The sequence below is a fragment of the Phyllostomus discolor genome, chromosome X (assembly GCF_004126475.2).
Source record: "Phyllostomus discolor isolate MPI-MPIP mPhyDis1 chromosome X, mPhyDis1.pri.v3, whole genome shotgun sequence".
Classification (NCBI taxonomy): Eukaryota; Metazoa; Chordata; class Mammalia; order Chiroptera; family Phyllostomidae; genus Phyllostomus; species Phyllostomus discolor.
In genome coordinates, this window is record NC_050198.1 from 2,800,179 (window position 1) to 3,376,894 (window position 576,716).

The window sequence follows — 576,716 nt, forward strand, 5'->3', positions numbered from 1 at the left end:
GATGAGTCCGGAGCAGTCTGGCTTCCTCCCTGGGGAGCAAACCGACGGAGGAGCCAAAGAGTTCTGGAACTTACGTCCAGATGTTTTCCTCATACTTGCCAATTTACACTCAATTGCGATGGTATTTCTCCATTTCCCCAAAGAACCAGGACATAGAAACGTTTCCACACATGGCGTCGTTTCTTCTCCGTCACAGCAAACGTGCACATTGACGAGCAGAGGTTTCTGGATGCTTCGGACATTCTTTCTTGGCCAGACAAGGACTGTCAGCCTCTGAGCATGTTTTCCCTTCTTTTCTTTTTTCTTTCTTTGTTTCTTTATCTTGTCCAAAACCTCCCTCCCGGTACTACTAGGGACACCTACAGGAGAACGAACCTGTAATTCAACACCTCTAGTAGAACATGTTGGGTTTATTGCTCTTTGCGACAAGGGAATTATTGGGCATCTCATTAAAGGCTTTAGAAAGGACTTATTTTAGGATTTGGGCTTGTGGCAGAATATGTGGGGAAGACTTGAAGGAAGTAGGGTTTTGCATCGGAGTGGATGCATGAAAAAGGGGGATCATTCTGTGACTGGGCATCTTGAATCTCATCGATACAGCAGAAGGACTGAATTGAGGCCGAAGCTGTGAATGGCAGACGCTGCAGTCATCGTATTCTCCAGAAGAGGACATGTTCTGTCATTTTGACGACCTCACAATGCTCCTGTCTTGTGTCCTGTGCTCACACAGGGACACGTTTTTGTCTTGATCCACCCTGGTCACCGAGCAGCCTTGTCTCATGTTGATACTGGGTGGCACGTGCATGTTCAACAGGAGAGCACCAAGGCCCAGCGGCGAGCAGCAGGCTGGCTTCTAGCACCACTGTAGCCGAGCTCACAGGGCCAGGTGGTCAGGGACTGCTTGTCTTTTTCTCGGTCTCTACCATGAAATAATATACAGATACAAATCCCTACACAGAAGAAAAGCACTGCCTAATGAATTGTTGTCAATAATACCCTTGGTAAGCACCATGCAGGGCCAGAAATCCAGCTTTGCTGGCCACCCAGGGGCCTGCCAGGTCTCCCGTCTCGGCCACAGCCCCCATAGGAGCCACGCTGCCGGCACAGTCGTCACTGCCTTCTGTTGCCTTATCATTTTGTCACACGGGGTTTGTCCCTAGATATTGTAGTTTGGTCTTGCTCATTTTAAAAATATGATATGTCTTTTGAGTCTCTTTGAACCCATAGTTTCTCCTCTATCCTTTTCTTTTCTTATCACTTATGTTAAAAAAAATTAAGGCCCTTGGACCTATACGATTTCTCAGTGTCTGGATTTTGCTCTTTCCTCTCCTTGTGCAATTTGGCCCAGACCTCTGTCCTCTTTATTTCCTTCAGCTGTCACCTGGACCCCGAGGCCTAAACAAACTCCATTCCCTGTAGGTTCTTTCCTCGGGAGGCATGGTCCAGCTCATTGTCCCCTAGGCAATTTTTATAAGAAAAGGGCGTGCTGTCTCTGTTTTCAGGTGTGACATAGTGACTCAGACAGCACATCCCCAAACCCCCAAGGCAGCCAGCTGCGCTTAGGTAATCCTGCGCAGAGGAAACCCGGAGAGGAAACTGCTGCTGGGGGAGGCTTCTTGAGCACAAAGGGTCAGGAAGGGAACCTGGGATTGTGCGGAACGTCTCCTTCCCTCACATTGCTGGGAACAATTTCCCTTTCCCACTAGTCTTATACATGATGTGGAAGTGCCTGGCATTCCGAAAAACTGAAAATAGAGCCTGGTGACACCGGATCACAGTTCACAGTTCTTTGTGATAGGACGGGAAATGCACGGTCTATAACAATGTAAGACTGACGCATTGGACCTGTTATCGCGAGAACACAGGATTCAGGGCTTGCATCCCGCAATGCATGAGGTACTCCGTTGTCACTTCTGCATGGATTCAAGGGAATAAGTAAGGAAAATGTAGCTCAGGGTAACAAAGGGACGCTGTCAGCATCAGGGATGGTGTCATTCCCTCTATCATCAACAGAGCTTCATGCCAGCCATTCTGAAAATTAAAGAGCTCCACCAGCAAAGAGACCATTACTGTTTTACTCAGGGGAACCAACACCGTGACCCCTTTACTGCTGTCCATGGTCAGGGTCCCATCAGGAAAACACAACTTGTAGCAGCCCATGTAACAGAGTGACTTTAATATAAGGAGTTAGTGAGGTTGGTGTTGGGAGACTGAAAACACGTAAAGGCAACACGGACATAGTACCAGCTGGCAGCAGCCAGGACTCCTAGCGCTTGGTGGGAATAAGGGCCAGGGGGTGGGGTTTTCTCAGCTTAGAAGATGGCAGGGTGGCCCCCTTGGGGCTGCAACCCAGGGCTCTGAGTGGGGTTCCCCTGGGATCTAATGGTTCTGACACAGCTGAGAGCGTACGACAGGTTGGTCCCATGACATAGGAAAAAAGCAGGAATCAGGAGCCACTGCTAGAGCCAGGGGGAAGGGCCGCTCCTGGAAGGACACTTACAGAAGCTGAAGTAAGCAAGGGGCACAGTCCCCTCCTCTAGTCTTGCCATGTCCCTCTGGCGTCACATCGGGGCGGAGCCTCACAGGGAGCAGCTGGCAAGGCATAAATGTCTCAGGGTGACCCTGGGACTGTGAGATGGCAGCTTAGGAATTGGCACACTTCCCTGTTCTTCTCAGTAGATAGCTCTGAGTCCCCTTGTTTCCAACGGGAAGCATCAACCAACTCCTTGGAATCTTAGAATGCAAACTCATTCTCAAACAAGGGGATGGGGGCTGTGGCGGCTGGCTGGGGTACGCTCAGCTCTAAAAGACAGTCCCTGCTTGCCGTGTGCTAAGGAACCAGGGCCAGTGACCATCCTTGTCTTCCTTTGCAGCGAAGTTCTCCTACGTGCCAGTGTCTGGTTTTAAATTCTTGAGCCTGTGGCCTGCTTTCCATACCATTGCAAATGAGTTCCTAAGGCCTTCTGTATCCAGCCTTGGACTTCTCTGGGCTTAGGCTCACTGGGCATGCGCTGACTGGGGCCTTGAGCTTTCTCCAAAGAGACAAATCCTCATCGCCACCAAAAGGCTGAAATGAGGCTGCTGCTCCAGCCATGACCTTGGATCCAAAACTGAGCAGGCAGGATCTTTCATTTCAGAATGGGGGATGGTTAAGGAATCCGGGGCACTTTGGAGGAGCTCCCCATTATTGAGCAAAGTATCTGGGGAAATTCTTTTGGGAAAAGTTAACAAGTACAGGTACACGTGGTGCTCTCATTCAACCACCTAGTGTGAAGGACATACTCAACGACAGCCTACTCATTCATTCATTCATTCATTTACTAGTTTAATAAATATTTATGGAGCCCCTATTTTGTGCCACGCAGTATCTTAAACCCTGGTGATATAGTAATGACTAAACATGATATCTTGGGCGTTTCATTGTAACAGAGCAAACTCACAACAAATAACTATATAATGTTAGAATAGGATGGGTGCTATGCTATGAAGAAAAATTAAGCAGAGGCAGGGGAAGGAAGTGACACAGAGGGACTGTTTTAGAGAGGGGACATCTGAGAAGACAGCTGCATGGAGACAGACGATGGCGTTGGGAGGCCACTCTCCGTAGGTGTCTCATGTTTGTGCCCATCGTTTGAGCAAAGGCATGGACAGCTTTGGTCCCTGGTTATCTTTCCAGGAGTGTCAGTACAGCAGCCCCCCCTGGAATACGGAGGTAGCATCTGGCTCTGAGGCAGAGGGCAGGTTGAGTTCCCGACCAGGATACTCAAGATAAACGTCTGCCTCCAAGGATAGAGGTTGGGCAGCTTTGCTTGCAGTCCGTCTATGCAGTTGGGGGTTTCCTAAGTTTGGGTTTCTAAGCTCTGACACAGTCGCTACCTGGACCCACCCCCACGTCACCCAAGGGACTCAAATGTTCCTACTGCCTGCTGTTTTTGTCTCTCCACCCCAGGGGTCTTGGTACTCCGCCCACCCCTGGGAAACCCCGGCAGGCCCACTTGTCTTGTGAGTGGTATCACTTCAGACCCTTCACAGCTATGGCAGGGCCTTGCTCTCCAAGACTCAGAAGGAGGCCTTTGGTTATCGGAGCGTCTACGAACGTCATTACGTGATTACATCAGCAAGTGCTTGCGATTGCTGTCTTGATGAGATTAAAAGCAAGAGTGCTTTGCAACAGGGACAACTAAGTAAAAGAGAATGTCTTCCAGTTAGTGCTAAGCATTTTGGATCACTGAGAAAAAAAAGTGCTAAGTGCTGTCTAAGTATCTGCTGGATTAAAAAAAGGATGGGCGAAGCAGTCCCACAGAAGGCTTAGAACCGCTTATCTTACCCAGCCTTTTCATTGATAATGAAATGGGTTGTGCCACGTCTTCTGTACCATTAGTGAGCTGTACTAACTTTGTGAGGAATCTGTGTGCTGTGTAATTAAGCACAAGAAGAGGCAAAAGGTTTGGCAGCCAAGCCTCTTGACAAATCATATAAAGGTGAGAAAGAATGAAATTGCTTCTGCAGGTTGGATTTAGTCTCCAAGCAACAGATACACACAGTTTTTAACAAGAGTGGGACAGTGTAGTGAGATTTGGCCGTCAGAATTCCCCCCAAGTCTTTCCAAATGCATAACAGGTTCGGCCGTATCTGCTTGGCAAACCTCCACCAGGGAATAGAAGGCTGGAGACAGCTGTGCGTGTCAGACACGTTAGGACCCCTGCAGACACGGTGCTGCCTTTCCCGGAACGCTCAGCGTTTGCCAGCAGTTTTGAACTCAACATCCAGCCGCAGTAATGACAGACACATATCATTACACATTTGTCCAAACCCACAGAATGTACAACAGCAAGAGTGAGTGCAACGGTAAGCTGGGGACTCTGGATGATGATGACGTATCAATGTAGCCTTATCAGTTGTAACAAACGTCCCTCTCTCATGGGACATGTTGTAAGTGGTGGCGGGGAGGGCTGTGCCTGTTGGGGCAGGGACTTGGAATTCTCTATACCTTCTTCCCTGAACCTAAAACCGCTCTAAAAAAATTAAGTCTTAAAAAAAATCCACCCCATATGGAGAAGGGCTTAGAGTAAGCGGGTGATTAGCGGGCCAACTCCGAAATGAAGACTTTAAGAGAATCCAGCTCTGGCTGGAGTAATTCAGTGGATTGAGTGTGGGCTGCGAACCAAAGCATCGCAGGTTCAATTCCCAGCCAGGGCACATACCTGGGCTGCAGGCCATGGCCCCCAGCAAACGCACATTGATGTTTCTCTCTCTCTCTCCCTTCCCTCTCTAAAAATGAATAAATGAAGTCTTTAAAAAAGAGAGAATCCAAATCAGCTTCCAACTGTCAAAATGAATTTATTTTCCAGTCCTCATCTTACTGACCCAATAAGCTGATAAAAATTTGGCGGTGCCAGGGCTCTGGGAATTCACCATGTCACACAGGGAGTGGCATCCGAGACATGTCTCCAGTCCCCTCTCTGCCCCAAGATATCCCAATCACCCTGCACTCACTGGGCCCACTTTACAAATTAAACGTGGTGTTCAAAGGGCAAAAGGCATGTGGCTAAAAGTGCTGGGTGAGCCACCACAGTGGCAGCGAGCCCCAGAAAAAGTAGTATGGTGCTGCTGGTGCTGGCGTGTGGCAGTGTGACATTCTAACAGCTTTACTGATTTTCCACCACAACATTCTCCCACTGGAAATGTACAGCACAGTGATTTTTAGTGCATTTCCTCAGTGGTACCACCATCCCCCCAATCCAGCTGAAGAGCATTTCCGCCAACCCCCAAATATGCCCGCTACCCACGTGTAGGCACCCCCTGCCCCCACTCCTAGTCCCAGCCCTAGGCAACTACTTTCTGTCTCTGTGCACTTGACCTTTCTGGACTCTCCGCAGAAAGAGAGTCCCACAGTCTGTAATCTCTGTGTCGGGCTTCTTTCACGGACCATAATGACTGTAAGGTTGATCCATGGCAGTGTAATGTTTTTCTACGAGGAATTTTATAGTCAGTCTATAAGGTTGCTAAAATTCATAAGCTACAGGTCACATAGCTGATAAAAAGCAGAATTTGGTTATTCCCCTAACTTTTATTTTATTTTTAATTTCCAAGAGAGGGGGAAGGCAGGAAAAAGAGGGGGAGAGAAATACCAATGTGTGAGAGAAATATCGATCTGTTGCCTTCTGCACACACCCTGACTGGGGACTGAACCCACGACCCAGGCATGTGCCCTGACTGGGAATTGAACCGGTGACCTTTGGTTTACAGGATGATGCCCAACCAACTGAGCCATACTGGCAGGGGTGATTTCCTGACCTTTTAATTTATTAGAATCACATTCCAGTCCTGACTGGCATGGCTCAGTAGACTGAGTGCTGGCTAGCAAACCAAAGGGTCACTGGTTCGAATCCCAGTCAGGGCTCAGGCCTGGGTTGCAGGCCAGGTCCCCAGCAGGGGACGTGTGAGAGTCAGCCACACATTGATGTTTCTCTCCCTGTCTTTCTCCCTCTTTTCCCCTCTCTTGAAATAGATTTAAAAACTCTTTTTTTAAAGATTTTATTTATTTATTTTTAGAGAGGGAAGGGAGGGAGGGAGAGAGAGAGAGAGAGACAGAGAGAGAGAGAGAGAGAGAAACATCAATGTGCAGTTGCTGGGGGTCATGGCCTGCAACCCAGGCACGTACCCTGGCTGGGAATTGAACCTGCGACACTTTGGTTCGCAGCCCTTGCTCAATCCACTGAGCTACGCCAGCCAGGAAAAAACTCTTTTTTAAAAAGAAAAAAGATGCCTTTCTCTTTGATTTGATTTTGTTTTAGCTGCATAGCTAAGAAATTACTTAGGATTAGGATGGTGTTTCCTTGGTTCTTCCTGTAGGGCTTTCTAAGGAACTGTCAGAAACGGCATCTTTTGCTGGGATGTTATCTCTGTTGATATTTGGGACAGCTAACACTTCTTGACTGAGGAGCGGGGAGGAAGTGGATTTTACCCTTTTCATCCAAAAAGCGGCCTGAGATGCTGGTGGGACTGGCAATAAAAATTCCTTTCATGAAAGGTGGGGGGAGGACATTCCACCCCATTTCATTTCCTGTTCCATTTTCAAAGACTGGAACCTGGTTCTCAGGAAAGAGAGAGTACTTGTGCTCTTGTGGCTCATGAGAAGTCATGGGAAATTCCTTAGTTTTACTACCTTAAAGAGTGGTGGGAGAAAAAACAGAAGCATTGCAAATATGTTGACATGCTTGCATGGCATACTTCTTTTTCTTAAAGATTTTATTTATTTATTTTTAGAGAGAGAAGGAAGGGAGAGAGAGAGAAACATCAATGTGCGGTTGCTGGGGGTCATGGCCTGCAACCCAGGCATGTGCCCTGACTGGGAATCAAACCTGCGACACTTTGGTGTGCAGCCTGTGCTCAATCCACTGAGCTATGCCAGCCAGGGCCGCATTGCATACTTTTGAAAAGTATCTTTTAAGTGACCTATATTCTGGCCTCCTTGTTTATAGTATTCAAAGGAAGTAGGACTTTTCTACACGGAGCCCAACAAATATTCTTAGGCGGATTTAACATTGTACATCCGAGTTCAGGTTTCTCACTTTTTTTCCCATCACCCGAGGATATGTTCATTGACTTTTACAGAGAGAACAAGAGGTTGGAGGAGGGGAGAAAGAGTGAAACATTGATCGCTTGCCTCCTGTACGTGACCCGGGGGTTGAACCTACAACCTTTTGGTGTACGGGGCAATGCTCCAAGCAATTGAGCCACTGGACCAGGAAGAGATTTCTAATTTTTTAAATGTTATTTTTTATTGTAAAATAAAATGTAAAGACAAAGCAAATACCTGCCTTAAGGACGTATTCTAAGCCCCCTTGTAACCATCACCAGGTCAAGAAGGAATTGTGCTAGCCATCCCAAGAACCCCCTCCCTGCATCCATCCAATCCCCTGTCTCAGTCCCTCCCCCGCCTCTTGCCATGATTAGCCATCATGCTGGCTTTTCTAGTAACGACTTCTTTGTCATTTTAAATACTTTTATTACCCAGACATATGTGTCAAGACACTATCCACAGTCTTCCATATTTTAAAATTTGAAGTATCTTTTATTATTCCTTTGAAATACTTTGTTTATTTGTAGAGAAAGGGGAAGGAAGGGAGAAAGGAGGGGGGAAACATTGATGCGTGGTTGCCTCTTGTGCGCCCCCTACTGGGGACCTGGCCCACAACCCAGGCATGTGCCCTGACTGGGAATTGAACCAGCGACGCTTTGGTTCACAGGCCGGCACTCAATCCACTGAGCCACACCAGTCAGGGCTGAAGTATCGTTTAAGTCTCTTTCAATCTATAGGATTTCCACTCATTCCTTTCTTTTGCTTGCAATTCATCTGATGAAAGACCTATGTGAGCAGTAGCATTTTCACAGCGTGGATCTGTGGTTTCCAACTTCCTGGGTGGTTGCCAATGCTGATCACCTCCTGCTGTGCATACCCTTGTGGATCCCCCTTGCACATGGTATCAGGCTTGGTCTGTGTGACTGACCATATATAGCCAAAGTGGTCATGCGTGGCTTCTGAGGCCTTATCATAAAAAACATTATGCGGCTTCTGTTTTTGCCTGTTGGATTACTCAGCAGCAAAAGCCAGCTGCCATGCCATGAGGATACCCCAGCAGCCCAGGAGAGGCCCTTGTGAGGGGGAGCTGAGGCCTTACACCCACAGCCAGCAGATGGGGCGGACTACTGTATAGGCTGGTGGGGAAGGATGAATAAGAAACGGGGAACAGTTGTCTCTAGAATGCAGAATTGGGAGATGCTTTCTAATGAAAACCAAATCCAGCCGTAGTCATGAGAGAGTTTACTCTGAAGGATTATTGCAACAGAATGCCCAAGACTATTGCCATGCAGAAAATACTCCCAGCAAAGATCCACAGGCTCTCCAGGGTAAGACAAAAAGGATTTCCTTTTATGGGGAAAAGTGAGCAAGGCTACAAAGAACAAGGGCTGGGAAGTGGGGTGGCCAGGAGTGACACCATTGGGCAGTTTTCTCCCTGGGCCAGCCCACCCTAGGGAGACAGTGTCTGCTGGCTCGGACTGAGTGTGGGCCAGAGTCCCGGGGTCTGGAGGAAGGAGAGCGTAATCAAATTTTGGTTAACCAGCACTCTGTTCTGATTGATTGGCGTGGAGAAAACAGCTCAGTGAATCACTTCTAAGGCTAAACCACACCCCCCCCAAAAAAAAACACAAAAGGAAATTTGGAGAGTCCGGGTCCGGACTTGTGCTAGGTAAACAAGGGGTTTATCCACAAGTCTTAGTGCAGTCATTCGGGGGAACTCGGTTCTTTGCTGTTTTCAGGAACTCAAAAGCATGGGGGAGATTTCTTTTTTTTAACTGAGGTGTAACTGACAGGTTACACTATATTAGTTTCAGGTGCAGGACAGAATGATTCAGTATTTGTGTATATTGTGAAATGATCACCACAATACCTCTGGTTAACTTCTGTCATCTTATATAGTTACAATGTTTTTTACTTATGATGCCAACTTTTAAGATTTAATGTCTTGGCTACTTTCAAGTACAGTATGTAGGCCACTATAGTCAGCACACCGTGGGATTTCTTCTGGGATGCAGGGCACGGGCAGAGTTCCACATTGTCATTGCTGGCGTATTCTTTTGTTCTTTTGAACTTTATCTACCCAAAATATACTGCACATTTAAATTCCATTCTGAAATAAATGTTACATGAATAAGTAGCAGAGTGCAAACTCCCAAAACCTCTTTGCCACAGTTTAGAGTTCTTTCCAAATGCAAGGAGGCTTAGACGGTGTTTGCTGAAACTCTGGTGAAAGTGCTGAGAGGTTAGAAATGTTTCCAGTGTTTTGATAGCTGGGTTCCGAGTTTCACTCCATAGATACGACGGGCGCTGTGTGGTCAAGCCGGCAGCCCACGCTGCAGAAACCACACCCCTGTCTCTGGGTTGGATTTCGCAGGCATGCATCGTATTGCATTCCCACGAATGCGCTGTGTTTTCTAATCTCCCCTTCTCATACAAACCTGAACAGATCGTGAAACAGGAGACAATCTCTAGCCCAAACATATGCAAATAAGAGTGTTGCTATTCCATGTCTCTGCTCAAAGGGAGTTTTCTTCTATCACAGCAAGCGCTTGTTAGGGGCCAGCTAGAGACACTTAGGCAGGGTTGGGGGACTTGCTGTCACCTCTGGATCTGCTCTTGTTCTACTGCACATTTTCAGATTCAGCCAGGAGTCTAGTTCCTGCAGCAGCCTGCTGCTGCTGCCTCGTATTTTGGCCGTGGCCTTGTGCCCTCCAGGTGCTTAGATGAGGCTTACACACCCAGAGACGCGGGGCTTCTCACAACCCAGGTTGTGCACAGCCTTTGTTAACTTGGTCTGCCTCTTCTGAGCACCGGAAACTTGATTTCGGTCACCAAAGTTCACTAGTCCAGTTCCAGTAACAGCACTTGAAAGGGTTGTGTTTACTAAAGATATCATAATGACAATAGGAAAATTAGTCAAAGTAATTAAACCCCGTCTAGGGAAATGAACAATATACACCCTTCAAAATAATTCACGTAAGTAGGGATTGATGAGGACGAGGCTGGCAATGGACTGATTATACCATCAAGTTCCAAGTCAGCCTCGATGGCAATGGTTGATTCGTACACAGGAAGGTCCAAGAGAAGTACCTGTCCTGGCCTATGATGTCCATGACTGTCCCTGGCAGACCTCTAACTACAGGAGTGGAATTGACCCAGGGCCTTGGTGGCTGTGCTCTGAAATCCATCACAACATCTGTGTTGAGGCCATGCCTCCCATGCAGTGGCCCTGCCAATGACCAGATCTAATGGGACACTAAGGCAGCCTGTCACCGGGAGTCACAACTTTCCTGCAGTGGTGACTTCGGCTCCAAGGCTTCGCAGCAGCTTGGCCGAACCTTCATTAGTCTGTACAGCTATCTAAGATGCGTCTACCCACGTGCCTCTCCGCTCTCCTTCGCTCGGGGTCTGATGAGGTGTCATGACCCCCCAGCCTTTCCCAGCATCCTCCCCTCCTTCTCCCACAGGACATTCCCTAATGAAATCTGCTGTCTCTAGCAGAGATTTAAGAACTCCCAGCAAATTCCATCTCTCCTTTAATAGAGGCTGGAATTCCCTGTTGAATGTCTTGTCTTTCTCTGTACTGCAGAAGGTTGGGGTGTTCTGGGCTTTGCCTCTCTGAGTTGCACCAATGTTGTCAAAGAGGGTTAAAGTTGCAGGGGTTTTGATGCAGGAGGAGCAACTTATGGATCGAATATGACCCACAAAGGGCCTCCTGGCACGGAAGTCACTGACTCAATGGCTATTCAGGTGTCTCCCATTCAACTGCCCCCGTTGACTCTTTTACCAAGTAACCTCTTTCCTCACGTGGTGCAGCTACACAAATACAGGTCATATCTCATTTCAGTCCGTTGCCAGTTATTTTGCCGGAATGGAATTTTGCTGTCTCAAATATTGAATAACATTAGTGCGAAAGAGTTGGAGCTCCAGACTTGTGTTTATTTTGAAACTGGATTATCCCCACGTTGGGAATGGTAATGAGATTATCTCTAGGGAGGGATATTGAGTGACTGGCGGGGGGAGGGGAGGCAGACTTCTCACTTACACACTTTGACTCTTTTCATTTGGCATGTGCTAAGGAAGTGTGACTATTTTTTTCTGGAAGTTTACAAGCAAGAAAGAAAAAATGAATGAAAGTATCACAAGGCACCATCCAGTGAATGTGTGATCGTCCTCAGATTGTTTAGATGCTTAGTTCTACCTAATTGACTGAACCCTATGCTCCAACTGCCGCCATACAACCTGCATGGTGACCGGCCCGACGGCCTTCACCTCTAACCTCACTGGCCACCAATGCCTTTCTTTATGCAATAATGTATCTTCTAATTATCACTTGGCCTTCACTCATTTGCTCTTGGCTCGGGGAATTAATTTCACCACTTTTGTATCTAATGACGGTCAGCTTTCAGCTGAATTCCTTGTGGAGGCCATTTGCATGCACAGGCGCAAAGCGATCTCAAGAGAAAGTAACTATCTGTAACATTAAGTGCTGTTCCCACTTAAATACGTGCAGTATCCCTCATGCCTTTAAAAGCTGATGGCTTTTTAAGGGGAAGAAGGCTGCTAACGGAGAGGTACAACATTTCTAAACCAACATATGGAAAGTATTACAGACCAAGGAGGGAAAGGGTCCTGAGTTATAGCCAGGAGATCCCCCTGGTTATAATTATAAACACTTATGAAATCGCTGATATATAAATGCAGCAACACAAAGCCATCGACTCTTGGCCACAAGCAAGCAAAGATTTTTTTTTTTCATTCCAAAGCTAATGATTTATAGTTATAACACTTCCCAGCTGAAACTAGCATTCTCGTTGCATTTATTAATGGAAATGATAAATGGGCCATTTCCTGATGAATGAGCAGACTTCCTAGCATTTCATGGAAAATAAAGTACAAAAGAGGGAAAGTGTCCCTTAGCAAAGGATCTGTGCACATTTTCTCTCTGGACTGACAACCCGAACTTACATGGAAAATGAGTCTTGCAACTGTGTATGTTAGACGTTGTCTCGGGGCTCCTGAGGGGAGTGTCAGGTACACAAAGCTGAGAGACACGAAACCACTGTGTCTAACTTTCTAAACTGCGGCAGAGCAAGCCTGCGAGGAAAGGAGAATGCAGGTGGTTTGGAGTAACAGCCCTAGACCTTGGCCCATGGGAGGCAGTGCCTACAAGGTTGCCAATCCACCATATGTAACAGGAACCGTGGCTGTCAGATGGATTAGCAGAGAGCAGAAATCAGCAGCTCTCTCTGAGCTGCATGCTGAATTTACCATGGGTCCCGCTGGTAAAATGAGTCACCTTCCCAAACCTACAGTTCATCTTTTTTTTTTTTTAAAATCAAAGTGTTGCTTTTGTATTCCTCCCAGCTTCCACAATTCTTTGTCTCTCTCAGAATTCTTTATTGTTTCCCACAATTCTCTATTCTCTCCCATAATTGGAATCCTTTCGCACGTTTCTCAATCTCTCCCAAATTCTGCCTCCCTCATAATTCTCCATCTTCTCCCACAATTCCCTGTGTCTTCCAAAGTCACCAGTTCATCCCACAGTTTCATGACCATGTTGCAATGCTGTGCTCTCCCACAGTTCCTGGTCTTTTCTATAGTTCTCCACATTTTTCTACAATTTTTTTTTGTTTCCCTTTACAATTCTCTGTCCTCCCACACAATTCTATGTTGTCATTTTCTCTCACAATTCTCTATTCTCTCCCAGATTCACGTTTCTTCCCACAAGTCCCATTTCTCCGCAAATTCCCATTATTTCCCACAATTCCAGTGACTCTCAAAACTTTCTGTGTCTCCTCCAGTTCTCTCTTTTTTACGGAGAAGGTTCCCACAATCCTCCCTCACCTCTGATAATTCTCCATTCTGTCCCACAATTCTCTGCTTCTCCCACTATTCTCCATTCTCCCCCACAAGTCCCAGTTCTTTCATCATTGCCTGTTTCTCCCACAATTCTTTTTTTATTCTCTTTTGACCCTTTGCGCTCAAATTCTACTGCCAGAATCCGAAAGCCTTTTTTAAAATGTTGAGAGTACATTTATTAAAGCTAGGGACAGCAAAACAAGGAAAGGCTTAGGATAAAAGAAGCAACAGGAGAGCCTTGGCTGGGCTGCTTTGGTTCACTGGGACGTCAGAGAAAAGGGGGTTGAGGACAGGCTCAGGGAATCAGCCCAGGACAAGATGCCACTGCCCACTGCCCTTGCTCCCCTGGTTGCAAGTCTCATGGAGACCCTTAGAGTTTAGGCGAGGCATGCCAGAGAGGGAAGAAAGGTGTCTGCCTTGTACCAATGGGGTGAGCATATGAAGCCTTCATTTTTCAAACAAGGTTCACACTCTCCATACGTATGGATTGTAGTCCCTGAGCTCCATTTCTAGGAATGAACAGGATACCTTCATGTGGTCTCCTTAGAACCATTATTGCCTCTTAAGGCATCAGGGTGAAATGATCCACCCGATGTTTCTCCAGCAGTAAACGGCAGGGAAAAAATCCTCAATTCTACAGTGCTAAACCCAATACAGCATTTTTACAACATATAAGGAATGGGCTGCTGTCGAAACCCATATTTTATTCAAAACGCCTGTCCTGTCTTGGCCAGCTCCAAAGTCCTTTTAAAAAAACTTTTAAAGTCCCTAAAGTCCACAACAATGACATTGCTATGAGCTATTTTCAGCTGCTTAAATGATTGATTTTGAATGTCAACATTTGTAATGCCCAGAGGCCCACATTCACAAAGCCTTGAACTATATGTTTTGTATTATATTCATTTTAATATGACTTTCCTTTGTCTAGTGCAGTAAGGACAGGCTGTTTACTAAAATGACAGTCATCTCATCTGCCTATACAGTGGGAAAACAATTTTGACAGGAAATAAAGCATTGTGTACCATTCCTGATGAGGCCCTCACACCCCAGGTGTTTAACACCCAGTGAAATGTTTGAAACTCTCACTTTGGATTGACTCCTGTTCTGCCTTTGAGGACTTTTCACAGATAAACATTGAATGGTCTTGGTGTTTCCCATATCTTCTTTTTTCTCCAAAAATTCAGGCCAAATGGTATGCTTATTCAATTAAGGTTTAGTTTCCAGACTATGGTTATGTTCTCATTCAAGTTTATTTTATTTTACTTTATTTTATTTTATTTTTATTTTTTAAAGATTTTATTTATTTATTTTTAGAGAGGGAAGGGAGGGAGAAAGAGAGAGAGAGAGAGAGAGAGAGAGAGAGAGAAACATCAATGTGCAGTTGCTGGGGGTCATGGCCTGCAACCCAGGCATGTGCCCTGACTGGGAATCGAACCTGCGACACTTTGGTTTGCAGCCCGTGCTCAATCCACTGAGCTATGCCAGCCAGGCTCAAGTTTTTTTTCTTAAGTGTATGTTTGAAATGACTTCATTAAATTCTTAGAAATATCTTTTTTCAATTCATAATATTAATTTTTTCATTAAAAATTCCACCGAACAGTGGCCAACTTGGTCCCACAATTTAACTCTTAGGGAAGTCAGGTCTCTCCCAACTTCAAGAGAAACTCATCATCGTTGAGGACAAAATGGAGGTTCCAGATCACACATCAGAGCTGGTCTGCTAAGGTATGGAAACGTGAAATGGCATAAATCGTGTCTAAACAGAACCGTGTGGGGGGACTGACGTTTGTACGGCAGGAATCAGAAAACTACGGTCCGACCGCATCCTGCCCACAGCCTGTGTTCGTGCATTCTGGGAGCTCAGAATGATTTTCTACATTTTGAAACAGTGGAAAACAATCAAAGGAAGAATTTTTCAAAACCCAAACTGGTTTGGAAATCCAACTTGATGAGAGTAATGAAGACTAAAGCAATAGCAACTGGGAGTGTTTAAGTTATTAAACCAGTGCCCACAAATAAAGAAAACCAGTATTTCAAAGCATACTTTGTACTACATATATTTACATTTTTCACTTATTTCAACTATATATCTGTTAGTTCTGGGTTTTTTGACTGTTAAGGGATAATTTTCAAAAAAGGCAAAATCGTGACTCTTGTAAAGATATAAGATGAACCCCTATTAAAGATTTATAACTCATTCCCGTGTGAACTAATAAGATATCACCAATAGTTCAAAGGAGAAACCAAAGAACAGATACATATATAGATCAAGAATGTTGCCGTGAACTTCCAAATGGCCCCTTCCTGCATGGGGGAGGGAAGTCACTTGAACCTGCAGTGGACTTGAAGAACTTGTCTGTAGACATAAATGATTTTGCATTGTTACCAGCCATTTACAACTTGCAGTAAAGTAGCTCAAAAACAATGAAAGGCTAGACTCAGAAAACCAGGAAGGGTGTGATCTAAACAGTGCATTGCTTTTCATTGAAGTACAAAGGTTTCTCTACATCCCCGTACGACAAAAACATATTTTTTGACTGAGTTTTCCCATTGCTGTGGTTGTGAGTGTTGAAGATCTTAAATGGCTGAAGAAAAAATAAACTTAAACTTAGTGGGTTTATTGTAGAAAACAGGAGGCCAAACAGGATGTCTTTTTAAATAAGCTTTTTTTAAAAGATTTTATTTATGTATTTTTAGAGAGGGAAGGGAGGGAGAAAGAGAGAGAGAGAGAGAGAGAGAGAGAGAGAGAGAGAGAGAGAGAAACATCGATGTGCGGTTGCTGGGGGCTGTGGCCTGCAACCCAGGCATGTGCCCTGGCTGGGAATCAAACCTGCGACACTTTGGTTCCCAGCCCGCGCTCAATCCACTGAGCTACGCCAGCCAGGTAAATAAGCTTTTTATGGTAGAAAGCATTAGCAGGATTCTTGTGATAAATACTGGCCTTTTAATTGGTCACCATGCAGAAAACTAGGCCTTCCAAAAGGCATGCCCTCTTTGATATAATGAACAATATAACTGGGAGATTAACTCGTATTTGACCCCCAAACTCCAAAGCCAATGTTGGTTTTGAAGGCGGGTCATAGTGTGGTGGTAAGGGTTGGCGGGTCTGAAGCTCTACTTGCCACTCTCAAGTCATGGGCCTTGGCCACATCTCATGAAAACCAATTCTGACTCCATGACGTCTAATACTTACTAGGTGCTTACCTTGTACCAGGCACTGTTCTCAAGGCTAAGTCTGTATTAACTCATTGAAGTTCATAATGACCCTAGGAGGTGTTTCTTCCTATTTTACAGCTGAGGATATGAAGAAACAGAAATTTAACTCATTCCACATGATTACAGATCCCATGTATCTCTGAAGTTTTGTGTCATAAAAACAAAGCCAACACAAAATAAAGATAGAAGAGACCAGATAAAATGGAATCTACTTCTTTGGAAGTTTGTCTTCCAAAACGTGTCTTATAATTCACCATTTCTTATGCCCATGGCTTTATGAATAAGAATAGAAACCAAAGTTCTCAGCTGGCCACGTGGAATCAATTTAAATTGACAGAAAGGGAAAGGCACCAGAAGACAATGAACTACGGGTGTCAGGCTTTGACCCAGCTCTTTCAAAGGCAGTATCTCCTATCTGTTCGCACCTACACGCAAATGGGAAATCAGGCTTTCCAAATGTCTCATATCCTGAAAGTATTCTCATTGACCCTTTGGGACTGGTGATGAAATACCGCCTTCCAACGATTCGCTTTACCAAGAACTGGTAGCAGTTATTCAGATAGATATCTTGATTTCGGAATCTTAGAAGTCCACCTACATTTGATCTCACAAATACATGTGTGGGACTCTCTCATGACAGGAAAATAGATCAAAATTCATGATGATGAAGTCAGGGTTATATTGCACCTCAATAATGTGGTTGATTTCGGGGATACCCATCAGCAGGTTTTGATCAGGTCTCTGGTTCAGTTCATTAAGAACAATAGAGAAAAGGAGATTCTTTTACTTTTTAAAGATTTGGTTTGTTTATTTTTAGAGAGAGGAGGAGAGAAAGAGAGGGAGAGAAACATCAGTGTGTGGTTGCCTCTCACTTGCCCCCTACTGGGGACCTGGCCCACAACCCAGGCACATGCCCTGACTGGGAATTGAACCGATGACCCTTTGGTTTACAGGCCAGGACTCAGTCCACTGAGCCACACCAGCCAGGGCAAAAGGGGATTGTTAACTCAGAGCCCTAAACTGGAAGCAAAACTCAGCAACACAGCGCAATTCCTAGCAAGGCGTTTTTTCCTCCTTTAAGGAGGAAACCTCCTGCTTTCTCGCAGGAGTCTGAGCTTGCAGTCATCCTCTGCATTCCCTGAGGTGGAATGACCCCTTGATCAGCAGGAGTTAGGAATATGATGCTTTGCATGGCCGTTTTACACGAGCTCCAATGTCACATCTGTAGGCACACGTACAATAATTCATACCCCTCCCCATTTGTCCAAAAGAATGTTTTCCTATTCTTAAGAAATCACTTAAACACATTGTTTTGCAAGACATGATTTAGAAAACAGATGTGGTTTAACTAAATGATGTGGAAACCCAAATATGGACCGGTGACTTCACAAAAACTTCCAATTTTGTTTTTCTGTGATTATAAAGCCAAATGAAGAAAAGACCTATGTAGATAACAGGACGTCCAGCTTATTCAAAAAATCTTTCTATAACTAAAAGCATAAGTTCTACTACTTGTGTATTTATTTATTTGTTTATTGTCTGTTTTTCCTTATTGTAAGGAAGCTTTCTTTGAGTTTTCTCTTGTTCACCGCTCTGTCCCACAGGTAGGTGCTCGGTAAACATTTGTTGAATGAAAGAGCAAACACAATCAACATTTTCACAGTAAATTTCATGCACAGTTGGATATTTCCAGCAGACCTATGTTGTATTGTTAGTGCCCAAATGCATGTGATCACCTAAAATGTTTTAGTAATTAACGTGTATCTTCACAGAACCCAGTAACAAACAGGACATATCTTATTTTCATAATCTGAAGCCTATTTCACATCAGCAAAATACTATTATGCATTCTCTTTTCTGTTCAACAAAGATAGCAGCCTTGGAAACATATAATAGGTATCATATTGTGTTTCTATCATAAGCTTCCACTGACATGACTTCTTGTTCCTGGCATCCAAGCAGTGCTTTGAGTTTGACAAAAGAAGGAAAAGCTAGAATTTACATACATAGTCAATGTGTCCTTTGAGGAATTTATAGTGTATTATGTTGTGCTGAGAACAAAATGTAAAAGATGTTTTCTTCACTTTCACACCATGCAAATTTCACACTATACAAAAAAAAAAGCACCACCACATGTTCACAAGTTGAGTAAAATGGAAGGTTGTGACCAAGGAATGAGTTTAGTATTTGGTTTACAGGTTTTACCTGCTGGATGCATCTCACCAAATGACCACTTACCCATGGAAAGAACTGCCCAGCACCCCACTGTGCTCAAAGTGGCCGTGGGGGACCTCAGAGCTCACACAGGTCATAGAATTGACGTTAAATGAACTCGAAAGGAGATTCCCTTGCCAAATGTGTGACAAGATGTCATTCACAGTTTGTGTGGAAATCGTTTCTAGCGGAACATATAGGCAGCTTATGTGGGGTTTCCCCAAAGGCAAGGAGGGGGCTGCCAGTAGGTTACTTGCAAGACGATCCCAAGAAATATTGGCCAAGAAAGGGGAAAGCGAGACAGGGAAGGGGAGGAAACTGAAAAAGCATAAGCTGTCAAGCTGCTTCCACTCCGGGCATCCGGAGCTCAGTCCCTCTGGGGAACCCCGAGCGACGGCAGAGCACGCCTCAGAATTCCCCCAAGGGGCGAGGTAGCTGGGATGTTGACTCACCAAATCCCCGTCCTTTGCTGGATTAGAACTGTCATCAGTGACTAGGAAATCCTCAGATGAAGTGTTGCAGGTGTTCAAGGTAAGCAGGCTTTGGCAACTACAGCGGTTCCCCCCTCGGCTGCACGGTTTTCCTGCCCGTGGTTTCAGTGACATGCCGTCAACCGTGGTCTGCAAATATGAAAAGGAAAATTCCAGAAATAAACAATTCATACGTTGTAAATTGCATGCCATTCTGAAACTATCATGATGAAACCTCACTCTGTCCAGCTCTGTCCCTTATGGGATGTGAATAATCCCTCTGTCCAGCGTATCCCATGTAAATGCCTGGAGTCTAGGAGACATAGTCTAGCTCTATTCTAGGGGAAAAAATCTTTGGTGTCCATCTAGCTATTCCCTGCCAGGATTCTAACCAGCAGAGAAGATATGAATAGGAATGACATATGAGACACGGAGCCCTTGAGAATAAGAGTGCAAGGACTGGGACACCCTACAGATGGTCACCTGAGGTTACAACACACTAGCAAGGGGCAGGTTTGGGGAAGGACAGAAATTTCAGTACATGTGTATCATAATACTGGCCATGTTTTTTCTACACGATTTTCATGTTTGTCCCATCCATTTAGTGAATACTCATTCAGTCATTCATCAAGCACTGAGTGCCATGGTACCAGGCATTAGATACACAAGGGTGAGCAGAGACAAAGTCTCAGCTTTCATGGAGATTGTATATGAATGGTTAACATGCCTATGCAGTAGATGTCATTACCTTCTTTTTTAAAAAGAATTTTATTTATTTGTTTTTCGAGAAAGTGGAAGGGAGGGAGAAAGAGAGGGAGAGAAACAGCAATGTGTGGTTGCCTCTTGTGCAATGCCCCCCACCAATGGGGACCTGGCCCACAACCAAGGCATGTGCCCTGACTGGGAATCAAACCAGCAACCCTTTGGTTCATAGACCAGTGCTCAATCCACTGAGCCACACCAGCCAGGGCTATTACCTTCTACTTTAAAGACGAGGAACCTGAGGCACAGAGAGGCCAAACAACTTGCCCACAGTCACCCAGTCTAAGGTCACAAAGCGGTTTGGCTCTCATATCCAAGGTCTGGATTATTCCCCCTGCGCTCCTCTTACTACACTGGTTCTCTTCTTCTCCATCAATGCGTAGCTCCTTTCGTGCAGTGCAGGTACATTTGTCTGAACTGTCACTGCAGCCTCCTGAGCCTCTGATTCTGGCCTTCAGCCCATTGTCTCTGGAGAATCCTCGGTGCTCTCAAACTCATGTGTGGTCACGTATCATGTCACTGCCCTGTTCAGAATGCCCCAGTGGCTCCCATATAGCCCATAGGACACAGCTTCCCATCGTGGCAGGCCAGTGCTTCTCAACAGGATGGTACCACACCTGAGGGTGTTTAGGAAACATGCAGTGGGTTTGTGGATAGTCACAATGATGGGTGACACTAATGTTCTGCATGTTTGATCACCAACTCCAAGCATGGTGCCTGGCACCAAGTGAGTAATGAAGAAGTTCATGTACAAGGTGGAATCGGAGCCAGAAGCAGAGCAGGATGGATCTCAGCTACAATAGAAGAAACGGTTCATTCACTCATTTATCTATCCGTGTATTCATTGGATCAGGATTCCTTATTTGCTGAAATGAACCCGACTTTTCAATCTCAGATACAGTCTTTGGGTCATAGTTGAGTTCCCCCCACCTTCCTGCCAAAGAAAATGTTAGAATCACAGAACTTTGGAGAAAGACATTTAAGGATCCAGAATCTTTGGCAAGCATGATATAGATGTAGAAGGGGAGGCCCAAAGAGATGAACTGGCTTGCCCAAGTTAAGGAAATTAGTTGGTAGAACCCTGAACTAAATCCTGACCTCCTCATTTCCAACCCTAGCCTCTTCGTAGCAAACAATGCTGCCTCACTCAAATGTAGCAGAGCTGTAGACTAGGACACTGGGGGTTGGGGAAAGTTGTTATCTGCACAAACACAATTTGCAAGATTTTCCATTTTCTGAAAGTCTTTCCAACGACAGATCATTTTATACTATAATTCATAAAAGTAGGGGATAATACAGGAACAAACATTTAAATGTACGGACACAAAGAATTTATCTTCTTCCTTCCTTGTTTCCAAAGCACCATAAAGTACTTCTGTTACCACGTATGCCATTACTTCTAATAATGTATTTATATTCCTGTCACCCAGGACAAGGGACTACGCCTTCTTCATCTTTATATCTCATTCAAACACAGTGTCCAGTACATGACTACGTAGATACAAAATATGTTTGTTAATGGAATGAATAAACTTGCAAACCATGTATTACAACTTTTTTTTAAAATTGGGAGGAATATATGTAAAAAAGAAAGAAAAGAACAAAGAATTTTGTTTTAGAAAATTTTGCGTCCTGGCTGGTGTAGCTCAGTGGATTGAGTGCGGGCTGCAAACCAGAGCATTGCAGGTTCGATTCCCAGTCAGGGCACATGCCTGGGTTGCGGGCCAGGTCCCCAGTGGGGCCATGTGAGAGGCAACCACACATTGATGTTTCTCTCTCTCTTTCTCCCTCTCTTCCTGTCTCTAAAAAATAAATAAATAAAAATAAAATTTAAAAATAAATAAAATTAAAAAATAAAATTAGCTTTCTCACTTGAGGGGTCACCCTGACTTTAAAAAAAAGAAAAAGAAAGTTTTGCTATGTTTATTTTTTTAAAAAGAAGGATCAAAAAAGGTACTTCCAATTTTATAGCGCACAGATTTCTCCATCAAAGTTTCCCAAATTAAGTTGGAGTGACTTTGAGTAAAGAGTCTATTCTTAAGGCCTGTCTGAACGGAGTTGCCTGGGTTTAGCTCTTGCAAATCATTATATAGGCTTTATGTAGGTACAAATAAATAGACAAGCTTTGCCAAGTTATTATTACATTCAACTGTGAGCAGGAACATAGCAAAGGATATTTACACACGGAACAGGAAGGTAGTGTACAGGATGGACTCACGCCATATCTGCTCCCCATGGAGACAAAAAGAAAAGCCCCTGATGATTGAGTTTCTTAAGCTGGGAACCTAAGAAACTGGTAGAAGTGAAGGGAGACAGCATTCACACAATGAGATTTCATTCACAGCAAGGGGATTTGTCTACACAATAGTGAGATTTAAAGGGTCATAGCCTCTCTTAAAGATCAGATGAACGCCATGTTGTTTCTCACCAGAACATACTTCCCTGCATATTAAATATTATTCACTGTTTTGGGTGGTGAATGGACTCCCCCTACCTCCACCAGGTTATGCATCTGCTACAAAGAATGAAATTTGGTGGCAAAATGAATCTCCAGTGAGGTCTGACTTCAAAATCCATGCTCTTTTTATTACATTGATAGATGACCTCAGAGACAGTTAACTACTGTAAGTCTCAAATTCATCACTTGTAAAATTGTGTAATAATATCTGCCTTATTAAGTGTTGCCAAGAGTAAATAACTACCCTCTATTAAATGTCCAGCCTGTAGTAATCATCCAGGAATAGCAATCTTTTTTTCTTCCTGAAGGAGAAAGTGGAGAGCTCTAAAAGCCAGCTAAATCTTTGAGGGGAAATGAATCAAGGTGTCATTTTTTTTCTCTTTTAATTTCACTGTAGCGATTCTCCCCACGAGGTGGGGAAGTCAAAGCAGGAACTGAGCATGCCAGTTCACAATGACACCTCTATTAAAGAAGATCAGACTTTCTAAAAAAAAAAATATGTGTTAATTGTCCAGCCCAGGTCACCAGAGAGAGAACAAGAAAACAGAATCTGGTGGACACATTTCCACCAAGGGGTCCCCACTGCCTAGCACAGGGCTTGGCACTATGTAGGTTCTAGTTAAATGTTTGAGTAAGAATGGAGGGAGAGGACAAAGTAAGGGGAGAGGAAGATGGTGTGAGGAAGAGAATGAAGACTGGACGTGGTTGGGATTGTGCTTCTACCATAGAGCTTCCAGAACAGGGTCCTTGACAGGCACAGAGTCAGGAAAAACAGTTTATATCTCAAGATACACCTTCCCATGCAGGATGTAGCAGTGTCTGCATTGATAATCTCACATTTCATTGCCTCCTTTCATGGAACAAGAAGGAATGGAAAGAAACTGACTGGGAAAAAAACACATCCATTTCTAGAGCATGTTGCTGGGCCACAATAAACCTGGAAGATGACCAAAAGGTGCCACGATCTCCCTCCGTAGGAATGATCGGGAAGATGTTATGAAGTCTGAGGGGAGGACTACATGATGGAAACACACAGAGGTGAATTCATCCTGTGTGTGACGTTGGGCAAGGCATTTCGCACGCTGCACCTGAAGTTTTCCATCTGTAAGAGGTCAGAGTTTGCCCAGATCAATGACTCTTAGTCTTTGCTCTCCATGGAAACTATCTGAGGAAGTTCAAAATGTCCCCATGGCCAAGCCACAGTCCACACATTAGAATCTCTTGAGGTGAGGTCCAGGCATCAGCAGTTTCGCAGCTCCCCAGATCATTCAGCTGGGCAGCCGAACTTGAGAACTGCTGGCCCAGCTGGCCTCTAGGCCTCACCACCCTAAGAGGCTCTCAGACAAGTATCACTTGGAGTTTTCGTAGTAATCAAGACTCGGCCTCATTCCAAAGCTACACAATGCGAATCTCCATTTTAACAAGTCTCTCCCCCTCCCCCAGTAATTTATACTGAAATTCAAATCTCTGGCCTAGATATTCTTCCATCTAGCCCTTTCCCCCAACAGGGCTTTGCCTCTGGTGCTGATATTTCAATAGAAGTTTTGGATCTCAGTGCCAGGCACATTTGAAGTGTCCAGTGTTTTATATGTGCATTGTGTGTGTATATTCAGAAAGCACCAAAATATCCCATCAATAGGGGGATGGGTTGCGGGGAGGGACTAAGTGGAAATAGATTTGGAGAAAAAAACATAGTCCTGTACTAGGCGTGGATGATTGTATGAGATTCTGATCAAAGATTGTTTTTCCTCTTTTGGCTCACCAAAGAGTAGTTCTCTTCAGTCAGCCACGCCAGTATGATTATGAAAAACACCTGCTTCTGCATGGCAATTTGTACCCAACCTGGCAACACATCATTTGCAGCTTGTTTCTCTGTTCCTCATGCTACCTCATGCCACTTTCTTCCCCCTGACCCCAAATAATAGACAGGTTGGCCAAGGAGTGTTTGATCTTCTCTGGACGTGTCCTGTCAGAATGTTCGTCATCTCCTTCAAGCCTGCAGAAGGGAAGTCAGCTCTGAAAAGAGCAATGAGCAGAAACAACCTCAAAATGCTGAAAGTAAAGCTGGAAAGTGGCAGGTAAACATTAGGCAAGATGCCCCTCTGACACTTGGCAATTCAGGCTAAGAAAGCAGGATGGCCCCCACCATTGAGGTTCATGTTTTATTACGATTTTTTTTGGAATGATGGTGTATTTGGGGGAGGGAGTGATCTGGATCTGACTGTTTAGGAAGACGTGGCATGGGCACAACCATACTTTTCAATTCAATTCAATTGCTAGGCATGAGGTAGCCGCCAATGTGATGCCCCGCCCACCTCCTCCCAGGCTGGACACTGCCAGGAGCACGTGAGTAGTCAGCATCTGTGGGATTCTTTCCTGCCCTCAGCGCAGCAGACAGAAGTCCTAGAATCAGCACTCTGGCGGAAACCTTCAGGCCATGACCGAATGGAGATGGTGTCTAAATACCCCAGTTCCCTGGCCTTTCACGCGAGACCACATGGAGGTGCATGTTCTAGGCTGACTCCGGGAGGTGCCCAGCAGCATGAAGCTGCAGCCGCCCCAACGATACCTTGATTCACACCAGCTGTTGTTTGCCTTCCTGCCCCAGACTCACTACCTCTCTGCCCTGCTAGGGCTCTCCGCTCCTCCAGAATAAACTGTTGCCACTTCAGTCCTTGCCTCCGAATCTGCTTATGGGCAAACCTCACCCGAGACAAATTTTATATTCCATCTGCGTTAGGATGTTGGCAGGTATACGGGTCATACCTTATATTCCTTCCTGTGAATTTTTTACTCTTTTCAGTAAATAAAACCAGTTATGGCATGAAGAGTTCAAAGGATTTTGGTAACAGCCTCGACGAGATCATCTTGTTAACCTTCTTCATGAGACTCATTGGATATCTGAAGTCGCAAAGGGATAAGAAGATGAGAAAGCGGGTGGGCGTTCGGGAAGTCGATGCCTGCAAAGTGTTCAGAACAATGCCTGTCACTGTTGGCTATGAATAGCTCAGTAGCCTAACTGGTTGCTAACCGGGAGTATTAAATCCATTAGGACGTCTTCAGCCGTAAAACAGAAGATCCAACATGGCTTCCCTTAGGAAGGACAGCTCTGGTGTAACCCAGGATGCTGCAGCACACCACATTTCATTGGCTGGAATTATGGCATAAGTCTGTCAGTCGATCACTGGCACCAAATCAATGCCAAAAGGAATCCCCAGTTTGGGGTGCGGTGAAGAAGGAAACTGTATTCAGCGCAAAACAGCTCAATTATGACACAGAATGGCTGTGGAACAGGTCGCTTGTGAAATAGCAGGGCTGTGAGGCAGCCCTGAGGCCAGGCCTCTTTCTGGCTAGACAGTTCTGCTCTACTCCAAGCCCTGGAGAGGTCATGCTCATCCTTGCTGGAAAGGGCAAGGGCACTTCCAGAGCAGGAGGGGAACTGGCTTATATAGACAGGAGTCCCCGCCCCTGGTTCCTGATTGGTGCATCCATGAGGACTCCACATTCTCACAGTTTGGCCCAAAGGCACTGTCCTGATTGGTCAAATAGAGCTGCTGTGATTGGCCCCAGCTCCAACTGGATGGTGAAGGTCTCAGTGCTATTGGTTAAACTAGGACAGGAAAGCCTTTATAAGGGCTGGCTCAGAGGGCAGTTTCATGCAGAGGTGGGTAGTTCAGTGCTCGTTTCTCCCTGAAACATGGCTTGTGTGAGAAGCTCTTGCTTAGAAATGGCCGCAGGGCTCTATTTTAAAAAAAATGAGCTCATTTAGCCACCAGGAACCCTTCTTAGTAGCTGTCTCTCGCCCCCTGGGTTCACAATCCCGTTATAAAACAACAAATGAAACTTATAATCTAGATAAACCTCCTCTTTCTCCAGATGCTTCTTTATTTTATTTCTAACACCAGGTCACAAGCTATAGCTTGTGTAACACATCATCACAATAAGCCTTGGTAGTTTGACTGGCACCACTGACCTTTGCTGATATACACTAAGCTTGATGACTAGTGCTGCTCTAAGCTATAGGTCTGCAAACTGGTCACGTAGCTGCATTCTACCTGTTTCCCATGCTCCTTGAGCTGTGACACTAGCTGGGGCACGCTCCTTTCGTGGCCATGTTAGAGACTCAGGTGTTTTAAGGCTAGGGCTTGGAACTGACCATAATGCCATTGGTCAGAGCCTGTCACACAGTCAAGTCCAAAGCCAAAGTGGGAAGCCATAGGCTCTGCCTCCCAAGAAGGCAAGGAGCGTGGATGCAGGGAGGGGGTGAAGGAGAGACTAATCACTCATTCTACTATAACAAATTATCAAAATAAAGAACAAGTCCCCAAGTGAATTCTCTGAACTCGCATAGCACTGTGTTTCTGCCATTAGTTTCTGCACTGGTTACTATACTATATCGTTTGCTGGTTTCATGGGAGTGAGCTGTCAAAAATGAGCATGGCAGGTCACTTGCCAAACGAAGGGGTTGCACAGGAGGTGACTTCCCAGCTCCAGCAGCCCATGAGTTGCAGTTTGTGGGTGAAAACCCACCCGAGTGTGGAAGTCTAAACAGAAGTAGGATAGAGGTGTCATTGTGAACTGGCATGCTCAGTTCCTGCTTTGACTTCTCAACCACATTCTTAAATCCTCCAGTGCAGGTATCACTCATTGAAAGCTGCCCATGTCTGAAACAGACTGGAGTGAAGTGAACTGAGTCTGGGGCACGTTGCTTGGCGAACACCACACGGAGGATGAGTGAGCAGCGGTGCTGGAGGCGGGTCCCAGCCAGATGTGCATGGTCCGCCCCGCCCTCCCTCGCGCACCGACCCTGCTTCGCCCACAGAGGAGCTGCGGCGGCCTGGCCAGGGCGCCCCCACCTCTCCAGGGGCCGCGAGCGCCCCCTGCCGCAGCCTCCCTCCCTGCCCCCGCAGGACCGGGCTGGGGAGGAGTGGTAGCCAGGAGCAGCGCAGCAGAGGAGAGGAGAAGCTGCAGGTCCCCCCTGCGCTCTGTCCTGAGCCCTCCCTGGGGGCAGGAAGAGGAGTGGCGGGCAACTGCGGCAGAGGGAGGCCCCCCGATGAAGATGCCGCTGCCCTGGACCTTTGCGCTCCCGCTGCTGCTCCCCTGGGTGGCAGGTGGATCAGGGAATGCGGCCAGGTGAGTGGCTAGCGATCGCCCCCCACCGCGCCTAAGCTCCCCACGGGGACCCCTACTCTTTGTCACAGTCCCTCTCGGCCCTCCCCGCGGGTGCGTGCGTGCTGAGACGGAATTTAATAAGGATGCCAACCCCGGAGTGCCCACGGGCTTCTCTCCAACTCCCTTTGCATCCATGGCGCCCCACCTGACCACGTCTGGCGCTTCTAGGAGGAGGAAGGCTGTGCGCAGCCCAGTGAGACACCTACCGTGGGGGCGGCTGTGTGAGAGTCTGTGGGCAAGTGGGTGGGTTTTGTGCCTGTGCAGTTTTGTGTTTTCCACTGTCTCCTAACCGCGCTGACAGTCAGGCACTAGTTTTGCTGGGGAAGGAGGGAAAGAAACTGCGGAGGACGAGGACTAAGCGCTTACCTTTTGTGGGCTGAGGCCACTGTGAAGGGGGTTCCTGTGCTCAGCAGCTCTCTGCTTTGGGTTGATGAACTGCAAAGGAAGTACGTCGTTGTCAGATGGAATCGACTCACTCTTCTTGCTGTGGCAGTTCAGAATCTGAGGATGTGTCTTTACTCCCCATAACCTTTCCTAAGCCCTGAAATGTTTTTGCAGAGATAGGCAAACCCACTTAAGATATTACACACTTACATAGTGCTCCCTGGCGCTGTACGAAACACTTTTGGACTATCCATCCACCCATTGAAAGCCCCATAACTGCTCTCTGTGGAAGGTGCTATGATTATCACCCTCCTGTTGTAGAGGAGAAAAAACGAGGCACACGGGGGGCGGGGGGCAAATGCACAAGAAGGCACAGCCAGGAGCTGATGGCTTCAGCATTCAAACCCAGGCAGACTGGCCTGGAGTCCCTCCTCTGCACCAATTGTTAGGGCAGCCTTTTGAGAAACACTCACTGGAAAAGGGTTCGTGGTTCCCTGGCTGTGATATCTCGCTTTCTGAGGTGTCCACTAGAGCGGGGCTTCTCCACTGTGACTGCAATGGACACTTATGGGGGGAGGGTGAGGCTCTTCTGTGTATTGTGGGATTTTTAGCAGCAGCATCTGTAGTGCCTCTACCCACCAGATGCCTAGCAATCTCCCCAAGTTGGGACAACTAAAAAATGTCCCCCGGATATTGTCACGGGTCCCCTGGGGGTGGGAGGCAGAATCACCTTTAGCTGAGTGACAACCACGTCGCCACTGAGATCTTTTGGTGGACAGTTCCTGGGACAGCAGGCTGAGAGGTTTGCTTCAGTACAGGCTGCTTTAAGGTGAGCCTGTCTGCGTGTGACTTAGAGGGAAACATGGCTTAAGAGGCTGCCAGAGTATTAAGGGATTTGGGAGTTCAAAGAAAACAAACCTCAAATCACGTTCTTAGGATGTATGGTCACAAGTTTCGATTTCCTTTTTGTGATAAAAATGTGAGCAGATGTCATTTGCTCATAATCGCATTGTCCTGGAAGGGGGCAGTTCTTCTCTTGCCAGTAAGCCCACTTAAAAAAAAAACAGGTGAGCTCTGGCTGGTGTAGCTCAGTGGATTGAGTGCCCACCTGCGACCCAAAGGGTTGCCGGTTTGATTCCCGGTCAGGGCACATGACTGGGTTGCCAGCTATGTCCCCAGAGGGCGGGCATGTGAGAGGCAACCACACATTGATGTTTCTCTCCCTCCCTTCTTTCTCCTTCCCTTCCCCTCTCTCTAAAAATAAATTTTAAAAAAGACCAAGTGCATCTTTGGAGATGAGATTACTAGTTCCTTAGCAACCAGCAAACTGACCTCCAGGAACATTGCTCTCAAAATGCCACCAAATTAAATGAAAAGCCAAAAAGCTCCCAAATGAACCAAAGAATGTTAAAATGCAGCATCCATATCAGGATCGTACTGTTTTCAAGACGTGAAACGTGGTTCCTTTACTCTGGATCAGGTTCACCAGTGAGTGTGCTTATTATATCCTCAACATGCTTGGAGATTTCGAGTGGTCAGCTCTTCAAGGAACTGGCAGGAACTGTGTTTAATCAACTCCAGACTCCCAGTTACGGGGACATGCTCATGGAAAAGGCTAGGCGTTGGCTGCAGAAAAGTATGTCTACTGATTATTTGCTGAGGTTTCACAACTTATAGCAAGGATTGCCCCTGCTATAGAGAGATTTTTAATATAATTACCAGGGGTTTTTTTAATTGAAAAACTTCACCATAATTTTAGTGACCAAGAAAATGATATGCCTCCTAAATGGTGCTTAGCACATAGTAGACAATCAACACTCATCAAATAAATACATCATTAGCGGCATGCATTTCTGTGGTCTTAAGCATCAATGTTTGGCTTGAACTCCAGACTTATATATGCTCTTTGGGCATGGGGGCAATTTAGATGCTCTAGACCTGCTTTGTCTATTCCTAGCTCTCCCATATTCCCTGCTTCTACTACAGTTCTCCATTCTCTCCCATAATTCCATTCTCTCCTATAGTACCCTGCTGCTACCAAAATCCCATTCTCTCCCATAACCCCATTTTCTCCAATAGTTCCCTGCTTGTCCCATAATCCCATTCTCTTCCATAATTACATTCTCTCCCTAGTCCTCTGCTTATCCCATAATCTCATTCTCATAATTCCCTGCTTCTCCCACAATTCTCCATTCGCTCTCACAATCCCATTTCCTCCCACAGTTTTCTGCTTCTCCCATAATCCCATTCCCTCCTATAATTCTCTGCATCTCCCATAATATCATTCTGTCCCATTATTCTCCACTTCTCCCATAATTCCCTTCTCTCCCATAATGCCATTCTCCCATAATTCCATTTTCTCCCATAGTTCTCTGCTCCTATGATCGCATTTTCTCCCATAATCCCATTCTCATCCATAGTTCTCTGCTCCTCCCACAATTCTTCATGCTGTCATAATCTTATTCTCTACCATAATTAATTCCCTATTTACCCCAATAATCCCATTCCCTCACATAGATTTCTACTTTTCCCGTAATCCCATTCTCTCCCATAGTTCCCTGTTTCTCCCATAACACCAGTTTTGTACTTCTCCCATAATTCCATTCTCTCAAATAATATCATGCTACTCCCATAATTCCATTCTCCCATAATTTCCTGCTTCTCCCATAAGTCTCCATTCTTTCCCATAATTACCTGATTTTCCCATAATACCATTTTCTCTCACAATTTTATACTCCCACAAATCTCCATTCTCTCCCATAATCCCATTCTTTCCCATAGTTCCCTGCTTCTCGCTGAATCCCACCATCACCCATAATTCTCCATTCTTATAATCCCATTTCCCTGTCATAGTTCTCTACTTTCTCCACAATCCCATTCTTTCTCATTGTTCCTTGCTTTTCCTATAATTCCATTCTGTCCCACATTTCTCTGCTTTGTTAATCATTTATTTCAGTACCTGTTGAAATGATAACGTAGATAATAGATAAAATATATTACTAAAATTTATTTCACCCCTTTTATATTTTTAAAAATGTGGCTCCTAGGAAATTTTAAATGCCATATGTGGCTGTTACATTTCTATTGGAAAGTGTCAGTATAGAACATTTATTGATCTGAACTCTAGATCCTAAGTCTGGCATCTTTTAGCCTTGGGCATATAAGGTAAACGATATTAATTTTGCTATCGGTGAGACTCAAGTTTGGAGCAAGTCCCTACTTAAAATATCTTTGTGCTATATGTTTTTTCTCTATTGAATTAAAGTATAAATAATGTGAGAGGTAAAAGAATGACTGGGTTTGTGCAGAAGGTTTGCACTCATGGTTTACTTTCTGCAAACCACACCCTGAATGAAGAATTGGTTCTTGTCAGAGCCATTAAAGAAGTGCCATTGTAACAATTTACCAGAAATTTAGTGGCTTAAAATAACACAAATTTATTAGCTTGCAGTTCTGGAGGTCAGAATTCCAAACTGAGTCTTATGAAGCTAAAATTTAGGTATTGGCAGGGCTCATTTCTTCTGGGGGCTCCGGTGAAGAATGGGTTCCTTGTCTCTTAGAGCTTTTAAAGGTTTCCAACAGTCTTTTGGCTTGTAACCACATCACTCCAATCTCCTTCCTTCATCAAATGGCCTTTTCCCTGACTTGCAGTCATCTTTCTCTCTCCGAGAAGAACCCTTCTGATTATACCAGGCCCACCCAGCTAATCCAGGATGATTTTCCCATCTCAAAATCCTTAATTTGACCACATTTGCAAAGTCCCTTGTGCCGTGTAAGGTGACATTCACAGGTTCCAGAGATTAGGGCATGGACATCTTGGAGAGGAGGGTATTATTCAACCTTCCACAGGAAGCCTGAGCCATGAGCCTGTTGTTTTAGATTTATGGACTAGATCTTATTTTTTTTTAAACAGTGTTTTATTTATTTATTTATTTTTAGAGAGGGAAGGGGGGGAGAGAGAGAGAGAGAGAGAGAGAGAGAAACATCAATGTGCGGTTGCTGGGGGTTCTGGCCTGCAACCCAGGAATGTACCCTGGCTGGGAATCGAACCTGGGACACTTTGGTTCCCAGCCCACGCTCAATCCACTGAGCTACGCCAGCCAGGGCCTAGATCTTATTTTTAAACATGACTTTAGTGATTTGTAAATAGTTGGCATGCCATTTATTTATTCTTAAAACCAGAACTTGTGGGAATAAAGTCAACACTGAAGAGCTGAGTGTTTCTAGGAAATAGTGACCATGAAATGTCCAATTACAACATAGAAATTATTTCCAAGCAACCTTCTTTCAGTTGTTTCATTGGCTTGGAAGGTATTCAAGTCCTACTTATGTGTGATTTATGTGTATCAACCAAGGTTATGTAAACATAAATTGCGAATAAGTATATTATCTAGTCTTCATAAATCAGATTGGCATTCAACAAATATTGTTGAGACCCTACTATGCGTCAACACTTTTCACTGTGATTTCAATCAATTCTCTCACCAACCCCCAGAATTTTGTATTGAGTCTATTTGCCAGTCAATGGGAAGGACAAACTTGAAATTCAATGATTTCCCCAAACTGCATTTGGTTTGGTCTTCTGCTCTAAGAACGGGGACCTTCCACTATAGGTACATCTCATTTTATTGTTTCACTTTATTGCATTTTGCAGATATTGCATTTTTATTGTCAAGAGGCAAGACCTCCACCAGCAATAAGGTTATGAGTTGCTGAAGGGTCTGATGATGGTTGGCATATTTAAGCAATAACGCATTTTTAATTATGGTGTGTATATTGCTTTTTTAGACATAATGCTATTACACACTTAATAGGCTACAGTAGAGTGTAAATATAACCTATATGCACTGGGAAACCAAACAATTCAGGTTATTCTCTTTATTATGATATTCACTTCATTGTGGTGGTCTGGAATTGAACCCACAATATCTCTGAGGTGAGCCTGTATTCCAAACGTATTTGCCCCCAAAATGAACGTATGAAAGCTGACATTTTTGCAAAGTGCTTTCACACACATTATCACCAGTGATTCTCTTACCTGGACTCTGCCCAGCACAATCAAGGGAGAGTGGAGACTAAGTGGGAAATCCTGATGCTCCACCCTCCCAACACCACCACCTTTCTCTAAGTTTACATTGTCTCAGGAGCAGACTCAGACCAGGATTTGAATGTGGATGGTTTCTTTGGGAGGCACCTCCACCCCAGGAAGTTCTAATAGGGAAGCCAGGAAGTGGGACAGAGGAGGGAAAGAAGTGTTATAAAAACAAGTTACCACCCTGGCCGGATGGCTTAGTTGGTTAAAACATTGTCCCATACACTAAAAGGTTCGATCCCCAGTCAGGGTGCATATGGGAGGCAACTGATCATTATTTCTCTCTCTCTCTCTCTCTCTCTCTCTCATTAATAAAAACATATCCTTGGGTGAGAATTTTAAAAAGCTTACCAGTGTCATTTAATCCTGTTGAAGAATTTTAGGAGACAGGAAGATATGAGCCTCAGAATGTGAGTGCACCTAATAATATAAGATGGGAGAGAGGCAGGTATTCCAGTGCTTAGTTCGTAGTAGGGATTGCATAGGAATAAATGAATGGCTGGGTGAATAGATACATATCTGCAAAAGGAATGTAAATAGAAGGCTTTGGCCTGAAATGCAGAGAGAATTGGCCAGCATCTGGGGTCATGAGCCCAGTGGCTTTCAAGTGGTCAAGAAGGCAGGCTACAACCAGGCTGTGAGGAGCCCCATATGTCAAGCCAAGGAGTTTGGACTTTGTTCTGAGAGCAATAAAAAGCAAAGCAGGGCATTGCAGGCTCTGTGTTCTTTGAAGATCATGACCCATTCATGCTCATCACACAACTGCACAGAATTATCATTAAGGCAATGAATCATGGTTTAGTTTAATTGCCGGCATTTTTCTTTCTTAATGTACATAATCATAGTGTGCATATAATCCATGGCATCTCAGTTTTGATGAATAGGAATGCAAACTTAAAAATCAAAGGACCACCCTGGCCAGGTAGCTCAGGTGGTTAGAGGCTCATCCCCTGATACACCAAGGTTGCGGGTTCCATCCCTGGTCAGGGCACATAAAAGAAGCACCCAATGAATACAGAAATAACTGGAACAACAAATTGATGTTTGTTTCTCTCTCTCTCTTCCTTTCTTCTCTTTCTCTCCCTCTCCCTTTCTCTCTCATATCAATGCATAAAAGAATTTTTTTTCAAAATTTTACTTATTTATCTTTAGAGAGGGAAGAGAGGGAGATAGAGAGAGAGAGAGAAACATCAATGTGCGGTTACTGGAGGTCATGGCCTGCAACCCAGGTATGTACCCTGACTGGGAATCGAACCTGGGACACTTTGGTTCGCAGCCCACGCCCAATCCACTGAGCTACGCCAGCCAGGGCGCATAAAAGAAATTTAAATCAAGGTACCATAGATACAAATATCCTTACAAAGACCATTACCTTGCTCTTCAAGTATTCGCTTTGCTGGGTTTCTGGGCACCATATATATTAGTTATCTATTGCTATTTAACAAAATACCCCAAAACTGAGTGGCTTCAAACAATATGTATCACTTCTTGCAGTTTCAGTGAGGCAGGAGGAATTCAGGAGCATTTGAGCTGCATTGGGCTAGGGGTTTTCACTAGGCTGCATTCCAGCTGTTGCCTGGGGTCTAGCTGGAGAATCTGCTTTGAAAACAATGCATTCACCTGGCTGTGGACAGGAGGCCTCAGGTCCTCATCCACAGGGCTGTTTGAGTGTCCTCATGGCATGTCAGGTGACTTCCCTCATAGCGATGCCTCCTATGTTCTAATCTCAGCAATTACCCTCCATCATTCCCACTGTGTTCTCTTTGTCAGAAGCCAGGCGTTAAGTATAGTACCACATAAGGGGAGAGGAACTAAGCTTTATTTTTGTGGGCATATTTTAAAACCAACACACCACACACGCTGGGTTTCCTGCTCCCACACTGGCTACTCCTTCCCAACCTCTTCTCCCAGCCTCCATTTCCAGAGATCAGTCTCTGACCCTGTTTTCTCCTTTATCTGTATCCTCTCCAGTCCTAGTGCTTTCAATACATCCATATGCAGATTATGCAAAGCAGGAATCTCATGCCCCAGGCTCTCACTGAGCTTAGGACATCTAAAACTGCATTCTTGATCAGCTCTCTGAAACCCGTGCTGGCCCCCACCTCACCCCTTCTCCCTATCCCAGAACAAACTCCACCCAACTGACTCAAGCCAGAAACCTGGGCATCATTCTTGACAAATTGCTCTTCCTCCCCACCTGTATTCAACATGGCACTAAGTCCTATTACCCACCACGTCTCAAGTCCATCTCCCTTTCCTTCCTCGTCCACCACCCAGCCACATTACCATTGTCAGACATACACCCTCACAATAGCTTCCATTTGCTGCTTCTTTTGCTTTCTCCAGTCTACAGCCCAAAGTGTTGCTCTTACAATTTAAATCAGGTCATGTCAGCCCTTTTCTTAAAACCTTTCAGTGACTTTCCATTGGATTAAGAATAAAATCTGTTCTATTTAATGTGGTGTGAAAGGGCCTGCTTGATCTAGCCTTTTCCTACTTCTCAAACTCCATTCTATGTCATTCTCCCCCATGTTCACTATGAGTGGATGAATGTGGTGGAAAATAAATGTAGCAGTCTTGATAACACTGGTTTTTTGGACCACCCTCCCTCCCTTGTCTCAATATCCTACTCCCCTATCCATCTTCCCTTCACTTCAGCAATAAACCACTTGCATTCAAATCCTTGTCTCCTGGCCTGCTTCTGGGGGAGCACAAACTAACACTCTCCTCTTCCCCAATTTCTACCTAACTCCTGAGCTTGGACGATGAGAGAAATAGAGGAAGCAATGGAAAGTTCTGACTTTTGTCCTACCACTCATGGCATGGACAATTTGAAGATGCCTCAGTACACACTGCCGACCAGAGAGCTTGATAGCCTATATGTTTGGGAAGGTGAGATGCACTGGGGTATCCCTGGGCCTGTTGCACTTGAACTGTGTACCTTGAACATGGATGAGAACCCAGAATTAATCTTAACTCGTTAGGTACAATGGGCTTCCCATACTGGGACCTAGGAACAAAAGAAAACAAAAATCAAAGACAACAACAACAAAAAAACCCCATCATGGTTGAACCTTGTTAGCCTTATTTAGAAAAAAAAATTTTTATTTGCTTGGCAATATTTAAAAAGATTTAGACATCAGTAAAAGAAGTTTTAACTTTCAATTTGTCTTGGAGAGTATCATGAAGTTTCCTGGAACCATAAGCATACAGAGAATTCTGGCACAGTATATTTTTGCAGACAATAAGGAATCCCAAGAAGAAATACTATACTACTTACACAATCCCTGGAATGTTTTAAAATTAACTTCAGCTGTGGAGACAGTGATTTTCTGATTAATTTGATCAATGTAGACAGCAAGCTGTACAGTGCATTAGAAGAAATCTGGCAATTCAGCATTTCGCTCAGACTCCCGCAGCTCAGGGCCTCCTCTCTGCAGAGACTTGCTCACCTATGGTTAATACTTCCCTGCCCTAGGTCCAGGTTCCCTAGGTTCCCCAGGCCGTCTCTGTGCCAAACATTATTTAAGAAGAGAGGTCAGAGACAGGCAGAGAGTAAGAGAGAGGAGCTGGCCAGCCCAGCCAGACCTCCCAAGGTGGTAGACGGCAGAGGGTGTTGGTGGGGTCATTTTCTAGGTTCACAAACTCCTTTTAAGTGATGACTCCAGGCTTATCAGGTTCCATGGGGTTGGGTCAATCCAGCCAAATACATAAAAGCTCCTTATACTCAGACATCTGTTAAATTCTGATGTTAGCCATGTTTCTTTAATAATCCCAGAATGCACTGCTCCAATGTTATATGAGGTCTGTCCGGAAAAAGTCCACCATTGTTACTATAATGAGAATGGTTTGTATGACCTGGCGGTCAAGGAGAGTGGACTGCAATGTGCATGCGTGAACAATGATGACTTCACTGTACTAGTCAATGAGGGTGGTAGATGCCATTGAGTGAGCATGTGTGCATTCAAAATGACTGACTGAGTAGAGCAACAAATCTGCATCCAATTATGAGTTAAGCTTGAGCATTCCTCTGTGGAAACTATTTGGATGATTCAGAAGGCTTTCGGGGATGATGTAATGAGTGTAGCGCAAATAAAAGTGTGGCACAAATGCTTCAAAGATGGTCAAGAATATGTTGAAAGCTATCCCCATTCTGAACGGCCTGCAACAAGCAGAACACCTGAGAATGTTGATTGTGTGCAGGCGGCAATCAATGAAGATCAACTACTGACAGTGCGAGAATTAGAGGCTGATCCGGGGATTCCAAAAACTACTGTGTCCAAGATTTTGACACAGAGTCTTGGCATGAAATTCAAGAACTGTGTGAGGTCCCAAGGTGCCTCCTTTGAAGGGGACTGAGATGTCATTGCCCTATGTATAATGTTTCTTGTATCTTCTTCAATAAATAAAAAGAAATGGTTCTTCCAATACTACTGTGTTGATCATGGTAGGCAAACTTGTGCATCAAACCATCTGAAAATCGCAGCGGCTGAACACAGTTAGTTTCCTTCTTTGCCTACCTCTAAGTCCAAGGCATGTTTCAAATAGGGCTGCGTGCCTTCACACAAGGCCAGGCTCCATCCATCTTGTGAGGCACCATCTTCCTCCAGGTCCACAGAGTCCTCTTTAGTTGACGGGTTGATGGAAAGGATCTCTTGGGAGGTGTTGTAAGCTGGCTTGCAGGTGCTCTATTCACATTCCATTGGCCAACGCCAGTCATGTGACCCCAACTAACTGGCAGGCTGCCTGGGAAGTAGAGTGTAGCTTTGTGCCCAAGAGCACTTAACCTTCTTTTCCATGACTGTTAAATTACAACAACATATGAAATTAAAGATATTCAGCCATTTTAAACTTTAAAAAATAACAGTTTCACATAGTTTAACCGAATAGTTTATGGCCCTGATCCAGAATACTCACAACTAGATATTAAAGTAAAATAATTATTGAATTAGTGGTGGGAACGTTTATGAGTGGGCATGGTACTGGAGCAAAGGCAGGAGAGGCTTCTGGGAAAAACAATTTGAAGCATTTGCTAATATCAACATGGAATGGCATGTGAGAACTATGTAGAAACTAAAAGTTAAAGCTTTTTTTAGCACGTTTTAAAGAGATTTTATAAGATAGTGTGCCCTGCTGTTGTCAATATCATGCTTGCCTATGCTGCATTCCTTTCTTCCCCTCAATAATATCGTTTCAATTGAAACAAAAATATCTCATAATTAATTTTCTTTTTATTCATAAGTTTAAATAGCTGCACATGTGCTTTAAAAAAAACTGGCAAGAGTAGACTGCAGAGCTGGATTCTTGGTATAATAAATCAATTTCCTCTGGCATCTATAAATCAGCACGTAATTATTCGCAATTCTGTCCAGTAGGGAATTCCCTCCTTTAAACTAGTTTTCCATTTGCGTGACCAGATGCAGAACCTGGTGACCTGGTGATCAAACCAGTAAGATCCCACTGGTAGCTGTCCCTTTGAAGTTCTGTCTCCAAACAAGGTGACTACACAGAGGGCACACCCATGAATGAAAAGGCAGGTTGCTCATTTATGGACTCCCATGGTTCTCGGATGGTTTTCCCTTCCATGTTGTTTGAAGCTGCTTGGTCATCTCTAGGAAATATGCACAGAGCGTGTTGCTGCATCTACAGAGCAGCTGGAGGCTGAGCCAGTGTTTGCTGGTTTGTACAGTTGCCTAAACATCAGAATCCATTTCAGAGTTCCTAATCATGAGTTGATGCTTAACCATTGTTTTCATGTTTTAAACAAATGAGACTGAGGCTGGAATCAAGGACAGTTTTCTGATTTTGTCTCACAAAGCTTGAATCCTAAGATGCCTTTGTGACTAGGCAAGGAATTCCTTACAGTGGGTGAGAAATCTTACTTTATTAACAAGTGTTTGATGGCCCAAATGTTACTCATTAACATTTTGGGCAATTTTACAAGAGATACTTTGTACCATGTCAAAAAACGATGACTTGGGGGAAATTCATACACCTCAGATTTCCCAGTTTCACCTTTTCACCTATAGGCACACATGTGAAAGCAATAAAACCCGAGCAAGAGGATGGCTCTGGAGAGTTGTGGTAATGTGCAAACAGTATATAAATTTCATCTTCTGGTAACTTTCTCCTGTCAGTTAACCTCGGGCAGGATTCTGCATAATCAGCAATCGTTGACTTTGCCTGATGCATATGAAATGGCTTTGGCCACCCATGCAAGGGACCCTGGGCTCTTTTGAAAGTTTGTAATTAGACTGTTTGAAAAATATCCTATTTCAACAAATTTCATTTTGTTTTCATGTGATTTCACGTGTAACAGTTTTGGTAATCTTATTAGAGCTTATCAAAGTCCGCCATGGTTCTACGGAGGCTGGTTTGTGTTTTGTCAAACCTTTGAAATTTCCAACTTCTTTAAATCCCTCCATAACTCTCCGAAGCTCTCAGGATGGGTAAAATGTTTCACACGGACTCGGGTCTTTTTTTCGGGTGCCTGCTAATCTCCCTGCTCCTTCTCCATTCTACTATTCTCTCTACCCCCCTCCCCATTCCCCTAGTCCAAAGACACACTACTTTCTATGCTTGAGTTGATAGGCCACCAACTCTTGTTCTTAGTGCCTCCATCCTTGATACAAGTTGTTTTCTCTGCCTGGAACACCTTCCCCACTAAACAGACTCCTCCCTTGCACCTGGGTAAGCTCCACCAGTCACCAGGATTTCATCAGGCCCAATTTCCTCCAGAAAATCCTTTGATACAGGCATTCCAGGGGTCCAGGAACCCAAGAGTCTGGGCCACTGTAGTTTCTTGGCTTCATGAATGAAAAGGATTCCAAGACACGCCAGCACAGAGTTTAAAGTGAAAGAGAGTTTACTAGTGAAGCAGTGAAATGGAGAGTGGCTACTCCACAGACAGAGAGCATCCCCTCCCTAGTGGGATTTACTATTTTTATCGCCGCTCATTTAATCAAGGTGTAGGACATTCAATAAAAGGGAGGAGGAATATTCAGGATCTGTCCATGACAGGGGTGGAGATTTCTGGCAAGAGTCCTGGTGGCCATGTTGTGTTGTTATATAGGCTTTCTGTTTCCAATCACAGTGGCTCTGGTGTATCGTTTAGCATGCTAATATATTACAATGAGATCACAAGACTAGGGGGTCACCAGAAGGTGAAATTAGTCTCCAGGCTGGATTGAGTTGGTCCCTGCCACTCCTAACCATAATTTCATTGGAGGTTTGTCTTACTATCTCCTTGATAATCCTTGTAGCCCTTATTGATTACAGCCATTTCGCCACATACTCTAACTCACCCTCACCCACCCTAGCCTCACCTCTACCTAACAACTCTGTAATCTTCCCCTAGCTCCTGTGAATTTACTCCTTTGGCAGGATTCATCATGGGGATTTCGCCACATACTCTAACTCACCCTCACCCACCCTAGCCTCACCTCTACCTAACAACTCTGTAATCTTCCCCTAGCTCCTGTGAATTTACTCCTTTGGCAGGATTCATCATGGGGATTTCGCCACATACTCTAACTCACCCTCACCCACCCTAGCCTCACCTCTACCTAACAACTCTGTAATCTTCCCCTAGCTCCTGTGAATTTACTCCTTTGGCAGGATTCATCATGGGGGAGTGTAATTAATCCACTTACTTGGCCATCTTCATCCCTACACTACAAATTCTTTGCAGAAAGAGGCTGTTCTCCTATACCTCTAGATTCGCAGTGCTTAGTACAGTGCCCAACACCTAATAAATTTTGGGTGGCTAAATGGCTAGATGGATGGATGAATAGTGTAGAGCAGGAAAAATAATTTTCCCTGAACCCTTGTAGGTTTGTGGCTGGGACCCCCTACCATAGATTAAGAGGGGGGAATCAAACAGAGGTTTAAAAACATGGATACCTCCTGTGTACATGGGAGAGACCCAGGGAAACTGAGTAACTCCTGAAGTGGCCCAAGCCACCCGCTTAAATATCATCTATACCCTTTAAAGGCAAAAGAAGTTGTTGTGGGTGGGGGGAGGAGGATAAGGCCAGTCAGGGAGCTTGTTCGGCAAAGCACAGTAAACAAGGGTAAGGCGTTATGCAAATTTAAGTCTGACTTCTCCATGGATACAGTTTCTAGAGATTTAGTGCCATCCTTCTCTTCCTGGTACAGAGAGGGAGACACGCTTACAAATGGAGACTTCCCTTGTTTGTCTTATAAAAGGGTACCATACTGGGTTTGGGGGGTTTCTTTTGTGTCTGCTGTGCAAAGAGGCATATTTTGGGGTGGCAAATTCTGCTCCCCTTCAATAGTTTGGTGAAGTGTATTCCCCGACTTCTAATACCAATGAAAAGTCAACAGTCTTTCCTGACCCTGGTTTCTGCATGTGTAAAATCATAGGTTACCATTGGATGCTAACTAAAGTCACTTTCCTTAATATGAAATTCTATGACAATCTCCCCTTATCCCTTACAGTGAAAACTGATTCCTACTTACATTAAAAAGAAAAATCACATGGAAACTGGTAGCCACATGACTACCAACAGCTGGGAGTGTAGTTGGCCATTGACCTGACCAAGGGCGGGGCCCCAACTACTCTGCTCTCAGAAACACATGATCACTTTTCCCAGAGGCTGAGCATGTCAGTGATACTGAGGCGGGACCTTTTGTGGGAAATACTGCTCTCGTCTGATGGCCGACATTGGCTCATGGACGCCCCTACAGCTTTGCCGAACCTTCACAGACTGCACAGCAGCCTTGGATACTTCCACCCAACCCTCTTTTTCTCTGTCCTTCATCCAGGGTCGAACCTCCACAGTGGTCCGGTGGCTCTCCCAACCTTCCTTAGCACTGTGCCCATTTCCTCTCACAGGCGTTTCCCCTAACAAAATCCTTGCGTATTTAATTCCATCTTGCCTTCTACTTCTCAGAAGGCTCAGACGAAAGCAGAACCCTACTTCAAGCTGAGATATGCTTAACTGAGTATGAGTCGATGGCAATTTTCAACTTTATCTCTTACTCAACACAGATAATATTAGTTCTACTACTAGCACTACTAAGAGAAATCGATTAGAGAGCATTGACTGTGTGAGTCACTGCTCCAAGCTCTTACATAGAAAAATGAAGTTCCTTGCTGAAAGTCACAGGTTAATATATACCAGAGCCAGGATTCAAATTCCGAAAAGAAACCATAGCCCTAACCACCATATGTTATAGCCTCTCAACATCAGAGCTGATCCTGCTCACTCTAGAAACACTCCACATTTTGCTTACTTGACACCATACTAACCACGTGTTCCTGTTACCCATCTGAGCATTTCCTGGGAGTCTTTCTGCACCTTTTTTTGGCCTCCCACACACCAGGTTCCCGGAGGCTCTGCCCGAAGTCTCCTTCTCTTCTCACACTACGTTGGTTCCCATAGAGTTAGTAACCAGCTACCTGCTGATGACTCTCAAATCTCATCCTGCTTCCGGGGCTTCTGGCCCAGATGTCGAACTTCTTACTCAACATATTTGCCCTTAGTTGCCTGGCTAATGAGCCCTCAAAATCAGCACATCCCAAAGAGAACCCATCATTTCCTCTATTTTCTGACATGTTCCTCCACCCATATTCCTCATGCAAGAAATACAACACTGCCGCCTACCATCCAATTGGTCAGAATATGATCTCCATGAGAGTAGAGTTGTTATGGCCCTCTTGGTTGCTGCTGAACCTCTGGAGACTAACCCAGTGCCTGAAACATTGTAGGTACTCAATGCATAAATAAATAAGTAATGAATGAATGAATGAGTGAGTGACTAATCTATTAAATAATGAATGAACAGATACTGCAATGAACAGTATACCATGAACCTAAGAGAGCAAAGACTGGATCATTTTCATCACTCCATGTGCCGGGGAGAGTGTTTGGAATATAGCAAGTGCTCAGTAAATGTTTCCCTGTAATGCAGTGGTACTTAACAGGGGACCGTTTTGTCCTTCAGGAGACACATGGCAATGTCTAAAGACATTTTTGACTGGCACAGCTGGAGGGGGAGGTGCTACTGGTGTCTATGGCCAAAGGCCAAGGATCCTACAATGCTCAGGACAGCCTCCAACAACAAAGATTGATCTGGTTCAAAATGTTGGTCATGTAGAGGTTGTAGAGATTGAAAAACCCCATTCAGGGGCTTAGCAAAGGATATATATATCCCCCAAATTAATTCTTTTAGAGGATGAAAAAATAGTTCCCTCAAGAGAAAGCAAAGAACAAAATCATCCTTGAACTTGGCGTTCTCAGTTAATGAAACGCCCAGGCCATATCTTTGCAGCTCTTCACTGAATAACCAGGTTGATGGGAGGCAGAACACGAGGGCAAGTGACAAGGTTGTCTAGCCTCCCGACCTTGACTCAGACGCTATTAACTTGCATAAAAGTCAATCCTGCAGCAGAAAGCACGTGGCAACATGTGAATTCCTCGTCTGTGAAACAGCCCCGGAAACATTTTACAGTTTCTTTCATATGCATGTGGAAACAACCGCAGCCCTGCATAAAATATACAACTGAAATCTTTCCTCCCAGAACCTGGTAGCGACCCTGTCCCACGTGAGGCCAGTAAGTAAACATGGACGGAGCGTCATCCACGGCCCAGGATCCTTGGGGCACTCGGTGGCAGGGCTCACTTGATCAGGGGTCAGCAAACTACAGCCCGCGGGCCAAGGCTGGGTGGGCAGCTGTTTTCATGTGCTCCATGAGCTCAGAATGCATTCTACCTTTATAAATGGCTAGGGCTAACTGAAAAGAATACTATTCCAAGACACATGAAAAGTGTATTAAGTTCAAATTTCAGCGTCCATAAATAAGCTCTGATTGAACACAGCCTCTTCACCTGTTTGTGATTACTTGCCGCTGGTTTTGTAATTGAACAGAGATGGAATAACCCACAAAGCGTAAACTATTTACCATTGACCCTGTATGGAAAATGTTGGCCCACCCCTGCTGTACGGTTAAAGGGGTGGGCAAATTGTGCTTCCAGGAGGCAGAGACAAAGGAGAAGGCGCCCGGCCTGTCATTCCCGACCCCGCTCTGCCGGGGAGTGGCTTCTTTCCCCCTGGGCTGGAGTTTTCTCATCTGTACCACGGGAGGGCTTGGCTGAGGGGTCTCTACAGCCCTTCCAGCCCTTACCCTACTATAGTGTGTGGACCTTCCAGTTTGTTCAATGTTTCCCAGGTGGCCAATGGGGCAAAAGTTCAGTGGTCTTGTTTGGGACAGAGCCGCAAGGCCAGGGAGTCTTATTACCACACTCAGCACTGAAACAGACGCAGACCTGAGTAGGCACTGTGTCTATGCGGAGCAGACTTGAAAACTGGCATTCTGTGAGCTTTGCGAGCGTAAACTTTTGGCCACTGTTGTGTGCCCTAGTTTTATAGACTATGTAATCCAATTCTTTGAACCCTGGGGCAGAAGGAAATGGATGATCCCAATCATTAGGGAAGGCCAGCAAGGGACGGTAGCACAGACTGGCCACCACAAATTCAGGTTGTCAGAGTGGAATTTAGCACTCGCATCCGGTTTATTGAAATTAACCAGGCAACTGACAACCCTGCTGCTCATTGAGTAGCAGGGAGGGTGTCTGCTGCCCTTTCTGTTTTCTCAGCACTAACACACGGCTCTTTGTCCGCAGTCCAAGGGATCACGGCTTGTCGGCACTGGCCCTCCAGCCTGGGGTCTGTCGCTATGGAACCAAGCTGGCCTGCTGCTATGGCTGGAGAAGGAGCAGCAAGGGACTCTGTGAAGGTAACTTTGTATAAACTCAGGCCACCCTGTGCTCGACTACCAGGACATGGTCTTTAGGTTTTTTATCTGTGGCACCATAAGCTGTGGGTTCCCCAGCAGAGGGACATGGGTAACTACCAACACCCCAAGTCTGCATTCCTGTGACATCTCTTCCCACCCAAAATGTCACTGATACCATCACCCTACACAGGATTTGTTTTCGGACACCTGCCTTGTCACTTATTTCTGTTGCTATCTTAGTGAGCATGATTGTGTTGTTTGTTAACTATTTTTTAAATATGTTACTTATTTGTTTTTAGAGTGAGGGGAAGGGAGGGAGAAAGAGAGGGAGAGAAATATTGATGTGTGAGAAGAACACGGATCAGTTGCCTTTCATATGAGTTCTGACCAGGGACCAAACCCACAACCCAGACCTATGCCGTGACTGAGAATGAAACCAGCGACCTTTTACTTTGCAGGATGATGCCCAACCAACTCAACCAACCACACCTGGATCCCTAGGTGGCATTTGCCTGAACCTCACTGTTTTATCTGTTAAATGGACAGATATACCACTGCATGTCTCATACACTTCAGGTGTTGGTGTGGATAACCTTAGAGTAGAAACTGTTAATCACGAAAATGTAGCCATTTTTAAGAATGACAGAACTGCCTTCTTCTTGCCAGTCTGTCCCTGCCCCAGCCTGCTGCTCTCTCTCTGGTTCAAAAAATTTCCAGCTAGGTGAGGACAGAACTTGATCATGTCCAAAATCCATGACATATTGGGAGACACTGACATCGCTCCTACATGCTCAGTATCATTCAAAACCTGCCACCATCCCAGTTTCCTTGTGATAAGACAAGAGTGTGAAGACACTTGAAAGATCTCTGAAGATCATCGTTGCTTACCTAGATAGGGAAAGTTAGACATCCCCCGGGGACTTGGTCGGGGAGAAGGGTGGGTCCCCACACTGACGGTATCGTGATCAAGGCCATCGCCTTTAGAACCGGAATGATGTGGCTAACTTTGGGCACAGTGCATGAGCTCCCTGAGGCTCCGTTTCCTCCTCTGCAACAGGAAGAGAGCAATACCTGCTTCAGAGGGTGAGGAGTGTATGCATTAAAGAGTGCGGCTGGTCCGTGACTCACATAAAAAATACCTCCTAAGTGACCCTTGGTTCACAAAGCACCCATAAGTCTCCTCTCAAACTTCTGTCTGTTAGAGCAGCAGGTGATGGGGGAATTAAGTGTTGATTTATTCTTTCTCTAGACACAACATAACGCATTTTTATTTGAAGTCAGTCAAGTGGAAAGGGGCAAAAACCACATGAGTCCCATGATTTGGAATCTCTTTGATAGTCACACGACCCTCAGCGCCTGCTGCCATAAAAACTTGCATGTCTCCGGTGAATAAATGAGGGTGAGCTTTGGCTTTCTGGACGGGCTAGTCTGTAACTAGATCAGAGCAGTTTGGCCATATGACACGTGGCCACTCACATTCCCAATGCTTCTGTGGATGATATAATGCTATAGGCACGGAAGAATTTAAAGCAAGCTGTTAAAAGAGCAAGTACAGAGGGTTCAAGAAAATGCTCACTCTGCAAGTCTGGCAGGCTGAACAGGTTGTCAGCATCCCCACTGTCCCAGTCCAATGTTCACATTCCTGCCATTGCCATGATTTTTGTATCTAAACACCATATCATATTTTTCATCCAATTTGCATGGTCCTTTCCTGATAGCAAATTCACATGTTCCTTGAAGCACCAAATCACAGGATGGTTATAGTCCCTGATCGCCATGTCTCTGATTGCTGAGCTAGAATGTAGGCTGTGTGGTAGTGGGACAAGAACACAGAATTAGACCCCAGCCTGTGGCGTCCCAGTTCATGCATGTCTTCACCTCCATCTGTCTATTCACACTTCATTCCTTGCAAACCTCTGCCTCAGTGCCAGAGCTTTCTAGATCTTGGCCAAACTCTGTTTCCCCAGGCCAGGTCTGCTCAGCTCCCCATCGTTAACCTTCAGATATATGTCACTCAGCCAGATGTTGTCCATGAACAAATCACTAATGAAAGCTACAGATGGTGGAGTTTGGGGGAGGATTGAACAGCAAAGCTTTACTTTCCCTAAAGCCCTCTTGAGTCTCAAACCATTTTTAGACATAAACTGAATTTCACTGTGGACTGGCTGGCTATCCAAATCACAGGTCCAAAGTTTCTGTAAATTGAAATATCTTTCTGGAGCTTTGACCTTATAGCAGCAAGAGTATTATTTCCATTGCTTCTGGGTTCTGTTTGGCATGTCGCCTGCGCTTTCCGATTTGGACCACATTGTGAGTAACTTTCCAGGGAAAAAAGCAGAGGTCTTCAGGGCTTAAAAAAGTAAAAGATTTATTGGTGTAGCATGTAAAGTTAAACCTGCACCCCAAGTACATATCCACAACAAAACAGACCCTGGGAATCCAATTCTATCTCTTTTGTCTCCAAAAGTGGAAGAAGTTTTGCTGGAAGGTATTCCCTCCCCCCTACCTTCCAGCTTAGGACTTATTCAGAACCATAAAATGTCTCCCTGTTAAAAGTTCTACACTGCATTTATTACTATTACTTTATATGCTATTCAGAACTATTTGGGTAGCCAACATGTTCACAACACTGTTCAATACAGCAGGAGAACCAAAAATGAATGTTTAAGTCCCTGTTCTGAAGGCACTCAGAGTCAGGTAGTAGATAGAAGCCAGAGATATGTCTAATGATTTGACAAGATGATGAAGACTGCTCAGTTTCACAGGGGAAGCTCACCAAAGTTCTGTGGCACTCTCAAAGTTGAACGGAAGTTTGCATGTGGCTAGAGAAATCTGTGAAGGATCCTGGAAGGAAGGGTCATGCAAGGTAGTCCTTGAAGGACCAAGAGGATGTTAACCATTGGAGGGTCAGGGAGGGGTGCCCCAGGCAGGGGAACAAGAGATATGAAGAGGCAGAAAGCAAGGGGTAGGCAAGCAATCTAGCTCAACCACAGTGTTGCCTATGTGTAGGGAACAGAGTAAGCTAAGGCTGCAAAAGGGGATGGAAGCCAGATTGTGGTTATGGTACCCGTCGCTTATTCAAGAAGCAATAAAGATTATTTAATGACTTTTGTGCAAGGCACGGCATGATCAGAGCTGTGCTTTTGGAATATTGCTTCGGTGTCGTGTCTGACAGTGGACTTCCTAGGATCACGGCCTTTAAAGGGGATGCTTGTACAAATATTCTACGGAGGGATGATCTCAGGAGAAACCTGTAAAGAAGCGAGGGAACAGGAGAAGAAGCTGGTCAAAGATGTGGTTCCAGGAGAAGTCCAGCTGCAGCCTGATCCCACAGGAGCTGTGGGGTGTTCATTGTATCAGAGTCTGTCCTGCCCCGTGGCTAGGCTGTTAGACCCCTATGTCAAGCACTGGTCCCAGGCAGTGATGGGAGAAAAGGGTGGTGTTTGAAGAGTGCAGTGTGTTGTAACCTCCTAGATATCTATGGGCAAAATGATTCCAATTAGCTAAATATTTGCTCAGTGAATGAATTGGTGGTAAGAACAGGGAGAGAATGTTGTAACTGACTGGTTTGGGAACAAAAAAAAATAGAGATGTCTGAAATTTTGATTCTAGGTAACTGGGAGATGAAAGATGACCTTGAAAAAAACTAGGGTCTGGGATTGAGGGGGAAGGTGCTGGGGTCTTCAAGAATAGGCTTGCTTAGATGTGGCCCTACTATGAGCCAGGACAGAGAAGTCAGCAACATTCCAGGGCAACTGCTGATTCTTTTATACCCTATTTCCTGAGCTCCTAAAAAAAACAAAATCACTGAAGGCCCATGATTCCCTACATGCCCCCTCCATTCTTTTTTTTTCCTCTCTCTCTCCTTTTCTTTGGGTTTTCTCACTTCCCTGTTTTTTCTGTCCACTGCTTTTCTCCCTGTCTCCTCCCTGTAAGCTGGATTCAACCTTTGCATCATTGTTGACTTTTTATCCTGCCTCTAACCCCATCGGTTACGCATCCAACCCTAGTGTTTTCTACCACTTCACTCAGCAAATATTTGTTGAGTGCCTCATTCAGAGGTATGGATACGGAAGTGGAAAAAATAGAAAAATTCTGCCTTTATCATGCTGCTATCTTCATCATCACAATCATCATCATCATCATCATCATGCTTTTTATTCCCATCTTCAAGGCTAGAGCTTCCCATCTTCCCTGCCTCTAATCTGCGAGTTATCTTTTTATCGATCATGCAGAACATTAAAAGGACTTTAATCATTCAAAAAGAAAGCAGGAGAGAGAATATGGCAGAGAAAGAATAGGCAAGCGACAAAAAGAAGGAAAGGGACCTTGGCACTTGCCCCATGAGTCCCTTCCGGCTGACCCGTTATACTTCTTTCATTAAATCTTTGTGTCTATGTGCAAGACTAGCCGGCTGTGGTCTGGGAGGCTCTGTCTTTCTTTGAATGCCACTGGAGGTGTGGCGGTGCTAAGCACAGTTACAATGAACTTGCACTTATTGGGGTGGAGGGATGGTGGGAGGGGGTGATCTAGTTCACAAGAAAAATATTTTCCAGTCTGTTAATGGCAAAAAACAGATCAGGGAGTCCTCTAAATGTCCCCATGGATTTTTCTGCCATACGGAAGGCAGTTGAGTTGGATATGTGTGCATTTCACTGCACTAACTATCCCTGTTCTTTCGTCTTCAAAACACCTTTTATTTCCACAGCTACATGTGAACCTGGCTGCAAGTTTGGTGAGTGTGTGGGACCAAACAAATGTAGATGCTTGCCAGGATACACCGGGAAGACCTGCAGTCAAGGTCAGTCAAATAGACCAGGGTTGTAGTGCAAAGGTACCCCAGACTTTTCACAAGCACTCCTGCCATCCCAGAGGGGTTGGGACATGACACAGTGCTCAGGATGTCACAGGCTTTACCTCCAATCTTCAAGTGAAAGTGTTTTCAGAACTAGAATTTGCAGTCTGTCTCTTCTCCCAGAAAAATGTCAAAGTCATTCTGATGCTTTTGTCAAGATGCCAGATAAAAGGTCTTTCTTTTTCTCTAAACAAATCATTTTATTGTGGTTTCAAGCTACTAAAGTGCTACATATTTTTTTAAGATTTTATTTATTTGTTTTTAGATAGAGGGGGAGAAAGGGAGAAAGGGAGGGAGAGAAACATCAGTGTGTGGTTGCCTCTCACACACCTCCCACTGGGGACCTGGCCCACAATCCAGGCATGTGCCCTGACTAGGAATCAAACTGGCAACCCTTTGGTGTGCAGGCCACCACTCAATCCACTGAGCCACACCAGCCAGAGCTGAATAATTTATTTATAATATTGAGAACAGCAGTTCTCGATCCGGATAATAGTGTCTCCCAGGAAGAACTGCCAGATAAAATACAGATCCCCAGTAAGATTTAAAATTTAGATGAACAAGAAATAAGTTTATAGCACACATTTGTTCCATCCAAATATTGAATGGCATATATGCATATATGTATACTAAAAAAGTGTTCATCATTTATCTGAAATTGAAATTTAACTGGACATCCTGTATTTTTATTTGCTAAATCCGGGAAACTTACTCCATGGGACATCTGAATGTGTTTGAAGGAGTCGCTACCAGCATCCAGTGGGTGGAGGCCCTGGATGTGGACATGCATCATACAGTGCACCGCACAGCCCTACAGCAAAGAATAACCTGACCCAAATGTCAACAATACTGAGGCTGAGAAGCCCTAGCATGAAGAAACCTGCAGTAATTCAGAAAGTGTCCCTGGTTCCCTAATGCAGTTGAGCAAAGAGCAGCAGATCAAGTTCGGCTGCCCTTAAGAATAAGGCTGCCAGTGTTGTCGAAGGGAGAATGCAGTTGCAGAACAGGGCCAGCACCCGCTCCACTCCGCTGTGCCCAGGCCTAGCTGCCAAGCCCGGAGCATAGCTGTATACACTGAAATAGCCTTTCTTGGAGCTGCAGCCCTGCAACTTGAGAGAGGAATCTCTGTCTCCCTTATGTCCCACCACCAGCATAGAGGCCGGTGCCCTAAGGTGCTTCCTAGAACTGCATGCACCCAGCTGCTTGAGACAGCTGCGTCAAGAATCACGCACATAAGTAATAATTCAGCTGTATCCTTTACTAGGGTCTTCCCACCAAGAAACCTCATTTTCCATATGTCTTGGATTCCGTACCAAGAAGCCTTCTAAGAGAGTTGGAATACAGGAGATATTTTTCATGCTGGTTTTCAAGTCTCAGTAAAATATTAAGATTGAGGGAGTTGTCCAGTTGGCTCAGGTTTGGGACTGCCTGTCTTCCCCCGACAGCCTCCCTGGCCCGGGACAGCATGATCAAAGTCTCCGTATGTCTCCATGAACGGCAACAGGCCTTGGCCCTCCACTGATGTGTTTCCCAAAAGTGCTCCTTCCAAGAGACAAGGGCGTCCCCTCTGAGTTAGGGCCAAGGGATGGGTATTCCTGGATTTCCCATTATGTCCAATCAGCATTCTTCAACTCCCCCTTCTGAAGCAATTAGGGTCCATGAGGGAGAAGGTAGGGTGCAGAGAACGGGCAATGGATAAGGGGCTTTCACATGTCCAGCTAGGACATGGGAAAATCCCCACATAAGGTTCTTTTCTGAGGCGAAAGCAGCTACTTCATTATTTCCCACAATGCACTTTGCCTGCTGCCTCGTGGAATTTCTGTCCTACAAGAAACGTGATTGTTTTCTCCTTTCTACATCTTCCTTGAGGGGGTTAAGACGTGAGGCACCCACAGGACAGCATTTCCAAACACAAGCTGTTCTACCCATGATCACCTTCTAAGTTCTGTTTTCCTTCTATACCATTTTTATTGTAATAAAAGTTATTTATTGTGCCCTGGCTGGCGTAGCTCAGTGGATTGAGCACGGGCTGCGAACCAAAGCATCGCAGGTTCAATTCCCAGCCAGGGCACATGCCTGGGTTGCAGGCCACGGCCCCCAGCAACCGCACATTGATGTTTCTCTCTCTGTCTCTCTCTCTCTTTCTCCCTCCCTTCCCTCTCTAAAAATAATAAATAAATAATCTAAAAAACCACTAAGATTTATAAAAAAGTTATTTATTGTTAGTGTTCAAACTTCTTTTAGTGAACACTGAAAGGCACTGCAAAGAGAGTCCCCCTCAGTCTGAGCACCTGGAGATAACCATTATTAGCCTGTAGAGCACAGCCTCCCCGGCCTTGTATTTATTCTCACACGAAGATGTGCTTATTGATCTTTGAGGGGAAGGGAGGGAGAGAGAGGGAGAGAAGCATTGATGTGAGAAACATCCATTGGTTGCCTCTCGTACGCACCCCGACCAGACACCATACTTGCAACCTAGGCCTGTGCCCTGACTGAGAATCGAACCCACAGCCTTTCAGTTCACAGGATGACGCTCCAATCAACAGAGCCACATCTGCCCGGGCCCAGGCCTTTTTTCCTATGCATTTTTATTTTATATTTTTTACAAAGTTGGCATCGACCTGTGCAGGGGATTTGATGATGTTCTCTTCTCATTTAACAATATCCTCTGAATATCTTTCTGTCGCATTCGATATTGCCCTAAGACCTGACCACCACTAGCTGCCAGCACAGGGCCTCCCAAAACATCAACAACTGAAAGGAGGCTCTGCTGCGGGCATCTGTCAGAGGCCGCTGGGGACAGCATGAGAGGCAGTATTATCTAACACGTATATCTCCAACTTTTCATTCAAGCAGTGTACCCATTGAATCATGCGTGCACCGAACATGTACAGCTGGATGAATTTTCAAAAATGCCCGTGTACCTGGTATTCAGATCAAGAAACAGAAACTTAATAGACTGCCCCAAGACCCCTCCCACCCCATTCCGGTCACTTGTCTCCCCCCCCCCCCCCCCCCCGCCCAGAAGGAACCGTATCTTGACTTCTCACACAATAGATTAGTATTCCTGTTTTTTTTAACATAACACATTGTGTTTAGTTTCTACTCCATATCATGTTCGTGAGCTTCATCCACTTGCTTGTAGTGGTAGTTTGTTTGGCCTCATTGCTGTATAGTGTTCCATCGCGTGAGTACACAGGTTGGCATCCATCCTTCCACTGGGAGGTTTTGGGTGAGCAATATCCGTGTTTCTGTTGGGTAGACACTGGGGAGTGGAACTGCTAGGTCATAGGTATGTCTCTTCTCTAGATTTAGTAGATTCCACCAAACAATTTTCCCAAGTGGTTGCACCCACTACATTCCCTAAAACAGTGTACCGTCATTCCGTTTGCTCCACACCCTCACCAACCCTTTCATGAGCTTGGAGAAGAGGTCAGTCTGTGTCCCATATCTCCAAACCCATGGGTGGGGTCCGGGGAAGCCAGCCCAGGTCCCCGTGTGGATGTTTCCCGATTCAGGTAACCTTTCCTGTGTTCTCACTGCCCGCTGCAGATGTGAATGAGTGTGGAGAGAAGCCCCGGCCATGCCAACACAGATGTGTGAACACACATGGAAGCTACAAGTGCTTTTGCCTCAGTGGCCACATGCTCATGCCGGATGCCACATGTGCCAGTAAGTGTCGAGGGCCAGGCAGCTGTCAGTCACCCTTTGAAGCTTAACTTCTGCCCTTTGGTGCCTGGGGGGAAGGTGACTTGAATGATGAAAAAAAAATTTTAGCATCTCCCCAGGCTAAAACATCTTGGAACACTTTTTATTTTATTTTTTAAAAGACTTTATTTATTTATTTTAGAGAGGGGGGAAGGGAGGGAGAAAGAGAGGGAGAGAAACATTCATGTGGGGTTGCCTCTTGCGTGCCCCCCACTGGGGACCTGGCCTACAACCCAGGCATGTGCCCTGACTGGGAATCGAACTGGTTACTCTGGTTCGCAGGCCAGCGCTCAATCCACTGAGCCACACCAGCCAGTGCTCTTTGAGCACTTTCTCAAAAAAAATTGTGGGGAAATACATATAATGTGGAATTCACCATGTTAACCACATTAAAGTATACAGTTCAGTGGCATGTTATGTATTCACGATGTTGCATAATTATCACCACTAATTCCGGAATACCTTTCTCACCCTAAAAGGAAACCATCCCCATTAGCAGTCACCCCCCGCCCCATTCCTCTGGAGACTATGCATCTGCTTTCTGTCTCTGTGGATGTGGCTATTCTGGACAGTATTTTATTTTATTTTATTTTATTTGTTTTGTTTTGTTTTGTTTTTAGATAAAAAGACTAGAGGAAGAAAAACTAAATTCTATATCTGTATAAATGCAGGGACATATTAGGTTTCTTCACCAAAATAAGTGTGCAGACTAAAATAAGCATACTGTTTTTAGGAAGGTGGTAAATTTAACTTCTATCTTGGGATATCAATGCCACCAACTACCTTTCTCACGCCCTTTACCCCAGGCTCAGAGATTCGTGACTCTTGTTGCAAACATGCTCTGATTCACATTCCTGAAAAGAAAAGCCCTTCTGTGATAAAGAGCAACCCATGTCCTGTGGGAGGGTGAGAGTCTATATCCATTCACTTATTGAGAAGGAAGGCTTTTCAGGTTTGATGTTGCAGCTAAAAGGTAAACCCACCCTCCCTGCCCACCTCCCCTGCTCCCTCCCCTCTCCCCATCTCCTTTTCCACTGTGCAGTGGCCCCCAACAAGCCGGGAGCCTGTGCCTTCTACTGGCGTCCTGTGGTTGCAGAGTCTCATGGACTCCCCAGCCCATCCTGGGCTTTCCCGCCGTTGTAAAATCTTGGCTAATGCACGGCTCACTGCTCCTCTGGCTCATCTTTGTGCTGTCCCTCCCTGGCAAAGCGCCCCGACACTACCTGTCATCTAGACTCTTCCTTAGCAGGCGAGCTGAAGAGATAAAGCAGGCATTCAAACAGGCTTTAAAAAAACCCTTGCTATTATAAATTAAACAGAAACCCACAAGAGACAAATACATAGCAAAATGCATTCTTATAGGGTGAACACCCATGTCACTACTACCAAATAGAACTTTGCCAGAACCCCGCACCCCCACCTCCGTGGGAACTTCCAACCAGGCTTTTATAGTAATCCCTTAGCATTTTTGAGAAGATATATGCTAATGGATGTTTCTGAAACATTCTGTGCAGCCCAGTCAATGCCAAAAAAGATATCTTTCTCCAAATGGGAAGATAGAATTTGGTAATCTTAAGGATTCATTTTAAAAGAAGCCAAGTAAAGAGAAGGAAGGCTAAACTAGAAATATTACCATTGGTAGGTGTTTGCTACATTACCTTGGCCTGTGTATCTAGCTCTGTATACTCTTTGTCTATTTCTATATACGTAAGGGCTGCCAAGGCCTCCCTGTTTATAGCTCACAGGGTCCAGGTAGCCCTGGCCCTCTGTCCTGGATGCTGACTTTATTTCACCTGACCTGCTGCAGTGTCTTTTGTCCAACTGGGTGACTGGCATGTCATGAATGGGGTGGATGAAGGGAGTATATTCACCGTGCTCCCTGTTGTAGAAGCATATGATCCACACATAGTGAACTCCTGCTGAGGAAATGCATTTTTGTGAGATAATGAGTGACAGAAACATCCAGCTAAATCATCTCATTTGTGGGGTAAAAAAGAGGGAGGCAGGCAGTTCCACAACAGCTCAGCAAGGACTCAGTCTGTGCCATCCTCTAGGTATTGATTTCATTCTCATGCTTGTTGCCTCAGAGTCACAATATGGCTGCCACTGGTCCAGATAGCACACATACTTTCATGGTAGGCAAAACAAAGGGGAAAGGAATGATGCCAATGAAAGAACACCTCTTTCATGACTGTCCCTTTCATCATGCAGCAGTATCCTTTCCAGAAGTCCCACTCCTTCCCTCGGACTTATCTGTATATTTCTTTGGCCACCACAGGGTCCCATGGGCACTCTTTGTTGCTGCAAGAGATACTGGGAAAAATACAAGTATATGATGGCAATAGCAAGAGAAAGGGGGGTCTGGAATGGCTTTCTGGCAGCCAATCAGTTGTATCTGCCATATGTTTTAAAACTGGCACCTAAATGGCCGTCTTGTGACACAAATGACTCTCATTGAGGTTAAGCATGCATGGAGAGATCTTGAGAATGGATTCTTTTACCCTAATTACTCAGATGGATCACCTGCATCAGAAGCTGCATTTCAACTCTATAGCCAGGTGACATAAGGAGTGATTAGAGCTGATGCCAGAGGAGAGACAGATGCAAGCGTGGTGACCGAGGGGTGTGTGCCCTACTTAAAGACAGTCAAGCTCAATACACTGACCAACAAAACTGACCGTGGAGCCCTGACTGGTGTGGCTCAGCGTGTTGGGCATCATCCCACCAGTTCAATCCCCGGTCAGGGCACATGCCTTGGTTGCAAGCCAGCTCCCCATTTGGGGATATGTGGGAGGCAATCGATCACTTTCTCTCATGTATTGATGTTGCTCTCCCTCTCTGTGCCTCCCTTCTCCTCTCTCTAAAGATAAATAAATAAAATCTTTAAAAAAAATGACCATGGAGCCACCAGGGCACCACCCTGCCCAGATTCCATTCGGCTCTCAAACCATGAAGCTTATCCTGTCATTCCATTCCACATGTTACATTTAACACCCTTAACTACTTTTGCAGACTCCAGGACGTGTGCCATGACCAACTGCCAGTACGGCTGTGAAGACACGGAGGAAGGGCCGCGGTGCCTGTGCCCGTCCTCGGGACTCCACCTGGCCCCAGATGGAAGAGTCTGCATTGGTAGGGCAGCAGGCGTCGCCTCCACGTCCTGTCCTCTTCCCTTGCCTGCTCCCCTCACTTATCTCCTCCTTTTTCATTTATCACAATCTGCATGGTGGCTAGACCTCACGAGCTCCTAAAAGTACAGATTTATGTCCGTTTCTGAGACAGCGTTGTTACCCCCGAATGCTCTAGATGTACTTTAGAATGCTAGGAAGAATGCTTTTCTATTGTTTTGGGGTTGCCTAATGCTGTAGTGGAGAAGGAAGCAAAATAATTTTATTTTAGTATTTTAACCCTGCACATGTTACTTCAGCCGCCAAACTGTATATTGCCATAGTACTGTACTTAATTGTATTGCACCAAATATGCGCAATATTTAGAGCAAGAAGCACATAGCATGAATAAGCAATGTCAAACCAAATCGGACTGTTGAAAGAGTTCTTAATCTTTTGATTTAAATAAGGAAATAGCAGTATGAATCTTTTGATTTAAATAAGGAAATAGCAGTATGATTTCATATTCTTACTTCCTTACCACAGTAGAAATATTTTTTACTTAAGATGCTGGATGTTTATTTATCCTAATTGTATATAACTTGATAAACTGCGTTTAGAAAGCTTAGCCGAATGGGCACTAAATCAGTTAAATACTTTTAAAAAAATCATATAAGTTAAAAATTTGTCTCTGCTCTTTGAACATAAGCAAAGATTTAACTAGAATCACAGATGTAGTATTCTGCAGTGAAACAAGATTTCTGTGACAAGGCTAATTCCTGACCATACTGAATCCACATTTTCACCCACCTCTTGGATTGGTTGGGTACCTTTTTTTTTTTTTTTTTGGAAAAGGAAGAGGACAGGCAGGAAAGGGATCATGGAAAAATAATTTTTGTCAGCCTATCACTTATTTATTAATTATTATTTTTAAAGATTTTATTTATTTATTTTTAGAGAGGGAAGGGAGGGAGAGAGAGCGAGAGAGAGAGAGAAACATCAATGTGCAGTTGCTGGGGACCTGGCCTGCAACCCAGGCATGTGCCCTGACTGGGAATCGAACCTGCGATGCTTTGGTTCGCAGCCTGCACCAGGGCGTTATTTTATTAATTATTTTAAGGATGCAAAGGAAACAATATTCCGGTACCAACTTGCATGCTTAACCACAGTTCTGAAACAACAGCATATCTCTGTGCTTTGATATCTGAAAGGGAAGCAAAGCCTGATTCTTACTGGTTTGGTGCACAGAGCTGTCAGCCTCTCTGTGACATGACTCTCAGCAGCAGAGAGGGCGGGAAGCCTATTGCCTGCTAAAGTTGTGTTGTTGCATCATTACAGTTGACCCACAGTTTATGTATAAAGTACATCCTTGAGGAAGCACATTTCTGTGATTTGGGTCAATACTGCAGGACTTGAAGGAGCTTGCTTATGAAGTAATTCTTTTGTAACAGAAAATTTAAATGTGTGTTCAGTTCGCTTAAAGTGTTAACTATCTGACTCTGTTTGCAAAAATTGTATATGCTATGCAGTGTGCAGAGTTGGAAAAATATTAATTCACTCAGCGACATGTAATGTGTGTGTGTGTGTGTGTGTGTGCACGTGCATGTATATCTCATAGGGAGAGTGCTTTCCTTGCTAACCCTGACACCTGGCTCTCCATCCTAGATATCAATGAATGTGCCTCTGGCAGAGCTGTCTGTCCCTACAATCGAAGATGTGTGAACACATTTGGCAGCTACTACTGCAAATGTCATGTTGGTTTCGAACTGAAATATATCCGTGGCCGATATGACTGTGTAGGTAAGGTTTGGTGGCACATTTCCTTTTTCCCTCTCCCTGGCTATTTCAATTCAATCTATTAGTTGAACAATCTACGGTACTGGCCAGCTTAACGACACAGAAAAGGTGATTTTTTTTTTATGTTTCTGGCATTTAAAGAACTCTGATGACATGAATTATGTGAAGCCAGGTCAGTAAAGATTTAAACTAAGGAACTTCAGTCTATATAGGTCTGTTATGGGGACAAATATCTTGAGGTGATTTTGTGGCCTTTTAAAACAAAAGTTGGTTAGTTTTGTTTTTAAGGTCTGATTCTTTGTCCAAGTACATATGTAAAAATGGGAACAATAAAGCAGTTTTTATATTTGACAAAAGGGAGAATAACAAGTCCTATTCAGTCTTGATCTCAGTGGTCTGGTCATGACAGTGTCCAGCAGGGCTGGCTTTGGAAAAATGGCAGAAGGAGAGAAAGGCGCATGCTCTCTTCTGTCCCCTCCTTCAGCCCTTTCAAGATTCAAGCTCCGCATCCCCTAAAATGGTCCCTTTCCAGGGTCACTGAACCCATTCTGCTAAAATTCTGATGTCAGTCAGCCGTGGGCTGGATCTGAGTGAGTTAACATATTTTTCCCCGAGGGAAGGGATTCCCAATCTCAATGAGCATGTGCAGCAGGGCTTTGGCGGAGCCCTGGGATGCACTCCCATTGCCCTGATAGGATGTGGGGCGGGCCCATCCTGCAGCGAAGTATAGTTCGGGCTCCTTGCTGACTCCTCCTCATGTGATGTGTGTAACAAACGTGCACACGACACATGGAAGCTAACAGTGGGAGAAAAGTCAGATTTCATTCAACCCCACACTCGGAGCATCCCAAGACACATCCTGTGTCATCATGTTGGGGCAACGCTCAGTTCCTGGGTTTGGAAGTATCTTGTGAAGCTTCCACAACCCTTCCCGCAAATGTCCTCAAATACAAACGCTGCCCTACACGAGCTGGTAAAATCCCTGTTTCTCGTGGGCGTGGCCCCCACGCGCTACCGCAGACCCATCCGGCTCTGTGATCAGTCACGCCATGTGTGCCGAGCAGATACCTATAGGGAGGTTCCCCAGGACAGGGTGTGAAGTCACATGGAGAACCTTCAAAGGAAACAAATCCTTGTGATTTAAAAAGTCACGGAGATCAACCTCTAAGCTCCCTTTGTGGCTAAATGAAAAACAATAGGCTATTTTGTGAGCCTCTGTCTCCAAAAGCATAGCGTGAAAGTCGGGTGGAGAAGAGGACTAATGAACTCCTCACCTGTGTGGAATTTGGAACACTTTCCAACTGTAAATGCAGCAGACAAGCTCAGACCAGCCTGACCTAGCTCCTGGTAGTCTTTGAACAAAAGGCCTGCATATTCGGATGAGGTCAATGGTTCCTAGCCAGTCTTGTCCGTTGTTGGTTAGGGGTTCCAAGCCTTTGCATGCACATAATCTATTTCCTCGTATTGTGATTTAGTTCTAAATCAGACAGATGAGACAGTTAAGAAAACAACCTAAACATCTTACAGATTTCAGCAGTGCTGATAAGCAGATGAGACGGCTGTGGGGATGGCGGGCTACACACACACTCCCTGACTACCTGGCGTCAGGCAGGCTGGGCGTCTGGGCCTAAGCACCCGGGGTTATGAACATCTCTCAGTTCTGCAGCCACACTTCATGTGTTCACAGCTGGCTCGAGTGTAAGGGCTGGCAGCCTTTTGGCATGCCCTGTTACCACAAGTTTGTTCATGGGATGTTCCCATTTTTAGATATAAACGAATGTGCTGTGAATACCCACACGTGCAGCCTCTACGCCAATTGCCTCAACACCCAAGGATCTTTCAAGTGCAAGTGCAAGCAGGGATATAAAGGCAGTGGACTTCAGTGTTCTGGTAAGTCACGTTTGGTCATGGTGCATTTGCTTTTCCAGATAAAGCATTTTCTCCATGTCTCCTTACTCCCTTCGTCTGTACTGCACTCCCCCACCCCGGTGTGGCTGTGCCTGCAGTGTTTGAAAATTTAACTCGACTTCAGCCCTCTCTTGTCTGCTAATCGAACCACATCTCCAACGCTCAAATGCTGAAGTTGTAGGCACTCAATTTAAAGAATAGCGACAGTTCTAGATGTTTTTCTGGTCACAGCTTACTTTCAAATACTGAAAATAAGATTTAAAGACAAATGACACTGAGCAAATGTATCTGTCAGAATAGGCTACGTTATGGTGCAGTAACAAGCTGTCCTAGAAATGTCAGTGGCTTTTCCTAGGACCACAAAAGTTTTTAACCATGTGAATGAGGACTTTTTCCAGAATGCAAACCAAAACAAAATATGGTGAAACTGATGTCACTTCATCTCTCATCCTCAAACCTGGATTCACATTTCTGATGTGTAACAAAGAGTTCCATTGCTCTCGCTTGTGAATTCCCTGATTCTCAGGTGGTCGAATCTGAAATTCACAAACCAAGTGTGTAACAATAGAATGTCACCGCTATTAACAGCTACGACAATCGTTTACTTCTCACCTGTGCTGTGTCCAAAGAGAGTTGTCAAAGTGTTTCTTCTCCATGTCACTGAGGGACCCATGGTTGACAGAAGCCCCACCATCTTATGGTACCACGGTAAGGGTTGTCACAGCAGGGAAAGAAGCAAAGACAATCACACACCAGCTCTTAATTAATTTGGCTTTGAGGTAGAGGCAAACATCTGTATAATCCTGTGTGTCCCCAAAAGAGAGGAAAACTAGAAATCATGATGAGCCCCTGGAAGGTCTCCCAAAGCAAGCCAGCAAGGATGTCACTCCCTTGACAAACAGCGTCTCACAGTGTTTGAAGTCACCCAGGTTTGTCCCCGTGGTTGTGTTCTTTTTGGCTCACTGGGTGACTAGGTTTGTTTCTGCCCTGACCCTACTTTCTCATGAAGCCCTTTGGCAGAGTCCCGACATGTTCCAGCAAATATGACTGCACATGGTTGATGTGGCCAATGTTCCTGGTGACACGACCGAGTGGCCACTCGCTGATGGCAAAGATAAACTGTCCACCCCATGCCAGGCCCTGAGCAGCACACCTGTAATGGGTTCACAGTCCCCCCCACAGACTGTGGTTGAGCGCCCCTGGAACAGGGTGTACGAAAGAATGTGGTCAAAGGAAGTGAGCACGGAATCTAATTCTGTGAAGAGCTGCCCGAACAGGTGGGCAGCATTTCATCAGGAAGAAAAAAATACACCGTGGAAAAGCGCAAACGCTGCCAGTAAATATTTTAAGAATATGAAATCAAAATGCCTTCCATAAGCAAACTAAGACCAAGAGGTGGTGGTTACATGCTCTCTTAAAAACGGCTGCCAAGAATCTGAGAGTGGAGGAGGAACCCGACTGAGTAGGGACATTCCACTGGGCAGGTTCTCAGGCCCGGGGCTCTGGGAGGGACGCCCGCATTGACTGGAGGTGGGATTAAACGGCCACTCAGTCTCCAGCCACTCGATGCTGTGGTGTCTGCCCCTCTGTATAGATGTGCCCACGATGCCCTTCTGAAACAGTATTCAAAGGAAGAGAAGTTGGCTGCCTGTGCAGAGCTGTGCATGGGTAAGTTGTGGGCAGGGGTGCCTTACCTTTGAGAGGCCCCTGGAGAGGAGGCTGAGTCAATCCGTTCCCATACTGGATCAGTGAGTGGTCAAGGGTTCCTTCAGGCCACGACATTTGAACATGTGCAGTCCAGCCTCCCTTGTCTGAAGCCACGTGGTGTCACGGTCAACAGCTCAGGCTCCAGAGCTAGGAAGCCCTGAACCTAAATCTGAGCTCTGCCCCATACTGGTTGTGACCTTTAGCAAGGTTCTTACTCCCTCCAAATTCAGTTTCCTCCTATCCACAATGGGGCTCATGGCAGTCCTGTGGTGGGTGCCTGTTGTGGGCCAGGCCACAGGCCCTCGAAGCTCCCTCATTTCGGCGAGGCAGGTAGACATTTCCATGCATATCCATAGCCCCAGGGCAATGGGCTCTCTCTGCTCTGGGCCTTCTAGATTTTTCTAGAAGGCTGCTCAGCCCCATGTAGGTACAAACCAGAGTTAACACGCAGTGGGTCCAGAAGTCTGTAGATAAATACCCAGCTTCCCCTTCGCAGGTAGGACAGCTCTCAGGTGTGTTGTACAGTGAGTTCATTGGTTTTGTCAAAGTCCAGACTCTACATTGCAATAGAGAAGAGGAGTTTAGTAGAGCATCTCTACATGTCATCTATACCCAGAGGGGGAAGCACCCAAATGTAGATGCCTGTTTTGTTTTGTTTTGTTTTGTTTTCTGTTCTAATACGTATGAGTGTTAATAACACACTGTTAGATGATTTGGCCTTATTTTGACAGCAGCCATAGCTCATTGTAAGAATATCAAAAGTTAAGCCCTGGCTGGCGTAGCTCATTGGATTGAGCTCGGGCTGCGAACCAAAGTGTCGCAGGTTCGATTCCCAGTCAGGACACATGCCTGGGTTGCAGGCCACGGCCCCCAGCAATCACACGCTGATGTTTCTCTCTGTCTCTCTATCTTCCTCTCTTCCCTCTCTAAAAATAAATAAATAAAATCTTTTTTAAAAAAAGTTATATTCCTTCCTGGAGGATGTTCTCTGTCATAGTGATCTTTTCTAAGTAAAGTTATGATTTTCAGGGAGGCAGACGTTTAGGGCAAAGTGAATATTGAAAGAAATCTCAAATCTCCCCCAGAGAAATTGCCAGCTTCATCTACAGCAGACTGCCTTGTGAATCTGAGAACTCTGGAGTTCCCTATTTTTATGTCTGAGATCCCCCAATGTATCAGAGACCCTCCTACTGCAACTTCCTGCCACATTTTTATATTCTCAAGAAGATGATGCAATAATGAAGCAATTTTAAAGAGAAAAAAATCGGTTATGTCAAATTTGAAATAGCAATACCCAGAGAAAGCTAAATCCATCCGTTTGTGGTCATGTCTATGTATCATTTTTTATCCTTGCTAAGGGAGTGAGATTGTTGATCCCACAAAGGTTGTGTGGCTTGATTTTTTTTTAGTAGGAAAAATCAAAAGTTCAAAGCAGAAACTGAAAGCATATGTTTAGGTTTGCTTGGTGTGGGTTGAAACCCTCTCCTCATTATTTATTAAAGGTCCTTAGTTCTGCCATACTGATTGCATAAAGGAACTTTCCAGGGAATGGGTGTTTCCTGGCAATTTTTCATGCTGGGTCCTGGGAAAAGATTCAGGGAACCATGCACGGAATTACACAGTGGGGCCTCCAGGGGAAGGTCTATATCTGATGAGCACATTACAATCAAAACTCAACATGTGACCTCCGCCAAAGAAGCTGAAACAGGCCATCTGCAGGTCAGAAACATGAGTAATGATGTGTTACTTCTATTAGTAGTAGTTGGATTCGAACTTATAACTACAGGCTGTCACTTTGATAAATAGCCAGGACATTGCATTGAAAAGGGAAATGTTGCTCTTGGTATAACAGCCTCAGATTGATTTCAAAGTAACAGCAATGTTTTCATTAAGAGCATGTATATTATTCAAAGCATTTGGTTTTTTCCTTTTCATTGCCCAAAATATTGTAGATATTGCAGATGTCTCCTTGTTTATTTTTCTACCACTTTGGTACAGATTGAATTAGCCAAATAATGGAGAAAGAATTGAGCAAGAGAAGAGATTAAAACACTGCCAAGAAAAATGTTATTTCCAGTTTCTCTTAGAATATTCTTTTCATGGTCTGAAATTGATGTCTATGCCCTTATTTCATTTCCCTCTAAACTATATCCAAGTAGTAGAATTGAATAAATGGGTTCAGGAGTTATTAGACCCTTCCTTGCTTAGTTTTAGAGTAGCACATGCCTAGATATTTTATTTAAAAAAAGACAATGTATTTGATTTTAAAGATCAGTGTTATTAATTTTTTAAAAGTTACTTTTCTCCCTACCAGTTGGGTATTCTTAATTACCATGAGTAGATCCCTGGAAAGGGGGCATGCATCTTTGGATTCTAGATCTCAAGGAATTTGAACCAGTTTAGAGAAAAGTAACCTTTAACCCTAAAGCAGGAATAAACCTGTCATGGAAATATGACTGGAAAGTAAAGTCATTCATCTGCTTTGCCCTGAAATCCTAGCTCTGTCCCTGGGTATCGGAGTGACCTTGGGCAAGTCCTTGAACCTGACCCAGTGGCCTCCTGTATACAACAAAGGTGTTGGACTGCATGACCTTTTTTCTACCTCTTGGGTTCTTCTACACTAACATTTCCCACCAAGGGCCCTTGATCCACCTAGAGGTGCATTTTTAAAGCTATTTAATGTAGTACTGAGAAATAGGAAATGAATGTAAAACAGTAAATGTAGAAGCCTCTTTATAGGTATTCAATAAATAAAATTATTTCACTTTAGGTAATAGTGGATTGAGATTAAGAAATTCAAAGTGGAGAAAGAACAGGGAAGAAAAATTCAGTGTGTGCACACTGAACCATAAATCACCATTTTTGTAGGTCACAAGTGGCCCATTATTGACAATTTATATGGGTCAGCCTAATGCCATGGCTACAATCTTTGAGCAGCAAATTTGGACAAATCTATAGGGCTTACCTAGACAACACCAGCTTCGGAGATTACCTGTGTGAGAGCGGAAATATTAGAGGACCTGGGAAAATCCATCACCTTCGAACCTGTAGCCCAACTTGGTAGGAGCAGGTATTTGATCACTCACTGTAGTCTCTGAAGCAAAACAAAAGAATGTCCTCTAAGGAAAGGTGATTAAGATACTATCATAACATTGGAACAACTGAAAACAGTTGCAAATATCGTTCTGAAGATATCAAACGATAGAGCCTCATGCTAGTGGATTCTGGAAGCATTCATCTCCTGCACTCGAACACTTTTTAAATGCTCTGGTTTTTTTGTGTGTGAGTTATCTAATTATCGGCCATGGTGGAACTTCTGACCTGCTGTTGTTTGTTTTAGTTATCCCTGAGAAGTCTGGGAAGGAAGTCCTCAGAGCCCCCGGCACCATCAAAGACAGACTCAAGAAGTTGCTGGCTCACAAAAACAGCATGAAAAAGAAGGTAAAAATTAAAAATGTCATCACAGAGCCTGCCGGGACGCCCACCCCTAAGGGTAACCTGTGGCCCTTCGCCTCTGAAGACAGCATTTCCAGAGATGGGAACCCGAATGGAGGAAACAGGGAGACGGAGGAGAGAATGAAACAGGGGCTGGGGGAAGAGACAGGAGATGAGGTGGCCCTGAAGAACCACGTGGAGCAGGAGCAAAGCCTTCGAGGAGATGTGTTTGGTGAGTATCATTTTTGGTGTTGCACACATTCTATGAACAATGAACTGTGGTTTCCCTGGGAAGTTCAAGAAGAAAAGACAGTTTCACTCCTTAAGGAAAATGGGTTCAACTTGAAGTCCTAAGAAGTAGGGTTCTTTATAAAGTCGGGAAACTAAGGTCTCCCACGGATATGAAGTTAAATGTGCTCCTATGGGAAATGAAGAGCATAGGTCCTTTCTCCTTGCCTGGGGTGCCGGTTCCTGTTTGACACACACCCTCTCTTTGCACTCCCAGCAAGGTCAGTTTGCTTGTCCCGCAGTCTCCGTTGTCGGGCTGGCTGCCCAGCTCTGCAGGTGGTGCAGCCCCCAAACCAGACAGAGCCTTACCAGGTGGATCTGCCGAACTCTACATGTTTCCTTCTTGAACGTACCTTTTGTGGGCCCACTGGATGAAAGGAGAATTTCACCGTCATGTGGTTATGATGTTAAAAGCCAAAGTAGACCCTCCTAGGGAAGGAAATTCTATCATAGAGCTTAAGCTTCAGTTTTCTCCATCAACTGGGTAACCACAGGACCCACCATCAGTCCCAGCCCCCCAGGATGGGTTCTAACCCACTCTGATCCCCCCACCCTGAGACTTTCCACTGCATTCTCTCTGGGCAGCTGTTGCTCCCTCTATATTTTGCTGTGTCTGTTCTTGCCTCCATGACTGTTGGACTTAAGCACCTGAGAAGTAGATGCAAGCCTACCCATCCAAGAACTAGTGTGCCGATGACATATCATCTCCCCTAGTAGAGAGTGAAAGTCTCACCAAAGTGGATGCCCAAAACCTGGTGAGAAGGGACATGTTACTAGTGTAGATGCTTAGGTCAACTGGGGTAACCTTTGGAAAAACTTGTTCTGGATGAGGAAACTGGACCCACGTGAGTGCCTTGCAAATTTAGGGTACTGTGCTCTGACATGCGCTGTCAGTAGAATATGTGATAAAGCCCTCTGTTCAGTCATTCAATCATACCTTCTAAGACTATGGGGTTTTTGGGTTGTTCCTAACTGACCACATCTTCTCCATTAGCCCCTAAGGTGAATGAAGCAGGTGAACTGGGACTGGTTCTGGTCCAAAGAAAAGCAATACCATCCAGACTGGAACACCAAGGTAAATAACCCCTTTTCCAAGTGCATGCTCTCTCACGCAGTCCCATGCCATTTTTGTTTCTTCGTAGGATGAGAAGATTGTTGATATGTCACTGCTTCATTCCTAAACACCCAAGGGAAAAATCATTACATCACGACACTCAGTGCTGGTGTGAAAATAGTAGGTCCTTACCCGATTAATACCAATGATTCCAATATAGTAAGCCTGTCTTCTCCTCTCCATCCCTCCTACAGAGGGACACTGAGAGTGAAGAGCCAAGGCAGATTGCATGTATGGAGGTGGGAGAAAATGATTCGTTTGCTTCAACTCTAACACCCAAGGGCCCACAATCTGAAAATCACCATGTACTAACATCTGACCCAAAGTACCTGCGCTGGTCAGTTACCAGTTACCACAATTGTGCTGCATATCAAACAACCACAGACCCCCCAGTGGCCTATAGCAATAAATGTTTTTGCTTATGAGTCTGCGGACTGGCTGCGCAGTTCTGCTCATCTGAGCTGGCCTGGGCAGGGCTCACCCACGTGTCTCCAGTCAGCTGTGGGCCTGCTCAGTGACTTTGCTGGTTTGAGCTGTGCTCCCTCAGCTGCCTGGGGCCACAGTTCAGACAACTGCGCTGTCTTGGCTCTGCTCCATGTGGCCTCTCATCCTCCGACGGGCTAACCAAGCTTGTTCTCATGAACAAGAAAGAGATCAGAAGCACACAGGCCTTTTAAGGTCTAGGTCCAGAACTGGCCCAACCTCACTTCCACCATATTCTATCAGCCAGGGCAAGTCGCAAGGCCAGCCCAGACTTAAATGCTGGGCAGGCGCTACGAAGTCATACTACAAAGAGTGTGAATATAGGCAGGGGTCAAAATCGGACCATTTTTGGATCCATCTATCAAAGCCTCATTCTCTGGAATGTCTGAGTCATGACCCCTAATCCTCTGGGTTTATTTAGCACTTTTACAACCCATGACAAATTATATATTGGCATCTGTACAAAGACATCAGGGAGAAGCCTACTTGTATATTTACCTTTGTGCTCAGTAGTAATGTGAATTCCTTGATCTTCTGTTTCCTTTTCCAACTTTCACTTAGCACTGTACATGTCCTAAGCTTGTGCTAATTTGATCCCCTTTTGCATTGGCCCCATGGGTACATTGTTCAACTTCATCCCTTTGGCTTATAGGGCAGTCTCCACCATGGAGAAAGTACTTCTCTAGTTCAGTCCTCCCAATTCATCTAAGAAGCTTCTAGTAACACCCCGAAACTAATGACCCCTGACTCAGCTCCTACAGTCATCTTGTTTTCCTCAATATTTCTCCTGAGTGTTCCTTTTTATGTTTTTTTTTAATTTTATTTTTTACTTATTTTTAGAGAGGGGAAAATGAGGGAAAGAAAAGGGGAGAGGAACATCAATGTGTGGTTGCCTCTTGACTGTCCCCTACTGAGGACCTGGCCCACAACCCAAGCATGTGCCCTGACCGGGAATTGAACCTGTGACCCTTTGGTTCACAGGCTGGCACTCAGTCCACTGACCCACAGCAGCCAGGGCAGTGAGTGTTCCTTTTAAAAAAATTATCTGCATCAGACATCTTATCACCCATGTTCTTGGTTAGGAAGAAAATGTTTCATAGTTCAGGAAATAAGCTACATTCTCCAGGTGCTCTGAACTTCTGCCCTAGCTTGCTAAGTAACATTAATAAAGTTTTTGAGTCCTCTCTGGATCCCCAGACCTACTGGGTTTCATATATTTACCTCTTCTTACTTGATCCTTAATGAAATACAGAAAGTTCCCAGTTTTGCATATGAGCATGTGACCCTGTGATTTCTGAGTCCTTGAGTAAGGTGCTCTGGAGCACTCAGTCTCAACTAAAAGACTCGAGTGGGCACCCGAAGTCTTCCACTTGCTGTTGAACTTCAGCATGTCACGTAGACCTGTGATGCCTCATTGCTTTCATGCGTAAAGTTGGAACAAGAGCAGCGCTCCTCTCTCAGGTGCTGTGTTAGGCTAGGTCCCTCAGAAACAGACCCTGGGACAAGAATCTGTGTGCAGTGGTTTATGTGGGAGATGAACCCAGGAGACAGTGGTTTGGAGGGGAGGATTGAGCCGGCGAAGACCAGGAGGCAACACAGGGTGCATCCTCAAGCAAGATTCCTCCAGGTAACTGGAGCTCAGTCCTGTTGGGGAAGTCTGGGAGCCAGTGTAGGACATGCAGCTCAGAATTGTCCTACTGGAGGGGCGAGGGAGCTGTGGTGTTTATATACCAACTCCTATCTGACATTGATTGAAGGCTGCTCCCAGATGGTCCTGGTGCTCCTGGCCTTTTGTGAAACCAAGGAAGGGAGCCCTGGCTGGCGTAGCTCAGTGGATTGAGCGTGGGCTGCAAACCAAAGCGTCGCAGGTTCGATTCCCAGTCAGGGTACATGCCTGGGTTGCAGGCCATAGCCCCCAGCAACCGCACATTGATGTTTCTCTCTCTCTCTTTCTCCCTCCCTGCCCTCTCTGAAAATAAATAAATAAAATCTTTTTAAAAAATAAAGACATCTTCATTAAAAACAACAACAACAAAAAAAGCAGGGAAGGGACCTCCGTCCTAGCTGGACCTTCTGCAAGACTGGAGAGAACCTGGAGTTCAGTCTGACTATGGTCTGTGTCCAATCCCAGCACTTAGTGGTCCTCCCCAAAGGCAAAGGCATGGAGGTATCTGCCCAGGAATGCCTGTCCATCACTGGTTGAGGAGTCTCCTGGAGGAATAGCTTGCTCCAGCCAGAGTATCTCCATGCAGATGGTTGTGGGTATTTGCAGTAGAAAGACGTGCACCTGAGACAGATGTTGGTGTGGCACCAACAACCTCCGTTTCAGAGGTGATGGAGATTAAATCGGAGAATAGATTTGAAAGCACTTTGTGCACCGTAAAGTGCTGGACAAGTGAACTATTGTACTCAAGGAACCAAAGCCTTGGCTTTGCTCTCTTTATGGAGTAGTTGGCTTTATACTATTGCATCGTCCCAGTTTACATTCCTGGTCTCCTGCATGTTGCGGAAGGGAAGGGTTTGGGGACAAACATACCACCACAGTTATAAACCAAGTGAAAAAAAATTTTTAAAGATTTTATTCATCAATTTTTAGAGAGGGAAGGGAGGGAGAAAGAGAGAGAGAGAAACATCAATGTGCGGTTGCTGGGGGCCATGGCCTTCAACCCAGGCATGTACCCTGACTGGGAATTGAACCTGCAACACTTTGGTTCGCAGCCCACGCTCAATCCACTGAGCTACGCCAGCCAGGGCCCAAGTGAAAATTTTATGTGGTGCTATCTGTGGGCTGGTGACCTCAACTTCTCACACTAGTAATAGCACTCTCTAAAGAATACTGAAGACTGGAAGCAGGTAGTACCTGGCATCTTTTAGTTTTCACACTGGGGTAGAAAGAAAATATCTTCATTGGAATAGGGGGCAATAGGGGCTTAGAAGAAAGAAGAGTGAGGGAAACAGCAGTGTGTATGTGCTGGCCTCTTGTTACGATTTTTGTTAAATGATTTGCTAAGTAGAGCCCCAGGGTTCAGCTAAAGACAGCAAAAGAACCTGAGATGGAGAAGTTACCACTGGTAGGTCCTGGAGGAAGTACAAGGCCACATGGGGAGGTCAAGGTGGGGTGCTTACAGAGTAAGAGGCAGGACCTGGGGCACATGCCTTTAGTAGGGTCCATTTGTGCAGCACTTGGGGGTTCCCAAGCTAGGGCGGGACCGGTTGACTCAAACCAACAAGATGAGAGATTTGGTAAGCTCCACAGGGGTCTTCCCTAAGGGGGAGGCCCTGAGAGGCAGGGGAGACTGTTTATCTCTAGGGCTGTTGGAGAAGTCATATCAGGAACTTTCATGTACTTGTGACACTGCAGGCTGTGTAGGGGTGTCCAACCTGTGGTCTGCGGGCCCGACACAAAATCGTAAAATTACTGCAAACTGAGACTTTTTGTGATTATGTGTTACAATGCATTTCATGTGTGGCCCAAGACAACTCTTCTTCTTCTGGTGTCACCAAAGGGTTGGCCACTCCTGACAGGGCATGCACTGGCACGAGGGCTAGTATAAGTTTAAAGCCCCCACTGGCTGGTCGGCCAAACAAAATGGCAGCCAACGCAACAACATTATGGAGTGGCTTTGCTGAACTCTCTGCAACAATGGAAAACACGGCACTGCCTTCCAAAGCTCCAAATGTTAGACGTGTTTCTAATGTTCTTCATGATCATGAAGTGCACCCTTTCCCTTAGCAGATTTAAACATCTCGGTTGACTGCAGCTTCGACCATGGGGTCTGTGACTGGAAGCAGGATGTGGAAGATGATTTTGACTGGAGTCCTGTGGATGAAGAGAATGGTATTTAGATTTCACTCTTTCATGTTCTACGACATGGCTCAAGTAAAGAAAGCTGTCCAGCGATGGGAGGGATGTCAGGGTTGTTGGTTGTGTTTGGAAACTGGTAGCCCTTCCCAAGTCTCCCCAGATGAATGACTAACTTGGCTCAGTACATTATATTCTCCTGCCCAATCCCTCTTTCAACCACCCACCCCCACAAAAGATGCCCCGGCCGACCTTCAACCCCCTCTCTCCTGCTGCTGAGAGAGACGTTGGCATTTGTACGAGATTTAAGAGTCTTGCAGAAAAGGTAGAAAGAAGTTGTTCTTTTCCCCCAGTTAACCACCTGTGGTGCTCTGTAGTTTGTTTGTTTGTTTGTTTGTTTGTTTGTTTGTTTGTTTGTGAGGATGAGCAACAAATCTTCAAAGGAAATAGGACCGCTACCTGAACCTGGGATTTTAGCAGAGTACCTCGCAGATCGTCAAAACCATAATGAGCATCAAATCAGCCACCTGGTGTGAACTCCTGGACTGAACTTTCCCTTCTGTTCCTCGAGGATTTCTTTCTTCCCACCGAACCCTGGACATTTCTCGGCCTCAGCTCCGACCTGCCTACGTTCCACGGCCTACCTAAACACTCTTGGGGGGCCCTAGCTTTCCTGTTGGGCAGGTCGTATGGCTGGCAGATCCTATTCGGAGAATACATTGAATCCCTGTCTCCTAAGGGTTATAATATAATTAGAGACAATTGTTATACCTTCAGGGACTCCAGTTTCTTACCAAACCAATTGTTTTCTGGGGGATGTACAGGCTTACTCCTCCATTAATAGATCTGTCTTCTAGACCCTTCCTTTAGACTAATTCTTTCCTGAGGTTTTTTTTCCTTCAAGCCCTTACATGCAATCAGGAAGCCTGGATGTGTCCTAACAAGAATTCCTTCTAGAATTTGGGATCACAGTGGAGGGCATGCACCCCACACAGTGAGCTGTGTGAGTGGAAGTACTGCTAAAGAATCAGGGCAGGCACAGGGCAAGTTTAACCAGTCCAGAGAATCCATATTTGGAGACGCTATCTTGTCATAACTAACCTGAGTTCCTCCTTTCTAACATCATGGAATCTCTAAATTTGTGTCTACCACAGCTGTCTCACACTAGGAGACCATACTCAGGGGTGTCCAACCTCTGGCCTGCAGGCCGCATGTGGCTCAGGATGGCTATGAATGCAGCCCAACACAAAATCATAAACTTACTTAAAACATGATGAGATTTTTTTTTGTGATCACGAGTCACAGTGTATTGTATGTGTGGCCCAAGACAACTCTTCTCCTGTGTGGCCCAGAGACGCCAAAAGGTTGGACACCCCTGCTAGGTTACTGCAGGATCTCGACCGCTCACACAGTCAGCAATGTCTTACGCTGGGATTTCCACCAGTGGGAAATCCCCTATTAACAAACACCTAATTCATAGAAGACCCTGGGGTTTGCATCACCCAAACCATACTTCTGCCCCTTCTGCACCTCCATCTGTAGGTGGGCTTGTCTTTGACTACAGAGTTAAACAGAATAAAAGAACCACGGGATAAATCAACATCATTAAGAAGATAAAAACTCAAAGATGGATTGAAGTGGGTTTTAGCTGGAAAAGAAAGAGAAACCTGTCACAGCGGGTCACGGAGGAGACAATGTAGCTGGTAGAGGTGCCAAATAAAGCACAGGATGCCTACATTTCAGATAAGCAACAAATACTTTTCCATATCTCTCAGGCATGTTGTTTATCTGAAATTCAAACTTCACTGGGCATCCTGTATTATTATTTGATGAATCTGACAACTTTAGTAGCTGACTAGAAGACTGGAGAGTCTCTGAGTCTGGTGAAAACTAAGGCCATGTCAGCCAGGGTCCTCAAGTGTCTCCAAGAATTTCAGCAGCAGGAAACTCCACTCCACCCCCGTGTCTTCCTCCGAGCTTCTGCAGGAATAATCCGTCTTTCTTACCAACTTCTTCAGACCCCATTCCATGAGAGTTTTTGCCCAAGTTCATCAAAGCCACAACCAGGAGATGGGAGATAAACAAACATCTACTATCACTGATTAAAAGATACTCAGAAGATGGACGCTTAGGCATAGAGGATGCGTTCCTGTCATCTGAAATCCCAGGTTGAAATGATATGTTACACGGGTTGAGCTCCATGAAACTGTTAATATACATTCAGGTCTGTTGTGGATTACATACCATGCTATGGAAACACCTAGAGAGCTGGCTATCATACGTATCATTGATTCGGTGGGGAAATGCATTCTGAAGTTCAAAAAACCAAGTTCTGGAGCACAAGCTCTGCACCAACTGCAAATCACCCACAGTGCTAAGGGATCGTTTAATTAGATTCTTACCCCATCTCTGCTGTTGCCAAGCTTTGTGAATGTAAACATGGTCTTCGGTTGCTCTGACCCTCAGTTGCCTTTTCTACACAAAAAAGGACTTCAACTCCACGATTTCCTGAAGTCTATTTTAGCATGATAATATTGTTCCTGTGTTTGAAATGAAAGGAACTTCAGCTTTCCCTATAGAGGATTATCATTCTTTCTTTCTTTTTTTTTTAAGATTTATTTATTTATTTATTTTTAGAGAGGGAAGGGAGGGAGAAAGAGAGAGAGAGAGAAACATCCATGTGCGGTTGCTGGGGGTCGTGGCCTGCAACCCAGGCATGTGCCCTGACTGGGAATCGAACCTGCAATGCTTTGGTTTGCAGGCCACGCTCAATCCACTGAGCTATGCCAGCCAGGGCCCATTCTTTCTTTTCTTTTTTTGGTAAAGATTTTATTTGTTTATTTTTAGAGAGGGAAGGGAGGGAGAAAGAGAGAGAGAGAGAAACATCCATGTGTGGTTGCTGGGGGCCGTGGCCTGCAACCCAGGCATGTACCCTGACTGGGAATCGAACCTGTGACGCTTTGGTTTGCAGCCCGCGCTCAATCCACTGAGCTATGCCAGCCAGGGCTCCATTCTTTCTTTATAGCTATTTTGTACGCTGTAGCCAAACCCTTTACAGTGGCCTCATTAATGGTGTGTATTTCTTTTCTTAAAGCCGTTGGCTACTATATGGCAGTTCCGGCCCTGGCAGGCCATGAGAAGGACATCGGCCGATTGAAACTTCTCCTGCCTGACCTGCAGCCCCAAAGCAACTTCTGTTTGCTCTTTCATTACTGGCTGGCTGGAGACAAAGTAGGGAAACTTCGAGTGTTGGTGAAAAGCAGGAACAGTCCTCTGGCATGGGAGGAGACCAAGAGTGAGGATGGAAGGTGGAAGACCGGGAAAATTCAGTTCCATCAAGGGACTGACACTACCAAACGCGTAAGTGGAAAAAGAGTATTCCACTAGACATTGACATTATTTTCTATGATCTGGCAAACAAAATGCTTCCTGAAGTACCTAGGCTCTGGGACTGCAAAGGCAAATGAGGCTTTTCCCCATACACGTAAAGAGCTTATAAGCCAGGCAGTGAAAGACAAATACCATATGATCTCACCTTTAACAGGCACCTAAACAACAAAACAAACAGGCAAAATATAGCTAAAGACACTGACATAGAGGACAGGCTGACAGTGACCAGAGGGGAGAGGGGAGGGAATTTCAGGGTAAAATGGGAAGGGTTTACAGGAACAAATGTAAAGGACACATGGACAAAAACTACGGGGGTAGAAATGGGAGGGAGGTGGGGAGGGATGGGTGGGTGTGCTGGGATGAGAGTAAAGGACAGAAAACTGTACTTGAACAATGATTACAATAAAATTAGGGGGAAAAAAGAGCTTATGTCCTGGAACAAACTAGGCGAGGCAATGAATCAGCACAAATAATGATAATGCTTGTCAGGTGCACAAATGCCATGCTCTGGAGGAACGGTTGGTTTGTGTGTCCAGCCCCTTTCACCAGTGTCCTTTCGAACCAGGCTATAAATTCCTTAATGTGGAAAAGTGTATCTTCCTCATTTGTCCTATGCCCAGCACTTATCACAACGAATGAAAACCAGAAGGTCATATTTTAAGTGGCTGTTGTCTGGAGACTCCATAACCACCCTCACATTCTGTGATGCCACAGAAGGATGCAAAGAAAACTATTACATTCATGATTACAGTTAGTCACAGCAGAAGAATATGGACTGAGAGCAGAGTCCAGGACAGACTGGGCACAAGCTTGCAGTCGTCCTCTACCAGTAGAGTCATAGAGAGAGGGAGCTCTTAATTCTCTCAGCAATTATGCGTGACCATGCACACAAAGTACTGCCCACCGAGGACACTCACCCATGCCTTGGCGTTGTAGGGTTTTGTTGGGGGTCGGCCTGCCCACATGACTGACCCTGTGGCTGACCTTACTTACTCAGTCTCCAGCCTCTCCACAGGTCAGGCTGATACTTGTGGGACTCCAGGCCCCACCATAAATCACATCAATTTGCCCGGCATGGCCAAAGTTGGTCGGAGGAGGTAGAATATTCCAAGGACTTAGAGCTGACCTCCTAGGAACCCAAGGCCGCTCCGCCTTCTATGAGCGTTGTCTACTCAAGGAGGTTGAGCTTGTGGAAGGAATTGACTTGTAGAAAAATCTGCTTTCAATGGTTATATCGCAAATGCCCTTTCTCAAAGACAGCATAAGAAGCCTGCCTAATATTTTTGTACCAGGATAAGGAAAAATGCAGTTAAACACCAAGACAAATTAGGATGGCAATTAATTATTCTGATGCTTATTGTTAGTTATCCTGGAGTATCAGTCAGGGATTTCAGTGATGGGGAGGCCATCATATCCCAAAGTCTAGACCTGCCCACCCTCTTTAACCCACCTAGAGGTCTGCTTTTTGGCTCACTACATTTTTAAACAAATGTTTTATTTATTTTTAGAGAGAGGGGAAGGGAGGGAGAAAGAGAGGGAGAGAAACATCAATGTGTGGTTGCCTCTCACACGCCCCGTACTGGGGACCTGGCCCACAACCCAGACATGTGCCCTGACTGGGAATTGAACTGGCGACCCTTTGGTTTTCAGGCCTGCACTCAATCCACTGAGCCTCACCAGCCAGGGCTGACTTACTACTTTTGAAAAATACTCAGAAGGACATCTTCCTGAAAGCAGTTCCTTCCCGAGAGGAGACTAGGAGAGGAAGAAATTCCTATTCCCAGTGGAGCTACCACTTGCTGCTTGGTGATAACTTGTGTGCAGCCGTTCTCAAGAAAATGAATCCCAGTAGCCTGGGGGCAACAGAGGGCAGTCCAGGCAGTGGGCAGTCACAGTCTCCCTTTGCCCCATTTGTCCCTCCAAGCCTCCCCCTCCCGTCTTTGGAGATGCTGCGAGATTAGAACAGTGATGACAGCAAGCCTAAAACCACTTCATCCTTGAAAACTATCCCGTGATTGTTTACGAAGCAGGACAGAGATGCTGTTGAGGATGGTGAATAGGTGCATGCTGGTATTGTGAGCACGATCCGTGAAGGACCTTTCTTTACGAGGCCAATGTGCTGCGAGTTTCAATTTCATTTTTAAAATGCTTAGAGAACCCTGGCTGGCGTAGCTCAGTGGACTGACCGCAAGCTGCAAACCAAAGCATCGCAGGTTTGATTCCCAGTCAGGGCACATGCCTGGGTTGCAGGCCATGGCCCCCAGTAACTGCACATTGATGTTTCTCTCTCTCTCTCTTTCTCCCTCCCTTCCCTCTCTAAAAATAAATAAATAAAATTAAAAAAAATAAAATCCTTAGGGAAGACAAAGGGAAATCACTTTATTGAAAAAAAATTAAAGATTCATAACCATTCCACAGTAACATCAATGCTTCCACGTTTTGCATGTTCCTTTCCACATGAATACATATTTGAATCTATTTATGTCCACAGTACAAACACAGTGCATGTTGTTGAACTCATTTTGACGGAAGTACATGTGTGTGGCATTTTAAAGAAGAATAACATGTTCCAAATTAGATAGTCTTTTCTTTCTAATTTGTTTGATTCAGAGTAACTTTAATCATGTTTGAATCAGAATAATTTTGCTGGCCTCTAATCTGCTTATCTCTGATAGTGAGATTTAAAGAATTAAAGAGCACACTAAGCATAGTACCCTTTTTATTGCTACTCCTTACAATAAATGGTATTTAATAGGTGCTTCGTAAGTTGTAACTGTTATTACTTTCATAATTATTGAATTAAAAATATTTTAGTGTCTTTTCTGATTATAAAAGTAACATGAACTATTTTTTAAAACATTACAAAATTGAAGAAACTTATATGCATCATTCAGCAAAAATTTATTTTAATAATATTTCTTTGAAAATATTTTTAGGTGAATGAGTGAACATAAAATAGTTACTGTATATCTTTAATTTTGTTAAATGAGTCACCCCTGTCATTTTGGGTCCAATCTGAAGATAAGGTTTTTTTAGTATTCATCTTCTGTTCTTTATATGGTAGAAATTTCTAAAGTATAAAGAAGTTTGCTTCTCTCATGATTATTAATAAGTGTCTTAGATAAAAGTGATTATAGCCTATTATGATACATTTCTCAGCACATGAAAACAATGACATGCCAGATAATTGCTGAATACGTGAATCAACAGTTTAAGAAAAATAACTATGTTACTATAAACTACCAAAATCTAAATGCATCAAAATAATTCCCTTTCAACTATATAGTTTTGCATTAGATGTTCACAGGGAATACTAAATTTCTTTTAGGCAGTTTTTTTTTTTTAAGAAAATCACATTCTTTTATTTTGGGGGGTGTTTTGAAGTGGGAATTAAAAAATTTCTTCTTACACTTTACCCTCCTCAGCTTTCCAAGGGTTTCCAGGTTCTTTTGGGTGTTTCAGTTTTCTCTGAACATAACTCACTCAGCACAGATAGCTGTCACATGGAAAAATAGAATATGTTACTGGCTACTCAATGTCAAAGCCTGTTTCCGTGCAATAGGGACACACGAGGTTAGTCCTCTTTAGTAGCTGTTAGAGAGTCTGATTGTATCATTGTTGTCGAATATTTTGAAGTAATTTTTTATCCCCTCTCCATTATTAGATCATTTTTGAAGCAGAACTCGGCAAGGGCAACACCGGAGAGATTGCAGTAGATGGTGTGGTGCTGGTGTCTGGCTTGTGTCCCGACGGCCTTTTACCCGTGGGTGCTTGAATGCTACCGTTGTCTGCTCTGTCTTCATATTTGACTTTTAATGTCACGTGTCTGGGTTTTGATATGTCATCACAGATGCCCCTCCATTTTAAAAATGCAAACTGGAAAATTGCAATGTACCAACACAAACATTGTTGTAAGATGCCTTTCTTGTAGAGAGGCATCAATATTCGCTTTAAATTCATTTCTGGGTTGGTAAAATGTGGAAATGTCCGTTCAGCCCCTGTGTATCTCATATGTCTACATGTGTGAGTGAACCTCTCTACACAACATTTCTAGAGTTACAAAAAAACAAAACGGAGGAATGTTTAACTGTGTGGCTTTTGTGGCACATCTTAGAAACTATGACATCACAGACAGACTTTTACCTAAGTGGCTTAACCAGATCTTTTGTAGCCAGACTTGTGTATTTAAATTCTTTGTAATAATAATATCCAAATAATCACCTTGTCTCATGGCTTAAGTTCTTTCTAAGCAAGAAACTGTGGTTGTTTGATTTTGTGCTTAGTTATGTGTATGGTTATTTGCTTTGCTGGAAAACATGGTTTTTATTCTTTCTCCATGGAAACACTTTATATTCTTAAAAATTCTTAAAATGACTACCTATTATGGGAACACATGACTACTTTATTAGGCCTCATAACTGCAATGAAAATTAGCATAAGTTGTTGAATTCAAGGCCTCGGAGAACATAAAACTAAATTAAGAAGGCAACAGGACTCGAAGGAAAGATGGATGCCTTTTTCCCTGTTTCTTTTCTTCCAAATTCAAGAACAGCTTTGCGTGGTAATGAATCCTGAGTGAATTCTCTGAGGATGAAAGGATATTCTGCTTTAAGATCCTGAATCATGAATTGCTCCAGGATAGCTTCCAAATAAAAGGTTCCCTAGATATTTGCTGGCTCTCCCCTAAAGCAGGGAAAGCATTGGGCCATAGGAGGAGGGAAAGAGAGAAGGTGGTCCCTTATTAATCTATAATATTTGTAGCCTCACTCTTAAAGTTCTTTAATACTGAATCTCTTGGGGGGGGGGTGAGGAAACATTGTTTTTCTTTAGTGTGAAAGAATTACTTCTACACAGGGCTGTAGCTGTGTCTGTTGGATAACTAGTAGTTATAGAAACCCCCAAAACTGCGTTTCTAGTGAGATCAGTTAAAGACCTGTCCAGCTATATCCAATCAGCCCACAGAACTGTAAGACACAATAAAATGGTTGTTTTAAGACACTACAATTTGGGGTGGTTTGTTGCACAGCCAAAGCTAACTGATGAATGTGGTTTTGAATACTGTGGTAGAATCTGAAGAAGACTTCCTTTCTGGATAGAAAATGAATGTATGAAGCTGAGCTAAGTTGAACTGAATAATAATATTTCCTGTTTCTCTATATCGGCAGCAGAGACTTCTAGTTACCTACCCAATATCCATTCTCACCCTTTTCCTTACTAATATAACCACATGTAAATATATTTCTGGGTTGGTAAAATATATTTTTTCTGGGTTGGGGGGTTAGGGGACAACGTGCTCAACTAAAAGACTGCATTTCTCAAAATCTCTTTCAGTTGAAGGAAGTCACTGAAGCATTGTTGGGGCTTCCAGGAAGGATCATTAAAGATGGGTCTTGGCTGGTGGCCCACTTTTGCCATATCTCTTCCTCCTTCTTCCTGCCTTTGGTGTGGTTGTGAAGGCAGGCACTCTAGGAGTTACCTTGTGACCATGAGGGCAAGGGCCACACTCTACGAAGGAGTGCCTAGCGGGAGGAAGCCTGGGTCACTGATGACATTCTGGCATCTCTGCCTCTGCCCCAGACTGGCCACTACTCAACCTTGTATGAAGTAAAAGAAACATAAATCCTTCCTTGGCCCACCTAGGATTTCAAACAAGGCACAATCCAGACTCAGGTGACCACGTGCCGATTCTTGAGGGCTGCTTCTGCCATTTCCACCACAAGAGCATATAGTCTTGGGGACTAACTTCTTAGACACTTAAATACCAACAGATGGTTTTAAAGCCCAATCAATAGCCAGTAGTGTCATGGAGCTCTACCCTGCACCAGCACTGAATCATACTTTGCCTCCTTTGAGGAAACCTGAGGTCAGCCGATTCAGCCACAACTCCCGTATCTGTTGACCCTGGACGGCATCCAGTGTGCAAAGCCCCCAGGTCCTCCATCCACCCTCTTCCACTTGCTCATCCCCACACTCTCATGGGCTTTCTCTTTCGGACACTAACTCCCACTATCTCTGCTCCTCTCCCATCACACATACTGCATGGTCTGGCAAACAAACTGTGCTTCACCTTAATGCATGCTAATGATGTCTTCCATCTTTCAACCTTAGCTGAACTGAGCTCTCTCCCAGAGGCTCCTGTACCCCTGCAGCCTTACCAAATAACTGCCACTCATCCTCTCACACTGAACACATGTCAGGGTGTGGAGTTGAAGGCAGCATCTTTCATGCCCTACTCTTGTTTGCAACCTCTTATTTCTCAGGCCCCATGTAAAAGCCATTGTTCATCGGAGGTGCCGTTAAGGAGCTCTACAGCCCTCTGTCCTTCCTAGCCATGTTATCAACCAACCTGTGCATATGGCCCATCCAGTATCCTGGCCTCACAGTTCTTGGACCTCCTCTGTTCCAGTTATCATCACCTCTTCCCTGTCACCGGTCTTTTAAAAATCTTTTTCCTCATGAGACCACACTGCGGTCACACTGCTCTCCTGTTGAAGGTGAGACACTTTCCACTTGCACCCTTCATTTTTCAGACCCTTTCTCAGAGTGCCAGCAGTGCCCCCTTGTGGCAGTCTGTGCATATGTGTGTGGCTGCTACCAGGCAAACAACTAAAAGGACTGTCCTGGGCATCTCTGTTCCCCACTTTGCTCCATTTCTCCCTTCCCCAGTATCCTGTGAACTAACTCATGCTTCTTTCAATCCAGTCACCCCTGAGATCTTGAAGAATCCAATCTTACAGAACTTTCATTCTTTCCTGTCAACTCTTATCGGTCCTACAGTAAGCGACGGGATGCTACTCTTCTAAGATAACTCAAAGGTTGGGAATAAACAGCTGCAACTGTAGCCGTGACTAATATGTTCTGTTTTATTTCATTTTATTTTATTTTAATATTTTATGTATTTATTATTAGAGAGAGGGAAAGGGAAGGAGAAAGAGAGGGAGAGAAACATCAGTGTGTGGTTGCCTCTCGCACGCCCCCTACTGGGGACCTGGCCCATAACCCAGGGATATACCCTAAGTGGGAATCGAACCAGCGATCCTTTGGTTCACAGGCCGGTGCTCAATCCACTGAGCCACACCTGCCAGGGCATATTTTCTGTTTTATAATAGCAACTTCCGATGCCTTCATACAAATGAATGAGTAAGGAGGCAATTTCAGCACCATGGTAAAATCAGGGACTCTCCTCTGATGGCCCTCAAATCTCACAGCTCCATTTAGATGGGGGCTGTGCCAGTGAGTGTTCGCTGGTGGCAGGCAACAGAAACAGATCTCAGCTAACTTATGTCCATGGGAATTTGCAGTACAGAAGCAGAAGTATGCAGGCAGGTGAAAAGACCAGTGACCCAGCTTTGGGATGGGCTACAAACAGAGGTAAGGAAAAAAGCCATTGCCCATCAGGATGCCACCATTTCCAGAATGATCTGTCACCACGTTAGTCTCCACATTACTCTGCTCAAAATTCACCTTCTGGGGAGGGGTGTGCAATCAGACCAGGCTGGGCCATGTGGCTGTCCCCTAGCTAGGACAGGTGGGGGTGTCTAACAAGCTGTTCAGAAATTGGGCTGAAAGCTGCTGGCCCAAACCCACCAAAGTCTACCATGTGGGCCCTAGCACATAGCAGCCGGGATTAACTACGTGTCATTGTTCCAGTCAACATATCAGTCTAAATGATTTACTTTTGTCACGGCAAAGGACTTGATGCTTTCATTCTCTTCAGCACCTAGAAGAACAATTAACAGGGAAACAACAGTAGAGTGGATGAAGCTGAGAATCGAATCAATGTTTTGGAACATAAGGAAACAAAAAACAACCAATGAGAACAACAAGATGAAAAAAGAATCCAAAAAACGAGGACAATATAAGCAGCCTCTGGGACAACTTCAAGCATTCCAACATTCACCTCATAGGGGTGCCAGAAGGAGAAGAGAAAGAGTTAGAAATTGTAGATCTGAAAAAATAGTGAAAGAAAACTTCCCTGATTTGGTGAAAGAAATAGACATGCAAGTCCAGGAAGCACAGAGAGTCCCAATTATGATGGACACAAAGAGGCCCACTCTAAGACACATCATAATTTAAAATGCCAAAGGGTAAAGATAAAGAGAGAATCTTTATCTTTCTAAGAAAGAAAAAAGAAGTTAGTTACCTAGAGGGATGTTTGAGTCATGTTTGAAATGAAGAACACCTAATAACAACTATTATATGAGCCAAATGATGCAGCAAGAACAATGTGTTGGGTTGTTATGGGAAGGGAAGGGGAAGGAAGCCCAAGTGGAAAATGCTTCTCTTAGGCACCATAAATCAGAACGGTGCACTCTGGCCAAATGTGTGTCCCCCTGAAGACTTAGAAGACCTGGAATGAACATGGTTATCCTTTATATTGTTGTTTTGATGAGTGGTTCCTGCTGACAGCACACCCTAGCTATAGAATGAAAGGAGGGCCATGGGTGGTGTGTACAGAGTCAGCCCATGAGAATGAGCCCTGAAGCTACATGGCACAGGAACAAAAGACACGGAAGCAGCACAGACCAGTGATTCTTTTAGTTTGGTGCTTATGTCTTGCTACTCTGATGAACTGCTGTCACAAAATGACCTCCCTTTAAAAGAAAAACCTGAGGCTCAAAATGAAGTGAGGATTTTATGGAGCAGTCCACACATCAGGATTGCTGGCAGACTGTCCTCCTCCTACAGTTTGTTTTTTAGATTCAATTATGGATAGATATGTATTCATTGCCATTTTATTATTCACAGTTTTGATCTTCTTTTTCTTAAATAAGTCCCTTTAGCATTTCATATAATAATGGTGATGATGAGCTCCTTCAGTTTTTTTCTTGTCTGGGAAGCTCTTTATCTGCCCTTCTATTCTAAATGTTAGTTTTTCTGGGTAGAGCAATCTTGGCTGTAGGTCCCCCCTTTTCATGACTTTGAATATTTCTTGCCAACCCCTTCTAGCCTGCAAAGTTTCTTTTGAGAAATCAGCAGACAGTCTTACGGGTACACCCCTCTAGGTAACTAACTTCTTTTTTCTTTCTGCTTTTAAGATTCTCTCTTTACCTTTAACCTTTGGCATTTTAAATTACGACATGTCTTAGAGTGGGCCTCTTTGTGTCCATCGTAATTGGGACTCTGTGCTTCCTGGACTTGCATGTCTATTTCCTTCCCCAAATCAGGGAAGTTTTCTTTCACTATTTTTTCAGATCTCCAATTTCTAACTCTTTCTCTTCTCCTTCTGGCACCCCTGTGAGGTGAATGTTGGATTGCTTGAAGTTGTCCCAGAGGCTGCTTATATTGTCCTCATTTTTTGGATTCTTTTTTCATCTTGTTGTTCTCATTGGTTGTTTTTTGTTTCCTTATGTTCCAAAACATTGATTTGATTCTCAGCTTCATCCACTCTACTGTTGTTTCCCTGTTAATTGTTCTTTATTTTGATTAGCGTATCCTTCATTTCTGACTGGATCTTTCTTATGCTGCTGAGGTCCTCACTAAGTTCCTTGAGCATCCTTATAACTAGTGTTTTGAACTCTGCATCTGATAGATTGGTTATCTCCATTTCATTTAGTTATTTTTCTGGAGTTTTGATCTGTTCTTTCATTTGGGCCATGTTTCTTTGTCTCCTCATTTTGGAAGCCTCCCTATGCTTGTTTTTATGTATTAGGTAGAACTGCCTTCACTCCATGTCTTGGTAGGGTGGCCTAATGTAATAGGTGTCCTATAGGGTCCAGTGGCACAGACTCCTCTTAACCCAAACTGGTGCACCCTTTGTGTGGGCTGAGTACACGCTCCTCTTGTAGCTGAGCCTTGATTGCTGTTGGCGGATCAATGGGAGGGATTTACCCATGCCAGTCAGCTGCAAGGACTGGCTGTGACCACTGAGCAACACCCTCTCCCCTCCGTGGGGGATTAGCTGTGCAGGGGCAGGGTGGTGGAGCTCTGTCATGGTCTGTAGCTGTCCACTGGGGGGTGCAGGCTCTGGGGTTTCCTGGGTGGTGCAGGCCAAGGTCAACTCCCACCTGTGTTTTGTCTGTGGCCACCCTGCCTGAGTTATAAAGCAAACTGAGATGACTACTACTTGTGCTGGGTTTGGAGATTCCCAGGTGAAGCCAAGCTGTGAATCTAGGCTGGCTGCTGGTAGTACCGGGCCTGGGGCTCACTGAAGCCAGCTGTTGCTTGTCTGAGAGGATTTAGGAAGTTGTGAAGCATGAGCCAAGACCAGCCATTCATATGGAAAAGCAGCTTGGGTGGGCCTGTAGGTAGGGTGGGGCAGAGTCTCAGGGGATCTCCAAGGCAGGGCAAACAGTGTTAGCCAGGTTGAAGGAGTCTCAGATACAGCACCAGCCTGCTAGCTCTGTGGCTCTGTGGGGGGATGATTCAGAAAAGGGACAATGGCCTCTGCTTGCCTTGTTGCCAGACACTTCAGTTCCTCCCTGTATAGCACTGGTGCCTTTCATCTTGCTACCCCAGTGCTGAAGCCTAGGGGGAGTGAGTCTGAGTACGTGAGTCCACATGTAGGTTCTTTAAGAGGAACTGCCTGGGGCTCCAGAAGTTTTTTTCCACTGACTCAATCCCCGCTGGTGTTTGCAACCAGAAGGTTTGGGGACTTATCTTCCTGGGACTGGAACCCTGGCCTGGGGGTGCTTAGCATGGGGCTGGGACTCCTTGCTCTGGAGATATCCCTCCTGAATTTTTGTCCACCACAAGTGGCTGTGGGACCAGCCTGTTCTGTGTCTGTGCCCCTCCTGCCAGTCTGGATTGATGTGGTTTCTTTAATTCCATAGTCATGAGACTTCCATTCAGCTTGATTTCTGATGGTCATGAGCGATGGTTGTTCTATATTTTAGTTGTAATTTTGATGGGATTGTGGGAAGAAACTAGCCATGTCTGCCTATGCCACCATCTTGACCAGAAGTCTGTACCTTTGCTATATTTTTCTTTTTCTTTTTTTAAAAGATTTTATTTATTTATTTTTAGAGAGGGAAAGGAAGGGAAGGGGGGGAGAGAGAGAGAGAGAGAGAGAGATCAATGTGCGGTTGCTGGGGGCTGTGGCCTGCAACCTAGGCATGTGCCCTGACTGGGAATTGAACCTGCGATGCCTGGTTTGCAGCCCACACTCAACCCACTGAGCTATGCCAGCCAGGGCATGTTTTTCAAATTAAATGGAATTTTGAAGCCTCCCCAGTAGGCAAGTAGTATAAATATTGTTTCCTTGCCTCTGAATTTCCATCCTATGATCTGCACCAAGAAGTGATTTAAAAGCCAGACTTGCTGGTCCTTCATTTCTCTGCTAATCTGTTGCCACAAATCTATGGTAGAATAACTCACATTCTAGAGATATGACAAAATGGACTAGTGGCGTTGGAAAGGGGAATAAGACGTATGAAAATGACCTAAAGATTATTACTATAGATACACAGGGTGTTAAATGGGACTCTTCCTGACTTGCAGTTTTGCCCAAGACACCAACAGGGAACACGCTGTTAAGTACCCACTGATGCTAAAGAGACATGCCAGACAATCTATGCAGCGCTAAGTGGAGAGCCCAAACTATGTCTGCCATCCCCAAACCCTCTCCCCTCTTCAGCTTATGTAAAAGAGAAGGCAAGGGTGAAAGAGGCCTGTTAAAATTCTGCAAGCTTCCTCCCACCTTCCAGGCAAGTGGAGGGGAGTTTGAGAGAACCACTCGGAGGGATGGACAGATTCCCGTGTCATGAAAGGGCACAAGAAATGGTGCTTGACTCTCCTGAAAAACTCAACAGGTAAGAAGCCCGCTGGGGCTGCCTAGGGCTATCTATGACAGCAAAGAGAGTGGCTGCAGAGGGAGCGGCCTCTGCTCCCAGGGATTAGTTGTCGGGGGGGTGGCTTGGTTTTTCCTATGGGCTAAGCACATATCAAGCAAGTGGCTGGGCGTAGGTTGTTTTTGAAGGACACTGCCCCAGCGGCCTGTCTGCAGATAAGGTGACCAAACAGAAAAAGGTTGGATGAGTCATGCCGCCCAAAGCAGGAGCTAGTGGCCAACTAGTGTATCATCTCAACCAGAGAATGGGTGAGAAAGGGCTCCCAGCCGGGGCTGGGGAGTGGGGGTGGGGACTCTGAAAAAAACCCAAAAGTGAACCTATAAAAAGAAGAAGAGAGGCGGCCTTCGGACATTAGAACACAGAGTTCCAATACTAGGTGGTAACATCATTGATCATATTAGTTTCCTCTGGTTGCCATAACTGGGTGGCTTAAAAGAATGGAAATTCATTCTCTCACAGTTCTGGAGCCAGTAGTCCAACTTCAGGGGGTTAGCAGGGCCACTCTCCTTCCAAAAGCTCTAGGAGGAAATCCCTCATTGCTTCCAGGTCTGGTGGCTCCAGGAGTCCCTTTGCTTGTGGCTGCTTACCTCCAATGTCCATCTTCGTCTTCACTTGGCCCTCTGTCCTCTGTGTTCCTTCCTTTTCTGTCTCTTATAAGGACACTTGTCATTGGATTTAGGGCTCACGTGGATTGGATAATCCAGGATGATCTCATCTTGAGATTTTTAACTTAATTACATCTTCAGAGACCCCCACATCCCCCCCTTTTTTCCCCCCAAATAAGGTCACATTCACAGGTTCCGAGGGTTAGGAAGTGTACATATCTTTTGGGAGGGGGGACCACCATTCAACCTACAACACAATTCAGATAAGACTTTTTTTTAAAATCACTCCTTTCTCCTCGTGTCCTCACCCAGGAGAGATCAGAAAACAGTGGAATAAGCAGAAAAGGGGTACAATAAGGTGGATGAGGAAATGAATCCATATGTCTTTCCCTCTGCTATTCCACAGAGTTACAAAACACACCTGAACTGAGGGAAGGTCGGAGCTTTGAATTGGATGAATAATTGAAAATTTTATATTAGGTTAGAATGGACTTTTTAAAAAGATGTTATTTACTTTTTAGAAAGAAGAAAAAAGAGAGGGAGAGAAACATCAATGCGTGAGAGATACATAGATTGGTTGCCACCACACAGCCCCAACTGGGGGACCTGGCCTGCAGCCCAGGCATGTGCCTGACCAGGGATCCAACTGGTGACCTTTTGGTTCACAGGCTGGCATTCAATCCACTGAGCCATACCAGCCAGGGCAGAATGGACTTTTTTTTTTAAAGATTTTATTTATTTATTTTTAGAGAGGGAAGGGAGGGAGAAAGAGAGAGAGAGAAACATCAATGTGTGGTTGCTGGGGGCCGTGGTCTGCAACCCAGGCATGTGCCCTGACTGGGAATTGAACCTGCAATGCTTTGGTGTGCAGGCCACGCTCAATCCACTGAGCTACGCCAGCCAGGGCCCATTCTTTCTTTTCTTTTTTTTTTGTAAAGATTTTATTTGTTTATTTTTAGAGAGGGAAGGCAGGGAGAAAGAGAGACAGAGAGAAACATCAATGTGTGGTTGCTGGGGGCCGTGGCCTGCAACCCAGGCATGTGCCCTGACTGGGAATCGAACCTGCGACATTTTGGTTCGCAGCCCGTGCTCAATGCACTGAACTACGCCAGCCAGGGCAGAATGGACTTTTTAACAGCCTAAAAAATAAAATGATTTCTTTGTACCTGACAGTAATTGGAAAAACTGTGGGGTTTGCTCAGGCCTCAATCTCCAGCCCCGGAGGAGCCATTGGTGGGGGAGGGGAGAGAGACCACAGACCTTGTTTGAAGGCAATAGTGAGGGAAAAAATGACTTTTTTCTTACATACACCCTACAAAGCCCAGCTTGTTCAATAGATCAGATTTATAGGTGTCTCACTTTGTTCTTGTAATAGAAACAATCTGATAGCAATAAACTTTTGAGACTACGTCTATTGGGTTACATCCAGAATGGACCTACAGTATTTCAAAAGTTTTGTCACAGCTGCTTTTTTTTTTATTACTAATTACAGCTTCAGTCTTGGTGTCGTTTTCCCCTCTTCTAGGTAAGGTATATTACAGTGCTGATTCATAAAATCACCCTGCTTTCTGGCAGTATCCAATCCAGAGGAAAGCCCTACTTCTGTGAACCTTCCCCCAAGGTACCTTACAGGAGGGGGTCAGCAGAGAAGGTCGCCACATTCTCTAATTCTACCATCACTTTGGTTTTATTGGACCCTTGCAGGGAAGGATGTGTACAGGTGATTAGTGTGGGAAGCACATGGCTACTTAGTGAATGCCTACCACTGTCACATCAACTAATGTATGCCAGGGGTGCAACACATAGTTGAGGAATTAATTACTGTGTTAAATAGATAACATTTTGCCCAAAGTTTTGTCAATATTTAACTGAGCACTGCCTTGACTGGAAGCAGAAAGGGTATGTTGTTGAGTAGCTCAACATTGCTGCTCAAAAACATTAGCCGCGCAACTTTTTCCAATCCCAGTTCTGAAGCTGGACTCTGGGCCCTGGTCTGACACCCTCCAGAAAGCTGCAGAAAGGCTGCCCCATGGGCACTGATCGCTCTGCGCAGGCGCTATTTCCCTAGCACGCATGCGCTCAATGCAGCGGGCCTTGCTCTCTAATCTGCGGGCTCTGATTGGTTGAGCCTCTGTGGACTTGGCCCTGGAAACCGCGAGTTCTCTCTAGACGTGGAGGCTGCTGATGGCTCCCCGTCTTCGCCTTCTCTTCTCGGTGAGCCATGCCCTGGGTTCGGTTTGCCTGGATCTCTGCCCACCCCTGCTCGGGGAGGGTCTCTGTACCCCCTGAGCGGGCCTTCTGGGGCTGGGAGGGGGGTCCAAAGGAAGAGGGGGGAAGGGGGAGGGGCGAAGCGAGGAGGGGGAGGGTCTGTGAGGGTGGTGGGGAGGAGGGTCTTGGTGCACTCTGGGCTGGGGAGACTCTAAAGTTCCTTCATCCCATTCTCCTCCCTTGATGAGGTCGCTTGGGTGGCCAGATTTCTCGGGGCCGGCGGTGCTTGTGTGTTTTGTGACAGGCTGTCACCCTGGGACAGTTGGCAGCAGGCTTTGCTTGTCGCTCCACCTCACCCCCTGGAACGAGAACCCTGGCGGGCCCTCGGGCTGATCCCTTCCCCTCGCGGTACTTTTGCTAGGGATCAGCATAACATAAAAGGGCCCCAGCTCGGTATTGAGTGACAATTCAGATACTTGAACGCCCTTACCAACTTGTGGCATTTGTCTCTGTAGGGGGAAGGGGCTCCTTGTGTAGCTGGAAAAGTGTACGTGGGTTACAGCTAGAAAATTAAATTTTCTCCTTAGATCTTGGAGAGCTGTAAAGATCTAAACATGTCTAGGTTACTGCTGATTTCTTACCAGCTTTTGGACATTTTGCTCTGATCATTCTGTTCTTCTGGGTTTAGGCCAGAGATGTGCAGATGTGTGCACCTTGCCCATGCTATAGTATTAGTTCATATTGACAAGTGTTCGCCTGCATTCAGTCAACAGATATTTAGGGCCTGCCCTTGCTGGCGTTGTGTAAACTCTGTTTTTGGTATGTATTCAGAAGCTGGCGGTATAGGTGGTTATCTAAGCATTATCTATATTTGCATATACTCTAGATCTGTGTTGTCCTGAATGGTAGCCACTAGCTACATAAGGCTGCTTAGCATTTGAAAATGTGCCTAGTTCAAGCTGAGTTGTGAATGAAGTATAAAAGAGTAAACTGTTGAGAATTTGTATGAAAAAATATAGAGTATTTCAATCATCTTTTTATATATATTACATGTTCAAGTGGCAGTACTTTGGATCCACTGGGTTATATAAAATGTATTATTAATTTCACCTGTTTGTTTTTGAACATGGCTACTAGGCAATTTTAAATTCTTTCCATGGCGTGCATTATGTTTCTGTTGGAGAGCACTGCTCTAAAAACGGATCAGCAAACTGTGGCCTGCAGCCCGACCTAGCCTCCTTGTCTTTGAAAAAAAAAAAAGATTTATTGGAGCAAAGCCATTCCCATTCATTGATGTATCGTCATTGGCCGCTGTTCCTGCTACAGGATCAGCAGAGTTGAGGAGTGCACACAGAGATCAGATGGCCTGCAAAGTAAAACATTTACTTTTGGGTCCTTGAAAGAAAAAGTTTGCCAACCTCCCTGTTCTAGAATAGTGCCTGGTATGGTACATACATGCCAAACCTTTTCATTGTAGACCTGTGTCATTGTCAGGCAGGCTTACTGTGTGACAGGCATGGTTCTAAGGACTTTGTAAGGACTATCTAGTTTAATTCTCACATGAATCCTAGGATGTTGGATTTCCCTCGTTTTGTAGAGGAGCAAAACGAGGTGCGGAATGGTCATGAAGGTTACCCAGTGTGGTCCACACACACCACTTCTGGGAACTGGACCCTTCCTTGTCCTCCAATGGCTTGACTCCTAGAGTCCCTACAGCCCAGTGGATTAGCCTACAGTAGACATCATGCTTTTTTTTTGTAATTAGAATTTTAGTTAGTGACTTGTTTTGGTCTGGAATTGAGATGAGGTTGGTCTGTCATGGAAGACGTGGAGGGGGCCCTGAGCTTAGGTGCAGTGGGCACAAGCAAGATGATCTGTAGTGAAAAGAATGCAGCTCACAAGCACACAGGAGAGAGCATCCTGGATGCCCTTCACCTCTTCACTCATTTAACAAAAGACTTTTGTTGAGCCCTGGCTGGGGTGGCTCAGTGGATTGAGTGCCGGCGTGCAAACCAAAGGGTTGCTGGTTCGATTCCCAGTCAAGGCACATCCTAGGGTTGCAGACCAGGTCCCCAGTTGGGGGGCATGCAAGAGGCAACCACACATTCTCTCCCTCTCTTTCTCCCTCCCTTCCTCTCTTTAAAAAAATAATAAATAAAAGATCTTTAAAGAATATTTGTTGAGTAATAGCACTGGCCAGGTGTTTGCCAGGTGTGTAGCAGTGAAGGAGACAAACGTCATTCTGATGGTCTTGAGGGGGAAGACAGGCAATAAAAAAATGAATGTGATATGTACCATGAAAAAGCAATGTGCAAATATGTGATGTTTTTGACAGGTTTCCTCCTCTGTAAGATGGAGATAAGCCTGTCTCGGTTCTTGTGAGGACTGAGGTGCCATGAGTGTGTACGGCACGTGAGTTGCTCCATAAATGTGCATTGCCTTCTGCCGTTAAGAGGTAAGTGAGGGAATGAATATGGGGAATTGGGTGCATCCTGACACTTACCGCATGGCAGTCACCACCTGTAATTTGTAGGGAAGGGTCTCAGCGTGGTTGTGCATGGCAGATGTTTTTACTCTTTCCTGATTCACTGGGGGCTCATCTAGCAAAACCGCGGTCGGGAGGTTCTGTGTGTTCAGCCCAGGAGCAGGACGGGAGCTGTCTTTGGGCTGATAGCAGCGTATACCTGGGACAGTTTTGCTGCCGGAAGGGACTTGTGCCTGTGCAGTGGTGGCAGCTCTGGTTTAAATCGGAATCACCTGGCAAGCTGAAACAATACCCAGACCTACCTTCAGAGACTCTTAATTCATTCTGGTGTCATTCTATCAAACAAGGGACTGGTATTGTTTGTTTGTTTGTTTGGTTTTTTTTGCTGCTTAATTTCCCCAGGTGGTTTGGATTTAGCGCGAGGATGGAGAACCACTCATGGTGCGAGATGAGCCAGGCTCAGGGAGCTACTGGAGCAAAGGCCCCCGAGCTGTGGAGTGGGCAGTGCCCGTAGGTAGTTCAGTCAGGGCACAGAGGAGGCCAGAAGAGGGTGGTTTAATAGCTGGCCAGGGACCTTGGCTCCATCCTGAGAGCAGAGGGGAAGCCCTGGAGGGCCCTCAGTGGGAAAAGGAGGGACTCTCTGGCTGAGATCTGTGCTAGAGAATGGGCCGTCTAACAAAGTGCAGGGAAGACGGCGAGGAAGCAGTTGGAGCTGGCCGGATGCCAGCAAGCCCGGATGTGGTTTCAGTGTTCCTCCCACCTGTGTCCCCGAGTGGACGATGTCTTGTCCTTATGGACTGTAATTGGCCCCTTTCTTGCCTGTGTTCCTTCCTTCTACTGGCTTGGCAGCTCCTTCAAGGCAGAGAGTATCTCTTTAGGCTCAGCATCTATCATGCACTAGTACATAATACATATCTATCGAATGAGCTATGTGGAATGCTAAAGCGGATACACAGCTGCTTTTGTCTGTTTATCGCAGTTCCCAAAACTTTGTGTCCTAGTGCTTCTACATTATCCCTTCCTAGGGCAATAGTTCTTTATATTCACAAAATTGTCCCATGGGAGAGTAGAAAGTTTCACAGGATTTAAATGCTCTTAAAAATATGGAGGACAATGGAAAACAGCGTGGCAGGCCCTTTTAAAGTTAAAACTTGTGTGACCACATGACCCAGCAATCCCACTTCTGGGTATATACCCCAGAATTGAAAGCAGGGCCTTGAAGAGGTATTTGTACCCCCGTGCTCACAGCAGCATTATTCACAACAGCCAAAAGGTGGAAGCAACCCAAGCGTCCGCTAACAGGTGAATAGATACGCAAAATGTGGGCTCTTTATTCAGTGGAACATTATTCAGCCTCAAAAAGGAAGGAAATCCTGACACTTGCTACAACATGGATGAAATGTGACGATGTTTTTTTTTTCTTTTTCTGTTTAATTCGTCTGTATTCATCACAACCTTTTAAAGCAGAATGTGGCTTGCACACTGCATGTCCATTCACAAAACTTGGAGCTACTTTTGGAACAGTTGTACAACATGCCCTGGGTTGGCTCACAGTTTTGCTACTCCAAACAGTCCTTGTCTTTGGAAACAAGCGCTGTGTGTAGTTACTCCCGTCAAGCTGGTTTAGCTTGGCACACTGACTTCTAGAGACTGTACATGCAGTTGGTAACTACAGGGGATGGAAGCTTTAAAAAGTAGACCATAGCCTTGGCTGGCATAGCTCAGTGGATTGAGCGTGGGCTGTGAACTAAAGTGTCGCAGGTTCGATTCCCAGTCAGGGCACGTGCCTGGGTTGCAGGCCATGACCCCCAGCAACCGCACATTGATGTTTCTCTCTCTCTCTCTTTCTCCCTCCCTTCCCTCTCTAATAAATAAATAAAATCTTTAAAAAAAAAGTAGACCGTAGGGGATAAAAGTTATTTACCTCAACACTTCAATAACAAAAGATTAAGGACCACAAAGTTAACAAACATTAGACTACACACACCTCAGAACAAACATAACCTCATCCTGTTAAAGTAAGCCAGCTTGAGCTCTGTTCAGGGCCTGAACTATAACAAAAATCATACACTCGGAAGTGGAAAGAAACCTTATCTTTCGTTAAGTAGGTACTGTCACGCCATACAGGTTTTTTAAATGTTAACACAAATAAAGAAAAAAAAGTTCTTGAAAGAAACTTGACGATATTATGCTAAGCGAAATAAGCCAAGCATAAAAAGATAAAGGAATACGATATGATGCCCCTTGTGCGAAGTATCTAATGTGGTCAAATTCATAGAGATGGAAAGTAGAATGGTGGTTGCTCATGGCTGCAGGTGGGGTGGGGTAGGGACTGGGGAGCTAGTGTTTAATGCGTACAAAGCTTGTCTGTCAAAACAGCCTTTGTACGCTCCAGAAGAGAGTTGTGGAGGTTGGTTGCATCGCACCGAATGTACTTAATACTTCTGTACACTTCTAAAGGGTTAAGATCGTAAATTTTGTGGTGTGTGTAGTTGGCCACAATTAAACATTGAAAATGGATAAATACGGAGGAAAGGTAAATAAGGAACGTACGGAGTGAAGAGCGAAGTGCTTACGTGTGAATGCATAACGCGTATAGATGGCCGTGAGTAAGGAACAAGTTTTGTCGGGACGCCAGATTGCTGCTCTCAGGCCACTGATGCCCTGAAACTACAGTTAGGTTCCCCTTCAAGATTTCCTGGACGCTCTGACCCTTCGTTGAGAAATCCTAACCCAAGTTAAATATTGCCTAACCCCCTTGTGGGCACTCTAGACCTGTCTCTTATTAACCAGCTTGCTGACATCCAGCAAACGTCAATCCTGATTTCGTTGGTGTTAATGCATATAGAATGAATATAGAATGCAGGCGGGATGAATGTTTCTTCTTTGTTAGGAAACCTTCCAGCAAGTGGGGGAGGGTCTGAGAACCTCATCATCATCACATGCTTCCTTGACTTCCTGCAGACCCCGAGATCTCAGGCTAATCTCAGGATAATTTTCAAGCAAATATGCAGCAATTGAGGGTGTGTATATATTTTTTTTTATTTTTCTGTGCTATCTTGCCTGTTGTTTGTTTACTGAGCCTTTGGTTTTTGAGAAGACCTCATCTACTGTCTTCAGCCTTTAGAGGTGGAATTCCCAACAAGGAAAAACAATGATCTTGAAATACTGAGTCTTGATCATTAGAAAAATATCCACTCACCTAGGATCCTGAATTGGTGGCACGTTGGTCCATTCAGTGACTCTTAAATGACTAAAAAAATAAATAAATACAAATAAAAATAAATAAATAACAGGCTGCCCAGGTTGTCTACATTCCAGCTTCCTCTGGTGGTTAAAAAATGCAAGACTCAGCCCTAGCTGGGTGTGGCTCAGTGGATTGACCACCGGACTGTGGACCAAAAGGTTATGGGGTTCAATTCCCAGTCTGGGGCACATGCCTGGGTTGCAGGCCAGGTCCTCAGTAGGGGGCGTGCGAGAGGCAGCCACACATGAATGTATCTCTCCCTCTCTTTCTCCCTTCCCTTCCCTTCTCTAAAAATAAACAACTAAATAAAATCTTTACAAAATGCAAGACTCAGAATCTTGGTCACTCTTGAGCTGACCTACAGGGTAACACCAGGAGGAACCTCACCGCTGTGGCCAGGGGTACTTAATGCTTATATTTGGTGGTAAAGTTTGGGGGGGGGAGAGTCAGCTGTTTCAGTGCCAGCGATAGCTTTCAGAGGTTATTGTGAATGCTAATCTGAATGCAAAGCCCCAGGTGATGGAGCACCTTTCCAGTGTTCTGATCCCAGAGGGAGGGCTGATTGATCCACTTACGTCGCCATGTTTTCAACAGGCACCTATGTTTAGTGTCTATAGAGTTTGTCATGAAGTTATATTAGACGAATAACTTTTCTTTTTTTTATAAAACTATTTTTTTAAGTTTTTATTTATTTATTTTAGAGAGAAGGAAGGGAGATAGATAGATAGAGAGAGAGAGAGAGAGAGAGAGAGAAACATCAATGTGTGGTTGCTGGGGGTCATAGCCTGCAACCCAGGCATGTACCCTGGCTGGGAATCGAACCTGCGACACTTTGGTTTGCAGCCCACGCTCAATCCACTGAGCTACGCTAGCCAGGGCCACGAATAACTTTTCTGATGATGAAAATAATAACATGCTCACCATAGAAAATACAGAAAAGGGTAAGAGAACAAGCAAAAATCACGTGAATCTTACCATTCAGAAAATGCCAGTCTACAATTTTGAGTACCTAATTTTGGCCTTTCACATGTGATTTTTAAGTAAAATTTGGTTCAGACTCTATATGTTGTTTGTGCCTATCAGTTTTATTCAGATATAATCTCTATGCCATACGCTCCCCTATTTAAAGCATGCGCGTTAGCGTACACGATGAGAGTTCTGGAGGTTGGTTGCACGACACTGAATGCACTTAACATTCCTGAACTGTATACTTGAGAAAGGGTTAAGATGGTTAATTGTAATGGTATGTGTGGGTTTCAGTACATGACCAGTTGCACAACTCGTCACAACTCGTCACCTCAGTCCACTTTGGAGAAGGTTTTTCACCTCCCCCAGGAAAAACTCTGCACGCATTAAGAGCCACTCCCTTCTCCTTCTCCCCACTCATCCCCTCCCTGCGGCCCCCCCCCCCCCCCCCCCCCCCGCGCCAGCCAGTCGCAGCAACCACTAATTTACTTTGTGTCTCTATGGATTTGCCTGTTCTGGACATTTCGTAAAATGAAATCATATACTATGTGGTCTTCTGTGCCTTTGACTTACCGTAGTGTTTTGGAGGCTCATCCATGTTGTAGTATGTATCAGAATTTCATTTGTTTATATCGCCGAATAACATTGTATTGTACACATATACTACATTTCATGTATTTATCCGTTGATGGACATTTGGGTTGTTTCTGCTTTTTGTGTGGTGTGAATGGTGTTTCTGTGACCGTTCATGTGGAAGTTGAACCATTTGGGACCTTCTAGTGTGTTCTCAGTTTGAAGGTTATGCTTATATATACAGCCCCCGCATCTCTCATTTCCAGACAGTAAGTTTACAGTAGTAGATTTGCTAACCAAAAGGATGTTACATTTTACAGCACTTGGCAGATAGTTTCTAGAAAGACTGCATTCATTCCCTCTGTAATCGCCTTAGTGTTGTTAGCCTGTGGATCTTCAGTGATGGGTATTTAACATCAAGTGCTGTAAAATGGGAGTCCGTGAACTTTTTAAAAGTCAGGGTCCCTGCCATCAAGATGCTCGTGTTCACATGTAGCCCAGATGGGCGGATACAGGTCCACAGGCGTCACGTAGGCAAGGTTCTGTACATTAAGTACGCGGAGAGAGAAATGGACAGGTTAGATAAAGTAAACATTTGCCTGCCCAGGATGAGATGCACACAGACCTAGTCATCGAGCAACTCTTTATGCCTAAAAGTTAAAAAAAAAGAAAAAAGTTGACAGCACTGAACTATGGCCTAGTGACCAGTTAGTCCTAAGTCCTAAGTCCTCCGGATTGCTTAGTCTGAACCTTCACCCCATTGTCCGGAAGACTCAGATGCAAGCACAGTGGGGCCTGTGGAACGCTTTGGGGCCCATCAGACCTGGCTCCAACTGCCTCCCAACCTGTGCTAGCTCAGACTTCTTTACATTCCTTGGGACATCTCAACAGCGTCCCCTTTCCCCCGTTTCTCATTCTTTCCTATTCATGAAAGTACCAGGTAAAGATGATAAAATCAGTCAGGAGTTCTGGTATGTAGCTGAGTATGGGTTGGGGGGAGTCGTCCAGCCTCACTCAGCTGTACCCTGCAATGTTGACACTGGCATGATTTCATCCCCGACGTGACCACTAAGTTCCATACCTGCAAGGGAACTGACCCGTCTTGATCCCGGAAGCTCATTGATTGTAGAATTGGAGGTGGCAAAAGTTATAGCAGATTTTCCAGCAAGCCTCCCTTAGAAGCGGTTCCTGCAGAAGCCGTCTGCAGTGTCATGTTTAAAAAATGACGGAGAATCAAACTTTGGAAAGTAAACCACGCCAGATTGCAGATCCCGCTTTCTAACGCGTCACACCCATTTTTATTATGTAACTCCTTTAGAAAGCGCCGAGTGGCAGAAAGTGCTGTGCCACTATCAGGAAGCTGTGCCTGGCAAACGCAAGCCCAAGAAACTGGAAAACTCTTTTTTTCTTTGCAGCTGTGAAAATGTCTGCCAAGACCCAGATAGTGGCCAGAGCTTCCCTCATTGAGCAGCTGATATCTGAAAGGAACTTTGAGGACCTTGGTGACCACCTGACTGAGCTGGGAGCCCTGCGTGTGACTAAGGAGCATCTCCAGCAGACAGATGTGGTCAGGGCCGTGTACAGAGTCCTCAAGAACTGCCCCTCGGTGGCTTTGAGAAAGAAAGCCAAGTGTTTGCTGTCCAAATGGAGAGCTCTTTATGAGGATCCTCACGTCAAACCCAGGGACCCCAAACTCTCCCCTGTAGGGGGAAATAACAAAACCTCAGGACTTTCTTGTGACTCAAGTCAAGATGAGACATTGGGCCGTTCCAGTTCTGATTCTCTGCTGTTGTCCCAAGACGTTAGGGCAAAAGCCGCTGCAATGATGGTGCCTGAAAACAACCCTAGTCGAAGAGAACCCGAGGAAGAGCGTCACAGGGGTGAGGGCCCGAAACCCACCGACAAGAGAGCAAATGAGTCGCCGGATCCTGTCACGGCCGTGAGAACTAAATGCACAGAGCTTCTTTATGAAGCTCTGACCGGTTCTTCCACGGATCAGCCCAAAGCCGAAATGTGGCAGAACTTTGCAAGGGAGATAGAAGAGCACGTGTTTACCCTCTATTCCACGAATCTCAAAAAATATAAAACTTGTATCCGAAGCAAAGTTGCCAATCTGAAGAACCCCCAGAATTCTCACTTGCAACAAAACTTGCTCTCTGGGACCATGTCGCCGAGAGAATTTGCCGAAATGACCGCGATGGAAATGGCCAGCGAGGAGCTGAAACAGTTGAGAGCCTCCTATACAGAGTCTGGCATACAGGAGCACTGCCTTCCACAAGGGGCGGAGGGCACACAGACGCAGAAAATAAAATGCCGACGCTGTGAGAAGTTCAATTGCAAAGTCACTGTCATCGCCAGAGGAACACTTTTCCTTCCAAGCTGGGTGCGCAAATCAAACCCAGATGAAGAAATGATGACCTATGTGATCTGTAATGAGTGCGGGGAGCAGTGGTACCACAGCAACTGGGTGTGCTTGTAATGGTAAATAAATGTTCTCCACAATGTTGGGAACAAGGAAATGAGGAGTTAAATGGGACCTTGGTAAACAGAGACCACATTGTAGCTAAAAGGAATCGATAAGGGAGACACATTGCAGGATGCAATCAAATGCTCTGCTTTGTTTATATGCCCGGCAGATGTTCCATCCCCTGAGTGGGCTAGATAAGCAGTGCTTTGTAGTTTTTAATGAGGAAATAAGGACCTAGCAAGCTAGAGCCAGGAGATGACTGAGTTAATGAGCAAACATCCTGCCTTCCCGCCCTATGCAAGAATGCTTGGTTTGAAATTCCCGCGTGCGGTCTCTGTAAGCGAATTGCTAACTGCCACGTCTGCTTCTGTAAACCGCTTGCTTGCCTGCCCCTATATAAGAACGTAGTTGTAAGCGCCGGGCGCGACTCTCCAGCTAGGCTGCTTGGGTGCTTGCATGCCCCATTTGAGAGTTTGCCCCTGTGCAGGTTAAACTCAGCCAATAAAATAACACCTTTGAACCCCTGAAAGTCTCCGATGCTCATTCCTCTCGTGTATTGAATGGAACACACAACAGGTGACGGGAGTGATGCCTTTTATTTGTGTCTTCCTTTTATGCTTGTTTTTAAAATCTTACACACACTGTTCTCGAAACAACCCTAAGAAGAAGGAAAGAGCCCTGGCTGGTGTGGCTTAGTGGATTGAACACCAGACCAAGAACCAAAGGGTCGCTGTTCAATTCCCAGTCAGGGCACATGCCTGGATTTCAGGCCAGCTCCCCAGTGGAGGGGGGGCGTGCGAGAGGCAACCACACATGGATGTTTCTCTCCCTGTCTTTCTCCCTCCTTCCCCTCTCTCTAAAAATAAATACATGAAAAGCTTTCAAAAAAAAAAAAAAGGAAAGAAAGTCGTTTTCTGAAGTTCACACCACTGTCACAAAGTGGATGGTTTGGATGGAGAGTGGATGACTGCATTGTGCTGTGTGGCCTCTTAGTACTTTGTGATCCTCAGAGGGGCTGAGAGCAGCTCAGTGTAACCTCGGAGTCTGTTAGAAATGCAGGCTCTCAGGCCCCACGCTACTGAATCTGCATCTGCATCGTGGCGGGATCCCCATGCAATCCGGTCCGATAGTTTGAGAAGTGCTACTATCTGGGCTGCATATTAGAATCACTTGGGGGAGGTTTGAAACCCCAGCGAGGTGGAGGGCCCACGCTTGCACAATGACATCTGAATTTCTGGGCTGCACCCCAGGGGTCGACATTTCTTTTGTAATTCCTCACCTTATTTTAACATGCCGCCAGAGTTGAGCACTGCTCATCCCTAGGCTCTCTCGCATGGTTCTCTTCACAGCTCCGAGAAAAGACTGTTATTCTGTCAACTTGACCGATGATGACACAGGTCCCCCGAGGTGCCATGACTTGCCCAGACTGCACAGCCATAGACAGCCCAACTCGAACTACTCCCAGATTTTCTGTGTCTGAACTCACTGTCGGTGACTGCCCCCAAATTGACCTCTGAGCAATGTGTTCCTGGAGACTCAGAACATGACGAATAGTGCCTTCAGGCTCTAACATTGAGTAACCAGAGCTTTGTAATTTCCCCCTCTTTTCTAACTTTAAAGGTCTCCTTAAGCCACAAAAGTTACCCTATAACTAATCCTACAGTATTTTGTTTTGACTCCTTAAGATGAGTGGAAGGAGTCACGTATTTTTTTTTTCCTTTGCAAAGTTCTCCAAGGCGTATCAACTCTCCAACTGTGACATTTTGTTTCTGGTGTTAGGGAGTCTTCATGTTCTCCAGGGCGTGTGTGGGAGGGCTGTAGGGGAGGACAGACCCCCCCCTAGGCTGTGCAGCTGGGAGGCTGCAAATCAGACTGACGAAAAACAGGTTAGCAAGAGAAAACCAGTTTATTATACACGGAGGACAAACTCAGTGATGGATAAGGCAAAGGCGCGGTCAGAAGTTGGTGTCTTCACAAAAACAGCCCCAGGCTGGTGTTGCTCAGTGGATTGAGCTCAGGCCTGTGAGCCAAAGGGTCACCAGTTGGATTCCCAGTCAGGGCACACGCCTGGGTTGCTGGCCAGGTCCCTAGTGGGGGGTGCGAGAGAGGCCACCACACATCGATGTTTCTCTCCCTCTCTTTCTCCCTTCTTTCCCCTCTCTCTAAAAATAAATAAATACAATCTTTAAAAAACCCCCAAAGAACAATACATTTGTAGAGAAGTAACAAGACAAAGCCAAGGGGCTTTAGGCTTCCAGGGGCAGCAAGCTGGGGAAGTAGATACATGAGGGACCCCATGGAAGATGATAAGGTATATAGTCAGGTTTGTTTGTATGGTCTCTCCACAGTGCCGGCTCCTCTCTGGCAATAAGGTGATTGCCCCCCCCCCCCCCCCCCCCCCCCCCCGGTACAACATTCATGAGGGGAATTGATGCTCTGCTTTCTGGGCGGACATGGAGTCCATCCTATATCTGCTTTTTCTCATTTGCTTTCAGCTCAGAATGATCCTCATCTTGCAGTGGCATCCTCTGAACCCCTCGGGGCCTGAAGTTCCAATTCTGCTTATGTAAAGACAGGGATTAAACTGTCAGAGGAAGTTCATTGCTTCAGCCTTTGATTCTGCCAACATTCCTCTAATAAATGAATTGAATAGGAAATGACTTCTTTGAGGCCTTACAGTGTTGAAGCAGTCAGTATCGTCGTTTCAACACAACCAGCCTTCTATGTGATTACAGCTGATTTTTTTCTCTTTTAAAAATTCAGGGAATGTTAATTGCAATAGCTTTAACAAGTTTGCTTCTGAGTTATCTGTGAACCTAGACAACCTACACATTTTCACGAGTTCTTTTCTCCTAACTTTTCTAACATGCTCTGCCTGAAAATGAACCCTGAAAGCCTACGAGCATGCACAGTTTACCTACCTCGTTGACAGAATCCCCCAAAGGGGCTCAAAAACGAAAATACCTTCTTGTGTTCTAATGGTTTTGAAGAAATCAGCTTGAGGCCATCAAGTTGAATTCTATTTACATCTCTTTTCTCCCTGCTACTTCCTAAGGCTGCTTATTCAGATGCGATATGTTAGTCTTTTGAAGAGAAACTTGCAAAGTCGCCTAAAACTTCAAGTTTCTCGAAGTGTGGTTTCACGTGACTTGGAATGATCTAAAAAACCATTCAGTGGGCACAAACGAGCACACTGTGTGAAAACCAAGTGTGATTAGTTCATGTCAGTGTTTGCTCTGGATTAGGGGTTTTTTTGGTGTGTGTTTGATGTTTGGGGTTTTTTGGGGCGGGTAGTTTTTGTTTACACTGGAATTTTACAAACTGAATTTTAAACAAAAGCACCTGAAATGGAAATCCCTTTACACTCCAAGCAAGATGTAAAAATCTCAGTGGTTTTTCTCATTTCTGTATTAACTTCATTAGTGACTTTTGCAACTCGAGTTAGGAAAATAGTGGTCTGGGTTTTGCGTTTTCTTTTTTTAACCAATGAGATAGCATTACATTTTCTAGGCATAGAGTATTATTCTTTCACATCCTATTTCTTATTCCCTAAAAATAAAGGGTGTGGTTGTTTTTTTTTTTTTTAAATAATTGCTTGTGGGGTAAGGATCCTTCATTTAATTTAAAATCACTTTTACTGGAAAAGGCCCCGAGACTGAGGGTGTCTCCCATAGACGGGGGCCCACGGGGGCTGAGGCGGAGTCGCAAGGGGTAGGAGGTGAAGTCAAAGAGTCACTGGGTTCATGAAGGTCCTGGCAGTCACGATAAGGACTTTAGGAGTTTTTCCAAGCCTGATAAGAAGCCGTGGAAGCTAGGGAGTCAGTAATGATAAGATTTGAATGACCTTTAAGGAGGGTCCCTCTGGCTGCCATGTTAAGTTCGGCGGGGACAGAAGCAAGGACACCCGTTAAGTGGCCATAGCAATGACCCAGATTTCATGGCCCTGGTTTCAAACACGAGTGCACAATGACAGCTCTCCCTCTGTCCTTAGGATTGACAAAGTCCTTGATGGTGGGTTTCAGGACATGCTACCCCAAAACACGGTGCCTTGATGTATAGGATATTTTAAGCTGAAGGGATTGAGAAATGGTGGGTGCAGGGAGGACTCTCTGATCTCCCCCATCTCCCCTGAAGCAGGTCATAGGACCTTTCAAGTGAGGGGTGCCCTCCCCACAGCCAAGGGAGAGACCATTCTTGTGTCTACAGATGGAGCTAGGCTGAGAGGAATGGGAACAAACAGGTCCCACTAGGTTTCCCCCAGTTTACTACTCTTGGCTCATTTCCTTTGTCCTGTTACATTTTCCTATGGTTTTCCACCCTCTATCCAACCCAGTATCAAACCCCTTGGGTTTAACCGTTTCTTTGGATACTTACTTCCCTATGAAGGCTCCCATGTCACAGAAGACTTACATTAAATAAATGCATGTGCTTTCTTCTTGTTAATTTTCCTTACGTTACAGAGCCTCAGCCAAGGATATAGATGTGGGTAGAAGAAAAACGATTTTCCCCTCCCTACATTGGCAATATTGTACATGGGTGTTTCGTAAAATACTACCAACCCCCAATTCCCTACCTGTGGCCCATCATAAAAAATAAACAGCACAGATACACTGCACAAATGCAAGTATCCCCTGGATCCTGGTTGCCGTGGTGACGGGAAGCGCTCTGCATGGGGCACAAACATCAGCTGTTAATACCTGAATGCAGAAAGGCTCTCTTCATGGGTTTGCCCACATCACTCTCCTTTTGTCCGTGTCACTTCTTTTAGATCAAAAGTCGGTACAATCGCAGCTCTGTCTCCTTCCCAGCCTTTCCCGTGATCAGAGGCTCCTTTCATTCCCTATTTCCATTTCCAAGGACCAGTCAGGAAGCCTGCGGCTGGCAGGGCTCCATTGCCTTTGCAAGGGCCGGGCCTTCATCTTTTGGGTCAGATTGCTTTGTTATTTATAACTTACCAGTAAATGCAAAGCGATCGACTCAAATACTTTCCTGTCTCAGAGGTATTTACTGTAAGGGCCTAGAATATAGAAGGCACCACTCTGGCTTTCGTAAGGGACTAGAATCTGAAGGCAGAACCCGTAACAATTTCTTATAATCTCATTTGCAGTACTGTTTCAAACTAGGCTTCCAGAGATGTCACTGTGTGTTATCAGAAAGGCTGAGTGGTAACGATGGCACATTGCTTTGTGCTTCGCCATGTGCTGGGGGCAAACACATCACCGAGACACCATCCCTGGGACCCACACATGCAGGGGAGTGCCAATGCCGAGTAGCCAGCAGTCATTTTGCATTTCAAGAGGCTGAAGAGGTCGGGGTGCAGGGCCCTGGACGCATCAGGGAGGGCTTCACAGAGTCTGTGACCCTTAAGGCAGATCTTAAAGTTAGCCGGGTGGGGGAAGGGCAAAGGATGTTCCATCACCACATTTGCTGGATTCCTGGCCCTTTACATACAGCATCTCATTGAATCTTTACAACCCACCTTGCCAGCATTTTTGAGAGCGATTGTTGAGAGAGGTTGTTACGTGCCCAAGGGTCCACAGAGACAAAGCCAGGATATCTCATAAAACAGGTGGGGTTGTCTTATCAGTTTGCTTCCAGAAAAGGCCAGGCTTCCTGTTCATTCCATACAAGGTTAAACCGTTGCTTAAAAATTATGGGTTTGTTTTTCCAATGACAGCAGCACGTGGTGTATATACTTCACCTTGGCGGTGTATTCCTGCCTCTGATGGAGAGCTCAGCCCAAAATGCCTGGCATGGGTCGCCAGCTTTCTTGACATAGGGGAACCTTCCCGAACCTTCTTGCGGCACCTGTGTGGTTTGATCTGATTTCCTGAAAAGGACATGATTTTTTAAACACTTATATTTTAAAGTAAGAACATGAAGCGTTTGAAGGGGCATCTATGTGTTTGTTTATATTTTTATGAACTTGAACCCTATAGGCTTCTAAATACCATTTCAAATAGCATTTCCTATATAATATAGTGACCTTGATATCTTCATTCTCTATCTGTACTCCCTGGAAAAATATGTAACACAGGTCACTATTATGACAAAATAGCCAAGCTGTTTTGCGTCCTTTGTTAAATTATTGCAAGTGTCCTGCAGGACAGTAAAAAGGGAAGAATTAAAATTGATTTGTTGAACATATTCTTGCTTTCTTTTCAAATAGAAACAAGGTACACATAGGAGTGGGTTCCAAGTAGCCATTAATCTTTTTCTAGTGATGACCCATACTGTTAAAAACTATAAAACAGCCATGGAAAGTTTACTGCTCTAATGAATAAGCAAATTAAAATATTGGTCATTCAAAATTTTCTTCTTACTTGTTTTAAAGGTTTTACTTATGTATTTTTAGAGAGGGGAAGGGAGGGAGAAAGAGAGGGAGAGAAACATCAGTGTGTGGTTGCTTCTTGTGTGCTCCCTACCAGGGACCTGGCCTGTAACCCAGGCATGTGCCCTGACTGGGAATTGAACTGGCAACTCTTCTGTTCACAGGCCGGCACTCAATCCACTGAGCCACACCAGCCAGGGGCTCTTATTACTTTTGAAATACATACTCAGTTTTAAAATGTATATATACACAGAGAGAGCTCCCCACCAGCTACTTTTATTTATTTTTATTTTTTCAATTATAGTTAACATTAATATTATTTTGTATTCGTTTCAGGTATACGGCATAGTGGTTAGACAGTCATATACTTTACAAAGGGCTCCCCTGATATTTCTAGTATTCACCTAGCAGCATATGTAGTTATTAATTATAATATTTGTGCAGGGTCTACACATAATTTTATTGAAACTGAAGAAATAACACAACAGCCTTGCTAGATTGGGGGACATGCCCCCTACACCATTTCCCATAGTCTTGAAGCGCAACGCTTGCGCAGTAAGGATTTTTTTTTAAGTCATTTCTGTGTAGGAATCAGACTCTGCCCCAACACCATCATGGCCTAGACTAGTTACAAACTGCCCCAGTTTAAGTGTTCCTTCTATGGTGGTTCTCTCCTTTGTCCCTGCCCAGCGGTTCCAGTGCTGGCCCCTGACTGATCCTGAAGGAGCTGGCATACTATAGGGGAAGGGGTGGTGGGCTCTGCAGAGTTATTGGCACCGGCCCGGGGATGCTGTCCCTCCCCACAGGGTGGTGGATGGTATCCTGCCAGTGTGGGGGTGGGAGGCTGGTGCAATCAGCAAGGGCGATTAGGTGGAGTGGGTGGACAGGCCCAGGCATCTGAGCCCTTCCTGAGCCTACCCTGATGCCCTCTGAACCTGGGGGAGGGGGAAGGACGACATCACTGGACAACAGCTAGTAGCAGTGAGGAGTAAAAGGAGAACCCTCCCTCACCACTCCCTACTCCTGTTAACAGCCAGCAAACTGTCCATCCATCTGGGAGTGGGAACAGCGGCAGGTAGGTAGGAAGAATCCAGGCTTGCGTTGCCCCCAGCCTCTGTCCACCCGAGGAGGAATCGAGGTAGCAAATGGCTGAAATGCTGCAACGGAGGGGTAAAGGGAGAAGTTCCCACTTGTGTAGTGAGGGCTGGAAGGAGGCAGACCTTACTTATGAAGTGCTGTAGGCCCCAGTGGGGCTGGGCCCTGGGCAAGCTGGGAAGAAAGCAGGCCAGGCAGGATGCATAGGAGCCAACGTTCCCGATCAGCATCTGTCCTGCCGTGTGCCTTGTAGGGATTGCTGGGGAAGGTGGGCTGGTAACTAACTGCACTAGTGGTCCTCACCAGCCACCAGCCAGTCTCGTCTGCAGACACACCGGCTCCCAACCAAAATCGCAGGACTACCCCACTCACAGCTGAGGTATCAGGCCACGAGTGTATTCAGGAGTATGGCTTCATTCAGCCTAGGATCCTCAGTGCATGCCACACCCTGAGCCTGAGGGTTTCTAGCTGAGGCAGGAGGCGCTTAGGCCTGCAGCCCCCCAGGCTCACACCTCATAGAGGATCAGCATCACTGGGGACCCAACACAGAACCGGGGCCCCATCCAGGCCTATGGAATCTGAATCTGCCTTGTCACAAAGCCCTCAAGTGAATCCTCCGCATGTTCCGAGTTCTGGCTACCACTGCTCTCTCCACTGGTCTCGGTCACAACCATCATCTCTACCCTCCACGCTCGTAAATCCAAGGGACAGTTCTCAGCCATGAAGCCTATCAGCAGCATTTACACTCTTGCTTCCTTCTTGAAAACCCCCTTTTTTTTTCACGTGGCTTGCAGTAGGTCTCTGGCCTCCTTGCTGGTCCTTGACTGTGCCAGGTGTACACCTGCCACAGGACCTTTGCACTGGCTGTTGCTTCTGTCTGGAATGCCCTCATCCCAGTTTCCCAATGACTTGACTTAACCCGTGTCAAGCCCTAGCTCACATGTCATCTTGGGCAGTGAGGCATTCCCTGACTGTTTAATACATCCCTCAGTATCCTTTCTGATTTTTTTTTTAAGATTTTATTTATTTATTTTTACAGAGGGAACGGGGCAGGAGGGGAGAAAGAGAGACATCAATGTGCAGTTGCTGGGGGTTGTGGCCTGCAACCCAGGCATGTACCCTGACTGGGAATCGAACCTGCGCTGCTTTGGTTCACAGCCTGTGCTCAGTCCACTGAGCTAGGGCCCCTTTCTGATTTTTTAAATAAAGCTTCTTCACCATTTAATGCAATACGTTACTTATTTATATTGTTTACTGTCTGTTTCTTGAATTCATGCACTTAAGGAAAACAGAAAAGCCGGAAATATGACAATGGATATGTGCATTTATACAAAGGGTTAAAAGCACGTTTAGAGGGAGCGATTGTAGTTTACAACAGGCAAAACAATGTGAGTGGAAAGAATGGGGAATTGCGCAAGAGAAGCCGTGTTTTTCCCAGAATATTTTTGAGCTTTCCCATGCAGTATCTTTGAGTGAGTAGCAGATACAATATGAAATCTTAGGTCATACAATGGAAGACCCCCCCAAAACCCAGAATTTATAAAAAATGGTGTATTCTTTCATGTTTAAACTTCAGTCACTTTCCAAGTACTCTCCATTTGCTACAATACACCTATTGAGATGTCTTTCCACTGCTCACAACAAGTTTTGGACTTGTTGATTTTGATTCCTTTTAGAGCTGTTTTCTGTTTCACCTCTTTTACATCAGCTAAATATTCCCCTTTGAGGACTTTTATCATCCGGGGAAACAAAAAACAAGTTGCTAAGGGTGTGATCCGGTGAATAGGGAGGGGACCATGCTGGTTTTGGTCAAAAACTGCTGAACACTCAGTGCGGTGTGGGCAGGGCGCTTGTAAGTCACCCATCATGAAATGGGCAAACATGTTGGAAGAGTCTCCAAAACAAAAATTCACGGAAGCTGAACACAGCCTCTCACAACAACGCCAGCTGGTACCCTGGTAACAGATGGGTTCCCAGAACTGTCACATAGCTGTGGAAGCCTGTACAACAAGGGGCCTGCCCTCCAGAAGACAATTGCAATTTTTATTGGGTCCCCCTCGTATATGCTCGAACTCTATTTTGTCTTAGGGACTTTCTCTTTCTCTTCATTGCTTTCCATTTTAGTATTCAATAGTATTTTCACCAGAAACAAACAAGGAATAGGAAGGGGGTCAATAATAAAAATCCATTTGTTCATTGCAAGTATTTAATAAGTAATATAGTTGAAAGAGTTGTTTGGTGATTTCGTTGTTGTTGACTTAATTATCTGCATTACAGACTGTACTTGCCTGTATGTCGGGGATTCAAAAGTGCCTCTTTGAAAATAACCCCCCCCCAATCATACATGTAAACACTGTTTGCAACTCACAAGTTTTTTAAAGCTCATGTGCATGCATTTATTTTTGTTACAATTCAGTGGTTTTGAGTATATTTACAAAGTTGTGTAACCATTACCATTAAGGAATTTCAGAACACTTTTCATCATCCCAGAAAAAAAACCAGTCGCCATTAGCAGTCACTCCCCATCCCCAGCTCCCCCGTAGCTATGGCAGCCATGTATCTGTTTTCTGTCTCTGGATTGGCCTGTCCTGGACGTTTCATACAAATGGAATCATACAATACGTAGCCTTTTATTTCAGGCTTCTTTCACGTGGGGTTTTTTTTTTTTTTTTTTTTTTTTTTTTTAAACGTAAGAACTAAACCATATTTTGCTAACCAAAGGAACTGTAATGACCTTTATTTAAAGTGCAGCTTTAACGGAATTTACATAAGTAATGTAACATTTACACCTGTCACAATTACACTTCTTCAAACTTTTGTGTCAGTAATTATTTTTGGTTAACCGCATGCAAAACTTGACACATTGAACGCAGAAAAATTCAACTCTTATCCACAAAATAAAGGTCATATGATTTCTTTTTCTTGAAGAAGAAGGAAATGCAGATATTTTTCCTCATTTCCTAATTTAGCTGGCAAAGCTGAGTTCAGTCTAATTTTATCACCACAACTACTTACTTTAGTAAGGACTTACACTCATTGTGTTTAATGAGGAATCAAGCTCAGAATTCTTAGCAACAAGTAGAATCGGTTCCCTGTGGCATAAGATGATGGTGCCTTTGATCGTATGGCTTTTTGTAAAGTAGTCCCTTCCTCACATAATTCCATTACCTCATAAGGCTGGGGGATTTCACATTTAGCTCATGTGATGATTTTTTGGTATTCTATCTCCTCTATTTTATCACTGCTTTATATTATTTGTGTACATGTTTTTTTTTCCCTTTTCATTGTCCATCAAGTTATGTTTGTAATCCTCAAAGCTCCCAGGTTAACTCTGGGTTTGGCAGATGCTTAATGCAGTTTTGTAAAGTCAATTTTTACTCCAAGTGGGAGTGGAATTTCCATATGAGTTTATACGTGTTTCTGTTCTGCATTATTTCACCCCACACTTTGGAAGCACTGCATCTAACTTTAATAAACTGAATCACTGTTACTTTTATTAATGTTTCAAGCCCAGTGTCTAGAAAAAAAGAATTTATTCCAAATAAATTTATTGAATTCATGATAGGAATTGGAAACTTACCATATTGATAAAGCAAAGCCCTGAGTCATAAGAGCTGTGTTAGTGTATTATCGATCAAATATTTGATGATCCTTCCAGTGGGACCACAGCACTCAGATCAGATTGGCCACGTGATTTGCAGCGCTCTTCCCCCCCCCCTTTTGGATTGTACGTCTCAGTGTGGGACTTGTTTTGACCAATGACATATGGGTGGATGTGATCGGTGTCACTTTTGGGTGGAAGCTTTAAGAGCCAGCAGGGGTATTATTTTGGTCTCTTTCTATAAGCCAACGAGACCTGCAATATATCAAGACAGGATTTGATCCATTAGGTCAAGGTTCATCAGCCTGGGTTCAGAGGGCAGATGGCATGGAATGGAACCACAGCTGAACCATAAAGGACATAAAGGTGAGAAATAAATCTTTGTTGTTTATTAGCCATAATTGTGGAGAGGGGGGTGGGGGTGTTTTTTTTTTTTTTAACCACAGCATAGCTTAGCCTAAACTGACTGATAGGAAGTGTTAAGAGAAGGCGTAATGCCATTTGCCTGCATTCACATTATGAATCACAGCAAGCTTGCACTAGATAATCTATCTATAAGATACATTGTAACTTTGTACTGTTGCAAATAAAGACAACTCCTTCTGACTTAGAAAAGGAATTCCTCAGGCGAGACAATAGGTATCTCTCAGCATGGCTGGAACGTGGGATTGATTCATCAGCGAGAACAACGAGTACCCAGGACACGACTGGCCTGATTAAGATGCTATCACTGCTGGGTACTAACTCCTGGCACAGGCATCATCGCCACTGGGACCACCTGTGCTCACTACACACCACAGGCTACCACTGCCCATGCCAGAAGGAATCCTGAGCTGTGCCAGCACCTCTCTGTTGCTTGCCCAAGGCTTGGATCTTCAAAAAGAATATGTGGTTGGCCAGTCTTGGGTCCCGTGCCTATACCCTTGCTGCCAGGGTTCTTTCTGGAAGAGCGACTTTCAAAATAGCTGGCCTCTGGGGCTTTTTAATGAAAAGACTCACAAAATAGTTGGCTCTCTGGCAGAGGGTGTTCAGTTGTTAAGCAACCCCCCCCAAAAGACAACCCCCAAAACTCTCAAAAGAAAACTTTACAACTCCTAATGTGTATTTCTCACTAAATCATGCTTCCCTTTATGGGGGTATAATATAAGCAACGTTAACGATCCATTGTAATGGAAAATTTATGAGAGGAAGGCCATAGGCTAGTCCAGTGCTGCCCAATAGAATTTTCTGCGATGGTGGAAATATTCTCCATCTACACTGTCCAGTGGGGTAGCCACATGTGTCCACTGAGCAGTGGAAATTAAGGCTAATATGATTAAGGAAATCAAATCCTGAATGCTGTTTAATTTTAACTTATTTAAGTTTCAATTTAAGTAAGTACATGTAGCTAGAACCTACATTAGCACAGTTCTGGTCCTTTCAGGCACCATAGCTAGTTTTCCCCACAAAGGTTTTCATGTTTTTGTTAGATTTATTCCTAAAGATTGTTATTGAAATTGCTGGTTTTTACATTTATATGTCCTCTGTTGGTTGTAAATTACTTTTGTTAACCACTTTTAATTGATCCACTGTCTTAGTCCATCTGGGTTGCTATAAGAAAACACCATAATCTGGGTGGTTTTTGAACAACAGAAATTCATTTCTCACTGTTCTGGCTGCTGCAAGTCTAAGATCAAGGTGCCAGCAGATTCGGGGTCTGGTGAGAGCCCACTTCCAGGTTCATAAATGAGCAGCTTTTCGCCGTGTCCTCAGCTGGTGCAAGGGACTAGGGAGCTCTGTGGGGGCTCTGTGGTAAGGACACTAACCCAACGTGAACGCTCCACCCACAGGGCTAGTGCCTCTCCAAAAGTCCCCACCTCCTGATACCATTACACTGGGTGTTAGGTTTCAACATTGGAATTTGGTGGAGGACACAATCAGTCTACCACAAGCCTCCTTGTTAAATTAACTCTTTAAGTTTCTTTGGATGTTCTGAGCATCCTGTCTGTGTTGAATAGTTTTGCTTCTCCCTTTGTAGTCCTCATGCTTGTTTTTTCTTCTCTGTGCTAGGACCTCCCTTGTTTAAGAGAGGGGTCACAGCAGACATACCTCTCGTTCTCTCGCTTTAAAACGCACACTTAAGCCCTGGCTGGTGTGGTTGAGTGGATTGAGCACCGGCCTATGAACCAAAGGGTCACCAGTTCCATTCCCAGTCAGGGCACATTCCTGGGTTGTGGGCCAGGTCCCCAGAGCTGGGCATGTGAGAGGCAACCACACACTGATGTTTCTCTCCCTCCCTTTCTCCTTCCCTCTTCCTCTTTAAAAATAATAAAGTGTGTGTGTGTTTTTTTTAAGAATGTTGCCAAATAGTATATGGAAGAAAATCTCAATTTGGTGAAGGAAACATTTCTTATATAACTTTTCAATATATATTGAAATGTTTATCTAAGACACTATGTGGTTATCTATTTTCACACTGACTTTACCTTAAAAGATAATATACTGGCATTTGAGTTACTTTCTATGCTTTTTTTCCCTTCTTAGTATAGCCGCACAAGAACATTTATGCAATATTGAGAACAGATCTCTTATTTCGGCCAATGGCTTGAGAAAAGAATCCAATTTGATTATTTAGATGTTGTGTAATGGTAACATTGCCTACCATTGAGTTCTGTGTTTTCCCTCATATGTGAAAAGTATAGAAGCATACCATGGAGGTATTTGGGGTTAAGTTCTAGACCACCGCAATCGATCGAGTATCGCAATCCACTGAGCATTCTTTTTGCTGGTGGAGGGTCTTGCCTTCAGTTTATAAAACACACATTTGTGAAGTGCAAGAAAGTGGCCCTCAATAAAATGAGGTATGCCTGTCATTGTTTTAATAATCAGTATTTCTTATACCTGAATCTAGGGCCCACTTAAAACTCTTCACCAGCCGTGACTGCTTTCAGACTGCAGCTGGAAATGGGGTATTAACTCTCAGTGCTCGTATACTAATGAGTAGGTGTCATTTGAGGAAAGGAATCATTAGTGCTTGCAACCTTGACCTCTTTTTCCTCCGTGAGTGATGCATTGCATGTTTACAGAATATAAAGATGAAAATCCTAATTACATGAAGGCAGTCAAACTAGGCCAGTTCTTAAATGCTTTTCATCAGTAAACATGCTCATGGAGCAAGAGCGATGAGACCATCAAATTAATTTGTGTCAGCTCGCCACCATACATGTTCCAGCACAAAAATCCCCCAAACTTGCCCTCCAGGGAACAATCTTTTGACTCAGCCTCCTCTTGCACTGTCAAATCAATTAGGTAGAGAAGTGAACGCTGGAAGAGAATAAACGAGTTATTCTATTTTCCCACATAAACACCAGTTTTATTCTGAATAATCACATACTTTTAAGAATTTTTCTGAAGTTTACAAAAAGTAACCCCAGTGTCATTAATTCTGGAAACTCAATTTTGGACATTAGCACTACCTAAGTTGAACGGTACCATTTCAAAAATTACAGAACTTCTATAGATTTCATTTTTAAAGTTAAAAACATTTTATTTTTCATGATAAATGATGTTACTGAAAACTTAGTAGACTTTTAGTTACTTTGATGATTTTTTTAAACAAAGATTTTATCTATGTATTTTTCGAGAGGGGACAGGAGGGAGAAAGAGAGGGAGAGAACTACCAATGTGTGGTTGCCTCTTGTATGCCTCCTACTGGGGACCTGGCTCACAACCCAGGCATGTGCCCTGACTGGGAATTGAACTGGCGACCCTTATGGTTTGTAGGCCTGCACTCAATCCACTGAGCTATGCCAGCCAGGGCACTTTGATGATCTTTTTAATCTTACAAATTAGCAATGCATATAAATATATATAAAATAATAAGTTCATCTAATGACTTGCATTGGAGGCCAGGGAGTTGCATTTTGGTAAACCCAAAATGAAGAGAGTTGAATTTGGATTAATACAGAGAAAGGCATGATCTCATTGTATTTTCCTTTGTATTGGGTTGGCCAAAAAGTCTGTTTAGTTTTTTCCGTAAAATAAGATACACATTTTTCATTTTCACCAGTCACTTTATTGATTTGGATGTTTCGAGTGTGTTGGCTGTCTCCCACTATTGGCTTCTAGTGGGTAGAGGCCAAGGGTGCTGCTAAATATGTTCCAATGCACAAAACAGCTCCACAGTAGAAAATAGTTTGGCCCAAATGTCAATAGTACCAAGAAACTTTGCAAAACACTGTTAGACACATTCTATCAGTCACAGCACCTTCTCCATACACTGCACAAATCTTTTTGTGTGTGTTTCAGTTGCATTTTAACTTCTCTTGAAATAAAGCATAATACACTGAAAATGTGCATCTTCTTCCATATTCAGTACTAAAATGGCTGCGCAAAAATTCACCAATTTTGATAATTTTTTAAATGCACACTGATATAACAGGTGTCACAATACAGTCTAACGAAATTGTTTTGAATGAAGTTAAAGACAACTAAGCACTAATGGAGTCATCGTATGGGAAAAACATAATGGACTTTTTGGCCAACCCAATATTTCCTGAAGCACCAGATGAATTGTAAAAAGTTCAAAGAGCTTCTTATTCTTTTTTTTTAAATTCCACTTTTTTTAAAAAAAGATTTATTTATTTATTTTTAGAGAGGGGAGGGAGGGAGAAAGAGAGAAACATCAATGTGCGGTTGCTGGGAGTCATGGCCTGTAACCCAGGCATGTGCCCTGGCTGGGAATTGAACCTGCGACACTTTGGTTCGCAGTCCGCGCTCAATTCACTGAGCTACACCAGCCAGGGCTTTATTCTCGATTTTTGAAAGTTTCTGTTGAATAATACTGAGCTTTTCTAGCATTTGAAGATCACACGTAAGAGTTCCAAGCAGCGCAGCGCAAGTATGAAAAATAAAGTGTTGCCTTCCAGGAAAGGCTGCAAGGATTTAGATTCCACTGTCATCTGAAGCAAGCTATTAATGACATTGGCTAAGAGTATTTTAGATTTTGGATATTCTTGGATTATTTAATATTACTGCCCCCGTCTGGGCGGCGCAGGGCTCAGGGGAGTCCCCCTTGGAGTTGCTCTCCAGTTCCTCTCCTGCCTCACCCCCCGGCCGGGTTCCCAGGCTGCCCCACTCTAGCCTGAGGTCCACGGTTGGCCATCCTCCCAGCAGAACTCACATGGCAGTGGGCAAGGAATCCCCCACACCCGATTTCCTATCCCCGACCCACTGAGGGGGCCCTGGAAGCTAAGCCAGTTTCCAGGAACAACCCAGCCTCGCTCTGGCCCTCGTGGCCCGTTGGCCCCCACCACCTGGTGTGGGTAAGAAGGCAGAGTTGGAAGCCAGGAGTCTCTGCCATGGGAAGGGCTGTGCCCTAAGTAGGGGGGCCTGGTAAAAAATGAATATTCTTGTGTCAGTTGGCTAGTGTCCAAGTAATAGTTATTTCAGAAAAAATAACTTTCATTAGTCTTTCTTTAGGTCCTGACTATAAAGTACACCCAAGATATGTTGCATGCTCCACCTACATTTCAGAAAAGCCTAAGAATCACTTGTAGGACCTGCTTAGAACCCTTTTTTGAAGACTCTTGGGTTTTTCGCCCTGGCTGGCATAGCTCAGTGGACTGAGCTCGGGCTGCAAACCAAAGTGTCACAGGTTTGATTCCCAGTCAGGGCACATGCCTGGGTTGCAGGCCATGACCCCCAGCAACCGCACATGGATGTCTCTCTCTCTCTCTCTCTCTCTCTCTCTCTCTCTCCCTCTCTCCCTCTCTCCCTCCCTTCCCTCTCTAAAAATAAATAAATACAATCTTTAAAAAAGAAAAAGAAAACTCTTGGGTTTTTCAATGCTTGCTTTAGGCCAAGACACGATACTTTCATAAGGGCACTTGTTAACAGCTGGTTAGCATTAGCAGTTGCAGAGATAAATTCCTGTTCCATCGATCCTTGATTATGGTTCTGATACATGATTTTCAGGTAGCATTTCCTTAGTGACTGACCCTGTGCATGGCTTGTTGAAAGAAATGCAAAGTACATGACTCTCTATAGTTCTTCTTTTGAAAGTTAACTGCAATGATTTTATATGTTTTGTGTAGATTTAATGATTATGTATTTATGAATATCTCTTCCCCCTGCCTATTTTCAACAGATTTGAATTTTATAAACCTTTACTCATATTTTCTCGGGAAAATATCCTGCATGGATAAAAAATAGTTTTTTTTTCTATAAAAGAAATATTCATTTAAACTGAAACTAAACAAATATAAATATAAATTAAAAATAAATAAACTGAAACTAGAACTCAAGCTTTTTTTACATGCCTCGTTTTCACAGGTATTCTAAAACTGTCTTTACTACTTGTGAGAAACTCAAACATTACCTTCCCAGTGCTGAATGAAAAGACTACATTGAATTCACTGCCTGAAAATGACTCCCTGAAGAGCCAGAGATTATTTAATGATAACCCAGCAAATCATAAAAGTGAGAGATTTCTCCTGGGAAAGAAGCAAACGAAATCCGCCCTACAAAATATATTGAGAGGTCACTAAAAGCCCCAACAGACTCCTTGCATGGTTAAGATGCACGCGGTCAACTCCGTACACAAAGGGAGGAATTAAGAAGTTTCCTCAACGCCTTTTCCCACTACTGCTTTATATTTAGAGATGACAGAGGCAGTATATTAACAAGAATAAGAAAGCATTTATATCTGATTCCTGTTATTCCAGAGTATCGCAGCTATTTTCTTTTGTCGTCTACCCATTTGTTCTTGGCGCATTCTCTTTCTCGTCGAATACACAACATCCCGTGATGGTGCTTGTGCGATCTGTTAATTCGTATGTGATGCAAATTTTTAAAGATAACCATTTTGTCCTGCGCTGTCCTATGGAACGCGGGACACGAGGAGCTACCCGAAAAAATACTTTGATTTAGGGAGACAAGGCAGTCCAGGAATGTGCGAGGCGGGGGGACAAACGGCAACTTCAAGGTCCCGACTTCAGGCCCCGCCCCCACCGCCCGGCCCCACCCCGTCCTCCCCGGGCCCCGCCCATCCCCGTCGCCATGTTGTTCTCTCAGCGCTGGGCGGGAGCCACGGGAGTCAGTCTCGGGTAGCGCTCTCGCCGCGGCGTCCAGCCTGCCCGTCTCCGACGGTGTCGCTCTCCTCGTTGCCCCGGGACAGGCCAGGCCGGAGCTCGCGGACATCCTCCGTGCGGCCGGGAGGTGAGCGGGGCGCGGGCTCCCTCGCGGGGGGCCGGGGGCCGGGGCCCGGGGCCCGGGGCCGGGTGGGTGTCATCAGTGTCCGAGCTCGCGTGGGCCGCCAGCGCGGTCTGGGCCTCCTGCGGCCGGGGTGGGCGACGCGCGCGGGGCCTGCGCGCGGGGCACTTGCCGCGCCGAGAGGGCGCCGGCTTCTCGCCCCCTGCCTCGTCCCGACTGACGCAGCGGGAAAGACGGGTTCCCACACCCACACACCCGGGGGGAGAGGCACACGCAACCCGCGGGGACGCACTCGTACACCAGCCTGCCCCCCAGCCGCTGGGGACGCGCACCCACACGCCCCAGCCCACCCAAACCAAGCCCGATCCCGAGCGGCTCGTGCGGAGAAAGCAGAGGCGCTGGCGCGCGAGTGGACGCTGGCGACTCGTCCCGTGCTCCCTAGGTGAACCCTTGCGAAGCGTCGTGACCCCCCCCCCCCCCCGGGTGAGGAATTTGGAATGTAAAGCCAATCTTGGGGCTGGGGCGGTTTGGAGTGTTATCTGGTTCAGACTGGCTAAGGTTTCCGAGTCGTGTTCCCTGCGTTCTTCCAACTTTAGTGTGTAAAGAGGCACGATGAGAATTTTGAGTGCCGACCAAATCGTGGTGGAGGTATTGGTTTTGTTTCTTTAAGTGATGACACATCCCGTGACCACGGTTCTTTTGAGGAATGACTTTCTTGCTAGTTTCCAAATTGTCACGTGACCCATCGTTTAATAGGATCTCAGAGCCCCGATGAAAGCAAATAGATGTAATTTGATTGCTTTTGGAAAATGAAAAAAGTAATAATTGCCCCTGCCGGTGTGGCTCAGTTGGTTGGAGCGTCCTCCAGTGTACTAAAAGGTTGTCGATTTGATTCCCTGGGTGGAGGGGGGGTGCGTCTGGGAGGCAACCGATCCATGTTTCTCTCTCACATCGACGTTCCTCTCCCTCCTTTCCTGCCTCTCTCAAATCAATAAACATATTTTTAAAAATTAAAAAAAAATTTTGTTTTTACTTGTCTTTCAGTCTCTACCACAGTGGTAATGGAAAAATCCCTAAATTGCCTGTAATCTCAAAAAACCAGTTCGTGGCGCTAAACCGTAATGATGAAGGAAACCCAGCACTCTTGACTCGCAGACTTTTAAGAAGACTATTCTTAGGTTCTCGTTTAGAAGCTTCTGTTGAAGTTATCGCTACTTCTCTAGAACTCTCAGTATCTTATTTAGATTTGCAAATCTGAGACAGTGGTATGGCAGTCTGGTGCTTACAGTATTTTTGTGTACCCATTGTAGTAAATTGCTCTTGCTTGCACTATAAAAGTTTCTGGCTTAGTGATTCATTTATTTTGGAGAGTTTTGTCACGTGGGGATAGTTTCGGTGTATCATTTGTGAGGTTAAAGGGGACCATGAGAATTAACTGGAACATCTTTGGCCTTGGTTCCAACGGGGTTGTTTAGGGAAATTAGGGAAATACTTAAGTACTGCTGCTCCTTTTCCAATCTCTCTTTTCGTTTCTTTCCCAGGCACTTCTTCCACCTGTGCTACACTGCTCTAGAGGCCTGAAGGTAAGTCCCTGTGGTCTTAGAAGTTACATTTTAGCCTCCCCTCACTTCGTGGGCAGCCTCTCTGGCTGGCGCTGGATGTTGTGTGTGTGCGTAAATCCTGTACATGCATCATTTCATTTAATTGTCATAGCACTTCCTTGTTATTGACTCCATTCTACAGGTGAGCCATTTGCCGGGGCCTTGGGGGGTTAGGTCTGTTTCCACTGATCACACAGGGTGGAGCCAGGATGCAAAGCACACCTGCAGGAGTTGACGGTGGTATTCTCAAGCTGGGACTTGGATAACGTCTGCAGGCATTTTGGGTTCACACCTGGGAGTGGGTGCTGCTGGCATCTAGTGGGTAGAGGCCAGGGGGGCTGCCCAATATCCTACGATGTGCAGGGCGGGCCCCACAAGAGAGAGAGAGAGTGAGTTATCTGGCCCAAATCGTCACTAGCGCAGGGGTCTGTAACTTTAGAGCTCATGTTGCAGGACTTCTGTCCGTTCTTCAAACGCAACAGCACTTTCCTATTTAGGATACCCCCTTAGCATTTTAAGAAATAGCAAGGGAGAAATTTGAGAACTTGAAGAGATTTCCTTTGACTGAGAGACATACTTACTCATTTGAAAGATTATGGGGAGAGCAAATAATTTCTAATAACAGAATCCATTTTTTCAAAGATTTTATTTTATTTTCACAGAGAGGGAAAGGGAGGGAGAAAGAGAGGGAGAGAAACATCCATCAGCTGCCTCTTGTACGAGGGACCGGACCTGCAACCCAGGCATGTGTCCTGACCAGGAATTGAGCCAGTGACCTTCTGCTTTGTGGGATGATGTGCAACCACCTGAACCACATTGGTCAGGGCTACAGAATCCATTTTTTTTTTTTAAGGCAAAAGTGGCCAAAGGAACTCGAGAGCCAATTCAGATCTGTAGAAGTAAACTTAAGGCGTTAGGTTTCTATTATTTCAACTACCAACAAGCATTTTCCGAGTAGCATGCTGTGCACTGATAGAAAGGAACTGCCGATATGAAGGGCAGTCAGGAGCTTACAGTATAATCACGATCATAAGATCGGGTTCTGACTCGTCCTAGAACAAAATTTATTGCCTGGGCTGCCCAAGGTCAGAGGCCAGATGTCATTAAAAAAACCCCAAACATGATAGGTGCACACGCACACACATATACCTGTATCACGGTATTTACTGTGCGAGGAAAAGTTAATGTGTTTTTGATAGATTTGTGGGTTGACCACATGTGAATATTTACAGGAATCAAATCGCATAGCCATTATTGTTGAGCGTAAAAATTCTGAAATTTAGCCTCAGTAGACAATAGTTCTGCATGCATTTTTATCATGGAAATCAAGACATAAATGATGAAAATATTTTTAAAAAGAATGACCCCAAGGTCATTTTCTTTTCTTGCAATTTCTAGCCTGTTTTCACCATGCCCATCTGAGACTAGGCACTTCAATCTATGTACTGCTTTATTCTGGGGGCAGGCGTGACTTTTAGGTCAACTTCAGGAGTGATTGAGAGCAGGAGTCAAGATGGGCGGGCTCTTTGAAAGTGTTTGTTAGTCACACAGTCAACACGGCATCTTTCGTGGGGAGCTGTGCTTTTTGACTCATGCTGATGAACAGTGTGTTCTTTGCCAAAGAATAGATTTCTCATCAGGAGCTGTCTGCCGTGGGGTGAGAGCGGTTGCTAAATTATACATCTGAAACGATTGCTATCTCATGGTGTCTAACAAAGAAATCTGTGTTTCTTTCCTTACTGGAGGGGCTCTATTCTGGAAAGGATCAACAGGAGTTGGTGCAGGAAGGACATCCACTGGCCTCCGAGGAGTCTTGCTCAATCTCTATAGTTGGCTTGCTGCTCTGGCCAAATGAGGTCACCACGTTTCTCTTTATGAGATTACAGGAGACCAAGTTAGAGACATCAGATTATTGGTTTCCAAGGAGTTCTGCTCCAGGCAGTTTGCTAGTTAAGCAGCAGGGAAAAAAAATCAGCCAAATGGAACTGTGTTTGTGTTTGAAATGTGTCTCGCAAGCTAGCTAGGTAATAAATTTGTTAGTGCAAACCAGGGAAAAGAAAATAGGGCATATGATTAAGTAGGTTGTCAACAGAGAATATTTATTACAGAATTTTTTTTTTTTGGCAGGGGGAAGGGTAAACTCACAAAATGCCTCAGGGAGTTTGGAAAGCTCTGATGCAAAGGTCAGAATACCTGAGGGGGGACACGTCCCACTCAGGTGTGTAGCTGGAGGGAGGCCTGGCTGCTTTGTGCTGGGAAGGCAAGGCGGGAGCCTGGGGGCACTTCGTCTCATACCACAACCTGGGGGAGAGCTCTGTTTCCCAAAGTGAATCTCGATACCCTGCACGTTGTGAACTTGAGCTCTGGGATGTCCACAGTCTGCATTGTCCCATTACCTTTTGTTTTTGACCATGGTGGGCCCAGGTTTTGCAATGCTGTTGCCAATCATGAACATGGAGAGGATGATGAGATGGAAATGAATGTAAGTAAGGTAACAGTGAGATCAGCTGGCGGTGGAGGGAGACAGCTGTACATTTTGGAAGCACAGTCGAGGCTTTACTGAACCTGGCTCGTTTTATTTATCATGGAGAGTCTGGACACAGACTTCACGTTTGTCCCAGGCCTGGTGCCTCACAAATGTATGGCATTGTTTGACAAGGGGTGGAGAAGCAGTACGGCACAGCGTGATGCATTCACTCCGTGGCCACATTCATTATCCAAGTGTGACGGGTAGCAGAGCAGTGTACACCAACGAACTGAACTGTTTAGTGTAAACCGAACTGCTTTAATTAGAAATTCGTGTGCATCGTGTTAAGTTTTGGGGTTCAGAGGCTAAGGTAGTTTTGGGGTTAGTTCTCATCAGAGTGGTTGTGTTATCAGTGTGAGAGAAGCCTGGAAAAAAAAAACCTTACAGATTTCTGTTTCTGGAACTTGCTATGTAAAACTCTAATGCAGGAGCATTTAAATGATTTAACAGGCTCAAAAGAGTTAGAAGTCACTGAGCTGTGTATGCTGTAAGGCGACTGCTCTAGTCTTTCCTGGTTCAGGCTTGTGCAGTCAGCAGCGATTAGATGAACGTGCCTAAAAATACGAGTGTGGTTTAGTTGGAAGTCATAACAGAACACCAGAAACACTGAGGACCAGATATTGGTAAATGGAGAACACTCTCTGGATTTGTTTATTTATCTATTTTAAAAGATTTTATTCACGCCCTGGCTGGTGTAGCTCAGTGGATTGAGCGCGGGCTGCGAACCAAAGTGTTGCAGGTTCGATTCCCAGTCAGGGCACATGCCTGGGTTGCAGGCCACGGCCCCCAGCAACTGCACATTGATGTTTCTCTCTCTCTCTCTGTCTCTCTTTCTCCCTCCCTTCTCTCTCTAAAAATAAATAAATAAAATATTAAAAAAAAAGAAAAAGGGTATTTTAATTAAAAGTTCATATTTTTGTGTTTTTTAAAAAACTGAGCCCTGGCTGGCGTAGCTCAGTGGATGGAGCGCGGGCTGTGAACCAAAGTGTCACAGGTTCGATTCCCAGTCAGGGCACATGACTGGGTTGCAGGCCACGGCCCCCAGCAACTGCACATTGATGTTTCTCTCTCTCTCTGTCTCTCTTTCTCCCTCCCGTCTCTCTCTAAAGATAAATAAATAAGTAAATCTTTTTAAAAAAAGATTTTATTTACTTATCTTTAGAGAGAGGGGGAGGGAGGGAGAAGGAGAGGGAGAAACATCTATCAGTTGCCTCTTCACATGCGCCCCGTCCAGGGACCAAACCCACAACTCAGGCATGTGCCCTGACCAGGAATTGAGTGGTGACCCTTTGTTGTGTGGGATGATGCCTGACCAACTGGGCCACGCTGGTCAGGGCAAGTGTGGCCTGACCTTTTAAATAAAATTTCATAAATAGTTGTTTTGGAGCAAAGAGCTGTCACCCTCATATCCTATTCCACACTAATATTTGCACAGTACTTGAGTTTTTATCACACCAGCCCTGGAAAACCAGCTTTGCAAAGGTATGATGTCATTGAAAGGAATGTAGTACGACTTCATGTTGAAACTGTGAACTACTTCAAGTGCCAGTTTGCATGGTGTCCTGCAAAATGTCCAGTACCTCTGTGCTTCCTCAGAAATCTGGAGCAGCCTGCCCTGTCTCCATTTTCTGTACAGACTGCCCCTTGATCCCCGCTCCCTCATTGTCCATAGTGTTTCATTCCCATGTTCTGCTGCTCACGCTTCTTTAGGAGGTAGAGCTGGTGGAGAGAGGGGCCTCTGGGTGCAGAGGGGTGCTCACGGAGTCTCCGGCCTTTTGGGGAAAACGTTGCGCTTCCATTCAGCCCTGGCTGGCCTGTCTCAGTAAGTGTCAAGAAGTGCACTAGGCTTCCTGGTCTCTTCAGTTTGTCTCCAGTGGCCCATTTATTTTCCATTTTCTCAGTTTTGTTGCTGTCTGTCATCCGTAGTTCCTTCTTGCAGTCCTTTTTGGATTTGTGCATTTTGTAGTCCTTTCTGTCGTTTGCTGGGAGTGAAGGTAACGCCTGTTTGACCTGCCCTGTGTAGGCTGGGAGAAGTTGTTTAATCTTTGTGCACTTGCATTGAGTGATCTGTAAAACATGGGTGAGAATGTCCAACTTGCAGGTGATTTGAAGGCGCTATATGCCTAGCAGATTTTAGTAAACAGCAGCAGCTCGTGATATTCCCGCCATAGCATTTGTTATGTGAGCAAACGACAATAGCAATGGGTTAGGGAGGTGGACGCATTTCTTGTGTGGTGAATAAAGTGGGTAAGACAGAAGAAGAAAGAGATGTTTTTTTAAGCAAGAGATTTTGGAAATGGGGACAATTATTAGCTTGGCTTTAGAGATGTTGAACTTCAGTGCTGTCAGAGTACCAGGGGGAACACATTATAAAAGGGGTTGGAATTCTTGCCTGGCCCCCAGGGGGTGGGAGGGCGGAGGTAGATTTAGTTTAGAAAGCACTGGTTTTTATATCCCAGGGAGATATGGTTTGGGAAGACGAAAGGGCTTCCACCTTGCCGTATACCAACCTTAAGAGCGTGTTAGAAGAGGGAGCCGCCTGGTTGCAGAGAGCTAAGGGGGTGAAAGGGAGAGAAGGTGGAACTTATTGTCAAGGGTAGTTTTATGGACGATTAAGTAGGAAGCATTTTCAAGGTCACTGCTGCGCTGTGGCCGAGTCTGGCTAAGACTGGAACGTCTTATGCCTCCAGCTAGAGGTGTGATACTTTGCAAGAGTCTGTCCCAGTTGGGCCTCCAACTTATTGCCTTATTCGTTTTAAAAAAAATGCTTGCTTAGGGGCGTGGGATGTGGTTGTTGGCAATGCATTTTATGGTGGGGTCTTGAATTCAACGATAAAATTTAAAATAAAACAAGCCCAAAATTACGGGTTTCTTTACTTTCACTACACAGGGAGTTGAAATACATGGTACCCCCCCCCCAAAAAAGGTAAGATTATTTTTAAATAAAATGGACAGAATAAATATTCAATTTAATTTTCCATCTATGATGATTTCACAATAAAATCCTAGTTTCCTTCTAAAAAACCAAACTAACAAAAAATGCCGCCGTACCCTTTTGAGATTTTATGTCATGTACATCCAGGCACTGGCTACTACATCTGGGAGAATTGACTGTCTAACAGGTGGGCCTCCGGTGAGGACGCTGGGTAACCGTGAGGGTGTTTCTAGAAGCATACACTGTGAAGTCCTAAGAGAAGCACTTTTCTCTTTATTCACTTTGCGGGTACATATGCCTTAAGCCATTTGGCTGAGGCCTGAGGAGAAGCCTTTGGATTGGCCATTAGGAGTTGTTTGATGACTTCTGCGTATATAGTAGGAGTCGGGGAATGAAGTTGGGAGCCTCTGTGTAGGGAGCAGAGTAGAGGGTTGATGAGCCGTAGATGCGAAATGGGTAGTGATGACACAGGAAGTTCAGGGTTGGAAAGCTTTTTGTAAGCAAAGTCAGCTTCATTACCTTAGATGGGGGCAGGCAGGCGTCGTTGTTAGAGAAGTGGGATGAAGTGACCTTTTTGGAAAGCCACTCTTGTGTTCTCATTGTGACCTGGTGACAACTTTTCTGCAGAATAGGAACCTTTAATCTAGCTGAGTCCTATATGCCAGACATAAGAGCTGTCCTCTTGAAATATGTCTTGGGAAATTTCCACTTACTTAATTTCTCTAACAGCCAAGAAGTTCCACTTTGCTCTGGCTTTGTGCCTTGAGGGCAGTGCTCGTATACTAACTTTTTCCTGAATTTATTTGGAGCTTCTCCAGCCCTTACACTTTTCTGCTCCAAATTAAAGACATCTAGTTTCTTATCCAACTTGAGAGGAGGCAGAAGCAATGTTTCCTTAAGTTACAGCAGATCATGTTTAATTAGTGTTCTAACATGTGTATTCGGAGTCATTTCTTTTACGATGCATTCTTCCTGAAATAACAGCCTAATTCCCAGTACTATATTCCTATATTGTGATCTTCATCTGTTTTTTTTTTTTTTTTTTTTTTTTTGCGTTTTAGTTGTGCCCCCCGAAGTGATACATTAAACAACCCAACTCTTTTCTTTATGGACAAACATTTTAAGTGCCTTTTATAGGTAAGTGTCTTATTACAGGTAGATATCGTCACGCTTGCTTCTTTTAAGGACCCCATTAAACACAACAGAGAACAAAACATCTTTATTCCCAGGGTTAGCAGTTGCCTTGAGTCTGTTCACTGAACCATCACAGCTCATGGTTGTAATATTAATAAAGTCTCATGACTGGGGGAGAGAATAGGAAATAGTGATGCCAAGTAAAGAAGAAAGTTTTGAGAGTGTTATGAACTACACAAATGGATCACACGTAATATACGAATGGCGCAGACATGTATTGACCATTTCTTGGAGGTCCAGATTCCTTTAAGAATCTGATGAAACCTTTTGTATTCTTTCCAGAGAAAAGCTGAAGCTCACATGCTTCCATCCATAACTCATCCTCATTTCACATGTGGTTCTCGGTGCATTTATCCCCTGCAGCTCCTTTGTGGACTTCCACTTAAGCACACTGTGTATGTACACTGTCCAATATGTACTCATGTACCAATATAAATTTAAACTAACTGAAATGAAACAAAATGAAAACCTCAGATCCTCAGTTGGGCCAGCCACATTTCACGTGCTCTGTGACCACGTGAGGTTAGTGGAGACCGTACTGGACAGCACAGCTATAGAATGTTTCCATCAACGCTGTCCGATATTGCTGGTCTTTGTTTTCAGGATAGTTTAAGATTTATTGGGTTGGCCAAAAAGTCCATGTGGTTTTTCTCTGTAAAATAAAAGACACATTTTTCATTTTCACCAATAACTGTATTGACTTGGATATTTTGAGTATGTCGGCTATCCCCCACTATTGGCGTCTAGTGGGTAGGGGCCAGGGGTGCTGCTAAACATCTTCCAGTGCAGAAGACAGCCCCACAGCAAAGAAGTGTTTGGCCAAAATGTTAGTAGTACCAAGAAACTTTGCAAACCACTTTTGACACATTCAATCAGTCACAGCACCTTCTCCACACACTGCACAAATCTTTTTTGGGTTTCAGGTGTGTTGTTACCTTTCTTGAAATAATAAAGCATAATATGCCCAAAATGTTGCATGTTCTCTTCCATCTTCAATATTAAAATGGTTGCACAAAAATTCACCAACTTTGATAAGTTTTTTTTTTTTAAATGCTCGCTGATATGGCAGCTGTCACAATACAATCTAAGACAACTTTCAAATGAAGTCAAAGACAACTAAGCACTACTAAAGCCCTCATATGGAAAAAACTAAACGAGCTTTTCAGCCAACACAACAGTTCCTTAATTAACCAAGTCTGTTTTTTCCTCTTGTCTGTCCTACTCTCTCCACAACTGTTAATGATTAGTTAGTAAACACAGCTACAGACATGCCTTGTTTTAAGCAAAATTGTGAGCATGTATTTCCCAAAAGTTTAATCATATGACTCATCTTCACAAAAGAAACATAATGGAATGAGTTCTTTAAATATTGTAGGTTGAGCTGCTGTGATGTGATGTGTGGTTTGCTTTCAGTTTTTTCCTTCTCTAGCTGTCTCTGTGAGGTACTGCTCAGTGATCCTCCAGATAATTTATGTCATCTGTCAGGCTGTGCCTCCAAGTTGGTCTATTCCAATAGTATTTTGTTTAATTCTTCTTCCCCCACCCCGTCCCCGGCCAACTTCTTGTAGTAGAGGTAGACTTACTGACTTCCTTGACTTGCTTCTTGCCCATATATTTCAGCAGGACAATCAGAAAGACTTAGAAACAAAGAGTGGAACTAATTAGGCTAAGAGAGACATACCTATATTAACATATTATAAGGAAATAAGTACGGTTCCAGTGAAAAGTGAAATCATTGAGAGATTATCCACATTTTTACTTCCTTGGTTAGTTTCTCTGAGCCTCAGTTTCTTAAGCTGTGAAACGAAATTAGCAGTATGCCTCTGACTAGGACACTCAGGGTGAATGTAAAAGGAATGCCTGATTTTGAAAAAAAATCTGTTTCTAAATTTATACCAGGAGTGATAAATTCAATTTAAGTGTTTAGAAGTAAGAACTAGTCAGGGGCCACAGAGTACGTGTTTCAAAATCTGAAATTTTGAGAAAAGCAGTCTACAAACCCAGCCTGTTCTCCCTTAGGCTGCTTGTTAGAGGAATGTTGTCGTTTTTGTTTTCAACCACCAGCTCCCTGTTGCAGTCAGTAGTGTTTATTTTAAAGTGCTTTCCTTATTAGACTTGCAAGTAAGAATTGATTTTTTTTGTCTCTTCCCACACATTTTAATAGACCTCAAAAATAGAGTGGGGGAAGAACTGATTGATCAGAGAAACAAAGAATTGTAAGTATGGAAAGTACAAGTGGAAAAATAAAAATAGAATAACAAGAATAAAGGAGGAAGTCATTTACTTTCCTCTCAGTTTAGCACTTCTTTGGTACCTCACCATATGTAAAGCTCGGTGGAAGATGTTGCAGAACAATAAAAGAAGAAACGAATGGTGGCATTACGTGTTGTGTGTCCTTCCCAGGGAGTTGAACAGACTCATACACGACTGACTGGTGTTGGAGCGTAAGTGAATGAGAGCTGCAACAGAGGTGGAAATGATTAGGGCAAAGAGAAAGATTCGGCAGGGGAGGAGGCACAGGCTTCTTGGGTGAGGGATCTAAGCTAGGCCTTTGGAGGACTAGGGTTTTCATAGCTGTCCAGGCATAGGGCGGGGTGTCCCGTGCCAAGATAAGGGCCTGATCAAAGGCAAGACAGTAAATGCCTGTGATAGGTTTGGGGATGGTGACTTGTAGGGATATAATTGCGACAGGCTTGTAAGTGAGGTTGGATAGCTCTTCGAATGCCATGCTCAAAATCCTGTATCATAAAAATAATGAAATAAATGGGTTTAGCTCTCTGTAAGAATGGAGACAATTAGATCTATGACCAGTAAAAATGTCTTATCTTTTAAAAAAAGATTTATTTATTTTTAGACAGAGGGGAAGGGAGGGAAAAGGGAAAACATCAATGTGTGGTTGCCTCTCATGCGCCCCCTGCTGGGGACCTGGCCTGCAACCTAGGCGTGTGTCTTGACTGGGAATCAAACTGGCGACCCTTTGATTCACAGGCCAGTGCTCAGTCCACTGAGCCACACCAGCCAGGGCAAAATGTCTATCTTTAACTAAACATTCCTGTTAAAGATTTCTCCATGCTTGGGTCTGACTCCCTCTTGGTTTATTGTGGTATATGGCTCTGGAAACCAGCAAGGGGTCTGAGGCAGGCCAGACAAAAGGCTACTACCAATAAACTATCCATAAACAATTGATAGTGCAAGATAAAAGTCCACAATAGAAGAGTTGGAAAAGTAGTATTATGAAAGGGGAAGGGTTGACATACAAGGCTCTTTTTATCTTTAGTTTTGAGGTATCTGCTGAAAACATGGTTCATTTTCCTTCCTGCCAGTGACCTACTTACCCAGGTTCCCATTGAGATGAGCATGTGCCACACAGGTGTGTTGGTGCCAGCACTTGGTACTGTAATCCTAAAATAGTATCTGTTATGCTTGTAACTGGTTTATGTAAAAGGACAGTGCTGCAGGGACAAGGAGATTATTTGTGGCTCTGTGTAAATCTAATTTTAGGGTCTTTTTGCTAATAAGACCTTAGGCCATATATGTGTGTATCCATAAATATATCTATATCCATACATATATCTAACTCACCATAAACTTCATCTTTCTAGTATACGAGGTCTGTCCAGAAGGTATCCAGCCATGTAATATGAAAAATGGAGATATTATCGAAGAAGATAAAAGGTACAAGAAACATGGTACATAGGACAATGACGCCTCAGTCCCTTTCAAAGTTGGCACCTTGGGACCTCACACAGCTCTCCCAATCCCCATCAGCTGCCCATGTCGTCTTTTCCTGAATCTCATTGACGGTCTGAAATCTCTTCCCTTTCAAAGGTGATTTTAGTTTTGGGAGAAGCCAGATGTCGTAGGGTGCCAAATCTGGGCTGTAGGAGGCTGAGTCACCTGGGTCATTTGATGTTTTTGCCAAAAAAAACTGCACAGAATGTGATACGTGAGCAGGCTCATTGCTGTGATGAGCTGCCAACCACCAGGCGCCCATAGCTGCAACCTTCAGAATGATCCAAATAGTTTCCACAGAGGAATGTTCAAGCTTAATGCAAAATCTGATGCCGGTTTGTTGCTCTACTCAGTGACTGGTACAGTGAGGTTGTCACTGTTCACATATGTGCATTCCAGTCCCCTCTCCTTGACCGCCTCAGTGTTGCGCAAGTGTTTCGTGTTATGGTAACAGTGGTTGGTCTCTTCTCAGACAGACCTCATACACAATTCAGTGGTTTTCAGTGTATTCACGAAATTGTGCAGCTGCCCCCACTCTCTAATTCCAGAATATTTTCACCTTCCCCCCAAAAGAAACTCTGTACGCGTTAGCAGTCGCTCCCTGTTTATGTCCCCCTGCCCCGACATGCCCTGAAACCGCAGATCTGCTTTCTGTCTGTGGATTTCCCTATCGTGAACATTTCATACAAATTGAATTATGTATGCGGCCTTCTGTGTCTGGCTTCTTTCACTTATTGTAATGTGTTCAGGTTCATCCATGTTGTAGGGTCAGTACTTCATCCCTTTTTATGGCCAGTTAATCTCACATTGTATAGATATGCCTCATCCATTTATCAGTTGTTGGACATTTGGGTTGCTTCTGCCTTGGGACTATTATGAATAGTGCTGCTGTAGACATTCACAAATAAGTTTTTATGTGGGTGTATGTCTGCAATCTCTTAGGTATATGCCTAAGAGAGGAGTTGCTGGGGCATATGGTAACTCTATGAACAGCCACCAGGCTGTTCTTCATTATCATCGCATCATTTTACATTCCCATCAGCAGTGTATGAGGGCTACAGTTTCTCCACAACCTTTTCAACACTTGTTGTGATCTGCCTTTTTGATTTCTAGACATCGTAGCGGGTGTGAAGTGATGTCCCGAAGTTTTTATTTGCATTTCTCTACTGGCTATTGATGCTGGCCATTTTTTGCTAATTTTTAAGTTGGGTTATTCATTTATTTTTTATTTACTTTTAAAGATTTTCTTTATTTTTAGAGAGAGGGGAAGGAGGGAGGGAGGGAGGGAGAAAGAGAGGGAGAGGAACATTGATGGGCTGGAGAAACACTGACTGGTTGCCTCTTGCATGCCTCCATCTGGGGACCGGGCCCGCAACCTGGGAATTGAACCTGTAACCTTTCAGTTCGCAGGCCGGCACTCAGTCCACTGCCCACACCAGCCAGGGCAGGCTATTTATATTTTTTTTATTGCTTAGTTGTAAGAGTTCTTTATATATTCTGGATACAAGTACCTTATCAGATACTTGGTTTCCAAATATTTTCTCCTATTCTATGTGTTGTCTTTTCACTTTCTTGGTAGTGTTCTTTTAAGCACAAAAGTTTTTAATTTTGATGAAGTTTAATCAATTTACTTTTTGTTTTGTTGCTTGTATTTTTGGTGTCATATCGAGTTATTTTTAATATAATCAGAGTTGTAGAAAAGTTTAGGAAACAGTTGTTCCTGAGGTCTGGTGCATAGCAGCATTTGAAGAAAATTTAAAAGAAGATGATTTTGCCCTGACTGGTATGGCTGGTTGGCATCAGCCCATTGACCAAAAGGTCTCTGGTTTGAATTCCGGTCAGGGCACATGCCTGGGTTGTGGGCCAGGTCCCCAGTAGGGGGCGTGTGAGAGGCAACCAACTGATGTTTCTCTCACACATCCATGTTTCTCTCCCTTTCTTTCTCCCTCCTTTTCTCCCACCTTTCCCCTCTCTCTAAAAATAAATAAATAAATAAATAATCTTTAAAAGATTTCCATTTCACTTCATTGCAGCATTCAGTCAAGCTAGACTTTAACTGAAAATGAAGATATTGATCCATTTTCATACAGTTTCGATATTTAAAAAAAAAAAAGTATGACGTACTCCTGGCTGGCATAGCTCAGTGGATTGTGCGCAGGCTGCGAACCAAAGTGTTGCAGGTTCAATTCCCAGCCAGGGTACATGCCTGGGTTGCAGGCCATGACCCCCAGTAACCGCACATTGATGTTTCTCTCTCTCTCTTTCTCCCTCCCTTCCCTCTCTAAAAATAAATAAATAAAATCTTAAAAAGAAAAACTGGGTCACTATTTAAAAAAAAAAAAAGTATGACGTTGCCACCAAATCACAACTTTGAAAATTGAACTTGGTTTTGATTACTTTATGTTTTCTCGAGGACTTCAATATAAATCTGTAAGCGTTTACATGTTGTGATCACGGCGTGCCTGCTACTTGGTTTTATCACTCAACAGTATATTTCTATACTCCCGTGTCCCCATATAGACATTTAGGTCATTTCCAGAAATCCTTCCTTGGCTTCTAAGGCCCTGCCTGCTCCAGGCCTCCCTTCAGTCCCATCCACACAGAACTTCCCTCTCTCTCTGGACTCCAGGTGCTTGGGCCTACCCTGGACTCGCCCAGTGCATGCCAGGCTGCCTTGGCAGGACCTTGGCCTGGGCTGGCCCCTCTTCCTGGTTCTGGCTCCCTCCCCTCTTTTCACAGTTTTCTTCTGCCACTGAGCTCAGCTTATAGTCAAACCCATTTTCCCCGGGTCGGATCCACCTATAGGGAAGCAGACCTTGGTAAAAGGCTGTGTTCTAAGTCTGCGTGCGGTGAAAGTGATCATGGAGACATTGCTTTGGGGACAGCCTACACTGGAAAGGGGTGTACAGTCTCTCACTAATACTGTTGAACACAGCCAGTTTCCCTCCTGCATTGGAAGTTACCGCTTTTTCTTTGGCCGAGTGGCAGATGAAGTAGCTGGCTACGTCACAGAATTGTGGTGTAGGAAACCGACACTGTCCCCCTATGGGTGGGATCACACACAGCTCTGGGATACTCCTGAGATGCTCGGACGAGGGGCAGGTTTACACATTGCATCTGTCACCAAGGGAGGTGCCGGGTAGAATCCCCTGTACTGTGGAGGTAGTTCTTTGGTTTTGGATTAAATGAGAATTGTTGTATTTTATACCAAGTACAGACTCTCATTTGTAAGACTCCCCACAGTTGTAATGCCATGGCTTTGGGTGTGGATCATCACCTCCTCCTCTACCAGTCCCCTGAGCCTGGGTATGGGCTTGCATCCTCAGCACCTGGCGCACAGTAGGCACTGCGACGGGGTGTGGCTTCCATCCTCAGTGTCTGGCACACAGTAAGCACTCTCTGAGTGCTTGTTGAAAACTGCTTCCCCACCTCTGGGGTGATACTTTATAGAGTTCTACAAACATTTGCTTGACGTTTCATTTAAAACATGTTTAAGCTATCAAAACTCTAATAAAACTTAGGTACACTCAGATGTGCTTTATGCTACATACCAATGGATTGCCTGCTGTCTGGTTAACTTCATTTTGTGCGGATCTTGAAATAAAGTGAACCGTTGAAAGACTTACCATTGCAACTGCTTGTTTTCATTGTACCCTCGACAGCAACAGGAAAACCCTCAGAAATAAATGCCAAGGACCTGAGCCTCGTGGGCTAAGTGCTGGGGTTTAGAGAAGTGTGCCACTTTTTTTTAAGTCATTTCCACCTTTTACTAGCTGTCTGACTGAGCAAGGTGCGCCACTTCTCTGAGTCAGCATCCTCATCCGCAGTGTGGGGATGAAGAGAGACTTGTGAGGAGTGAGTGCACCGAAGCAGAGTAAGTGGCTCTTAGGGCTTAGTCAGGGTTGGCGTCGCTGTTACCGCGGGCACACCTCATTTTATTGTGCTGTGCTTTATTGTGCTCTGAAGATAGTGCAGTTTTGTACAAATTGAAGGTTTGTGGCAACCATTAGCAAAAAGAGTGTGACTCGCTGAAGGCTCAGGAAATGGTTAGCACTTTTTAGCAATAAAGTATTTTTAAATTAAGGTATGTCCATTGGTTTTTTAGACATAATGCTACTGCACACTTAATATACTACAGAACAGTGTAAACGTGATTTGTATGCACTGGGAAACCCCCCAAATTCACGTTACTTGATCTGTTATGACATTCACTTTATTGCGATGGTCTGAAACTGAACCCTCCATACCTCTGAGGTGTGCCTGTATTATTACTACTATTTTATCCTTAACTCCAAAATATCGAGGCTTTGGAATCTCATGTTTCTCATTGATTGAATTGATAAGTTAAGAACTGCTACAGGTAAGTCCCACAAAAATGCCCTTTACTGTAAGGAGGGGCAAGGGGCTTGAAGTCATTGGTTTAGATGGAGAGAGTCTGGTGCTCTAGCGCCAGGGAAACGTCCCCATTGAATTTCATGTCTAGGGCTGGGAGCCTTTGGCTCCCCCTGTCTGCCTGCATGATCCTCTCATTTGTTCCACCCAGAACTCGCACTGAAATTTGACTGAAGACATGGTCATAAAAGAAACCTTCCTGTCATACCGCCAGTAAAGACTTCTTCCTGTATTCATTCCACAGAAACTTCCTGCACTCCTAGGATGAGCCTGGCACAGTGCTGAATCTCTCTCCTCGTTGTCTGCATCTGGAGTAAATCTTTCCAAAAGTTTGAGAGGTAGGTACTGTTGACACCCTTGTCCCGTGAGCTTCGGGATGTCAAGTAGATTGCCCGTGGGTCAGTGTTCTTGGCCTTCGACACCAGGAACCAATTCTCTTTTCTGATAGTGGCTTTTATTTGGTTCACCAGAAAGTTTTCACCTTGGCCTTGGCTGTCCAGAAAGAAGCTTCATGACACACTTTGCTGCCTTAGCCCGACTTCTCCTGTATCCAATTGGGGCCCTTCCCTCATGTGGCCCTTCCTTTTTCCTTCTTTGTGTTAGCATTAGTTTATTCTCTGGAATATGATTATTCTAAGCCACTAAAAATGTGGGCAAATGTCGAAGAGTGAATGAAATATTTTACATTTCATCCTAACAAAATTTTATAGCTGTCTGAGTGAAACTTGGAAAAGAAGAATAGGCAACTAAAATACTAGAAAAAAACAATGATTAAAGTGTAGTATTTGAGTCCAGGAGTTTTACGCTGAAAAAGGTCATGGGCAGCTTTCAGGTGTAATTTCCCCTTTAAATTAAAAATGTAGCCCTGACTGGTGCGGCTCAGTTGGTTGGGCATCATTCTGCAAAGCAAAAGGCTGCTGGTTTGATTCCTAGTCAGGGCACGTGCCTGGATTGCGGGTTTAGTCCCTGGTCAGGGTGCGTGTGAGAGGCAACTGATCGATGTTTCTCTCTTATATCAATGTTTCTGTTCTTCTCTTTCTCCTTCCCTTCCCCTTTCTCAAAAAATAAATGAAATCTTACAAAAAAACAAGAATTTAGCCTTGGCTGGAGTGGTTCAGTGGATTGAGCACCGGCCTGCAAACCAAGGGGTCGCTGGTTTGATTCCCAGTCTCAAGGCACATGCCTGGTTGTGGGCCAGGTCCCCAGCAGGGGGCGTGCAAGAGGCAACCACACATGGATGTTTCTCTCCTTTCTCCCTCCCTTCCCCTCTATTTAAAAATTAATAAATAAAATCTTTAAAACAAAAACAATTTAGCTGCTAATGGGAAGTCACATCTTTCACATTTTAATTCTTGTGTTTACTCTTAAAATTATGAAAACAGATTGTACATTGCTGAGCTGAGCTTTCTAATTTTTTCTTTGCAGATGATGATACTTGAACTGAACAATTAAGGTCAGGTTTATGACCTATGTAGTATGCTTTTCTTATTCAGATTTCCTTATAGAATGTAGTTGAATTGCTAAAATTGTAGTTTAACCTTGGTGAAGATTGTTGCATTTGGGCAATCATTCCAAACTGTGGATTATAAAAGACTTGACATTATATTGTAAGGTAAGTTCAGAAAATAACATAGCAGGATATTTTTATTCATTCAGCTTATACTAAAGAAGTTTTGAAGGATTTTATTATTTTCACAAAAGAAAAAGGAAACATTTTAAATGTCTGTAAACTGATTATGGTTAATGTATAGATTGCATGAAACTACTTTTTGTGAGATGTCATTGGGAAATGAGATGGTTTATACAATTACATCACCATGTATGTTTTTATACAATACTGTAGTTAGAATCAGAGAGGTGTTTGTATATTTGTTGTTTCAGTCAGTGCCAACATACTCCCAAATAGGATATCTGGAAGGCCCCACATTTGAGGTGGGAAATGTGAGCATTGTGCCCTGATTCCTGGTGTGTGAGTCTGGCATTCTGCAAATTTGGTCGGTCAGCGTCATGTCACAAGCTAGGACATCCCACATCATGAAAAAAAGAAAAGAACCATCAGTGTGCCATAAGGAAGTCATAAATGACAAATCCCAAGGAACTTCGAACACTGTATTTGGTAGACATATGCAGCCAGTCATCTGAGGGGAGGTTGTTGGATTGCAAACTCTGGTTTATAATTTGATGTACAGAACCTAACAGTTCAGTGCTGTCCAATGAAACTTGATATCTGGTAAGGCAGTTATAGACCTATTAAAACACTGGGATGCATGAATTGTATCCCAGTCCATACATGCACATGGATGTGTATCTAGATACCTGTATCTAGTCCATACATGAATGGGCTAGAATTACGCACATGTGTCGTGCAACCTGGCCCTTTTGTGGTCACATATCGTGAACGTTGTATGGAAGGAGCAGCCTTGGGATGGCGCCACTGGGAACCGTTCCCAGTGTTGGCGATGCCCACGCCGAGCAGCTCTGCGGGCCTGGCGGTCAGTTAGCGGCGAGTCAGGCGCAGCGGGGTGGGATCGCCGGCAGAGGAACAGTCCGTGCCAGGGCGAAGGCAAGGGAAAGTGTGCACGCGCGCTGAGCGGGTGGAGTTGAATTTCATCTGCCTCTGCCCGTGCTTTTCCGAAGGACGGAAGCCGAGAACGGGGAGCAGGGCCAAGTGCCTTGCCTCAGAAGCCGGACTTGGACTTGCATCTGTGGAGGACTACTGCAGAATGTTAAGGAGGGGGCATTCAACAGCTCCTTCCCCTAAGTCAGAGTAGTCGGTGTGCTCTCTTGCTTTTGTTTCTCCTTTTTCTGTTAGATGAAGTTATTTAGGTAAGATCGCAAAGAATTAAACAAAGGAACCTGTTTAGTACCTTGTTATATAAGGCAGGAAATGAAAAGGCTTGAGACTGTTGCAGTGTCCTCTTTAACATTTAGCTGGGCTTCGGGCCGAGTGATCCATTGGCAGTCAGAACTCTCCAAGAGGTGTGCACCCTAAGTGCTTTTGCTGACCAATTTAAATTGTACTAATCATTAGTGGTAATTACTATAGTAGCAATTGAAAAGAGCCAGTAGGAGTCAGGGACAAGTTGCTACAGGTTTTACCAGAACAGTATAGCATGTATTTGGAAATACACAATCTTTGCACGTTATAGGAAGTGTTCAATTACATTACACTGGGTCACATTTGCATATAACCAGGAGATAGTCAGATAATGTTTACTGCAGTGATTCTGCACATTCATCCTAGTAACACCACAGCTGTTGTTCGTGTCTTTATTACCTTCCCATTGAGGGATTCATAACATCTACTCTCATGTTCAAGGTAATTACCGTTTTTGTTCTGGAGCTGTGCTGTCAAATATAGCTGTTGGCCCTCTAAACATGGCTATTCAATTGAGTTCAAGTTAAATACGTTTTAGAATTCCGTCCCTCACTCCCTGCAGCCCTATGCCAAGTGCCCCGCAGCCACGTGTGGCTGGTGGCTGCTGTCGGCCGGACACTGCTGGTCAAGGGCGTGGTCGACACTGCCGCAGGTTCTGTTAGTGCTAATGGGAAACCTGTCTTCTCTCACGACCTTTAATATGCTAAAACCCCTTATGATTGACATATTTCTAGATTAAGTGATACAATGTGATTCAAAGTAACTGGGGAGAAGGGAGAATTGGGAGTTAAGGAGGAAATAGGATTTGCCATAAGTTGATAATGGGTGAAGGTAGGTTTAGGGTCCATGGGGCATCATTATATTATTATGATTACTCAGAGATTTTATATATGTTTGAAATATTCCATAATAAAGAATTAAAACAGGAGCTTAAATAGGAACAACACTTAGAAGCAGCCGTCTGTCTATAAATGGGCAGCTGAAGTCCCTCCGGCAGGGCTGGTGCCTGCAGTGTAGGACAGTATTTAGTCCTGCCCCACGGTTTCCCCTGAGGGGTACGTGTAGCACCGTGTTTTCATTTAAGGTGTACTTGCTTCCCCCTCGGAACTCACAAGCAACAGCACAGGCTCGCACTCGTTAAGCTGGCACTGCCCAGATGAGTCTGGTGGGGAGAATGTGCTGTATTACAGTATTACATTAAAAATCCCACGCCCCGGCTGGGTAGCTCAGTTGGTGAGAGCATCGTCCTGATACACCAACGCTGCGAGTTGGATCCTTCGTCAGGGCGCACACAAGATTCAACCAACAAATGCGTAAATCAGTGGAACAACAGATTGATGTTTCTTTCTCTCTCCCTCTCCCTTTTCTTTCTCTCCCTCCCTTCCTCTCTCTCTCTAAAGTCAATATAAAAATTAAAAAATAAAATATAAAAATCCCATTGCTACTGACATACAATGTTGGCAAACTCCAAGTAGTGTTCCTAATGAAGAGAATAGAGTTCATTTACTCAGCGTTTGGCTTATTTTTGTTCACTGCCAAATCAGTCAGCTTCTGTCTCTGGTCTCCCGGTTACCAGCTCCTATGGTGATAGCACTGGAAGAGAAGAAGCGGGTGTCCTTGACAAAACCCCTGGCAGGAGGGGAAAGCCGTCGGGGAACACTGTCACTGTGTCACCAAAGGGCTGTTTGAAGTTGTCACAGAGACTTGCCCGCTTCAGCCTCCTACTGCGTCTCTAACAAATGGTGGCAGGGCTTTTTTGTGAGGAGAGAGAAATGGTTGAGAGCAAGGTGCTTGGGGTCAGACGCGGCCTTAAGTGCCAGCTTCCGTGAGCTGAGATGCAGAGGAGGGGGCGATGGCGGACCGTGCCTGCTGCGGGGTGGGGTGCTCCCTAAACGGCAGCTCTCACTGTTAGGCTGTCTCTGTGCAGAAAGTCATCAGGGCTTTGTGTTTATTCCCCTTAAATGCCGACACGCATAGACTCCTGTAGAGCAGAGTACAGGTCAAAGGGAATGTAATGGTACCTTTTTATTTTACAGGGCTCTGAAGTCAAAGATCTTGAGATTAATAATGGCAGGAAAATCATCACTTTTTAAAGTGATTCTCCTCGGAGATGGTGGAGTTGGAAAGAGTTCCCTAATGAACAGATACGTGACTAACAAGTTTGATGCTCAGCTCTTCCATACCATAGGTGTGGAGTTTTTAAATAAAGAGTTGGAGGTAGATGGACATTTTGTTACCATGCAGATTTGGGACACGGCTGGTCAAGAGAGATTCCGAAGCCTGAGGACGCCCTTTTACAGAGGTTCTGACTGCTGCCTGCTCACCTTTAGCGTCGATGATTCTCAGAGCTTCCAGAACTTGAGTAACTGGAAGAAAGAGTTCATATACTACGCAGATGTAAAAGAGCCCGAAAGCTTTCCTTTTGTGATTTTGGGCAACAAGATCGACATAAGCGAACGGCAGGTGTCTACAGAAGAAGCCCAAGCCTGGTGCAGGGACAACGGCGACTACCCTTACTTTGAGACAAGTGCAAAAGATGCCACAAATGTCGCAGCGGCCTTTGAGGAAGCAGTTCGAAGAGTGCTCGCCATGGAGGATCGGTCAGACCACCTGATTCAGACAGACACCGTCAGCCTGCACCGAAAGCCCAAGGCTAGCTCCTCCTGCTGTTGATCATTAGGCCGCCCCGTCATCCTAACCAACTCACACATACACGCAAATAAACACGGGGGGAGAAGAGAATTAGCATTCGCAGCAGTGGATCATCTACTCATAAAATTAAACTAATCATTGCTGCTTCGTGATTGGGTGGGGGAAGGGACACACCACTCGCAGAAGAACCTATTTACTCAGTAATGGCATCTTACATTTATAAATTGTAACGGTTGTCTAATAACATTTAATTTAAATATGTAAGTTACAGTGCTAATAGATGACCAAGACTTTAATTACAATTAAAACAAAACACTTGAATATTCTAGAAATATTGCTCTTTTCCTGGGAAAATGGAGAACTACTTTTTATATATGTATATTTTTATGTAATTAGCATTCTATTCCTGGTTTGGGGGTAAAAGTTTCCTAAAGCAATAATGTTAGATATTAAAGATTAAAATTGAATGAATTTGCACTGCAGTGAGTTACTTCTTCATTCTCTTCGAAATTGTGTGCACATTTCTGTTCCACATGTCAGAATCAATCCCACCAGTAATCGCTGTCATTTGTGTGCCACACGTTCACCACGCCCCCTCCCCCAGCCCCCGAAGGCAATTTTAGCATTCTCAGAGAAAACGGGGAGGGTTGGGTTTTGTGTGAAGGTAATAGAAGACTATGTGGTCTTGTATGTATTTAGTGTCTTCTCTTCCACTGAACATTGTGTAGTGATTTGCTCTCAAGATTTTCCATCTTGCTGCAATGACCAGTCTTACTGATAAGTCAAACCGTGGTCTCTTGTGGGTCAAGTACACGTGCTGCACATTCATGCTGATTCCATCCTCCAGAGGCAAATCAGTGTCGAGACCATGTGTCAGTGAAGATGGGACCCGGCTATGGAATGGCGGGGTTATCAAAGGACATGCTTGGGGGGTGGGTACAGTTTGAAAAACCAAACATATATTTTTCCCCTGGCTCCACTCATTGGGAACCACTGAAAAAAGAGTACGATTACAGTAAGCTAAGCTTTTGAAAGTTTCATTTCCTTAACATAACAATTTGGCTATAAGCAAAACATTTTAACATTTTTAACCTGAGGAAATTAAATTCCTTCATATTCTCAGGTTAGAGAGAGCTCTAGTTTTTATTCTTTGTAATCATCCCCCTGCCCCTAAAAACTAATCTTTCATCCAAAAAAACAAAAAATAGGAACCCATCATTAACAAATTGGTGTGTATTACACATTTTTTATTTTGTTGAGGGGACTTGCTTTAAAATCAGAGATATACCCATTGCTTTGTGCCTTGCCCTTTTCTCAGTATATCCGGACATATTTACATTATAGTAGACGGCTCCTTAGCTTATTAGCGGTGTGGATATCTAACAACTATTCAAACCTTCCTCCCTCCTTAGACTTGGAGCAGTAATTAGGAAAGTGCCAGCTCCCCGTCTTGGTCGATATTGTCTCTACATACATGGAAATTCGGGGCAACAGTGAAGCATTCTACACATCACATGTTTCAAAATGCGAAGGCACAAGGGACATATGTTCCTGTCCCTGCAGGTATTGCGTCAGTTTCTGGGGTATCCATCTGGATATTTAGTACCTAAGGAAAGCATATTGTTTTAGTTTGCTAGGTTGCCATAACAACATGCACATTGTGTGGCCTCAACAATGGGCTTTTTGCTCACAGTGCTGGAGGCTAGGAGCCCCAGATCAAGGTATCAATAGGTTTAGTTTCTCCCCATGTCTCTCCCTCTGGCTTGCAGGTGACCTTTCCTCTGGGTCGTTCCCCACCCCCTATCTACGTCCATATTTCCTGTTGTAGGAATCCACCAGAGGGGACCAGGGCCACCCAAAGGGGCCCATTCCAACTTAATCACCTCTTGAAAAGGGCCAGTCTCCAAAATACAGCCATAATCTGACGGTCTGGATGGGGGCTAGTTCTTCAACATATGGATTTGGAGGGGAGGGGAACAATTTGGCCCGTAACTTGCATGTGTAGGTATTTACAGAATGTACAATTTCAGTACTTGTATAGATTGAACTAGTATCTCAGTGTTTTAAAAACTTTTAAGCATCTTTTCAACTAATCTATTTTCAGATAAATGCTTAAGGATTAGATGAGCTGGCATTCAGGAGGTCTAGGGCTGGACAGCCAAAAGGATCCAAGGAACAGGACCTAGTATGTGTAGACAGGCTCACAGAAGGGAGAGTAATCCAGCTTCCCACGGTGACTTAAAGGGATGTGGTGGACAGCGGCTCATACACCAAATACGGTGTTCAAATGGGATAACCAAGTAGCTTTGTCCTTCAAAGAAACTGCACCTAACTGATGGCACAGCTCTGCACACGGCAGCAAAAGGTAGCTGAGAATAGGATTCTTTTGTGGAAAGTAAAAAGGTACTTTAGTTGGCCGGTATTACCTATGCACAGGGAAAACAAGAGTTGGGGACCAGAGCAGGGGGTGCGGGGGTGGTGGGGATAGCTGCAGAGCCCCCGAAGCAGGGGGAAGAACTGCCGTTCAGGGAAGGGGCACCTGTTTGAGTTCTGTTGCTCGCCACGGGATAGGGGGCTGTCTGTGAATGTAGTAGAGCCTTTCAGTTCAGTGTTAACGGCGGCGGGCTGCTGACCTCTGACCTCGGAGCATGGACAAACGCGTGTCTGACTGCTGAGAGCGCAATTACAGTGTGCTGCTCGGAAGATGGGAAGGTCCAGTTGTCAGTGGGTTGCCTCAAGTCTTAGGCACCTCCTTCATTCACCCTTGATGTTCTTCCTCTTTAGAGGAAACTTTTACATTTCTATAAAAACCTGGGTAAGCTTTCAGTGGGAAAATGGGCCTGGGATTCTGAGAAGTCGCCTGTGTGGACTGTCCACCAGGGAGTGCTTTTGTGAATGGAGAGAGGACACGGGGCTATCAGGCAGAGATGGGCGGTCGCTGTATATGCACATGAGGCAGAGATGGGCAGTCTCTGTATATATCCAGGGAACGTGGGGGCGACGATGCAGCATTCTGGGGAAGGACAAATCCAGGCTGCTGCATCCGCATCACGCTGGGAGTGCTCACGGTCAGAGATTTAGTGCTGACATACTTGCGCTCAGTGCGGCCCGATGCCCAGGGTGCTGCTGATGTCCCTCCATTGCTCTTGTGTTCTGGCACCCTCAGTAACGTCACGTACTAGCAGATCTGAGCTGCGCCAGCTCTTCCGCTTTCCCAGTGATCAGCCTGTGGTTCCCCCCTCACACGGGTCCTGGTTCTGTCCCATCAGCTGTCCGATCCTCATACCCAGTGCTGCTGTCCCCCACACCTTCACGCCCAGCATGCTTTTCTTGCGCAGCCCACCAGCTCCTGTGCTCGTCACTGGACTTGCCTACGAGCTCCTTCAAAGATGCAGGCCTCCTTGAGATTCGGTACTTAACTGCTGTAATGTCCTCACACAGGGCTCTTGTTACCCATTCCCATCTCACCCTCACAAGCCTAGAGAGGAGGACCCCTGTTTGCAGGGCACCACTGCTGTGTGCCTGAGCCAGGACCTGGTCTGTGTCCACCCTAGAATGTCCTACTGCAACACCCTGCTGGTGGCCTGCTGTGTCACAGTCTTCTGTGATACATGGTCATTGAGGGCAGAGCAAACTATGTATAAAATACGTGTCTGCGTCCCTCTAATGAGCGTGGCTGAAATTACTCCTGGATTTCTAGCCGAGGCTCTTTTTCTGCTCCCAAAGCTCTGGCACCTAACTCGAGGCAATCCGAGTTCTGTAAACACAGGTGCAGATATGTATTACTTTGCAGACTGTCGATAGGGAAAATAGAGCTAAAACAGTAGTGGAGGAAGGAGGAGCAGCCCTTTAAAAATTCGGTGTTAAACTTCCACAATCTTAGACAAACATCTTTATTTAAGAAGTCAAAAAAAAAATGGATAGGGGAAAAATGATGATAGTAACTTGAACACAAACATATAAGACCGAACTTACAATTACTTGTGCAAGTTATGCGGAATGGAACAAAACTCTTCAAGTGCTCATGATCAGCACAGGAAATCTGTGGTTATATTACTTGCCTTTTGCTTGACATTTACTGGCTCACAGTAAAATCCCACACGTGTTACAGTACAAGAGACCACTCCTGCCCCCTCCGGTGTACAACTTGGAGTGCAAATGTTAATATAATACAAGCTTTTCTTTGCTTACAACTCTAAAATTGCCTTACAACTTTGTACTGGCACAGATATCAACAGATTCATTTCCAAGGGTGTCCAACCTTTTGGCATCTCTGGACCACACATTAAATACACTGCAACATGTAAGCGCGCGCACACACACACACACACACACACACATCTCATACTTTAAGTAAATTGACCATTTTGTGTTGGGTAGCATTCATAGCCATCATGGGCTGCATGCGGTTCCCGGGCATCAGGTTGGACACCCCTGATTAATATACAGTCTAAAGGAAAGGAAATAAAAGAACACCGCCCAGCACTCTGGGCCATCTCTCATTTTGCAGACATGGATCCTGGATTCCAGAGTGACAGCGGGATCACTGTCCCCAGTCTCATGCAGGCAGGCAGGCAGGCATGTGGCATTGGATGCTGCAAAAGCCATTTGCTTCAGCACCTTGAGTAATGCTATGCATAGTGCCTATACATTTTTATAACATCCCCGGATGTATAGGTAAGCCCGTGTCCCTACTATCAACTTCACTCCACAATGCAGACACTTGACTGTCTTCCACATCCTGGCAATGGCATTTGGTTCGGGGCTGTTACATCAAGGTCAAGCTATCTGAATGTGGAAGTCGAAAGCTTATTTTCAATTTTTAAAATAAAGGTATTTCAAGGTTATGGATAAAGAACGCCTTATAAATAACTATTCCTCAACAAATATTGATCTACTGCTAATTCTAAGAAAGGGAATGCACTATTTTTAACTATAAAAGTAATTTCATTAGGCTTAGATAGATTGAGACTACAAGTAAAACTTTTCCAGTCTATTTAATCAAGTAACTTACAATGTACACATTCCTGAGTATACCCCATTGTGGTGACATTATTTCCGAATTTTCCTGCATTCAGCTTAAAAGGTGTTTCTTCCCCAGAAACTGGACTTTTCTGTCAAATGCACTGGATCGAATAGGAGAATTGGGTTCATAAAAGGGATTCATTGCAAACTAGGAAAGAAGAAAGTATTAGTGAGTTTGTCAGAGTGGAAAGGCTGACAAATCATAGGTCTCTATATTTTTTTGTTTAAAATTAAAAGAAATCATCAGACATTGAAAACAAAAGCCTGCAAACTACATTTTTCACTTTAAGTTCCCACGAAAATGTGCCATTGTTAAACAGTACCTTCCCCTTAAGGATATTTTTGTCTTGGTGTTTCAGTTCTGAGCAGTACCGGTGGCCATATGGTAAGTGTTGCCCGTGTAAGTGAAATTAACTTTCAGGCTTCACCCTGCGCGTGACTAATCTCACATTCACTGTAAATGTGCGTCAATCTGTAAGGCCCTTTGGCTACATAAAATACAAACTAAATATCTGCCATATGCTCAGAGATAAGAAAAACTTACACCTCAGTGATACTAAGTCACTCGTGTGGTAATTTTTTAATAACCAGGTTTTTAGTTTTCTCCTTTAATGCAAGGTGATTGATCAGTTTCGCAGATAATGCAATGAGCGTATCATAACATGTCAGAGAAAATTATTAGTAACAGATGGAATCACGAATGAGGAAAGGAGTTATCAATTTTTAGACCTTAATCACTTTGCCCACTTTCAGAAGAGGGCTAAATATTCTTATTTGCTACTGCTGACTAGGAATATTGATTGTTAGCTCTGCTGATGTGCCAAAGAATCCTTGTTCAAACACAGAACACTTAAATGAAGAACATACTGTTTTCAGCACTGCAGTTTAACCACTGACGTCCTATTGTTATTTTCCTTTTTTCCACTTACGTATCAAGAAATATGGGTGGCACCACTCTCCTTTGGTAACTATTTGATAATATATGAATCACTTCCCGCTTGTTTGTGATCTTATTTTTGCGTTGTAACTTATTTGTAAAGCATGTGGAAAACATTTTAGATTATAATTATAAAGCAATTTCCCTTGCGGAGAATACTTCCTTCTCTCTCTCTCTCTCGGGTTCCCCAGGAAAATCAACTCTATGCACCAAAAGGGGGAGGAGGAAGGCAATGTAGAAAGGACCACCCTGAGTTCTTTTCCTCGATGCCCGTTACCCTGGTGAGGAAGACCTGCCCGGTGAGAGAGCTTCAGGGATGGTTCTGACTGAGGAAGGGCCCGTCTGGGGTGAAAACTGTACTATAAAGGGGTCACTTCGCCAGGCCAGTTCCCTGTCAATGTTGGAAACCCTTTGGATAAGCAGATTGAAAAAAAAGTCATAGAACATACCATACCTTTATGTATAAATCATAGACATCAGTAAAGAAGTTCTTTATTCCATCTTCTTGCCTTATGTCATGAAGCATAATGAATCTCATATGTGAAATGATTAAGGTATAATCTCAGAAATGAAAAATGAAAAGCAATCAGTTGGCACAGTGTTCTTCAAAGAAGGGACATGCAGTGTGTGTTTTGCGATGGAAAAGTTAAACACAAACTGGGTTCAAAGTTAGGTTAGTTTTATCTTAAAGAGAACATAATCTTTTAAAGTTAAAAAACAACTATAAAATAACCCTGGCTGGTGTGGCTTAGTGGATTGAGTGTGGGCCTGTGAACCAACGGGTCGCCAGTTCGATTCCCAGTCAGGGCACATGCCTGGGTTGGGGGCCAGGTCCCCAGCAGCGGGTGCACGACAGGCAACCACACATTGGTTTCTCTCCCTCTCTTTCTCCTTCCCCTCTCTCTAAAAATAAATAAAATCTTTTTAAAAATATTGTAAAATAAACCACCCTTGATAGGGTTCAGATAAACCGTATTTTTTATGTATTTGGTTTTAAAATGATGTTAAGCAAAATGTATTTTTTCCCCCTAAAAAGAAAAAGGCAGCCCCATAAATAGCAATTTTTACCTGATCCTTTGAGGTCCACAGACTCAGCCCGGCGTCTGTGTCCCATGTTGTAGCTCGTCACCCCAACCTTCAGTTAGCTATCTTTATCAAAAAGGCAAGGATATGACCCGCAGTAACAAATGCCGAAACGAACCACTCATTGAACTTGTCCACAGTTTTCAAGTACATGTTGTTGGACAGCCACATGTTCTCATCTACCAGGTCGAGGGCCGCGTGAGCTATGAACTGGTTCAGGTGACGATGGTCGTCCTGGATGACAGTGTGAGCAGCGCCGCGTTAACATCCCCATACCGCGTCAAGACAGGCAACCCTTCCTCCCGTACATTCTCCACACAGTGTTTCTTGGGGGTGGGGGGGCACTTTCTGCTTTTATGTCACTTACTTCCTGATGGCATCAGACTTACACAAGATCTTGAGTGTTTTCATATCATATTCTACTTTTAAATCTGGCGTCTAAAACTCAACAAATAGAAACAGCCAAGTATAGTAGATTAATTATAATATAAATACATGAAACGTGTTCAAGAAACTATAAAGAGTTTTTTAAAATTTTGCAAGGAAGCTGCCAGATTCTGTAACCTTTTAAGCATGTGGAAAAAAAAAAGGAATACTTTATTGAAGGAAAAAATAGGTCCTTCCTTCCAGAAGCTTTTATCTTTTTAGAGGAAGACAGCTACAGAGAGGCACCGTTGACAAAGGCCTCAAGGAAGGGGGGAAGGGGGAGGCTCCCTATGCAGTGACACCTGGTGAGCAGTGGCGACAGGTGAGGAGGTGGCACTCCTGAAGGGTCGGCAGATGCCTCTTTCAGGTGTACGGAGTTTACCTGGTAGGGGACCTGGGAGTGGCAGGAGGCCGTGCTCAGCCCCTGCGAGCAGCTGGTCACCTGTGTGACAGCAGAAGCCAGCCCGGGCAGAGCTGGGCTCGTCCCTTCCGCGGGCTGAAAAGGCCCCACTGGAGGAGAAGGTGGGCGTGCCCCGCCACAGCGCAGAGAGGGAGCTCACAACCTGGAATGCGGTCTGAGTGCTGTGGACTTCTTCCTTTCAAAATGCATTTTTCAAAGGCCGCCTCTTTTGTGGGTTGAATGATGCCCCACACCTTTCCCCATTCCTAGGCTGCAGTCCTAACCCCCAGTGCCTTAGAGTGTGGCCTTTTTGGGAAAGAGGGTCCTTGCAGATGTAGTTAGTTAACATGAGGTCGTGCTAGACTAGAGTGAGCCCCTGACCTAACGGGACTGGTGCCCTTCAAGGGGCACGTTTGGACACAGACACACCCAGGAGGGTGCCGCATGAAGACCAGAGTTCTTCTGCTGCCACCAGCCAAGGAACTACCAGAACCAGGAGACAGGCCGGAACAGACCCTTCCCTGGCACCTCCCCTGCCTGGGGCAGCCCTGCCCTGCTGACCCTTGATCTCGGACTTCCGGGGCATCCAGAACTGTGAGCCCGTCCATGGCCATTGTTCTAAGCCGCCCGGTTTTGGATGCTCTGCCAGGGCAGCCCTAGGAAACGAATACAACCTCTTTGCTCAGGAGGCCGTGCCTGTGCCTGGATGCAGGAAGGCTGCCGGTTGCCCTGGAATCCCTCGCACAGCTAAAGCCTGTTTACTTCACTCCCGTTGCCATGATGCAGCTAATTCAATCCTCAGAGAAGTGGATGTATTTTTGTGCCTGGCTTACGGCAGCATTTTCCGTTACTTTATGCTGATGGTCCATCCTGAGAGATCAGGAGGAAACTAGAAATGCTTTCCGAAGGTAAGTGGTAGCAGGAAAAAACACCCCTAAGATAAGTACTGCTTTATGCACCACCGGCCCACTGGAGTGTACGGGGACTATATTTAAGGAGCTGTGTAATGCAAAGCAACTATTGCTACAGAGATGCCTCAAACCAAAGCTTTAATCAGCAGTGTGCTCATAGGGATGTGGGACAATGATGTAGCAACAACACCTGGTAGGATAGTCACTTAAATTTCTATCATATTTTGGCAGCAAGATCTGAATAGTTGAGAAGCATCATACACTGGACTGGACACTATGCATTACAATTATTTTCCAAACTCAATTCCTGTCTTAACATTAAAGCTTATTTGTGGAGGTCGGGAGAGACACAGCACAACTTGTCAGCACGGACTAGTATGGATGGATGGCGGGGGCCCGGCTATTCTCGTCTTGAGACTCTATGGCTCTGTTTACTCTGAATGGTGACTTCTCCACCCAAGCTCACTTGTTTAGACAACAAGGAGGCTGGGTGCATCACTGGGGGGCAGAGCACGGGGTACCACGCAGCCAGTTGGTAATATAGAAGGCCACTGAGAACTGCCCTAGTCTCAGGGGCACGAGGAAGACATGTAAGTAAGGGTCTCTTTTACCCCTCCCAAGGGTAAATGGATCTACTACGTGTGTCCTGATGAACAATGTGGTTTGCTGGGACAGAATGGGCTTTCGCGGCATTTCAAGGCAGCAGCGAGTGTTGTGCCAGACCCACCACGGGTGGACCGTGTCTCCGTGTGCTTAAGGAGTGGCTTTCCCTAAGGGTGGCACAGTGAACTGCAGACCGCGTGAAGAAACCCAGAGCACCCCGCGAGGACGTGCTAAGTGTGCGCCGAATTAAAGGAGGAAGAAACAATTCAGAGGACGTTCCCTGGCTGGCTGCCATCAAGCCGTGGGACTGCAGAGCAAGCCTCACTGAATGCTGGCAGATCCCAGTTACCTCGCCTGTCCAGATCTCCTCTAGTGCTAAAACCCTATCACACCATCAACATTACCACATGTAACAGTTCTGCTAGGAGTTTTCCGGGCTCCATACGCACTTTGGACTCTGCTTTTCCAGCTGGCAAAAACTCCATTTCAAAAACTGGATTGTCGTGGTGGCCAACAATGACAAAGTAGAAGCTTCCAGACATTGTCTTCAAGATATGGCTCCTGACGAAATGAGAATGAGACATAACTTTAGTCCTCGATACTGAAAATCAAAAACATGAATAGGAAGTCCAGAATTCAATTTTTTATTTAAACCTGACACCGCAGAAAAGGCCATGGAGCTCAGCCTGCTTTTCAGTATGCTACCACAGACATGTGGCTTTTGGACTAGACGGTATAAATATACTTGTGATACACCCACAGAACCCAGTGCTTTATTTCCATAGGTAAACTAGAAGACCTCTAATATAAAGTCATACCTTCACCTCTTGGGGTCTGAAAGTTTGGAGCATTTAGAGTAAGCTGGGCTATCCTTGGACTGGCCTAGGAGTGAGCATCAGCACTAACACCTGCGAGGATTAATGCGGGGTGCTGGTTAGGGAGTGACCGGCTTGCCTTGGGAATTTTCAGGAGGGGTGGTTCCAAGGGAGCTAGAAACCACTCCACTTCGTGTCACTTACACAAAGGAGAGACACTCATAGCATTTATCTATAGACTATTAGCTATATTTATATGTGTCTTACCTGACGCATGTATGCTAGAAATACAAGTTTCTACAAATAGAAGAGCCTATGATGTACCTTTTCCAACACCATTTGTGAGAAAGGAGGAAGGTTTTGTGGTCTAGAAAAGATGGAAGAAATCCTAATCCTAAGGGGAAGACATTCTGAGGCTGTGGGAGGACTGGGAACTGGGGTTAATAGGTTTGCTGAAGAAATAGAACTAACAGAAAGTGGTGGGTTGGGAGGAGATTGGTGATTCTGTGGCTTTCGGCACACACAATCAAAATCCAGATGGATGGATGGACTTACATACGTTTTTGTAGCACAGGGTGTTTGGAATCAGACAAAGCTAGGTTCAAGTCTAGCTCTGCCACTCACTAGTAATGTGACCACCCAAGGAAGGGTCCTTAATCTTCCACTCCCAGTGTGTGTCCTTCTCAGTGAAATAAAGATAACTGAGCTAACACCCATAGCTGCCTTTGGGTGAGCTTGAAGATCACACAGCCTAATGCATCTAAAGCACCCAGCACAGTGTCTGGCTCCTGGGAAGTGCTCAGTAAGGGTTCTCTAGAACACAGAACAGCACATGCGCAGACGTGGTGACTAGGAAGGCCTCCACACGGGGGCGGGGACCTGTAAACTAGGAGTGTGGAGTCCCAGGGAAAGCGGAACCGAGGTGTGCCAGAGCCCAGGGCGCGCCCAACTTCACCGGGACCCCTGCTGATTCACACAGATCGAGCAACAAAAGCCCAAGAAGTCTGAAATGTATTTCCTAACGAATACAACATTTTGTAAAGGAAACCAGGGCACAGCTGGCATGTAGAACTCTAGAACTGGAAGGCCAAACTGGAAAAAAAAAAGGCAGATGGGAGACCCTTTTGGCACGATGGAGTAAGCAGGATTTAAATATGCCTTGGGGCAGGGGTCCGCGCACTGGAGCCCGCAGGTCAACTGTGGCCTCCTCCATCCTTTTACTGTCGCTGGAGGCTGCTTTTGCTCCATGAGGCAGACATGAGCAGTTGTGACAGAGACCACCTGGCCCTTTCCAGAAAAAGGTGTCCCTGTTTCAGGGGGAAAATGAGAAAAAGGCTCAAAGAGTAAAACGATAACAAAGACAAGCGGGGATGACACGAGAGCCATGAAAAATGAGGAGAACTGGCAATAATTCTCAAGAGAAAGTGAGGGGAAGAGGGATACGAGCTTGAAATTTTCACCAAGTCAACGATGATATCATTCATTTTTGCTGGAATAGGTTTCGTAGGTGGAGTCTGCCAAGGGCAGGGCTTGCTTTCTTCAGCACAAACATTTAAGAAGCAGCAGAAAAAAACAAAATAAGGCAGATACTCCCTCCCACGCCCATGCACATTAAAAAAGCAGCAGAAGACAATATATGTATGAGGAAGGTTACCCCCTACACGCTCTCCTCTGTGCGGAAATGCACGACTGGGAGAGAAGTGTCATAGTGTTACGTGCAGCGTGAGGGTAAACAGAAAGGGAATTGAAGGCAATACCACATAAAGGTTGTATCAGCAACTATGCAGAGGGGCAGAACTCGAACTGCTAAGAACATGATTTCACAAAACAGCTGAAGAAGGGAGGTAACCATTCCATTCTGACAAGGAAAAACAGAAAGGTGAAGTGGAAGGAAAGGGAGGCATACAACCCATTGTCTCAGGAAGGGAGTATCTACAATCCTGTAATGTTTCAGGGCTTACCACGCCTAGGTGGTGGGCAAAGGGGAGACACTCTCTAGAGTTCTGTGCTGTCCTATATATGGCACTTTTTGCGAGAATGGAAATGTTCTATACTCACAATATCTAATGTGGCTGCCCCTGGAGGCTAATTTCATATGTGGCTAGTGTGTCTACAGAACTACATGTGAAATTTAATTTAATTATTAAAATTTAAATAGCCACTTGCAGTTGATGGTTACTGTATTGGGCAGTGCAGGTCTAGATCAGTTGATTCCAAACCTTTTTTTTTTTTTTTAAAGTACTGGGATCTCCTGCACCTTTCCTCCATCCTGAACTATGACTTAAACTCCAATATGTAACACAATACAAATGAAACAAGTCGCTGTGTTTGTGTGAGTTTTGTGTGTGTTGGCTACACTTTCCCACCACCTCTAGGGGCCCTTCCAGCATCTCCAAGGAAGACGAGGTCTCAAGGTGTGGAGGAGGTAGCGGCATAGAACTTGGCAATAGACTGAACTGGGGAACTGAGGATGTTTCGAAATGCGTGGCTGAGGTGATCAGGTAGAAGACCAAGATGTGATGCTATTTACTGAGAAAAGAGATAAGGGAAGAGGGATGAAAAGGAACATGTCAGTTTTGAACATGGGATGGTAGCCAGAATAGTACCCCCCACCCAGATGCCCACATCCTCATCTTGGGAACCGGTGAATGTTAATTTACAAGGTAAAGGGGAATCCAGGCTACAGAAGGGGCTGAGATTGTTCATCTGCTGACCTTAGAGAGAGAGAGAGGGGCCTGGACTACCCAGGTGGGTCCAATGTAATCACAAGGGGCTTTAAAAATGGAAGAAGGAAGCGCAAGAGGAAGGGGAGGGGGGACTGTGATTACAGAAGGTTGATCACATGATGCGATGTTGCCGGCTTTAAAGATGGAGGAAGGGGCCACCAGTCAGAATACGGGCAGCCTCTAGAAGCTGCAAAGGACAAAGAAGGAGACTCTTCCCAAGAGCCTCCAGAAGGGAACACAGCCCTCCTGATACCTAGATTTCAGCCCGGGGAGACCCATGTCGGACTTCTATGCTACGAACTGTAAAGTAATACACTTGTGTGGGTTCAAGCCACAGCATTGGTGGTGATTTGTTACGGCAGCAGGAAACTAGCACACACGTGAAAGCTACAAAGAAAAAACCTTGTAGGAATGGGAAAAAAGGAAATATTCAAGGAAGTGGCAGCAAAATGGCAGAAAGTGCATTCTACAGAGTCAGGACAAAGGGAGTTCATTTACCATGGAACACGGGTTCCAGGGCATTGTGGAAAAACTTGGGCGGGGCAGTGGTGTGTCAAGATGAAGCTACTTAGAGCCAAATGGGGATGACAGCATGCAAAAGAACAGGGGCTGTGGATTTTTCCAGCCTGAGTCCCTAACACCGAGCCCAGGACTTAACAAATGCTCAATGTTTGCAGAATGGAAGTGCCAGGAGGGGGCTGTAGTTTACACAGTGGGGGATGACCCTGGAATACAGGAAAGGGAATGCAGGGAGGAGAGGCCACGTGGGATTGATTAACTAGCCTAGGTGAGGCCCAGAGGGGTGGAGGGGTGCAGAGGGGGGGTCTAGGAGGCCTCAGCATCAGAGAGCTGAAGTCAGTGTTCAAGTGATTAACTAAAGAAGTCGAGGTGGTGCTTCAAGGAGTTCTGGACCACCTTGAACTCCAAGTGGATGTGTACACAATATAAGAAGTAGGGCACAAACTAGTAATGAACACAGAGATGAGACCTGGGACCAGAAACCTGCGAGGCTAGCCTCAGAAGGGCAACAGCCCACAATGAGCTGAAGTGTGTGGAATATGTTAAGACTTTTTAGGCCACAATCAAGAAGAAGCATGGGAGAAAGGTCAACTGCTTCAAGCACCTGCTATGCAAATAACAGAGGACACAGATCCGAACTTCAATTTTCTCAAAGAGAATGATTTTCAAACAGCAAATGTGATCGAAACAAGGTTAGGCAGGCTATGGATATATTTTAAAAAATCTAAACATTTCAATAAACACAACTCTTCATGTCTTAGTAAACTACGTATGTTGGATTAGCAAATGTGATTATATATCTAGTGATCAGTGACATTTGAGAAGTTGCAGGAACAGAAAAAGCACCATATCATCAGATATAGGTAAGTGTTATTCCTATTTTCTGAAACAAAAAGGCTTATCTCCTAGTCTATAATTCAGTCCTTTCAAAGAAATGAAAACACCATGAGAAATATGTATTAAATGGCCGGCTTTGGCCAGACACCATAGTAGGAGTTTTCATTATACATTGAGTCATTTAATGCGAATCCTTAGACAAAAAGAGGGGGTTATTATTCATGCGTGTACACCTGGTTATGCTGAGAACCAGTCATGCTAAACTTGGAAGGAAAACATAGGAGCCCATAAGTCCTCTGGGGAAGCAATTTAGTATCTCCTTAGAAACAACTAGAGACCTTTAGTTTGGATAACAGAGTCTGTGGTAGGCCCAGAGCTCCAACAGTGCTGGGGGCTGAGGAAGCCCTCATTATATGCTGAATAAGGGACACACCTCAACGCTGACTAGAATGTTGAAGTGCTCCCAGTCAGTAGACAGTATGGGATCTCTGCGGAGCCTTTGAAGTTGACCTTAACCTAGTCCAGCTCAACATTTGAATCAATAACTGTGAGATGACACCAACTTACCACACTCAAAGATTACACTCCAAGGACAGTAAATTTATTAGAAGGCAAAAGTCAAGATTCAAAAAATATCTCTTCATTAGGTATGACATTAACAAAGTAGAATTTAATAGGATGAACAATAAAGCCCTGTACATGGGCTTAAAACAATGAACTGCACAACAACAGGATGAGGAATCCAATTTTAAGAGCAACTGCAAGAACCCAAAAGTTTTCATTTACTGCAAGCTCAGTAAGAGGTAGCAGTCTGATACAGTGGTAAGAAAAAACAACAACAATCTAATGGAATTCTAGACTGCATTAAGAGAAGAAGACCATGTTCTCTTCACTAATAATATCATCTCTGGGGAATGGACTCAGTTCTTGAAATCCCATTTTAAAAGAATCAATAACTGAACTGTGCATTGGAAGGAGGGTGGGAGAGAGGCTAGGGAATGTTCTGGACCAAAGCTACTGAAGGAACTGAAGATGTTTAAATTGAGGAGGGGAAAGACTTTTAGGGGAGGGGATGGAGGACAGCACAATGTTATCCTTAAAGATGATATACTGTCTAATGGAAGAGATTTGACTAGTGATGTCAAATGGGTTTCCCTTCCCGAGGCAGTTCTAATCCACTGGTAGTCACGGCCAAGAACTGGTGCTGGGAAAGATTCTGAGACTGCGTGTGGTCAGCGGGAAAGATCGCTGCGATCAATTATTACCCACTATCATCGGTTTGCGGGAGGGCAGTTGCCTACGTGAGTGCCAAGTTTTTACTCTTTGCCGCCATCCCGATCACACCCATTAAAGCCCAAATGAAGTCACACTTTTCCAGAGAAGTGTCCCTGCTGGCTTCTATCTTCAACCACCTCTCCTTTTTCTAAACTCTTAGCCCAGTCCACCATGCATCTTATTCTTATCCAATTCTCCGGCTATGTTTCGTTTCCATTACTGGTTCTGGAAAGACTACTTCCTTTTTAAACTAGATTTAAGCATCTTGAGTACCCGGCTCACTTTGACCTTCCTCCCTGCATGCAAAGTGGGGGGTACTCAAAGATTAGCTCCCTGATTTTCAGCCAGGGACTTCTGCCTTCCAGAGGACACCCGGCAGTGTCTGGAGACATTCATGACTGTCAAAACTGGTGGGGAGGTGCTACCGGCATCTAGTGGGTGGAGGCCAGGGATGCTGTTCAGCACCCCACAGCGCACAGGACAGCGCCCACCACAAAGACTTTTTGGGCTCCAAGTGCGACAGTGCCGCGGTTAAGAGACCTTGCGTTAGCTGAGTGACCTAGGGAAAGGCAAAAGAAGCAAAGCCCCCGAGCTGGCGGACGTTTGCAGGTTGCAATGCGTGGGCTGTAATGGGATCAGCCAGCCGGGGGTTAGACAGGTTGGGCCCAGCACCCCAGTCCGCAGCAGGATGGAGAGACAGGGTCAACACCCGGGTCACGAAGGGGCCCGACGTCCCCCGGAGCATCCACCTCATTCCCAACCTTCGCTCCATCCCCTACCTGCGCCGAGACGCAGACAATGTAAATATCCAGGGAGTTCCCGCGGCAGCGACCCGCCTTCCGCAGCTTCTGTTAGGACCGCCTCACAGTCCTCGCGAGACTCCGCCGTTACGCTCTCGCGACACTAGGGCGGGGCTTCCGGCGGCTGCGTGGCGTGACTTGGCCCGCTCGGCGGGGCGGGGCGGGCCTCGGGAGAGGGCGGGGCCGGCTGTGAGCGGAGAGGGACTACGCGATGCCTCGCCTTCCTCGGCCTCACGTTTCCCAGGGCTCCTCCGTCGCTGTCTCCGCCCTCCAGCCCGCGGAGGGCGCCGTCCCCGTGCCCAGTGCCCGGCGCCGCCCGCCCGTTAGAACCCGAAGGAAGGAAGTACGTTTCTCTGCCAGGGTTCCAGTCCCGGTGGGCGGCCGAGCGTTAAGCAGCCCAGTGCTTCCCGATCCCCCGGCGCAGAGGCTGGGCTCTCACGGCAGGGACTCCCTCCGTCCCCACCTCGAGGCGGGCTGGGCGGGGCTGGCGTGGAAGGAAGCCGCCCAGTGAGGGCTGAACCAGGTGGACACACCGGCTCCTTCTCGGGCGCCGGCAGAGGTGGAGCGTCCTGTTTGTTTTCGTTAAAGCGCCCATCCCCTCCGGGCCTCTTAGGGCTGGGCTTCCCCGAAGGTCAGCCACTGGTCCGTTTTCCGAAACTCCCATCCGCTCTGCCTGCCAGGTAACCCGAACCATCTTCTCTTGCAGTCCACCATGCCCCCCAAATATGACGTGTTGACTCAAGATGAGCTGCGCAAAAGGCTGTACCAGATGTTTAAGGACCGGGGTATACTGGACACGCTCAAGGTATCAGTTCTAGGCATAGCTGTTACATAACTTTTTCAGGTGTGACTTGTAACAGGTAGTCCCCACTTAAGTCCATCCAGGTCTTGGGTTTTAAAAATAGTATGGTATATAGGTTGTATTGGTGACAGTTTTATGTTTTATAAGTGGTTTTGTAATAGTCACGCTTGAATTAAGGACATTGGCACCATATAGAAAACATTAAGTGTACTGCTTACCGTAAAATAGTTTGGGGAATGAGAACTTTCTTCTTTAAAATCTGTCAAAAGGTGTAAATACGTCATTTGGGCAGCAAATACTTATTAGTATGAATTAACAGCAAAGGAGTAGGATTACCTCAACTGCGTTTTCATTACTATATACATTTTCAAAGTGTATTTCACACCTAAAATGGGAAATTAAGGCAGAGTGAGCTTTGTTCCCCCCCCACACTGTTTTTATAACTTAAAAAAAAACACACTTCAGACTCATCTGAAAAATACAGAAAAGGAAACTCATCTCTCAGAACCACTAATTGACATAATTGTGTGTGTGTGTGTGTGTGTGTGTGTGTTTTCTCAGTTCAATATATGCTGAGATTTTTCCTGTGTCCTTAAAAGTTTCTTGAAATTCTCATTTTCATTGGGACTCTGCTCGTGTTTGGATGTATGTGTAATTTATGTAGCAGTCCCCTGTTGAATATTTAATTTGGGCAGCAAATATTTCTTAGGACACTTTATATATAAATTCACAGCAAGGAGTAGGGTTAGTTGGAATGTGTTTTCATTACTATGTATTTCAGAAGTATATTTTACACTTAAAATGTCAAATAGGTTATAACTAAGTCTACACATCCTTCAATTGCATGTCTCATTTCTTGCCTAGGATAGATTCAGTGGCATTGCTTATGTTGCCATATTACTCTTTATCCTGGAAAATCAAATAAAAGGGCATGAGTGTTTCTTTTTAAGGCTCTTAGCATCTCGTTCTAGAAAGATTGTAATAGTGTATATTCCACCAGCAGTTTGAGAATGCTTGTCTCACTCCAATATTATCATCACAATTTAAAAACGTCGAGTAGGTCAGTTGGTTAAAATGTCGTCCCAATACACTGGGGTTGCAGGTTCGATCCCTGGTCAGAGCACATACAAGAATCAACCAGTGAATACATAAATAAGTGGAACAACAAATTGATCTCTTTCTTTCCCTTTCTTTCTTTCTTTCTTTCTTTCTTTCTTTCTTTCTTTCTTTCTTTCTTTTCCCCTCTTCCCCCTCCTTCTCTCTCCCCTTCCTTTCTCTCTTTGAAATCAATAAATAAAATACACAATAATAACCAATGTAAGATTGAAAATGTCTTATTTTAGTATTTATTCCTTTGATTATTAATGAGATTGTACATATTTTCTGGCCATTTGTATGTTTTCCATGGATTGGTAGTTCATGTCTCTTGCTCATTTTTTTAGGGTGTTAGTGTTTTCATATTCATGTGTAAGAACCCTTTTAATTGAAATTATTAACCTTTTTTCCACTTTTGTGGCAATACTTTACCTCAGTGTTCAATTTTATTTTGGCTCTAAAATATGATGTTATATTTTTATATGGTCAAATCTACTGATTTATTTTGCAGAGTATTCTCAGTAGATTTTCCTCCACTAAGAGCATGAATATTCACTTTTTAAGTTTTGAAAAAGGCTTCAGCTTTTATGGTTAACACTTGAACCCACCTGGAATTAGTTGTAGTGTGTAATGCACTTTAATACACATTCTGATGTGGAATGTGTATTCCTGGGCATGGCATTTTTTTCCTGTGTTTCTGGATTAGATTCGAGAGGGTTTCACTTCCTGTCTGTAGTCACAATGGCCACTAATCCTTTTGGAGGTGTCCTTGTTTTTTTTTTTTTTTTTTTGAGCTAGCCTTGTTTGCAGCTGCAGCGCATTGTCTGCAGCTGGCTGCTGTTTCTGGAATTCAAGCCTCATCAGTGGCAAGGCAGAGTTTTACTCTCAGTCTGAGCTAGTTGTTATTTTCTCAGTTCAGTGACTGTGGCCTTGGGTGAGTGCTGACTTTTAAAACTTACTGACTGTTTTAGTGGCTTAGCTCATATTCTATTTGGATGTTTGAAAAGAATTTGTATTATCAGTTAGTACAAAGTCATAGATATTAAATGAAGCTTATGAAATCTTCCTATTTTGAGTCTGCTCGATCTGTCTGTCAATTTCTGAGATGTGCTGAAGGTTCCTAGGACTCTCTTCTCCGCTTCCCCTCCTCCCCATAATAATTATGCTCAGTATGTTAGTCTTAGGGACATTGCAAGGGTTATATCTGAATGGATTTTCCTCTTTGCATTGGCTGCGGGAAAGCCCAGCCAGTTTTGCAGTTCCTTCTAGCAAGTGTTAGATGGCATGATTGTGTACTAGTCAAGATGGGAATTCATGTATACTGTTTCATTTTTTTCTACTCTTCTTTTCCCTTCTAACCTGCTTGTATCACTCCTTTAAATTTTATTGTATTTCAGCACTTGTTTGTAAGACACCCTGAATCACTTTTACCAAGTAAGATGGATCTAAATATATTAATTCCTTAGCATATTACAAATCTAGTTAAACCACCTTTTCATTTTACTGGTGGAGAATGCCGTAGTTTCTCTTCTCCTATTTTACTATTTCTGTTACTGCACTGTATTAGATGAGGCAGAGCATGTATATTCTGCTCAGTGTAAATGTGTTTTGTATGACAGGATTTTTGATGTATAAATCCTGTTCTGTACCGGTAATTATATACTGTTCTTGTCTGTAGCTGAAGGACCTAGGAGATAGAGGTATAGCAACTCCATTTGTTTCTTGCTTGTATTCTATTAATGTGAATACATTAGATATTATTTAGTGTTGAACCACATTCCCTTTTAACCTGCTTGTATCACTCCTTCAAATTTTATCTTATTTCAGTACTTGTTTGTAAGACACCCTGAATCACTTTTACCAAGTAAGATGGATCTAAATATATTAATTCCGTAGCATATTACAAATCTAGTTAAACCACCTTTTAATTTTAAGCTTAGCCCAATTATATGCAAAATAGATTAGAGCAAATATCAGTAGTTCAGTTAATTCAGAGATTGTCTTAAAACCCAAAGGAATAATAACAGTAGTTATAACCTTGAAAAAACTACCCACCTTGAACCTAAATTTCCTTATTTATAAAACGTGAAAAAAATTTGTATTTCGCCGTGTCTTGAAATGTAAATACTGTATACAAAAGTGCGTCTTAATAAGCCTTCTTTGGGCTTACTGAGTTCTCGCTTGCATTTGTTATTTCCTTTTGGGGAACCCAGCTTTATTTTGATCAGTATGCCCAGTAAGCTGGTTTCGCCCATTATTGTTTTCATATCCTCCAACAATTCGCCGAGAGGTGAGGAAGCAGCAGAATTTTCTCTTGCTATCCCAACCCAGAGCTGCTGAAATGGGCTCACAGGGAAGACAAGGCGGAGCCCACCTGTGTGCTGGCTGACCGCCAGTTCACTTGGAAGCCGGTGAAAGCAAGCTAGCTGCTTGTCCCACAGGGCAAGGCAGAGTGCAGCAAAGAAGCTCCTAACCTCTGGTCATGGACCTGGGACCTCTGTGGAAATAAAAGGGAAGATTCTCATTCATGTGGCAAATGTGCATCTTCCGCGCAGCACTCCTGCTGAAAGTGTGTTCCCTCCCGTTTCTCTTCTTTTTTTGTTTCTGAGCCAGATGCAGCTGAGAAAGCAGCTCATTCAGGAGTTGATGCACCCTGTATTGAGCGGAGAGATGGAGCCCCGGTCCATTTCAGTGGAAGGAAGCGCCCTCTTAATAGGCGCGTCCAACTCTCTAGTGGCAGATCACTTACGAAGATGTGGCTACGAGTACTCACTTTCGGTTTTCTTCCCAGAAAGTGGCTTGGCAGAGGAACAGGTAAAGTTTTTCCTTCCTGTTGCTGAATTTTCTATTAACAGCACCCCCCCCCCCCCCCAGATGATAGTAAAGTGCTGCATAATAGCTGAGTGCTCCCTGGCTGGCTTGGTCCATTTCTCAGTCATCTTTGAAGTACATCATAGAGTTGTTATATTATGCAATGCAAGTCTGATGTTGTTGTCAGTTTCGATGGAGTCTTGATTAGAGTTTTATGAAATTATGCTGTGTAGAATCACAGAATGTTTCAGAGCTAGAATTGATCCGAACTGAGACTCGTAACTGCCGTTTACGTTGAATGTCTGTTGCGAGCCCGGCACCGGGCCGGGGGCAGTGCAGACGCACGTGTGCCCTAGATGAGGAGCCACAGTCTGGCGAGGTGGGTGATTTGCTCGGGGCCACAGGATGTCTAGGTAGCAGCACAGGGCAGTCAATGCAGGCCTCCAAAAGGTGGCTTTACAAAGCCACAGTGTCTGTCCCTTCGTATGTCCCTTCTCCATGTTTACATAAGACAAGCGAGGAATGCATTAATTTTTTAAAAAATCTGTGGCGTTCTCAAATATTAAAACATGTTTTATCACTCTTCTAGTTATTTTAATTTTATTCACCATTACTTTGAACATGTCAGTTACACTTTATTATGTTAAAGGCAGATATAGAAAACTTCCTGTGTATTTTTTAAAGACTTAACTTTTTAGAGCAGTTTAGGTTCACAGCAAAATGGAGCAGAAAGGGAGAGTTCCCGGATGCTCCCTGCCGTTGCATGGGTACAGCCTTCCCCGTTGTCAGCATTTTTACAATCAGTGAACCTGCATTGTGACGTTAGTGTGACCTGAAGTCTATAGTTGACATCAGGGTGCACTTTTTTGTGTTGTTCCTATGTTTTTACTCTCTTCCTTTTATCTATAATTGTCCAAACGTTTTTTAAATTTTATTTTTTTAAAGATTGTGTTTACTTATTTTTAGGGAGAGGGAAAGGGAGGGAGAAAGAGAGGGGGAGAAATATCAATGTGTGGTTGCCTCTCTATACTGACATGCCCACTACTGGGGACCTGGCCCACAACCCAGGCATGTGCCCAGACTGGGAATCAAACCAGCGACCCTTTGGTTTTCAGGCTGGCACTCAATCTCCTGAGCCACACCAGCCAGGGAAAATCTTAATTTTTGTTTAATCTGGCGATGATTCTTAGTTTTATATTCAGAAACATCCGAATTCATCATTTAAACGTTGATGTAAAAATGTTTACTTAATCTTTTTTCTCTTAAGGTCTTTACTATGCAGGATCTGTTACAACTCATTAAAATCAACCCTGAATCCAGTCTCTACAAATCACTGGTAGGATTATTTAGTTGTTATAACCTGCTTTGGTTTGTTCATTATACCTGAATAGTCGAATAAAAGTAAACTGTTTTCTTTTAACAGGTTTCAGGATTTGATAAAGAAAACAAAAAAGGTAGGAGCGTGCATCTTCATAGAGATATGATAACATTTTTGTCGTGTATTTTTCCTGTAAAAGTATGAAACCAACCATTTTTAGGGGGAAGACTAGGGAATCTAATTTGAATTAAATTTATGGTTTTTCTTCTTGACAACCTTTGACAAAAGTTGCTGAGAATCACCTGGCGTCGGGAAAACCCCACACACGTCTGGTGACCGGCAGTGTCCCAAGTCCAGCGCCGGGTAGTGTCTGTGTGAAAGGGAAGGGGACGCGCAGGGAAGACAGACCTAGTACGGAAGAGCTGGGTTTTCTCCCTACACAGAAGGGGGAAACATATTTTTTCCTTCACAACCGCCGTGGGTGCCAGACCATGGGCTAGGCTGGACGGTGGACGTTGCAGCATGAGCTTAAGCTGGTAACCTGCCTGTAAGGCATAATTATTCTCTAGGTGTTCAAGGTCATCTGCAACACTGTAGTGGCCCTTTTATGTTGTGCACGCCTGGGTTTTTGTCTGTTGTCAGCATTGCTACTAACCCCACTGGGACACTCATTCAGAACTTACCGCTCAGCGAGCATTTGAGTACCTGCTTTCTGCCAGCCATTAGTATTAGTATGTGACTTAGTTGCCTGGTCTCTTTGGAGTCATGTTAGCAGAGGATAAGTAAGTTGGATCACAAGACATTCTACACTGACTGCAAAGTAGGTTGTCCATATGGAAGTCCAGTGTGGTAAGTGGTCCTGTATTTTATATTCTAAGTCAGTGCTGTCTAGTGAAGTTCTCTGTGATGATGGGAATGTGTGTATCTCTGTTGTCTGATTATGGTAGGTGACAGCCACATGTGGTTACATTGAGCATTTGACATATGGCTAGTGTGACTGAAGAACTGAAATTGTAATTCAAATTTAAACAGCCACACGAGTAGTGGTTATATATTGGACAGCACAAGTCTAATGTATATAGCTGGTATCTATAGTTTATTATTGCAGAAAGAAATTTGGGGCTTAAGTGGATATTAAGAAATCATCCACTTATTATAGGTATTTCTATTATCCTTAAAAATAGCTTTTCAGCTTTACATATTCTCTGTAAATCCTTCTGGTTCAGAAAGACATCTGGCTAACAGCTCTTCCCAGCTTCACCCAGCATCGTAGTAAAATTTCGGAAAATCAGAAATTAGCACACGTGTCAGGCATCTTAGTGGAAAAGTTTGAATAGAACCCTTTGCTAACAGTGAAACAGCCACTGTTAAAGTGAAGTGATTTTAAAAATTGGTGGCTTCCAATGAATAGGGTAAGAGCATCAGAAAACACTTAGGGAGATATTTTGTACCTAACTGTTGTCTGTCCGCTCCCAGGGACCTACAGTCTTATCTTTCCATGGCTATACTCCAGTGTTGCCGATCTATGGAATGGCCACAGTGCTTTTGCCCTAGATTATTCCACTTACCCATTTTTCTTGCCCCTCATTTTTCCCTCAGAGATCATTATGCCCAGAAAATAGCAGGGCAGAAAATTTGGATGAGGGTAAAAATCTTGGGCACTGGCTTTTTGCTTCCTGGAAGTTAAGATCCTTTCCTGTGATGGGCAAAAGAATAGATACATAGATCAGTGGGGCAGATCAGAGAGCCCAGAAACAGGTCTATACAGACACAGTCAACTCCTTTGGACAAAGGGCAAAGACAGTTTATCGGAGGACGTGAAACTAGAAAAGTTGGTGTTCGTGCTGCCTGTCACTCCCAGAACCAACAAGTAGAGACAAGGATTGGATCTTTTGGGGCACTTTATTCAGGTGGCCGACGGTCTGAGAAGATGGCGGGTTATGTGCCCTCAAAGACTTTCTTAACATGTCATCTCAAGCCCCGCCCTTTTTTATAAGGAGAAGAAAAGGGTAGGTAAGGGGTTTGGAATTCAGGAAGAAAGTAGGTAAGGGGTTTGGAATTCAGGAAGAAAGTAGGTAAGGGGTTTGGAATTCAGGGAAAACATTAGTCAGATAAAAGTTGCACTCCGGCGATTTTCCTGGCATCCCAGCAATTCTTCTTATGCGTCTGAACGTTCTGTCCCTGGAGCACAGCGGCTCAGATACCATCTGGGTGGCTTGCAGTCCTCCTGGAGCATGAAGGTCAAATTGCTTGTGGGCCTCCTGGAATCAGGGTAGGACTGGTCATACATTCCAGTTCCTGAAACAGTAGCTTTCTACATGCATTAATTATTAAGCCTACTACGTTTAAATTAGAGCTAAATTTTTTTTAACTGTTGAGTTCCCCCACCAGAAGGATGATAGTCTTTTTGAGAAGTGGTACTGGAACAGTCAGGTGTCTGTATGCACAAAAGTGAAACTAGACACAGACCTTATACCTTACACCAACATTAACTCAAACCAAACCATAGATCTAAATGGCAAATGCAAAACTATAAAGCTTTTGGAAGAAAGCAGGAGAAAATCTATGTGAACTGGCTTTAGTAATGAGCTATAACACCAGAAGCATGACACTGGAAAGAAAAAAAATGGATCAGTTGACTTAATATTTAAATTTATTTATTTATTTACTTATTTATTTATTTATAGACAGGGGGAGGGAGAAAGAAAGGGAGAGAAACATCAATGTGTGAGGGATTTGTCAGTAAGCTGCCTCTTGTCCACCCCCAACTGGGGACCTGGCCAGCAACCCAGGCTTGTGCCCTGACTAGGAATCACACTGGCAAACTTTTGGGCCCACATTCAGTCCACTGAGCCACAGCAGCCAGGGCTATAAATGAATCTTAAACACATGTTGTTAATGAAAAGTAGCCTGTTGAAAAAGCTCCATGCTCTACAATTTTATGTATATAGTGTTCTGGAAAAGGCTAAACTATAGAGGTGGTTAAACACATCACTGGTTGCCAGAGATTTGGAGGGCAGGGGTAAGAAGCTGAATAGGTGAAGCACAGAGAATTTTTTAGTGCGGTGAAAAGTATTCTGTGATTCTGTAATTGTGTGATGCGTGACACTAAACATTTGTGAAAACCTGTAGAACTTTACAAAGTGAACCTTCATATATGCAAATATAGGAGGTCAGGTGATCCCAGGATGGAATGCAGACAAAACTGTAGTAACCTCACTCCAGGTGGCGGGGGAAAAGGGTGCTGGGGCCTGGATGGTGTGGCTCGGTTGGTTGGGCATCGTCCGCAGACCATTGTTGGCAAACCAAAAGGTCGCAGGTTTGAATTTGGTCGGGGGCGCATTCCTGGGTTGCCAGCCAGCTCTCCGGTTGGGGGTGTTTCAGAGGCAAGTGATTGATGTTTCTGTCCCTTTCTTTCTCTCTCCCTTCCCCTCTCTCTAAAAATATATTTTTATTTATCTAAAATCCTAAAAAGGAAAAAAGAGAAGCCCTTACTTAACTTGGCTGATGCAGAAGCAGGCAGGAATCCATTCAGCTCTGTTTGAAGAAAGTAAAAACTTCTAAAATAATTGATACTCATGGGTTCCAAAAAAAAGTTTACCACTATTCAGAAAGGTATAAAATGAAAGAACTGTAGAAATTTATGGTCATATTCTCTAAATCTCACTTTCTGCTGATAACTAGAATGAATAGATTCCTGTTTATCCTACCAAAATTTAGTTGATCCACCTAAAAGTCTGTTCCTACCAAAATTTAGTTGATCCACCTAAAAGCCTGTGTCTGTGTAATGAAAACTCACACTCACGTGAGGTTGTATTATAGATAACTTTTACAATTTGCTTTCTTTAGCCACCAGTATATCTCCATAGCCCTACGTTTAGACTAATTATTTTTAAGGAATGTATTTAGTTAACCACCTATTGATGGGGGTTTTGTTGACTTATTGTGTGAGTTTATTGTTTGACTAGGTGAAAGGCTACGTGCATTTCGAATACATATAAACACAGACAAATGGCCCTCCCGGAGTGATTGGGCCTGCCGATTTTCCCACTCTCTTGTAAACACTCTTAAGGAAGAACAGAGTTGTAATCTTAGCAATCTTAGTGGGAAAATAGAATCTCTCTATTGTAGTATTAATTTGCATTTATGTATGAATTTGTATATGTTTATTTGACATTAAAATTTTTTTTCTATAAACTCTTTGTCCATGCCCCTTTTAAAATTTTCTTGCTGATTTGTAAGAGCTCTTGGATATGAAAATTAGTGCTCTGTTTTCACACGATAGCAAATATTTTTTCCAGTGTATCATTTATCTTTTGACTTTATTTTGTGGCATATATATGTTCTTAATTTTTATGTTGTTAAATATTTCTTTTTATTGCTTCTAGATTTTTGTCATGCTTAGAAAAGACTTCCCTCAGAAATTATTGTTAAAAGATACATAACGTGCCCTGACTGGTGTGGCTCAGTGCATTGAGCAATGACCTGTGAACTGAAAGGTCACCAGTTCCATTCCTGGGTCAGGGCACGTGCCTGGGTTGCAGACCAGGTCCCCAGTTGGGGGCGTGGGGGAAGCAGCAGATCGATGTTCCCCGCACACATCGATGTTTCTCTCCCTCTCTTCCTCTCTCTCTAAAAATAAATAAATAAAAAAGGTGCCTAATGTGGGAAAGGATCATGTTATAAAACCCAAATTTATAGTGTGACTGAGCAGTGGTTGCAAGAAGGAAAGTTGTGAGGCAAAACCATTTACATTATGTTTTTTAGGTTTTCTCATCGAGTTTCTGAAAGAAATGGCAGAATACCATCAGACCAAAGAGATCCGTGACATGGAAACTCAGACAAGTCCAGCACTTCTTAGCAAAGACTCCCTTGGTAATTGTAGGCTTCTTCCCGCATTTCCAGTCTCTGTTTTCTTTTGGGCGGGAGGAAATGACCCGCTTTACCATGTGGTGTGTGTTTCTGGACCCGCAGGGATGTAAGCTGCAGGCGGGGTGCTCCTTCCCTCGGGCCCCGTTGGTGGAAGGGACCAGGTGTGCTGCTGTCCAGTGCTGCTCCTCCCTGTGGGACCACCAGGGAGACACTTTCTAAAGCTCATGGGGATACAGAGGCCCACGTTCTTGTTTGCTGGGCTCAACCTCTCAGCGGGGAGTCTCTTCCCTGTGTCTCATCGAACGTTACTTCATAGCCACTAACGAGAAAAGCCTAGACGGTTGGCACTGCAGAGAACTAGAGAAGGCAATGGCCCATCAATTCACTTTATAGTTGAGGAGACCGAGGTCGTCAGAGGAAGGAAAAGCAGCTTGGCAACACCCAGTCTGGGCCAGAACTGATGCTACAGTGCGTGCTTTCTGTCCGTGGCCCAGAGCCTCTCCCGCTGCACAGCCTCTCCGCAGTGCCTTCCTGCCCTTGTGTTAGTGGTATGCTCGGGGCAGAAGGGACCGCATTTCTCGGCCCTTCCTACCCTTAATGAGCATTGGTGTCTTTAACTTCTGAGACAATAAAGGTCCAGATATCTTAATTTCCTTCTGCTAGCCCTTTTTTCCTGTGCATGCTCTTTGGTGGGCGTTGGTGTGTACATGGTTGAGATTTTACTGGCTGTCTGGGTTTATACTTCGCTGCATGGTTGATTCCGACCCACGTTTGGTTTGAGGGCCGTGGGTCTGCCGAGAGCACTGGAGTGAGAGCCAATCGGTAGCCCCGGCTCTGGTACCAACTATGCCATCGAGGAGGTGCATAGCCTCTGGGGGTCACTTACACTGTGTGGGCATCTGCATCCTTCCCTGTAAAATGGAAGACTTGAAACTCATCATCTTCGAGTCATGTGAAAGGCAGCGTTTTGAGCATGTGACTCAACTTTCACCGAAGACCAATAACAGAACTCTCTCCTTGGGCACTTAGACACTGCAGAGAGATGCCAGTGTTTTCTGACCTCAGCTGTACCCTTTGCTTTCTTTTGCCCCTGACATTCTATGATGAGAATTGTCAACCGTTCAGAAAAGGTGAAAGTTTACAGTGAACACTTGTATACCTTGACTTCACCATTCAGTTTGTATTTTACTTGCTTGCTCACTTACATGTCCATCCACTGATCTGAATTTTTTAAATTATTCCAGAGCAAACCGTAGACATCCTCCCTGCGCTGTCCTCTAAGTACACTTTTGAACAGACCTCTGGCCTCTTGCTCACCTGACCACGTCCCTCTGTCCTAATTTCTTGTTGTATTTTTTAATAGCTGAGAAGCTTCAGCTCATTGATGACCAGTTTGCAGATGCTTACCCTCAGCGGCCAAAGTTAGAATTTTTAGAAATAAAGTTAAATGAGTATAAGAAAGAAGTGGAACAGCAGCTTCAGGCAGAAATGCAACAAAAGGTAAATGTATCTTGTTGCTATTAACAAAAATGGTGTTTTTGCTTATCTTTTCGTTTTTCGTCTTAGGTATATAGGGCAATATTTAGAATCTTTATTAATGAATGTGCTACTTCTGTTGTGAATATTATTTTCCTTTCTACTCGATGTCACGTCTTTTTGCCTTTTGAATGACTGCTGCAGGACAGTGAATGAGCTGAAAATAAAGATGAATGAAACTCAGTATATTTAGAGCACGAATGTTAAATTTAGACCATGGGGAATTTGTTACTGTGTTTTAAGTATGGTTACTAGTATTTACAGTTGTTTGTGATCACTTGGCAGCTGCAGCATTTTAAAAACAATGAAATAGAAAAAATCAAGAAGGAAGAGAAGAAGAAGTCTGAGGCAGAATTAGCAAAGTTCTGGAACGATGTTGAGCGAGCTTGTCAAGCAAAATCAGAAGCCCTCCTTTCTCGGGAAAAGATGTCCCTTGAGAGGATTCGAAAGCACCAGGAGGTAACATTTTAAAGTCATTTACCGGGTGGCTCTTTCCTGCAGCTATTAGTAGACTGACTTCAAGTCCAGGAGACAGATGGGGCATTTGCTGGAATCATCGGCGGCACAAGGCTGTAGAGGAGCAGTAGGGACTGGGGTCCTGAGCAAGCAGAAGACTTGTCCTGGAAAACAATATGCAGGCTTCCTTCTCCCGAGGCTGCTGGGAGGAAAACTGGGTGCTAACGTGCGTGTCAGGAGTGTGAGCGACTCGCGCGCTAAATAAGCGGCAGATGTGAGGGTTAGGGAGCAGCCTTGAGGGGAGGCCCAGAGGCGTGCACTGGCTCCTAGGGCAAAGGAAGAGCAGCTCTCTGAAGCAGACAGGGCTGCGCATCTGTTCCAGCGGCCCTGCTGAGGTGGGCAGCCTGGAACCGAAGTAGACCCACCCAGGTGCTTCCAGATGGTGGTTCTGCTGTAGCTCTTGGGAGGATTTGGAGGGTCCGCCAGGGCAGGAGGAGTCATGTTTGGGGAGTGGAGCTTTATAGAGCTGAGTTTACTTGATTTGAGAAAGGCTGCCTATTTAGTTGAAGATACTGGGGTCCGGCTCAGTGGGGAAGCGAACCAGAACAGAGGGTGCATGGCTCTAACCTAGGGGAGGAGGGAGGGCTATGTGGCAGTTTCTTTCAAAGACCTGCAGGAATAGGTCTGGGGATACTGATGGGTAGAAGGATAAGGGTGGACCAAGAGGACAGAGTGGCAAGTTGAGGTTTTAGGTGAAGTTGGAAACCAAATGCAGCGTGCTTCCTTTGGAGCAGAGGCAAAGGGCCCTGGAGGAGAGGAGTCCAGGGCTGCAAGCGTCAGCCATGTGGCCATTTGATCTTGCCACCCAGGAAAGTGGCGGGACAGGAGTGGAGAGGTTGAGGAGTGCCGGGGAACATATGTAAGCAGGAGGGATTGGATCTGTTCCTTTAGGAAAATTAGTTCCTTTCCCAAGGGTGTGTCAGAACAGACTGGATTTGGGGCACCGTTTCCTGTGTACAGCCAGAACTGCTGATACCAGGGGATGGTGGAAGTAAGAGGCTTCCTCCCGGTGTCAGCCCTTGCTTGGAGCTTCTCAGTGAGGCCCAGGCTCCTCAGTTGGTATTGGTAATTGTACCCCCACTACGATTTGATATACCATGTCTGGGAATTGGGCTCATTTTGGCTATAAAAGTAAATGTTGGAAGCACTGGCCGTTGAGATGATTGCATTGTGTGCAGACTAACACCTCCATCTTCAAGACAGGTGACTCACTAGATCAGATGCACCTGATAGTTAACAACCCCCGAGTCCCCATTTAGTTAGCGGGTCCTCTGAGGGCTGGGGAGCAGGTCGCCATCCTCACAAAAGGCACCACGCCTTTACTCCGCCACCTGGAATGTCCTTCCCCTCTTCTCCCTGATAAAACTGCCCTGTCCTTCAGACTTGCAGCTTGAATGCCACCTCCTGGTGACACCTTCCCTGGCTCCCACTGCTGGACCCATTTGGGCCTCATTCCTGCCATGGGGATTGTGGATTCTGGTTGTGAAATCATCACATCGTAGAGTGATTGTTTCCCCCTTAGTAAATTGTGAATTTTTTAAAAGATGGGAGGACTGTATCTGTTCACCTTTTTATATCCAGCTCCCAGTGTGCTTTTTTTTAAAAGATTTTATTTTATTTTTAGAGAGAGGGGAAGGGAGGGAGAAAGAGAGGGAGAGAAACATCAATAGGTGGTTGCCTCTCACGCGCCCCCCACTGGGGACCCAGCCCGCAGCCCAGGCATGTGCCCCGACTTGGAACGGCACCTGCAACCTTCTGGGTTGCAAGCTGATGCTCAGTCCACTGAACTACCCCAGCCAGGCCCCGTGTGCTTTTTGACATGCTGTTCAGTGAATCCTTGCTCAAGGAACACACAGATGGAAGTGTGGCCTATTCATTCAGGGGTTCGTACGAACTTGCTAATACCGAGTGAGAATTACCTGTGAGTTGAAACTCTTGGACAACTACTGAACGGTGGGGATTCTATTTTGTTAAGTTATGTTGCTGACTGTACATTGTTTCTTTTCTTTTTTTTTTTCTGAAGAACTTATAAAAATTTTAAGTAAATGTCTGAGAGATGTCAGTGAAGTAGAATAATTACACCAGGGATGTTAGAAATACAGGGTAATGTTGCTTAACCGTCATTAGGGGAGGGGATAAATTTTTGTGTAACTAGAAGAAGCAAAATGCTTATCTCGAAGTGAAACCCCTTGAAAGTGAAATTGTTACTCCGAATGTCTGTACTTTGATTGTTTTCTGGAATTTAGGAAGCAGTCTATTAGTTCAAATCAGTTTTGTTTTCTTTAGCTTGCTTGTTAAAAATTAATGCTTTCCTGTACAGATGGAAACGAAAGAAATTTACGCTCAACGGCAGCTTCTGCTAAAAGATATAGATTTGCTAAGAGGCAGAGAAGCCGACCTGAAGCAAAGAATTGAAGCTTTTGACTTGTAAGTAATACACTTTCATTTTGGATATTGAGAATCTATGAGATTAAAAAGAACTACATATGTCTAAGTATTCTTAGGTTCATTGCCAAGGAGAGTTCTTGGTTGTGAAGGTGCTGTCACCTAGTTTTAAAAGGCCCAAGTTAAGAGAAACAAAGACTAGGATTTCGCTTTTGAAATATTAGACATTGGGATGAAAAGCAGAATAAGACACCATCATCAGGCTATAGTAAAACCAGGCAAATAATTTGAAGAAGCTAATAATGGTTTAACAAATCCTGTTGCACATTTACGTTCAGTCTTTCAGATCCAATGGTTGCATATGCATAAAGTAACTGAATTTCAGATACATTTACCTGCTCTGCTTGTCAAAGGAAATATGGTGACTCCGACTTGACTTCTGCTGGGTGGAACTATGTCCTGTGATGTGTGTGTACTTTTTCTAAGTGATTACAAATGGTTCATTCTTCATATCTCACCTGGGATTAATAGCAAGCTCACCAGTCTATAGCTTTTGGAGTAAGCTTTCTTTCCCATTAAGTTCTGCTATTAATTGGCACTCACAGATACTCTTATTCCATTAAAGAATTTGTCTCCATCTTCACGAATGTTTTTATCTCATTTATATGGGCTCAACTCATTTGATTTCTCCTCTCTGCCTGCCTTACTCTCTTTTTGGCGGTACTGAAGTGGCACGTTGATCATGAAAGAGAAAAGGAAAGTAACAAAATTTGGGTGGAGAATGCTCACGATTATCATCACTTTATCTCCACTTGCCCTAACTCTTCCTTCTAAGCACATAAGCGAATAAATGTAGTTTACTGCTCCTTTGCTTTACCGATTAGCCAGCAGAGGGAGCTAACACATGGAACTTTTTTACCCTCTGCTCGGAATAGTCCGAGTTCCCTAGCATTGCTCAAGGCCCGATGGTACCCGCGAGCCTGATTCCCGGTCTCTGGGACTGATGTGTGGTGACTAAAGGTCTCACTGTGCACACCATCCCATTCTTCAGTATTTGGAAGTTCTGGTGGATCCATCTAACTTTTGCTCTCTCTTCCAGCACCCTTTTCAATATTCAGTCACTAGATTATTAAATGCCAAAACCAAATCTATCTGTCATACCTATGGGCTAACCAACTAAATCTCATGGAAACAGCGTTACAGAAGAAACAAGCCCTAAAGTACACTAACTTTGGTTTGTAGCTTTGTAACTTAGTAACATTATTCTTTCACCTCTGAATTGATCATGGCCATGTATCACCTGTAACGGTTTTTTAAGTGTGAAGCACTTTGGTCTCGACAATTTCACACTCCCTCCAGCCTGGTGCCACCGCATAGCTCCACGTGCTACTTCAGACCTATCATGTAATGAGGTCAGTTCATCAAATAGACTTCTGGCTCTTTCGCTTACTTCCCAGTGGTGACAGTCACTTAACAGTTTTAGTCTGTGGAGCTAAAACCCCATGCTATTTTTTCCCCCAAGGCTTTACTTCAGGTACCATAGTTTTGTAATTTGCTTTTTGTATGTTTGCTAATTTCAGGGCCCAGAGGCTACAAGAAGAAAAAAATAAAAGCGTGAGTGATGCACTCAGGAGACGGGAACTGAATATAAAGAGTATGGAGGAGACCTATGAGCAGAAGCTCAAGAACGAGATTCTCAAGTAACTGTTTGGCATTTCTAAAGAACTGATGTGTTTGAATTAAGTTGATGGAAACACAGCAACACTGATGAAGTAGATAAAACTAATATGGTGAAAATTAGTATGTAGAAGAATACAGGTTTCCATTGATAGTCACGCTTTTCCCATGAGTGTTTGAGTTAGGATAGTTCTAAAAAGATACAGTACACAGAGCAGCATCCTCTGTTTGTTCTCACCCATAGCCTCTGGAACAGGTGTTGAGGGCCTGTGATTCTCTTTAATTTTTAGGGCACCCTGTGATGTGCTCAGCTTGCACTGCTGATATGTGATACAATTGGAATTGTCACTTTTAGTTCTCTTCCTCTACCCTGCTTGTACTGCTACTACAATGGGGGTAGCTATCAATTCATATGGTTTTATCTAGTGGTTCTAGTGTTTGTCAGTGAACATGTGCCTTGTAGTCCTTCAGAATTCTGCAAAGCCAGAATCAAAAGAAACATACTAAAATTAACTATATTAAGCACAAAAAAAATGATACAGGTAAAGGAAAATACGGGTAGCTGTGGTTTCTATAGTCTGAGTTTTATTGGGCTTCAGTGACTAATATCTTAGTGCAGAGACATTAAGCCAGTGTGGTAGCTTTTCTCTCTAGTGCTTAGTATACTGTTTGGCACATAGTAAGTGTTCAGTTTAATATTTGTTGAGTAAGTGAATTCTTGATAAAGAGATGATTCACCTGAGGTGCTATTTCTTAATCATTGGCCTCTTTTTTACTGCCTTGCCCATAATTTATCATTGATATTCTGTTACATAGTACTGGCAAGGGTTTCTCAAGGTCATTCTTTGAAAGAATTCTAATGAAACAAAATATAGTACCCTTCCCTGTATCAGTTTTGAAATGATGGGTGTTATCTCTACATATTTTATGTCACCTCTTCGAATATAACAGCAAACACTTAAGCATCTGTAGTTTAACTTTTAGGGACAAATGAATAAGTGTGTATGTTTTGTTTACATCACCATGGAGACTGTTGTCTGCCTGGCGCATCCTTTGTGACTCAGGCACGTGTCAGAGGCCAGAAGACATTCACCACAAGAGACATCTCTTTTCCTTTGTCCCATCTCCGAACCCAGGTCGGCTAGTAACAGATGGTGGAGATAAGTCAAAGGGCTTGACTGTGCCTTCTGGGGTCTCTGACAGGGGCGTGAAGGTGCTGGCACTTGACTGTCCATATTGTGCTCAGCCCCTGAGGCAAACAGTCTTTGGGGGGGGGGGACAAGGCAGGTTGGTTGGAAGTGACCGACTCCTTATCTTTTGGGGTTCAGGGTCAGATGTATACAGTGTAAAGTTAACTTCATTTGTGTTTTTGTGTCCATTTAGACCACTGTATTGTTCTCAGTAACCTCACAATAACATGAGTTTGGGGACCCATTTTACAGGTTTGCCGCAGGCTTTTGCTGGACCCTGTAATGTACGGCCATGTTCAGTGCCCTTCGGCGCCCAGGTGCCATAGCTAAGCTCACACGTGGATAGGGATCTGTCCAGGAAAGTGACAAGAAACTAATCTCCATTCACTCTGATTCTCAGGTATCAACTAGAGCTGAAGGACGACTACATCACCAGAACTAACAGGCTGATTGAAGAGGAAAGGAAGAATAAAGGTGATTCTTGGGGAAGGGGAGCTGGCTTTTCGTTTCTGATATAGGTTATTAGCTCCCTGATTTGGGGCCCTTCAAAATCTTAAAGATATACAAGGCTCACACTTCATTATTAGTACAAAATTACACATTTTTGTCCTTTTAATTTTACACAACTTAAAAAGTCTCCATTGTCTCTCACTACAGTTTTGCAACCTTCATGTTTAACCTTTTGTATATTCACAAAGGTCAGTGATGTATTGGCAGGGTTTTATTCAACTTTATATATTTTTTTAAAAATGAGAAAAGTAACAAGTCAGAAATGACCCTTAAACTGAGAGGAAGTGGGGTGCGCAGGATATTCCCCCCCATCTGCCTCCCTCCCTCCCCTTTGGCAAGCATCAGCTTGTGATCTCTCTCTGGGGGTCTGGTTTGGTTTTGTTTTGCTTATTCACTTGCTTTTTTTAGATTCCACATATAAGCTATATCATATGGTATTTGTCTTTCTCTGTGACTTATTTCATTTACTAAAATACCTTCTAGGTCCACCCATGTAGTCAGCAAATTGTCTTTTGATGATATGTCTACACAAACTTGTATTAGATGAAGTGAAAATGACAAAGTAGTGACTATAAATTTGTAGGACAAGTCTTTGTCTTTAAGGAAATTCACATCTTTTGGCATGTGGTGTGACTGGTTAGTGTGCGTAGCAGAAGGAGGCTCACCACATATGTGACTGTTATAACTCACTTCTCATCACCTATTGGGCAACAGAACTTGTTTATTGCTTGTCCTGCTGTCTTTTGGGTTTTTTTTTTTTTTTTGGATTCTCATGTCTCATAATATTTCAGATTATGAAATAATGGTCATTAGGTCTGATATATTGGCCATAAATTCTTAAATGGGTTTTATATTCACTGGGAAAACATGATGTTTAATTGGTTGGTTCTCTCTTTCAGAAAAAGCCATACGTTTGCAAGAGGAGCTCACAGCTGTTAATTTGAAAAAGGAAGAACTCAGTCATTCTGCAAATCATGTGAAAGAACTTCAGGTAGTTGTTAAGCCTGTGGATTTTTTGCAGTCAACATTAGGCAATACATGACATTTTAGTTTCAGTCATTATTTATCTTCTCAATGTGTTTGGCCTGTGTATTATAACTAAGAAGGTGATAGCCCACCTTAAGTTAATTCAGTAGTTCTTCATTTCAATCTTAGTCTGCTGGGGAAGCATAGAAAGAACACATCCTAGGGGCCTGGAGTCTTGCTTGAATGCCCTGTCTCCCTTACTGCTTGTGCGCCTCCAGACATGGTCCTTAAACATTGGGGTATTGCCCACCTTCTATGGGTGTTCAGGGACTTCAGTGAGCTGACTCATGTGCCTGCCCCATGGCAGGTGGCCAGTACACCTTAGTGTCTACCACAGCCTCTTCCTTCCCATCAGCAACAGCTAAAAAGTCCTGTCATTACACCAGGGTCTTATCATTTAAAACAAAACGAGATGCATTTTCCATGTGCCACTGTTACTTTATTTCTGTTCATTCTGGTGTATTATCTGAAGGACAGACCTGTTAACTTGAGGTACTTAAATATATTCTGTATAAAAAATTTATTTCTGTGGCTGTAATGACCTATTTGAGAGCTTCGTGAGCTTTTTTTTGCAAACTTGAGAGGTGCAAAGAAAAGGAACGCTCCCACAGCAGGTTTGTGATGGCTCCCGCTTTCATACTTAAAAGTGTGTATTGCTAGTCTTTGACAGCCATTGGAACCTTAGTTGCATGTGGAAAATGGGTGATAATCTTAATCAGAAGCACGTGCTTTGTAGGGCGGGGTTCTACATACGTACAAAGTTGGATCAACGTTCCCTGCCCCAACTCTTGGGCAAAAGACGACTTATATTGTTGTCAAGTGAAGTGACCTTAATTGAATTGTGCCACCCCGCCCTAAAGCAGTCTTCTGGCTTTTGTGTAAGTAGTACTGTAGAGTCACTTGTTCGGAGACAAGTTTTCCTTTCTTCAATTCCAGCTTGAGGTTGAGTCTCTCAGAGCCCAGTGTTTGGCAATAACAAAACAAAACCACCTGCTGAATGAGAAGGTGAAAGAAATGAGTGACTATTCACTTCTAAAAGATGAGAAAGAAGCGCTTCAGGAGGAGAATAAAGTACTGAAACAGCAAATGCAGGAGAGCAGAAATGAAAACCTGAGTCTCTTAAACCGTATGTTTTTTTCCCCTGATTTTCATGTTTTTTAACTCATGCTAACTTATTATTATAAAACCGCTCAGGGAGGCTTCCATTGGGAACATTTTATAAAATTAACATTCTTGATTTGAAGTTACTTCCTTCTTGCTTGCTATTGCATAATTAATAGTGCCACTAAGAAGAAATATTTTTAAACTGTACAAATCTGCCTCTCTGGATTGTACTGGCATCCCCTCACTCTCTGCTGCTTGAGTCTGGCCAGTAGGGGCACCCTTAGCATGGGGAAGGAGGGACGAGAGTCAGGTCAAGTTTGTTGTTATGTCCTCACTGCAACCCTCTCCCCTGCCTCCTCCCTCTCCTCATGTCAAGTGGCTCTGGGTTGGCCTTGTGCCTCTCAGCGAGGCAAGGTCCCAGTGCCTGCAGACGGCCTGTCACCAGCGCTATGCGCCTACGCCAGCTCACTCTCTCCAGTTTTGGGACTTTGTCCCTCCCTGATCCTCTAGGCCCAAGGATGGTAAGAGTATGGCCCCGTTACTAGCCCAGGGAACGCAGCCATCCTTTGTTGCTACCCTACGTGAGCCACCCTTTATTAGGGGGTCCTCCCGTGACTGAAACGGGGGAACTCCATCTGCTTTGTGCCTGGGCCCAGAATGCTGGGGACAGGTGCACAGGTTGGATTGGACCTGGGGGTAGCCATCAACTGTTTTTGGTGGAGGGTACCTTCTACAGCTTCCCTGTGTGGTAGTGGAAAGTGGCAGTCTTTCAAGTTAATTTGAGGATTTAAAAGAATTTTTACTTGGAGCAGGACTAGGAGGAATAGTGAAGTTTGCATTTGCATGCATTCCATTCTTCTGAAGTTTGTGGGTCAGAATTGCTCTTAGTCCATTTAATAGAATTAATATCATATTAATTATATGCATACAAAGAAAAGAAATAAGCATTTAAAATCTCTTTAGATGCTTTTGCTAAGTTAAATGAGAAAACCTATGGTTGGTAATCACCAGGCTTTTTTACCTTCTTAGGCATAGCTCAGCCATCTCCTGAGCTGCTAAGCTTTCAGAAGGAATTGAAGAAGGCAAAAGCTGCCATCCTGTTAGGGCATAAGGAGTTCGAAACCCACAAGGAAGCTCTGCAGAAGCAGCTGCAAACTGAAGTGAGTACTGCTCTTTGCTGGGCCAGGTGTTAGGCTGCTCACTCTGTGTACATGTAAAATGTGGCATGTGTCGGACCGGTGTAAATCAGATCAATTTCAACATCAAAAACTACTCACCTAATATGGAAGGGTATCTGTCTTGGCCAAGACAATGAGTGTATGATTATGTGATTCTATATTCATAATAATAGTAAAACCCGGGGGAAAGCAAATGCACATGAACATAAAATTGGCCAGTCCTGATGGTGCCCACTGGTAGTGTCTCTTGATTCTCACCCTGTGACTTAGGCATACTGACACTGTCTTTCTGGGGCCTGCCCCATGCCCTGTAGTAGCTGTTCTTTGAGACGAGTGAGAAGGGAGGGAGGTGGGGGATTTGTGTGTGTGTTCTGTCACCGTTGTCTAGGGACCTGCACATTACAGGTACAAAGCTGCTCAGAACTGGTGAGAGAGAATAAGCCCCATAAGAGAATGGTTCCTTTTGAAGTGCACTGGGGTTTCATTTTGTTCGTTTTGTTCTTTTCGTTCTTTGATTGGACTGATTTCTCTTACTTCTCTAAATCTTTGCAGATTGAGCGTTCTACAAAGCTGAAGGCCCAGATACTGGAGTACGAAGCCTCTGTAAAGAGATTAACTGTGCAGGTGGCTGATTTAAAGAGGCAGCTGAAACAAACGGAGACAGGTTAGAGACATTCTTAACCTACGAGTGTGTATGTATATGTGAAAAACTTCACGCGTGTGTGGAAATATTATGATCGTTACTGGTTGAATTTGTAGTCATTCTCATAGCAGGGGGAAAGCCATAGAAATATATCATCTTAGCAGTAAAACTCTCTGTTCTGAAATTCCAGGAATACCACCAACTGGGTCATCCGCTACTGTGGTTTACTTTTACAGGTGTCCCAGGGCTTGCAAGAGCCTCATACCCCTAATAGGAAAGGTGTGTTGGTGACGCGGAGGTCCCCAAATTCATCGTGGACCTAGGCTTTTCTTTGATATTTGTTACCCCGATAATATCACTTCTGACTCCCCAGTGTTTACATGTTTCTTGAGAGATGAGTAAACATACGGGAGAAGCAGGGAGGCCCATGTCACGTCAGCATAAGTCAGGTTGATTACGTGTAATGTTTCTGGGTTTGCACCCTGATTTTGGCGTTAGTTGATTGACGGTGGGCACATTTCACTTCTGTGTGCCTCAGTTTCCTCACGTGTAGTGGGGGTAAGAATACCTACCATGCCATGGAGAAGCAGCTAAAGAAATGGGTCCCCGTCGAGTGCCCAGGACACACCAGACCCTCAGAATGGTCACTGCTGTCACGTTATTAACATGCCTTCACTGAGGAGGCACGTCAGCCGCCCCTTGCTACTTCATCAGACATGTACTGAAGCTTAGGTACCTTCTTCCACTGAAAGGAGCTCAGAGGAGTTTCTGCGTGTTAGCATTTGAGCTGGTTTCCCGTGCTGCCTGAGTCTGAGCTGTCCTCGGTTCCCATTTGCACTCTTTCCTCACCAGGCCTTGTTCCTTTCTCCCGCACCAGTTTTATTTTTATCTCTCGACCCAGTTCTTCTCCTTCCTGCTCCTTAGTTTCTCTCAACAGGTCTGTTTGCCAGACTGCCCACAGCTGAAATCCTAGTGATCTCGAGTCATGAAAAACAGTTTGAGGATGGGATCCTTTCAAACACGTGCATCGTCCTGGAGGCGCTGTGGGAGAGGAATGTCTGCACGCACTGGCTTTGCGTTAGCGGGTCGTAGCGTCTGGACACTTTGCTACCTGTGTGACCCTGCCTCGGCCCCCATCTGTAATACGGGGGGAGTGGGAGTTCTTAGCCCATGGCCTTGCTTTGACCGCAGGTCCTCATCCCCGTATCCAAAACTTGCCCAACAATGGATTTTGTCACCGCTCTGGGAGTTACGGGGCAGCATCCTTTAGTGAAACATGCTTATAGTCAGGTGTGAACATCCATGCTGGCTAGAATAAATACAGATTATGAATGGGTTTACATCAGTTCGGGTCAAGTTTATCAGCCAAACGAGTTCAGGTCCTGTGAGGTTTTGTGATCAAGTAAATTATGAGTATGTTTTCAGTTCTCAGAGATTTCAGGATTTCAAGATTGTGTATCATGGATTTTGAAATAATATCATGCTTGCCCTGGCTGGTGTAGCTCAGTGGATTGAGTGCGGGCTGCGAACCAAAGTGTTGCAAGTTCGATTCCCAGTCTCAGGGCACATGTCTGGGTTGCAGGCCATGATCCCCAGCAACTGCACATTGATGTTTCTCTCTCTCTCTTTCTCCCTCCCTTCCCTCTCTAAAAAAATAAATAAATCTTAAAAAAAAGAAATAATATCATGCTTTAAGAAAGAAGGCCTAAAAAAAAAAAAGAAGACCTATAAAACTGTAGCTGGTATATAAAAGCTCTCAGTAAATGCTACTAAATAATTATTAGCATTATTGTGGCTGCAGAAATGACTTAATGTGCATACTTGTTCTTCTTATTACCTTTTCATTTTCCAAACAAAAGTCTCAAGCATATTTGAAGTGTACTCTCAGCTCACTTGTCACCTTCTCTGTGTACCCCGCAGTCCTGGAGAATGAGGTGTACCGCAGCATGAAGCCGCTTCTGGTCAGCGGGTCCATGCTGTCTCCCAGTGGTGGGATAAGCGAGGATTTCTTGAAGAATCTTCTCAACCAGGAGCAGCCGACGGCAGACACGGTTCCACCAAGAATCACAAATTATCCCAGTGCAAGCACAGACGGTAGCTCCCCTGAGTCTGACCTCGAGTTCGTAGCCAACACCAAGGCCAGAATGAGAGGGCTGGAGCGTGAGGCCGAATGCTTAGAGAAAGCTTTCCGAGATTACTGTCAAAGAGTTCGTCACTGGCCCTCGTCGGGAAGCCCGCTAGCATCCCAGAGCCCCCCTCCCCTGCAGGGGCGAGGTACTCCCAAGGGCGCCATGTTAAGTTCCTCGGAAAGGCGTGTTTTTGCAGAGGAAGGAGCCGTGCCCAGGCAGCCTGCAGCGGGCGAGACAGAAGTGCGGATGGGTGCAACAGCCTCCCGGCTCCGCAGAGGCGCCGGCAGACGCTTCTCCGCCACTGCCCTTGAGAGAGCTCAACGGACCCTTGATGCCGAAATGCACCTGGAAGGTAAGCTTCTGCAGAAAGGCTTGCAGGGTGCTCTGGACTTGAACGGTCCTCGGTGGACCTCTTATCTGAGTAACAGCTAGCCCTAGAAGGCCGGAAGGAGCCTAGGAAACCTCTAGCCTGAGCAGTTGCATCCTCGCTGCCCCTGTGATTGCCTGCTGACCAGCAGTGTCTGTCCTATGGCACAGGGTTGGTGTGGGAGGCAATGGGATAGAGCGGCAAGTTCCAGCATTTCGCTTGGTATGCAGAGGTGTTCAGAGGGTGGCAATCAGTGGCTCTTCCTTCCTGCTGATTACTTGTATAAGTTTTATTGTAATCACCGCAGTTTCACTTGGGTGCTTAAATCGTCAGTGCTGTGGGTCACTTATGCATCACGCTCAACTGTGAAATGGCAGTAGAGTTTCTTTTCAACCTAATAGAACTCCTTAGAAATCACGTAGCCTTTTCCCCCAGGTAATTTGTAACATTCTTGTCCTGATTGCTTATGCCCCTTAGGTCTGCGTCGATCCCAGGGTGCTGCTTCCAGTCCTCGTCCTGAAAGAATGCTGCAGCCTTCACCTGCTGAGTCTAGACACAGCCTTTCCATGCATTCGCTTTCCAGCCCTCTGGAGCAGGAGGCTGGGTGAGTCTGCGTGCTGGTCGGCCTCAGCCAGGCCTGGTCAGCTGCACAACAGCTCAGCCTCAACCTGCCTGGGTTTTTCGGGTGATGCGCAAGACCTTGTGGCAGCACAGAATTTGCAATCAGGCCGTAAGATGATGTGTTATGTTTTAGAATCATCTGAATGACCTGGGGGAAAAAACCCTTTTAGCAATTAAGTAATTTTTTCTTGTTTGCTGAGCCTGATATATAGAATATGCACTCTGATATCAGTAAGCATCTTCATCATGACATGAATAGACTCAGTTTGTAAAGGCAAAAAAACAACACACGAAATCTGCAAAGGCAAGTAACTTCAGTATATTTATTTTTAAACTTGGAGATGTTTCACACATCATTTAAAATTATTTAAAAATTATGATGGCATATTATTATGTCCAAACAAACAGAATCCTAATCTGTCTACGGAGACAAATTCTGAAGTGGTAGTGGGTCGTCGGGTCTGATTGCTGAAGCAGGATGGAGTGAGTGGCAGTGTTTGGGAGTTCGGCGGTGGGTCACCCAGGCCGGGATTCGAGTCACATGTGGGACTTAATGTGTGTGTGTGTGTGTGTGCGTGTGCATGTACATATATGCACATGTACGTATGTGTGTATGCACGCACACATTTTATATTACTCTCTCGTGATAAGATAAAGCCAGGAAAAGAGACAGGACACACACGGGGACCTAGGGCGCTTTGGTGCCATGGTGTTTACAGGTTGCATCTTCATGCTGATGGTGTGCAGAATATTTTAAAAAATGTTCTGTGGTTCTTGAAGAATCAGACTCCTAGGAGCAGCACTGAGAGTGCAGCGTTCCTCTTTGCACACAATGGTGGGGCCTGCCCCCCAGGGTCAGGTGGCCCTGAGGAGCCCTGAGCTAATGCGCCGTTGCTTAGCGTGCTGCCGGGTGCGCATGGAGCGCCCGTGCCGGGTGGCTCTCGCTCTCAGGGTGCACAGGTACTTCCTGAAGTGTCTTCTCGAGTCACAAGAGCATTGCGCCATCCTGTGCTCTTGGGTCTTATGTTACTACAGCTTCACACTCACGAATTTTGTTCTTCCAACCCAGTCTGTATCAAAGACAAACTGAACCCCGAGACAGAACTGAATTCTCAAATCCGGACAGGCAATCTTTGAACGATAATGAAGAATTTGAATCATCTTTTGAATGTAAGTTCAAATATAAGGACCAGTTTTTGTAAGATGAAAATGTAGGGAGCTTAGTTTTGATAAAACATACCCACTGTTATAAAAAAAGCAGTTACAAATTAGGACATTTGTATTTTGTGACAACACCATAAATACAGATATATAGCCTCATTTTTATATCACAAAGGTTTTCAGGGGGTACATTTGAGTTCCATTTTTAAAAGATTTCAGGATAACCAACAATTTCAGAGTTGGAGCTAAGCTCACAGGTGAACCCTTAATTTACTAAGTTTGGGATTGCCTGAGATTTAATGTGAGTGATTCTTTAGCTTGCTTTTTCCTTTTTATGAAATAAGAAGATGAGAAGTGATTTTCTTTCAATTGTACAGATTCTGTCGACTGGCTCAGATGTGGAAAACCCATTCTTAGCGGAAGAATGGAGGTGAAAGTGTATCCGCCTCACTGTCTCCAGACTGGTGCCCTGGCTCTGGCCCTGCTTTAGATTGCTCCCTGGGAGTCCGCTGCTTACAGATAAAACTGGGGTGTAGAGCCAGTCAGGGTCTGAGGTTCTCTCCGGCCTGTGAAGTCTTTATATTTGTGTATAAATATCATTTCGCCTTGTGAGCTTCAGCACCAACTCTGAAAGTGTATTTTGCACAGTTAAATGAGAGGGCTTAGTAAAACTTGCAGATTCTTTGCCAGCTACTTTAACAACTTAGTTAACTCATTGCTATTTAGATGGAGTTCAAATGATTATCAGCAAGCTAGTGAATTCTTCTGACCCTTTCCTGTTGGGTTATGAACCTAATTTTGGAAACAAATTTACTTCTTTAAAGTGTAAGGACACTTTGAGAAGTGAGCACACTGGCAAGTGGTTGTGCTGCAAGTGTCTTAGAATTCTTTTTTTTTTTTTTTAGATTTTATTCATTTACTTCTTAGAGGGAAAGGGAGGGAGGAAGAGGGAGAGAAAGATCAATGTGCGAGAGATACATCAATTGGTTGCCTCTCATATGCCCCCAACTGGGGAACCTGGCCCACAACCCAGGCGTGTGCCCTGACTGGGAATCGAACTGGCAACCCTTTGGTGTGCAGGCCGGCACTCTCAGTCCACTGAGCCACACCAGCCGGGGCTAGAATTGATTCTGTGAGGAAAGGTCTGGCATGGTTGCTTTGGCCGAGACTTCCGCACTCTGCAGCGAGTCACCCCCGCCCTGCACCACCCTCTCTTGCTGCAGTTGTTCAGGACTCACGGGGCTCTTGTTTGTAGCTCGTGTGGATGCCGGGGACATGCCAAAGCGCTTCGACGTGGATGGCGTCCATCCTGCTGGTGACATGCCTCACTTGGACGTTCCCGTTGCCGCCACCGCCGCCGCGGCTGCTCTTCCTGCCAGACCCGTCTCCTCTCACTACCCAGGTGAGTTTCCCTCGGCTGTAGCTGACAGGCAGCATGACCGCACACTGAGCCCCGGTCCGTGCCCTGTAGGCTATCCCATGTGTTGTCGGAGGACTTTTTGCAAGCACAGATTACTCCAGGTCTTGGGGTTGGTTGGGGTGTTATCGTTGTCAATGACATTTCTGAAGTAACTCCCAATTTGAACATGTAAAGGCCGTGCCGAGGAGAAAACTGAAGAGCAGGCTTCTGCTTGAGACTTCCTGGGCCAGTGGCTTTTAGTATCTTTTCTTGTCCAAAGTCGGACAGAGCAGTTGCCTTTTCCCTTAAGAGACTTCTACAAAAACATTCCATCTTAGGAAATCAGAGTATAAAATTGAAATAATGGTTAAAACCCATATACATCGTCAGTGTCATAGTATAAGAAATATTAACATACCATTTGTCTGTATTTGCTACCTTCATGTATTAAAAAATTGAGACAGATTAAAATAAAATTTTAAAAAAGTAAATAAAATCTTTAAAAATAAAAATAACAAGAAAAAGGAAATTTAAAAAATTGGGACAGAAAAACCTTTATATTTCAGTGTTTGGAGAAACTGAGGAGGGGAAATGGTCCTCAGACCTGCATGGCCCACTTTCTCTTCCCTCTTGTCTCCTCCAGAGTGCACACATCCCTCCCCAATGCTCACGGGCAGGGAGGAAAGCTGTAGCGGGAGACCAGGGCTTCGTTCTGGTCAGGTCCTTTCTCCTGCAACCAAATTGTTTAAGCCTCAAACTTGAGAGGAAACTTCTCAAGTAAATCACTGCGTTTTCCCAGTGTTTAGGTAGGGCTGCCATCCCCGAAGCCTAAGTATGCAAAGCCTCCTCTTGTAAGTCTTGGTTTGAGTCGACCTACTCAGAAACGGGAGGAAATAGTGAAAGAAGCGAGACACTTTGAAAGGGTTCCTGTTACTGGTTCCAGAGTGGCTCGTTCTGGAACGCACTCATTCACACACCCGATCAAGAACTTTTCTGTGCTGGGCCCCTCCTGGAGAGCTGGGCACCAGCAGTGAGCCCGCCGCAGCCCGTGCTTCATGGAGCCTCGGGTGGGGAAGTCGGACAGCGAGCGAGCCATCCCGGAGGGCCCCCCGGGCCCAAGTCCTGAGTGGGGCGCTGGCCACCCACAGTTGAATGGGACAGGCAGCCATTGGGCACAGACATGGGCAAGAAGGGAATCAAAACCGTGTTGCAGAGCAAGGAAAGCTAACTGAGGGGAGAGGTGTTCTGCCTGTGAGATGTAATGTAAATTCAGTAGTGCCTCTTAAAATCGTTGAATAGTCTGTGGTTACATTGTGATCATTGAAAGATTCTCTTATGGTTAGCACTTCCCATCTTCACTTGGGTAGAACGGGAGATGCAAAAAGCCAAAGGTTGGTATCTTCGAGGTGTTCAGTGGAAACAGTATTTTTGTTTGCTCTGACCTCCAAAGAGGGTTCTGTGTGTTTTTCTGCAGCTACAAAGTGCAGTCGTGGGCTCCTTAGCAGGAGGGATAGGTTCTGAGAAACGGGACCTTGGGCAATTTGTCATTGCGTGAACATCCCAGAGAGCACTTTACGCTAACCTAGATGGTACCGCCTCTGGTGCACTCATACCTTATAGTGCAGTCTGTTTCTCTTAGAGTACAAGCCTTTATAGTATGTTACTGTACAAAACACGACATGTAATGAAGCGCAAGGGAAAATGATGCCATGAAGAGACGTAAGTGTGAAGTGTTTCGGGGTGCTGCCCATGTAACACGACATGCCATTTTACAGCAAGCTTTTCTTTGTAAGTAGAAAGAGTACACTCAAAAACATGGGTGAGAAGTGTCTAGTACAGTAAACAAATAGACCAGTGACGCAGTGCTTTAGTTTCATCATGGTTATGCACTGTACAAAACTGTATGTGCCGTACTGTTCTACGGCCGGCAGCACAGTGGGTTTGCTCACACCAGCGTCTCCACACGCGCTGAGTAATGTGCTGCGCTATGACGTCACAGCGGCTGCAGCGTCACTAGGAGACAGGAGTGTCTCAGCGCCATTCTTACGGGACTACCATCATGTGTGTGGCCCATCTCTGACCACAATGTCATCACTACCGCTGCATGTGTGGGCCTTTGGGACTGCAGTTTTGCTGTGCGGCGTATGACTGTATATCCCACATCAAAGAAGTAGCCTTTGTTTTTCTTTATCTTGTAAAATCAGCAACCAAACAGCATTCCTGTTTGCGATTGCTATTCCATGCCATTAGGAATCGCCCTTCTTCCACCAGCAAGGAGGAGATTGCTCTTCTGCCTGTGGAAATGATCCCCTGCTGCCTCTAGTATGTGGATTGCATGACTAGGATCACGAGACAGAGAAGAGACTGTGTTGCCTCCGTCCCATTAGTCAGTTCCTGCAGGGGACTTAGAATAGGACAGAGCAAAACGTTTGAAGTTCTCTGGTGAACCTATGAATTCATCTCTTAGGAGAGCTGAGGGGGAAAAAAGTTTGGCCTAAGAAAGTTTAGGCCTCTCTCCAGAGCTGGAGAAAAGTCAGCATTATCATCTGTGGGACTGAAATGGCATGAAACCTGTGAGACATAGGGACTTGTGCTGCGAGCTACAGGGAATAGACAAATAAGTAAAGCCCGGGATGGCAGACCTAGGACAGACAGATGCACGTGGTTTTGATGGGCGGGCACAGAATACTGTGTGAGTGCAGTGCTGGAGAGGCTTACTGGCCCTGGAGGAGTAAGGCGAACCTCACCCGGAGGAGGCTCTGAATGGGGGCTTGCCAGGAGGAAGGGCTGTGTGGGAGAGGTGGGCGGAAGGGAGCGCATCAGGTTAGGGGAGAGTGACAGCAAAGGCCCAGCAGGGGAGGTACAGTTGTATTTAGCCAACAGCGAGTCTGCTGCTAGAGGAGAGGGTTCTGAATGCAAAAGTAAGGGGATGTAGGTAGTCAGTCCACAGGGAAAAAGACAGGTGGTGGGAGCCTACAGCGCCGTGGGTTTGGACTCTAGCGGAGCAGAGCCAACACACAGAAAACCCACGTCTCCTCTTCAGGAAATGACTGATGCTGATTCAGATGGCTTGCCTGCACGGAGAGGGACCGGTGTCAGGGAGAGCGTTGGCTAGGTTACTTTGGCTGTTCAGGTCAGTGGGGATGAGGACCCTAATGGCAGCGGGAGGAGGAGTTAGAACCTGGAAGCCCTAGTGGCTGAGTGAAAGCAGCACAGGAAGCGCATGATGAAAGGGACAGGAATGATGAGGTATGAAGCTGGTGCCGTGGGACTTCCACGTGTTCATGGCAGGGAACCCGTCAGAAACATGGATGCGCGGCTAGGGAGAGATCGGGACTGGAGAAAAAGATGTGGGAGTGATCCGGACATGGGTGATAGCTAAAACCCGGGAAGGCATCATCTGGGAGGAAGAGAATGGCAGTGAGCTGGCTGGGGGATGGCTTTGTAGTGTTCTGGGCAGGGGAGGCTCAGTGCCTTTGTGGGAGTCAGGACAAGAGTTACAGACCTGCTGTGGCAGTAAATAGGTACTGATGGTAAGTCAGAGTCCTAAAGATAGTGGAAGGATATTATAAACAAGTATAGTGGTGGAAACGCAGGGCTTGGGAAGGAGGGAAGAGGGAGGAGGGGGTGAGGAGGATGAGGACATGTGGAAGGGAGGGGAGGACAGGTGAAGTTGTTCATGGTCAGGGTCACTTGTGTTCATCTCAGTAAAGTAAAGGGCGGGTGCCGTGCTAGGCATGGGGCTGGGGGCTGGAAGACCATGAAGGTGCATCAGCGGGCCAACAGCGTCAGCTTAGAATCGAGGAGTCTTCCCAGGTTTCTGCAGGGGTGGCTGTAAACCAGTCCCGGGTTGGTTTGAAAAAGTGATGCTGGGAGCTACTCACTCTATTTTCTGTCCCTTCAGGAGTAGATCAGGCACAAACAGCGGAAGACAGCGAAGAGGAAAAAATATGGCAGCTGGTTAAGGAGCAAGAGCAGAGAGAAGAAAGAAGCCACAGCCTGCAGGAAGTTATACAGAGGGAACGAAGAGAACTAGAAAAACTCAATCAACAACGGGTAATAATTTTAAGTACAGCTGAATTTCCCATGCTGGTTTCTGCATGGCACACCTTCAGTAAGCACCTTGCCTTCAGGGAAGTGACACCTTCGTGTGTCCCAAAGTCATAGCGGTAGGTAACTTACAGTAAAGAGCCTGCCATAGGCAGGAGGGCTGCACATGCACGCCTTGGCAGTCCGATAGTAAACGGGAGCTTTTGCAAGCCCGTGTGCGTGCATTCGCCTCTGGTCCTGAAAACACACCCATGAAGGAGGTGGACTGTGCTTTGCTATAGATCTTCCCTGTGTCAGTGCGGGTTATAGGTCAGCCAGCTGGGACCATGGGGACCCCGGGGAAGTGACTGCCGGTCTAGGGTGGCTTCCTCAGGCTCCCCTGCCCACCTCCTTCCTGATTCTCTTCGGCTTTCTGTGTCCTGATTGTGGTCTCAGACAGATGGATTACGCCGGCTACTTCACATGCCGGCTGACTCTTACGTAAATTAATCTTACGTATAGAGGTTTCTTGAACTCCTGGTGTATTTGTTCCAAAGCACAGGTCGCATGTTTGTCCCCCTTTGATGGTAGTAATGACTTCAATAGGGAAAAAAGGGAATAGGGGTTTTTTTTGTTAATTGTTCAAGTACAGTTGTCTCCGTTTTCCCGCCACCAATTTGCCCCCATCCTACCCACCCCCAGGAAACAGTTTTCTGACATACAGGTTTTTTGTTGTTTTTTTTTTTAAAGATTTTATTTATTTATTTTTAGAGAGGGGAGGGAGGGAGGGAGGGAGAGAGAGAGAGGGAGAGAGAGAGAGAGGGAGAGAAACATCAATGTGTGGTTTCCAGGGGCCATGGCCTGCAACCCAGGCATGTGCCCTGACTGGGAATCGAACCTGGGACACTTTGGTTCGCAGCCCGCGCTCAATCCACTGAGCTACGCCAGCCAGGGGTTGACATACAGGTTTTACTTAAAGGAGTTCTATTACCATGTGTTTTAAAAATGTTTCTATATTTCCTGCTTCGATGGCCATCTACTTGACAGCGCATGATTGAAGAGTCACTGAAGATTGAAATGGAGAAAGAATTGGAAGTGAGCATTCAAGACATGAAAGACAGACCTGTTTGTGCTGAAAGCCCTTTCGAGAAATACATGAAAATCATCCAGGAGAATCAGGACCAGAAGAAGGATGATAAGGTACTGGTGCTGCGAACCGCTGTGTGGGGAGGGGCGTGAGGGCTTCTGTGCTTTATTAGAAAACCTTGGGACAGGAATCTGTCTTCTCCATTGGAGATAAAAAGGTAAAAGCAAAGGAAATTCAAAGTTCAAATGGGGCCTCTAGGTTTTTTTTTTTTTAAGATTACTTATTTTTTTTTTTAAAGAGAGGGGGAGGGAGGGAGAAAGACGGAAAGAAATACCAGTGTGTGGGTTGCCTCTCATGTGCCCCCACCAGGGACCTGGCCCACAACCCAGGCATGTGTCCTGACTGGGAATCGAACCCGTGACCCCTTGGCTCACAGGCTGGCGCTCAATCCTTTGATTCACACCAGCCAGGGCTGAAGTCTTTTAAATATATTACACTCTGGATAATTTTTCTTTTCTTTTTTTTTTTTTTTTGCTTTTGCTTGAGTAAAAGATTGAACAGATTTTGATTTGTCAAAGTTTTGTAAAGTTGAGATGTGTCTTATTTTTGGAACAAGAATGAAATAGAATGAAAGCCCTGTCAGTGAACATTGAATGCATCGGTGTTGTCTGAGACATTCAAATGCTGTATAAATCTGAAACACTGTGGGTACTGAGAATGCACGCTGGATAGTTTGATGTGCTTGCTAAATTTCATGTTTACAAGTCACGTCTTTTTTTTGACTTTTCAATTATATGTATATTTCAGAAAGTTCTTAGAGAAATCAAAGTATTTAATAAAGTTAATACATATCTGATTTCAAAAGAATCCTTTCCCCCTCTGCATCAGAGCTCAGTGAAGATTGTCAGAGAAGTTTCACAAGTGGACACACTGCCATCTACTGACAAAGACGAAAGGTATGGTTTCCCCAACCTAGTGTTCTTGTGAAGCCATTACCATGTTAATGGGTTTGTTGGCCAAGACAGCCCTTCAGATGTTGGAGTCTGCCTGTAAGAAATGGCTGAATTGATCAAAATGACTGAGTTCAAATCCGTTACATTTTTAAGTTGTAATATTACTGCTGATACAAACTGTGATCGAGGGCAGAAACCCCACAGGGAAGGAATGAGAATACTGTAAAGGTCCTCAAATAAACTGGACAAGAATTTAACATTTCAAAAATTTTTGTCTTTTCTCAATTTAGTTTCCCAGCCCTTTCTCATGAAGAACCAGATGACTTTTGGTAACTTCGTGTGCTGGCCAGCTTTTTGCTCATGTAACAACGAAAGGCCCGTGACTTCTCTGTAATGAGGCAGACTGCTCAATAAAACTGTTTGTGCGATCCAGTGTGGTTTCTTTTTCATAATTTTATTTGGTGCTCTGGTGTATAAACCAAAAATAATCTAGTCAGGTGACACCTTTTCAGAATTTCTTGTTCTTAGGCCTTTCATTACACTAGATTGAATGGCTCATTTTTTTTTCATATTTGTGTTAGATTATATTTCCTTGAAAACGTATTGCTCAAATTCCTGCCCTGCATTTTGGAAGTTTCATCTGTGCTCCTTGCTCTCCAGAGTGTGGCTACTGCCAGTCATACCCAGGCCATCTTTCCCAAGGCTGTTCTTCAGATTTGTCCCTGAAAATAAAGACACAGGTTTCTCCACTCTCGGCTCTAGAAATAGTACAGTATCACCACTGGTCTTTACTGTTGGTATCTATTTCCTGGGAATCGACCCAAACCCTTAGATGGTAGTAAGAAGAGAGTGCCCATACTGGGCACTTACTGTGTTACCTGTATTAACTCATTTAATGTTCACCTCAGCCATATGAAGTGCAGGTACTGTGACCTCCCACGTTTTATAGATGAGGAAACGCAGAGCAGAGAGGTTAGAGACTTTTTTTGACTTTTCAATTATATGTATATTTCAGAAAGTTCTTAGAGAAATCAAAGTGTTTAATAAAAATACATATTTGATTTCAAAAGAATTCTTTCCCCCTCTGCATGGTCACAAGGCTTGTGACCATCATCTGTGGAGCCAGGACACCCAGGGTTGAGACCAGTAGTGCCTGTGGCCTGGCCTGTAGTGGAGCTGCTCCAGCAGAAGGCGTCCCAGGACCTGGAATGGCTCACCCATTAGGTGTTCCTCTCCAGAATGACCTTTAGAAACTACACATCAGCCAAGTGAAGGTCACCGCACTGAAATGCAGCAGCAGCGTAACTTCTGCACAGGTAAGAGGAGACCCGTTTGCTCTCACCCCCCGCTGCTTCATCTTTGTACACCTGCCGCTCTCGGTCCTGCATCTTGCTGTGGGAGCATCTTGGGCAATGTGGGAGTAGCTCTTTAATGACACTGCCATTAGAGTCACCAAAGTGTGTGCCCAGAACTGCTCTGAGCGTGAGCCACCATTACAGCCTGCACGGACTGAGGGATTTCCCGGGACGTGAGACTTTCAGTGCTAACCAGTGACCATCCAGTCTAATGTGTTCTTAAAGCTAAAACTGTAGGCTGCATATTTATGGGTCTTTTCTTTTTTAATTGAGTGACTCCGTCTTTTGATCAGAGAATTGAGTTCATGTACATTTAAAGTAATTATTGGTAAGTATGGACTTACTGTAGCCATTTTGTTGTTTTGTAATGCCTTTGTTTTTCTCCTTTTTCCTTTGTGATTTGATGATTTTCTGTAGTATGCTTATATTTCTTTATCTTTTGTGTATCTACTATAGGTTTTTGCTTTGTGGTTACCAGGAGCTTACATAAATCATATAGCTCTCTTTCAAGCTGATAATAATTTTGAACATACACAGAAGTTCTACATTTATACAGCCCCTCCCTCCCATTTTGTTTTTGATGTCACAATTTACATCTTTTTATATCTTGTATCCACTAACAAATTACTGTATAGGTTTTTAAATACTTGTCTTTTAAACTTCATACGAGAGTTAAAAGTGATTTACCCACCACTATTGCAAGAGTATGCTGAACTTATGTATTTGTCATCACCAGTGAGTTTTATACTTTGCACGTGTTCCTGTTGCTAATTATTGTCTTTTTATTTCAGCCTGCAGGACTGTTTTGACCATTTCCTGTAAGGCCCGTCTGGTGATGATGACTTTCAGCTTTTGCTACTCTGGAAAATGTTCTCCATCAGTCCTGAAGGACAGCTTTGCTGGGTATAGTATTCTTCATTGGTGGTTTGAGTTTTATACCTTGGGTTTATAAAATAGCCAATGGCATGTGGACCCTTAGGAAGGTTCTTCCTTATACTTTCCCCAAACTTAAGTTTTGTGTTAATGCCATAGGTTTATTGCTTTCATTTATTGAAGCTAGTCAGACAATTTCTATACTTTTCACAGAGATTTATGAAGTATTCATGGTGCTTTATGTGAAATATAGCCCAGTGGGTGACACCATTTTCTCAAATTGCTCTCACTTTTAAGTGCTTTGTCAGAGATGAAAAAATGTAGCAGTCTCTTACAAACTTGATTTCATACAAATGTGAAATCTTGATGATGCATGTATTTACAAATGACACCATACTGAGGACGAAGTATTTATGTATGTAAAAAGGCAAATGAATGAAGCTATAATTTTATTTCATTTCTGTTAGTACATCCACAACTGTTTCCACCTAAATAGATATTTAAAATAAGCATACACAAGTATTGACTATTATCTACAAATATTTATTGTAACACTTGAATAGAACTACAGGAAGCCCTTGGCACTGATAGAAAATATTGATTCACTGTTAGGTTACAAAAATTTATACATAGCAAAATTTAATGCTCTTTACATAAAAAATATTAGACTACTTAAACAAAACTTTCAAAAATTCTTGGTAATAGCTACCAGAATTAGAAAAGTAAAATTAGCCTTTAGACACTGCTTCTTCTAGAACACTGGACTCGAACAGCACCTGCACTGCTGGAAAAAACATGGAAGTCTGTCATGCCACAGGAGAACAAATCACCAAGCTATTCTGGAACGACTGTTCTACACAGAAGAGAGCTTCTCCCAATTAAAAAAAAAATAGTCAAGGTCCAATTAGGCATTTTTAGGCATTAACAACACCAACACAAGGAATCGAAATGAAATGTACTTGATGTTCAGTTTTAATAGCATATTGATAAAGGTATGCTTCCTTTCATTTTAATACATTTCCGTACATGTATATGTTTTAAAATCCAGGAAACAGCCAAACCACAAGTTAATTCCTAACGTGAATATACATAGTTAACCCTATATTATGCAGCCCCTTTTAAAAGCACTGATGCACCCAACAGTTATATGTATCATTTCATAAAGAACAACACAAAGTCTACCATCACTAATACCCAATACCTATAGTCACTTAATGTTCTGGAACACGATTTAGAAGGCAAGTTTCGTTTGAAAATGGCTTAAACTCAAGCAGTTGTGTGTTTTTGTTTGTTTTTTTTTCGTTTTTTTTTTTTTTTTGCTGAACATTGAACTTGATTATTCCAGAAAACTAAGATTTAGATAAGAAAACGTGAAATAAATACCAATGCTAATTTAAATTACTGAAGTATTCAAGTCTATAAAAGTAGGAGGTCTGTGGTCTGTTTGTAATTAGGTTTTAGATAGTTGGTATGAAACTGTAAACTCACTTTGGAGACCACATAAAAATGGTTTAGAATGGTGGTCATTTTAATAAGGTAACACTTCTTCATTAAGAAAAACATTTGTGGAAAAACTTCTCTGGAGGATTTTGGGTCTCCCATTGTGATACAAGTGCTTAGAAATTTACAGCAAATACTCATTAAGGCAGAGCTGATATTTATTCCCCCAAGAAGAGTGATGACAAGTGGGTCATTTTATTAAAATAAGATCTTGTATAAAATTGACTCTGGAAAGCTTGTCAATGAGTCACAAATTCAGCTTCTTCAGTGGTAGGTATAGCAGAATTTATAGTAGCACATTTTCGCATTATTGAAAAAAGATTTCCGATTGGATCATGAAATTATTGTGTCCTAGTGAGCTGTAAGAATCCTGTTATCTTTGCTGAGCCACAGTTTAATAACTGCCAGCTGTCGGAAGTGGAACTTCACACCGATTCCCTATTGGATGCTTTGGAGGACAGAGAGCATACACGATTTCACGGCCGCATCCCCTGATGCTAGCACATCATGGGGAGGGAGCATGCCACATTCTCAATGCCTGTCCTGGTAGGATTGCTCCGGCAACAACCGCGAGCATGCCACAAATTTCAAAAAGATGAACAATCGTTTTGTCAAAGTGTTGCCTTTTAAAATGGCTAACATTGAAACCTCCAATACCTGTTCTAAAGAAAAAGATTTACCTACTGGAAGGTTTTCCTAGAAATACATCCCAGCAGCTTGAGACAGACAGTGAAGTGTTTGTAGTTCTACATGAGTTTGTCTGATGGGAAACACATCTGTACTGCAGGGCAGCTGTCTGATGATTTGTCAGAGCTGTCAATTCGTCGGCTGAAGCACTCTGGCAAACATCTATGTGTAAGAATTGAGTTGTTCTTTTGACCGGGACTGGATATCTTGCAGTTCCTGTTCTTCCTTTGCTTTGATATCCTGGTAAGCCTGCATTTTGCTTGCATCCTTTAAGTAAGCCCAGTTAGAAGACAGTATCATGAGGAAGTGGATCTGGAAAAGAAGGGTGAGCATGATGGCTAGTGAGCATGTCAGAGGCAAAGCAGGCTGCTAGGTAGATTAGGGTTTACTGTCAAGGGGGAGAGGTTATTCTGTATTAATACTTATTCTGCGGTCAGAGGCATCAGATACCGAGGGCATGCTCTGCTAGTAGGCTTAATATTAAAAGGCTGAAGAAAAGTTAGTATACAGACATAGTGAACTTGACAAAATGGCCAAAGTTATTGTTAAGAAAAGGCAAAAATAAAATACAAGAGGGTGCTTTTTACCATTTCGAGAGGAATTTTAAAAACTATTGCAGAAGTTCTGAAACACGGTGGTGGTTATTTTTAAATAAGTGCGGTGCAAAGATCTTTCCTATCTGTGGATAAAAATCAATTCCCCAAAAGGCCCAAAAGTGTGAACAACGTTTATTTTTGAGTAAATAATAAAAAACTACATATTTAACATGGAAAAATTAAGTGAACGTCAAAACCAAACTTAAGAACTATAAGCAAAGCATGCAGTTTCTGTGTTAACAAGTTTTTAGTAGTGAAACTACATTTTCCATTTTATAACTGCCATTGTTTCATTTCACAAAACGTAAAAAATCCTTATTGTCATTCTTTACAGTTGATGCGGTACACACTCCTTCCCATTTATTTTCCTCATCTTTCCTGCATAATCTACATCTCAGGTTCCTTATATTTCAGATCTCCTTCTCATCATATTTGAGACTTTCAGATCCAGGAACAATTTCTCTTCCCATTAAAATCTTACATGCAGTTTGAGACCTGGCTCTGAGGAATCAGTTACTACTCACCAAAACAATAATTTAAGGTTATCAGTTTTTGATGGGCTCTGAAAGGAAGGATTGTGCTTTGTCCAAAACAAAAAAACAAAAACCCCAGGCATATAAATCCTTCTTTTTTTTTTCAGAGAAAACAAATACATGGCCTTTATTTTATTTCAAATTTCATCTGACTTACTGGGGGGCATTTATTTGGTAGTGAACCATGTAATCATAAAAAAATGAATCAAAATTAAAATATATTTGTAAAATATATTCCAGAAGGAGTCTGACTAAACAAAATCCAGAATAGGACGGTTCTCTTCCATTGCATCTTCACCACTTTTCATTTTCATCATTGAACTTGGTCACCAAGCCAGCAAAAATAACGGAAAATGCAGGTATTTCAGACTTTTAATACTTCATTTTAGAGACACTACTTAAAGTTTAAGTTCAAGAAAGTTATTTCTTAATGGGTGCTCAGAATGTCAGTAAATAACTGAATCCTTTTCAAACTGGGGAAGTAGCCAGATCTCATAACGTTTGTAACTCATGTACGGTAAGTCATCTTATTAATCTCCCACGCCAGATGAGTTCACTAAAGCTATTTACAAATTACTGGTACAAAACGGCAGAAGCCTAGCGTCTGCTTTAGTCTGGGGTGTCAGTGATATTCCTGCTACATCGTACAGCCCTCTAAAGCTCCTTAGGGGGCTTATGTGATTTAGAATTTAGTGCAGCAATCTTCCCGACTCTTAAACTTCAAAACCGCATAGTTATATGTGGTAGCCATCATGTAGATCAGCTGGTGGAAGAGAACAAAACAGGACAGTAAGATACAGGCAGTGAGGGCCGGTGCCACGAGACTTCTAAACTTGGGTGGGGAGGGCTGCCAGCCCCGCCTAGGGCGTTCCTTTTTCCCACTTACAGTCAATCACAGCAGAAGACGCTCATGTCTAGCACACAGAACTTTTCTCATTCCACATCTGCTACAGCGGCCCTCAGCCCTGCCCTCAGTACATTTATTAGAAAGACGAGGATGTGTTTAAAGAATGACAAGGTGGAGTTCTGGCTCAGCGGCATAAGGTGAAGCTGAACGCCCCTGTTTCCCTCATCTTGCCCAAGGGGCCCACTCAGCAGCACTCAGACCCCCCCCCCCCCCGCCCCCCCGCCTGGTGCTCAGCGGAGAGAGCAGGCAGCAGCGCAGAGAACCGGTCGGCACTGCGACTTAACCGGGGGTTCCTTTCGTGGGCTGTAGTGGGAAGGGGTGAGTTCGTGGTGGGAAAACCTGGCAGTGACTCATTTCCGAGCAGATGAGATGTCCCCCTTGCTGTCCCGATCTTGGACTTCTTGAGGTCATAACCCCAGCCCTCCCAAATTACATATCGATATGCACATACGTACATATACCTGCTTGTGGTTCTACGGCTGATCCTCATTATTTGAAGATTCTATATTTGCAAATTTGCCTACACACTAAAAATGTTGGTAACCCCCAAGTCCGTACTGATAACACCTTCATGGTCATTCGTGGACATGTGCAGAGCGGTGGAAAAGTTAAGTTTCCCAGCAGAGGTTGACCAAGGTGGCAGGCACTGCGTTGTTCCAGCTCCCAGTCTGTACACAAGTGTCCTTTTTGCAATCTGTTTAGTGCCATGTGTTGTTTTTTTTTTTTTGAGAGGGAGAGAAACATCAATGTGTGGTTGCTTCTCATGCACCCCCCACTGGGGACCTGGCCTGCAACCCAGGCATGTGCCCTGACTGGGAATCGAACTGGCCACCCTTTGGTTTGCAGGCCAGCACTCAGTCCGCTGAGCCACACCAGCCACGGCTGTTTTTTGCATTCTTGTGATTTTATGTTTTAAATGTTCCCTGCTCAAAGTGCTGTGTGGTGTTTTTAAGTGCAAGAATGTTGTGAAGCGACTTAACAAAGAAAAGAAGTGTTCTGAGTGATTTTCATTCAGATATGAGGCAGTGATTGATGTAGGCCGTGAGTTCAGTGTTAGTCAACAACGTATACAAAACAAGGTGCCTTTGAACAGAATCACACAAACCAAGGCTATATATTTGATTGGTTCGCCAAAAAAGGTGACCAGAGGCTTGCAGAAACCTAGTCCGGTGTGTCCTCCCGGGGCAGTGGCTCCGTATTTGCTCAGTCAGTGTTCGAGGAGACTTTGCTGAGTGTAACTGCTTGTGCACAACAGGGTCAGCTCTGTAAGTATGTAGGTACATGTGCGTATTTCCTTTTGGAAACCGAAAGGGGTAGTGCCTTGCGGGACCATTTGTCCCTGTCTCAGTATGCCATAGTGCACTGTTCCAGTCCTAGTTAACAGGTGTTCGGGTGTCAGTACGCTCTCTTCTTTCCATAGAATCCGGCCTACATTGCCTACAATCAGCGCCAGGACAGCCAGCTAGCACACCCTGCAGTCTAGACATGTGATAGGTTTACACGGGTGAAATTTGACCAACCTCGAGTCGTCCCAGGAGTGTTTGCTGGAAGGGAAACCTGTCGTTATAGAGACTGCTGGGAGGGGGAGCTAGACTGGGCCAGTCTTCGGGCCATTACTCACCAGGGCAATGACGGTGGCGCCAGCTCCGGCACAGGCCACAATGAACAGGTGATAGGACATGTAGAACTAGGAGAGAAGAGGGCACCAACATAAGCATTTCATGTGTAACGCAATGGCCTGTGTCCACTGCAGTGTGCTGTGTCATCCTCCCGTGGAGCTGTTTGCGGCAAGGCCGAGTGTAAGTGTGCGCTCCCGGCAAGCCCATTGGGAATCACCCGGTGGGGTTTAAAACTCTCCGATGCCCAGGCTGCACCCTAGGCCAGTTAAATGCGAGTATCTGGGGGCCGGGCCTCAGCCATCGGTATACTGCAATGCTGCGTGACGACCCACCATGCAGCCAATGTCAGGAGCTTCAGCTTTGAGCCAGTCTACATTGTGGATATACAGACTGACCAGCCAGGTCAGTAGGGGCTCACTATTTTGGTAAGTGATTGCTTTCTAGAAGCATATTAGGACTCTCGTACACAGGCAGGCTCCCACTGGTACAGTTCAGTTTTATAAACAGTTATAAACCAGCACCAGCACCTGAAGAATATTCTAGGGCCCAGAGATTTTAAACCAAAGCGTGTTAGGGTTTAGTGCCAGTTAAGGGTGAACGAGAAATAAGAGCAAATCTCTCTGGAAATATAAATGATTAACTGTGACTTGATTTGTAAGAATTTGGCTTGCATACAAATATGGGGGAATCTTTGATTAATTTGCATTTGTTCTGTGACAAATGTTGTAGTTTGAAAAACTATCTGAAGGTGAAAGAGAAGAGTCTATATATATATTTTCAGATGTGCAGGATTGGGATCACTCTCAAATTATTTGCCCAAAGAGGACAGCTTTCTGATTGCTAAAATCCTCACTGAATGGGCTGGACCAAGTGAAAGGGCCGTTTTCTAGGTCAGAGATGGCTGAATGTCGGTGATTACGCACAGTTCACCCTTTAAGAGTCTGCAATAAAAGGCTTCCCAGGGCAGCATTTGCGCTCTCGTTCCTGCTCTTTCTCCCCAGGAGAAGCGACCTTCTTTTTGTCAGTGGTCCTCTGTGAGCCTGGGACAGGAGAGGGGTTTACCTCATTTGTGTTGCAGATGTTCTCAAGGGCAGAGCCGCATATTTTTCCTGGGAGGGCATTCCAAGGAATGATACCTGTGAAGTGAAGGTCAGTGGAACGTTAGGCGTCAGTGCGCACTACTCCAGGGCCTTGTGCTCTCCACAGTCCTCACCGGGTGAGATGCTGAGAACAGTGCCCTTGCAGGCTGCCATTCTTCTTCAGCAGGGCACAGATCTGCCCTCTGCAGGACTGGCTTTTTGGAATAATGAATAAGTCCTACCTGGGCAGTAGGGCATGGGCAAAGTCAAATAGTCTGTAAGAGACTTAACCTGATGCTATTTTTCCTACACATTATTTAGTTGTGTTGTGTAGTGCTTAGTGCTTTGTTTAGTTTAGCTGGTATCGCAACATTTTTCTTTAATTTTTTATTTTTTATGTATTGACTTTATTGGGGTGGCATGGGCTAATAAAATAAAAAATTGATTTTCAAAGCTAGGTTTTCCCTCCTGTGAATTGATGAACTATGGTTATGCAGCTGCAGGCTGACCCCCCCAGCCCCGCCCACTTCTAAAGCACTTCCTCATGCTGAGGTCAGGCCCATGTCCCCGTGATTTCCTGGCCTGTGGCCTGTCACTCAGGCTGTTTGTTAGCAGCTTGCCATGACATAAGTTCCCAGATTGCGAGTCTGTGCTCAGAAAGTTCCGTGGCAGCTTGACAGAGTAATTTATGCTCATGTTATATAATTGGGACTTGTATTTCGTATGTCTTTGCTTTTCTATTCATTTCTCTTGTGTTTTACCAAATGCACTGGAACCACTTCGGGATTGAAAGCCCTGACCTTGGTCACAGAGAGTGGGGCCAGCACGGCCTGAGGTCTCTCACTGTAACCCTGACTCGTCCCTGCAGTGATGGTGCCTGTTGGGAGCTGCCACTCTTTTCGCCACTAATGAGCAGGTGAGTGCTTCAGTATGAAACACAGTGCAAAGTACGCATGTCCGAGGGCACAAGGAAGGCGGATTACAGAAAGGAGCCCTTCGTCGGTCCGTGCTTCCCGTGGGTCAAGACTACGTCTCCCTAAATGGTCAGTGAAAACAGTGATTTCAAATACACATTTAAAAAGATGGTTACCCATGACCCAGAATATGTAGTGAAAATGTTTAAGAATAGAGCAACGATATACATTTAGACAGTCATTTACAAATACCTTAAAAATCAACTTTAGCCCTGACTAGGATGGCTCAGCGGGCTGGGCATCGTCCCCCAAACTGAAAGGTCACTGGTTCGTTTCCCAGTCAGGGCACAGGCCTGGGTTGCAGGCCAGGTCCCCGGCTGGCTGGGGGGCAAGAGAGAGGCAACCGACTGATGTTTTTCTCTCTCACATCGATGTTCCCCTCTCTCAAAAAATAAAAATCAACTTTAGGCACTGTTTCCAATCCATCAGGAAGAACAGTGTGGTTGAACCTTGGTCTTTATGAGAAGGGATGATGATTAGGCGGGTGGGCAGTTTTTGACAAATTTCCTATTATGTCCTAAGGTAAGAGTCTGAGGATAAGCCACATGGGAAAAACAAGCAAGAAAAATGAAATAGTCATCTCTTTCTCAAAAAGCTCTGAAAGAACAGTTATTTCCTCTTTGATTCTAATGAAAAGCTTTTTTTCTATTTGTTTCTGCCAAGCACAGGATTTCCTGCCATCCTGGCTGGAAGCACTAATTAAACTCCCCGCTCAGGGGACGCTGCCTTCTCTCAGCAGGGAAGTCAAGCCTCACATTAATTGACAGGCGCAGCAATGGCCCCTTCTGTGCCTTGTCAAAATGAACCCGCCTTCGCTGCCTCATTGGAAGGATCCCATCCCTTTGAAAATATGCTTGAAAATATGTTTGAATGTGTGTCCAATAGCCGGCTTTTATAGAATATATTCCGATGACTTTAAAAATACATTTGGATTTTATGTTGTGTTTTTCAGTGTAGATGAAATGGAAGCAGGCGGCCATTTAAAAACTACCCGCTTTGAAGGGCCTGACATATAAATTAATTGGATATACAGTACATGCAGTATTGTAGATAGAAAGCAAGATGGCACAGAACTGAAAAGTTGAAGAAAATGCATGAACTTTTTATAGTTGACTATCCAGCGGTCTGTTTTTGATTGAACTGCATTATAAAGTAGCTTCTCATCATAAAAAGTGTTTTACTGCGTATTTGAAAAACACAACAAAATTCTGAATGGTGACTTTTAGCAAGTAAGAGCCTAAATGGGCTTTTCATTAAGAAATGGAGCCTGCTGAGGGAAGGAGTATACACCATGGCAATAGAGGGATGCATGCCAGCGATCACAGCGATGGCTAGATGCCCACATAACGACTAAGGCCCAGATGCACGCACGAGAGCAGAAACGGCAATGGGGGGAGTAAAGGGGAGCACCGTATTGTCGGATATCCACGCAGATCTGCTCCACGCCGGTGGTCCCGTTGGTCTGGGGTGCCTTGATGACTTCACAAGTTGACCATATGTTGTAGAACATAAACACGGGCACTGCAGAGAAACCAAACACGCCGAGCCAGGCCACTCCCAGCACATAGGTGAGGAAGACAAACTAAGCCAAAAAGGAGAAGGAGAAAGAACCGTCATTGAACCCGCGCCAAGGCGCATCCCCGGGGAGCAAGGATTCTGCGTTTCCGACCCAATACCGAAGCTGTGGGGTACGTGCAGTTCAGAGCGCCTCCTGGGCCCGCAGTAGCGACAAGGAAGAGAAGAACCGAGAGCTGGTGGCTGGGGCAGGGTGATCACGCTCTCCAGAGCTATAGGATGGAGAAGGTTACTACTACCTGGTAATTGAAAGTCCTTTTAACAAGGACCCAGGGTCCCCAGAGGTGATCTCCCTTGTCCAAGGTCACAGCTAATGAGTGACAGCACCTCCCACGGGGCCATAAACGTGAGTTCCGTACTTAACCCTGGGACAGGGTCTGGGTGGTTTCATAGGCCACTTGAATTATAACTTCATAGTATTTTACCCCAAATTACCTTTATTTTACATAATGGGTGGTATAATAGCAATTGCTATGGGAAGTTCTTTCTCAAAAAGAACCTCACTAGATTCATGGTCCTGTGATATTACTAAGAGCATTAGATGCTTGAACCTATATTAAAGATTTAAAATAGCCTTGAACACAAGCTTAATGCTCAGTGAATCTGATAAAATTCTCATTTCCCTCTGATTGTTTTCATCTTTAACATTCACAGGAGCTCTGCAAGCAAAGCCCTGGCTTAGGACAAAATCACCCCGTGCACCCGCACGTTGCTGTGGGCAATTTCAGGAAGAATATAATCCCATTGCTTTACTTTCTTCCTAACCTGCCTTGACTACCAATTTTCAGATACTTTGAAAGGCTGTTTAAAACACATTTTGGTATTTATATTTTGAGAACGTGCACCCACAGAGTTGTGTGGGTGAAAGTTTGGCATCCAGGTTTGGCTTTGTAGTTTTTCAAGCTGATGCCGGAGACTTGAAAGTTCCATTGACCTTTCTGTCCTGCAGGAAATACCTGGATGGTGCCAGCTTGGCCTTGGGGCAGCCTAGATGGGCCACGTCCTGTAGGTCACCCCAGGAAACTACAGAAACAAGGCATTTTATCTCAAGGACGTTGACACTTTTGGAAGCATTTGCATTTCTAAAAATAGTCAAAGACAGATTTCAGCAGTTTCCCAGCCTTCCTCCCCAGCGCTTACAGACTGGCTACTCCAAACTAGGCTTGCTTTTTTTTTTCCCCCTGCAGAAGAAAACTTGACTTTCTCTCTAATAACACCACGAAGACTTGAAAAAGGGCTGGTGGTCCTTTGCTTCGTGAGCCTTCGGTTCCCGCAGCGGTGAGGGCCCCCCAGGGCAGCCGGTGCCTAGTGCCGAGGGCCCGTCACTCGAATTCAGAATAGCCTTCAGAGTAGGCATTCAGAATTCTGTCCTTAGCGACAGACTGCGAGTGGTCCGCAGAACCCAAACTGTTCTCCACCCAGCCCAGTGCAGACAGGTTTGCTGACCCCTGGTCTAGAGGAGAACAAAGCTTAAAAAGAGCTCATTAAAAGCCATGGTGGAGGGCACCTCGGAGAGGTTGAAAGGCTAGTAGTATGCATACGTCTTTATGTCCACAGTCCACGTGCAGGACGTGAGTTCCCTCCCTTCACAGTGGGGGCCTTACATGTGAAAGCTCTTCAAAACCCTCATTGCCTGTACCTTGGGGAGGGACATGTTAGATCCCATACAACCAGCTGTAGATTTGAGCTTCTGCTCAATAATGCATCGAAGGTATTTTCATATTCCTAACTGTAATGGTTAAGAACAGCACAGGCACACTCCGGTGTTACTGAGCTTCACTCTCTTGCGTTTCACAGATGCGTGTTTTACAAACTGAAGGCCAGACCCTCCCCCAGCAAAAAGATGATGCCTCACTTGATGGCGATACTCCACTGCGGTGGTCTGGAACCGAACCCACAGTGTCTCTGAGGTGTGCGTGCCTGAGTGTGTCAGGACTCTGCCTGCACTCCGAATTAACTCGTAGCTTTTCCTGGCTACAAAGACCTACAGAGCGGTGTGGCTCTGGCCGTGGGTCCGAGAATCCGAGGTGGGCACTCACCATTCCGCTGATGCACCGGCCGCAGGCAGTGGTTTTAAACTCCCCGTGCAGCTCCTTCACCGCGCTCGTGGTGTAAAAGCCTTCTGCCAACAGGATGATCCCGTACAAGAAGAAGAAGGACGCGATTCCGTAGATAACGTACTGCATCAGCTGGATTCTACAAAAGGGAAGGGCGAGAGCCGGAAATGTTGTTACATCCCCTGCATGGTGAACAGACGACGTTTCAGCCTCTGGAACGGGGACATGGGACGTCTCCTGCCCCTCTGGGGGCCGCACTGGGCTCGGTGGGGGGGCATTCCGGGTGGGCGTGCTGGCCCACCCCACTGCAGCCTGGGCCTGCCTTCCAAGGCGGACCCACTGTTGAGGTGGACCACATTCCCAGACACGGGAGCTGCTGCCTTCCACCAGGGGCAGTCGTAATCTTGGAATACTTGACCCGAGTTCTGTGCTCTGGGGGTTAGACTTCTCATTTTGCAAATAAGGTAACCCCAGGCACTGAGGAGTGGAGTGACTCACACAAGGATACAGAGTTAGTGGCAGAGCAGCACCAGAAACTCTGGTCCAGGGGACACTGTGTTCCTTCTACCATATCAGATGCCTCCCAACCAGGCCTCGTGGTTAATGTTACCCTGAGAAAGCCCCTAAGGAAGCGCTCAGGGAGTCGAGTAATACCTCGGGCAGATGTTTTTGGCATTGAAATTCTCACTATGTAAGTTTCAAGTAGCTTTAAGATACGAAAAGTTAATTCACAACTAATTGTGTCCTATGAAAGCTGATGGACCCACATGGCGGTTCCTCAACCCTCGGCCACCTACTGGAACTACCTGGGGAGCGTTAGGAAACACTGGTACCCGGGTGCTGTCCTCAGAGATTATGACTTCATTGGTCTGTGGTGCAGGGCAGGCATGGGGAATTTTTAAAGATTCCTGAAAGTTTGAGAGCCACTGCTCAAGCTTACTTGCTACGTGAAGCAACACCCCTTTCCCAGGTTCAGTTGTGGTAAATACTCCTGGTCGTCTTTGCACACAGTTGTATTCATTCAGTAAGTCCCATGTGCTGCCTGATTCTCCTGATAACCTCCCCTAGCCCTGCTCCTTGGTTTGGATGTCATTCATGAAAAATAAAGAGTAAAATTCCCTAAGGACTCGTCCAACATGATTTCATCACTGCATAAAAATTCCTTCACGCCTTTTTCAGTCTGCCGGAGAGGTCTCTTATAATCACAAGACACCTGAATACTGGGAGGTTTGGGGAGTGGAGGAAAGACAAACCACTGAAGGCAGCAGCGAAAGGGGAAAGTATACGAAGGAATCGGCACACTGTCCCTGGGCCTGCGTAGTTAATTTAAGACAGTCTGCATGGGGGTAGTTGAGGCTCCACTGAGAATCACTGCAGAGTGGGGAGGCGGAGATCTGGGGCTCAATCCACCAAACTTCCCCTTTTGGGCATCGGAAGGTGCTCTGGGATTTGTTCTGCCTGAAGAATGAATGCCCAAGTCCTGTTCCTATAGAGGGGAGTTAGTCCTCAACAGGGTTCCTATCATTCCCAAAGATGGTCACTTCCTGTGCGGCCACTGGAGGGCGCCTGTTACTTGGGAACCACGATAACTGCGGTGTGATCATGGGCAGCATCAGCCTATCGCCCTGTCACAGCCCCTCGTGTCTGCGGAGTGTCCTGTGCGTGCACCCTGCCATTCTCAGGTGACGTCCCAAACACCTACTGCATTCTTGGCCCTTTCCTTTCCCTTCTCTCGTGGACCTTTTTCTGCCTGCATACAGTGGGCCTTCATGAAAAGCATGGGCCTTCTTCCAGGAGAGCACCCGCTAGCCTTTAAAAAAACATCAGGGGATGGTTGCATTTTCAGTACATTTTTAAAGGGAAGCAGGTACTTACACCTCACTCAGCAGGGCGTGGTCACTGGTGTTGGTGGAGAAGTGTTGCTCAAGGATCGCCACAGTGCCCGCAAGAGCCACGTGTCCACAGCCACAGAACAAGGCGACCCCAGAGAAGCAGAGGATGGTGGCCACCAGAGAGGCATAGGGGACTCCTCCCAGACACTTGATGCAGCATTCGAAGCAGCCTGGACCCAAAGGAGAGAGAATGCTGCTGTAACAAGCAAAATGCCTCTCGGTCTTCACGAGCACCACATGTTAGCAGAGAAGGTTCTACTTTTCCATCTTCCCCCTCAGACTCTATGGCTAATAGCGCAACATCCCGAGGGCCAGTGGGGGTAGTTGTCATCATGTCATATTCTCTGTGGGTCAGGACCCTGGGGCTCCAAGAGGGAACATAGCTTAATTTGCTTGGGATGAGTGGCCGAGCAGACACTGACAAAATAATTATGCAGTAAGTCACAATTCTAGAGCTTCCCAACTGACCCAGGGGTGATGGGGGGGGGACCTGCTCAAGTGACAATGCAGAGCAATCATTCCTGCAGAAGAGCCACCATCAAGTTCCCCCCAACCCCCAAACTTCTGGGGTTTCTAGTACTTCTATTTCTGTAGCAGCCAATACCTTTGCCCGAGCCGTTACCTCCTGGGCAACCAGAAGCATCAAATACAGTCATTATACTGTTGCTGCATTCAGAAAAATACCAATGTGATCATTTTGGAAAGGGGATGGGTATTTTGGTCCCTACAAGAACAAAGTCACCAAGATCCACTCAAGTGGATCCCCTCGTTTCATTCATGTCATTATCAGAAATGAACTTTATCATACAAATGTCCCCCAGGCCAAGCAGCACAAGCAGTTTGGTCACAGGCCTCCTCCTCCTCCCCAGCTTCCATCTGCCCCCTTCCCCAGCACACACGTTCAAAATAAGAACCCAGAACTGGTGGGTGACATTTAAGTATTTGAAGAAGGAAAAGGAACAGAAGGGGGGGAAAAAAAAGACAAAATGAGCATCCATGAAGTGAAATGAAGGAGAGAGAGCCACAATCCACTCTTCATCTTGACAAGAATGACTTTTATCCATTTTCAAAATAAACTTCGGACTTTCAGTCCGAAGACATTTATGTTTCACTAGAGCAGCGCTGGCCTCAGGATAATGTCACTACCTCCCTGACCTCCCGTCCCTGTTTATATTATCCAGGCCCTTAAGTAAATGGCTTGTCAGAGAGATCGAACTCTGAAGGCATTGTCAGGTCTAACGGCAATGAAGGGCACTTCATTACTTCAAAGCGAGCACATTAAGCCAGCTACATTGCTTCTCCCCAAATGCTCTTTACAGTAGACAGGGAATGACTACCCAGCATGAAACACTGGAGACAGGCTTTTCCATTTTGATGAGCACCCCATTTTAAGCCAGCATTTGCTTAAACCCACCACGTTACCAGATTTCTCTTCAGTTCGTTGGAAAATCATCATCAAAAAAAAAAAGTTAGGACTTCCTAAGAAAGTGCATTTCCTTTTTATTTCAGAAGATGGCACACTGTTTTCATGAAGACCTACCTCCCTGCGATGGATTTATGAAACCACACAAAAGGGGAACCAGTGCACAACACAGTTCAAGTTCACTAGCAAGTCAGTACCTTAAAGAGCTTCGGACACTTGAGATTTGTGAACAAGGATGATGGAGTTCCATTGCATTTTGTTACATGACTTCCTGGGGGCCGAGGTGAGGTGAAAGACTTCAACAAAAAGTCCAGGCTCCTAAACCAAGAGAAATCCCCAGCCTCAATGTGTCCCACTACATAAAAATCCCCGGCCTTGCCCAGGCCGGTGTGACTCAGTGGATTGAGCACTGGCCTGCAAACCAAAGGGTCGCTGGTTTGATTCCCAGTCTGGGGAATATGCCTGAGTTGCAGGCCAGATCCCCAGCAGGGGGCGCATGAGAGTCAGCCACACATTGATGTTTCACTCCCTCTTTCTCCTTCCTTCTGTTTTAAAATAAATAAAATCCTTAAAAGAGAAAAAAAAAAAAGGAAAAAAAATCCCTGGCCTCAAGGTGTCCCATTACATGAGACAGAATCGACCTGCGTGTATTGTGCCATTCACAGCCTCCCCCACTCTCCGTCCGCACAACGTGAGGAACAAGATGAATGTCTGCCTCCCTGGCTAACAAAGTTACATCTGGTCCTTATTAGATAGAGATGTGTGACCTCGAGACTTGTGCTGTCCAGTACAGTAGCCTCTCGCTCTTGTAACTACTGACATTATTTACAATTAAATAAAATAGTAAATTCTGTTCCTCAGTTGCCCGTTTCGCATGCTCAGGAGCCACACGCGCTAGTGGCTCCCCTAGTGGACGGAGCAGACATAGAACCTTCTATCACCGCGGAAGATAGTTTCACTTGCCATGTATTTGATTTTCGATAACACGACCTGGGTTCTGAGTTCCACTTTGGGTTTTATTCATTCAGTATTTTTTGAAGACCTACTGGGTGCTAAGTAAGCACTGTGCTTGGCACTGGGGATACAACTATGAAATCAGACATCTTTGTTTTCAAGATCAGTCTAATGCTGCAGGCAGACACATAGCATAATTATTATAGTGCAGCATGACAAGATATAGACTGCTGGAGAGCCAGGGGGTGGTGGGCAGGGATGGGGAGAGAGAAATGTAGTTCCTACTGGAGAGGGGTTACAAAAGGCCTTCTACAGAGAGACCTAGCATGCAGAACACAGCTGACACGCTGACACTGACATGTAATCTGATAAAGTGCTCATTCATTCTTAAATGTTTTTTCCTCCTTTTTTTAAAAGATTTTTATTTATTCAAGCCCTGGCTGGCGTGGCTCAGTAGATTGAGCACGGGCTGTGAACCAAAGTGTCTGAGGTTCGATTCCCAGTCAGGACACATGCCTGGATTGCAGGCCATGGCCCCCAGCAACCGCACATTGATGTTTCTCTCTCTCTATCTCTCTCCCTTCCCTCTCTAAAAATAAATAAATAAAAATCTTTTTTTAAAGATTTAATGAATAATTTTTTTAAAGATTTAAATGAATAAATAAAAATCTTTTTTAAAAGATTTTATTTATTTATTTTTAGAGAGGGAAAGAAAAGGAGAAAGAGAGGGAAAGATATATCAGTGTGTGGTTGCCTTTCTCAGCACCCTGTACTGGGGACCTGGCCCGCAACCCAGGCATGTGCCCTGACTGGGAATCAAACTGTCAACCCTGTGGTTTGCAGCCTGTGCTTGATCCATTGAGTGGCACCAGTCAGGGCCATTCCTAGATGTTTTTGTGTTATATATGTTTATATCTATTTTGAATAAACCCACATCCTTTCCCATTATGTACAGCTAGGTTCGGTGTTACGGCATCGCACACTTGCCCTGTAACAATAGAACTCATCCTTCCAGATCCAGTTGCCACTTCAAAAGTCTTTCATCCACAGGGTTATAGCATTCTGCTCCTTTCAAAGGAAATATCACAGCTGCTCCCTGACTCAAAAAGACAAGTGGGGTTACGAGAATGGTGCTGCTCAGTCCCAAATTCTGCACTAGATCAAGGCTAAAGATTTCCCTCCAGTTTATATCTCTCAAGGACTCCACACACCCCACGCTGTGCGTGTGGTTTTAGAACAGCAGGGGGAACCTGGCACTCAGGAATTTGGGGGATCACACCAACGAGTCCTAGTCTCTCAGCCGATGGTCTCATTTGCAGCTGTGGGAACTCTGGCTCCTATGGAACAGAAGTCACCATGCTGGTCATCGTTCCACACGCACAGATGAAACTCTTAGGGACCCTGCCGGTCAATGTGAGAAGAAGCTTGTGGAATAAAACATGGGAAAGATTCCTAGGAATGAATTCATCTGCAGAGCTGAAACTGTGTGTTTCACCCACGTATGTCCACTGTGCCTTCCATGGCCATCTAGAAGCTCTTCCTGCCCACAGCGTGTCAGGTGTCTCAACACCGGGCAGTTTGCTCGTGGGCCACCTACTTTTCCCAGAGAAACCATAACTGCTGCGAAAAGCAAAAATAACCTAAACACGTTTCCTAAATATGACTATCAGTACTGTTCGTGCCCTCACGTTAACAAGCATTTCCGACTTGAACACCGTGAACGCGTGTCTGCGGCAGAGGTGGTGGTGGAGGCCATGACGGTGACGTGACCCGGACAGTCCTGTGGGGCCCTGGGCTCGGTTTAATGCCCTGCTCTTGCCATCTTGAAGTTCTTAATCATTTTTGAACCAGGGTGTCTGCATTTTCAGTTTGCACTGAGCCTGCAAATTATGAAGCCAGTCCTCGGTGCATTTATGTAGGAGGAGGCAAGGGGGATTCTTTTCACCCTAGATGTGCACAGTTGTGTTTTATTTTCCTTTCACAGTGTTAGGAAGAAATACAGCCTAGGGAGGCAGACGCCACCTTGCCTACCATATCACCCTGATGTACAGCCACCATCAGATTCTATATAAAGGGACGACCTATGTCCTAGAATTAATGAGCTCCCCTTCACTCTCAGAGAGAGGAGCCATTACCCACCGTAGTATCCAAGAGTCAACAACTCAGTTTTCCTAAACCAGGGTGAGCCGGTATTTCTGTAGTATGGGAATAGTTTACACTCATTTATTCACAAGTTGCGGCCATTTCCCCCTACAATGGTCGAGTTGAATGGCTGTCACAGAGTGTATTGCTTACAAATCCTGAAATATTCACTATCTACAGAAAAAATTTGCAGACTCATATCCGGGAGCACTGATATTCAGAGTGTGGTATCAGAACCAGAAGCATCAGTATCACCTGTGAACATATTAAAAATGCAAAGTCTTGGGTTCCACCCTGGAAACTCAGGAAGAAGTAGACCCAGTAACCTGTGTTTTAACCAGCCTCTCAGGACATTTTCACGTATGCTCAAATTTGAGAAGCGCTATCCTAAGAAATCATGCCAGCTCTTTACTGTGTCAGTTCTACTGGCTTTTTTGTTGTTGTTGTTGTTACCACCCAAATTCCGCTGTAATAAAAATTGAACTCCCCGGAATGATTCCTCGCTTCTGGCTAAGATGGATTAACAGGGACCTAATTCATTCTCCTGCCTGAAACAACTAAAACACTGGACAAAACATATGAAACCACGGCTTTCGAGATATTAGACATCGGGGCTCTGAAGAAACGGATGAGTCGGTTATTAAAATACTAGAAAGACCCCAAGAAGCCATGTTAGATGGCCTCTAAGTCATTTCAAAGAAGCAGCTGGCCCAGGTTCAACCGAAGTCACAGCTCAGTCCTCACTCATACAAGAGAAACTCTTCCCATAACCTTGCTGTTATCATCACTCTGGGTATTGGGGTCTTTTAAAGGTCTTGTTTAATTGAAGCTGTCAGTTAAGCAGAGTCACAGATATGGGGGAGAGTGACAGCATTGGGAGGGAGGGAGCAGCTGTGCATTCACTCGTTCCATTTCATTCAATTAGGGAACGTGCAATGCTCACCGAGTGTCTTCGGTGTCCCGAGCACTTTGCTGTGCTCTGGGGACCCACTGGTGAGCCGAGACAGCATGGCCTGCACTCTAACATTGAGTTTATAGTCTATGGGCCAGATGGACGTTAACCATATGGTTCCAAGCCCAGAAGTGGTAGGAGAGCAAACAATGGGGACTTACTTAGGCTTCTGGGGGGTGGCCGGGGATAGCTTCCACAGCTTAAATATGAAGGATGATGGATTTGAGTTAATTACATAAAGGGAGAGAAGAATGGGTTAGGGAAGGTGCTTCGGGAACAGAAGGAAGAACAGCTCTATGGTGGAAAAGAGCAGAGTGCCTTCCCAGGCACGAAAGAAGCCAGAACACAGAGAATACACAGAGGGTGGGACAGAGAAGGCAGGGTTGGGGTTCTAGCGGAGATAAACCCCTTAGGGGTATAGGTTGCCTTAAGGATTCTGGACTGTATCCTCAGAATCATGTGAAGCCATTGAGCACTGTTCACCTCAGGGAGCAGACTGGCGTTGCAAAAGGTCGCCGGGGAGGATGTGGCGGGAGCAAAGTAGAATCGGAGATGTGTAGGAGCCCGGTGTGATGGTTCGCACAGGAGATAACAAGAGCTTGGACCGGGGCAAAGGGGGTGGAAGTGGGAGAAGTGAATGGGTCCGAGAGGCGATTAAGGTGTCAGATGTGCAGGACTTGGTGTGGATTAATTGGATCATGGGGGTGGGGATGGTGAGGACCATGGGGATCATCGGTGAGTACCAAGGATGACTCCCAAATGTCTGGCGTGTACAGCTGGCTGGGTGTTGTGTTGTGCTCTGAGTTAGGTTGACCAGAAGAGGGCTAGGCCTGGAGGACAAAGATGTCGAGTCCCCTCTTAGACATGTTGAGTTTGAGGTGATTGGATGTCGTCTTAGGACTTCTGGCAGGCAATTGGATGTGTGGGTCCAAGGCTCGGAAGAGCTAAAGATCAATGCCATGTGCTTCTACTGGACAGCAGGGAAAACTTTCAGAGGTCAAGGAAAGAAATGAGTGGACTGCTTGTTAGTTGAAAGTGCTGTAGACCTTTCCTTTTACAAAGCGTGGTCCTTGGACCGGCAGCATCAGCAACACCAGTGAACTTTAGAGAAATGCAGAATCTCAGGCCCCACCCCAGACTAGCTGAATCCAAATCTGCATTTTAACAAGCTCCTCCCCTTCCGGGTGACTTGTGTGCACGAGAAAGTCTGAGAAGCCTGTTTTGAGTCAACAGCCCCATCTTCCCAGTCTCGGGAGCGGCATCCTGCGCCCATTCGAAGCGTCTGTTTTGTGTTCAACCGTGTTTGGTGTTTTCCCCTGAAAAGATGGCCCGCTGAGCTTGGCCATAACTCTAGCAAATCAAATGGCAAGTTCCAGGGGCTGCCATGAAGAAAACAAAATGTTCCAAGTTGTTCAGCTGTCTTGAAAAGAGCGCAACTAGAGTGGTTTTTTCTGAGCCAAGCAAGTCCTCTTAACCTCCGAGTTTTTGACAAAGATGCTTTAGAGCCGCACCATAGACAGGGGCTGAGAAAACAGATGTACTCCCCTACCCCATCCCTCCACAGGGCTGGCTGTGCCTGGACAGACAAAGGAACTGGGTCTGTGATTCAGGCTGTCCCCATGTGAGAAGTCACAGACAAGGCCGACGTTCTGAAGTACGGAGGTGGTGCCAAGCATCAGCAGAGCACCACACTGTTCAAGTTCACGCTAGCTAAGGCAGGTCAATGCTTTTCTTGGACCCTCCTATAAATCCGCACTCAAGTTTTCCCAAGCTTCAAACCAGCAAGGACAACATCCGTTAATGTGAACCAGAAAAGGCAAGGAAGGAAAGCTTTTTTTTTTTTTTTGGATGACTAGGATCAACTCAAGTAAAAAAAAAAAAAAATTAGTGCCAGGCCTTCTAGCACACTTTGCTAGCAATTCTCAATACCTCTCACTAAACCCCCAGAACCTCTTAGGTTAACAATGTGATAAGACTTCCCTTAGCTGGTCTCTGTGGCTCAAGAGAATGTTGAATTTTAGGTTTGGATTCACACAAAAACTCCAGTGTGCTTTCGCTCCAGAGAGTTTAAATATAAACCACATAGTAGGGAGAAAGAAATACGCAGCAGTGCCCATAACACTCAATGGCCATTTTGTCTCCAGCGTCTCTAGAACCTTTTGTGCGGAACAACAGAATAAAACACGTTTTGTCCTCGCGCTTGCGGATGGCCGTTGCCATGGCTGTGAGTTCAGAACGGCCCAGCGATTTGCCCCAAGTTGTCTGTGATCCTGGCCGCACATTTAATGCTGGCTCAGAAGGAGGGCCAGCGGGAACAAGGGCTCAGATTCTTCCCCAGGGAATGAATGTCACACACACACACACACACACACACACACACCCCCGAGCTCTACACACGGCCTCCCTTGCTACTTTACTGATTCCTAATGAGCCACAAAATTCAAAAGAAACTGAGAAGTAGCCAAGGTTTGCCACTTTCAAAGAACCGGCATCAGGAAAAGGGAGGTGGTGAGAATCCTATGTAAAAGAAGCAAAAGTGAGCGTCAGCTGACAGATGCCTCCCTGATTTGAGATGGCCTCAGCAGAGGTCCTCAACAGGGGGTGACTGTGCCCTCAGGGGACATTCTGTAATGTCTGGAGATATTTTGGGTCATCACATTTGGGGGAGGGAGGTGCTACTGGCTCCAGTGAGTAAAGACAGCCCCCACCAAGGATCTGACCGCAAATGTCACTAGCACCGAGTTGGGGAATCCCTGAGACAGCGTGAGCAGAGAACTCTACAGGGTAATTTCTACCGTGGTTTTCAGCTGGGGATGATTTGGCCCCAGGACATCGTGCAGGATGTAGGGAGACATTTTCAGTCAGCACAACTGGGAGGTGCTGCTGGCATGTGGTGGGTGGAGACCAGGGATGCTTCTGAATGCCCCACAGTGCACAGGACAGCGCCCACCGCAAAGAATGATGGGATTCCAAGTGTCGACAGTGCCACAGGTGAAAAGAGCCCTGCTCTAAGGTGACAATGCACAATGCTGGTCTGAAACACCTTCCATTTAAAAAAAAAGAGGTGAGATAAACTTCAGTTTGTTTCAAAAAAATATGATCGAGCAGAAGTTCTCAAGATTTGCTTTACAGGAGAATTATCTGGAGACCATTTGAAATCCCTGATGCCCAGACTTCACCCCAAACCAATATTCCATGAGCATTTCAGGGCGTGGGAGCCAGGACTGAGAAGTTTTGCTCTTTCAGGAACAAAGCTCCCCCCGGCTGGCGAAGCTCAGTGGATTGAGCACAGGCTACGAACCAAGTGTTGCAGGTTCGATTCCCAGCCAGGGCACATGCCTGGGTTGCAGGCCATGGCCCCCAGCAACTGCACATTGATGTTTCTCTCTCTCTCTTTCTCCCTCCCTTCCCTCTCTAAAAATAAATAAATAAAATCTTAAAAAAAAAAAAAAAAGCCTGTTCCAGCCTCAGGCAGAGGACTGGATATATTAAAGACAAAAAAAAGAACAAAGCTTCTCAGGGGACTTCAGTGGGCACCCAGGTTGAAGACCGAGTTTACGGAGCAGGGTCGGCAAACGCTATACACAGACAGCTCTCCCTGTGGCCTGCAAACCGAGAAGGCTTTTCTGCATTTCTAAAAAAAAAAAAAATAAACCTCAAAGGAGAATACTATTTCATGACACATGAAAAGTATGTGCAATTCAAATTTCTGTGTCCATAAATAAAGTTTTGTTGGACCACAGCCACGCTCATTTGTTGATCGTGGGGCTATTTTCAAGGTAAAAAGGCAGAGCTGACTGGTTGCCACAGATATTTACCATCTGATCCTTTACAGGAAAAGTGTGCAGCTAAATCCCCTGGGGAGCTCAGGAAAATGGAGATTCTTAGTTAGGCAGGTCTGAGGAGAGGACGATGCATTTCTTACCTGCTGCCTGGGGGTGATTCTGTTCTGCCCATCCACCAGCCCCAGAGCAACCAACGAGGGCAGATAACAGACTTGTCAAAGTGGGGAGGGGTCTGCGCAGCCCTGGGAGAATCCGAGACTCTTTTGGGAGGTCTGCGAGGCCCACGCTTTTTATAACAGCACTAAGATGCTACTGAATTCACTCTGTGGACACCTGTCCAGTGAAAGTGCTGATGGCTTAGCTCTAATTGGGCAGCGGCACCAAAGCATGCCAATCAGCACTGCATGCCTCACCACCATGCACTCACAGTAACACGGATCAACACAAAATAGCTTCATTTAGAAATGTCCTGGATGCCGGAAAAAAATGATGAATTTAATAAATGTGACCCCCTGAGTATACGTCTTTGAAAATTCCATGCTATCAGATGGGAAGGACGCGAAAAAGCACTTCCCCTGGGTACGGAAGTGTGATGTTGTTTTGAGACAAAGTCCTTGTGCCACTGAGTTACGAGCTGAACTAGCACCTTTGTTTGTAGAACACCACTGTTTCTTGAAAAAATAGCCGACAAGCTATAGCTATTAAGACTTGGGTATCTGGCAGAAATTTCCTCAAAACTGATCCAAGGGAGCTTATCCCTTGAAAACAATCGATAGTATCTGCTGCCAGTCAATTTTGGAAAACTTGCAACTGACATACGGGAAATGCCAGCTTCCCAATATTTACAAGGCTTCTTGATAAAATCCGTGGTGATATTAATAAATGTGACTATTTTGATAGGAAATAATGAAAGATCTGCACAAATTAAAAAGCCAATATTTTTCAAACGAGCAATGTGTGACACTACAAAATCATTCTCGAATACAGAGTCAGGGCAGAGCAACAGATTTTAATAGAACAGCATATTAAAAGGTCATCGATATGGTTTCAGATTGCATATAACAAACAATCATGTAGAAACCACCGCTTGTTGAATTTTGGTGTATTACCAGGAAGTGCTCCACAAATAGAGGCAAAGGCCATTAAAACACTCCTCCCTTCTCCAACTACATATCTGTGAGACCCTGAGCTTCCTTCATATAATTCAACGAAAACTAGATATCCCAAGCAAGATGCCTTTGTGTGAATGTAGAGGCAGATACAAGGATCCAGCTGTCTAATATTGAGGCAGATATTAAGGAGACTGCAAAAATGTAAAACAGTACTCTTCTAACTGAAGTTTGATTTTGCTTTGGAAAACAGTTATCTTTCCTAAATATTACGCATGTTAATATGACTCAGGGACATGGAGAGTGCAGTAGGGACAGATGTCCTTGGTCTAGTACAAGGAGCTAAGGAAAGGGTATATGGTGGCAGCAATGTAGACAGGCCTAGAAGAACAGAAGGACCCCACAGCTAGGACAGATGGACAAGCCTGGGGAAAGGAGAGCAGGACTGACCTGCTGATGGGTGCCCAGGGGCAGTTCAGGGTGTGGCCAAATTTATCAAGGACACCAGTCTTTTTGGCTCCTTCCCGGACACTGCCCCGGGGTCCTCGATGAACTTGGCTACACCCTGAACGCTCCTCACACACTGAACTCCTCCCCCCAGGCACCCTCTCTCCTCACTGTTAGCACGATGAAGCCCACGAGGCGGCTGGCTGGCTGGCTTGGCGCCCCCTACAGGAGACCTGGAGCCTTGTGGGCTTTGTGCTGGCAGTGAGGAGAGAGGGAAGGTCTGTGAGCAGCGAGTGACACGATCCCAGGTATGCTTTTAAGAGACTAATCTGGCACTTGGGTGTAGGCTGGATCGGAGTGGGTGCAAACTAAACTCGTCCACTGTAGGTGGTGGCAGAGTGGGTCTTTTTGAGTTTTATTCAAAGTGCACAGGACGTGTTCAATGGAGGCCGGAAGGATGAAAATCGGACAACGCTTGGAGCTATGAAGCAGTTACCGTCACATAACATTTTATGGGAATGGCTTAGAGAAAGAAAAAGTGGGAGAATTTATGGGAACAAATCTTCATAAGGGTCATTCCCGAAAATGTAAACTAATCCAGAGAGACAGAAGGCACATCAGGGGTTGCTGGGCAGGGCAGGTGAGAGGAAGGCTTTCAGAGTCCTGGGGAAACTTCGAGATCAACGGGCTTGTCACCATTTGCCTTGGACACATACATATGTCAAAGCGTATCAACTAGGCTACTTTAAATATATGAAGTTTATGCATGTCAATCACCTAAAAAAAGTTGAAAAAAAAAAGGCCTGCCTTTTAAGTTTGATATTCATGAAAGACACCAGTAATTTGAAAAGGTTGGTGGGTGGGAAGTGGTGGAGGGGGATTGGTGGGGGGGAATGGAGGCAACTGTACTTGAACAACAACAACAATAATATATATATATATATGTATATATATATATATATGGTTGTGAATCCCTTTTGGGAACTAAGGATTGGCAGCAAAAGTCATGGGCCACATTAATCTCCGTGGGAGGGGAGCGATGGGGGGCATATAGCCTGTGGGTGCAGAATCCACAGGCTCCCCCTACTTAGTGACAGGTAAGTGAGGGGGCTATTGTCATGGAGAGGAAAAGCCAGTGCTTTGTGGGAGCAAAGGAGGCATTTCCACTTGGAAACATCTATACAGCTTGTGGCAGCCACCCTTCTCAGACACCCCCCACCGGTGACCCCGCCTGCTGAGATTCACACCCTTGTGTCATTCCTCTCCCAGGCTGGGCTGGATCTAGTGACTGGCTTCCCTGATTAGGTTTCTGGAGAGTGTAGCTTTGCTCTTGCTAGCTAGCATTCTCCCTTTCTTGCTGGCACACCATCTTGCCCACTCACTTGCTCTCTCCAATGAAGCCAACTGCCATGCATGAGGGAGCTGTGGGAAAAGCCACATGGCAAAGAATCAAGGGAGGTCTTGGGCCAGCAGCTAGCGAGGAACCGAGTCCTGCCAGCAACCACAGGGGCGAGCTGGGAAGTGGATGATTCTCTGGTTGGGCCTTCGCATGATACCCAGAGACAGAGGAGCTGAGCTCAGACCTCCGACTTACAGAAACTGAGATGATATAGGCTGTTGTTGCTAGCCCCCAAGTTTAAGATTAATTTGTTATGCAACAATAGATAACTAACACACTGGTGTTTGCCTACAGCTGCAATGGAATCTTTCTGCATTTTTTAGATACACAAAGATGCAGTAGCAATACAAAAACAGCAAGAGGGGTTTGTTTCAAATTCAATAGCACCATCTGCTAAGGATGTGGCGATTTGGCTTTGGGCAACTTGATAGTAAATGCGTGTACAAGTTGCCTGAGAATTTCAAGTCTATGTTGGTCTCCAGAAAGGTGTTTTGAACTGATATAACACTTTAGCAGAGGCGTTTTCATGAGGACCTATGTCCTTAACCATGCTTATGATCCTCTATGTATATGGTAGTGGTGGCCAGACTTGAGTGTGCATCTGACTCCCCTGGGGAGCTTACTAAAACATACCAACTCCTGGGGCCCACCCCACAGATGGTGGGTGGGGCCTGGGAATCTGAATGTCTACCCAGCATCCTCAGTGATTCTGATTCAGGGCATTAGAGGCCCATACTTTGAAAAAAACACTTAAAGAAATGACCCCCAATATTACATAGAATAAAATAGAAATAATCCTTTACATGGCACAGAAAATAAAACTTGCTGAAGTACAATGAAAGGAAAAAAAATGAAAACAGCTCCATGACATCTATTTAACAGGAGGTGGTCTATTATGAGAATGCTTAGAGAGAGCCCTGAAAGGGGCCAGATGGGCTAAGCTTCCAGAAAGAGCCAAGGGACCCTCCAGAGAAGGGCTGAGCTTTAGTCTAAAGCCTGTGAGATGTGGGTTCCCCCAGGACCCTCCCCCCCAGAGCAAGGCTGCTGGAACCTGGATAGAAGAAGGTGAGGGCTCATGGATGGAGAAGATTTCAGGAAACTGAGTGACTAGCAAAAGTCTTAGATATTCCCTACCCTAAATAGATCATATTTGCTGTATCTTGTAACAATGCATTTGTGCTAGGTTGACTTGGCAATATTTTTTCTGTAAAGGGCCAGATAGTAAATATTTTTGGCTTTGCAGTGTGTATGGTTGTAATTGCTCTATTCTATTGTTGAAGCAGGAAAGCAGCCAGCCAAGCTATAAATGAATGGGCATAGCTGGTTCTAATAAAACTTTATTTACAAAAACACCCAACCACAAAGAAGGCTCCATAATGTACACAGAAAGATTAAAGTCCAGGACTAATGTCCTTGACATACATTTCAAGTGTTTTCTGAAAAAACCCTCAAACCTATTGGCCTTACAAGCTCAGGTTAGGACGGCATGACACTAAGGAACATTAACAAAGTCCCACAGCATTTCCTAGGACTCATGGCCATAGGTGTTGCTCTATAAAGTGGACCAGTGAGAAAGAAGTCCCAGGCTCAGCCCAGCCAGAGCCAGAGGGATAAAGGCTGGAGGTTGCAGGGGGCCTGTCTTCTTAGGTCACACCTGGGCAGAGCCAAGAGTGTGACCTGAGTCACAGCAGTGAACACATGAGATATGTTTGATCGTCCCTCCCTCCCACACCCCTCCCTCCAGGTTCTCACCGCTCTCTCCAGGTCCCTGTCCCTCTGTGGCTGCTCAGGAATCCCTTCTTGGCAATGGAAATCCTAAAAGCTGGGCTTCCTGCTAAGCTCTCTTCCTGTGAGACGCCACCATTGCCCCATGTTCTCCCCACACTCCCCATTGTAGCCCATACATGAGAGGGCTCTCTGGACTTCTAGCACCAGAGCACTTAGGATTTGGGAGATGCGTAGAGGAGGGGAATTGGTGATTGGTGAAGGGGTTGGTTTTTGTTCTTCTTACCTGTCAGAGTGAATGCTTAACTACAGATTTACAAATGTATGAAGAGTCATTCTTGGCCCATTAGCTTATAGCCTATGTTAAGTAAGAGCACCTTGCATGTCATTGGATTGTATTAAAGAACCTGATGAGGGATGCGTAAGAATTTCTCCCAAGTTCCCATCAACTGCTTTCTCCTTGCCCTCTCTTTGCCACAAGGACACGAACCTTTCCTACTTTCACTGCTCCTCCCTCTCTTCTTCACCAAGATTTTAAACAAAGGAGTGAGAGAAGGCATGCTTTCAGACAAGTAGATGAAAGAATGCAAGGTCACTGTGTTTCCAACTAACAAAGGTCACTGTCTGTGCATTAATGACTGCCAATTCTCATGCATGCCTGTCCATGGGCAGAGAGGGGAAGCAGAATGAATACCTTCAGCAACTCTCTGTTTTCTCCAAAACCAAAGTGGGGTCAAGATCTCAAGGGTAAATTCACTTCAATTCTTTCCTGTCTTCTCCTTGCTCCTGGACCTTTCTCTAAATTAGTCCTCAAACTTCAATGTGTACAGGACCTGGAAGTCTTGTTAAAAATGCATATTTTGATTCTGCAGGTCTGGGGGAGGGCCTGAGACTCTGCCTCTGTAATAAGATCCCAGGTGATGCCAATTCTTCTGGTCCACAGGCCACACTTGGAACAGAGGATTTAAACTCTCTTGTATGATAGCCTGATGCCTGTGTAACACAATCTACAGTAACTCAAAGTATTTCCTCCACGGCAAGCACAATAGCCCATTGAATGCAGGTGTAGCATTGACTATTCCTTCTTTCACTAATGCCACCATCTCAGACTGCCATCTCAGGCCTGGTCCCCTAGGGCAGCATGTGCCCATCCATCCTTGGATTTCCTGTAGGCCTAAGGAAGATATGGGTATTACCTGGGTAAAGAAGTTTAAAAATGAAAAAAAAAAGAAGAAAAAAAAGCAACAGATGGTGGCAGATTAACTATCCAAGTCCTAAAAACGTAATTCTGCTGGGAACTTACACCACAAAAGTCAAACATGAAAAGATCAAGGGGAAGCACGCTGGAGCTAGTGGACTTTTCCAGTGGGGAATAAGGACATTGGGGTTTGGGGAGAGGTGGTCTTGACCATAATAACTGGACAGGCAGGAGAAGCATTTCCCTTTGGAAAAGATCTCCTGGTCAGCTTGTATCACAAACCCTCTCCCCCCTGCCTGCACTAAAAAGAAACTGAGAACTCTGAAAAAAAAAAAAAGACACAAGAGCCATATGGAATTCTCTATTTTTTCTCTCACACCATCTGGTTTGGAATCTAAGTACAGAATGGCAACTGCATTGATTTAGAAGCCAACAGAATCTCCAAGCAACAGGGAAGGTGAGAATGTGGCTGAGTTTGGTCCCCTCACTCCAGGGCCTGTGCTGTATTCTTTATACTGTCCTACCTGCAAGGTCTCTGCGGCTGGTCCCAGATGCAAATGGTCCTGATTTCAGTCATTGCACAGAAAAAGCTAAAACTACATGTAGCTTAGAGATCCTTTCAAGATCTTGGGAGATGATTCTATAAATCAGGTTCAGTGATTTTGTTTTTGCCCCCTCAGACAACAACCAGCTTGTCCATGGAACACGCACATGAAATATCACCAGCACTCCGGTACTATTAGAGCTCTACAATTTCTCATCACATGGTTCCAGAAGTCTAAATGCAAAGGATTGTTTATCTATTTGTTGGTATATTTCATCTGGTATCAAAACCTGTTCTGATGTAAACTTATTTGGTGTCAGAACCCCACCTGAACGGACAAGAGTCTGTTTACAAGCTTCCTGTCCCCAGCGTGGGCTCTCCTCGAAGAATGACGTGTTGGATTTGCAGGAGCGCCCAGACCCTGCTGGTGACATCATATAGCACACAGTGTACGTGCCATGTTACTTTTCAAACACCCAAACTCCTGAATTCTGGAACAAATCTGGCCCCAAAGGTTTCAGAAAAGAAATTGGAGCCTTGTGTTTTTCTCCTCAGCTGCTGCTGCTGCTTAGAATGCCCATGCTCCAGTGTGTGGTGGTAGGGTCAAAAGCATTCATTTTTCTGATGCTCTTCCAGGGAACTGCTCAACTGGTGGACAAAACTCGTCAAGAGCAATTGCTAGGGGACTTTCCCCTAATAAGATATTGATGTTTACTCTTTTTCACTCAATCCAGGAAAGACTTATTTTAGTTTTTTTTTCTCAATTTCCAACTAACCTGGTGTCTTCTAACACATTATTAAAAAGGAAGACTGTTGTGTCAAGAGTAGTTTGTGATAATTCTGAGACCTTCTTGTTAACAAATACCCTTGTCTCTCATTCTGAGTTATTGAACTGCACATGTAATGGTGCTTTTTTTTGGGGGGGGGGCAGTGCTTTTTAAAAAAAGCTTTGATGAGATAGCTTACATAAAAAAATTCACCTGTTTTAAGTATACAGTTCAAGGGGTTGGAGTAAATTTTCAGAGTTGTGTGACCATCAGCACTATCTGATTTTAAAACATTTCCATCATTCCAAAAAAATATCCCTTGTACCCCTTAGCAGTCCCTCCCCATCTCCCAGCTGCTTGTGGACACAACTCTACTTTCCATCTCTAAAGATTTGTCAGTTCTAGAAATTTCATACAAATGCAATATTTGATTTCTTGTGACTGACTTCTTTTATTCAGCATAATGTTGTAGTATATCAGTCATTTGTTCCTTTTAATTGCTGAAAAGTATTCCTGCATCATATGAATATATCATGTCTTATGGCAATTTTTTAAAAAAGAATCAAGATTCTAGAACCCTCCATTCTTTAAAGGACCTCTGAACACAAATGTATGACATCGTTCCTTGCTTGCCTTTTCTAACCAGCATTGTTCAGGTACACACAGAGCTGGCATCTCATAGCCCTATGTTGAATGGAGGAATGCATAACCTCAGATGTAAACCTAAATCCCAAGTGGGATAATTCACCTGAAGCTACAATTTAGGCTTTAAAATCAAAATAAAATTAAAAGTTATATTTAACCAATTACAGGTGTTATGACTTTTGTCATTTGTAATTCCATAGGCGTGTTTCATTGTACCTCAGGATTGTTGTTTCTAGAGTTGTAGATTTTACATGGTCATTTCAGAGGTAGTCCTGCAAGAGTAAGAAACTATTTGGGAAAAATGATGCTAAGGGTTTATGCAAAATTGTAGCAAAACTTTAAACCTATTGTGCTTATTTGACCCACCACTATCCCCTTATAGTCACATCTTAGGTACCTTGAGGTCATTGAATTGTACTTAACTGAGTTGAATATTAAGGAACGTGCAGACTTTGGGAATGTGGTGGGTGGCTGTGCATGTTACTCAGAGTTCTCCCCTTCTGAGTCCCCCAGGCAACTGATGCACATTTCTCCCAGGCCCAGCAACTAGAGGTTCTGAGAGACCAGTGTTCTCAAAAGCAAGGAAACCGGAAACGGACCCAATGGACCTACCTGATGGGATTGGGTCCCATTATCGGGTTCCCATTTTCTGAGCCTTGACTTTCCCATCTCAAAGGCAATGACTGATGTTACATCAGAGTGGTGCAAACCAGTGGGGCCAGCAAGAAATTTGGGGACACTCACAGTACTCAGAGCCAAGGCTCCTCAAGTGTCCTGGCCTAGTTCTTGGTCCCAAGGTGCACATGGGTGATACCCTCCCCCATGCCACTATCAGTTCAGACACTGGAAATTTTGTGGTTAACCCAAAAGTGTAGCTCATTGTATACTCCTCCCTTTGAGAAGAAGAGGTGAGGGTGAGGGAAGGGAGAGGGGGGAGAAGAAAAAGGCGAAGGATGGGGTGGAATGGAGAAGAGAGAAAAAGAAAGATGATTAAAAAATTGTTGAAGGGCCAATTCCACCCACGCCCCTGTGAAAAATGAAGGCATCAAGCAAAACATAAAATATCACCAATCTGAAAGAACCATTACAAATAATATTAACGATAACAGTTGACTTGCTATGAGAATTCACCCCGAGGCTGTATTTACCTGGACTGCTCAAGGGGCTAGCCCTGTCCCCCAGGGTTGGCACGGGATGGTACTGGTGGTTCTTTGAGCCTGGGTACATCCAGTGGTACCTGCCAATTTCCATTTCAGCTCTGCTGTTCACTGCCAATTTCAGGTGGCAAAGAGTCAGTGTCTCTATCTCCAGCAAAGATTCCATATCAGCATTTTTAGTTATTCTTTTACCATATAGTTCAAGGAAAGGGGGAGTTTAAAAATATGAGATTGGAATGAAATCTTTCAGTACCATCTTATTAACTCAGCATGATAAATTGAGAGTGTTGGAATCTGTTCCTTCGTTTTTTTTCAATTTCAGTTGACAAAAGTCACCCCAATCATCTTTTCTTTCTTTATTTTATCCATCTCCCCCACTCCCACCCCTTTGAATGCTCATATTGAGCAGACAGTATTTATAGTGATTATTGCAGCTGCATGAGCAAAGGTCACGACAGGCTCACTCTCCATTACGGTACTCAGTCCTAGCCTTGAAAATCTGGCAAGGAAGCCCATGGTCTGCTGAATCTTGGATGACACTTTTGTCCTCTGACTGTGATCTGTAGTCCTCTCTGTTACCTTATCTTAAACTCAGTGCTTGAGAGCCTAGAAAGTGGAGTCAAAATGCCCACTGGGGCATTTGACTGGTGGAAGAACGAGAGGAAGGTCCACTGGTCTCATTCCCAATTTCCTCTTGCTAAAGTGGCTATGACCCCTTCATATGACCTCAAACAAGAGGATTCCATGTAGCTCTATCACTGTTGACCTGAAACATGTCATCCTCCCTTAAAAAAATTTCTCTCTCTGTGCCCAACACACAGTAGGTACCCCCAAAATGTGTGTTGGATAAATATTTGGTTGAATGTAAAGGAGCTCCCTGCGACCCTCATGGACCAAGAAATGGACCCCCAGGTCCCTCTGCACACTGACCTCACCTGGGCCAGGCAATTCAGACACTCTCTGCACAGGATCCATGTATTCCCTGTCCTCACCTCCTCACGGGATGGGGAAGTCTCCAGATATTTGGGCAATGAGGCACGGGCTGCTAGGCAATGACAATGAAAACCACAAACTGCCCAACACTAATGTGTTTTCTGGGAACAACATGGCAGCCATGCCTGAGATGCTGAATTCAGCATAAAAATACTACTGCTCCAGCGGATGTGGAGATGAGAGCGGGAAGTAGATGGAGGTTTTCCAATACTTCTGGGAAGGCCTTTTTAGGACAGTAAATCTTAAACTATGAAAGGAAAGAAAATCATGTCTATTTCATGTGTTGGAGCCGAACTTAAATGAAGACGTTAAACATAAATTTATTTGCAAAATTTCAAAGAACACAGTATACATTTTGTTTAAAGGACAGGGTCCCAACACTGAGAAGAGAGTCATGTGATTGCAGGGAGAAGCCTCAGCTTGAATGGTATATGATAGGTCAATTCTGGGTGACTGGCGAGAAATGGGAAAACGTGCACACCCAGGATCCTGCCTTAGAGAGGGAAGACTGCAACTGCTCTCCTGAGAGAGTAGAAGAGAGAGATGGACAGGAGACCCATCTATATTCTCGCAGAAGCACAACAGACTGTGGCATCTGAGGGACTATTTACGGCTGGGGCTGAGGAGAGTGGGGGTGGCTGGTGGCCGCAGATGAAATTGTGGTTGGTTATCACCACAGGTGGGTATGAAACGAACATTGGGAAATTGAGGGAAAAACCAAACAAAATGATGCCTTGTACACTTTTTTTTCTTTTCCTTAGTTAATGTGATTTAGTGACAAGGCTGACTAGCTGAGCTGCGGACTGCCAAACTTTCTAGTGTGTAGGCAGTTATCACTGGGAGCAACTGAGCAACAGAGACTGAGCTCCCCAGGAAGACCACAGTTACTGGGCGAGGTCTCTGGAAGCTCTATCTATCATCCTTCATTTGTTTTTGTTTATTTGTTTTTCCTTTTTTTCCAGCCTTCACGTTTAGTTATTATTCAAAACATGAAAGGAAAGCTATAAGCACACTATAGACTATAGCGGAGGTCATGAAGGATGGCCACCTGCCTTTGGGAATAAAGTTTCATTGGAACACAGCCACACCCAGTTGTTTCGATACCTTCTATGGCTACAATGGTAGTAGGCTCAAACAGTTAAAACAGAGACTGTGTGGCTCCCAAAGCCCCAAATATTGACTCTCTGTCCCTTTGCAAGTGAGGGGTGCTGATCCTTGATTTGCATATTGCTATTCAGGCTGGAATATATAAAGAGGTTAATGCAATTAATCAAATCAACCGACAAAATAAGAAATTATTTTCTCTTATTGTAGGTTCTCTAAAGAGAAATATCACTGGGCTGGCTAAGGATCAAAATTCTCTGGCATTGTTGTCTGCTATTTCATTGCCATCTATCAGCAAAATTTTAGTCCAAACCAAGATTAAACTACACATAATGCCCCCTACAATGAGTGAACATCTTTCTATTCCTATGACATGAGCTGAGAGGACAGAGGAAGGATGATAGTTTGAAAGAGAACATTATTAAGTGAATAAGTGAACAAATGAATGAAGGAACAACGAGATATGTTTGTGAGCTAGAACTGTAGCCTCCCTCTCTTCAGAGCCAGTGTGTGTCACCTTCTTCCTCTGTCCCACAGCCATCCTGTTCCTGGCCAACCATCCCACATGGATGTATATTTTGTTCCAAGGAGAAAAAAAGCAAGAGAGTGTCTTTGGAATCATCCAATTCATCACCAGTCCCAGTGAGGGGAAATCTGTCATGATGGTAGCTGGATATTTCACATACTCTCAGAAACATCAAGGCTAGTAAGTCGGGTTGTTGAGATTATGTGGGGGTGTCCAACCTGCAGCCCGCAGGCCACATGCAGCCTGGAATGGCTGTGAATGTGGCCCAACACAAAATTTTAAATTTACTTAAAACCTTTTTTTTTTTTTTTTGCTCATCAGTTTTCATTAGTATTGGTGTATTTAATGTGTGGCCCAAGACAACTCTTCTTCCAGTGCAGCCCAGGACACCAAAAGGTTGGACACCCATACATTGACCTCTACTTCCAAATAACAGAGAAGTACAATTTTTATTGTTATAATTTGAATGCAAGCTTTCTACTCAATTTCAAGGTAGGCAAATCTAAATTTCTAGAACTCGGTCAGAATTCTTTGTCTAATGAAATAGCAAGACCAAGTCTTGACAAGTATGCTAATGGAAACAATAATATAAAAGTAAGAGATCCACCAAATGGCTCATTGAGATCTTCTCCACACTTGAGTTGTCTAAAAAAAGTAAAAGAAAAGCAAGCTGTATCATACCTACCACATATGTCCAACACCATCTGGCCAGCTACGCTTTTCGCTACAGCCTATCCCCCAGATACCCTCTCTTCAAATGTCCTCCTGGGCAGATTCTTATAGGGAAATACTGCATCTAAAACATCCTCTGTACCATATGCATATCATCAAGTTAGAAAACATCAATAAAAATCTCAAAATCAAATAATTCAAAGATCACCAGAAATAGTGTAACATGTTAAATGTGTCACTCTGGGTTTTTAACATACATGTCATATATTCTAGAGCAGTGATGTTCTTCCTAAACAAAAAGGAGGGTCCAAAAGCACACACATTTTGCAAAAAAACCCCCAAAAACCCAAAACCAAAAACAAAACCTAACCATGTAAAAAATTATATGTATTTGATTAAAAGGTTTAAATGGATGTGTAAATTTTTTAATCAAGTCAAAAATTTGATTTCATTTCTGACTTTGACTAAGTCCTGTAATTTATTTTAAATTACACATTATTTCCAATTTATTATATTTTTCTTTCTATGTGGTTAGGAACTTATTTTGGTGCCTAGAATTCTGGAATTTATTTCAGCAATGAGTCATAGGAGCTCAACTAGCCTGATGATAATTGCTTTGATAGATTCCAATTTTCTACATGGAATAAAAATAATTTTCCTCACAGATACTTAGACTTTTTCACGCAGTAGAGCAACTGACTCAACTGTTTTTCTACCCCATGGTTCTGTACTCCCAGCAATTCCAGATGCACTGACTTTCACAAATGAATTGACATCAAGTAATAATCCACAGAAATAAATAGAAACCACCTAACTCCATTCTTTATTATTAAGTCTCATTATCTATTTTATTTGATTCGAATTCATTTCCTCCACTTATTCCATTTCAGTGAATCTGCTTACTCAGTCCTCGCATTTTGATTTAATTTAATGCTTCCAATTTAAAAGCTGTCATTTGTAATAATTTGGCATTTCTTACATCTGTCTGAGAAAAACTGCTTGCTTTCCTTAAAAATTCCTGAGTAACTACTGAATGCTTCCTGTAAATTTTGATCCTTCAGTAGTGTTCCATGGCAAAAGCTAGGAAACTGTTTCAAAAACACATTTGCTTTCTTTTTTTTTAAGGGACTTGGAGTATTTTTTAAAAATAGGAACAAAGTCATTCTGATTTAAAGAAACGGCTCTTTTTGTCCTGCCAAAACTCCCGGGAAGTGATATCACCTAGAAAAGTTGAGGTCAATTTATAATGCAAAATTTAATTTATATTCTTAATAAACACTGTAATAATTATCCAAAGCCATTAATCCAGAGGCTTCTGGGTACTAGCCACTAGGCAATAATGCCCCAAATTAGGAGACTGATATCTCCTGTAGTGCTAACTATTAAAAACAAAGAAAGGAACAGACGGAAAAAAATACATGTGCATAAAAACCAATGGGAAGTGACAAAATATATAGGATTAAATTTGGTAAACTCAATCCCTTGCTGAAAGGTTTAAAAGGAAAAAAAAAGAACAGCTCCATCTGCTCAAGAATTATATAATGAATGCTCTAATTACGTCCATTTTTAAAATGTTAATTTCAATGAACTAAACATATATTTTTTTAATTGAAAGTGAAATCTGAAGGAAGACTGGCACGGCAGACACGCACAAACATGTGTTACTCTTGTTTTATGCCTCGAAGGACGATGGGTGAGCAAACTGAGGCCACTACGAAGATGATACCTGTGTGAGTTCTGCCTTGTGCGGTAATGAACTTGTTAGTCTGAACGAGGGAGATTGGGACAGAGGCCGCCCTGCAGACCAACATGTATGGCAGGCGGTTTGCATAGCGATCCTAACCCCCGAGGCTGCAGTGAAACTACACTCCCTGGACCATGTTCCTACTGCAGCAAGTGCTACATATGTGACCAAAGCTTGTGTTAACATGGCACTTTTGGGTTCCTTAACAGATAGCTAGTGTTTATCCATGTTACTAATTTTTAAAGTTCCTCCAGGAATTATCTTTGGCTTCTAATTTTGTCTCCAAAAGCATCACTAACAAGTCTTCCTATACGGATGGTCAACGGATATAGTGGCAGCCTGTGGATTTGATATTAAATAATATTTCTTTGACATAAAATAATAATGGTCTGTAAGACTAAATGATGAGGAGACACAATTGTGTGGTAGGGATTTCATATTCGTTCTATGCCCCTTGCTTGCTTTTGGAGAGAAAAACGAAAGGTATGTGTTTACGGAGACCAGAATGGTTTTATCTGCCACTGGCAGACACCGTATTAATAAAAAGTGTGCACTGAACAGTCATCTGGTTTAGGAAAAACCTGTTATCAACTGGGATAGGCTACTTCACAATAATGCGATATCACTTCATTACATGCCCAAACTTTGCCTCTGATCATTATGGAAATGAATCTTTAAACCGTCACCTCAGTTCCTCAGCTTCATAAATTCTGTTACCGCTACTTTGCTTGCTCATGTACATTTAAAATATACACATACAAGAAAAGGCAGGGTTGTTTGGGGGCTTTTGGCTATTTTTATCTGATGGAAGGGGCAGTAGGTTTGATGCAGGGATTGAACTAAACTACCAATTTTAAAATTGAAGGACTATCTACTTAATGCCACTGAATTATTACACACTGAACTGGTTTAAATGGCAAGTTTTAGGTATGTATATTTTATCATAAGTTGAGAATAATTAATTTAAAAAATAAAATTGCTCTGTTTAGGATACCATGTTACTAAAGTATTGTGTACAGAAGAAATCTCATGTAAAAACAAGCAGTGCCTCAACCCCGGGGCGCTGTTAAGTTGAAAACATGAAATTGCTGTTTTGTCATGTAAAATGGTTCGCTATCAGCAATTTCACACTCCAACCTACATATTCATAAGTAAAACCTCCATCCTGGACAACTACCACTGTTTAGTCCCTGTCCATGGATGCAGGGCCGTGGGAAAGAATAAGCTTCCTTCGCACGGTGGCTTTTGATATTGGAGCCAGTGTGGTTAGAGCATCCGGTCCTGCTCCTCTCTGACAGTCTCTCCCTTCGGGGGAGGGAGATCCATTACCATGCCGAGAGATGCCCTTTCCCTAACAGCAGCCCAGCTGATTCTGTGGGCATCAAACTTGCAATCAGTCATGATCTCGGAAAAGATTCATTTTAGCTTCTATTTTCTGCCACACAATCTTTCTACAAAAAAAGCATGCTATATGTCAAAATTGTGACATATTCTAAGATTCCCTTTCTGGAACAGGACCTTTATCAATCACCCCTCATCCCCCAAATCTCCAAATCATAAAGAGCAAAAGATCCCCCCCCACCCAATTTCATCAGCAACAGGCAACAGAGCTGATGCCCCCCCACCCTCAAGCTCCAACTTTGATGGCTATGACATGCCCTAGCCAGGGCCTGATACACAGACAGAGCAATCGTATGCAGTCAGAAAATGAGAGAATGCCCAAACTGTTACAGCATGAGTGGAACCGAAGCATAATTAATATGCATGCCCCTCCGGTTCCTCGGCATGAGCACCAAACAATGCGTCCCATGTCCCTGGACTAGAACATGCAGAACAGAGAATCAAACTGATGACATTCCATTAATTAAAAAAAGAGACAGTTTCCCCCAATCCAGCTCCTCAAGGTGACAAGCTGTGGACACCGTTCTAATGAAATAGCCTGTTCTGTAGGAAGATTTGGAACAGGAATGGGTTGCAGAAAGGCTGTTCTATTAATTGAACATCAGGCTACAGGAAAAATAACACCCTGAAAGCAAGACCATGCCATAGGGATTACTTTTGAGCTATTTCACAAGAGACACAAAACCGGGCTACCCCTTTTTAAGCACCCCCAATGAAAAGCTTTAAACAGGCTATTGTCAGCACTGGGTACCTTTTCTCTCTTGGCTTTGTTCAGTATTTTCCTCGGCTGCAGTTTCCATGGCTGGCTTCATACCATCCACCAAAAATGCTTTTCCCCGCTCCCCCCAACACACACTTTTCCCCTCCTCTTCCTTTTCTTTGGACTCCCCTCCGTCTCTTATTTACACTCGTGTGATTGAGAGGTTCTGTTCTTCACTACAGTAGATTACAGTCCCTTCCAAGATGCAAAAGTCTCGTCAGCGTCAATTCCCCTCTGCCTACTGGTCCATAAAGACAGCTGCCAAGGAGCAGGCAGCCATACGTCACCGAGGATCCCAGTTATAAAACAGCCTTTCTCTGTCCGATTGTGCCTCCAATCTCAATGCGGCTCAGCTCGGAGGGGAAGGACCCGCTCCCCACCGGGCCCCTTCCTCCCTGCTCTCCTACACACGCTCTACGCGCCCTTCCTTCTCCTTGCCAACTGCGCCCAATGAATGCTAATTAATTCTCCCAGGAGAGAGGAGATTCGTGACATCAGAGGAGGGCTTGCGGAGAAGAAAAGAGCCCCCTCCCACCACGTGACCCAGCTGGCCGGCCGGCCGGCCGCGAAGTGTGTGCTCTCAGGAGAATGCATGTCTTCTACAAGCAAACCCTTTCTTTTCCGGGGGACCCCTTTATGAGGCATCACAACTGGATGTATTTCATTTACCACCCCGCCCCACCTGACCCTGGCAGAATATAGTCAAAGGATTTGCCAGGCTCGCTATTTTATTTGCTTTCTTTCAGATTTGTCTTTCACACAGTCTCTAAGTAGATAGACTAATGTAAATATATATATGAAAGAAAAACACATAAGAGGGAAGAAAACCCAAACACGGGTCTAATAATAGTAGTGTAGCAATTTAGTATTAGAACCAATTTGCTGGTCTCTAGCTAACATGTGTGGCAGGAAGAAAAACTTTAGCTCAAGCTCAATTCATAAAGAGACACCTGTCCTTATTTTACAATAATCATAATATGCTACAAGTGTACCTAGCTGACATTTTGGGTTGCTTCTTGGAATGAAAATCACCATAGAATGTTTTTTTTTTTTTCTTATTGGATGTGGTTATTTCTCTATGGAGCTTTATCCATTAGAACCCCTGGCTCAAAGTGAAAAGGGTAGTTTCAAGAATATTTGAAACGTTCAGCATAAAAGCTATTGTACCAATGCTGATTTTGATTGCTGGTTTCACAAGCCTTCTCGCAGGCCAAAATACCAGTGGGGCCAACATTCTCAGCGTGCCCATCCAAGCATATAAGCCTTATCGTGGTTGAGCCACGTGTTTCCAAGCACCCCTAATTTCTGCACCATGTTTTAAGCATTTGGTTGACTCACTTCACTTCATTTTCCCTACCAAAAAACGTATAGGAACTCAAATCAAATACAGGGATAATAAATACTGATAACCACAGTGCAAAGGGTTCCCTGACCAAGAACAGAGTCTGGTAGTTGGTAGGGGTGAGCACCCATCTTAAAAGCAAACATAAAGGCAAGTTAGAGACCACTCTATCCCCCCAAAAATCTCTCTGAGGTTTTCAGGGTGTCTTGCTCAACACACACACACACACAAATGCATAAGATCCTGAATCAAAATCCTCTAACAACCTGATCTTTTAACACATTAGGTCTAGATAATCCCCAAAGCCTTCTGCATTCAATACCTAAGGCTCTGCTAAACCAAAAAAGATTTTGAGAACTCGCTGAGCCTGTTTCAACATTTTCTTTTCATTTTACATCTCATTTTTCACCTTAACCATTGTCCTAGAAGACCTCGCCCACAACCAGCTGTTTCCTTAAATTATGGCCCCACTCAATTTCCTTGTCTCATAGCGAGGGGACTGACAAACATGTCAGTCTAAAATTTCAGATTTTCAAAAAGAGATTCATTATGTAAATGTGCCACAGCTTTTTTATCTGCTCATCTACGGATGGGCACTTGGGCTGCTTCCAAATCTTGGAGATTGTAAACAATGGTGCAATGAACATAGGGGTGCATACACAGTACAATATGCAGAGGACGTGTTAGAGACTTATACACCTGAGACCTATGTAATTTGATTAAGCAATGTCACCCCAATGGATTCAATAAAAATGTAAAAGGAGGATAAACAAAGAAGAGACAAATAAAAAACAAACAAAAAACCCAAAAAGAGGCCCATTTGTGATGAACTACCCTTACAGAAAAACCTGATGATGTGTCCAAACAGGATGGTCTTAAACATTTTTGCAAAGACTACGTAGGTGCACACAGACAGAAAGATGGTAATTGTTGCTCTGTGACCGGTTTGTTCTCTCTCAGCAGTTCAAATGAGAATTCAAAGCAAAAATGAAATTCAATTCGGTCCAAAAGGGGACTGTTGTGATTAGCTATACTATTGGTTTTTATTTTAAAAGTATCTAGCAAAATCATTCAATTCAATGTACTTAAAAAAGAACTGCAGAATAGAATATCTTTTTCGCTATGACTTAAGGATGTTATTTTAAAATGTTGGCAAGACTGGGGAGGCAGAATATGGAAGACATTCCAAATTTAAGGACAACTCTAGTTCTGTATCATAGTCATGGAAATCAAAACCATGGGACAAAATAGTCGCAAATTCTCCAGTTGATACTTTTATTTACTTTCACCCTGCAAAACTCCATGTATTATTTTTGTATCATTTAATGTACCATGTATCATTAAATCTATCATTTTTGCCTTATTCACAGCATCATCATTGTCTTTTCATTAGGTAAATAATGTATGACAATTCTAAAAGTTACCGTTGTAACCTTATAAGCAGCCTCAAAAACCTCCTGGATGTTTCTGAGAAACCATCTGAATCAGAAAAATAATAATAGAAAGATTGTTACTAGCAAGAGAGAGGGATAGATATTTATAACTTTTCTCAGGTACCCATCTATTTTTGGTCAGGAAAAAATGAATACATAGAATGAGTAGAATGGGAAATGTCTTGCAGAACTGAAAGTAATTCTTTGAGCCACATACGTTAAGGCATCTGGACTGAAAGTAAAAATACTTCTAAAAGCCAAAATAGGAATAACAAATACTGACACGAAATAGATGTATTAGATTGAAGCATACAAAATTGCTAATGCTAAGAAGAATTGTAGTTTCATGTGGCTCAACTTATATATTTTCATGCTTTCTGTAGAATCCTAGCCGGTTCAGTACACATGCACAAAATAAACTTCTAAGTACTAATATCCACAATAAATATACACATGTATAAGAATCAGTAACACACAGACTCAGGAGACCCTCCTAAACCAGGGTGACCCTACCTGCTAGGTAGGAAAAGGTAGGGAAGGAAAAGGTAAGGAAGGGTAGGGAAGGGAAGGGCACAGAAGGGCAGGAAAAAACAGAGTGGATAAGAGTAGGGTAGGGTAAAAAAGAAATATATAGAGAAGGGAAAAAGTGCTCCAGAAAAAAAATGAAAAAGAAGATATGAAAAGCAACAGTATGGTAATTATGTGTGTGTGTGCATGGGGGGTATAAGGGGACTAAATGGTAATGAAAAAATATAATACAAAAAGGGTATCATCAAAGTGTTGGGGAGATAACTCTCTGACAGAGTGTCCAGAGCATAGGGTATATGATGAGGCTGGTGGGTGGTAGGAGGGAAATGAAGGGAGATGGCTGAATCAGTAGGTTGGAAACCACGTAGGCTGAACACCTTGCTAATCTGGGAGGCAGATGGAAGGCTTAAAAGCAGATCTGATCTGTGCTTTTAGAAAGGTCACTCTGTTGGTAATGTCAGAGAGAGTGGGGAAGGGCCACACTAGAGGCTGACAAGCTATTAGGAGTCTCTTGAAATAGTATTAGCAAGAGACACTGAGGGCCTGCACTATGGCAGGGAGGGAAGCAAGGACCTCGATGATATCTGATTGAATACCTATCTATGCATAGAAGTGGAGAGGGGGAGGGATGTGAAGGGGAGTTTGGAGTTTTTAGCTTGGTTGAGCGAGGAGACAGTCATGCTATGAACCAAAATGGGGAACCAAAGAGGAGGCAGCAGTTTGGTAGAAGAGATGAGTGTGTGTGGCTCCTGGTGCCCTAGGACATCCCACAGGAGCTATCCAGGAGGCACTCAGGAACGTGGCTCCTGAGGAGAGGAGCTGCCTAGAGACAAGGATCTGGGAGTCTGGTGCAGAGGAATCCTTGGTAGTATAAGGTGTCCAGCTCTGCCCAAATGCCACCTTCTCGGGGGATCCACCTTGACTTTCTTGTCTAAAAGTATAGCCCATAAATGCCCAGTCCCCTTTCCTGGGTTTGATTTTCAGCCTTGCTTTAACCATGACCCAACACTGATCTCTCTATTTACTTCTTTATTGTCTCTCTCCACCCCCTCAATAAGATAAGCCCCTTAAGGGCAGACATTTTTGTTTTGTTCTCTGCTGTATTACCAACTCCTGGAATAGTGCTTGGCACATAGTAGGTCTTCAGCAATATATTTTGAATGAAGGGTGAACAAATGACTAGGGAGAGAAACAGATTACAAATACTCTAAGATTAGAATTTAAGGAACATTGACTGTAAATATAAAGGTAAAGGAAAACCTTTAAAGGGAGGGTAAAAAAGGACTACAAAGGAAAGATCAGAAAAACAGGGGAAAAATGCCAAAGTGGGATTACTGAATAGAAAAAGTTTCCACGGAGGGCACCAAGTTAACAGTGTCAAACAGTGCCAAATACTATAGAAGGAGCAACAAGGATGAGGACAAGCAGAAAGTACCATTTACCACCAAACAGTCACTGGAATTTCTGTAACAGTTTTGGTTGAATGATGGGGACAGGAGCAAGATTCCCAAGTCTTTTTCACCATCATTACTGTCAAAATCGCAGGCGCCTGTGGTCTAATTGAAATGTTAATCTCATACATACAGAGGGCTCATGCTTATGCCTGTACATTTTGGTCCAGTTTTCAACTTACCAACATAATCTTGATTTTTCTTTGATGACCTATTCCATTCATAACCTTCCCAGGTTTATTTTACCTCTAACAATTCTGGTCACCAATTCTACTTTATGTATGTGTGGTGGAGTCATCTCCTACACCACCAAGCAATTCCCCAACACCAGTAGGGCGTCCTAAAATTCAACCTCATTCTGACACTATCTCCCTGGAGATAATACCAGATTTTACAGGATAACAACACAGTCCCACAAGAACCCCCCTGCCCCCACCCTTCAGAGGCCAGTCACAAGTCTTGGTTATCACCTGGGCTTCTCACCTATGGGCTTAGATGAGAGATTCCAACAACTTCTTCCTTGGGTTTTATTAATTCACTAGAGCAGCTCGCAGAGCTCAGAGAAACATTTTACTAACTTGATTACTGGTTTGTTATAAAGGATGTTAAAGGATACAAATTAATACGCAGTTGAAGACATGCATAACACAAGGTATGGGGAAAGGGATGCAGAGTTTTCATGCCCTCTCCAAGCAGGCAACTTTCCCCAAGTCTCCATGTCTTAACCAACCTGGAAGCTCCCGAAACCCCCATTCTGTGGGGTTTTTATGAAGGATTCATTGTATAGGCATGACTTGTTAAATCACTCACTGATGATAGAACTCAATCTCCAGTCCCTCTCTCCTCCCTGGAGGTAGGGGCAAGGACTGAAAGTTCCAAACCTATAATCACACTGTGGGTGCTACTGGCACCGAGCCCCCATAGTTAGGTTCAGGAAATTCCAAGAGTTTTAGGAGCACTGTGCCAGAAATAGGGATAAAGATTCTTAATATAAATCATAACATCACAGTCTCTTAGTAAATTTGCTTTATGTGTCTTATACGCCTGTGATTTAAATAATTTATGGATATGTTGAACATAACAAGATCAAGGTGAGAGAATCCTGTGTATGCACTATGGGCATCATCCTGGTTGACTGATTGGTTCGTTCATTCATTCATTCATTCATTTAACTGTTATTCATTAAGCACCAACTGCATGCTGAATATTGAGTCACTATTCTACATTATATGATTATGATTGTTCAGCCAACTGGGAATTCATTAGGTTGCACAATCACCTGCCTACAATTCCATATCATAGTCACATAGCTATTAATAAAGTTTGTCAATGTCTATTCCTTTCAAATTTCTGGAATTATATTTCAGGTTTCTTTTGGCCCCTGAATGACTCCTCAGTGGGAGTCATTAATCACTAAGAAGGGATGTTTCCAAATTCCCTCCAACTAATTTCATAGCACATTTTCCCGTCAAAGTCCAGCCTCCCACTCAGTACCCAGGGGCAGAGCCTCCTAGCAGCCTTGCAGTTCCAGGAGACAGAGCCTCATCCATCTTTCCATTTACCCCATTTACCACTCTTGGCTTTCTTTCTGTATTGTTTCTTTTCTCCTGGTGGTGGATATTCCCTCCTTTTCAATGAGTGAGCATGTCCTCCAGATTCCTTAAGTTTCTTCATTGCTCTACTGAGTAAGGAGCTAAGACTGCATTTGTGGGAGACATCAATGGAGACCAACTCCAACAAAGACAGGTGACTCAGAGGCAGTGGGTTTTCTGAGACCTACCCCTCCCACAATGCTTCTGAGGCACGGGAGGCATTCACATGGCCCCACATAATTCACATGCCCAGCATAACCCTTCCTCTTTGCCCATCAAAAGAAATCAATGTCCAGAGCAACAACCCCCAAACCAAAGACAACCTCACTTTCTATTCTAGTTTGAAAATCCATTACCTGTTCGAATGGATGAATTTTAAATAAATTGTGTCTTAAAAGAAATCATTAAGTGATATTATTTTCACATTACTCAAAATTAAAGATGTGCTCTAGTAGTAAGTATCTGAGCCTTTGAAGACAATAGGATTTCAAATACTGCAAGAATTCTGAAATCTTACACTTAAAGCATTAAGTGTACTCTTTAAATAAAGTAATAATACTGTTCAAAATATTAAGACTTGTCCTATATTCAAAATTTTTAAATTAAGAAACTAGAAATATAGCATACAGCTAGAAATTTAGAATGTGATTGGATCTTTTCCATAATTAGATCTTCCCAAAACATTATCAATTTTGCTAAGCTTTATATCCTATTACCAGAATAAAATTTATTTTATAATTTATTGACTTGAGAGAGAGGAAGGGATGGAGGGAGGGAGGGAGAAAGAGAGATTTGTTGTTCCACTTACATATGCATTCATTGGTTGATTCTTGTATGTGCCCTGACTGGGGATTGAACTCACAACCTTGGTGTGTCAGGATAATGCTCTAAACAACTGATCACTCAGCCAGAGCTGAAATTTCCAATTTTACATTCAATGTGGGTTTTTAATGCCTTTTGATGCTGTACTCTTATGCTCTTTCCTGATGTTTTTTCTCAATACCTTCTTTATATTTGTTATACTTCCCTTTAAAGGAAATAACACCACATGAAGTTAAGAGCTGAAATGACAAACCAAATTGGATGATGTATACAAAAATTCGTATTAATTGCAAAGCTCTGTAAGTGTAAGCCATCATCATTAGTGTTTCTCCTTGATGGTAGAGGTGGTTCCCAGGCAGGCCACTGTCATGATCCTGGGTAATATCTCTAACAATGAGCACACAGAAAGCCTCTGTTAGCCAGTCTCTTCCTAATCTAATTAGCTGTTCATTTAACAACACACAGTATCCCCATTAGGAACTGAGGGAACCACCAAAATAGTGATTTTTGAGTTTGGCAAAACCAGCTCAAGGGGGTGATTAGCCTTTCTCTTCCAGCAAAAATAGCACTAAACCTCTTCATCAAAAGGAGAGCATGAGAATACATTTGGCAGAAGCAGGCCGAGGCTTTACAATCAGAAGTGTCCAACCCATGACCCACGGGCCACCTGCGGCCCAGGATGGCTATGAATGTGGCCCAACACAAAATCATAAATTTACTTAAAAACTTTTTTATCTCATCAGTTTTTGTTACTGTTTGTGTATTTAATGTGTGGTCCAAGACAACTCTTCTTCTTCCGGTGTGGTCCAGAGACGCCAAAAGTTTGGACGCCCAGTGGGAAACAGGTATGGCATGAAAAGTTTCAACATACCAGACTAATGAATGGGCATATAGCCCAGGTGGTGCTGTGGCATGACACAGAGTGTGCATTTTCCTCACTGGTGTGGATCGTACCTGTCCATCTCAAAGTCAAGGTCAGCATTGCTGCTTCTCTCCCATCTCTTAAACCAGTGATGCGCAACCTCAGAACTAGTGACATCTGGGGCTGGATAATTCTTAGGCATGGAGGCTGTCTGGTGTACTGGAGGATGTTTAACAGCATCCCTGGTCTCTACGAACTGGATACCTTATTTCCCAATAAGGATACATTTACAGGTACCAGATGTTAGGGCTTTAACATATTTTTCTGGGGGATACAATGTAACCAATAATGGGTAAGGAGAGTTAGTGAGAAAGACTATCAAGTTGGGAGGCACGTGGGCCATGTCTGTGCAGCTGCTCAGTCTGGGCAGTTTGGAAATGAAGACTTGAGTGTTACCAGCAGAGAGGAGCCAAGTATCATCATGGGAGTGGGTGAGATGCTAAGGGAGATGATACAAAGGAGAAAGCCTTGTGGGTGCCACCCAATTTGGGGGTTTCTAATGAAAAAACTACCCTCAAACAATGCAGAGGACATTGGAGGAGATCCAGGATAGGGCCTTGTTACAGGGAGGAAGGAATTTTGAAAGGGAGAAGGTGGTCCACAGTCAAAGCAGCCAAAAGGCAAGGATTTGGCAAAGGTCACTAGAATGGAAAATTCCAATTTTCTTACCAGCATCAATAGAAAGATTAGAACAGTTCCCATTAGAACCCAGTTCAGAGGTGAGCTACTGAAGGACTGGGAAGTGAAGAAGGAGAAGGAGAAGAAGCCAACTTTCTAAAGAACTTTGACAGTAAAGAGAAGGTGAGAGAAAGATGCAGGCGGATTGAGGAAGAGGGAAAGATAGTAAGGGAGTCCCAAAATATTTTATGCTAAAAAGAAGGCGGCAGTTGAAAAAGAAATTGAAGAAGATACAAGTGAAGGTGGATAAATGACACATTGAGATCACAGAAGGGGTGGAGGGCCAGCTATGAGTAGGAGGATGGAAGACTTCTTCTGAAGTGGCATTGTGGAAAGAGGAAATGGGAGGAAAAGGAGTTGATCCAAGGAAGTTCATCTTATAAGAGGTGGTAGTGATATGGAGGTTAAGAGGACAACCTGTCTGGCATGGAAAAGTGTTCAATTGTTACTTCATTTTGTCTATGTTATAGCCCTAAGAGAAGGGTATTATCAGCCCCATTTTATGGGCAACATAACAGAAGACATGGTGGTCTTGGTCTTATTTAGTAAGGGAGGCAGCTTGCCCTAAGTCTAGATTGCTTGGCGACCTGTGTTTTCAGGGTATCAGAGAGCCAGCAAGCCCCAGGGCATTAGGAACAGGAGGTTGAGTAAAGGAGATAAACAATACCCTCCTCACTGTATGTCTTATCATATTGGAGAGAAGTGGACCCCAACAGGATAGAACCACACTTAAAACCAAAACAGAAACAAGGACCAAATGATGGGTTTTGAAGTGGATTTGATTTAAAAAGGATAGTTTCTACCTCCTGTGTACACAAGGCATACATCAGGAGCCAGACAGCTGATCTACTGACAAAGTGCTTCCTGATTAATTATCACATCCCTGGGGGGAGCTGAGGTCCCCCATTAAGAGTGGTGCACCATCAGTGCACTCCCCCTGCAAGGGCTCCTAATGAACTCATCCACCAAGTGTGCCTCGGCCAACATGAGCAGGGGCAGGTCTTCCAAACCTGTTAGCTGTAGCAAAGGCATCTTACTGGGGTCTCAGTCATGTCTTTTTCAAACATAAATCTGGTAGAAAGAGAGTTTTAAGACTGGTTAAAATCTCTTCATGGATTGGGGAGTAAAATTTTTAGTACAACTGAAACAATATATTTATGTACCTTTTACAATGAAAAATAGGCTATTGATATGCTAGGATAGAAGGACTGTGATATGTGTCAAGCCCTCGAATTGCCAGGACACACTGAGGTGATTGGGCTGTCACTTTCTTCTTCCTCTATTCTAGATGTGACTTGCCTGAAACCACCTACTCAGATGAAGAACATTGAATATCCCAAACAAGCAGTCTCACACCAAGTGATCCTGATAAACGCACTACAGTCTGGAAACCATCAATTTACAGAAGAATATAATTATCCAACATTTAGCTTGATAGAATATTTGAGATTCACTAACACATAACTTGACAGAGTATTTGAAATTTACTTTCTGACATTAGAACACCTGCTCTTGCTAGTTCAGAAAAAAACCCCAGGACATGTAGATACATAATTCAAAAGCCCTCGGATGAAAGTCTACAGAAAACCAGTGTCTTGTTGGGTCAACTCCTGGGCAGGCCAGGGTTGGTATAAAATATGAAATGAAATATGAGCTATTTCATATAATCTGCTTCTGATGAGAATTTACATTAAAAAGGACAAAACCCCCACATACTTTAAAATAGACTCACATTTATTCCAGTGGAATATTTTATTAAATGACCTCTTTTGTTTATTTGGTGGGATGAAAATTAGGAGAAGTAGAGGAAAGTTATTTTGGTTCTTTACTCCACTAAAATAGTCAGGGGGCTTTGAAAATTGGAACCGTTAGGACAACTTGAAACAACCATCTCGGCCAGGTCAGACACAAAATATTTTAGTTTGTGGAAAAGGCAAACCAATGAAGACTAAATCTTGGCAATCTCACTAGAATGTATCAATGATATTTTACATCCCTAAATCACACATGGTGTCTTCATATTGGGGAATCTACAAACTCAGAGCATCTTGGAGGAAAAGGCAAAATCTGAGGAACGATGTCTGTATTGTCTTTGATCTCAGCAATGGACATGTTGTATCTGTGACTTGAGTTGTGTTCATCATGACTAAATGGGAAAGTGGACAATTTTGCTGGAATGTAAGTTTGTCTCCAGGCCCAAATAATGGACAGCAGGATCTTGAGAGGACCTTTAGGCATGACTGCCTACCTGCTACAGATAATCACTGTGAAGGCAGAGAGATGCTGGGAACTGAGACAAAAGCTGTCCTAAATTTCTCACGCAGAGAACAAAATTCTCTCTTATCACAGCAAAAACTCTAGAAGAGATTTTTCTTTCTTTTTTGAAAAGATTGTATTTATTTATTTTTTTAGAGAGAGGGGGAGGGAGGAAGAAAGAAAGGGAGAGAGATATCAATTGGTTGCTTCTCATACACCCCCAACCGGGGACCTGGCCCACAACCCAGGCAGGTATGTGCCCTGACCAGGAATTGAACTTGTGACCTTTCAGTTTGTAGAATGATGCCCAACCTACTGAGCCACACCAGTTAGGGCTCTAGAACAGATTTTTCAGCTGATCACTAATGAATATTCCTAACAGGAAACTGATTTCTGTAAGCCAGCCTAGGTTCTCGAGGAAGAAGTAACACGGAACTAACTTGGGCTTATCATACTTAAATAACAGTAAATTAGAAAAAATTGCTTTCTCGCATGAACATTTTATGAATCAATTTTTTTTAAAGTTATGTATTTATTTTTAGAGAGAAGCGGAAGAAGGGAGAAAGAGAGGGAGAGAAACATCAATGTGTGGTTGCCTCCCATGTACCCCCAACTGGGGACCTGGCCTGCGACCCAGGCATGTGCCCTGACTGGGAATCAAACTGGTGACCCGTTGCTTCGCAGGCTGGTGCTCAAACCACTGAGCCACACCAGCCAGGGATTATGAATCAATTTTATTCAAACCCTTCTTCTGCATCTTCAACATTGTTCATCCAACCAATCAGAATGTTTGTTGTCACTGGAGCGCCAGTCAGAGTTACCTGTCTCCCAGAGCCTGTTATCTTTGCTTCCTTCCTAGCTGTCTTACACTCAGCACTTCTGAAAAGTCTGCAACAGGTGCCAAGATCTGCCCAGCAGACAAGTACCCACTCACAAGACTATAACTTTAGATGGGCCAGGTAGTTTCAGTCCCTCCTAAATTGTATAATGTTCATAATTTTTATATCAGTGGCATGCTGTATTGCTAAAGTGAATATATCTACAGGGTCTGGCAGAAGTAACACCTGTTTGAATGCAGTTGGTAGGGGAATAATATGGGTGTCATAATTGATAGTTTTAATTTGAACATTTCATGTAAAATGTCATACGGTGTGCTTGAATGTGATATTGTTATGTTACAGAATTACATGCTTATGATTTTGTAATAAAAATTTCATAATAAAAGGGATATTATTTGTGCTAGGCCCTGTATTTTTTATCTTTTTTAGTTGTCGTCTAAGTACAGTTGTCTCCATTTTCCCCACCACCACTCCCCCCACCCCAGCCATCAGCACCTCCCACTCTCGATCCTACCCTCCTTTAGCTTTGTCCACTTTTAGGACAGGATCACTTCACCAGGTGAATGGCATCTTCTACGCTGACCTTGTGAGCCACTTAATAAAACCCTTCCCATAATTTTGGGACTAAGATAATGTAACATTGGCAACACACTAGTATATTGTAAAACACTGTGTTCATTCTGGGCTTTCAATCAGCAAACAGGTCACTTCCACACTCAAGTGGAATCAGAATGGCTTCATGTGCTTTCCAAGTGCTTTACTAAATGGTGGACGTCAATGCAGGGAGGAAGGTTTCTAGTGCTGTGCCACTGGGCTTTGTGCTTGCTCTGTGCCATGGAGACAGCAATGTCACCCAGGGCCCTGAGAAGGCAGGCCACTTATGTTCATTTCCCCACCTACGCATTGAAGGTGACGTCACTGGAGTCGAGTCATCCAGAATTTCTTCACAGAAACTACAAGGGGAAGAATTTTGTTCAATTCTTCCCTGATTTTCTGGCCCTGCCTAAAATAAACATTAAATGCACACAGAATCCTAAAAGCAGGAGGAAAACATTAAGACTGTCTAGCTTTTCTCTCACTTTCCAGCCCATAATCAGGAAAGACAGGACTAAAGATGCAGATCTCTTGACTCAACGCCAAATATGCTCTTTTTTTTTTTTTTTTTTTTTTTGCCTGGTGCATAGTTAGCAAAGTAAATATTCTGTTCGGATGTGGCCCAAATCTGCAGTGCACACACTGGACACAGGTATTCTTCCTAAAATATACAACATATCTTTGCAAAAACACATTCATGTATTTTACAAACTACCTTTTAAAAGTTCAATTGTATTGGGCCAAGAAAGCATAATAGAGAAGACAACATAAATCTTTGGAAATCGATGCTTGTTAACAGCAATTTATCTTTTGAATGAAAAGCCACTGATAAGCCACGCCATTGGATTAAGTGAGCTAATGCATGCCATGTGCTGTGCACAGGAGCTAGGAACCCTCAATGAGAAGTAGCTGCTATGATTAATAGGGCAGCCCAGAGTGGGGTTGGAAAGGCTTTTTCGCAAAGGCAATAAAGCTACAGGATGGAGCTTGTCAACCGGCCCCAGCCAGAACATAAGGAATGGATAATGGTCACCCACTCCACCCACTCTTGGGGGCAACCTAGGATAACCAGCAATAAGCTCCCAAGTGGAGTCCCCACACATCCTTGCCCACTGAAGAAAGTGGATCACACTGCGAGGGAGTGATGGTGGGATGTGGTAAGAATAGATGTGCACATTTTTTTTTTTATAAAAGGAGAAAGGAAATCAGTGCATATCTCCCTGCTTCGTTGTTAGGAACAGATTGGAATTTCCCACCAATTGTACCACATGAGTGTGATGCGTTCCACAGTGGAGAGTGGATGCTTTGGGGGAATCTGAAATGCCTCTAAGCACTTAGAATGATAAAGCATTAAAAGAATCCAAGCTGTTGTTATGTTGCCAAAGAGGAAATGCAATCACAGAGAAAAATCAGGAAATTCTTGATTTGGGCTAATTCTTCAACTCCCGGAGCTAAATAGGAATTTGTAGCATTTTTTCAGAAAGTGCCTGACGAGCCTATGGGTTGACTTATAAAGGATACATTGAACACAGCATTGTGATAGAAAATGAAACTCAAATGTATTTCGAAAATTCAGACATGTTTATTTCTACTTGGCCATCCTGATAATGAGCTCTTTTAAAATGTCGGGAATCTTGTTTTGAGCCATTTGCTGTGTAACCTTTTCTGCTGCTTTGTTAGTTTCATGGGTGAAAGTGGGAGGTGATTTGTCATGTTCACACCATATTGATCAGTCAGTATGTTAATCATCCAGCATATTTACTCCTTTTGAGAGAGTAATTTTATTATTTTCACTAATTACTGCCAAACTTGGTGGAAGATTCAAAAGAAATGAGATATGAATTTCAAGCCTATTAACCCCATACTTGTTTGAGCATATTCACTGGGGGGAAGGACAAATGATTACACAGTTTAGCCCTCCCATGATAACTTTTATCATGGTAAATAAAAAGCAATTAGTACATTTGCTGTAACGCATCCCAGATAGGCTGCCCTAACCATTCTCTAAAACTTCTGCCTAAAATGTTAACTGTTGAACATTCAGCCAGAACGCTTCCATTCCCGTGTCTTTGCCCTGCTCTTCCTCGCTGATCAGAAATCTGGATCTCATTATTTCTGGATTAAAAACATATTAAGGCTCACAGTCAGAAATACACCCAAGGTGACAAAGCCTGATTCTTTCCTTCTTAAATACCTGCAATTTACTGCTAGCAACAGCTAAGACAAGTTATACATATTTTAAATTTTAATAACTTAGTTGTTTACTTGACACATGTTTCTCAAGTGCCAGCCATGTGGCAGGGATGGTGCCAGGTACTATGGATCTAAAAACACACTGGATCCCTGACTGGTGCAGCTCAGTTGCTTGGGCATTGTCCTGCAAAATGAAAGGTTGCCGGTTCGATTCCTGGTCAGGGCACATGCCTGCGTTGTGGGTTTGGTCCCCCATTGGGGCAAAGGGCAGCTGATCAATGTTTCTCTCTCATATCGATCTTTCCCTCTCTCTCTTTCTTCCTACCTTCTTCCCCTCTCTCTAAAAAATAAATAACTATTTTAAAAATAAAAAAGTGAGTGGAGATGGCTTCTCATTCAAGGAGCTAAGGTGCTTTTAGGAGCAGAGGGCCAACATTCACTACTGATTCAACAAATCTTTACCTGTCCACTCGTGTGGGGGGCACTGTCATGGCGGCTCTTAAGTGCTGGGCTTATGCCACCAGTTGAAGTTAAACAAATGAACAAACAAAATGTGATAAGCCATTGCATTGTAATCTCTGCAAGTTTGTGTGAGACAAGTCTTAGGCTTACAATCAGTAGCAGTTGGCACTTCAAGTCACTAAAATAGGTGGCTGATTGCTTCTTCACTAGGACCTGATCCTTGACCCTCTATGATTTCAATGAGAAAAATAGATTAATGGTAGCTGTTTACAACCTGTGATTTTTAATGCTAAAGTGTGCTTACCATGTTAACCAAGAGAACCCAGAACTTAATTTAAAGTAGAAACAAATGCACACAGTCTCAGTCAGTACTTGCATGCATCCAGGTATGTGAGCTACTTTTTTGTCAAGGTGAATGAACCAGCTCTAACCCTGGTTCCTATCCCACGAACTTCTGTGGGTATAAATAGCTTTCATTTCTACAGCGCAAGATTTATCGTTTTAACTTTTCTAAATTTATCCGAATGAGAAATAAAGATGAAATGTTCAATTTTTCTAAAAAAAAGCATATTAGAAACCATTGCAATACAGATATCCTGCATTTTTCTTTCACACTTAAAGCATACTACAGTCCACCCCCTGGGTCTGTGGGTTTTGTATCCCTGGGTCTTGTATCCACAGATTCAACCAACTGCAGATCCAATAAATATGGAGAAAAAAATCTCAGAAAGTTCCCAAAAGCAAAGCTTGAATTTGCCACGTGGCAAGCACCATACTGAATCCATGGGAATGAAGTGATGTGTAGACATACCCTCTGGTGCCCTCTACTCAAATACAGCCTGCCCACAGGGCACTGTTCCAGGACCCTGCCCCCAACCCAGATCACCAGAGACGCGTGACATGGCATAGGATTTGCCCTCATATGAAATGGCATAGTATTTGTATATAACCTATGACTCACACCCTCATGTTACCTGAAATCATCTCTAGGTGACTGATAATATGTAATACAAGGTAAATGCTACGTAAAGAATTGTTATACTGTATTGTTTAGGGACCAACTTTCTGGATTTTTTTCCCGTGAATATTTTCGATCCATGGTTGGTTGAATCCCAAAATGTGGAATCTAGGGATACAGAGAGGCAAACTGTGTGAATTCTATGCAAAAGCTATGCTATTTCATGTAAGAGACTTGACTATCCTCAGATTTTGGCATCTATGAAGAGGGTCCTGGAACTGAATGTCCAAGGACATTGAGGGACTATGGCACCATCATTGTTCATAGGTACTTAACACAAACCTAGAATTCAATTAACATTCATTTTACAGCTTCACGCGATGGTATAAAATTCAATTTCATGAACTATACAGAATACACTACAACTACACATGACAAATATACAAATTGCCTCCAATGAGTCATGTGAAATTTCAATTTGGAAGTACTTTTGCAGGTCTTAATGGCTGTTTGGTAATGTATGCATTATTCTCCAGTTATAAAATTCACACATTTAAAAAACTAACTGAGCTAAAATGTGCCCATAAGGAATTAAATCAATGCACTTCCCTGCATAAAAATCAGCCAGTCAGAGCAGGAAGGAGAACATGTTTTTCCTATGGTTGAATGTAGGATTCCACATCCAATATTGTCATCTCATTGTACAGAAATCCTGGCTAAGTTTGCCACATAAAAATTCAAGCTTAGCACATAAAAATTTAACTACACATCTAGTTATTCAAGCCAATTGAATAAGCTGAAGATTTGAGAAAAATAAACACAACCCAAATTGTATTAAATTGTGATAAAATGGGGCTTTGAAAGCACAAGTGTCTACAAAACCATTCAATCATGGCCTTGGCATAATCAAGTCTTTGCTGCCATTTCTAAACACCAATTTCTTTTATTCTTGGCTACGCCTTGTCTAGGAGGAAGGCCCCCACCTCCACCCTGGGACCCTGCATAATTTCCCACCCTGATACATTTAATAATTTTAAACAGACAGGCTTCCTGGGAAGGGGGCGGCCCGAGTTCCCCATAGAACATGGCTGTCTAGCACAGATGACAAGAGGAGGTGCCTGGGGGGAGGGCAGAGCAAACCCATGAGAACCCACTCAGCTCTGGGCAGCCCACAGACCCCAGGGGCTTCACGGGTGACTGGGAGTTGTCACCCTATTCATCCCCTTTCTCCCTGCACAATAGGGGAGCCCTGAGCCCGCAGAAAGCCGCCTTCTCTCTTTATCATCATTCATATCTCAGCTATGACAGGCCGAAAAAAAGACTCAGAGGGGAAATGTGCCTCAAATTAGCATATTTCTCCCCTTCACACAATGGAGGCTTTTGAGCTTCAGCTTTTTAAAAGCAGGGGAGAGAGAGGAGGAGGGGATAGCTAGCTTGCTCTTAGCAACAGTGTCTGAATGTAATGATTTGCCTCCCTCAAAGCGGCTTGTGTTTTTCAATTTTCTTAAAGCAAGCCTCCTCTCAAATGGCCTGAACACTTATTAGAAAATATTTATTGGGCTACTGTGTAATAAACACCCTCCCCCTTGTCATTAAAGTGCAATGAAATTCTTTGATTAAAAAAATAATTACAAACCCTAAACTCTTTGTCCAATGCAGCGATGGAGTGGGACAGCTCCCTTTCTCCTGGAGAAATGGACAAAATGAAGAAATTCAGTTATTGTAACTACTTATTGAGGGAAGTACTCAAGGGGACTCCCTTGCCATAGTTATTTATACACTTCCAATCTTCAGTAATACCGATGAGAAAAAAAGTTGAAAGGCAACATGGATGCTTAAATTACCAAGACTGACTACGAGGTGCAAACCATCACTTCGGCACCTTTCCTCAGAGGCTGTCCCTGTCACCATTGTCTTTGCTAAAGGAGAGTCCTAACACTGCAAAGTGGGCTGGCAAACCAGACTAGAACGTTTGAAAGGTCATGAAACCATCAAGCTAGTAAATCTGTAAGAGGTCAGCCAAAGAAATCATTTGTGCTCCATGCCACTAAATATTAATTCTCCAAAAGACTGAATCTCAATTCAAGGGGGAGAAATTCAGATTTCTGCGGCTTAGGAGGAATCCTTTTGGAGGGTTCTGCCCTTCAACAATAACTCAGGACCACCTTGGGTGCTTCATATGACACCCTTCTTTATGAAAGCTCCAGTGCCTTAATGGTACCCCAGGCACATTGGTGTTCAAAGCCCCCAAGAAAGACGGACCTGGGAGATTCAGAGTGTTGGGGCTCTCCTGAGGGCCCTGGTGAAGCCAGGGGCCTGCTCAGCTACACTGGGCTCTGGAAGGCAGCCCACAGAGGGAGGAAGGCAGCTGGAAATGATGTCAGGGCCATCTGCTTTGCCTCCCAACCACACTCCCACGGAGTTGGTCTCCTGCCTTTATTAGATGCCTAGACATGTCGCCCTCCGCCAAGCACAGGTCCCTCTAACAGGGACCAAAGTTTCTTTTGTGTTTTATGGAGTCTACAGTCACTAATCCCGCCTCTCTCTCTCACTCTCTTTCTCTCTCTCTCTGTCTGCTTTCTCTTTTAGCCCCAAACCCTCAGGTCTGACCTCCATCTTGCTTTCTCATCTACAAGTCACACAATAGCACCTTTTTCCCTGTTGACTCACTGGCTTAGATAGTTTCTTGGTTTAGGCCTCTCTGGTCAGTTTAGGTCTTCTAGAGATTAAAGGTGAACTTAAAAAAAAAGATGTTCAAAATGATAGTTTAATTCTCTCCCATTTGATCTGTGGATCCAATGCAACCAAGGGAAAATCCTGGCAAGCATTTTGTAGCTATCAACAAGCTGACTCTAAAGTTCTTACAGAAAGGAACTAGAACAGCTAAAATCATTCTGAAAAAGAACAAAGTCATAGGACTCACATTACCCGATTTCAAGATACTATAAAGCTGCATCAATCAAGGCTGTGTGGCTGTAACAAAACACAAACATATAGATGAATGGAACAGAATAGAGAGCCCAGAAATAGACTCAGCTGATTTTTGACAAAGTTGGTTTGATGGATAAATGATATTCTTTTCAACAAATGGTGTTGGAACAATTGTATGTTCACATGCAAAACATGAACTTAGACACATACCTCACACAAATATTAACTCAAAATGGATCATGTGTAAAGAGTGAAACTATAAAACTACTAGAGAAAAATATACCAAAATCTGTGTGATCTTGGGTTTGGTGATGGATGTTTAGAGACTAAACCGAAAGCCTGATCTATGAATGAAAAAAATTGCTAAGGTAGACCTTATTAAAGTAATAGCTTAAGAGAACATCAAATATATGACTTAAAAGTTTTGAAAGATATCTACTTCATCTAGCTAATACATTTATATGAAATACCTCATTTTGGATGATGCCACTGCAGTGTCACAGTCCTGTCACATGTAGGGAACATCTGGCTGAGCATCATGTCACCCACTCCTCAGGTTCAGCCCTGGTGTTCTTCTTCTAGGACCCCACAGTGCCTGGAGCTGCCCTGCTCTCTGAAGCCAGAGCACTCTCCTTTGCTCACCACAATGGTATGCTAGTGGTCTGAGCATGATTCCTGCCCCCACCTAAGGCTCTGTGAGGGCAGGCACCATGTCTGAGATTTCCTAGAGAATCCTGTGCCCTCACTTGGTACCTGGCGCATAACAGTTGCACAGTAAATATTAAAGAACAAAACCCACTGACAAATATTCACATGACATTTGTTGGGCTCCTATTCCAGTCAAACACTACCCAGAACACGTGTCCATGTGAGAAAGAATCCCTTCTTCCCTCAGGGCTCTCATCCACTGTTTGGTCTCCACTTCCCTTTCTCCTTGTGATCCATCTGTGAATGTTTAAGAGGCTCAGTGAGGTGACCAGTCTCTCTCTCATGATGTCACCCTTTCTAATAGATTCAAGTGGTTCCTCTAGGTTGGAACCCTCAATTCTAAGTTTTAAGCCACAATTTCTTTTTAAATCTACAGTGGTTCATTATAACACATACATGTATGTGTGTGTATATATATATATTTTACACAAAATCATATATATACACATATATACACATATATATGTATACATATATGAATGATGAAAGTTCTGATGACAAGGAAGCTGAATTCAGCTTAGAATATTTTGCATTTAGAAGGATGTAAAATATTTAAATGAAAGTATGTGGATGTATATATGCATGTGTGCCCATCACATATCTGCATGTACCATAATATATACATAAATATATACACATTTCATGAGCTCACAAACATACATATATACATGCATGCAGGAACACTCCACACATAGATATATACACATATAGATGCATGCATGTATATACACCCATGTACACAATCATGCATGCACACGTGTGTGCATATGCACACATACAGATTTATGAATGCACATGTGCTCATTTAAATATCTCACATCCTTTGAAACTCAAAATGGGCTAAGTGGAATTCATCTTATTTACACCCATCTGATGCCTCCCTCATCCCTCCCAATTCTCTTCTTCCTGTCAAAAGTATCACATTCTCCCAACAACTTACATTTTATAAGTGTACAGATTTACCAGCTCCTCCATTTGTCAGCTAAGTCACTTTGGAAAGTTATTTAACTTCTACCTTTCTTGACATCCATTTCAACATATGTGTAATTGTCATAATATGTTTCCACACCACTGTATTGTTTGGAACAGTCATTCAAATTCTTTAAGATCCCTCTATATTTTTCCATCTCTCTCTCTAAAATACATATTAATTGACTATGACTTCTCCACCTCTGATTACTTACCAGATGAGTGTGTGTGTGTGTGTGTGTGCGCGCACGCACGTGTATGGGGGGGGAGAGAGAGAGAGAGAGAGAGAGAGAGGGAGAGAGCGAGCTCTTGAACAAATCACTCCTTGGCCCTTTAGCCAATCTCTCCTGGCCTCAGGCTTGGATAGTAGCAATAACTGTCTAACTGGTTATCAATCTCCGCAATCTCCCATCTCAAATCCCTGATCAAGGTGTGTCTGTCCCAAATAAACACCTTCATCAAGTTGTTCCCACAGTCTACAGTGGAAACCTGCTTACTAGCTCAGGTTGACTCTCAGACCCACATGGGTCACTTTCTTCCAAACTAAGTCATCCATGCTCAGCTGCCATGCTCCTCTTGGTTACTCACAAGTACTGCACCTTCTTGCTACTGCCCCTTCTTGCTACTTCCCCTTGGACAAATTCCCCTCATACTCTTCCCTGTCCCCTTCCACTCTTTCTAATTCTATTCATTTTCAAGGCATAATTCAAAGGCTATGGCTTGTGGGAACCCCTCCTGGTGATTCTGTTCTAAATAAGTCTCAGGTCTATGCTGCCCAATTTACTACATTATGACATTCTATCCTTTTTCCCCCCAAAGCATCCATGCATTTATTTAAGTCTTACATTCTGAAAAGACTTTGACCTTTGATGGAACAGAAACCACATATGTTACTTCTCTGGTGCCAGGCCACAATACCTAGCCTAGGCTTAGAAAAATGTTGTCACATTTAATGAGAACTCACTGATTTTTCAAATAGTAATTATCCGATTATTTGCAGTGTTTATGTCCTGTGGCTTTTAAAGTAAGAGTATAATGTTTCTATCTGAAAGGAATAAAAATGGACCACACAGAACCATATCTTTTAAGAAATTGGTAAGAAAATAGCACTTCATTACTAGAAAGGGAAAATTTGGAAAAGTATACTATAAAGTATAAATTTACATATTCAACATTCTACATTGGTAGGGCTCAATATGTAGAAACACTAAGTGGTTTTAAATTTCCACCTACAGTTTGTGAAGCCCAGGGGCTCAAAATGACCTCGATGTTGAACAGGAGGCACATCCATCTGCCAGCACTAATTGTTTTATTGACCTGATTAAAGAACAACAACTTCCATGGTCAAAAAGATCCAGCCAAACCCATCAGCCTTAGGCACACAATAACAGTAATTAGAGATGCATATTTCCCTAATTAAAATATGAGTCAATAGACAGAACATAAAATAATGTACTATTAACATTTATTCAACATATTTCTTTCACCAGTTACAATGTACAATTAAGCCAAAACCATTTTTTAAAAAGTGTATCCTATAATTCACCCACTTAATGTGTACAATTTAATGGTTTTTAAACTATTCCACCCTTTCCACTTATTCAAATTCTATGGCAGCAAATGTCACCACAACCTAATTTGGAACATTTTGGTCATCCTTAGAAGAAATTCTGGAAGCACTCTCCCTCCCTGGAGTATGCCTGCACCTTTCCTTTCCTCCTCTTCTTCCCCCACAGGCAGGCATCTCTTATACCCTAAGGCATCCTATGAGCCTCGCAACTAGGGAGCAATGGGCAGCGGCAGCCCATCCCAGGCTAACTAACCCTTGACCATGTTCCCAAGGCCCCCTTTTCTCTGACTTCTAAGGGAGCCAAAGCAGACCAGCTTAGGCTCATTCCTCCACCTAGTCCCTCTCCCGTTGCTTCATCTATGCTAGGCTCTTCCTTGTCTCACTGTCCTCAGCTTTAATAAATATCCTCTAAAAATAGAAGAAACAAAATTCTGATCACATAGGCAGTCAATCCCCATTCTTCCCTACCCTACTGAACATCCCATCTCTGGTTCTACATAGCCACTAATCTACTTTCTCTCTAAATTTGCCTATTCTGGACACATGATAGGTGGTCCTTTGTAACTGGCTTCTTTTACTTAGCATGTTTTTAGAAGTCATCCATGTTGTAGCATGTGCCAGAATGTCCTCTTTTTAATTGATGGATAATATTCTGTGGAAGAGTATACTACACTTTGTTTATCCATTCATGAGCTTATGGATATTTGGGTTGTTTTTACTTTTGGGCTATTATGCATAATGCTGCTATGAACATTGGTGTACCAGTTTTTGCATGAACATCAATTTTCATTTCTCTTGGACATATATCTAACAGTGGAATTGCTGGGTCATATGGTAACTCTATGTTTAAGCATTTGAGGAACTGCAGGACTGGTTTCCAAAGCAGTTGCACCATTTCACATTTCCACATGCAATGTGTGAGGGTTTTATTCTTTCCCATATTCCCACCAATACTTGTTATTATCTATCCTTTTTATTCTAGTCATCCTAGTGGTGTGAAGTGGTATTTCATTGTGGTTTTGATTTGCATTTCCATAATAACTAATGATGTTAGACATCTTTTCATGTGCTTATTGTACATTTTTGTGTCTTTTTTTGAAAAAGACTTCAATCTTTTGTCTATTTTTATTTAGGTTATCTTTATATTATTGAGTTTTAAGACTTTATTAAAAATATATTATGGGTATAAGCCCCTTAGATATATGATTTTCAAATATCATCTTTCATTCTGTTAGTTGTCTTTTCACTTTCTTGATGGGACTCTTTGCAGTACAAAAGTCCTTCATTTGATAAAGTCCAGTCTATCTATTTTGTTGTGGCTGTTGTACTTTGGGTGTTGCATCTAAGAAAACAATGTTTAACCCAAAGTCATGGAGATTTACCCCATGCTTTCTTCTAACAGTTTAAAAATTTTGGCTTTTACATTTAGATCTATGCTCCCTGTTGAATTAATTTTTGTGAATGATGTGAGGTAGGCATCTAACTCCATTTTTGCAAGTGGATATTCAGTTGTCCCAGCACCATTTGTTGAAAAGAGTATTTTTTTCCCTATAATTGTCTTGGTACCTGTTTTAGCCATTCAGGTGGCCATAACAAACTGCCATAGACTGGGTGGCTTAAACAACAAGCATTTATTTCTCACCATTCTGGAGGTGGGGCAGTCTAATATCAAGACACCAGCAGATGTCATGTCTGGTAAAGCTCCACTTCTTGGTTCATAGACAGCCAACTTCTCATTGTGTCCTCCATGGTGGAAAGGGTGAGGGAGCTCTCTGGAGCCCCTTTTATAAGGGCACTAATCCCATACATGAGGGTTCCACCCTCATGACCTGTTCACCTTCCTAAAGACCTACTTCCAAATACCATAATTTTGGGGATTATGTTTCAATATATAAATTTGGTGGAGGGTGGCCACCCTTGTTGAGAATCAATTGACCATAAATGTAATGGTTATTTCTGGATTCTATAAATCTATATGTCTATTCTTATGCCAATACAAAACTACCTTGATTACTGTAGCTTTGTAGTTTGGACTATTTTGGGGGGTCTCAAATTCCATTTTGATAAAATTCTATTTTAACACAAATTTTGGCTATATTAGAAGTGACTGGAAAAACCTAATTTCACATCTGACTGATGCTCATTATATGGCAAAAACTTTTAGTGCCTAATCTGATGATAATTGAAACATGCTTTAATTACATACACAGCCTATGAAAGTAAAGATCCCATTTAACAAATTCTTCAACTTAGTATGTTCAGAGTTATTTGAACAAATAGTGTCAAAATTATTGTTCCAGTTGGATTCAAGATGACTGCCGAGACTTGAACACAGAGACTTGGAGGCTAAGGAACTGGAGGATGTCATTTTCCAAGTCAAAGCTGGGATCTCGAAGGATCTCCAAACAGCATTTAGGTAAGACAAAATATTTCATGGTGTGCTCTACAGCATTTTTCGGTGGTCTACAGCTATAGTTGGTTCCTCCGTAGAACCTACCAACATATTTCCTACTGTCTGGCCTATGCAGAGTTCTTGAACCATTCTTTACCACTGATTAGATACTGTGAGCAAAAATAAGAAAATGAGGGGCAACTCATTGTTGTTAATATAAAGTCAGACAAAGAAAGCTGGGATATACCTTGCCTTACTTACTCAATGATCATCTAACATTTTCCAGAATGTTTTCTTTTCTACAGTGGAAATTTAAGCACCCCAAAACCTTCTAGCTTTTCCAGTATTTATTTAGGATAGACTGTCACTTTACATTTCACAGAATTTCTGTTCATTTGCATGAAATGGCCTTCATCTACCCTATTCCTATTGCCTATTCCAAAAACAAAAGCCTTCTTATATACATAGAAGGTAGATTTTATTTTTCCATGCAAGCATAAGTTGAGAGTAAAAATTCTCTCCCACTAAAAGTTATTTAGTTTCCAGCTTACCACTAGTTATAGATTTATAAATTAGCTTTTAGAATTTTATTTAAATCTTTAGCTTTCACCCATTTCTGTGGAATGCTTTACCTTCTCAAGACTAAGGACAACCAACAACTTTGCAGGAAACTTTTTATTAGCAGGTGTTGAATTTTCAGCTACATATTCTGTATGGAGTATACACCCACACACAACCTGGTGTAACCTTCAAGTCAATGAACCTCATTATGTGTTTTTTCTGAAACTTTCCCTTCTTTGTAAAGGAAGTTGTATCCTTCTGAGGATTCTTCCCAAGCCACGAAGGGGAAATGTGTGCAAAGTGGTGGGTTCTTTGTCTCAGAGAGAATGGGTGGGTAGTCCCGTTCCCACAAAAGAGTGCCAAAAACCCTGCTCTCCACCCTGCATTCCTTTCTTCCTTTCTTATTTTCCATCTTCTCTTCCTCCACCATTTGGCTGTCTCCCTGTAACATTTAAACCTCTAGTTTTTACAACCGAGCACTGTTCCTTTTCCATACGTTCATTTTCTCGACTGATTTCTCAGTTTCCACACATTTATTGATCACATCTCCTAGCTACCCCCAGAACTTCTAGATTCATTTGTCTAATTCTGATCTGTGTGCCTGGACACTACTACCCATGGTCCCAGGCCCTCCTTGAGGGTGGAAGGTGGGGGTGGGTGGAGCAGGGAAAAGTGGTGGTGGGAAAATGAAGACAACTTTACTTGAACAACAGTAAAAAAAGAAATGAAGGATCCTGGTTAAAAATAAAATAAAACAAAAAAACAGACTCAGAAAATTCACTAGTCATGAAAAGGCTGTCTTACACTAATTGTAGGTTAATATTTTTGTTTTCTGTTCATATTTCTATTCCATATAGTAAAGTGCAAAGACCAGCCAAGCAATACAGACTTCTTCTCTCTCCCACCCATCTTTTTTTAAAAGATTTTATTTATTTATTTTTAGAGAGGGAAGGGAGGGAGAAAGAGAAAGAGAGAGAGAGAGAGAGAGAGAGATAAACATCAATGTGTGGTTGCTGGAGGTCATGGCCTGCAACCCAGGCATGTACCTGACTGGGAATCAAACCTGCGACACTTCGGTTCGCAGCCCGCGCTCAATCCACTGAGCTACGCCAGCCAGGGCGCCCATCTTTTTTTAAACTAACTTTTTCTTCTTTGACTAATCATCTTTCCTAGCACTGACTTACACTTTGTAGGCAAATGTTAGTACTGTGATGGACCACCAAACGTGCACAACAATTGTTCATTTCTTGGCCTCAACAGATGCAGGTGCAATAAAGGTGAGTGCCTTCTATCAACTACACCAATGATACTACTACTGGTGGACAGAGACAAGAAGATGGCTTGGTTGTTCTGTCAATATGTCTATTTGTATTGAGCTTTCGCCCAGCATTGGTCATGTTTCCATATGTTAAATATATAAACATGGTACTATAAATTCAAAATCCTAAAGTCAGTGATGATATAAAGCTGAGACCTTACGAAACTGTTTGTGATGAGGGCAAATACCATTTTATACATCTACCAGTTCCCTTACCCAGGAGTTGTTGCCACAGTTGTCAGTGTTGAACACAAGAATTTCACAGAAAATCCGTTAAGAGAACAATACATCAATTTTTAAAAATAAAAAATATTTGTAATGTAATTAAATTACATTAATGATAGCTGTTAATGTTTACCAATGAGTTTCTTTCTCAAAGCCTAGGTAAATAGATAAGGATTCTTGTTCTTTGTGGATTTCAGGATTTATTTCTAAATACCCCATCTAAACTCTAATGCAATATTAACTCCATCTATATTTTTGCATAGTTTGAATACCTGGATTATGATTCCATTCAGTCTCCTCACCATCACTCAGGCACTCACAATATCAATTTCTTGATAGAAAATGGAAGTGTTCACTAATCCGATAGCCACTCAGCTTTAAGTGGATTACTGTTGGTGCATTAGAAAATGGCTCCTACATATTACATCAAATAAGTAATTCCAATATTGGACTTCATAACAAAGCCAAAAAGGCCTTCCAAATTACAGCTTCCACACTAGCTGAATAGCAGGGCTCTTTTCAGGCAACTTTACAAATACTGTGATTTAAAAATTGATTTTTAAAATTCTCTGTTATTTCTTTAATTATATTTGTTTCAAGATAGAGAAGGTTACATAGAGAACAAACATTTTCTTTCCATAGTCTAAGCCTGGAACTACATGAATATTCAGTGGCTATTATAAGGATAATAAGGGGGCTACCAAAAACATGAACTAGGATTTCAAACACTTTTCCAGTTTACTCAGATAACCGCCTCACATCACAAATGTTGTTCACTGGCAAAAGTGCATGTGAGAATGAGCTGGCACTTCATACAAACTAGAATGGCCAAGATCCAAAAGATAATAACAACTGTTGGTAAGGATGTGGAGACACAGAAAAACTCTCACGTTGCCTCTGGCAGGGATGTAAAGCAGTGCTGCCCCTTTGGGAAACAACATGTAAGTCTCTCAAAAAGTTGAATATAGAGTTACTATATGACAATTCCACTCCCAGGTATATACCCAAGAAAAATGAAAACCTATGTCCACACAAAAACTTATACATGAAAGTTAATAGCAGCAGTAGTCAGAATGGCCAAAAAGTACAAACACATCCAGTGTCTATCAACTGGTTAATGGGTAAACAAAATGTGGTTCATCTATACAACTATAGTGGAATATTATTTGGCAATATAAACAAAGTACCAATACATGATATATGCTACAACACATATGAACCTTAAAAACATTATGATCAGTGAAAAAACCCAGACATAAAAGAATATATACTATATTAGTCCATTTATATAAAATTCTCAGAGAAAGCAAACTGAGACAAAGTCGATTAGGGTTCCCTAGGGACCCTGGGTCTGAGGATGGGAACAGGGATTAACTGTAAGTAAGCTCAAGCTGTCTTATTGGGTGATGGCGATGTTCTAAAATTGGATTGTGGTGATGTCTGTACAACTTGGTAGATTTACTTAACATCATTTCATTGTTTTTAAAATTAGTGAACTTTATAGCATATAAATTATACCTTAACAAAATTGTTTTAAAAAATAGATGTGGGTGAAATAGGCAGGAAGCGGGTATGGTCATTCAAGTCAGAGATGATGGTGGCCTGGACCAGGTAAGAACAAAATTAGAAGAAGGAGGACTGATTCAAAAGAAGCTCAGAAGACAAAACTGGCAGGATTTCTATAATGCTGTTCCTTCCCCACTTTAGCATTCTGTGAACTCTTATGGCACCAACATGCTGTACCACTCATTTGGACATAATCACACACTGTCTTACATTATCAGTTGATTGTTTTGTGCATAATGTCATTGCTTGGAGGCTGGATGTGTACATGGTGCACCATAAATACTCATGGACAAATGAATGGCAAAACAATTAAACATAATCAGCCCCATGCTGAATATCATTGATTATTCTGGGTTATATTAACATTCATCATAATGTTCAGACAATAAAACTAGCAATTACCTTCACATAGGAGTTGCTAAAGTCATCAACACAATAGTAGAGTAAAAAATCAATTTGTTAGAAAATAACCACCGTAACTGATAGAAAAAGGGAACAGAAGACAGAGTCAAGAAGTTAGCCAAGAATAATATTTGCAATATGTATATTTTTTGGGGGGGAATAAAAATATAGGAATACTTTGAAGAACACATTTGTCTTCTTAATTAAGAGGACATTTACTAATTCCTGTCCATTTACTAATTCAAGTCTGAAGCCCATGTAGTGCAGTGGACAGAACAGGGTCCAGGATATAGGAGTCTGGACCTTGGCTGAACCATTCATGTGAGTTTGGACAGCATCCTTGAAAAAAATATGAGAACCCTAAACATCTTTCACAAACTCCATGGCAGACATCAATGAAATTATGTGTAGGCTTTAGGACATACAATAAATCAAAGTATTATTGTTTTTGCAATTATTTAAAATTATAGTGATCTATTTTACAAATGAATTAAAGCTATATTAAACTCCCTTCTTGGAAAAAAACTGTGAAGTTCATTTGAAAAGAGTCCTACCTAATAGCTAATTTCTGTTCCGAGTCACTGAAGTAAAGGGAAGAGAATAGAGATTTTAAGTCAGAGCTGGGTTCTAATTTCAACTCTGCCACTTACCAGTTGGATGACCTTGGGCACAACTTAGACACTCTGTGCCTTAGTTTTCTCACTTGTAAATTAAGGATGATAAACCCCTAATACTGGTGGGAAGGTTAAATAGATATAATAACCGTGAACCGTGGCATATACTCCCAGGGACCCAGCAGGTCCCTGATGAGCAGTAGCTAGTATCATTATTACTCATATCAAATCATGATTATTTAAAACATGACTAGCTTATGGTTCTACATGAAGTTTTTGCTAAATCACCAGATGTCTCAAGGAATAACAACACATTTTGTTCTGGAAGGATGGATGAAGTCATCTCAGACATAGGATGAGATAAACAGTTGAAATAGAGGAAACATTATCCTATCTTGAATACTGCAGGCCTCATTTTCCCCTAGAGAAGTCCAGTGTCCATGATTTTTAACGACACAAACCTTTAAAAATAACATCTAGCCAGGATATCATGGCCAGAAATGTAGGCTCTTATCTTAGAGGCACACATATTTTTAGAAAACAGATCACATTACTTTGCTTCTTAGTATTTTACCAATGAATTAATAGTGTGCCTTTGTAGGAAAGAACTGGCCCCCCAGTGATCCCAAGCAATCACGCAACCCACATAGCACATACCAAATTCCATGGACATTTGTTTAAAGTTTATTAAAAAGTGGCTTTTTTGAAATGATTGCTACTTGCCTTGCCTATTACAAATGAATGACCAAATCAAATTAAAATGTAGCATGACTTCCTTAGGTAGGACAGCAACTTTGATTAAGAAGTGAAAACCACTTTTAAAGTTATCATGCACCATTCTCATTGAACACATGATATGTTTAATGAGAATGTGAAGACAATTCTCTTTGTACAGTCTAATGTATTTTGGTCTTTAGAATAATTAGGGTTTCTTAAAGAAAGATAACTAAGTACATGGAAAATCCTCTTGTGTGTTCATTTATGAAATACAGAAAGAATAGGAACATTCTAAATATTTCATATGTGAGGCTAAAGCCAACAAGAAAGATATTTCATTAAAATCCTGTCTAAGTTTGAGTTCTTCCAGGAGCTGAGCCTGAAACAGGGCTTGGTTGCAAGTAGTTCATTTGGAAGTTGATCCTGGGAAATATGAGTGGGGGAATGGGAAGTTAGAGAAGGGAAGAGATGGGAGCCAATAAAGATAGGTTAACAAGCAAGTTACCACTATGGGTGACTGGGTCCTAGTCCCACTGGAGAATTCTAAGAGACAATATGGAGCACGGACTGCAGAGTCATCCCACCAAGGGGCAGGGGAGCAGGGGTTTTCATACACCAATTTCCATCAACCACTGGTTGGGGGTTTCTCCTGGAGGTGGATAGTTCTCTGGAACTTCTGGCTTGTCAACAGATGAGCAAGGCAGCCTCTGGAGGCCAAAGCCCTCAGCTGACAAAATGCAGGTCCTGTGACTTTGAATTCAGACCAGAGTTCACTGAAGTGGTAAGGGGAGGGGACGTGGGCAGGGCTCCACCACATAAGCTGCAGATACGTTACTTAGACTGTTAAAAGGAAGCCTCATAAAACATACATCAAGATGAGGGCCAGAACCTCAAAATTTCCAATTCCTGCTCAAAAGTGAGTCAAACCACTGGAAAATGAATCTGATATGAGTCCACAGAATAGTGAAGAGTTTTTTTATTTTGTTATCAAATGCTTTTTGTATAAATGCAGCATTGACCTGAAAAAAAAGCAAATAAGTTAATTAAGATATAAACCATAATGAATCAATACAAATTATGGTTTATAACTTATTTGGGTACAGGGTCGTCAAACCTTTCCTGTAAATAGTAAAAATTTTAGGCTTTGTCCATCATATGGTCCCTGTCCCACTGACTCAGCTCTGTGGTTGCAGCAGCCATAGGAGAATGGGCGCAGCTGTGTTCCAAAATTTTTTACTGCCAAAATCAGGTGGCTGACTCATGGACCATAACTGATACAAACAAAGAGAAAACTAAATTCAAAGAATGTAAAATTTTTCTTACTTTCACTTATAATAGCATGATTTTGATATACCTCATCTACACTACCTCCTCTCAGCCCTTTTTATTTTTTATTAAAAAAATTTAATATGTAATACAGTGACATGATCAAAGAAGCAAAACCTATAAGGAAGTATACATTGAGAATTCTCACTTCTCTGGCCTCTACCCACTGTCTTACTTGCCCCTCACAAGTCACCACGTTTAATAGATGAAGCATAAATACACATACTTCCCACCTTTCCTACACAAAAAATAGCATAGCCTGTTTACCATTCTGCAGCTTGTTTTTTATTTCATACGCACACACACACACACAAAATCCTCTTATATAGCAATGTATAACTTCCCCATCTGTTTTTCTCCCAGCTGCCTAGCAATTCCTTGTGTAACTATACTGTGGGAGATTCAGCCAGCCCCTACAGACAGACACTGGTTTCTGGTCTCATGCTATTCCAAATAAGTGCTCTGGGGAGAATACAATGAACAACTTTCCTGTGTATCATTTTGTACAGGTATAGTACAGCCAAAAGATACATCTTCAGAAGAGGGATTCCTGCACCAAAGGATTGATGAATTTATGATTTTGACAGAGACTGACAACATGTCCCCAACAAGGATTTCTCTGTGTTTGTACTCCTACCAGCAGCACATGGGAGTGTTCCCTCAACTCATTTTCAGTGGGAAAAAAGCAGAAAAACTACTTTAAATATTCACTCAGGTCTCCAAGACTATGCCTGTGATCAGATTCACTAGAAAGACTCATGGGACTCAGCAGGTACTTGTACTCATGGCTACGATGTATTAGAGCAACACAGAATCTAAGGGGAAATGACACACGTAGGGTCTGGAGGAACCCACACGCAGGCTTCCTTAGGCTTTCTCCTGCCCATGAAGAGTCACACAGGGCACACAGTCCTCTGCCCTGAAAACACAACTTGTATGTGATGTTTCTGCCCAGGGAAGCCATTGGAGACTCATTCTAGTCACAGAGGCACCCTCTGCCTAGACATATCGTAATTCCAGACTCCAGGAAGGAAAGCAGGTGTTCGGCATAAAGCATATTTTTTTTGTACAGTGTAGGCACTCTGAACCAGCCTTATCAGCTAGGAAAGTTTCATACCCATGAAGGCAACTGTTTACCAGTCGATTTCCCAGTGGCCAGACGAGGGCCAGCATTGCAAGCAGGCCTTATTAAGGAGAACAGCCTCGGGCCTGCTATGTCAACTCTTTTCTGCACAATCTCATAGGGTAAAATTACTTCAGGTCAGATAATCAGCTCGTTTGAAGCTAGATAGCCAGTGGCAGGAAGTGGATGTGGCTTTTGATGAACTCTGGCTTAGAGGGATGAGTTCTGGTTGGTCGACTGCTCCACTTCACGCCATTTGAATCCAACTGTAGCACCCAGGCGCTGCCGCAGGAAAATGTGCTTGGCATGACAAAATTGTCTCCTAACAAAATTACTATTTATTTCAAGCAGCTTCTTTTTAAAAAATGACCCCATTCTTTCATTCTATAGAACTACCAAGAGCCAAAAAGGAACTGAGTGCTGGTGCTGCCTTTATAGATTTTCATGAAAGAAAGACTGTACCAGCTCAGTGAGAAAGCAGATGATAGAATAGGTATCTTTTGGTTTACAACTGAGATTTAAATATAGAAATTCTTTTAAGAGAAGGTTTCTCTCTCTAGCATGTATTTTCTAATGATTCTACGAAAGCACACATACTTTCTATTGCAATCTACCTGCACACCTTTAAAAAAAATCAAAACTAAATTCTCCAGAGACACATAGTAGAAAGGCTAATGAGAGGTTCTGTAAACCTTCTAATAGCCCCATTTTAATTTTTAATTGAAATATAACATACATAACTGAAATGTACAAATGAGAAATGCACACCTCACTTCATTTTCACAAGATGGATATACCTGTGTAAACAGATCCCAGATCTAACAAAATATCACTAGCACCCAAGAACCCCCTCCCTCTTGTGCCCCTACCACCCTCTTCAAAGTTAGCCACTAGTCTGATTTTGAAAACCACTGATATGTTTGCTCAGTTTTGACGTTTGTATAAATGGAATCATATGGAATGCTCTCTTTTGTGTCTGGTTTCTTTCGTTCAACAACTTGCCAGTGAGATTCATCTACATTGCTGTATGTCACAGTGGTTTATTTACCCTTGCTGCTGCAGAGAAATCCACTGCATGAACATGCAACAGTTTATTTGTCCAGTCTACTTCAAGGACATTTGGATTGTTTCCAGTTTGGAGCCATTATGAAGACTTCAGCATGTTTCATTTTCAAAAAGCTAGCTAGCAAAATTTTTTTTAAATGGATGAATAGGCATAGAGTCAAGTATACAAACCCTAAGTATACAACTCGATGAATTTTACACACACACACATCTATATAACCAAACCCAAGAGCAAGATACAGAATATTTCTGTCACCGCAGAAGACTCCCTGAGACTCTCAATTTTCAATCACTTTGAAAAGATAAGCAACTGCCAATCTTTAAACCCCCTGTGCATCCTCCACTGAGGTCATCCAGTGAATGTAGTCAAGCCGCACACTCTATCATTTGCTTATGACCTTACAAAGGTCACTCTGCCACCATTTCATCATCTGCAAATGAAGCAAATGAAGGTGTGGAGCCAGATGCGTCCCAGAACCCTTCGCAGCTGTGTTAGTATACATAGTCAACAAGAATCACAATTTCCTCTGCTAGTCCCTTGTGCCTGAACCCAAATTCTTTTTGCTGCTATTTTTTCCTAGAGTTGCCTCAGTAAAGAGGAGGAACAGTTAATCACCATTTCCCACTTATTAACTTTCCCGTTTCTTACATATCGTTATTAAGTCATCCTCAGCCTTTTCTTCCTCAGGTTGAATGACTGCAGCTTTTCTTCCCAGGCTGGCTCTACTCCAAGCCTTTGTGGCTCACCTCATAATGTTTTCGAATTCTCTACATGCCTCTAGAAACTAAGGAGCTCCAATGAGATATAATATTTTAGTAGTGTTGAGCAGAGGAGATTAAAGAGAGAGAAGCCTGGACAATGAATACTGCCACCAGAGCCTTCCCATTCCAAGTGTGGGCTGAAACTGAGCCCACAGCATCACCAGGATCTCAGTAAAAATGCAAATGTTTTCGCTGTGCACCACACTAGAATCTGCATTTTCATAAGCTATCAGGTGACCGACCCCATGTTCATTGAAGTTTGGAAGGGAAAGGGTGCTATATTCAAAGTAAATCTTGAGGAGGGAAGACTTACTATTGCTGCTATAATAAATGACCACACATTTAATGGCTTAAAACAGGGGTCTGCAACCTCCTTCCTCCCCATCCATGGATGTCCCTGTCATTACCAGCTGAGCTCTGCCTCCTGTCTTCCCCTTACCCCAGTCCATGGAAAAACTGTCTTCCATAAAATGGGTCCCTGGTGCCAAAAAGGTTTGGGGCTCCTGGCTTAAAACACCAACTTTTGATTTTTTTCATCTCATGGCATCCATAAAATAATGACTAAAATTCTGCGGTGCACTGAAAAATATATTTTTGGCTGATTTGACAAAAATAGGTATGGTATAATGATTGATTTACAAAAGAATAATAATTATAGTAATTACCTACTCTTTTTGCTACAAAAGTGACTTTTGAAAAAATCAGGTGCCCTGTATACAGGGATTGCTGATACCAAGCATTAACCAGACGCAACCTTATTATGTGACATGGCCAATAAGATGCAACTCTATTATATGCCCTAGATATTTATGGTTCAAGACAGGGCATTCACACTGGAGGGCTATTGTTGTATTGGCTGTTGTCATTTTTTTATTTGACAATCCAAGGGAAAAGAGGGCAGTGCCCCTTACTAAACAGGTATTGCATGTTTTAAAAATTCTTGCAGTATACTGGTTGAAAATCGCTGGCTTAAAATAATACAAAGTTATTCTCTTACAGTTCTGGAGGCTCAAAGTCCAGGTTCAGTTTTACTGGGCTAAAGTCGAGGTGTAGGAAGAGCTGTTTCCTTCTGGAGGCTCTAGGGGAGAATTTCTTGGCCCTTTTAAGTGGTCACTTGCATTCTGTAGGTTGTGGCTCCTTGTTCCATCTTCAAGGCCAATAACATAACATCTTCAAATCTCTGTTCATCTCATCCTGGCTTCTACCCTCACATCTCCTGACTCTCCCTCCTACCTCTTATAGGGACCATTGTGAATACATTGGGTCCACCTGGATTATATCTCCATCTCAAGATCCTTCATTATGCCTGAAAAGTCTCTTTTGCCATATAAGGTAGCGTATTCACAGGTTCTGGGGATTGTGACCCGGACATGGTAGTTGAGGTGAACATTATTCAGTCTACCACAAATGATGAGGAAGAGAAATAGGATAGATGGGGCAATGCTTATTAGCCAACATTATTTATTAATGATCAGTTATATAGGTGGTAGAATCAAAGTAAAACAAAACTATAGAAAATTTCAGATGCAGCATATGATTTTGTGTCTTAACATGCAGCAACAGTTAAAGGATCCACCCATGACTTTAAGTCCCACAAAGCCTGAGCTTTCCTCCCTCTTAGAACCATAGCATCTTAGACTTGGAAGAAACCTTGATAGTAAATTGCTTCAGTTTCCATATTGTACAAAACTACCAAGATGTTGGCAGACTAGTGCCCCCCAACAATATAGGCCAGGATTTGAGCCCATGTTTTACTTAACCCAATGCTACCTCTTTTTAATGTTTTAAGAAATGCTTGGGTTTGTTTTATTGAACAGACTGTTCATCAATCTTTTGATAACTACATGTTATATAAAACTGAAATCACCTAAATTCATTTATGATTTCAATAAGCATTACTTGAGCACCCACTGTGTGGCGGTAGGTGCTAGGATACACAGAGATACAAAATTATGGCCCTTCTGGAGTTCACACTGTTAGGTAGACAAACAAACAAAGAAGACTTTGTGTTGTAAGCATGAGGTATGAGTAATAAGGATTAGTTCATGATTTCATTTATTCCACCGCTAGGACTGCCTTCCAAGTGACAGAAACCTAAAGAATGCTAGAAAGCACAGAGGAGGGAAGACCTGATTCAGCACTGCATGCATTGACAATTTCAGTGCTGCCTTGTATATCTCAAAGAAGTAGGAGGCAAGAGGGAGCCCCATTGATTAAGTGGCTGTAAACACCCTACTTTGCACAAGAGGTGCTCATTACATCTGTGCTTGAGATAAGCCATGCTACTGTTTCAGTTCTCTCAGGAACTATATAAAATCATCCTATTTGTCTTTTAGCACTAAATATTCATGCTTCTCCCCTTAGTAGTAGTTTTCTTTCCCTCTCAAGACATTCTCAGCCATCTCTATATCATCTGTTTGCTACCCTCTCTCAAGTTCATAATTATTTAGGATCACAAACAATGGTACACTGGTAAATGGTTACCAACTAGCTCTCTGATGGGGTGGGAATGGGGGGAGGGGGAGCCAAATCTGTAACATTTGTCCTTTTGCATGATGTAAATACTACCATGATGGCCAATCTTAAGCTGCCAATTTTATGTCACTGAACTTGTAGTTGGGAGGAGACACTCATAATCAGGGCAAGAACCAGTATGTACCAGCTCCTGCACAGCACTGGGCAATCAGGAACCCTCTGCAACTGTATCTGTGAAGCTGACAAACCTCAGCTTCACAGGTACAATCTGTGAAGTACTATATACAATCTGAATCTTCCCAACATGCTCCAGTCTGGCCAGTTTCAAGTATAAGTTGTGACTTCCACACCATTGCTCCAATTATTTCTAGGATAGTGTATCCAAACCTTTCAAGTCTCATCTTTGCCAGGGGACTTCCCTAGTTATGTCTACCCCCACTAAATTCTCTCCCTTCTTGCTGATCTGCCCCAATACTTATCTGCACCATACACCTTGAATTCTATTTGCTTATGTGATTTCTTGACAGTTCAGTGTACATGAACTGTTAGTAGACTACCCATGATTTCTGTAAAAATAAAGACTGGCATGGGTCCCTTACATCATTCTTTGTATCTACCACCACAGAGAGCATGGTGAGAGCTCAGTAGCCCCTGCATTAATTCTCCTTTCAAATAATCCAAATAGTTCCAAGAACAGGATCTATGTCAAAACCATTCAGCCCTGTTTTAACATATAAGAAAACCTAATATCGAACAACCTTACAATTTGCAGCAAGTGTATTTTCTATAGTTTGAAGTAGAATTTACATATATTAAACTTTACCCATTTTTAAGTGTATAGTTTGATGAAATTTAGTAATGGCACACAGTTGCATAGTCACCACAACCAAGACACAGAACAGTTTTCCCACTGTACAGAGGTCCCTTTCTTGTGCCTTTCCGCAGCTGGTCTCCTTCTCTGACCCCTGGCAACCGCTGATCTACTTTTTGTCACTATAGTCTGGCTTTGCAAGAAGGTCACGTAAATGAAATCATATAGTATGTTCCCATTTGTCCTTTTTCACATACCATACTGTTTGAGAGTCTTGCACATTGTGTGTGCTTGCACATGTATTTCCTTCTCATTGCTGAGTAGTATTTCATAGTATGGATATAGCACAGGTTTTTGAAAAAAATTATTTACCATTTCATGGACACTTGAGCTGTTTCTAGATTGGGGTTCTTGTGAAAAATGCTGCTGTGAATACTCACTTTAAGTCTCTGTTTAAACAGATTTTCTTTGTATTGCTAATTTTGTTTATATCTTTGGGGTTTCTATAGATCAAGCACAATTATAAATATATTACACCAATTATCTCATTTAATGCTAACATCAACAACAAAGGATGGGTACTTCTCTAGTTCATCTAAAAAAGTAAAGTTGCACATGTTTTGCAGTTAAGAAGTTGAGGAGACAGCATTTGAACCCTGGTATCATATGATCATCATAGGGATTAGACCAGTTAATAAAGTGCTTAGAATATGAAGTGTTCAATAAATGTTCGCTATTATAACTATGTTCTTCCCCACACACAATGCTACCACCCACCGAGTATTCAATAGTATTTGAAAGGGAGGCTGTACAGCTACTGAAATGAGTGATGTGCCTCACCAACGTATGCCTGTCCCTTTCTTCTCGGCTCACCTCTCCTTTCTTCCCCATCCTCCATTTGTGTCCCACATCCCCAAACAAATCCATGTTTGATCATCTTGGCAACAGATATCACACTGCAGCAACAGCTGAAACATCACTCAGTGCTAGCACATGCCCTAGAACAAACGCTACACAGTGAGTTGAAAGAAAAACTTCATTAGTTGGCCAGGTGGTTTTTATACAGGAAGGAATTTTAGAAGACAAGAGAATCCTTACTCAAGTTTTTTTTTCATCATCGACCTCTTTTCCTTCCCGTTATCTCCCTTTAGTTACTTCAGTTTTATGGGTTTTAAGAACAGAGCACAAAAATGTCACATAAACCTTGTTGGAAAGTAAAATATGGCTGTCATTTAAAATATACAGGAATCTTACACCATTCTGGCACAGTGAAAGATTTAGTATAAAAGATGGCTCCCGTGTGGAGTCCCACCAAGGCAAAGCAGTCACTACAATTCTAGAAGATTCTTTTTAAATAAAAAATACAGTCACATAAGGTAAGCTCTGGTGAGAACAAAGTAGGGAGGTGTCCCAGTATCTCTGCTCCTGATATGGTAGTTGTCCATTCTTACCCTTTTCATGCTATCGAGTAGCAATTTGGCAACTATAACATTTTTTCCCTTGTGAATTAGACCATTAACACAATCAAACCCAAAACATATTTACATCTGCTTTTAAATAAGGACTTTTTTCATATTATTTGTTAAAAATAAGTAAGTAAACTAGATAGAAATACCACCAAAGTTAAAACCACAAAGTATCCAGTGGATCGTGGACCTTGGAGACTCAAAAGCCAAAAAGAAATTTTTCTCTGCCCTCCATCGCAGCCGCCGTACACGAGCTACAGAGTAGCCAAGATCCAGGTGGAGAGGGGGAAGGGCAATGGGAAAACACTGACAGCTCTCTCTTTTGCTGAGGTCACATGCCTGAGCTTATGAGTTAACTGTACACATCACAGGACCCACTGCAGTCAGTGAGGATATCTCCTGAAGACAACAGAGGCTTCAGCAGTCGTGGCTTCTGTGACTTTTTAAAATTCATCCCATGGTCTCAGGTTTGAATCCCAAACACCATTTTTTATAACATAAATGATAGATGCAACGTGGCAGGCAGGTACAATATAAATAATAAGGAGCAACAGTAATAAATAAAAGTACATTTGAGAGCTTTTGGAAAATGCCCAATAAGAAAAGTATATTACCCTTCCCCACCCTCAAAGAGCTGTCTCTTTCACTTCTGACTTTGTGGACATATAGTTTAAAAATTGGCGGAGCATAACCACAGGAAGCCCTAGAGCCTGAAAGCAATGTCCCCTCTCCCCAACCCTCAACCTCACCAGTGTTTTGCATGTTGCATAGGCAGCAAGCAGAATCTTCAGGAACAGTATCCTTCTCAGTTCTGCTTGGATGATAGGGATCTTTTGCATTTTTACATATTATTTAATTTCATCAAGCCATCCTTCGGGAAATCTTTGAACAATGAACAGCCAAAGATATAATTTCACATAGTCTAAGTACATCTCATTTCTGCATAAGAACAAATGTCATAACCACATGCAACATCCATTTGAAATAAAAATCTACTCCGTTTTGTTCATTCGTGCCATAGTAACTGTTTCCATCTCCCATGAAAATGGTAGATTATAATTCCACAATACAGAGTGGTTTAAAAGAAGAGAGTCAGACTCAGTGGAAACTTTGTTTGAAGACACCAGGGATTCAGCCCCAGAAAAAACCACAAAAGCTATAACACTGCAAGCAAAAATAAGCTAGTAGTAGTTATTCAGACGCCAAACTGTCAATTGTGCGACCTTTGTAGGCTGGCCGCTTCCCAGGGCTCATTATGAGAAAGGTTGTTCTTTCTCTCTCCCAAATGAATGCAGCTTTTGAACACACTTTTCTAGTTACACTTGGTCCCAAAGCCGATGGATTATTTTAACTGTGGATCTCCTAATGGGAAACTAACTCACTTTCTTTCTAGAGAAAGAGCTGCCTTGTGATAATTATAGTGGTTTTAAAAACCCCAGGATGTGTGGAGTTTTGAAAGGAAAGTAGAAGAAGTCTTTGGCATAACAACAGAGAAATAATTTCCCTTTGGTCCATCCTTGTCCCTTTTCTTAGGTTTTCAGCACAATGGTGAAAGAAACCAGAAAGAAATACTAATGTTGCAGTTTCATATTTTATATCATATGTGATGACCAAATCAGTATTTTTCCTAAAGCAATTTTTTGTGGTACCTTGTTTTATTATATTCAGAACTGATAGCCAATGGCTATAGGATGTGGCCCATTTATTTCTGGAAAGCAGTAAAAGGTTAATGAAGGCAAGAAGAAAAGTTGCCATAAATTGTATCAATAAAGTTATATTAAAAAGGTCATCCCTTTGATTGTGCCCTGTGTAGTACAAAGGAACATGGAAAATCAGCAAGGTATTTGACAAATCTGAAAGAAATCGATGCTGACCCTTAACCTACTGTGCATCCCTCCAAGGACACGCATAGTAATGTAGATAAATCACTAAGGTAGATCCATGGAGTGTCTTATTCAGCAAAAAAGCTGAACAGCTGATAAATTCTGAATTGCCCTGCCTGGTACTGCTGCCAATTCCCTCCTATAGAAAGCAGACAGGGGGCTGCCATACTAGATCAGATGCTGACACCCCGCCTTGGGGAAGAAGTTGGCAAAGTGAAAGAAATCTTGGGAGGAAGTGGCTGTGTCTGCACTTATTGAGCGGTGACACAAGATTCTTACCCCAGGCCACCCAGCACATGCAGGGAGTGATTTGCACTTGAGGGTTTTTCAAAGGTTCAGAAATTGGCAATTTTGAGTCCAGGGTCAGAGTTTTCTAAGGAACATGGCTTTAGAGGGCTGCGATGATGTCATTAATGATATTCGGGCAATACGCCATCAACGAGCCCTTAAAAGACCTGAAAAAAACACAGAGGGAAGTTGAATGGTTTATGGTAATTGCCCTTCCCATGCAGTTAGATGAAAAGAGAGAGAAAGGGCATGTATTAAAGGACAAACAAGAATTTTGGAGGATCGAGTCAGAAAGGTGAGTTTTCGGAATATTTGTGTGTGTGGTAGATGCAGCAAAGGCTATCTGTTGGGAAGGCCAGGAGGCACCCAACCCTTCTAGAAACAGGCTTTGTGAAGCCAGGAAAGTCACTCGACCCTATACATCCTGAAATGTAAGTTCAATTCTGTTTCCTGATTTTTAAATGTAGGTGGTGAAGTGACTGGCTTACAGGGCAGTTGTAAAGATGAAATGCACATGAGAGCACCTTGTAAACCACAAGGCAGTTCATGCTGTCATGATCAAAAAGAACAAAGAGGTCATGGGCTCGATCGTGCTTCCATTCCAACAGGTAAAAGAAAACCTGATTATCTCCTCAACTTCATTTTGCTGCTGACTTCTTGGATAAGAACAATGACCGTCAGCCAGGAAAGAGTAGGAAAAAAGTACAAAGAAGAGAGAAGTGAGACCCCAAATTGTTTAGGAGATATTCTAAAGGAATTTCAGCAATACAGTGATGACAAATTGTACCCCAGGCACTCAGAGAACTGGAAGAATGAAATAGCTAAATTCTCCCAGAAAGTCAAATGGAGCAGGGAAAATGCATTTGCAATTTTCAAAAAAGAAAAGGAAGATATATGCCTCAAAAATTATGGATTGCTGAATTTGATAGACATCCTAGTCAAGAGTCTGGAATACATTATTAAAGCATGTCTTATGAGTGCTTAGGAGAGGATGCACTGGTTAAGAGAAGAGAGATTAGCCTCTCTTGCTTTTTTTTGTTGTTGTTCTTTTTTTTTGAGAAGGTAATTAGGTTGTTAGGCTGAGGAAACTTTTGAGACATGAAGCATCTGGGTATGGCAGGGCACTTATAAAGGTCTTTCAAACTGCCCTATTCACAGTGGAATGTGGAAGAGATGGCCTTCAGTGCTGCTGGGGCTGAACAGATTTCAAGGCTGTGGTCAGCAGCCGTGATAAGCTGTCGGACAGCCTCCAGTCATTGGAGTGGCTGGGGCTGGCCCTTTCCCTTTCATGTTTATCAGTGGCTCAGACAAAGTTACTGACACCCTCCTCATTAAGCCTGTAGGTGCTATGGAACTAGGAAGTGAGGCCAATGCCCTCAATGACCAAATCATCAGATGCCAAAAGCAACTTGACAAAATAAGGAGAAACTGAAAAGGATAAATGTCACGGGGACAAATGTCGGACCCTAAATTTAGATCTTAGGAACCAAATGCATGATTTCAAGGTGGGATCGACATAGTGAAAAGGACTGAAGGACTTAACTCAATAATACGTTCGCCCAAAGAGGCCAATTCAAGCTTACACTGAATGACCAAAAATGTGGAACCAAGATGATATCTGTTGGTTGGTGTTCAGTTCTGGATGCCATACTTCTGGAATAACTACAAAGAATCACAGAACTGGGTGAGAGGGCTGGTGGGAAGATGAGAAATTATGCATGCAAGTACCTAGCACAAGGCCTCATTCTGCACTTAGATTCTGTGAAATGTCCCCATTTCACATCCAGGTATGACATCAGAATACTGAAGAAGATTGAAGTTGGGCAAAGAATTTTCGAGAAAGTAAAACATTCTTCATAAACATTAAAATTGTGCGTATGTGTGAAGGTACTTCTGGAAAACAGTCATTTAAATGATGGGAGAAAATGTTTTGCATTAAAAAAAACTTGTAGAGTGCAGCAACTAACAACTGGTAGATTTCAAAAAGAAAAGGTCAATACCTCAGCAAAAATAGGTTGACAGTTTATTTGATTTCTGACTTTTGAAGGTAATCTTCATGATTGAATAAAACTATAGGATTTTAAAATCAGATCCAAACCCAGTCTAGGGTTTTTCTTGCATTTTCTATTTGCCACAACTTTTGCTAATAGAACATGAATTAGATATGCAAATCATCTCTCACTAAAAGTGAAATACAGGATCTTAGTCATCTTTTCTGAGATAAAATTGTCTATTGTTGGTTATTAACCAGCCTACATATAAGAGAATCACTTTGAAAATGTGATGGTTGCATAAGAGTTTTCCTTTACCCCTTGGGTCAAATGAGGGGAAATTCCATGGCACAGAATAAAATGTACGCTGTTTCCACAGAAAAGATTGTTTCCACAAAGTTTGGCAATAGCATTCTTGGACAACTAATATCTTTTTCCCCCTCACATTTATTCAATAAAGTGATTCATTGCATGGCTCCCTAAAGTGGTGATTATTGATTTGGACATAATATAACCCACATTTTCCCCCTTTCTGGGACCCTGGGGTCATTCCTTGCCTCAATCCTAAAGACATTCCAAAGTGGTTAACCATGTACATAAGTAAACAATACTGCATGGGAGGCTTGGAAATAGTGTAGACACTTTATTCTGAGAGTCTATCTTCTAGAGCAACAGATGCAGACAACATGGGACCCTAGGGCAGTATTCTACTTTAGGATTTGACCAAAAGCTATCAGAGTGATGTACAAAAGATATTAGATGCCCATCAACTGATTAATGGATAATCAAAATGTGGTTCCTATCTATACAGTGGAATATGATTGGGCCTTAAAAAGGAATGAAGTATTGATACATGTATGGCACAACATGGCTGAACCTCAAACACGTTATGCTAAGTGAAACAAGCCAGACCCAAAAGAGCACATATTTTTTCCATGAAAAATAAGAGTCTACAATAGGACATGATCAGAAAATGACCTATAAAGACAGAGAGTAGATTAGTGGCTGCTTACAGCTGGGACAGTCAGGTAGGGGGAAATGTCCAGTGACAGCTAATGGGTATAGGTGTTTTTCTTGTAGTGGGCCAAATTGCAATGATAGCTGCACAACCATGCAAATGTCCTAAGACAGTGAGTTGCACACTGTGAATGGATAAGCTGTGCGGTCTGTGAATTATTTATGAATAAAAGCTACTCGAGAAACATTAGGGACTCATGATGAATATGTGGGCTATCAATTTGTAATCTCTGTTTATCCACCGTAGGTTCCATGTTGAAACTGTCTGCCTTGGACTTCTTTACTCTCCTTCTGGAATACCCTGTTCGATGATATTTAAATTATTTTCCATTCCTTTATTTATAATTTATTTCTTAACCACTGTTTGATGGAGTTTGAGATAATTTTAGACTTTCAGAAATATCACAAAAACATTACAGTTTCTTATATCCATCCAGCTTCTCCTTATGTTAACATCTTACATAACTACAGACCATTTATCAAAACTCAAAAAAAAAATAACCTTGATATAATGCTGTTAACTAAGTACAGAACTTATTTGGATTTTGACAGTTTTCCCACTAATGTTCTTTTTCTGTTCCAGGATCCAATTGAGAATCTTACATTGCATTTAGTTGTCCCATCTCCTTAGTCTCCTTCAATCTGTGACAGTTCCTTAATCAATGTTTTTTATGACCTTGACTCTTTTGAAGAGTTCCAGTCATGTATTTTGTAAAGTGTCGGGCATTTTGAATGTACCTGATGTTTCCTCATGATTTGGTTGAGGCTATGCATTACTGGAAAGGAACCCAGAGAAATGATGCTGTGTCCTCTGCAATGCATCATACCAGAGGGTGAATGGTGCCAGTATATATTACTTGTGATGTTAACCTTGATCCTTTGGCTAGGGTGTGGTCTGCAAAGATTGTGCACTGCTATTTATAATTGAAAACTTATTTCCATACACTCAAAGTATTTATTCATGTGTCAGAATACATTATGCTCTAGGGTGGTGATGCTCCTTCTTGTCTGAAAATCAAGGTGGCCTGTAAAGCCCTGACCGGTGTGGCTCAGTGGGTTGGGCGTTGTCCCACAAAGCAAAAAGTCACTGGTTCTATTCCTGATCAGGGCACATGCCTGGGTTGTGGGTTCAGGCCCTAGACAGGGTGCATACAGGAGGCAACCAATCGATGTTTCTCTCCCTTTCTTTCTCCTTCCCTCCCCCTCTCTCTAAAATAAATAAATAAAATCTTTTAAACAAAGAAGATGACCCATGAAGACTTTTAAACACACATTCCTGGGCTCAGTCTCTTGGGCTTCCCAGGAGATGTTGACAGTGGCCAGGGTGGAGAGGCAGAGAGAATTAGGACAGTGGCCCTTCTTTGAAGGATCACTTAAAGTAAGAACACAGGCACAGATAAGTCATAAAGCGATGATAACCATTCTAATGAGGTAAGAACTGAGGGCTGTATGAGCACAGAAAACAGAGCCTCGAACAAACACTTCTTCAGTGGGAGTTGAATTCTCTGCACTCAGTCTTTGGATGTATCCAGCTATTAAACAGCTCTGCTCTCCATGCCTATTCCTTTAAGGAAGTACATCTTTGTACAATGAATGTATGTGTGCAAAGCAAATTATAAAGTAATTCATGGGGTCTGCATGCATTTTGTCAGAAAATCACAAAGTCTAGAACAGTCCTTTATAAGATGGGAAATCCTTTACAACTGTGAGGCCAAGTTTGTGTGACAGCTTCTAAATCTTGTTAAAGGAGCTCAGAGCTGTTCTAACCTCTGGCAGTGTCAGATTTGGGGGAGCAGCCAGGTAGGAGGCGCCCAACAGGGACTCTCTGCTCCAGATAAGTAAGTGCCACACAGGAACATCCCAATACCAAGGTTACACTCTGAGCTCCTGATTTAACTGGTTTGGGGCAGAGCTTGGGTATCTGGGAGATTTTTAAACCTTCCCCAGTGTGACTAATGAGAGCCAGGCCTGAGAATCACTTGGTTAGACTAGAGCTTCGCTCCTCAGACCAGTGGCATCGGTTTCACCCAGGAGTCCATTAAAAATGCAGAATTTTAGGTCTCATCACAGATGTACTGAAGCAGATGTTGGCTTTTAGCAAGACTCCCAGGTGACTGGTTTGCAGGTTAAACTCTGAGAGGTATTGCAGTAGAACACTCTGTACCATATAGTAGTCACTAGGTACACGTGGTATTCAAATGAAAAGTAAGTAAAATATTGGAGTTCCTCAGTTGCATGAGTTTCAAGTACTCAATAGTCACATGGGCTAGTGGCTACCATATCGAGCAGCATAGACATAAAACATTTCCATCATGGCAGGAAGTTCTATTGGACAGCTCTGGGCTATGCCGTTAAATGAGCAAAAGCCTTTGATGTCCAAGGGAGGGTGAATGTCAGGGAACAGAATTGGAGGCTACTGGGTCCAGCTGTCCCTCTAAGTGTGGCAATCTCCCCTCATCCTTGGAAAATAGGGTTCCTTATACATATAATTAATCAATATGGACAAAGCCAGGGCAGCACAGCCTTTAGGTAAGACAATAAGGAATCTGCTTTTGATCAGTTGAACTTCATATGCCTGCAGGACATTCTATGAGAATAGAGGCACTGGGGAGAGTTGCAGTACATGACCATATGTCACTTTTGAGGGTGACAGGAGGTACTGCCTGTAATGATTCCAAGACAACAGGCATAAATCAGGACTCTGCAGGCCAGCCAGGATATATGGTCACTGAGGGTGAGCATGGAAGAGAGAACAGGCCTAGAACTGTAGGTACAAAAGTCATCAACACACAGATGGGAGAACATGGAGTGGATGGGATGACCCAGCTGGGTATGGAGAGCAAGAAAAAATGTAATCAAGCACAGGTTGCCAAAATTAAGGGATACACAGAGGAGGAACCCTAGAGAGGACTAAAATCAATGGTCAGAGTCAGGATGAAGAAGGGAGGGAGGAGGATCCTAGCAGTCAACAGGGGGAAGAAGTTAATATGGAGAGGTGAGGAACAAGAGGCAGTAACAACTGAATATGATCTTGGAGGAGGCACAGGGCAAGGCCAGGACTAAGGTGAGCTAAGAGAGCCCTGACTGTGAGCTTAGACTAGAATACCTCCTAACTTTTGCACCCTGAACATCCCTCTTGCTTTACCAAGTCCCAGCCCTGGAGAAGGGGTTGGAAACTTCTGAAATGGGTCGATGAGTGCTGACATAGAGAAATGCGTAGGTGGAGTATACAGAGGGAATTCCCAACTGGTGTGCTGTTTGCTCTGCAGAATTAGGGTTTGGATGTTTGACAGAGGAAGAAAGGTTTGGCCTGATTCCTAAGAGGACCAGTGTGGGAAATTTTGAGTAGCCTTGTGGTTTCGGCAACCAGCAGGCATCTCACCTGCTTTTCATATGAAGATCATAAAGAGGCTAAGTGCTTTGCCCCAGTGTCCAGGGGGGAAGGTGGAGCCTGGACTCAAGCATAGATCTTCAACAATGATACAGAGTAGCCCTGAGTCCCAGGTTCAAACGTGGGCTCCATCACTTACTAGTTGGGTAAATTTAGGAAAGGGGCTTATGGTCTCCATGTCTCTGTTTCCTGATTCTTAAAGAATGGATGATAGGGTGTCCTTTGGGGGCGATGAAAACATTTTTGAACTAGATAGAGTTGGTGTTATACCACATTGTGAATGTACTAAATGTCACAGAGTTGCTCAATTTAAAGTGGCTAATTTTGTTATGTGAATTTTGTCTCAATAAAAAAGGAGGGATAACTGCATGTGCTTCATAAAATGGACTTGGGATTAAATGGGTCAATCCACATTAAGCAATTAGAATAAAGTCTGACACACAGTAAGCCCTCTAATGATACTGATTATGATTATGATTATATCATTGTCCAGCTGCTTCATTCCATGTAAGTGCCATTAAAAGGTGCTCGAGGGATCCAGGCCACACAAGTGTTTCAGTTTTTTGCCTCATGAGTAATTAGAAACCAAACATTTATATTTTACAATGCATTTCATTGTAGAATGTATCTGAAGTATCCCATCCTCCACATTCTCCATCATCAAAATAGCAAGTTCCCATTTTTATTAAGCTGTACTTTGTCTCCTAAAATTAAAAGAACACTAGGATTTTTTTAAGTGACAAAAAACATTCTGTCATCTTTTCTCACCCTGAGCAACAACACAGAATACTTAATAGTATGTATTGTGCAAAAAGACACATTTCAAATTGAGCTGCCAGTGATTTACAATGGATATATTAATACTATTTTTATCCAAGAGAATGAGATTAAGAAAGACATTATGAGGCAGTCAAAAGCTTTGTTTCAACAGTTTGTAAACAGATGCAAAAAAAGAGTGAAGCTCCTGCCTAGGAATAAGTAGGAACAGTTTCATAAAGAAAAGCCTGCACTTTTCTGGGGCTTAAGGAAAAAAATTAACCAAAAAAATTGGATGCTGGGGAAAATTAACACAGGCAACGGCATATTCCTTGGTAATTAGATTCAACCAATATTTATTGAGCAATGAGCATACCCCAAACCTGTGAGGTGCTGGGAAATACAGAACTGGTGAGCCACTTATAAAGCTGAAGGCTCATCAGTAATACCCACAATGCTCGTACAAGAAGTGATGACAGCAGTCTGCTCTTAAAATGACAAAGGTGTGGCAGCAGTCAAGAGCTTGCGCACTGTTGAAAAACTTACCTATATATTTGAGGGTTGAATTGCATCCCAACAAAAAATATATTCTTAGACCCTAACCTCCAGTATCTGTGAATGTGACCTTATTTGGAAATAGGTTCTTTGTGGATGAAATCAAGACAAGATGAGGTCATACTAGATTAGAGTGGGCCTAACCCAATGATCACTTCCTTTACTTAAGGAGGGAAATTTGGATACAGAGGAGAGACATAGGGAAAATGTCAAGGTAGGGGTAGAAGTTGGAGTGATGCTTCTACACACCAAGGAATGCCAAGAATTGTGGGCAATGTCAGAGACTGGGAAAGAGGCATGAAATGGATTCTCCTTTAGAACCTTCAGAAGAAACCAACCTTACTGGTACCTTAGTTTTGGACTCGAACCTCTGGAACTGTAAGAAACTAAATGTCTGTTGTTCAAACCACCCTGTTTATGGTATTTTGTTACAGCAGCCCTAGAAAATGAATACATGTTCCATACGTGTTTCTTAAAGAGGCATACCCTCTTTAAGGACCATGAAAGGTTGAATAGAAGAGAGTCAAAGGCCTGGACTCTGCAGTCAAACATTTCAACCTTGCCACATAATAGCCATGTGGCCATGAGCCAGGTACTAAATCTCTCTGTGCCTCAGTTTCTTTGTTTTTTTTTTAAAGATATTTATTTATTTTTAGAGATACAGGAAGGGAAGGAGAAAGAGAGGGAGAGAAACATCAATGTGTGGTTGCTTCTCACATGCCCCCAACTGGGAACATGGTCCACAACCCAGGCATGTGCCCTGACTAGGAATTGAACCAGTGGCCCTTTGGTTTACAGGCTGGCGCTAATCCACTGAGCTACACCAGCCAGGGCAGTTTTTTGTTTTTAAGTGGGGACAGTGATAGGATCTACCTTACACAGTTGCCCTGAAGGTTAAATGAGCTCAAAATCAAGAAGTCTGCATTAATGCTATTGTACCGAAATTTTTAGTTTTTACTCTATATGCATAACAATTCTTCTCTTCAAAGTCCCTTTTTCTCTTTGGCCTACTTTGTGATTCTCTGACATTCTAGTATTTTAAACATGGTAAAATCTACAATGCCTATATTTTCATGAAAACCTGAGCTTCACGAGCAATAGAATCAAACCTAGTTTCATAACTTCCAGTTGTTACTAGAACAGCCCAACAATAGAAAGGCAAAAATAATACCCAAGTGCCATTGAGCATGAGGAACGTGCATCCATCTCTGTCTTTGAGAGGCTACCGTTGGTGCAGGTAGAGCAACAAACATCCTTGAAGCCAAAGAAACTAGGGTAGACACAAAAGACATGAAAAACTAAAAAACAAACAAACAAACAAAAAAACTAGGTGGAGCTGAATGAGAGGCATTCATGGGATTTCCAAGGATGCATGAGTCATTGGAAGCTGCAGAGAACCACCAGGAGAGAAAATCATGGTGGAGGCGCATCCTAACGTGCATTTGAAAGAGGATGGGCATACGTGGCCGAGAAGGATTGATATGAGAGTGGCGATGTTTGTACAACATGGTGGGTATATGTAATGCCACAGAACTGTATACTTTAAAATGGCTAGATGGTACGTGTTGTTACATGTGCTTTACCATAAAATAAAAGTGAATTAAATGAAAGGAATGAAGCCAGGAAGAATTCCACAAGAATAACAAAAAGCCATGCCCAGGGAGACAGGACAATGTGCTATGTGGGAAGAGAACTAATGGAAATATATTTGTCACAGAGATGAGATTAACCTTGTTTAGCACCTAAGGCAGTCCTTTTTAATCAGAGATAAAAGAAAAGCCAAAAGCAACAAATGATAGCCATCCTTAGGGCTCTACACAGCGTGATACTGCAGATGGGCCCCTACATGACATCTGGATCACTTGTGTGTTAATCTCTTTAGAAAGTCATTGATAAACTGCTGTTGATTGGTTATTCATCAGGGGAGACACACACAGGTTAACATACAAGGTGTCTACATCTTTGTCTTCAAAATTTTAAGTCTCGCTTGTTAAAAATTTCCATATGGAAATGTTCTCTGATGAATGCCCACAGGTCCTGCATTCCCAGCATAACTGGTCACCCAGGAGTAGTACTAAAAGCTCTGCCTGAGTCGATAATAGCACAGGGAACTTCAGGCTGTTCATTAGAAATATTAGGGAATGAGATGCCAGTGTGCAGGACAGATGGTGGGCTAAATCTGGCCAGATGGTCAAGGGTGGTCTGGAACAATCTACTGCTTGTGAAGATGGCCTGCTGTGACTCTGAAGGCAAAAGGAAGCTTCTGCAAGGCTGGGCAAGCTTGGGCACAGCACATCCACCTATAAACACTGGGGACAGTGGACAAGAGAATGGCTGTTTCCCAGCGGAACCTAGCCTCCATTATAAAGTGCTGTATGTCTGCCTTGAGTGGGCCTGTTGTCTGGCAATGTCTGATGTGACATCATGCACATACCATGATGCTGTGTCACCTCCTGTCCAGTTCCACGAATAATGGACAAGCCACTGGGATAATTTAGAAGCACTATATCAACTCCCATGCTGGGTGGTGTGGTGGGGGAATCTGGGGTTTGTATGAGAAGACAGGCAAGGCCATTTTTGGGGGGTCAAACAATTTCCAGCTGTGTGTGTTGGTGTCATTGCAAGGTCTGGGTCATGGGGCAGGAGAGGATACTTCCGCAACCATAGCCTCCCACAAAGCAGCCCCTTGCTTCCCTCACAGAGCTAAAGATCAAGAGGCAAATGCATACCAGTTAGAACAGTCAATGATCACATGAGCTTTTTGCCCTAATAAGCAAATGCTGTCCATCTAGAAGCTGGATGTGTCCTTTAAAAGTTGAACAGTGGATTGTGATATGAGACAAAACAAATGTACCAAGATGTTAACATTCTCTAAAATGTAAATTATGTTCCACCCAAGAGCACAAAGAGCATGTAAAATTGACAGGGATGCTGAGGTACAGAGTTTCCTTAGAGCATCTGATAAAGTGTAAGTTATGTAAATAGAGTAGAGTTTGGGAGCCCGTGGACTATAATCTGTGAAGGTCTTAGGATCCAACTTACTTCTCCAGTGCAGTACTAAGACAAAAATAATGGTTTCAGAAACTATTTCTGGCCATGTGGGGCCTTTGATTCATTTGATTATCTATAGTATTTTCAAAATAATTTCACTATATTTGCATTATCTCTTTTTTTTGTAAAGATATGAGGTATGTCCAGAAGGTATCCAGCTATGTAATATGAAAAATAGAGACATTTATTGAAGAAGATACAAGATACAAGAAACATCGCACACAGGACAATGACACTTCAGTCCCCTCAAAGCAGGCATGTTGGGACCTCACACAGTTCTCCCAGTTGCCATCAGCTGCTCCATCATATTTTCCTGAATCACATGGATCATCTGAAATCTCTTCCCTTTCAAAGGTGATTTTAGTTTGGGGAAAAGCCAGAAGTCACAGGATGCCAAATCTGGGCTGTAGGAGGGCTGAGTCACCTGGGTGATTTGATGTTTCCCAAAAAACTGTGCACCAGACGTGATGCACAAGTGGGTGTAATGTTGTGATGAAGCTGCCAATCACCAGTTGCCCACAGCTGCAGCCTTCTGAATCCTCTGAATAGTTTCCACACAGGAATGTTCAAGCTTAATGGAAAATCTGATGCAGCTTCGTTGCTCTACTCACTCAGTCACTTTGAATGCAACAACCACACAGCACACACGTTCACTCAATGGCATCTACTGCCCCTATAGACTAGTACGGTACATTGTTCATGTATGCACATTCCAGCTCACTCTCCTTGGCTATCAGGTTACATGGGCGTCACACAAACTGTTCTCACTATATTAACAATGGCTGGACTTTTCTCGGACAGGCCTCACTCATATTTCACAACTAAGTATTTCAGTATGTATTTTAAAAAGCATATTTTTTATATAACCACAATAACTAATATCACCTCTACAAGAGTTAACACCTTCTTAAGATCATCCAAGATCCATGTATTATCCCCTAAAATGTCATTGACAGTTGGTTTGATGGACCAGGATTTGACAAGGCCCTGAGTATGAGACAATGAGAAGCAAATCTAGAAAGCAGAGAAATAAAAATAAAAAAATTGTGCTTTAACAAAGCTGATTTTTTAAAAATCAAGTAAAGCCCTCATACTTTTGTTGTATTTTTCCCCTAGTCAGGGTTTCAATTAGGGGGGAAATGGGAACAAATTATTTGGGGTAAGGATGGTCCCCCTACCACCTTCCATTTACGAATGCTCTGATTACCCCTGAACCATCCTATCATCATGGGGCAAGGGGAATCACCACCAATGAGGGTGTCAAAGAACAGAGCAGAGGTCTGGGAGGGAAGAGGATGCATTTAAGTCATTTTAAAAAGAACCAATGTAGAGACTTCGGAAACACAGAAAAGGTGTTGGAAGATTTGAGATGGTCACAAAGGGCTGTCAGCATTTACTGAAGAGAAGCTCTGTGCCAGATATTTTCACATGGATGTCATTTAATCCTCAAGCAGAACCTTCAGGAACTTCTTACTATTCCCATTATATAGATAATGAAACCAAGGTTGTAAGGAAGTTCAGTGGCCTGCTGTGTAGGCAGAATTATATTTGTACTGTTTTAAGGTGCAATATTTGTGATCTGTTACAGGAGTCCTGGGAAACTAACAGGAATAAGTACAGCCTTTGCATTTACCATAGAATTTGGAAGGTTTATTTTCTTCACTCCCCCCAGTAGGTAGTTGTACTTTTTACAACACACTTCAGCTAAAAATCAGTCAGTGTTCCTTGAACAATGCTATGCTGAGTGTCTCCCCTCACCCCCAATTCATATACTAAAATCTAACCCCCAATGGTATTAGGAGGTGGGGCCATTGGAAGGTGCTTAAATCATGAAGGTGTGGCCCTTGAGAATGGAATCAGTGCCCTTATAGTAGAGGCTGCAGAGAAATCCTGCCCCCTGCCACCACATGAGGACACAGAAAAGACAGCAGTCAGTGAACCAAGCAGCCGGTCTTCACTACACAGCAAATCTGCTAGCACCTTTGTTTGGACTCCCAGCCTCTAGAACTGTGGGAAATAAATTTCTGTTATCAATAAGCCCCACAGTGTGCAGTACTTTGTTATAGCAGCCTGACAGGCTAAGCCAAGCAGATAATTTATAACCAGGAAAGTACACATACAAACAGGGTAGCTGGTGGCATGAGCCACCCAGGGATTTAAAAACTCACAGAGGGAATTTGCAGTGTAGACAGTTCACCTGTGGGCAGCCGAGAATACAGTTTTTAAATTCAAATACAACACCCATTTGTTCTCAGTAAAAACTCTTTATCAGGACTACCAGAAGGTTCTTCCAGTACAGACTGTTAAATTTGACTCAGGAAGGACATAATTACATCAGTTATACAGCTCTGAGAATTCCGATAAGAAGCTAGCCCAGAAACCTTATAAATATTCCACCCCACCGTTGCATCCAACAGGAAGAACCTAAATAAAACATGAATAGCTATTGGCAATTTTCAGCTTCTGTGAGGGTTTCTTTTCCCTTGCTTTGCCAATAACACAAAAGACCCTTTGCTCACATATCCACTGATCCTCCTAAAAATGTGTGAGCACATACATAGCTATATCAATCTGAAGTAGCAGACCACAGTAGGGGAAGGGCCCCACTACACATCAGTACAAGCAGAAAATGATGCTTTTCGGACCCCAGGGCTGGCAGATGAGCCGGTTGGGGGTGGGGGGTGCTCAGCAATGTTCCAGGCAAAGATTGGAGAGTGTGTCCAACCTCACAACCTCATGGAACGCAGACAGGGGTGGCCTTCTCCACCACTCCCATAAAATCCTATGAAGCCAGAGCGCAATTTTCAAAGGCAATTCAGATCCTATCACCTCCATGCCTTATACCTCTTATTGCTCTTAGAATAACATTCCAAACTCTGAAAGGTCTTCAAGGGCCAGCACCTGTCTGCTTTTTGACTTCCTCCACCTGCTGTCTACCCCCACCCCAAACACATGAGTCAGCTTTTGGTCCTTCAAATAGGATAGATACATCAGTTTCTCCATGGGGCCTTTACAACCTGCAGTTCCCAGGACAGACACTATGTCCTAGTTCCACAGCACTTGGAAGCATCTGCTCCTGCAGGTCTTAGCTCTACTGTCACCTCCTCACCTCCATGGCAAGGTTCTCCTTGATTGCTTATGTAACCCCAGCTCCTCACCGTCATGCTAACCTGTCATAGGGACACCAATGCATTGTTCATACTCTGAAATGCTCTTGTTCATTTACCTGCTCCCTTGTTTATTGCCCAGGTCCCTTCACTAACACATACGATGCAAGAGCAGCACTATGGTCTGCCTCATCCAGCAATGGCCCCAGCAATGAAAACACTAAGTGGAATGTGAAAAACACTCAGTAAGTAGTTAGCAAATGAATAAATAAGCCAGTTGAAAGTGAGACCCGGGGCAAAAAAACAACTTTCCAATGAGGATGATGTTCATTTAATAGCTAATGCTATTATACAGGGTGGGGCAAAGTAGCTTTATAGTTGTTCATATGGAAAAAGAATACAATAACTAATAAATAATAATATAAAAATAAACTCTATTTCACGTACTCCCAACTAGAAAGCCCCTTCTGTCCCTTTCTGTATCGTAGCTCACTGCTTAGTACTACTCCTTTGTGTCTACTAGCTCATTTGATCCTCATAACCCTAGCACACAGATGGCAAACACAAGGCCCGTGGGCTGAATCCAACCCTCCGCCTTGTTTTATCCAGCCTCATTTCTACCCAGCAGCAGCACCGAGCTCTTCCTTAACAGTTAAGGAGTAGTTACATGTACACAGCCCTAAAATTACATTCGGCCCTTTGAAGGCAACCGCGAGGCTGATGTGGCCCCCGGTGAAAATGAGTTTGACACCGCTGCCCTAGGAGACAGTTCCTATTATTAGCCTGAGCCTTCAGCTAAAGAAACTCAGGCAGGAAGAGGAATTTGCCCAAGGTCACAAAGCCAATGCGTAGTCAAGGAGGGACTTGAACTCAGGTGCTGTAGCTACAGAGATCTTCACTTAACAGCTGGAGTACAGTACATTCACCTCCCAAAGTCACCTCCCAAAGTCAGGATCTGGTCTTTGACAAGTGCAAACTGAAAGCGGATGCCCTTTCAGTTCACAAGGGAACATTGTACGGAATGGTCCTCAAAGAAAAACAAGATCTTGTATGCAAAGTGGTTTAGTTCCTAATACCAACTGTTACAGATTTCTATCACATTTCCTTTCAAAGAGCTCCTTTTCTCAGTGTTCAAGCCATTGCAAGAACCTTGATTAGTTATTGATCTCTCAGCCTGTGAGTTTAGGAATGAAGGTCTTGAGTCATGTCAATCCAACACAGTAGCCACTGTCAACATGGCAGTATTGAGCACTTGATCAAGGCTAGTCCTGTTGAGAAGTGTTGGAATTATTAAGTTCACCCTGGACTTCAAAAAGACCTAGTATATAAAATAATGTAAATATCTCAATTTTTTATATTGCTTACATGATGAAACAACATTTTGGATATATTGAGTTAAATAAAATATTACTAAATTAATTTCACCTAGTTTTTAACCTTTTAAGTTATTTGTAATAGCCATTTAATAATTACATAACTGGCTTATATTATATTTGTATTGGACAGTGATATTTTAGAGTATTCTACAATAGTTCATATTGTATAAAATATTTAGAATATTTTTCCATGTTGGAAATGCATATTTTATTTTATTTTTATACTCATCTATGTACATATTTTTCATTGTTTTTAGAGAGAGGGGAAGGGGGAAAGGAAGGGAGAGAAACATTGATGCAAGAGAGAATCATCAATTGGTTGCCTGGACTGGGGATTGTATACACCTGGATCAGGGATCAAACCTGCAACCTAGGTGTGTGCCCTGACTGGGAATGGAACCTGCAACCCTTTGGCTACTGGATGATTCTCCAACCAACTGAGCCACACCAGCCAGGGCAGAAATGCATATTTTCTTAATCAGGTTTTTTCTAGAAACAAATATCAGATCCCCCTAGATTTTGAATGTCAAATTAATTCATTGGGCATCTTCAAATGTACAAATCTAACTAATCTGATATTCTACACTTTATCTATTTAAAAAGTAGTACATTTAGTAGCCACAAAGCAATTCTGCATTGTTTAGAAATAGAGAGGAAATGTTTTAAGAACCCATCAACCGCTAATACAAACTCCCTAATCTAAAGATCCTGCAGATCTTACCTCATCTTTACTTACTCCCCTTAAAAGGTTCTGGAACCATGGTGTGAGAAGAAATAACAAGCAGTCTCCATTTTTCTGGCACATTTTTTTTCTCCTGGGAGCTACAAAATAATGCAGCATGTCATTAAGTGGGCTGAGTTTTCCCATAGACTTTAGATAATTGAGCCTGGGGTCCTGACCAAGGACTTTAGATCCAAGGGATGAAAACATAAACAAATGTGACAGAAGGAAATAGACAACCTCCCGCCAGCAGAAGTATACAAAACACTGACAGGGGGACCCAGCAGTGGATGGGCCTAGAGGAGGTGACCTCACAGAGCATTTGGGCTTCCTGGAAATTTATATGAGGGGAAACTGAAACCCAGAGGAAGGGGTAGAAAAATAACCTTTGTTGATCATCTATATATATTTTGCATAAGTCACCTTAGGGAGAAATCCAGTAACTTGTTAGTGCAGTTGTCTTGTTCCCAACTTTACATTCCCAGAACGGGGCTTTTTTTTTTTTTTTTTAACCATTCTGGACCAATTTTCTTACAAAGTCTAAAAACTGTGCATAAATAAAACTATAATTATACATGTTAGACTGGTTTATTATAAAGTATACACAGGCATTGTATACAGCAAGAAATTTCTCTGTGACTTTATGTCATCCCAACTAACAGATTAGCTAACACAAGTACTAAACATTCCATGAATTATCTTGCTTGCCACCTTAGAAAGAGAAATTCCTAACTATTCAAGTAGATGTCCAAGAAGTGTAAGCTAAATACCTTCCCCCCAATAAGTCCTCCCCTGCTCCCCAGAAAATAGAGACACTCTCCAAAAATATCCCCTATAGTCTGGCAATAGTGGAGGCATCGTGAAGGTTTGGCTGGCAAGTTAGCAGGCAAGGATCTCTGGAGGTAGACCTGCCCTGCTTGCTGTCCTTGGCTATATCTACCTTCCTCGGCACAGTCTTCAGAGGCAAATCAAGGGTGTGAATGGGGCAGGACTTAGTCACCCCCCTCAGAAGGACACAAAAGTGCCCGTAGTTACTTACTTCGTTATAAGTAACCCTGCGTTTGTGTACACAGGCCACTGCTGCATACAAGAATGATGGGCAGAGGGAGTGATGTGCAGTCGAGGTAGAACATTTGAGAGCAGTAATGGAGCAGAGAAGGCAAGCGCGCATGGCAGAGAAAGGCTTGCCCTTACAGTAAACAGCAATATACTATTTTATGTTTGGATTTTGAGAAATTTGTTTTAGTTTTCACCCCAATTGCTTCCAACTGTTATCATAATGGCTCCAAGTAGAAACCTGACATATCTTTTTGAAAGCTAAAACATGCAGAACAAAAAGATCAAATACCTGACAAACACAAAAAACACTGTATGCTTTCGCGATACACTTACAATTTGTTAAATCAGCAATAGAAATGCAATTCTGACCGTACTACCTATCCCCTTCCCTTGATTCTACAACTCATAAGCATAAAACACTTATTGTTGTTTTGGTTATGTACCACAAAAAGACTTCACCAAATTAATATTCTACATATGCATCGATGCAAATTTATTCAAATTTTAAGCAATGAATTACAGAGCAAAATCTCATCCTGAAATTTCGCTTTTAATCAATGATTAATTTAACCCAATGCCTTTGGGAACTCAAGTGATGTCTTTGTAGGCTACCACATTTTTCTCCAGTGAAATCTTAAAACACTTCCCTTAAATATCGCATTTCTTCATCTTTATGTTTATAGTCCTGTATGTTCCAGGATATAGCTGTTTCAATTTAGCATGTGAAAAATGCCTCCACACATAAACAGTATTTATAAGCTCCCAGCACTGTTGACATTACAGGGCACAGAAGGGATAAAGTCCCTACATAATCCAGTCCTCTGTACTCAAATTGCAAGACACATTTCCTCCCTTAGTGAACAGGAGGGGAGGCCATGAAAACCTAAAGCAGACATTCTCCTGATGCCATCATCACTTCTCCAGCCCTCAACAGGACTGACCATCCGCATCCAACCAAAGAGAATGACTTCTAGGTCCCACCTCTCTTTGCCTGAGATCGCTGCTGACTCAGATACGACAATAGCAAAATATAGAAACCCTCATTCTCAATGGTTGATGCATGAACTTGTACATGGCCCTTCTCATAGGAACCCTTATCTTCCAATAACATTAAGTGCAGGCCTGTCCGTGCCTACTGTGTCCACTGACAAATGCTTCGTATTTCTACTGCTGGTGACAAAAAGGTAAGTCAAGCTCAGATGATGATGACCAAAGTGGAAAGAAGTCATTAAGTTCATCACCTTGGGTTTCTCCTTCAGGAGGGTGTTGGGGCCATCTTGGGGGAAGACACTGATTAGGGTGCTGGAAAGAATGGCATGAACTTCTTCATACCGGCCTGACTATACTAGAAACACTAGTAGCAGGCAGACACCACATCTCTCCACAGGAAAGCCTCAGAAGCCCACTAAGAGGGTTTCAATCACAGACCTGCCATCATCAACAGGATCCCCTGAGCCTTACTTCACTCCTTGTTGAAGTCTAGGGTGAAAACAGTAATTCCCAATGTTGGGAGAGAAAGAAGGATGGTGGGCTAAGGCAGTGAGTCTCCATGTTGGCTGCATGTTAGAATCACCTAGGGCGATTCCCATAGTCCTCTACCAGGCCACATCCTGGAAAAATTCAATTCCAATCTGGTGGGGTGGGGTGGGGTGGGGTGAGGGTGGGGCTGGGGCAGGGCAGGGAGCAAGCCAGAGAGACCAGTAGCTCATAAAGCTTCCCAGTTAAGTTTAAGAACTAGTGGTAGATGGAGCATATCAGAACTGCTGAGTACTTTTTGGTTCCAAAATGACCTCTCTGCCCTGAAAATTCATGCATTACAGAGCCCATGCTCCCAACTGCTGGGTTTTATATTCTGCACGTACGTGGGTGGGGACAGAAAACAGATTGAGAACCACTGAGTTAGATAATGCCCAAGACCCTTTGCAGCACCTAAACTCTATTTTTCTGTGATCCTACCAGGGCCTCCCAACACATATGGAACACGATAAACACTAATAGAAAATGTCACCATTTTGAAACATTTCTGCATGCAGCTATGGATTACTGTAATGTTCACTTTCTTGCAGAAAGCCATTTGGTTACAAGTGTGGTACTGAAAAAAAATCTACACTTTCCATCATAATGGATCTTCCAGTGCACACACTAAACTCTGGAAGGTAAAATTAATGACCTTCAATTGTCTCTCAGGCAAAGCCTCAAAGGAGAAAGAAAAACATACACATTTCGTTCTCTTCTGCCCTGGTAAATGAAATCAGCAGTGGCATTTGTCACATGGTCTCTAACCGAGCCAACGTTTGGCAGTTCAAACTCTGCCCTTTCAGCCACTTCTATATTCTTTGTTCAGCAGCCACACACACACTGAAGCATTCTGCTCAGGCTCCCAGGGAGGGCAAACAGGAAACACATTCTTTTCTCTGAGAGAGAAAGATGTAGCTTTTTGCCTTTCATTTTTCTTCCACACGGGGCAAGATTTTTTCATGCCATCCAGTTGGTTCCTGCATCTCCCACCTCCTCACCCTTTTTTTTTTCTTGTTCTGCTTGGTGATGGTTTTAAAAACAGATTAGTAATGAAGTAGAAAAAAAAGTGTTGTTTTTGGCCTGTTGTCGCCCAGGCTAATTATCTAAAATAGAATCACAACTGATTCTGATGGTAACAACACCTCTCTCTCTGCAAAATATTTTTGCATTGTAGATCTCTCTCCAGCCTCCAGAAACATACAGCGCTTTTCTTCATGGTGGAGTCAACAGCTCTCCAAGCCAACTATAATAAAGGGGCATTAACCAGAAAGGAACCTATACAGTTTCTAAGACGGATATGCAAACAAATCACCTGGGGGCCTTGTTAAAAATGCAGATTGATTCCACAGGTCTGGGGCAGTGACTGAGATTCTATATCTCCAACAAGCTCACAGGGCATGCTTTTGCTGCTGGTCTTCTGACTGCATCTTCAGAAGCAAGCGTGGAGATGATGGTTCGCAGCCTTGGTGCTCATAGAGAGCTTTAAATACTACTGATGCCCAGCCTACCACAGATCAAGAGAATCTATGGGGAGGAGCCAAGGTACTAATAAAATATTACAGGTGATTCTGATCTAAGCCAATTCCTAGAGCATAACAGCAGAAAAGTAATGCTTAGAAATAAACCCTCCACCTTGCAACTCCTCTGGCAGAAAACAGAAGATAGTATATCTGAATGTGTGGATAAAGGCCAGTGCCCATTCCCAGGGAGGTTAACATATATGCAGTGCTAGTAGTAAATTCATCCATCCAATAGATACTTGTGGCATCCCTACTAGGTCCCAGGAAAACTGGGCTGGACAATGAGGATACCGTGGAGAACAAAACAGAGTGGTCTTTTACGTCAGAAAGCTGACAGTTCAGGGTGGAAAGGCATTACTCAATCACACAAACCCTTATAATATCAGGCCGTGATAAGTGTCACGAAGCACAACTACCAAGTATAACAAGAATGTGGAGCAGGGTGGTGGATTCGCATTGGAACCAGGCAAACGTGGTTTATTGTCCAACCAGTCACAGAATGTTTCAATTGAGAGGGACTCTGGGAGCTTGTACTTCCATAGCCTGATTTTCCAGAGGAGGAGACCTGACTTTCTGGTTTAGAATCCTTGCCACTGTGGCATGCTGTCAAATAGAATTAAATGCTAAAGAGAAGCTATTATTAGCTACATGCTATTACTGAATTAGTAGTCACTGAAGAATGAAAGAACTGTTGAACTTCCCAATCCATCAACGGCAGGAGTGACATAAGTTATACCAAGTTACTCCATCCAGCACCATTGATACTAGGGCTGGGTCATTCTTTGATGTGGGCACTGTCCCATGAACTGTAGGGTAGGGAGTAGCATCTCAGGCATCTACCCACACAATGCCAGTAGCACCCTGTTCCACTCGTGAAGCAAACATGTCTCTAGACATTGTCAGATGTCCCCTTGAGGACACAATGTCCCCAGTTGAGAACCCGTGAGTTAGAAGGATGCTTTCTTCAAGGGCCATCTCTTCAAAGGCTGAAGAACTTGGTTCAGTGAGACTCAGGACCCAAAAGGAAGACATATCCTCCATTCTCTGCAGAAAAGTCCAGTTCTTACAGATGGGAAGCTGTGATATCTCCACCATAGTGCATATTAAAACCACCAGGGAGTTTCTAAAGCCCATATGTCCAGGCCATACCCCAAAAAGCTAAACCAGGCTCTCTGGGGTCAGCACTTGGGCATCAGTATGTTTGAAAGCTCTCCACCTGAGCCCAAACCACAGCCAAAGTTGAGAACCACTGATCTAGCACTTTCTACTCAAGCGTGGTGGTCCATTGATCAGCGGCGTTGGCATCATCTTCAGGTCATTAGAAATGCAGGGTTTCAGGCCCCACCCCAGACCTACTGAATGAGATCCCCAAGTGATGCAAATGTACATTAAAGTTTGAGAAACTCTGCTCTGGAATTCATTAAAAATAGTACCTCAACTTGTGAGTAGTCATGCTAATCTTTTTTTCCAGCTGCATGAAACAATTCAGATAAAATCCAAGGTAAACTTGCAAATGGTAATTTTGAAAGAGCTGCTTCTCCATTTCCCTCCTCTAAGCCCAAGAGGCCACACTTTCGGGGGTGGAAACACCAAGGGAGAAATGTGGCCTGTTTGCCATTGTGGACATTTGTCTGAGCTTGCAGTCCCCAAAAGGGGGCCGGACACACTGCTATGTGCTCCGTGGGTGCTTAATAAATATTTGTTGGCTAGCTAACCAGCCCAGATGTGAGAACAATGTGTGTTTCTCTCCGAGTTGGGGGAAATTTATCCACCTAGCCATTTCATATGATTTAAGGCGAGAAGTCACAAGTCTGCTTGTCTCTTGGTTTTGGAAAGCAGTGGAGCTGGAGGAACGGAAGGCGAGGGAAGACTAGAACAATCAGAAGCAAAGCAAGAGGCTGCAGAGAGCACAGAATGCATTACTGTACTCAAGGCATGAAATAAACAGAAGCAAAGTATGCCAATCACCGCATAATGAATTTGCTTCTGGCTGCCAAAGTAGGAGCCACAGAACAATGAACAATGTGAACGGCTTCTGTTTCCACAATGCAGCCTTGTGAATGTCCACAGGCAGAAAATTTTGCCTACCATGCACTGGGCATTTTTCTTTTTGGGCGGGGCTCTTGACCTGGGCAGCAAATTGTGTACCTAGGAACCATTTCATATCAGGGCTGGGAAAGTGAACATTTGAACCTCCTGTCCTGCATTATCCTGGGTATGACAGGGTTTCCTGTTCTGGAAACCATTTTATTAGTTGAAGCAAGCATTCAAAAGAGCAGTTCCTTGCCAACTAGACCATCTCATAGGCACGGCTTGGGAATATTCATGCTGCTTTTGAGTGCTCAGTCTTTATTTGTCAACGAACTTGACCAGTCATGTCAGTATCCTCCATAATTAAGTTTTGACATGTATTGAAGTAGATCATGATAATACAACCTACTCCATCAGTTCATGCATGTGATTATGTTTAGAATGGCCTACCCAAATTGTCCCCCGACTGGCATTTTGAGAAGTACAAGAATACTCACTTCTTCAGACAGACCTGGGGTCTTTTTATTCATGTTGACCTGGTAACACATAGGATCAATTTTCATTTTAGTTTCTCCTCTGTGAAGCTGCTTTCTAACAAAATCTCTACTTCTTCAATAACAGACAGGTTCACACATGCCTGAGCCAAAGATGGGGCACATTGCTTTTCCTCTCCATATCTAAGTTTCCTCATCTACATACTGGATTGTCAGATGGTGGCTACATTATGTGATTTCTGGAGAGAGAACAAGCTCAAAATATACCTATGATGCTGCACCTATATTGAGAAAACTCCTCATGGAAACACATAGAAAAGGCAACTTTTCTATATCTTCCAATACCCTTTCCTCCTCAGTTCAAATAAAGAAGCACTTTGGTCCATTCAGTTTCCTTGAAGCCAACAGCTGCCTGTGGTAACCTCCCTCCTTCCCTCTCTCCTTCCCTTCCCTTATAGTTCTCAGACACCCTTGAGACTCCCTCATCTTCCTTGGGGTACCAACTGGTCCCACAAAGAACCTGAGGCCTCTTTCCTGGGGCTTCTATTTAAAATAAGTGGTCTTCTATGTAGCACACAGGGGTTAGGAAGTACACACTTTGACCTTTTTTTTTCCAACAGTCTCCAAAAAAATGCTATTGATATACTTCTATTTAAAAACAAAGCACATATATTCCCAATCCATGTAAGTTTAGGTATATACTATATCCTTAAAATACTAGAAGTATGTGTATTAAATATAAAGTTAAATTTCTTTATTTTTATTTATCTATTTAAGTTTTTAATTTACTTGTAGAGAGAGGAGAAGGCAGGGAGAGAAAGAGGAAGAGAAACATCTCTGTGCAAGACAAACATCAATCAGTTGCCTGTCGCAGGCCCCCAACCCTGCATCCAGGCATGCGCTGTGAATGAGAATCAAACCTGTGACCTTTTGCTTTGTGGGATGACGCCCAACCAACTGAGACACACCAGTCATGGGTCCCTCCCAATTTTTAACCACCATATGTGGGTGTGGGACCGGCCCATTTTGAGTCTCCACCCCTCCTACCAGGCTTGATATGGCTTCTTCATTATATCCTTTATTATAGGACTTCTGTTCAGCTAGATTTTAGGCAGTTCTGAGTGGTGATTGTTTTGTAGCTTAGTTGTAATTTTGATGTGATTGTGGGAGGTTGTAAGTACCACAGTTTCAAATTTCTTTAGTTTTAAATTAGTATAGAGGTATCAGTATTTCCTTCTTGTGCCCAAGGAACCACCTATGCTTCTCACTATGGTGAACATAGCTCTTTTCTCCCACACTCTACTCAAGTGTGTCCCACTGGGTAAAGGGAATTTGAGGCAATGAGGGAGAAAGGGAAAATATGAACCTGCTGTTCTCTAACCTGTATCATGAAATTTTGGTTTTAACCTCAAATGCATTTCTGAGAGTTTCTTTTCCTTTTCAGAATGTGCTGGTATGAAATTCCAGTTCCATTTTCCTGTAAGCACTTTGCCGTGTGGCGTGCTAACTCATTATTAACAAGAGGATGAGAAGTTCCCACTCTCATCACTCATCACTCCGAAGTTCAGCCTTACCACTAAAGCAGAAAGCTTAAGGATAGGCTTAAGGATAAAACTTTCATGAGCTCAGAAGAATGCACTAAGTTATCTAATTCTGGAGAAGAGAGTTCCAAGAATGGTCTAGAAATAGGAAGCCTGTTTACGCTTCCATCCTAACTACAGAACGAAACAACCAGTGAGTGAATGTACATGTGACCATTTGTCTATTAGAACGAGGTTTATTGAGCACCATATCATGTATCAGGCTTGGTCCTAAATTTAAGAAGTTACAATCATTGCCCACAAAGTATATATGGTCTCATGAAGGAAGTGGACATGAAAGCAAATTGAAAAACCATGTGATCCAGTGGGTAAGAGAGGCCCTTCATAGGCAGAATGGTACTATAAAGGAGGGAATCATGAAGTTGCCCATCGCAGGAGGGGAGTACTGGATGAATTAATTAGGCAGACAAGGGGAAGAAGGGAACCAGAACAAAGTATGCAAAGGCATAGCGTTGTGAAAGATCACGGCAAGTTTGGGGAAACATACTGGTAAGTGAGTTGGTATGATGGAAGTAAAAGTATATATGGTGGTTGAGGGAATGAAATAAACCCCCAAATCACTAGAGTTTAAGGTGGAACACAGGAAGCCACATGAGAGGAAAATAAAACGCCTTGTGGGCTTAGAGTACGGGGGAGGGGCGAGTGTAGAGATCACTTCTGTCTTCAGTGGCCAGAATGTAAACTATGTGGTGGTTTTCTCCTGGAGGGTGTTGTTACTTCCTGTGACAGACACTTGGGGGCAGACAGTAAATATTTCAGGCTTTGCGGGCCACATACGGTCTGTTGCAATGACTCAATTTTCTCATTGTAGTGCAAAAGCAGCCACAGATAATAGAAAAACAAACGGGCGTGGCTGTTGTAATATTGAAGGCAATTTTATTTATGGACACGGAAGTGTGAATTTCATTTCATTTGCACACATCATGAAATATGATTTTTCTTTCCAACTTTTAAATATATAAAAACCACTCTCACCCTGGCTGGCATAGCTCAGTGGATTGAGCGCGGGCTGCGAACCAAAGTGTTGCAGGTTCGATTCCCAGTCAGGGCACATGTCTGGGCAGCAGGCTATGGCCCCCAGCAACCACACATTGATGTTTCTCTCTCTCTCTCTCTCTCTATCTCCCTCCCTTCCCTCTCTAAAAATAAATAAATAAAATCTTAAAAAAAAAAACACTCTCAACCTGTGAGCCACTCAAAAACAGGGGATAGGTCAAATTTTGTCCATGGGTTGTAGTTTACCAAAGGCTGATCTAGACGGTCATTTTATAATCAGGTTTGATCCCCAAATTACATACCTGAGTTGGCAGTTGTGTTTATTCTAACTTCTATCAAGTTCAAGACTTTCACTGTAAATGTAGTATTTCTTAAACATGGTCCCAGGTATCCTCAAGACCTCCCTTCTAAGAATTTCACATCATTACCTTAGTTTCTCAAATGAGCAGATTTTCATCCAAGCTTAAATTGAGTTACCTGCTAGAGTGAGACACGGTGGTGGTCACACTGAATTTATAACAAAACAGCATTCTTTCTGTCAAATATTGGCTTCCACCTTGTCTCTGATCAGCACACTACTGAAGTTGATGACAATTTGTGTAATGTACTAGCCTAAATTTCACTCCTTTCTCCTGCTCTGTGTCTGAGGGCCAATCCTAATAAAGCATTGGTCGTGTTTGACTGAATGGCCACAGGCAGGCAGAGGAAGAAGGAAATCAGGAGCACAAAGTGCTGTGTCCTGGGTTACTGGTCCCTGGAGAGCCAAAGGTTTTTCATACGCTACAAGTAAGGGCTCATACCCCAGAAGTCATCGACTAGCTGGTACCTTTGCTTTCACACATGAATTGGAAGTCTCCATGTCAGTGAGGAGAAGCCTTCCATGGAGCTGGATTGTTTCATTCGCTGAAGGTAACTAAGCAGAGTGTGTGTATACTTTTGTCATTAGGGTGCTGTGCAAGGAGAAGAGGTTGCCTTCTGTGTAGGAACGTTATACCACTGATGGAGGTCTCTCGCCTCTTCTCCCAGAGGGTCTTCAACTTGCCCAGACATTGAGTGTAACAGGCTGCAACTCTGCAGGGCGCCCTGTCTTTCCATGTCATCAGAGACCTCGTGGGGAGAACATGCTGGCACTAGGCCTGGATCCTCCCCACAGTGAAGCAGAGCTGGTTCCAAGACTGAGACTCCCTGTCGCTTAGGGAAGGTTTCTCTCTCCAGGACATCTCAGGGGACACTCACTGTTTCACTGTTCTCAGGGCATAGAGGAGACAAAGGGGCAAAGCGTGTCCACTCTGATTCCCCTCCAGGGGACCCCCAACATCTCAGTCACTAAGCTGTTAAGCGAGCCCACAGATTAAATGAATGTGCATCCCGGCCACCATATAAATGACAGAACTCTTCCTTTCTGAACTAAACCCTTACTCTTATATCAAAAGACTTGGAAAAACACTATGCTTGTATTGTGGTAAATCTAGACATAATACTGTGATACTGTGAATCTAGCTAATCGAACAAGCTACACAGAAAAGTTAATCTTGACATTGCCAGCCCAACTTGATCTTTCGGTCTGTGTTTGTATATGGCTATTCTTTTCATCCATGAATCTTTGAGTATATTTCATTTATGTTATAGTTAGCAATGCAATTTTTGTGACAAACTAAATCATAGCATCTGACATTTATTTGCCAGTAATTATTGATGTTGAACAAAAATTTGTAAACCTCATGAGAAGAAAGCATATAGCATTATCAAAGTCGGTTACAAACACAATATTGGGTTCTTTTCTGGGTAGTCATTTGCCATGGAAACACTTTCTATTTTATATGTTGCATTTGTTAGAAAAGGGCCTGCTGATTTTAACCTACTTCAAGGAAGTAGCATATAAATTTGCTGAAATGTGGAGGTTTATGTAAGCAGAGAACCAAAGTAGGCCTCCCATATACTCCCCCACTCCTCCCCTCTCCTCTCTCTGAGGACTGCTCAGCCCTGGGAGATATAAATGACAATAATAAGTGAGTTTCAGTCGCTGTTTTCCCTGAAATGTTACAACATCATTTTGGTGAGAAAAGGGCTCTTCGTTCCTTGCCATGCAAATATTTTCTTTTGGGGATTTTTCTCGTAATGAGAGAGATCTTAATTTGAGAGTGTCTACTGGGGCATCTTGGCTGATGCTCTGCTTTTATTACAGCTTCTAAATATACTCACATCATCACAACAGCCCAGAGGGGTCAATAAGCTCCTTACCATCTTGCTGCTCGGATCCGGCCCCACAGTAAGGCACTGACAATGGCCACAATTAAACCTGAAAATCTAATTTCTGCAGAGCATAGGAATAATCAGGTTCACTTTTTTTTTATCTTTAGTTGTTTCAAGATTTCTAAATTTGTGTTGAAACATGCTGCTTTCATTTCCCTAGAGAGGAATAATATTCCTTTAGCAAAATTCTTAGGTCAAGCCCATGTGTATTTTGGAATGGACCAAAAGCTGGAAAAACTAACAGATATTATCTGGTGGGGGAATCATAGCCAATTTGTAATGAATCCTTTGGAAAAGGCTAGTGTGGACAGGAATTTTTCAGATTGTATATTGAGGATTGCTAGTTCCATGAGATTGTTAATAGGTACTCCAGTTAACATCTTTGTAAAATGATACAACTGATATCTCCATCATGGAAATTAGCAATGAACTTTAGAAGCTTAGCAGGAAAGCAACTATTTGTTAAATCTCAGGGTTCCAGACACTTCTGTGACCTCGAAATCCCCACTGTCACCCACAGAATATCTGTCAAGATATTGAGATATCGGTGTCCAGTTGATGGGACAGAAATGTCGGGATACAATTAGGGTTTTTTTTAAAAAAATCTTAAATATGGTGCTTATGAACAAGAATTTGAAAACATATATAGCTAGAAGATAGGTAGTTCATCATTTTAAAAAGTAAGTGAAATGAGACCTCTGTGTGTCTGGAAAATAACAGAATGAACCACTGTGACTCACACAATGTGAAGTTTCAGGTGCCAACCCCAAGTGAAAGGTGTTACTGATATGAAACCATATCTTCTACAGAGATTAAAAAACCCACCAGACAGAGCCAGCTACTCGGAAAACACACATTACACCTAGCTATTACTCCTCAGCACTCATAAAAGCTATTTTTTTCCACAGAAGAATTAAAATGCATTACTAAACAATATTAGACTGGACTATGTGAAATGACCAATTTGTAGGTAAAAAAAATGGTCACATCTTGGCAATTTCATATGGTTCCCTCTAGCAGAGGAAGGACATAGAGCTAGGTAGAAGATGGGATAATCTAACATTAAAAAATATTAAGCAAGAGAAATTGTGATGGTCCACCTGATTAATTTGATTTTACTAGTGGGAACAAAAAAATAAGAAAGATTTGTTCCAGATGACAGAGTCAACTGTTCAGCAGACATGTTTTCACTTGTAGGAAAAGTCTGTATGATCTTGTTTTAAGTATATGTAACTCACAGGCTTAACAATTCTTGCTCAACAGCTGAGCTAAGTCGATGAAATGCCACTGGCCTTGGGATGTTGGAATTGTGTTTTTTATTTTATTTTTCTCTCCTTCAAGGTCAACAAGTTTTAAAATCATCTTAAATGACCCAACAAATCCTTTTTTTCCTTCCTTGAATGGATCAGCATTATTCAGTTGACATTAGTTGACTATCGTGCTTTTTTTTTACAAGGAAGACTGTAGTTAGTATAAACCTATAAATACCTCTCAGGAACAAATTGCATTTTAAAGTTCTTTTAACCCAAATGGAAAATTACACTTGACAGAAAAGGACTTTGAAACAATCCACTCTCAGATGAGCTACTTTTACCTCTTGCTATTGTTGGTTCAAATGATTCAAATACAAACTGATTATGTCACTACATTGAAAAATCCAGATGCTGCCACGTGTCCAACCCATGAAACAAGGCTGGTTTGCTAACACCATACCCAGACCTCTGTATCAATCTGCATTTGCCACTTTTGTGAGGGGAAACTCTTCTACCGTGAACTATTTGTATGGTTAAAAGGAATGTTCATCGTGGGTCATAGCATTGCACCACTTTCCTACCCAGCTGCAAGTCATATTCAAGAAGCCAAAGGAATGTCCCAAGTTCGTTCCAAAAACGTCCAGATGGGCTCACTCACATACCACTCCAATAAACAGTGCCGGCCAAGCATGTGGAGCCTGGTCAGCCCACCACATTCACACTCTGCGAGGTACAGCTCTTCCCAGGCTTCCAGCAGCAGGGGCTTCCTGCTACACATACACGTGCATGTCCCTGTAGATTTCATGATTACTTAAGTGTTTTCCTTTTAATCTACTTAATACCGCAGTTCTTCAATGTTGCTATTACCTCACTTCCCCATTTAAATTGATTAGAGATATTTATTAATGTCAATTGCAGAGCTTGACCACTGCAAATTGTTTGTGCTACAATGCTGGTTACTACCGACTGTCGAGGAAGAGAGGGGATATTTATATTAGTCTGTGCGGCCTTATTGGGGGTAAGGTGTGTCATCTCCTTTAGGCAAGGTTTGCAATTTCAGCACTAGTGACATTTTGAACCAGATCATTCTTTGTAGTGGGGGCTGTTCTGTGCACTGTAGGATATTTAACAGCATCCCTGACCTCTACCCACCAGGTGCCAGTACCATCCCCAGATGCAACAATCAAAAAATGTCTGCAGAGATTGTCAAATGGTCCCTGGGGTGCAAATCACCCCTGGTTGAGAGCCACTGCTTTAGACATTCTGAAATTCTGAAACTAGTTTTGAGGACCTCTCACAACTGCCTTCATGTTCTCTCGAGATGTTGCCGCTCAAAGTGGGGCCCCTGACCAGCAGCATCTGCAGCAGCTGGGAGCTTGTCAGAAATGCAGACCTTCAGGCCCCACCCAGACCTGCTGCATCAGAATCTTCATTTTAACAAGATCCATGGGTGATTCTGCTGCACATTAAAGTTTGAGAAGCACTGATCTCTAATACCCTAGAGGTTGGAATCTATCATTTAGTATCTTATAAAGACATGATTCATAACAAAAGTTGCTAAGTATAGGCTGACAGCGAGAATCAATTATTATTCAAACAGCTGCTTTCTTTCCATGTTTTGGGCTATGTGTATTTTCTTCCTTCCTTTCTTCTTTCTCTTTTTTTCTTTCTTTCTTTCTGTTCTTTCTTTTTCTTTCTTTCTCTTTCTTTCTTTCTTTCTTCTCTTTTCTTCTTTCTTTTTTCTTCTTTCTTTCTTTCCTTCCTTCCTTTCCTTCCTTCCTTCCTCCTTCCTTCCTTCCTTTTCCTTCCTTCCTTCCTCCTTCCTTCCTTTCCTTCCTTCTTCTTCCTTTCTTTCTTTTCTCTTCTTTCTTTCTTTTTCTTCTCTCTCTTTCTTCTCCGCTAATCTTCCTTCCCTTTCCTTCTTCCTCTCCTCCCCTCCCTTCCCCTTCCTTCCTATAGAGAGGAACTGAGGGGAGCAGTAATCACATGCTCACTTGTGCCCCACTTTCTCATAGGAATTGGCTCAATGACAGTTGCCTAGCTGTGAATTCTGGCCCCTCACTTCCCAGCTGTAGGGACCTTGGCCAATGTCCTCTCTCCCTCCAAGCCTCAATTTCCTACCACCTGAGCAAGTTGTCATGAGGATAAAATGCAGTGATCATTAGAAGTCATCCAACATGATCTGGAATGAAGTTTGCATGAAATGTCAGCTTTCTCTTTTCCTGTTAATCAATCTCTCCAGTTGTAAGATTTTTAAATGTCATTAATTTGGGGTGGAGAGTTGGCAAATGAATCTATTCTTCCTTGTTTGAATTCTAAATGACTCATAAATAGAACTTTAGTATACTATAAAATATCTGTAGATGAACCTCTTATCTTATCCTGAAAATAACATAATAGGGTGAAGCCAGGTGGAAGTTTTAATGCAAATGCTCATACAGTCACTTATGCTACAATGCCACATAAGTGGCTCTAAAAATCATCATTTTTTGCAAAAAACACACAATAAAACCAAAAGGCTTATGGGAAAAAATGGGGTTAGGGACACAACACTCAAAACTTCAGCCCTGTTGAATGTGGGTCAACCCAGATGTGGCTCAGTGGATTGAGTGCTGGCCTGTGAACTGAAAGATTGGTGGTTTCAATTCCCAGTCAGGGCCCATGCTTGAGTGTGGGCCAGGTCCCCAGTAGAGGGTGTATGAGAGGCAGCTGATCAATGTATCTCCTCTCACATTGATATTTTTCTCCCTCTCTTTCTCCCTCCCTTCCCCTCTCTCTAAAGCTAAAATTCAATGTTTAAAAACTTCATCAGTAACATATATTAAAGAAGATAGAAACCTAATAAAAATGGTTTTTAACACATTACATGATTAAGAAATATATAAATACAAACTATAAATATTTCACATCACCTTGCATAAAGACCTGAAGTTTGCTGTGGAGTGGGCATCAGAGGGGTTGCAGCTTATGAGTTACTGGGAAGGGGTGGAAGGAGGGTGATCTGACATTGGGGGGGCAGGTTGTAACCCAGGTGTAAAGAGGTATGAGTCCTAACACACAGGATGAACTGAGAAGGCTTGGAGGTATGTAAAGTACGAGCATTGTGCGTGTTTTGTGTATTCCAACTCTGTTCGGTTCAGTTGGGTACACTTTTCTGCTTTCATGCACAAAGAGAGAAAGAGACAGAGAGAAACACTGATGTGAGAGAGGAACATCAATCAGCCATCTTCTTGTATGCACCCCGATCAGGGATCGAACCTGCAACCTGGTATGTGCGCTGACCAGAAGCAAACCCCATGACCTTTCAGTCTAAAGGAGGACACTCTACTCAACTGAGCCACACCATTCAGGGAAGGGACCCTTTTCTGAAGAACATTTTAATTCAGAATCAGAACCATCAACTGTAGTCTGAAGCCTCCAGAGACATCTAGCTCATTTCCCATAACAATGGTTCCAATACCATCTCACACAATTCTGGGGTTTCCAAAGACTTCAAAGATTCACAAGTTACACAATGTGGTGAACACAAGAGGCAGCCATGGAGAAGGTTCTAAGACTTACAGAGAGGAGTCTATATCCAAAACCCTGTATGACTTGCATCTCCCTTTCACCTGTCTGAGCCACATTATCGAATCTCTAAACTAAGGCTACTTTGAAGATCAGATGAGATAACATATCTTAAAAAGAACAAACCAGTGCTTAAAAATATCAGTTGAATGTAAATATGAACACAGATTGACTCATGATCATTAAGAAAGCATAATCCTTAACCTTCTAAGAAGTAATATATCAAAAAAAACCTTTATTTTACTACCTTGGCATAAAATTATCATTGCAGTGGCTATAAATGAAGAGAGAAATAGAAAATAAACATCCAAACACTAAGGTAGTTTATAGACACAGGAAGACATCGGGGAAAGCAGCCACTTCCATCAGCCCAGAGAGAATTTCATTTCCTCCCTCAAGGTTTTATTAGCCTTTGTCTCCCTGGTTTCTAGTGTTCCAGTCTGGAATGTCCTACTTCCCTTGTATAAAAAAGAAGATTCAATCTCCTGAGTCTACAAAAATTATTCTTTCTCAATCTATCCCTCCTGTTGTGGCATCTGAAGGACTACAGAGTCATCTGACTTGGTTTCATTCTTCCCCTAATCCCACCAGGACTGAGGACCTCTGTTCCCAAAGTCTAGCCAGACAGAAAAGGTCACGTTGCAAATCCAAAGACTTCTGCTCACTTGCTTTGGGGACTCCAGGGTAAATCCAATTCTGGGGCAGAGAACACACACTTGTAGCTGAAGACAGACACAGATTACAAGAACTGGGCTGTGAACTTGGTGAATTCTCCTCACTATTACTCTCTGCTCAGACTGGCACTGCTATTTAGACCCCAGGGAGCTTTCCCAACTACAAAAGAGATGTCCTGAAGGCTGAAGTCTGTCTGCTAATTTTATTGCCCATTACAAAATAATTAAACGACCTCCATTTTTAAGGTTCATTTTTAAAATACAATTGCTAAGTGTTATGTTAAAGCAAAGGGTGACAACACAAGGGTATACCAGAAGTGCACACTTCTAGTAACAAGACTCATGATTTGCTGCTCCGAGTTCAGAATTCCTACATGATTCTGAGGTTATTAGTGGAGATAGAGAATGAGTTGACTGTGCAACAGGAGTCCAAGTATGTTATTTCCCTGGTAGACACAGTCCAGGTAGACTATGGTAGAATCTTCTTTAATGCATACCCTTCACAGTAGAAATACAAAGAGGACACTATTGAATACAGTCTTTATTCCTTTAGGACAATGGGTATCTTCAAAAGCAAGTGGGAAATAGTCCAAACCTAAATACATGAATGTTTCCTCTCCCTTAATTTGTTATTAAAGGTGATTCCATAAATGTGGATTGAATTTATTGTAGCATTGACATTGATTATCTTACTTGACCATTTTAGCCACTCTGAGCTAGAAACAGCATGCTTCACTGTTGTGTTGATGAAAATGCTTTACCCATAAAAGGATTTCTCAACATGGCCTCATTCACTCCTCAGGGAAGGTATTACCCCATTTTTGACAAGGTCACTTAAACACACAGGTGGCTTGCCTAAAATCATGAGACAGTTCATGGAAGTCACAGCAGTGACACCCACATCTCTGTCCCCATCACTGCCCACAGTGAATCTGACTCTGGAAAGTAAACTTCCCTAGCTAACATGGCCCAGATGTTTCTACCCCTTTGTGTTCCACCTAGGATTTCAAGTCATCTCTGGGGTTCATAGGGCCAGCCTACTGTCTGAATTTACAGCAGGCTAACCCCAAGCACCCAGCTATCAACCAGCCCAGGCAAATACTACCTCCCAGTTACTGAACATTTACCATGCATCAGGCACCATGTCAGGTGCTTGACTTACAGCACATTATTTAGTATTCACACCATATCAGGTAAGTGCAATTCCCAATGACCGATGAAGAAATTGAAGCATTTGCCCAGAGCAGGAAGTTGGCAGAATAGAAACATGAGCATTCTACTTTTGAGCTCAAGACTCATTTTGTTGCGCAGGCCTGCCCGCAGTACAGGGCCAGCCTCTAGGCAGAGAAATGTCAGGATGGCACAAGGTCACCATCACAGTCACCATCACCTAACACCAATGTGTTTCCCTGACTATGCAGGGTTCTCCAAGTGCTGGGAGAAGTGGTTCCTTCCTCAAGGAATCACAGACCTAGTGCATTTCAAAGCTGACTGTCTCCCTAGGGCCAGGACATAAACATAACAAATATGACATGACCATAAGGCGAGGCCAAGCTTGAGTGTCTGTGACTGGCACAGGGTGGCAGGGCCGGAGGAAGGCAGGGCCAGAGGCAGCCATGTTGGATTCTGAAGGCTGGTCTGGCCATGGATGTGAGGAGATCAAGGTGGCCCAGGCAGAGCTAAAGACAAGTGCCCTTTGGGGGTTAGGAGGAGAGGACAGGATCGCACGGGCTTGCCCATGTTCATAAGAGAATAAATGCCAAGGTTCTGTTAGAGGACAGTGAAAGTACTGGTGTATTTTTTTCCTATACCACTTCCTTCTGAGTTCCATCCCTATGGACCCCTTGAAGGTGTTCAGAGCCCTTCAGAAGCCCTTGCTCTAGACCAGGGGACAGCAGACTATGGCAAAAAAGCCAAATCCGGCCTGCTGCCAGTTCTTGTAAATAAAGTTTTATTGACACACAACCACAGCTATTCATTTACACATTGTCTAGTGCTACTTTTGCACTACCACGGCACAGCTGAGTAGTTGTGACAGATATTTACTATTTAGCTCTTTACAGAAAGAGTTTGCTGAGTCCTGTGTTAAGACAAACTCAGTGAGCTTGGAATTCTCTAAACTTTTGGGACCAGCCGGGGTCAGGCCAGACACACTAGAGGTGGCAGAGGGGCCAAAGACTCCAAGCATATCTTTTATCATTTAAAAAAGATTTTAAAATTTATTTATTTTGGAGAGAAAGGGGGGAGGGAGGGAGGGGGGAGAGGGAGAGAGAGAGAGAGAGAGAGAGAGGGAGACATCAATTTGTTGTTCCACCCGTTATGCATTCATTGGTTGATTCTTACATGTGCCCTGACTGGGGGTCAAATCCGCAACCATGGCGTATCAGGACAATTCTCTAACCAACTGAGCTACCTGGCTAGGACTCCAAGCATGTCTTTAAGACTTGATCAGGCAAGCACCTAATGCTTTACTGTCCTCGGGGCCTCTTCATCTCTAAAACTCCAAAAGGAGGAGCTCACTGCACAAGCAGTTTGTCTCTGGGCCTGAGATAGAGTGAGACCAGAGTAGGCTTCCTGCAAGCCAGGCTTGCTTCTGTCTTCGAGAAAAGTTAAATTAAGTGATGATTTAAGGGTATGCTATGGTCTTTAGTAGACAACATCATCCATACTCAAACGTGGATCTCTTATTAAGAGTTCCTTTTAGTTCTTGAGAGCTTCTTAGACACAATGGTTGACATAGAATACTTTCTAAGTACTATGAAAAAAAATTACCTTTCAGAGTGGGCTTCCTTGTAAAATTCAGGACTGTCTTGTGGTATAAAGAAATGCAATGATATAAATATTACATATGCATAAGCCATCTGTACAATATGGAAATGAGCATCTCCATGAAAGTGTTTTCCAGTTCAACTAGCCATTCCACTTCTTTCATGTTGCCCTGGGTGCTTCTGAATTTTTCAGAACGGTCATGTATACAATTTACTATAACAAGATATCCCACAAAGGTTCTACCACACTTCCTGCCTTCCAAGTTGGCCCAGCTTTATATCATGTCTATCTGTTCATTGTTCTAAGGGTAAAAACCTCTACGTGATCTTGGATGCGAGATTTGGCCTGAGAGAGCTATGCCCTCCGTTCATGAAACAATGGGATACAACCAAACAAAACAAACCTCCAAATGCAGCTCTACACTGAATATTAACCAACAGTTCAGAATTGTAAAATGAAGCAAGAACTATGTTGATTCAAGAGTCACTGATCTCATATCAATTTCATTTATGCATTAATCTACCAGCTTCATACACATACTTTATTTCTTTTCTCTCCAAATAAAAAACATCTAGAAACCTTGAAAAATTGTAGAGGGATCACATGCAATGTGAGGGCTTCCTCTTTTGATAATTTGAGCAGCTGCTGTGGCAGAATTGTTTTTCTTCACTCCCCTTCACTGGGTTTGCTCTCTAGCAGCTGCTTTTGTTTTTTGTTCATGCACCTCCTCCCACTTCCCCTCCCTTAACGTTACAAAGTTGGGGGTTGGGGGGGGTTGCTGAAAGACAAAGCAGTGCTTGTGAAAAATTTGAGTAAATCTGGGCTAATAGCCAAATTTAATTCTAAAGACCCATTTTGGAGGCTCAGGACTAAAATGGGACCTAGTATAGGTCTGGCTGTTTCTAGGACACCATGTCCCTCTTACAGGGGAGGGCAGAGAGGGGGGCAAGAGATTAATTTGATTCTATTGGTCACCATGTTGTGAAGATTTGATACATATTAAAAATAAATCATTTCTCATAGAGCTAGGCCATAAAGAGATTTTTCGTTTGAAATAATTGATGATGAGATGAAATTTTGAACTTAGTAAACGGTACTGCAGATCGATGATATAGTTCTATATTTTCTAAACCACACCCTTACTAGGCCTTACTTTCCTAGAAATAGAGCAAATGCAGCATTTTTATGTGTTCATTTTTTAAAGAAATGTCCAACCTAAGGACTTTCACATTGTAGGATGAAATCCATTAGACATATCAAGTGCTTCAAAGAATAGAGTAGCCATTGGAAAAGAAATTCACCACCCAAGTTCATAAACTCTTTTCAGTGATCAGATTACTCCCAAAATGGATTCCAAAAAACAATGTTCATAAGATACTCTCAATATGTCATTCTTTTATTAGTAAGTTATGTGGGCAACAATGCTCTGTTGTATTTCATAGTCATCCCCAGAAAGATGATAGAATGATGATCCCAGAAGTAAGACCACTGACTTGAGAATGATCTAACTGCACTTAAATTTGAGGGAATAAATGTGCAAAAGAGCCTGCATGCTTTTTCTGTTTCTATGTCTCCTATTAGTTCTACAGCCCAACTGCAGATTAATTAGGACATAAGCCTAATTGTTTATCTTTCCACGCTCTGTCAAATTGGAAGAAGCCACAACAGCCCTGTGTGGAAGAATGTTACAGATAGCACTTGCCATGTACACACACAGTGCCAGGCACATCCCTTACATTTTCCCATGTACACTTCCTGACAACCCAGAGGGTTCGAGCGAGGAGCCTGTGTCTTGGAGAAGCTGAAAAACTTGCTAGTAAGGGATGATAACAAGATTTAACCAGGTTTGTCGCACTCTCAAAATTATTCTTAAACATTTAAATTTAAAGTTAGATTCAAATCCAGGCTTGTCTAACTTTAAAATGGACTTAAATATTGCACTTCATTTTGAAAGTGAGCAGAAAAAAGGCTTCAAAGAACATCTATCAAAGTTCATGTACTGCATTTCCAGAGGAGTCTCTCAAATCTTAATTTATGCCCTATTAATTTTCAATTTACACATGATTATAACAGCTTGATCATCTCTTTATCATCCACTGTCTAATGGCTGAACTCTAAAAATGTTGCGGAGGTGTCATCAAGAGTACGAATGGATTAAAGAAAGAAAATAATGAAAATGACACATAACACATCAAAAGCACAGCTATTTTGAAACCACTTAGTGCTTAGGCATAATCCCTCCCATCTCATCCTTATATTGTAACATGGCATAAGAGTGGTGTCCATTACTAAAGATATTTATAAAAATTAATCAAAGTTCAGAGGCCCCCTGAATTAAATGATCAGGTTTAATATCACAGTAATGAGATGTATTGACATGTGTCCCCAGATACAATGTATCTCAAAGGACACATTAGATGCTCTATAGCATTCTTGCCCCAAATGCATAATCTCAATCTAATCATTAGAAAACATCAGACAACCCCAAATTAAGGGACAGACTACAAAATACCTGACCGGTAATCTTCAAAAGAGTGGAGGTCATGAAAAACCAGAAAAAAAACTGAAGAACTGTCACAGATTGGAGGAGACTAAGGAGATGCAACAACTAAATGCCATGTAGGATCCTGAAACAGAAAAATGACATTACAGGAGAAGCTGGTAAAATTTAAATCAGCACTGTAGTTTGACTTACACTGTATTAAACAGTACTGTAGCAATGTTAATATCCTGGTTTTGATTACTGTATTCTGGCTTTCTATGTTAACATTGGGAAAGGTTGGTCAAGGGTCTAGAAGAATTTTATACTAGTTTTACAACTTTTCTGTATCTAAAAGTTATTTAAAAACAAACAAAAAAATTTAATAGACCTAATTTGGTTCCACATACATATGGAAATATATGTTTTTAGAGTTATCTGCATCAGAAATATTTATTATTTTTTAGAAGATTGTATATATTTATTTTCAGAGAGAGGGAAAGGGAGGGAGAAAACAGGGGGGAGAAACATCAGTGTGTGAGAGAAACACCCATCAGTTGCCTCTTCCATGTTCCCCAACCCAGGACTGGTCCTGCCACCCAGACACGTGCCCTGACCAGGAATTGAACCAGCAGCCTTTTGCTTTGCTGGACAACGCTCCAACCAACTGAGCCACACCAGTTATGGCCCCCACATATATTTAAAACAAAAACATTTTAGTTCTTCATGAAAGCGGCAAAGTTGCCATTTACTAAGCACAGAGTTGGCACACATACATTTATTGAAAAATGAATAAATATCTCATTCCTATTTAAGGCAGTACTGCTTATGGTAACTTTACAAAATAAACTTATTTTTAAGAACAGTTTTAGATTTACAGAAAAATTGCCAAGACAGTACAGAGAATTCCCATAGACCCCATTCCCCGTTTTCCCTATTGTTAACAATATTAATATGGCGTGCCTGTCATAATAACAAGCCCTACCCTGGATACTCCCATTCGTACAGAGGCTGATCCCATGGGCCTTTTGGGCAGGTTCATTACATGGATGACAGTGAAGATCAAACTGACAATAATTACATATTCACTGAGCACTTTCTATAGACCAAGCATCGTACTCACAGTCTGCAGAAATCATTGGATTTAATTCTCAGAATAACAGAATTAGGTAGGTGCCTTTTATTATCCCCACTGAATGGAGGAGGAAACTGAAGTCCAGTGAAGTGTAGTGACGTGTTCCAGATCACCCAGGAGGAAATGGTGGAGCCAGGATTCACAGTAAGGACTGGTTTCTAAGTACACACTCCTAACCATAGCAGCTGTCAATCAATTGAAATGTCTCCACAGCTTTTTGACTGTTTCCCATATCCTATACATGTTAGTATTGTTTGAAGAAAAGTACGTAAAAGGTGTTATACTCTTTCCAGCTTAACTTTATTGGCTATGGGTCTAATCAGCGTGCTTTGTCCTGATTCACATGAGTGAAGAAAAATGGGGAACTGGACAGGACCCTATAAAAATTCACCAGCTACCTCCATCCAAGGTGGTGTGGTTCCACTAACCAGCAATGTTTGGGCCACACTTCAAAGAGTGCCCACTCTGTCTCACCAGGTAGAGGCTGGCCCAGCATACCATTGCTGGCTATACATTAGAATCACCTGTGAGCTTTAAAAAGTCCCTGTGTCTCGGCAACACCCCAGAAAATAACACCGCGATCCTGGGGCGTGGGATCCAGGAATCACCATTTTTAAAGCCCCCCTGCCCAGTGATTCCAGCGTGCAGCCAGGGGGCAAACCACAGGGCCAGGGCACATTTTCCTTTGTCCACACGGAGACTAGGGATAGGACTCCCAGTTGAGGATCTGGGCAGTGCCCCCTCTTTCAGTATGGTTACCCACCTACGAAAGATGCTTGCCACCTGTGGGGTATGACAAAACCTTCATGAACAGAATCATGGCCCTATGACTTCTTCACTCCATGACTGAAGGAGCTGGAGAGATAGGAACATAAATATCATCCAAGGAGATGCTGCTCCTAGAATTCCTCAGCATTGACACCAAGCTCATTAATTTCTTTGGGGAAGAACTAATTACACAGTTGAAATATAGACGAGCAAACCTTGAGCGTGCCATTGTAAATAATTTATTCTCCAAAGAGGCTTAATTTATGCAGGACAACATAAGCATTAAGAAGCCACAACGTGGCATGTTTATATTCATGTAGAGCAACATATTGCAAAGAGGTTAGGAAAAACAGAAAATCCCAGCACACCGAAGCCATCATTTGTAACAAAAAATTTTTATGGCACATTATACTCTTCAATAGATGAAATTAATAATAATGGTGATGATGGTAATACCAATAATAGAAATAATAGATTACATGCTGAGTATTTTCCATGGCCTGGGCACAGTTCTATGCACTTTACATATATGAAAACATTTACTGCTCAATCGTACAAAGTAGGTACGTCACTGTCCATTTTTCAGATTAGAAAACAAGGCCCAGAGAAGTACACTTGTAGGTAACTGGTATTTAAATCCAGCAATCTGTCTCCAAAGTCCACTCTCTTAACCGTAAAATGACGCTATTGCATCTGACCTCATGTTAGCTCTATAATCTATATTAGCATACAAAAGTAGTGCTGGCAGTATTGACATGTCTGCTGAGGCCTAGAGTGGCTCACACTAGGCCTAGATAGATATGATCACAGAGCTTTTAAGGGTTCAAATTAGAACAGAATCATCTACTGACTTCCATTCCAAGCCTCTTTCTTGCTATACCATACACGGTTCTTTTTTAGAAGCCTGTCTATAAATAGCAATGTCCAACAGAATCTTCTGTGATGGTAGAAACATACTACATTTGTGTCATCCAATATAGTAGCCTCTAGCCACATGTGACAGCTGAGCATTTCAAATGTGGCTGATGTGTCCAAAGTACTAAATGTAATTTAATTTAAACTAATGAAAACTGAAATAGCTAGTGACTATCATATTGGAAACACCGCTATAGACACCATGAAAGGCCTATCATTTTCACCTTTCCCAATTACCTCTCAAACCCAATTCACTTCCAGGCTCTGTTTCCATGCTCATTTAACAGCTCATCAGTCCATCTCAAGCTCTATTGAAGAGAAAAGACCACCAAGGGGTTTATACAAGCATGAGCTCTGTAATCTCACTGGGTATTTGCCAGGCACATCCACCACAGCAGGCTCAGCTATAAATTGAAATATGTGACTCACAAAATGTAGTCAAGGAAAAGATTTCCTGAAGAAAAGCCATCACATGTTTCCTTGCATGTTGAGGATATAGTTTGTTTTTTAATGAGCTGAAAAAGGTCTCAAGATAAGGCAAATGTGGACTCCACTGACAAGGAGCCAATCACCTGGCCTGCCTAAAATACTACCGCAAACTGAAATTTAAGACATTACCATCCCACATAGGGCACTCATTACTTCCTTTGTCTTTTCACCATTTACTTTTCCTAGCTGAGAAAGCTGATGCCAAGATGAGGTGAACAAGCTTACCAACTAATCAAAGGCTTAATAGTAAATCCAAATTTAAAATCCAAATTTTGGCTTCTGTAAGGGTTCAGAAGAAGACATCCCAAGAGAAGGGTTTGCCTAACCTTTTCTTTTTCCTATTGGTAGGAATGTGGCAGTGATGGCAGGAGCTGTGGTATCCATATTGGACCGTGAGATAGGAGCCAAGTCTTGAGTATGATGAAACAGAAAGACAGACAGAGCCTAGGTCTTTGACTCCTTTTTGTAGGAGAGCCACCATACCAGCTGGCACTTTTACATCAGAGGGATACAAACTTCTGGTATGCTGAAGTTATTATTAACATTTTGGGGGGCTCCATTATAGTAGACAAACCTATACCACAGCTAGTTAATATAACAAGTAATAAAATCATCTGTGTTTTATTCTATTAAAAATAATTACAAAAGTTTACATACAAAGAACTGTTTTTCCAAGCCATCTGGCATCCAATGGTGCTGCTGAAATTATCTCCAGAGAGCATAAACATTAACATTATTTTATTGGGTCCCAAAGTGGAGTCTTCGGGTTGGCCACTCACCTTACTCATTGGATCTTGCCTGATTGATTGTAATAACTTTCCAAAAACCTAACCTACCATCAACGATGCGCTACTGTTGAGACCTGGAAAGCAAACAAGCCACAAGTTTCCCTATTCCCTTTCCTATACTGGCTTTCTCCATACCCCATCTTTCTCTCTCTCTCTCCCTCTCTCTCCCTGAAGGTTCCTGTGGTTATAAGCACCAACACCCAACGAATCAACCATAAAATTAAATGATATTGACTGTACCACCTCCCTGAAGATGAGGTGAGGAACACAGAGTGCTGAGGTTCAAATACCAGCCTTGCCACTTCCTGGCTCTGTGACCTCAGTGGCTGTATCTGTGGAATGGTGAGGATTACATTGGTTGATGCAGGTAAAGCATTTAGAACAGTGCCTACACATAGTAAGGACTCAGTAAATGTTTTATATGCACGTATGTCTGTACCATATATGTGTATATACATATATGTATTATATACAATAGATATGTATGTTATACATACAACTTATATATGCATGCAATCTGTCTGCATACATCTATGTTATGTATAATATATATATTCATTTTATATATACTGGGTATGTATTAGGTTGGCTCAAAACTTTGTTTTTTTTTCTGTAAGATGGCTCTAGTAGTGCTTAGTTGTCTTTAACTTTGTTGTAAACAATTTTGTTAGATTGTATTGTGACAGTTGTCACATCAGTGTGCATTTTTAAAAACTTTACAAAATTGGTGAATTTTTGTGTAGTCATTTTAATATTGAGGATGGAACAAAATATGCAACATTTTCAGCATATTATGTTTTATTATTTCAAGAAAGATAAAAGCACAACTGAAATGCATGCAGTGTATGGAAAAGGTGCTGTGGCTGATGGAGTGTGTTAAAAGTGGTTTGTGAAGTTTTGTGCAGGAGATTTCTCGCTGGATGATGCTCCACTTTAGGGTACACCAGTTGAAGTGGATAGTAATGCAATCGAGACATTAATTGAGAACAATCAATGTTCTGCCATGAGGGAGATAGCCGACCTACTCAGAATATGAAAATCAGTAAAGTTATTGATGAAAATGAGAAATGTGTCTCTTATTTTACAGAAAAAAACCATACATGAACCTCTTGGACAACCCAATATACATGTATATACATTTGTGTGTGTATTTCCATTTCTTGACTGATTTGCACAAATATTCTGATTTCTGTGAAAACCAAGTTGATTCATCAAAATAAATTGTCCTTATGTCCCAAGTTCAAAACCTATCAAAGCTTATTGTCCTGCATTGTAATACACCTAATATTAAGTGCACCTGCCACTCAAACATCCCCTTGGGGCCTCTGAAAGGCCCAGCGGGATTTTTGGCTGCTCTGGCCCAACCCCAGGAGGGGGATGTGGCGTGTGAATACTGAGCAGGAAGGGCACCTGAGGCAGCAGTTTCTGGACCTGCTTCACAAGGCTTTCAACTATCATTTTATTTTCTCAGTGACCAAGGGAGCTTGTTTGAGCCATCAAAAAAAGGATGCTAGCATGGAAATACAAACACACTGCCAATGAAAGATTTCCATAAAGGCAGAAATGGATTAAAGAGAAGCTCACAATAGAAGCAGTACACTTTCCTACACTGCCCCAAGTTTTTTGAATGGATTTTTTTTTAAAGTCAGTGTTGCCATTGCCTACATCTCCAAAATGGGACAGATCTACATCACCAAAGTGGACACAGAATGCACTTTGTGCCCAGATGCACCTACTCCAACTGCCATTCCCCACTGATCAAGAAGTTGAAACGTTTTGGAAAACATTTCCAAAATGTATTTGCAAAATAGTCAAGTATAAGCAGATTTGGAATGGCCAACAGCTGCCACGAAGCCCACTCTGCAAAAGGAACCGCAAAGCCCCTGGGCACCCATTTCAGGTCACTGAATGGAAAATAACGCAGCACTTGGCAGTGCTTGAGTTAGTTCACACAGAATGGGTACTCACTTATTCATTCGTGTGTGTGTGTGTTTTAAGAAGGCTCCATCTTAAAAACAAACAAACAGAATGAAACAAAACCAAACCAACCACCACCACCAACAACAAGAAATCCAAGGCAGCAGACTGGCTATAAAGCTAGCTCTGTGAGAGCACAGGGGAGACAGAAATACACTGAAATATTCAAGTGTAGCATTGCAGTAGGGACTCAAGTGAAAAGTGGGCACTTCTGCCTCAGCACCTGCTGCTCACTGAAGATACCCATATGGAGCTGAAGCGCGACTCATCCTGAGTCCCTCAGATAACCAAGCTGAGATGGTTGTTTCACTCCATTAACCATGGCAAGGACATATATAAACTATTTCCAAATATTCCAGTTTTCAATGGTGGAAATTTTAAATCTCTTTAGTGTTTTACAGTAATAACCTCTGGCATTTCTCAAAACAACTCACGTGACCAAGTCTTTTGCTGAAATGCCAGTTAAAGTAGGAGTGACTCACTGGACATGAGAAAATTATGTGTAGAGGTTTTTTATAGCAATCAAAGTATAGATATTTTTAAAACAAGCATAGTCTGACATTTTAGGTACAAAAGTTACCATGGCAACCATAACATACACCATTTCCTTTAGCCTAAAGATAACTTTTCATAGGTAATAAAATTACAGAAATAATTAAATGAAGCATTCCATTTAAGATGAAGCTATGCAAGAGACTAGAATTTGTCAGGCATTCAAACAACACCTTAATTAGTTTTCAGGTTCCTGCAGTGCTGTTTCCAGGCTTCTAAAGAAGGAAGTCTCACATAACAATGATGTTTCATTATGTTATTACAGGTCCTGACATCATTTATGATTTACTGTGTGATACAACTTGTGGGTTTGATCAGTTGTATTAGCAACCCTCTCTATTTTACTAATTGCATTAAGGTATCAATGATAATAACTTACTACATTTAAAAAATGCCTTTTTGCAAAGTTGTGATTCTCCCTGAGTGAATACCTTTCAGCAGAACGTTCACTTGCTGAAAGATGCAGATAAAACTAACTCTGAAAGCTGTTAATACTGTCATTAAAATAGTCAGGACTATGTAAAAGAAAAGAGAAATATCTCCTCTATGGTGATACATACAGCAGGAATGTAGACCAGTATTGCTGCCATTCCATCACCAGAAGACAGTGCTTTTTTGAATACATCCCTTTTGTTTTGCTTTTAATCCTTATCATGGTTTCTCTGCTCAGAGGTACATCTTCCCCATTGGACCGTGTGCTCTTCCTCAAGGCCAAGGACTCTGTTATTCACCACTACAGTTCTCACAGTTTCAACTGCACTTGGGCAATGAATGCGCACAGTGAAAGTTTGGAAGCTGGCTGGTAAAACAAGCTATCTCTAATAATGCCTTTGATAATGTCAATAAAAGCATCAACATCACAGCAAATAACTACCAAGGATGTTCAGAGCTTGGGCTTCAGGTGGTAACAGTCTTCTTTCTCCCCAGGCATCTCTGTAGCTGACTGTTACAATGACAAAATGTCAGACCTTCTCGGTAGCATCATGAAAACATTTCCTCATGGGAATGGCAGCAAAGCTGGCTCCCAGTTACCTGGGCAGATGATCTACCATGTGGTAGATTGTTCTTTCCTTCATGACCACTTACTTCCCTAACTTCTCAACTTCTGTTATTACTTATTGGGAGAAGTCATCTAAACTCTCTTCAACTTCAGTCCAAACTTTTTATCCTTCAGATTTCAAATAATAGTCTACCAGTATGGCAGACATACCAAAGGAGGACCAGGCAAAAAGCCTGGAGGTAGGAGTGCATGATGGGAAGAAGAGAGTTTCCTGACTGGCCAATACGTGGCTGTATGATTTTTGTTTGATATTTTCATGAATAAACACCTGTGTTCAAATATAACAATAAGTACTATAATAAACAGGGTTATGATTCCTTGATGTTTCATATTAGGATGAACTCTTAATTCTAGAAACCCAAGGTATGAGTTTCCCCATTCTTAATGTCACCCTCAAAGAGTAATTGTATATTTATTTTGAGTAAGGCCCATGAATGTGTAGCAGCTTTATAGAAATAATACTAGAGGATAAGACTTTCAAATAAGCTGTGTAGACATCTCAGTGGGTGAGATTATACTTAATTTTTTTTTCTCACAAAGCTGTTAAGGGAAGATGCACCAATTGAAAACTCATAGTAAGATAGTTGCATATTCAGATATGTTTAGGGAATAATTAAGCTGCATGGACATAAAAACTGGACACTTACCTGGAACTGACCACATTTGTATCAATTTCAACTAAAAATATGGAGGAAAAACTTTCCTGCAAATATATAGTTAATTCTCTATGCCAATATTAAGCCACCAAAAAGCATTCATTAGATAGAAGTGGGATAACAGGCTGAACATAATGAGAGAACATCCTCCATGTCATTACTGAACAATTCCCCACACAGGTGTGCCACACACCCGAAGAGAACTTGGCACACACAAACCCACATTTCCTGAAGAGATAAATTTGGGGGTGATTTTTTGCTTCACCAAAGGAGCTGCTCGAGAACAGCATTCTTTGGTACTTAAGTATTTGTGAGGGGAACTCCAGGTTTGGGGACAGAGAAATCTAAAGCCTTTGAAGACGAATTAGAATGAGGCTATAGTGTCATCTGCAAAGTTTCAGGAAAAAGTGAATGAGCACTTCCTTCATGTCACTGCAATACCAGGTTAGAATTGGCCCCTGGAAGAGAATATTTAGGCTGCACCTTTCTTTTTAGCTGTTGGACAGGTAGGCTGTATTAGACTGAATGGTATTCTGTGCCAGAAATAGTGTAATGTGGTCTATTTCATGTGTCTCAACGTAAGAATTTCATCAAGGACTGAGAAAGTTGGGGAAATGTGACACTTAAACCAGCCATTGTACTATCAGCAACTCTTAGAATAAAATAAAAAGGTTAAACCTATTACTTGAAATTAGATGGTGAATGCAAAAATAATTGGCTCACTTCAATGCTTGATGCTATCTTCTTTTGTTATTGTACATGAATATTTGAGAGTTTGCTAGAAAGAAGCTGAAATAAATAAAACCTTCAGGTGAAAAGAATTCTACAGCTCAGTTTTATATCATACATGATATTATTATTTGCTTCAGTATTCTCATTGTAAAGAATGACTTGCTTGTGCTAAGAGTTTAATGGGTATTGATTGAATGAAACAAGTAGGTCCAGATCAGCACCAGGAATTAGCAACACCCAGCACTGGGTTTTGTCTGCAATTGAGAGAGGCTTGTGCTGTTGGCACCTTCTGAGCAGGGCAACTCCTTTGACACCTGGGTCCCTTCATTTGGTGTGTAGAATTGCTCACCCTCTTTCATCCCAAATTCCAAAACTTCCCATGTTTTGGGCTACATATTGGGCTACATATTTTAAGGCTTTCAAAGACCATCTTTCACAACTTCGATAGTTCAGTGTATATCAGTATATCCCTAGCTTGGAACTCTTGACATTTGGGGCTGGATGACTCTTTACTTGGGAAGGGAGCTGCCCTGTGCGCTGTAGGATGCGTACCAGTGTCTTTGCCCTCCACCCACTGGACACCAGTAGCACTGTCCCCTCCACTCCAGTTGTAATTACCAAAAATGTCTCCAGACACTGCCAATTGGCCCCTGCGGGGTAAAGTGGACCCCAGTGAAGAACCATCAGCATGACGTATTCTTCTTCAGATAAAAAACTCCCTGTTGCTTTTTCAAGAATAAGAAGCCTCCATATCTCACCAGTCCCTGAAAGAATGAGAGCCTGACTTTGCAAATACTGTCTCCATGCACTGAGGAAAGAGCCTGCTCAGCCAGCAAGTCAAACATCTTCAAGCCCCCGACCAAGCAGAGGATTCTAATCAACAGCCCACTCTGTCACAGTCAGTGTGGTCAGAAGTTTTATCTTTCCTTTCAGTGATAGCTCACTTGTCAGGTTAGGCTGAAGGAACTGCAAGTCAATCCCACAGCAGAAATAGCACCATTTTTGCTCAAATCCCTAAAGGCTAAAATAGAATGATAAAAAGTCAAAAGAACTTTAATTTTATACCTGAATTTAGACTTCAGCTTTAAATTCTAGAGTTTCTACATTGAAAGACCATTCCAAGACAAAAAGACATATGACCAAAAAAGGTAAATGTCAAGAATGGATTCTTGCGACTGGGGCCTTTCAGGATTACTGACATCTTAAAGTATGGAAGTGTGTGTGTGCGCGTGTGTGTTGGCTGGTAGGGAGGCAGTAGGCAGTGGGTAGAAAGTGTCCAGCAGTCCTGTTTTGCTCTGGCCATCATCACCCACAGTGAAGGCGTAACAGCACTCTATTAAAAATTGCATTTCCAAAGATATATTTTAGGACAATTTACATTTGTGATTTCTGTTGTCTCCAAGTAAATAAAACGTCGAGGCCTTGTGCAGGAATAAGAATATTTCTGTGATGTGATGGGGAACAGTCGTGCACGTAATCTCACTTGACGGCTGAATAAACCGCTTTCCAGAATAAATCCAGCTGGCCCTCCAGTGCCGTGCTGGCCTCCTCTTTGCGGGGTGAGCAGCTATGTAAAAATATTCCAGGAAAAATTTTCCATTTGACTGCTTAGGGAAACTAGGTAATCTTGAAAGGACCGAGAAAAGTTCATTTTCACGAGTAACATCACCAAAAATGGAAGTAACACTCCAACAGAAGAGCCATTTTTAAATCATTCTAGGGTTACCTTAGCTATATTGCTCTAAGGTATTGGTGGAAAATGAGCTTTACCCCCTTCTCTTTCAACTAAGAGTTGGCATCTTGAATGTAAATGTGGTTTTTCGGATGGAGCAAATTGGGTCAGACTTTTCTTTTACAAGAAATCCACATTTTAACATATTGAGGGTTTTATTTTCTTATCTCATTATAATATGTCAAGGGTTTAAGTAAAAGTACCTCACTTTGCTTCAGTTGTTTGGACCAGGCTAGGACATGATAACTCAGGATCAGCTTCCCCCACAGCTTCTATGTTAATCTAAACAAGCTTGTCCATTTCTGCAGAAGTCACCGGTCTGTGGCAGGAAACATGATATCCCATGGCATTACATTTAACCCTGAGTGACTGACTTTTTCTTTTGTAAAAAGCCACAGAAACTATGACTGACTTTTTCTCTTTTAAAAAGCCACAGAAACTATGGCCTTGAATAGATTTTTTAAAAGATTTTATTTATTTATTTTTAGAGAGAGGGGAAAGGAGGGAGAAAGAGAGGGAGAGAAACATCAATGTGTGTTGCCTCTCGCGCACCCACTACTAGGGACCTGGCTCGAAACCCAGGCATGTGCCCTGACTGCGAATTGAACCAGTGACCCTTGGGTTCGCAGGTGTGCGCTCAATCCACTAAGCTGCACCAGCCAGGGCAGCTTTTTAAAAGGTGTGCAGTAGCATTATTGGGGGATGTAAAAGAAGATCTAATTGTATGAAGGGATACAGTATGTATACAATTGGAAGGTTCAATATAGTAAACATAGTGACTATCATGAAAATCATTCTGTAAATTCACTGTGATGCCACTCAAAATCCTTGTAGAAATGTGTGTGGCCCATGAAGAGCTGATTCCAAAAGCAAAAAAGAAGAATATCTCAGATACTTTTAAAGAAGAGCAAGAGCAGAAAAGTTCTGCAAGGAGATAACCAGGCATATTATAAATCTACAGGAATTAGAACAATGTAGCATTAGTGCACAGATGGCAAAATATACCAAAAATCAGAATGAGTCCAGAGACATAAACACATAAACAGCAGGGAAATTTAATACATGAGAGACCGTATTCTGTAAAGCTCAGTGCAGAAAGGATGAATATGAAGTCCCTGGTGGTTTATGCATAGGAAATATAAAATAAAAATAGATTTATAACTCAAACTATTCCAAAAAACTAAAATCCCAATGGAATAAAGACTGAAAATGACAAGAATACTTTAAAAAAAACCTTTAAGACAAAATACATTAAAACAGGAGAACATCTCCATCACCTTGGAGATAGGAACAATTTTAAAACAAGGTAAAAATAAAAGGCAGAAATCATAAAAGACTAGAGAAAAAGACTTATAATTATTCTGCACAAGAAAATACGTGTTTGACAGTTGATAGATAAGCCAGAGAGGAAGATGATATTGACAACATATTTCACTAAGAGTTAGTATACAGAAGGTATATAGAATTTCTATAAATCAATTAAGAAAAAAACAAAGAAAGATATAAATGAAGCAGAGAACATGAATGGCAAATAATTTATCAAAAGGTGTTGACCTCTTTAGGGAAATTGAACATGAACAGTGAAATACCACCTCATACCTATTGAATTTTTGAAAAATTAAACACTGACAAAGATAAAAATGCTGTGAAGATACAGAGAAACTGGAGTGCTCTCACACTACTGGGGGGGGGTAGGAAGTGACACCACTTCTTGGAATGCAGTGGTGACACTATACAATTTAAAGCCACCTTTAAATGTGATGACAAAGCATTCATTTTGTTGACTACATCATTACTTCAGTCAACAAGATGACAAAATTCCTCATTGAAGAAATGAAGACATGATTATCTATTACCAAAGAACACAAGAAGAAAAGTTATTTTGGCAAAAACAGTTTCGTATCTATTTCTGAAGATTGTCAGGATGAAAACTAGACTCAGACTTTCACCCCTTTTTCCAAATCTGCACTCGGCTTGGAATACCCACGAGCCAACAGCTGACTGACTATGGTGAATTCAGACAATTTCTAAAACTCCATCTTCTTTGGGAAACTAATTGAAGGGAGGTCTCAACATATTATATCCTTATACTCTGAGGACACAAAATATTCATACTGATCATACCCTGACTAAACACACAACATCTCCAACTTCCTCTTTATTCACAACCCCTCAAGATGTACTTCCCATTCTGAGGTGGATCATGGGGATGCCTTATCTTTGTAGTCTCTCATCAGTTATTTGCAAAGTCCTTATCACACCTGCTGTGTTAAATGTGTCCCCCTTAAGACAGAAGGTAGGAGTCAGTGGTTTGTGCTGACAGCTCTATGCACATAGGCATTACATAAATACTTTTAACCATAATGATTTGGAAGCAGGTCTATTTTCTGGACAGAAAACATCACGGCGTTTTAAAATGATGTTATTAATGTTGATCAAAAGCTGTCAGACACAAGAGTTCATACTGTATGATTCCATTTCTATAAAGTGCAATAACAGGCAAGACTATGTCGGGAAAGGGAGCTGGCTAGGGATTTCTGAAGGGCTGATAATGTTCTGCTTCCTAATCTATGTTCTTCATTCTGTCATACTTACCATGGAATATGCCATGTGAGAAAACTAAAAGGAAATAGTTTTTTTAAAACTGCTGCAGAAATAGAGTTATCTTAAGGGTTTGCATTTCCCTGCTAATTACATAGCTCCTTGTGTGAAGGAACAGATGCCTGAATTTAAGCTGCCATTTAAAAACCCACCTAAAAGAGTGACCTGATGCACATACAAAAGAGCAGATTTTCCAGCCTCCTTCTAACCTTTGCTTCCCATATTCCTGCTCAGATCTCTCAGAAAACCCCACCTGAAGGGCAGGAGTTGAGGAAGGCAGAGCAGGGGCAAGGAGATTACTGACTGTCCTTAAAGGATCTCTGTTACCAACAAAGGAAAAACCAGTCCCTCATCTTACAACTCCTGTGTCTCTCAAACACATAGAAAAACGTGATGAAGTCTTGACTACAGGCCCCAAGGAAGGAACAGAACGTGCAGGAAGGTTGCCTTAAAGACTTAATCTGGGTAGATTTGATTATAGCTAAGGAGATGAATTCTAAATTTAGAAAGGCCATCAAGGTAATTAAGGATGTTAAGAAATGGGACAGGATCCTTGATGTCTTTCTATTTAATGAAGAGAACAAAAGATGATGAAAACGATTTTAATAAGCAAAATGAAGTTCATATTGATTCAGCCCTTTCAAAGATAAAGTGCCCTGAACATCAGGACAAGTTGCCAAGGAAAGCCAGGCACTCTATCCGCACGAGGGTTTGGTCTCATTATTGAGACGGTTTAGGGGCCATTTTACTGCAAAGAAAGAGTGAATTGGGGGGCCTAAAAGGCTCCCCCTTGTAGTTCCAGATCTTTTGGTAATATTGACAGAAGGTAAAACAAAACAAAACAAAACTTCCTTTAGCTAGAAAACTCAAGCATCCCTTTCTGAAGGCAACATCTTTTAAACCAGGGATCTTCCCATTTTGCAGATGTGTTCAACCAGGTCCTCAATAATATTGTACAGCACAAAAGGCTTTCCATCCCTTTACTATAAAGCAGTGATTCTCAAAATGGGGTGAATTTGCTCCCCCCAACCCAACAGTTGTCATTTGGCAATGTCTGGGGACATTTTTGGCTGCCACAACTATGGGACCATTATTGGCATCAGTGGGTGGATGCCAGGTAAACATCCTATAGTGCACCGGACAGCCGCTCAGGACAAAGGATCATCCAGCTCAAAATACCAATTGTGTTAAGCTTGAGAAATCATGCTTTAAAAGTACACTTGAATGGGAAGGAAAGGAAACTTCTTTTATTTCAGTCAACAGTCAACATAAAGCAAATACGAAGGGGGGAGGGACCCCCAAAACCCGGAATTTATTTATTAAAAAATCGTGTATTCATTCTTACATGTTTCAACTTCAGTCACTTTCATAGTACTCTCCATCGGATGTAATACACCTATTGAGACTTTTTTTCCACGGCTCAAAACAGTTTTTGAACTCATCAATTTTGATGCCTTTCAGTGCTTCTGCCATTTTTTTTGTTTCACTTCTTCCACATTAGCAAAATGTTTCCCTTTGAGGACTTTTTTCATCCTGGGAAACAAAAGTCACTCGGGGCAAGATTGGGTGAATAGAGAAGTTGGGGCATGGGGGTCATGCCATTTTGGGTCAAAAACTGCTGAACACTCAGTGCAGTGTAGGCAGATGTGCTCATAAATCACCCATCATGAAATGGGCAAATGCATTGAAAGTCTCCAAAAAAAATCCGTTGCATCCGAATGCAGCCTCTCACAACAATGCCAGCTGGTACATGGATACAGATGGGTTCCTAGAACACTCACCTAGTGAAGGAAGCATAGACTACAAGGGGCTCTCCCTCCAGAAGATAATTCTGTTTTTGGGGGGGGGGTCGCCTTTGTATACCAGCAAATACTATACAATAACTCTAACTCAAGATTATTTACAATAGATCCTGCCACACCAAGTTCAAATATACTGAGTTACCTAGAGCAATTAAAAGTAAAATTTAAAACATCAGGTTTAAACACTTTTTCCCTCAGCAAAATTTTTTTGTAATCAAGTAAGCAATTTTTACTTCTAGACATTCAAATCTTACTTTCTGATTTCTAGAAAATGTACTTCTTTTTAATTCAGTGGTTAGCTCATCTGTCAGATGTACTTATCAGATATGAGTATCAACCTATAAAAATAAATTTTAAAATAAATGGCCAAGATTGATCAAGAAAAATAAAGAGAATACAAATTATCCACCTCACTAGGAATGAACATCACTACTGATCCTACAGACAAGAGGATAGTACCCATATCAATGTTATGTACAACTTTATGCCAATAAAGTTAGTAACATATAACACAGAAGAAGTCCTTGAAAAACACAACATATCAAAACTAAAACAAAGAGAAACAGGAAATCCAATAGTACTACCTTTGTGAAAGAAACACAATTGAAAAACATTTCCACAAAGAAAACTCCAGACCCACATAGCTTCACTGGTGAATTCTTTCAAATATTCAAGGAAGAAATAATACCACTTTTAAAAGTAATAATCAAATAAACATTTAGAAGAGGGTCAGGTTCCATTTCACCAGCCCTTCTGGAATCACACCAAAGATTACCCTTTCCATCCTGGAAAGGCTCACACTTCCTTTCTTCTCCAATTTATCTTTTGAAAGGGAGGAGGCAATAGACAAGATTGAAAACATTTTTGCAAGATTCATTTATATGTGTCCGTTTGAAATCAGTTAAAATTTGTTAGACCTCATCTGGCTTTTTCTGCCCCACCCTACCCCTACCCTACCCCTTCAGCCCCCGAGTTCTTATTTTCTTTTTTTTTAAAGATTTTATTTATTTATTTTTAGAGAGGGAAGGGAGGGAGAAAGACAGAGAGAGAGAAACATCCATGTGCGGTTGCTGGGAGCCGTGTCCTGCAACCCAGGCATGTGCCCTGACTGGGAATTGAACCTGCAATGCTTTGGTTCGCAGCCCAAGCTCAATCCACTGAGCTATGCCAGCCAGGGCAAGTTCTTATTTTCTACTTTCCCCCTACGCCTACTCTCTGCTATGGCCAGGCCAGTTTCTTCAGAATCCCACAGTAAACCTTGCTCACTCCTTCCTGTCTTCCACGTGTACCCTATTCCTTCCCACCCTTCTCAACACACCTAAAATCCAACTCTCCACCAGAAGCTTCATATGAGCTGGAAGGTCTCACCCTTCTCAGAACTCCTAGACTATTTTTTGGAATTTTTCAATTAGGCAGTGATTCGATCTCACTGGCTTTCTTTTGTCTCCTCGGGTAGCATGTCATATCCCTCCAGCTGTTGCTTCCCTGCTTAAAATCCCTTCATGATTCTCTCTGTGACCCAAAGGGTAAACGACCAAGCTCCTGACTGGCCCGGCCTGTGTTCCAGCCTCAGTTCTCCCCAGTCCTCCCGAATTCAGGCCATGCCGGCCCCTCAACATGCCCAAGCAACAGCCCCTGTTGTGCCTCCTGCTTTTCCACATCTGTGCCCAGAGCCTGGGATGTCCTCCCCCGCCACACTCTGACCCCTGTCAATTTGCTGATTCTTCAAGAATCAGATCAAAGGTAACTGCCTCCTCCAGGAACCCCTCTTTGAAACACCATCCCCTTGTATTCCCTCTGAAGGCATTATTCTACAGGACCTTGAACTTATTTCTCTTATAATTGTTTGCCTGCCTCTATGACATGATTGTGGGGACCTGAGGATGGGGCTGGGTCTTGTTTATGTATGTATTTTTTTTTTTTGCTTCAGGACTTAGCAGAGCACCTGTCTCAATGGAGCAAGACTGGATGCTCATAGAGTGAGCACCCATCTTATACTTGAGAGCTTGCATGGTGATGGGTGTGTAACAGGAACTCAAAGGCTTAGACAGTGGCACTTGCTAGTTACATGGCATTGCAATAGGTACTCATGTAACCCAATTGGACAAGATGAGAATGGAGACACAAGGCTGCCGTTAGCTTTCAATTCTCAGGGCAATAATGAATTTCACTGAAACCATGTTTCACTCCAAGCTTCCCTGAACTTCAAACATCCGACAAGAAGGAAGTATTTTTCACCAGAGAGAGAAAAAATATTTTATAACATCAAAAGAAAAAAGCTAAAGGCAAAAAAAGCAATGAAATAACACTCAAACTGCTCTTTAAATTGTTTCTGTGTCTGTGTATGCCTGCAGCGATCCAATTACTTCTAAAGGGACTTCAAGCTCTGATTTCTGTTATTCTGGGAATATCTGTGCTAAAAGTATTAATGTTATTAAAGAAAAAGAATTAATGTCATTTGCCCTATGAAATTAGTACAGTCTATCACAGCTTATAATATATATAATAAATAAATATAATTTTACATATATATTTTATTATATATATTTATTTATATATTTTATATATAAATAAATATAATTTTACATACCTTGAAATATAGACATTTATCATGTTGATAGACCTCAATAATGTGCATTTGATGTAATAAAAACCTTTGTCCTTTCAACGAATGTTTGTGGAGCACCCACTATACACCAATGATTTAAATGGACATTGGAATACAACAATGAATAAAAGTCTTTGTTCTTGACAAAGTTAGTATTTGAACAGAAAAGAAGGCATATGCAAAACACTAACAAGCCAGATAACAGTAACCAGAAAAACCATGTCAAAATTATTAAATGGGTGATATTGGCTTTAAAATACAGTAGAAGCTCTCTAACGAACATTCACCTAATAAGCGCGCATTCTCTGTTCTTTTTGTAAATCACAATGACCACTGTCCACAGAACTTGACCTCAAAGCTGTTCTCAAGACATCTCTGGGCTACTTCTCCCACCAGCTGAATTGTGTACCTAAGAGTCAGTTGTTTCTTCCTAAACCTGTTTATGCCAGTTGTACTTGTTCCTTTAATTATTAAATATAATTCAATATCACACACATGAATAAAATCTGAGTGCCAAAAAGTGAGTTTTTATGTCTTGGAAAACCAAGTCGATTGCTTCAGAAAGTCTTAACCAAGAGGAGACACTTAGAAAAATAGTTGCAAAAAGAAAAGCGCAGACAAGACAATTTTGAAGCCATCTAACTGCTTGACCTTGATACAGCAGATAAGGATCTGCTCTAAGAAACCCTTGGACAGGTCAAGTGCTTTGGGCAACAGATTTTTCTGAAGCAAAAATATACTAAATAATTAATAACTTCCTGTTTGTCACAAACTGACTCCTATTGGGCTACAAGGTTTCTTCAAAATGTCAGCCTGCATGGGAAACTTGAAGGGAGTGTTCTCCGGGACCCAGGGTGGGCTGTTATTAGATCTTTACACCCAGAGGGAGGGAAGCTAGCACATTCTGGGATACTTCCTGCTGGGGTATTGGTCAGGATACCATCCCTTTTACTCCAATTGTTTCTGAATTCCTGAACAAACTTCCAGAACGGGTGTTGTCTCTATGGGTCCTCAGTGTGCTTCCTTCTGAGTCTTGCCTTGGAAGGTGGCCTGGGCTCTGTGTGGGGGGTGCGGAAAAGCTCTCAGGAACAGCCAGCTCTAAGGAGAAGGGGGCAGAAGCCAGAGCTGGAAGCACTCCCCAATCAGTCTCCTTGGAGAAAGGCCAGTCATCCTTTTGGCAGGCACGTCAAGATGCCAGACTTCAATGCAAGTGCAAAGAATGCCTCTGACACTGGCTTCGTGGAAACTAACAATGCTCAATTAGGGACCTGTTTTCTCCTGTGTTTCAAGCATAACATTACCCTTGCATTTGTTTTCTTAATGTACACCCATTGCAATGTGTAAGAGCCCCCCACCAAATAATTTCATCATATATTTTATTTTGTAATACATTGAGATTGAGAAAATGATTCACCCAAGGTCACACAGCAAGTCAGTGGAATTGCTGGGGTGGGCCCCTGGGCCTCTGGCTCACCCAGCTTTTCCTGTTTCTTGGTCCTGGGAATGACAGTGCTGGTTGCACCTGGGAGCTTGCTAGAAGCACAGAGACTCGGGCCCGTCCAGGCGCACTGAATCAGAAGCTGCTTTCTAAACAAGATCACAGACGATCTGTATGCACATTACAGTTAAAGAAGAACTGCTCCAAACCAGGTTTTTCAATTGATTACATGAAGTGATAAGTTCATAATCTTCACAGAAATTTTCTTACCACAAGATGGATCAAAACAATTACTTAGCTATTTCTCTGTATCTGATCATCTCACCTAGAATTTTCACTTAAAATCATAGGCAGCTAATGAAACAAAATCGGTCTTTCTCTCTGGATACATGACCCATATTATAGCAGGATGGATAGCTCATATGTGACTTATAAGAGGTTACTGCATTGAGTCCATTCATAGTTGCTATGTCTTCAGGCCTATGAATGAGGTAACAGTCAGAATTCTGTTAGGCAACGTGAGTTTCCATCAGAGCAAACCAGAGTGACAGTGCGAATGTGTGCATGTGCGTGCACACGCACATGCACAATGGCCAATGTGGAACCCCTCAGCCAGTGAATTGATTAGTTTCCTCACACTCATTTAGTTGGTGTACTGCATACAAACAATACATCAACATTTTCCCATCGTGCAAAACAACCAAAGTTACTGAACACTCAGACACACGGCAAACATCAATTGGCTCATTGCATTTACATGAACCGTCCAGAATAGGCAAATCCATAGAAAGTAGATTAGTGGCTGCTCTGGCTCGGGCTGGGGGAAGGGGAGAATGAGGAGTGGCTTATAATGGGTGCAGGGTTTCTTTTTGGAACAATGACAATGTTACTTAGTGGTGGTGGCTGCACAACTCTAAATATACTAAAAATTCCTGACTCTGTACACTTAAATGTGCCACCTGTAATGGTATGAGAATTATATCTGAACAACACCATAAAAAAATCAATGGGCTCAACAACAAAAAATGTTTTCTTTGAAGGCACACAGAAACATACAATCGTACACACCACCACTGCTTGTTTTTAAAAAGTTTAACTTAAGGATTTCGAATACCTTCAAATTGGAATCTGAAGGGGCTTTTATGTCCACAAACCTCCCTCATTTTACCAGGAAATGAACTGATACCAGTCTGAGGAAGTGACGTGCATGAGAACCCAAGTCCCAACTCAATGGACCAATGGTCAGAATTTTCCCAGCATTACATCATTTCAATTAAAGCATTCATCGGGTATGTTCGGTAATTGAATACATCTGGAAAAATAAAACCAGTTCATGGCCCTGTGGTGTATTTACTAAGAACCTACTAAAGAAAATCAGTTTGTTTCCTTATTAGCATGAAGGGAACTTTCTTTTTTTATGTAAAAACTAAAAACCAAAACCAAGGATACAGGCCGAACCAGCGAAGTATGCACAAATTAACATAAATTGGCAATTGAAGTGCAGAACTAACAATTGTCCAAGACACAAAGTACTTCCTTGAGAACAGGCCTCTGATTTGGGCATTTGCTTCATGAGAACTCCCACACCTACTGAAAAATAAAACCCTCACTTAAGCCCAGGGTATTGTGAAAGCCGTTCTCAAGAAGGTACCCGTGTGATCATTAAAGGCTCAATTTCTAACCTGTACAAATCCCAACGCTTGGCATTAGAAAACCAGAAATAACTTTATTTCAGGAAAATTAGTGAGCGCTTTTGTCAATGCTGCACTTTGTGGAACTTCAACATCCTTGCTCCAAGCATCGCCCAGAGAGTTACAGGCTGAGCAGCGGCCCAATCTTTGTGTGTGAACCTCATTTAAAAGGGAGATTTAGAGTCAGCGAGAGGCGCTGGGGAGAGAACAGGGACTTCGGGGCAGGAGGTAGGGAGGAGGGGGACAGGGAGATTTAAGTGATGTGACTACTCACGTGGGGGCATTAGGAGAAGTGGGAACCAGAGTTACAGGTCCCACAGTTCTGCCCCTTCTAGAAGGATTTTATCCTAGCTCTCCCCTAACTCTTTGGTAAGCAAATTTCCTGTTGGATTCAGAGGCCTTATTTCCTTTTGTATTTTGATCACCTAGTAAATTTTTTTTAAAAAAGAAGATTTAACTACAAAATTCTTTGCACTTCCTTTTAATACAAAATACTGTGCCCTCCTTCCTATACCTCGCCAAGATTTTAATTGGCACAAAATTAGACACCCCCTCCCCGCCAACCCACACTCAACAGCAGAGGGGATGTGGGATGCGGTCAGGGGCCAGGGATGGCGGGTGGGGGGACCGGCAGGGAACTCCTTAGCCCTCGGCCATTAACCCGCAATGGTTAAACCCACGGACTGCCTCATCAGGAATGCTTGGGAGAGGTCTTCAGTCTGTGGCTTTTGTGGCGCTGGTGGCTGGAGTCTGTCAGCCACTAGAGAAGGATAACAGAGCAGGAAGAGAACACCCTTTCCCCAGCGCGGCGCTCACACATTGCCCAGCGTGCAGTGACATGAGGTTGATTTCCACCGCACTCGACGAGTTTCCCTTTTAACGACGTGTTGCTGACAGCAGCATTTCGGGGTGTTAGGAGGTGACAGAAAGAATCCTCCAACCGCAGAACATACGCCCCGGCCCAGGTTGGAGATTTGCAAGCTCCAGAGCTGCCTCTCACCATTGCTAGTCGATCCCCAACTGCACTGAAACCTCCTTGGCACACTGTCTCCACCTGCGCCCAGGTCCGCATTTTGATAGTTGGTACAGGGGACAAAGAAAAGAAACCCTCCGACCCATCCTGTCCCTCTCCCCTCCCACCTTCCTGGTTTGAAGAGTCTCAAATGGGGTTTTCTGAGAGACGTGGGGCACTGGGCGTTTGTCTCGGGTGGGTTTAAGGCCAACTGAACCACGGCATGGTGGGGCTGGACGGAACTCTGAGCCGTGAGCTCGGGCAACAGGGAGGGAGAGCGTCCCGGGAAATGGGCAAGAAGCTAGCTACTCTCTAACAACCCCATAAAATAAAGCCGCCTGGGACGCTCCGTCTGCTCTCTCTGAAACCCTCCCGGGAGCCCAGCTCTTCCCTCCCCAGGGTGTAGCCGAAGCGCTGCCAGAGCGCAGCTGGGGCGGGGACGACCCCAGGACGGGATAGGGACGCGCACCTGGGCGTTCCGGACACCTGCGCTGCGCCCCTCCCACCTCCAGCATCCGCGCCCACACCCTGGCCCAGTGGTAAAGGTGCCCCCAGGAGGCCCCACCTGAGCAGGGATGGGCGCGGAGCTGTGGCGGTAGCAGTGGCACGGGGCCAGCGCGCTGGCTTACCCATGGTTGGAGACGGGCGGGAGGGGCACTGGCTCCCTGGGGACGGGCTGAACCGGTGGTACGAGTTTGCAGGTTGGGCGGGCACAGGCGCGGGCAGGGCTCCGGGTGGGCTGCGCTGGGCTGCTGGGCTGGCGGCTGGCTCCTGGCTCCCGGGCTGGGGTGGGAGAGAAGCGCGGCTCCGCCTGCACTAGGGGCCGGCCGCGCCGAGAGGGGCCCTGACGTCAGCGCCGGGGGCTTTGTGCGTCCGCAACTGGGCCCGAACCCGCCACAGGCGCACCCAGGCGGCTGGCCAAGGGGGCCGGCGTGTCCTGAGACCCCGAGACAGCGCCCAGGGGCCCGAACACCAGAAAAGTCACTGGAGGGATGCAAAGAAAGGGGAGTGGGCTTCCAGGATCTCAGAAAAGAGAACTCAACAGCTGGAGAGGCTTTGCGATCTTAGTTATCACCCATTGTGCGGCTGGAGAAACTGAGACCCGGGTCACTGCCGCAAGGACACCCAGTGTTTGACAGCGCTGTCCCACTCCACAGTCCCGGATCCTTTTGTTCACATACGGACTGCGGGTGGTTTACTTAATTCAGCTGGTCTCAACCCAGGTTGCACGGGAGAGAGTAGGCTGGGGAGCTTTTGTGTCATCGGGACCTCAGCAGGGTGGGACCAAGTCAAAGACTCCCCAGGTGATTCCGACATGCAGCCAAGGTTGCCAATGCAGACTGCAGTTGCTGGTGGGTAACAAATGATTTCAAAGGGCACAGGCAGCACTTTCCGATCTGGGGTGGTGGCAGATTTGGTGGTGTTGGTGATCAAGCTCACTTGCTCCCTGGAAGCCCCCCCCCCCCCCCCCCCGACATGCTCTGAGAGACGGGTTCAGACTAGCCCCAGTCACCACTTCCCCCGCTCACACCTCATGCTTGAGCCTGTAAGTGAATTAATGGTTTCACAGTGTCCGGGGGTTTAAATTCCTCCTGTCTCCTTAGAGAAGCATTTTCCTGTTTCCAAAGGTATTAGAAAAGTGCTGAGACCCTGGCAGTTTTTCTATGGCTACTGCTTTCTGAGACATTTCTGAGCCCCTGATAGTTTATGTTGTGCTTCTTGATTGTTTCAAAAATACATCATGTTACTTGAACTGAGGGTTACATAAACAGTAACAGTAGACAGTACACTTAAGGGACATTTAAGCCAGAAGAAAGAGGCTTCAGGATTGAGAAAGCGTGGAGGAGGCAAACATTTCATCTATTGAAATTTATTGGATTAGAGAAGATTTCATCAAGGCAGAGCTCTAGAAAGCCTAATAATATTTTGCATAAAAGGACAGAGATTTGTGCTTGGCGGATCAGTGGCTCATTTTCACAATCCCCGGGGAGCGGTCGTAGCTAACCACCCTCACGTAGGAATAAAATAACAGAGAGCTCATAGGTTTAACTTTTTGTCCTCTTGTTACAGGAAAGCAATCCATTTGGATGGGGCCTGAATGCATGTGTGTACAGGAATGCAACTGCAGGTGACAGTGACAGGGATGGCCTGCAAAGGGCAGAGAGAACGGGGAAGTGGGTGGGGGCAAAGAGGAAGTCCTTCGAAGTCAAGACCTGATTTAGGGAAGAGTGTTCGGTTTGGTTGGTTCCTACATGGTGGGAGGCCCCTAGGAGACAGTGAAAACAACAGAATGGAACTTGGCATGGCACTCTGAAATAGTATTTGGGAGCCACCATGGGAGCAAGAAGTCTAAGGTTTTGTGCGCTGGGATGAAAGGAAACCCTTTCATACGCTTTCTGTCATTCCCTAGAAGTCTCAGGTTTTTTTGAACTAAAGAAAAGAAATAACAGCTGTCCAAATATTGGTACTCATCACATGGGATGCCGTGATAAAATCCAAGTTAGGGCAAGTGTGTACACAATGTCAAAGGAAAGCCACGTTTTAATAGAAATTTTTACTCACTTTGGAAATGTCATGGACTGATTTCAACAGGCAATTGTCCTGAAAACCCTTAAGAAAAACAAAACAGCAGTTGGGAAATTAACAAGGCTCTACTACAGACAGGGTGCAGAGGACACCTAATATGCGTACTTGACTCTTAGTCAAAGAAATGGTATTTGAAAAAAATAAACCAATTTTCTCACATTGGTAACTAAAGCCTTTTAAAAATCAAGCAAGTCTACCTTGTACGTGGGCGAATAAATTGGTAGAGCCTTTCTGGAAAGCTATTTGGCAGTATGAATCAAGCGGCCTAAAAAAATTCATAGTCTCTGACCTAATAATCCCACTTCTGGGACTCTCTCCTAACTAGAGAATGACTGTTTCAGTAAAAATTAATGTAAAGAGATGCTTATCACACAGCAAGATGGAATAGCAAACAAACAATAAAACAAAAACAACAAAGGAAGCAAGAACTGTTCCATGAAAGGGAAGTAGTTATATAAATTATTATTGACCTAGCTCCGTGGTTCTCAGCTGCGGATGATTTTGCACCCCGCTTCCCACCCCTGCCCGCCACCACCACCAGCAGACATTTGGCAATGTCTGGAGACAGTTTTAGTTGCCACATCTTTAGGGTGAGGGCATTCTGAGATTTCGCAGTGCAAACAGGGATGGAACTCTGCAGTCCAAACTTTTGCTTTATTTTCTTTTAGGCAGGCAGGGGAGCCCTCACTTGACTTTGCCTCCATTCTAGAGTGTGGGAAAAATAGTTGGTTTCCATTCTTTTCTTATACTGTATTTTATTTATCTACTCACTGGGGATGGATGGGGCTCAGGTGGCCTTGACTAGTGAGCAAATAGAAAGTAACCCAATGTAGCAAGAAGCAACAGAAAATTAACAAAGTGACTTTCCTATGAAGTTGGCTGGTACATCGCTTCGTTAGGGAAAAAATGAGTTTAAATGCACATGTTTTAAAACTGCAAATACCCCCTAAGACTCAACATCCCTCACACCTTGAGTGTGAATCCAACTGGCTTTCTAAATGTCTATATTTGCATTGATATTAGAAATATGGCCACCCTGAGAGTTGGCAAGTTGAACGGAAGAAGGGCAGACAAAAAGTTCTACATAGAGTTCCACAAGGCAGAGGTGGTCAGTGCCCAGCCAGGAGGTTGCGGCTTGGGGTTGCAGGTGACAAAACCTACAAGGGAGAGCTCCCCGGATCTTGGACAGGAAGCTGAGATAAAGATTAAAGCACCTCCAATATGATCAACTTTGCTTTGTTCTACATTTTTCCATGTTTAACTTGGGAATGGAAGAGAAGATACAATTTTTGCCTGCCTAATGTTTAAGAAGCTAATCTGCCCTTGGGGTCATCATGAATCTTTAAGTGGCTTTTCCAGTCACCTGCAGGAGACAGATGAAGGTGTCGCTGCTCTCTGTGCGCTGGTCCTCTCCTGAGGAACTTCCTGAGCATCTGTGGTGTGGGCCCTAGATTCCTTCCCACACATTCCTGGTTATCTTATGACGCCCTGACCTTTTGTTGTGTTTCCTTTGACGAAGAAACTTGGCCTTGGAGATACTAGGCCGGGTGTCCCAGGTCACACTGAGTGCGTGGCAAATCTAGACATGAGCTCTGCTCTGTCCTAATCCAAACTCTGCCCACTCCACAGCATTACCATCCGTAGAAAATGTTTCTCAATTGTAAGATGCCTGATCTGGGCTCTAAAGAACAAGTGCAAAGCCTCAGCCAGGGGTCTGTTCTGGGGTCCCCTTTGAGAATCAGTTTCCCATTCAGCTGTGGCTGAGAGGATGGGGAATGTGGCTGTGTCCTGCCATAGGTCTTGCAGAGTCACAGGCTAGAAGTCAGCAGAATGCAGGCAAAATAGAACATGGCCACCTCCCAGGGGGCCCAGGATTCAAAGCAGATCTGGCCTTTAAACACAGGTCATTTCATGCTGTCTTTTTGTGAAGCAGAGCCATTGGCAAGTGGTTTTCCTTTGGTTTGTGCTGAGCCTTTCACTCCACAAGTCTGGATGATATCCACCTCTAATGCTTGTGCCTTTCACAGGACTCTGGACTTTTAGACTGTGGCCGAGTTACCCACATACATGAATCTAGCTCAGAGTTCACAGTGGGGCATCGGGAACTCACAACAAACACCAAAGAATATAGCTAATGTGACAGTGTGTCCTTGGTTTTGCCGATGACACTTTAAATGAAACCATGTGCAGAGCTCAAAATTCTTTAATTATTAGCCCATCATTTTTATTAGCTGACAATACTTTTCCCACACTGCCCATTTGCCTAGTAATAATGAATTTGATAGACTTTTGGAAAAAATAATGTTGCTTTGGGCTAAGATGTTCCTGTCATTTCTCTCGAGTGATTCTCGAGAGTATGCCATAGAGTGTCTGAGTTAAAGGAACTTTATAACTCATCCAGTCCAATCCTCCATATTCAGAAATCCCTTGTGTCTTGCCCATGGCCATTCAGATATAATTGAATGCTTCTCAGGATGGGAAGATCGCTACTATTATTTCTCAACAAATGTAACTGTGAAAACATATTTCCTCCCAAGTTACTGTGGGCCTCCCAACCTCCTCCTCTAATTTTGCCAAGTTCCTCTTTAAGTAGGAGGTCTGGGTGAGATGTAAATCTCCAGCTGCTTAGGTTGGAGCTCCTTCTTCCCCTGAGTTGGAAACACTCCAAATGATATGTATTTATGTTTGTTTGTTTTTATTGAGGTAAAATATACACAACATAAAATGAACCATTTTTAATATATTTTATTGATTATGCTATTACAGTTGTCCCATTCCCCCCCTTCACTCCCCTCCACCCTGCACACCCCCTCCCACCCACATTCCCCCACTTTAGTTCATGTCCATGGGTCATAAGTTCTTTGGCTTCTACATTTCCTATACTATTCTTAACCTCCCCCTGTCTATTTTCTACCTACCATCTATGCTACTTATTCTCTGTGCCTTTTCCCCCTCCTTCCTCCTCCAAACAGGGGTTGCTAACCCTCCATGTGATCTCCATTTCTGTGGTTCTGTTTCTGTTCTACTTGTTTGCTTAGTTTCTTTGTGTTTTTGTTTTAAGTGTGGTTGTTAATAATTGTGAGTTTGCTGTCATTTTAGTATGGATGTTTTTTATCTTCTTTTTCTTAGATAAGTCCCTTTAACATTTCATAAAATAAGGGCTTGGTGATGATGAACTCCTTGAACTTGACCTTATCTGAGAAGCACTTGATCTGCCCTTCCATTCTAAATGAGAGCTTTGCTGGATAGAGCAATCTGGGATGTAGGTCCTTGTCTTTCATGACTTGGAATATTTCTTTCCAGCCCCTTCTTGCCTGCAAGGTCTCCCTTGAGAAATCAGCTGACAGTCCGATGGGAACTCCTTTGTAGGTTACTGTCCCCTTATCTCTTGCTGCTTCTAGGATTCTCTCCTTCATTTTTACCTTGGCTAATGTAATTATGATGTGCCTTGGTGTGTTCCTCCTTGGATCCAATTTCTTTGGGACTCTGAGCTTCCTGGACTTCCTGGAAGTCTATTTCATTTGCCAGATTGGGGAAGTTCTCCTTTATTATTTGTTCAAATAATTTTTCCACTTGTTGCTCTTCCTCTTCCCCTTCTGGTGCCCCTATAATTCGGATGTTGGAACGTTTAAAGATGTCCTGGAGGTTCCTAAGCTTCTCCTAATTTTATTTTGAATTCTTATTTCTCCATTCTTTTCTGTTTGGTTGTTTCTTTCTTCCTTCTGGTCCACTCTATTGTTTTGAGTCCCAGTTTTCTTCCCATCACTATGGGTTCCCTGTGCATTTTCCTTCATTTCACTTATTGTAACCTTCATTTTTTCATCTAATTTGCAACCAAATTGAACCAATTCTGTGAGCATCCTGATCACCAGTGCTTTGAACTGTGCATCTGATGGGTTGGCTATCTCTTGGTCGCTTAAAAATATTGGTTCTGAGGCTTTGATTTGTACTTCGGTTTGAACCATTTTGTGGGGGGTGAGGTCTGGTCACACCTGTTACGTATGAGGGGTGGAGCCTTAGGTGTTCTCCAGAGTGGGGCACCCAAGTCATTGGGTTGTGATGTTGTATGTGGGGCCAGGGTCCGAGAGGGAACAATGGTGTTTGTTCCTCTCTCTGTTGGATTTCATTCCCTTCTGCCGCTTTCCCCAAGCTAACTGGGCCTTTCTGGTGTTGATTCCCATGTGGGTGGGCTTGTGCACATTCTAGGACCCTGTGGGTCTCTCTAATGCACTCTCCTGTGAGGCTGGGAGTCTCTCCCTGTGCCTCAACCCCCACAGGTATTTTCAATCAGTGCCTCGAGGCTCTGTTTCCTGGCACTGGGACTCTGGGTTGCAGTCTGTCTCACTGCCCAGTTTCACCTGCTTTATCTGTGTGTTAATGTGGCCCAGACAGTCAGGCGCCTTGCACGCAGTGCCTCGCTTCACAGTCATGACCTCCCTGGGTCTGCCAGCTTCCTGTGTGCTCGGGATGCCTTATGCACCCGGGATGCATTACGTGTTGCTTTTTGTGCCGGGACCCCTCTCTGCCTGGCTGCCTGACTTCTCCCCTCCTACTGGTCTGGATGAATGTGTCTATTTTAACACCTTGGTTGTCTGACTTTCATACAGTTCAATTTTCTGTCAGATCTGGTTGTTATCTTGTTTCTAAATTGTTGCTGACCTTATTTTGGTTGAGCAAGGGGGCACAGTGTGTCTACCTATGCCTGCATCTTGGCCGGAAGTCCAAAATGAACCATTTTAAAGTGTAGAATTCAGTGGCATTTAGTACATTCACATGTGCAAACATCATCACTATCTAGTTTCCAAACACATCACCACCCCAAAGGGAAACTGCACCCCTTCAGCACTCACTGCATATTCCCCAACCTGCCAGCCATTGGCAACCACTCCTCTGCTTTCTGTCTCTATGGACTTGCGTGTCCTGGACATTTCATGTAAGTGGATTCATATAATAGGTGGCCTTTGTGTCTTGGCTTCTCTTACTTAGCATAATGTTGCAGCATGTACCAGTACACCATTCTTTTTCAGGACTGAATAATATTCCTTTGTATGGATAGACCATATTTGTTTATCCATTCATCTAGTGAACATTTGACTTGTTTCCACCTGGTGGCTATTGTGGGTAAAGCTGCTGTTAACACTGGTGCACATTTATCTGTTCAAGTCTTGCTTAAAATTCTTTTGGGCATATACAGGGTCTGGCACATATAACACCCCTTTTACATTACAAAATTTTTTTTTAAAGATTTATTTTATTTTGGGGGATTTTATTTATTTATTTTTAGGGAGGGAAGGGAGGGAGGGGGGGAGAGAGAGAGAGAGAGAGAGAGAGAGAGAGAGAGAGAGAGAGAGAGAGAGAGAGAGAAACATCAATGTGCAGTTGCTGGGGGTTATGGCCTGCAACCCAGGAATGTACCCTGGCTGGGAATCGAACCCGGGACACTTTGGTTCCCAGCCCGCGCTCAATCCACTGAGCTATGCCAGCCAGGGAAAATTTTTTATTATAAAATCATAAGCATGTAATTCTGTAACATAACAATGTCACACTCAAGCACATCATATGGCATTTTTGGGGAAATGTTCAGATTAAAACTATCTATTATTACCCTACCATCCACACTCAAGCAGGTGTTACTTCTGCTGGACCCTGTATAACTAGTAGAACTGCTGGGTCATGTGATGATTCCATGACTAACTTTTTGAGGAACAATCCTACTGTCTTCCACAGTGACTGTACCATTTTACATTCCCACCATCAATGTCTGAGGATTCTAGTTTCTCTGCCTCCTCACCAGTGCCTGTGTTTCACATTTTTCAAAATTGTAGACATCCTAGTGAGAGTGAAGTGGTATTTGAAGTTATCTGTGTTTTCTTTAACGATTTTATTTATTTATTTTTAGAGAGGGGGGAATGGAGGGAGAAAGAGAGGGAAAGAAACATCCATGTGTGGTTGTCCCATGTGTGTTCCCTACTGGGGACTTGGCCTGGAATCCAGGCATGTGCTCTAACTGGGAATCGAACTGGTGACTCTTTGGTTCACAGGTTAGTGCTGTATCCACTGAGTCACACCAGCCAGCGCTGAAGCCATCTATTTTTTAAGACCTCCTTGATATGGCCTCTGAGGCCCTGCCTAGGCTGATCCTAATCTCCTACTACACACCCTCACTCTCCATGCTCTAGCCTCACTGCTGTCCCAGGCCCTCCCTCCCAATGCAGAGCCTTGGTACATGCTCACGTATCCCACTGTCTCTTTGCCTGGTTAGAACCCACTCAACATTTGCCTTGCAGCCTCAGCATCACTTCCTCCAGGAAGCCATCTCTGACTTCCCCATTAGGTTGAATGCCCGGATAGACAGTCTTATCACATGGACCACTTCCCCTTCCTAGATCCTGCCACAGTTGCAATTTTTCTTCAGATTATGTGCATATATAACATACATGTTTTTCTCTGTTGGGCTGTGACTATAAGTGGGAATAAATGTAAAATATCCTGATTAATTAATGAATTGAAAACTTTTTGAGAAACCTTGGGAGACTTCATGTCTATCCCCTCCTTCCCAGGACTCTGTTTCTGTAATAATAGCTTTCTGCCTTTCCTGAATCATCAGTATCTACTTTTTGACTCAATCATTCCTACTGGTTCACACACACATTCTATCCACTGCCTTATTTTCTTGCTCCCTTTCTTAGCAAAACCTCTTGGAAGAGTCAACCATACTTGCCTGCATGTCCTCACCAATCACTCTCTGAAGCCTACTCCAATAAACCTTGTGTTCCCATCATTCTGTTGAAACTGCTCTTGTCAAGAACACAAATGATCGCATGTGGCAAAATGGGACTCTTGCAGTTAGAGGCCTCAATACTTCTAGAAACACATTCTTATGTAGGCTTCCATGAACCCACATATTTCTGGTTTTCCTTCTACCTCACCAGAGGAAGGTTCTCAGTCTTCTTTCCTACAACCTAAATTTGTCTTGTCATGCCTGTGTTTATTTCTTACTGTCAGTTTCACAGCATGGTTTGGATGTTCCAGGTGGGCAGAAAGCTTGTTCCTCTTGACCACCACTACAACCTCCCTGCACATAACATATCAGATGCCCAAGTTTTTATTAAATGAATGAATATTTCCTCCATTTCAACTTATATAAAGTTGAACCTAGGGATCTTTAAAATTCCTGCTTGTAAAAATATCATGGCATCTTATAAGTATCATTCTGAGGTTTAATTCTTCTACCTAACATATTAGCTACCTCTTGTGAAAATGAATAAAGGAAAACCACATTCAAAATGAAGTCAGGAAGCCATGAAGGGAGGGCTTTCATGCGTGTACTACTTGTTGCAGCTTCCTTTATATATCTCAGCTGGAAGAAGCTTATTTTACACATCTCAGCAGGAAGAAGGAAGGTTTTCTAGTTGCCCAGCAACAACTCAGCCAACAAGAAGCCATCACAACTTACCCAATGAGAAGCCACTGCAGCTAGAACCCTTACTCCCTTCCAATGAACTTTTGTTCAGAATCACTTCTCTCAATTTCTTCCCTTCCCCTATAAAACTACACCCCTGTCCTTTGTTCTCCAGACTTGCCTATGATTCCTCTGCTATTTCAGAACAAACTAGATTTTCCTGGCTAAACTGCTCACCTTTTTGTTTTAAAGCTTGACACCCTCTTGCTTTTGGTGAATATGCTTTCTATATTTTCATCATCTTGTAGATGAAAATATTGATTCTGACCATCTTTCTTCCTTCCCATTGACCTCAATTCATTGATTGGCATTCTTTGAGTATGTTTGTTTTCAGCCAGCTGGGTAATCCTCAATTGTGTTGACACCCAGCACACATTTCTGTATGTTGTCCACAAGGAAATAACAACTTCTGTTGTGGAAAAAGGCCATTGTCTATTTAGCACACACAAAGTTCAAGGTTGATTCAGCTGTTCAGCTGGGGCAGACACCTGTTAACAGGATGATTTCTAAAATGCACTGTGAGCAAAGACTGTTTAAACCCAAGAAAGAGGAACAGATGTGACAATTATGCAATCCCTGCATATTTTAATGCCCAGAAACTGCCTCGTCTCTTTTCTCCTTTCCCCTCTTCTCCTCTGAATGGCTGTCCCTGTGCTTCCACTCTTCCTGAAGTACAGAGAGGATGTTGAGCAAGCCCTTGTTCTCCCTTTTAGAAATTTTATCCAGGAAAGCAATGAAGTTGGAGGAGACAGGGGAAAAGAAGGTGGGGGTGGGGGAGGGAACTTTTGTGCCTTAGTATATGCGAGTTCCCCACAATCAACTCTTTGTTTTAAAAATGCTCAGAGAGCTTAATTGTAACTGTGCCATACACTTGTTGATGCACTCTACACATCACTGAATGTTTCTCCCAGTGGATTCCTGAGACAGAGGTAGGCAGGGTCAGCATTATCAAAATTTTGTGGAAGAGATCATTAAGACTGGGAGTGGTAGAGTACATTAGGCATGGTTAATAAGACTCATGGATAATTAGAAGTAGAACTTGCTGAGTGCAGCCACAATGGTTCCTTGTCAATTTTCCTTCCCACCTACCAATATCAGTGTCTAGTCAAAAGTGTGACAAGGTGGCTGTTTGAACTTGCTATTTTCTTTTGGGCAAGTGATCTAATTCCTTTGAACCTGATTGCTTATGCTTGAGAGGCAGATAATAATGCTCATGGCACATGCCACCTTGTGGAATTTTGAGCAGGCTCAAAAGAGTATTTGGAAACATGTGGTTTAAGGTAAAGTCCTACCTCCAGGCTTATATTTTTGTTGTTATTGCCATGATGTGCCAAATCAATATCTCTCTGTCTTGCACTCCCTTTATTTAAGATGGAGGCTTCTGCTTCAATCCAGTTTCCTGGTCCATGATCATATTTGCAAAGACCTGCAGGGTCCAGGGATGTAAACTGACAGGCTTGAAATCCTGGACTCATGTGAAAGGAACAGGAGGTGTTCATTCCAAGCTTGCCTAGAGGTATCCTGAGGACCAGCTGGACTTTTTTCCCTGTATTCCTCTGTGTCCTCAGTCCCTCACTGCAGTTTGTTGAGTGAATGAATGACTACAAAGAGCAGACAGACTTGGGGTCAAACCTCACCTTGGGCCCTGACTAGCTGAGCCTCAGTTTCCCAATCCACAAACTGAAGACAATATACTTTTCTTAATTTATTTTAATTTTTTATTTTTATTGACTTTCTTGGGGTAACATTGGTTAATAAAATTATATATTGGTTAATAAAATTATATATAAACTCTTTGCAGGATTGGTAGGAGGATTTCAATAATAGCTATTTGGTACTTTTCTCTTTCCCACAGTCAACTTACCCATAGTTCCCCACTTTTATAATGGTATCTGCTTTAGATTTTGTTGTTTGTTTTCAATTTTTGCTCCTTGTCAAAGGCAGAAGAAAACTAGATGGTAGATTGTTCTGCCTTCTCTCCATCAATTGATCTGTACCAGACAAGTCTTTGTCCTTCCTTTGTCTAGTCATGAGTTTAAAAATATTTTTTTGTGCTTTGTAGGTAACAAATAAATGCATAGCCCAGGCAAGGATAAAATATTAGCAAATCAATCCACTTTTTTTTTAAATAAGGCAATCAAACACCACAATTCTGCCCTGGCTGGTGTGACTCAGTGGGTTGAGCACCCTCTTGCAAACGGAAAGGTCACTGGTTTAATTCCCAGTCAGGGCACACGCCTGGGTTGCTGGCCAGGTCCCCAGGAGGGTTGTGCAAGAGGCAACCGATTGATGTATCTCTTCCTTTCTTTCTCCCTACCTACTTCCCATTCTCTCTAAAAACAAATAAATAAAGACCATAATTCTAATTCTAAAAACTGTTACATTTCTTTTGTTCCTTAAAATGCAATTGAATTTGAGATAAAGAATCAAAATCCTTTATGAGAATTACATTGAAATCGCTTTCTATCACCCAATAGGTCATATTTTGGGCACGAGTTCCCAATCTGTAAAATGAATAATGACTGCTTTAGAATAATCATAATTACATCCCCAGGAGAAAATTTAATCTCAGTTAATTTTTTCTTTGTACTGTCAAATGACTGAATCTGAAGCAGTTATAAGGTCCAGCATTATTTTTCACCACTAAATAGCACGCCCATCACCCTTCACAGTTCCCTGGTTTTCCCTGCCATGCAGGCATTTGAAAACAGTAGTTTGTGATTTAAACCTAACAAGCAGCAAAATGTCATTTAGGAAGCTGATTTGATAATCCACCTTTGCGCATGTGCGTCTTGGTGCCATAGCAAAGGGCCAGGAAAAAAAAATATGTAGGCATGTGGCTGTGGGGGCAGGATTAATCCTCTCTCTGCGTTCGGTTTCCGCTTTGTTAAGGAGTTTCGTGTGGGTGGTGGGAGCAGATTGGCCATCTGAAAAAGCCAAGCTCCCTTTCCTCTGTGGAACAGTGGCCCCTTCACAGCAGCTGTGCATGGGGTGTCTTTGCCTTCCCTGTGTATGGCTGCATTTTGTGTCTGTCCTTAGGGCCAGGTCCTCTGGGGATGTGGTATGTCTCTCCATCTCTTCCGATATCTGTGGTATTGCATCTCACCTCTCTATGGGTCCACTTGAACCAGGCTCCCTCCTTGGTGAAGTTAATTATCACATCCTAGTAAGAGAGGCAAAGGGTGCCGGTGGGTGGTACCTTGTCTGCCCCAGTTAAATATGCACAGCTGACAGGTGTGATCTGGTGATGGCCTTGGAAGTGGACTGGCTTCAAATTCTGCTCCTGGCTTCACAGAAGCTGTGGGGACTGCGGACAAGTGACTTGAACCTCTCTGTGCCTTCCTCCCCAGCACAATGGGAGTAGAAGGACACCTCTCCTAATTAAAAGGATTGTTATGAAGAGGCAATGAGTTGATGCACCTGAAGAGCGGGGTGCAAAGCCTAACTTTCAGTGAGTGCTCCATAAACAGAAATTATAGGTATAGTGCAGGCAGAGTGGCCCTGGGAAGACCAAGTGTGGGCGAATCCAGCCTCATCTATACTTCTTACGCATGGCTTCTTCAGAAGGCTTTGCTGATTGATTTGTTTTTATTTGTGTGTGTGTGTGTGTGTGTGTGTGTGTGTATTTGTGTGGCCCAGGAACACCTTCCATTGGACAATCCAATTGATCTCCAACCCTTTTATTTATATATATTTCTGCCCATCTCTATATGTAGAGAGAGAGATGAATAGAGATATAAATTTCTACATACATACATATATTGACACTTCTCCCCTTTGGTAGCATTCAATAGTGTTTTTCTGGTTGTCTCACTGCATTCAAGTTTTATCACAAGAAGCTCCTGGAGTGGAGTTCTAAATCCAGTATTAATTTAAATGTTCTGTTGGGGAGCTTTGTCTCCCCGAAAACATCTAGCATTTATCTCATGGCTCTTTGCCACGGGTGACGTGAGCAGGCACGCCTTCCTGCATAGAAAGGGGACTCTGAGGTGGGGGACGAGGGCCATGGTACAGCCTGGTGGCTTTGACAGAAGCCACCGGCTGCACAGACGGCTGTCCCACCCCCACCCTGTCCTTGGCTCGGACGGCACAGCAGTTGTCTCCCTCGCAGCTCCCACATCTTACTCATAATCACTGACTGTTCTCAATCTGTCTTTTTCTGGTTTCCTTTTTCTTATTCCTCCACCCCCTCAATTTTGGGGGGGGGCTTCCATTTTCTCCTCCGAGTCCCACCAGCCCAGCTTGACAGGTTTTCCTCTCTTATGCCATCCTCCGTGTTGACTAGGCTTCCCAGCCCTTTCCGCTTTTTGTGTGGCCAAAGGTGAGTGATGTTGTGTGTCTACTGGGTCCTCAGAGCAGTGGTCTATGGTCTCTGTGACCGTCTCCTCTGTATAGCCAGTGGGCAAAGTCCTGGTGGCCCCCGATTATCTATTTCAGTCTGCTCAGCTGATTGAGAAGCACAGCGAGTGACTCCTCTGTGCAGTGAACTGATGAATTAGTTGGTTTGAGGGGGCCTCACAGCCTCTCTGCAGCACTGGCCTGCCAGACAGCAAGGAGTTCCCACTGTCGGTGCTGCTCAGGTTAGGGTTATGTCTCTGAACGTGACCACCAGCCACTTGGCACTGTCCACTGGGGATGCTTGCCCAGGGCTCTGTGTGATTCGGGTGCCTGCTGATGTTGGACTGGGGGAAGGCAGTGTGTTAGTTTTCTCTTGCTCCTGTAACAAAATACTGCAAACTTGGTGCCTTGAAATGACACAGATTTATTCTCTTCTGCTTGTGGAGCTTAGAAGCCTCCAATCCGTTTCACTGAGATAAAGTCAAGGAGTCAGCAGGCCTGAATTCCTTCTAGAGGCTGCAGAAGAGAATGTCTTTCCTTGCCCCTTTTAACTTCCCATGGCCGCCTACATTTCTTGGTTTGCGGTCCCTTCATCCATCTTCAAAGTGTATCTCTCCAGTCTCTGCTTCCCATATTACATTGCCCTTTTCTCTCATTGCTCACTTTACAAAGGGACATTAGATGGGTAGTCTAATTTAACATGAACCCTTAACAGCAGAGAGCTTTCTCTGGCTAGTGGGAGAAGAAGAGGGCAGAAAAGGATGCCAGAGAGACTGGAAGTCTGAGAAGGCCTCACCTTGCCATTGCTGGCTTGAAGATGGTGGGGCCCTGAGAGAACAAAAGGGAGCCACCTTACAGAGCTGAGAGAGAGGCTCCTGGCTGACAGCTAAATAGGAATAGGGACCTCCATCCTCAGCCCTACAACCACAAAGAGCTGAGTTTGGCCAACAACCTGAAAGAACCTGAAAGCATGTTCTTCCCCAGAGCCTCCAGAGAGGACTATCGGCCTACCCATGTTTTGATTTTAGCTTGTGAGAGCCTGTGTGGACAATCGAGTCATGTCATGCCGGGACTGCTGGCCTGTGACAACGAGTTAACAACTTTGCATGATCTCAAGCCACTCAGTTGGTGGTACAGTGGAACCTCAGGCCTCCAAGTTAATTCCTTCCAGAAGGCTGTCTGAGAAGCGATTTGCTCGAAAACAGAATCATACAGGTGACTGATCATATGGGTATCGACACATAAAGTGTTGTCAGGTTGAGAAGTGAACTTCTGTTTGACAACTGACAGACTTCTTCAGTGAACAACTTGGTTGAGAACTGAATTGTCTGAGATGAGAGACATTCGAGGATCAAGGCTTGACTGTAATTTGTTATGTAACAATAGAGAACTAACAACAGTGAGTTAACATACCGCCACTCTATGGTTGATGACTTTGACTCTAGCTCACCCTGAGTGTCAATCAAGCTATTCATAGAAAGAAAAAAATATATAAACAAGGGGCAAGAAGCTCTGGGCTATGAATAGACCACCATCATAAAAGAAAAATATCCTTGCTCCCCCAAAGATGTCCACCTAATTCCAGAACCTGTGACTATGTTACATTATACGGTGAAAGGGACTTTGATGATGGGATTACATTAAGGCTCTCAAGGTCAAAGATGATTCTGGATTATCTGGTGGGCCCAATGTATTATAATAGCCAGCATTCCTATAAGACGGTAGTGGAACTAGGGTGTCAGAGTCAGACAAAGGAGGTGGGAGGACGAGAAGCAGAAATTGCGGTTATGTACTCTGACAATGGTGGCAGCCTCTGGAATGAACGCATCCTCACCAACACCTTGATTTTAGACTTCTGACCCCCAGAACCATAAAGCAACAAACCTGTGTTGCTTTAAGCCACTGTATTTGTGATCATGAGCTATGACAGCAATAGGAAATGAATACAACCCCTCACTGAACAGTGTGGTGATTCCATGAGCAATAGCATCTAAAGGCCACAGATCACCCGAGGGAGACAGAGCAGAAAAGCTTCTCTACATTTTAGTTTAGGAGTCAGGCCTGAGAGGGTTCAGGTGAGTTATCACCCAGTGAAAGCCCTTGGGAGAGAGGGAACAAGCATTGTACATTTCACAGAAAAGGGCTCCTGGCTCCTGATTGCTCTCTTCTGTGGAGGCCAACAGCTGAGGGGCCATTTGTAGAAAGGGAAGGAATCATGGACTGGTTCTGGGGGCATCTAAACTGAACTCAAGTCACTTAATAGGGAACAGAAATGTCCTTTCTGTTCATGTTGAGTATTCATAGCACAGTGAAAAAATAAATGTAGTGAAATCTGTAATGATGTGGAAAACTGACATTTTCTCAAGCTTGTGTACATGAATAAAAACATATTTGGGAAAAAAAACACATAAAACCAACCTGGGGGGAAGTTTGGCTACCTGGCTCTTCACAGTGCCAATTTATAGGAACTCTTTCCTGACTTTCAAAATCCTCAGTTGGTGTTTTTGATTTGTTTGTCTTGGGTTTTGATTTTTAGACAATTTATCTCAAAACTCTTCTAGACACTTTGCTATTCAAAGTATGGTGCATGGGGCAGCAGCATGAGCATCACCTGGGACCTCATTAGAAATGCAGTCTGAACCCTGACTGGTGCGGCTCAGTTGGTTGGGTCTCATCCCGCAAAGCAAAAGGTTGCTGGTTTGATCCTTGGGCAGGGCACATGCCTGGGTTGCAGGTTCAGTATGCTCTGAGAGGCGACCTGTTGATGTTTCTCTCCCTCTCTTTCTCTCTCCCTTCCTCTCTCTCTCTCTCTAAAAAATAAATACAGTCTCAAGACCCACCAAACCTGCTGAATCAGAACCCACATTTTTAATAAGATCCTGAGTGATTTGCATGCAGATTAAAGTTTGAGAACTGCTGTTGCAGACAGCCAGGAAGTACAGGCAATAGTTCACAGTCATAATTCTTTTCTATAAGGAAAAAGATCATTTTAATTCTCATAATGATTTTTAAAAATGCAAATTATTTTATCTTAAAAGTAATGAAAGCTCATTATAGAAAAATTGTGAAAAGTACCCCCTGCCCTTCCAACACCCTAAGGTAACCACTATTTTTATATGTGTACTTTTCCACATATTTGCATTGCACAGTCACATCACACTGTCATTACTTCAATGGCTTTATGATAGTGGAATGGCATATTTCACCATTCCCCAATTTTTAGGCAATTTTTCACCAATCTGAGCAATTCCATGATAATACACGTCTCTGTGCACATAGCTATTTTTCTAAATTGAAGATCATTTCTTTCAAATGGCTTTCCAAAAGTGAAATTACTCACTGGGTCCTGGTAATAAACACTCAGAAAAGATCATTTTAAGAAACTGGTGGTACAGTGTGTGTGTGTGTGTGTGTGTGTGTGTGTGTGTGTTTAGGAGCATAGAAATCTAATCTTTTTCATCTAAATGCCACCACAGAACAGTAACGCTTCACTCCTACCTTGTGAACAGGTTGGCCTGGGTTCAGCCTCTGAAAATGCCTCTGGCTCCAGGACATACCCAGTGACATCACTGTTAGGGAAGAGCTGTGCCCCATCTGGAATTCTTGTCTTCTAAGACACTACTGTTGGTTGTCAGCATTACCCCAGGACAAAGTGGGTTATGGGACTTGCTCGCCTTACAATCATTTATGGTTTACAGAAATGCATGGGTGCTGATTTCCACTGTTTTGACAGATCACATTAGGAGCAGTGGTTGACTGTCATTTGATTTCTGTCCCTTCATTTTTCACATCTGTCAGCAAAAGTGGGACAAAGCTTTAGAATTTTTTTTTTGGGGGGGGGTCTGGTGTACCTTGTGTGTGTGTATGTGTTCAACTTCAGTGGTTTTAAATAGCAACCATAACCACAATCAATTTTATACCATTTCATCACCTCTGAAAAAAACTCAAGACCAAATAGCAGTCATTTCCAATTGCCCCAATACTCCCCCACCCAAGATGATGACTCATCTGCATTCTGTCTCCAGAGATCCCCCTATTCTGAATTATTTCATAGATAGTTGACACTTAAACAACATGGGGTTTAGGGGTGCCCTCCCCCTCCCCCCAATGCAAAAATCTACATCAAACTTTTCTCTTTTTTTATTTTGCATTTTTAGAATTTTAATTGTTGTTCAAGTGCAGTTTTCTGTCTTTTACTCCCACCCCAGTCCACCCCCCACATTCCTCCCCACCTCCCTCCCACTTCCAACCCCCCTAGTTTTTGTCCATGTGTCCTTTATACTTGTTCCTGTAAGCCCTTCCCCTTTTTCCCTGAAATTCCCTCCCCTCTTCTCTCTGGTCACTGTCACTTTTCATTCCCTAAAAACTGAAGATCTAACACTTACTGTTGATTGGAAGCCTTACTGATAACACAAATAGTTAACACATATTTTATATGTTATATTTATTATACACTCTATTCTTCTAATAAAGTAAGCTAGAGAAAAGAAATGTGAAGAAAATCATAAGGAAGACAAAATATACTTACAGGACTATATTGTACCAGTACCAGTACAGTACTGTATTGTACCAGTACTGTAAGTATACATTGTCTGTTTACAAGGTGAATCATCTGTCACTCTGTCTGTCAGTGCCTACATCAATATTGTCTTCTATGATACAAAACACTGTCACTGTTATATGAATTATTAATGCTAGACATCAAAAATGCAAAGATAATATGAAAAAGAAATTCATATTTATTTACAGGTATAATGATTCATGCACTCATAACTAAGAAGCAGCAATATGATTGCTTTATGGTAGCCTAGTTTAATCTATACGGTTACTTCACTGTATTAAGGAAATCTCCAAAGTTTTTTCCAATACATTTATTGGAACACATCCACATATAAGTGGACCTACATAGTTTAGTTCAAACCTATGTTGTTAAGGGTCAAATGTATATTGAATCATACAATATATGACCTTTGGTGACCAGCTTTTGTCATTCAGCATAATATTTTCAGGGTACATCCATGTTGTAGCATACATATTTTCTTCTTTTCATGGTTGAATAATATTCTGTTGCATGGATAGCTCACAGTTTGTTTATCCATTCATCAGTTCATGGAAATTTGGGTTACATACTTTTTGGCTATCATGAATAATGCTGCTATGAACATTCACGTACAAGTTTATGTGTAGACATATGTTAGCATTTCTTTTGGGTACACACCTAGAAGTGGAATTGCTGGGTGGCATGGCAACTCTGTGTTTAACTACGGCCACACTGTTTTCCAAAGTGGCTGTGCCATTTAACAGTCCTACGCTCTGTTGTCTTCACCAACACTTATTATTGTCCATCTTTCTTTGTTGTAGCCATCCTAGTGAGAGTGAAGTGGTATCTAATTGTGGTTGCAATTTGCATTTTCTTCACAGGTAATGGTGTTGAACATCTTTCATTGTTTATTGGCCATTTGTGTATCTTTGAAGAAATGACTATTCAAATGTTAAGTGCATTATTTTACTTGGGCTATTTATCTTCTTATGATTGGGTTGTGAGATTCTTTACATATTCTGGATCCAAGTCTCTTATCAGATAAATGATCTGCATATATTTCCTTCTATCCTGTGAGTTGTCTTCACTGGTGCCCTTTTTAAAGTTTACACATAAAAGAAGCTATAGCATTTAGCAATTTGCTTTTGGTCTTTCTCCAAACACAATTTTCTAGTGGTGTGCATTAAATCTAGACATTAAGCAGCTTTTAAAAAGAAGTTCCCAAAGCAAGAGATAGAGCATTTGTTTGCCTGCCTGTTCCTGAGGGTTTGATTCTTAAGTGAACGAAACTGAACCAGCACCAAAAATGAGTTGATTTTCTCTCTTCTGTGCCCCCCGCCACCCTTCCTAACTAAACATAGATTTCCAGAGATGGTAGAATGGAAAAGAGAGGCAATAAATCATCCACATTTTAGTAGGATCATTTTGCAAATAACAATGTAATACTCTAAATGACAGGATGTGATCATAAATTGACCCCAGTGAAAATTACTGCAGATAAGGTCTTAATGGAAAAGAATAATAACAATTTTCAGGAAATTATCCCACATTGACAGGAAATACGAATGTTCAGTGTATTGGACAAACGGTCCTTTCTGAAGAAAAACTGCTGATTCTTCCACTAGTGATACATATATGAAGGTTGATTTGAAATGATAGCTGAGCATCTGAAGAAAAGTAGGAACACTATCCCCCAAGCCCCCTGCTCCATAATAGAGCAGTGTCAAGAAAAAGAATGGATGGTTCTAGAAGATTCTTCCATTTCTTTGTTGTCTGCACACATCCCTACCCCCCAACCTTCAAGCTCTATCAAGTCCCAACTCTCCCCTGCATCCTCCCAACCCCCAGCAACCCACACAGCGCCCCCCCACATGCCCCAGGGCATGGTGTTCCTCCCACACAACTTTGGACTTAATTTTCTGCTTCCTGAGATTATTTTCTCTGTTAACATCTTATCTACCCCATCTCCCTGCAGGTTCCTAAGGCTGAGGCTGTTGCTCCTCACATAAAAGAAGGGAGTCTGTAGGTGTTTGTTGCTGTGATGTTATGGCCTCCAAGTGTGGGAAACGCTGCTGGGTCAGCTCACACTCCCTCATATGGTTGTGCTTTGCCACAGTTCGCAAGGGCTATTGGCAGAAGAGGGGAACAGCAGGCTCGGGGGCGAGGCTTCTGTCACCACACTCTTTGGCTCTTCCTCTCGCCTCTTCCGTTCCTGTGCCTCTGCTTTCCATTTGTGTCATTTTCAAAAAAATCTTCTGTCCTTCCCAGTAAATGACAAGGAGAAAAATTATGGTCATAGAACTCAAAGAATATCAAAATGAAGGAAGCAGAATGATTTGTTTCATTTTTTTTGCATCTTTACTGTTCTTTCATCTTTTTCTTTTTTAAATTTATTGGGGTGACAGTTGTTAATAAGATTTTATAGGTTTCGGGTGTGTGTTTCTACAGTACATCATCTGTATGTTGCATTGTGTGCCCACCGCCCAAAGTTAACTCACTAACTCAATAATGACAATATTCTTGTTATTCATCTTCTTCAGTCACCATGTATTTTCCCCCCTTTGCCCTTTAAAACTCCCCCACCCCCTTCCCTGTGCTAATTAATCACCATGCTATTGCCTGTCTATGAGTTTTTGTTGTTTGTTTTTCTTGTTTGTTTGTTACTTTCAGTTTTGTGTCCCACATATGCGCAAAATCATATGGTTCTTAACTTCATCTGACTGACTTATTCTGCTTAGCATGCTATTCTCAAGGTCCATGCATGTTGTTGCAATGGCAGTGTTTTGTCTTCTCTTATGGCTGAGTAATATTCCTTTGTTTATATGGACCACATATTCTTTGTTCAGTCATCTCTCAAAGGACACTTTGGTTGTTTCTACATCTTGGCCACCATGAATAATCTGCAATGAACACAGGGGCGCGTATATCTTTGCAAATTAATGTTTAAAAATTTTCAGGTAGATACCCATAATGGTTCATCTTTTCTTTTTTTTTAAAGATTTTATTTATTTATTTTTTGAGAGAGGGGAAGGGAGGAAGAAAGTGAGGGAGAGACACATCAATGTGTGGTTGCCTCTCACACCCCCTACTGGGGCCCTGGCCTGTAACCTAGGCCTGTGCCCTGACTGGAAATCCAATGGGTGATCTTTCATTTCACAGGCCAGCACTCAATCCACTGAGCCACACCAGCCAGGGCTCGTTCATCTTTTCTTTTCTATTTTTTTCATTTTGTAAAATTTGGCTGAGTTCTTAGAAATATTTATCTATTGAGAATTGCAGATGGTGCAAGGGACTTGAGATAGACCATGCAGCCTATAACTCTACCATAGAGAAAGGGAGGTTCAGAGAATATTAAAGAAGAAAGAAAAAGCAGGTTCATAAAAGTGTGTGTCCCAAATAGCCCAGCAGTGACTGGTAGGGTAAAGGCTAGAACTTGGGTATCTTGACTTTCTGTCCAGAACTCTTGCCCATGGGATGGAACTTTTATGCATATGACTTCCTGGTACATAAAGAAAGAACGTTAGATAAATGTCACTATTATCATAACTAGCAATGACTGCAAACCTACATAGGTCTCTGTTCAATTTCAGCTGAGTTCATGGTCTAAAATCTAGAAAGTAAATTCAGTATCAGACATAAAACAACAACAATGCATTGGTCTGACAGTTTTCCCAAAACTCACCATGGCAGAAATCTCCTAAAGCTCTACAGCCTCCTACCCTGAAAAAATGCTGGCGTATTTTTGGCAGATAATTAAACTCACTCCAATGCAAAAACAGAAATTGGGAGCTGAAAAGCTGAGGTAATATCAAATTCAGAAATGAGTGTGGCTGTCAAGAGGCCTCTACTAGCACTCTCATGGCTCAGCCCTGGCACACGTGGCTTCGAGTCATGCTGTCCAGTATAATGAAAAGTTATGCTGCCTGTCCGGGGAATGGCCTGTTCCTGAATTAGCAGGAAATGGTGCTGCAGGAAAAGGTTTCATGAAGTGTATCTCTGTGAGAATCAGCTGATTGTATGGAGGGCACGAGGGTGAACATCATGACCCTGAGAAATCCTCATTATCTTGCTTTGAAAAACTTCCAGCTAAAATAGAAATAGGGCTTCCTTTTCAGCAGAAAAGCCTTAGGATTCACTTCTTCCCTTTCATAGTCAGTAGAACGAGCATTCCCTTGTAACCCCTTCTTTTAGCACAGAAATCTTGGTTGTATGATACACCAAATGATAAAAGAAATGGGAAAAACATGGGACCAAGACGCTGAGATAAAAGGCATTGCAGAATTTTTCTGTTTGATGTTTTCCAAAAAAGTATTATCTGATTGGATTTTCACTTCCTTCATCCTCATGATGGTCGAGGCCCCGAGTATAGCAATCAAAGTCGAGTGCAGTGCCAGCTGAATCCGCCCCCAGGATAATGCAACTATGGGAGAGTTGTTGAGCTCACAGCTTTAGATGTAATGTTCATCATAATCCTGCTGACATGCTGGTTGTCAGGGAGATGATCGGTGTAGGAATTCCGGGGGCCTGCAGCCTAAAGTCTTCTGTGACATCCTGGCTAATCAGTATGCTCCAGGAGAGCACAGTTACTTTCCACAGTGACATGACACCAGGGAGGTGCCCATGTTGTTTCAGTCCTGTCTTTTGGGCTCTTGTGTTTCATATGTTACAGCTCTAAGAAGGAACCTCAGGGCTTGTCTATCTCTACATTAACCATTTCTGTGAAGAAGCAAATCATGGGGCTTTAGTGGTTTATTGAAATATCGAGAAGCTAGAGAGCATTTGTTCTATAAACACCGAATGAGCATCTGCTCAGGGACCACCTCTCTGTGAGAGGCAGTGAAGGCTGGGACAGAGGAACCCAGCCCTCTGGGACCTTACAGTCAGGGGTTGGCTTTTGAAGGACAGCAATTGACTCACCTCATGCAAGGATGATTCTTTATATAGAGCGCCTTTGTGGCACTGATACTGAGAACCTCAGTCCCCACTCTCCCCCAACCCAAGAGTCATGGCTCCTTAGCATCCTGGGACTCTTAATAAAAACGCAGGAACTGCCTATTTCAGAAAAATCTTAGGACACTTAGTTGCCACGTGGCATCTAGCACAATGGAATCAGATGGTATCCCACTTGGTCTATGACTGATTCCAAGAATGAAACTTGATGGAGGTCTGGCAAATTCCGGTGTATCAGTATTTCTCTAGGTTTCTTGTATCTCTTCCCATCAACAAGTACACCCACATTACACAAGCTGAAGTGGGAAAGGGAATTCATGGCTTTGCCTCATCCTTTCATAGCCCCTGATTTGCACCACTATGTCCTGGGTTTTAAAAATCCCAGATCGCTTCACTTTGAACCATCAGAATTGGGGTTCCTGCATGAATGGTTGAAAAATAGTGGAGTCATTCCAAAGCAGAAAGAGTGAGGGAGCAAGGAAATGAGAGAGCGTGAGAGAGAGCAAGAGATTTTATGCAGATGTTCAGGAAGTCCAATGTGTGCAGCCCTGAGGTTTAATTAGCGAGATCAGTCATCTCAAGCTTGGACACTTTGGAATGGTGGTTCTCAGCCTGGCTGCACATTAGAATCCCCTGGGGAGCTCTTAAAATGTACAGATGCCCAAGTCTTACCACCGAAGAATTAAATCTGAATCTCCTGGGATAGTTCACAGACATCAGCATTTATTAAAGTGTCTACTGCTATAGAATCATCAGACAACTGACAGCAGCTGAATTAGATTTCTGGTAGCAGATTTAAGAGGACCAGATTAAAAATCCCCTGCTCTTTCTGAGTATACTTCAATTTTATTTCCTTTTAAAAAAGATTTTATTTACTTATTTTTAGAGAGAGGGGAAGGGAGGGAGAAAGACAGGGAGAAGAACAGCAATGTGTGGTTGCCTCTCAGGTGGCCCCCATTGGGGACCTGGCCTGCAACTTGACTGGGAATCAAACTGGCAACGCTTTGGTTTACAGCCCAGGCTCAATTTGCTGAGCTACACCAACCAGGGCCAATTTTATTTAAATATAAGACCTGGGCATGTTTGTATCAGGCCTCAGTAACTTTAGCTTGTTACTATTCTCAACATTTTATGTTACCAAGAGAATGCTGGTTATATGTATCCACAAGCATGTTTATGCAGAGTAATGTATCTATGCAGAGAGATTGGTTTATCACTCTGTTTCTGAAACCAAAGTACATAGGCTTCATTTTTATCAGGGAGGCTTTGCCTCCTTTTGTGACCCTTTAAAACTCATCCATTCCTTCCAAAGCAGGCACAAAGGAGATAAGACAGCAGGGCAAGTCTGTGGAACCTGCCCCATCTGTGGGGGAGAAGAGCATGGTAGTACCCAATGAGATGGTGTTGTAATAGGTGTACTGGGTGCTAACAGAGGTTTAGGACTAATGGTGGCATTAGGGAAAGAGCTAGGAGGGGTGGATTTCCTGAGACTTGAGGGAGTAGCTTGCCTGGCAGCTCAGGGTGGGGATGGAATAACAAGACGGTGGTAAAGTAGGCTCAGAGGCAGGAAAGAAAGAAGTTCCTACATGGGCCTCCATCTTGCCCTCATCTATAATATACCATTAAGAAAGAAGACAAAAGAGGAGCGTATAACCCTGTTTCCTCCCAACCCAAGGGGTTTTGAACATTCATTCACATGGGTGAATGAGATGCAATTACTGCCTTTTAGGAAATTTTGGTTTCATCAGGGGCTCCGAATGATGTTCTGCATTACATGCTTTCCTTTCGAATGGATTTTCCCCAGAGCAGATTGTTGCATCTGCTATAATTGAATATATAAGAATAACCCACCAAGAAGAATTAAAGTACCTTATTATATATAAGTACCCTAAGCAGCTTGCTTAAGACTTCAATATGGTAATAAGACCCTATGGTTATATATCACTTTGCCATTTATTAGCATATTTGATCTTCATAAAAGCTTTTTGAGGTAGATGAGACAAGACAGGCAATATTAGTCCCACTTTACTTGACTCAAAGGGTCAAGTGATTGACCCGAAATAAGGAAGTAATGAATAGTTCTAGAACCCACATCTTCCTACTCCTTATCTCATCTTTCTGTATATTTCTTTCCTTCTGGCTGAACACCAATTTGTCACAAATGACTCCATGTCATACAATTTAGAAAGGAGAGATGGCTAGTCCTGGAATAACTCAATTTGAGGAGAATGTGTTAAATGTCATTTTTAGTCCCCATTTTAGTTACTTAGCAACCACATATATTTAGTGATGACTGCTTCTATGCCTGTAAAGCATACCCAGTGTGCACTTGGTTTCATATGTACTCCTTGAGCTGGATCATAATTTAACTGCAGCTTTAGTCTAAAAACTCTAATGATTCCTTCATACTCAGAATCTTATTTTCACCATCCTTGCTATGCATATGATGTGTGAAATTCTGAAACTTTCTCATTTTTTAAAAGAGTTTATTTATTTATTTTTAGAGAGCGGGGAAGAGAAGGAGAAAGGGAGAGAGAGAAACATCAATGTGTGGTGCCTTTTGTGCACCCCTTACTGGGCACCTGGCCTGCAACCCAGGCATGTGCCTGACTGGGGATTGAACCAGCGACCTTTTAGTTCTCAGGTCAGCTCTCAGGCCACTGAGCCACACCAGCCAGGGCAGAAACTTTCTCATTTAAAAAAAAATTCTTTAAGAGAATGTTAATGAATGATATTTTTCTTAAACATTGTTTATGACTTTGGTAAACTTATGGGAATTTATATAAGCACAAGCTTTTTGGAAAAAAAATTTGACAGTGAGTACCAAAATCCTAAAATAGATTCTCCATTAGAATTGTGAATTCCACTTCTAAAATCTGTCCTGTGCAAAGCAAATCCAAACTGCAGACCAAGCCCTGACTGGTGTGGCTCAGTTGGTTGGGCATTGTATCGCAAACTGAAAGGTCGCCTGTTTGATTCCTGGACAGGGCACATGCCTGAGTTGCGGGCTAGGTCCTTGTTTGGGGTTGTGCAAGAGGCAATAGATCGATGTTTCTCTCACATATCAATGTTTCTCTTCCTCTCTTTCTTCCTCCCTCCCCCTTTCTTTAAAAATAAATAAATAAAAATTTTAAATAAAATGCAAACCAAAATTTATGCATAAAAATTTCATTAATATATTACTTAGTGGATTGGTTGGGTTACATTTTATATGGTCATAAAATATAATATTATGCTTCCATTAGAATAAATAATTCTTCCACTGGTAAAATGCTTATTCTATTAGGTTACAAGATCAAGCAGAATACCAATGTACATGCATGTTATGAACCTTGCTATGTAAAACCACATGAATGAGAGAGAAATACACAAAAATATTAACAGTGGTTGTATCTGGCAGGTATCACATTGACAATTTTTTCTCATGCATTTTTGTTTTTCTTGAGTTTTCTGCTTGAGATGTGTTATTCTTATGATCAGAAAGAAATTAGCTTTTAAAGACTGTATGTATTGAGTGTAGGGTCCTTCTTTTAAGTTTTTTTTAAAGAATTTGTTTATTTATTTCCAGATAGAGGGGAAGGGAGTGGGGAAGAGAGGGAGAGAAACATCAATGTGTGGTTGCCTCTCATACGCCCATTACTGGGGACCTGGCCTGCAACCCAGGCCTGTGCCCTGACTGGGAATCGAACCAGTGACCCTTGGGTTCTCAGGCCAGCACTCAATCCACTGAACCACACTAGCTAGGGCTGAGTGTAGGTTCTTGCGTGCATCTACTTTGAATAGCTCTAAGAATGTGCTTCAGGGAATGAAATTAGGAGTGGCAGAAACATTCTGACACTGGCCTCCCTGCTGCTAACCTTCATTCCCTGCAGCATATTTCCCACACAGTAGCAAGAGGGATGCTCTTAAAATGTAAGAGCAAGTTTCACGCTTCTATTCAATGTTCTTCGGTGGTTTCCTGTTCATTAAGGCAGTTTCTTTAGCAGAATTGACAAACCCCTGGGGCATAAGCTACCTCCTCTCCATCATCTATGTTCCCCCATACATCTACTCCAGCCACAATGGCCTCCTTGCTGTCCCTTCAATCTGCTAGGGAAACTGCATCAGGGCCTTTGCACTGGCCGTTTCTTTGCCTGGAAGGCTCTTCTCTCAGACACCAGCCTGGCTAATCCTCCCCATCTCCACATCTTTCTCCAAATTTTACCTTCTCAGGGAGCCTTTCTAACTTTCTAATTCAGGTCTGTACACCCACTCTCCTCTTAGATATTCACCGCCCCCTCCTGATCACTCTTACTGGATTCATTTTCCTTTTATCTGTAGGTTGCATTATCTTTTAATACACTGCACAGCCCACTTATTCACCATGGGCCTAAATCTGTAATTGGCAGGCCAAGATTGAGCTCTCCTAGCTCACTTGAACTGAATGATGTACAAATTGCCCTTTGTGCCCTTGTTCCTCTTCCACTTTTTAGGGGGTCAGAAAATGAGCACATTGTGTATTAAGTATCACATTTGTCTACTTGTGTATTATTGCAACTGGACATATAAAGAGACATCGTATAGGTCATTGCATCTGACTTAGGTCTCTACTCATTCTGTTCGAGCCATTGTTGAGTACATTTCCAAAAATGGCCCTAATATAAAGGCATACTTTATTTCATTAAAATTTATATGCTTTTTGAAAGGGTAGTATATTCATATAGCTCAATAGTCTAAAAACACAAAAGGTTAGATAGCAAAAAATTTCATTTGTATTCCTGTCTTCTAGTTACTCAGTGTCCCTCCCTAGTGATAACTACTACTAGTAATTTCTATGTATTCTTATAGAGATATTTTATTTCCACCAAAGCAAGTCCATACATAATGTACAGTTTCCTTTTTTACCCAAATGGTAGCATATTATACACACTATTCTATACCTGCTTTTATTCTTCATACATCTAGGATATCATTCCCAATTAGTACATTAAGAGCATTCTCAAACTTTTGTATACTCCATTGTGTGCATGCATCAAAATTCACTTAGCTAGACCCATATAGGTGGATGTCTGGATATCTGCATTGTTTTCAATCTTTTGCCATTGTGGACAATGCTTGTATATAACTCATTTTTGCACATATGTGAGAGTATATGTAGAATCCATTCCTAGAAGTAAATCAATTTGTCACTATGCATTTATAATATTGCCACATACTATATTTTTGGATATGAGGATACAAGATTATAAAGATGTCATCCTTTGTAAATTAATGTGAGATGTCAATGCAACCCAATATACTTACAGCATCAACTTTTGGAATTTTAAGTCAGCTCATGGCACACCCATGCTCAATATGCTCCAGTGGGTTCCTACCTTCCCAGAGAACCAGCCCTGATCTTTTCATTTGCCCACAAGGCCATCCTTAATCATTCTTTGTTATTTCTCTGCCATCATCACCTTCTCTCTCTCTCCCTCATTCTGCTTCAGGTATCATGTTCTCTGACCTCAGGGCCTTTTCACATGTTGTTCCTGCTTGTCTTCCTCATTGTTTCCTCACCTCCACTGCCATGTTCTGAAGGAGGCCTTCCAAAAGTACTTGGTTTTCACATACTCCTCACTTCCTATCTTCCTTCCCTATCTTGTCTTTCCCCATCTCACTTACCATCTTTTGACACTGCAAGCATTTGACTGAGTTAATATGTTTAGGTCTCTCACAGCTGGAATGTCAACACCATGTGGGCAGAGATTTTCCCTGTTTGGTTCACTGCTGTACCCTAGTGCTTAGACCACTGCCTAGCACTTAGCAGGTGCTCAGTCCCATTTATTGATTTAGGTAAACATGTGAGGATGGCTAGGAGAATACTGGGTTGGGGGGATGATAAATGAGTAAGGTATGATTATTAGCTTTATCAGGTAGTAAAAAATATGTTATAAAGCAACAATAACTAAAATGGTTTGGTTTCTGAACTAAGAATAGATTGAGCAGAATAGAATAGAGATTTCAGAAATATACCCCATTCATATAAGAATTTAAAACATGATGAAGTCACATAATAAATCAAGTCAAAACATGAAAAGATGGATTACTAAATAAATGGTTTTAGAGTACCTGTTTAGTGACTTGGAGAAAATAAGATGAAATCTCCATGTCTTCCACTTGTACCAGATAGACCAAAGATATCACAAAATAATAAATCACAAAAAATCTAACACTAATATTTAAGGGAATTAATTTGTAATAATAAGGATAGCCTTTCTATGAAGGATATTAAACTAAGAAGATATGTAGAAAAAGATCAATAAATTTCACCAAAAATAGATTTTCCCTGCAGGGAAAATTACCATAAAAGACAACATGTAGTAGTGAAAACTTTACAACATATATGACTTATGACTGATTCCCTAAAGCTACAAAAAGCTCTTACAAATCAATCAAAAAAAGATAAAGAAACTAACAGAAAAAAATGGGACAGGACATGAATAAGTAGTTATCAGAACAAGAAATTCTAATGACCAATAGTGGCAAAATACTCACTTTCATTTATAATTTTAAAACTGCAAATTAAAATGTATAAAGAAAATATACTTAAAAATATCAACTTAGCAAAAATCCAACAATTTGTTAATAGCTACCACTGGCAAGGAAGGGAAATAAATAGGTACTCTTACCCACTGTTAGCAGAGGTCAATTTCGAGTGATTTCTTTGCAGAGCACTTTGGCAATATCTGTGAAAATTCAAGCTGGACATGCTGTTTGATCCAGCAATTCCACATCCAGGAATTTGTACTGCAGAGACAAGTGAAAGATATGTATTCAAGGATGTGCATTGTAGCATTGTTTGTACTAAAAGTCAAACTCCTAATTATCCAATAATAAGGAAACACTGGTTAAATGAACTATTCTGCCTTCATTGATGGAATACTCTGTAGCTATTTAATGAATGACCTCGCATCTTATATGTGATTATATGATACAAGATACAGTACATGCAAACAACAATCAGCCTTAAGGGGTAAGTCCTAATAGATAGAGGCAGGGCAGGAACAGGGTGTCCTGCAGGAGGGGAAAGGACCTGCAGACAAGTGCAGCTTCTTTCCATACCCCCACTCCTCTAACATAAGAGGATTTATGGGATGGGCACTGCCCCACAGTTAAGTTCAAGTCAGCGGGGATGTATCGGAAACTCCATTTAGCCAAGAGTTAAGGTCACATTCTTCAATCATTTTATCAGTAACAAAGGTGATATTTCCATCTCTATTGGTTGCACTCCTGAATTTATTTCTCAGTTGGTTTTGAAGTTGGGTGGACAAATGGTTGCAATTTATTAGGCTCTTAAACTCCACACATGATTGTTATTTGTATGGATTGATTTAATTCTTTAAGTTCTTTACATAATCTAAAATATTACTGTGAGAGACTCAAACAATGCCCCACTTGTGGAATGGATATCTCGTGGTTATATTTGCTCAGGACATTTGTTTCCTCATATGAAACAAAACTAAATACAAAGTACAGAATGTTGTATCAGAAGTTTGCTCTTCTAACTAGTACATAAAACTTTTCTGGAAAGATGACAGGAAAGTCCTGTGTACTGGAAAATGCTCATGGTGGAGTAATATTCTTCTCTTCATAACTTGGGCAACAATGGCCTTTGGTGACCTAAGGAGACCCACTATATTCTAAAACAGAAATAACAGATGTGCACGTCCACCATATGGAGCCACATGCACAGGGGTGCCATTTACCCCTGGGAAAGTGGAAGGAGTCATAGAGGAGAGAACACTAATGCTTTTCATGGTTTCCCTTTAGAAACTTGATTCTTATACCCCTTTGCTTTTGACTTCCTATAGGGGTATAATGAGATCCTGTGTTGATTGTGTTGTTTATAATGGTAACTCCTTCTATTTTTACTGTATTGAAAGAAAAAAATCTTGAAATAGCTCATGAAATGGTCCTAACAGAAAGTAGAAAGAAATATGACTACACATAGGGAAATAGAAAAGTCAGAAAAAGCAAATTATTATAAATGCGATGAAGTGGGCAGAGGATGTGAGCCCATGACAGGAGGAAGTTGCCATGTGTGTCTTCCATCTTGAATAGCCTGGGTCCTGACTGTCCCGACATGGGGCTTTCTCACAGTATGGCTGGTACAGATCACAGTATTTCTCACAGTATGGTGGCACAGATCAGAAAGGATAAGGTATAAGTGTAGCTAATAAAGACTCCAAATCATAGTAGCTTCAAGAGATAGAAATTTACTTCTCTCACATAGAAGTCAGGACAGAACAGTCCAGAGCTGGTGTGGCTGTCGTACTTCACAAAATCCTCAAGGATCCAGACTCCTTTCTTTTTTTAAAAAAGATTTTATTTAATTTATTTTTAGAGAGGGAAGAGAGGGAGAAAGAGAGAGAGAGAGAGAGAAACATCAATGTGTGGTTGCTGGGGGCCGTGGCCTGCAACCCAGGCATGTGCCCTGACTGGGAATCGAACCTGCAACACTTTGGTTCGCAGCCCGCACTCAATCCACAGAGCTACGCCAGCCAGGGCTCAGACTCCTTTCATCTCACTGAGCCACCCCATTCATGGTCTAAGAGAAGGTCAGGACCCCAGCCACCACATCAGAATTCTGGGCAGTGGAACAGGAAGTGAAGAAGGAGAAAATGGCACAATGGTGTATGCCAGCTGTCTTTTAGGGTAGGTGCCTGGAAACAGTGACAGGACACTTTGGTTCACATCTCATTAGCCAGGGCAGAGTTGCAGTCTGGGAAATGTAGTCTTTCTATGAGTCCAGCTAAAAATCAGGATCTGTATTACTATGGAAGAAGGAACATTGAATACTGGAGGACAACCAACAGTCACTGCCACAATGAGCCGGAAATTGATCACTAGGATCTGTCCTTCACGTGTTGTTCCCAAACACTGGTCCTTAGAACCAGTGCCAACCCACAACATAGTATTCATTGGGCTTTGTTGAAATATAAACAAATTTGTGCAATGCAGTGTTTTTGTAAACAGTTTTTTTTTAAAGTAACTGTTCTGGGAACTTCCGGGTAGTTCCCTAAGACACAGTCCACTTCTGCCACCCTCAGACACATGGCAAACGCTGTAGTGCTCATGCCTGGCTACCTGAGACCTCTTTGTCACAGACCAGGGGGCAGCCAAAAAAGAGCATATCCACACTGGGGGAATGTGGGAGCCGACTCTACCAGGGAACTCGTGGAATCGGTGTAGAGCACACAATGATGATCTCAGAATCATTCTGCCCAAGAGATAAAGGACTTCGTGCATTTCTCCAATTCCCATTAGTCATTCATTGTGAGTTGCTCCCAGGAGAGTTAATTCTCGAGCACTTCCACCTGTCCAGAGCATGGGTCAAAAGATCTCTGTGGCTGGAAAGACCCTTCAGGCTGAGTCACAGAGGCAGGGGCTGGGGTTGGCAGGGCCCAGTGCTCGGGCACCGACAGTGCCTGCCGGCTCCTACTGATGACCCCCAGTCAGCTTTCCAGGTACAGCCACAATGTCTCATGCATATCCTTAGAGATATTTTTGCATATAAAATATAAATACATGTAATACATTTATTTCTTTTGTCTCATTTATACATATGGGATCATTCCATATACATTTCTCTGCACTTTGGTTTTTGTACTTAACAGTATTGTCCTGGGGATGTTTAGTTGTGGTTGTTCCTTGAATTTTCTCCACTTGTCTGTCTTTATCATGAAAATATTCAGACTTAAAGAAAAAGAGCTGCAATGGCTTGGCTGAAAGAATGCAAAGATTTGTGTTGAGCTTATGGATTTAAAAAGCAAGCTGTCTGTTGAGACTGCAGAGATCTCAATAAGGCATTTCAGGATGGCGTGATTTTCCAGTTAAAATAAATGGGAATTTGCTTGGTGGTAAACTTGGGCAGTGTGTGGGCTGATGAGACAATAGGATATGCAATCAACGGATTAACCTCCTAGGATGACTGTAGTAGCTGAAGGCAGCTGTCACCGGGGTAGGGCATTCCCAGCCTGCCCTGCACAGAGGCATCAGGAATCTTGGGTTCAGGCCCCAGCTCTGCCATTGACCTGTCGTGTCATCGTTGAAGGCTCTTGATCTTTCAGGGCCTGTGTTTTCTTTTCTGTTAGTTGAGAATGGTAATGCCTATGTTAACCTCTCTCAGTGGGTTAGATGCATGGACCACTGCGGGGGCTGGCAAACCCAAATGCTTTCAGTGGCTACATGGTCAAGTACCCAAGTCAAGTAAGGCTGCTATCAGTACTACAGAATAGTGGGGACTATAGCTAAGAGGGGACTAAATTACACTCCCATCTCCCAGGTTTAAACCTGTAAACAAATACTCTCCTGGCCGAACAAAGCATATTTGTGGACTATCTGCAGCCCTTCAGCAACAGTATGCATCCTATAAATCTGACTTATGGTTTCCACGTAGAGGACATGGCACCACTGTGCTTACTAAGCCTCATTTTGATTGACTTTCAAAAACTGCATATCCCACTTCAGCTCTCCCTCCCTGCACCAGCCAGGAGAAGTTGTGTTGGGCTGTGGGGACAACTGTAAAATGTCAGTGCCCTTAAACAACGAAGGTTTGTTTCTTGCTCATAGTACATGTCCCTTGTGGGACTACTCTACCATGTGGAAAACTGGATGCTGATCGCCACGTCCTCACTCATGCAGCCTAATGGGACTCACCATCCTGGTCCTTGCACCATCCAAATGCTGGTATTGCTGGGGCTCAGGGAAAGGAAGGAACACTGTGCACAGGCTCTTAAAGGCCTCTGCTTGCATTTCATTGGTCAAAGCAAGTCACATGGCTTGGGTATGCTCAAATGCCATCCTAGGTTATCTGGAAGGAGGACTGGAAATATCTGTGCACAGCACTGATGAGGCACACATTCCTTCGGGCATCCAACCGTGTGCCTTCCTTTCTTCTCCTTCTACAAGTCACTGGACATGGACATTCTGCAGTTGGATAAGCTCATTACTTCATAGTTTTGACAGTTACTGAACCTGCAGGCTGTTTCTTCTTCCTTGTTGCCATGGCACTCAATGCCTGAACTCATTATAGCCTGAGCAGTGGCATAGTGGTGGGTTTGTCCATTTTCTAGCTTCTGCTGTAACCAGGGGTTCTCAAGTTGGGGTCTATCCTCTGGCAGTTTTTTTTAAAGGCTTTATTTTTTACAAAAGAAGTTGTAGGTATACAATAAAATTGAGCATTTATTCCTCTGCCCCCACACATGCATAGCCTCCCCCACAATCAACATCACTCACTAGAGTGGTACATTTAAAAAAAAATCACTGATGATCCTATGTTGATACATCATAATCGCCCAAAGTCCACAGCTTACTTAGGGTAGCTCTTGGTAGTATACATTCAGTGGATTTGGACAAATGTATGACTATATATGTATTGTTATAATATCATAGAGTATTCCCACTGCCCTCTGTGGAAATACATACTCTCTGATACAGAAAGTAATACATACTCTCTGACATGTATTATCAGAGAGTATCCTCTCTGCCCTACTCATCCTCCCACCCCATTCCAGCAAACCGCTGATCTTTTTACTGTCTCCATAGCTTTGCCTTTTTGAGAATGTCACATAGTTGGAATCACACAGTATGTATCTTTTCAGATACGTACTGGCTTCTTTCACTTAATAATACACATTTAAGTTTCCTCTGTGGATTTTCATGGCTTGATAGCTCATTTCTTTTTAGCACAGAATAATATCCCATTGTCTGGAAGGGCCACAATTTATTTATCCACTCACCTAGTGAAGGACATCTTGGTTGCTTCCAAGTTTGGAAATTATGAATAAAGCTTCTATAAACATTCATGTGCAGGTTTTTGTGTGGACATAACTTTTCAACTCCTTTGCATGGATACCAAGTAGTATGATTGTTGGATTGTAAGGTAAGAGTATGCTTAGGGCTTTTTTTAAAGATTTTTTAAAAAATTTAATTTTAATTGTTGCAATACAATTTTCTGTCTTTTACTCCCACCCCAGGGGAGGGCTGGGTGGGTGGGTTGGGATGGGAGTAAAATAATTTTTTTTAAGATTTTATTTATTCATTTTTAGAGAAGGAGAGAAATAGTGATGTGTGGTTGCCTCTCACATGCCCCATACTGGGGACCTGGCCTGCAACCCAGGCATGTGTCCTGACTGGGAATCGAACTGGCGATCCTTTGGTTCACAGCCCGCACTCAATCCACTGAGCTACACCAACCAGGGCTATGCTTAGTTTTTAAATGCAATTTATTGGGGTGATATTGGTTAATAAAATTATATACATTTCAAGTATACATTTCTGTAATATACCATCTGTATCATTGTGTGTTTACTATCCAAAGCCAAATCTTCTGTCACCTTATATTTGACCCCTTTACCCTTCCCTAACCTTCCGTCCCTCCTTCGCTCTGGTAACCACCATACTGTTGTGTTCATCTATGAGTTTTTGTTTGTTTTTCTTGATTGTTCACTTGTTTCTTTCAGTTTTATGTGCCATATATGAGTGAAATCATATGGTTCTTAACATTTTTTGTTTAACTATTTTGCTTAGCAAGATATTCTCAAGGTCCATCCATGTTGTCACAAGCAGCAGTATTTCATCTTTTCTTATGGCTGAGTAGTTTTCCATGGTATATATGTAGCACGTCTTTATCCAATCATCTATCAAGGGACACTTCGGTTGATTCCATGTCTTGGCCACCATGAATAATCTGCAATGAACATAGGGGTACATATATCTTTGCAAATAAATTTTTTCAATTTTGGGGGGTAGATACCTAGAAGAGGGGTTGCTGGGTCTCATGGTAACTCTATTCTTTTTTTTTTTTTTTGAGGAATTGCCATACTGTTTTCCATGGTGGCTGCACCAGTCTACATTCCATCCAGCAGTGAATGAGTGTTCCCTTTTCTCCACAACCTCTCCAACACTTGCTATTGATTTTCTTGTTGATAACAGCCATTCTAACAGGTGTGAGGAGGTATCTCATTGTAGCTTTGATTTGTATTTCCCTAATAGCTAGTGAAGTTGAGCATCTTTTCATATATCTAGTTTTGTAAGAAGCTTTCAAATTGTCTTCCAAAGAGGCTGTATTGTTTTGCATTCCCACCAGCAATGAATGAGAGTTCCTGCTGCTTCCACATCCTTGCCAGCATTTGGTGTTGTCAGTGCTCTGGATTTTGGCTGTTCTCTAACATGTGTGTAGTGGTATCCCATTACTGTTTTAATACACATTCCCTTGATGACATATGCCATGGAGCATCCTTTCATATGCTTATTTGCCATCTGTTTAACTTCTTTGTTGAGAATTTTTGCATACATGTTCATGAGAGATATTGGTTTGTACTTTTCTTGTGCCTTTGTCTGGTTTTGAGTATTAGCATAATGCTGGCCTCATGGAATGTGTTAGGAAGTATTCCCTTTGTTTCTATCCTCTGAAAGATATTGCTAAAACTTGATATACTTCTCTTAAATGTTTATTAGAATTCACCAGTGAACCCATCTGAGCCTGGTGCTGTTTTGGGAGGTTATCAACTATTGATTCAATTCCTTTAATTGATATAGGCCCATTCAGACCATGTTTTCCCTTGTGTGAGTTTCAGAGTATTATGTCTTCCAAGAAAGTGGTCCACTTCATCTAGGTTATAAAATTTGTGGGCCTAGAGCTGTTCATAGTATAGCTGACTCTGGAACAACACACATCAATTGAAAAATCTACATATAAGTGGACCTGCACAATTCAAACCTGTGTTGTTCAAGAGTCAACAGTATTCCTTTATTATCCCTTTAATTTCCATGGGATCTATAGTGATGTGCCCTGCTTCATTTCTGGTATTAGCAACCTGTGCCTCTCTCTTCTCTTAGAGTTCCTTGTTCCTATTTTTATCTTTTACTTTTTTCTTTCCTTTTGTGGTTTTTATTAAGCATTTTATATAATTACATTTTCTCTCCTTTTTAGCATATCATTTATACTTTTTTAAAAGTGTTTTTAAATGGTTGTTCTAGACTTTGCAATATACATTTACAACTAATCCAAGGCCACTTCAAATAATGCTATGGTACTTCATGGGTAGTGTGAGTACTTTATCAAAACAAAATTCCTAATTCTTGCCTCTTGTTTCTTCTATTATTGCTGTCATTCATTTCACTTATATATAAGCATACATAAGCATATACACATATACACACATAACATATATACATACCTAAGAGATATACACAAGCATACATAACTGAATACATTGTCACTATTATTATTTTGAACAAACTGTTGTCTTTTAGATCAATTAAGAATGAGAAAAATAAAAAATATAAAATAAAAATAAAAAGTAAAATAACCTTATGCCATACACAAAAATCAACTGAAAATGTATTAAAGACTTGGATGTAAGACTTGAAACCATAAAACTCCTAAGAGAAACCACAGTGGATAAGCTCCTTGACATTGGTCTTAGCAATGATTTCTTTGGAGTTAACACCAAAAGCAAAGGCAACAAAACAAACATCAATAAATGTGAGTACAACAAACTTAAAAGTTCTGCATAGAAAAAGAAGCCATCAACAAAACAAAAAGACAACCTAGGGGATGGCAGAAAATATTTGCAAATCATGTATCTGATATTTAGATGATTTTATCCTCAACATATATAAAGCACTCATACAACTTAATAGAAAACAATCTGATTAAAAAATGGGCAGCAAATCTGAAGGAACATTTTTCCAAAGAAGACATACAAATGGCCAACAGGTACATGAAAAGGCGCATATCAGTAATTATCAGGGAAATGCAAATCAAAACCTCAATGAAATATCACTTCACATCATTTAGAATGACTATTATCAAAGAGACAAGAAACAAGTGTTGGTGAGGATGTGGAGAAATAACCCTTGTGCACTATTGGTGGGGTTATTAATTGGTACAACCACTGTGAACAATGATACAATGCCCCTCCAAAATTAAAAATAAAACTATTACATGATTCAGCAATCCCACTTCTGGGTATCTATTCAAAGGAAACGAAAACAGGGTCTTGAAGAGACATCTGCACTCCCGTGTTCACTGCAGCACTATTCACAATAATCAAAGCATGGAAACAACTTATGTGTCCATAAACAGATGAATGGATGAGAAAATGTCATGTAAATGTACCATGGAATATTATTCAGCCACCAAAAAGAAATCCTACAATTTGCAACATGGATGGACCTTGAGAGCATTATGCTGAGTGAAATAAGCCAGGCAGAGAAAGATAAATACCATATGATGTCACTTATATGTGAAATCCAACTCCCCTGCCCCCCAAATATAGACACAGAGAATCGATTGATGTTTGCTAGAGACAGGGGGTGGGGCATGGGCAAAAGGGTGAAGGTGGTCAAAAGATAAAAACTTCCAGTTATAAAGAATTTGTGGGGATATAATATACAGCATGGTCACTACAGCTAACAATTTATATTCTATATCTGAAAGTTGTGAAGAGAGTTTTTGTATAAGCTCTCATCACAAGAAAAAAATGTAACTATGTGTGGTGATGGATGTTAACTAAACTTATTGTGGTGATCATTTCAGAATACATATTATTATCAAATTTTTATGTTGTAAACCTAAAACTAATACAATGTTATATGTCAATTATATCTCAGTAAAATATTTACAAATTTTTTAAGTAAAATAGAAAGTAAAAAAAAATTAAAGTAAGACCGGTGTTGGAATTTAGCTGCCAAAAGACATAGCTGGACAGGTTAACAAGACATATTGGCAAATGATGGGTTTTGCTTTCTGCTTTATAATTAGCTAAGGTTTTCGAATGATCACATTTCAGAGTTGTCTTTTAGCCTATGGTTAGGCCTCATCCTCTTTGACCTAAATGTCTTACATGTAACTTGGTAGAGCCCGCCACCTCTATGGTGAAGCACCATCCATTGTTGTGGGATGTGCTGCAGCATTTCCTGAAGAACCATACCTGTAACTGTGTGTAATGAATGTACTCAGACACCCTCAATTTTTAACTGGGGGAGACCAACTGTAAGTCCCCCTTGCACCTACATACACAGATATCTTAAAGCAGGAGTGGGAATGTAAAGCATAACATAATTCTCTTTCCTACAGAGTTTCTATTTTATTCAAAACCTATTTTTACGCTAGTTAGAATCCTGCTTTTTTTTGGCCAACTACTTGTCTTGCATGTCTGACTTTGCAGAAGCTGGGGGAATCATAGCATACTAATGAAGAGATTTAGAAGTAGTTTACAAAGCTTGCTTGCTCTTCGTTTCTCTGTGATCTCCTCTCCCTCCTACCACCAGCTGGGAGAATACAGATTTTCAGTTCAGGTGGGATAAATGTTCTGAAAGGGTGTGCCTGGAGCAATGAGCAAATAGGCAAATGTTCCCAAAGTACTTGAAGGTTTAAAAACAATGTTCCAGAAGAAAAATCTTATCATGGAAAGAAAATGTTTTTTAAAGAACCATCCAAGTCATGTTTGAATTTGATAAAATTACATAAGATAGAAGCTCTGTTTTCTTCAGGATGGAGATGAACCACTTAACATATCCATCCACACTACCCTGAACAATGAAATTGCATCAAAATGACCAGACTTTGAAATGAAAAAGAAAGTAATAAAATGAAAGTATTTATTTTACCTTCACTTATTTCTTCTTTGCTGGTCCTCTTTTCTTTATGTAGATCTAAGTTTCAGACTTCTTATTTTCCTTCTCTCTAAAGAACTTCTGTTAACATTTCTTGCAAGGGAGGTCTACTGGCAACAAAGTCCCTCAATTTTTGCTTGTCTGAGAAAGTATTCTTCCTTCACATTTGATGGATAATTTCACCAGGTACAGAATGCTAAATTGGTGGGTTTTTTCTCTCTCAATACTTCAAATATTAACTCAAGTCTCTCCTTGCTTACATGGTGCTGAGGAGAATTTGGACGGAATTCCTGTCTCTGTTCTTTTGTAGCTAAGGGGTCTTTTTCTCTGGTTTCTTTCAGGATTTTTTCTTTATCTTTTGACTGTCTGTGATTTGAAAATGACATTCCCAGGTGTGGGGTTTGGTTTCTTCTTCTTCTTCTTCTTCTTTTTGGCATTTATTCTGCTTGGTTTTTCTGAGCTTCCTGGATCTCTTTGGTGTCTGATGTTAATCTGGGGAAAATGTCATTGTTTCAATTATTTCTTCAGTACCTTTCTCTTTTCCTTCTTCTTTTGGTATTCTCATTATATCTTTTCACCTTTTGCAGTTGCCCCACATTCCTTGGATATTATGTTCTGGGTTGTTTTAGTCTTTGTTTTCTGATTTTTGGTGTGTGATGATTCTATTCCTATATCCTCCAGCTCAGAGACGTTTTCCTTCAGCTGTATCCAGTCTAAGAATCAGCTCATGAAAGGCATTCTTCATTTCTGTTATGATGCTTTTGATCTCTAGCATTTGCCTATTGGTCCTTCTTAGGATTCTCACCTCTGCTTACATGGCTCATCTGTGGCTGCATGTTGTCTACTTTACCCTTCAGAGCCCTTACATATGAATCATCATTGTTTTAAATGCCAGCTCTGATCATTCCTACTCCCCTGGAATGTCTGGCTGTGATGGTTGCTCTGTCTCTTCTGATTGTTTTTTTGCCTCTTGGTACACCTTGTAATTTTTTCTCGATGGCCAGATATGACGAAGCAGGTGAATTAAGGAAGTGCCATCCACGGGCTTGCAGCAACGTGGGCTGAGGTGTGGGGAGGGCAGGAGCTCTGTGGCCCTGTGACTGGGTCTGTCTCTGAGTGAGCCTGTGCCTCCGTGGGGTGTGCTGCATGAGGGCTCCCTGAGGGCTCCCGTCCACCCTCCCCACCCCTTCGGTGAACCGGGACACTGGAGTGGGCTGAGCGGGGTCTTTCCCATCCTTCAGGTCACTTAAGCCTTGATAATAACCCAGCAGGTTAGGCTCTGGTGAACTGTTTTCATCTGAGGGCAGGCTTGGTTAAGAACAGAGTGCTCTGAAGCATTTTAAAATGGTTCCTTTTCCTCTTTTCCTCTCCCTCTGTGGAAACCAGAGGGGATTCCCACCCCCCACCCCCTGACCCAATACTTACCATGGGAATCTGGTCAAGCTCCTGCAGAGAAATGTCACAATACTATAGGGACCCCATGTGACTGGGGCCCCCTGAGCTTTTAAGTCTCAGAGTTGTCCACACTGAGCATCCAGCAATATGTCATTTACCATTCCTGTTTCCTGCCCCAGCGCTGGTTCCCACGGTGCTTATAGCTCTGAGGCTCCACCGTGGTAAGCCACAACTCCTTGTATTCCCTGCTCTCCAGTTTTGGGGCCAGCGGTTTGCACTGTGTCCTCCCCTGTCACAGAGTATAGAAGAGTCTTTGATTTTTCAGTCTGTTCAGCTTTTGACTTCTTGTTAGGATGGAGTGCTGACTCCCATGCTCCTTACATGTGGAACTAAACTCTGGCAGGTTTTCTTAAAAGACTTTATTTATTTATTTTTAGACAGAGGGGAAGGGAGGAAGAGAGGGAAACAGTGATGTGTGGTTGCCTCTTGTGTACCCCCTACTAGGGACCTGGCTGGCAACCCAGGCATGTGCCCTGACTGGGAATTGAACTGGTGACCCTTTGGTTTGCAGGCCAGCACTCAATCCACTGAGCTACACTAGCCAGGGCTGGCAGTTTTTAATCTCAACAAACAAACAGAAACAAATAGAAGGTATACATGCATTAAAAGTCAAATAATCCTGCAAGACTTAGGCTCAAACAAGCCATAGTCCAGATCCCATCCTTCCACACCTGATTGCACTTCCCAGAGACCACCATTTGCAGGTGCCGATAAGGGTTATGGGGGAAATAAAGGCAACAGAGGGGTTAATGACTGCCTTCCTGGTGGAGGGGGCTGCAATTTTAAATAGAACATTGAGAAGGCGGAAAGTGAATGCAGGAGGGAGAGAGTGATTTATGTGGCTCTTTACAGGGCAAGCTGTCTGGGTAGAGAAATGGCAAGTGTAAAATCCTGGGGGCAGTAGGGTACCCGGCTGTTCTGGATCATTCCTTCCCCCTTTATTGGTGCACAGGAACTCCTGAGGGTCTTGTTAAAATGCAGATCCTGACTCAGTAGGTCTGGGGTGGAAGTGAGGCACTATTTCCAATGAGCTCCCAGATGCTGCTGATGCTGCTGGTCTAGGGACTGACCACAGCTATTCTCAGTAGCAAGGTCCTCAAAAGAGATCAGCGGGGCTGGAGGAAAATGAGAGTGGGCAAGTAAACTGACCCAAAGTCAGAAAGGTAACAGGGGACCAGGTCTTGCCATGCCTTGAGGCCACCCACTGTAAGGACTTGAGCTGTTATTAATGAGATGGGAGCAGAAGAGTGTGGAAACCTGGCTTGTTTTAGAAGCATCTCTGTAGGCTCTGTGCTGGGAATAAATCGTAGGAGGGGAAAGGAAGTTAGGAAGGCACTGAATGAATCCAGGTGAGAGAGGGTGGTGCTTTGGACACAGAGGCAGTAGTGGGAATGTGAAAAGTCGGTAGCGCCGACTACATTTCTAATGGATTGGCTGGAGGAGGGAAAGAGAAGAGCTGGTTGAGCACCTGGAAGGATGGAGTTGCTATTTCTGCCCCATCTCTCACATCTATCTTCTCTTTCCAGTTCCACTGCCACTTCTGTCGTCAAGCCCCATTAATTCTCATTACTGTATCGCCTTTGAACAAATACTGCAAATGTCTTCTTCTTGAAAAATGGCCTTTGTAAAGACCTTGCAGTTGTTTGGAGTTCATAGTCTAGCAGGGAAGGCCCTTCATAAATTGGCCCTTTCCCATGCTTCTGGGTCATCACTCTCCTTAGCAAACCTGTTACTCTAGCCCAGGTCTTTATGACCTTCTCCTCATCTCGATGCACTTGGCGTGGGGGATGAAGAGCTGCGGGATATTTGCAAGTCCTGGCATGGCTGCTGTAATGCCACATTGTCTCCCATTTGAGCACTTGAACTCACTTTTGTGGATTACTCTTTAAGCATGCTATTTGCAAACCTGTCTTTACTATTCCTTTATTGTTATCACATTGCTGCCTTCAGTGCTAGTCAATGTGAAGTCTGTGTACCAGTCGCATCAGCACCACCTGGGAGCTTAATAGAAAGGCAGGTTCATGGGCCTCCCCTCACATTACTGAGTCCGAATCTTACAGTAGGGCCCAGGAATCTGTGTATCAGCAAGCTCCCCCGGTGACTGTTACACATGCTAAAGTTTGAAAGGTAGTGTATAACGCCATGATCCAATGTGAACATCAGTACGCTCCGACACCATACTTGAGAACAGTTCAACCGTGGTTGCACACTGGATTACCTGGAGAGCTTTAAAGACACTCAGGGTGCCTGAGCCCCTACTCCAGCGATTTTGATTTAATTGGCTAGAGAAGGATCCAAGGGATTCCAATGCATAGCCAGGTCTGAGGACCTTGGGAGTCTGACAGATGGATGTGCATTCTATTTCCCATACACAAGCACATATTCTGCCTTTTGCTGGTAGTTCTACCCAGAGTGTGTGTCCATGCCATCTGTATGTTGCCAAATCCATCCTCTCTAGGAATAGACTGAGCCCAAATACAGCTTCTCTTCCAACTGGTCTCTGATCCTTCTCTTCTCTCAATTTCCCAAAGCCACACGGGTGGCTCCTGTGGCACCCGGAGCCAAGTAAGACTCCTACATTGTTCAATTTGTTAAAATGAGGACTCATTCAATGAAAAAGTGTTTCTCAAACTGTGTGCTATGGAGTATTATTAACATTCTGTCATGTAATAATGCCTGTGTAGTGGAATAACTGTTCTTTGGCCAAAAAGAAAAAGAAATTGAGAAATATTATACACCACATGATTTTTATCTGTCACTCTCCAGGTTTTCTCCCATCCCTAGACCACAGATTCTTTTTAATAGGTTTCAAATGCACTTTATTTCTTCAATCATTCCGTATTTTAATGTGTACACAGTGCTTTCACTTGGCATCAATTATGACCTGGTTTGGAGACAATTCATGATTGTACCAGCTGGGCTGAGTACTGATCTTCCCATTCATCTGGGGTGACTGCTAACAGAAGCAGGTTCCATTCTATTCCAGTTTGTGCGCTGTGTACGACCACATAGCAACACAGAAAGTGGCTCCACCAGCTAATACAGCGCTACCATTCTCGCCACGGAAATCAGGTGTTCGTGTCTGGTGGAGCTGCCTTGCCGTTATTTGTTGACTGCTTCAGACTGGGAGGTGGCTCAGCAACTGCAGCTGCCGGTGTGTTGAAACTCTGCATTGAGTATCCTTACAAAGAACCCGGAAAAACTAGAATGTAGCTCTCCATCTTTTTATTATGACCCCTTTTTTTCTTCATGGAGCTGCCATTTATATAACACAGAAATAACTGTTTTCAAGTGAATGATTTAGTGGCATTTAGTACATTTGCAGTGTTGCACAACCATCACCTCTATGTTCCAAAACGTTTTCATCCCTTCCAAAGGAAATCCTGAGCCCACTAGCTGTCACTCCCCCTTTCCACCCAACCCCAGCCATTAGCCATGTTGTTTCTTCTTTGAATCACTTTGCTCATCAGAAAACTGGGGATCATGCTTCATTGGGTTGTTCAGAGAAACAAAGCAGGTAACGTGCAAATTGTGCAATGCTATACACAGTAGGTACTAACAAAGGTTGGCTCCTGACTTCACTTACCCTTCACTCTCACCATTCTGGTGTCTGAGGGGTCAGATTCTATAGTATTCAAAAGAATAAAAAAGGCTTTGTAAGTTCCTTCTTTAGAAAAATAAAAATCTCTCTCCCCCTCTTAAAGGTGGAACAAAAGTTACATATAAATACAATTAGCAGGAATCAATAAAAATTTCTATTTTTATTTCAAAACTCTTTATTTTGGAATTACTTCAGATTTAGAGAAACATTGCAAAGATCATATAGAGCTTGTACACAACTTCACCCAGTTTCCCAACTGTGGTGTAGGTCTGTGTCAAAACTAGGAAATTAACATCGGCACATTCCCATGAAATGAAACTATGGACTGTATCTGGGTTTCACTTTCCCACTATCCTCTTTCTGTTCCAAGATCCAATCCAGGGTCCCACATTGTCATTACTCATCATGTCTGCTTAGTCTCTTCTGTGACATTTTCTGTATTCCTTGCTTTTCATGGCCTTGAGGGTTTTAAAGAGTACTGGCTAGGATTTCGCTAGAACGCCCCTCAATTTGGGCTTATCTGATGCTTTTCTCATGATTAAACTGCAGTGATGAGTTTGGAGATTACCAGAGGTGAAGTGCCCTTCTTGTCACATCAGCTCACATCAGGCGGCACACTGTACCCACGGAATTCATCACCAGCGATGTGAACCTTGAGCACTTACATGATGTGGTCTGCTCAAGTTTTCCACTGAAAAGTTATTTTCCCCTTTCTCTACTCTGTTCTTTGGAAGTGAGTCGCTCCTTTAGCCTCTCCTCAGTGGAGAAGGGAGGATAAGGTGCCCCTCCTACAGGGGGCAGTACTGATAGATATTATTTGGAATTCTTCTGTAAGGAAGATCTGTCTCTTCTCTCCATTTATTATTCAAGCATTTGTCAGTATGGACTTGTGTGCATTTCTTTTATACTCTGACACTGTATTGGTTTCTTGCTCATGTTGCCCCTTTTGGGGCACTGGGCTGGGAGCTCTTTCAGATTGGCTCCAGTGCCCCTCTGACACGCCCCAGTCCTTCCGCACACCCATCTCAGCTTTGGATGTAAGATCTGGTTTCCTTCCCCACCTACGCACTGAAATTGCTTTCAGGTCCTTTACATGACAATGGTCTCTTGGCTGTCAGGCCAAAGTCTCCCTTTCTGTTCTTAGTTGACCAGACCTTTCTGTGACAATACTATTAATCTCTTTCCTTCAAATTCCATTTCATTTTCTAAAAGTTTACTATGGCATTTTCAAACATAAACACAGCGAGAGGAAAGAGCATAAGGGGCCCCCAGGCATCCAGCTCCTAGCTCCAAGAATGTTCAACATTTTGCTGATCCTGTTTCAAGTGTCACCTCTCCCATGCTCTGCCACTGCAATGCTTCAAAGGAAACCCAAAACAGCATGAGCGCAACCATAAAGAGTTCAGATAAGAACTGAAAAAAAAAAACCAACCCATAACCACAAAACACTCATTACTCCTAACAAATTTAATAATTGTTTAATAGGCTCTAACAGTCACATTCAAATTCCCTCACATTTTTCATAATTTGTTCAAATTACAATCCATACGAAGTGTACACAGTACATCTTACAACAGTTCTTCCCCTTGCTATCACCTCCTCTCCAACACATACTTTTTGAAAGTTCATTTGTTGAAGAAACTAGTTTTTCTGTCCTATCAAATTTCTCTCATTCTAGATTCGGTTGATTGCGTCTTTAATATGTTTTAAAATGTTAGTCTACTCCCTGAACTTCCTGTAAATTGGTACTTAGACATAGTTTTTTTTTTTTAAAAAGTACATTTTATTGATTATGCTTTTACAGCTGTCTCATTCCTTTGCGCCCCTTTATCCCCCTCTGTCCTGCACCCCACTCCCTCCAGAATCCCCCCGACCCCGCTTAGTTCATGTCCATGAGTCACACATAGAAGTTCTTTGGCTTCTCTATTTCCCAGTTACTACTCTTAACCTCCCCCTATTTTGTACCTGACATTTATGCTTCTTATTCCCTGTACCTTTCCCCCGCATTCTCTCCCTCCCAGCTGATAACCCTCCATGTCATCTCTATTTTTGTGATTCTGTTCCTGTTCTAGTGGTTTGCTAAGTTTTTGTCTTTTTAGATTCAGTCGTTGATAGTTGTGTTTGTTGACATTTAACCCCTCATAGTTTTTGATCTATTTCTTAGATAAGTCCCTTTAACATTTCATGTAATAAGGGCTTGTTGATGATGAACTCCTTTAACTTGACTTTATCTGAGAAGCACTTTATCTGCCCTTCCATTCTAAATGAAAGCTTTGCTAGATAGAGTCATCTTGGATGTAGGTCCTTGCATTTCATGATTTGGAATACTTCTTTCCAGCCCCTTTTTGCCTTCAAGGTTTCTTTTGAGAAATCAGCTGACAGTCTTATGGAAACTCCTTTGTAGGTAACTGTCTCCTTTTCTCTTGCTGCTTTTAAGATTCTCTCCTTATCTTTCATCTTGGACAACTTAACAAGATTCTTTATATATACAGATACATATTTGAAAGAACATTTGCAATGCATTTGCTATAGATACATGTATATACATAGTTGTGAAAATATTTCATTGGTGCTCATTTTAACTTCCTAATGCACCCCAGCAGAAGCCACTGTCTGGTTCTCCCACTTTCCCCCTTTGAGACACCTCTAGCTCCTGGTTTTCTTTGTCATTTCTCCTTCCTTTCACATGCTCCTCTTATGCTTTGAAGCACTATTACAGATGTCCCCATTCCCCACCCCCTGCCCCACCTACCGCCTTTGCCCACCTCCACCCAGCCCCAACCCCCCCTTCCCTCTGGCCATGGCCACACTGCTGTCTGTGTCTATGGGTTATGCATGCAGACCATCTACCCTGAGTCCCAAACCCAAATATCCAATGACTGACAGGATGTCACTGGATGTCTGTGAGCCTTTCAAACTCACTGTGTCCCACATAGAATTAGTTATGCTTCTTCCCAAACTGGTTTCCTATTGGTTTCTTCACCTGAATAGCTAGAACTACCATCCAAGACAGAAACTTGAACCATCCTAGACTTTTTCCTTACCTGCCCCAAATCGCTAAGACATGGAACATCTACTTCCTCAATATCTCAAGTGTATCCCTCTTCCTCTTGTTGCTATAGCCTCAGTTCTTACATTCAGACAAAAAGTACAAATGCATTATCCAGAGTCAAACATTCTCAATCAGAGCTAGGACTAGAACCTAACCCCACGCTCCAGCATGGAATGTACTGGAATCCTGCTGAGGGCTGTAAGTGGCTCCAGACTCTTCGCAATGCTTGGAAACAGTGCGCCTTCCACGTACTGACAGTATGGTTGTAGAGGCTGAGGTCAGCAGGGCAAGGCAGCAAAAAGTGGGGAGTTTAGGAGTCAGAATACCTGGGTTTGACACCCACTTCCACCACTGAAGGAGAGCCTGGTTCAGTGGGTTACTTTCTCTGTGCTTTAGATTCCTCATCTATAAAAACAATCCTATTTCTTCACCCCTTTTCTGAAATCCCCAAAGCTCTGGAAACTAGAAGTTATTTGTCTGACAGCCTAACCTGACTTAACTGTAAGGATCTGATGGCAAAACCTGACCTGAACGGAACTGAAAGTACAACAATATCTGCATTCTGGAACATGCCTGATCTCACAGTTTGGAAAACGGCTGTGAACCTATAATAGCTACTTCCCAGGTTGGTCCTAGGTTGGTTGCTAAGGAAATGAATATTCGAAAAGCAACTAGAAGAGTATGTGGCCCACAGTAAGCCTTATATAAGCATTTGACAAATAAACATTTCATGTAACAATTACCCCTAGAAATGAAGTGAGAAAAACAATAAACGTTAGAGACAGAAAAACCACTTTTGAATGGCACGCCAACCCCTTCCCTGCTCAGAACTACCTGCTATTGGTGGGTAGTTCTGAAACTGGTGTGTATGAATTATTTGCATGCAAGTCTCTTGATTTTAGTATATATATGTGTCCACAGTATGTATTTTTTAAGAACAACAAAGAATGATGGGTCCCAAACATCAATAGTGCTGAGGCCGAGAAGCCCCACCCTCATCCGACATTCTTGCAGTTCCTGCGCATGCGTGCAGCACTGCACACATGCCATCGCTATCTTTACACACCTGTCTGCCTCTCCTAGAATGCAAGTGCCCTGAGGGAAGACTATGGTTTAGCTATCTTGGAAGGACTCAAGTATTTGCTGAATAAACGAATAAATAAGCCATAGGTCTCCCCATCACACTTTATCTAATGAGGCATTTGCGAAGAAGGGCAGGTGGGAATGAGATTTAAGCCAATGCATCCCTTCAAAAGGCTGACAGGGAAACATTTCTCTGTATTTGGAAGAAGTTCCATACACAGGACTTCCACGGGGTCTCTTTGGTAACTTTTAAAGACAGGGAATAAATAAGTATCAACATGTGTTGAGTATTTACTGTGCAGCCAGCACTATGTTTTACAGGTGCTGACTCAACGTGGTCCTCACAAGGACTCCATGTGGGGGAATCAGTAAGACCCACTTGAAGAGTGAGGAACAGGAAGCACTGAGAGGTGAAAGGAACTCCAAGTTCACAGCCACCATTCTGGCAGGGGTGGCACCGGCATGGCGGCTTCTTTGGCGGAAAGGTAGGAGAGTTCTTTGTAAAGAGGTCCATTGCACTCTCAAACAGCTAAGAACCTGCTGCAAATATATAATTAGTTTGTATTTGTGCCTGAGTCACATCTATATTCCCATTGAGGCGTATGAGTTTAAAATTAAAAAAAAAAATAGAGAGGACTACTAAAGACTTGAAATTTTAGTCATGTGTCACCTCAGGGGAAATTAATACTGATTTTGGTCTGCAATACCCAAGCTCAAATTGCAACTCCAGTAATAAAACAAGGGCTTGGAAAAACAAGCACCTGGGGCTGATGCAAGTAATGCATTTGTCACAGGGCAGGGGCTGAAATGTGGAGCTAAGTGTTCTCAGGGAAAAACATGTCAATACTAAATCTTTCCACCAACCTTTGATGGATGTGCTAATCTTCTCAGGTCAACAAGGCTCACCCTGGCAACACACCATAATAACTTATTTAAAAGGCAGCTGGCTTTTTTTTTTTTTAAATGGACCGTTCCATCAATCTTTAAATTTTCATTCTCAGAAATGCGTTCTCTTTCCAAAATGATATTTGCTATACAAAGTAAGAGCTCAATAATACCTTTTTGGCAACAGAGGAGACTGCAGAGGGGAGCAGGTTTGGGAATGACTGTTTTTTTTTGCCCTCAGTTCTGTGTGACATGAAAACTCTGTAAAGAGAGCAAGAACAATGTCAGACAGGTCATTTCATCCACTAGAGGACGGGTCCACAAACTACTGGCCATAGGCCAAATCTGGCCCACGGCCTGTTTTTATCAATAAAGTTTTATTGGAACACAGCCATATCCACTTTACTTATGGTCCATGGCTGCTTTCAGGCTGCAAGGGCAGAATTGAGTAGTCATGAGACAGAACATGTGATCTGAAAAGCCAAAAATACAAACTCTCTGGCCCTTTGCAGAACCTGCATGCTGACCTCTGCGTGGGAGAAGAGTGGTCATCGTCTGGCTGCACGTTTGGGTCAGTGTCAGCGGGGGCAAATGGAGTGCCAGTAGGAGACCACAGTTGACACTTTTAAAGCATTCAAGTTGGGTTAAATATAGAAGAAGGCATAAAACGACATAAACAACTAAGCAGTATCTCTGAGAACTTCAAAGAACTGTAAGTGTTATGCATATGAAATTATCATTTTATGTCAAAAGAAAATCTTGCAGGTAGACTACAGTACACACCCTGATGCTGAAAAATGCCTGGCTGATTATATCACCCCCATGACAGGGCCCCTGGCACTTTGGTGAACGTCTCAGTATAAATTCCCGTTTCCCCAAGAAAATGCACAGAAGCAGGAGGAGGAGCAAGTCCCAGAGGAAGGGAGCTCAGAGGCCAGGGCTCAGAACTTCAGCGGAATGACCGGCCAGTATTTGGGCCGCTTTCGGTCAAAGTGCTTGTTAAAGCTCAGCTGCACGGCGGCCTCCATGGCCTGGATCTTGGCAGCGCTGTCTCCGTACAGGCGCTTCATCTCGGCCTGGCGCTGCTCACCGGGCCTCTCGGACGGTGGTTCCATGGAGCGGGGTGTCTTGTAATACAGGTCGTGGTCGGCATTCACATAGTCCTCCAGGCGCTGTTCATCCAACTGCTGCTGCCGCCCTAGGAACAAGACAACACAGTCAACTGGGGTGAATTCCATGGCACCCAGACTTACGGCGGGCAGTCCAGCAAGTCCCCTTAGCTGTCCCTTTCAAACTGTGGACCCAGGCCCAGCTGTGCCAGCTCGGATGTTCTCTAGATTCTAAAGCACAACCTGCATCTTTTTATCTACTTAGTTATGAAGCTCATTGTTCACTTATCAGAGGGCTATATGCTGAGAGCAATGGCAAAAAGCCACAAAGAAACATGGCACCCCAAACTATCAAACCTCTGGGAAGAGTCCTGAAAACACAGAAGAAAATGACACCACCTGGGTTCCTCTCGTCATCCACATGCCAGCCCACAGCCTGCCTAGCGAGGAAGGGCTGGTGGAGCTCCCTGGGTTTTAAACACGACACCAGGCAGGCAGGAAAATGCAGTGCTTCCTGGAAAGGCCAGTGTGGAAATTAGTAGTAGTTCCCACCACAAAAGAGGTGGTGGTGGGGGGGAATGATTTTAGGTATTCCAGAAAGAGCAAGTGCTGGCAACAGAGAATGGCCATGATGACCAACGATCCTTCCACTCATCCAAAACAGAAAGTGTACCAGGCGACGGGAGGTCAAGGGATTCAACACTTGCTGAGGGTAGAAGGGCCGAGCAGGGCAATTCTGCAAATGGAACGGAAACCTCTGAGGTCTAATCTTCCTGCTACTGAAACCTGTAACTTGGTGTCAACATCCTCACTATGGGATCTGACTTCCCACTTCACAGATGAGCTTAGGCCGCATTTCCAGCACCACGGGCTACATGCTTTCAATTCTATTCATTTATTAAATAGATTCTGGTACAGCAAGAATTGGTTATCCCCTCTCTTTTATTATAGCAAGTACTAACATAACTTTTATTCTTATGTAAATAAGCACAACATAAAAATATCAGAAAAACTGCCCTGGCTAGGTGTCACAGTTGGTTGGAGCACGGTCCCAATATGCCAAGGCTGTGGATTCGACCTTCATTCAGGGCGCATGTAAAAGTCACCAATGACTGCATAAATAGGTACAACAACAAATCAATGTTTCTCTCTCTCCTTCCCTCTCTCTAAAATCAATCAATAATTTTTTTTAAATGTCATGTAGAAAAAAAATGGGCTTAAAAATTATCAGCAAAACAATGCTCCAAAAAGTCAAATGTAGCCTAACTGAATACATAGATTTTTTCTAAGCTACTGTCAGGAACAGAGGAATTGATAGTAGAATGTGATAGCAGAACATCGATAGCTGCTATTGCTACCAAGAGAAATGCTACTAAGCAGGGAGTGAGGATGTTGTTGAGCTAAACCAACAACATAAATCATCCTTTTCTTGTTACAAAGAATGTAGCAGAAAGAAATCTTAGTATGGAAGAGATGACAGAAGTGAACGAATCAAGTGTGAACGGAAAGTTATTTATGTTATTCACGCACAGTCACTCTCATAAATCCCGTTCTTTATAAATGACACCTAGGAGTCGGAGGGAAAGGGTTTTATCAACTTGGAAACATTATTAAAAATGTATGTGGCCATTTCTGTCTTAGCACATCTGCAGTTCATTTTCACACAAGGAAGCAGTACACGGATACGCCAAATGACTGTCAAAATAAATACCGTATCACTGTTACCTTATCCATGGAGAAGATATAATTGACTTACTGGGAAACGCAGACCGCAGCCAAAATATTGACCTAACATGCAAATGAACGGGAGCTCAACAAGCACTTGTTACTCATTTGTGGTCTTTCTGACGAGCCTGAAACATCAGGATGCAAGTTGTTCCGTCTTTCTGGGTGTTCACATTCTATTCCCCACCGCATCCCTCAAGGACTACTCTGCTGAAGGCCTGGCACGGCCACATTAGCCAGGGACAATAGGGTCCCTCCCACCCGTGAGAGCCCTGCTGCTGGCCTGGAGGACACGATCCCACGCGTGGGGCCGCGGGGGCCTAGGAGCCTCTGCATCTAGAGGGCAGAGGTTCCCAGACCACAGTCGTTTCACTCTCAAGTTTGTACGAAGACCATCTTCAGCCCTCCTGACAGCTTCAGTGACACAGCAGATGTTCAACTTCCTGTCTAATCTGAGTCTCCGAGTTTTGAAGTTTAAATACACACTGGAATCTTCCCTATCTCGGTAAGTGTATATTTAAACTTCAAAACTTCCCTATCTCTGCTGTTAGGATATGTGAATATAAACTTTTTACTTTGGCATCTTCAGTTTCCTTTTCCTTATAACCTAACCTGGTTATCATGATGCTTCTTTCGGCCACTCTGCTGACAAAAACTGTCTCACCGATATTAAATTGGTGTCACCATTCTCTGTCAAGAGACATTTTCTCATACTGTTGACATCTATGGACGAAACACTATTAATACAAAGCGACCCCATCTGGCAGCCCATGAAGGCTGTGCAATTTTCCAAGTTCACACTCGACATGGGCTCATGGGTTGCCATCACTGGATTTTAGTTTTAAACAAAGTTCACGCAGTATAAGCACAAAAGATACAGGCCTTGGCTCTGTTCTCTACTTGTATCTCCTTCCCATCTGACCTTCCTTATGAAAAATGTAAGGTCCAACCCTGTCCCCTCCCTGCCCGTAAGAGGTTTGCAGGTTCCAGGTTTCCTGCACGGTGGATAGTTGTCCTAAAACACAGATCTAAGGGGCAGGAGGCCTGTGCCTTGCACTGAAAGGACAGCTAACGGATGGGTTGCAGGAGTCGCCTGTGGGGGAGGGGCCCTGTCACCTACATTCGCCCCATCCCCAACCCCAGGAGGACACCATGCCTGACACAAAGCAGGTGCTCAGGAAACGATTGTTGAGAGAAAGTGCAGACAAAGGCCATACATTATTTTTTCCTTTGGTGAGCAGCTCTGTTTCTTCCAGATGGTGTGAAAGAAAATTGCTGACAGCCCAGGGATAGAGAAACAGATGCTCAAATCACACATGGTGCTTGGAGGCATGCCCCTCACTAGGTCCCTCAGAGCTTGCATGGCGGAGGGGCTGGGGGAGCAGGCACAGGAGGGCCCCGGTAAGTTGGGGTCTGATTTGTTCCCTTCCATTCGAGTCCCTTCACCTCCATTTACTCACACAATTAAAAGAAATTGTTCTAAGGCTGGACTACATATCTGGAAACCAGCCAGCTTAAAACCAAATACCCTCAGACTGGCCGAAAGTGCTTTGGTGTACACTGACCTACGGGGCCAAGCAAGCCTCAGGGTGGGAGAGACTCCTTTGAAGGCATCCACTTATTCTGGTTTCTATTTACTGCTTCCTTCCTCCCACTGAAAGGAAGGATTCTTCTTAATCACTGGTAGTATTTCTTCTCAAAACATGGTGAGGGCTCCTCTGACCCCATGGACTATCAGCTGACTGAAGCAGAGAAGGGGACTGTCCCACCTCAGACATAACTGAACAGAGACCTGGTCAGGAGTGGGGGGGGTCATTTTTACTGAAAACAGCCATGGGACTCGATCTTACCAAGAGCTCTTTTCTTCTAGGATACTTGGTCATGGGAATTTGTTGGAATACAAACCATAACCTTTTTAGATTCCAGCACCAGGCTGTAGTGGGTTGACTAGTGTCCTCCCAAAAGTCACATCTGCCCGGAACTTCCGAATGTGACCTCATTTGGACACAGGGTCTCTGCAGATGTGAGGAAGGGAAGGATGGAGGTGAAGGGAACGATGGAGATGAGGTCACACTGGATTAGGGTGGACCCTATCCAAGGAGTGTGTCCTTATGTGAGACAGAGAAGGGCAGCTAGAGACACAGGGGGAAGACCATGCAAACCCGGAGGCAGGGATTGCAACTACGTTGCCATAAGCGAACCAACATGAGGAGCCAGGAGAAGCTGGAAGAAGCAAAGCCCTAGAGCCTTTGGAGGAAGTGTGGCCCTGCCAACACCCCAACTCTGCGCTTCCGGGCTCCAGAACCGGGAGAATAAATTTCTGCTGTCCCAAGCCATCCAGCTGGTGGTAATTTGTTACAGTGGTGCTAGGAAACTGATGCAGGGTGAATATGCAGATAGGGTTAATACAAGAAAAACACTCAGGATTGCACTGTTAAGGAGCAACTCTACTGGGTTCATCTGGGTTCAGGATATGTGACACCGGTATTTTTGCCTCACTCGATACATTTATGTGATGTTACCGATAGAGGCTTGTCGTGCGTAAAGAAAGAAAAAAACCAAGGACAGTGACTTGGCCTCTAGGGAACCTCACAGAGCAGGAAGACATGCCTTCAGTATTCCACAGATAATTAGCCTGAAGGCAGAACATTTTGGAGGACAAAGCACTAAGACAAATGAGTGTTAAAGAATGTTAGTTTTCCAGCATTAGCATGTCTTTCTGATTATATTCACTGCTACATTGCTAGAATTAATGATCTTCACACAACCGAGTGAAAGCACAGGCTTGATTTATATCGTGAATGCCTCATTTCTGACTTGTCAGCAACACATCCAGAACACAGGTGCAGACCCGGAGCCATTTCTGATGGGTCTTGTATCCTCGCCCCACATCCCTCAGTCCATGACACATGTACGCCTGCGGACAGCCACCATGTCCGTTTGTAGAATAAAAGGGCATTTCCATCCCTCCCTCCCACTTTTCTGCAGCCTTTCACACATTTCTTCTCACTGATTGGCTTTATGCATGTCTCAACATCTGGACTGGATGAAACGCACACACGGCGGAATTATGCTCAATCAGTATGATTCCACACTCGAATCTCATTGACTTCACCAAGATGACTAATTCAATTCTGGGGTGGAACCTTTGCTATATTCTGTAGGTTTTCCATAGAGGGGGACTGAAGGAGCACCAAACAGATGGGGGTCCAGCCCACTGACAGGGTCTAGACCTCCCTCCTCAGGCAGACATAATCCAGTGGAGCAGATGTCTCCCATCAAATGTAAGAAAAACACCCCGGGGCCCTTTGGTAAGAACAGTACTTTGAGTGCTGAGTGGGGGTGGACTACCTCCTTTCTTTCTTTCTCTCTCTCTCCTTCCCAGTCGATCCCACCCCTCAAAGCTTAGGGCATATTCCATTTCTCCACAACTAGCCCATGGAGCTCCTCCCCCGATTACCAAGTTCACTACTGGTGGTCAGCACTCTACCCCGCCTTTGCAAAAGGAACCATGGACCACACCGCAGATGGCTCTTCTAGGTACCACTTTTTCATTTATCTCCCCATTCCCACCTGGGTTTGTTCTTTGCGAATATGTCCCTGTTTTGACTCAACACCTGACCCCAAAACACATGATACATCTCTGATTGGCTGAAGCCCGAGACAACAGTGGCAGTGTTTGTTTCAGGGGACTTTCTTGTCTATTGCAAATGATAACTTGCGTCTGTTTTCCCTCTAAGACTTAGGATGATAATCTTGCAGAACCAGTCGGTGGTTATTTATACCAAAAAAATATGTTTCCTTAACTTAGCAATAAAGATTTTCCCCCAAGAAACAGGTAAGAACACAGCCGACCTTTAAAACATCACAAGTGCCATTTTTCCTGTAAGTAATGTTACCACTGAAGTTTTAAATAATGGAAACATCTCATGAGGAAATGATGACACAACAGAATCAAAAGCATGCTTGTTCCCACTGCACAAAAGGTCTTTATCCGATGTAATGTTTTGTTATCATTGAAGGGTGTTCAATTAGAGTTTATCTGGAAGAGTAGTGATCACAAGAAGCAAGAACATGCCGTCTATTCTGAAGGATTTTATCCTAAGACAATATTACATAAGATTCAGATGAGGAAAAACTAAACCCAATTTCGCTATGTTTTTCCTTTGCTAGTAATATTTTATAAACTTCTGTGTTCTCTAAATGATTCACATTCAAAGTTGAATTTGCCCTTATTGAAGAAGCAGCTTCTAGTGGCTCAAAAAACAAAACAAAAACAACTGTAACCAAGTATGCACACTACTCAGGTACTACTCAGATACTACTCAGGTCCCTTATCTCTTTAATAATAAGCATTTCCTGGCCGTGTATGGAACTAAACCTCAGGTACATTCTAGTAATGGCAAAGGCTTGGACAACACCCCGGGCGTTCAAATTACTTATGTCTGAATTCCATCATTCATTACTGCCTGAAGGAACACGTATTCATCCTAGATACCCCTCAAAGTGCTGTTGAAAAAAACAATGCTGGTGAACTGCTGCCCATGATTTTGTTACTGGGGGCTCAGGGCTAAGCCCTGGCAGCTTCTTCTAATAGACAAGCAGGTCTTTAGCAGTAAGATTTTGGCACCAACGTGTGTTCTCACCCTCACCAGACACTTCTCACATCTCCTAGGGACTTCATAATGCTTTCGGGACAGACTGCAGGACTCAAAAGCATGGCAGAGACTCTAGGACATGCAGTTTTGAATTTTGCTACAAATACACACTTTCCAAAGCACAGAGAAGTGGAAGCTCGATGTGTTCAGGGCTGTGATTAGTAATGTGCAAGTGGGTTCGTTTTTCCAGCCCCCGTATTTTACTATATCATGTCCAACAAGAATGTCCTAGAAATGGAACTAAATGACTAAATTTGACAGACACAAAAATGTAATTCTTTGGTGTTTTAAATATTTAAATGTTAAATATTTAGATCAACTTAAGAGTGTAAGTGCTGCCTAGGGCAGAAATACAGCACTTTGTTTGAAGTCACAGAATATCTTTATCAAAAAGGTACAGGATCGGAATCAAGCACCAGTCAGGACAAACAGTTACCAGAGTAAAATCAGTTTGTGGTGAATAGTCCACAACAAAGGATGAGCTATAAGCAACTAACCATAACAACTGACGTTTCTTGGGCACTGACTTTGTACCAAGCACCATTCTCTAACTTTTCTCTTATTACATCATTTAATCTTCATAATTATCATTGCATTAATGAGAATCTCCACTTCACAGGTGAGGGGGCTGAGGCTCAGAACGGTTAGGGCACGGGGCCCACAAGAGGGTTAAGAACCTCTGGCTCAGAAGTGGGGGAGCCCATGATTTGAGAGGTTCCGCCACAGCTGCACTGGGAGTGAGGCTAAGGATGAAGATTGTAATAGTTTTCATAAAATTCCCCTTTCTGTTGGTTTGCTATCTAGGCCACAGTAAAACAAACACACACCACATCTTCCTCACAGAGGCGATAACACGTTTCCGGTACACTTTCCATACCATTCACAAAGACAACTCTTGCAGGGGGATTGTATTAGTTTCCTATGGCTGCCATGACAGAGCACCCAAAACTGGGAGGCTTAGAACAATGGCTCACAGTTCTGGGGGCCAGAAGTTCGAGATCAAGGGTCAGCAGGGCAGGGCCGCCCCGGGCAGGGGAGGTGCCAGGGAAGGGTCTGTTCCGGCCTCTCTCCTGGTTTCTGGTAGTTAGTTCCTTGGCTGGTGGCAGCAGAACTCCGGTCTTCATGTGGCATCCTCCCGGGTGTGTCTGGGTCCAAATGTCCCCCTTGAAGGACACCAGTCCCACTGGATTAGGACCCACCCTAATGACCTCATTTTAACTTGATTCCCTCTATAAAGACCCCATCTCCAAATAAGGTCACCTCCCGAGGCCTGGAGGGTGGGGGTTAGGACTCCAATATATCTTTTATAAGGGACACAAGCCAAGCTGTAATAGTGATGGTAACAGTGCCATTTGGAGCCTTGGAGGAAATGAAGATTTAGGAACACTATCCAACAAAATTTGAAGTTCACCAACTTTATAAAGCGTTCCAACTGTAACTGACTTGGTAAAATGTCTCACAGAACCATAGCAAGTTCACTACTTTGTAGGAAAAGATTAGAAAACTTCTGATTTAAGGCTCATCATTAATAACAAAATACTTCATTCATTCATTCAAAATAATATTAAGTGCCAGCCACAAAGTAGGAGATAATTTGCATGACTTTTTAAAACCTACTGGATTCTGACAAAGGCAAGAGGGCGGAACAGATCAGTGTGCACCTGAACAGAATAGTGAAACGCCTAGCACTTAAACAGATGTTCTTCCCTGTATCTGTGACTGAACCACTCACCCTGGAAGAACGCTTTTCATTATCTTATGTTCATTTCATTCACATCTATATTTATTGGATAACTATATCAGGTTTATTTGAATTCAGCAGATATTTGAAAATGGCCTTTTTGAGGACCGGGGTTTACTCCTATCCTTAACCACAACTTTTATTATAAAACTATCCGTTTCTTAGAGGGGGGAACAACTTCTGGTAAGGACAACAGAAAGAAGCCCTATCGCCACCATATTTTCTTTTTTAAAGGAACAAAGAACACTCCGACCAAATGTGCACATGGGCCAATGGCTACTTTCCCTCAGGCGCCAGACTAATGGTTATTTTGTATGCATTTTGAAAAAAGCTTGACTTCATTTCTGGAGATCCAGGAGAGAAATGTATTCTATGTGTAATATAAAGTACTGTTTGAAAAGTACTTGTTTGGGTGTACTTTCTAATGCACATCAAAGAAGTCAACAGTTGAATCAAAAGAAGGGAAGTTGAGGGAGAATGACGAGCAAAGACACCCAAGGGCACGTGGTGGCATCTGTGAACACTCGCTGTTGTTATGAAAACATGGATCATCGAAAACGGAACGGCAACCCCTCCGAGGTTTCTATGTTTCTGTTTACTAACAATTATAGGTAAACTGTCACATCATTAGTGATACAAACAATACAAACAATATCGAGACTCTCTAGTGGTTATAATAGGCAGCAAATAACAGATATGTGTATATCTGATCTGTTACAGACACTTAAACTGTAAATGGTCTGATAATCTTAATAGTAAGGAGAGCACCAAAAGCAGTTCTAACTCTTGGAGTAAGAAATAAAAAAAAAAAAGAGACAATTCCTGCTTTCTGACTGAAGATATAAGACCATTCTCACAAGTCTGTAGCCCCAGGCAGATCACCTCAATGCAGCAGGATTGAACCAGAAAGTTTGAGTACTAGGCATTTTGTTATTGTTTTGGTTCATGGCAACCTCTGCTCTGAGGGGAGGGAGCTTACCATTTAAGATTTGGCAGCTCTGGAGCACCAGGGAAGGCTCAGAGCTGTGTGCCTGCGAGCTGGCAATAGTATTTGAGGAACCTAGCTGTCGTAGGGACAGAAGCTAATCCCTACGTTTGTGCATGAAGAAGGAGCACAGGAGCCCTGGCTGGCGTAGCTCAGTGGATTGAGTGCGGGCTGCGAACCAAAGGGTCGCGGTTTGATTCCCAGTCAGGGCACATGCCTGGGTTGCAGGCCATGACCCCCAGCAACCGCACATTGATGTCACCCCCCCCCTCTCTCTATATATATATCTCCCTTCCTTCCCTCTTTAAAAATAAATAAATAAAATCTAAAAAAAAAAGAAAAGAGGGAGCACAGGAACCAGAGTCAGGCAGACAGTAGCTGGAATCCTAATGGCAAATGTCTGGTCATGTACCATGAAACAAGTCAGTCAACCTTCTGAAGGCTCACCTTCCTCATTGGTAAAGTGGGTTTAATATCTTGAGGGACTGTTGTGTAGATTAGGGAACACATATGTGTACACATGTACACACATCCACATGCACACATACACATATGCACACACATGCGCACACATGCACACTCTCTGTCTGGTGGAGTCTCCAACATTCAATAAATGTGAGACACACTATCGGGTTGAGCTTTGTTCTAGAACTTAAAAAAAAAAAAGAAGCCCTATATTGAAACAGCTCTGGAAACTAATATAATTGAGGTGCAGCATCAGCATAGCTCTTCCAAGGTCAGGACTGGCTATGGAATATTCTCTGTGCTCAGCCGAGGAGTGAGAAAGTAACTTGTCACAGCCTAGGGAAGATACAACAGCAGAGTGCAGGGCGAGAAGAGGAAGCATGCACTTACGCCGCTCTTCCCTGTGCCTCTCGGTCTCCGCAAAGTACTGGCGCAGCTCCTCGGTGATCTCCATGTTGCTGACGTCGCACTCCACCCCCTCATCTGAGTCGGTGTCCTCCTCTTCTTCTTCCTCCTCCTCTTCCTCCGCAGCCCAAGCCCGGACTTCTCTCGTGCTGTCAGGACCGTGCGGCTCAGGCCATGGGGAATGCGAATGCCTGCAGCAGGAGCCCTGGGAAGCCCAGTAATGGCCCCAGGAGGACTGGGGAGACCTGCCCTCCTCGGCATAAGGGCCCTGGGGATGACCTTTGGGAGTGCAGTACCATGGGGACCTGACGTAGGACTCCACGGCCTTCCAATAAGCCATCTGGTGGCTTCGCATCCAAGCCATTGCTTGATAGTAATGACGCCAATATCTTGCATATGCTGGATGATGAGACCAAGGCTCCCCAGTTCCCGCTGGCGCGGCCTACAAAGTCAAGGGAGGTGTCGGCTAGATACCACAGGTCATCCTCAAGAGATAAAAGTAGGTATGATAAAAGAGACATGATAGGTCCATGCTCACCAGACACTGAGTGTACACATACTTGCTCTGAAGTATGTGTACGTGAGGTACACACGGCACAATCAGCTTTAAGGTTATGGCCATTAAAAAGCGGGACAGAAGCTAATAATGGTCATTTTTAGAAAGGATGCGGGGAGAGAGAAGGACCGGACATCTATTCCCTTGGCCCTTTCTATCCACTGTAGTTAAGCAACTAGTTCCAAGTGAGAAAGCCAAGAACCACATGGATGGATGAATGGGATGTTGTTTTCTGCTTTCCCCTTTCTGCCCCCCAAACGCCTGCCAGCCCAGCCTACTTCTCCTCAGTGCCTGGGACAAAAGATGCCGGCAATGCACCCAGTGGTGCTTTTACTTTTTATTTCTGATGTATTTCTTTGCCTTTCTCAGCCATGGAGTGAGAACACCAGGATGGTGAAGACTACATTTACCTTTTACTCTTTATGTGTTAAAAAAAATCTTACCTGTGATGCCATCTCTGATTGCGAAAGTCCAAAGGGGCACCGAAACTAGGAAAGAACAACCACAGGGCAAACAGCTGGTCAGCACGGGTAGGTGTGTGACATTTGTGGGTGATTTGTAGTTTGTCGAGCAGCTCCTTGGAGGGCGCCTCTTCCCAAGACAGTGCCTGGCCTTCATGCAACTCACCCCTACGGAGCCTGGCACATGCACATGGCCTTGTGGTCTGAAAAGGAGGGATCCCCTCAGGCATGACTAAGTGGCTCAAAAGACTTGGTTTTGCAAGTCCTGGTTTCTCTGTTTTCTTTTTCTTTTTCAATTACAGTTTACTTTCAATATTATTTTATATTGGTTTCAGGTGTTCGTGTAAATAGTTAGTAGTTACTATGTATATAAAAAAATAATACACAGAGCATGAGCTAAAAATGGACAAGGATATTATTTTATTTACCAATGCTTAACTCAAGTTTAAATTAAATTTGTATGTCCCTGAGGCTGGAATACACTATATCTTGTCAACTCACTGGAACCTTTGTTAGGTCTTGCCCTCGGACTGGGACTTGGAGAAGGCTCTAACAGGGGTGTCCAACCTTTTGGCGTCTCTGGGCCACACTGAAAGAAGAAGAGTTGTCTTGGGCCACACGTTAAATACACTGTGACACGTCATCACAAAAAAATCTCATCATGTTTTAAGTACATTTACGATTTTGTGTTGAGCCTCGTTCACAGCCATCCTGGGCTGCACGCAGTCTGTGGACTACAGGTTAGACACCCCTGCAAGACATCTCTCCAGCTTGGGTTGTGCCCTGTGCTTGAAGCCCCCTCAGTGGGCCTTATTTTGGTTCAGATTGCGATAAGCACCTCTCAGCCAGTGTGGGACATGGCGCTGTCCCTGTCTGACCACTTTGCCCCTGTTCAGGGGGAGAAACCCTTTTAAGGAGATCCTCCACCAGGCCTCGGGTGCAGAACGCCTTTGCCCAGCAGTCTTGCTCTCCATGGGAGGCTCCTCCCCTCGCTGCCTACCTGCCTGTGATTTACTGACAGGACAGGAAGGACCTAAAGGTAAAGTTCAGGCTGTACCATTTACAACCTATTTAAAACAGGCTTTGAATATTTTTTCTTCCTGTTCAGGAGTTCAGAGCTACTAAAATGACAGTCTACACTAGAATGTGCTTTAAAAAGTGAAATAATAATAAGATAAAACAAAATAAAATAAAATAAAATAAAATAACAAAAACAGTAAGTCTAAAATGCATGAGAATCGAAGCTCCTGTGAAATTGGAGCTCCTGAGAATTGAAGCTATTGTGCTAGTGAAAATCACTAACACAATACTAACCCAATATGTCGCTGAGCAATTACTTAGCATCTGAAACTTTAGAAATCAGATATGAAGGAGTGCTATTTTTCTAACTTCTCTTAATCACAGGATAACGTTTAAACATCTCCAAGTCTTAAGAAATAAACTTGACTTTATTTCATAATCTTGATCAGATGTTTTGCTATGGGTACTGTTGAAAACTGCAATGTGAAAATGACTTCTTTTAACATTTAACCTAAAAGAGAACCATTTCCCTTCTTTTTAATATTAAAAAAAAACCTTTCAAATAGGGTATTTCCAAGAGGGCTGACATGACCTTCTGTCATTTTACCTCATACACAGCCCACATTTCCTGTTCACTGTTCTAAATTCAGAAACTCATGCACATGTAGTGAATGTAAACTGGGAAAAAGTGAACAGATGTGGTGAAAATGTACGTGCAAATGTAGTTCCTATTACTTTGAAACTATACATTTAAAGGTTTAAAACACGAGCCATTATCTGAAAACCTGGTTCACTGCTGTGTGCTGTACAGGTTATTGAGGAAATATAAAATGCAATGCGATTCAGGGGCTAACCGCCCGGAGAAATAAGACTGGCACAGAATGAAATTCCGGTAGAAATCAGCGCACGCTTGAGTGCTAAACCGTAAGGTGCAGCCTTTAAGTGGCAAATTCACTCCAGCCAGTTTTCATCTAGCACTGATATCTGAATCGCTGAGAGCCTGCAGTGCATAATGACATTAAAGTGAACTCCAGTGTGTCTTAATCAAATTTGTTTTAGAAGATTAACAAGGAGCATAGAAATTAGATTAGAAAAGTCAAGGAGACATCTGCACGTCTTCTGAAGAGTAAGAGTTTTGAATCCAGACTTCTATGCCCTATAAAGTGTGCTTAGAGCCAGATTAATATGAATATTAATGATCCCAAACAGGGAAGTGTGACAGCCTCAAATGTTAATAAACATTATTGTCACTGAACACTACTGCAGACCTCAGAAAATCCTGTTTTTATTCATAATTGGGACAATCCAGCCTGGCTTTAAAAGTCGGAGTTACCATATTCTGCAAATGTATGAGGCAGCATCTGAGAGGTCCACTTTGTGGAGTGAGAAGTGTAGGAAGATGTGATAAGGTAGGCAACTGTTTAAGAAGTGCAAGTGTAATCCATCATGTCCTCCAGGCTGCTCGTTGTCTGTGGCTGTGATTAAAAAGGTGGAGGGAGTGCTAATTTGAGGAGAGATTACTTATTTATGCCTTTAATTTGACCAGTCATTTGATAAAAGGGCTGCCATGTTATGCTGCCTTAGAGATCATGCAAGGCACACTGAACATTTTTACAAGAAAGACTCCAGGACATGAGCTGAGATGCTCAAAAAAAGCCAATTCCAGCATTTGACGCAGAAGCAGCTCTGATTCAGACCAGTGTGCTGACTATTTATAAAGTGTACCAATTAATCAGTTAAAGTGCTAGACTCTTTTAAGACCCAGGACATTAAGAAAAGATGGATTTATATTAATGATGGAATACAAGCGACTTTGTCCTCAACTGTGTAATGTTGTCTGCACTGTTGCAGATGCTAGAACATTTACTATCAAATGCCAAACATCCTAGTTCTTCCTCACCTTCCACTTGGAAATCACTGGGGCAACTTCCGATTCTCACACTTAGACTCGGATAGGATGAGTGGAAGCAAGACAACAGGGATTACAGCCAACAATTTCAGTGACCAGTTCCTACTATTTGGGACAAAGGAATCATCTCCATGACTAAATAAGCAAATCGAACCATTTCTTAAAGACCTACATAGACATTTAGAGACTTAAAGGAAAAAAAAAAACTTCTCAACTCCCACAAAAGAGTATCAATCAACAGGTATATGTTAGAATACACCCACGGTGCCATGATTTCTGATGGATGCTCTACCAGCTGCCGTGTGCAAGGCAGTGACCCAACAAGGAGAAAAGGGAGAGAGTTCCCAGTGTCTAATCACTGAAACAAGGAATCCATACTCTTCCCTGCTGGCTGCATCAGTTAGCTCCCAAGGGAAGGGTCCTGTTAACTTGTTAAAGTTTGTTACTCTTTCCACATACAATGTCTAAAGACTTAATAAGACACCTGGGTTTCTGAAAAGGCAACATTAAAATAATTCTAGACATTAGAGCAACACCACCATCAGACACCATTACCATTGCAAAGAACAGAATGCATATGGTTGCAGCAAAACTCCGATGCCTTTTCACTGGTCTTTACTTTCATCTTTCATTCCCCACCTCCCTGGGAGTGTCTCCTACTCTATTATGGCGCACTTCGGGGACTGAACAGCCACTTTCTTTTCTAATGGGACGGCGCAGCTGAAAGAAAAGAGATTGGCAATGTCAGGGCAGGCCCGGATCCACAGCACTACCAACCGGGCAGCCCTCCCCAGTGAGTACAATGGCAGAATAGTCACTGCCCAGCTGAGCCCCGGCAAGTACAGAGACTGAATTCATTGTCTGTCCTCAACCAGCAGAAAAGGAAGGAATAAAAACAGCATTGAGGTCATTCACTGAACACTGCCGAGGCCCACAGGCAAGATACTGCCCCTGAGTCATCAACGATGTATTTTCCCAGAAAGCCTTTCTGAGAAAATGTACTCATTCTTCATTGAATCTGCTTATCCTGGAAGATACATTTTGACATGCATAAGTGTACATGAATAACGACGGACAAGAGCTTTGAAGTTTTCAATGGATACACTGTGGCTATTTTCATCAATTAAAAAAAAATTCCACAAATAAGTAATGCGCCTTTGTTGAAAAGTAGTGGCATCGTGTATCTTCTTCTTGTTGCATATTTAAATTCTTATAAATATAGGATGTAGGGTGTGTCACAGCAACCAGATAAATAAAACCACAAATACCCCTGAAAACGATAAATCTATAACTGCACTTTCCTCTCTATGCTCCTTTTCCCCTACAATTCTGAAAATTAAATATATGAAAAGTCACCTGCTTTGATTTTTGCAAAGAAACACGTGGAAAGTCAGTCATGACATAAGTTATGCTGGTTAAAGCCCTGAAACTTGAGTGGTCCCTGTTAGGCTCCTTCCGATTTGGTTCCCTGAGCCAACCAGGTAATTTGAGGGGTCCAATTAGGCCTACCAGTCCACTGTTTCAAGGCAGAGGGAAGGGGGGTGTTTCTGCTGGAGATCACTCAAAATATATGAAAGTACAGCGAGAAACCTGAATTACGTAAATTGAGTCATGCAATTCTAAGGAATCTCTTATATACAGTAATAAGCGTAGTAGAATGGCTGTCTTTCAACAACACGTGCAATGGCAGGAACTTCCCCAACTAAGAAAAATAATAAAATGAGGCTTTTTGAGAGCACCGTTTCCTGCTCCCACCCTCAGCCGCGTGATAAGGTTGGCAAGTTCATCTGGCCTGATGCCTTGATGGGCTCTCTCCTGTGGCTGTGCGTGCGTGGTCCCTGCACAGTGTTTTGGGCATCAAAGATGGCTGAAGTCTGAATGGTCTTCCACTCTCAGCAGTCCAAGCTCCATCTTTCAGACACGGGCCTCCCACAGTGCACAGGCTTCTGTGTTCAGTAAGCCTGCATCTTTCTGTCTCTAACAGCCACCGTTAAAACTTATGGGCAAGGGAGCCCCCAAACGGAGTTTTATTTCCCCTTCCCTCAAACCCAAACCCCAGTTTACGCTCTTCTGGGTGTTGCAATAAGTAATGTCACAACAAAGGCACAGCCCAGGGAAGGAGAAAGACTGAAAGGATGTAGTTAATTCTTCTTTTTAACAAACATTACATTCTGCCACAGAATGGCATTGTTTCATTTGTCCTCAAGAGTGCTAGATTTGTGAATGGATTTATTTACAAGTTCACCAATTCCCTATGTGACTAACATCAGAATCAGAAGTGAAATATGAGGACATCCCAAAACAAAGTTACCCTCTGATCCATGAACCCAACAGGCAATGCGAAAGCAGAAAACTGAGGCAACTGAGGGCATGTAATACAAGTCATCAACTGAGGACAAATAATACAAGTCATAGAAGGAAACAGATAAGATCTCTTCACTGCAAGTTTATGCTTCATACAGTAAAACCTCATGTGAGCATAAAGGAATAAGGGTTGAACAATCAGGTAATACAAGTTAAGAGCCTATCAGCAAAACCTACGACTAGTTTAACGTGGTTAAGACCATCAGTAGATTTTAGGAGCCTTATTTCAAGTTTTACTTCTATAAACATATACATGGTAATTGCATGCTAATCTCTCTTTTCTGAATGCATACAGCACTCATTATGCCTCACTCATTTGGGTGTTTAATCAATTACCTGTAGGCATGGATTCTGTAATCTAGTTCTTTTAAATGTCCTATTTTCCTTCCAGTATAAAAAAAATCATAGCTAATATTTCCTGTTCTTGGATGCTGTTGGGATTGCTGTTTCCCGATAACACTCTCTCCTCCTACCTTTACCCTTCCTAAAATCCCTGAATAGCTGGTCACTCAAATATTATAAAGCTCCAAATCTTTTCAGAAAGAAGAAATTTGAATGCATTAATGTTTTGCAAATATATTTTCAGTTCATCTGATCAGCCCTAGTTCTACTCCCTTCACTTGTTCACTTTTGTCACTGTTCTGTAGCTGGATTTGCAGTTGTAGAGCAGCCGATCCCAGAGTTCTGCAGTGAATTTGGCCTTTCCAGCCTCTGCTCCAGGCTAGTGGTTCAATGACCCCTAACCCTCTCATCGAGCCCCATCCTTCAATGGTGGATCCTAAAAACCACAAGGCCTTCCCCAAACTGTCAAACAGTTTTAGAATGAAAGTCTCTCTGGAGCTTTGGTTTATATACTTTCCCAGCAGGACAATGAGCATGCGTAGGGGATTTGTACACCTTATAGTGAACTTGCTTCAGTTTAAGCCTATGTCCTAACAGCATTTCAAAAATAGTTTTCTGTTCACATTGCCATGGCAGAGACTGCTACTTCTATAAACTATATAGTTAGAAATTGCATTTCTAGAGTAAATAATGCCAGGAGTCTTACTTGTGTTACTAATCTTTAGTCTGGATTTTCAAGTAATGTTCTGAATTCAGGTGCAAGACAGCTGAATACAGAACCCAGCCTGTGAAACAACTTTAACAATCATTCCTGGGGGGGAAAAAAAACTGTTCAGAACCCACTGGCCTGTAATAAGGGACTCAGGATTTCAAACCTAAAATGTACGTCGTTGGCTGCTGGTTCAATTCAAATACTGAGGAAGAAAAAAGGGCAAAGACATTCTCCACTTCACAGGCAAGGCGCATAAAAGACCACAGGTGCGAATGTTCTCCAGACAACTTCCACCCAAACCCCTGACTTCCCACAAAGAGTCAAGTGCGAGGGGAAATAAAGCACCGATTTTTGAGTATAAGAATCAATATTCTAGACATCCCTTTACGCATGAGGCTGCCCTAGCTTAACACAATGTTACTGGCACTTTAGAACTACATGGCGTGGGGCGGGCTTTAATAAAAAGACAGATGCCTAGGCCCTGCTTCTGGGGATATGAATTTAATTCATCTGGGACGGAGGCCTGGGCATCAGAATTTTAAAAGTCATACAGTGATTCTCAGGCACATCAGAGCTGAGAGCTTCTGGAACCCGTCCCTTCTCACAAATAACCGCGGGATGATAATTACTACGACAATGTGACAGCCAAGCTCTCGGCTCTGGAGGCTTCCAGGCTCCACCTTCACTTCCCAAAGAAAACCCAGCCGCCCCCAGAGTCACCTCGTGGGCTCCTGGCTTGCAGATCCTGGGCGGTGGGACAGCAGGGACCTATTTCCTGTGGGTCGAGAATGGGAGTAGCTGTTGCCTGGGCGACTAGTGAGCTTCCGATTGGTTTAGGTAGTCACTGCGCGCCGGAAGACCCGCCCCGCCCGGGGCCTGTGTGACGACACATTCGTGGCGCGTTCTGCACCACGCTATGGGGCGGGCTCAAGGTGACAGTCCAGCTCTTCAGCTGAGAGCGGGAACCGCTGGTGGCAGGTGCTGGGTGCAGAGCGCTTAGGTGCAGCGCCCTGGTCACGGCACTAGAGTTTGGACCCAGGCCAGCGCCCGCGTCGGGCAGCTGTATCTGTGCCAATGGGTTAACTGGGTGAGAAGACGAGGGTCGTTTCTGCACGACCCAGGTCCCTGGAATAGTTTCTTGGCTTTTGACATTTTGCTCTTCCCTCAAGGGAGAGTGGTCCTGGCTCCGGGAAATGGCCAGGCTTTGGAAATAGCTACCCAGATCAGAGTTTGATCGCGATTCTAGCGCTTAGTTTATTAACCTCCGCCAGCCTCAGCTCGTGAATAATAAGATGTGAATAATACCTAGTGCACAATGCCCGGTGCGTTAAAGCAAACAAATAGTGCCCACTAACATTATTTTTTATCATCACAATCACTATCAGCAATACTTTCCCTGTTAGTGTCGCAGAGGATTCAGTAATAACCAAGCATAAACCACTGGAAGTCTAAGTAGCTTATTTTTCTGGGGTATCTTGGCAAACCATGGCAAGATCCTTAAAAGGGGGTGTATTTTAGTTCTAGAATTTTCACTTTTGGGAAATTATTTCAAGGAAAAACAGATGTAAACTGGATGCTCATTGCAGAATTATTTTAATAGGTGGAAACTGGAGACAAGAGGAGATGGCTAAGTCAGGCTAACTAATGTCATGGACATAATTACCATGCTCTTCTTGCACTACCGAAGAGTCAAATAGCACAGAAGAATATGAACTTTAACAAAAGCATACTGGACGCCTGCCTGTACTGTCCATTGCAGCCGTTCAACACGTGGTGTTCACAGCTCGGAATGTAGCTGAATTGAGATGTGTGGTAACCGTAAGTTACGAAGTGGATTTTGAAGAGGTAGTTTGAGAAAAAGATGATAAAAATCTCATTTTTTAATAGCGAGAGCATGTTAGGGAAGAACTATGTAGGCAAAATATAAGATTAAAATTAAACCCACTTATACCTTTTTACTTTACTTAACACAGCTAGTAGAACATTTAAAATTATATATGTGGCATGCAGCGTATGTTTATGTATGCCTATTGGACAGTGTTATTCTATTTCCCAGATATGCAGTGGTGAACAAGACATTTTTTGACCTCATAAAAGTAACATTCTTCAGTAGAGCATAGACAATACACAGAATATAATTGTACATCATGGTAGGTTCTATGAAGAAAATCTAGTAGGGTATTGGCCAGAAAGCGTATATTGAGGGGGATTTTTTTAGACAAAGTTCTTCCTCTACTGTTTAAAAAATGGTCCCCAGCTGGGGTAGCTCAGTGGATTGAGCTCCAGACTGCGAATCAAAGGGTCACCAGTTCAATTCCCGGTAAGGGCACATGCCTGGGTTGCCGGCCAGGTCCCCAGTTGGGGGTGCTTCAGAGGCAACCACACATTGATGCTTCACTCCCTCTCTTTCTCCCTCCCTTCCCCTCTCTAAAATGGATGGGGGGGAGGATGAAATATCTATGAACAGAATGAGGGTAGGGAATGATAGGAGTGTAGTGTCTTCTGGGAAAAGTCAGGTGTAGAGTGAAGCTGATAATCAATTGGGGCCTGTTGAAATATCTGCCTTAGGCAAGAGGCTGCATCAGGGGAGGAAGGAAAGTAAGAAGAGGGGTAAGTAGGAGGGAGAAAATGCTGAAGGACTCCCAGGAAAGGCAGGAAAAGCAGGCTAGAGTAAATATGTTTCAGGTAGAGCAGTTAGTGGAGTACTATGAGTCTCTATACTACAGTACCATGAGTGTGTATATACATTCTCTCTCTCTGGGTGGAAGGCGTCCAGAGAAGTAAGGTAGATCCACTGGGCCAGGGGCTTAGATTCCACCTATTTTGTAGCGTCATGCTCCCTGGTTTGTTGCCTTGGCCCACATGGCCCAAGATGGCACACCACTGAACCTCCCTTCCAACCAGTGGGAAGAGAGGTATGGGAAGCCCTTGCATGCCCCATCCCTCTAATATGCTAAAGTAGCATTTCTCCACCTTGGCACAATTTACATTACAACCAGGATAATTCTGTGTTTGGGGGCTCTGTTGTGCATTGCAGGATGATTAACAGCATCCCTGGGCTCTACCCACTAGATGCTAGTAGCATCCCTCGGTTCTGACAATTAAAAATGTCCCAGACAGCCCTGGCTGGCATAGCTCAGTGGATTGAGCGAGGGCTGGGAACCAAAGTGTCCCAGGTTCGATTCCCAGCCAGGGTACATTCCTGGGTTGCAGGCCATAACCCCCAGCAACCGCACATTGATGTTTCTCTCTCTCTCTCCCTCCCTCCCTTCCCTCTCTAAAAAATAAATAAATAAAATCTTAAAAAAAAAGAGAAATGTCCCAGACAATGCCAAATGTCCCTAGAGGCAAAGTCATCCCCAGTTGAGAACCACTGCCTTAAGGGTATTACCCAGAAGTCTCCAACAACACTTCTGCTTAAATCCCACTCATGGCCAAAGCTTCATCACTCAACCATCATAAGGGTAGTGGAGTCTTGGAAGTGTCTGCTGGCCAGGTTCCCAGCTAAATGTTAGCTAAAGAAGAAGGCAAGAAGCTAGCAGATTCTTCCACAGCCTTGTTGCTACAAGTAGTGGAAATTCTGTAGCTGACTGAGAAGGTGGCCCTGTTTTTTTTATCTTCCAGGCTAAGTGTTAGTTATTAATCCTTTTAATTCATTTGCATGAAAATACTGCTGGTGGGGAACACTGAGCACAAAGAAGTGACAATCCCTTTCGAAAAGGATGGGCATTTGTTACCCTAGAGAGCTGAGCAGGGTGAGTGAGACACTGGATTCAGAAATGGAGGCTAGAGAAGTTTGGATTTTCATGTGTTTTAGTGCCATCCTGTGGAAATTTATAAGTCCTACCATTCGTCACTCTGTTGCCTGGTATATTCTTTGATTTGTTTTAGGCATTAACCTCAAATTATAAATAACCCTTATATGGACTTTAGCCAGACTCTAAAAGGCCCTTACAGCCCTGGCCAGGTGGCTCAATTGCTGGGGCATCTCCCCTGCATCAATAGGTTGTGGGTTCAATCCCTTTTTGGGGTGCATATGGGAGGCAACCAATCATTGTCTCTCTCTCTCTCTCTCTCTCTCTCTCTCTCTCTCTCTCTCTCTCTCTCTCTCTCTCTCTCTCTCCCTTCCTCCCTCCCTCTTCCTCTCCCTCTCCCTCTCCCTCTCCCTCTCCCTCTCCCTCCCTCTCCCTCTCCCTCTGTCTCAAAATTAACAAACATATCCTGGGGTGAGGATTTAAAAAAGAAGAGAAAAGGTCCTTGCAGGTAAGGAGCTCTTTAAAGCAGAGTCTCTCACTCTCAGCACTATTGACATCTGGGACCAAATCACTCTTCACTGTGAGAACTGTCCTGTGCACTGTAGGATATTTAGCAAAAATTGCCAAATCTCCCCTGGGCAGGGAGGCAAAATTGCTCCTAGTTGAGAACCATTCATTTTAACAGAGCACCTAAAAATTCCATGGTTGGTAAGACCATATGCCACAGTAATCTTGTATCAGTGTTTCCTGGAGGTGGGAGGGGGGGTGTCTGGGAGAAGTGGATAGTCAGAGCTAGGACAAAACGAGGTGCCAGCCCTCTTTGAGGTGTGGCTTGGTGGATTAAGCACGGGCCTGTGAACCAAAGGGTCGCTGGTTCGGTTCCCAGTCAGGGCACATGGCTGGGTTGCGAGCCAGGTCCTTGGTGGGCGATGGGGTGCACAAGAGGCAACCACACATTGATGTTTCTCTCCCTCTTTTTCTCCCTCCCTTCCCCTCTCTCTAAAAGTAAATAAATAAAATCTTTAAATTAAAAAAAAAAAGAAAACGAGGCTCCAGCTGCAGCATGACATATCCTCTTTTTTGTGCTCTGGACAGCTCCCAACAGCTGGAGATCAGATTGACAGAGGTATGCCAAAAGCCCGGTGAGAGGATGTAGAGCTTCTTCAAACCTGATGGCAAGGGCATCTTCAGAGACCATTACCTAAAGCAGGAAATAGCGCAGAGTCATCCCAGACTGTGATGCTGAGCCCCCAATTCCCCTTAGAGATGAACAGGCATGGATGATCCTGCCAGGTACATGAAGGCATAGATACTGTAATCTGATGGGGCTTTTTAGGTCCTTCCAGCAGCCCTGTGCCACCTGAGTATTGTAGAGAACTGTCCCCTTGCCTCGATCACATAGATAGTGCTAGCCCAGCTGAGGTTTACTTTGAAAGTGGGTAAAGGAGAGGTCACTTTCCCAGGAGAATGCCCTCGCAGACAGGGCATCGGGCTCCTCCAGTTTCCCTGCCATTTCCCCTTCCTGGCAAACTCCTGCCTACCACCCAGACACTCTCTTTCAGTGGATGGCTTCACCTCCTATTGACAGAATGAAGACCAGGTGCAAATTTTATCACTGCAAAATGTTTCGCTGTCTGAACTCTGTACTGACCGTGCCTCTCATTTTAGCAGATGGCTTTGGCTTTTGCCTAGGCCAATCCATTCTTGTGTTCGTTGCAAACAAGCCCACGTCCCCATAGGCACCTTGCTCCTCAATCATGCACCTCTCTCTTACATCAGTACCTCTCTTTTCCCTGGCCCCTTCTCCATCGGCATCAACCTCGCCCAGGCTCTCTGATCTTTGCTGTAATTTTGGTTGATTTTTCATCTCCCACTCCTTACTGTTCTATTTTTCAAGTTCTCGTTTTGGTCCTACTTCTGGGAAAATTGGCCTACTTTGGTTCCCTTGCCTTCTTTCCTCTCGACCCACTGCCTTCTAGCACATCCACTACAACATAGCCAAGTCACCGAGGCTCTCTGCTGACTCCTTCCTCTCTATTATCTAGTATTATTTGGCCTCTATGCAGTGTTTGATACTATTGACCATGCCCTCTTTCTTTGCAATGATGACATTTTCCCTCCCCAAATTGCAAAAGTAACATGTGCCTCATGCACAGAACAAAAAACAAGAAGAAAAACATAAGAACAAAAACACAAATCTCAGAAAACACAGGCACTTAAGCACAAAAGAAAACAAGAAACAGTCCAACTACTTTAAAATACCCACTTTTTAGGCTGGTGTGGCTCAGTGGATTGAGTACTGGCCCACAAACCAAAGGGTCGCTGGTTTGATTCCCAGTCGGGGCACATGCTTAGGTTGTGGGCCAGGTCCCCAGTAGGAGGCATGCAAGAGGGAACCACACATGGATGATTTTCTCTCTCTCCCTTCCTCTGTGTAAAAATAAATAAATAAAATCTTTAAAACACAAATTACTTTAAAATACCCAGTTTTTAGAGTATGACCTTCCAGTTTGTTGTATTCTAATACATTTAAACACATACATACCACTCTCTTGCTTATATACACACATGTAAAACCAAATGGTTTCTTGTGATAGATCCTACTGTGACTGTTCCCCAGCAAACTGACTCAGTGATGGAGTTCAGGGTGCAGGATGTTTGCTAAGGAATGACCTTGGGACAAAGACCTATGAAAGGGAAAGGAAAGAAGTGATTGGGTTGACAGGATTTCTCAACTGCCAGCACATGGGCCTTCCGGACTGGGTAATGCTTTGTGGTGGGGCTGCCAGTTGTGGGTGTTGAGCAGCATCCCTGTCCTCCACCTTCTAGATGCCAGTAGCACATACACACAACTCTCCCGCCACTACTTGTGACAGCCCAAAATGTTCCCACACTGCCAACTATGGGGGTAGGGGGCAAAATCATCCTCCCATGGAGAAGCAATTGGGTAGAGAGAAGAGTTGAACTTGGATATGGCCTAACAAAAGGCTTTGCGGACCCCACAGCATCTCAGGACCTAAAATCACCCTTCTCAGTCATCAAAGGTAGGCTGAGATGTCAGGACCTCTATTCTCTCATATGGAGCAGTCACTGGACGTGAAGGGGGCGTGGTGTTGGCGAGGTGGCTCTCTGAGGCTGGAGCAACAGGTGCTTCATTGACGGGGGATCCGGGCCATCCCAGCATTTGTGACATGCTACTCCAGAATTGTTCATTTGCTTCTCAGCATCTCCCACTCAATGATAAAACTCCTGAGAATTGGAGCCATGCCTTATTTGGTTCTGTGCCATTAAAACATAGCATACCGCCTGGGAAGAAACACTGTTTAAATGACCTAATGAAATTAAATGGGATGATACTTGTGCTTATTTGGATATTTGCAAATTTAAGTACTAGAACGAAAGGCTTCATTATGTATTTTCTTGAGGTGGGGGACACTCCAAAAAGATTAATGTATATTTATGTTATTGTATTAAATCATGGGTACTTTTTTTGGAAGTATCAAGTCACTACCAGCTGATAAATAGCATTGACCTAATCTTTAACAGTATTTTGAATCTTCAGTAGGTGAGATTCTTTATCAGTAATTTATAAAGAGGATTAGGGGATTGGTGTTGCATGGAGCCAACTAATTTATGAAATATCACTCAGAACTCAAGTAATGAAAATTTCTACTTAAATAGATGTGATTGTAACACACTATGTCTATGTTCAGCCACACAAAATAGTACCCCTTTCAATCCAGCAGAGGGCACAGCTACACATACTTATTGATGGAGAAATACTTGCAAAAGCAAATAGAAAGTGCATTAATCTCACGGCCATACACTATAGTGACATGTTAGCACATGTGAGTGTAATTACATATTTAAAGTTCAATCATGTGTTGTTTGGAGGCTGCATTTCCAACTCTATTCTTTCACATTGTTTTTTATGTTATATCTTTAATAAGCTCTGGATTAGGTTAAGCTCTAAATATTACCATATGATGTCACTCATACGTGGACTCAAATGAACAAATTGAACTAACAAGTAGATAGAGACCGACTCATAGATACAAGGCTGACAGCTGTTGGAGGGGGGTAGTTGAGAGTCTGGGTGATGGAGGGAATGAGCAAAAAAGAAAAAAAAACCCTCATGGACACCGACAATGGTGTGGTGATAGCCAGTGAGGAGAAGGGGCAGGGGGAGGTGGAAGAGGGTATAAGGGGATAAAAGGTGATGGGAGGAGACTTGACGTGGGGTGGTGAACACGCGATTACAGTGTACAGGTGATGTGTTGTGGAACTGTGCACCCGAAATCTGTATAATTTTGTTAACCAGTGTCACCCCAATAAATTCGATGAAAAGGAAAAAATACTACTGATAATTCCAACTGGCTAAAATCATTTGAACCCAACAATGTGTAAGGGCGTTTTAGAGCATAATTTCCCATATGGTGTGTTTTCTGTTCTCACAGGCTATTTTAAGAGTCATGATACAGAGGCACGCCAACATATATGGTGCAGTGTCTCCCTCACAGTTAAAGTTAACAGTGCCCCCCAGTGTTTTCAGATCTTGCTTGGCATGGGTATTGTGCATGATGAGCTCATGTGGTGAAATGGACAAAGGCTTGCTCTAGGGGGATGAAAGGTTTGGCTTTGCCCCTTACTGATTGTGACACCTTGGCCAAGTAACTATGTCTCAGAGCCTCCCTGTCTTCATCTGTTAATAGAGGAATGCTAATGCCCACTGGGGCTCCTTCACCGATGGGCAATGAGTGCTTACAGCGTAAGAGCCATGCACATTGCGCATGAGATGCATGGGGTCATCTGGGCCATAGCGCAAGATTAACTGAAGCAATGTCATGAAGTGTCCACCAGATGGTGGTCAGTCTCTAGTTTTCCCCAAGTGAAGAATTTGAAGGAATCTCCAGGATCTTGGGCAATTCAGAGTAGGGGGAGGAAGAGATCTCTAGAGGTTCGAATTTGCTATTCTAGGGAGGAGGGCTTTGATCGGTGTTCCGACCTTATTTTTACCACAGCCTCGCAAAGCTGTTCGCTCTTTAGACATGTTTCTTACTTCACTTTAGATGCAGTTCTAATTTCATTTTGGGGAATCTGTCCTCTGACAGTAATTCAGAACGATAAAAGGACATAATAGCTACATATGTATAGATGTTTATTTATTACAGTATTGTTTATGGATAATTAGTGAAACTGGAAGCAATTTAGGAAGCAATTTGATGGCAGCCATCAAAATGAAAATTGTGACTATTATAGAGGTGCATGGAAAGGAAGTCTGATGAATGGTAAGTAAAATAAAAGCAGAATGAATTATATATCATGTTAATAACTCTGTCAAAATTGAGAGCACATGTGGCTGGAAAACAAAGGCAAGAAAGATGGAACGGTAGTAACCCCTGACAGAATTAGCAGTCTCTGCCTTTCTGTACCTTAGTATCTCTCTCCCTGTCTGTCTCTCTGCCTCTCCTTCCTAAATCTCATCATTGCTACAATAATGATACTTGTAGAACATGGCACTTCTAAAGAGATTTTCATGCTTTGTTTGAAATTCAGCAACGCCTAATGTATCCAGCATGTTAGGGAAGAAGTGGCATATTTATTTAATTGTTTAAAAATGATTTTATTTATTTATTTTTTTAGAGAGGGGAGGGGAGGGAGAAAGAGAAGGAGAGAAACATCAATGTGTGGTTGCATCTCATGAGCCCCAAACTGGGGACCTGGCCTGCAACCCGGGCATGTGCCCTGACTGGGAATCAAACCGGCAGCCCTTTGGTTTGCAGGCCGGTACTCAATCAGAAGTGGCATATTTTAGAAGCTTCAGATTTTTTTCTGTTAAAAAATTTTAACTAATCTGATTAAAAATTAAGAGATCTTTTTTTTCCCCTGATTTTCACTTTAACACAAACACAACACCAGGAAGGCCATTTTGGCTAGAAATTTTTCTAAAGCATATTACATACTTTCCTGCCTCCTCTAATAGTTTCCTGGGCATATCTTACCCTTTTCTTCATCAGGCTTGCCATGACGACTGTCAGTTTCTCTCCTGCATTAGAATACAACACTGTCCTCATGTGCGGTTCAACTATAGGGTTCTTTGCCTCTCCTGCACATGATCAAATCTCCTCTGAGTTTTAATTCCTTGATTCTTGTTTTTACAGGCTTTCTTTCTTTGTTGTTTGGCCTGTTTCTCTCTTGTGGTCTCCTAGGTGTCATTTTCATGGTTGCCAGTTTCCCAGTCTTTGGCGGCCTTATTTTTTCTAACCTCCTAACAGATTTGCTGCTTCTAACATGCCTTGTTAGAAAATCACACAATGCAGTTTACTAGAATTATGTGCAGAGAGCTCCAAAGGGCTTTCCACTTTATGTAAGTTTTTGGACCGTGGGGAAACGGCCATATCTATTTTGGTTGCTCAGAAGTATTTTGACTTATTTCTTAGCTCTTGGCTGCTTCCTGGATACTTGAGGTCTCAGGGAAATGACCTATGCACAAGGGACATGCTGCTGCGGGGAAAATAAAATACTGGCTCTCAGAAACAAAGCACAATAGTAGTAAATCCAGTCGACCCCAACCAATCAATGGAAACTGAAAGCAGAGTCAAGCAATCAATAGCCATCAAAACCCCTACACTTGTGTCTGCTCCATTCTTTCTCTTTGTCACTTCATCCTTTCCATTCATAGACTTCATCCTGGTCCAAATGTATCTCTAGTTTAGGAAGGAGCCATGGAACAAGGAAAAGCAGAAATTATACAAAAATAAACTAGAGAATAATTGCTGATGTGATGCAAGAATCGTTTCTCTCAGCCAACCAGTAAATGGCACATATCTTGAACATAGAAGCATATTTTAAACATAAAAATCAGGTTACTAGATGCAATGGCGACTCAAAAAGATGTAGGCATTTATGCTCCCTCCTCTCATTTTTTTCAATAAAAGAACTAACTGTAGGATAGAGTGGACCAATTGCGCAATTAAAATTGAATTAAATGTAATTAAAGTACACATAACTCTCTGGGAATCTAGGTGTCAGATAAATTCAGATATTGCCGCTACCCAGCATCAGTGCTATTTTTAGTTCTGCTGTCTGAAGTAGGACTCCAATTCAACGTTAGCCATTATGGATGTATAGACACTCTTGGGAAGAGCATTTCTACCATAGCTTATTGGGCTCCACCCCACTCTTGAAAGGCATTTTTCATCTTCCAGGCTTGGGAAAGCTTTTTATACTTCCCAGCCTTCTTTTTACTCCAAAGAACACCCAATCAAATGGGCAATAACCACAAAACAAAATAAGCAAACACAGCCCTTAATATTCAGAGTAGAGAGTGGAAGATAACTTGTAATGGGACATAATTTTTTTGTTGTTGTTACATTCTGGAGGACCTTACAGATTCCATGGCTCAGTATGTGAGAAATCACCTACACTCAGATCCGTGTTTGAGAAACAACCATCTCCTAAGAATCAGTGCAAATTGCTGGACACATTTTGTTCAGTGTGATGAGACATGGTCGGTGGGATTGGAGGAATAATCAGAAAGCACACACTTTTGGACTGATTGCTTGTGTGCAGGTGTGGGCTGCCCAGGGAAGGAAAGGGAATATAGTTGGAGCAAGCAGCAGTGTTGTGTTTACACTAGACAAGATTCGCTGGTCTTTGGGATAGAAAGCTAGTTGAGAAAATAGTCATCAGTTCTATAGTTTGAAGGCTATCTCAGTGAAAACCTACAATGTCCTATTGTCATCTGGATAAATCACATGTTAGACACTGATGCATCTATTGAATTCCAGATTATTCACAGTAGTAGGGACAAGGTTAACTTTGAGAAACACCACTCAAGCAAACATATTGGAATAATCAAAAAATTATGCCCTGGCTGGCATAGCTCAGTGGACTGAGCACGGGCTGTGAACCAAAGTGTCGCAGGTTCGATTCCCAGTCAGGGCACATGCCTGGGTTGCAGGCCACAGCCCCCAGCAACCGCACATTGATGTTTCTCTCCCTCTCTCTCTCTCTCTCTCTCTCTCTGTCTGTCTCTCTCTCTCTCCCTCCCTCCCTTCCGTTTCTAAAAATAAATAAACTCTTTAAAAAATTATTTAGAGCCTTGAAACCATTCCAAACCATATTTTTCCCAGTAATTTTAAAAATTCTTTTTACACTGTTGTGAAAAATTATGAAATAACCAATATCCTTTGCCTCTCTTTTGCTCACTTTCTATTGGAAATGATGACACGAGACAAGATAGCCCAAAGGTTAGAGACAAGAGAATACTTTCCCTTCTGGCTATAGAATGCTATGAGCGTCTACAAATTGGATGGTCAGTAGCTCAACGGATGTTGAGAATAGTGTATGTACTCAGTTTCTTAAGTAAGCATTTGGTTTTCTGTTAAGCTAAAGAAATGCAGTCAATTTAATATGCATAATTGATAAGGCAAGTTTAATTGTTTTTAGCCGTGGTTCTTAGCTTTGGATTCATGCTAGTAACACTTGGAGAGCTTTTAAAAACCCTAAACCCAGGCCACATCCTAGACCAATTAAATTAACATCTCCTGGGGCTGGGACTCAGATATCAGTATTTTAAAAGCTTGCTGAGTAATTCTAATGCATAGCTGAGTCTGGGAAACATTGCTTTATAGAATATCCCTGCTCACTCTTAGTTAAGTTTTAGTACATTAGGGACTCTTTTTTTAAAAAACAATCTTTGACAGTCTGTTTCTTTAACAGTCTTTAGGGACCATTTCTGTTCTGTTTCTTTTGCTCTAAACAAAAGCAAATCATTAGAAAAGAATAATCCTATTTATTTTCTTTTATTCCTCTTTTCTTTCTTTCCTTTTTTTTGGGGGGGAGGGGGTACTCTTGGTTCTTCTGCCGTATTGATCAATATAGCATAATATATGGCATCAGGTCATCCTATGTTTGAATACAAGTTAGGCTCTTAACTAGTCATCATTGATTGGCAATTTATTTAATCTCTAAACTAGGTCCCCCCTCCCCACTGTCTATAGCAGTGATTCTCAACAGCAGGTACTTTTACTCCCTAGGAGACATTTGGCAATGTTGCAGACATTTTTGATTGTGGCCACTTGGGGTTTGCTTTTGACATCTAGTGTGTAGAGTCCAGCAGTGCTGCTAAACCTCCTGTGGTGCACAGGACAGCCCCACAGCACAGAATTATTGGCTCCAAATGCCATGAGTGCTGCGGTTAAGGAACCTTGATCAACAGAGTGAGGCTCTGGTGTCTGACAGTATGTATTCATATTCTTGTTCCTTTACTTCCTAGCTGTGTAACCTTGAGCAACTTACTATTCCTGCCTGAATCCATCTGAAAATGTAACTATTATTAGCACTCACCTTGGAGTTGATATGAGGTTTAAATGGGTTAAGGCATGTGGAGCCTTAACACAGTGCCAAGTAGCTATGCATCACCAAAATATGTTTCCTATTCTGGAGTGTTTATAGTACCTTGTCAGGGTCCTTGAGATCACGTTCGGCCATACTCTCAGCATTAGTATTTCATGACTTGGAGGTAGGAGGGGGAGAGGGGTTGAAGGGTGGAGTTACCTTTGAACATTCACCTGCTTTGGATGATAAGCGGAAATTCAGAGGAGACAGTCCTACAGACACTTTTAATTTCCTTTTCCCACCTTTTGTGTCCCTCTCCCAGTTTACTACTAGAGCTTGACACTTGTGTTGAGGTGGACCATCCAAATGAACAAGTTTGTACTGGCTCAGACAAGTCAAAAACATTCTTGTTAGTGCTGATTCTAAGGGAAGAGGGCTTAATAGCAATCAACACAGTTTATTAATAAACTTTATATTTGTTATTCACAAGGGACAGATGGCTACAGGAGTGTGAAACTCGGGAAAGAGTTCTGTGCTGGAAATATATTTGGGAATCATTATTACAGAAGGAGTCAAAATTCTGGGCGAGAATAAAAGTGAGAGGAAGGGTGTAGGGAGAAGAGAGAAGGGGGCTCAGGATACAGCCCAAGAAACACCTGCTTGGCTAGTATTTATTGTACACTTACTGTGTGCTTGCAGGCACCTTTGGGGTTATATCTAGGAGTGAAACTGCTGCTTTGTATGGTAACTCCATGTTTAACTTTTGGAGGAAGTGCAAGAATGCATTCCAAGGCAGTCACACCATTTTACATTCCCATCAGTTATGTGTGAGTTTTCAAATTTCTCAACATCCTTGTCAATGCTCATTATTACTTCTCTTTTTGATTCTAGCCATTGTAATGAGTATGAAGGGGGCATACCATTTTGGTGTTGATTGTATATTGTTTTAATTAAAGTGTTATTTGATACGCATTTGCAGGTTGCTATCTTTCATTATCAGTATTTCAAATGACTTCAAAATATTCTTTCAAATGGCTATATAAGAATTTGTTAGACCATTCTTCTGACTGGGGACACTTGTTTCCAGGTTTTTACCATTATAGATAGATTTACCTGCATACAGATTTTCTGATGTTTGGATTACCTTCTGAAGCTACTTTTAAGACCCATTTTGAAGTCTTTATCTGTGAAGAATGCATAAAGAAATATACAACTGGAAAACTTTGTGTGATGGAGAAAAATAATCCATCATGGATTACTATTAATCATCAAAGGTTTAAACTGGCAGCACGTTCTCAATAAACAGGATTCCAACCAAGCAGTGAATACTAGTGCACCTACCTAATCCATCTTTGAACAGAAATGGAAAGGTCCTCTCTTATTTCCAGTTGAATAAAAATGAAACTCCCCATGTTCACTATTGAGCTTGGACACTCAAATTTATTATTACCTAAAAATAGATTTTCATTGTATAAAAAACAGGAAACATAAGCAAAAGGAAGGAACAATCCCCCTCCCTGGCAATAATCATTGCCTCTCTCTACAGGGTCCCTGGATGAGCATCTTTGATTCATTAGCAGGTCTGAACTGAACTACCTCCAATGGTTGAGCCTGAGAAAAATCACCCCCAGGCAGATTTAATAAATGACCAGCAGCCTTGAGCTCTGAAACTGCTGGAGTTTCTTCATGGAAATCTCCTTGGAAAAAGTAACACTTGTTTCTATTTCTTTGGTCTTCAGATTCATTTATATGGATTTAAGAGGGAAACTCATACAAATATGTGAGGAAAGTTTCAGTGGGCTCTTCCACTTCAAAAAATTGATTTAAAATTACAGTGACAATAATTCCCAATGCATTAATTAGACAAGTTGCAGGGTTCATATTCTGCTAATTTAAATTATTTCCCTAAGTTCTGCTTTTCGACTTCTGCATACAAAGATGTGCCACTGAACTAATTCGATTGTCACAAAAGGGACTTGTTTTTTGACTGTACTAAAACCCCTGACCTTAAAAAAACCTACAAATGTTAAGTTATAGATACAAAAAAATTTCTGTACATTTACCATTTATATTCAAACATTTTTGGGGGTACTTACTGCACATAAGGCAAGATGCTGAGGCCATGTACTCGATTGCAAAATAGGTTGGGTGCTAGGGAAAAACAAGATTAATCCTTAGGCAGAAAAGTTATGAATGGAAGGAGGTCCATTGTGGATGGATTCACTGAGGATTTTCTAGATGCCAGCTTTATTTCAGTTTCCTTTTTTAAAAAAATATTTTATTTATTTATTTTTTAGAGAGGGAATGGAGGGAGAAAGAGAAAGAGAGAAACATCAATGTGCGGTTGCTGGGGGCCATGGCCTGCAACCCAGGCATGTACCCTGACTGGGAATCAAACCTGTGACACTTTGGTTCGAAGCCCACACTCAATCCACTGAGCTACGCCAGCCAGTTCAGTTTCCTTTTTTATTTTTATTTTTTAAGAGTCAATTCTTTTTTTTTTTTTCAGTTTCCTTTTATAGAAAGCAGTGATAAAACCCAGATGTGATGGAGGCAGGAGGGGTTCCTGGGGGCATTTGACCCGCAGGACTGCAGGTGTGGAGGTGAGGTGTTTGCAGGACTAGGGAGGAGCAGGAAGTGTGTCAGAGAGCCCAAAGTTGAGGAGAGAGAGGCAGACTATCTCATGGGGCAATTTTGCCCTAGTCTCTATAGGATGGCAATTAGGTATTTGCAAAGCTATCTTCTCTTAGGCTCTTGTGTCTCTTTAGATAAATACAAATAGCTTGATCCTAGGTCCCAAGATTGTGACTCAGTTGGTGGGCAAGGAACTTGGGAATCTGTATTTTTACAAAGCTTCTGGGTCAATGCTCATGTACAGCCAGGTTTGGGAATCTCTACAGCGTAGTCATTCCATGGAATTCAGTGGTGCTGGGTGACTTGGCTGCATGTCACAATCACCTGGGGACTGTGTCTGTTAAAAAAAGTTCATTGATTTCAGAGAGAAAGGAATGGAGAGAGAGAGAAAGATCAGTGTGAGAGAGAAATATCGATTCTCCCAACCAGAGATTGAATGCACAACACTTAAGTGTGCAGGACAAGGCTCCAACCAAATGAACCACACCAGCCAGGGCCACCTGGGGGCTGTTAATATAGATGACACTGGGTCCCATCTCTCAAGAGTCTCACAGTGGCCTTCGGTGGGCCTGAGCATCGGGATTCTTCCAAGCTCTCCAAGTGATTGCAATGGGCAGCCAAGTTGAGAACCACTGGCTTAAAGGCATTCAATCCTGATGAATCGTCCCTCTTGCTATCAAAGCTCAAAATGAAGAAATGGTGGCAGTTTGAGTAATTGAACCAGAGAATTCAAGAGAACTGAGAGAACAGGATTCAGCACGGCAGCTGCAGAGGGAGTGTAGTAGGCACATCGTTATCCATGCAGCAGCACTGAGAATACTTTCTCTCAGGGACAGCTGTACTTTATCATCTAGGTGGTAAGGGGCTGGAAACACAACCAATCTTTAAAAGACCTCCTGTTTCTGAAAGGTTCCTAAAGCAGCCAGTGCCATGATTATGAAATGAGACCTTTGTTTCCAGAAGATAAGCAGCCTCAACAGTCCTCCAGAGCCAGCACAAATCTGGAAAGAGAATGGACACCTGTGCAGAGGGAGGGGCAGCCTCCACACAGGTGACAGAGGAACTTGGCTGATTTTTCATAGACTCCACACTTGTAACTGTGCCCTGTGTTTCTTCTCATTTATAAATGGCACAGCAGATGGCAGTCCACCATACAAAGAATGAGCTGGATCTGTCACCATCTCCAAGGTGGCAGCCAGGCTGGAGACAGCAGAGTCTGGGAACTGTACAGTGTCTGCAGAAGCACTGTCACCATAGAACTTTCTGGAATGATGGAATTATTTTATATTTGTCCTGCCCAGTACAATAGCCACCAGCCACATGAGCTCTTTAGCACTTGAGATAAGGTTAGCGAGAGTTAGGAACTGACATTTTAATTTTATTTAATTTTAATGAAGTAGAATTGAAATTTAACTAGCAACACGAGATGAGTGGCTGCTGTATTGGATAGTGCAGTTCTACAGAGTGAATCTTGACTCTGCCACTTACTACCTAAGGCAAATTTCTAAACTTCTTCAGGCTCCGTTCCCCTCAGCTCTGTTTCTTATTTGCTGGTATCTCAATCCTCTTAGGGACAGAAGTCTCTTTGAGAAAATAAATTGATGGATAACTTGGCTATGCAAATATAGGCCTCAGAGAAGGGTCTGGAAAGGAAGTACAGAACACAGGGAGGGCCAGTCATTTTTATAACAACGTGGGAGAAACTGTTCATTCACTGCTGGCCCTCGTGAAGAGGGGAAGAGGAGCCGGTAAGAAAGGCTGAGGCTACACGGAATGTTGGGGTGGCCAAAAGGACTCTAGGAATAGGGGCGGCTCATATTCGCTTCAGGTTCTCTCTGTTACTGTGTTGTAGACCTTCTCAATCTTTCCAAATCTTTGGTAACATTTGTTCTAAACACAACTGGTTGGGCTGGATTTGTTTGTGTGTTTATGTGTATGTGTGTGAGTGTGTTTGTGTGTGAATGAGGGAAGGGAATGGCTCAATGTTGAGACTACAACTACATGAAAAAGGAAGAAGATGGAATGAGCAGACAATTACTCAGGTAAACTCATATAGCGAAAGCAGGAGCTCAGAGGCAGGGGAAACCACGAGGAAGTCCCTAAGGAAGTTTTAGGAATCACGGGACTAGCATTGGTTTTTATGAAGTGGCAGTTAACAGCAAGCTTATATGTATCTCAAAAGGAAGGGTTATTCTAGCTAATATTTGTACTATATGTAAACTGGGGATAATAATAGCTATTGAAGAGTTGTTGTGAAGATAAAATGAGATAATGCCTGTAAAGTGCTTAGTTCCATGCCTTATACATAAATAAGAGCCTAATAAATGATAGTCAAGCTTCATTTTCTATTTTCAAAATGAATATAATGCATTTGTTTTAGTAAGAAAATTGACTGAGATACCACATGAAGATCCCGATTCACAGCAAGCATTTCCTTTTTAAAATTTTATTTATTTTTAGAGAGAGAGGGAGGGAGGGAGAAAGAGAAGGAGAGAAATATCAATGCAAGAGATACATTGGTCAATTGCCTCTCACACGCCCCCAACTGGGAACCTGGCCCACAACACGGGCATGTGCCCTGACTGGGAATCAAACCAGTGACCTTTTGGTTTGCAGGCTGGTGCTTAACCCACTGAGCCACACCAGCCAGGGCCACAGCAAGCATTTCTTAAATGCCATACTACTTCCTTTTGAGAAGGGGACTCTTCCAGACACTTACTTCAGAGCTCTATCACTGTGCATTATACATCCACCCAGAAATTCCCTGGGAACTAATTAGGTCTTTCCTTCTGCCTCTTCGCTCAGTTACATACGGTATCACTTTTAGGAACCCTGAACTGATGCAAATCTTTGCGTGGCGGTGCACCACTCCTATGGAGCTGCTGTCTAATGTCCATGTTCATCTTCCGCCTTTATCCACCATCGTCTCAGACTGTGTCCCTCTCTTGTAACTCATGTGGGATTATTGCATCGATGAGGCCAACTTTTATCTAATTTTAACAAGTTGCGAGTCTTGTTTACTCAAGCAGTTGTCCTTGCCTCTCCCACAGTGACCTTCATTTTCAAGCCTTTCCTCTTAATTATTCCTGCTTTTCAAATGTCACTAATTGCCTATTCAGAACATTTTGTCTTTGGCTGACATGTTATTTGCATCATTTTCATCCTCTTATTTATTTCAGCCTGCTCCTTGTTACTGAGTTGAGTACTTAAAGAACATTCTGTACGTAAAAATCAAACCTCATCTTGAGAGCAGCCTCAGAAAATACGGACAATTACAGGGTTCAGACAGGACAGGCTACTCTAAGCGGTCACCAGACAGACATCTGCTTTTCCTCACAGATGATGTGGTGACTTCAAGTTTGATGATTCAAATGAAAAGTGTTTTATGCATCCCTAAACAAAACAAAACAAAACAAAACATAATTACCACCTCACCTGCAATTCAGCTACCTTACCTCTGGATGGTGGCCGCTCATTAGCATTTGTGGCGGAAGGAAAGTCTTTTGATTGAAATAAACACAAACCTGCCTTTTGTCTTTCCAAATATGTTTCTTATTAAAAGAGCTTTGTGTAAGTACCATGGCATAATGTATCAAATTTGTTACTTCAATTTTCAGTCAGCATTTCTATTCAGTGGCATCCTTGCAGATTCTGGTGCCGGGGAATCTTATATTTTCCAGGACGCTTACATTTTGTTAAATGCAGGGGCTTGGGTGTCCTGAGGAAAGACAACTGCAGCTACACTTCTGAAGCCCCAGAGCAGAATGATAATGCCACAAAAGCTGTGTTCCACATTCTGATGACTAAAGAAAAACCTCATTTTGTAGTCATTTCATTTCAGCTATTTCCTCTCCATGGTGAATAATAAATGCAGGCATAAACTGAAAAGAGGTATTTTCCTTTCCAGGAGGTGGAATTGCCTAGAAAACTCTGGAATTAAAAAAAAAAAACAACCTGAACATAAATCTTGTCAGGCCTGTTAACTAATGCTTGCAATTTTTATTTACTCTAAGTGGTGAGAGCTGCCAAATAGTGTATTTAAAAAAGCACCCCAGTTTGCCTTTGCATACATAGGGCGTTGAGCAGTTGGTGTTATATATGAAGACTTCTCCACAGGCTTAGCCCATCCTGTCAGGCCCTCTTGTTTTACTGTGTTTGTAAATCATAGAGCATGTTTGAAATATACAGCGATGGCCAACTCTGATGTGTGATAAAAGGTGCCCATTAGTGTCCATTTTTCTTCCTACACTTTTACCTAGAGCTCTCATGAGGAAAATACTAGTGGGTAAAGGTAAATGCTGAGGAATGGAAAGTACCTTGAAAGGTACCTAGAGTATTTACTTTTCCCCTTTTTTAAAAAAATTAATTGTATTAGGGTGACACTGGTTACTAAGATCATATAGGTTTCAAGTGTACAATTCTGATACATGATCTGTATATTGCATTGTGTGTTCACCACCCAAAGTCAAATCATCATCTGTCATCACACACTTAACCCTCTTTACTCTTTACTACCCCTCCCCCTTCCCTCTGGTAACCACCATATGGTTGTCTGTGTCTATGAGTTTTTGTTTGTTTTTTTGTTTATTCATTTGTAGAGCATTTACCCTTTAAAAATACTTTTTTTTAAAGATTTTATTTATTTGTTTTTAGAGAGGGAAGGGAGGGAGAAAGAGAGAGAGAGAGAGAAACATCAATGTGCAGTTGCTGGGGGCTGTGGCCTGCAACCCAGGCATGTGCCCTGACTGAGAATCGAACCTGTGATACTTTGGTTCGCAGCCCGCGCTCAATCCACTGAGCTACGCCAGCCAGGGCTTAAAAATACTTTTAAAAAAGATTTTATTTACTTATTTTTAGAGAGAAGGGAAGGGAGGAAGAAAGAGGGAGAGAAACATTGGCCCACAACCCAGGCATGTGCCCTGACTGGGAGTTGAACCCACGACCTTTTGGTTTGCAGGCTGGGGCTCAATCCACTGAGCCACACCAGCCAGGGCCCTTTTTAAAAAAATACTCAAAGCTCATCATTTATTTCTAGATATTTACAATTGAAGAAGATCATTTACTTTTTCTGAGGAGGGTTCCTCTTAGACCCCAAGTCACAGGTTTTGAGTACACATAAGGTTGGTATATCAGTTAAGGTACAGCCAGAAGAGAGAAATCATGAAAGTAATATGAACCCTCACTGGAATGGTTTGTAAAGTTCTGAATTTTCACAGAAGGCTACCTAATATTTTCTCATCATCTTCATGGTGCCACAACCAGACTGTCACCATAGTCTTAAATGAGAACACAAAAGTTATGCATTTTAGCAGTTTCCATGACTCAGACACAAATGTAGTGAGGTTTATTTGAAAAAAATTATGCTTGAATATTAAATAATTATATTGTAGTAGGAAATCCTAACTCTAAAGGAAATGGTCAAGCTAAATGGTTAGGTGAATACAGCAAGTTACCAAGCAGTACATAATAGAGGATTTCCAGTTTTAGTGATGGCAGAGTGGCTTAGATTGGGCTAACCCTCTTACATATATAAATTGTAAATGTTTCTTAAAATATTAACAATATAAGTATTTGAAGGCACTAGAAAGTGACAAAAAGGTTTACAGAAATTGGATTTGACTCTTGAAAGAAGTGAACTACACTGGGTAAGATCCAAGTTTGTATAGCTTTTTTTCCTCTGAAGGCATTCTCCAGTCTATGCTAAAGCTCAAACAGAGAGCTGCTGTCATATTGGCTAGAGGTGTCAGAAGACTGAATTAGGACATGTAAGAATGACTGGAATTCGACAGGTAAAACCCTCAAAGTAGGGAGTCACAGAGGGGGCTGCATATAATCTCCTCTTGGATTGTATAAATGCATCTCATTAGTGCATACAAATCTGTGCATAGTCTCCCCTTACACCATTGGCTGATCCCTGAGCTGAACTTGCACCAAGGAGCATGCAAGGAGACTCATGGAAGTAAAAGCAGCAAAGCTGAAACATGTGGGCAGAGATTGAAGCTCCTGCCCACAATGGTGAGACAAGAGTTTGCAGTAGGAGTCCTGCCAGGTTACATAGCTTTGGCAAATACTTTGGGATTTCCATTGAAAGTCTAGAAAGTCCATGCCCAGAGTGCTAAAACTTCGTCACAGGACTAAGAGATCAATCCTAAGAGTAAGAGCAAATCAAAACAATTCCACCCCCACAAAGTGTTAAATAAAGTCTCCGCAAGTTCAAGGCTAGCCAGTAATTTAACTACCTGGTAAAACAAAACTGATCAATTTCACAGGGTATAACAGAGTTCAGATTCTCTAAAACATACCATCCATAATGTTCAATATATGATAAAATGATAAGATGTGCAATAAAGCAGTAACATATGACCCAGGGCCAGGAAAAAAAAAGCAGTGAATGGAACCAAACATTTGCAGACAGGAACTTTGAAGGCACTATTATAATCATGTCCAAAAACTTACATTAAAACCATTATTAAAATGAGTGAGCAGCCCTGGCTGGTGTGGCTCCATTGGTTGGGCATTGTCCTGCAAACTGAAAGGTCACTGGTTCAATTCCTAGTCAGCACACATGCCTGGGTTGTGGGCAGGGTCCCTGGTTAGGGGCATGTGAGAGGCAATTGATCATGTTTCTCTCACAAATTAATGTTTCTCTCCCTCTCTTTCTCCCTCTCTTACCCTCTCTCTAAAAGTATATAAATAAAATCTTTTAAAAAATGAGTGATCAGATGGCGAACCAAGGCAGAGAAATAAAAACTATAAAAAGGATCCAAATAAAATTCTAAAAGTGTAAAATATGGTAACAGAAATAAAAAATTCACAGGGTGAGCTTAACAGTAGTTTGGAATTAGCAGAAGGAAGGCTCAATTAATTTTAAAGACAAATCAATAGAAATTATCCAAACTAAAGAATGACAAAAAAAGACTGAAAAAAAAAAAGAACAGCCTTCAGTGACAGGTGGTACAGTATCAAGTGATCTGACATACATGTAATTGTTGTCTCAGAAGAATTGGAGAGAAAGGAGCAGAAAAAAATTTTGAAGAAATAATGGCTGCAAAGTTTATAGTGATGAAAACCATCATTTTATAGGCCTGAGAAGCTTAGTGAACAACAAATAGGAAAACAAGAAAGAAAACCACACCTAGGTACATCACAGTCAGCCTCGTGAGAACCAAAGGTATACAGAAAAATCTTAAAAGCAGCTTGAGGGGGAGGGAGGCTTTTTAGAAAACAATGGCATGAACAATGGTTGACTTTTATCAGATATAATAGAGACACAGAGACAATAGAGTGACATTTAAAAAGTTCTCAAAAAAAATTCAACCAGAATTCTAGATCCAATAAAAATAAAATAAAAATGTCAGTTTGTTCTTTTTTTCAATGCCTCTGATTAGAGGGGAGGGGGAACATGGAGGAAAGAAGGGGAAGGGTCATCAAGGAACATGTATAAAGGGCCCATGAACAAAGCCAAAGGGGGGTAGGGTCGAGGGTGGGAGGTGGGGGTGGCTGGGGTAGGGGTGAGTGGTGGGGGTAAAATGGAGACAACTGTGCTTGAACAACAATAAAATAATAAAATAAAAAATAACACATAAATCTACATGCATAGAAAGTGTTTTTTTTAATATAAATAAATTAAGACCCTACATGCCCTGATTGGTGTGGCTCAGTTGGTTGGGCATCATTCCTCACAGCAAAAAGTTGTCATTTTGATTCCCAGTCAGGGCATATGCCTGGGTTGTGGATTTGGTCCCTGGAAGGGGCAAGTATAAGAGGTAACTGAATGATATCTCCCTCTCACACCAGAATTTCTCTCCCTCTTTTTCTCCCTCCCTTCACCTGTCTCTAAAACTAAATAAATAAGAAATCTTTTAATAAAATTAAAAAAATTGTATTGTTGTTCAGTTACAGTTGTTCCCCATTTCCCCCGCCCCCATTGCTTTCCCCTGCCCTACCCACCCCGCCTCCCACATTCAATCCTCCACGCCATTGTCTTTGTCCTTATGTCCTTTATCCATGTTCCTTGACTTGACCCTTTCCCTTCTTTACCCCATTATCCCCTCCCCCTCCCCTCTGGTTTTTTTTTTAAAGAGAATATATTTTGAGAAGAACAAATGCTGAATGAATTTGTTCTAGGCAGTACTAAATTGCCAGAAATGAAAAAAGAATTTATTTAGGCTGAAGGGAAATGGCATGTTAAATGCACAAGAAGGAATAAAGAATACTGGAAATGATAAATATTTGTATAAATGTAAAAGACTCTTTTGACTTTGATCTTAATTTCTTTAAAATACAACTGAGTCTTCAGAGCAAAAACAATATTTTATTTTGGCATTAATAATATACAGGTATAATATATAACAATAATAAGGGAGGGTTAATAGAATTATACTATTACAAGGTTTCTACACTTTATGTGATGTGGTAAAATGCTAAATCAATACAGTGTCTGATAAGTTCAGGATACATGTTCTAATGTTTAGAGTAACTACTAAAACTAATGCAAAGAGATAGATAAAAAATCAATAGAGTAATTAAAATGGACTAGTGGAACAACATTTGAGTAAGTGCATAGAAAGCAAAAAAGAAGAAACAAAGGGACAACAAAAAAAAGGGACAAATAAAACAAATGGTATTCTCCAGAATAAACCAATGAGGAATAATGAAGAAAATAACAAGAAAAAACTTGTTCTACCTGATATAAATATGACCCACAAAAAATTATAGTGATTAAGACATTGTGATACTAGTGCAGAAAAGGATCAATGAGAAAAGGTCCATGCATGTAGGGGAATCTGGTATTTAATAGAGGTGGCATTTCAGCTCGGTGGTGGTTGCGGGGTGGGGGGCGACCTACAGCTGACATACTCAGTGGTGAGAGACTGGGTGTTTCCTCTAAAGATTGGAAAGAAGGCAAGGACATCTGCTCCCACAACTTCTGTTCAACATCACGAAGGTGACATTGACTGTGTCAAAGTAACCCTATAGAGGGAAGGAGGATCTTTTCAACAAATGTTTCTGGAACAACTAAATATCCACATAGAAAAAGGTTAACCCCAGCCCCAAACTGATCGAGACTCCACACAATTCCAATCCCAATCCCAGTAGGCTTTTTGGTAGAAATGCACAAGTTTACTGTATTCTAAAATTTACATGTCAATGTGAAAGGCCTAGAATATCAAAACCATCCTGAAACAGGAACAAAATTGCAGAATGTTACCTTACTTGAAAACTTGCTTGTGGATCAGATGTGATGAGACAATGGTGCTGAGACCATGCCATTTGCAAGCAGAAACTTTATCCAAGACTGCCCTCGGGAGCAACGCTTGTGAAGGGTGCAGGCAGTGTGATTAAGCAGAGGGAGAAATGGAATAATGAAGGAACTGCAATGGAGACTTTAGCCTATCTCTCAGGGAACCCAGCAACTGAGATAACCTTTCCGAGCTGTGGTGCTTTGAAGTAAGAGAGGCCTGGCTTTTATACCCTCGATGTGACTACTCATGGTCTGCCGGCTTCCCTTAGCGAGGGACTGTGACCTTGGGGCAGTCAACATTCTTCAGCTGATGGCCATCAGCCACTACGACTTCCAGCAGTTAGAGAAATGAGTGCTTTAGTCCTTAAAAGGGATCTTGGCTGGTACTCCAGAGTATCCACTACCACCCATCCTTTGTGCCACTTGGATGCCCTTGAATCTTATAATAAGTGCTAGGAACAGCTTCTCTATAAGTCTGGTCGGTCTCTTTTCCTGCAGAAAATGTTTTGAGGAAAGTTAGTGAGTGCTACAGCTTTCATCTCTGCAGCTGTTCTTGAGGCCACAACTGATACTTATCAGCGCTCTCTTCTACTACCCATTCCATGTTCTATTCACCCTTGACTATCAATAGGAGATACAGTACAATGGAATGCCACACCTCCTCCAGTCTGAGGCTCTTGTGAGGGGTCCCAGACAAAGGAGGCTAGGGTCCTATGCGAGACTCTAACTACGTTACCTCAGGGTGTACACGCAGAAAGAAAAGGTCAAGAAGCAGTCACAGGACCAGAAGCCACTCCCAAAAGGAGATAGGGAGTTACAATCCATTCCCAAAACAGGACACATTCTTTCTGGCCAGTGGCCCCCTGGCAGCCCTTGTCGCAGGTAATGGGACAGCCATGTATTGACCCCACAACATGCAACAACATGAGTGAATCTCAAGAACTCTGTATTGTGTGATTTCTTTTTATGAAGTTCAAGGACAGGCAAAACTAATCTAGAGAGACATAGATCAGAACAGTGGTTGTCTATGGAAGATGGAGATTGACTGGCAGGAGCCATAGGGAAAACTTTTGGGGAAGATGACAATGTTATACTTCTTGATTTAAGTGGATGTTGCATGGGTATATCCATTCATCATAATTCATCTAATTGTACATAAGTCATAAGCTAAAATGTTAACCACGTTGGAACTGAGTGATTTCGTTTTCTTACCTGCTATATTTGTGTTTTCCAGGTTTTCCCCAATGAACATGTATTTCTTGAATAACTAGAATTTACTCTTAAGAAATAATTTTATTGTTTAAGCTGGTAAGCTATTTTCCTAATTGACCATTTACAAATTGGTGTCTACACAAGATCACCTTTTCCCTAGATGTACTTAATGCTGTAAGATTTGTATTAGCATATTGCCTACAGATGATTTCAAAGTTCTAATGAATCATACATTTGTATGGCTGGATAATAAGTTGAAAAAATCAGCTGGTCCAAAAGATTAACGTCCATAGCACTCAGGAGAGGTGGTTATTAATTTTCTTCTGGTATGTCTCTAGGTACAGAGCCTCCACCACTTTCTTTAGTCAGCCTCTTTCAATACTTTATCATCTTGACGGATCATTGCTTAGAAGATCCCTTTGAGGCAGGTAAAAGTCAAATAGCATACTGTTATATTGAGGACAAAGTGAGGTTGCTGACTTCTAGAATGTTCTTCTACTCACCTATTGCTCCATACCTGATATTTCTATAATTCGATGTTTCTAATTATCTTTGATGAAATTAAAGAGCTGTTTGTATGCATGAAACTTGTTTTTCTTTAGGGACAACTTTTTATTACATATGACATTTTAAGCATGGAAGCACCTCTGCTCTACAACGATGTTTTGCCTTTCATTCAGAATAAAGGCATTGCACCCATCCATGCCTTCTTGTATCTAGTAGACTGCCATTTACATACTAAGAGAGGAAATACTTGTCAAGAAACTGCCAAATCAGGACACTTTTGAGAGGGAAAATGGAACTATTGTCAATTTAGCTAGCACAGCAGCCATAAATGGGACTATCCCAGGCTATTTAGACTAGAACAAGTTCATCTAAGCCACTTTTAGCCAACCTGTGAGTGATGGCTGCAGTTGAATGTGTGTCTGCACGCTGAAGTTGAGTTAGGGAACACTGTCTACAGAGAGGACATTCCAGTTAAGGCAGGTTTCGTCTTTGTGAGTTTAAGAGGAAAATTGGTCTATGTTTCTGTTGAAATCCACAGCTGACATGAATGTTTTTATGAGTGTAGATTCCATTACTTTTATGTGGCTCTTGATGCTCTGCATATTGATGGAGTTATGGCTTGGTGGGAAGCTCTTTTATTTTGGGGGTGGTCTGTCTTCTCTTTACAGACTTCTCTGCATGCAGTTCTGTGTCTGTTTATGAGAGGCAATCTGTTTGCCTATTCATGAGGAAACTTCCCTTTGATTCAGTGTTTGGCCTGCTCAGCATTCCCCTGCATTACTGTTTTACTTTACACTAATAAAAATTGATAGCTATCGACCGACTCTGACACCATTCTGATTTTATGAGTGTTTTTGCACACAAACTGCTCCTTGGTTATGCTTATCATTGGTACAGTGAATGCAAAATATTTTTTAGATTTAATTGGTTGTTCTTGACTTACTTTTAGGTAGTTTCTTGTGTGCAAAACAACTGCTGCACATAGTCTGATGAGAATGTGGTTCATCAGTTTAAAAACATAATCCTAGGTCTGCCATGAGAAGGAAAAAGTGTGTGTAATGGAAAATATGTAGGCTATGAAGTGGAGCCTCAATGTTCAGTCATGCCTGGGAACAAATAAGGGCAATATGAACATGAGGACGTTCACTTAATTTAACTACTTGTTAGTTTGATTCTATTTAATTTGATCAAAAACCCATGAAACTGAACCATTTGTAATAAAGGCAACACAACTCCTCCTCTTTTATTTTGATGGATGTTAATTACTGCAGGCAGGAGCTATGGAGTAATTCAATTACTGGCTGTAATAACGTTGTCATTTAATTAATAATGCATGCCTCATATCTGAGTGAGAGAGAAGAGTGTGAAGGCTTTGGAGAGTGATTACAACAACAAAAAATGTAATTCACACACATGTGATTAAGGTTCTAAAAACTATTGCCAAGGGTAAATGCCTGCTGTAGCCTACAGGGAATGGAAATAATGTCACATCGCTTAGAGAATAAACTATTCCTTTGTGAAACAAGGTAGGAATTTTGGGACATTTATTAATAGTGAGGTTGCCACCCCTTAAAAAATGGAGATACACCACCACCACCACCACTACTACTACTACTAAACACATATAGTGCTTATTATATGATTGTCAATTTTCTAACACTTTATAGATATTCACTCCTCTTTGCAACATCAACTTGGATTCCCTTAGAAGAAGACTCTTGGAAAAGAATTCAAATGCAAGTACTTTATTTGGGAAACTCTAGTAGATGGGGAAAGTGAGACAGCAATGGGGCTCATGAGCTTACAAACCAGTTCCTGAGATTGTTTTCTAATGTGATCATGCAATCATTTCTGTACTTCCTAGGGACATGGAGGTGGACACCATTATCCCTGCTTTCCAGAGAGACTGGATTTGAAGCCAACCCAGATCTACTTGACTCCAGAGCCAATGCTCTTTGCTCCCCATCTTCAGATCACACACTTTAGTGTGTATACATTTCTGATTCTCTAAGTCTAGGCTGTCCCCAGGAATCTGCTTTTGGTGATTTAGATATTGGTTGTCCAGTGAATGCCACTTTGGAAAACTCCTGTTATGACATCAAATTAAATTGGGAGGGGAAATGGGTGGGTAGTGACATGGTAAAAGGAGACTTTTTCCTAAATGCCCTTCAGTAATTTTGAATTTTTTGTTTTGAATTTATTGGGGTGACATTGGTTAACAGGATTATAGTGTTTTCAAGTGCACAATTCTATAACACATTGCCTGTATATTGTATTGTGTTCACCACCCCAAATTAAGCCTCCTTCCATCACGATTTATGCCCCCTTTATCCTCCTCTCCCAGCCCTTTCCTTCTGGTAATCACAACATTGTAGTCTGTGCCTATGAGGATTTTTTTTTCTTTTTGCTTAATCCCTCTACCTTTTTCACCCAGCCCCGCAACTCCCTCCCTTCTGACAGCTTTCAGTCTGTTCTCTGTATCAATGAGTCTGTTTCTATTTCATTTGTTAATTTTGTTCATTAGATTGCACATATAAGTGAAACCACATGGCATTTGTCTTTCCCTGACTGGCTTATCTCAGCATAACACTCTCCAGGTACATCCATGCTGTTGAAAATGGTAAGATTTTGTTACCATTTCCATACCAAGACATCTGAGTACTATTCCATTGTGTAAATGTACCACAGCTTTTTTATCCACTCATCTACTGATGGGCACTTGGGCTGCTTCCATATCTTGGCTATTGTAAATAATGCTGCAATGAACATAGGAGTGCATATGTTCTTTTGAATTAGTGTTTTGGGTTTCTTCAGATATATTCCCAGAAGTGGAATCTTTGTGTCATAAGGCAGTTCCCCTTTAATATTTTGAGAAACCTCCATACTGCTTTCCACAGTGGCTGCATTAATCTGCATTCCCACCAAGAGCACGAGAGGGTTCCCTTTCTTGACATCTTCGCCAGCACTTGTTTGTTGCTTTATTGATGATAGCCATTCTGATAGGTGTGAGGTGATATCATATAATGGTTTTAATTTACATCTGTCTGATGATTAGTGACATTGAATATCTTTTCATATGTTTATTGGCCATCTGTATGTCCTGCTCAGGCTCTTTGCCCATTTTTGAATTCGGTTGTTTTTTGGTATTGAGTTGTATATGTTCTTTATAAATTTTAAATATTAACCCCTTATCAGATGTATTATTTACAAATATGTTCTCTCATTCAGTGGGTTATCTTCTCACTTTGACAATGGTTTTCTTTGCTGTGCAAAAGTTTTTAGTTTGGTGTAGTCTCATTTGCTTATTTCTTCTTTTATTTCCCTTGCCTGAGGAGATATATAAGAAAAAAGATTTGTACAGGAAATTTCTGAGATTTTACATCTTATGTTTTCTTCCAGGATATGTATGATTTAAGTCATTAATCCATTTTGAATCTATTCTTATGTATGGCATTAAGAAGATGGTCTAATTTCACTTTGTGCATGCGTCTATCCAGTTTTCCCAACATCATTTATTGAATAGATTCTCTTTACCTTATAGTATGTGCTTGCCTCCTTTGTCAAATATTAATTGGCCATAAGATTATAGGTTTATTTCTGGGCTCTCTGTTCTGTTCCATTGATCTATATGTCTGTTTCTATAGCAGTAGCATGCTGTTTTGTTTACTCTTACCTTGTAGTATAGTTTGATATCAGGTAGCATGATTTCTCCAACTTTGTTCTTCTTTCTCAAGATTGTTGTTGCTATTCAGACATTTTGTGGTTCCATATACATTTTTGGAATATTTGTTCTAGTTCTATAAAATATGCCATTGGTATCTGAATAGGAATTGTGTTGAATCTATAGAATGCTTTGGGTAGTATGGACATTTTAATGATGTGAATTCTTCCTATCCATGAACACAGTATGTGCTCTCACTTTTTTGTATCTTCTTCAATTTTCTTCTGCAGTGTCCTATAATTTTCCAAGTAGAGGTCTTTTACATCTTTGGTTAAATTTATTCCTCGGTATTTAATAAATATATATTTCTTCTACTCACTTTGGGCATTGTTATTGTGTGTTATTTTTTTTCTAGTACCTTTAAGTGTAAGGTTAGATTGTTTATTTGAGATTTTTCTTGTTTCTCAAGGTAGGCATGTAATGCTACGAGTTTACCTCTTAGCATTGCTTTCGCTATGTCCCATAGATTTTGGATCGTTGTGTCCTCATTTTCATTTGTTTCAAGGTATCTTTTGATTTCTTCCTTCATCTCATTGTTAACCCATTCATTGCTTAGTAACATGTTATTTAGCCTCTGTGTCTTTGCATGTGTTTTAGTTTTCTTCTTGTGATAGATTTCTAGTTTCATACCATTATGATCAGAGAAGATACTTAATATGATTTCAATCTCCTTAAATTTATTGAGACTTTGATTGTGTCCTAATATGTGGTGTATCCTGGAAAATGTTCTATGTGCACCTAACAAGAATGTGTATTCTGCTGCCTTGGGATGAAATGCTCTAAAGATCAATGAAATGCATCTAATCTAGTGTGTCATTTAAGGCTGCTGTTTTCTTATTGAGTTTCTACCTGGAAGATCTATTCACTGATGTTAATGGGGTGTTAAAATCCCCTACTCTGCCTGTATTACTGTCAGTCTTTCCCTTTATGTCCATCAAGATTTGCTTTATATATTTAGGTGCTCCTATGTTGGGTGCATAAATGTTTACAAGGGTTATATCTTCTTGTTGGATTGCTCCTTTTATCATTATGTAGTGTCCTTCTTTGTCTTTTACTATAGCCTTGGTTTTAGTCTATTTTATCTGATAGAAATATTGGTACCCCTGATTTTTTTCATTTCTGTTTTGCATAAAATACATTTTTTAATCCCTTTGCTTTTAGTCTGTGTGTATCTTTTGTTCTGAGTTGGGTCTGTTGGAGGCAGCTTATATATGGGTCTTGTTTCCTTCCTTATCCATTTAGCTACCTACATCTTGATTGGAGCATTTAAGCCATTTACATTTAAAGTTATTATAGGCACATATTAATTGCCATTTTGTACCTTATAACTATGTTCCTTTGTTTCCTACTCCCCCTCTCTCTCCCTTCCTCCTTCTTCTTATTCTTCAGAAAGACCCTTTGGCATTTACATTTCTTGTAATACTGATTTGTTGGTAATGAACTCAGCATTTTCTTGTTTAGGAAGCTCTTTATTTCTCCTTCAATTTCAATAACCTTGCTGGGTTACATAGTTGTAACATGGGTTGTAAGTTCTTGCTTTTCATCACTTGGAATATTTCTTGTCAATCTCTTCTGGCTTGAAATGTTTCTGTTGAAAAATCAGCTGACAGTCATTTGGGAGGTCCCTTGTAAGTAACTAACTGTATTTTTCTTGCTACTTTTAAGACTCCCTTTGTCTTTAACCTTTTCCATCTTAATTATGATGTGTCCTGGTGTGGGTCTCTTTGGGTTCATCTTGTTGGGTACTTGTAACTTTGAATTTTAAACTTTGAAAATTTAATATGCATTAAAAATTAATTTGAAATTCTACATAATACCTATACTGATGTAGCAAACTTTTTTTTTGGATTGGACTATCTATCTACTACACCTCTTATACCTTTACCTTTAAGAATGTGGCTGACAAGAAGCCAGATTTAGGGCATATCATGTGAGTATTTTGGACAAATTTCCCATCGAAATACATAGAAATTAGTTGGCGGTATAATGACACTATATATTTATATCACATTTAGCTACCCAATAGATTCAGTAAAATTTTAGATTGTCTTGACTTTGTTTCATACTGTTTCTATGGGATTATATGTTTCAATTTTCCTAAAACATAGACTTATTAAATGAGCACTTATGACAAACTTTTGTAAGTTGTCATCATTTAGATAAAACTTACCTATGACTAATTTTTTAAAACCATTTTGTTCAGCATTTTTACCTTCATGTAGGTAGAGATCCTAACTTTTCATGTTGAAAAGGGAAAAGTCAGACTTTCATTTTACAATAAAAGAGAAAAATGACAGGATGATGGTGACAGGAATGAAGAGCATCAAGACATAATTCTATAATTTAAGCAGACTCTCAGGCATCAAAGAAATTTTTGGATGATTCATTTGCCTAGTTAAAGGGGAGAATTTTTTCCTCTTCTGTTCCTTCTTGGATTACTGGTATTATTGATGTGAACAGAACATGGTTCTTAAAGAAAGAAAAAGGGAACTATGTCTTTATTTTTAGTGTATTTTTTCTAGTGGAGTTTATTTCACTTACTTCATTAGAGCAAAATAAAGATTTTGCTCCTTGGTGTTGCATATGTTCATGTTTAAGTGGGACTTTATGTTTATCTTAAGAATATTTTGGCTTAGAGGCAGCAAATGAAGTCTTTAAATCTCAGGGAGTACCATCTGACTGTCTGAATAACACTGAAAATTGTGCTTTGATGACTGGGCAAGTCTCTGTCTCAGGAGCCTTGCTAATTGAAGATTTGTCACACCACCCCCTTAATTTAAGCAGTGTGCTCTGCAAATGATGACTGCTCTTTTACATTTGTGCTTTCCCTTCCAAGCAAATCATCTGTTACTCTGCTTCACACCAAAGAAGACATAGGGACTGCTTCATGGGATTGTCAAAAAACAAACTTCAACCAAGTAAATCTTAACTATCTCATTCGCTTCTTCACTGAACAATTCATGAATTGGGCAGAATGTAACAAATAGAAAGATGCCTTGAAGTGCTACGGAATGGGAAAGGCTTTTAAAAGCAAGACAAAGATGGTATAAATGACCAACAAAAAAGGATTATTTCAGATTAGGTTACCTCCTTTTGGGGGACAAAAAAGTCTTTTTAAGAGATTACCTCATGTTCCTCTGAGAGATGGAGAGGGACCATGTGGCAGATTATCTCATTGGTGATGACCAAAGCATTCTAGATGGACCTTAAGATTACATTACTGGGGGAAGACTGAAACTACAGTTAGTTAGGTATTAAGCCCTCAGTTGGTGATGTGGTCTGGTAGAAGTGACTCCATTTTGGGCCTGTGGTTTTCTTTTTAACAGGATGAAGTGCCTAGCACCATGACTAGTAGGTAACAATCCTCAATAAATGATATTATTATCTAAATGCATTAAAAGGAAGGTTTGTCTGAACCCAAGCTCCCCAGAAGTGGACCCTGACAGGAGAATTTGAGAGCAAGTGACTTCCTAAGGAAGTGCTCCTGGGAGAGAAAGTCCAGGAGGGAGGGAGCAGGACAGAGAAGTCATAGACTCAGCCCAATCTCTCAGAGCTCTGAAGGATAAAATAAGTGTTCAGATGTGAAAATATGCTCATGATCTATTACGTGGAACAATTGGATTTTAGAATATTGACTATAATAGGGTCCTCATTTTGTTTTAAAACCGTATCTGAAGATGTTTAGTCAATGGCAATGGCCTCTAGAGAGTAGAATTGGGAAAGACTCTAGCACTTCTTTCTGGGTAATGGAAAGTGACATTTCAGAGGCAGACTTCTGATGTTAAACCCTCAGGCTCCAATTCTGGCTCTGCTATTTACTAGATTTCTATTGTTAGGCTTGTTTCTTAATCTCTTTCAGCCTTCATTTCTTGATTGTTTAAATTGGGCACAGACACAATGTCCAACTCACAGGACTGTTGTAAGTATTCAGACATGTCTTGATTGTTTCAATTCAGCATTGTGTTAGCAAATGGCCAGGGCTTAATACATTTTAGCTATGGTTATAACATTTTTCTACATGCCTTGAACTTTACAACAAACATCTACCACTTTATTTTATTTATTTTTTAAAAGATTTTATTTATTTTAGAGAGGGAAGGGAGGGAGAAAGAGAGAGAGAGAGAAACATCAATGTGCGGTTGCTGGGGGTCATGGCCTGCAACCCAGGCATGTACCCTGACTGGGAATCAAACCTGTGACACTTTGGTTCGCAGCCCACGCTCAATCCACTGAGCTACGCCAGCCAGGGCACATCTACCACTTTAAAAGTAAGAAAGCAATACATATGGAAGGTGGCCCCAAAGGGTGGAAACGTTACATATTCATATATAATGACTTATTGATATTATATCACAAACCAATAAAACAGCATCTACGATTCTTGAGTTGGTGACTACCCTGTATATTTACATTTTAAAGTGATTTTTAAAATTAGGTGAAATTCACATAGCATAAAATTTACCTTTTTAAAAATTTTAACCATTGTTCAAATATAGTTTTCTCCCTTTTACTCCCAATCCAGCCCACCCACCCAAACCTCCCCACTTCCCTCCCATTACCACCCTCCCCCTAGTTTTTGTCCATGTGTCCCTTAAATTTGTTCCTGTAAACCCTTCCCATTCTCCCCTGAAATTCCCTCTTCTCTCCCCTCTGGACACTGTCAGTCTGTCATTTTAAAGTGAACAATTCAGTGGCATTTACTATATCCGCAATGTTGTGCAATCACTTCTTGTATACAGCTCTAAAAGACTTCTATCACCTTAGCAAGAAAGCCTATACCCATTAAGCAATCACTTCCCAGTCCCTTCTTCCCGCATAGCCTTGGAGTCAGAACCACTGATCTGATTTTGTCTCTATGGACTTCCCTATTCTGGATGTTTCATACAAATAGGATCATATAATATGTGACCTTTTGTGTCAGGCTTCTTTCATCCAGCAACACATTTTTTAGGTTCATCCACACTATAGCATGTATCAAAGCTTCATTCCTTTTAACAGCTGAATAGTATTTCACAGTGTGGCTAGACTGCACATTTGTTTATCCATGCGTTAATGAATGGACGTTTGCACTGTTTCCAGCTTTGGCTACTGTGAATGGTGCTTCCATGGATATGTGTGTACAGGTGTTTGTTTGAGTGCCCATTTCATTTTTAAAGATATATATCTAGCAGTGGATTTGCTGGGTCATATGCTAATTCTAGGTTGACCTTTTTCAGGAACTTCTAGGCTGTTTTCCATAGCAGCTGAACCAATTGACATTCCCACCAGCAATGCATAAAGGTTCCAATGTCTCCACATTCTCTCCAACACTTGTTATTTTCCATTAAAAATATTGTAGCCATCCTAGTGGGTGTGAAGTGGTATCTCATTGTGGTTTTGATTTGCATTTCCCTGATGTCTAATGACATTGAGCATCTTTTCAGGAGCTTGTTTGTGTATCTTTTTTGGAGAAATATCTGTTTAAGTCCTATGCCCATATTTCAGTTCAGCTGTTTGTCTTTTTGTCATTGAGTCATAAGAGTTCTTTATATATTCCAGATGTATATTTACCTTTGAACACAAAAAGCGATACTTGTCCTTTGAGGATTCAATTCAGATCCTCCAAAAAGCCGAATGTTCCCAGCTAGAACTTATTTCTCTACACTCAGAACATGTAACAAAGACCATACATGGCCGACAATGCTGAAAATATTTACTACCTAGCCCTTTACAGGAAATGTTTGCTGACACCTGGACTATCAATTCCTTGAGTGCAGAGATGGTTTTTGATGGAGTTTAGATGCTCAAAACAATGGCCCTTGGTCACGAAAAAATTGATACGTGTTCTGCATATAGTACAGCAATCTATTTTGGAATTTTTTTCTAAGATGATTCTGACCAAGATTTCTGAACTTCAAATTTAATGACTTGGAATGTTTACATATATGGGATACCTCATTTTCTGGTAAAGCAGAATAAATAAAGTGTTCCTATAATTTTGTTCACCAAATTTGTGGATGCACTTTTAAGAAATGATTTGAAAAGCAAGTTACATGCTTTGAACCCTGAAGTCTGAAACAGTGTAACACCGAGAACATTGTTATCATTTGGTCTTTTTCTGCTCTCATTTGCCTCTGTGGAAACACAAGATTATTGGTACAAAGCGTTACTCAATTTATGGCTCAGGAACTTAACTGTTTGGCCTACAGCCAGCAATTACCTCTCTTTTAGCAAAGGCCTGTGAATGTTTCGGCTCCTACCTGAAGACGCTTCAGACTGACACCGGAAATGTGTTTAAAAATAATGCATCTATTTTGGAGATCCCAAAACTTGGATATTTCCACATTGCTATATTCACCTTAGCCTAGGCTTCTCTTGTGCATCAGAAATAGCACAACACAAGAGGCACAGTGCCCTTTTCCTAACTGTTTTACCTTGATTTTTTTTTAGTCCCAGCTTGAGCATTTCTCAGGCCTTGACAATCAGATTGAATTAGAAGCTGACTGCAGCCTTAGTGGAAGAAAATTAAACGTTGTGACTGCATTACCCTCTGGTTTTCAGTGTGAATGGCTGACGTCCGGGTTTGATTCTAATTAGAGGATGACAGAAATTACTGAGGTGAAACTAAAGAGATGTAAGAGTGCCTTTACAATCAGTGAGGTATCTTTGCAGGGGTCTGCCCTGGTGGGGAGCAGCGAAGCCCATATTCTGGGACGTACTCAGCAACTTTTCTCTAGAACGGGCCAGATATTAATATATTTAGCTGTGCAGGCCACAGAGTTTCTGTTGCAACTATTCAGTTCTGCCACTGCATACACGGTAGGAGAAGGAACTAGCATGGCTGTGCTCCACCCAATTTATGTAGGAAAAAAGGCTGCAGGTTAGATTTGGCCTGCGGACGGGTGGTAGGTGGCCAGTCCAGCTGTGTACCATCAATCTCAGGTCTGGCTGCTGTGTTTCTTCCTCCTGCTGGCACACTTTTGAGGATTTCTTGTGTTTACAGTTCACCAAGGAAAGTGACCAGGGAAGGCAGAAAGAGATGCTCTTTACACAGAGCACATTTTCTGTGAAGGGTCTGCTAATGCATTTGGTCGGGGACAAGGCTAAAGTCATAGCTAATATGGGATTGATGTTCCATGGAGTTCTAGAGACATTTTTATTGTAGATTTAACTGGAAGGAAAAATCAAGAATTGACTGACTGTTATCTGTAGGCCTAAAGTAAATGGGGCGAGAATTTCTCCCAAGACAGTGTGTTTACCACTCTCTCAGATAATTATTTTTGGGGGGAGCTCACATCTGGTTCTTTTCTCTTAGTAAACTCAATTTCTGTGTGGTTTTTGTGTAGATTATTCATGTATATGACAGGTTTTACTTTCCTAACATAAATACTCCCAAGATGCTCTTTAATTTATTCTGAGAGGTAAGAACTTGTAGCAATAAAGTGGAGTGGTCTTTTACTGTAAGTTTTAACACTAATAGAAGTTCAACTGTATGTTAATGTGACAATATAATAGTGCCCTCTTTTGGGGGGGGAGGATAGGTTCCAAGACCCCCAGGGTCTTGGAACTATGAAACTATGGATAGTACTGAACCCTATATATACTGTGCATTTTCCTACACATACATACCTATGGTGAAGTTTAATTTATAAATTAGGCAATTTCACACATAGAAGATTTATTCTTATTGTAGATCTTAGCAACTTCATCATCTACTTATCCAGTTGTTTTCTCCCTTGACCCTTTGGCTCTCTATCTATGGATACATATATTTAGGTATATATAATTTAAAATGACTGTCTAGATAACTTAGGACAGGTTTCCATATTTTTTTAGAATTTTTTTAAGATTTTATTTACTTATTTTTAGAGAGGGAAGGGAGGGAGACAGAGAGAGAGAGAGAGAGAGAGAGAGAGAGAGAGAGAGAAACATCAATGTGTGGTTGCTGGGGGTTATGGCCTGCAACCCAGGCATGTGCCCTGGCTGGGAATATAACCTGGGGCACTTTGGTTCCCAGCCAGCACTCAATCCACTGAGCTACGCCAGCCAGGGCAGGTTTCCATATTTTAATACAGAGGCTAATCTTATTATTTTGCCTCCAAGTAAATAAGAATCATCATTTTCTCCTAGTCTTTCAAACTTGAGTGGTTCCATTTTTAAAATAAACTTTTAATTTTGAATAACTTAGATTTGCAGAAAAGTTACAAAGATAGTACACAGAATTCTTGTCCAATCTTTACCTAGTTTGCCCTAATGTTAGCATCTTACACGCTGTAGTACATCATCAAAACTGAGAAATTAATAGTAGCATGATACTATTAACTAAATTCTAGAGCTTTTATGGGTATCCACCAGTTTTTTCACTGATATCCTTTTTTGGGGGGGTTCTAGGAACCAATCCAGAAAAATCAGATTGCATTTAGTGAGCTGGTTTCCTTTATTTCAGTGAAAATTGCTAAGGATAAGATCTATTTCAATTTGGTGATTTATAAAGCACTAACTATAGGTAAAGTATTCAGCCATCCCTTATTAAATTCCTGTAAGTGAGCAGAAGGGGTCCAGGAGATGCCCTACTTGCATTTCCAGACTTTCCATGGCCTCTCCTCTGGATAAAGAGCTTTCAAACTTGCAAAGCATTTTTACGGATATTATCTCAATCCATCATCCCAATCACCCCATGAAGGAGGGAAGGCAAATATAATTTTGTTTGTTTCCCATTTCACTAATTAAAAGATTCCAACCCAGAGACAGGTAGACCCTGTGCAACAGGGTCTCATGCTTTGAAGCGCTGTGTTTGATTTAATGCTCTGTTGCAACCTTTAAAAAATTCCTAATACTTTATAACGAGGGGCCCTGCTTTTTATTTTGCACTGGGTTGTGGCAATTATGAAGCTGATCCTGGCTCAAGAGCAGCCTTGCTCACACAAGGGCACATAGAATTGGTGTAGTTGAGTGAATTTGAAGTGCTTTCTGATTTAGAGTTTTCTCTTCCTCTTATTACACTACAGCATTTCCACCAACCTCAGGACCTGTGATTTGAATCCAATCTGTGGTCCATTCCCTTAATTTCCCACAACTCCACTTTTCTGGCTCTGTATCAACGCCTCAGCATGTCTGCATGTGATTTTTGCCTTGACAACTTTGATTTCTATTTGGAAAATAAATCAATCTGAAAACTTGCTTACCTGTGGGTTAGACAACTGCTCTGCTAATTTATGTTCATAATTTCCTAGCAGTAATTACTGCCTCAGCAGCTATGCATATCATATTTATTAAACAGGTTTAAAATAAAATAAAAATGCTCCTATTTTGTTTCCAAGGTTGGTTAATTAGCTCATGCTGTTGTCAGGGCTGAACTGTGAATTGTTAACTCCCCTCCTGAAGGGGCGATATTAATTTTTCTGCAGACATGGAAACATTTGACTGAACAGCATGATTTTAAAATTGGGGAGTGCTGCTTGCTAGCCAAATAGTCAAAATAATGCTTGGTGGTTTGGATGGCAGATCCACATTATCCATGTTGGCCCAGAAAGAACTTGATGCAATCATTCCATGACTCATGACTCTAGAAAGAGGTGAGAGATTGAGCTAAGTGAGGATTTCAACCTTGGCTTTATATTACTGACAGATGTAGGGGTTTTGTCTGGGAGAAAGAGTGTGAATTGATCCATTCTGCTTTAATTTTAGCCTGCTAAAGGTCTAGTTATATGGGCACTAGCTGATGAATAGAGTTGTGTCACGCTCATGCTCGCATTTATTTTCCAGAGTTAAGCACAAGAATTTAGGAGAAAGGGAGAAGGAGGGGGCAGTGGGGAAAAGAGGGGAAGGGCAGGGAGGGAGAACATTTCCAACAATAAAAAAGTGATGAAAAAAAAGGTGAAAGAGAAATACCATATGACCTCACCTGTAAGCGGAACCTAATCAACAGAGCAAGCAAGCAAGCAAAATAGAACCAGAGACACTGAAACGAAGAACAAACTGACAGTGACCAGAGGGGAGAGGGGAGGGATAATAGGGGATAATAGGGGAAGGGTCATTGAGGAACATGTATAAAGGAAACATGGACAAAACCAAAGGGAGTAGATTCAAGGGTGGGAGGCAGGGACGGGTGGGGCAGGGGGCATGGTGGGGTAAAAATGGAGACAACTGTACTTGAACAACAATAAAAAAATATATTTGAGAAAAGGAATAACTGGGGGTAGGGTTACCAGATGAAACTTATAATAATTCTATGGTAATCAAAACAGAATGTCAATGGCATGAGAAACAATAACCAAAACAATGACACATAGTAAAGACATACCAAAAAATATATTGGAAAAAGTTAATATTGGAAAAGCTGGCATTACAATCCAGTTGGAAAGAAAGATTATTAAATATTGGTATTATTTTGTTGTTCATTTGGAAGTAAACTAATCTGAACTCTTACCCTAGACCATTTATAAAAATGTATACCGAGTGGATTAATAAAACTCAATGTAAAATGAAATGTTTATGAATATTAGAAGAAAAATTAGGAAAATGTTTCTGTAACCTTGTGGGTGAGCAAAGATCAGGAGTCAAAACAGGAAATTTAGAGGCAATTAAGAAAATGATCAATAGACAAATATATATATTTTATTAAAGATTTTTACTTATTTTTAGAGAGAGGGGAAGGGAGGGAGAAAGAGAGGGAGAGAAACATGAGTCTGTGGTTGCCTCTCACACACCCACTATGGGGACCTGGCCCGCAACCCAGGCATGTGCCCTGACTGAGAATCGAACCAGCCACCCTTTGGTTTGCAGGGCAGCACTCAGTCCACTGAGCCATACCAGCCAGGGCATATTAGATATATTTTTAGTATTATACTTTTTAATGACTGAATGGCATTTAATTTAATTAAAGTATTGTGATTTTCTTAGCTATTCTTGTAATGTTAGGCATATATTACTTTTAGTTTTCTGCTATTATAGTTGTTGCTGCACAAACACCTTTATTCTTATTGTTTTTATTTGGTTGATTAAATTTTAAAAAATATATTCAGTGCTATGTGATTACTGTTCAAACTATATAAGAGTATCTATTGATCTTGTTACACACTGTCCTAGCTATAAAATTTTACATCAGATATTTGCATTGCGATTCGCTGTAATCCCTTTCTGTCTCTAGGCAAACCTTCCAAGGCAGATCTGAAAATAATTTGCAAAGTGCTGCTTTTCTCTGCATTTTACTGATATCCCAATATAAGGACACTACAACAAGACATTATAAATATAGCAAAATGTCTATAATAGATGAAAGGATCTTTGAAGAAGAATTTGACAGCCTTTTTGAAAATAGTAACAGTAATTTGCATTTATGTGATACTCTTACTCAACTGGATGATTCCACTTTCTTTTTTAGTAAAATGGATTGATGTATACTTTTTTATGCTGCTTTGCCACCATCTCTGTACACATCATTTAAGGGACCACTTTCAGTTGCCTGAGTTACAACAGCTTATTAGTGGAAATCTGAGTTAAGGACCAAGCTTCTGTTTCCCTGATCCTAGACGTTTCTGCAAATCACGCTTCCTGTATTTCTCCTGCATCCTTTACGGTGGGTTCTCTTTAGTATTTAGGGGAGATTTCAGAAATACCAGTAGGCATTGAGGTCCCCACACCTCACCTCTGTTTTCTGTTGACAGTCATCAGATTCAAGATTCAGTGATGTCACTCTGATCTGTTTGTCTCTCATAAATGACACAACTGTACCCATGAGACATGGATGAGCATCGCTTGACTGTTTTCTGTTACCTTTGGGGCTTATTGAATGGGGTTTAACCTTGTTCTTCCTCTCAAGGTAGAATTCCTACCATGGATATCTAATAATACTACTGATATTTTTACCTCCTCTTTTTAAGCAATCTCAGCCAGCCCAGGCAAGACACTTTGCATTTTTAAGCTTCATTGGTCATAAACTAGGAGCTCTACCGATCACTTAATTAAACCTTGTTGTCAGGATAAAGGGGGCATGGTTTTTCATGTTTTATTACTTCTCAAGCAACATCAAAGCGTTATTGGTATAATACCTGCTACACTCCTTCCCTCCTCTGATAGAGACCATAAGACACTTATGGCAGTAAAGACATCTGTTTTGAAGTCATGTAACAGATGGTACCATTTGAACTCAACAGAAGTGGAGAAGAAATGGAATGCAAACTACTTGCACTGTTTAACTGATGTTCTGTACACTTGGATGGTGCGCATTGCCTCACAAACGATATTTCTTGAATTGAAATGCTCTAACATATTTACCCTTTCACTTTCTGCTCATTTCTTTTTCTGCACTAAAGGCAAGTCTTTGTTATTTAATCGTTAGCTATCCTCTGCCCTCCTCTCTTTTGTCAAACTTATTAGTCATTGGCAATGGGATTGGTATCATGTTAAGCAAATTTAACAGACGTAGCATGTACCTCTATGACTTACATTCTAAAAATAGCATTTCACAGGGCTATCACAGTCGAAGGAAAATAAAAAAACATGGAACAATGTCATAAAAAACTTATGCCAGCTGTTCCTCCTATCCCTGTTTTCTTTGTGTGTGAGTGTGGAGTATAATTATGTACAGGAAAATGCTCTAATCTTCAGCATTCAATTACATGAGCTTTGACAATATGTACACCTATGTAAACAACACTTCAATCCAGACATAGAATCTTCCATCACTTCATAAAATTCCTTTGTACACCTTCCCTAATAATTCTCCTGTCCACCAGGCAACTTCTGTTCTCATCTCTATTATCATAGATTATTTTTGTCTGTTCCAGAAATTCATGTACATGGATTCATAGGGTCAGACTGTTTGGTGTCTGGTTTCTTTCACTCAACTTGATGATTTTAAGATTCATCCATGTCGCTGCACATCATTTTACATTCCCACCAGCAATGTATGAGAATTCCTTTTGTTCTGAATTCTTGCAAACATTTGTTTGGTATTACCAGTTTTTAATTTTTAAACTTATAATGTAGCTATTCCAGTGACTATGTAGTGGCATTCCATTGCATTTTTCATTTGCATTTATGTGGTAAGTAACAATGCTGAGAATTTTTTCATGCTTTCATTGGCCATTTAGCCATCTTCTTTTTTGACATGTCCGTTCAAATCTTTTGCACATCTTTATTCAATTCTTTATATTCTTGTAATTGATTTGTACTTCTTTATACAACCTGGATACAAGTTGGATATATTGACATATACTTTTTTCCCTCCAAGTCTGTGGTTTGAATTTTCATTTCCTTAATGCTGTTTTTTGATAAGTAAATGTTTTAAATTTCTGTGAAGTGTCATTTATCACATTTTCTTTTAATGGTAGAGATTTTTGTACTGTGTCTAAGAAACCTGTGCCCAATTTATTTTTTAGTAGTTTTATTGTTAAGCTTTGACATTTAGATCTGAAATCTTGAGATAAGTTTATATATGGTGTGAGGCATAAATCGAAATTCATCTTTTTAAAAATAGAGATCTCCACTTGTTTCAGCATCATCTGTTCAAAATACTTTCCTTTCCCCATTTGATTGTTGTGGCATCTTTGTTAGAAATGATTTGGGTCTTTCTTCTCTCTATGATGTTTTGTTGATGTATTCATGGATCATATTCTAATACCACAGAGTATGATTGCTGTAACTTTATAGTAACTCCTGAATGCAGGAATGTAAATCCTCTAGTTTTATTTTTCTTTTTCAGGAATTTTGGTCCTTTGCATTTCTACATAAAATTCAGAATTAGCTTTCAATTCCTACAAAAAAACTGGTTGGGCTCTTTTCCTGCTTTCATTCTAACCATGAACAATTAACCTAATACTTTATTCCACTACACTATGAAGTTTTCATTATGCTAAACAAAGTTTTGCTTCATGAAAAACAAATACTTTAGAAACTAAAGTCTTCTGCAAACATACCTTTCAAGCACAAATTATTACTGAAAAGTCAAGTTTTGCCTTTATACTGAGTACAAGAATTCAGGATGACTTCAAAGGCAGATGTGGGCCGATTGCTGTCATTTGAACATTAGGAAATGCCAACCCAGAGGAAGCCAGATGTACTTATCAACATACTGTGAGTTAAACACTGTCACTCTGGGAAATCGCTTGGAGGCTGAAGTGATTGTAATAACAAAGGAAGAGACCTATTTGAAAGTAAGGGACAGTTTCTGGTTTAATGAGGACACTGATGATCTAAAATGTGGCATATTAAAACTTTTTCAACTATTACTTAAATGAAAATGTAAAATTCAAAAAAAAAATTTCCAGACTTTGTGGACCCTTAATAATATGTCAAAGGAGGTCCTAAGTTGCCAGTTTAAGAACCTCAAACACAATATTCTTAGCCCTGTAGCTTTCTACTTGGTACCCAGTGGGCATGTATCAATTAATACAATTAATACTGCTATAGTTTGAATATAGATGTTTTCTTAATCATTTTTGAGTGAGTGCTTATGCATGGTAATTGGTCACCATGCAATGCATGGTTACAGAATATTCAGGAAGATATACTAGCCATTGAATAATTTGGGTCCAATAAAACACACAGGGAATGATTTTAGGATAATGGATTCATTTGTTTATTTACCTGTGTACCTATTATACACTAGGAACTGTGCAAGGTGTTGGATATAGAGTGAAGAACAGATTTCTCTTTCATGAAACTTACAATGTATTTGGGATAGGCATATAACAAGGAAGTAAATAAACATAAAAATGCAAGTATGAATGAGATACAGGGAATAAAGAAAGTGATCAAAATGCAATGATTGAGAAAATCACTTAGACTGGTGTTAGCGAAGTCTTCTCTGTACAATAGGATCTTGAAAATTAAAAGAACTCAGAGGATCCCAAAGAAAGAGAATTAGCACACGAAGTGGGGTGAAGGTGGGAACTTTTGGGGGAGGTAAGTGCCAAAATAGACCTCTGAGTGTTAGGAATGGTTTTGTGGAAGATAGTGGGAGAGAAGGAAGGGGTGCGTAGATCAGTATGGTTAGAAAAATGTTAGGGAGAGATGATCGTCATCTAAGTTTTACCAAATGGGCATAAATTGTAGATAGTTTACAAGGCAGAAGAATCACATGGTGCTGGGTGCATAGGAGGTTATTTAGATGGATGAAAAAATTTCCAAACTAATAAAGAGGTATAATGCTAGATCCTCTTATTTTTTCTTAGCATCACCTCCCTGAAAATCTCATTGCTAGCAATGCTTTAAAAAATCTACTCAAGTTCACCTCTAATATATTAATTCTATGTGCCCTGTGAGACTTATTTATAGATAAGAGGTTCTTTTACAATATCATGTTTGAACATCCATTTGGAAATAAATTCCTTTGGGCGGAGACCAAGATATGTCCCATGGGGTGCCAAGTTCTTCAATATATTATAGTGGTGGTCACATTTTAAAAGAACAATAATTTTCTATGCACATTATTTTCACTTGGGGCTACTGTTTTGTGGGTCATGTTTCATCTGTGAGAATGATACTAATTATATGTAGCAATTGAAATATGGAGACCTCTTGAAATATCACCAAATATTTACAATCTTTCCCAAACCATAAACATTATTCATTATTAATTCAGCCATAAAAGTAAATGTAATTGAAATAGTGAAATAACCCATGGGTCTTGTAAAGTCAGTTTTATAAGCTGGCCATCTTAGGAACAAATGTAATGACCCAATAAACTCAATGTGTATGATATTCTTGGGGCGCATACACCATTTGCATCTTATTGTCTTCTAGTTCTACTCATCTGTTTCACTGCTACTGAATAAAGAGAGTGTATCATGGCACCTGGGTTTTCACATCTCACAGACACCGGGAGTATAAATTTTCATTCAAGAGTATTTTTCTCCTCCCCCCATGCATCTCATATATTTCCCTCCAGTTGTAGTTAATATTCTTACATTAACTGTAACTGTAACTCTGTGCTGTGGAATATGAATTGCTGGTGTTTTTAACTGCACTTGGGATGATCTAAAAGCATGAAAATTAGTCTGAATAATTAATCACAAAGTAGATGAAGTTCTTTAGCAGTAAAAACCACAACATGGAGAAATCAAAAGTCAACAATCTACTTGGTAGACTCTACTTGGAACTCTCCAGGGTACAACAAATTTTCTGATTCCATAGCTGCCCAAAGTCGAAGCTTGTATGCCTTAGATGATGGGGTGGTGCTGGTGGGGATAGGCATGCTGGCAGAATCAGACCCCTTAGTTCCTTTGCAAACTACAGGTTTGCTTCAGGCAAATCTTGCAAAGCCACATCTTCAACTCAATCACTCTCACTTGAAAAGGAGACAAGACAAAAAGAAGTGTTACCTAAAAGTTGGGTGCGGTGTCAATGAATATCTCAAAAGCTACACGTAGTAGCTCCTACTTCTCAAAACTTTACATTTGTCACACCCATGTTCTTTCCCATCTGAGTGAAAAGTTAGAATATATTTTTTCCAAAGACAGAAAGTTTGGAATGAAGGCAGCATATTACATCCTTTGGCTCATTTACTATAAAAGTCTTTCAATGGAGTCATTTTAGAGGTTGTGGTTTTCTTGCTGACCCCAAAGTGAGGGTTCGAACAGAGCCATTATCATCAGATGATTTATCATCCTTAAAACATTGACTCTTTCTAAGACCTTTGGATGGCCATATCATTTATCACTTATTCTAAAATGAAGTGGAGATAGTTGATAAATTGCTCAGCCTGTACTTTTCAGGTGGAAAAATAGCTTCCTTCAGATAACTGCCTGGATTTCTTTACCTCATTGTCGAAACCATTTTTAGACTTTTGGTCTGCAAGTTCTTGCTCCATCCACTTTAGGGTTCCAAAATGTTGAAGTAGCTCTTATGGCACATTTACTGTTTCTAAAACCACTTGATAAAAATGCAAATGTCAATTTTTTTTTAAATGTGATTTTAGAAGCTCTGGGTAGTGTGGTGTGATTGAACTGTAGGGGGCATGAAAGAATTGGACAGCAGTGATTCCTCCTGCTGTGTGTTTTGGCCAAGGCAGCTTTTTCTCGATAAAAGAAAGATTTTTATTCAAGCCTCTGCAACGTGATGTCATTTGTAGTGGAATGTAGGAGACATTGGTAGGGTAAAAGACTTCTAAATAATGTCATAGATTCTTCCAGACAACACAAAGTCTAGAAAGTATTCTTTTGTCAGCTGCAGCCACAAACATCACTATGTCACCTCCTGTCTGAATAGCACAGAACAGAAGGAATACCTGAGTCTTCTGAGTGAGTGGCAAGGAACATGTAGTTTCTTCTACCCTTTATGTGGTCCCTGAATTTGCCCTGGAAGAGCAACTTCATGGCTGAGAAAGTTTAACTGACAGTGTGAAGGGGCCTTGACCTAAAAACACCTAGGAGAGCAGAGTGTGGAAGTCAACCCTCTGCTACTTACAGTACATAGAATAAGTCATCTTTTTGCCTGTTGAGTATATGGTTGGGGATCCACGTGGTGCAGATGGGGCTGACCCCACCCCTAGATTCCAGGTATGGTCACGTGGCCCAGATTAGGCCCAGGAGAACCTTGTGGAGGACTCTGGGTGATCTTTCAGGAAAGAAGCTTTCTTCTCCACTGGTCTCATTAAACTAGTAGATGGAAAGTCTGGAGCTGCCAGTGGCCCCCTTAGGTACCATGTCTATGGAAACACCACTTATAGGAAAGTAAAGCCTAGTGATGACAACCTTCCAGTATTTGTTCCCCTGGAATAAGCAGCACGGCTCATATACCCTGCTAGAATGCCTGAAAAGCATGGAGGAAAGACAAATGGGAAAAGAAAAAGAGAAAAGAGAAGGAAAGGCTGGAAGAAAGCTTACTGTTCTTTGCAAGACCTAGGGCGAGTTCTTCAGGTAACACTGATACCCACCTTGCAGGGCTATTATGAGGGTTTAGAAGAAGTGTATAAAATTGCCGAAGTAAAACCTGCCCATCTGATGTAATTTGATAGGTTTCCACCTGAAGACCTCGAGGGACCTAAGTTATTTACGGTTTAAAATCAGTCTCTGAAACACCCCATTCTGCAAAAATTGATTTTCCTCTTCTGTAAAATGAGACGCTCACACTCGATCATCTCTAAGGCGTCGTCTAGTTCTGATCTTCGCAGAAGGCTTCTTGGCAAAGTCCACCGCATGCATGAAAAATTCAGGTGCAATGTCCACAGATTTCTGCCAGGGGTCACTGTCGGATATGGTTGATTCCTAGATTCCTCTGCCTTGTTCGGAATGTACGCAGATACCACAGGAGACCGTTGAAAACCACACACAGCAACCACTGCGTGCCCCAGGGCAGGTTGCCTGCTACACCTTCACTTTCCCAGCAATATGGAGCAAACAATCCCTTTTGCTTTCTTGCTTTCCAGTCACCCACCATGTGTAACACATAATATTTAGTTCATTGTAGACTCTCCCTTCCAAGTATAGTTCCGGTAGGCATTTTCTGCCTCTGAAGAACAGTATTGTGCTGAACTATTGGACAAGGAAAATCTCGTGCCTCTGATGACAAGGTGAGCTTTACCACAAGCATTTCAGCGGGAGCTGGAATTTGGCCTGTTTCTCTTTTCTGCTGTATTCTTAAAGCCACTACTGCCAAGAAGATGCCCTGCCTTGCCGAGGACCTTATGGTTCTGCTCAGAAATGGTTCTAGAAGCATTAGTGGTTTCCCCATAACTTGTAATTTCATTGACCATGTGAATTCTAGCATTAGGCAGAAGGGTCTGGGGAAGGTGGTGAACATAGGAGTCTGAATATGCCTGTATCTAGGCATTGATTTTATTCTTATTCAAAGTTTATTTTATTTGTAAATATGGAAAAGACTGTAGTGCTGATGAAATCACCATGTCTACCCTACATTTCCCATACTCCCTTGGAGCTGGGCTTGAATGTGTGATTAGTTCTGGTGAACACACTCTGGTTGGAAGTGACATGCATCCTTCCTGGCTAAAGCAGTATGAAGAGTCTGGGTGTCATATCTATCTCTCTCCTCTCATGCTGCTTTGACCTAGTAAGCCACATGTTCTAGCTGGCAGAGCCGCATAATAGAGAAGAATAAATGAAATATAATTAAGAAATAAAGAGTTTTGCATGGAGTTACTGAGATTTCATGTAATATTTGTTACTGCAGCATAGCCTATCCCGTCCTGGGTAACACAGTGGGAACATGAACCTACATAGGAAAAAGAAATAGCCTTTATTCAGAAGCTCACTGCAGCCCCTGACACTTTAATTCTTACTAGTAACTTAATTACTAGTAAGCTCTGTTATTTGTAAATTTGTAAGCATCGGTGAAGTGAACACTCAAGCAGGCCAAGCACTATGTCAGGGAAAGTGGCAATAGCTTGAAAGCAGATTTTAGGGCTCCAGCAGGATCTAGGAATTATCACATGGACATTCTAATGTACCCAAATAAGATACATTTGAATAATGCATGTGTATGAATCTTGAATCAATGGTCCTATAGAGAAATACCCATGCAGGTTCTTAAAGGATCCAGCTCCTAGGTGATAGAAGCCTGACTACTCCTAATATTACAGGAGGTGCTACGCCTCCTTGCCATGCTTGGGAGAGCAATATTTCAGTGTGTGTTCCAAAACACGGAGATTCCTTTTCTCTCTACCCAGGCTGAAACTGCTTATTATTCTAATTTTACCAAGATAAAAAAAACTTCAAATAATTTTTTTCCCAAGCAGATTTATTTTTGTTGTCTTTGATTTCAAGTTCTGAACCAAAATAAAATGAATTCTTAGTTTGATGTCCATAATCCTGATGGAGTTTTTCCCCCACAAAGAGACGGATAAGGAAATATTAAATAAAAACTCATCATAAAATTTCCAGTGCCTAACATGAAAGCTCACTGGTGATTAAGGATTTCTATGGTTAGTCACTGGTAAGAAAATTCACTTTCTGCACACTACAGCTGGATTCAGCTTTATTTACTGACTGGCTTGGTTTTAACTTGCTTCTTCCTCTCTGATTTTTATTTCTTCCATTTTATTAACTCATATTCTAGAACGTTCTTCAGCAGCCCATGTCTTCTCACAGGTCCCCAGGCTTGTCTTTCTGCCTTAGGGTTCAGTTTGAAGGTGAGTTCTCTTCTCAAAGTCCCTCCTTCTCTCCAATAAGTACATTTTTCAAGGATGCGTGGCTGCTACGATGTCAGGTTATTAAAGACTTGGGAACCACACATTCCGCTCTAGGCTTCTCAAGTGAGAACCTTTGGTAAATTGAGAGGGGTGTGATTCTACTGAGTCCCTTGGAGACCTTCCTTTCGGGCGTTCAGGTCCTCTGCCTCAGGGGACCTGCAGGCATTGTTTCTAGATGGTAGTCCTTTCCCCCATGGTATGTGGCATGAAGCAACTGTAACAGTCTATCCTCTTGTTTGCTAATATTGTAATACTTTAACTTAGGATACGAGGATTAACTGCTAAAATAAATTTTACAGACCAGTGAAAAGATACTAAACTGTGTTATTTTTAATTTAAATCATTTTTTATTTTTCAATTACAGTTGACACACAATATTATATTAGTTTTAGGTGCGCACCCCAGTGATTAAACATTATATAACTTACTAAGTGATCATCCCAATACATCTGGTACCCATCTGACACCATACATAGTTATTACAATATCATTGACTATATCCCCTGTGCTGTACTTTACATCCCCATGGCTATTTTGTAACAACCAATTTGGTCATTACAAGATATTAAAGTTTTATAAGACATAATTTGTTTGAACTTATTTGGGCCCATGGTACCCTGAACTTGACCTAGATTGATGCATTACAATGAGCTTCAGAGAATAAGGGAAGGGGCCAACTGCTATATCTGTGTTCACAATAGGCTTTCCACCCCTTCTGCCCCATTCCCCCAAGTTTCCAGGCACTTCTCTGTCTCCCCTGAGGTGATACTAAGTGCCATACCATATCTTTCTTCTCAGGGTACTAGGGAGAGTTTACAAGACCCCACAAACCTTAACATGCTAGTGCTACAGTTTGCAGTCTGACCTCAGCTGTATTAGTTACCTATTGCTGCGTAACACATTACCCAGCCACTTAGACAGTAAACGCTTTTTATCTCACATGGTTTGAGGGCTAGGAATCCAGCTGCGGCTCAGCTGAGCAGATCTGACTTACAGTATCTGAGGAGGCTGAAGTTCAGCTGTTGGCCAAGGCTTCATTCATCTCCAACTTTTCCTGGGGCTATAGAATATGCTTCTGTGCTCACTCAGATGGTTGTCGACAGGCCTCAGTTCCTTACTGACTGTTGGGCACATGGGCCTCTCCATAGCGCTGCTCAAAACATGGCAGCTTGCTTCCCTTAGAGTGAGTGATCCAAGAGAGAGGAGAGCAAGAAAGTGCTCAAGACACAAACCAGTGTTTTATAACCTAATCTTGAGAGTGCCGTCTTGTCACTTCTGTTGTATGCTGTTGGTCATACAGGCAAGCCCTGGTGCAGTGCGGGAGGGGACTCCAAAGGAGTGTGAATACCAAGAAACAGGGATCATCAGGGGCCATCTTGGAGGCTGGGTCCCACAGACTCTTCCTTCTCTGGCCAACCCACCTTTCCAGGGCTCCTGGCCCTCTGGCCTCTCAGTTCCTAGAATGTGCCACAGTGCCTGTGTGTGGCGCTCTCTGCCTGGGGGTTCTGCTCACCCTCAGCTTGACCATCTATTTCCCAGAGAAGCCTCTGCGCTTAACATTGGGTACTTACTTAATGAATCTCTTTCTCTGCCTACTCCCCTGGACCATAAGCTCCAAGTTTGTTTTAGGTTTTGCTTATGAATGCATCCTTGGCTCAGTGACTTATGCCAGGTAGCTGTGTTGAATGGATAAATTCATAAATGAAGAAGGTCAAGGTCAGCACATGGGGAAAGTATGTGAGAGGAACTCCAGTGAACTGGGATATGAGGTGAGAAATTAGGTATTTCTCCTTCCTCTAATGCTTTCTGCTCCATTCCTTTTATCTATATCCCTGTTTTACTCCCTTTTCTTTCTTTAAAAAATTAATTAATTAATTTATTTATTTATTACTTATTTTTAGAGAGAGGGGAAGAAAGGAAGAAAGAGAGGGAGAGAAACATCAATTGGTTGCTTCTTGTCCTCAACTAGGGGTCAAACCTGCAACCCAGGCATGTACCCTGACTGGGGATCAAACTGGTGACCTTTTGCTTTGTGGGATGATGCCAACCAACTGAGCCACACTAGTCAGGGCTTTGTCCTATTCTTCTTTACCCTCTTCACCTCTTCTATGTCTCATTCTATTGCTTTTTCATCCTACTTTACCCCAACTCTGTCATCTTCTCATTGGTAGTCATTGTAAAAGGGAAATTACAGGCTGAAACAGGAAAATGAGAAGTGAGGTGAGCTCTGTAAAAGTTTTATAACACAGTTCTGGGCAGAGTGTCTGGTATATTCATTCAATCATATATTCATTCAATGGACATTTAGGACGATTCTACTTATCTGAGACTGAGCTGAGTGTTGGGGATATAAAGACTTAAGGAGGCAGGATTCCTGAGATCCAGGAGCCCACTGTCTAGCATCTTGGTACCCAAAGCATGGTACATGATCTGGCAGCATCAACATCCCCTGGGATTTTGCTGGAAATGTAGAATCCTAGGCCATACCCAGATGTACTGAATCAGGATTTTCATTTCAACCAGATGTCCAGATCATCTGTAGGCCCATTACAATGTAAGAAGCACCTGGCTAGGAAGTGCAGACAAGTAAAACACTGAGGACAATAGGTAAAGTGTCAAAATGGATGTAAACAGAGTGCTGTGGGATTGCACTGGCACACCATCTGGCTCTTGTCTGCTGATGATGGTAAGCAATATGAGCAGGGAGGTCAGGAGATGACAAGTGAATGGGAATTGGAAAAGGGAAGGGCTCCACAGGGTGTGGCATGCAGAAGAAGTAGAATATAGAAAGGCCCGTTGTTGCTCACAGGCAGGGCCCATTCAATTAAGTACAAGTGATTCAATCTTGATACAACTAGAATTCAATCTGAGAAGTGACAAGAGATGAGGTCCAATACTCAGATGGAAGTGGATCATGAAGGGTTCACTGTGCTCTCCTAACAAGGATTGCCATTTTTAAGGAACTGGAGGGTCATTGATTATTCTAGTTTTTCCTGGTGGGAAGTCATTCTGGGAGGACAGGAGCAGAGCCAATAATACTGTAACAAGATTTATTGAGCATGTATTACATGCTAGGTGTTTTACCAAGTACTTAAAATGCCTTATTTCACTTAGCTCTGCCAATAAGCCTATGGGGAAGGTATATGACAACTTCTAGGGGTCCAAGAGATGGAGCCCATGAATATGAATGGTGGGGTAGGGAGGTTTCCTTGGCAATGCTCCATAAAGGGACAGAATAAAGTCGCTTTGTACTTGGAGCTTGAGTGCCCACATTACACTATTTCAGGCGTGACAGATTCTCAAGAAAGGGAGAATGACGGCGAACGCTGCTCTTATCCTCTTTTGTTCACTGCTTTTAGTTAAAATTCTGTTTTGTTTGAAGAATGATCTCTTCTGCCTCCTGACGTGGGTTATGCATCGTCAGCTGGCTTAACACAGAGACCCCAGGCAATTGCTGGTGCTCTGTGGGTTACTGTTAAAGCAAATTCCATGAATAAACAGTTCATTCAAAAAAACACCAGGTACCCAATCTCACATCCCATGAAGTCAAACCTGATTTTTGCATCCTGTAGAGAACCATTTTTTTTTTTTTTTTTTGCTAAGGGTGGCAGTAGCCGGAACTGGAAGGCAGGATACATCATCTGAGGGCTCCTCCCAGACTCCCCTTTTTGGGAAACTGTCAGACTTATTGGATTTCTCTTCCATGTTAAAACACACCTGGCTTATGTCCATTTCCTTAGGGTCCTGTTCTCCTAGAAAATGTGTCATGATGTATTAATTAACTAGATATGCATCCTTTATAATAATGAGATAGACCATCAATAATATTGTATTGCCCAGATAACAGATGCCTGGCATTTAGAGTGATGTTCATTTGGAGCATAGAAAGTCAGAGTAGAGAAGGTTGTCTGATTTAGGGTGTCTTCTCTCCTTTTCCCATGCACTTCTCCAGTCTGTTACATCAGTGAAGATGGAGAATAAAAGAGAAAGACTTGTCTTTGCTTAACTGGTCTAAATTGCTCTTTTTCTTGGTCTTGCTGTTTCAATACTAATTGGCCTTCTAGGTTGGGAGACATGCATGCTGATGATTGGACTTTCTCCATGGGGGTACCAATGTTTTCTTTGAGGGTGCTACAGAAGGTTACTTGAGGACCTATTTCCCTGATGTGGTGATCTGAGCCCAGGACATTTTCCTCCATCTTCCCTTCAGCTGCTACTAGGGGTGGGGTGGTGTACTCCACAATCACTTGTTGCTGTCTCCCTTCTGGCAGAAGGGAGCCCGCTGGAGTTGGGTGCCAATAAGATGGCTCATTTCCTCTTGACCACTAAAATGGAGTGCATGCAGAGGCTTGCCAGCTTCCCTTTGCCTGCTGCCCGGCATCTTAGTCCTCTTTGCCTTTCCTCTGCGCAGATAATGCAGAGGCAGAGGGGCACATCTTCTGCCTGAGTCGGTGTCTAGCTAGTGTCCCGATGCCAGTTTCTTCTTGCATTCTCCACATAGACACATGCAATTAGTGATCCTCTTGGTGCTGCGGCTTTCATTTGGACTTAGAATTGGTGAGGAAGTGAGGGAAAAGCTACCTAATCCCCTGACTTGATTGACTCACCTCCCCCCAAACCTCTAACATTGTCTGGAGAAGTGAAGAAGGATTGTAGGGAGAGGGCAGCGACTGAGCCTCAGCTCCCTCTTAGGAAGCCCTGTGGGGAGGTGTCTGTTCCCAAATAGTTGTGGCTCTCTTTAAAATATGGATCCTTAGCATTTTAGCCCAAGTGCCAATTCCTGGCAAGAGGAAAACTCTTACTCACAATTCCAGTTATACAAGCATTACACAGAAGCCAAAAACAATCAAATAAATAATTAATGGTTTCGGTAAAAACTTTAAAAGTTCTATATGTCAAAACCTAATTTTAGTAGTGACAACAAACTGGAAACATATTTGCAATATGTATGCCACGTAAGATTTCTATTTTTAGTAAATAAAAGCTGTTGCAAACCAATGAAAGAAAAGAAGTTACATACCATTAGAAAAACATGGACAAGGAACACTAATAGGTGAGGGACAGAAAAAGGGTATGGTGTCAACAAAATAAACAGTAAAAATCATAGAAATAGGGCAAAGAGAATTAAAGGTGAAAAAATGATACAGAGTAAGATCAGTTTATCACACCAATTGCATGCCACAACATCCAGTACATTAAAGGACATGGGCCTGGCCTTTCTGAGGCATTCTTCTCTCCAGAGAGTGAGAAGACAAGGCCACAGAGTGTGAGAAAGTATTTGCAAAAGACATCTCTGATAATGGACTCTCATCCAAAACACACAAAAAACACAGCTCAACCATAAGAAATCAAACAACCTAATTTAAAAATGGGCAGAAGACCTGAATACCTCACCAAAGAAGATATACAAATGACAAATACTCATATGAAAAGATTCTCAACATCATGTCATTATGAATTGCAAATTAAGCCAACAGCAATGTCACTACACATTATTGGAATGGTCACAATCCAAGACACTGACAATACTAAGTTTTTGCAAGGATGTAAAGTAATAGAAACCGTTCTTTATTGCTAGTGAAGAAAAATGGGACAACGGCTTTGCAAGAGAGTTTGGCAGTTTTGTACAAAACTAAACATACTCTTTCCATATGATCCAGCAATTGCACTCCTTCGCATTTACCCAAATGAATTGAAAATTTATATCCACACAAAACCCTGCATGTGAATGCTTATACCAGTTTTATTCATAATTGCCAAAACTTGGAAATAACCAAGATGTCCTTTAGTAGGTGAGTAGATGAATAGACTGTGGTCCATCCAGACAATGGGATACTATTCAGTGCTAAGGAGACATGAGCTATCAAGCCATGAAGAGACATGGAGGAACCTTAAGTGAATATCAGTGAGAAAGAAGCCAATCTGAAAAGGCTGCCTATTGCGTGGTTCCAACTATATGACATTCTAGAAAAGGCAAAACTTCAGAGTTAGTAAAAAGATCAGTGGTTGCCAGGGGTTGGGTGGGGAAGGGATGGCTGGGTAGAGCAGACAGGACTTCTGAAATACTCTGTATGATACTGCGGTGGTGGATACATGGCATTATACATTAGCCAAAACCCACAGACTGTACTCCACTAGCGAACCTTAATGTAAACTGTGGGCTCTGGGTGATGGTCATGCATCCATGCAGGCTCATTGATTGTAAGAAGTGCACCACTCTGGTGGGGGGTGTTGATAGCAGGGGAGGCTGTGCATGTGTAGAGGCAGGGGTGTATGGGAACTTGCTATATGTTCTGCTAACTTTTGCTGTGAACTCAAAACTGCTTTAAAAATAAATTCTATTCAGATAGACAGAGAAAGAGAGACAGAGAGAGAGAGATGCTTCATATTCAAACTTGAGCCAAAGTAAAGATCCTTAACAGTTTAGAGGGAGCTCCTGGATGTGTTATAGAATTGTACACTTGAAATCCATATATTATTTTTTGTCCTCACCTGAAGACATGTTTATTGATTTTAGAGAAAGGGGAAGGGAGGGAGAGAGAGAGGAGGAGACAGATATTGATGTGAGAAAAACATCAATTGGTTGCCTCTCATATGTGCCCCAGCTGGGGACCAAACCCACAACCCAGGCATGTGCCCCCATCAAGAATTGAACCCATAACTTTTTGGCTCATGGGATGATGCTCTTACCAACTGAGCTACACTGGCCAGAGTGAAACCTATGTAATTTTATCATACTCTCATTCCAATACATTTAATTTTAAAAATTATAAAACCAGTTTTCTGGCTTGTCTCTAAAGAGGAAATGTTTAAAAAGACAAACAAAACACTCACAAACATCCAAAAAGCAATTTGAGCCATTTGTTATCAATTCCCTTGATATTGTCTGATGGCCTAGTTCAGTAAAAGCTAGACTAGGAAGAGCCAAAATGAAATGGATAAGGAACACAATTCTTGCTGATCTGGTTTCTGTAAGGATAACATTTACTGTACATACAGCTGAGGAGAGTGGACGGCAGAGCATGCTGGGAACAATCTATAAATACTATTTTCTATAATTTAGCTTTTGCTAAGTGAATGGTTGCCCTCTTTGGCAAGTAGTCAGCATGCAGAGATCCCATGTTATCAATACAATCAGATCCAGATGCTTTGAAATCAGCAGAGACAAGGATAAAGTCGACTGTGGTGGAAGTTCAGTATTTGCCTGAAAAGAAATCCATTCAGATGCTACACGCAGGTAGGCACAGCCACCTGGGGGCCACCCTTACTTAGGTCAGGTGAGGTTTTCCTCAGAAAGTCCTTCTGGGTTGGCTTCCAACACATGGCTGGTATGGGAGAACACGGGTGTTTCATCTTTTCACAAAGTCCAACTTTCCTCTTCCCCTTCCCCCATTCACCTACCTACACACTCAGCCTCATTGCCCCAGCCTTCCCCTTTGCTCTTTCTCCCTCTTGTCTGCTCTGCTCTCCTGTTTTCTTTCATCTCCCACAGCCTCGAAGCTTGCTCTCCCAGTCGGCATGTGGCACTGCGCCTTTTCACTCAGAGGGAGATTTTAATTATGTAAGGAGACAAAAGCATATCGAGCAAAGATTAACTGCCTGGGCAGTGCAGATTAAGGAAGGAAACAGGGAAATTAATTATAACGACGAGACTGTTTCCTTTCATTTCTTTTTGACAGCCTGATAAGGGCTCAATGGGAAGTGACCAGCATCTGATGTGACAGTAAACCACTCCTTTTCTGCCCATGGGCAATGTTTTCTGAGGTTCTTCGTTCCTTTTCTTTTGCAGCTTTATCCTGAGTGAGCTTGTAGGACAGACCTGGGACTTACGCGATGTTCTTGAGGTTGCCTGATGTTTTTCTTCTGGCATTTTCCACAGTCCAGCCACCCTCACACTGCATGGAGCTTTTACATGACGCCATAGCTGGTGACACACTTGGAGGAAGCAGTTCAATGTCCTGTCCTCATTTACTGACACCAATGGAGCTACATCCCGAGGAGACCTAAAACTTCCTATGTATCTTTTAGAGTTCTATGGTAAAAGAAGCCCCTGAAATATTTTCTACAAATGTGTTACACAGCCATGTTAAAATAAAGAGAAAGTGACACCATGTTGGAATTTTTTAGTTGGTTATCATGTGTTCAGATTTATTAATGAAAACAGGCAATGGTGCATATTTAATGGCTGCAAAAAGATCAAACATATCTGTGGTTGGGCAACAGGTATTTAGTGTCAAGGTCATAGATATCAAATCAGAAGGATGAATTTTCCCTTTTGAATGTGAGCTGATAAAGTACTTGCCAGAACTGGTTTGCCTTTCTCAGTAGAGCTTTGGCTGCCTCTGTTCAGCCCGAAGAAGTAGGTTTAAGAAAAAGGTAAATACAAATAAGGAACCACAGGGCCCAATCCTTTGTGTGCAGAATCAGTAGGTTCTGAAGTTATTTTCTGATAATCCTGAGAGGAATACATCATCAATAAAATTTGAAGAGGAATACGAAAAGAAAATACAAAGACAAGAGATGGTTTGCTCAGTATGAGAAGAATGTTCGTGGCACGTGAACGTGCTTATGCAATTTAAAACCAGAAGTCAACTCATTTGTGTTTGTAAAAGCTTTATTGAGGTATAATTGATACAATATAAATTTTACCCATCTTACCTCTCCAATTCAATGATTTTTAGTAAATTGATAGAGTTGAGTAGCCATTGCCATGATCCAGTTTCAGAACATTTCCATCATCAGCAAGCTACAGCCTGATTTTGTAAATAAAGTTTTATTGGACCACAAACATGCCCATTCATTCATACATTGTCCAGGGCTGCTTTCCCTTGGTAACAAAGCCAGGTGCAGTAGTTGCAACAGAGGCCTGTAGCCTGTGAAGCCTTGAATATTTACTAACTGGCCTTTTCCCAGGAAGTTTGCTGACTCCTGCTTTAAAGCTAAACATGAAAAATTGAAAACACTGAAAATTGCCCAATTTGATGAAATGTGCCTTACTTCAATAAAACCTGTTGTATTTTGAGACATCAATTTCCACCATTCCCTGGACCTATTTCCATGTGATATAACTCTCTTAGCCTCAGTTGTTTTCATCTGGGAAAGGGGGACAGTCTGTACCTCGTAAGGCTATTATTGTAAATGCAAAGCTGAGATAGAGCAGGGTACATGGTAAGTATCCAGTAAATTACTCTGTGTACCCCCAGATGTCAGTATTCATTTTGCTGCTTAGCCAGAGAGAGAAAGTTAAATCATTTTGTAAAATTGACTTTCAAAGGAAAGTGTGGGCATTTTCAGGAAGGCTTTAAGCTTCTGAAACACTTTGGGGAAGTAACATATTCCTTTGCCCATTTCTGTTGAGGAGAAAAGGGAGAGGGATGTTGTGACAGCATTTGCCTAGAAACCCTTGCCTGCGGGTTCAGAACTGGGGTTGTTGCTTGCCCCCGTGTGGAAACCCCACCCAAGAGCCCAGAATTGCTGACTGGTGTGCCTCAGTGACTCAGGGCTCAGTTTCTGTAGAACGACCTTAGAGTTTGAAGTCAAACAGTCAGACAAAACCATGAGAGATCTAGAGATCATCTGGTGGGGCTTTTAATTCCTGCAAGAGTCACATGGTCCTAGGAGGTAAGAATTAATGGAAAGAAACAAATTCAAAAGTTTTCAGAATTAGAGGGAAAATCACATGTATATATCTAATGAGTCAAAGAAATGCAAAATTAAGTCAAGTGAGGTAAATCACCTTGTTGGGGGTGACAGAATCTAATCTGGCTTGAAAATATGACTCACATCAGGAGGGTGCAATGTGACACCCTGTTAGAAAATTTTGAAGTTGCTATTACAAAGAATAAGTATCGTCTGGTAAGTTCCATCAGTGTCATGGTCATTCAGTCATGTTCTGGTTAAACCCCCAAATTACATGAGAACTCAGCACCCAAATTGTGTGCGATGACATAAACTTTGTTAGCAGCCTCTGACTCCAGGAAAATTTGGAATTCAGGGTAGACATCTTTCAGCTACTCAGAGTAGTAGTATTACTATATTTTTGTTTTAAAGCACTAATATATATTTAGAATTTTAAGTACTTATAATGCTTGCAAGAATTTAACCTCTCTAGAGTGTTGGGTCAGGCTTTTAATTCCAATTTCAAACTATGAAATTGAGTAATTAATTTAGATGTATACTGTTAAGTTGAAATTTTACTAAATTTATAAGCTGAATTAGAATGTTTAAAGTACTTAAATATTTTCCAATTTATGAATTTATTACACTTACAAACATTACCTAGGAACTTGAAAGTTTTATTTCTGAAGCCAGTAGTTCAAAAAAAGAGAATTGAATTTATTAAATTTGTAAATTTAATTAAAAATTCTTAAAGGCATTTTATTAAGTTTTAAATGGCACCAATATCATTCAAGGGCCTTTTAAAGGTTATTCCTAAATTGTGCTAGCCTTGTATATAGAACATTTTAAGCTTTTAAAAACTTAACAAATTCAATTTTTGAATTTGTAACTTTAATAAATTGAATAATGAATTTTTAAAAGATTTTATTTATTTGTTTATTTTTAGAGAGGGAAGGGAGGGAGAAAGAGAGAGAGAGAGAAACATCAATGTGCGGTTGCTGGGGGCCATGGCCTGCAACCCAGGTACGTGGCCTGACTGGGAATCGAACCTGAGACACTTTGGTTTGCAGCCCGCACTCAATCCACTGAGGAATACTGATTTTTAAAACAACCATATGACCCCCAGAATACTGGTTCCTATGCACAAAAAGCACCCTTAAAGACAGACAGACAGACACACACACACACACACACACACACACACAGAGCCCACAAAAACAGAAGACCAGGTGAAAGCAGAGTGTGTCCCACACAGCGATTTTTCTTTTCTTCTTTTCAATTAAACATGGCTCCACCTCTTCTCAAGAGGTGGAGTTTGTGTCTCTTCCCTTGAATCTCAGTGGTTCTGTGACAGCTTGACCAACATTCACTAAGGCTGAATACGCTGCCACCCAAGCCCCAGCCATGCCACTCTTGGGTGTATATCTGGGAAAAAACTCCCTTGCGTGTGGCATGCTCAACAATGTCCATGAGCATGACAGCAGGTACCTGACTGACAGCACTCACCACAGAAGAATGGATAAATAACTTGTGATACATGCATGTACCAGAATGCTCTTCATAGTGAAAAAGGAATCAATTAGCTACATTTATCATCATGGATGCATCTTACAGACAAACTGAGTGAAAATAGCAGAATGTAGAACAGTGTTTCTCAACATATTTCTCATTGTTGCCTCCCAAAAGAGCCGTTTTAGACATTTATTCCGAATTCCCTCTCATAAAATTGTGATACCTCAGGCATACTGTGTATATTTATGTACTGAATGTATATCTGTCTCATACATCAGAGAGGAAGATTTTTTCTCCTCAAAGAAGCAATTATCATCCCATGGAGAATACATGATGTAGAGGAATGCAGGAAGTATGATACTATTATCATTGAAAAGTATCATTTAGTTATCATCATTTACCAGAATAATTTACAAGCATGAAAAGCAGTGACATTTTGCTTATGGATACATACATATGTAGCTAAGACATAAAGGGATGCATGGGAATGGAAAATACCAATTTCAGGAGAATGGTGGTTTGTGGGGGCTCAGGAGGGAGGAAAATGAAGCCGAAGAAGGCTGCACAGAAGGCATGGGGTGAGTTGATGGATACATGGTATCATTGACATTTCAGGTGGAGACTCCAGGGGGTAGAGGAGCAGCCCCTGTGCTTCCAAGTTACCGGCTTTTTACCACTTTACTCATCTGGAAAACTTCCCCTAAGCTTACACTGAAAAACTTCCTTGAAAGAAAATAAATTTAGTAGACCGTATTCAAAGCATACTGTGAAAAGTACAATCAATAGTCACTAGCATAGTTTTAAAAATGTGACTGGATATGAACATAAAGTTTTATGTCACAAATGGAAACGATCCTTGACCATCCCATGGGTGTGAGATAAGAAGATGGAGGACTCTCTCCGGAAATGCCACGTAAGCTCATGAAAAGCAAAGACAGAAGGTGCCTGAGAGAATTGTGGCTTTGACGTTACTGTAGCCCTGTTGATGAAGAAAAATATCACCCTATGTATACCCTACACTCTAGCCAATTGGGTTTTTCATGCCTTCTTTTGTGAGGAGCCTTTGGGGAGAGACATTGAAGGTGTTCTCATTGACTCTCGGCCATCAGGCGGAGAGGTGTGGAGGTCCCTTCTTGTAGAGAGAGATACAAGAGGGAGGTGTTAGTGTTGAAGGGGTGGTGTGAATCTCCCTCTTTCTCCCAACTTGCATTCAATAGCCCTGACCAGAAGGCCATCCATTGGACTGGGGCTCCAAAGTATGCTGTTCAAGTAAATGTGGCAGCAGAGGACAGAAGTTAGCATTTATTTAGCTAGGGAGGCTCTGTGGTCAAAATTATCCTTAAAAACCATTAGGCAATGTGCCACACTGGCAAGAGATCTACCTTCTGTTAGTAAGCCAACAGAGTTGTAATTTTCTCCAGCTTTGGAAGAGAAATTTGAGTTTTGCTTCTCTATTGAGCATGAGGTAAAATAGTTGTCTGTTTGGGGGATATACTGTATATAAGAATATGTGTCTTTGAAAATTGAAGTTATAGTTAGTGAGGTGCTGAAACCATGTAAGAGGCAGAAAAAAATGGAGACCAAACGAGAGTGCAGCTGCACATTGATGTTTCTTATCTGACACTCATGCTAGATCAGGTACTTTTTGAGTGAAAAGTGGGGCAGAATGATATTTCATTTTTTAGTGAAAATCATATAATGGCTTTATTTAATTGTGTGTGATGAGACTGCATCATACTGGTGTGTTAGTTAGGTTATGCTAGGCCATGCTGCAGTAACAAGCTGATTCTGAAGCCTCAGTGGATGGGCCCCACAAAGGTCTATTTCCTATTCACACAAAGTCTAATAAGAGAGGATGACTCAGCATTCCAGGTAGTTTTCATCCTGTGCCTTTGCCATCTTATCTTGTTGCCTCAGTGATCAATTCTCCAGAGCAGAAGAGGACCAAAAGGTTATATACTGCTTCTTAAATGCTGAAGTGACACACATCACATATTCACCATCCCTTGACCAGAACTAGGTACATAGTTCTGTTGAACTTTAAAGGAAATGTGGGGGACCACATAGACATTCAGTAAATGTCTCTGCCACTAATTGTTAATTTGATAAGTAGTGGTTATGTTCTAAGCATTTTATATAAATCACTAATTTAACTTATTAGAAAGGTAGTATTTTTATCTCCATTCTAAGGTGTACAACTGAGGGCTGGTGTAACTAAATGGTTTGTGCAAAGTTATGCAGTTAAACAATGAAAGAGCCGGGATGTGAACGCACCTGTATCTAACTGGCAAAGCCACTAATCCAGGTGTTTGTTATGCAGTCACTCTTTAGCCCTCTCACAAGACTTTATACCTGTTGCTTGGGCTTGGGATGTAATATTAATAGTGGTTTATCTTAAACCAACGGAAATGATGTAGGCACCCTATCTGGTCCTTACGGTTTTTTTCAGGTATCTCTTTTGCATGTATATGCACATATATTCTGTCCTTTCTTTTCAAAAATGTATCCTTTTTTATTATTTCCTCTTTTCCCCCTGAAATGTCTTCTTTGCTCCTGTCACACTTAATTTACAACTTTATAATTATCTAGGCATTACAAATATATCCACATATATTAGAAAGCTGACAAATATCCCTATGGGCCATGGCTGGAAGTGGTGTACATCACTTCAACCCATAATCCATGGACCATAACTAAGACACCTGACCACACCTGACTATAAGGGAAGTTGGGAAATGTAGTCTAGCTGTGTGCCCAAGAAGAAGAGAAGATGGGTTTGGTAAACACCTCAACAATCTCCACCATAATCAACATGAACAGAAGGCTAGCATCTTCACAGAGGGCAATTTAGGTCCCTGATGGTGAGCAAGAAGTCAGGACTACCTTCCAGGGGCCAAAAGAACCATAGTACTGCAGGTCAGCCTCAAGTCGGGGATGGCCTAAAGCCAGTTACACTAAATCCTGATAAACGCAGACAATTACCCTTGGTTTTAATCCAGCAGCCTTGTGGGAAGAGATGGCAAGAGAGAGGCTCCTAGAGAACAAGGGGGTGAAGAGAGAAATTGCTTGGGAGCTTTGGGGAAATCTATATAGTTTTTTGAAATCTCATATGAGACTTGTTACATTCAGTTTCCCCAACAAGGTTCAGAGACTATGCACAACTGAGAATACCAAGTTCTACTGTAGTTGTTAAGGACGATGAGGCAGAAGATAAAAGCTCAGATTTCTGGTAACTCTGCAGAGCCAGCACACTGGGCCTGGACTGTTCAACTCAGTCCAGTGAGTATAGTCTTCAAGGCAGGCTAACTGCTGTAACAAACAACCCCCAATTTTAGTGATTTCACACAATGGAAGTTCTTTTTCATTCATGCAAATGTTCTTTTGGAAGATCCTCTCCAAGTGGCAAGTACAGATGTGGTCCTGTATCTTTTGAGTCCCCTATGCTCTTGCTCCTGGAGTCCACTCCATTCACAAGGGGAGTGAGAGATCACCTTCGGGAGGGTTTCATTGCCCAGGCCTGGGAGTGGTATGCATCATTTTCGCTCATAGCTCATTGGTGGACCTTAGTCACATGGATGTGCCCAACTATAAGGAAGCCTGGAAAGCACCATTGAACTGCATGCCCAGGAAGAAAAAGCATATGGTTTGGAGAATAACCACCTACTTTCTGCCAAGGTGAGAGAGAAATGATTTTCTAATTTGTTTGTGTCATTGCTATTTCTAGCCTCTGTTCCCAATTGCAGTTACACCAATTTTAATACTGAACAGGTATGTCTTATCCAAAATTGCCAAGAAATATACAAACAAAGATAAATGATATAAACAAAGAGAAAATAAACTACATAAAATTCTACATACTACATGTTTATGTACATACATGGGTCTGTAAATGGAAAGACTGTGTCACACATCATGTTTTTAAATACAGTTACTTCCAGGAAGGGTAGTAGTTTGAGATGAAACTTTCATTTTTTAACCCATATTCTTCTATACTACTTAACTTTTTAACAAAAAGAATTTATTTGCATCAATAATAAAATAAATTTGAAATACAAGCGCTTATATACAGTCTCGGTTAAGGTGTTTTTAAAATAACCCATGTAATTGCAAATTCCAAAATTCATAAAGTTTAGGAACCTTGGAGAGTTCACATGCAGCCAGAAAAGATAAAGGGAAATGAGAAAACGGACTTTAGGTATATGAAAGTTTCTCTATTTCTAGTAAAGGCAACCAAAGGGAAAAGTGGTTTAAAGTACAAGATTAAGAATTTAAATTAGACATAAGAAAGATTTTTGCTCATGGTCCTGCTTGTTAAAAATTGTCCTGGGTTATAATAGGAGGGTGTAGAATCTCATTTCCCAAGAGCTGGTGTGAGAAAAGAAGGGCTTTTTTTTTTTTGGTTATATCCCTCAAGTTGGGTAGAGTTTCATCACATCTGACTCTCATGAACCTGGGTATTCTAGGTGAAGTATACTTAGAGGCTGTTTATGTTTTCTATTCATCTTGTAGTTTTTGTTTCTACCTACACTGCCACTAGAAAAGTAGACGGTGTGCATTTAGAGAGTACAAGAGAGGGCGAGTTGGCTGATGGTTGTACCCAAGTAAATATATGGGGCTGAGGCAGCACAAGGCTGTCAGCCATTAAGCAAGGTTTGGATACAGATTTTCACCATCAATTACAGCTTGTTCTGCATTTTTTTTATGTTCACACATATTTTTTCCCACTTCTTCTTAGCTTTCTTAGGAGAAATATTCTGCTTATTAAGGATGGAATGAATATGAGTAAATGTTTAATCATCATTCTCTTATTATACTGCACATAATGCTGGTATAGTACTTTCTTGTGTGATAAATGTATTAAATTTACTTGTAAATTAAGGATATTTGTATTACAGATGGTTGTGTCATGAAAGAAAACAAATCTATGCTTAATACCAGAAAATCTTATAGGACAGTTTCGGTGAAGCTTCCTTTCTACAAAAGTATTTTCAATGTTCAGATTTAGTGTTTGCAATTTTATAGCACTAAAGGGCAAACACAGAATGGGATAAATGAGCAAACTGATGTGAACTCATTTGCTGGCTCCTGCTCAATCTTTTCCCTTCTTCAAACTTCTTGAAACATCCTCCCCCCTACTAGGATGGGAGGAAGGGGTAGGGAGGGAAATCAGATTGAGGGATAAGATGGCAACAGGAACCTCAGATTCCTCAATAACAGACACTCCAGTTCATGTCACAAAATCTTACATAAATTGATCAAATTCAGAAGAAAATTTTGGAATTCAATAATTTTTACTTTATAGGCTCTCCATTTTCATTTTCCCTCTGATCTGTTTAAGCAGTATACTCCTCCAACAATTTATTGCCTTTTAAGGCCATGAATTCAGAGGGCTGACAGTAAATCTGGACAAGCTCTAATATGCCTTGTGCCAACTGTAATTTAGCTGGTCCTTTGAGAGCTCAAGTTTTTTATTACCATAAATATTCCTCTGCTTCCAGGCGTCTCCCTACTGACAACATTGTCCAATTTTGAATCCCGACATCTTCATTTCAAAAGCCTGAAAATGAAACTGCAAAGGTCAGGTTTCACTGTAATTGCAGACTATGGTGAAAAAAAGACCACATTCCTTAGGACTGAGCTGCCACCCACTGCTTGCTTTGGCGAGCACAGGGCTTGGGCAAAATGTCACCATGCAATTCATGTGAATGATTGCACCTGGCACTTGGATCATCAGGAAATATTTGGTCATATTTCACAGTGTCTGACTTTGTCACTACACAAGGAGAGAAAGATTTGAAAGCGGACTCTGATTTGGCATACGTGAACAGTGCATACTTCCTACTTCTGGAATGTTCTTTTCTCCTTTTTTATATAACTGATGGCTCCCAACCTCCCTATGCTATCTTGGGCACCACAGATTTGTAGGGATGATCTCTCAGTATCTTGTATTTACCTCCAAAAGAGGGATAATGATGGCTTCTACCGCAAAGAGTCACTGGGAAGATTAAATGAGTTAGTACGCATCACATACGTAAAAGGGTGCCTGGCATGAAGTACCGTATTTTGCCGTGTATAATGTGTACGTTTTTTGCCCAAATTTTTGAGGAGAAAAAAATGAGGGTGCACATTATACATGGGTAATAATAATTCCATATCTATGTAAATGTTTTTAATTCTTTTACTTATGCTTAGGTGTTAAAAGTGTAACTCTAGAAAGCAGCAGTGATATCTGTATGCAAAATAATACCCTGGAATGTGATAATTCATTTTGTTTCTAAATATAAATAAATAAATAAATAATTGAATTACAAAATTAAAACGAAAGATTTTTCCCTGAAAGTTTGGGTCAAAAATGTGGATGTGCATTATACATGGCAAAATATGGTAAATTCTTGACCATGGTTAGCTCTTACTATGACCCCAATCACTACAATAGCTAAGTCTGTCTGGGCAAGGCACTTCATATGATTCACTTGTATTTTCTTGTTTCACCCTTACAGCAGCCTTTTGAGGTTGGCGCCACTGCCATTTGTATTCTACAGTAGAGGAAACTGCAGTTAGAATGGTAACTTTTTCAAGGTCACAGAGTAAGTCAATGATGCACCCGGAATTTGCATCCAAGCACTCAGACTCTAGAGCCCATACTCATGAGCAAAGCCATTGAGATAAAGCCATGTAGAACCCTGTCACTGTCCTACCCTACCCATTACTCTTACTACTTCAGGGCAATCTCGTCCAACTTCCAACTCCCAGTACCAAATCTTCTGTTGCTTAAGGACTCTGTGGCGTCCAAATCCTACTTCACCACTCATGTGAAAGACAGGAGTTAGGGAATCCACTGCCCTGAAGCAGTGTTCAACTAATGATTGCTGTGGGTTCATGGATAAATACCCCAGCTTCCTTGCCCTTGGGTGGGATAACTCTGAGACATGCCCTTCCCTGGCTCCTGGCTCTAGCTGCCCACCATGGCAGCTGACTCTGCATCCTTTATTATCTGTCTTCTGCTCCCTGATTTACTTTTTCTCTTCCCTACTGTTTTCTCAGTCTCCCAAATAACTTACACTTGAACCTTGTCTCAGAGTCTGCTTCTAGTGGAAGCCAGACTAAGATAGTCTTTTTCAACACTAGTATTCCATGATTCTAGAGATGCTGGAAGTGGAGAAGAGCAAGGAAGTGGCTGGAGTCAGACAGCAGGAAGAGGATGTACCACCCAGCAGTGTATCCTGTGTTTGCAAGGGCTCTTTACCTCAGCACTATTGACATCTCAGGGTAGATTTTTCATTTTGTTTTGAGCGACTGTCCTGTGCATTGTAGGAAGTTGGACAGCATCTCTAGCCTCCACCCAGTAGAAATGAGTAGCAACTGCCTCTATCACCAGATAACAATGTAAAATGTCTCAAGATATTGTAAAGTGTTCCCTTGGGGGGCAAGCAAAGTCACTCCCAGTTGAGAAACACTGACTTTGAGAGAAGAGACTGTTCTTTGTGTTTGATTGACATACTGACTCAGCAGGTATTAATTCATTCGAGAGGATTATAATGATATTAACATTATTAAATGCCCATTGCAAGTCTTTCTACCTGCTGCTCTACAGACTGTGTCTCATTTGATCCTCACAGCATTTAATTTCCTCCATATCACACATTAGGAAAATGAGGTTCATGGAGAGTAAGTGATTTTCACAGTGTCATAAAACAAGTAAAAGATGGACCCGGGGTTCAAATCCATGTGTGTCGGGCTGAAAGTTCATGCCCCTTCAGCTAAGATTCAATTATTTCTTCATTAATGAATCAATGCATGCAATATTTATTGAGCCTCTGGGTGTCAGGGATGGGGCATTACAGTGATTGCTACAACACTGATGCTTAGCTTGGTGCCTGGCAGAAAGGTGTGGCTCAGGATTTATTTCTTACACCAAAATAAACACAATCAAGCTGCATTAAGTTTTGGGGTATTGTATAAAAGTAATCACTTTCTGAACATAATTTTGTTATCAAATGTGTTCTAAATGTCAAAAAACTTACAAATAAACTCTTGGGATACAACTTATACAAAATCTGGAAGCTACCTGTGCATATTTTGGAAAATTCCTTTTTTTACTTACTCTTTGACTTTGAAAAATAAAGACTTTGATTTGTAAATAGTACATGATTATAATTTCAGTGGTTGTGATGATTTTTATGGGGACTCATGGGAACATGCATTCTGATGCTTTCAGAACACCATTTTATTTCTGGTTGACTTACACAATTAGCAAGAGGACCTTAGCTGCTTATCAGATCATAGTTGCACATGATTAGAAATTAGAAAGTAGTTTCCAAGGTAACAGAAAACCAAATGTTTTGCCCTACCGTGTATCAGAGTTTAAAATGGGATTCTACCTATCTTAGTTTTTGCTAAAGTCTCAAAGGCTGTTATTAAAGAACAAAAGTGGTTCCGTACTCTCATATTCCAATGTTCCTACATGAGGAGTTGGGTTAAGCCATAGAGAACTTTGGACCCTTAGGTCAACATCAACTCAAGTGTGTAAGAGGATTGATGCTTGAGAGTCCAGGAAAGAGAGAGTAATCAGTTCTTTGGACTCTGGAGTTGTGTGACATTTCTTCTGTCTTCATCCCATGGTGGAGGTGAAAGTGACAGCTTCATCCTCACCTCAAGCCAGTTAGGGGGGCTTCATGGGCACCTCTTAGAGAGAGTTTGCTCCATGTATCCTCTGGCTTCAGTGAGCATGCAGAGAGTGGAGCCAGACTCATGATGAAAGAATATAGGCAAAAAAAAAATGACTAAAGTAGGCAGTATAAGTTTCCTAGGGCTGCTGTAACAAAGTGCTACAAACTGACTGCTTTAAAACAATAGAAATCTATTTCACAGATCTGAAGGCTAAAAATCAGAGATCAAGGTGTCAGCAGTGTCATACTTCATCTGAAGATTTAGGAAAGAGTTCTCCCTTGCCTGTTCCAGTTTCTGGTGGTCTATACTATTCCTTGGCTTATGGCAGCATAATGCCAATATCTGCCTCTGTCTTCTCTTTGTGTATCTCTGTCCTCACATTGTTTTATAAGGATACCAAACATATTGGGTTAAGGGCCCATCTACTTCAGTGTGACCTAATTAATCCTAATTAATTATATCTGCAATGACTCTAATTCTAAATAAGGTCACAGTCTGAAGTATGGGGGTTAAATTAGGATTTCAAGCTTGTTTTTTTTAGTGGGGGAGGGAAGAGACACAATTTGACCCATAACATAGTTCTTGGCAGCCAAAGGACAGATATATGTGATCAAATTCTATTTCCACCAAAGGGGAGCAAGTTAAATGAGTGTTTCCTGGCAACAAGATCTTGGCCAGCCTGGAATTGTCTTAAACAGAACTCTGTGCAAGAGGTTGAAGATCATCTCTGTAAGCCATCAGTCAGAAGACATGCATTATCCATGGCAGGAGAAATACAATGTAGATTCCCAGGGAAAATTTCCAAGGACTCCCTCAAGAAACTCAGGGTTATGGGTTTCCAGCAGGTAAGAAGTGATTGAGGAGGAGCTGGATTGGCAAGAGTTGAGGGAGGTTACCCAACAGGGCAGATAGAGAGGACACAGTCAGCGTCAGGGGAGTGCAGGCACCCAACTCCCCAGTCTGGGAAGAGGTATCCACTTTGTATTCCATAGGAATGGTACCTCCTTGAGTTTGGCCCACCAAACCTAGACTTTTTTGTCAGCCTGCTGCTGACAGTATGGGTTAAGTGAGACCTTTTCTAACCCTCATCTCTTTCCAAACCTAGAGGCATCCTGGGGCTGAACTGGGAAAGAGGAGAAGGCAGGAAGGGAAGTCAAGAGAAGCCTGTTCATCCCCCTCCCTAGAGGCAGCCTGGGGGCTGAGGGAGAGAACAGCTATAACTGAAGTTAGCAGCCTAAGTTATTAAGTTAGACTGGACAGATTCATCATTGAACTCATACTGTTTTGGGGAACTGAAGTTGACAGAAGATTTTTAAATCTAAGGATGATGAGGAAAATCATGGATCCTGTTCTAGATTTCACTTAAGGGTCTGGAAAGAACTCAGTCCTCAGAATGGATAGTGACGTTGTTTAGTGGGGAGAGGGAAAGTAAAGTTTTCTGTTGCACCAACCAGCCGTATCTATATCTATATAAGATCATATCATCTGCAGAGGTAATTTGACCTTTTCTTCCCCCTGATTTCAATGCCTTTCTATTTCTTTGTCTCACCTACTTGCTCTGGCCAGGACTACCACTAGTATGGTAAACGGCAGTGGTGAGAGTGGGCACCCTTCCCTTGTTCCTGATCTTAGCAGGAAAGCTTTTACTCCTTCCCCATTGAGTATGAGATGAGCTATGGGTCTGTCATATGTGGTCTTTATGATATTGAGGTATGTTCCTTTAATGGCCAGTTTGTTGAGTTTTTATCATGGAAGGATACTGTTTTGTCAAATGATTTTTTTCTTCATCTATTGAGACTAGCATCTACATTTCTTTTTTGTCAGCTTTATTGAGATATAATTGACATGTAACATTGTGTAAGTTTAAGAGGCACGATGTAGGCATTTGATACATGTATATGTCATAAAATGATCATCACAGGAAGGTTAGTTAGTATGTCCATCACCTCACATAGTTACAATTTTTTGTGTGTGGTGAAAACCTTTAAAATCTACTCTATTAGCAACTTTCAAATATACGATACTCTATTGCTTACTACTGCCAAAATGCTTTCCTTACTGGAAGTTTGTACCCTTTGACCTCCGTTACTGGCTTTCCCTACCCCCCCATCTCCCACCCCTCACAACCACTAATCTCTTTCTGTTTCTGTGAGTTCAGCTATTTTTAGATTCCATATGTAAGTGAGATCATGCAGTATTTGTCTCTCTCTGACTTATTTCACTTAGCCTAACACCTTCAAGTTTCATCCCTGTTGTCACAAATGGCATCTACATTTCTAACAAGCTCCCAGGTGAGTCTGATGCTCCTGGTGTGGGGACCACTCTTTAAATCCTAAGACTTTGAGTTATCTGCTATGTATTGTGTGCAAGTACATTTTTTGAGAGGAGAGCATTCATGGCGCCTATCAGTCTCAGGCAGACTGTGATTGGGAAAACATCAAAAACCACTGCCTTAAAAAAAAGCTAAGGTATAACCAGCTGACTTAAGAAGTCCTTATAGGATTCGAAAATATAAATTTGGAACGAGACTAATAGAGGTCCCCATGGTGAGACCCATGGGAATCTCTTAGTTTGTGGGAGGGAAGAAGCTGTACTCTTCAATGCCCCCTTTCTCTTGAGGGCGGAGTGGGGGAAGGGAGGCAGGTTTTCTCTATTTCTATGGCCCATATGAAGCTCGGTGCCTCAGTGTTGCTTCAGGACTTTCTGGTTCCTCTGCTTCTCTCCCAGCAAAGAGCAGTATAACATGATGGAAATTAAACAAAAGAAAATGTTTGGGACATAATGATGACAAGAGGTGGCTTTGAATGCACATAACCGGGCCTTAGTCTAGATCGCCTGGATCAGCCAGGGAGGTGTGTGAGCCTAGGAATCTGCATATTTAAAAACGCCTCTAGTGATTGATGTAGCCCTCCCCAATCATGTTGTGAGAAACTCTGATCTATTATTTTCCAAGCGTTATGCTGGCTTGAAGAAAACAAATTAAATCTCTAGGTGCATCACAAATCTAATTTCTCAGCTACCCGTGGTTATGAAAGCCAGGCATCTCTCTTTTCTTATTACACTTCCAGCTAGGGTCATTTCCTCATAAGATTCCAGTTCCCCTCTGCCCTGAGGTTAAGTTGAAGCATTTCTTCTTACTTGCCTTCCTAATTGCTGGGAAGAGCTATTGTGCCAGGTTTTGCAACCTCTTCACCGCACCCTGGAGGGGCGCCATCTCGGTGGTGGGCCTAGTACTTTCTCTTTGCAACATGCTTTGTAGAGTCAGTAAAGTTTATAAAGTGCTTCATGAGCTATTTGGACCTGAGGCATTGCATAAAGAGATTATGCAAACAGAATGGCATCCACATTGCAGGCAGGTGGTAAGAAATTTCCTATCCTCCTCTCCTACCTGCCCCAGCCCTGGGAAGAATTTGAGCGCAGATCTGCTGAGAAACCTCTGCAGAGAAAGGCTGAGCTGTTAAAAGAGTAAAGTTGATAATGCAAGTGGGTAACACCTGCAGGCTGGAGGGAGCACTACCGGACAAGGTGGATTGAGATGTTAGATATTATGCTTTGAGTAGAAAAATGTATCAGCTGATGGTACAATGACATTGCTGTTTACTGAGCATCCACTATAGGTCTGGAACTGAACTAGGTGTCTGCTTATGGACCTTTTCTTATTCCATTTTCATCATAATGCTGTGAGGAAAGGCCTTTTTATCCTCATACAACAAAAAAGGAAAATGAGGCTCAGGGAAATATGGTGAATACAGGATCCAAAAGCATGTGTCTTAACCACAACCACCTTTTTGTCCACTATACAGCTGTGCATACATTAATATGTGAGAGGTGAACAGAAAGGAACAAGAGAGACAACGAGAGAGAAGTTGTAAGACTGATACCATAATCCACACTGATCCCTTTCTGCCTCATCTTTTATTCCAAGTTTTGGGATATTCTTGCTACCCCCCAGGCATTACTTCTTTTACATCAGACTTGGGAAAGTTTCCATTTCTGTTGAAACAAAAATATAATTTTGAAAACATGTAGATGGTGTTAATATTTTGAAAATAATATCTCAATGTAGCTTTTACTTCCTTGTAGGTGTTTCTCCTCTTCCACTATCTTCTGAGTCATAAGGGTTATAACTGGAGAAGAAATAGGAGGAATCAAAGATCTTGAAGATGAGAAGAAAGACATGGGGGAGGGATGCTTCTATTCCACTGGAATGGGAAGTTGTTTGGTTCTGGGAGAAAGACATTTTAACAAAATAGACACCAGTGTCCTTTTCTGCACACTAATGGCTGAATCTCAGGAGGTAAGTATGCATTAGCACTAAATTTCCACATAGTTTGATGGGTGATGCCAAAAAGAGGGGGGCTCATGTCCTACCTCCTATTTAGGACCTGGGGAGAAAGCTCACAAGGCACCTCCACAGGCACACAATACTCATGGAATGTTGCAGAAGACAACATAGGTTTCATTGAGTTTGTTGAAATCTGCCATAGTTCTGATCTAACTGCTTTAGACCAGTTTTATTTTAGTTTTGTTAGTACAGGGAGTTATCTTCACCAATTCACTGCACTTTGGAAACACATACATGATTTCCTTTTTATTCTTTTTGCTCTAGTAGTATAACGCAGTGAGTCAAATTTCATGAAAGTCCAGAAAATTCTGTCATCTACTATAGATGCTGAAACTTGTGACCCCTCATATGCCAAGGGGCAGAATTGGCTCCCCAGTGTCTACTCCCATTCCTGACAATACAGAATGGCTGTGAACTGTGCCATCAATACTTTGTGTTCACAGTAATGACAGCCAGAGGTGGCAGTGCCTCCTGTGGGTTAAGAATTTTTTATTTGAATTTATGACATGCATATGGGTTGACCTCACTTTAAGAAAATGGTGTAGAATATTGAATTGCTGCATGTATTAAAATATACAAGGACTCAATGTCTGAAGCTGCCTGGTTTTCATGATGGTGGTTCCTTGATGCCATCACTATGAACTGGCTCTCAGCTTTGGGTGCTTGGTGAATGGATTGCAAGGATGGTTCAATTGGATCACGGCTTCCCTTTAGTAGTCTCCTCCCACACTGCCTCTGAGCTTAGCCTTGTGAGTTGCTCAAAGGGACAATAGCATATGTGACATGAGCACAGATTTGAAAAGGGCTTGTGCATTGGAGCTCATCCTATTGGTGCTCTTAAATCTTGCCACCAAGCCCAGGGTAGCCTACTGGAAGATGAGACACCACATGGAGGAGAGCAAACAGTAAGCCAGCCCCCAGTAAGCCTGGCAGCTGACTACAGCTACATGTGTGAGTCACAACCAAGGTTGACCAGGGTAGCTCAAATCAGTAAAACTAGCCAGTTTTGCCCAATTTAAATTGATGACTCAGTTTTTCCTAAAGGAGAAAATGTACTGGTAATCAATAAATAGTTGTGGCTATAAGCCACTACATGTTTGGATGGTTTATTATGCAACCAAATCAATACAAATATCAAGAACATCATTTAGCCAGTCTACTCAGAGTTGTTTGGTACTGGGGCAATGACCTCATGAAAGACAGATGAATAAAACAATACAACTTTATGAATATATCAAGGAACAAGACTGATAGGTAGACAGATTGACTATCAGTCAATCTGAACTATCAGTACATTTTCTCCTGCAGGAAAATTTTCATGAGAATCCAAATTATACTCAAAAGGCAGCCTAGATAACAAGAAAATTGGCCTGAGGGAAAATAAGTGCTTGATCTCAGTGCTAGCTTGCTGCATCCATTTATAAAGGAGGGAGGGTGGGAGGGGAAAAAAAGGGAGAGAGACAGAGGTAGATGTGGTACATAGATCTATAGATCGATCGATCAATCAATCAATCAATAGACAGACAGAATCTACCTTGTTGAGGTGTGGTGAGATCCTCCTGTTTCCTGAGGAGGATGGAGTTCCATTTGCATATTCCAATTTGGGCTCTTCTTCCCCAGAATCCATGAAAACTGCATCAAATATGCCTCTCTGGGGTCACACTCAGGTTGCTCTGCTTATATCTGGAAATTATGTCTTACAAATCAGCTTTTATTACAGATTTCTCCTGTTTAAGGTTTTTAATCAAATATATTTTAATGTTACATGGGGAATGGACTAGACTGAGATGGGTGGTTCATGGAGACCAGTCAAGAGCCTACTGCAGTGGTCCAGGCAGGGGGAATGATGATTAAGTTGTTAGCTGTACAAGCACAGGGAATACAGTCAACAATATTGTGATAACTATATATGGTGCCAGGTGGGTACTTGCAAGATCAGGGGACCACTTTGTAAAGTATATGACTGTCTGACTACTATGCTGTACACCTGAAACTAATATAAAGTAATACTGAATGGAAACTGTAATTGACAAATAAAATTTTAAAAAGTTGTTGGCTATACATACAGAGAGGCATAGTTAAAGCTGAGAGAGTTTGGAGGAGGTAGGGCAATCAGGACTGGATAAAGGTGGGGAGAGAGGGAAGAATCAAGGGTGATGCTGGGTTTTAGGATGGAGCAGTTCGGTGGTGCCATTTGCCATATAAGGTAAGTCTTTTATCTTTGTTTTTGTTCTATAAAAAAGTACACAGGGGCTCAGAGGTGTTATTGAATTTGGATGACTTGGGCACAGTTCCGGCACAACCAAACCCTTAGTAAATGTCAAGTTTTATTTTCATTGCTTTAGTCACATGCTTAGTCTGACTGCAAAGCCTATACTCTAAGCCAACGCTTCTCAAACTTTAATGTACTTACAAATCACCTGGATATTTTGTTAAAGTGCAGATTATGATTCAGCAGGTCTGGACTGGGGCTTCCGATTCTCTGTTTCTCATAAGGCCTCAGGTAATGCTGATAGTGCTGGTCGCAAACCAGTCTCTGAGGAACAGGGAACTGGAACACTTACATGAATATGGAAAATCATAAGCACTTTAATAATAATAATGGCATCATATGGGCAGCAATCAGAGCTGAACAGTATTTTTCACACTTACAGAATGTGTGTGAAGTATGAACAATATCTAAGTTTGTCTTTGAGGCTTCAATTCTAAACTGTTAATGCAAACAGTTAGGATGTTTCTTGGGATACAAGAGATAGGGAATGAAGCTCTGACATGGAAAGAGACGGGGGCACACCAAATAGGTCCTGAGTCATTTGTTTTAATTTTGTGTATCCAAAGCCATGGCTTTAAAACTTTTTGGTGACATTCGAATATGTAGGCAAGAATTAACCTTCATCTTCTAGGAAGAAACATCAGAATAGTTTTCTTTGGATCAAGATATAGAAGAACATTTCTGGACATTCCAACAGAGAGCTAGGGCAGCCTTGCCTAAAATGCCCTTCAAATGTCAGTGACCGAACCACATTTGACATTCTTTAATGCAGAAAGACTTACCCCTCTTTAAGAAGCTCTCCCCAGAACATAAAGAGCTAAAGAAGCTATCGCAGGCTGTCAGAAAATATTCAAGGACGTTAGTACAGGATTGGTTTGCTTGCTCAACAATTTAACCTGGGATGCTGTTGACAGATTTCTTAAGCATCTCCATCAAACTGCACGCAACCTGACAGCATTTTTAAGTACTAAGCCCACATTTTTGTCAAAGGAAAACATTTTAAGCTGATTTCTCTGGGGGGTGTCAAGGTGTAAAATAGCTTTCATGGGCTGTCAGAGGAATCATGGTGAGTTAGCATCAGAAGTGATTTTGATCACCAAACTTTAGGGCTGGGAAAAGTTTAGAATCCACCAAAGTCACAGAATCTTAGAGCTGGTTGGAACTGAGAAAAACCTCTCATGATGCAATTGAGAAATGTGAAATTCAAAGAGGTGAAATCACTTCTAAGTCATACACCTAGTGACTGACCATCCTTAATGTAGTTTTTTGGCACTACTAATTGGGCAAAATAATCTGGTTCAATGCTGAGAATTAGACTTTTACAGGGCCCACATCTCCCAGGGAGAGATTTATTAAAGCACTTGGGGAACAGGGGAAAATGGGACCCCCACGTGCAGATGGAAGGCTTTGAGCATCTTCTGTCTTTGATACATAAACAAGGTTTAGAAGCATCCCATGTTCCATAAACAGGAGACTCCTGACATTTTCCCTTCCTTTGCAGGAAAACTGAAATCAGACAAAAGATTGCTTTTCTCCCCTGGAGGTTAACATGAGCTAAAAGACACACATGGGAAAGAAGTGAAGACAGCCCTTACTTGATAAGGGCTCCTCCCTGAGAGTGTTCTTAGGGGTAACAAATATGTGTCCCATATATTAATTATATAGCAAAAATTATTTAGTTTCTATGCCTTTGCTTTTGTTAGGTTTTCATCGTGTTTTCCTCTCTCAGGTTTATAGTAAAATGTCTATAGAAAAATATCCAATCCTCTTTTACATGACCTAAGGGAAGGAGGGTTTTGGTTTATAAGCAGGCTACAACAGCCAGGACCCTCACTTGCAGGGTTAAAATGCAGCAGCCAGCATGGCACCCAAGGCCACCAGTATAGTCTGGCTCTTGCCCTCCAACACATACCTACTACTTAGTCTTGAAGAACTATATTTGTTTTCACAGTGCATATTGGTTTTCCTTTTCCCTAACCCTGTGTCTTTGTGTTTGCTCTTCAATCTACCAGAATATCCAAGCTCCCCATCCCAACCCTTCTACCCTGTGAGCATTTGCTCATCCAATTAGACCAGGTCTGTGTCTCCTCCTCTGTGAAGGCCTCTGCAAGGTCCCTGGCTGGAAGCAGTGGCTCTGTGCCTTCCTGCTATTTATAGCGCTCTGCTGTTACTCTAACAACAGGGTCTTATAATTACCCACTTATATGTGTGTCTCGGCAATAATAAGAAAGCCCCGTCTGCTTCTTTGAGGCACTGGGGGGATCTCCAGAAAAACTACCACTGTCCTGGGCTCATCCCCCAAAATTCTGATTCAAAAGGTCTTGGGGGGAAGTGAGGGAGTGGGTGTTTATGCTGAATCTCCCCCAGGGGATTCGAATGTGCAGCCCGTGTTGAGAAATACTGAGATTAGAATGTCAGCTCTTTGCAGAGACCACGCTTATTTGTTTTTGTCATTATCATTCCTACAAAGTGCCCTGCACTCTGCCTGGCAATGGGACTTGGGTAAGCCCAGAAGGTGAAGGCAGTCAGAGTAGGCTCCTCTCAATACAGCACTGCTCACTTTGTTGAATGATCCACGTTCTGAGAAGGGATCAATCCAGTGGGGGAAGACAAGAACACAAGCATCACAAAGAGCAAAACGTGGCCAAGTTTCATGTTTTTTGATGGATATGATCGACATGCAAATACGCGATTTTATCTCATATTAGGAAGCTGCCTAGAGAGAGGCAGAAGCCTCTTAGTAGCCATTTGTTGGCTGCTAAGGAGGGCAGAGGGGGGAGGGGTCAGGCTGAGGTTTGCAGTTGGCGGTGATCTTCTGGGAGGTGACAAAGTGCTTTGGTGAGGCAGTGTAGAGCAGCACACACACAAATGAGGGCCAGAGACACACTGGCTGGCTCCAGCCCCCAGTGCTGTCACTTACTAGTTCTGTGATCTTGTTCAAGGAACTTCACCTCTCTGTCTTCATTTTTCCTATCTGCCTAATGGGACGGTGTTGTTAATATTGGTCATTGGCTTCCTAGGATTATCATCATCACATCATCTAATAAGTCAATGCACACAAGGCACCCAGAACAATGTCTGGTGCACAGTAAGCCCCCAGTGAACATTAGCCGCCATTATCATTACTATTATTATTACTATTATCATCATCATCATCATCATCATCATCATCATCATTAGACATAGAGGTTTTGCTGCAGTAGAGCGCTGATGTAGTGAAGTCAGTCCGCTAGCACAGAAACAGATAAAGGCACTCTTATTGTTGTCCTCTGTTCTGTATGTTTGTCTAGTATCCTTGATCTAATGTGCTAGAAGGAGCTGCTGCCTTTTATCTTTAAAGTATAAATGAAAAAGTGTTTGGAAGATGCCTTGGGGCACCTTGTCCATTCAACTAAAGAATGACCAATGATGGCACTCAGCTTTTCAAAGGGAGGCCTCAAGTGCATCGTTTAAGCACAATTGGCTTGTGGCCTTTGGCCCAGAATACCATTACTTCTCTACAGTCCCGCTGGGGGCACTTTTAGGCTTAAAGACACATATACATATATATATATATATATATATATATTATAAAATACATGTTTATATTATATACAATATATATAGATAAGATATATAAACACAGATATAAAATATATAGACATATAAAAGATATATAAAGATGTGTATAAAAAACAATTGAGAGAGAAAAAACAGTATCGTTCTTTATTCTCTCCACTGTTTGTCTTAGGCAATGCTGTGAGCATAGCACATATTTCCATTAAAGTCGTTTCCTTGGGAAATGCTATTGATTCACGGAAAGTATGTTTTATGACATCTTTCATGGACCTTTTGCGTAACTTTATAGGAGAATTAACTCTTTGGCCACCATCTCTTCTATTTAATGTAGAATATAGTCCTTATCTACCTGCCAGACAGAACTGATCCCTCTGGATTCAATTTTAATATAGAAACCAAATTTCTTTTTTTTTTGTTTTGAGAAACAAACACACATTTTTTTCTTTTTAAAAAATAATTTTAATTATTGTTCAAGTATAATTTTCTATCTTTTACTCCTATCGAAGCCCACCCACCCAACCCTCCCTACCTCCCTCCCATTTCCACCCCCCCCAGTTTTTGTCCATGTGTTCTTTATACTAGTTCCTGTAAACCCTTCCCCCTTTCCCCTGAAATTCCCCTGAAACTCCCTCCCCTCTCCCCTCTGGACACTTTCAGCCTGTTGTCTATTTCAGTGTCTTTGGTTAGATTTTGCTTGTATAGAAACCAAACTTCTAGGTGACAAGACTGATTTAATCCACGAGGCAAAAATATTTTATACTGAATTGGCCTAGCTGCACCTCAGAATGTGACTGTATTTGGAGATAGGGCCTTCAAAGCGGTGATTAAGTTACAATGAGGCTGTTCAAGTGAGCCCTAACCCACTCTGACTGATGTCCTTCTGAGAACAGATGAGGACACACAGTGAGGTGCCCAGAGGCGCATCCTCTGCGGGACAACCAGTGAAGAGGCAGCAATAGGTTGGCCACGGGCAAATCAAGGAGCGAGGCCTCAGAAGAAATCAACTCGGCCAGAACCTTTACCTGGGATTTCCAGCCCCCAGAGCCGTGAGGGAAATACATTTCTGCTGTTTATGCCCCCTCCCACCCCCAGTCTGTGGAGCTCTGTTACGATAGCCCTAGTACACTAACACACTCCCCTTCTCTTAGTTCTGCTCCCAAACCACAGCACTATTGCAGCCTGTTCTCCCTCCTTCTAGATGGATGTAGCTGGCCATGGGTGCAATGGTGAGAATTCTTATGTCAGCATCTGGGCCACCCAGCCTCATGTTTGCAGAGCACCATTTACACAGACAGGTCACATCCCACGGGTCCCACCCAAAGCAGTCCCAACTCCCAACAGAGGCCAAGTTCTCCTGTGAAAGACCCCTGCTCTAACCCAGCCCCCTGACCTGGTCCTCCGGAGTGGCACAGGGTCTTCACCACGACTATTAAAGTGGGGCTGAGAGCCTACTGCTCTTTGGTTCACTTTTTGTGAAATTTATTTCAGAAACCTAGGGCGGTAATTACTGGTGCTTAACTGCTTTATCTTGCTTAAGAAGACAAATTTTAGCAGTGCTGGGAAGTAAATCATTTTTGTGGCCACATTATGCTGACTAATATGGCATAATCTCAAATTAATTTATTCAAAAGAATACATTCCCAACCCAAGCATATTCAGCATGTTTGCAGTTTTCTTGTATGCAATGTAAGATCATCAAAGCATCCATTAGGACTTTCTCATAATCCCTACAGCTAAATGTGCAACTTATTCTTGAGAAAATTCCCCATATATTAGCTGACGTGTGTTTTCTTTTCCTTAACTTCCATGGAGAAATAACTCAGTAATTGTTAGAACAACACTTAGAATGATAGATAACAAATATTGAGCATTTCCATACGTGGGACCTTTTGCGATGCACTTAATCTTTCAATGAATTTCATTTGTTAATTTTTAAAATAATTTTATGAATTACTTGCTATTACTATCTCCATTTTGCAGATAAGGAAATGAAAATACGGAGAGGTTATCAAAACTGTCTTAGTATATAACTGTATAGAATAAAAGACTAACCTTATATAACATTTTATTTCTTGTCCTTGTTCCTGTCAGTTTTGAATATATTTTCTTTTTAATAACCAAAAATGCTTTAAAAAGATGGACATATCTGGAGAACAGTGTGGTGCAATGAGGGAAAAACACAGTCTCTGGAACCAAACAGAACTGGCATAAAATGTTAGCTCTGCTCTTGACTAACTCTGTGACCTTGGAAAAATTATGGAACTTAGCCAAGCGTTATCAGTGGGGCTTATGTTACAACCCTGAGTCTCTGTGTGGACGTACCGGGTGGGGCAAAGGTAGGTTTACAAAGGTAGGTTTACGGTTGTTCATACGGAAAATAGTACAAGAATGAACTGTGTGTTTCATCTAGTCACAATCGTTAACCTACTTTTGGTCCACCCTTTGTATTTTCACTTCTCTTGGGGAGATACTGAGGAGTGCAATCGTTGGAGTGTATGGTAGATTTACGCTTCACTTTTTAAGATGCTACCAAACTATTTTCCGAAATGGCAGTATCATTTTACACTCCTATCAGCATGTAGGAGAGCTCCTGTCTCCTCATACTTGCTATTGTCTGTTGTCTTGATTATAGCTGTTCCAAGCATTGTAGTGGGTGAATGGTATCTTGTTGAGGTTTGAGTTTGCACGCCCCTAATAACTAATGATGTTCAGCATCTTTTCATGTGTTTAGTAAGCATTTGTGTATCTTCTTTGGGGTAATATTTGTTCAAATCTTTTGCCCATGTTTTAATTGGGTTGTTTGTCTTATTAAGTGGTAACAATTCTTTGTAGATTCTGGATAAAAGTCTGCCAGGATTCTTTTACACAAATTGTGAATTTTCCGATGTCAAGTGTACCGCACTATGTAGGGTACATAATACGTATTTGACAGAATGATTCTTCTGATGCTATTCAATTCAATTTAGTTTCACAGATTTCCATTGAGTCACAACTATGTGCTAGGCATATTCTAGGCATTAGAATTTCAGTAGAGAACATAACACACAAACTCTGTGCTCTCAGAGAGGTGACAAGGCACTGTTCATTGTTGCGTGGCTATTGGGCAGGAAAAGCTGGACTAGAGCCCGGCAGTCTCCTCTGAGGCCCAGGCTCTGTATAGCCCAGGCACAAGTGTAGGCAAATGGGCTGAGCTTCTGTGTAAGAATCTGTGTGGTGGGGTGAAATTGGAGACAACTGTATTTGAACAATAGTAAAAAAAAAAAAGAATCTGATTCCCAATGTGACTGAAATCTTTTGGATCACTATTTGGTAATGTGGAACCCCCAAATTTCAGGAGCTATATTGAAAAATAAAAGCTGGCATGGAGTAAAGTCTATACTTTTTTGGTTTATTTTATTATAGAATAGATTGTTTCTATGCATGGCAGAAGGTGGGCCACTCCAAATTCTGCCACTTTGGATCACGGACCTGAAGTCAATCCAGACCCAGTGGACTCAGGAAAAGCTCTCTACCTCCCCCTTAACTACCTTAAAGAATTTATCATAGAAAGGGATCCTGTACCAGGAAGAGAGCTATTACCAGAGATCACTTGTTGTATATGAGACACTTTTTGCATGGCAGAGCATGCTCTGTACCCATACATTTCATCTCCTCACCTTCTTCTGAAATTTCTTCTTCCCTTTAAAGCCGCCATACCCCACTCCCTTTCCTTGGCTCAGCATGATAGACAGTATCAGCCTCAGTATCCTTTGACTGCCTTTTGAGCCTCATATACTTGTGAGGCTCTCATATGTACGTGTATGCACACAAAATTTGTTTCTCTCCTTTTAAACTGCCTTTGATTACAGGAAATGCTCTCAGCCAATAACCTCGAAGGGTGCGGTAACATGATCACCCCCCTCCCCACACACAATATGTAATACTATATTTTCCTCCAACTGTTTAACCTCAGTCAGAAACTTACTAGCTGTGTCATATTTCAGCTCTCTCTTTCTCTGACACGAACACTCTCCCTTTCTCCTTTCCCATATTGTTGGCTTAAGAAACTCCAACTCAGAGGTTCTGGGCACTAACCTCAGCAGATTTAAAGGTAAGGAATTTTATCCCATATCGTTAACAATCAGGGTCCTAAAAGCCCAGTGGAATCAGTTCTTTGCCTTGTTGTCAAGCGAGTTTTGTCTGAAGATGGCAGAGAGGCCGGAAACCCTTTGATTCCTTCTCCACAGCCTGTCCTTCCTTTAGCACACAGGTGGCAGACACAAGGCCCGCAGGCTGAATCTGGCCCTCCACCTTGGTTTATCCAGCCCAGCACCTTGTTTCTACCCGGTGGCAGTGCTGAGCTCCTTGCCCCTAGTTAAGGAGTAGTTACATTTATACAGTCCTAACATTACATTTGACGCTTTGAAGGCAACCGCAAGGCTGATGTGGACCCCAGTGAAAATGAGTTTGACACCCCGGCTTTAGCAGCAGCCTCCGTGGCCATTTCTGGTGACAGCGGTTCCCTGCATCTCTGGCCACTGCAGCTTCTGGGAACATCTCCTCCTGGCGGGGAGTGGCTTTTCCATGGACAGTTCCCAATGACTTCTGTTAACCATTGTCTGGAGTTCTGCCCTCCAGGACCACTTCTGGCAACTAAATATTTCCACAGAAAATTTCCTGTCGAGACTTCTGCTCTTTCAAAATGTGCTTTACATAGAACTCTTTTTAGGATCAGAGATGGCTGTCACATCCCAGGTGGCCACGATCGGAGCTGCTCCCTCTGGCTGTGCTGTGACCTTTCTGCTTTTTGCTATGAAAGGCCTCCTGTGGGAGTCTAGACCAGGCAGGGGGGCAGCATCCGCATGGAGCCGAGAGCACAGAATTTGCTATCAGGCAGACTGGTGATCCAACACAGGCTCTGCCTTTTTCCAATGGCATGATTTTGGGCAAATGACTTAATCTCTGCAGTCCTCAGTTTCTTCACTTGTAAAAGGGGGGATACATTTTTCTATCTCATTGGGCTATTGTGAGGATTAAATGAAAAGTACTTTGTGTCTGACACATTATAAGAATTCAGTAAATTCTAGCTACTATATTATCAGATGCTGAATAGATAGGGCTTGAATAAGTAAATTGTGGAAGACACTTGCAGAGAGAGCTAAATTCTTCTTCACATTGGGTTCAAGGACATCCTGAAAAACTGGCAAAAGAAACAACTGCTCGTTCTTTCCAGAACACTGCCTGCTTTTATTCTCACCTGCCTCATTCGAACAGCTGGAGTGCTCTTCCTCCCTCCTTCACTGGGGGAACCGCTCGGCTTTCAGATATAGCTGAAATGTCAAATCATGTACGAAATATGCCCATAGCTTTCCCCCATGTGTATGCCTCTAATATTGTTCTTCCGATTTTGCATGATAGCAATTGTGGGTGTTCTTTATCAGACTTTGAATGCTTGAAAGGCAGGAATTTGCCTTATTTGTCTAAACATTTCATGTCAACAGGTACTCAGTAGAGAAAGTTATTTATGGGATATTTTCCATTCCTTTTTGGTGTATCCCATCTTCAAAATTCTGTGTGTATTTTATAATTATGGCACATCTCAATTTCAATTAGTCACATTTCAAATATTTGATACTTATATATAGCTAATAGATACTGGATTAGACAGCACTGTTCTAAATGCTCAGTCTTCTGTATCCTCATAACAGTTTGTGCATACCTCAATTATAGCACTTAAAGTAGATGATATTATGAATAATCTGTTCATGAGTTTATTTCCTGTGTGCATTTCTAGGGTGAGGATTTTGTCTTTGTATCTCCATTCCATGATGTAGTGCCCACCATATAGTAAGTTCTTAATAAATAATTATCAAACGGAATATTACAGCTATCATTTACTGAGCAACTACTAAGTGCCTGGGACTCTGTGCATGCTATTTAATTTAATTATTACAAACCACTGATTGGTCAGTAGACATCCCCAGCTTACAGATAATACAATAGAGGCTCAGGAAGTTTAAATAACTTCCATGAGGTTAATAAAGTTATAACTAGCAGAGTTGGGATTGAACCCTTCTGACTCTAAAATTAAAACATGATTCTCATCAACACATGTGGGTTCTACCACAGCTTCACTTCTAATTGGATGACCTTTGGCATAATATCGAGCCCCTTGGGCCTCAGGTTCCTATTTGTAGAGTGAAGGAATTGCAATAACTAATGTGCAGGGTCTCTTTCAGTTTAGGATGCTGCAATTACAACTTATAACATGTAATCGAGTCAATTTCCTCCATATCTAAGTTGTTTTCCAAAATATAAAATATGTACTAAATTAGGTATCCTATGTCTCTTGGTTACCAAGAAAAGGGTGTCTATATAGTTACCAGATTTTAGTGTAGAAATATGGATAAAAATAAATTTTGATAAGTGGAATTCTTTTTCTCTCCTACCCTGCATGAAAAAGTAAAGACTGTTTGTTGGCATTCTTACTTGATCCTGATGTTTGACACTGGTTTCCTTCCCCATCTAAATAATTTGAAGACCTTTAATGAACTCTGTGATGTTATGCCTTATTTTAACAAGAAAACATTCATTTTCTCCTTGAATATTCTCTCTGTACTTTTCACAGTCTTCCCTTCGCTAGATAACCTTTATAAAATGAAGCTCAGGGACATTAAAATAAGCCTACACATTGAAATAAAACCAAGTGGGGATATCTGCCTCATTGGACTAGGACATCTCAAAGTCCCTTAGAGCTTTAACTTCATAAGAGTTTTTTTCTGACTAATTGTGTAATAATGGCTTTACATACTCAAGGTTTTCTGAAGGTGGAACTCCAGGTCAGTTAATGATAGGAAATGAAATTGCAGTCTATAGTTCCAACCAGGTGTTGGCAAATAGCCTGCAGGCAAAATCCAACCTGTTGCTGGTGTTTGTAAATAAAGTTTTATTGGTACACAGCTATGCCCAGTTGATTATGTATTGTCTATTGCTCTTTTGGCGCTACATATAGTTGGAAAAGCTGAAAATATTTATTTATTCTCCTTGACAGAGAGTTCGTTGACCTCTGTTTAGAGCATATTGCTTTGGTCTGCTAAATATCTATGGGAACAGTCTCCACCAAGGGAATCATCAGGATTCTGAAGTGACCTATTTATTGAAGGGAGTGGACAAAAACCACGCTGGAATCCAAGTCTGGTAAAAATTTGAGAAGAGGAAAGAGAAGGTCGTGTCTGGACTTACTTTGCTAAATGACAAAGTTACTTCATGCTAGTTGAGATGCAGATGGGAAACAATGTGGTGTAGTTGTTAGAAAGTATTCAGTTCTAGAATGTTCTACATATGATTTCTTTGGCCCTAGGCAAGGAAAATCATTTTATCTGCTTTCTTTAATTATAACATATAATATATGACTTTAATTATAATATATGATTGATGATAGTACATACCTACAGGGCTGTTATGAAACTTTTTTCTGTATTAACATTTATTATCATTTTTAATTTTCATTGAATTTGTTGGGGTGACATTAGTTAATAAAATTACATAGGTTTCTGATGTACAATTCTCTAATACATCTTCTGTGTATTGTACTGTGTGTTCACCAACCCAACTCTCCTTCTGTCACCATTTATTCTCCTTTACTTTCTCCGACCTCCCCCAGCCCCCTTACCCTCTTCTAATCAGCACAGTGTTATCTGTGCCTGTGAGTTGGGGTTGTATGAAACTAGAATGAATTAATACATGTAAAGGACTTAACACACAGCCTGACACTCAAAGAACATTAGCTATTTTTAGGTAGCTATTTCAAAGGAAGCAAGGTATAGCAGGAAAATACTTTCCCATTGAAGTTACTTTAGATTTCAATTCAGAGGACAGGAACTAAAGCAGTCTCCACCAAGACTTCATTTATTTTCCTTATTATGTAGATTTCTATGGTGACATGACACAAGAAAAAATTTATATGAGAGAAAACTAATTATGCTTGGCAAGGACTCTATTTGTTGTTTATTAAAACAAGTTTTGACGATGCGCTAGCTGCCATAGCCAGAGGGAAGTAATGTACAAACCAAAGCAAATCAGCAAATTTGAATGTTATTTTCTGAACATGACATATTAGGCAACGTATGTTGTTTGACAGATACCGAGTCTTTGGGACTCCAAGAGATGCATCTGTCATTATGCAGAACAAACTGCAACCATACAATGGGGGGAAATGTCACTAGTTACTCGTAGTGTCACCAGCGCCTCACACCCCTGAAGCACTAATGTAGGTATGTGACAGCTTGGCTCTCAACAGCCAGCACTGGAGCTCTCAGGGGTCTCTCTGACCGCCAAATCCCTTCTGTCCACCAGATATGCCAGAGAATGAACACCCTCTGGGTGCAGCTCTCAATCAATATCTAATGGGACTTGGTGTCCTTTCGATGTGACATTTCTCAGGTGAGTGGGTGCTTCACACTGGCTCCCAGAACTCCTCAGTGAGAATAAGCCCCCATTTCCAAAGTAGTAACTTGTTTCACCATAATCCCTTTCTTGGCTTTCTTCTCTGTCTTATCTCACACCCCTGTCCCCTCCAAATGTTTCCTGAGATTTCCTCTGAAATATACTTCATGTATTTGAGTCTTTATCTCAGAGTCAACTTCTGGAGAAACCCATGTGAAGACAAGGTGAGATTCTGTTGTAGTTTTTAATTGTACCTTATGGGTACATTTCTGTTTATTATTCACAGGAGAACTCATAAAATATGTAATTGAATAGGTTAACGATATAATGACCAGCCATTTTTTTACCACAAAACAATTGATTTCCATAAAACAATCACTGGGTAAGTTTTCCCACACAACATAAATAGAAATGAAGACCTCGTATGGTGGATATAAAGTTTAGGTTCACTTATAAATGAATTTTGAAAGATATGAAACCTTTCCTAAGTTCAGAAAGTACATCATAAACCTGTTGATGTGTGCACAGAAATGTATTTGCTCAGGTGTCCAAACCTATTTACATTCTATAAAATTTATTTATGTTGGTATTATCAGCTTCTTTCCATTTTTGGAAAAAAATAAGAACAACTACATATTTATAGCTGTAGAAAGGATATTGAGCAGGGTTTCTTAATTTTTAGTCTGTTGATAGATAGTTCACAGCTGGGCTTTGGGGGATAAATTAAATCTCTGGAATTGCCTGCAGAATGGGACCGTGGCCAAGGACCATTTTTTAAAGAAAGTTTCCTAAGCCTGCATTAGATTCTCAAATTTGTTTATGACCCAAAATACATGGGAGCAGACAACCACAGTAGAGATGCTAGAATTGATAGGCAAGGCCCTTCAGATGTATCCTTAAGGAAATCTTTGACAATATTAAAGCATAAAAGATGAAAGACTCTGGTTCTGATTATGGCAGAATGATGTTGATCAGATTTACCATTTCATCATGTACAACTATCACACTGGACAAAATATATGAAGAAACTGGTTTAAGGCAGTAGACAAAACAGGGTTTTGAGAGGAGATACAGGAGGTCAGCTCCATATTTGCTTTGCTTCCTGTTTGAGTGAACTTTCCAAATTACAACCCAGGGAAGGAACCCAAATAGAGAATAGCAGTCTTGCTGGGCTCAGGCAGCACAGATCAGATTTCTGAATTGCTAACGACTGGAATTTACTGGAGAGACAGATCTGAGCCAAACACTAGTTTCAGAAATCCTCATGGATGGCCTTTGAATCTTTGATCAAATACAAGCTTTATAGACATAGAACAAGACTCTGCAAGGTCTAACAGAGAACAGCTGCTGGGAATGTGGGAGATGAAAGAGATGTAGGAGGTCCAATTAGCCAAAATGAAGAGATGCCACTTAATACCTTGGCAATTCACTTGAGACCCTGGAAAGACCATGGGGATAAAGCACTGTAGTCCTAGAGGAAGGGCTACTATAGACCCTTAAAGTCTAAAATCAAGCTTCCACAGGTTCATTCTAATCCAGCAGAAATTATCTTCCAGCCAAAATAAAATCCAATACTCTTTATGGGAAGACAACCAAATCCAGACTTTCAAAGACACAGCATAAATGATACCAAGTATACATTAAAAAGAGTTACAATATATGTGAATAAATGATGAAATAGGAAACATAACCAGGAGAAAAATATAGAAATCACACAGATATTGAAATTAGTGGGCAAGATTATAAATTATTTATTAGAAATATAAATACTAGGGGAAAATGGACATGGTGAGAGAACATGTGGGAAATTTCAGCAGGAAAAGATAAAACAGTTAGAAAGATCTAAATAGAAACTACACAATTAAAATGCAAAACATCTGAAATGAAAAATTTATTGGATGAATTTAACTGCAGAGGAAGAAAATCAATGCTCTTGAAAACAGGCCAATGGAAACTGTTCAAACTAAAGCATCAAGAAAAAAGACCAACAAATGAAATACCTGTTACACAGGTCCTGGCCTATGTAAACACCAGGAAATATGACAATATGTAGTTTTAATTAAAAAAGATAAGAGAGTGACTGGGGCAGAACAAATATTTGAAGAAATAATTGCCCCCAAATTTCAAACTTGTTGAAAAATACCAACTCACAGATCCAAGTAGGTAAAAAAAAAATCTCAAGCAGGATAAACAACAAAGACCACATCCAGGCAAATTTTAATCAAGTTTCTGAGAACCAAAGATAAGGCACAAATTTAAAAATCAGCCAGAGATAAAAGACACATCACCCACATGGGAACAATAATAAAAGTAATGACTGATATCTTATCAGAACCCATGGAAGCCAGAAATAATGGAATGACACAATACAGTGTCAATAAACAAAACTTTCTACTGAGAATTCAATATCCAGAGATGCTTACTTCAGAAAAGAAAAAGGACAGGTTCAGATAAACAAAAGTTACGAGAATTCACTAGAGCAGACCTGCATTATAAAAGTTCTTCAAGCTGAAAGGGACTGAGGTACAGATGGAAACTCAAATCTACCTAAAGTAATAAAGAGGGCTCGAAGTTATAAATATGTTAGTAAATATGAAAGACTTGAAAAACCATTTCTTAATGTATTTAACAACCAATTGAGTATTTAAGGCAAAAACAATAATAGATATTTTATTGACTGTAAGAATCAATGTTGCACCTTGGCTGTGTAGCTCAGTTGGTTGGCGTGCCATCCTGATATGCCAAGGTTGTGGGTTCAATTTCCCCTCAGGGCATACACAAGAATCAACCAATGAATTCAACAAATCAATATTTCTCTCTCTGTCTCTCTCCCTACATCTCTCTCTCTCTAAAATCAATTAAAAAAAGATTTGTTGTTAAAAAAAGCATCAATGTTGCTAAGATTTTAATTCTCCCCAAATTTATCTATATATTCAGTGTCACCCAATATAATCCTAGCAAGTTTCTAATTGACAAGGTAAAAATTGCCAAGCTGAGTCTGAAATATGTATGTAAATGCAAAATGATCTTTAGATCATTTAGATTAGTCAAATAATTTTGAAAAAGGAGAACGAATTTGGAGTATTCACAGTCCCTGATTTTAAGAATTACTATAAATCAACAGCAATCAAGAGAGTGTGGTTTTGGCATAAAAATAGGTCAATCAATGGATCAGAGTAGAGAGTTCACCAGCAGATCCACACAATATGGTCAACTGACTGTTGACAAAAGTACTAGGCATTTCAAAGGTGGAAAATATAGTCTTTCAAATAAATGGTGCTGAAACAAGTGGTTATCTATAAGGGAATAAATTAAATTTGACTACTATATTATGTCTAATTCACAAAATTAATTCAACACAGAACACAGACCCAAACATGAGTTGAAGCAGTAGAAATTCTAGAAGGAAACAGCAGAAAAATATCTTCATAATGTTGAAATTTCTCAGACAGGACACAGAAAGTACTAAGCATAAAAAAGTTGATAAGCTGGACTTCATCAAAGTTAAAAACTTCTGCTTGTCAAAAATAATGAATTACTCAGTAAATGAATAGGGAAGACTGAAAAAAACCATATTTACAAAATGTACATTGGATAAAAAGTAACATCCAAGATCTATAAAGCGTTCTTATAATCCCCCCCACAAAAAACACAATGAAATAAAAATGGACTAAAGATTGATAAAGAAGATAGATATACAATTGGCCAATAAGCACATGCAAACTTGATCAACATCTTCAGTTATCCATGCTGCGATACTGTACTGTATGCTCATGAACATTTGCAGAGGGTGCTGAGCAACTGGAAGTTGCAAGTTTTTGTGGGAATGTAGATTATAAGACTTTACGAAACTCCTTCACAGTTTCTTATAAAGTGAGGTGTATACCTACCCTATGACCCAGCAATTCCACTGCTAGGAATCTACTCAAAAGAAAGATGTGTTCACAAAATGACTTGTTCAAAGAATGTTCATAGCAGTTTCATTAATTTAGCCTTAAACTGGAAACAACCAAATGGTTATCAATAAGCTAATGGATAAAAAATTGCATTATGTTTGTACAATGGGCTACTAATCAAGTATAAAGAGGGATAAGTCACTGATACACACAACATGGATGAATGTTAAAAACATCATATCGTGCGACAGCTCCTACACAAAAGAAACCATAGTGCACCATCCCATTCACATCATAAAGTTCCAGAATAGGCCTAAATAATCTACGACAATATTACAGCAGAGGTTGCTTGCTTCTGGGGCTCATGTTTGACTGGAAGGGGCGCAAGGGAACATTCTGGGGTTGTATTAATGTTCTATATATTGACAGGTGTTTGGGTTACCTAGCTGTATGCATTTATTAACTCTCATCAAACTATAGTCCTAAAATCTGTGCACTTCACTGTAGGTGAATTATACCTATACTTAAAAAATAAAAATAAAACTAAGCACATGTCTAGTTTAATTGCATACTTCCCCTTCAGACAGTTTTTTTTTTCTGTAACAAAGGCACCAAACAGATAATACCTCTTGTCTCCACTTTGTACAGTTCAATGTGCTAAGCTTAGGTAGACTATGAAGATAAATGAGACACAGTCTTTGTCCTCAAGTTGCTTATATCCTTATAACCTTGGAAGGGGAGAGTTGAGCAGACATTACGGAAGGAAGGAAAAATAATACAGCAATATTTCCCCGACAGCTGTGAGTCTAGGCACCACTACAGCCGGAACTCTGCTTAGCCATAGAGAGTATTAATTAGGTTTAGATTTCCACCAGCTTAGCATGCAAAGGGGCCACTGTGATTAACGGGACTAATTAGGCCAGCCCCAAGGGCAATATCTGCATGTAAATATAATAGGATTATTCTTCATGCCTTTCTAGCATGTCACCTTATATTACTATTGTGAACTGTTTGGGGCACTTAACCTAATCACTTGTCTAGACTTGTCTTTAAGATAGACAGGCTTTTCAGATTTTATTGTTATTCTTACAAAAAGCAGAAAAATCAGATTCATTCTAGGTGGAGGCAAAAGCAAAAAGGAAAAATGCTGCCACAATCTGGTTTCAAAAGAACCCAGAGGTCAGACATACCACCCTTATGTATCTAAAGTGTTACCTTTCAAATCTCACTGTTCTGAAAGCTTGTGCCATTGTTTTCAAAATCACTATTAAACCAAGTTCCTATATTTTGCAAGGAAAATGGTTTATAAAAACTTCTTGAGCCCATCAGTAATTAAACATGATCAAAATTTCATATAGAATAAACTATACATCTTACCCTGAGGATTCTGTTGCTCTACTCTGTGGAAGTTGAGCAAGACTTCCTCTTGGTGGTGGACCTCCATAGTCATGTAGATGTAAGTATGGGGGCGGTGAATGGAGGTAGGTGAGGAGAAAGGCAACAAAAATATGCCCAAATTGATAGTAATATGAGTACAAACATTACTTTGAAACATTATTATTGTGAAATGAAATACATATACAGAAAACCACACAAAACAAATGTGTATCTTAGTGCATTATTATAAACACTAAAATCAGCAAGATTCTAACTACTAACCAGGTCAAGAAATAGGACTTTGCCTGTCACCCTCTGAAATTCACCTTCAACGCTCTCTTTCCCTTCAAAAGTAACTACCATCATTGTTTCATAGCCACTTCCTTGCATTTCTTCATGGTTTTATTATCCAAGTGACCATGTCTAGAAACTATAGCTTAATCTTTCCCACTTAAAAAACTGATATGGTTTGTCTCTTTTATTACACAGGTCCATCAATCCCCTTTTTCTACAATTTAGCTCTTTTGACATAAAGAATCTCACATGTGCTGGGTTTTGCTGTTGGCTTACTTGTGCTACAGGTCCATATGTTTCTGTTTGCTACATTTCCAACAAACTGACTCCAGAAGTTTGAACAGTCTCAGACTGAACCCTTTGACAAAACCTAAGGGGACAGTGTTGTGTTCTTTCTTCAGAAGAAACATGCTTTTCTGTTTCATTATGTTAACAGCTGTTGATGCTCAGTGGCTAAATCGGTTAATCTCAATGGGGCTGCAAAATGGTGCTATTCTAATTTGTTATTTATTTATTTGAATACTTTTACAAGAGATACTATTCATCTCCTATTTGGTTACCCAGAAAAGGTAGGAGAAATGCTTGATTCTTTCCCGTCATTTACACAACTTCAAGGCAATGAATTGGTTCACTACCATACTTGTCATTCCGAGGTGACTGATTAGATATTAAAAATATTATTATATGGTTGTGGATTTAAAGATATTAGATGGGTTTCTATTTGTTGGAACTATTCCTTTGAAACTCAGATTGTCCCATCTTTGGCCATGGCAGCTTCCTCAAGTTAGCTGCTGTGTCCTTTTGATTTGACCCTTGTAGTCTTTTTTTTAAATAGATTGTATTTATTTTTAGAGAGAGTAGAAGGGAGGGAGAAAGAGAGAGAGAGAAACATCGATATGAGAGACAAACTTTGATCAGTTGCATCTTGTATACACTCCTATAGGGGACCAAACCCACCACCCAGGCATGTGCCCCGACTGGGAATCAAACTGGTGACCTTTCACTTTGAGGGACGTCACTCCACCAACTGAGCCACACCAGTCAGAGCAACCATTGTAGTCTTTGAGAGCTGCCTCAGGATTTATCTATTATAATGAAATATTCCTGAGTCATCTTGAACATTTCTAGTCTCAGACCTGGAATCATCTCCTTCTCCAAACGACCCTGATTTCCTTTAATGGGAAATGATATTTCAGGACCACGGTGAACCATTGCTTTTGGATTGGTCATTGTTTCTAAGCCTCTTCGTGGCCGGAGCTAGGAAATATATGCACCTATGCAGTATTTTTTTAAAGACTAAATCCTTCATTTGGTCTTACTGATACTTTCATCTCAAATTCAGGAAGACAGACTTTTCTTTTTCCATGTTTAATCTGTCCCATATTATATCCTGTCTCCATTCCACACAGAGACCCTTGGCTCTCAAGGACCCAGAGAATTGTAGAAGAGAACATCCCATAATTGCTCTTCTTCACCTCACCTTTCATACACAACAGTCTCAGAATAGCAATACTGATGCTCAACCATCAACAGTTAACAATTTTTGCCTATGTTTTCCCTTTTGTCCCCCTCCTCCTTTTTCATAGTTGAACTTATATGCATATTAACTGAGCACACTGATGTTACACACACACGTACTCTCTCCCTTCTGAACTTCACGTAGTCTTCATTGTGCAAGTAACTATATACCTAAGGCTCACCAGCAGTCCTTGTGTTAATATCATTCTAGTTATTTTGATTATCTGAAATCTACTGTTTATAAATTTCTCAGGTAGACTCATGGGAATAGTATTCCCTGTTCTCACATGTTGATAGAAGCTTTTGCCTTTTATAATGGAAAGTCAGTTTTGCTGGATATAAAATCCATGCCTTACATCTTTTCTGAAAAATCTTAAGTATGTCATTCTATTTTCTTCTGGCTTAATACATTATGTTGAATATATGATAATGAACTCATTTTTTTCTATGATAATTCACAGGCTCTTTATGCATGACCAAATGATTTTTTTAAATTATTTAAAGTCTAGTAATGTTATTCAAAAGGTTTTGTGTTGGTTGTTTTGGGTCAGTATGCTCAAATAAGATGTGCTCATTCAGTACTGTATACACTTTCAAAACTAAAAACTATCATTGTAAAGTTTTCTTAAATAACAATTTGTAATGTTCTTTTTGTGGTTAGTTTTATTTCTTCAGGAATTCCTACTATCCATATGTTAAATTTTCTTTGCATAGCTTCAATATTTGACACTTTCTCTCAGATAAATTTTATCCTTTATTCATTTTTTTAAAAAATTTCCCTCCTGTTCACTTTTTATTTCTCTTAAAGTATTGTACTGGGTTGGCCAAAAAGTCTGTTTAGCTTTTTCCATAGAATAAAAGATACATTTTTCATTTTCACCAATAACTATATTGATTTGGATATTTTGAGTGTGTCAGCTATCTCCCGCTATTGGCTTCTAGTGGGTAGAGGTCAGGGGTGCTGCTAAACATCTTCCAATGCATAAGACAGCCCCCACAGCAAAGAATTGTTTGGCCAAAATGTCAATAGTACCAACAAACTTCACAAACCACTTTTGACATGTTTGATCCATTACAGCACCTTCTCCATACACTGCACAAGTCTTTTGTTTGTTTGTTTTTCAGTTGGGTTTTTACCTTTCTAAAATAATAAAGCATGACACACCAAAAATGTTGTGTATCTTCTGCCATCATCAATATTAAAATGGCTGCACAAAAATTTATCAATTTTACTAAGTTTTAAAAAATACACACTGATATGACAGCTGTCACAATATTAACAAGATTGTTTCGAATGAATAATTAAAGACAACTAAGCAGCACTAGAGCCATCGTACAAAAAAAATGTAAGACTTCTTGGCCAACCTAATATGTTGCACTTACTCATTCTTGATTTTCTTTTGGTTTAGCCTTTATATTTGAAATAAAATTTTCTTTTATTTTACATTTCTCATTGAATTGTAACCTAATTTCTGTGTTTTTCTTATTCTAATCTCTTTCATGTGTTTTATTTTTATGTATTTTATGTTATTTTGAGTTAAAAGGTTTTGACCTGTTCTGTGGGCATATTTTTCTGGCATGATTATATTTTCTCCAGTCTTGCTATTCTGCTCCTTATTCTCTTTTATGGCATTTGGCTTTGATAATTGTTGGTTGCTTATCTTTACGTGAAATCGTCTTGAACTTTGTAGGAGAAGGTGGCCTCGACAGTTTCTCGCTTCACAGAGCTCCCTTGTGTATTGGTTCCACAAAATGTTCAAAATCACGGTAGCTGCTTTTTGTCATTTCTTGGTTTCATTCCCCTTCCGCCTTTTCTTTGGAGCCTATTTTTCCTGAAGCTGTGTTACTCTGTTCTGCTTGATGTTGCTTTCATTCCTAGAAGTTTTTCTAAATTGTGAGGCCTTGTCCTGGAAAAGAGCCCTGGTGTGTCAACTTTGAGAGTTCATAGGGTCACAGGTGCTACAGCCCCTTCAGTGTTCTTACATCATCCTCATTTCCTATCCGATTGGGCAAGTCCCTGCACTTGCATCTGATGTTCTCAGCTCCATCCCTGCTTTCAGGGGGACACCATGGCTAGTTTGGTGTTCTTTGGTCCTTCTGACAACAATGCTGCTTCCAGCTTTCTCCCACAGGCTGATACCATGTAGGTCTCAGGTTCATGGGTGATGTATCACCACTCACTTATATTTTTGGATACCCAGGGATACCTTATCAGGCAGTTTGCTTGAAAATATTGTCTGTGAACTTTTTTTCCTCTCTGATGACTCTTCTATTTTACAGAAGAATTTGAAAAGATTCAAAATGATGTCACTGCCATGACTGGATTCTTCCAAGCTTTTCCCATTCTTTCAAATATTAATTTTAAAGACATTTTCTGGAAGAGTGAAAATATTCTATATATTTAAAAATAAACAATGCCACCCCAGTAAATTCAATGAAAATTTTTCAAAAAATACTTCCAGCAGAGGGACTTCTTTGCTATCTGGGTATCACTGTCACAGAGCATTGGCAGCCTGGCTTTCTCTAGGGCTGGAACAGGCAACAATAGCCTTAAGGTAATGTGGAGAGTTAAAAACAACAGCAGAACTCCAAGGCTGTATTTCCACTGCTGCAGCCACTGCCCTCCAGTCCCGGAAGCCGTCTTCTCATTATCCCACTCCTTCACGACAGACCTGCCCTCAGCCCCTCAGGGCATCTTAAGGTTTTCATAATTTTCCTTCTTCAGTTCATGGTTTTTCATACTTTCGGAGGGGGTGGTTTGTCATCTTGTCAAAAACCAGAAACCACACTTAGGTCATTTTCACAACCCTATGGGACTCCATAGTAGCGATGACCCAATTTTACAGCCAAAGAGACTGAGACTACGAGAGGCTGAGGCACCTGCTCAATGTTACAGAGCTACTTATTGCAGAGTTTGTCTTCATCGCTGAAGCCTTGGATGCTCATCATTGTGAAATACTGCCCGTCGGCCAGGCACCAACTTGAGCAGCACATACTCAAAACTGCCCTTTCATGCAAGCTCCACCTTGTTTCCTTGGGATGGGTTCTTTCACAGGACACGCTGCTGTCTTTTTTCTAGTTTTATTGTCGTTCAAATACAGTTTTCTGCCTCCACCCGCATCCTCTCCCCTGCCACCACAGCCATCCCCACCTCCCTCCCCTGATTCCACCCACCCTTAGTTTTGTCCATGTGTCCTCTATAGTTGCTTCTGAAAGCCCTTCTCCCCTTCCCCCTCATTATCCCCTTGCATCTCCCCTCTGGTTACTGTCTGTTTGTTCTTAATTTCAATGTCTCTTGTTATATTCTGCTTGCTTTGTTTTGTTGATTAGGTTCCACTTACAGGTGAGATTATATGGTATTTGTCTCTCACCACCTGGTTTATTTCACTTAGTATAATGCTCTTCATTTCCATCCATGCTGTCCCAAAGGACATAAGCTCCTTCTTTCTTTCTGCTGCATAAAATTCCACTGTGTAAATGTACCATAGTTTTTTGATCCACTCATTTGCTGATGGGCACTTAAGTTGCTTCCAGCACTTGACTATTGTAAATTGTGCTACTATGAACATTGAGGTGCATAGGTTCTTTTGGGTTGATGTTTCAGGGTTCTTAGGGTATATTCCCAGCAATGGAGTTGCCAGGTCAAAAGGCAGTTCAATTTTTAGTTTTCTGAGGAAATTGTTTTCCTCAGTGTTTCCAAACAGTTTCCAAACTGTTTTCCACAGTGTCTGCCCCAAGCCTGCATTCCCACCAACAGTGCACTAGGGTTCCCTTTTCTCCACATCCTCTCCAATGCTTGTTGTTTGTTGCTTTATGATGGCCATACTGACCAGTGTGAGGTGGTATCTTATTGTGGCTTTAATTTGCATCTCTGATGGCTATCAACGCTGAGCATCTTTTTACCTGTCTCTGCACACTGCTGTCATATGTGAGGAGCACTTGCAAGCCAACTCACAGCCCTCCAGACACCTGCAGCGTTATCTGAACCCACTGATTTTTATGGCTAGGGCTCTCAAACTGAAGCCTCAGACACTTGTTTAAACTGATGCCTCATCTATGCTGCTCTTAGCATCTCTGTTGAGCAGAGTGCCAAGGTCCTTTTCAGACAAGTAGTTCTCTGCCAGGAGTTCAAGAGAGTCTGAGATGAAATTTATTCTGCAAATACTTATTGAATGCCTATTGGTGAAAAGCTGTTAGGTGCTGGCTAAAGAGCGGAAGTGGGGAGAAATGAAGATGCCCAAGTCACAACTCGTAACTTCAGTGGAGTTTGCAGTAATTGGCATTAGAGTGAAAAAGATATTTTTATTTTCATCTCCATGTCTATTATCTACTTCTTTCTCTATGCACACATAACAGGTTGCAAGATTTTCCCCCATTACCTTAGAAGTCAGCAATACATTTTCTGTACCTAGATATAAAAAAGAGACTAACAAATCTAAATCTGTGGCCAAACTACATGCCTCATCTGCCTTACAGAAATTTTCTGGGTTAGGAAGCTCCAGAGTTTTTTAAAATTTTATTTAAATTGTTGTTGCAGTACGATTTTTTATCTTTTACTCCCATCCCAACCACTCACCCAACCCTCCACTCCTCCCTCCCATTTCCACCAAGTTTTTTTTTTTTAACTTAATTTTCCCCCCCTGTACACTGGTGGCAGACCTTGTTTCACTTTCCTTATTTCCTTGATGACAATTTTAGGAACTTGTTCAATTTTTCCTGTCCCATATGCCACCCCTGTGCAAAATCATCTTGTTGGGTCATTCGGGTATTATGTGGAAGGGGAACCTGGTGACTTTATTTTCATCTCCAAAATGTAATTAAAAGGAAATTCCTCTGAACCTTTTCCATAAGAGAATATAGAGTTTGCTTAGGAAATTCCTCTGAACTTCTTCCATAACAGAACATAAACTTTGCTTTTAAAATGGGCTTAAAAGGATACATAGCATCTCTTTTCAATGGTCAGTGCAGCGAGTCTTCCAGATGCATGCAATTTAATTTAGATTTTGTAAACATTTACTAAAAAATGGCTCTTTTCTTCTTCAGTCTAGTAGGAGCAATGCTAGGGGCAATTTAGAAATAGACCATGGCTCTTGTGACATTTACTGGTCATTTTTGGCCATAATGACTGCTTCGAGATACCAGATTCTAACAAAGGATGAAATGTTGCTAGAGAAATGTTTCCTCACCCCTTTATATGTTCTTACCAATTCGCTGGACTTCTGCTGCACAGATACATTGCTATTTTTTAGAAATTAGAGTTTACAACCTTGTGGTTTAGCAAGTCCTTGAATCCTGGTGAAATGAAGCTCTATCTGAATAGTTTCTTTGTTTTTTTTTTTGTTTTTTTTTTTTTTTTTGCCGAGAACCTGGCAGGTTGAAGGATGTGTTATGTAGTGATTCCTAAGTAATTTCCAAATAGTTGTTTTTAAAAACTACTCCGTAGGTTAATTAGAGATGTCTCTAGAGGTAGTTAGGAAGCAGATTAGTGGGTCAGGGAAGTGGTTGTTGAGTGGTGATAGAATGTTGGTGGTCGAATGGTATTAGAATTTATTTATACGTATGTATGTATGTATATTATGTATCTGTATAACATACTCAAGTGTGTGTGTTTATCTCTCTCTCTCAATATATATATATTAGTATATATTATATTATATTATATATTATTGATATATATTAGTATATAATATATATATTAGTACCAAAAATTAGAAAATTCAAATAACTGCCTTAAAAAACACACATTCACCCTACTTTTATGTGAAACTGTCAATATGAGTAAACTCCTAACCTCAGATTTTCTGTGGTGAATTATGTGTTAGAGTCAGAAAGGTGTGCTTCGCCTCCCAGGATCTATATCAATTATGTATTCTCATACTTGAGGTAAGCTTTATGTTAGTTTTATTTTAATGTAACTGAAGAAAAATCACTATTTTAAAACTATGGGACCACTTCAAAATATGTGTATAAAGCTAATGGACTGACCATGTTCCCGGATCAGCTAGATCGATCCAACAGCCTGTCAATGAAATGGAACAACTCCAATGAGGCAGCCATTCTTTGGATGGCCTTGTCTCCTTGTTGGTGTACGATGTTATTTATTAAAGCACTTCTACATACACTGTATCATTTGAGATCAACATCTAGGGAAACAGATATTCTTATCATTTCTTTCCTTTTAAAGCATTTTGGTCATGCTGCTGTGCGTACTGAAACTCATGAGATAAAGGTAACCTTAGTACCTGGTAATGCTTGGCATTAGAAACTAAGCTTTTGAGTCTTAGAAGTCTCCTCTGTAAAATGAAAACCAGATCTCTAAGGCTCCTTCAATTCAAAAAAAAAAACAAGGCCATACAGAAGCCATGTTTTCTAGATGGAAACAGGATGTTAACAAACTGGACATGTAGGACATAACCAGAAAGTATGTTGATTTACATCTTCCAAGTAGCTTTTTATTCAGTGTGCATGTTGGAGGTGGGGGTGGAAGCCATTTCTTATCCTGGACAAAAAACCTCAAGCTATCTTGGGACTTTTTTTGTCTACTCTTAGGGAAAGAAAAGCCCAGTTGTCTTTCAAAGGGGCCAGCACAGTTCCTAGTCAGAATTTAGACTGCCCTGGCCTTGTTATGTTAAACAGTTCTAACTAAAAGTGAAAACCCCTCTTCTCCCCCATCTGGGGACCCTCCATAAAAAGGGAGCCAGGGCAGCAAGGCATGCTTCTCTTCCTCTGCCCCATCTCCCTCACCACAGCTCAGACAAGAACAGGTCTGAAGAGTGCATGGGAGTCCAGAGATCTGAGAGCCAGGAAGGTCTCCCTTGGCTGGCACCATTATAAGCCATCTGTGTAAGTTGCAGGCTGGAATCTTTCTGGGCCCTCACCAAGAATATGTAATGGAGTTTCCTGTGTAGAAGAGTAGGCAAGTGCCTCAGTGGCTGCTCCCCCTCCGCTGTTGACCCTACAGTGACCCACTTTCCATGGACCCCCTCTGTTGTTGTTCCAGTTCCCCTACACAGTGATATCTCAGGAGGGGTTTAAAATGGCTCCAGGTCTCCCAGCTGGTCCATGGGAAAACACTCATCCATTTTCTTCTTCAATACACCAGTCCCAACCCAACCACCTGTCCTCTGATGTCAACTTCAGAGCCCATGTCTGCTTTTGGTTTTGCAGGTGGGAGTCGGATATCTGGCTCATGTGTCCTTTGACACTGGGGATCATGTCAAGCTTCTTTTTGCTAGGAATCAAGGACAGGCATCCCACACAGTCCTTGGGATGATGGAGCTCATGACCTAGCTCTGTCCAAAGACATTCTCCTCACACATTCTCCCTAAATTTCATCTTTATTGATGCTCTATGTATTCAGTAAAGATGGCCATCTAATTGTTTCTCAAGTAGTAATTCTGACATTTTTGTTTTCTTTGGAGTGCAGTATTTATTATTTTTCTGTATCACCAGTCAAAAGCCAAAATAAAGACAGAAAATGTTTCATTGTTACTATTCCTTATGCACACATAGAGAAGCTAACAAAAATTTACATCTAAGTATGGCTAGTCCACATTGGCTATAACACAGCCAACCTAATCATTTTGGCCAGTATGCTAAGGAACAAACCAAATAAATGATAGCTTTCATTTTCTGCTGAATAAGTTGGCCCTGTCAGAGCTTTGTTAGTACACAAAAAATTCTTAATTTTTTCTTCTTATCAAAGGAATGGGAGGACAAACAGGTGAAGTGGTGTTTCATTAAGTTTTTCTCCCACCTTTATTGAGATATAATTGACAAACAACATGCAGTTTTAAGTGGAATCATGCGATGATTTGATACATGTATATATTTCAAGATGATTACTGCAATAAGGTTAGTTAACACATTCTTCATTTCACATAATCATTTTGTGTGTGTGTGATGAGAACAGTTAAGATCTACCTTCTTAGCAATGTTCAAGTATACAATACAGCACTGTTAACTATAGTTGCCATGTTGTACATTAGCTTCCCAGAATGTTTTCACCTTGTAGTTGGAAGTTTGTAGCCTGTGGGCAACATCTTCCCATTTCCCACACCCCACCTCTCTATCCCCTGGTAACCACTGCTCTGCTGTCTGCTTCCATAATTCTGTTTTCTTTAGATTACATGTATGTGGGATAACTCCCAGTTATGAGATGAGTAAGTTTGGGGGATCTAAAAACTTACATTACATAAGTTTTATACTTATAGCATGGTGGCTATAGTTAACAGTAATGTATTATATATTTCAAAGTTGTTAAGAGAGTAGATCTTAAAAGTTCTCACCACATATGAAATGGTAACTATGTGAGGTGATGGACATATTAACTAAACTTATTGTGGTAATTTGCAATACATACTTGTATTGCATATCTTAAATTTACATGTTATATGTCAATTATGTTTTAATAAGCTGAGAAAATGTATGTAAAACTTTACTTCCCTGACTTTCTATTCCTAACCCATTGAGCACTCAGAGTAGGTAGCTCTAGGTGGTCTACGACTTTGAAGATGGATCTGTCTGCTGTAGGAGCTGCAATTCTAGGCTTGTGAATAGTTTCTGCCGAGCAGGAATTTTTAGTATCCCATGTGGTATGTTAAAGGCTATATAAATGCAAATTCCATTTCATTCAGAAAGGAAATGAGCCACACTAAATGGACATGGGTACAACTCTGGAATTAAAAGGAAGGTAGATTCCTTCTGTTAGCAGAGCCAAAATAATATTCCATATCCAAATACATCTTTTTAGAAGTGTTAGTGGTTAAAAGGAACATGAGAGTTTAAATGGGAACAGAAACAGGATGAATTCTCTGTTCCAACTCATTGATTTATTGCCCAGCAGGTATAAGGCAGAACTCAACGTGTTGGTTTTCTGCAGTGATTCCTGATTTTGTATGACTGCTGGGCTCAAATGAGTTCCTATTTGGCCTAATTCTAGTAATTCTAATAATGGAAGACAAATTGCTGCACCATTGTTCCATGGAGCCTTTCTATTGCTTATCAGACAATGAACAATTTAGGAGCAATGTTTCCTAGATTGAAAAGAGAGCAATCAGGCAAATTGTGTGCCTATGGTACCACAGGGCACGTATACAAATGTTCTACCTTTCTTCTCTGTGGCAGAAATTCCTCACTGGTGTAACAGAAAAATCGTGCTGCTTTATGAAAAATAGTAATTGTGACCTTGCTTTGTTTAACAAATATATCTTAGTTTTGTAAACATTTAAGTACACAAAAGAAATACAGAGTTCTGGCAGGATAGCTGACTAGACTACCCTCAAACTAAAAACTCAGAAATGAGCACTACATTAAAAGGAAAACAAAGTACTCTGTTCAGTTCAAAAAAAAAAAAAAAACAAACAAGATTAATCTTCAGTTGCCAAAAACAAAGCAGGAATGTAAATTCATAGTGGCATCTTATGAGTGGAAGATCAGAGGAGTTTGACAAAAACAGGCCAGGTACAGGCCCTAGTGGGACAGAGTCAGAAGTGGATTAAAGACAGCCACAAATTCTTTGCCACCCTTTCTATTAAGAAATAGAAATTCCATTTGTACCTAGGCTGGCCTGTTATTTGCTTGACCAATAAAGTAAGATAGAAATAATGCTATGTAATATTCAAGATCATGACTTAAGAGATCTATAGCTTCCACTTTCTCTTCTTGGAATGTTCCATCCTGGAATCCAGCTGTCTTGCTGTGTAAAGCTCAACCATTGAGTGGTTATATAGAGACTGCCAACATATCCTGTCCAAAAGCCCCAGCTGAGTCCCTAGCCAACAGCTAGTATCAACTTCCAGGCTTATGAGTGAGCCACCTTGAGTGTTTTATCTCCAGTTAATCCTCCAGATGACTGAGGCCCAACTGATATCCACGTGGAGTAGAAAAATTGCCCAGTTGAACTCAGTCAACCTATAGACTTATGAGAGATAATAATTGGTTGTTTGGTTTTAAGCCAGTAAGTTCCAGAGTACTTTGTAACACAGCACTAAATAGCCAAAACAGGGCCTGAGCTTTTAATGACCACATAATAACAGAATGTATGGCTGTAAGCCCAAACAATGCAGAAGGGTGATGTTGGAACTGAGACCTTTGTATAAATTCAGGACATGGATGGAAGTGATGGTGAAAGAGGAACTAGAAACACTCTACCCACCATCCCAGATATGCCTTTCTTGTCATCATTATGGGGATAGATGAAAGAATATTTTTGCATGAAAATTAAATCCTTAAGCCAACATTATGCCTGGGTGTGGAATCTAAATTTATTCTACTCACTGTGCAGGACTTCTCCAAGCTTCAAATTAATATAAAAATTGATCAAGAGTGGATGAAACTCCTTGTGTACTTTAATATAAACAATTTAAAACTTCTGTTGCAACACTTCCACAATTTAAGGTGGTTGTGACACTTATTGGAGTGGGGGAATCCTGCTGAAGATGATCTCACAGTAAAAATGTGCAAACTACATGAAGGAATGATTCATTTTGAGGATGAGTCAAAAGACACAAAACCCAGAAGGAATTGCAATCATAGAAGTTGAGATAACAGATTTAGTTGAACAATCTATTTTTTAAAAGTGTATTTAAAAAGTTATTCAGAGGAAAAAGGAGTAATAACAACTAAACTCAAAAGAATAAACAAGATACTTTTTAAAAGTGCATGCCTTTGAAAGAGAACCAAATGGCATGTGAAGAAATGAAAAATGTTATCACTGAATTAAAAAATTATTGAAAGTTTTAAATAGCAGATTTGGCTCAACTGAAGGAGGAATTGCTAAACTGGAAGACAGATTGGAAAAAATTAGCACTGAATATAGAGTGATAAAAAATAAAAAAAATTTGAAACCAGTTAAGACATAAGCAATAATAAGAAAAATTCTAACATACATCAAATAGAGTTCCAGAATGAAAGGTCAGAGGTAGTAGTAGAGAAGGAATAATTGAAGGGAAAATATATGAAGTATCTCTTACTAAGCATCTGCTAATCACATTTATATTTATCTCAATTATCAACATAGAGGGCTGAAATGAACTGTTATCATTTTCAGTTGACAAAAATGAGACTTTGCAAGCTACATGACTCAGCACTTTTGCTTCCCTCCATAGCAGTGTCTATATAAGAAGCTGTCCTCCATGCTTGTTTCTACTCATTTCTGCTCTTTAGTCAAAGACTTCTGTGTGGTCAAATCCAGTGAGCTGTAGATTGCTAACCCCTGCTCTATAATCCTCGACCTTGTCCACTGCCACAAATGATGCTTTTAAATGTAGAAATGGAAGATTTGAATGAAAAAAGTTGCTGGGATGGAAGGAAGCACATGAGCGTCATTAATGAATATTGTGGTCCTTTTTATAGGAATCTCTCTCTTCTTAAAGCTAACTCTTTTGCTTTTGTACAGGTGAACAAATTCTTGATTCACCTCCTTTCCAAAGCAAATAAAAGCTTTTTAACCAACCTGCTTAAATCAAGATTTTATATTTTATGAAAGTGTATGATTGGAAGTATGTTATAAGTATAATTAGCATTTAGGCTATAAGGAAGATTCTACTTCTGCATCATTTTGAATTTATCAAAATTGTCAGAGAAGACTCAACCTAGTAAGGCCAAGAAAGAGAAATGGTGGATTGACTCCAAATTTATTTCTTTCCATTTTACAAGATAAGGATGAAAATATGAGAACCTAAGTTTCAGTGAATAATGAAGCATCAAGATGAGAGATTTCTAATCTCAAGAGAAACAGGTTTATACTTGATACCATCCTCAGCCTTCATGGCAGAACTCCCTGGGGAATTGAGGTCTACTATAAAGTTGTTACCTTTAGTAATAACCAAGAGCCTGGCTATAAGCAGAGCTCAATTTCCTCTTGTACCAAACAGGACAACAGTGGTTTGAAGATGATACAGGGAAGGCCAGTCCCCTCCCACCTCTATGGCTGCGCTACCATACCACCATCCTCAGCCTAAGTATGACAGTGTCTGAAGCTTAAATATTTACATCCTACATTTCTCTCTGATCTTGCCATTTTCCTGTTATTCCTGAGAGAGTAAGTGTTACAATCTTTGTTCCACAACAGAAAGGACTCTCTTTGATTTTCATTCTGAGAACTGCCTACTCTGCTGATTTTCTCTCTTCTCCCCTTCTCCGCACATTTCCTGTACTTGACTATAGCTTTGTCTTTCCCCAGTTGGAAGTTCACTCTCTAGTTACTTGACCATTTTCTATTTCCATTTTGTATTTCAACTTCAGTATTTTCCAAGGGTCTTTCCTCATTGAATAATTTCAGTTCCTAACTCTGATCCCAAGCAGTTTGCTCTTTCCTTTTACACTAAACAGTATTTGATCAAGCATTGGAAATAGGCAGATGCATAATGTCCTGAGTATGGGACTTCGGAAGGAGGTGGCTCATAGGCTAGAAGAAGTGGGCCAAAATAAGGAAGAGAGGAGCATTCCTGGAGCTTACAAATAATGCCAACAAATATTTGTTGAGTGTTGTTTGTATTCTGAGCATTCTGCTAAGTACTTTATATGAACTTTCTCATTTAATTTTTTCGACAACTTTGTGGAACACATTCTGTTATTCATATTGCTATTTCACAGATGAGAAATCTGAAACTCAAATAGACTGAAAAGTCTTGCTTGAAGTCCAGAGGTGGTCCATGATTGAGCTGAGATTCAAATCTGGTTGTCTTTGTCTCCACTAAAACACATATTACTTTTGATGCTGAGTTATGTCTGGAGTCTCCTTTCCCACTAGAACCTGACTCACAGAAAATGTCTGGGAAGCTAGCCCACCTACCTTCCTGCAGGGTCTCTTTGAGTTGATTTGAAAGGCTAATGAAGTGTTAACCATAACATCTTATCAGTATCCAATTGGAATTTGCACCTTTGACAATAAAATGTGGAGCTAAAATCTTCTACATTATAGGTTATATACCTGGACAATGTTGATGAGTATAATTTTCAAATGAGGCTTTAGTTAAAAGATTTATTAAGCTGGATATTTCACAGTCCAATGGAAGCTTTATCTGTTGCTCGGCAACTGGATCTTGAAATGGTACAACCTGATCCAACTGTTAAGCAAAAAAAAAAAAAAAGCCAAAACAACTTGTTTGTCACACAAACTCATTCTTCTCTAATAGCTGAATCTAAATTCTGGATCATTTGCTCTCTAGTAACTTCTGCATCTATTTACCAAAATTCCTAGTTCCCTAGGTTATAGCTATACCTATGGTTAACAGCAAAATGTAAGCATAACATCTTTTTGAAAATAAGTGTTTTGAACCTTTTCAAAACCTTTGGTAAGTGTGGACTTGGGCAAATATAAATCTTAAATCCTCTACACTGAGAAATACAGAAAGAATTTCACAGATGATGGAGAGGCAACCAGATTGTTAGTGACTTTTCATCCATGTCCACCTTGATTCAGATACAGTGTCAGTCGGTTTTTCTAGGAGCTGCTACATCTCAAAACAGTAAGGAGAAAACTCTTTATACCCAGTGGAAGTCGAGGTACTCCAGAGGTTTGGCAGCCTGCAGAGATTTTATTTACAGAGAGCTCCAGTGGCAGTAGAGCTGAGACATGGCAAGTCAGGTCTGAGAGTCACACCCTTATAGGAATATCTTTGGCTTTCACATCTTCTTCTGTCTGAGACTCAAGAGCTTGTGAGTGGTAGGGCCAAGATTTGAACCCAGGTTGACAAACTTGGGATCATACTGTTTCTACTTTACAATGATAGACCCTCCACTTCCTCAACTGTCAAAGGCACTACTGTCATAATTTTGGCTTAAAACAACAGAAATTTATTTTCTCACAGTTCTGGATGTTAGAAGTCTGAATCAAGATGTCACCAGGACTGTCCTTCATCTGAACTCTGTAGGGAAGAATTCTTTGCTTATTTCTAGATTCTGGAGGTTTGCTGGCAATCTAAGGACATTACTGTCACTTTGATGAACATTTTATACCTTGGGATGACCTCTGCTGCCATGTGGGATATTGCAGTATGATATGCAAGCGCTGGCTCTACAGTACAATCCAAAGAATGTTGCTGTGAAACTCATGTTTGGACTCAATCTATTAAGGCAGTTCATAGCATCACACCAAGCTTTGGCTTCATGAATGCTGAAGGAAGAGGAACATTCAGTGACCACTTCCATTCACTTTCATTATACTGCTGTGTGTGCATTCACTATTACGGGTGTATGTTTGTGTGTGTTTGAGTAAATGAGAAATTAGCTACCATGATTATGATTTTTTATTATGAGCCATAAGAACCATTATTATTATGGAATGAATCCTTTTTAATTGTCTTTTCTGCACTATCACTTACCCCCTTATACCCACTTTCACCTCTACCCACCCCCTCCCCCCACAATCCCCACACTGTTGTCTGTGTCCATGAGTCCTTTTCTCTTTTCACTCAACCCCTTCACCTCGTAACCACCCCCCCAGAGCTGACACTTGCTCTCTATGAGTCTGTCTCTATTTTATTATTAGTTCAGTTTGTTTATTTGATTCCATGTGTGAGGGAAATCATATGGTATTTGTGTTCCTCTGACTGTCTTATTTCACGTAGCATAATGTTCTTCAGGTCCATCCATGGAATTCTTCTCATCACTTTTTGTCGGACAGGGTCTTCTTATCAAATGAGTAACGTATACAGTACACTGGATGGGCTTGGAGTTGGTTAATTCACCCATTTAAATGGTCTCATAAAAATTTAAAATGATATATGCACATGGCTAATTTTGCAGTATTATTTTTACAGCAAAATACTAGAAACAACCCAAATACCCATCAGTAGAAGACCAATAGAATAAATCATGTTACGTCCACACAATGGAACATTATATGGCTGTATGTGGAATGAGCACAAGCTTTATATAACCAAAAGTAATGTTCTCCAGTCTATATTGTTAAGTGAAAAGAGGAAAGTACAGAAGAGGATTTTAGTATCCTAACTTTTATAGTAATAAAAGTGGGGATATGAATATGTATATCCATATTTGCTTACATTCGAAAAGGAGAAATAAATTTTAAAAAGTGGTTATCTATAGGGGAGGGAAGAAAGAGGATGGAAAAGACAGAGGTAAAGGAAGAATTCTATGAATGTACCTTGTTATTCAGTTTACTTTTGAATCATGTAATGTTTTATAATAATTTAAAAACAAAATTAAGTAAAAAGAAATTAATTGAAAACATTGAAACAAATAAACCTAATATATATCAAGGTGATGTCATAACCGCATAGGAGGAAAAATAGCCTCAAATAACTTACATTACAGTGTATTGACAATATGTCCCTAGTGGGATATTTTCTAAGGGCAGAAAAAATTACAAAGAAGGCTTGAACTACATTTCTGACCTTACTGTTAGTAGCAACATTAATATTGGTGTTTTAGAATAATTATAGGTATATTTTAGATAAAGTATATTATGTTATTGTTATTAGAAATCAAGATTTTCAGTGCTAGTGAGGATGCGGAATGTAAAGGTAGGAATGTAAATTAGCACAGGCATTATGGAAGACAGTACAGAGGTTTCTCAAGAAATTAAGAAACTACCTTATATGATTCAGCAATCTCATGTCTGGGTCCTTTGAGGAATAAATGAAAAAAGAAATTGCGATATGAATATATACAAATGCATGCATTATATGTTATTGTATTATATTAATTATATTATTCATATAACATATAAAATATACATACACATATATGCATATATGTATTATATTAACCAGCCTTAAAAAAATAGGAAATCCTGTCATTTGCAATAACATAGGTGAACTTGAAAGCCATTATGTTAAGGAAAATAAGCAAGACAGAAAAAGAAATGCTGCATGATTTATATGTGGAATTTTTGTCAAACCCATAGAAGCAGAGAGTAGAATGGCATTTGCAGGTTCTGGGGAAAGGGGAAAGGGGGTGGTATTGGTCAAGGGATTCAAAGTGTCAGTTATTCAGGATGAATAAGTTCTAGAGGCATAATGTGCAGCATGGTGATAATAGTGAATGATAATGTATTGTATACTTGAAATTTGCTAAGATAGATCTTAAATTAAATCTCATCAGATACACAAATGGTCATTATGTAGGGGTGGTATGTATGTTAATCAGCTTGATTGTGGTGATCATTACACAATGTATACATATATCCAAACATCACGTTGTGCACTTTAAGTGTACAGGATGGGGTAAAATCAGACTTACAGTTGTTTATATGGAAAATAATACAATAATTAATAAACAATAATACAAGAACAAGCTGTTTCCTGTACTCACAACTGCAAATCTACTTTTTCCCAACCCTGTATATAATTTTTTACATGTCAAAAATTTGTCAATAAATCTGTTAAAAACAAAGAAACTGTATTTTCAGTGTAAAAGAGATACAAGTACAAAATCAAAGAAGTAAAAATCTTAAAGTCTTAGATATAAATAAGGAAGCACAATCTGAACTTATATTTTTTCTCTTAAAAAGTTTTTCCCAGAAAATTTCACATATCCCATGCAGCAATATTTTCACTGATATGTCCCCTAGAGCTAGGTATATGAAGGAAAGAATAAACAAATGGGGCTACATCAAATTAAAAATCTTCTGCACAGCTAAAGAAAACATTAGCAGAATGAAAAGGGAACCAACCATATGGTAAGATATATTTGCCAATGATACCTCAGACAAGGACTTGATCTCCAAAATATATAAAAAAACTCACATGACTCCACACCAAGAAGACAATCTAATTAAAAAATGGGCAAAAGACTTGAACAACAGCAACAAAAAAGACTTGAACAGACACTTCTCCAAGGGGGACATACAGAGGATCCAGAGACATGTGGAAGTTGCTCAGCATCACCAGCCATCAGAGAGATGCAAAGTAAACCACAATGAGATACCACTTCCCACCTGTCAGAATGGCCATCATGAACAAATCTGCAAACAACAAGCACTGGTGAGGCTGTGGAGAAAAGGGAACCCTAGTGCACTGTTGGTGGGAATACAGACTGGGGCAGCCACTGTGGATAACAGTATGGAATGTCCTCAGAAAACTAAAAATGGAACTGTCTTTTGACCCGGCAATTCCACTGCTGAAATTATACCCTAAGAATCCTGAAACACCAATTCAAAAGAACCTATGCACCCCAATGTTCACAGCAGCACAATTTACAATAGCCAAGTGCTGGAAACAGCCTAGGTGCCCATCAGTGAATGGGTGGGTCAAAAAACTATGGTGCATTTACACAACGGAATTCTATGCATCAGAAGAAAGAAGGAGCTCCTACCCTTAGCGACCGCATGGACAGAACTGGAGAGCATTATGCTAAGTGAAATAAGCCAGGCAGTGAAAGACAGATACCATATGATCTCATCTTTAACAGGAACCTAATCAACAAAACGAACAAGTGAGCAAAATATAACCAGAGACAAGGAAATGCAAAACAAACTGATGGTGACCAAAAAGGAGGGGGGAGGGGGATAATGGGGGGGTGGAGAAGGGTAAGGGTCAAGTCAAGGAACATGTATAAAGGGCCATGGACAATGAGGGGGATGATTAATGTGGGAGGTGGGGGTGGGTAGGGCAGGGAAGAGTAACGTGGGAAAAATGGGGACGGCTATAATTGAACAACAATAAAAAAATGAAAGAGAAGTTTTTTCCAAATGTGCTCACTTTAAATGTCTTGACTTAACAACAATACAGTAGCAGTAAGTCCTTTTACAGCCCAGTGTCTGTTGGAAACACACAATTCCTTCATAAAAAAACAAAACAAAACACAAAAAACAAAGACCCCATGGAAAATGATAGATTCCCTGTCTGGAGCAAAACTTGGGAAAGATAAGCCTGGAACTCACTTTGTACCAGAAAGTAATGGGTGCTATAGAAGGCTATGCTGACAAAAGGACAATGAGAGCTAAAAAGTCATTGTCTCTGTAGGTTACACATTATGTTGAAAGTGGATTGTCAGAATCAAGCTTTTATTCTGCCTTTCCTGTATGAATGGTATTGAGGGTAAACAATAATTCACGAAGAGAAGTTTCTCTTCGCAGAACAATTCTATATAATAAATACAGAACAAAATTAAAGTATCATTATTTTTGCAGCTGTTAAAACTTATTAAATATAGCCAATGACCATTAATAAATAACAAACTATTAGGTGAAAGGTTGGTAACTAAATAATGAATGAATTGGGCTGAGAGCCACTGGACCCAATGATCGTTCTCACAGCATTAAAAAAGAACCAGTCAAACACTGGGTGCCTCATCATGAGATACAACAGGTTGTTCATAGCACCACGTCTGAATTATTTTCACTGAAAATATTTGAACCTGAATTGAATCGAGCTTCAAGGTCTGGCTACCATCTTTTGGAAAATACTGGGGAGGAGAGAAACAAATTCGATGATGCCATGAGGAAGTACTCATAAACATCCCAACATGCTGCACTCTTCAAGACAAGTAACCAATCTATCCAACAAATCTATATCATGGGAATGAAAATATAAAAAAGAAAGATCAATAATAGAATTAATACAGACTTGAAAGCCATAATCAAATGCCATGAGTGGACCTTGTGAATCCTGATTCAAACAAATTAAGTCAAAAATGACATTTTGAGACAAATGGAGAAAATTGTATACACACTAATTGTGAAATGATATTTAAAAATGGTTAATTTTGTTAGGTGGATTAATATTATGGTGGTTGGGTTACAAATAATGCCTCTGTCAGATAGAGATGTAAACTGGAATATTTACAGTGAAGTGATGTGATATCTATCATTTGATTTAAAATGCTCCAGCAAAAAGAAAAGAGAGTGGGTGTGTGTGCATGCACACACACGAGAGAGAATAAATAAAACAAAGATGGCAAGTGCTGGATACAGAATGTTGACGCTTTGTCCAATCTAATGAGCACATGAGAATTTATTATATATATGCATACATATATTATTTATTTATTTTTGTGAATGCTTGAGGTTTTCCACTATCAAGAATTTTCAAAAATTACCCCAACTCAAATCAATTCTTTTGCATCATTTTTCAAGTGTAAAATAAACACTTTTGCTATTTGGAAAGGCACTGTGATTTCACAATGACCAAAAAGTTTATGTCTACACTTATGGGTAATAGAAAGAAAGTATATATGATGCTTCACATCATTTGAAGTTGCCATGGCTTTATTTACTGCAATAAATATTATAGGCTAATTTTTCCTTTATTTTTTGAAACAGAAAGGGGCTGGATTGACAGGTTTTGATTTTATTTTCCTCAAACAGAAAAGGCAAAATATAAACAAGGATCTCCTTTTCATGTTCTGCAATTCTTGACCTCCTTCTATTTCAATAACTAAAATCTGGTTTGCTTGTCAGTTCAATGTTTTATTAAAGGCCAAGTTGCAGTTTGTAATAAATAAATCATAGAAAGGTGTGGATGACAGTAGTTGCATTTGAGGGCAAATCTAGCTGTTAAAAATTATCAGAGAAAGCAAAATATTTCTTTGGTGCTGGCATTATTCAATTATTTATACATTTTGCTTTTAAGTAAATAGTTTGCTTTATTTTTATACATCTTATTTATCATGGCCTATCTTCTCCATCTTTTTCTTCTCACGTCTTCCTTTTCTGATATAGTCTTTACTCGTGTCTTAAGGCTCAGTTGAAATGTTACTTCTATGACTCTCCTGGTTAATAATAATTATGCTGTTCATTTAGTGTTCACTAATAGAGTTACATGTGTTATAATGGCTTTATGCACACAAACTGATGCAGTCTTCACTACAACCTTATGAGATAAGTGCTATTCTGTACCTACTTGCAAGCTGAGTCCCAGAGAGCTTGAGCCACTTGCCCAAATGACAAGATTTAGAAGATGTGAGCTCAGGTTATACTGAGTGATGGCCAGTAGGGTGACCATTGTCCTGTTTTGCCTGGGACTGAGGACTTCCTAGGAAGCTGAACACTTAGTTCAAAAACTGGGGCAGTCTTGGGCAAACCAGGATAGTCAGTCCTCATAGTGTAGATGCCTCCCTGAAAGGAAGCCAGCATATTTGTCTCCTCCATTGGATGTTTCTACCTGGAACTGGGAGGAAGACAGAAGAGTTGAAGTCAGAGGTCAGCTTTTGTTGTGTTCCTAGAAACTGGGGCAGGTATTAACTTGTGGTGATTGCCTTATACACTGGAAGGGTGTTAGACAAAGAGTGAATAAATTGCATGTTTGTAGGTTAAATTTTATTTTAAATGTAGTCAGGTCTTCAAAAAGAAGAAAGCTCTGATTTGAGCTCACACTTACACAAATGTCAAGTTTACTTCAAGCATCCTATGTTGACCCACCTACATTTCCCTCTCTTCTAAAAAGGCACCAAAAGAGTAGACAGTGAGGTGAAGAGAAGGGAAATAATTGTAAATTCAGTGTGAAGTGAACTCATCCTTGCCTACTAAGAGCAGTGATGTTCATTTGTGAGAAATATAAATTCCTCATTTGTGAGCCTTCCCCCAAAAGGTACTACTAGCTCATGAGAACAGGCTATTTTATTTTGCATTATATATCTTTACAACAATTCTGCAACCTATTTCAGAATTTAATCACATGACAATTCAGTTTTTCAATAGACTGCACAATGTGGTCAAAACACTCCAGTGGCCAAGAACCTACTCCTTTATTTCTTAAAACCAATTTGCAAATGTAATTAAAGTATAGGAGAAATCCTATATCTGACACCATTTAACATCCCTTCCTGAAAGGATGCCATGAATTGCCCATGTCCTCTTATCTGGCTGAGTCCTACTTCTTACAGGGAGGTCTTCAGGGTAAACCTCCAGGAGTGCTTTCCTGGAACATTAGGATTTAAAATCTTCAGTGGTCAATGCATTTCGAACCGTTTTATGATTTGGTCATTTTAGGACAACACATGTCAGCTCCTTGACCCAAGCAGAGTGTCAGGATGAGCATCCAGATAATTTATTCAGTTGCATCACCCTTTCAGGTGTTGTTTCTGAGAATGAAGCCAACTACATGAATGACTGTTGTTTTAAAGATGGAGGTAGATTTTGTCCACCCTGCATGTTCACAAGTCTGCCCTCACCAGAGGGCAAAATTTTATCCTAGGGTCTGTTGACACTTGTAATTCACTCTACATAATGTAAAATCATAATTTTAGTACATATTTACAAAATACTCTCACTAATAAAATATGCATAAGCCAATGAAAGAAAGTTTTAAATCAGCCATAACCCTATCCTCTTGTTGACATTTTACTGGTAATGATTTCTGGTTCATCTCCTTGAAGAGAGACAAATTTATTTTTACTAAAATAAGACATACTTCAACAAATAGTTCAAAAATTAAGGATAAATAAAACAGGATCTGAACCAACACAGCACATCATAACTTGCTTCAAAAATGTTTACATAGTGAGAACTTCTCATGCTATTAAATAGTATTTAATGTAGAGCATTATTCTAAATGACTGTATAGAATTTTGTTGTATGGTTATGACAACTTATATAATCCAATTCATTGTTTTTGAAAATTAGGTTCCTTCCCCCCTTTCTTTAAGCACTGCTGGATGAACATTTTTGTAGTGAAATATCTGCACAAATCCATAATTATTTCTTTGGGCAAATTTTTTAGAAGTGGAATTCCTGGATTGAAAGGCACCAGATATTTTTAACCCTCCAAAGTCTGTCAGTTTGCTCCAATTTTGTTTCCAAGTAGTTGAAAATTATCTGAACATTTCGTCTCATTGTTTGTTAAAAGACCCCTGCTATATATCACCCTATTTCAACTTGTGCCCAAGAATTCTGTTGTTGGCTTGATGAGCTGCAACAGGGATGGCTTAAATTTTTATCACTCCCAGCATTTGTTTTAGTCTTTTCTTTCTGTCTTACATGTATGTCTTATCGGTGGCATGACCATGTATCCTGGTTTGCCTTAGACCATCACAGTTTGTATTATTTCAGCATAATTATTCACAGCACCTCATTTTACTCTCAAAACTGTCCTAGTTTAGATAGCCATGATGTCTGAGAGAATTTATGCATTTGGGGCTTTAGAAATGAGCAAGAGAAGGACTTAGAGCTCACTAGTTAGGAGATGAATAAGGAGTAACAAAATCATCATTATCTACCCAAGACACCACCTGAGAATTCTAGTTTCCAAAGGAAAAGCAAGAAGTGCTTGAAGTGGGTGAACCATAACAGCGGGGGTTACCACCTTTGGTACGAGAAGCTGGATTTATCAAAAGGCTGAGAATTGTTTGACTTGGAGGGTATCTCGGGTCCCTGACTGCTGGAATTTCACATGGTATCCCTAATTATTGGTAGTTAGGTCATGGCTTCCCAAGAACAGTATTGCTAAAGAAACTGAGTTCTTTCAGTAGGGTGAGATAGCTTGAGAAACTGGAAACAGAGAGAGGTGGTTCTGGACTCTACTGCCTGCCTACATGCAGATTTTCCTAAAGTCCAATACTGTTATTTACTTCATGTACATCATCAGTCTTACTTCCTGAATTATACATACTCTGGCTTTGTGTTTCCAAGGATAGAATTCTGGGCACATAGTAATTGCTTATTAAATGAATGTATCATGAATAAAGGGGATAATGAATATTGTAGTAGAATGCATAAGCCATGAAAATTGGCATCAAAATTTTGTAATTTCAGGGTTATCCTCACTAACTTTTTCCCCCAAAGGAAATTATTTACTGCCCCCTACATCTGCTTCTTCTATAGAATGTTTTCAGCAGAGTTTGGAAAAAATGTATTGCTGAAGCTCTGGCATTTCTAGGAAGGCCCAATTACTCCCACAGTGCTTTGCAGTTACAGTATATCTCTTTTATTTGGAGTACGTTTTTATGAAGAAGCAGGTGGCAAGCCAGTTTCTCCATCTTTACTGATGAGAAAGACTTTTCTGAACAGTTACAGTAGATAACTCAGTGATGAATTCCCCTAGTTAACCACCCAACCATCTGCCATTAACTTGTCACATCTCCTGAACAGAGGTTTGGGATTTTTGTAAATGCAATTCTTATTCTGGTTTTAGTCAAATGATGAGGTAGACTAATGATCAACCTAGTGATTTTGGTTATCATGGCAGTAATATTTTTAGTACACCCCAATTGGGTACAGAGCCACTGGTGAAAAATAGATGAGAAAAATCTCTCTGAGCCCTGGCTGGTGTGGGTCAGTGAATTGAGTGCCAGCCTGTCAACCCAAGGGTCACCAGTTCAATTCCCAGTCAGGGCACATGCCTGGGTTGCAGGTCAGGTCCCCAGCAGGGGGAATGTGAGAGGCAACCACACATTGATGTTTCTCTCCCTCTCTTTCTCTCTCCTTTTCCCTCTCTCTAAAATAAATAAATAAAATATTTTAAAAATTCCTCTGAAAGTTTATATTTAAAATTTTGCAATTTGAATTACACTTCTTCATATGTTGCTTTTTTAAAAAATATAAATATTTATTTCCCTTTTTATCTAAACATTTCAGTCTAGAATAGAATATAATGGCAATCAAGATTTCAACAAAAACTTGCTGGGCAAAATCGCATACTATTTTAAATGAGCAAACATCTGTGGTTCCTATCTAGAAAGACTGTGAGTCTATCCTAATGCAACTGAGTTGGCATTCTAATAATGTCCCCTGGACCTCATCTTTAATTAGCTGGAGTCCTAAGTTTAGATGGTTTATTTAAAACATTAAAGTAACCCTTAGAAAAATATAGGCAGTATTCCTATTTCCAAATGTTTTAACAACAGATTGTAAGTATTTCATGGAATATTTCATAAATCTCAATCAGATATGCACACAAAACAACTTAATGCTTTTCTCCAATTGCTCAGTGAACTAAATTTTTCTCTGAAAGGAAATCTCTGAGCGGGTCATGTGATGTTTCCAGTCATTCTCATATAATAAAAGTCCTCCAGTCATAAGAATACTCTTATTTTAGTAATTGATATTTCTATTCCAACCTCTACTATCATCTTTGGCCACAAAACATCTAAAAGCTGGGGAGGGAGGATGGGATGGGCTGAAGTGGGTAGAGACAGTCTTGGGAGGATTCAGGATTCTTTCTTGATTTGCTCCATCTCCTCTTTTCCACTTGGTTGGCTAGCCTTAGCTTGGGAATCCCAAAACATATGGAATGCTGCTAAGGGGCAGGAAAGGTCTTAAATAACTGGTACTGTTGTGATCTCCTGTTTATAGTTGCCAGGCTTGGCAAGCAGTTAAAGCTGACTTTTGGTGCACTTCAGAGTTTTTCAGAGACTTCTGAGTGGGAACATCTGATATCACTGAGTATAGCATCTCCTCTGGCTGGCTGCTTAGGAACATTCTCCCCAAATTCTTCATCCAAAAATATACCACCAACTTCTTACTGCTCAGATCTCTTTGCTCTGTAACAGGAAGACTTTTTATACAAATTTTCTTTTAAAATAAAACCACCCTGTCTCCTATCTTCAGAGCCCATATCTTGCTCAAAAGATGGAGAGAGGATCCTTGTCCTATAATGGGTAAAGGTGATAGCTCTCAACACTTCTCCCAACTCTGGTTTGATGGACTGCTTCCATCAGCCTCTCCTTGGTGTGAATCAATGTGAGTCAGACCTTGGTCTACTATGTCTTTGATTTCCAAATGATACAGCTCTGGAGTCATTATTTACATAGACTATAGTGTGAATAGTGGCCCCTGAAGTTATGAAATACCTGTCAAGCCTTCTGAGCAGTCCTCCTAAAGACTCTCTAACTAGGCTTGAAGTACTCTGGGAAACACCCCTCTTCCTTCAGTGTAGAAGGGGGGTGAGAAAATACCACAAGGCTCTAACAACACTCTCCAAAGATAATTTCTCTTGGGCTTCATTAATTCCAACCCTTTTATAGCATCATGATATGATTAAATGCTTTCACCTCCCAGCCTGGTGTTCCCTTTTCATATATTTGATAGGGAAATAGGGATAGACCAATTGTGGCATATTCATACAATGGACTACTTTTCAGCAATGAAACAAAACAAAAATAACATGTACAAAACAAAACAAAAAAAACACCGTACACAACAAATACACATAAACCCATGGATGGATCTTTTTCTTTTTTAGATTTTATTATTTATTTTTAGAGAGAAGAGAAGGGAAGGAGAAAGGGAGGGCGAGAAACATTGATGTGTGGCTGTCTCTTGCATGCCCCAACTGGAGACTGGGGATTTGGTGGGTAACCCAGGCATGTGCCCTGACCGGGAATAAAACCAGTAATCCTTTCACAGGCCCATGCTCAATCCACTGAGCTACACCAGCCAGGGCCCATGGATGAATCATAAAGGCATTAACTTTGTTGTTGCTGTTGTTCCACTCTTTAAGCATTCGTTGGTTGATTATTTTTTATTGGTTATGCTATTACAGTTGTCCTGATTTCCCCCCTATTCCCCCCTCCACCCAGCACTTCTCACTCCCTCCAGTGATCTCCTCTCCCTTGTTCATGTCCAAATAAATTCTTTGGCAGCCCCATTTCCTATACTTGCACTTAACATCCTACTGTCTAGTCTTTAACTACCAATTTGTACTTCTTAGTCCCTGCACTTTTTTCCCCATCCTCCCAGACTCCCATCCCCACTGGCCACCAGCCCAGTGTTCTGCATATCTGTGATTGTTTCTGTTCTGCTTGTTTCCTTAGTTTGTTTTTAAGATTCAATTGTTGATAGTTATATATTTATTGCCCTTTTTAAATATTCATATTGATCTTTTTTAAATAAATAAGTCCCTTTAACATTTCATGTAATAATGGCTTGGTGATGATGAATTCCTTTAACTTTACCTTGTCAGGGAAGCATTTTAGCTGCCCTTCCATTCTAAAGCACAGCTTTGGTGGGTAGAGTAATCTAGGTTGTAGGTCCTTGCCTTTCATCACTTTGAAAACTTCTTGCCAGTCCCTTCTAGCCTGCAAAGTTTCTTTTCATAAATCAATCTTATGGGAAATCCTTTGTAGGTAATTATCTGCTTATCTCTTGCTACTTTTAAGATTCTCTCTTTATCTTTAATCTTTGGCATTTTAATCATGATGTCTTTGTGTGGTTCTGTTTGCATCCATCTTGTTTGGGATTCACTGTGCTTCCTGGACTTGTATGTCTATTTCCTTCACCAAATTAGGGAAATTTTCTTTTACTATTTTTTCAAATAGGGTTTCTAATTCCTTGCTCTTTCTCTTCTTCTGGAACACCTGTGATGTGAATATTGGAATGCCTGAAGTTGTCCCAGAGGCTCCTTACACTATCCTTGATGTTTTTGGATTCTTTTTTCTTCTTGCGGTTATGATTGGATGTCTTTTTCTTCCTTATGTTCCAAATCATTGATTTGATTCTTGGCTTCATCTACTTTGTTGCTGATTCCCTGTAAATTGCTCTTTATTTCAATTATTTCTGATTGGATTATTTTATGCTGTTGAAGTACCCACTGAGTTCCTTGAGCATCCTTATAACCAATGTTTTGAACTCTACATGTGATAGGCTGCTTATCTCCCTTTTGTCTAGTTCTTTTTCTGGAGTTTTGTTCTGTTTTTTCATTTTGGCCATATTTCTTTTTCTTCTCATTTTGGCAGCCTTCTTGTATTTGTGTCTATGTATTGGGTAGATCTTCTATGACTTCCTATCATGGTAGTGTGGTTTCACATAGTAGTGTCCTATACGGGCCAATGGCACAGCCTCCCATATTCCCAAACTGGGTACTTGGGGTGTGCCCTTTGTGTGGGCTGAGTACATACCCCCCCTTGCAGATGAGTCTTGATTGTTGTCAGCAGGTCAATAGGATGGATTTTCCCAGACCAGGCAGCTGATGGGACTGTCTACGACCCCTGGCCAACAATCACTTTCCTTTGTGACTTGTGGAGGTGGTTGGGTGGTGGTGCTCCAACATGGTCTGTAACTGCCTACTGGGTGTGCAGGCTCTGGAATTTTCTGAGTGGTACAGGCCAAGGTCTACCTCCACCTGTGTTCTGTCTGGGACCCCTTGGCATAAGGTGTAAAGCAACCTGTAGATGGTTGCTGCTAGTGCCAGGCCTGGGGCCACTCAATGAGAGGTACTGAGCTATTGCTTGTTTGAGTGTATTTAGGAAGGTCTGAAGCCTGAATCTAGACCAGCCCTTCATATGGAAAAGCCACTGTTACCAGCTTGGTTGGGTCTGTAAGTTAGATGGGGTGGACCCATAGGTAATTGTCAGGATGGGGCTAACCATGTGAGCCAGGTTGATGAAGACTCAAATATGGTGTCTCCACACTGTGGCTTTGTATTGGGGAGGGCTCAAAAAAGGTACAATGGCTGCTACCTGCAGTTCTGGCTGGGAGGAAGCTGTCCCCCAGCTCTCATCATGATGCCAGGTACTTCAGTTCCTCCCTGTATGCCACTGATGCCCTCTAAGATGCTATCCTGGTGCTGGAGCTCAGAGGGAGTGAGTTTGAGTAAGTCCATGCAGGGCCCTCCAACAGACCTGAGTATCCCACAGTTTCTTCCGCCAACTCAACCCCCACTGGTTTTTATAGCCAGAGGTTGTGGGGACTTACCTTCCTGGCACTGGAACTCTGGGCTGGGTGGTCTGGTATGGGGCTGTGATCTCTCACTTCTGACATATCCCTCTGTTTTATGTCCATCACATGTGGGTTTGGAACTAGCCAGTTCTGTGTCTCCTCATCTACACCCCTCCGTCTCTCCTACCCATCTGGATGAATGTGGTTTCTTTAATTCCTTAGTTGTCAGACATCCATACACCTTGATTTTCTGATCACTCTGAATGATATTTGTTCTGTAGTCTGGCTGTAATTTTGCTGTGGTGGTGCAAGGAGGTAAGCTGTGTTTACCTACAGATCCATCTGGACTGAAAGTCTTAAAAGCATTATCTTGGATAACATAAACTGGGCAAAAAGCTTTCAAATTAGAGTAAACTATATTTATATGAAGTCCTAAGGCAAGAATTAAGCTTTCATGATAGAAATCAGAAAGACAGTGGTTGTGTCTGGTTATGCGAGATGACCAACTGGAGTGGGCATCACTGTGGTGATGGGTATGTTCTAGGCCTGGATTTGGGTGATGTTTACCTAGATGTATACATTTACCATGCACCCAGTCTGGTAGTGCTTACATTGCATGTAATTTATACCTCAATAAATAATTGAAAAGAATTTAGATTCACTGGAAAGATTTTGCAGAATATTGGCATGAGGAATACTGAAGCCAATTATACCAAGGGCATCCTAAATTCTCCCTCACTCTCAAAAAATTATCTTGTGTTTTGGCTCACCATTTCAGCACATCAAGATGGTTTAGAAATTGTGTGTTCTCCTTCCTTCTTTTTTGTTGTCTGCTAACATTATTATTTTGTCTTTTCTGTCTTCATCCATATCAACAATATAAATTGTTGAGTATATATCTGCCCCCTACTAGTTAAGATTAGGTTATTCTATCAAATTCCTTCAGTTGTGCTCCTGAATAAGCAATGCCATACCTAAGTCTATTAGCCCATAACGAATACAGTAAGTCTTCAGTTAAGGTCATTAATAGGTTCTTGGAAACTGTGATTTCAAGCAAAATGATGTATAACAACACCAATTTTACTATAGGCTAATTGATACAAATAAGATTTAAGTTCCTATGATACATTTCTGGTCACAGAATCATCACCGAACTTCTAAATATCAAGACTTTTCAAATAGTAAACACTGAAAGGAATGTGAACTATACCTTTAAGGAATATTAATAAAAACAAATATAATTCTTTTCCAATCTGCCTATTCCAGTTCATGGTCATGGGTGGAGAGAGCCTATCCTGGCAGCTCAAGTTACAAGATGAGATCCCACCCTAGACAGGATGTCCACTGCACTCATTCAGACAGGGACCATGTAGAGATACCAATTCACCTAATGTGCACATCTTTGGGATGTGGGAGGAAACTAGAGAACCTAGAGAAAACCTATGCAGACATGGGGAGGACATGCAAACTCCACACAGACTGTCCTGCCCAGGAATCAATTTTCTTCTCACCAACATTTTAATGAAATGACATTGAATAAAATGATGTTATTCAAGGACCTGCTTTGTGCCTTAAGTTGTCTACATGTGTCACAAAATACTTTATCAAATACATTGTTAACTTCAAGATACAATATGTTCCCATGACTTGTCTGATTTGCTAAATTATCAATGTTTTTAAGATGTATTTTCTTTATTAAACTTAAATATGTGAAATTAAGCCTACATTCCTTTCAAAGCCGCTTCCGATATTTTCAATGTCACAGATTCCTTTTACATTCCTTATCTTTGTCATCGTATTTTATTTTTACATTTACAAGTACATAGTATAGAGAGCACTTGAAAAGCTGTAGCCACTTGCTCTTTATAGATATTAGATAAAATGGAAAATTCTTCAAAGCTTCCAGCAATATGGCAGACTGATAAGGAAAAGCAAATAGAGATGCTGGACAAAATGTAGCAATCTTTTCAACACAGATGAACTTGAAAAAAAATAAGCAAAGTCTCCCAATACTAGAAATGAAGAGGAAACTGAAAACCAGAGTACTAGGCAGCAGCAGATGCAATGAAGGCTCATAGGAGTATCAGGTCCAGGGGTCTGGGGATTGGGTTTTGATGTCCAGACAGGGAAAGAAGATGTCTGTTTGAGCATGCACATTTAAGGAAGCTATAACTGAACTCTATAACTGGGCTCTGGGTAGAGAAAAATATCCCACTCAAATTTGTCCTAATGGACCTGTTCCTTAAGAAGATAGTCCAGGAACCACAAAGTCAAAGAATTAATGTAAAAGTGATCATAAAGAAGCAAAACTCTTGGTAAACCTGAAAGAAGCATCTATAAATCCTCTCTAAAGGGACATACCCTTAGTTTTGGTCACATAAATTCTTACACATACGAACCCATTGAGCTTGAGCTCACAACCCAAAATTAGGAAACTCCTAGGACAATGATCCATCATAAGTGGGGACCACACTTATCATTAGGCGTAATCATCACAGGATTATGCTCCCAGGAACTTCAGATAATAGAACCACTTGATTAAGATGATACAATAAGTATGTTTAAAATAATTAAAGACATAAAGAAGAAAATCAAAGACAACTATTTATAAGTAATAGGCATATATGGAATATAACCAAGTGGGCTTCAGAAAGGAACAAAATACTCATGAACATTAAAAACACAAGTACTAGTTTAAAAGCAGACTAGACAGTGCTGAACAAGAAAATTGCTTCATAATGAAACAGAGAGAGTTAAAGATCTAGAAACAGGAAGAGAATTAAAGTCATGGCAGATAGAATGAGAAGAACCAATGTACATCTGATGGGAATTCTACAAAGTAGAAATGTGAGAGGCTCAATTCTCTGGGCAATAATAGGTGAGATTATTTTATAACCAATATGGGATTAATCCTCAGATTTCAGGAGCACAAGTGTCTGGGGAGAATTAAAAAATTTAACAATACACCTAGACATGTCATTGTGAAACTCCAGGACACAAAACACAATAATTTCTGAAGAAATCAACAAGAAAAGACAGGTCCTATACTTTACAAAGTATATGATTTCATCTCATACAAGTCACTTAACCTTCATCCATACCTGATATCATAATCTGAGATGTGTTTTTACTCACTTTGTTTTATTATCCTTTAGTGTTTTTGATAAGTCACTATAAAGTCATTATTGGTGGGCTGCCCATATCTCCTTGATGCTCAACATTCCCATGAACTCAAAAGTTTCCAACTATTTTTTTGTGTGTGAAAAAGATGGGAGTTCTGAGAAGTTGATGTAGCTCTCAAATCAATGACACGGAAAATATCTGAGCTCCTCTTCCCTCATTTCACATAATTCTGATGCATATAAACTATCTTGTAGAGTTCTCCAGGGTGACTGAGTTTCATAATCCCACGGTGGCACCATGTTCTATAATTTGGCTTCCTTTCTTCTTTCTTCTAATTCTCCATTTGTGCTCCCTGGGATAGTGTCACATAAACAATATGCATTCACATTCCTGGGTCAGGGTTTCTTTGAAGGAACAGACAGACATAAAATATATAATTTTGGTCTCAATTTTAGATAAAAACACCATTTTTTTTTGCTTGTCCCCCAAAACAGTTTTTTGAATGGAGAATATTGTTCTTCATTTTTGGGCCTCTCTTCTGAACTTTAAATGACCAAGTGGTTTGGCCATGTGTCTGTGACATGTGCCCAAGGCAAGCAGGCTACAGTTCATTGCGCCTCTTCTTGACTGGTTCTCATCAAATTCTGAGTCTGACTCAGGCCTATGAAAGTCATACACTTTTCATCTTCTTAAAAACTTTACATTTTGAAATAAGGACACCCAGAAAGTTGAAAAATTAAATAGAGTTCTGTGTACCCTTCACCAGGCTTCTCACGATGGTGAGAATGTAATAGTGTATAGTGTAATGTGAAACCCAAGAGATTGCCATTGGCACAATCTACAGGCATTATTCATATTTTACCACTTTTTACATGCCTGTGTGTGTATGTTGGTGCGTGTATAATTCTATGCAGTTTTATCACAGATATAGGTTCATCTAACCACCACAGTTGGGCTATAGAACTGTCCCATTGCCACAGAGGAGCTTCCTTGTGCTGGCGTACCCACACCACCCCTCCACCCTGGCAACCAGTAACCTGTTTTCCATCTATATATTCTTTTATGTGTCACCTTCAGACTTGTGCAAGAAGGAAAGTTTTTAACAGATTAATAGACAGTTTTTCAATGTCAATGGGATTTTCAGACTTTATTCTAAATAAATTCACTGATACTTTTGATGCAGTGAAAAGCTCCTAACAATGTCCTTTATAGGGGTACAAACAATCCTAGTTCAAGGGAAATAAATGTTCATTGCAGAATTGTGCTTTAAATATTTATGAAACTGATATGCCCTGCTTTACCAGGTTGGGATACAAAATAAGGGTATTTTTCATGACTTTTTTTATTTGAGATTAACTGACTTCTAGCCCTCATACCTCCTATTTGCAAGAATATCTTTCTTCCATCCACAGAGTTCACCTTGATGACAATTCTAAGAGCTTTAGTGTTGGTGGTTAGGTCTGAGGGCCTCAGTTCTGACTATTACCTTGAACAAAGGACACTGGAAATATCTTGTTGTTGTTGCTTTGGCCCAAGGGTCCTGGGCTCTTTCATCGCCACTGTTTTTATCCCATGGAATTGCTCACAGTCAAGTAGTCTGATGCAGTCAGCCCTCCTCTGCCGTGAAGACAAGACCAAGCACACACCACCACTGTTGCTGCTTAGAGAACTATTGGGAGGGTTAGGGGGATCCAAATCAGGAGGCCCTCCCCAGGCTGATTTCAAGGTCATATGCCAACATGACTGCAATGCTGAGACGAGTAAACTACTGCAGTGACTATAACATCCAGTCAGCATCACCCCTGCTGGGTCATGTTTTTATGCCTAAAGAACAGAGAGGAAAATAGCCTCTACCTCCCTCCTGCTTTTCACATCTCCAATGAGTATATATAGTTTGCGTCTGGGTTACAAAAATGACAAAGATCCAGATCTTGGTGTAGTGAGCTCCTTCAGAGGCATTCTTATGTCTTGGGCTCCTTCTGTGGCCCATACTCTCTTGGAGGGTTTGCCTTCTTATGTCAAGCACTGCTGAATGCTTTTTGAAACTCAGGTGCACTCATGCTAGTGGGGTGTGCTGTTGCTGGATGCGCAATCTCCTTTGGCAGCTCAAGTGAATGCTTGAAAAACTGACATCCCTGATGGCAGCAGTTAAGTGCTACTTTTCCGAAAGCAACTCAAAATTTAGGATGCATTTTAAACACTAACATGGTTCACTATGAGGAGCTTTGAAACTTTTCCATTTAGTGCATATAGAACATTTAGTTAAATTTTTTTATTGTTTAGACAGAAGCCATAGAATAAGATGACAGATTGAAAGGTCTGTGCTGATATACAGGGGCTGGCAGAAGTAACGCCTGCTTGAGTGTGGTTGGTAGGGCACGTGAATGTCTCACATTAGATGAACAGCAATTGGAACATGTCACCTAAAATGTCATTCGGTGTACTGCAGTGTCATATTGTTATGCTACAGAATTAAATGCTTATGATTTTGTAATAGCAAGGGGCACGATTTGTGCTGGACCCTGTATAATAATAATAACAGACACTTGAGAAGTTAAGGTTGGCCCTTATCTGCTTGCCTTACATCTATTCCTGTTCAAGCTGAGATTTAAACACTACTGGGGATTTTCTAACTAAGGGAGCTCTAGTATTTTGGGCCTCAACCTCTACCAGTGTAAATTAGGGAGCATCACAATTTGTTAGGATTCAAGAAAGAAAATGTCTCTAAAATTTCTCCACTAATGTACCCCAAATGGTAGAGAAATGGTAAGTGTACCCACAGAAAATCCAGAACTTCTTTAAAGCCTTTCATTTTACCATAAAATGTGAAGTAGGTTTTATATATATATATTCATACTATATTCATTATGGTTTTATTATAGAAATATCTTAGATATTTTTCATCAAGTAAAACTGACCTTTTAGGAGAATGCACCAGTTTTATCCTAGGGTTTCCAGTAGATTCCAGGATACTCCCTTGAGAACCGAGGCTATAATAGGAAGTGTTGCACCAGTGTCTGCACGTAGGAGGCCCCTAACAACTCTTGGTTGAGTTCTGAAGATGTTTTGTGATATAAAGAATTTGGAGTGTAAATATATAGAAGAGAAGGCAGCAATTTCTACATCTTGAGGCTTACTAGTTTTGACTTGCTTTTGCAACTTTGCCAGAGAATTTCACTCTCTTGGATATGCTGAGGCATGCACGAACCTGCCTTCTTCTGTCCCATCCAGTTACAGATGCTGAAAATTTTTACCCAGTGAAGTCTTCTCTGCCAAGCCACCTAATTAATCCACATCAAGATTCTTTTGATGCCTTTATAGTAGAAGCCCTATCCTCACCAGCTGGTGGGATCTGGAAACGGTCCTACTCCTAAGCTCAAAAGTCTCACATACATATGTAGAGAAGGTAGCCAAACAGCCCAAGTACCACAAAGGTATGCAAAACTATTCCCCCACCACATTGCCAATCAACATTAGGACTGGGATTACTCTCTGTTTCCCTGAATGCATTCCAAGTCCACCGCTGTTGCAGGAGATCTTTCCTGATCAACAGACTATTCCACCAGGATGTATCGTGTAGGCACAAGAAACAAATCTCATTTAGTTAGCAAACATGCTGGTCCTGTTATGCTCTCCCTATACTGACTAGCCAGGTATAGGGGGCTGCATATTTGTCAGTTTGAATAAACTTACTCAGAGTTTCTCAGTTTTTGCCTACTATGCTCTTCCATACCTTCCTGACTTAGCTTGTGAGGTTCCTTCAAGCTGCAAAAGCACATTCTTCCTTTGCACTTGGAAAAAATTCCTGCTCTTCATTTAGGACCAAATACAAATGACAAGTGTCTTTAAAATTTTCCCTTCACAAATGCCTACTGTTTCATCTACCATCCATCCATCCATCCATCCATCTATCCATCCTCTTTCTTTCCTTCTGAGCAAGCTGCTCTAAGATCTGATATATATAACTGTTGGGAAGAAAATGATTGATGAGTGAATGAAAGAATGAATGAATGACAGCCTATGTCATAAACAAAAGCACAATCCAAATCGTTTGAAACTCATCAGCACCACTGAGTGTGCTTTCCTTCCTTGTGAAAGCAATATGGAGGAATGAAAGAAGTCTTATACAAAAGCAATATGGAGGAATGAGAGAAGTCTTCATTTACAAATGAAACATAGAAAAGACATTGGCTTAATACCTTAAATCTACTTTACTAGGAGAGTTATTTCTGAATAAAATACATTGGATAGGTAGCCACAACCCCTCCTACTACCCCAGTTCCTTTAGAAATTGCATAGATAGTAGAGTCTACATACCTGAAACTCACTAATGTGTAGGCTGAATTTGTGAACTGGCATTGTATCTATGCTGTCACTTGATTATTTTCAAGTTAATGGATTTATTAACGGTTAACAATTATATCACAATGGCACATAAACTGCTTTATCTAATACTGAAGTTATCATGGGCATGGACAATGGAGGGTATTGACTGTGGGAGTGGGGGGATGGGATAGTGGTGAACCATGGGGGGAAAAAGCAGGACAACTGTAACTGAACAACAGTAAATAAAAAATAAAAAATAAAAATATTTAATAACTATTTCCCAGATTTTTTATATACATAAGAAATGGTCTTATGGAACCTCCTTTCTGGAGAAAATATAAAACACTTCCATTTTTCATTTAGCATTGAGATTGCTTTTCTTTGTTATAGTAATTATGGGATGTCCTGCCAGGGCCCCATTTTTACTTCTAGTTTACAATGCGGTCATGGTTGAATAGCTTTAGTCAGGCACCAATTAGTACCAAATCTATAACTTATTTAAGGCTGGGTCCATGGTGGTTGCACTTTCTCCTTTCAAACTGAGAGGGAAATGTTAGAAAAGTTTGAACAAATGATCTCAATCTCTGATGAATAGTTTGTAGAGAGATGTTTCTTCAACCTACCCAATAAACTGGTTACCATATTAAACTCATTTTTAGCAGCTTATATTCACTTAAGCATTGCTCCAGATGGTGGCTGTCAAAATGTTTCTTATAATTATCATCAGTAAACTTCTCCTGGGCCTTTAAAATTCATTGCAAATCACATGTTGTCTATAATCATAATAAGATCGGAAATGTTATTAATATCCTGCTCAGTATTCTGCTACACCAGTTTCTGTAAAACTACATGGATCAACAAATCCAATTCTTTTATCCTGTGCTGTCTCAAAGGCTGTTAAATGGTAAATGTGACTATATCTAGATATTGTTAAAATTAAATACAAGATGGAGACCAGACTTAGAATTCCCTGAACAGACAAAACCATTTAAGCCACATAAGCAAAATAAATCTAGCTTATTGCATGAGCATAAGTAAAACTTAGGTTATTTGTTATAAATGCCTCTGACAATCATAAAAGAAACCTGTCATTTTAAAAAATTTTGGTGTTGGTTTTTATATAGTTTTAATTGCATATTTTCCATTACCATTTATCCCCTTATGCCCCTTCCCCCACAATCACAACACTGTTGTCCATGTCCAGGAGTCCATTTTCCTTTTTGCTTGATCCCTCCACTCCCTAACTCCAATGATTTCACTCATATGTGGAATCTAAAGAAGAAACTGAACTAACACGTAACAAGAAAAATAGAGACAGACTCAGAGAGAGTGAGCAGGCTGACAGCTCTGGGGTGGGAAGGGTACAAGATAATCACTTTTAACTGATTCCCTGCCATCTGGAAACTCCCACTGTAATAACCAATCACTGAAAAGTTAAACAACTTCCTCACTTTCACCCAATAAGCTGGCCTACATGTTCATGCCCTTGAGCTTCATACCAGTTTTTATTCTTGGAGGCTGCCAGCTTGCACACTGTTCTTATATGCACAATAAACTCTTACTGAATACTATTTAATGATTTGGTGGCTTTAATTGTGTTTTTTCTAGAATTTTGACAATATACAAACTGATTTGATCATTTTCATGGGCTTCACTAATCAACTCTGAAATAGAAAGACCCACCAAACCATTTGTTTAGTCAAGCACATAAGCTGTTCTGTTCATATTAACGTATTCTATAAAATTATTTGGATCACACCATATTCCACTGAGCTGATTACTCCACTTGTTGAACTAATCAGGTCTCTTTTGGTTGCAAATGACAGAACCTCTGTTTGAACCCGTTTATAAAGAGGAAACAGGATTGAAAGGGCATGGGCATCTTAGTAGCCAAACTTTGGATGTTGACTGATCAATCTCAGGAATAATTGGGACCAGTGACTCACCTGGATGTTGTCCTAGCTTCTGTTTTTCATGCTCTTTAAAGATAGCAGGAAGGGCATGTGAGAGGCAGGAGAAGGAAGGGGAAGACGCCAAACAGGGATGCTATTCCAAGCCAAGTCCTGCTTCAGTCTGATCTGGCAGGGGTGCTCCAAAGTGTAAATTCTAACTCAGAGTTTGCACCAAATGGGGAGGGAGGCAAGGGAGTCGGACATTGACTGAGTCCCCAAGCCCTACCCTGGGGAAATGTAACCCCAGGCAATGCTGACTCCAAACATCAAGGCTAAGAAGCTTCAGTAGCCAAAAGATGGTGTCTTAAAAGAATCACAGGTGTGGAGCATTACAAGTCAAAGCACAGAGGAGCTGCAGTAATCCAAGAACTGCTGTCGTCATAGAATCACAGGTGTAGACTATTAGAAGCAAAACACACAAAAGCTGGGGAAGGTGCACAGAAATGGTTAAAGAAGTCACCAGAGGTTACTATCAGTTTATTCAGTTTATTTCACTGTTTCTGTATATACTTTGCTTCCTTGTTTGTTTTGTTGATTAGGTTCCACTTATAGGTGAGATCATCTGGTATTTGTCTTTCACTGCCTGGCTTATTTCACTTAGCATAATGCTGTCCAGAACCAGAGGAGAGGGAGGAGAGGGTTAATGGGGGGAATAGGGGAAGGTCCATCAAGAAACATGTATAAAGGACACATGGATAAAGCCAAAGGGGGTAGGTTCAAGGGTAGGAGGCAGGGATGGGTGAGGGGGTATGGTGGGGTGAAAACGGAGACAACCGTGCATAAACCATAATAAAAAAAAACTAAAAAAAAAAAAAAAAAAAGGAAAAAGAAATCCCCAGAGGGATCTGCATGGGATGCTTGTTACCGAGCACAACGGGGGGAGGGGGGGCAAGGCAATGTACTATTACCAAAAGGAAACTCCCAGGTTCGTTATGTCCGCCGCCAGAGGAAAGAGGTCTCTCAATGCCAGAGATTCATGAAAAGGAAAGGTTTATTTAATGCTGTACAAACTTAAAGTAGTGACCTAATGTCTTCATCGAAATCCCAAATTCCCTTAAAACACCCACAAACACACAGTCCTTACTTCCCCCTTTGCCCAGTCTGGGGTACCGTATCTCAGGAAAGGAAATAGAGGTCCGTGGCTCAGGCAGCCCCTGGTTCTTCCCAGTAAGTAGGCCTCCCTCGGTTCCCGGCACCATCAGCTGTGTCGCCAGGATCTCTGCTAAAGCCGGGTGGCTCTTTCTATTGCAACAGCCACGTGGTCCTCTCTGCACAATTGCCACGGGGGTCCCCACTCTGGCAAAACCTTGTGGTTCTCCCTCCTCAATGGCTACCAGGAGGGGGGTCACCACTCTGCCAAAGCCGAGTGGCGGTTCTCTGCTAAAGCCGCATGGTCAGTCTCCCTCACAGGGCTGCGGAAGCCCTCACTCTGCTAAAGGCCCAGTGGTTCTCTCCTCAATGGCTGCCGCTTCTCGGTTTAAATCCCCACACCAATCTGCCTCTACAGCCTCATTTACGGCTCCTCCTACAATTGGCTACACCTGTCAGCACTCTCATATCCTTCCAGCTTTACTGGGCTGCCATCGTAAGTCTGGGCCAGGCATGGCCCCATGTCATGGAGCCAATCTTCTCTAAGCTCCCACGCAGGTGCTGTAACTCGGGGGACTTGCCCCCCAGTTACATCTTGGTGGGGAAGTTACTTCCATTCCCCTGGCTCAGAGCATGGCCACAGCTATTTAACATATCTATGCAACCAGTTAAAAGTTATAGATATGTTAAATGACCACCCCAGAGGTTAGCTGCAAAGCTGTTGCTATGCAAAACAGCTCTCAATGGCCCTGCTCCAAGTGTCCCTTCCCCCAAACTACACCTGTGGTGGAGGATGAGGACATCCTAATATTCCCTGAATACCTTGAATTCTGGACCCCATTCCAAATCCCTACTTGGGCCCCCCCTCTTGGCTGCACCCTGTTACATGCTGACAATGTCCACTGCAAACATTATTGAAATTATTTTTGTCTTTTGTCTCTACCTATTGACTTTATGTTTTCCCCAGTACACCAGCTTCCTCCACCAGTCAGGAAAATGGCTGCCAATTGCTCATAAGAATGACAACCTGTAGCTTTCACTACCAGCTGGGAGCTTTGTATTCAGTTTCAACTACAGTTTATGAGGAAGAACTTGCATTGTCCTGGTTTGGACCCAGTGCCCATTTCTGGAGCAATCGACTCTAGCCTTGGGAACAGGGTAATATAGAAATATCGTGGCTCTGCAAGAACTACTTTAAAGGGAAGAGGCAGTTCCTAATGGAAGAAGGTCTGTGATGTTACTGCAGCCCTTCTTGTAAATCTGTTGCGGAGACAAAGGAAGAGTTGGTTGGGGGATGGGGTCATCATGGCCAGAGTTATGTGTCCATTCCCTGTAGGACTCATCATTGCTACACAAAGCCATCCTATTTAAGACCACATCGTTACTATGGCAGGGGCTACAGCTGCCAGTTTCTGGCCACAAAGATAAAAATAAAAGAAGAGATTGTAGATTGTTTTTGAAAAAAAAAAACATTCCATTGGGAAATATATGAACATGAATTTGTAATAATATAGAATACAGGGTCTGGCAGAAGTAACACCTACTTGAGTGTGGTTGGTAGGGTAATAATATGGGTGTAATAATTTATAGTTTTAATTTGAACATCTCACCTAAAATGTCATATGGTATGCTTGGGTGTGATATTGTTATGTCACAGAATTGCATGGTTATGATTTTTTAATAAAAGAGTTTGTAATAAAAAGGGGTGTTATTTGTGCTGGACCCTGCATATTACAATGAGCATGCAATCAGTGTTCATTAATTTATTCTATTGGATTCTTATGCCTGGGCTGCCCTGTTAGATACAAAAAAGGATTTCAAATGTAGAAAATCTACAGCTGGAGGGGAATAGGACCATTTGGACCATCTAAATTTATCTCTTAGCTGGATTTTTCTTTGTGAGACTACTGCTGCTTAATAACTGTCTCATCTGACTAGAGCCCCACCGCTAGTATCGCAGAGGTGAGACACCTGCTTTTATTTCTCCTGTTTAAAAAGATGCCATCTTTCCTCATTTAACATCCCTTTCAACCTATATCCTTATTTCTGTTTATCAAGCCTTTTTAGGGTAACATGCTCCAATATTAGCACCGCCTTACATGAATATTTCAGTGTGCTGAGGGACAGAGTTGTTATCCAGCATCAGCAGCTGCTGTTTATTGGTGATAAATGAGTTTTGTTCCATTGAGAGCAATTTCCCTGGTTTTTACTCTATTATCTAGATAGAGATGAAGGATATAATATATCCTTAAAGCAGTATTCACACAGTTATCCAGTTAATGAGGCATTGTGGGGAGGGGTTGTGAAGAGAGTCACACAAAGAGAGAGAGGGAGGCGAAGAGAGAGGGAGAGAGAAAGAGTGAGTGGGTGGGGGTGGCAAAGAGAGACATATGAACAGAGTGAGAGAGAGAAACACAGAGGCAAAGAGGCACACAAACAGAGAGAGAGAGACCCGGAGAGAGGGGGCAGAGAGAGAGAGAGAGAGGGACAGAGCACAAAACAGAGGCAAAATCTGAAAATACCATAGATCCTCCATCGTGTGTCTAGCTCCAACGTTTTGCTGTGCTATGATTTATAAGAAAATATTATGTGGCAGGGCGAGGTGGTGAATCATTCGTATTTATGACAAATAAGTTTCTGGGATTGTAATTTATAGTAAGACAGGCTCTTCCATTGCTGTTTGTAGTTGGTCTCCCAAGTACTGACAGCAGAGGCTTCATTCAATGAGTAAATTCATACATACATGTTGGCAGAGGCAATGCTGTGTTTACCTCTGAGGAATATTGAATTGAGGGAATTAAGCCGAAGTAGTTAATCAGCCTGGGCATTCAGATCCACTGTGTGCATGGCAGAGAAGCTTAACCTGTGAAGGAATAAGTTTAGGGAACATGGAGTGCTTTGAAAGCTGGCTGCTAGGGGTTGCTCCAGGATCTTAGGGCTCATTCAATCAACTCAACAAACGTTTCTTGAGCATATACCATATGCCAGACCTAATGCCACCTGCTAGAGATTTCCACAGCAAATTATAGTTCCTGCTCTCAGCACTGTATAGGGATTATTTCAAGTCATTGTGGTGCATACTGTGGTTGAACTGAACTCATGCTGTTATGGAAATACAAAAGAAGAGTTATCTCACACTTCCTGGGTGATGAGAATGGTCCAGGGACATTTGTAGTTCAAAACATAGCAAAGAGGGGGAGGTTGACTGGTCAGGATGGGCAACACAGAGACCACAAATCCAATATGTGAGTTGCCTTGCCTGAAGGATAGATCCTGTATGGTAATTTTTAGCTGTTATCCTTAATGATAGACAACAATGGCTACCCTAATGCTGTTCAAAGTAATGCTTATCTTTAATGATTATCCTAATGCTGGTTAACATAATGCTTATCCTGAATACATTAGTCAGTGGTAGTTACCCTTAAGGCCAATCAACATAATACGTATCCTTATTGTTTTCATAAATGCTGGTCAAAAATGGTTATCACTAATGGTTACTCTTTTGTTTAAACGTCTTATCTCTCTTTTTTAAAAGATTTTATTTATTTATTTTTAGAGAGGGAAGAGGGAAGGGAAGGGGGGCGAGAGAGAGAGAGAGAGAGAGAGAGAAACATCAATGTGCGTCAATGTGCGGTTGCTGGGGGCCATGGCCTGCAACCTAGGCATGTGCCCTGACTGGGAATCGAACCTGCAATGCTTGGCTCGCAGCCCACACTCAATCCACTGAGCTACACCAGACAGGGCACTAATGGTTACTCTTAGTGATGGTGAATAATGGTTATTAATATTGGCCAACAATGGTTATCCTTAATGCCTATTCTTAATGATTATATTTAATGCTGGTCAACAACTATTTATGGTTCCTCTACTTTCTGGTCCTGATAGATATGCACTTCCTGCCTCTTTATAGATAGGTGGTCTCGTATGACTAGTTTTTGCCAAGGCATTATGATTAGCAGTCGTATGTGTCACTTTCAGACCAGCGTTTAATCCCTGGAGTGAGCGCCTCCAGAGCTCTCCTTCCTCTTGGATAGTGACCAGCAATATGCGAGGTGGCAATTGCTCTATTAACATGAATATGATGAGCAGAACAGCTCTGGGGTTCTGCAATATATATGCAACACAAAGGAGAAATAAACATGTTTAATTTTAATCGAGATTCAAGTGTTATCTGTTCCTGCGGCAGAAGACAACCTATCTTTATTGATCTGGGAACATTGACTCTCAGCCCCAGTTACACATTGGACTCACCAAGATAGCTTTGAAAATGTGAATACCAATGTTTCACTGCAACTCAGCTGGAATAGAATCCATAGGTCTGAGACCTGGATATCATTATTTTTAAAATTAAGTTTTAATGGAATTAAAAAAAATAACCTAAGTAATAAGTGACTAGAATATAGACTTCACAAGGACATTGCCTTGGTTACTGCTCTATACCCACTGCTTAGAATAGTGTCTGGCACACAGAAAACACTAAATAAATATTTGTTAAATGAATGAATAAGTGAAAAAATGCTATCATGATTAGTTTATTTAATTTTGTTACACCTGCTCCCTATGCCATCTACTCAAACCAAACCAAGCACCTGGGGTCCTCTTCTAATTGGTTGTTTTGCCTACCTTCTAACACCCAAATTTTGGCGTATATGTCATCCCGCCAGTGTTCTGAGTCTGTGTTTGCTACAGCTCCTGGAACACTGATCATTAAGATGACCAGATGTCTCCACAAGGGCCACGGACCATTACTTTATTCGCATTACTTGTATCCTGCTTGCTTCTGGCTTTTTCCCTTCCCATAGACTAGGTTGTTCATGTTACTTCTGAGTTATGGGTACTAGCATGGTTATATTGTCTTTAATAATCACTTTTATTAAACACTTTATATTTTTTTATAATTTATCATTTTACACAGTTCTCTCCATCTCATTTAAAGCTTTCAAAAAAACCATTATCCTATTAAATAAATGTGAAGTATAAATTGAAGATTCACAATAGACTTGACATCCCTTTACCACTGAACCTCATGTCCTTGGCATCTAAAGGAAGTCATATTGAAACTTGTTTACATTGGGGGCCAAATAATAAAAAGTCTCTCTTTCAGCCAGTTTTTACTTTTTCCATCACCTTAGTCATCTTGACTGCTATTTTATTTCTGATCACAGATGTGAGAAAGGAAAATGATATTTATAATAATGTTTAAGACCTAGTGCTTCCTTTTCTACCAAAGTCTTCCCCAGGCTTCCCAAATCACAGTAAATGTTGAATTATCTGAGCTTCTAAAGAACCTTGTGTAGTGTTTGTGTGGGCATTAAGTTCACTGAAAAATTAACAGTGTCTTAGTAATTACATATCCTCCACAGTACTTAGCAGTAAAGGAGAGTTTACATTTAATACATTTGTTCAGTAAATACTTGAATGAATACATTTATTCAAAATTACAGTAAATATGATACTTGACTGATAGATTGAATAAGACAATAAATTTATAATTTCTTATAAATTTATAAGTTCACCAATGTATATTTTTGGTTTCTAGACCATATTCAGAGTGAAATGATTTTAAATTTTGAAGCTCATATTAGAGTATTTACTCACTTATAAAAGTTAAGAGATAGTAAAAACAAATGGGACCACATCAAACTACAGTTTTTGCACAGTGAAGGAAACCATCAACATAATGAGAAGACAACCTACTAAATGGAAGAAGATAATCACCAATGATACATTCAGTAAGGGGTTAATATCCAAAGTACATAAGAAACTCACACAACTTAACACCAAACCCCCCCCCCAAATCTGATTAAAAAATGGTCAGAGGACCTGAAAACACACTTGTCCCTCTGAAGAGGACATACAGATGGCCAACAGATATGAAATGATGTTTAATGTTACTAATCATCAGAGAAATGCAAATTAAAACCCCAATGAGTTATCACCTCATACCTGTCAGAATGGCTACCATAAATAAGTTAATAAACAACGACCATTGGTGAGGATATGAAGAAAAGGGAAACTCTTGTACACTGTTGGTGGGAATGCAGACTGGTGCAGCCACTGTGGAAGACAGTATGGAGATTCCTCAAAAAGTTAAAAATAGAACTACCATATGATCCAGCCATCCTGCTTCTGGTTATTTATCCCCCCCAAAATCCAAAACACTAATTAAAAAAATACATGCACTCCTATGTTCTTGGTGGCATTATTTACACTAGCCAAGATATGGAAGCAGCTTAAGTGCCCACTGAGAGACATAAAAAAGATGTGGTACATATATACAATGGAATATTGTATATATGCTGCCATAAAAAGGAATGAAATCTTTTCATTAGTTATAATATGGATGGACTCTGAGGGTATTATGCTAAGTGAAATAAGTCTGACAGAGAAAGACAAATACCATGTGATTTCACTCATATGTGGAATCTAAAAAACAAAATAAGCAAACTCACAGATATATAAAGAACAAATTGATAGTTGACAGATGGGAGGGGAGTTGTGGGATGGGTGGAAAAGATGAAAGGGATTAAGAAGTACAAACTGCCAGTTATAGCCATGGGGATGTAAAGTACAGGATAGGAAACATAGTCAATAACATGTATGGTGTCAGATGGGTACCAGATTTATTGTGGTGATCACTTCATGAGATATATAAATGTCTAGTCACTATGTCATGCACTTGAAACTAATATAATATTGTATCAACTATAATTGAAACATAAATCAAGACAAATTTTAAAAAGTGAATAAATGGGTGAACTTAAAAAAATGAAAAGTGTCTAAATTCATACATCCATCATATTTTGTAGCATCTCACAATAACTGTTGGCTATGAATTTTAAGCGATGCTCCTGGTAAGACTAATGCCTGATGTATCAAACATAATCAAATATTGTCTAATTGCACAACCCTGCTAAACATAGGAAAAAGCTGCAGGTGCAGTTCTATTAGAGAATGGTTAGTATTCATGAATTTTCCACCAGAAGTAGAAATGCGTAAATCTGGCCCCCAGCCAATCATTTCTTTCATGCTAGCAAGGAATATTGTGTTTTAAACCAAGTTAGAGAATCTAAATAGAATCGTTGGTTTTAAGATCTTTATTAAAACCCCATTTTACCCGTTTAATATTGTAATTGTATTAAAGCATTTGTAATTAAAAAAGTATTTTTTTTCTGAATCAATTGTAAACTTATTAAGAGAATGAATAGTAAACATCTTGTGAGCCAGAATAAAATTGCTTTTGTCACCTAAAACAATGCTTTGAATAAGGGTTATGTTCATTAACTCTTTGGAGATCTGATCATTTTAAATTGAATTAAATTATTGAAAAAAGTTAAAAGTTCATGCAACATTGATTATATGTAATTTATTTTTTAAAGATTTTATTTATTTATTTTTAGAGAGGGAAGGGAGGGAGAAAGACAGAGAGAGAGAGGGAGAGAGAGAGAGAAACATAAATGTGCGGCCAGCCAGGGATAAGTAATCTATTTTTTAATGCTTATGCTATTACAGTTTTTCCTGCCTTTTCCCCTTTTCCCATCTCTACCAAGCCTCACCCTCTCCTCTCCCCCTAGTCAATCCCCATATCCTTGTTGGTGACCATGGGTCATGCACAAATATTCTTTGGTTTACTTCTTCATCATCTTTTATTCAGTATTCCCCTCCCCTCTGGCAGCTGTCAGTCTGTTCCTTGTATCTGTGCTTCTGTTTCTATTGCATTGTTTATTTTATTCTGTTCCTTAGATTAAACATATAAGTGAGATCACGTGGTATTTGCCTTTCACTGACTGGCTTATTTCACTTAGCATAATATTTTCCAGGTCCATGCTGTTGCAAAGAGTAAGAGTTTCTTCCTTTTTGCTGCTGTGTACATTCCATTGTGTAAATGTATCACTGCTTTTTTATCCACTTATTTACTGATGGACACTTAGGCTATTTCCAGATCTTGTCTATTGTAAATATCCCTGCTATGAACATAGCTGTGTATGTGTATATATTTTGTATAGGTACTTTGGTACTCTTAGGATATATTCCCAAAAGTAGATTTGATGGATCAAAAGGGAGTCCATTTTTTAATTTTTTGAGGATACTCCATATTGTTTTCTACAGTGGCTGCATAAGACTGCATTCCCACCAACACTAGGGTTCCCCTTTCTCCATGTCCTTGCCAACACTTGTTTGTTGATTTGTTTATGATGGCCATTCTCACAAGTGTGAGTTGATGTCTCATTGTGGTTTTAATTTGCATCTCTCTGATAATTAGTGATGTTGAACATTTTTTCATACACTTATGGGTCATCTGCATGTCCTCTTTGGAGAACTGTCTATTCAGGTCCTTTTTCCATTTTTAATTATTTATTTATTTTTAGAGAGAAGGGAAGGCAGAGAAAAAGAGAGAGAGAGAAGCATCAATGTGTGGTTGTCTCTCACACGCCCCCAACTGGGGACCTGGCCCACAACCTAGGCATGTGCTCTGACTGGGAATCAAACTAGCGACCCTTAAATTTCCAGGCTAACACTCAACCACTGAGCCACAGCAGCCAGGGCTCCTTTTCCTATTTTTTAATTGGAATGTTTACCTTCTGAAGTTGAGAATAGAATTTCATTACATCAGATTTTTTCTTGTATCATGAACTTCTTTAGCGGTGTGTTAAAATCTATGTCCCCCTTCTTAGAATCAACATTTTTAAATGCAGAAAATAAAATTCATAGAGTTTGGTGGTATCAAGTTCATGGATGCCTTGAATTCTGTCCACAGCACCCCTAGTCCATGAACTCTGGGTTAAAGATCCCCGCACCAGGGGCAGGAAAATCTATAAGGCATATAAATCATAGTTGATAAATAACTGTTGCCATCATGTGCACACATTCTGTGGAAAATTCTATATAACTTACTGTGATAAAAATCTTAGAGTGGAATTGGCTTTTATAAAAGTGTCAACAATATTATTAAGTAACATTATGTTATAACATAAGTAACAGAATATGACTAATGAATAAATGATTTGCATAGATTTTTATGGGCAAAGTAAAACTCATAGATATTCTTTCTCAAAGACACAGTTAGTCTTTCTATGTGTCATATAAAAAGTAAAAAGAAAATATAAAGATGTATTTATAACTACTGATACATAGTTGATATATTTTTATTATATTTGATTTCTATTTGTCTATGTGTTTGAAAGATTCCTTGGTAACTCAATGAATATACTGTTATACCCCAAACTGAAAAATGAAAATAACCAGTGATGACCCATGATTGCTAGCTTGATTTAGTCATTATTTATAGTAATAGATATTCAGAATATTCTGAAATATTCCTGCTATGATACCTGGGTATACCATGAATAAACACACTGATGTGAAACTTGTCTCTCTAAGCCTCAATCTCTTTATATTTAAGAGGGCGCATCTCCCAAAAGGTTGTCAGCTGATTTCTCAACAGAAACACTTCAGGCCAGAAATATTTAAAGTGATGAAAAGTAAGGACCTACAACCAAGACTACTCTATCCAGCAAGGCTACGTTTTAAAATGAAGGCAAAATAAAGAGCTTCCCAGACAAAAAAGAAGCTAAAGGAATTCATTATCACCAAACCAGTATGAACAAGAAATGTTAAAGAGTCTTCTGTAAGAAGAAAAGAGAAAGGAAATATATAGAGAAAGGAACATAGGTATAAAGAATAAAATGGAAACAAATAAGTACCTATCAATAACAACCTTAAATGTAAACAGATTAAATGCTCCACTCAAAAGACATTGGGTAGCTGAATGGATAGGAAAACATGGTCAATATATATGCTTTGTCTACAAGAGACCCACCTCAGTGTAAAGGATACACACAGACTGAAAGTGAAGGGATACAAAAAATATTTCAAGCAAGTGGAAATGAAAAAAAAAAAACTTGGGGTAGCAATACTTATATCAGATAAAATAGACTGTGAAACAGATGCCATACAAGGGACAAAGAAGGACATTACATAGTAATCTTGTACATAATTTCATCATGTATTTAAGAGTCCCTGTGAATGTTTGAGGCTCTCCAAAGAAAGCTTTTATGAAAAAAAGAGTCATTAAAAACAGGTTGAACACAATATGAAATGACTTTACCATAGAATATTGGTGACTCTTGATCACATTGATCTAGTAAGAGAGCTCAAGGTCTCCTCAACCTAGTAAATACTCGCATCCTTGCTACAACTGGCAAAGTTCACTAGAACTAAAATGTGACTAACATTGATTTAAAATAGTGAAGGCTAATATAAAGAATACATATCAAAAATGTGGGTCTAGACCTGTGGTTACCTAACTTAAGCATAAATCACCTTGGGAACTATAGATTACTGGGTCATATTTCCAGGATTTCTGACTTTGCCCAAGAATTTGTATTTCTGACAAGTCCAAGGTGGTACTGATCTGCTTTTCTAGTCCCTTTCAGGTCTAGACTTTACCACACTACAAGCAGTCCTGTAGCAGAAGGTCTATAGGAGTTCAGAGGATCTTGTAGTTGGCCAGTGGGCCATGGAACATCATTTGAGAGCTCCCATTTTAAAAGGAATGGAGAAGAAATACAGGGAGCAAGTATGGTACAGAGAATAGGGGCCCCCAAAGATATGCATATCCTAGTCTCTGGAATCTAATCTGTGGTCTTTGCAGATGTGATTAAGTTAAGGGCCTTGAGATGGGGAGATTACCATAGGTTATTTGGGTGGGCCCATAATCTAAGGGTTCTTACAAGGGAAAGAGGAGGGCGGGAGAGTCAGAGATGGGGGAGATGTGACAATGGAAGCAGATAAGGAGAAGGAGCTGGGACAGTGGAGAAAGAGCTTGGAGTGTTGTGAGGAAGGGGCCATGATCCAGAAACATAAGTGACTTCCAGGCACCAGAAGAGGAAAGGAAAACCGATATCCCCCTAGAGCCTCCAGAAGAAACACAGCCCCATCAACACCTCATTTCAGTCCAATGGGGCCCACTTCATACTTCCGATGCCCCAAAACTGTGAGATTATAAATTCGTATTTTTTTAATATAGAATCACTTTTTTAAAGATTTTATTTATTTATTTATTTTTAGAGAGGGAAGGGAGGGAGATAGAAAGAGAGAGAAACATCAATGTGCGGTTGCTGGGGGTTATGGCCTGCAACTCAGGCATGTGTCTTGACTGGGAATCGAACCTGGGACACTTTGGTTCCCAGCCCGTGCTCAATCCACTGAGCTACGCCAGCCAGGGTAAATTCATATTTTTTAAGCCACTAAATTTGTGGTCATTTGTCACAGTGTCAATATAAACCAAATACAGCAAATGGGAGACAACCTAGCACCTTACCCAATGTACCCAAGGAGGAGATTATTATCAATGCTTGTTTATTTTTTTCCTTTAAGGAAGTTGGTAAAACAGTTAAAAAATAAATTTTCTAAGCTATTTAATGGGTCTGGAGATATGGTATCAGCCACAGCTCTACTCAACAGTACCCCCTCAGTATCTCTCATCCTTATCCACTTCTGTACCAAGTCAGCTGCTCCTAGGCTGTTAAAGTATATAGTCATATAAGTCTCAATGTAAAATCAGGTCTGGTCTGACTCACTAACAATAACTTCAGGTGTATTGGTCTTATTATCCCAAACCATTAAGAAAAGTGAAATATAAATGTATTGCATACATTGAGCCAAAATAATCACATGCACTGTTCTTGGTTAAGTTAGTATAAATGTAGTATAATGTTTTCTACCTCTCATTTGACACTAGCTGCCATTGTGTCTATTCTAAGAATAAAGGTAAATTAATGTCATTGATTCATTTCATCATTACTTGTTCAAGTGTGGGTGATATCCTATGCAAATTGATTTAATATTCCCTATTTTGAGTCTCTTTCTAATGCAGCACAGAGAAGAGTTCTCATTTGGTATTCACAGGCAAGTTGATGATAACCTTAATTTAGAGATAATGTTGATTTCATCATTACTTTAATTTGCCATTTATTTCTGTTGGAAGAGTACTTGAGGCCAATAAATAATTTACATTAAATGAATATTTGTTGGCATAATGGGTACATAAAAACATATTTGATGGAACTATTTATCCACACACATATGTTCATAATGGATACGCATTTGGCCTGAGGGGCTCATGAAGGCAACACTGTAAATGTGAATTTGGATTCTGAAAAATTATATTTTGTTTCCCACAGTTTCCTTTGAACAACTTGAGAATTATTTTCTCCTATTCCATTAATGACACTTTTAAAAAGTTTCATTCCTTGCCCTTCTGTGTTGATGTGCAGACCTATTCTCCTTTTCATGAGACCTATATTTACCTTTCACTCTCAAATGTTCTGTCTTTACTGGTAGGCCTGTGACAGATCCATTCTGACACAAATATCTTCACATTTTCTACCGTAATGTCAGCATAAACACCTAACTTAATGTCCCTTGCTTGTCAGATGTTTTGGAGAGCCATAATTAACTAGATGTGTGCATTGCTCATGTTTACATGCAACAGATGGCTTAGCTTGGAGAGGTAGATAAATTTAGCTTCTGTTGATCACATATGAGTAATATACTGGAAGGAAAATGTGTAGAAAAAATAACTCTGATTCTCCTATATTTAAAGAGTTTTCTAAACTCAGCTTTGGGGAACTATATCTTTTTACAAAATAAAAGTTTCTTGAAGATAGAGGTCTGGTGTATGTTTGCCCTGGTGAAGAAATGGCATAAACAAAGGGAAGTTCATGGCTTCAGATTCTAGAGCAAGGCCCTCAGCTAATCATGGGCTCTTTGGGAACAGGTAACTAGCTGATCCTAAAAGGCAATGACTATTTATTATTCATGAGAGTTAGAATAAGTGTTAGAGGTTCTCATAAATGATGGCTGGTAGGTAAAGGAGTGATTGAATAAGTAAATGAATGACTGTTAAGGATAATTAGCAAGGGCTAGTAAAGTCTGTTTACAAAATCCTTTCATATAAATTTTATTTGAATTTCCTGACAAATTCACATGGTAGAAAGTATCATCCCCATTTTATAGCCAAGAAAGCCAAGTTCACAAAGGTACGGTGACTTGCCCAAAGTTCTTAGTTGGTGAATGGTGAAAATAGAATTTAACCAGAATTTCTCATCCCAAATTCCCTATTCCTTTGGTTACACCTTGCCATGCCCCATTATGTATGTTTAGTCTGAATTTAGGTGTGTAGGGGGGCAATGGAAGGTTTTTTAGTGCGCTGGATATGTGTGGGGCTGCAAACCTCCTTGAGACCTAACCTTGGTCTTCCTTTATTTATGGCTTATGAAACAGGAGATCCAGTGATCCTTGACCTTGGAGAACTACACCTGATCCCTCTAGTGGCAGCAGCTTCCAACATAGAGACCAGAAGCTATTTATTTATTTCACTTTACTGAGATATATTTGACAAGTAAAGTTGTAAGATATTTAAAGCGTATAATATGATGATTTGATATACGTATACTTTGTGAAAGGATTCTCTGTCCCATCAAGTTAATTAATATGTCCATCATGCCCTGGCTGGTGTAGCTCAGTGGATTGAGTGCTGGCCTGTGAACCAAAGGGTCACTGGTTCAATTCCCAGTCAGGGCACATGCCTGGGTTGCAAGCCAGGTCCCCAGTGGGGGCCACATAAGAGGCAACCACACATTGATGTTTCTCTCCCTCTCTCCCTCCCTTCCCCTCTCTCTAAAATAAATAAAAATTTTTTAAAAATATGCCCATCACTTCACATATTGACCTTTTTTTGTCAACGAGAACACGTAAACTCTACTCTCTTAGCAAATTTTAATTATATGAAAGTGTTACCAACTATAGTCAACCTGTTATATGTTATATCCTCAGACCCTATTCATATTATTGCTGAAAGTATGTACACCCTTATTCCCCCCACCCCTTCTTTTTTAAGGCTAAATAATATTGCATTACACACACACACCATACATTTTTTTAACCATTCATCTCTCAACGGACACTTAGGTTGTCGCCATATCTTACCTATTGTGACTAATGCTGCAATGAACACAGTAGTGCAGCCATCTCTTCAAGATACTGATAGTGTTTCCTTGGGATAAATAACCAGAAGTGCAATTGCTGGATCATGCAATAGTTCCATTTTAATTTTTTTCTTTCTTTATTTTTAATCTTTTTGTTGTATTTTTTTCCATTACCATTTATTCCCTTATACCCTCCCTGTGATCACCACACTGTTGTCCATACATTTTTCATAACAGCTCCATAGTTTTTTTCATAGGTTTTTCATAACATCTCCAGGGTTTTTTCATAGCAGCTGCACCAATATGTATTTTTACCAATAAGGTTCTCATTCCTGCACATCCTCAGTAACACTTGGTATCTCTTGCTTTTTGATGATAACCATTCTAACAGGTGTGAGGTCATATCTCACTGTGCTTTTGATTTGCATTTCTATAATGATTAGTGATGTTGAGCATCTTTTCATGTACCTGTGGGCCATCTGGATGTCTTCTTTAGAAAAAATGTCAAATAATTTGGTGTGCCCTCCCTCTTTATTTTGGTGTAAAAGTTTCCCATCACTTTTTCACATGCTACTCAATGTCCTGGAAATCACAATCTACTAAGTTAGATTTAACCTACTGTGATTTCCAGGTCCTCATTGCCAACTGTGAACTGGAATTACGTGGACTATTTCTTACTCTGTACTTCCAACAGCTAGAAGAGACAGAAAAATATTCCCTCATTACTTTTCATCACCCTGTAGTAGAGCAAGTCTCTATAACTGGTAAACATTGAGGTGTAGGCAATAAAGTTTAGTGCTTGAACCTTGTTTATGGTCCTGTGGATGATGTCACCACCAAAGACCTCTGGATACCATGTGCTCTTTTCCCAACTACCCAAGTTAAAAATGCCTATATTCAGGGTTTGTCCACAGTAAAAAAGTTTGTCACTATTAAAATCTTTTAGGAATTTAACATTTAGCAATGTGAAGCGATGCTGAGGGTTGTACAAAGTGACTCTGAGATTGTATAAAGAAAACCTGTGCAGGAAAAGACCCTGGTTATTGGAAAAATAACTGAACGTGTGTATTTGTGTTTTACACCCAGCTGTAAATAAAAATTGCTGGATTAAATTGCTATGTGACTTCTGGCAACTTGCTCTCCTTTTGAAAACCTCAGTTTCTTCAACCGTAAAATAAGCAGGTTATAAATGAGGACTCCACAGTCCCTTCCAGGACTGGAAAGATATGTTAAATTATTTTTCTCATCTTTTTCTACTCCCAAAATGACTTCTTCCTTCTTCTTCATATTAATGTTGTTTTACAATAATTCTCCCTTCTCTCTTCTAGGTAGATTCCCTTCTTTCCAACAAACATACATTATTAGACTAAAAAAGTGGCTAATACTATAGACCAGGGATTAGCAAACTAGAGCTTATAGCTCACACAGAGCAGCCATCTGGTTTGTTAATAAAGTTTTACTAGAACATAGCCACATCCATTAGTTTATGCACTGAATGTGGCTGCTTTCATGCTTACAATGGCAGAGTTGAATAGTTGTGACAGAAACTGTATGGTTCACAAAGCCCAAAATATTTACTATGTGAACCTTGGCTGAAAATGATTATAGATCCCTGGTATAGACCACAGTTTGCGTATGGGGAAAAGAACACTCTAACGCAATGCCTTCCTTAGGGATGAGGTCAGGCCATGCATCAGTATTAGGTGGGTGTACCCGTATTATTCTTTTACTAGAACTACCATCAAAACTCATTATTTTCTATCTCTTCCACAAAGATATAAATGATTGCCAAGGAGATGTGTTGTTTTTTTTTTTTAATGTCAACAGTCTCCCCGTGACCTCATCCACTATCCGTTTCCTATAAAACATAAGGTGATTTGGGCATTTTCAATGAATTGCAGTGCATCGCTACTGACTCACAGTGACTACACCTTCCTTTTTTAAACCCTGGGGATTAGCAAAAAGGCAAATAGAAGGCTACTAAGTGGCTTTGCTAGTCAAAAGTACTTACAAATCTGTGAAAGAGCCCTGATTTAGAAGGTGCCCATATTTGCACGGGAAGGCAGTTTGAGTGACAAATCATTGCTTCATGAGAGCAATCATGGGCCAAAGGCCCAGTCTGAGGCATGCATCGCCTTCCATTCTTGTTGCTGGCAGACAGATCCCAGCTACACTGTAGAGCACTGTAGGCAATGGGGGGGGGTGCATTTCTCCCTTGGTGCCTCAGCTAACTGGGACGGGTATTGGCCTTCACTTCCATGTCTCCCCCACATCAGTGAGCGTGTGACCTTTCTGCTTCTTGCTGTACCCTCTGACTGTGAGTCTGGGGTCCCAGAACACACAGTGGACTGCTTAGCAAATCCCCCTATGCAGCCACGTCAGGGCTGTAAGAGCCTGATGGCTCTCAGCTTTAAAATTCAAACAGGAGCTTCAAAGCAAGAATTCTTTTCTTTGAGGTTCAGGGCCATGGACCCCTAAAAGGTGCCGAATAAATTATAATTAAGACTGTTAAATATTAAACCACATTTCGTTAGGGGGTAACTGCCTTCAGAAATCTTAGAAGCTTCATGAACTCAGGCTTTTAGGATAAATACCTGTTTCAGAAGACCATGGGGGCAGCCCCTAATGGCTTTCAAGTGTTCAGGCTCTTAGGGTGACACATTACTCTGAATGTGGCTTTATGAATTCTCTAGTTGAACATGCAAATACTTTCAGGAGGTGCAGGTGTTGACTAACCCTAGGCAGGTACAGCTGTATCTGTGGAAAATAAAAACCAATTTCAACCATCTTCCCAGCTTGACTGTAAGAGGGCAGGGACCATACCAGACTTTACCATGAACTTTTCCTCAGTGCTCAGCACCATTTCTGAATGGCTATGCTTACGTATTACTGATTGACTTTAAATTGTACCGGAGAATGTGACTACCAAGTGAGAAGCCTTTACGTGAACAATATTTGTATTGAGATTAATGGGAAAAATTCTGCTGCACTCCATCCCAACCCAAAACCCATAAATAATTTCTTACAGGTGGGAAAATATTTCAACTAAACAATGAAACTAGGCTTTTGTAAAGTAATAAACAACTTGAGAGTAAATGGAATATAATAAAAGCTTATCGCACTTGGAAAAGGCAGAAGGAAAGTGTTGAGAGTGGGTGTATATCAGGGAGGCATTCTTTACAAGGTAGATTTTTCTTTGTGTCCTGTTTTACTCACTAATTTTTCAACCTTTTGGGAGATTATGCTTATTTTGCATTCAAACTGGCCTTAAAAATATTATAGCACAGAAAACCACTTATAGGTCAAAATAAAGGCTAATTTATGAGAGGAGTTTGAAACATGTGGAAATAATTGATGTACCCAACATCTCGAATATCTATAAACAATTTCTGTTACTGGGTATATAAAGTCAAAGCAAAGCATTTGCATTCGTTCCAATAAATTACACAATTCAGATATGTTCCATGTGATTTCCTCTGACTGGGACACTATTTTTTCCAGTCAATTGTGGGATGTATTTTTTTTCTGGAATGCTAATGTTGATATATTATTACTTTCAGTATATTTACTTAGTGCTTTCTGGGGTGAAAACAAAACAAAAGAATCATCTCAAAAGTGGAATACGTTTCCAAGAGCTCTTCGGAAGACAACTATTCTCTGACAGTCACTATGTGAAGTCAGCCCGTAACCGATGACTGACTGATGAATTTAATCCTGATTCTGAGCAAACTGGAAGCCCGAAATTGATTTGGATGGTGCTGTCCTCTGTTGATGAACACACATAGCTCTGTCAGAAACTTAATAACTTTGCTTCTGTTGGAACAAAGCCCAAAACAAGTTGATCTGCTACTCGAAGAGGGAAATGAGGGCACGGTAGGGAGAAGACTTGGCTCCAAAGACCCCCACAGCCCAGTCTTTCCCCGCTCAGGTCCCATCTGTCTACCCAGATGCCATTCCCTTTACTTCCTTGCACCCCTATGATTCATAGCATTTTTAGTTTTGGAAGTCTCAAAATGGTTTGAAAAGGCAACTTGGATTTCAAACCTTAGTTTAGAGATATTTTTAAAAATCTTTCTAATGTTGGTAAAAAATGCACTCAACTCTTCAATTAGAATTTAAAGATAGCTAAATACTCTTATAGGACTTTTAGTCTATCTCTATTTTTACTTTACATAATAATTACTAGTTTAAGTATCTTTTCTCCTGGAATAAATGTACCTCCTCATGGGAAAGATCTTATTCTTTTTCATTGCATTATCTCCTATGCTTCACATATACGAGGCACTCCTGTGTCTCTTAAAAACATGAATGCAATGGAAGACACTCGGAGAGATGGAAAGAAAGTCTGTTTTAAAGATCTCCTTCATATTCACTCGAAAGTCATTCACTTGTATGCATGTTGATCTCCCAAGGAAGAATCTCAATGTCTGGCCAGTATCCTAGATTACCTGGTTGTGGCACATGCTAAAATTAATGAGTTTCTGGTTTTAATCATAGCCTATTGTCTGAAATATCATGACTCTAAGATTATTTCATTGCTGTGGTTATCTATATTCTATCTGATACAATGATTTTACAATCTCTCCATTCATTTCTGTATACAGGATCTGGCAGAAGTAATGCCTGCTTGAATGTGGTTGGTAGGGTAATAATATAGGTGTAATAATTTATAGTTTTAATTGGAACATTTTACCTAAAATGTCATGTGGTATGCTGCAGTGTCATATTGTTATGTTATAGAATAACATGTTTGTGATTTTGTAGTAAAAGATTGTGTAACAAAAAAGGGGTATTATTTGTGCCAGATAAATAATATGTGCTTTATATTATGTGCTGTATATGTGCTTTGAAATTCTCCCTGAAACTTCACATAGATATATTTGATTTTAGGATCCCTTATCCTTACTTTGGGTGGTTACAGCTCATCCTGGGGTTATGGGACATTTGTCATCTAGGATTATTGTTTAACATAGTATGTAATAAATTTACCTTTAGTTTTTAATTTTTTGCCATTGGGGTTGACTCAGTTATATCACTTGTTTCAACTCTTACCAACTTAGCTTTTATCCTGTAATGTGGGAATTAGACATTCAATGCAGCAATATAAAAAGTTTTAGGAATTTGAAATTAGCAATACGATAACCCCAAGGTAAGCATTCTTAAATGTTACTTGAATATTTGGAGGTTGTAGGCCACATCTAACATTCGTGTCTCTTTTGTTTTTAATAAGAAGTTATTTTTTACACAAATAGTAATAGATTATATGAACAGACAAACCACGGGGAATCTGAATTTATAGCTGTAGTCTTCAAAAACCAGAAAATATCCTGATATCTAAATAAAAATGAAACCTTTGGTATTTGGCAAGAAGACAGAATTCCAGCGATTGCTTTCCTCATCAAAGGAGAACTAATAAGAACTGATGACTGAGACAGGTGGCAGAATTAACTAGACCAACCATCCAATCATACAAGCTGACACAAATCACTTGAATGTACTTTTCAGACTGAAAACATGGGCTCTGAAACCCATCAAAATAAATTTTACAGATGGTTTGGCAAAATGTAATCATGCAGGATGCAAATCATTTCCTTTACTTTCTCAATAAAATTTTTTTTAAATTTTGATCCTAGAGGTTTCTTTTAACTCATGACTCTACTAACTAGAGTTATAAAATTGCACCTACTTTATGTATTCCATGATAGCACCTGAAAAACACCCACCCACCCACCCACCCACCCACCCATTTTTCCTCATTAGAAAGCATGTGTATTCATGAAATTGCATTTTAAAATATTTTGATATTGTAATGTTTGTATGACAGGTTTTACAGATGATCTCTCTTGGGATGAGGAGGTAAATGAGAGTGTAATGGTTATACCTTAACACTGTTGATCTGAACTAGGTCATCATTCTTCCCTACAGTTAGAGTGTGATAGCATCCCTGACAGGTCTCATATGCTACCAGGGAGAAGGTGAAGTGTTGACCCTAGAAGGATCAAATATCCCACCAAATATCACAGTAGTTACAACCCAAGTGTACCTAGGTTGCAGTAGGCACAGCCTGGTAGGCACAGCACTGTCCCACCCAGACATAGTTGGGCAGCTACTTCCCTAAATAAGAGATGGAGATGGATTTTCTTAGGGCTGTGTGAGTTTTCAACATACATCAACCTGGGAAAGGGGTATTGATTATACCCTTTCACAGGACTCAAAAGACTTTCAGTAAATTGCTCAAAGTTACATTATCAGCAAGAAATGGAATTGGGACTCTAACCTAGTGCCTCAACCCATGATATTTTGCTTTTTCATGACATTACACATGCTTAACAGCACTCATGTACTGGTAGATGGTTAACAACTGGGTCTCCAAGGGAAAATGAAAAAGCTCTGATTTGTAGTAAGTTTTCCCATGATGGCCTGTTACAAGCTACCAATATGATGTCATTGTATGCAGATTTGCAGAAATGATGCAGAAATGATGCATAGTAGCACACCATTATATCATATTTACACCATACAGAGACAATAGACACAAATAATTTCAAGCATGTAGATAATAGTAAAATAATTAGGTGATGAGTTCAAATATTACCTTTGTTTCTAATAATTTATTTCATTGTAACTTTGTATAATTTAATATTTTTGCCAGTCCCTTCTTGCCTACAAAGTTTCTTTTGAGAAACAGCAGACAGTCTTTTTAAAAAAAGATTTTATTTATTTTTAGAGAGAGGAGAAGGGAGGGAGAAAGAAAGGGAGAGAAACATCAATGTGTGGTTGTCTCTTGTGTGTCCCCTACCCGGGACCTGGTCAGCAACCCAGGCATGTGCCCTGACTGGGAATCAAACCAGTGACCCTTTGGTTCACAGGCCAGCACTCAATCCACTGAGCCACACCAGCCAGGGCTCAGCTGACAGTCATATGGGAACTCCTTTGTAGGCTACTCTCTGCTTTTTTCTTGCTGCTTTTAAGATTCTCTCTTTATCTTTAATCTTTGGCATTTTAATTACGATGTGTCTTGGTGTGGTTCTCTTTGGGTCCAACTTGTTTGGGACTCTCTGTGCTTCCTGGACTTGTATGTTGATTTCCTTCACCAAATCGAGGAAGTTTTCTTTCATTAGTTTTTCAAATAAATTTTCAATTTCTTGCTCTTTCTCTTCTCCTTCTGCCATCCCTATGATTTGGGTGTTGGTATGTTTGGAGATATCCCAGAGGCACCTTATACTATCCTCATTTTTTTGAATTCTTGCTTCTTCATTCTGTTATGGTTGACTTTCTTTCTTTCTTCTTTCTTTCTTTCTTTCTTTCTTTCTTTCTTTCTTTCTTTCTTTCTTTCTTTCTTTCTTTCTTCCTTCCTTCCTTCCTTCCTTCCTTCCTTCCTTCCTTCCTTCCTTCCTTCCTTCCTTCCTTCCTTCCTTCCTTCCTTCCTTCCTTTTCTTCCTTTCTTATGTTCCAAATCATTGATTTGAACCCTGGATTCTTTCCCTTCACTGTTGGTTCTCCCGTGGATTTTTCTTTATTTCACTTAGTGTAGCCTTCATTTTTTCCCTTGTGCTTTTGCCATACTCAGTGAGATCTCTAAGCATCCTTATCACCAGTGTCTTAAACTCTAATCTTTTAAAATAGCTATACTTAACCACTGGCTTGCAAAATTTCTGAAGATTTAACAATTGGCTCTTGTGAGCCAGTACATACTGGCTTTAGTACACTATTCCCTGATATTTGCACGATAGACCAGGGATAATGAATATCAGCATTTTTAAAGTTTCATGTTAAGTCTACAACCGTTTGTTATTTCTTATCTATTTCTATGCCTGGAATAGGAATAATTAGATGACAAAAAAGGAGAATGTGAGCTTCTTTCTGAAACTCTATGAAAGAGAAAATTTGGAAAACTGGGCCAGACTTTGAAGCCAGGGCTGGAGAGAGGAGCTAAGCAGAAACTTGGAGCTACCCCAAAATTAGGAAGAAGATTTAGAGCCTGAAGCAACAAGCAAGAAGGCCTTGTGTTCCTGGATAGATTCCCAGAAGAATATTTCTCATTGCCAATCACCAATGTGTTTTTCCTAGACAACTCACAGATATATATGCTGTTTTCATTTTAGTGCTATAAATTGCTATAGGCCTATTAAAACTTCACTTCCTCTTTTCCCACTTCCCTAGATGACTCAGAATTTTTAATTTCCATGATGTAATATCATTTGAGCTTCATTTCTGGGTGGCACCCAACTCTTTTTTCTAGCATACGGCTATTTCCTGATACAAGTTCTGTATCCTCAACTTCCTGTAAAAACATCTCCACCAGGGTGACACTAAACCTCAAGCTGGTCACAACAACCTCATCATACTCTCCCCAAACCAGCTGAACCCACCTGACTTTCTGGCTTCTCTCAGTGGCCCCAGTGTTCACCTGGTCATCAAACCACACAACTTCTGAGTCACATTTGACTTTTCTTCTTTGCTTCGGTGGACACATCTAGTAAATTCTATCACTTAAAGGCCTTTCTAATGTGTCTCTTCCTTTCTAAGAGACATATTATTAATTTAATTCAATAGTTTTCCAACTTTATCGAGATATAATTGACATATAACATTGTGTAAATTTAAAGTGTACAACATGTTTATGTTGCAAAATGATTATGACCATTAACTAACAGTTGCATCATTTTATATATGGGCCATTTGTTTTGTGATGAGAACATTTAAGATCCACTCTCTTAGCAACTTTTAAGTTTTCTTAACTGTAATCACTATGCTGTCCATGCATTCAGTCCTCAGAACTTATTCATCTTGTAAATGGTAGTTTGTACCTTTTAGCCAATATGTTCCCAGGTTCCACATCCCCAGTCCCTGGCAACCACCATTCTATTCTCTGTTTCTATGAATTTGGCTTTTTAAGATTCCACATATAAGTGAGATCATACACTATTTGTCTTTCTCTATCTGACTTGTTTCACTTACCATAATACCGTATTCTATGGAACTCTTCCTTTCTATGCAACTGCACCACACGGACTCTATTAATGTCTTTTTTGTGCCTTGTTATTATATACTGCAAAAATCTCCCTTCTGGCCCCTTTGATTCCTTCAGTCTGCTTTTTTTTGTCCAGTTTATCTTCCTCAAGTGTCTACCTAAAACCTGCCATTGCCTCTTTAATCTACCCCAGATGTGTTCTCCTGGCTTCACAGTTGTTCATTCCAGCAGTCCTTCCATGAGTCAAGCCTGTACCCTACACTCAAAGTCATTCTTTCCTGAGTATGCCATTCTCTTTCCTAACTTCCAATTTTTACTCATTCTACAATTTCTGCCTAGAATTAACTTTTTATTAATTAAATCACTTTCTTTACTGACCTCAGCTTTCCGTCCAGATTCTATCCTTCCTCTCTGCAAATCTCCATGGAATCACTTGTTCTTCTTTTATGGCACCTAGTACCTTCTACTTTTTATGAGCCATTTGGGTAATTGTTTTATCCTTCCTACTAGAAAAGGAAGACCATGTCTTACATTTATTTTGCATTTTTGCAGTGCTCACAATAGAGATATTTGCTGACTTATTGAAATGGGGAGCAAGCTGCATTTTAGAGAGTGTCTTCCAAATTAACTTTCTTAGGGTTGTGAAAGAAAAAAATGCTGTGGAATGTTGATTGCTAAGGTGGGATAAATCAACAATATCAATAATGCAACAATATTAATAATTATAATTTATAAGTATCTGCTCTGTTGTCAGATACTTGCTAGGTTATATATACAAGGTCTGTCTGGAAAAAGTCCAGCCATTGTTAATATAGTAAGAACGGTTTGCATGACATCAATGTCAACTGGCAGCCAAGGAGAGTGGACTGGAATGCGCATGTGTGAGCAATGATGACTTCACTGTACTAGTCAATGGGGACAGTAGATGCCATTGAGTGAGCATGTGTACATGTGTGGCTATCGCATTAAAAACGACTGAGGAAGTAGAGCAACAAATCTGCATCAAATTTTGCATTAAGCTTGAACATTCTTTCACAGAAACTATTTGGATGATTCAGAAGGCTGCAGCTATGGGCAACTGGTGATTGGCAGCTTTATCACAACAATGCGCCTGCTCATGCATCACATATCCTGCAGAGTTTGTTGGCAAAACATCAAATCACTGAGGACTTGGCCTCCCTACAGCTCAGATTTCACACCCTGTGACTTCTGGCTTTTCCCAAAACTAAAATCACCTTTGAAAGGGGAGAGATTTCAGACCATCCATGAGATTCAGGAAAATACTACAGGGCAGCTGATGGTGACTGGGAGAGCTGTGTGAGGTCCCAAGGTGCCTGCTTTGAAGGGGACTGAGGCATCATTGTCCTATGTACAATGTTTCTTGTATCTGTATCTTCTTCAATAAATGTCTCTATATTTCACAGTACATGGTTGGACACTTTCTGCACAGACCTTGTATATCCTAATCCTAACTTCTCAGCAGTGAATATATTATATATGAGTAAACCTCACCTCAAAGAAGCTAAGTGATGTTTGTTAGGATTTTAACTCAGGACTATCATTACCCAAAGCTCATATTTTTCCAGTAAGTATTTGGGAAGGTGGACACTATTACACAGAAATACCTGAGAATGGGAGGAAAACCTCACCACTCTCTCTGTGCCCTCTACCAATTCTTCTGTACAAACATTTAAAATCTGCCTAGAATTTACACCCACATATCACTTGATTTCAAGACTGGTTTCCTCTTGACCTCCTATTGTACAATGACTGAAACCTGTTGGGTGTGCGTAAGGTTGGTTTTTCTGTCTTGAAACTTTTCACACCCTCTTTCCTATGTACATGGGACTGGCATCACCTCAGAGAAACTTTTTTATACTCAGAAATGTGAGAAAAGATGAATGTTAAAGGCCAAGGGATGTGTAAATAGCAAGTATAATAAAATCAAGTCAACCTACATGTGAAAAATTCTATTAAAGAACATGGATAAATATCTATGAATCAAATTCTAACGTGTGATACCAAAGGGTAGCCTGTCCTTCAGGGTATTTTTACAACTAGGGGATGACTAAGGGATGACCAGCTGCTGGGCTAGAAAAGGGAGCTATGGCTCAAATGACAGCACTTTGCAATGTTGGCTACTGAGCAGCACGGCTGAGCTTTTACTCAAGGTGTTTTGAGATCATGTAGGAGTTGGGAACTCTAAATTTTCCACTTATTTATTGGTTTTTTACTTGATAAACAGTAAAGATATAGAAGAGAGTGATTTTGAGATTAGACAGGATTTGATTCCTGGCTCTACCCATGGCTAGCCAGGTGTTCTGAGGCAAGTCATGTAGCCTCTCTGAACCTGAGTTTCTTCATAGGAATAAAATGAAGTTAACACTCCCTGCCTCAAGGCACTGTTGCCAAAATAATAAAATATACAACCACTGTCTATGGATGTGTAACTTAGTGCCTTAAAAATATCAGTCTTCTAATTCACAAGTCTAAGGTAGTTGAGTGGTTCTATTGAACTGGACCAGGCTTGGCTGATATTGAGTGGCTCACTCCTCCATCTGCTATCAGCTGGAAGGTCAGCTGGGAAAGGTGGTCTAGGATGGCCTTACTCATGTGTCAGCTGGCTAGCCAGCTGCTAGTTGGGATGAGTGGTGACACAGTCACATGTTTCTTGTCATCCAGCATGTCATAAGCTTGAATAGCTCAAGTTTAGTCACATGGAGGCTGAGTAGGGTTCCTAGATGGCTAGCCAGAGCAAGTCACAATGCCAGCCCAGATTCAAGGCAGGGAAAATAGACTCCGTCTTTTGATTGGGGTGGGGGAGCTGCAAAGTCATATTATAAAGGGATATGGATACAAGATGGAGTGAAACCTGTGGCCACTTTTATATTCTATCACATGAGCACTTTGAGAAATTGTCAATATTTTCAAATACCATATGACCTCACCTATAAGTGGAACTTAATCAACAAAACAAACAAGCAAGCAAAGTATAACCAGAGACGCTGAAATTAAGAACAAACTGACCATGACCAGAGGGGATTAGGAGGGGTTAATGGGGGGAAAAGGGAGAAGGGTGTTCAGGAACAACTATAAAGGACACATGGACAAAGCCAAAGGGGGTAGGATCAAGGGTGGGAAGTGGGGGTGGCTGGGGTTGGGGTGAGTGGTGGCAGGAAAAGGCAGACAACTGTACTTGAGCAACAATAAAATATTTTTTAAAAAATTGAGCACATGCATTCCTTTTGACCTAATCATAGCATTCATTCCTAGATATATATTACCTAAAACATACATTCACATGAATTCAGAATATATGTACTGTAATGTTCATAGCAGCATCATTCATAATAGCTCCAAACTGCAAATTGCCCAAATGCCCATTAGCTTGCCTATTTAGAATAGATCAACACATTTTGGTATTTTCACACCATGGACAAATATGCCCACTGAAAATTTCACACCATGGAATAATATGTTTACTGAGGCATAAAACAATACCTGCGACAATATGGGTGAATCTCACAAGCATAATGCTGAAAGAAAAAAGCCAGACACAGCAAAGCATATAATTTCTAGTTCCATTTACAGAAACTGCAAAAACAGTCAAAATCAATCTATTCTATTAGAAATCAGGATAATGGTCAACTTTGGGGTAAAAGGAATTGGGAATGGTCACAAGTTGGAAGGGGGTTCTCGAGGGTGCTGGGCATGGTCTGTTTCTTGATCTGGTGCTACATGCACACGTGCGTGTTCAATTTGTGGAAATTCATTGAGCCATACTCGCATGAGTTAAGCACTGTTTTGTATGCATGTGCTACGTCAATTAAAACATTCCTACAAGGTAGCATATTTGAAAGTACCTAGTTACAGGAGGCTCTAAAATATTTATCTTTCCCCTTCACATTCTAAAAAGAGACTATGTGTATGGTAACAATTTCCATAGTTATATGTTTAGCATTAAACAACCAAGCATTTATGTGAATGTAAACAGGACACTCCAAAGATAACTAAAACAATAGGTACATTAAAATCTTGTGCTTTTAGCCCTGGCTGGTGTGGTTCAGTGGGTTGAGCGCAGGCCTGTGAAGCAAAGGGTCACTGGTTCGATTCCCAGTCAGGGCACATGCCTGGGTTGCAGGCCAGGTCCCTGATGGGGGTCATGTAAGAGGCAACCACACATTGATGTTTCTTTCTTTCTCTTTCTCACCCCATCCCCTCTGTCTAGAAATAATTAAAAATAAAAAATATTTTTAAAAATCTTGTGCTTTTAAAATACCCATTTTGCTGGGATGGCATCAAAAGGGCCGAATCTGGTATAACAGCTGGGTTGCATACTGTCTGGAAAGACTGTCTCAGCTATCTTCAATCTTGTTTTCTACCTGCTCAGATCAGCGAACTCAGGGTTATATCCAATTTTCAGGTCAATAGCCTCATTTCCATTCCTTTTTTTCCCTCTCAGAAAATATATTGGAATGCAAAAAATCAACCATAACTCTATTGCAGAGATAACTGTGCATTCTGACTAATTTATAGCAGAGGGGGAAATTCATTCCAAACTCCGGAGATACAGTCATGAACTAGACAGATTATATCCTTATCCTGAAGGAACTTGACGTCATCCACAGTGATAAAAGACTTGCAACGTATACACAGTTCATCAGGATAACCGGTGTGTTATGGCAGTAAATTAACAACTGCTAAATCAGAGCATGGCACTAACACACTGTGCTAATCTGGGTAGTGCTTTGTTGTGGCAAAAATTATCCCCCAAATTCAGAGGAATAAAACAATGAAAGCTTGGTTCTTGCTTTTGCTGCAGGATCATTGAGAGATAGCTGGGAATTTTGCTCCACTTTGTCCTCATTCTGGGACCAGTGTCGACCCGGAACATTGACTATCATCATGGTCTATATGTAGGAAACATGACAAAGCACACACTTGGCTCTTAAAGCTTCTGCCTGAAAGTGACGCATGTCATTGCTGCTCACATTCCACTGGCCAAAGCTAGTCATGGGGCCACACCTAACTTTAGGTAGGTAGTAAAGTGCAAAATTATGATGTACTCAGAAGGGGAGAAAACCAGACTATTGGGGAACAGCCTTTTTTGAAAAGATTAATTATTTTTAGAGAGAGGGGAAGGGAGGGAGAAAGAGAGGGAGAGAAACATCAATGTGTGGCTGCCTCTTGCTCATCCCCTACTGGGGACCTGGGCCATAACCCAGGTATGTGCCCTGAGTGGGAATTGAACTGGCAACCTTTTGGTTTGCAGGCCAGTGCTCAATCCACTGAACCACACAAGCCAGGGCAACAGCCTTAACGAATACCATCTATTTGTCAATTTGCAGGCCTTAAAATAGCTTTCTTTCATTCTTGGTCACAGGGTATATCTTAGTCCATACCCTTCCTACCCAAAATATATCTTCTTTTTTTTAATTTGAATTTTTTATTTTATTTTAATCATTGTTCAAGTATAGTTTTCTGCCATATCTTGATAATTATAAGAAGGAATGACTGAGAACTTGAACATTAATTAGCATAAATCTACCCTTGTATTAGTCATAAGATGTTAGCACTGAAAGAGACTTCTCATAGTATCTCGTTCAACCCCTTATGTTAAAGTTAAGGAAACTGTAACTCAGAGGTGGCCTGCTTCAAGTCAAAGACCTATCTGTGGTAAAATCAGAACTCAAACCAAATGTAATGCTTTGAATTCAAACTGCATATTGTAATAGTATTTCAAGCATTTACAATTTTGGCCAATATTCAGTTTTTGTCCACCAAATAAATATTTTTTCAGCACTCACACAGGTAATGAAGTAGATACTATATGAAATAAGAGATAACATAGCCAGAGAATCTACCCTCAAAGAGATAGAGTCTGGTAAAATCAAGCAAGTCATGGGGTAAGTATAGGGAGAGTTCCAAAGGAAGAGCAAAGATCATTTTCGCTCTCTACAAGATTAACTATTGTTTAAAATTTTAATTAAGATGTTAAAATTGTTATTCTATTGTAGTTGTCCCAATTTCCCCCCCTTTGCCCTCCTCCACCCATCCCACCCCCCACTCCCACAAGGTTAACTGTTAATGATAGCTGGTCAAGAGTTGATATATGACAGCCAACTGCTCTTTGACAAGGGGGCCAAGAATACACAGTGGGAAAGGGATAACCTCCTCAACACCTGGTCCTGGGACAGCTAGATACCCACACACAAGACTGAAATTGGACTGTTATCTTACACAACAACATGACAATCAACTTCAAATGGATTAAAGACTTATATAAATATAAGTCCTGAAATGTAAAACTCTGGAAGAAAACATGGGAGAAAAACTTCATGACATTAGTCTTGTCATTGATTTCATGGATATGATCTCAAAAGCACAGGCAACAAGAAAATAAACAAATAGTACTGCATCAAACTAAAGAGCTTCTGCCCAGCAAACAGTGAAAAGGCAATTAAATCTAGAAATACTAGCTAGTATCGATTCCTTTCTGTGCACTATGTACTCTTTTGGAGACTTCCTAGTTTCATTTTTTTCAGACTGATTTAGAAATAATTGGCATTTTTATCTATTGATCTGTCCATTTACTCAGGTCTTCTTTTTTTGTAATTCTGTATCAGTTTATAAATTTCTTCAAAAGAGACTTGCACATACATGCATTGCTGAATTTATGCCTAGACACCTTCCAGTATTTTGTTTTTATTGACTGAAACATTTATACATCGTCTCTAACTGGGTATTGCTGATGTATAGGAGATATATTGATATCTCCTATCAACAAAATACTGGAAGATATGTATGGTGATCTTGTACCAGCAATCTTGCTGAATTCTCTTACTGGTTCTAATAAATGGCTTGTTGGTTATTTTGGATTTTTGAAGATGATCATATTATCTACAATTTAAGGTCAGTTATCTCTTCCGTTCTAATCCTCTTATCTCCTTTGTTCCCATTTTGTAGTATTGTTTTATTGGCTAGGGGCACCATTAAATATCTGTGACAGTGGGGACAGCAGGGTGCATAGCCTTTTTTTGACCTTACTGGATAATTCTTAAGGTTTACCATTCAACATGGTATAATATATAGGCTTTGAAAATGATATTATTTTTGATGTTACTAAAGGTCCACCTTCAAACTTTCTAGGAGTTTTCTCTTCAATGGATTTTGAATTTTATCAAGTGTTTTCTGTTTGTTTCTATTGAGAGAGCCAAATGATTTTTCTCTTATAAGTTATTTATGTGATAGATTACATCAATGAATTTTCTGATGTTTTATCAGTCTTGCATTCCTGAGGATAAGCAAACTACTGAGTTTGATGTATACATTTTAAAAATCACTGTTGGATTTTATTTACTAATATTTTATTTAGAATTCTTTTTTAAAAGTCTATGTGTATCTAGAATTCATTTTTTTCATCCTGCTTTTGACTGGTTTTGATACTGTTTATACTAACTTGGTAGAATGAGTTTGACAGTTTTCTTTTCTTACTGGTATCTGAAACAGTGTACATATGTATATGAGGTAATGTTTGGAAACTTTTTGTGAGTCAGTCCATTGTCCAAAACTCCATCACTCACCACATGTAAGTGAGAGGGTGTCTGGGAAACAGAGCTGTGAGCTTGGTTAGAAGAACACAGATATTGATTGGCGCCAGCAGTCTGCTACAGTCATTTATATTGTTCTAGAAAGTTTCCGTTGCATCTACCTTTTTATACTTATTGGCACCAGTTTATTCCTTGAATTTTTAATGATTTTTTAAAAGATTTTATTTATTTATTTTTAGAGAGGGAAGGGAGGGAGAGAGAGAGAGAGAGAAACATTAATGTGCGGTTGCTGGGGGCCATGGTCCGCAACCTAGGCATGTGCCCTGACTGGGAATCGAACCTGTGATGCCTGGTTCACAGCCCGCACTCAATCCATTAAGCTATGCCAGCCAGGGTGAATTTTTTATGATGCTTATAAATCTCTATTATATCTTCACTTGTGTGGTTATAGTAGCATTTATTGGCATAGTGTCTATTTATTAGCCTTGCTAGAGTCTTGTTTATTGTGTTAATTTCTATAAAGCTCAGTTTTGTTTTGTTGAGTCTTTCTATTGTTTATTGTCTATTTTCCAAATTTCTGCCTTTTGTTAGGTTTTTCCTTTTATTTCCTTAAAGTTACTGTATTATTTATTTTCTAGTTTCTTGAGCTCTTCTGTTGACTTGGAATTGTTGATGTTTTCAAAAGTTCTCTCTTCTTTTCATAAATCCCATCACACTCTGTTCCCCATTTGTACCACCAGTGGTGCCAAAAAAAAAAAAAAAACAACCCTTGCTATCTTCCACAACACGGACCTATCCATGGCTAACACAAGGCATATACTAGCAGGTAATCTGTGGTAGCAATAATAGTAAGAGGCCTATGGACCACAGACCAACTTACTGTACCTTGGTCTCAGGAATTCATCTGGATAGATGTCTAAAACAGTAAAATTAAACCAGAAATTAAAAGTAATCCAAAGCTCAGCAACTTAGTTACATCACACAGTTCCTTGTACTATATTCAACAAGAACATTACTCAAGGCACTCAGTTCCAAGCTATTATTTCGTCTTGTTCTTCATTAACATAAAACAATTACACGCTTATACTTCAATTATACTTCAGTTCCTTTGTCTCCAACTAAGTTGTGCATATAGTATGTCCATATCCACAGACATTTAGAAGGGCTTAAATTGTTTTGCCAAAAGCATATGATACAAAAACAACAAATACAAGAACAACTCTAGTTGAATAGAAATATACAACAAATGTGCTAAATCATTAGGACACATCTGTTTCTTGGAAGCATCTGTGTGGCCAACTCTGAAATAACGTATGAAGTTAATATACAGGGTGGGCAAAAGCAGGTTTACAGTTGTGAGTATAGAAAATAATACAACAATTAATAAATAATTATAATACAATAATAAAATCTGTTTTGCATACTCACAACTGTAAACCTACTTTGCCCAGCCCTGGTAAATAGTCAGAGCTTTGAGATTACAAGACTAGAAGAGAATGTAGGAGTAGTAGAATCTAGCCCTTTATTTTACAAGTGAGGAAACGAGCTTATAAATATAAAGCATGATTAAAATGTGGCTCACTTGGTTGGGCATCATCCACGAAACCAAAAGGTCACTGGTTTGATTCCTGGTCAAGGCACATGCCTGGGTTGTGGGTTCTGTCCCTGGTTAGGGTGCTTGCAGAAGGCAACCAGTTGATGCTTCTCTCTCGCATCAAAGTTTCTCTCCTTCTCTTTCTCCCTCCCTTCCCCTTTCTCCAAAATAAATAAATTAAATAAGTAAACAAACAAATGCTTACAAACATGAATAATTATAGGGGCATTCAGGCCTTTTGGACCATTTTGTGGTTATAATAATTTTTTCTACATCCAGATTTGATATATTGTTGGCAAGCTTGCCCTAGGTCAGGAGTTGGCAAATGGTGGCCTATGGGCCAAATGCAGCAGGACACTTGTTTGGGTAAATAAAGTTTTATTGGAACACAGCTATGCCCATATACATTGTCTATGGCTGCTTTCAGCTACAATGGCAGTTTAATAGTGGCAGAGATTGAATGGTCCACAAACACAAAAATGGTCTTTTCCAGAAGAGCTTTGCTGATTCTGCTGTAGCTGCATTTTCTAAGATATCTTTTATTCCACAGCTGATCTAGGAGGCTTGTATTTTTGGCTACTCGAGAGCTAAAATTCATTTGACAATTGATTATAATTTAAAGAGTGACACCGCATGTTAATTTTGAGATAGAAAGGCATTGATGTAAAACTTAAAAGCCTTTGGAGTAACCCTTAGCAAGAGAATATTCTTTCAAGGATTGGGGCTTGTGGATTTTCCTTTGGGTGAGAGAGTTGGATGCTGGGAAATGGGCAGAACCGGTAAAAGTCATAAGGAAAGTAATTTCCAACGACCCTGTAACATTTAGAGTTCATTTCCTCAAGAGCCACATTGCCTGGGTGCATCTTTAACCGCTGCTCATTCAGCCACATCGCCTTTTTTGGAAGGCAGTGGAATGTGCCCTTTATAACGCAACCCTCATCAACTGGGGAGGTGGAGCTGGCTATGGTGAGGGCTCGCTGGAAGCTTACCATGTAACCCATTGGCAGGAGTGCTGCTTGGAGGAAAGGAGACAGGAAGCGCAAGACCACGGCCAGCTTAAACTGCCGCCTCATTAGTAGCAATTAGCACTCAGTCATGCCTGGGAGGTTGTCCCCATAAAGCAGGTCAAATCAATTACTGTCTGCCTCTTAGACAAAAAGGGGAGGCCACTGCAGATTGCTATGACTAGTTCTGGGCTTTTGTGTCTGAGATTTGATTACACTTTCAAACCTTCTCCCCGGAGGAGGGCGTCCCTCTTTTCTCGTGCTCTGTGTGCACAAAGAAATATAGCTCCTGTCAAAAAAAGCCCATTAGTGTCTTTGAGGTTTGGGTTGCAGGAGAATTGGGGCAAACTTCAAGGATGCTAGAAACTTTGTGACTTTGTGAATGGATGCAGGGACCTGGAGTGGTTTGCTTATGGGGAGAGATTGAAAGAGAATGAAGTTCACACGTGACATGGATGCTAATTCCCCTTGCTGACATATATAAACCAGCTCTAAAGAAAATCAAAGAATTGATCGTGTCCCTGCTAATGGCTAAGCTGGTGACAGCATTTTTGTCTTTTTAGGAGGTGATGGAGAAGGGTCACCAAGGTGCTTTATGAGCTTCTGGGGGGTGGGGAATGTAAGGGCTGGATGGGGGCCCTTGTGTGGATTCTTAACAGCTGGAGACTGTGCCCAGAGGCACTTTCTGTTCTCCTGCACGGCTGGAACCCGGAGACTAGCAAAGCAAATTCCATGGGGAAGAGTTAGAGATTTCAGCTTTTCATATAGCATTTTGAGTCCATTACAGTTTGGATAATTTTCATTCAGTGTTCAGAAGAAGGCGCTCTCCATTAATATGACTTTGCATTTATGGTTCATTTTGTTTGATGCTCAACATACTTTAAGAGTGTCAGGAGTTGCTTTTCTAGAGTGTGGCTCTGCCCAGGATAATATAAGCTTCTCTTCATTCACCAGTCTCTGCCATTCATGGAGAAAACTCCCAGGCTCCTCCCACAAAGTGCCCCTCAGAGGTGTCATCGCTGTCATCAGTGGGGCAAGTTGCAGCTCAGTGGGAAGGGCAGAGACACTCTGAGGTGTGGTTGTATCTGCTTCCTCAGTCTCATCACCCCAAACCTCCTCCCCAAACCCCCATGCTGTCCCAGAACAAACCCAGTGTTCTTACTATACTAACTGAGCTTTGTGAGTAGTCCCTTTTTCTGGGCCAGATTGCCGTCCTTAAGTCTCTTCAACATAGAAATCCATTGGCAAAAATCCTAGAGTAGCATTTCTCACAATATCCAAAACTGCACACACAACAATCACTGAGAGTGCTTGCTAAAATGTAGATGGCCAGGCCCCTCCAACTCCCACTGAATTGGAGTCTGAGCATGGGGTAGTCACATGATCCTTATATCCACTGAAATCTGAGAAGTGCTTGTTTGATTTCTGGCGGCATGAATTTTCACTTGTGGTTAGTAACACTGGGGATACCCGATGTAATATGCGCTGTGTGTGCTCCCCTAATCTATGATTTCCCAAATTCCCACTATTAAGCATGAACTTTTCTAGGATTCAGCCTTTTCTTTGTTTGTCCAGTGTTCTCAGGACGGAGGCGTTGCCAGCCTAGGGCAGGTCTTGGGGCAGCGAAGAGACCAGAGGAGTTCTTAAGGCTCTAGTTTCATCATAAGTCATGGGGATTTCCAAGGCAAGGAGAACAGAAATTGAGACAGGCAACCCATGGAGAAGTGGACTAGGACCTGCGGTCAGGAATCCAGCCATTGAAGTCAAGATACCAGCAGCCAGAGTGCTGTGATACAAAAATGACCCTGAGAGAAAATGACCCTAAAGGAGAACATCTCAACAGGAACAAGAGGACATCGGCGGTCACAGGCCCTGTGCCCACCTTCACCACTGTCTGGTTAGCACCACTGACAACTTCAACACCTGAATTCTTACCCGGTTATCCACTCAGCCTTTCGTCCATGCACCCTTCACATATTCTGAGAGTCCCACTGTTCCTGGTACAGAGCTCAAAAGAAAGGATTCAAACATGAAGAGACAGGGTCCCTGCACTGGAAGGACATGGGAAGAGTGTAGATGGGTGTGTGAGGAACCAAGGAAACGTGAAAGCTGCTCTTTTCAGCACCTTCACTTTCCTTCACCCATTACAGCCATTCCTGAGTGGATTCCCAATGGGAAGGTCACCATCAATCAGAACAGCCCATATTCATGCCCTCGAATGTATGCCCGCCCCCCTAAGGCCTGCTGTCTTTATCAGCCGGATCTCTAACTCTCTCTCACCTATTCCTCAATTTCCTGCTGGCATTCATTCTCCCTTTTCTAAAAAAATTTTCATGACTGACTCAGACTTTGCTTGTCCTCTTACCCATTGTCACTCTAGGTGCACACTTTCAAAACTTCCTTCTTGAGCTTTAGAATGTCTTTTTTGTTATTGCATTTTCCCGTTACCATTGATGTCCATTATCCTCCCCGCAATCACCACACTGTTGTCCATGGCCATGAGTCCTTTTTTCTTTTTGCTCAATCCCCTCCACCCCCTAAGACCCCCAAAGCTGTCAGCCTGCTCTCTATCTTGCTTGTTAGTTCAGTTTGTTCATTAGATTCCACATGTGAGTGAGATCATATGGTGTTTGTCTTTCTCTGCCTGGCTTATTTCACTTAGCACAATGTTCTCCATGTCCATCCATACTGTCACAAAGGGTAAAATTTTCTTTTTTTATGGCCGAGTAGTATTCCATGATGTAAATGTCCCATGATTGTTTCATTCACTCATCTACTGATGGACACTTGGGCTGCTTCCATGTCTTGGTGATTGTAAACAGCGCTGCAATAAACACAGGGGTGTGACCACTGTACATCCATCATCCTCTGTGACTTCTGCTTGGCCCTTATAGTGGCTCTGCTGTTATTTGAATTGTGTTTCCTTTCGTGCTTTTGCAGACATGTTCTTCACCTCTGAAGGCCTCAGTAGCACTCCTGTCTCCCTCACTCTGAGCTGCTGAGCTTGTCTCCGATGTCCTGTGGAATATTTAGAAGATGAAGCTGAGCTTTGTAATTCCCTCTCCTCCAGGTCATTATATCCTCTCACTGCTCCAAATTTGTATTTCTACTTAGCTCCCCTCCTTTTTCTCAAGAACTCATCTCTTTCTCTTAAGGCTAACTCTTGCGTGTGTTCAATGAAAGAAAATCTCATAACCAAATAGTTTTTGAAGCCTAGTATATTATACTCTTCCTTTTGGGGATTTACATGGCACATTAGCATATTAAAAGCTTTGAGAAGTTTAAACTAATGTTTCTCATTAACTGTAGAACCTTTTCTTTGAGTAATATCTATTAACACTCTGGGTAACTAATTTTGGGAAACTGAACATCTAGACACATGAGAGCTTATTTTAATAATCTTTTCACCCTATCTCCCAGCATAAACCCCTTCCCTATGGCCTGATGTAGTTTTCAAATACTGGGTTGTCAATAAATGTTTGCTAAATAAGAAAATGAATGAGTTTATCTATTCACTAATGAGTGTTTATTAAGCAATTACTGTGTTCTAGGCACTGGAGATACAATGATGAATAGAGCTTCCTTTCTAGTGGAGGAGGCCAACTATCAAGAGATAAATGAATATAGACTATAATGTCATGTGATGATAGAATGCTTTGAAGAAGAATAAAGTAGGGAAATAGTGCAAAGAGGGACTTAGATACTCTTTTAGATGGAAAGGAGGTCAAGACAAGTCTCTATCCAGTGGTGGTGACATTTGAGCCAAGGCTTGAATTGAATGCAGGAGCAAGATATTTGAGTATTTACAGAAGGAGGAATTCATGCTAAAAAAAAAAAAGCAAGTGTGTGTGGTTGTTTTAAAATACGCCCACCAATTCTCTGATATCTGGTCTTCGAGAGGCAAAACTTTATTTCCCATTCCCATGAGTATGAGCTGACCTGGTGACTTCTTTGTTACAAAGACTATGTGGCAGAAGTGATGGTATATCAGAGACTAGGTCAGAAACGGCATTGCAGCTTTTCTTTGACTTTTCTCTTTGGTCACTCGCTCTGGAGAAAGCCAACTGCTGTGTTGTCAAGATACTCAAGCAGCCCAGTGGAAACATTTCTTCCATTCTCATCTGGCTTGACTTATGTATAATCCTGAGCAAATGGAGGTTATGCAGTCCTTCTTAACTTCACACGGTGGACACAATCTCTTGTGTTGAGCCTCTTTCAGCCTGGGAAATAAAATCACCCCAAACCCAAAATCCTTTCAGAGCAAAGCAGAGGAATCTGTGTGCTATTGGCAGAATCTGAACTGAAGGGCAAGCAAACAGTACTGTAGCAAGGGATTATAAATCCCTGCTTGCTTCAACTAGAAACCAATCTGCCCCCAGTGAGAGTGCACTTAATAAAGGGTTTCATTGTACTGGAGGAAGTGGAAAATTATACCGTGCGAGTGACTGGTCTGCCAGCAACAGTCTGGAACCAGCAGCAAGGGTGCCTTTTAATAGTTTTTAAAAATCAATAACTTTAGTCTTTTTAATTAAATTGCTATAATTGGGAACAATACTTAATTACAGCTTTTATTCCTTCATAAAGTGTTCTCCACGAAGAACACGTATAATCAGATTTGGATTCTTCCCAGCTAACATACATATTTTTTCATTATGTTACTGTGCTGAATTCTGTGTTTTTGGTGGCCTAGAAATAAAAATAAGAATAAATGGGAGAGCATAACAAAATGGAAGCCTACCTAGACAGCATCTGTGACATCATAAATCTCGACTTGAGCACTAAAGAAAGGATGAAAAAAAATCAAGATTTTAAATAGCAGACACAGCACATCCTGTTCCTATTCTAAGCAAGAGCAGGTGAGAACTGGCCAATGTCCAATCCTGAGAAGGCACCTAGAGGTTTTTAATATATTGGTGAGAGTGGTGGTGTTTTCAGGGATAAAAATGCTAGCATGGTGCTTCTAAAAATAGCCTAAATGCAACGGAAGTCATCTCTTCAGTTACTCTATTTTAATTAGATTCTCTCCTCTGTTGGTTTCTTATTTGAGCTGCCTTCTTTTGATTTTTCTCATCTGACTACTGTCCTGGGGGCTCTTCCACATTAACTCAGACAGTGATGCTCAGTGGTTCTGCCAGGCTGCCAGGCGGGTGCTGCCTCTCTCCCCTGGAGCCTAGCTTACCCCAGCCCCCTGCTCTGACTCATGATCTGGGAAATTCCCTATACTCAGGTGGGATAGAATTCACCCTGCACAAATGGTAGCCGCAGTGCGAACTCCCCCACCTGCCCTATTGCTTGTCAATCATTTTCCAAAGATACAGACCTGAAGGTAAGGAACATCAAACCTTCCAACTCAAAAAATCGTCTTTACCTTACTATACATGAGCAAGGTCCATTTAAAAGTCACCTTGTCATGCTATAGGCAATGGAACAGCATACATAGTGAGAGGTGATCCCTTTGTTTGATTGCTATGTAAAGCGACGTGGCTCTGGCATGTATGGTGTGAGCATCCCAGAGAGCTAATATGGTTCAACATGCTCAGTAAGTAACTTCAGACATGCCATAGCAGTTTTACATACAATCGAATAAATCAAACAGTGGCGCGGATGAGCTGAGGAACTTGGGTTGAGTATATGTGTGTACATGTATTTATAAATGCAGGGCGGGGCAAAAGTAAGTTTACAGCTGTGAGTATATGAAACACAGAAATTATTCTTATAGTATTACTTATTAATTATTGTACGATTTTCCATATGGACAACTGTAAATAAACCTCCTTCTCCCCACTGTGTGTGTATGTGTGTATATATAGAGCTGCAGCAGCATCAACCAGAAATAGCACACAGAACATGGCAGCCAACCTTTGCCACTACCTCAGCACTCTTCATTCCGGAAGATGTGCTTAATCTCTTGTCTTATTTTAGTATTTTAGGTGCAGTCTTCTCAGTCTAAAAGCCCATAAGTGGGCTCACAGGAAAGGCACCAAGATGAACAGACCACAGAATGAGTCCTAGAAATGAAAACTCTAGCTTGGAAAAGAGCAACCTTATAGCAATGAGGAGGGCTTCTTTTTCTCACCCCCATAAGTCTGAACTGTACTGAAAGATTGGTTCATGCAATGGAAACTTCCTCCGGGCGTGTCCATGCTTGGCAGCTGGGGGAGGGCCCTGTTTGCCAGCAAAGCTCATTTCTTGACAAATGGGCAGAAGAGACCTGGCCTGCAGTAATATTTTCTTCTATTGTCAACCTGCCATAGCCCCCATAGCTTTGCCATGTTGGGGTTGACTTGGGATTGAGTTGGGAAGTCCTTGAAAAAAGAGTCATTATTTATAACACACAAAAGGGAATTTTTGTGATGAGACTTGGAATTTCTTTACTAACACTTCTCTGTCAGTATTTCCTAGGAGATTCCCAGAGAGAGAGAGGCCATGCACTCCTTGCTCAGTGACCTCCCTCCCAAGAGAGTGATTGAGGTGAGGGGTCACCATCATCAGCTAATTGCCCTTCAATTTTGTCAAAATATGGATTAGACAAACTTGTAAAGGAGTGATCTGGTGGACTCTCTCTGATGGAAATATTGGCAACTATCAATGACCATCGACCCAATGGAAAGGAAAGGGCTCGCCTTCCCAAACCACAGGTTGGTGGAAGGGAATCCAGTTGCTATGAAAGATTTCTTTTTTTTTTTCATTAAGGAAAGAAAGCATACATTCAGAAACAAGAGCATACTTGCAAAAGTCAGAGGAAGGAGGAAATATGAACAGTATTGGCCCTTGCAAGAAATCGTACGTGACAGAATTCAGAACATGCCATCTGACACAAATCTATTTTAGACACCGTTGGTGACAGTGTCTGTGCTAGGTAACTTGGCTGTGTAGCCAACCTTGCTGTTGCTAAATGCACGTGCGTCTCTCCTACCTCCACACCCTCATCAAGCACACACGCTTAGAGCAGTGGTTACAGTGACCCACTTGTTCTAGTCCGGCTTGAAATTTCTGGATCTCACATCCCAGGAACCACCCCCTCCCCAGTCCTGGGCAAACTGGGATGGCTGGTCCCCCTGCTTGGCTACATGATGGAATCATTTGGGAGCTTTGAAAAAAGTCCTGATGCTCATGATACACGCTGTACCGACTGTATCAGAAACGCTGGGTGGGGGACCCAGGTGATTCCAATGGGCCGCCGAGTGTGACGGCCAGAAGCTGAGAACTCACGCTGACTTTCTGTGCTGCAGCCAGAGTCTCCGAAGGTAACGTGACACATATATTTATCTTTCATATCTTATTTGTGATCAATGGTGCCTGCATTTTAACTGGATTGCATTGATCAGAAACATTTCCTTAATCCCCAAGACTCAAGACCATTTTATATGACAAAGCCATCCCTTGAGGGAACCCTGTTTGATTGTGAGAAAGGACAGCATTCTAACAGTGAGCAAATTTATGCAGAACTTTGGAATGCCACGCTCCCTTCCTGGTCTCAGGTTTTTCTGTTAGCTCCCTGAGACAGGAGACTACAGTTAGCCTTTTGGAGCATTTTATTTCAAGTGTCGGTCGCCATACATGGGGATCTTAACACCCTGCTGCCCTTCCTTGTCTTTGGAACAGTCACCAGTGACAAATGTCACTCACCCCACTGGGGCCATCTTATTTTTTTTAGGCCTTGTTCACCTATGCTTATTCTGAAAAATCTCTGGGAGGAGATGGTGCTGTAGCTTTTGTCAGTGGCAAGGAGGAGGAGAGATGGGCAGGTGTCCTCAGCAGCACTACCCCTCTCTCCTTTGGGGGGTTAGTGGTAACTAGCTAGACCTTTTAGGGTTAAGGGTCATCTAAAAACTTCACTCATCCTGAGGGCTAAGAATATCGCTCATGAGTCGACATCCCCAGCCCATTCGCCTATAGAGAGTAGTATCTTCCATTCATTTATACAACAAACAATTGAGTCCTTTTCTGCCAGGCACGGTGCCCTGGACTAGGAATACACTGGTGAACAGGGCATCGTGTATGGTCCCTGACTTCATGGAATTGGCAATCTGAGGTCGCTATCATTACCAAAAGGTGTTGAATGATCAGTCTCAGAATTTCAGGCATTTATAGAGAAGTGTTTCAGTCATCTTGGATTTCCTTATTTCATTGTAAATAGGATACCAAATAATCTGCTGACGGTAGGTTTGACCCTATAGTTGTTTTCACCACAATCCGGGTGGTGTTTATATAAATATATCCCCTTGTATGCCCATGCACAACTGTACTTGCATAT

At 42.1% G+C, this 576,716-nt stretch overlaps 7 protein-coding genes across 28 annotated transcripts; 4 read left to right on the forward strand and 3 right to left on the reverse strand.

The window, feature by feature from the left end:
• The first annotated feature begins 27,386 nt into the window (after positions 1-27,386).
• EGFL6 (EGF like domain multiple 6) lies at positions 27,387-78,790 on the forward strand. 2 transcript variants are annotated; one of them, XM_036016526.1, is made up of 12 exons: positions 27,387-27,700; positions 44,864-44,976; positions 49,685-49,777; positions 53,384-53,503; positions 56,552-56,671; positions 58,312-58,446; positions 60,211-60,333; positions 65,399-65,725; positions 66,776-66,856; positions 71,112-71,216; positions 74,275-74,540; positions 78,235-78,790. In XM_036016526.1, the coding sequence occupies exons 1-12, from the start codon at positions 27,621-27,623 to the stop codon at positions 78,343-78,345; spliced, it is 1,674 nt and encodes a 557-aa protein (XP_035872419.1). In that variant the 5' UTR covers positions 27,387-27,620; the 3' UTR covers positions 78,346-78,790. The 2 variants fall into 2 exon arrangements, with proteins under 2 accessions (XP_035872419.1, XP_028379213.1); XM_028523412.2 differs by having other exon boundaries at positions 27,388-27,700; positions 71,115-71,216.
• A 12,717-nt stretch (positions 78,791-91,507) lies between these two features.
• Positions 91,508-113,572, forward strand: TCEANC (transcription elongation factor A N-terminal and central domain containing). Its single transcript, XM_028523239.2, has 3 exons — positions 91,508-91,627; positions 97,859-98,946; positions 113,561-113,572. Exon 2 carries the CDS (start codon positions 97,867-97,869, stop codon positions 98,920-98,922), a length of 1,056 nt encoding a protein of 351 aa, XP_028379040.1. The 5' UTR covers positions 91,508-91,627; positions 97,859-97,866; the 3' UTR covers positions 98,923-98,946; positions 113,561-113,572.
• On the forward strand, positions 91,508-139,521 carry RAB9A (RAB9A, member RAS oncogene family). Of its 13 annotated transcripts, XM_036016916.1 has the most exons (7): positions 116,959-117,134; positions 118,670-118,711; positions 133,754-133,847; positions 134,935-135,121; positions 136,754-136,828; positions 137,964-138,145; positions 138,424-139,521. In XM_036016916.1, the coding sequence occupies exon 7, from the start codon at positions 138,455-138,457 to the stop codon at positions 139,058-139,060; it is 606 nt and encodes a 201-aa protein (XP_035872809.1). In that variant the 5' UTR covers positions 116,959-117,134; positions 118,670-118,711; positions 133,754-133,847; positions 134,935-135,121; positions 136,754-136,828; positions 137,964-138,145; positions 138,424-138,454; the 3' UTR covers positions 139,061-139,521. The 13 variants fall into 13 exon arrangements, with proteins under 13 accessions (XP_035872811.1, XP_035872812.1, XP_035872809.1 ...); XM_036016923.1 differs by lacking the exons at positions 136,754-136,828; positions 137,964-138,145 and adding an exon at positions 125,253-125,328; XM_036016917.1 differs by lacking the exon at positions 136,754-136,828.
• A 3,395-nt stretch (positions 139,522-142,916) lies between these two features.
• On the reverse strand, positions 142,917-155,520 carry TRAPPC2 (trafficking protein particle complex 2). Of its 2 annotated transcripts, none has more exons than XM_028522668.2 (5): positions 155,376-155,520; positions 148,874-148,985; positions 146,174-146,318; positions 145,456-145,541; positions 142,917-144,212 (listed from the first exon to the last, which is right to left on the reverse strand). In XM_028522668.2, the coding sequence occupies exons 2-5, from the start codon at positions 148,964-148,966 to the stop codon at positions 144,114-144,116; spliced, it is 423 nt and encodes a 140-aa protein (XP_028378469.1). In that variant the 5' UTR covers positions 148,967-148,985; positions 155,376-155,520; the 3' UTR covers positions 142,917-144,113. The 2 variants fall into 2 exon arrangements, with proteins under 2 accessions (XP_028378469.1, XP_035872919.1); XM_036017026.1 differs by lacking the exon at positions 155,376-155,520 and adding an exon at positions 151,609-151,714.
• Positions 155,521-155,548: 28 nt separating this feature from the next.
• Positions 155,549-190,237, forward strand: OFD1 (OFD1 centriole and centriolar satellite protein). 2 transcript variants are annotated; one of them, XM_028522776.2, is made up of 23 exons: positions 155,549-155,739; positions 156,103-156,201; positions 159,907-160,107; positions 161,372-161,440; positions 161,528-161,558; positions 166,190-166,297; positions 167,658-167,794; positions 168,116-168,289; positions 170,667-170,773; positions 172,312-172,431; positions 173,999-174,072; positions 175,008-175,099; positions 176,071-176,260; positions 177,268-177,398; positions 177,969-178,080; positions 179,980-180,540; positions 181,033-181,159; positions 182,246-182,346; positions 183,593-183,739; positions 187,641-187,792; positions 188,813-188,965; positions 189,741-189,808; positions 190,096-190,237. In XM_028522776.2, the coding sequence occupies exons 1-23, from the start codon at positions 155,608-155,610 to the stop codon at positions 190,136-190,138; spliced, it is 3,129 nt and encodes a 1,042-aa protein (XP_028378577.1). In that variant the 5' UTR covers positions 155,549-155,607; the 3' UTR covers positions 190,139-190,237. The 2 variants fall into 2 exon arrangements, with proteins under 2 accessions (XP_028378577.1, XP_035872918.1); XM_036017025.1 differs by lacking the exons at positions 155,549-155,739; positions 156,103-156,201 and adding an exon at positions 155,980-156,076.
• A 2,318-nt stretch (positions 190,238-192,555) lies between these two features.
• On the reverse strand, positions 192,556-333,152 carry GPM6B (glycoprotein M6B). 6 transcript variants are annotated; one of them, XM_028522279.2, is made up of 8 exons: positions 230,891-231,365; positions 223,691-223,810; positions 205,436-205,622; positions 203,543-203,699; positions 201,339-201,510; positions 198,938-199,011; positions 197,878-197,943; positions 192,556-196,112 (listed from the first exon to the last, which is right to left on the reverse strand). In XM_028522279.2, the coding sequence occupies exons 1-8, from the start codon at positions 230,949-230,951 to the stop codon at positions 196,032-196,034; spliced, it is 918 nt and encodes a 305-aa protein (XP_028378080.1). In that variant the 5' UTR covers positions 230,952-231,365; the 3' UTR covers positions 192,556-196,031. The 6 variants fall into 6 exon arrangements, with proteins under 6 accessions (XP_028378080.1, XP_028378079.1, XP_028378084.1 ...); XM_028522278.2 differs by having other exon boundaries at positions 192,556-194,532; positions 230,891-231,363; XM_028522283.2 differs by lacking the exons at positions 223,691-223,810; positions 230,891-231,365 and adding an exon at positions 332,906-333,152.
• Positions 333,153-381,373: 48,221 nt separating this feature from the next.
• On the reverse strand, positions 381,374-402,153 carry GEMIN8 (gem nuclear organelle associated protein 8). 2 transcript variants are annotated; one of them, XM_036017120.1, is made up of 6 exons: positions 402,048-402,153; positions 397,901-398,014; positions 396,593-396,595; positions 394,963-395,007; positions 393,949-394,405; positions 381,374-384,073 (listed from the first exon to the last, which is right to left on the reverse strand). In XM_036017120.1, the coding sequence occupies exons 4-6, from the start codon at positions 394,972-394,974 to the stop codon at positions 383,817-383,819; spliced, it is 726 nt and encodes a 241-aa protein (XP_035873013.1). In that variant the 5' UTR covers positions 394,975-395,007; positions 396,593-396,595; positions 397,901-398,014; positions 402,048-402,153; the 3' UTR covers positions 381,374-383,816. The 2 variants fall into 2 exon arrangements, with proteins under 2 accessions (XP_035873013.1, XP_035873012.1); XM_036017119.1 differs by lacking the exons at positions 396,593-396,595; positions 397,901-398,014 and having other exon boundaries at positions 402,048-402,152.
• Between the last annotated feature and the right edge of the window lie 174,563 nt (positions 402,154-576,716).

Coding starts and splice junctions, on each gene's coding strand:
- EGFL6 (XM_036016526.1), top strand. CDS start 27,621: ATGAAGATGCCGCTGCCCTGGACCTTTGCGCTCCCGCTGCTGCTCCCC. Junction 27,701..44,863: donor GGATCAGGGAATGCGGCCAG/GTGAGTGGCTAG, acceptor CTTTGTCCGCAG/TCCAAGGGATCACGGCTTGT. Junction 53,504..56,551: donor GCCGGATGCCACATGTGCCA/GTAAGTGTCGAG, acceptor CTACTTTTGCAG/ACTCCAGGACGTGTGCCATG.
- TRAPPC2 (XM_028522668.2), bottom strand. CDS start 148,966: ATGTCTGGAAGCTTCTACTTTGTCATTGTTGGCCACCACGACAATCCA. Junction 146,319..148,873: donor CTGGAAAAGCAGAGTCCAAA/GTGCGTATGGAG, acceptor ACTGTCATCCAG/GACGACCATCGTCACCTGAA. Junction 145,542..146,173: donor GGCATTTGTTACTGCGGGTC/ATATCCTTGCCT, acceptor TAATCATTTCAC/ATATGAGATTCATTATGCTT.
- TCEANC (XM_028523239.2), top strand. CDS start 97,867: ATGTCTGCCAAGACCCAGATAGTGGCCAGAGCTTCCCTCATTGAGCAG.
- GPM6B (XM_028522278.2), bottom strand. CDS start 230,951: ATGAAGCCAGCCATGGAAACTGCAGCCGAGGAAAATACTGAACAAAGC. Junction 203,700..205,435: donor CACGCCCTGCTGAGTGAGGT/GTAAGTACCTGC, acceptor TCCCTTTTGTAG/AATCCAGCTGATGCAGTACG. Junction 197,944..198,937: donor ACATCTGCAACACAAATGAG/GTAAACCCCTCT, acceptor CTTCTCTCCTAG/TTCTACATGTCCTATCACCT.
- OFD1 (XM_028522776.2), top strand. CDS start 155,608: ATGCCTCGCCTTCCTCGGCCTCACGTTTCCCAGGGCTCCTCCGTCGCT. Junction 156,202..159,906: donor GTATACTGGACACGCTCAAG/GTATCAGTTCTA, acceptor TTTCTGAGCCAG/ATGCAGCTGAGAAAGCAGCT. Junction 161,559..166,189: donor TGATAAAGAAAACAAAAAAG/GTAGGAGCGTGC, acceptor TATGTTTTTTAG/GTTTTCTCATCGAGTTTCTG.
- GEMIN8 (XM_036017120.1), bottom strand. Junction 384,074..393,948: donor GAGGCACAGGGAAGAGCGGC/GTAAGTGCATGC, acceptor TCTTGTTCCTAG/GGCGGCAGCAGCAGTTGGAT.
- RAB9A (XM_036016918.1), top strand. CDS start 138,455: ATGGCAGGAAAATCATCACTTTTTAAAGTGATTCTCCTCGGAGATGGT.